The 576,716-nt window shown below is 42.9% G+C and overlaps 1 protein-coding gene across 1 annotated transcript; it reads left to right on the top strand.

The window, feature by feature from the left end:
- Positions 1 to 108,342: 108,342 nt before the first annotated feature.
- LOC309549245 (uncharacterized protein) lies at positions 108,343 to 470,423 on the top strand (the record flags this gene model as incomplete). The annotated part of the gene is made up of 7 exons (XM_082249369.1): positions 108,343 to 108,458; positions 177,220 to 177,362; positions 220,239 to 220,344; positions 228,085 to 228,151; positions 228,668 to 228,722; positions 320,322 to 320,438; positions 469,960 to 470,423. 7 exons carry the CDS (start codon positions 108,343 to 108,345, stop codon positions 470,421 to 470,423), a joined length of 1,068 nt encoding a protein of 355 aa, XP_082105495.1.
- Positions 470,424 to 576,716: the final 106,293 nt, after the last annotated feature.

The following is a 576,716-nucleotide window of genomic DNA, read 5'->3' on the forward strand; positions in this document are numbered from 1 at the left end:
TTTAATATATAGTGTTACCACTTTGGTATGTCAACTGCATTGTTCTGTGCAATGGAGGTAATTTGCCAAGTCTTTATTGCACTCTAGTGTGCTCAGAACCTCTTTGATGTAACTCTACAATTTTCATTTCTAATAAACAAGTTTTCAGATTCAAAAAAGAAGTTCTCTCCTAGACTCAGGATTCTGGAGCCTCCTCAACAGAATTATTGGCAGATATATTCATACAGATCATCCATTGGTGCAATACTCTGAAAAACAAAGTACAAAAGTAAAAGTAAAACAAACTGCAGCAAGGCTACAAGAGAAGACATATCAACCCAAATAGTGCAGTGCACAATATGTGATCTATCTCAATATGATAATAAATGTCCAGCAAACATGTGTTCAGAAACACTGAAATGAACAGAAACTCTGTGAAATCAACGCAGTGTAGATATATTCTCTCTCCAGGGTTTCACAAAACATCCTGGGGAGACAGGGGACAATAAACACACACTGCTTACTGAAAATCCACGGCTCTCTTCTTAAATGAGTGGCCATAAGTGCTTGTGGGATCTATCACGATATTTCAGAGGGGTTGTTGTTTCCAGCTTCCTGCCAGACTCCACTCATAAAGCAAAGAACCACAAGAAAGAACCAAACCTCATAGTGTAGTATGCTAAATAAAATACTTTATTAAAAAATACATTGTGCACTCACATTAAAAACATCTTGGTTGCAGCTAGATTTGATCCCCTAGCACCCTTTACATTAGTGGACTGTAAAAATGCCTCTTGAGATGTGCAGAAAGGCCTTTTTTTACACTTGTGGTCAATGGAAAGTCCCCATTAACAGTGGTCAGAAAACTCGCCATTTTTGCATTAGGGGTTATTTACTAAAACAGGAGAATGGAAAATCTGGTGCAATTCTGCAGAGAAACCAATCAGCTTCCAGGTTTTTATTGCCAAAGCTTAAGTAAACAAGCTGACGTTAAAAGCTGATTGACTACCGCACACAGCTACACCAGATTCTAAATGCATCAGTTTTAGAAAATCTACCCCCAAATGTTGGTGTGCAAGACTTTGTTTAAGCTGTAGATGCTGTACAATGCTGGTTAACTTAGTCAGGGTTTTCAGAAGTATTTAGCAAGTGACTAGGGCATTTTAAAATATAATATTAGAAATAAAGAAATCTTTAGAGTTTGTTCTTTGTAGACTGCATGCATAAAGGCAACTTTCATCACATTTATATTAGATATTGGGATGTTATCATAAGTATACAGCTGGTTCTGATATGCTGGCAACAAAGAAGCTTAAATCAGTAAAAAAACAAAAATAAAAAAAAACATAATCTTGAATGATATTTTAATGCCAACAGACATTACAAATTGCGCTCTCACATAATCTGGCCTGTATACATAAGAATAATGTCATAAGGAATTTGACAACACTGTGTCAACAGTCTCTAATGTTTTTACTCTATTTGTTATACTCTGCTTATTGGCTTGTCTGGATTATTTGAACTGAAAACATCATGGATGATATGCCCAAGAATAAAAACACATAAACACAGCCCATATTTTTGAATTTATGGACATGATATTAGTCAAACAATGCCTATATAAAATTTCTCTGAGGAACTGAGTTTAAAAAACATAATAAATACTGAACTCCTGTTACAATATTGTATTGCTGCTTGCAAATAAGCAGTAGAATGGTAACCTGTCTAATAATAATCAATACATATTATGTAATGATAATGCATGCCCATAGTATATATTTTAATTTAAGTTTACAAATAAAAAATATATATATAGCTCTCCAACTTAGCTATTAAAAAATGAAGTGTAATAATAAAATATCATCTCTTGAAAAAGATATTCCCCCTCCCATCACTAATTTAGCACCTAAAATATTAACTACCTTCTGAAGCCTTTATTTTACTCACCTAACTCTTCTTTGTGGCCTTCACTAGGGCCTGAATTTGTGAGTGATCCAGCACTGTAGTATGTGCCTTCTTACCAGTCGCCTCTTCCTGTTGTTATCATTTCACCGCAGTCTTCTGGATTCTGAGAGAACCCATCACCTGGCAGCCAATGGAAAGTGTTCACATTACTGGTAGATGGTAAATGCAAGAGCAGTGTGCAGAGAGTATAATGGCTGGTAGTATGTGCAGGAGAGAAGTGCAGAGGGTATAGCAGCTGGTGGTATGTGAAGGAGAGGAATGTTGAGGGTATGGCGGCAGGTAATATGTGCAAAAGAGGAGTATGGAGGATATGGTTGCAGGTAGTATGTGCAGGAGAGAAGTGCAGAGCATATGGTTGTGGGTGGTATGCCTAGAAGAGAAGTATGGAGAGTATGACAGCAGGCAATATGTGCAGGGTAGGAGTGTGTCACATATGCCGATGGGCAGTAAGTGAAGAAGAGTAGTGCTGAGTATTTAAAAGTGGGTAGTATATGCAGGAGAGAAGTGCAGAAGGTATGACAACAGCCATTATGTGCACAAGAGAAGTGCAAAACTGACAGTGGTGGGAAGAGTATGACTTGCATGATGATGTACAGTATGTGCGGAACAGAAATGCAGAGAATATAGTGGCAGGACAGGAGTGTGGAGGGTATGGTGAGAGAAAGCATGTGCAGAAGAAGAGTATGGAGGATACGGCTGCAAGTGGTATGTGCAGGAGAGACGTTCACAGGTTATGGAGGCAGGTGGAATGTACAGCAGAAAAAGGTATGACTATGATGGTGGGCGTTATGTGGAGAAAAGGAGTGCAGAGATTTTGGTGGTGGTCAATATATGAAACAGAGAAGTATGGAGGGTACAATGGTAAGGAGTATGTGAAGACAGAGTGTGGCAGGTATGATGGGTATGATGGTGGGAAGTATGTGTAGGAGAGGACTGTAGAGTGTATGACAGCAGGAAATACATGTATGAGAGGAGTGCTGAGGGTATGTTTCTGTGCAGTACGTACACAAGAGGAATGCATAGCATGAGATACCAGGCAGTATGTGCAGAACAGGTTTGTGGCACATATGGAAGCAGGCAGTATGTAAAGAAAATGAGTGCTGGGATGTTTGTGTAAGGGAGGAGTATGGAGGTTACGATGTCAAATATGTTTGTGCAACAGAGAAGTAAGGAGCATATAGGGGTGGACAGTGTGTGTAGGAAGGGAAAGTGTATGATGGTGTGGTGGAAAGATATATGTGTCAGTTGGAAGATGAGGAGGCCAGGGATGAATGTGTGTGTGTGTGTGTGTGTGTGTGTGTGTGCGTTAGGGAGAAAGTGGGCTAGGCAGTTGGGCCCCCCCCAACTGTGTGTGGAGTAAAGGGCCGTACACACTATAAGATTTTCTGAAGACTTTTCCCTTCAGATTTACCTTTTCTATGTAGTGCAAGGGCCTGCCAGATTTCATACATCAAAAGTGAGGGGTGACTGTTAACCAGGTATGAAGCAGCTTGGGAATGAATGGTGGGGTGTGTGGCTTAATCAGTAAGGTATAGGCCAGGATTTGATGAGCTGTTAGGTGGGGTGAGTGTTGTGAATGGTGGAGTTAAGTAGGCAGGAGTGATTTACTTTGAGTGGGTGATGCTGGGATACACTGTGAGCATGAAGGGGCACATGCTGTTGGTGGGAGTGCGCTGACTGGAGAGTGGTGTGCTGTGTTTACAAGGAAGGGGTACACTATGAGGTTGCCAGTGTGGGTAAGGATGTACTGTGGACAGGAAATGACCATGCTGTAAAGTGGGGTATGGTGGCTGCAGAGAGATGTGCACTGTAAGGTGTGGGGGGAAGATTGTGTGCACTGTGAGTGGGGGGTAATGGTTTGGGGGTATGTATTCCAAGAGGGGGTAGGATGAAGATGAGCAGTAATAAGGGTTAGGGCTTTTAGAGGTGTGCAGAGATCTGTTGGACTGAACATACAAAGGAAGCTAAGATTTGGGCTTGCTATGTATACTGTGTATGTTTATATGCCAGTAGTAATATGTAGGGGATCTGGGAGAAATGTGTGTAGGGGCAGCTCCTTGCCAGACTCAGAGATGGACTCTACTTTTTTGTGCTCCCTGCTGCTCAGGCTGCCCGTACTGTAACTGTGGCAGTGTAAGAAGTACTTCATTGCTGATCCAGGGCCTCTTCCTCCTTACCACAGAAGTCTGGGATTTAAATTGGAACAAAACCCATCAATTTAATGGTTTAAAAAATCTGTTACATTCTAGGAATGTTGTCAAATTTTCGTGTGCTTTCAACCAAACTGCCAAAACATCAAATGGCTGGTGTCATAACGGATCTCATGTGCAGCACCATAGCACTTGCAAATAACACAGAGACTAAAATGGCAGTTTCCTTTGCCGAAAAGGATAGGAGGCTTTAGCTCTGCTTTAAGCTGGGGGGAGGGGCAGAAGATTTTAGTCTGTGTGTGGAGTAAAGGGCCGTACACACTATAAGATTTTCTGAAGACTTTTCCCTTCAGATTTACCTTTTCTATGTAGTGCAAGGGCCTGCCAGATTTCATACAAATTGAAAGTGTTTAGGTTTTACCTCATATTATATGGTTTCGGTAAGTCTAAAGGAAAAAGTCTTCAGAAAATCTTATATTGTGTATGGCCCATAAGAGATGGGGCAGGTGGGGAGGAACATAGCAGGAATATACTGGATTTGTTCACTGAAAGCAAATACGCTCCTGCACAGATGCAAATTGCAAAAGTTGTTTAAGGTTTATAGCACTAATGTGAAACAAATACATAAAAGGAAACCAAGATTCAAGTAAGGCCTTATTCACACTGGCTCTGAGGCTTGAACTGCTAGGTGCTGCTTACAAACAGCCAGTGTAAATGTATTGGGATGCAACAGCTACACATCTGTCCTAATTTGGCAGGCGTGCACACTATCTGCATTAGGGCCGTTCACTTGCACGTGCACCCATATCAGATTAGGACAAGCAGATGCATCTGTGTCACCGCTGGATTCCCAGACCTTTGCATGAACTATATATGTATATGTGAAAAGCTCTAGGTTTCAGCCTTAATTATGAAATACCATACATACTTGCATGGACTGTCTGCAAGCAGCACCTGGTGGCTCAAGTTGCATAAACACATGCCCCATTCATGGTCTACAGGCCTCATCACCTATGTGAATGAGGTGTAAGTGTACACATGCCTCTTGTATTTAGATTATATTTGTTTAGCCCAGGTTTCAGCTTTCAAACTGTTACCACAGAGGTGATGCAAATCTGCTAGAAATCATATTGAATTGGCCTAAAAGTTCTTCTTAACAATCAAAAGTAGAATTTAGGTGAAAAGTGTGGCAGCATAAACAAAGTGCACACAATCAGACACAAACACAGGGCCATTCAGTGTATGCCAGAGTAAAACTATCCAGAAACAGGGAGAACCTTCATTTGTCCAGCATAGCACCCCTAGTGGTAAACGAGCACAGTACTCCAGCTTTAGAAGTTTTCAGTAGAACCCATTAAGCATCCATTCTGGTCCATACAAACAAATGAAATAAATATACGCCATTCTTTTTTGTTGCATGTATAAATTATAATACATAAAATGGTTTGTTATTTTTTTCTATATAACCACTGGCGGCATACCTTTCCAAAAAATCAAAAAATTTTGCTCAGCGCATACTGGACACAGTACAAAATCTGCTTTCTGCACCTGAGCGGATAAAAACTTATTTGCAAGGAACAAGGAATACAGTGACTACTGATTGAAATTACTAAAAATAGGTGGAACTCTACAAAATATGACTAATGAGATCCATAAGCTCTTCTCACATGAAAAATTATACCTCTAACTGCAAAGCTGCATGTCATATATTGTTGTCATATGAACAAATGAGGTAAACTGTGACCATTAATCAAGTAATCCAGTGACTAGCCTTATGTAGAATAAGGACAGACTGCCGTGGCATTATCATTTGTTACAGTTTAATAACTGCAGTAAATTCACAGCTATTATATTAAATATACAAGTGTACTTTGGTTCACAGTAAGTAATTCTATTGAAGTTAAAGCACTGATAAAGCTATTGTACTTCAGGTTCAATTAAAGTGACACTATTTCTGTATCTCAAACTGTCAGGAAGAGGACAGACTGTTAAAGTAAAACAGAAATTAAATTAAAATATAATAAAATAAATGTCATTCATGCACAGGAAACCTATAGTTTTCTTCCAGTTTATGAAAACAACATCAGATAAAAACTGAACTTGTGGCATGTAGTAACCAATCAGAATACACTGAGAAAATAAGAAAAGCAGTATCTTTACTGTTCTTTTTTTACTGTTTTTACCTGTTTTTAATGCCTCTAATTTTACAAAATCAATCTACCTATTCTCAGTGACTAAAAATGGCTTGACATCAAATCCCAGTTTAAGTATTTCTCCTCTTGTATACTGTCTAACTTTTAGATTGTTGTTGGTGAGCGCAAAATTCATTTTTACAGCAACATAAATCTAAAACCTGTTTTAGATAATGTAAACCAGGGGCCCCCATTTCCTGGGCCACAGGCCGGTACCGATCCGAGGGCCGCCTTCACACAGCGGGAGGTGTGTCCTGTCATGGACCGCGGGCCATTTAGCAGCCTGTGTCTAGCCTATCAGCAATGCAGGGGGCGGGAGCAGCTGTAGATTGTGACAGAGAGTGGGAGACTTTTCATTCTAACAAGTGGGTATACCCACTTGTTAATATGATCATTTGGCAGCTTACTCTCTGTCCCAATCGGCAGCCGTTCCCACCCCCTGCTCTGCTAATAGGCTGACATCGGCAGCTGGTCGGGAGGCATGAGAGAATAGACATAGACTGTTAGCTGCCTCTGCCCTGCTGTAGTAAAGACACTGCAGGGGAGGCAGAGATTGGAAGGGGCCAGAGATGTATAGTAACTAAGTAGAACTACTTCACTACTGTACTTAAGTACCGAAAGGCGGTATCTGTACTTTCCTAGAGTAAAATTTTTTTCTCCTACTTCCACTTTTACTTCACTACATTTTTTCAATGATTTCAATACTTCTACTCCGATATTTTTTTTTTTGTGCTGCATAGTTACTCGTTACTATTATAAAAATGACCACTGCCAGAACAGTAGATGGCAGGTTTCATGAAGCTCAAAACATGTGTATTATCAGCGCATACGAAAATAAATGCTACTGTATGTATAAATAAAAGCTGCATTTGAAATAATAAAAAACAATATGATGTTCAAACTTTTGACTTCTTTCTATAATAACTACATAACACAGTACTTGTACTTTTACTTTCAGTATTCGAGTAGCAATTTTTTTTCAAAACTACTGGTACTTTTACTTTCAGTACTTGAGTAGCAAATTTTTTTTAAAAAAACTACTTGCAATACTTAAGTACAAAAAATGTTGAATACTTTAGTACTTCTACTCAAGTCACTTTTTGATCGAGCACTTCCACTTCTACTCAAGTCACTTTTTGATCGAGCACTTGTACTTTTACTCAAATATGGGTTTTGAGTACTTTATACAACTCTGGAAGGGGCACTGTGCTTTTACATGGCTGCCAGAAGGACTATGATGGGAGCATGACTGCAAGTAGGACTGTGATGGGGGGAGCATGATTAAAGGGAGGACTGTGATGGGGGGCCATGACTGCATGGAGGATTGTGATGGGGGCTACAACTGCAGGGAGGACTGTAATAGGGGCCATGACTGCAGGGAGGACTGTGGTGGGGCCTTCACTGCAGGGAGCACTGTGATGGTGGCCATGACTGCAAGGAGGACTGTGATGGGGGCATGACTGCAGGGCGGACTGTGATGATGGGTACCATGACTGCAGAGAGGACTGTGATGGGGGTCATGACAGCAGGAAGGACTGTGCCAGGGGTCATGACTGCAAGGGGGACTGTGAAGGGGGGCATGACTGCAAGGAGGACTGTGATGGGGGGCATGACTGAAGGGAGGACAGTGATGGGGGGAGGCATGACTGCAGGGAAGGCTGTGATGGGGGTCATGGCTGCAGGGAGGACTGTGATGGTAGGCCATGACTTGAAAAGTTGCGGGAGTTGGGGGCAAGCCATTTACCATGGATGCTTACAATGGTCAGTTTTTATTCTTATGACTTTATAAAAAAATGTTTCCTCTGGATTCAGGCTTTAATTTGTTTGACTTTTACTTCGATTTTACCTAAAAGCTATAAATCCATCTATGGCTATCCAGCCCACAAGGTGACAGTGTTACTGTGCAATTTTACTGAGAAGAGAAAAATGTTGTCACCCAAAGGAAGTGAAAAATAAGAAATCTACTGGCAGGATCAACAGGTAATATAACTATGATAAAAGGAGCTACAAAAAAACAAAAGCCAAAGAGATAATGCCAGTGAAAGACTGCAACGCATATGTATTTTTTTTTATTTTGTTCCACTTTAAACAAAATGTACAGCACCATAAACTCTTTAAACAACATTGATTAAAAAACAAAAACAAAACAAGAGTTTGTGGTGCTTTCAATTTCTATAAATGGATATCCTTTGACCTCAGGCTGTCTACATAAAAAATATGCAAGATGCCTTCAGAAATAAAGATCTTAAAAAGTTATCTGTACGCTGTGCAGTTAGAAAATAAAAACTGTTCATTATTTTCCTCTGTGTAAACTTTTCAAATTGTTCTTGGTATTTACACCAGCCTTAAGATTATAATGCATCAGCTATTTCTGTCATTTTAAAGGGCATTGAATGATTAAATCTCCAATAAATCATATGGCTTCACTAGGATATGTTTACAAGGCCTGCACATGAGTTCATTTATTCAAGGTAGGAATATATCTCAGCTTTGTTAACTTAGAGCTTTTGCAATTTTATTGATGTCACAATGATCTATTGGAGTAGATAGTTATCTTTAGTTAAACTTCAAGAAGGTACCACTTTTTTTTTCAGGCAGGGACAGTTGTGCTTTTACATTTCTTAAAGTGGAACTTAAACAAAAAACGAACATGGCACATCACAATTCATTTAGCACTAGTCTAGAAAATGCTGTACATATATCAGTTAGCTGTCTATTAATGAGATATGTGTGCTTTCACTTAACCACTTTACCACCGGAGGATTTTGCTGTCTTCCGTCCAGGCCACTTTTTGCGATTCGGCGCTGTGCGAATTTAACTGACAATTGTGCGGTCGTGCAATGCCGTACCCAAACGAAATTTACGTCCTTTTTTTCCCACAAACAGAGCTTTCTTTTGGTGGTATTTGATCACCAGTGCAATTTTTACTTTTTGCGCTATAAACAAAAAAATAGCGTTTATTTTGAAAAAATAACAATATTTTTAACATTTTTTTATATGAAATTCCCCCCCCAAAAAAAGTAAAAATCAAATTTTTTTTAAATTTTTGGCCAATTTGTTTTCTGCTACCTATGTTTGGTAAAAAAAATCGCAATAAGCGTATTTTGATTGGTTTGCGCAAAAGTTATTGCGTTTACTAACAAAGGGAGATTTCTGTAATTTTTGGTGTTTTTTTCTTTAACGCGTAATGGCGGCGATCTGCGATTTTTTTTTGCGGGACTGCGACATTGCGGCGGACAGATCGGACCCTTGACTGACATTTTTGACACTTTTGGGGGTACCAGTGACATTACTGCAGTAATCAGTGCTATATAAATGCACTGTTACTGTAAAAATGACACTGGCAGGGAAGGGGTTAATTTTATTGGAGAGGGAGGAGTTAATGTATGCCTGGTGCTTACTGACGTGTGGGGGGGGAGGTGACTGAGTGACAGAAGGACAGATCGGATGTCCAGCTATGCTGAACACTCCGATCTGTCAGTCCCTGTCACTATGGAGATCCGCCCGCTCTGTTTACACAGGCGGGCGGATCTCCTCACTCGATTCCCCGATGATCGGGGCAGAGCAGCGGCGATCGCCGCTGCTCCTCCCCTGGCCTGACTCCCGCTGTGACTGAACACAGCGGGAGCGAGCCTCCGGCGGCGCGCGAGCGCCGCCCACAAGTAGGTCTACGTCGCTGGACGGGATCGTGCCACATTGCCGCAGTAGCAGCAATGTGAGCAGGGCGGAAGTGGTTAAACCAGCCATAGACAGTGCAATTTTATTTCCTGCAACCATGGGAATTTTGGGAATATCTCCCTCCTCAACATAACATCAGAACTAGTTTATTTGAACTAGTTTATTTGAGCAGAAAGTCAATTTAATTACTACACTGGACAAAACTAAATAAGGGACTCTTTCACATAGGTGGCTAGGGGGAGGTAAATACAGGTGGTTGAGTCATTCTATTCACATAATGCAACTGTGATGCTTTGCATTGTTATCTTAGCTAATTTAACATAGCTTTCTGAGTTGACAGGAGTCACCACCTGTCAGACTCAACCATCCAAGTCAACAGGGCAGCACCCCAACAGTGAAATAGATGCTTAGATTGTGGTTGTAGCTCATTATTCCCATCATACATTCCTGTTAAAAAAAAAAAGCAGGTATTCAGGAGGTGACAGGATCGCCTAATGAATACCTGACACTGGCTGCAGTCTGAAGAATGATCCATCATGGATCACTTTTCAGAAAAGGGGCTATTGTGAGCCAAGCTTTTGTCTTTGTCATATTAGAGAATTCTGTTTAAAAGGGGCTGAAAAACAGTGGGAGTAAAAAGGCTCTAGGAGAAAAAAAAATTATTGTGAATATTGATAACCTTGAGATTGTGTATTTTTTTCCAATCAGCCATAGGGCATGACCATGTGAACTTAAAACATGTTACACAAGTGCAAGAGACTTAAATGTATATCAAGCTGAGAACACATTTTAAGATTAATCAAACATGCATAAAAACATATATTGAATGATGAGAAAAGATTTGAACCTTTATTCCTAGAAACAATTGCCTCAAACTACTATCGTAGAAAGGTCAGCGCTGCTCCTCTCTTTGTTTGAAATATATGTGCTGGATCATATATGAAAAAAGTGCTAAGTGCAACTTAGAATAAATGTGAAAAACAATCTGCATTAATATGTGTCAACATATGAAAAATATCATCAAGTGCTGCTAAACGCCGCGTCTAACGAGGCAGAGAGCATACAACGCGTGACGTCAGTTCCGGGCACTTTCGATCAGTGGAACGCACGTTGTAGCCACAGCATCCACCGGACTATACTGCGATCCACTTCCTGTATTTCTGATTATAAGAGAGTGAGTCATCCAGCATTCCTGTTGTTATCTGGCAAAGTGAAATCAGCAACCCGAAGGAAATTATTCCAGGCTGACTACATTCATTTTTCTGGTGAGTGGGGTCACCTAAGTGGAGCACTGGCACTTTTGGAACAGAAGCACAGTAGCACTTTGTGTATAACAGCACTGAAGCACTTTTTTGCACAATTAACTTTATTATTTAATAACTTTTTTGCACAATGACTTTCATCAATTAAGGGCTATATTTGTTATTTATTGGCTTTTTATTGTTTTGTTATTGATTTGATTATGCAAAAGCACTAGCACTTGATGATATTTTTCATATGTTAACACATATTAATGCAGACTGTTTTGCACATTTATTCTAAGTTGCACTTAGCACTTTTTTTCATATATGATCCAGCACATATATTTCAAACAAAGAGAGGGCAGCGCTGACCTTTTCACTTATTCAAACCAAAGGCACCACACAGCAGCCCCATCTAAATATTCACATTTATTTATTCCATAAGCACTCAGACCTTTGCTCATTAATCGTAGAAAGGGTTTTGCACCAACCTATCCACTATTAGAACATAATTGTTCTATATATGCTCGGTGTATACTTTACTATGTAAATTGTTTGCCCATAATTAAGCAATCACTCCAAGATTGCACAGAATTCAGAGTCTGGCTAATTAATGATCATGACTTTTATTAAGCCTGAACCATTCTAAACATAGCATGTCAGTAGGGAAAAATGTAAAAAATGATATCCCTTTGGCGGTTCACCACTCCTACTATTTTCTTTGTGTTCAGATCATTTTTATTTATTCTTTTTACATTTGCTCCAAGACACAAACTTAGCATACCAGACATGGGAAGCTTGACATTTTTATAGCAAGAGGAATGCAAGCATGCAGGTCTTCTGTTATGCTGATACTAGCCTGTATGTTGTCAACATTGGGCTATTGTATTGAGAAGTAGGAGATCCCAAATTATGAGCTCCTTCTAGATCTGTGCTTATGGCAATTCCATATTTAATGGGCAGGGTGAAGGTGCAGGAATATGCCCCTGCTGTTTCCATTGATGGCCATTCTCTGACCCACAACCACATTATTTTAGGGCCACAACTAAGATCTACTGTAAATCCCAAGAGTTGTATACCACTGTAACCAATGTTATAGGACATTACTTTGACTGCAAATAGGACAAACTGTCATAGGCCTCAACCCTAGATTATTCAAAGCTTTCAGAGTTAGATTTTCAAATAGTTTTCATTTGATTTGGTTTAGTTCACCCTTTCTTGATTATATCTTTTAGTATCTAATATACAGTATATTTACATAGTATACAACTATAAAACTTTATTTTTAGAAATGGATAAAGTGTTAAGGTTTTATGGCTTTTTGTGTCCCTGTTAGGAAGATTCACACTGTCTAATTGTCCTGACCACCAATGTAATCAGAAATGAAAGTGAGGCTAAATCAAAACGTTTAGGTTGACATTATAATAGACAATTTTTCAAGTGGAGATACATGTTCTTATCATAACTGTCTAAGAGGTTATTTTCCTCACAGTAGAAAGATATCCTCTCACTCCTGAAAGGAAATCTTCCTAATCAGACATAGATGTAAAAAACTGTCAGTGGCTTTAATCCTCCCTATCTCTATCCAAAATGAACAAAATAAAGCTTTAGATGAACTTAAATATCCCCAAAACTTCCAATCACTCATCTTTATTCCTCTCTATATTTTAAAGGAAATGTTATCAGATATTTATGAACAAGAACATTGTATACAGAATAGATAACCCCTTTCTGTGCTAAGAGCACCACAACTTCTATTTATTTTTTATTACAGGTATTTATATATATATATATATATATCATACCTTCACATCAATCCCTGCCAACAAGGAGTTTACAGTTTACCAATTCTGGACAGGAAGGTTTTACTCCCTTAATGACCAGGCCATTTTTTTGTGATACGGCACTGTGTTTCTTTAGCTGACAATTACGCGGTCGAGCAAAGCTATACTCAAAAAAAGTGTATGTCCTTTTTCTCACAAATAGAGCTTTCTTTTGGTGGTATTTGATCACCTCTGCAGTTTTTATTTTTTGCGCTATAAACAAAAAAAAAAAAACAATATTTTTTACTTTCTGCTATTAAACACAACCAATAAAAAAATGTGAAAAATAATTTTTCCATCAATTTAGGCCATTATGTATTCTGCTACATATTTTTGATAAAAAAAATCCCAATAAGTGTATACTGATTGGTTTGCGCAAAAGTAAAAGGCGTCTACAAATGATGCAATATTTTTATGGAATAATTTTTTATTGATTTTTTTTTTACTAGTGACAGTGACAATCAGCGATTTTTAGTTGGACAGCGACATTGTGGCAGAAAAATCGGACATTTAACTGACACTTTTGACACTTATTGGGAACCAGTGACACTAATACAGTGATCAATGCTAAAAAAATAACTGGGAGGGGTGGTGCACTGACTGGGGAAAGACAGAGATCCGGGTTAGCAAGAACACAGGATCTCCATCTTGTCCCCTTGCATAATGGTGAGCTGCCTCTCCTGGGGATGATTGCGGGTGGCCATCGGACACTGGACCTGTAGATTGACATCCCCCCTCCGGCTGTGCGATGGTGTCATTTAGTGGCTATTGAACGAAACTACATATAGGTACATAATTTCATGCAATAGCGCCACTTTTCCACAGTTTATACACGGCGGCTGGTCGGCAACTGGTTAGGGTCCCTAACTCACATTCATACATATGCATACTAGGGCCAATTTACCCTACCAGGCTGTCGTTGGAGTGTGGGAGGAAACCCAATCAGGCACAGGGAGAACATGCAAACTCTAGGCAGGCAGGGATTCAAACCCACAACTCCAGTGCTGCTGGCAGAAGTGCTAACCACCTAGCAGCTGTGCTGCCCTATGGTATCTGCCAAGCTACCATAAGCAGGTTTTCTCATCAACATTTAGCTAAAATAGCTAAAATTGTAGCTATGATTAAAAATATTGCATGGGTATAGAAAATTGATCCTGCGACTGTTAAGGTGATTTAAAGAACCTTTGTATAACTGAATTTCAAAACACCTTTTTTTTTCCAAGAGGTAGGTTCCTATATTTTTATAGAGCATTACCCCAAATAGGTGTAAATTAGGTACATTTCTTTACCCATATATCTTTGGGAAGTTTTCCTATTCTTTCAAATCATAAATAATATATGGAGAATAATCAAAGTTCAAAAATGTCCTTTCTCCAAAGTCCCCAAAAGGTGTAACACACACACACACACAATAACTGATAGAAAAAGGGAACCCCTTACCCAACCCACAAAATATTGCACCTATACAGCTAAATAATAAATCCATGCACCCATCCTCATTTGAATGTCGTAGTAATTCTATGGGAAAACTAGGAATTTTGTTCTTCCAAACATTATCTCTAAAAATACCATTCATTGGCTGATTGATACATGTTATAATTATACACAAAAAAGTCAGAATACAATTCACAACAGGTTACAACTATTTCATATATCAAGAAAGTGATAAAAAAAACATCTGAACAGAAAGCAGTCCTAACATCCACAAGGAGTCCTATGAATTCCCTGAGAAATAGCACCATCTTATAAAGAGCCCATTTTTAGACCTCTGTGCCTCTCAAGCTAGAGGTTCAGTTATGTGGTTGGAATACCTTATGGAGAGAGAGAGGAGAAGATTGATAATTATTGGGGTTGATGTGTGGCGAAATATATTCGCTATGGTATTCTGTCTAATTATGAGTGTGGGGCCTGATGCTGAGAAATGTTTAAAAAAAAAAGAGCAGGGGGGGGGGGGTTGGTAAAGAGTTACCTAGTACACATAAAGAAAGACTACCATAGTACCATAGTACATATAAAGAAAGACTAGAAAGTGTGAGAGGAAGGAGGGTGGCTAGAAGGGATGGAAAGGGACAAGAGTGAGAGCGTAGTCTAGTTTCCACCTTAGTCTTTGCGTAGGGTAAAGTTATTTTTCCTGTTGAGCAGGAGGGTTTCATAATATTTCTGCTTTTCTTTAAAAGTATTGTTGCCTAGCAATCTGTCTGGAGGAGTGACCTCTCTTACTCGTCCCTTGTGTGGGGAGGGAGGCTCTATGTCTAAAGTTGAAAATAATACAGGGATGCTGATGGCTTAAAGACAAGGTTTAGTTTGGGGTATGGGAACGGTCTAATCCCATCAGCCTTTCGTATTGGTCTGTGGTTTGGAAATGAGTCCAGCAGGCCCAAATGTGGGACAATTTAGAGGGGGTATCTCGTGCTATGTGGATCAATTCTTCCATTTCTGCTATCTTACCTAATGCAAAGATAAATAAAAGTACAGCGCCATTCATTAATATAGGACAAATCACTGAAAGGTAAGAGACCAAATATTAAAACGGATGATAATCCTCAGTAAAACAGATAAGAGAGTCCAGCCACCAAAGATGGAGTCAGTGCAAGGAAGACATCATCCCCCCGTGCAACAGATAAGGTGTCAGCTTACCGGAAACCATGGACCCCCTATTAGGGTGGGTCACATGAGCGAATGGTAAATGAATCCAGGAAGAGGGTCCTCTGTAATGCGGATACCAATCCCCGGATGGTCTCTCCAAGGAGGGCACAGTTCCAGTAACTCAATTCAACCCGTGCAGTGGGTGAAAATACCTCAAAATCAAGAGGAAGACTCCAATGGCATAGTAAACTACTCAACTTTATTCATAATAAAAAAGATGCAAATGACAACTCACATTTAGATGACAAATCAATGCGCATAAATGGTACACCACAGGTAAGCGTGAAGACAAGCGGACGCGCCTGACGTTTCGTCCTCCCTAGGACATTCTCAAAGGCAGAGTCCGCCGCCATCCTCACGCTTTTTATACTCACAGGCCTTGAAACTGTTTGCAGGGGTCCCGGAAGCCTCTGGCCGGCGGAAGTGCGTCCGCCGGAAGTGATGTCATCGGCGGAGGTACATCACTTCCGGTCCATGGTCCCAACCAGGAAGAGTCAGCGCTTCACCGCTGCTCACGACCCAGGAAGTACACTCCCCTCTAGAAGGTCGCCCAATCGGAAACAACAAATCGGGACAGACCCACATCCAGCGGAGCACTATCCACACGGCCACTGTCAGGGGAAACGGAAAAAAAACCCCAATCCACACAGTAGATTGCAGTCACCATAATATTCATTGCAGCTGCCATAATATTCATAGAAGGAAAAAGATATGTGAACCATATAGGACTTGTGTTGCCACAGCCACATGGGGACTTCCATTATAGGTATCGATAAATTTTCAGCAAATTGAAGAGGGAGCAATGTGAGATGGGAAATATCAAGGAAGGAGACTCGTTGGATATTCGACATGAAATGTTATACACCACATGGGTTGAATGTAGACTGGGATGTAAACTGCTTCATCAATAATGGATGAGATTAATGCAGGCCAGTCTACTTTCCTGATTTTTTATGATGACAAAGGGTTTCTCTACCCCCCTTTTTCTTTTTAGCGTTTTTAGTTTTAGCTTTCTTATACTTTTATCTTTCCATTTTGTTATTGGAGAATTATTATTTGTATATTTATTAATCTCCTCCATACAGTTATTTTATGGATCATTGTCCAATTTTAATTGTATTTTTATCTACATGTGGCTGTGGCAACACAAGTCCTATATGGTTCACATATCTTTTGCCTTCTATGGATATTATGGCAGCTGCAATGAATATTATGGTGACTGCAATCTACTGTGTGGACTCTACATTGGGGTTTTTTTTCCGTTTCCCCGCACAGTTTTACAAGTATATCCTTTGATGCACCTTAAACGCTGTAATTATTTATAGATCGCTTATCTTAATTGCCCGCAATGGGACAATTATGTTTTTGTGTTTGCTGTATTGCACTTGAATGATGGTGTCCCTGTTGCTGACAGTGGCCGTGTGGGTAGTGCTCCGCTGGATGTGGGTCTGTCCCGATTTGTTGTTTCTGATTGGGCGACCTTCTAGAGGGGAGTGTACTTCCTGGGTCGTGAGCAGCGGTGAAGCGCTGACTCTTCCTGGTTGGGACTATGGACCGGAAGTGATGTACCTCCGCCGATGACATCACTTCCGGCGGACGCACTTCCGCCGGCCAGAGGCTTCCGGGACCCCTGCAAACAGTTTCAAGGCCTGTGAGTATAAAAAGCATGAGGATGGCGGCGGACACTGCCTTTGAGAATGTCCTAGGGAGGACGAAACGTCCGCTTGTCTTCACACTTACCTGTGGTGTACCATTTATGCGCATTGATTTGTCATCTAAATGTGAGTTGCCATTTGCATCTTTTTTATTATGAATAAAGTTGAGTAGTTTACTATGCCATTGGAGTCTTCCTCTTGATTTTGAGGTATTTTCACCCACTGCACGGGTTGAATTGAGTTACTGGAACTGTGCCCTCCTTGGAGAGACCATCCTGGGATTGGTATCCGCATTACAGAGGACCCTCTTCCTGGATTCATTTACCATTCGCTCATGTGACCCACCCTAACAGGGGGTCCATGGTTTCCGGTAAGCTGACACCTTATCTGTTGCACGGGGTGATGATGTCTTCCTTGCACTGACTCCATCTTTGGTGGCTGGACTCTCTTATCTGTTTTACTGAGGATTATCATCCGTTTTAATATTTGGACTCTTACCTTTCAGTGATTTGTCCTACATTAATGATTGGCGCTGTACTTTTATTTATCTTTGCATTACTATAGTTGTATTTTTGTACTGGCTGCCTAGGTTCATTATTGTTTACCTATCCTGACTGTGACTTAAGCGCGGCCTTTTTTCCTTTTATTGCTATCTTACCTAGCCGTTTCAACCACTGTGATATGGTAGGAATATGAGGGGAACCCCAGTGAGAAAGGATACAGAGTTTGACTGCATTGATCATGTGTATAGGTAGAAACTTGCGGTATGACTGTACGGTGTGGTCGAATAATGGAGTAAGAACTGAGCCGGGGTATGTTCCAAAGAGTATGTGGAGATTTGTGTTATTATCTTATGTACTTGTGACTAGATTGATTGTAATAATGGGCAGGTCCACAAAAAATATGGAGGAATGTCCCTTAGGTCTTTATATGATCTCCAGCTATACTTGTGGAGTACAGTTTTATAGTTGTTCTCCTGTATTGTGACATTGATGGATCCTTTGTGTGCAATAGTAAAAATGCATTTCCAGTGATTGTCTGACAACTCTAGTTGTAGGTCTTTTTCCCAGGTCTGGTAAGCTTTCCCTAATTTAGGGAATGTGGATGCAAAGAGCATGCTGTGTTTTGTGGAGTTGATTTTTCACTGGTGTAGGGACTGGGAGCAGAGTGATTCAAATGGGATGAGCGTGCCGGAAACTGAGGCGTGGCGATCAATGTCTCAAGAAAATGGCGTTTTTGCTGGTATGACCAAAAAGGGAATACTTTTCCTGTCATGTGTGTGGATAGTGTGTTGAGATCTAGGAGTTTGCCATTCTGAAAGAATTGGTGAGCTAACATTTTAGGGTATGGCCATATATTTGCAAGATAGTCTTGTGGTAAGTTGGATACCTAAATACTTAATTGCATTTGGTTTCCATTGAAAGGGGAATTTGTTCTGGCATTGTCTGACCGCTTCATCTGGGGGAGAAATAATCAGCGCATGAGATTTCGTATAGTTAATATTCAGAATAGATAAACGCTGAAACATCTCGAAATCTTTTAACAATTTGGGAATGGATATATGTGGTTCCTGAAGGAATATAAAGATGTCGTTGGCAAACGCCGCTAGTTTGTATGTATGATCTGCGACCGATATGCCTTTAATGTCCGGGTTGGTTCGAATACGGTGTAGAAGTGGTTCTAGAGTGAGTACAAAGAAATCGGCGAGAGGGGGCATCCCTGTCTTGTACCATTGCGTATGGAGAAGGCGTTTGACAGGTGTCTGTTGACTTGGACTCTGGCCATCGGCATAGTATAGAGGGACATCATGAAGTTGAACATGCGGCTCCGTAGTCATATATGTCTGATTCCCATGCCCGTTGGTATTAAAATTTGTGATTATGATAATTGAAAAGGGCATAGAGTGCCGTTATACCCCCCATGGTTCAGCCCCTCGAAAAGAGTTCTAGAGGTAATGTCACCCCCATCGGTCAGTAAAGTGCGGAGAAAGTGCGTAATTTGACATAAGTGGAATATTTACCCAGGAGGCATCTTCAGCTGTTCCTTAAAATAACTGTGTGGTCTAATCCCCTTATTATCCAAAAAGTGAGCAATCCTATAAAGACCTTTGTCGGTCCACCAGGTAAGCTGACTAGGCCATTGGCCCGGCCACTGGAGTGTGGGAGGATTTTAAAGGGTACAATTTACATGCCATATCCCAAAGCCACAGCGAGTGGGACAAAGATGGGCACATAATCGCCTTTCAGTCCCTTGGGGATAGCCATAACAACAGGTCTAGGGGGACATCAGGACTAGCCCCTGCCTCCAAATGTAACCACTCGGGTTTTTAATTTACATTAAAGATCTGATACAACTGGACTAGTTGTGCCGCCCTGTAGTAACACAGAAAATGTGGGACTCCCAACCCCCCCTTCCACTTGGATCTAAATAAGGCAGACCGAGCTACCCTACAGCCACCCCAGATGAATTTAAAGACCAAGGATTGTAGCTGTTGAAAGAAGGTGGAGGACACCGGGATCGGAAGGGATCTGAAATAATATAAAATACATGGAAGAACCGTCCTCTTAATTGCTGCAATCCTCCCCAATCAGGAAAGATCATAATTCTGCCAAGTCTTCAGGTCACGTGCAGTAGAGTCGTATAAGGGCAGGTAATTACCCCGAAACAGCGTAGCAACATCAGAGGTGAGTTTCACTCCAAGGTAAGAATGTGTCTGGAGATCCCATTTAAAGGAAAAGGATGTCTGTGTGGCAGTCAAGACGTCAGGAAGGTTTATATTAGCGCCTCCGATTTGAGTTGGTTAACCCGTAGCCCAGAGATATCACTAAAATTATGTAATAAAGCAAACAAATTGGGTAGGGTCATAAAAGGGTCTGTTATAAATAAGAGCAGGTCATCGGCAAACAAACCACATTTGTGAACCCTGCCCCCACTCTCCACCCCATGAATATTAGGATTAGCTCTAATGGCTATTGCCAAGGTCTCGATAGCCATCACAAATAGGAGTGGAGAGAGGGCACCCCTGCCTAGTTCCCCTATGGATACTAAGTGGCTCCGATGTATGTCCACAACCCACAATAGTAGCTGACGGATGAGAATACAAAGCATGTTGGAGATTGAGGAATTTCGGACCACAGTTCCACTTGCCAAGTATATGGAAAAGGAAGGGCCAGGACAAGGAATCAAAGGCCTTGTGTAGGTCTAATGACCTACATACCCTTTCTTGATCCCTCCCCATCCCAACCTGACTGGAGAACAGTGATCAAATCAACTGCTCGTCATATCTGGTCCGCCGCTTGTCTTCCCTGGAGGAAACCGACTTGGTCAGTATGTATATAGTGTGTGAGGAAGACATTGAGTCTATTTGCATACATTTTGGTGAGAAGCTTTAAATCATTATTGATCAACGATATTGGACGATAATTGTTCACATCAGTATGGTCCTTATCTGGCTTAGGTATTAAACAGATATTAGCTCTATTAGAATCCGCATCAAGGGTCGTACCTTCCCGGATCGCCCTAAAAAAATTGAGAAAATGTGGCGCCAACTGTACCGCAAACTTTTTATAGTACGCGGCAGAGAAGCCGTCAGGGCCTGGGGTTTTTGAAGATCTAGCCCGTTTAATGACCTCTAACACCTCCTCCAAGGAGATCTCCTTCTCCAAGACCTTTCTGTGAGAGGCCGACAGAGAAGGAAGAACAAGGCCATCCAAAAAACTATTGAGTGTCTCGCTCGAGGGATCTGTTGTGGCACCATACAGGGAAGAATATTAAGCATGAAACATTTTCATGACTTTTTGCGGGTTCTGGGTAAAATTAGCATTCGGTTGCCTAAGCTTAGGGGTACCTGTCCACCGGAAGCGAAGTGTCAGCTTGCGAGCCAACATAGTGCCAGGCTTGTCCTTCAAGGTATAGAATGACGCCTGCGACCACCGAAGACTTTTTTTGGCTCTAGTTGTCAAACAGAGATTCAGTTCCAACCGGACTAAGTCGATTTTATCTCTGAGATCCAGTGAGGGATTTTGTTTATGACGAGCCAATAGGTCAGCCAATTAACGTTCCTTTTCAAATTCCTTTTGAGGCGGGATGCAATTTGGATCAAATACCCCCTAATTGTGGCCTTGTGAGCTGCCCAGTTGGTTACTGGGGAGGTGTCCTCAGGAAACTTTGTAGCAAAATACTCCTTCAAATGTTGTTCTATGTCAAAGCAGACGGAGGGGTTACTCAAAAGGGACTCGTTCAACCTCCAGGGCGCCAGTCCACTTTTCACTAATAAAGAGTCGCATGATGTCCAAACCAAGGAATGGTCCGACCACGCTACATCTACTATTTTGCTGGCCTGGAAAAGAGGGACCGAAGATGGGTCTGTCAAAAAGTGGTCAATCCTGGAATAGGTATGGTGGACACTAGAAAATAATGTATAATCTTTCCTGAAGGGATTAAGCTCCCACCAAACATCAATCAAATGATGGTAGTGCAGCATTTTAGCCAATTTAGATCCAATTTTAGGATAGTGCCTAGCAGAAGATGACGTCTTCCTAGTTTTATTAAAAATAGAGTCCAAAGCTACATTCGAGTCCCCCCTGAAAAGAACCATCCCTCTCAACTTGGCAGTCACTGCATGTAGTATAGCTCGGAAAAAGGGGAGTTGTTTTGTGTTAGGGGCGTAATAAGAGAGCAAGGAGACCGGGGAGCCCTCCAGATGTCCCACCAGTAGCAAATAGCGCCCCTCCGGGTTACTAATTTTATTTTCCAATGAGAAAGACACTCGGTTAGAAAAGCAAATAGCCATGCCCCCAATCTTCCCTGGGCCATTGGCTAGGTAGAAATTTGGATAAGAATGATGTAAGAAGTTTGGGTTATAATTTGGTGGGAAATGTGTCTCCTGGAGGAGAAGCACATCAGAGTTCAGAGATTTATAGTGTTGAAAAGCTGTCCTCCGTTTGGTTGGGGAATTGAGACCTTTCACATTGTGGGTGACAAATTTAAAGGGGAGCCCAGAAGAGGTGCCTGCCATGGTGCACAGAGGAATATAAAATAAAACTCACCGCCTCCTCCCGTAAAGCCAGTCACAGCCTCTGCGTCACCGGAACGTATACAGCTCAGGGTCCAGAACCAGGGGGGAGAAAAGAGTGTTAAAGAGCGAAGGAGAAAGAAAAGAATAGAAGACCCATAGAAGGGCAAGAGAAAGAGAGACTCTGAGAGGAGTAGCAACCTACAAATAAAGAAGAAAAGGAGTTTATCCTCAATAGAACAAGTAATGAAAATATATTGTAAGATACAACTTATAACAGTCCAAGGCACAAAACCATGGCAATTTCCAACGTTACACTGGGTTACACCCAGGAGTCGGTTTGGCTCCGCCTCCCTCAACAAGAGAGGGACACAAAGACAAACAGGACACATGACCACCACCACCGGTCCTCGTCCACCCTTAAAATAGTCAGCAGTGATGATATATCCAACAACAAAAACAAGTGGGAGTGAGAATTCCCTAAGGAAAAAAATATAGAAAGAAAATATTGAAAACCCCCAATAAAATATAAACTCAAGTCCAGGGAGTCAGCGGACTCCAACTATTACAGAAAGACTTATCAGGAAGCATCCAAGATGATCCATGTGTGATCCCACCCTAGGATCAGTCTGGAAAAAAGAAAAGCGTTAGAACAAAAACAAAGAATTTGCAGGTCTAACTGAACCTCCACAGTGATATGCCTTTTCAGGGGGGTCTGCCTTTCAGCTTGGCTTGGCTCCTGGTGGAACGCCAGATTGGGGAGGCAGGATCTTGCGGCTCCCTGGAAGCAGGAGATCGGGACGGATGAGTGCGGGGGCTACCACCAGGGCCAAGAGAGAGAAGGCCCAATTTCTGCAAGAGGGCCTCGCCCTCTGGAAACGTAGAAAAGGAATGTTTCTTATTGTGATAAGGGAAGTTCAGTCTAAAAGGGAAGGCCCAATAGTACTTTATGTTTTTGGCAATGAGAGGTTGCAATAGTGGTTTAAGATTTCTGCGCTTCTGGATGGTGGCAGGTGAAATATCTGCAAAAATTGGAATCAGCTTTACGATAATGTCTCACGGGAGACCATCGTTCCTGGGAGCCATCAGGGCCCTATGAGCTCTTTCCAGCTCTAACTTGTAAGAGGGTATGTCTGGAAGAAGATGCAAAATGAGTTCCTTTTATAATAGCAGCAGTATCAGTAAAGGGTTCCGGAATGCCATATATATACCATTATGTCTGCGGGACCTATTCTCAAGCTCATCAATTTTATTCAGTGGCTCATCCAATCGCCTATGCAGGTTTTCAATACATTCAGTATTCTAAGAGGTTCTGGCAATGGTAGTGTCTAAACTACTTTCTAGGGTCCCAATCCGAGATCCCAAGACCTGGAATTCTTGTTTCAGATCCGTGGTAATGCATTTGCTGGCCTTCTCAAGGCCCTGTTCTAGCAGGGTAGGAAATCTTGCCAAAAGGATGGGGTCACCTGAGTATTCCACATTTGTGGGGGCCCCCGCTTGGGCACTATGCAGTGGGGAAGGAGTATCCTCCAAACTTCCCTGGCTGAATGCAAGATCACACAGAGCCCTGTCCAGATCTAAATGAGGGGAGAAGATATCCCTGTCAGGGGACACTGATGGAGCCTGTGGGGACCCTCTAGGGGAGCCTGCATTCACAGCCTGTTCCTGTGTGTCTGAGCTCAGTGAGCGGGACTCCCACTGTAGCTCAGCAGTACTGTGTGGGGAGGTCGTCGCCATCTTGGGCACAAGGGATGTTTCCTCCAGGTCGGCTGCGGGAGGCTGTGGGGTATATTTTGCTTACCCTTAGCCATCGATTAGTTCCCGAAAGCGGTGGGGGTCTGGTCAGACCTGCAGAGTAAGCGGTGCGGGATCTCTGCACGCTGTATCAGGCTTTTTGTGGGGAGCAGAGCTGAGGATCTACATGTCCGCATCCTCGCTCGCGCTCAAAATGGGACACAATGTCGGTGGTGTCCTTGGGAGTCCTTGATGCAGTGAACTTTTACGCTCACTTTTTTCACTTGAATAGCCCTGGCTAGGAATTTTCCACACTTGTTGCTGTGTTCATAGAACAATTTTTGGGAGAGGATGAATTTACATATGACTTTACGGTCGAGTACCTCACGAAGTGCTATTCTAGCCTGAATGAGTTCTTGATATGTTTGTTGTGCTCTAGATTGTTTATGGGCCTTTTCCAGAGTTCATATCTTATTAAGTAGTTCAGAGATAGTGGCTTGCTGAGCTTTATTCTGGCTGCTTTTAATGCTAGGAACTTACCCCTAATGGTGTATTTGTGTGCCTCCCATTGGGTAAGTGGAGCAACATCAGGGGTTTTGTTATTAGCAAAAAAATTCAAGAATGCTATAACAAATATGATTCAAATCTCCCTCTGATGTCATTAGGGTAGAATCAAGGTGCCATATTTTCGTGAAGGGAATTTTGTCTGGTAGAGTTAAGGTAAGGGTGAGTGGATGATGGTCTGATAAAAGCATCGGTTTGATTGACGCGTCAGTTAAAAAGGGAAGGTCTTTTTGAGACTGGAAAAGGTCATTAATTATGGAGTATTTATTATGTGGTGGAGAGAAGAAAGTGTAGTCTTTTTCACTGGGGTGTAGGGTGCGCTATGTATCATGATGAGATCTTGCAGTTGTGTCTTAATTTGGGTTAAAACGGTATATGGTAGAAATTAAGAACCAGAAGATGTGTCTATTAAGAGATTCAGTGCAAGGTTGAAATCACCTCCCAGAATAGTAACCCCATTTGGAACCCGGCGAGGAGTTGTGAGAGTGTCTTGAAAAAGCCTACTTGTGCGGTATTAGGACTATAGATATTGGCAAAGGTCATAGGTAGTCCCTGAATGTAGCCTTTTATAAAGATGTAGCGGCCTTCAGTGTCTATAAGGGAGTCTATGAGTTGCCATTGTAGATTTTTTGAAAGTAAGATTGAGAGCCCTTTAGTTTTGGCCAGGGTAGAATGGTAGGATGTTGGGTAAAATTGATTGGCAAGTTTAGAAGTAGCATTTGTATGGAAATGTGTTTCCTGCAGGAACACAATATCGACTAAGTTTACACACCATGGATAGAACCTAAATACATTTCTCTTAGATATTGAGACCTTTTGTGTTTAGTGTTATTGTTTTAAGACTAGTGCGTTTGTACAAGGTATGTGGATCTTGGGGTGGTCATATTTAGTGTAATTAACCGTAGAGTGAAAGAATTCACAGAATAATAATATTAGTATTAGAGAAGGCTAGGTGATCATTAGCTAGTTTCCTTGGTGTAGTAGAGATTGAGGAGATGTAGCCTACAAGCAAGAGGAAGAGCAGGAGCACAAAAAAATGGGGGGGGGGGGGGTTATGAGGGTAGAAGGGGGATCAAAAGGGGGGGGTAGGGAGCTGAGAGAACAGATAGCAGAGATAAAGTGGGGAGGGGTAGTAAGAGGAGGGAAGGGAAAGAATGATAAAGAAAAAAGGGCGGAGCAGGGACAAGGCAAGTAAATTGGAGATGGAGTGAGATCAACAATTTACGCCCTTAGAAAGCCAGAAGGTGCGGATTGGTTTTCCGGGTCCTGTATGCGGCTATACTGCCAAAAAGTCTCACACATGGGGTATCCCTGTACTCAGGAGAAACAGCAGAATGTATTTTGGGGTGTCATTTCACATATACCCATGGCATGTGTGAGCATTATATAATTTACTGACAACTTTGTGTAAAAAAAAAAAAAAATAATAATAATTTTCCCCAAACTTGTGGCAAAATAGAAACTATTCCATGGACTCACCATGCTTCTCAGCCAATAGCTTGGAGTGTCTACTTTGCAAAATGGGGTCATTTGGGGGGGTTTTGTGCTATCTTGAAATTTCAGGGCCTCTGAAACTGTGACAGGTAGTCAGGGGTAAAATCAGCAATTTACGCCATTAGAAAACCTGAAGATGTGGATTGGTTTTCGCGGTCGCGTACACAGCTAGGCTGCCAAAAAGTCTCAAACATGTGGTATCCCTGTACTCAGGAGAAGCAGCAGAATGTATTTTTGGGGTGTCTTTTCACATATACCCATGGCATGTGTGAGCAATATATCATTTAGTGACAACTTTCTGTAAAAAAACAACAGAAAAAGAAAGAAATAATAATTTTCCCAACACTTGTGGCAAAATATAAAATGTTCCATGGACTCACCATGCCTCTCAGCAAATAGCTTTGGGTGTCTACTTTTCAAAAAGGGGTCATTTGGGGGGTGTTTGAACTGTCCCGGCATTTTATGCTCAATCTTATCCACACATCACCCACTCTTCTAACCACTTGAAAACCAAGCCTTTTCTGTGACTTTTTGTTTACATGAAAAAATATTTTTTTTTACTAGAAAATTACTTTGAACCCCCAAACATTATATATTTCTTTAAAGCAGAGGCCCTATAGAATAAAATGGTGGATGTTGCAATTTTTTTTGTCACACAGTATTTGCGCACAGATTTTCCAAACGCAATTTCTGCGAAAAAAATAATTTTTCTAAAATTTATTGCACAAATACACTATATAATTCCAATTTGTTTGGTAAAATTTAAAAGATGATCTTATGCCGAGTACATAGATACCAAACATGACATGCTTTAAAAATTGCGCATGCCTCTGCAGCGGCAACAAATTACGAACATTTTTTTTTTTTTTTTTTTAAAGTACGAACATTTTTAAAAACCTTTAAAAGTCTTTACAGGTTACCACTTTAGACTTACAGAGGAGGTCTACTGCAAGAATTACTGCACTCGACCTGGCGTTCGCAGCGATACCTCACATGCATGCTGCAATTGCGGTTTACATATGTCACTAGACCAATGCTTGCGTGCGCCATTGCGCGCAAGCACGGGGGGACGGGGGGGGGGCTTGATTTTTTATTTTTATTTTTTTTATTTTGCATTTTTATGTTATTTTGACACCTTTCCTTTCATTTTTTTAAAATCATTTTTATTGTTATCACAGTGAATTTAAATATCCCCTATGATAGCAATCTGTAGTGACAGGTAGGGCTCTTTCACACGGTCCGCCTCCGTAGACGGATCCGTGCTGCTCAGCGGGGATTGATCCGCGATCCCCGCTGAGCCGGCAGATGACAGCTCCGTCTCCGCTTGCAGTGCGGAGAGGGAGGTGTCATTCCCCCGCTGCTCTCTATGGGGGATCGAATGAGAGCCGACTGCCTGTCCGCTCTCATCCGATCCCATCCGATCCGATCCCCAGGACGGATGGAAAATAGGGTTTCCATCCGTCCAGATTTCACGGACAGGATCGGATGCGGATGGCAGCGGGTGTCAGCGGACATGTCACCGCTGACATCCGCTGCTCCATAGGGCTGAATGGAGCATCCGATCAGATCCGCCTAAAAAACTGACAGGCGGATCTGATCGGACCGTCCGTGTGAAAGAGCCCGTACTCTTTTTTTAAAAAATTGGGGTCTTTTAGACTCTAGATCTCTCCTCTGACCTTAACGCATCTGACCACACCAAAATTGGTGTGATAAAATACTTTTCCAATTTCCCAATGGACCTGTTTATTTCAGGCGAAACAGAAGTCATGAAATGCTCGTAGCTTCCGGTATCTTAGGCCATAGAGATGATTGGAGCCATTCTCATCTCCAATTAGCTCTATGGTTAGATAATTGAACCACCGGCTGCACTCTTGGGTTAACCGGTGGGACAGGAGAGCCGGAGAAAAACCACGGAAGGCTGCGGAAGGCGGCGGTGGGGGGAGTCCCCTCCCACTGCATGTAAAAGCAGTCTAGCGGCCAATTACCTGCTAGTATTGCTTTTACATGTAAGCTGACCGCTGGCTGTAAAAAACGATACCAAGATGATGCCTAAATCTGCAGGCATCATCCTGTTATAACCACTCAAAGTCCAGCAACGTACCAGTACATTGCTGGTCCTTGTTTGGCATATAGGTTTTTTTTTTCATGCAGCCTGTGGGCTGAACGAAAAAAAAGATAACCTATCAGAAATCAGCACAGGAATAATGTGTAGTATTACTTATCATTAACCGCCCAAACAACCACCCACTGAATTTAATGATGGGTATACACGACACTATCCACGTATACCAAAATAGGATTTTAACTGCAGTGCTGAAATCAGAAAAACACCACAGCTGCTGCCAGCAAAGGTATCCATATATGCTGAGCGCAAACGCTGTTTGTGTCAGAATATATAAAATCAATGTTGTGGCAGCCGACGAGTACAGAGAAACAGGTCACAAAAGAATGAAAAAACAAAGTACATTAAAAGTACAGTAGGAAGAGTAGAAGAACATATAAAATGACTGACACAACAACAGTTTTTGGATCTTTTTATTTTTCTTTCTAACTGTTGTTCCTTGATTTGGGACTGCGATCTTCCAGCTTGGGTCTCTCAAAATGTCGACGGACATCCAACATCTTTTGAGACCCTGTGTTTGTGTGCCCTACACTGTGTCGTGCTGTACCCTACACTAATACTCCACTAATGTATGGTAGCGCTCGAAACGTTCCCCGATGCAGAGACCAGGTTGGTCAGGACATTTGGGACAATAATAACGGGTGTCACGCCTAAATCCGTGCCTGCTACAGACACAACATCTTCTTTGGGGGTATCTTTGGGTAGGGGTACTCAGGAGGACATGTGAAAAATGCCTCTCATGCAGCCGGCTCACTGCATCTGGAAGGGGAAGTTGGGCAGGCATGCCTCCTGGGTACAGGTAGGCAAGGATGATCTCTTCCTGGAATTCCCGGAAGGATCCAGTTCGTCCTGACGTCCTGTATAGGACAAAGGCGTTCAGCATCGCTAATTGGAATAAATAAACAGACACTTTTTTGTACCAGCGTCTGGCTTTACGGGCAACTAAATACGGCGCCAAAAGCTGGTCGTTAAGGTCCACCCCTCCCATATTAAGGTTATATTCGTGGACACAGAGGGGTTTCTCCATAACGCCAGTTGCCGTAGGGATTTGGATCGTCGTGTCTGCATGAAGGGAGGACAGAACATAAACATCTTGTGTATCCTTCCACTTCACCGCAAGCAGTTTGTCCATTTTCAAGCAGGCTCTCGCCCCCCCGACTAAGACAGGAATCTACAAGCCGTTGGGGGAAGCCCCGGCGATTAGGTCGCACAGTGCCACATGCGCCAATTTGTAATTCGAGCAGGTGAATAAATAGTGGCACGCTTGTGTAAAAGTTGTCCACGTACAAATGGTACCCCTTCCCGGATAAGTGTGACACCAAGTCCCAAACAATCTTGCCGCTGCTCCCTATGTAGTCTGGACAGTTGGGGGGCTCCACACAGCTATCTTTTCCCTCATAGACCCAGAAACTAACTGTATAACCTGTGGCCCTGTCACACAATTTATACAGCTTGACCCCATACTTGGAATGCTTGCTGGGGAGGTACTGATTCATAGCAAGGCGGCCAGTAAATTTAATCAGGGACTCGTCAACGCAGACAACTTGTTCAGGGGTGAACAAGGCTGCAAACCGCTGATTGAAGTGGTCTATGAGGGGCCGAATTTTGTGGAGCCGATCATATGCAGGGTCTCCCCGAGGACGACAGATTTCATTGTCGCTGAAATGCATAAATTGCAGAATTTGCTCATATCTCACCCTGGACATGGAGGCAGAGTACATGTGCATATGGTAAAGTGGGCTAGTGGACCAATATAGCCACAATTCACTCTGTTTGGTTATGCACATGTTGAGGGAAAGGCCCAGAAAGATTTTAAATTCGGAAACCGTTATAGGTTTCCAGCCGAATTGTCTGGCAAGGGGCGAATTTGGGTTGGCGGCGATGAACTGTTGTGCATATAAATTTGATTGATCCACAATAGATCTGAAAAGATCTTCCATGAAGAACAGCTCAAAAAAGTTCAGGGGCGTAAAACTAGCTGTCTCCACGTGGATTCCAGGTTGGGCAGTGAATGGGGGAAGTACTGGCACTGTAGAATCAGTGGGTTGCCAATTGGGATATGCCAGCGCATCAGGGAGGGCACTATGTGGCCTTTAGGTGCCTGTCATGGAATATGCGGTGGCTGCGGGCCACTACTCGTGCTAGCCACCGCACCAGCTTCAACTGCACTTAGGGGACTCGCCACGTCACCAGGTGATACTGCAGTGCTGGTCGTAGTAGGTCCAGGGTGAACTAGGCCGCTGGCGCTTGCCAGGTCGCCAGAAGGATGAGCGGCACTAGTACCCACACTCTGCTCCATATGAGCACCCTGCGATTCCTGCATCTCAACAACTCCAGAATGGGGTCGGGTACGCCTGGGTCTAACAGGGACCCATCTGTCGTCTGAGCTATCTGTCAGGGAGCCGCGGCTGTCATCTGGTTCGTATACTGACCCTGATTCTGCCAGTGAGGCTTCCCCATCGCTCTCATCTGATATGGTCATTATACTATATATCTCTTCACCACTGTACCAACGTTTGGTCATTTTGGTAACTAAATTTACCGGTACAGTAGTGCGATTCACAGGTAATAAAAGCACCTGGTTGTCAAGAAATATTTCAAGTGCTACCAAAAAAAACTGCTAATGCTAGCAGGGATCAGGCCTGACTCTGCTAACACAGCGGTTTTGTGTGTTGTAAGTGACAGTAATCTATTGATTACTACACTTGCCTGGGTGAAAGGGTTAAACGCAGGTGCTGGCCGGAATCAGTGCTGATCGTGCAAACACTGCGTTTTCGGAACCCTAAACTATGGGGGCGCTAGTATAGTTCTGATCAGATCAGATATTGATCTGTTCAAACACTATACTAGTAATGGAAGTGTATGTGCATGCGTGTCTGTGGTAATCAAGGGGTTATTTCTAACTATGCGCCGGGGATCTGGGGGGGGGGGTGTACCTGTTGGATGTCTGAGTCATGGCGTTCTGAAGCTTTCTCTAAATCATCCATCCTCATGCCCATCACTTAGATATCACGTCTCAGGTCAGAAATGGCAGGCGCCAGCATCTCCTTAATGTCTGATGCTACTGACCTGAGATCCCCCAGGTTCAGACTGGAGGAGCGGGCAGTCCACCTTGAGGCCTGGGAAGAAGCCAGGGCCTCACGTGGCTGGGTTCTAAAGATTTCCGGGATATTGCGGATTAACTGTGTTCCTGAGTCCCTGGGTGAGTGGGATTGGGGTTATGAAGGATTCCCTGTAGTTTTCCTCATGTCTCTTGGGCAAAGTTCCTCTGTTAGGCTGATTGCTGGACCTCAGTCGATAACAGCAGGGAGATCAGGCAGCCATCACGGTCCAGTGCAAAGCCATGCCACGCCCCCCAGAGACTGTTCTTAAAATCTTAAAAATTAACCCAGAAATCAAAACTTTGATGCAAATATACAGTCTTTGCATGTCTCTTATTTCTGATCTTCCTCCTGTGAATAGTGTTATTACCATGGAGATGTAGTATACTATATGGACTAATCTACCCATAAGAGTCCAAAATATTAGCATAAAAAATGCACCTAGCAGCCTAAGCCACAGCAAGATTTGTGATCGCATACCTCAGACTTTGTTTTTTTTTTTTAATTCATGGACGAACAGAAAAAGAGAAATGTTAAACAGAATCTAAATGCAATCCTTATCAAAAGCTTCTCTTTGGGTGAAGTATTATCGGGTCCTTATATTCCACCCCAAAAAATGTATCTGTCTCCCTTGCTGTAAATTGTGCAGCTGACACAATGGTGTGGATCTACATGCAGCCTATGCAGCACTCAGAAATCAAAGGCATTCACTTCAAAGCCACAGCCCAGGCAGCTAAGCAATGTTCCCAGTGATGAACTGAAGAGATCTAGGGGACAGCAGAGAAAGTGAGAATTCTGAAGCCAGTGCTGTATAAACCCAATAGGGTACCAGACTTGGCTCAGGATACACTGTGCAGAAACTCTAAGGCCCCTTTCACACACTCCGTCCATCGGACGGAGTCTGTTTTTCTCAGCGGGGGATCGATCCACCTGCTCAGCGGGGGGATCGATCTGCCTGCTCAGCGGGGGATCGATCCGCCTGCTCAGCGGGGGATCGGCGGATCGATCCCCCGCTGAGCAGGAGGATGATAGCTGTGTCTCCGTGCTGTGTGCAGAGACACAGCTGTCAGTTCCCCATGCATCTCTATGGGGGAAATCGGATGAGAACGAACCGTCGGTCCGTTCTCATCCGATCCCATCCGAACCGATCCGCTGGACGGATGGAAAATAGGGTTTCCATCTGTCCAGATTTGGCGGATCTGATCGGATGTCAGCGGACATGTCTCCACTGACATCCGATACCCCATAGGGATGCATGGGGGGACCGTTCAGATCCGCCAAAAAACTGACAGGCGGATCTGAACAGTCCGCCTGTGTGAAAGAGCCCTAAGGCAGCAGGAATATGTGACGTCACATTCATTCTCTAACCTACAAGGTGTTATCCCTTAAAGGATAAATTCACTTTAGTGGGGAAAAAAATAGCAAATAAAGAAAAAGCAATATAGCGTATACAAATATACAATTGCGACACAAGTCATATTGTAATTGAATGTTATTAAACATGACCTTTCCTTTTCAATCTGCAGCTGTCATTTTCTGAAAATGCAATGCAATATGGCTACCTGGAGTTGATCTGTACAGAATGTAAACAGAACATCCCCCCAGAAACATTATTTTCTGCTTGTGTGATTGGCTCACCAATTTTCCCAGAAGTCTGCCTAAGATACAAGTCAGATTTCAGACATCCCCTGCAACAATTTTTTGTGAGATAAGCCCCGTACACACGTACCGATCGTCGGCCGAACGCTCGGCCGTCTTTTGTCCAGGGCTGTCGTGTCTGTTGAAAACTGCAAAAGACTGCACACGAATTTTGTCGGCCAACAACAGCCAACTGCAGAAATGATGTCATGTGATGGTTAACTTTCCTTGTCTTTTTTCTTTTCTGAGCATGCCCAGTCTTGCAAATCTGCTGTCTGTCGGCCGAAATCTGTACTGACTGGCGAACAATCGGCCGTTCTGGTGTTGGCCAACAAAAATTTGAATGCTTGCACGACAGATTCTGTTCGGCCGAAAATGCGCTGTCGGCTGTCGGAAGCACCATACTAACAAGCCTACAATCGGCCGATCGGTCGTCGGCCGAATATTTACGGCCGACAATCGGTACGTGTGTACGGGGCAATACTCCCAATAATGGGATGCAGGCCCAGCAGATTTCCTCATGAGTGCTCTCCAGCTGCACAGCTGATTGATAATTATGAAAAACTTCCATTAGACCCACTCAACACACAGGCACAAAGGAACAAACAGTGATTTCTTCAAAATAACAAAAGGTAGGAATCTGTAACAAAGGTTGTTATAATCTTTGCAATGTATACAGGTCATTCAGAGGGGAATGATTTTCTCTCAACAAAAGGTGCAGTTTCGCTTTAAATATTTAGTAGACCCCAAAGTGTTGTAAAATGCTACACTGAACAGTTTCTATTCATCCACCAGAGATTTCAAAGCACTTTACATTTCTGGTAGTTATTATCGTTAAAAGCAATCATTTATTCCTAGGTACATTGAGTATTTCAACAGAATACCACTTCTGAAAAACCAGGGGTAGTGATTCTATAAATGTACAATTCTTTTTGTGAGATTGGTCAGATATTGACACTTTTACTATCTGAGACCAACCTAAAGAAGGTATCCCAAAATCTTCTAATTTCTCTACCAAAACCAAAATACATGAGGTGCCATTCTGTCCACACCCTTTCTAACAGGTAGGAAATATTTGGGGATATAATTAGGAGAGCGCGTATGATGCCATATACTATTCAAATCATTTATAGAGAGTTCTCAATAGATAACATTGGGGTATACAGAAAATAAGGGGTAGCACCCTACAGGTAGGTGCTAGGTAAAGGTATAGTGGGCTTAACAGCAGGGCTGGGATTTGTTAGGTAGGGTGTCATGGCTCCCAGATGTGCCTGCTGAAGGAAGAAGTATCCCCACTGGCTCCTGTGAGAGGCTTCTCATAGGGCAGTGTGGGAAGCCCAATCAGGGGACACATCCAAGCTTGTAACAACCCCAGAAGGCAGATTAGGATGCAAAGGATTCTGGGAGTGGGTATAAGTTTGGGGGAAGTGCGTGACAGGGTATCTTTGGTGGGAACAGAGTCCCAGGAAGGAGAGTGTGGCTGCCTCTCCTCCTGTCTGAGGAAGGTGGATGTCTCGGGGTGTCACCTGAGTGTCCAGAGCGTGCTGAGTGAGCTGAGGGGATCTGGTGTGCCGAGAGAGCCTGCGGAGAGAGAGAGGGGTCCAGTCCCAGGAAAGCCTACACAGGTCGTGAGTACTGAGGATTGCCCCTGGGGGTCTGCCTAGAGTTAGAAGGGACCACTCTGGAAGAGGTTTTGGGATCCAGTGCCAGCTAGTTATAAAGGGGGTACCTAGGTTGAGGACCCTGAAGAGTTCAAGTGAAAGGGGGCACCTGCGGTTGGGCCCTGAATCGTGCAGAGTGTGCCAGTTTCAAGTACAGCTATACAGAGTTCTATTTCATACTACCTCAAGCTAGCCAAAAAGGGGACAGTATGACTTCCACAGCACAACAGTGTCAGGAGTTCTACAGCTTTCAGTCCTGGATCTTCTGGACTCATAGTCGATGATTCAGCACTTTCGTGTTCTACAGGCTATATACAGCGTTAGTGAGCATTGGCTGACACCGCCTGGCATCAAGGAAGCGCCAACAGGCATTTTTCAAGTCCCACATGTAATTAGTTCAAACCTCAAGGAGTTTCCCACTCATTCCCTTGTCCCATCCCCTTTAAACTAAATAAAAACCACAAACAAAGATGCCGGAGTTGTCGCCGCTTCAGTTGTCACACCCAGGGTCACAGCTCACATGGGCTGGGGAGAGTACCGGTACTGATGGCAGACTCACATCAGGCCACAGGCCCGGAAACCTTGCTACAAAGGTTTATTGGCTGATTTCTATTGCCTGTCAGTATTTTTCCTGGAAATCAATATTTTTTGTCTAATTAAAGTGATTACAAAGTATTGTTTTTTTTTTTAGTTAAAACAACAAACATGTCATACTTACCTGCTCTGTGAAATCGTTTTGCGCAGATCCGCCCATATCCTCCTCTTCTCGGGTCCCTTTTTGGGTTTCCTGGCCCCTCCCTCCTGTTGAGTGCCCCACAGCAAGCAGCTTGCTATGGAGGCACCCGAGCCAAGTCACAGCTCCTTGTGTCCATTCAGACACAGAGGCGAGGCCTGGCCCTGCCCCACTTTTCTTCTCATTAGATAAAACAACAACAATAGTATATATATATTTGTCCTATCCTGCCCACCATACGTCCAGCTGGCTATTTACTGTATACTTCTTCCACGATAGCCCTTCAGAGCCTGATGAAGTAGCACGCATGCTCCGAACACACGCTTCTCCTTCCTTCTCAGCTGCCGGATGTGACGTCACCCACGCCTCTGCACAAACCCTGGCACCATTGAAACATCTATGCCATCCAAAAGACACTGACAGCCATCAGCAAACTTGTCACAGCAGCATCCATTCATCACCAGAGACTCTGCAGATGACCCATTCTATACACCATACTGGCATTCCATTTACTCCTGTGAGTGCATCATTTATTTTAAGGCTTTTTATCCTAATACATAGAATGCATTAAGATAAAAAAAAAAACTTCTGCCTTTACAGTCACTTTAAATTGGAAAAAGTAAAATAACCTTAACTTAATTCTTGTTGCTTAAACACTCCCCTTCATTTTTATAAAACTATGATCTTAACCTAAAAAATATTGCATTGCATATCTAAGCATAGATAAAGGTCTTTCTCTAGTAGACTTGACTTTTTCTCTAACACATAATTGGTAGGTTAGTATGTTCCATTATAGTATTTAAAAATTAGATATCATCTTCTCTCTATTTCTCCAGATTTTATATTAGGATTTAGGATAGAATCAGCAGAGAGAATGAAAATTGAACAAATGTCATCTGAGAGGTAGCAAGTACAATAGATCATGATTTAATAGTGGCTTTGATTGTTTTCATGGAATTAGAAACAGGTATTAATTTCAGCATTGCTATATGAACCACTTGAGCTCCGAAAGCTTTCAGTCCCCTTCCTGACCAGGCCATTTTTTGCGATATGGCACTACCTTACCTTAACTGACAATTGCGTAGACATGCGTCACTGTAGCCAAATTACATTTTTGTCATTTTTTTCTTACAAATAGAGCTTTATTTTGGTGGCATTTGATCACCTCTGCGATTTTTATTTTTTCCGCTATAAACAAACAAAGACAGACAATTAAAAAAAAAAAAACAATGTTTTTTTACATTCTGCTATAAAACACACCCAATAAAAAATGTAAAAAAAAAGTCAAATTTCTTCATCAATTTAGGCCAATATCTATTCTTCTTCATATTTTTGGTAAAAAAATAACCCAATAAGTGCATATTGATTGGTTTGCTCAAAAGTTAAAATCTACACACTGATATTGCGGCAGACAAATCGGACTCCTACAATTTTCACACAACTTAAATTGTGGGATGTGTGTAAATGTTATACATATTTTTTTATGTTTAAATGCATTAGTTGATTGGTGATTCTGTGTTGCACTTTATGTGCATTTGTTGGATACATTTATAATTTTCTTGTTTCTTTCATTATAATTTATCTATCACAGATGATTGTTGAGTGACATGTTTGGTTTATTGGAATGTTTTTTGAGTGTATGCAGTTGTGATGCTCCTTATGAGTAAATGCTGTGTTTTATTTCAGTGAATACAGCTAACAGCAGTGTTACTATATTCAGTGATGACATCTGCTGTATTCTCCACCTTTACACAAGAAGTAAGGTGTTTGGAAGAAAAGCTCATACTACTGTCTTAAAGTGGTTCTAAAGGCAGAAGTTTTTTTTCTCTTAATGCCTTCTATGCATTAAGATAAAAAACATTCTGTGTGCAGCAGCTCCCTTATACTTAACTGAGCTCCATCTCTATCCAGAGATGTTGCACGAGAGACTCGGCTGTCTGGGACTCTCCTTCCTGATTGGCTGAGACACACAGCGGGTGCCATTGGCTCCCACTGCTGTCAATTTAACCGCTTCCATACAGAGCAGTTAGACACCCTTCCTGCCCAGACCAATTTTCAGCTTTCAGCACTCTCACACTTTGAATGACAATTGCTCAGTCATGCTACACTGTAACCAAACAAAATTTTTATCATTTTTTTCACACAAATAGAGTTTTCTTTTGGTGGTATTTGATCACAACTGGGGTTTTTTTTTCTTGATATATGCAAAAAAAGAGCAAAAATTTTGAAAAAAAAAAACACTTTTTTTTAGTTTCAATTATAAAATTTTGCAAAAAATTAATTTTTCTTCATACATTTGGGCCAGAATGTATACTGCTACATGTCTCTGGTAAAATTAACCCAAATTAGTGTATATTATTTAGTCTGTGTGAAAGTTATTGAGTTTAGAAGCTATGGTATCAATTACTGAAAATTGATCACACCAGATGTACTGACTGCCTATCTCCTTTCTTGAGGCCCTGAAATGTCAGGACAGTACAAATACCGCCCAAATGACCCCTTTTTGTAAAGTAGGCAGTCCAAGGTATTTAGTAAGAGGCATGGTGGGTTTTTTGAAGTTGTAATTTTTTCCCACAATTCTTGGGAAAATGAAGAAAAAAAATTTTTTTTCTTTTTTTTCCCACAAAGTTGTCAATTTATAAGCTATTTCTAACACATAGCATGTACACAGCAAAAATTACACCCAAAAATACATTCTGCTACTCCTTCCGAGTATGGCGATACCACATGTGTGAGACTTTTACACAGCCTGGCCACAAAAAGAGACTCCACGTCCAAGAAGCACCTTCAGGCGTTCTACACATAAAACTTTCTTACTACCTATCACACTTTTCAAGGCCCTAGAGCACCAATACAATGGAAAAGTCCACAAAATGACCCCATTTTGGAAAGCAAACACTCCAACGTATATTCTATGAGGCATTATGGGTCGTTTGAACATATCATTTTTTTCCACAGGTTTTTGGAAAATGTGGGAAAAAAATAAAAACTTTTTTTTTTTTACACAAAGTTGTCAATTTATAGGATATTCCTAACACATAGCATGTACACAGCAAAAATAACACCCCAAAATACATTCTGCCACTCCTCCTGAGTATGGCAATACCACATGTGTGAGACTTTTTCACAGCCTAGCCATATAGAGGGGCCTAACATCCAAGGAGCATCATCATGCATCCTAGCCACTTGCCTAGGCCTATTTTTGACATTTGGTGTTTACAAGCTAAAATCAGTTGTTTTGCTAGAAAACTGCTTATAACCCCCAAACATTATATATTTTTTTTTAGCAGAGACCCTAGAGAATAAAATGGAGATTATTACAATATTTTTTATCACACCATATTTGCGCAGCGGTCTTCCAAACGCAATTTATTTGGAAAAAATTCACTTTTTTTAATTAAAAAATAAGAAACCAGTAAAGTTAGCCCACATTTTTTCCATAATGTGAAAGATAATGTTACGCCGAGTAAATAGATACCCAACATGTCATGTTTCAAAATTGTGCACGCTCACGGAATGGCGACAAACTTTGGTACTTAAAAATCCCCATAGGTGACAATTTAAAAATTTCTACAGGTTGCCATCTTTGAGTTACAGAGGAGGTCTAGGGCTCAAATTATTCCCCTTGCTCTAACGATCGCGGCGATACCTCACATGTGTGGTTTGAACACCGTTTACATATGTGGTCGGGGTTTCTGTATGCGTTCGCTTCTGCGCGCGAGCTCACGGGGACAGGGCGCTTTAATTTTTTTTTTTTTTTTTTTTTACTATTTATTTTATTTATTATTTTTTATTTTTACACCGTTTAAAAAAAAAATTGATCATTTTTATTTCTATTAAAAGGAATGTAAACATTCCTCGTAATAGAAATAGGCACGACAGGACCTCTTTTTTGTGAGATCTGGGGTCAAAAAGTCCTCAGATCTCACAAGTACACTAAAAGATAGAAAAAAAAAAAAAAAATTATTATATAAAATGAAAAAAAAAAAGGACCTTTAAACCGGTTGCTAGGCAACAACATTTTCCGTAGCTCCGGTCCTCCAAGACCATAGAGTCAAGTGAGGGCAAGCTTGCCCTCACTCGACATCCTGTCTGTGAGGATCTGGGACCGGATCGTTTTCCCCGCTGCCGGCGGGTCCGGTCAGCGGGGAAAAGGACCGGAACGTGGCGGGAGGGGGGGGGGCGCCTCTTCCGCCATCCCGTAAGGGTGATCCCACGGCGAATCCGCCGCTGGGACCACCCTTATCGGAAAGCCAACCGTCCACCGTTTAAAAAAATACCAGGGTTATGGCAGCTATCTGCTGCCATAACACCGGTATTTAGGTTTAAACGGAGGACGTATATAAACCTTTTTGGACTTGGACATGGTGGCTGTATGAAGGGTGACAGGTACTCGGGTACTTTGTTGGGCAGGTGACAGGTACTCTGGTACTGATGAGCAGGTGGCAGGTACTCGGGTACTCCGATAGGCAGGTGACAGGTACTCGGGTACTCTGATGGGCAGGTGACAGGCAGGTGATAGGTACTGATGAGTAGTACTGATACTGATAGGTGATACTGTACTGATGGGTACTGATGATCAGTACTGATACGTGATAGGTACTGATGAGTACTGATGAGTAGTGATGGGTACTGATGAGCAGGCGGCAAGTACTCGGGTACTTCAGGCGTCAGGTACTCTGATGAGCAGGTGGAAGGTACTCGGGTACTCTGATGGGTAGGTGACAGGTACTCAGGTACTCTGATGACGGGTACTCCGTTGACAGGTACTCAAAGTACCCGAGTACCTGTCATCAGAGTACCCGAGTACCCGTCATCAGAGTACCCGAGTACCCGTCATCAGAGTACCCGAGTACCCGTCACCAGAGTACCCGAGTGCCCGTCATCAGAGTACCCGAGTAACCGTCATCAGAGTACCTGCGTACCCGTCATCAGAGTACCCGAGTACCTGTCATCAGAGTACCCGTCATCAGAGTACCCGAGTACCCGTCATCAAAGTACCCGAGTACCTGTCATCAGAGTACTCGAGTACCTGTCATCAGAGTACCCGAGTACCTGTCATCAGAGTACCCGAGTACCCGTCATCAGAGTACCCGAGTAACTGTCATCAGAGTACCCGAGTACCTGTCATCAGAGTACCCGAGTACCTGTCACCAGCCCATCAGAGTACCTGAGTACCTGTCATCTGAGTACCTGATGGGCTGGTGACAGGTACTCGGGTACTTTGATGGGCTAGTGACAGGTGCTCTTTATTGGGGGGGGCAATCAGTGTGGTTGGGGTGCACTGTACTTGGTAACTAGCTGTTACCACACTCTCTTCCTCACACAGGATCAGTGTGTGAGGAGGAGAACACGGTGACAGCTAGTTACCGTGTTCTCTGTTGACATTTGTGACCGGCTGTGATTGGACACAGCCGGTCACGTGGTAAAGAGCCAATTTCATTGGCTCTTTACCTAGATCGGGGATCCACTCTGTCCGAGGGACGAGCCTCGTCCCGATCGCTGCTCTGCGCGCCCCCGGGGGCGCGCATTGCAGAGAGAACGAGCGGCTCGTGCTGGAGCCGCTCATGTGATCGGCTGTGATTGACACAGCCGATCACATGGTAAACAGCCAATTTCTATTGGCTGTTTACCTTGATCAGGGATGGGCTATGTCCGAGGGAGGAGCCTCACCCCCGATCGCCGCAATGTGCACCCCCGGGGTGCGCAGTAGAGGGGAGATCCGGGCAACGTCATATGACGGCGGCCCGGATCCTTACAACCACTTTGCCGACGTCATTTTACATGACTCGGTATGGAAGTGGTTAAAGTCAGTGAGCCAATGAGGAGAGAGAGGGGATGAGGCCAAGCTGTGGCTCTGTGTCTGAATGGACACACAGAGCAGCGACTAGGCTTGAGTGCCCCCATAGCAAGCTGCTGGCTGTGGGGGCACTCAGCATGAGGGAGGGAGGGGCCAGGAACGCTGGCGAGGAACCCGAGAAGAGGAGGATCTGGGCTGCTCTGTGCAGAACCACTGCACAGAACTGGTAAGTATAGCATGTTTGTTATTTTTGAACAAAAGAAAAACAGGACTTTAGTATCACTTTAAATTGTGCTGTGTGATTAGAGATGTACCGAACTGTTTGCCGGCGGACAGTTCCCGGCGAACTTAGCATGTTTGCGTTCGCCACTGTGGGCGAACATATGCGATGTTCGGTCCGCCCCCTATAATACATCATTGAGGCAAACTTTGACCCTGAACTTCACAGTCAGCAGGCACATTTCCAGCCAATCAGCATACCTCCCTCCCACACCCTCCCACCTCCTATAAATAAGCAAGGGCAGCATCCATCTTAGATCATTCTGAAGCAGTGTGTTAGTGAGAGCAGGGAGAGTGTTGCTGCTGCTGCTGTTAATAGCTAGGGACAGTTGTTAGTCAGTGTTCCTGGTCTTGCTAGTCAGTGTTCTTGGTCCACTACTGCTGTAAGGACAGCATCCTGACAGCACCCCAAAAAGCCCTTCTAAGGGCTGGTATTTGCGTAATTTTATATATATATATATATATATATATATATATATATATATATATATATATATATATCTAGTGTCCCCAAATCCCTTTTAAGGGCTGGTAATTGAGTTTTTTCTTTTTATATATATATATATATATATATATATATATATATATATATATATATATATATATATATAGTGTCCCCAAAAGCCCTTTTTAGGGCTGGTAATTGAGTATTTTTTTTATATATATATAGATATATATATATATCTATATATCTATTGTACACTGCAGTTGCCTGCCTGCTGTGTGTGAGAGGCCACAGACCCACCACAGACTGTACTGTGTGCACACCACACTCATTTCTGGTGGCACAGGCACAGTACCTTGCATTTTAAAAAATATTTTTTTTCCTCTGTCATAATTGCAGTGAGTGCTGTGTCAGGTCCACAGAGTGCACTGTACCCACTGCAGTGCACTGCCCACCACTGATATATATACGGTGGCACAGCATCTTGTTGCAAATTGAAAAAAAATATATATTTTTTATTATTGCAGTTGCTTGGGCTGCCAGTGACTGTCAGGTCCACAGAGTGTACTGTGCCCACTGTAGTGCCACTGCATGCCCACCCACCACTGATATATATATACAGTGGCACAGCAGCTTGCAAAGTAAAAAAATATATATTTTTTTTATAATTGCAGTTGCCTGGGTGCCAGTGACTGTCAGGTCCACAGAGTGTACTGTGCCCACTGCAGTGCCACTGCCCACCCACCACTGATATATACGGTGGCAGGCATGACTTTTTTTGGATTAGTGTCTGGGGGGGTCTAAAAAGCGTACCTGTGAAGTTTCAGCTCTGTAGCATGTCCAGAACCAGAAAAAAAAGATCATATAGGTGTAAAAGGGGTTCCCACCATCCCTGCTCTACTGAAAAATTATCTTTTTTTCTGGTTCTGGACATGCTACAGAGCTGAAACTTCACAGGTACACTCTTCACAGGTACACTTTTTAGACCCCCTAGACACTAAATCACACAAAAAAAGTTCTTAAAAATGGTCATTTTTGATAGAGAGACAATTATTGGAAAAATTAAAAAAAAAAAAAACTTAAAAAAAAATTTCTTTGTATTTATTGTCTGGGGGGTCTAAAAAGCGTACATGTGAAGTTTCAGCTCTGTAGCATGTCCAGAACCAGAAAAAAAGATCATATAGGTGTAAAAGGGGTTCCCACCATCCCTGCTCTACTGAAAAATGATCTTTTTTTCTGGTTCTGGACATGCTACAGAGCTGAAACTTCACAGGTACACTTTTTAGACCCCTAGACATGAAATCACACAAAAAAAGTTCTTAAAAATTTTCATTTTTGATAGAGAGACAATTATTGGAAAACTTAAAAAAAAAAAAACTTAAAAAAAAAATTCTTTGGATTTATTGTCTGGGGGTTCTAAAAAGTGTACCTGTGAAGTTTCAGCTCTGTAGCATGTCCAGAACCAGAAAAAAATAGAATTAGGGTTAGGGCTAGGGTTAGGGCTAGGGTTAGGGTCAGGGCTAAGGTTAGGGTTATTTTTAGTGCTTAGGGTTAGAGGGTTAGAGTTAGAGGGGTAGGGGTAGGGCTACTAACTCTAACCCTAAGTATCTCACCGTAACCCTAGCCTCTAACACTAAACCTAACCCTAACCCTCTAACCATAACCCTAAACCTCTAACCTTAACCCTAACCCTCTAAGCCTAGCCATAAAAATAACCCTAACCCTAAACCTAACCCTAGCCCTAACCCTAACCCTAACCCTAACCCTAACCCTAGCCCTAAGCCTAACCCTAGCCCTAACCCTAATTCATATTTTTTTCTGGTTCCGGACATGCTACAGAGCTGAAACTTCACAGGTACACTTTTTAGACCCCCCCAGATGCTAAATCCAAAGAAATTTTTTATTTTTATTTTTTTTTAATTTTTCCAATAATTGGCTCTCTAACAAAAAATTACAATTTTTAAGAACTTTTTTTGTGTGATTCAGTGTCTGGGGGTCTAAAAAGTGTACCTGTAAAGTTTCAGCTCTGTAGCATGTCCCGAACCAGAAAAAAAATTAGAATTAGGGCTAGGGTTAGGGTTAGGGCTAGGGTTAGGGTTATTTTTAGTGCTTAGGGTTAGACGGTTAGGGTTAGAGGCGTAGGGGTAGGGTTACTAACTCTAACCCTAAGTATCTCACTGTAACCATAACCCTAGCCCCTAACACTAAACCTAACCCTAAGCCCAACCCTTAAAGCCCAGTTCCTGTCCCATTTTGGTCGGTTCTGGTCTGTTTGCGGTTGTTTGCGGTGCGTTAAACGGGGAGTTTGGTCTGTCACTGTGAAGCGGGCGTAACCCTTACACTACCTGATCGATACAACATCATACCTGATCGTATACACACACTGGATGTTTTAAAGCACGTTATTCCAAACAATTTAGGAATGTTAGGTGATTTATGCCCTTTATGGAATAAAACCCGACTCTGCGTCAACTACATAATTTTCCATGGGAGTTTTGCCATGGATCCCCCTCCGGCATGCCACAGTCCAGGTGTTTGTCCCCTTGAAACAACTTTTCCATTACTATTGTGGCCAGAAAGAGTCCCTGTGGGTTTTAAAATTTGCCTGCCTATTAAAGTCTATGGCGGTTCGCAATGTTCGCCGGTTCGCGAACATTCGCCGATGTTCGCGTTCGATGTTCGCGAACGGCGAATTTTATGTTCGCGACATCACTATGTGTGACCTGGGCTGCAAACAAATGTCACACACACCATCTGGTTTCCTGTTATATACTGTTAATATTTAGGAAAAACTGTGTGTAATAGCTTAGATAGACTTGATCTCTTCAAAATGTTAGTCACTGTTATTGATGAGCAAACTGAGCAAGGATTGGTAAACTGGATGTGTAAAAAACTCAGCAGAAATCCTGCAAACCCAGAACGTTGTGCTTGAACCCCACGGAGGTCTATGGAAGCCCAATCATATTTTTCATTTTATCTCATGTTTTTTCTGGCTTTTTCAATGCTAATGTGAAAGGTTTTGTAAAAAAAAAATATGGGCCCAAAAAATTAAAAATACTGTTCAGTGGGATGCAGCTTTAAGTCCTCTACACAGTAAAGTAGCACTTAAACTAGGGGGACATCTATTGACCTTTGTGAACACCTGTACTGAGAGTGTTTAGTGTTTGGGGGCTACAAGCAAGATATTTGATTTCTGCCTCCACCTTGCTTCATTTTCTCAGACCTTCTGGATCAGAAGTAATTTCAATCATTCCAAGAGTGGGAAGGCTTCAGGATTACTACAACTAGAGATGGCATTGCGGTTCGCCCGGCGGTCGGTTCGTGGCAAATTCTGCTTGTTCGCTACCCGCCAAATTTGCGAACACATGGCGTCGTTCGCGGTGGCCATATTTGTTTACATTGGGGAGAACTTTGACCCGTGACACAGCCGTCAGGTGGAAGGGGATAGCCAATGGAAACATTCCAGCACATGGACAGTCCCCCTACCCTATAAATAGACCCGATTTGGCGGCCATTTCACATTCCGCTTTCTGCCAGTGTAGGGAGAGGTCTGCTGTGCTCGTCAGGTAGAGTTTGCTAGACACATATAGCGTTGTGAAGATCCACAAAAGTCCTTTCCAGGGCTGGTATTTTTCGGTATAGGTCTACTAGTATCTTTTGAGCTTAGGGGCAGGTATCCAATGGTTGCTTTAGGGGCAGTTAGAGATCGGCTGCAGTCACAAATCGCTCTGTCAATGTCCACAAAAGTCCTTTCCAGGGCTGGTATTTTGGTATAGGTCTAGTATCTTTTGAGCTTAGGGCCAGGTATCCTGAGGTTGCTGTAGGGGCAGTTAGAGTTCGGCTGCAGTCACACAGAAATCGCTTTGTCAATGTCCACAAAAGTCATTTAAAATGCTCCAGTGTCGTTTTAGGGTCTATTACAGTCTCTTTACTATAGGGCCAGGTATCCTGTGGTTGCTGTAGGGTCAGTTAGAGATCGGCTGCAGTCACACACAAATCGATCTGTCAATGTCCACAAAAGTCATTTAAAATGCTCCAATGTCGTTTTAGGGTCTATTACAGTCTCTTAATATAGGGGCAGGTATCCTGTGGTTGCTGTAGGGGCAGTTAGAGATCGGCTGCAGTCACACAGAAATCGATCTGTCAATGTCCACAAAAGTCATTTAAAATGCTCCAATGTCGTTTTAGGGTCTATTACAGTCTCTTAATATAGGGGCAGGTATCCTGTGGTTGCTGTAGGGGCAGTTAGAGATCGGCTGCAGTCACACAGAAATCGCTTTGTCAATGTCCACAAAAGTCATTTAAAATGCTCCAATGTCGTTTTAGGGTCTATTACAGTCTCTTTACTATAGGGACAGGTATCCTGTGGTTGCTTTAGGTGCAGTTAGAGATCGGCTGCAGTCAAACAGAAATCGCTTTGTCAATGTCCACAAAAGTCATTTAAAAAGCTCCAATGTTGTTATAGGGTCTATTACAGTCTGTTTACTATAGGGCCAGGTATCCTGTGGTTGCTTTAGGGGCAGTTAGAGATCGGCTGCCGTCACACACAAATTGCTCTGTTAATGTCCACAAAAGTCATGTAAAGGGCTGCACATTTTTTGGTATTGCTGTGCAGTGCACTAAAAAGGGGGTGGGGTGGGGGAGGGGGATAATCCACAGTATAATATACTTTGTAGAAATCATATTATAGTGGATTAGTACTATTATTGTGCACTGTGCAGCATTGTGACAGGTTTGGTGGTGAGACTGAGCATTTCTGCAGCAACACTACACACAGTGACAAAAGCACTTACAATGTATTATAACTGGTGTGATAGACCAATTGCCCCCCCTCCCCCCCAATGCCACATATTGAAGTGGGGTGTTATTTAACAGTATACATTTCTAAGAGTGTATTTTAGTCATGCAAAAATTTGGCCTCTCACTGTGTAAACAGTGCTACACACAGTGACAACAGTTACTGGCCAATTATTTGTAGAACTGGAGTAATAAACATGTGCCCCCCATGCCACATATTGAAGTGGGGTGTTATTTAACAGTATAATTTTCTAAGAGTGTATTTTAGTCCTGCAAAAATTTGGCCTCTTGCTGTGTAAACAGTGCTACACACAGTGACAACAGTTACTGGCCAATTATTTGTAGAACTGGTGTAATAAACCTGTGCCCCCCCCCAATGCCACATATTGAAGTGGGGTGTTATCTAAGTAAACTTTTTCAAATGTATTTGTGTCATGCAACAATATTGCCTAGTTTGCTGAGTGAAGTCTGGTACACACAGCGCCTAACTCACTGGCCAATTTTTTGAACTGGTGTGCTACACCAATGCTCCCCCACAATGCCACATAATGAAGTGGGGTGTTCTCTGAGTAAGCTTTTTCAAGTGTATTTGTGTCATGCAACAATATTGCCTTGTTTGCTGAGTGAAGTCTGGTACACACAGCGCCTAACTCACTGGCCAATTTTTTGAACCAGTGCGCTACACCAATGCTCCTCCCCAATGCCACATATTGAAGTGGGGTGTTTTTTAACAGTATACATTTCTAAGAGTGTATTTTAGTCCTGCAAAAATGTGGCCTCTTGCTGTGTAAACAGTGCTACACACAGTGACAACAGTTACTGGTCAATTATTTGTAGAACTGGTGTAATAAACCTGTGCCCCCCCCCCCCCAATGCCACATATTGAAGTGGGATGTTCTCTGAGTAAGCTTTTTCAAGTGTATTTTTGTCATGCAACAATACTGCCTAGTTTGCTGAGTGAAGTCTGGTACACACAGAGCCTAACTCACTGGCCAATTTTTTGAACCGGTGTGCTACACCAATGCCCCTCTCCCAATGCCACATATTGAAGTGGGGTGTTTTTTAACAGTATACATTTCTAAGAGTGTATTTTAGTCCTGCAAAAATTTGGCCTCTCACTGTGTAAACAGTGCTACACACAGTGACAACAGTTACTGGCCAATTATTTGCAGAACTGGTGTAATAAACCTTTACCCCACCCCAATGTCACATATTGAATTGAGGTGTTATTTAACAGTATACTTTTCTAAGATTGTATTTTAGTCCTGCAAACATTTGGCCTCTTTTGCTGTGTTAACTCTGCTACACACAGTGACAACAGTTACTGGCCAATTATTTGTAGAACTGGCGGACTGACGGACCGGCAGATAGGGAGGAGAGGCAGGCAGAACTTGCATTGCAGAAGAGGTAGAAAGCAGACTGCAAATGTATCAGGAGCGAGCCATCAACGTGAGGGGTTCTTTACTGTTAGGGCTAGAAGATTGTGGAATCCTCTACCACAAGAGGTGGTTTCTGCGGGAAGTATGGTGGCTTTAAAAAGACTCTTAGACGTACATCTCAAGGATCAGAACATTCAGGGCTATGTGAGATGATTACGGCCACACACACCTACACAGGTTGAACTGGATGGACTATTGTCTTTATTCAACCTCTACTACTATGTAATGTAATCAACCATGTACGGTCATATCTGGTGCTCCCAGGACGCCGGCACATGGCTCCACAGTGTGGGCTTTTATTAATGTGTCCGTTGCTGACACCAGTGTTGCCATCTGCAGATTTTGCAGTCAACGCATAAGTCGCGGTAAGCCCAACACTCACCTAGGGACAACCGCCTTAAGAAGGCACTTGAAATCCCATCATCAAGCCCAGTGGGAGCAAAACTGTCAGAACCCACAAAGCCACACTCCATGCTGTCACCGTCCAGCCTCTTCTCCTTCTCCTACCCCTTCTCCTGTCTCCTCACAGTTGTCCAACACTCCACCTTCCATGATGCCGCCGTTACGTTTTTCTGGAAAAAGGCAGGCTTCTGTGGCTCAAATGTTGGAGCATAAAAAAAGGTGTCAGTTCAACCCATGTGAGCTCCTGTTTGTGGCCTAAACAGCCTGCCACCAACTTGTGTATACTGTGAACAGCTACTGTGCCTCTAGCCATCGTATACTACGTTCTTTGCTGTCAGTTCAACCCATGTGAGCTCATGTTTGCGGCCTAAACAGCCCGCCAACAACTTGTGTATACTGTGAACGCCTACTGTACCTCTAGCCATCATATACTACGTTCTTTGCTGTCAGTTCAACCCATGTGAGCTCATGTTTGCGGCCTATAGAGGCCACCACCTACTTGTGTATACTGTGAACGCCTACTGTACCTCTAGCCATCATATACTACGTTCTTTGCTGTCAGTTCAACCCATGTGAGCTCATGTTTGCGGCTTAAACAGCCCGCCACCAATTTGTGTATACTGTGAACGCCTACTGTACCTCTAGCAATCATATACTACGTTCTTTACTGTCAGTTCAACCCATGTGAGCTCATGTTTGCGGCCTATAGAGGCTGCCACCTACTTGTGTATACTGTGAACGCCTACTGTACCTCTAGCAATCATATACTACGTTCTTTACTGTCAGTTCAACCCATGTGAGCTCATGTTTGCGGCCTATAGAGGCCGCCACCTACTTGTGTATACTGTGAACGCCTACTGTACCTCTAGCCATCATATACTACGTTCTTTACTGTCAGTTCAACCCATGTGAGCTCATGTTTGCGGCCTATAGAGGCCACCACCTACTTGTGTATACTGTGAACGCCTACTGTACCTCTAGTCATCATATACTACGTTCTTTACTGTCAGTTCAACCCATGTGAGCTCATGTTTGTGGCCTAAACAGCCCGCCACCAACTTGTGTATACTGTGAACGCCTACTGTACCTCTAGCCATCATATACTACGTTCTTTACTGTCAGTTCAACCCATGTGAGCTCATGTTTGCGGCCTATAGAGGCTGCCACCTACTTGTGTATACTGTGAACGCCTACTGTACCTCTAGCAATCATATACTACATTCTGTGCTGTCAGTTCAACCCATGTGAGCTCATGTTTGCGGCCTATAGAGGCCGCCACCTACTTGTGTATACTGTGAACGCCTACTGTACCTCTAGCCATCATATACTACGTTCTTTACTGTCAGTTCAACCCATGTGAGCTCATGTTTGCGGCCTATAGAGGCCGCCACCTACTTGTGTATACTGTGAATGCCTACTGTACCCCTAGCAATCATATACTATGTTCTTTACTGTCAGTTCAACCCATGTGAGCTCATGTTTGTGGCCTAAACAGCCCGCCACCAACTTGTGTATACTGTTAACGCCTAGTGTACCTCTAGCAATCATATACTACGTTCTTTACTGTCAGTTCAACCCATGTGAGCTCATGTTTGCGGCTTAAACAGCCCGCCACCTACTTGTGTATACCGTGAACGCCTACTGTACCTCTAGCAATCATATACTACATTCTTTACTGTCAGTTCAACCCATGTGAGCTCATGTTTGCGGCCTATAGAGGCCGCCACCTACTTGTGTATACTGTGAACGCCTACTGTACCTCTAGCCATCATATACTACGTTCTTTGCTGTCAGTTCAACCCATGTGAGCTCATGTTTGCGGCCTAAACAGCCCGCCACCAACTTGTGTATACAGTGAACGCCTACTCTACCTCTAGCAATCATGTACTACGTTCTTTGCTGTCAGTTCAAACCATGTGAGCTAATTTTTGGAGCCTATCTGAGTATACTTTTACAAGTGTATTTGTGTCCTGCAACAATATTGCCTCTTTTGCTGAGTGAAGTCTGATACACACAGTGCCAAACTCACTGGCCAATTTTTTGAACAACTGGTGTGATAAACCAGTGGCCCCCCAATACCACATATTGTGGGGTGTTATCTGACTATACTTTCATAAGTGTATTTGTGTCCTGCAACAATATTGCCTCTTTTGCTGATTGAAGTCTGATACACACAGTGCCAAACTCACTGGCCAATTTTTTGAACAACTGGTGTGATAGACCAGTGGCCCCCCAATAGCACATATTGAAGCGAGGTGTTATTTTACAGTATACTTTTCTAAGATTGTAATTTAGTCCTGCAAAAATGTAGCTTCTTTTGCTGTGTTAACTGTGCTACACACATTGACAACAGATACTGGCCAATTATTTGTAGAACTGGTGTGATAAACCTGTGGCTCCCCAATACCACAGATTGAAGCGTGGTGTTATCTACACAGACACATGGTCTAGCAAACATGGGCAGGAAAGGTATATCACTTTTACTGCCCACTGGGTAACCCTTCTGACGGCCATTAAGCATGCAACCCGTGGCACTTGTGTAGATTTAGTTGTACCGCCACGGATTGCAAGCAGGCCTGCCTCTTCTTCTCCTCCTCCTCCATCCTCCCTCTCCTCCTCGGCTGACTCCTCTTCTTCTGCTGCTGCCATCTCTTCTCCTGCGCCGCCCAAGATCCCCAGAACCTATTCCACATGCCAGGTGAGACGTTGCTATGCTGTGCTGTGTCTGTTGTGCCTGGAAGCCAAGAGCCACACTGGTCCTGCACTCCTTTCAGCATTGTGTTCACGGGCAGATCAGTGGCTGACACCGCTGAATTTGTCAGTTGGTAAAGTGGTGTGCGACAACAGTGCCAATCTGCTGAGCGCGCTGAAACAGGGCAAAATAACACACGTGCCATGCATGGCACACGTCCTGAACTTGGTGGTGCAGCGATTCGTTGCCAAATACCCTGGGGTCCAGGACGTCTTGCGGCAGGCCAGGAAAATCTCGGGCCATTTCCAAAGATCTTACACAGCCATGGCTCGCCTTGCTGACATTCAGTGGCGACACAATCTGCCCATCAGGCATCTTATTTGTGACTGCCCAACGCAATGGAACTCAACGTTGCATATGCTCGATAGGCTGCTCCAGCAGAAACGTGCAGTTAATGACTATCTGTTCGAACTCGGCGGCAGGACAGGTTCTGGGGAGCTTGGTTTTTTTTCACCTCACCAGTGGCTGCTCATGCGGGATGCATGCAGACTTCTGCGGCCATTCGATGAGATCACCAAACTGGTCAGTCACGGCCAGGGCGCCATAAGTGACATCATACCTTACGCCTTCTTTCTGGAGCGTGCATTGCATCGTGTCATTGATCAAGCCGTCGAGGAGCAGGAGCAGGAAGATCAGGAAGTCACAATGTTGAATGAATTCCCAGGGGGTGCTACTCCATCGGAGACAAATCAACAGCAGGAGTCTGAAGAGGAGTCAGAGGAGGAGGGTGGTGCTGGGGGGGATGAGGAGGAGCAAGAAGAGCATGCTTTAAACCTTTCTGGGATCCCTGGTGTTATCCATGGATAGGGGGAGGAGAACAAGGATGACATTATCCTGGATGATGAGCTGGAAGCAGGCCACTATACCGCTTCCAGTTTAGTGGGAATGGGGGCCTACATACTGCAGTGTTTTAAGGAGGACCCCCGTATAAAACACATAAAGGCCAAGGACCATGTACTGGTTGGCAACGTACTTAGACCCCCGGTACAAACACAAAATGGCAGAAATGTTACCACAATCACAGAGGTCAGAGTGCAGCACTTCCAGGCCTTGCTGTGGGAAATGCTGCATTCTGCTTTTCCGTGAGCTGGCAGAGGAATTTTCAGTCACAGAGAGACAGTTGCGGGTAGCAATCCAACAGCGCCTGCAAGAAGAGGGCGGTTGGAAGATGTCTTGGTCACTTCAGATATGAGATCCCTCTTTCAGCCCGAACCATCGACAGCTGTACTCCCGATCCAGCATGAGGGAACGCCTAGACCGCCAGGTGTCCGACTAAATTGGGTTAACGGCCGATGTGGATGCTCTGAAGAGTGATGAACCCCTGGACTACTGGGGGGGCAGGCTTGACCTCTGGCCAGAGCTTGCACAATTTGCAATGGAAATGTTGGCTTGCCCCCCAACCAGTGTCCTGTCCGAAAGGACGTTCAGCGCAGCAGGGGGGATCGTGACCGATAAGCGCACTCGCCTAGCTCATGACAGTGTAGACTACCTCCCATTTATAAAAATGAATGAGGCATGGATCTCTGAGGAATTCAACACATTTGACCAGTAGACCAGGTTTCATCAAAATTCCTCCACCCACAACAATTCCTGGTCCTTGGCTTCGCTACATAAAGCGGCATAAAAGGCATTTCATGTCCATTGAATGGCAAATTTTTGGGGCCTTTCAGGGCCGACAATTATTTTTTTCTGTGAATGCCTAATGTACCTCTAGCCATCAAAAACTAATTTTTTTGCTGTCAGTTCAAACCATGTGAGCTAGTTTTTGGAGCCTATACAGGCCGACACTTACGGTTCTGTGTACTGTGAACGCCTACCGTACCTCTAGCCATCAAAAACTAAGTTTTTTGCTGTCAGTTCAAACCATGTGAGCTAATTTTTGCAGCGTATACAGGCCGACACTTACTTCTGTATACTGTGCGAATGCCTAATGTACCTTCAGCCACAGAATACTATGTACTTAGCTGTCAGGTAAACCCATGTTGTCTAATGTTTGGGGCCTGGAATGGGCGACACTTACTTCTGTATCCTGTGAATGCCTAATGTACCTTCAGCCACAGAATACTGCATTCTTAGCTGTCAGGTAAACGCATGTGGGTTAGTTTTTGGGGCCTGGAATGGCCGACACTTACTTCTTTATCCTGTGAATGCCTAATTTTTCAGACTGGAAATGAAAAACAATGGGTCTGTAAAGGTTCCGCCAAATTGTGGAATGGATGCGTACCCATTTTACAGATGTGTGAATGGACCCTATATGTATTAGACAATGTATTTACCGGCTGCTGTCAGTTCTGGCTGATTTATGAAAAAAAAAAAAAATTTTGCTGTAAAAAAAAAAAAATTTTAGGGCAACTTTTTCAATTGCAATACTTCTGTTATGACATTGTCCATGTGCTGGGACTATTTTTGCACAGCTAGTACGTCTTTTGTGGCAGCAAATATGACCTAAAGGTTTTTAAAATTCACCTCCCATTATAGTCAATGGGGCCCGCCGCAAACTCGCGGTTCGCAGACTTTTTAAAAAATTTGCGGCTGGCGTTCATGAACCGCCCTGGCCGATGTTCGTTCATCACTAACTACAACCAGTGAAAAACTAAAAATAGTAAAACCACTATGTGGCATTGATAGTGCTCATAAAGTCCCATATATTGTGCTATCTTCTCCAATACACTTCACTCAAAGGAACACCCATGACTTGTGAGAATGTCCACTCCTCCACCAGCATTCACATGCACAATCCACTAGTAGTCCAGGTAGTCAACACCAGCTTTAGAGATAATTCTCAAAACCATCAGTTGATTGCCTGTAGTGGGGGTCATATATATCTGGTGAAGGAATTGTGCATGTGAATGCTGGTGGGGGAGTGGACATTCTCAGAAATCACAGGTGTTCCTTTGAGTGAAGTGTATTGGAGAAGATAGCACAATATATGGGACTATATGAGCACTTTATCATTGCCACATAGTGGTTTTACTATTTTTTATTTTTCACTAGTTGTTTATGAGCGTGGTCTACCTGTTTTATATATACACCCTTTTGGCATTTATTTGCTATAAGACAGGTCGCTCTAAGCCAATAATAATTAAGAATTATTATTGCTTTTTTCATATTTGTTTAATATTTGTATCGCAATATTGTATTAATCCTGTACGCCAACCTGTTAACTGCTTCCAAATTAAATGGGGCATTCACCCCATTATGGATTGATGGCAACCAATGTTTCAATTTGCCCTCAATTTGAGTCAATTTGAGGACAAGCTTTCTGGAGATTTAATTTAAATATAACATATTCATTAATATTGCTCAATTTAAAATAATTTTCCTTGTGAACTAACTATTTTACTGGTTTAGCCATAACATAGCTACTATTTTATAACAAGTGTAAATAAGCTTAATTATAAGCATTCTTTATAGCAGAAAAAGAGGAGTGTTGATCAAACACATAATTTGAGCCATGCTCTAACTTTCTCTAATAATCATTTATCAGCTAGAAATATATAGATCCTAGAATATAATACAGTATATGCACATGTCACAGAATATAACATTTAGCAAGAGAAAGCCTTTATAAAGTATTCTCAAAATGTATAATACTAATTTGTGTTATTGTAGGTTGTATAATTCTTTATGCTGTCAGTAAAAATAAGCAGTTTGATTGAAAATTACAGTTCACTTTGTTCTACTCAAAGAAAAAAAAACAAAAATCAGCAACATTTGAATGTTATAAGGGTGCATATTTAAAAAATTGTATTTAGACCTAGAAATGTGTCATTTTAAAACAATTTTGTGTTTAAAAAAAGGTTATTGTGTCCTTTTTTGTCCTTGCATTTATATATTGCAAGTGTACTTTCAAAATGCCTCATTTAAGTTAAAAGTTTGAGCTGTCAAAATGCTTCTTAAATCACAAAAATAGCATCTATTATTAGTAGTAACTAAAATGTGCAAATAATAAAATATACTATACAGAGTAAGGTGTTGTAGAATATAAGACCACAGACAAATATATCTAAAACACTAGCAGCGCTAAATACAGGGACATAAAAGACTTCTCAAATAGTCCTTCAGATAACATTTTATAAACTATATATATGATGCACAGTCCAATCCGAGACTCATATGTCTTGGGAGTCCGTTGTTAAGGGAAAGGGAGTGAGGGAACTTGGCTTAATGACCAGACTTCCACCACCAAACGGTGCTCCCCCCCCCTTGTACCAAACACTCACCAGAACCTAGGTGAAAAAAGACCCTTCAACACATCCACCACTAACAGGATACACGGCTCCAGGACATTGGACTGTTTAGCTCTCTCCTTCAAACGTTACTTGGTTCAGATGGCATGTAAATGAACAAAGTAGGGGCAACAATAGTGTAATTCCGCAGACATAAATTTATTCCGACAATATAAAAACACACAATGGGCCCCTCTCCCCTTCAGATGTCTACTTACAGGAAGCACATTTGAATGAAGGCATATAGTGAAATACGCTGAAATACGCTGGATGACCACCTAATCCAAAGGGACCCCTAGGCCATATGGAAGATGTCCGGCGTGTTGTAAATATATATATAGAGTGACCGCGCACTACAGCTCTGACATGTTTCGTCGTCAGGACTTCTTCAAAGAGCTTGAGAGCGCGGCGCGGTCTGTCTCCATTTAAAAGAACGCCGATGCATGCGCATCAGCGACATGCTCGGCGGTCTCCCGGAAGTACATACTATGCGCACACTTCTGGTATCTGTGAGACGATCCCTCACTTCCGCCCGGAACGCCAGCTACAGTGTAACGTCCGCCCGGAAGTGCGTCGCCGATAACAACATCCGGGTCACTGAGTGCGATGTGTCACACCTCACATCCGCCCCGGATGTAACTCCGATGGTGACGTATAAGCGTCCACACCGATTATTGTTGCCTATCCGGATTCAACATTAAGACAGGGAAACTGACACTCAACAATATAATTTCCCCTTGTATAGCTACTGCACCCAATCGGTACGATGTGCTTTTGGCAACTTAGCGTGCAGCATCATTATATTTGACTACATGCCTTTCATTGTACATATATTAATACATACAAGACACTGTAAAAACTAAGCTAAAAATGGCATCACAAGCCTATTTTTAATAACACATACTGGATAAAAGGATAGCTTTAAAAATATAAAATTGATTAAAAGAGATAATATAAATACATTCATATCTCGTAAAGACTAAGCACTAAAAACAAATACACCACTCAATAAAATAGTTAAAAAACATTACACCCAGAATCAATAAACTGGGATAAAGACGAAATGATTATAACCATAGATCATACACATAAATAAATTAAATTAAAAGAGACTTTAATATTTACCTGTACAGACATTATAAAACGGACATTAAGAAAAAGACACTATAAAAATCTATATGGGCAATACACTGAGAAGGACTACATCTATATGTCAATAATTGCTAATAAAGCAATTAATGTCCAAATCCATGTTCAGACCCTTAGGATGTAATGACTCAGTTAAGTAGATCCAGTGTGTTTCACGTTTTGATATCTCACGGACCTGATTAGATCCCCTCCACACTGGTGCTACCTTTTCCACCCCCCAAAATTTAAGATGGGTGGGATCACTGTTGTGAAAGTCGCGGAAATGCAGGGACAGGTTGTGATCTTTAAATCCATTACGGATGTTGGTAATGTGCTCTGAGATCCTGACTGTAATCGTTCTTTTGGTCCTACCGATGTAGAGCAGATTACAAGGGCATTGTATACAATACACCACATGTGTGCTACTACAGGTTATTGTGTCCTTTATTACAAAGGTTTGACCATTAGAGGGCGATGTAAAACTCGTAAAATTTCTCAGGTGTGTGTTCACCTGCTTGCAGGTTTTACACCTCCTGCAAGCAAAGAAACCAGCTGTGTTATCCCAGAACATAATTGGCCTCTTAGGGGGATCCAACACCTTTCTCACTATCTGATCACCGAATGTTGGACCCTTCCTGTATATAAATGTTGGAGTATCAGGTAATACTCCACTCAGAACTTTATCCATACACAGGACTGGCCAATGTTTTTTAAAGATCTGTTCAACCTCCCGGTGTTGGCCACTGAATTGAGAAATAAAACTCCATCCATGACCCTGCACATTACGCTTCTCAGTGTCTCTCAGACATTCATCTTGAGACAGCCTGCCTATTTCCGCTATCGTGTAATCCAATTTCGTGACTTGGTAGCCTTTTTCTACGAATCTCTGTTTTAAGATTTGTGACTGAGCTTGAAAGTCATCATCGGTAGTACAGTTCCTTCTGACTTAATTATAAGCATTCTTTATAGCAGAAAAAGAGGAGTGTTGATCAAACACATAATTTGAGCCATGCTCTAACTTTCTCTAATAATCATTTATCAGCTAGAAATATATAGATCCTAGAATATAATACAGTATATGCACATGTCACAGAATATAACATTTAGCAAGAGAAAGCCTTTATAAAGTATTCTCAAAATGTATAATACTAATTTGTGTTATTGTAGGTTGTATAATTCTTTATGCTGTCGGTAAAAATAAGCAGTTTGATTGAAAATTACAGTTCACTTTGTTCTACTCAAAGAAAAAAAAAAAATCAGCAACATTTGAATGTTATAAGGGTATATATTTAAAAAATCTTATTTAGACCTAGAAATGTGTCATTTTAAAAAATGTTGTGTTTAAAAAAAGATTATTGTGTCCTTTTTGTCCTTGCATTTATATATTGCAAGTGTACTTTCAAAATGCCTCATTTAAGTTAAAAGTTTGAGCTGTCAAAATGCTTCTTAAATCACAAAAATAGCATCCATTATAAGCAGTAACTAAAATGTGCAAATAATAAAATATACTAATGAAGTAGGATATGTTCACTTAGCATAGTAAATTGTCACTAAATTTAGTGAGCAAGATGGAGAAATAATAAAACTAGATGTTTGCTTGGAAAAGGAAAAATCTTGATTCATTCAGAGTACTTACACTCAGATGTGTAAGTACTACCTTCTGGTAATCCCTTACACACCATCTTTTAGAGTGATAAGGAGTTGAACTGCTAGCTAATCAGGCATCTAGTAATCCCTTGCACTCCAGCTTTTAGAGTGGTAAGGAGTTGAACTGATAGCTAATTACAGTATTTCACAGTTCCAAGACTCTATCACATGGAGTCAACTGATTGGTGATCTGTTGCTGCTTGCCTATTGAGTCACAGCCTTGACTAAACTGAATTGCCTGGACTATGGTAGGGTATTTTTTTTATCTTAAGTCATTTTTTTATAGCTAAATTGTGTATCTACGTCCTTTAATTATAACTTCACACAGTTTATTCATAAAGTCGGGAAGGGGTAAAAGCATTGTTAATTTTTTTACTTCTTTCTGTGTCCCCCAATTATGACATTATCTCTAACTTCCTGTCTGCATATCTGTTTTAGGCTGGAGACTGTGCTGGACTGATTTTATCAGTCACTAGTATTTGGTGGGTGTCTCTGTGGGGAGTGTGGAAGGGGTTACTTCCAATGGGTCAAACCCAACATTGAGTGGAAGTGGACCCCCTTGGGGGTTTGGACTGTTACCTTTCTGGTACGACACTGCTGTTGTTACAGTGAGATGTACTTGAATGATGAGGGAGGAGCACCCAGTGTCAGGAATAATGCAACTCTTGGTGTAGAACTATAATCGTTTATTGAAAGTGTAAAACATACATAACAAGCCAATGTGTTTCGGGAAATAGCCTCTCCCTTATTCAGGGCTGACATATATTACATGGGATGACATAATTATTCAGGGCTGATATATAAACATAAAGGTATACAATCAGTATCTGCAGTGGGTATGCTTAGTACATGTAACTAAAAACAAATTAATATAAAACAAAGGCATATATATGTAGCAGAAACGTACGAGAATTCTCAGAAATGAAAAATGTCAGAATAAAAATGCATAATCAGATGAATGGTAACAGAGCAAAAATGAAGTAAACCTATAAATATAAAAAAAAAAAATGATAGTTGTAAAAAGGGAATGAGTAAATACCCCCTCCCTAGACAGCATTACCACCCTACTCATTCCTTCACTTGCCAATTTCAGCTGTACAACATTGCATATATATGCTTTTTCCTATTTTCCCACAGAAATTTAGCAATCATTTTGGAGCCCACCTTTCTCCAAAAGCACGCACTAAAGCCTCGTACACACGCAACAAATTTCCGCTGACCGGTCGTCCGTCTTTTGTCCAGAGTGCGTGTCTGTTGGTTGGAATGTGCTCTAGACTGCACACGAATTTTCCCGCACAACAGAATTCTACTTCAGAAGTGATGTCATGTGTCGGATTGCTTTCTATGTGTTCTTTTATCTCTGAGCATGCCTAGTCTTGCTCATAAGATTTTTCCCCATCAAAATCTGTACTAATGAGATGAAAATCGGACGTGTTTTGACGGTCGACAAAAATTATATAGCCTGCACAGCAGGATTTTCTTGGGCGAAAAGTCGGAGTCGGTTGTCGGAAGAACCATACTAACAAGCCGAAAATCGTCAGATCGGTCGTCGGACGAAATTTCCCGGCAAAATTTCTTCTCGTGTGTATGGGGCTTAACAGTTAAGTCCCGTACACACGAGTAGATATTCGGCCGGGAAATTTAGTCCGACGACCGATCTGACGATTTTCGGCTTGTTAGCCGAATAGAGAGCAATCCTACACATGACATCACTTTTGAAGTAGAATTCTGTCGTGCGGGAAAATTCGTGTGCAGTCTAGAGCACATTCCAACCAACAGACACGCACTCTGGACAAAAGACGGACGACCGGTCGGCGGAAATTCGTTGCATGTGTACGAGGCTTTAGTCTCCTCCTGGAACCTCTTCATTATTACACTGTTCCAACAGTATTGACTCATCACCCCCTAATTTTCTTCCATATACGATTCTTATAACGTTATATTTTATATTTATCCTATAGTCCTATAGTTATATTTGTTTATATGTATATTTAAGTTTATGTTTTATATAAATGTTTACTATATATATATATATATATATATATATATATATATATACAAACACTTTTGTTTTATTTTTATATTCAATTCTTTTTTATATATATAGTTTTTTTTTTTGTTCTTTTTTATTTATCATTGTCAGAGTATTCATTTTTATTCTGACATTCTTCATTTTGTCAATCTTTATACTGATAATTCCCATGCGTTTTAGCTACATAAATGTCTCTTTGATTTATATGTATTTGTTTTTGGTTACTTGTAGTAAATGTAGCCACTGCAGGTACTGATTGTATCCTTTTATGTTTGTATGTCACTCCTGAAAAAGAGGGGAAGGGGGAATTTCCCTGAAACACATTAGCTTGATATGTATGTTTTAAACTTTTAATAAACAATTATAATTCTACACCACAGGTTGAGCTATTCAGGACACTGGGTGCTCTTCCCTCCTCACCAAGTACTTCCTGTCTGCATAAACATAACAGGAAGTGCGTAGAAGAAATGAGGAGAATGATTCTGCTGATGGTTGACAATAGATCAGTTGTCCCTACTGGAAGGGTTCTCATTAATTTTCATTCCAAGTGACAACAATCACCTTGACAAGTACTAATTTAAAGTTTCGGAACAGAGACACAGATACAACAACCTGACACACATTTTCAGAAAAACCCCACGAGCAACCAGGATGAGATTAATTGCTGCAAGCTGCAAGCTATTGTTCACTATTGATTGCGCAGAATTTTTTAGATATAATGACACACGTTTAACCCTTCCCCACTCTGAGCAAAGCTAGGGAAAACTTTTAGTCCGAGTCTTAGTTTAAGTCCTGGTTCACATATATGCAATGCGGGAACCAGCGCGATTACAGTGCGGGTTCCAGCATCGCATGTCACATGTCGACTGTTCACGCTGAAATCTGATGGCGGCTGCGGGTGTCAATGCAAAGTTAATGACACCCCCAGATAGGATTGTAGATTGCAGTGCCAACTGCCAAATGAGGCATGAATCAGATCGCATGGGTGGGACCACCCATGCAATCCAATTTCAGTGCGGACTGAAAAAAGGATTTTGCACCATTTTGGTGCGAATGTGATGTGAATTCAGCCATACAATCTGCATGGATGAATTTAAATCGCACAGACATTGCATGTGATCTGCACAGCAGTGCAGTGCAAATCACATGCAATGTCTAACATCGCACCAGTGTGAACCCAGCCTTAGTATGTTTAAAATTAGAGATCGACTGATTATCAGCATCCTACCCCCACCGCCGACACCGCCGCCGAAGAGAAGATCCGATCAAACCCGCATTCGGCTCTGATCGGGTCTCCATGTGAAAAACCCAGAAGTGATGTCATGACATCACTTCCGGGTACTCTGCACCAAATTAGAAAAACTGACAGCATTTAAAACAGCCAAACTTGGTGTTTTCAATGCTTTTCAGTGCCGAGGAGGGGTTTGGAGTCTTTTGACCCCCAGATCCCTCCACAAAAAGTACCTAAAAAAAAAAAATTGTTTTTTGAAGTCCGAAAATATCGGCAGATATCGGCCGATACCAATATCCGATGACGAAAATATCGGCATCAGCATTAAAAAAACAATATCTATCGATCACTAATTAAAATGTGTACGTTTTACTCTGCACTGCACAGGATCTAGGTACTGGTCACTATTTTATTAATTAATCTATTATTTGAAAGTGAACATTTCATCTAAATGTGCTGCTGTACCTGCAGGAAACGCAGTGAAAAATTCTCTGCCCCTTATTTAAAAATGTGGCCACATGGAGCCACATGGTGCTGCAGCACCATGTGATTTTATGCACTCCAAACTGTGCCACATTTTCAGATGTGATTAACACCTATTCCCCAAACCGCATATGTATGAATTTAGTTTTAAAGTCGTTGTTACGATCTTTGAGGATAAATTACTTCACAGTAGAAGTTGCTAGAGAGGTCAATTATAGTTTTTTGCAGCTTATTAAGATTATGGGGTTGACTTACTAAAGGCAAACTGGCTGTTCACTTTGCAAAGGAATTTTCAGCAAGGGAAGTTTCCTTTAGCACAGGGAAGCACTGCAGTCTTCCACCATTTAAACACGTGCAAGCAAAAATACAATTTTTTTTTTCACCCCCATGGTGCTCTTTTATTATGTCAAGATAATTACAATAAACTTTATTTTTATCAGTTCATTTTAGGATCTAGGATCTTTTCCTGGAACTTTGAACCCCAAAAAATCTCTAAAAAAGCAGTGATGTATTGCAATCAGTCAGTTTTCTTCTTTTCTAAATTTGTATACAGTTAACTGAAAAATATTTGATAGCTGTTGGTTATTTGCAGCAGTGTCTTTATTTATAAATAAATAAAGATAATAAATACATTTATTTTTTTATTTATTTTTTTATTTATTTATTTATTTATAATATATCTTATCTTTATTTGCAGCAGTGTCTTTATTATTGCACAGTAAGATATTATTAGTAAGTTAAAGTCAAATAAGGGTTAAACATGTAAAATATAATATAATATTATTGTTATTATTATTGTGGTTGTTTATACAGTATGTTGTAATTGTATACTACAGATATGCATAGCATATGATAGAACAGTGGTGGAAAGCAACACTTCCCAGTAATTCCCTAAAAAAAAAAAAAAAATAACTACAATTTTTGCATCTGTTGCATATGTTGTTTGTATTATAAATATTAGTCTTGTCTACACTGATTTTGAATTTACAATGTATCTTTGTTCTCAGGGTAGAATTTGTAACTATACTTTCATCTGGATTGGTAACACTGTCCTCCTCTAAAAATAGTGTTGTCTGATGCATAAACTTTTGAAATGAAACAAAATTAGAGAAAATATTATGGGCTGAAGGCATCAGTAAATGAAATATGACATGGTGCAAAATGGTTTTATTCTGCATCTACAATGCACAAGCAGTATACCCTATGCATGCTGATGAACTAGAGAATGGCAGAACTTGTTTGCATTATGCATTTTTGATGAATTGCTTATGGCTCAGCATTTGAAGAATGGCAGGATGCAAACCAACAGAAAAATCACAATTTTACCTCGGTAGTATGAAAAGTAATCTTTGCATTACGATGTTCAGTGCATAATAATCACATAATGGCAATTAGAAGGTGTGTTTTGTTTTGATACTAAATTAGAGAAAGAGCATGAGTATTCTTTACAAATCACTACATAAAGATAGGCTGCAGCAGGAGCAATAAAGCTATAGCTACTGTTTTATTAATTCTAGTGATTTAACACGTACAGTGTTTGACAAGTAAAGTTAAATCACTAGAAGAGAATAATGAAGTTCTTTGTTATGAACAGAATTAACATGAGGAATGATCATTCAGAGGTATATAACATTGTCTCTGCCAGTCTCTACTGACAAAAGATAAAAATGAATTACTTTTATTTTGAAAACAAAAGTTATTTAATTACAGCTTTTAGTACTTTCTAAGCAGGTTCACTGCTGTGATGCTATTTCAAGTGTAAGCAACATTTCTAGGCGTTCAGTGTTCATTGAAATATCATTTTTAAAGTATGTACTGCTGTTATATAACTTGTTATATGTGACTACTTTAATCACAAAAAGCCAGCTGGAAAGCTCTAAATTTGGATTGCTCCTATGTCTTAATAAGTTATATTTTTTATATAGGCCTCTTTTTTGTTCAGTTCAAAAGACTTTAATTACAATAGAATAGTCCTTCTCTAACGTAATACATTTTTATCTTTCAGCACCTCAATTAGAAGCCTATTTAAGAGATGAAAAGCAATTTCTAATAAGATGAAGTGTTTAAACTTCTCTGGATCACCACTGTTAGAATGGAGAAGTACAGATATTTTTTTTTTTCTAATCCTTCTTAGCTATGTTGTAGAAGTTAAAGTAAATATAAGAAAAGTATTCAACTGAGCTCCCTGCACTAGTACTTTTTAGGCCCCATGCACACGGGGCGTTAGAAAAAACGTACGTCAAAGTTAGTTCTGACGCCGGAAAAAGCAGCTGTAAAAACGTGCTTTCAGTAGCTTTTTCCATTGGCGTTATTGCACGTTTTGCCACGTTGCTTTTAGCAGCGTTTTTTTTTCTTCCATTCAAAATCAATGGTTCCCTATGGGAGCCTATTGATTTGAATGGAGGTCGCACCGCAACACCGCAAGTCGGATCCGACTTGCGGGGCGACTTGCGCTGTGAGAATCTTGAGGGGGAACTCCACGCCAAAATGGGAAAAAAACGGCGTGGGGGTCCCCCCCAGGGTTCCAAACCAGGCCCTTCGGGTCTGTTATGGAATTTGAGGGTAGCCCCATGCCGAAAAAACGGCATGGTGTCCCCCCCAAAATCCATACCAAACCCTTATCCGAGCATGCAGCCCGGCAGGCCAGGAAAGGGGAGGGGACGAGCGAGCGGCCCCACCCCCCCTGGACCACACCAGGCCACACGCCCTCAACATGGGGTGGTTTTGGTGCTTTGGGGCAGGGGGAGCTCTGCACCCCCCACCTCAAAGCACCTTGCCCCCATGTTGATGAGGACAAGGGCCTCATCCCCACAACCCTGGCCGGTGGTTGTGGGGGTCTGCGGGCAGGGGGCTCATCGGAATCTGGAAGCCCCCTTTAACAAGGGGGCACCCCAGATCCCGGACCCCCTCCCTATGTGAATGGGTATGGGGTACACTGTACCCCTACCCATTCACCCCATAAAAGGCAGTGTATGGAAATAACGACAAGAGACGTTTTGGAAAGTTTATTAAAAATCTTCATCCGACTCTTCTTGTCTTCTCTCCGGGGTCTTCTCCGGGGTCTTCTGCTCTTTTGCTGTCCGCCCTTCTTGTCTTCTCCTCTCCGGGGTCTTCTGCTCTTTTGCTGTCCCCCTCTTCTTGTGTTCTTGTCTCCGGGGTCTTCTGCTGTCCCCTCTTCTGCTGTCCTCTCTTCTTTTCTTCTCCTCTCCGGTCTTCTGCTCTTTTGCTGTCGGCTGTCGGCTGTCTTCTTCCTCCGGTCCTCTCCGACGACGTCTCCGCTGATTATGCCTATCTCCGGTCTCTTCAGCTTATTATATAGCCATTAGGGGCGTGGCCCCGATGACGTCATCGGGAGGCCCCGCCCCCTCATGTCACAGATGACGTCATATGTGACATGAGGGGGCGGGGCCTCCAGATGACGTCATCGGGGCCACGCCCCTAATGGCTATATAATAAGCTGAAGAGACCGGAGATAGGCATAATCAGCGGAGACGTCGTCGGAGGAGGACCGGAGGAAGAAGACAGCCGACAGCCGACAGCAAAAGAGCAGAAGACCGGAGAGGAGAAGAAAAGAAGAGAGGACAGCAGAAGAGGGGACAGCAAAAGACCCCGGAGACAAGAACACAAGAAGAGGGGGACAGCAAAAGAGCAGAAGACCCCGGAGAGGAGAAGACAAGAAGGGCGGACAGCAAAAGAGCAGAAGACCCCGGAGAAGACCCCGGAGAGAAGACAAGAAGAGTCGGATGAAGATTTTTAATAAACTTTCCAAAACGTCTCTTGTCGTTATTTCCATACACTGCCTTTTATGGGGTGAATGGGTAGGGGTACAGTGTACCCCATACCCATTCACATAGGGAGGGGGTCCGGGATCTGGGGTGCCCCCTTGTTAAAGGGGGCTTCCAGATTCCGATGAGCCCCCTGCCCGCAGACCCCCACAACCACCGGCCAGGGTTGTGGGGATGAGGCCCTTGTCCTCATCAACATGGGGGCAAGGTGCTTTGAGGTGGGGGGTGCAGAGCTCCCCCTGCCCCAAAGCACCAACACCCCCCCATGTTGAGGGCATGTGGCCTGGTGTGGTCCAGGGGGGGTGGGGCCGCTCGCTCGTCCCCTCCCCTTTCCTGGCCTGCCGGGCTGCATGCTCGGTTAAGGGTCTGGTATGGATTTTGGGGGGGACCCCATGCCGTTTTTTCGGCATGGGGCTACCCTCAAATTCCATAACAGACCCGAAGGGCCTGGTTTGGAACCCTGGGGGGGACCCCACGCCGTTTTTTTCCCATTTTGGCGTGGCGTTCCCCCTCAAGATTCCCACAGCGCAAGTCACCCCGCAAGTCGGATCCGACTTGCGGTGTTGCGGTGCGACCTCCATTCAAATCAATAGGATCCCATAGGGAACCATTGATTTTGAATGGAAGAAAAAAAAACGTATAACGTGGCTTAACGCACGTTAAGCAACGTTATAGCAAAGTTATTCAGCTTTTAGCAGCGTCAGGCGTTTTTAACGCTGTAACGCTGGTCCTCAGAACGCGCAGGTGGTGGGTTCTTGTTGCAGCCTAAAAACGTCTAAGCCACTTACAGCTCAAAAACGTCTGAGTGTGCATGAGGCCATAGAATAACATGGAGGGGCGTTTTTAGGCTGCAAAAAGAAAACGCCTGACGCTGCTTACAGCGGCGTTAAAAACGTCCCGTGTGCATGGGGCCTTAATAGTAAGCTAAGAAAACAGGTTCGAATTTGGGAACATATTTATAGAGGATGGAAGTTTTAGTTAACATGTCTTTTTCATTAATTTCCCGCAAATTGGAATACTTTTTTATTTGTGTTTTTATTCATTTTTGAATTTTTTTTAACCTTAAATTAGTGACTTACGTTGCCTGTAACAGTTTGGTTTCTGTTATAATTAAGTTTAGTAAGGCAAGAGAAGGTGGGTTATTGCACTTTATAAAATGTCACAGGCATTCCCTAAATCTGCTGCTGGGTTCCCATAAGTTGCATTATTTTACATTTATACATTTAATCACTTGATCTCCAGGAGAGTTACCTCCCTTCATGATGAGGCCACTTTTTGTGATATGGCATTGCGTTACTTTAACTGACAATTGCCTGGATATGCAACGCTGTACCCAAATAACCTTTTTGTATTTTTTTTTCTCACAAGCAGATATTTTTTTTGGTGGTATTTGATCACCACTGCATTTTTAAGTTTTCGCGCTATAAGAAAAAAAAAAAGGCCTGACAATTTAAAAAAAAAATGTTTTTTTTATTATCTGCTGAATAAAACAAAATCAAATAAATTAAAAAAACCACATTTCTTCATAAATTTAGGCCAATATGTATTCTGCTACATGTTTTTGGCAAAAAGAAAAATCACAATATGGATTGGTTTGCGCAAACGTTATAGCGTCTACAAACTATGGGATATATACTTGAATTTTTATTTTTTATACTAGTAATGGCAGCAATCAGTGATTTTAGCGGGAATTCCATATTGCGGCAGCCAATCAGAAACTAACTAACACTTTTGACACTTTGCGGGAACCAGTGACACTAACACAGTGATCAGTGATAAAAAATATGCACTCACTGTACTAATGACACTGGCTGGCAATGGGGTTAAACATCGAATGCGATCAAAGGGTTAACTGTGTGCCTAGCCAGTGTTTGTGTTTACTATGTGTGTTGCTTTTTCTAGGGGAATAGATGGAGTTTAGTTTCTGCTTTGCAAGAACACAAAATGCACCCCTTCCCCCTCTCAGAATGAAACTCTGCCTTGTTTACATAGGCAGAGGTACGTTCTGAGTCTATGCCTCACAAACGGTGGGTGGCGGCAGACATCAAGTGCCCTGCACCCGAAGATCAGCTTCTGGTGTGATTAATCACAGCAGAAATGGTGGGCCAGCAGCGTGCGCACATCCTCCAGGTGGAAGCGTAAGATCATGTATATATGCACAATATTGTGCACAGCTGCCACCCTGTTGCAGTAAAACCGCTATAGGGCGGTCAGCAAGTGGTTAATACTACCTTAACCACTTGCTGACCACCTAACTGGGAATGTACATCATGAATTTGACATTAAATATCAGGGTTATGGCAGCAAATAGCTGCCATAACCCCAGTATTATTTTTTCCGTTACACAGCCTCCCTTCAGATAAAAGTGATCCCAGCAGTGGATTCACAATGGGATCCCTTTTATAGGCATCGGGGGGAGGTTCCCCCACGTCCCGCCACTTTCCGGTCGTTTCCAAGCTTACTGGAGCAGTCGGTAAGCCTGGAACTGATCCGATGCAGCTGATGGCTAGACAGGAAGCCAAGTGAGGACAAAATAGCCCCATTCCATACTATGCCCTTGAAGGTCCGGAGCGACCTCCGATGTCACTTCCAGTTCTCAAGCTTAAAGATGTGATTTTTTTTCTTTAAAGTCGAACTATCAAAACATTTTTTTTTTTTATTTTATTTTAGAGGGTAAGTCTTTTTGACCCCAGATCTCTCAAAAAAGAGCACCTGTCATGCTTAGTTCTATTACAAGGGGTGTTTACTTGAAAAGGTGGAAAAAATACATAAAGGGACAGTGTAAAAACAAAAAGTAAAATAAATAAGAAAGAAAATGTAATTTAAAGAGCACCATCCTTCCGTGTTTGTGCACATAAGCGAACCCGCATATGTAAACATTGTTTAACCACTAGCCGACTGCTCACAGTGATATTACTGCAGCAGGTCGGCTCCCCTGGGTCGCTGGACTCCTAGAGGCTCGCTTCGGCTGTGTTTAGACACAGCGGGAGTTGGGCCGGAGGAGAAGCGATGATCGCTGCCTCCATTCCCCGATCATCGGGGAAAGTGTGAGAAGACCCGTCTGCTTATGTAAACAAAGCAGGTGGATCTTCTCAGTGACAGATAGCATAGCATAGCTGAACCTGCGATCTCTGTGATCTCACAGAACCCCCCCCCCCACATGTCAGTAAGAATGATGCATACATTTAACCCCTTGATCACCAATAGTGTTAACCCCTTCCCTGCCAGTGTCATTATTACAGTAACAATGCATATTTATAGCACTGATTACTGTAGTAATGTTACTGGTCCCCCAAAAGTGTAAAAAATGTCAGTTAGGGGTCCGATCTGTCTGCCGCCATGCCGTAGTCCTACAAAAATTCGCAGATCGCCGCCATTACTAGTAAAAAAAACAATAAAAATGGCATAAATCTTTCCCGTAGTTAGTAAACGTGACTTTTGTGCAAACCAATCAAAATACGCTTATTGCGATTTTCTTTTTACCAAAAATATGTAGCAGAAAACAAATTGGCCTAAAATGTTAAAAAATGTTGATTTTTTATTTATTTATTTTTTTTGGGGGGGGGGTTGTTATATAGCAGAAAGTGAAAAAAATATATATATTTTTTTTCAAAATTGTCGCTCTTTTTTCGTTTATAGCACAAAAAATAAAAATCGCACAGGTTATCAAATACCACCAAAGGAAAGCTCTATTTGTGGGAAAAAGGGACGTAAATTTTGTTTGGGTACAGCATTGCACGACCGCGCAATTGTCCGTTAAAATAACCCTGTGCTGAATCGCAAAATCGCATGCGCTGGCGTCCTCTTAAAAGGCGGACACTCGCTTCCAGAGTGCGCACCGCCATTACACAGCCATGAAGTGATACAAGGTAAGACTATAACAGGATGGGAACTCACCACCACGACTTATGTCAGCAATATTTGACTATTCCCACACTACCTCCTTTCCTTATATTGGTTTCTCTCTTTGCGCCTTCCGATATTTGGTATTTGGGAACCACTTCACCTAGTCCACTCTTGTGAACACCTGGTACCGACCGGTATGAGTGCTCTGTATGCCTTTCATTACATTTGGGGAACATTTTGATTGAGACGATTGGTATTTATTTTTTAATTACCTAGCATAATTGGATCCAATGCAGTACAGAGCACCCATAGATATAAGCCTCAAGGAGCTTTTCTACTGTCCACATACTTTCACAACCTTTGTATGCATTTCTCCTTCTCCCCAATTCTATGGAAAACTGTGCTCTTTCCTTCCCAGCAACCTGTCTGACAACGAGGGGTTGTCTGGGATGAAACTTCGCGGTTTCTTCTCTTGCTTCCTCTACCTTATTCTCACATGTCTCGTGGTGGTGGTAGTACCCATACCCCCTTGATCCACTAATATGATCTTTTGGGGCCTCACCAATTTTTCCATCCTCCTTTTTGTTACATACAGGAACTCCCCTCCAGATGGAGATACGCATCTTTTGATCAGACTACTATATTCCCTTTTTAGGGATCCAACTTTGGATACTTGTTCATACTGTATGTATACAATTTTGAATATCCATTGACATATATAATAGGCCCTGATACATCCTGTGGGTTACACTAATATCTACCAATATTTCACTTACAGACGCCCTTCAGTGCGGGCTGTTTTTCCTGGGATCCTCGTGGGAGTCCTTGGTGGGATGGCTGCATCTCCCTCGCTCCTTATCTCTACGTTTGGTCTGCCATTAAACACCTAAACTGTTACAAAAACCTCTTTAAGGCAAGATACAGACCTGGAGAAACTGATATTTGGCGACTCTTTCTGATAACACGAGCCATAGGTCCTTTCCTGGCTTTGTTTTTATGTTTTGTGGCCTTCTCTTTCACGTCACATTTAGGGTGTGTCCTCAAGGTATGTACAAACTTAGACACAAATGCAATATGTGAATTTTTATAACCCTATATGGGTGTAACAGACATCTTGTATAAAACATGGATATAAATGTCTTTACATGCAATACTACTTTACTGTGCTTTTTCTAATGACTGCAATATGTTTTACATCTTTAGTCTGAGATTCTTTCCTGTTGGACCACTGAGAAAGGTTACCAACCGAAACGCGTCTGGTCCCTTCCTTCCAAGAAATCCCAGCCATTCTTATCTGTGATGTATCACTTGGCCACTTGTTTTTAATCACTAATTGTTTGAAACCTATGTGTACAATTATTTTCACTTGTCTTTCATTCTCACAAATGTAATTCATATTATCTATTGTACGAATAAAAATGTGAAGAAATCTACTCAAGCTCTGGTCTTTGCCATTTAAAGTCCCACCCCTAGGGGATCTCTTTGCTTTAACTGAATCGCAAAATAGGGTCTGGTCAGGAAGGGGGTAAAACCTTCCGGGGCTAAAGTGGTTAAACCACACATGTAAGCATTGGCGGCTGGTGCTCAAAATTTTTGGAGGGGCGCAAACAGAAAAATGTAATAGGCATTGCTTTGCGGCAAAAAATGCTGTAAAATATTGCGTGACTTTCCGGTCGCAAAAGTGTGAAAGGGGCCTTCAGTAATTAAGGTATAGTGTGCCCCCTTTCAATGCAGAGAGACCAGCATGCCCTCTTTCAATGCAGAGTGACCAGCGTGCCCCCTTTCAATGCAGAGTGACCAGCGTGCCCCCTTTTAATTCAGAGAGACCAGCTTGCCCCCTTTCAATGCAGAGAGACCAGCGTGCCCCCTTTCAATGCACAGTGACCAGCTTGCCCCCTTTAAATGCACAGTGACCAGCGTGCCCCCTTTCAATGCACAGTGACCAGCGTGCCCCCTTTCAATGCACAGTGACCAGTGTGCCCCCTTTAAAACAGTGACCAGTGTGCCCCCTTCAATGCAGTGACCAGCGTACATGCCCCCTTCAATGCAGAGACCAGCGTACATGCCCCCTTCAATGCAGAAACCAGCGTACATGCCCCCTTCAATGCAGTGACCAGCGTACATGCCCCCTTCAATGCAGAGACCAGCGTGCGTGCCCCCTTCAATGCAGAAACCAGCGTACATGCCCTTTCAATGCAGAGACCAGCGTGCGTGCCCCCTTCAATGCAGTGACCAGCTTACATGCCCCCTTCAATGCAGTGACCGCGTACATGCCCCCTTCAATGCAGTGACCAGCGTACATGCCCCCTTCAATGCAGTGACCAGCGTGCGTGCCCCCTTCAATGCAGTGACCAGCATACATGCCCCCTTTAATGCAGTGACCAGCATACATGCCCCCTTCAATGCAGTGACCAGCGTACATGCCCCCTTCAATGCAGAGACCAGCGTGCGTGCCCCCTTCAATGCAGTGACCAGCGTACATGCCCCCTTCAATGCAGTGACCAGCGTACATGCCCCCTTCAATGCAGAGACCAGCGTACATGCCCCCTTCAATGCAGTGACTAGCGTACATGCCCCCTTCAATGCAGCGACCAGCGTGCGTGCCCCCTTCAATGCAGTGACCAGCATACATGCCCCCTTTAATGCAGTGACCAGCATACATGCCCCCTTCAATGCAGTGACCAGCGTACATGCCCCCTTCAATGCAGTGACCAGCGTGCGTGCCCCCTTCAATGCAGTGACCAGCGTACATGCCCCCTTCAATGCAGTGACCAGCATACATGCCCCCTTCAATGCAGTGACCAGCGTACATGCCCCCTTCAATGCACTGCCCAGCGTACATGCCCCCTTCAATGCAGTGACCAGCGTACATGCCCCCTTCAATGCAGTGACCAGCGTGCGTGCCCCCTTCAATGCAGTGACCAGCGTACATGCCCCCTTCAATGCAGTGACCAGCGTACATGCCCCTTCAATGCAGTGACTAGCGTACATGCCTCCTTCAATGCAGTGACCAGCATGCATGCCCCCTTCAATGCAGTGACCATCGTACATGCCCCTTTCAATGCTGAGACCAGCGTACATGCGCCCTTCAATGCAGTGACCAGCGTACATGCCCCCTTCAATGCAGTGACCAGCGTACATGCCCCCTTCAATGCAGTGACCAGCGTGCGTGCCCCCTTCAATGCAGTGACCAGCGTACATGCCCCCTTCAATGCAGTGACCAGCATACATGCCCCCTTCAATGCAGAGTCCAGCATGTGTGCCCCCTTCAATGCAGTGACCAGCGTGCATGCCCCTTTCAATGCAGTGACCAGCGTACATGCCCCCTTCAATGCAGAGACCAGCGTGCATGCCCTCTTCAATGCAGTTACCAGCGTGCATGTCCCCTTCAATGCAGTGACCAGCATACATGCCCCCTTCAATGCAGAGACCAGCGTGCATGCCCCCTTCAATGCAGAGACCAGCGTGTGTGCCCCCTTCAATGCAGTGACCAGCGTGCGTGCCCCCTTCAATGCAGTGTGGCCCCAGGACCAGTGCACTTACCTGGATCAGCAGCGGCAGCGGCGCCTTCTCCTCAGTCCCTTGGCGCGTCTCCTCGAGTCCTCCCGCTCCCGCCTCCTCCTCGGCCAATGGCATGGGGTTTGCCTTGCGACCAATCAGGAATCAGGTATTAGACCCGCTCCCTGATTGGCCAAGAGGAGGATCCGTGTGACAATAGTGAATTTTGATTCGCTGTTGTCACACAATGGGGGGGCTCGGGCGCACTGCTCTGCGACCTGGGTCCACCCTTTGCTGAAGCCTATTAGAGCCTCTGGCTCTAATCAGGTGGTGCAAAAAAAAAAGCTCCATTGAGCTCCATGCGTCCAGCGCCCCTGCATGCAGATTAGGGGGGGGCGGCACCCCTGCGTCCCCAACACACCGGCCGCCACTGCATGTAATATATCACCGCAAACCAGCAGGAACCAGGCAGTATGCAGGGCAGGACAGATGAACAACTGGAGAAGTGGTCAGATAAGCCAGGTCAGCGATAGGCGTTCAGATACAGGCATAGATGGCAGGCAGATAATAGTCGGGATACAGGCAGAGGTCAGCAATGCAAGATCAGGCAAATAAGCAGTCAAATGAGCAGGAGGTAGAGCAGAGTCTAGAGACAATCTAAGGTCAGGACAGGTAGCGTTCAAGCTGGGTTAATCACAGAATTCAAACACAAAGCAGATACAGGAACACGTGTAACAGTTGCAGATCAGACAGCACTGGCTAGTACAACTGCTGCAGTTTAAATAGTCCTATTGGCTCCAATGTTAGTGGTGGATGCACGTGCACCTGTGTGTGCATATGTGCACATATGCGCACGTCTATGCAAAGCCAAGTAAGCACCTGCAAGTCTGTGCATTTGTGTGTGCCTTGAACCTTCATCTGTACTATGGCCAGTGCCTTCCTGGCAGAAACCAAGAGAAAATACTATATAGTGTAGTATTTATTTGACATAACTATTTGTTTGTTCCCACCAATTTCTTACCGGGTCAGGTCCCCCTTAAAGCAGTTTTACTGCTCCAGGGCTGCACCTGTGAGCCAGATCACGTATATATACCTAATCCAACACCTCCCGGTAGGGAGCGCCACACAGCAGGTACCATGGACTTGGTGTCTGCCGACACCTGCTGATCGCTGAATAGTCTGTCAGAAAACAATTTGAATCTATTTCCTGTGTCTATGTTCCTACTATTGGGCTGAAGTCTGTCCAGTTTGTATATCCACTTAGTTTAATTTTGAGATATCTGCTTTTTTAAATTACTTCCCCTCCAAGGTTTTTGGACTTTATCTTTTCCATAGAATGTTAACAAAGAGGGATCTTTATTAAAGTATAGGTGAAAATGGTTTGATACGCTATGCTTCCTAAACCCATTATGTTGTTGACAAGTTAGTTGATCCTGGTATGCAACATGCATGACCTTCTCATATTTTTTTCTTTAAAACAAAATCCTTACACAAAGGACCCTTTTAAAAAAAAGGATTTTCTTTCATTGCATATGACTTCTGCACACAGAATATAGACCAAAAATTAAAACTTTGTTTCCATCACTAATCATTTTACTCCTTTTACAGACCTGGGCAAATATACATTACAACTAAAATATCTTGATAAACAACTTGTACTGGAAGATGTGTTGTTACTATTATTTAGGGGAAAAATGTAATGAGGCGCAATGCTTGTAACATACAGAAAAAAAAAATCTGAACCTCTGGCAGTATTCTTCTTTTTCCAGGCACTGAGCTACATGTTAAATTTGCTGCACTGTCACTTTGGAGATAGAGAGTGGGTGCCACTGGAATAATGTTGAAGCTTTCATTGCCATGTGTTTTGAACTTTAGGACAAAGATCCTTCAGAACCACAAAAAGTGCTGTCATATGCTTATTCGTAAAGATAAATAATGGCACATTGGGAAATACTCAAATAAGATTTTTTTTCCTCAGATAGTAATTTTTTTATTTCCACAAATTCTCCCCTTATCATTATATAGAGGTACTTATGCTCGAGACCTAAATTAATAATTATACTTTAAAATAGGGATGCTGCATGCATTTAGAAGTGGTCCTTTATTTTTTTACTTGTATACCTGAAATGTAGGTAGGCATACAGGCAAAAACCTTTTTTTTTTTTTTCCTTAAATAATTAATCGCAAAAATAAGCATTTGTTGGTGGGCCTCTGCATGTTTCCAGATATGTGGCAGTATATACCTAAACAATAAAGGTTTTAGTTGTTTTGAAAAATAAAACAAATTAATCATTGCTTACATTTTGTGCACATCCATTAAAATTGTCCTCTTAGCATCCTTTCCAAGTATTATACCTACCCAATTCAGCCCTTTGCCATGAGGCTATCTAACAACCACAGCAAAGGTTTTAAAAGTCTCCTGGCTCTGGGCTCTTCTTTTTCCATGCATGCATGCCATGGTCATCGTTAATCCCTATAGAATGGCCTACAATCGGCCGATCGGTCGTCGGCCGAATATTTACGGCCGACGATCGAAACGTGTGTACGAGGCATCACTCACATACATACACAGCAGGGCCAATTTTTTATACAGGATCCAATTAACCTACCAGCATGTCTTTGGAGTGTGGGAGGAAACCAATCTGTCACGATTCGACCACGCCCACGGCGACTAGCTAACCGAGACGTGATGAATCGTGACTGGGCAGTATAAGGGGATAACGGAAATAAAGAAAAGTCCTACTAAAGGCCCGTACACACTTACCGATCGGCCAAATGTAGGCTTGTTAGTATGATGCTTCCGACAGCCGACACCGTACACACTTACCGATCGGCCAAATGTAGGCTTGTTAGTATGATGCTTCCGACAGCCGACAGCGCACTTTCGGCCGAACAGAATCTGTCGTGCAAGCATTAAAATTTTTGTATGCCGACACCAGAACGGCCGATTGTTCGCCAGTCAGTACAGAATTCGGCCGACAGACAGCAGATTTGCAAGACTGGGCATGCTCAGGAAAGAAAAAACACACGGAAAGTTAACCATCACATGACATCACTTCTGCAGTCGGCGGACAAAATTCGTGTGCAGTCTTTTGCACTTTTCAGCGGACACGACAGCCCGGGGACAAAAGACGGCCGATCGTTCGGCCGACGATCGGTACGTGTGTACGGGGCTTAAGTAATTAGATTGGCTGCAATACTTTCACAGCCTGCACTGCCTTCGGTCACCACTAGAGGGAGACTCCAGTCCAATCCAGCTGGCTGACCACACACAGGCAGATACAAATCTTACATACAATCTGGTGCACTCTAAGGGTTGGGGAGCAGTCTAGAAATTACCACACACTACTAGGATTCCTCCAGCTATCCTACAAGCCAGAACCCCTGTGTTGATCACTCTTCCCACTGTCCCCACACCCACACACCACAAACGATAGCATGCCACCACCCAACAGACTGGTCTGCTGGGACACCACACATACAGATCTCCGTCTGGTGTACAATCTGCATGCAATCTGCCAACACACAGTGCAATTGCATACAGATTGGCATGTATGTATGTATGTACTGTATGTACTGGTATGTATGTGTGTATATATATATATATATATATATATATATATATATATATATATATATATGTGTGTGTGTGTGTGTGTATATATATATATATATATATATATATATATATATATATACTGTATGTATATATACCGTGCATGTGTGTGTGTGTGTATAGATATGTTTTCATGTGTCAGAACATGTCATTACGAGTTCTTTTAAACTTTAGTTTCACTTTTTAAACTTAGCAGTGCCTGTAATCTCACAATATCTCGTGAAATTACAGGCAGTTCACCCAGTTATACACGGATCTCGGCAGTTCTCAGAGAAAAAACTTCTCCTCTGATCACCCTGTGAGAAGTGAAGTTCTCCGCCTTCTAAACTGGGTGCCAGAGGAGATAATTTTTCTCTGAGAACTGCCGAGAATTGAACTGAGAGTAAACTTCTCAGTTTACTAAACGTACACCAAAGTGAGATATTGCACCTAATTTACCATGAGTTCTTTGTAACACATGGCACTACTGTCTTATAATCCAAAGGGTCTGGTATACACTTTGAGAGGAACGCTAGGCAATTATTTTTATTCTTGCTATAGAATGTGCTGTAATTAATGTGACATGTGGCAAAGAAAAATGTAACACAGCCTAAATTGCTGGAAAATGACATTGATTGCTAGCTTCTTAAAAACACCATCCAAAGGGCCCCTAAAATACATAGAAGGGGTCTGTGTACTGATTTTTTTTTTTTTGTTTGTTTTTTTCAAGCAAAATCAGGAATGAAATGTTATTTGCAGGCAATTTTAAACACATTTCTCTTTTGTATATGTCAGTGCTGCTGCAGCACTTTCTGATGTGCCCCTTTACAGGCAGCATAAGAGTACCCCTCAGTCATGTTATTTAAAGGAATTTTGCATTTTTAATGTTTCACTGTAGGCATTTAAAGAATCACTGCTCCTGGCTGAATGGAATTTTAAAAACTTCCTTTTTTTACATTGGTACAGGTTCCAAAAGGGCAGCAACCACCATGCTATTTTTTTTACACCTATAGCATATTAGTAGAGAAAAAAAGGGCTTTAGACTTACTTGCAAATACCATGTGGTTGATTTACTAAAGGCAAACAGACTGTGCACTTTGCAAGTGCAGTTGCACCTCTGAAAGTGTAGTTGCTCCAGAGTAGATGAGGGGAAGCTCTGTCAATTCCCATCATCCAATCATGTGCAAGCAAAAATGCTGTTTTTTATATTCTTTGCATGTGATTGGGTATTTTTTATTTTTATTTTTTCAAAGTGAAGCTTTACCTCCTTTAATAAGTTCTGGAGGAGAGATAAGCTGAACACCCCCCCGGTTTGGTTTGTGCCAGAACTCTCGAACATTGCAAAAGTTAGGACCCGATCCTTATTGAAGTCTATGGGACACACATTTCAAACATCAAAAGTCCCCATTTTGAAGGCTTATATGCAAGTTACTGGCCATAAAAAGGGTATCAATGCAAAAATTATGCTTAAAGGGAAACAATAAGAATGAAAAATTCCTTTAAATATAGTACCTGGGGGGGGGGGGGGCCTTAGTCTGACTGTAAAGTGGCATATCTGTGTGTTTGCTGCATCCCGATGAATGCTGGGTCAGTGAAGTCACAAAGGGGTGGTGTCACCAGGTGGCCCCGTCCCTTAACTATTTAAGAACTGTCAAATGACAGAGCATGCATTCAGCATTTAGTTTTCATTGCCCAGTCAGGGCTTACAATGCACTTTGCAGACCCGAAAATGTAGTTGTTCGGCGAATAGGCGAACAGGCAATGTTTGGTTTGAACCATTTGCCCATCTCTGCTCTGGAGTAACTGCACTTGCAAAATGCACAGTCTTTTTGCCTTTAGTAAATTAAACTCCTAAAGTCCTTGGTTACCTTCAGGTAATGCATTACTGTTGTTCTCACGTCTAAGGTATTTTTCCTCTTATTTTCCCACAATGAGTTTGGGCAAAATGTAGGTAGGAAAATGGCCTGGGAATGGTGATAAACAGAAGAAAATTTTGGAAGAAATCCTGGATATGTCTTTAAAACAATCCTATCTGGTAAAATTGACAAAAATGCTTTCTAATAAACAGAGCACGCAGATTCTGCTTGCAAAAGTTACTGCTTTTAGAAGAACTTTAGGGTAATAAACTTTAAAGATGCTGAATCTAAAGGTTCAAATGGATAATTTGTTAGCTCGCAGGACTACTAACAGATCCCTTTTTGGAAAGGCCTTAACTGGGACAGGTCTGAGGCTCGGATGAAACTGGACTCTCTGAAAACACTCCTAAAGCAACCACCTGCGCCTTAAGCTAACTGCCAGATCCTTGTCCACACTCTTTTGCAGAAATTCCAAAATACAGCAAAGGCCTTCTAAATGTCAACCAAAAGAATTTAAATAGGAGTTGTATGATCTCTGTTAAATATTTATTCCAAATTCATAATTCGGCACTCATTGGAATTATATTATATTCACAGCAAGCTTGCAAAATATATGTGATTTTATGATTAATCATAGTATTAATACAGTATGTGTGAATGACCTTGATCCGGTGATTAACAATGGAGTTCTTCATCTGAGCTGAGACAGTAAAATGTCAGATAATTCTGGAGTATGTAGCTAGTTGGAAGATGACATATAAGGTATCTGTGGGATAGTATGTCATGGAAGTAAGAATAGGATCCATGTGTAATACTAGGAATGACATATAGTAGTTTAAATATGTTAGTTAAGGATTAGTGTAATTCCAGTCATAATTAATATTATTTGTATGTATTTACTCAATGTTATACTAGTCATATAAGTTGGTTATATATGTTACTTATTATGTAAGATAAATGATGGTTATTTAACATGACATCAGCCACACTAGACGTTACAAGAATAGGGTGTTACATGTGGGCTTGTCAATCAAAGTAGTTCAAGACTAATCAGCTTTTTGGTCATATACATATTAGGAATTATGACTTTATGGGCTTAGTACCTCCTCTTGTATAGTATAACTGACGTTAGCAGAAGTTATGATGCCATACAAGGCTTGGAGTATGGAAAGATGATGACGTCTACATGTAAGATAAATTGTCAAGTGGTTCACACACTCACACAGACTAGAGCACACAGACACTCAGACTAGCGAAGATCACACACATTACTTCTGCTCTACACAAATCTATTCATAGACTCTTATTTTACAACCTAAGCAGGTGTTTTGCTCTCTGAAACCTAGCAAACGTCATTTCCTGCTTCTTCCCAGACGAGAAAAGATTAACATGAAAGAAGGACACACACAGAGGAACACACATGGCTATATTGCCATGAATTCACGCTGAACACATCTTTTCCATGAAATATTGTTTTTATTCTTCATATTTTTTGACCTACACTGAACTGAACTGTTATACCTTTTACATTGTATTGTTGATGCCAAGTGTGTTTGAATAAACTCACACTTTGTTTTTAAAGTCAGTCTGACTATCAATGCTAATCGTCCAGAAACGCCTTAAGAGATTAAATATAGAGATATATTCTATATTTTACATTTGGCGAGCCAGCCAGGAGACTTTGATCCCCAATCCCTGCCAAACGGGGGGAGACTTACACGATTTCATGATTGCCATGTCTCTGGGAATCAACGATCAAAGAACCTAGACAGAAAAAGGCGTTTGATTCATCAGATGTGGACAAGACGTCCAGTGATTGAGCCGACTGAAGACGAGAAAATCTTCTGATCACGGTGAGTAAAAAAATTATGGAATTTATTGATGACTTAGCTAGAGAAAGCAAGCTAGCATTTAAAGATGTGTCTTTGTATCCAAATGACAGTCACTTATGGGAATATATGTACAATGAATGTTTACAGGCCAATACAAAGATTGACAAATCCAGGTTTATTATGAACAAATTACGAAAAAAGATAAATAATGTGTTACAGTTAGTAAGAATATTTAATAAGATGGTTATTACTATACCTGCCAAAAATGTTTGCACATTAAATCAGACAGAGACTAACAATGTACAGAACACAGGATTACATGACAATTTGTCCCAAGACTCTTTTAACTGTCCAAACTGTGAGCTTCTTTGCAATTGCATAGAGGATCTTGAAAAACAAATAGATTCTAAAACAAATCTTTTGTTGAATGACAGTAGACAGATTGCTGTAATAACAACAGGTGACAAAAAGACTGAATGCAAGTCAAAAGCTCAACCTTATATTCCTCAAAGTACGGAAATTGAGAAAGTTGATGCTGATGACGAAACAGAGATTAAACATAAAAATTTATTATGTAGAACTGCAAAACTAAAATTGCAAATACATGACCAACTAATGAAAGTTTTAAATGATATCCCACCATATAATTTGAATTTGAATGCGTTTCACAACGCAGATGTATTTGAGTCGTACACTGACAGATACAATTTGAAAGATGAGCAACGTAATCATATATTTTACCTTTGGTTACCGGCACAGTATGCTCGACGGTTAACAAAGTCTCCTATTACTGATGACCAAGGTCAGGAGAGACATAGTGACGCTATGGACAGATTGCAACAATTGTTACTATGCACGACTGGTGAAGAAGTACCGTCCATAGAAATGTTAGAATTATTACAAACTACTATAGACGAAGACCCGTTTGAATTTAAGATTAAATTTTGCAAAGCATATAAAATGATTTTGGGTGTAGACGATGACAATGACACTGGATTGATACATTCATTTGTGAAAAAGTTCAATTACCTTGACCCAACTTCATTAGCTATAGCACAGGAACGACAAAATTTGAACGCTATAGTAAGCTTCATTGATAAAGTTAGGAGACAATTGAAACAGAGCAATCTCACATATGAGGTAGCTATGATTCAATGTGACCACAATAGTCTGACTGGAGACATGTCAGATACTACAGATCTCAGCGAGAATGACGACGACAGCTGTAGGCAAGTGAGACAAGGAGAGTCTATCACATGTTTTTATTGTCATAAAGTTGGCCATATGAAAAAACATTGTTGTAAACTTAAGAGAGACTCACAAGACACGGAGAATGAAAAAGCAGCTTTTGAACAACCTGCTTTATTATGTCAAGATATATTTTTGACTGAATTGCCTTATGCCACCAAAGTCAAACAGATCAGTAATTTAACTGTTCACAGCAGTTCAGACAACATGGCAAAAAGAGCTGTCACTGACAGAAATGGTTTATTGCCATTGCCAAAATTAGAATCACATCGATCTTCAATTTCTCTACCATTAGAATATGTTGCGCCAATTATATTGGATGAGAATGGTAGACCACATATACAAGGTTTGCTAAATGGTAAAAAAATGAATTTTCTCATTGATAGCGGAGCTGAAATTAGCCTAACCAGAGAAAACATACCTGTGAAACCAAATACCCCTATATGTCATATTATGGGTTTTAATAATACAAGTAATTCCACTGCTAGACAAATGTCTAATGTAACATTTGAAGTGCCCGGACAAGTTAAAACTAACATTGACATTTGGTTTTGTCACGGTGCATAGAATATACTTGGCAGTGATGTAATCAACAAACAAAAGTGGGTGATTGATTTGGCTAATAAAAGTATTTGGAAAGATCCATCTAGGCCCAAATCAGTGCTAATTGATCCCTCTGTGTACAGTAATGTTGGTTCCATTACTGATATGTCCACAGAACAAAAATGGCCTAATACTGATGGCAATTGTGCTTTAACGGAAGTGGTACAACGTTTTCCATGTTTGTGGTCAAAGTTCAAAAATGACATAGGAACTTTGAAAAATACTGAACTGGATATTGAAGGAAAAGATCCAGAACCTCATAATCAGTATGAGTTACCACTAGAATCACTTGGTCCACTTTCTGCCATTATTCAAGAGTTTGAACAACTAGGAATTGTAAAGAAAGCACAATCAGTGGTAAATAATAGTATTTGGCCTATCAAAAAAGCTGATAATTCATATTCTTTATCAGTTGACCTAACGACATTGAACAAACATGTCACAAATAACACGGTCATTCCTGATAAATCCAACCTAAAGCTAAATTTGAATACCAAAGCTAAAGTGTTTTCGGTATTAGAAATCTCTAACAGTCATTTTTCAATCCCTTTAACTAAAAGTTGTCAATACAAACTTGCGTTCACATTCAACAAAGAGAGTTATACGTTCACTCGATTAATACCTGGCCTAGGTATTGGTGATGGTGTAGTTCATGAAACTATAGCAAAAATATTGTCAACATTTTCAAGGCCAGAATGTATTTTTCAGCATGTGGATACGATTCTGCTGAGTACTGAAAAAATTGATGAACATATTGCTCTTTTGTCTGAGTTGTTTACGTTGTTACAACTTGCAGGTCTAAAATTAGACACGGCAAAAGTACAGCTCATGAAAAGTCAGGTGAAATACCTTCACATGCAAATTAGTCAAGGAAAGAGACAGTTGTTGCAAGAAACAATTAGAGATATTACTTCTATCTCAACTCCAACAACTCAAAAGGCATTGCATCAATTTTTGAATAAAATAAATAATTGTAGAGAATTTGTAAACAGTTTCGCAGAGAAAGCTAATTCACTATATAATCTTTTGAGGAATAAAGGTAATGTAGTTGACCAATGGGGTCCAAATGAGAAATATGCGTTTGACGTGTTGAAAAAACATTTGCAAAATGCTCCAATGTTAAGTACAATTGAGGTTTGTTCTGAAGTACCTTTTGTTTTGAAAACTCATGTATCTGAAAATGCAATCTCAGTAAAGTTGTCTCAACTAAAAGATGGTAAGGAGAAAATAATTGCCTATTTCTCCAGAGTTTTATCATTTTTGGAAAAAACTTTTGAGTCAGATGTAAAGCAACTGCTAAGTGTTTACTATGAATTTAAAGCTACAGAGAGCATAGTGAAATCAAACAAGATAATTTTAGAGACATCTGATTGTTCACTAAAAGATATTTTTGAGAAAGATGGAGTATATCGAGAAATGTATCCTCAACGGATTAAAACATTTTCATCTAAAAACATTCAGATAGGTGTAACAAGACATTTTAAGGTAAACACACAAGTACATGTTTACACAGCTGTATCTGAGAAGTCTGTACCTCGTGTTTCCAGCATAAGAGCTGAGAAAAGTATTGAACCAGTACTTGTTACTGCAGAACAGTCTAACACTAGCATAAGTGCTTCAACACAGAAAACAGTTACGCATATTTCTAAATTTATAGAGATGAGAACAAAGGCATAGTCCATTGTCATCTCTGGGGTGATACAAAACCTTTCTTTGTTTGTGAAAACAAGATTTTGTGTCATGACCAAAAGGAGATGTTGCGTTCTGTCACACCTAAAAACTTCATAGGATATTTGTATTATAGTTTAGGACATCTTAGACAGAATGAGTACAGTACATTTCAAACAGAAGTTTTACTTGAAGAAACATATAAAGTATTATTTCACATATAGTTTTACAAATTCATGAAACTTTTGTCCCATACTATTTTAACATTTGTTGGAAAAAAAAAAAAGGGTAAAAGAATAATGTAAATTGTTTATGCCAAAGCAATGATACTGCATTTCTTTTACAGAATGGCATTTAAAACCAAATAAATATGGAGGATAATAAGCTCCTAAGAAGCACAAAGATTATATCAAGAAATTCAAAGTTGAAGAGGAGATCTTTTCGAGAAGAAGATTGGACGAACAATTTATACTTCATATTTATGACTGTTTTATCTTAAACACAAGGTTTTCCTAACAGAACTTTAAGAAGAACATATTTCATAAACATTACATGAAGAAAGGATTCATCAGAAGAAACTTTATCTATTACAGATAAAAATAAGGACTGAAACATTATTTTTTTCACATATACATTTTTGATTATCCAATTATTTTGAAACTAATGTTCATATTAAGTTAAGAGTATCATTATTATTTTTATTTTATTTTTCCTTATTCATATATTGAATATTTTTAGGTTAAAACTTCACTATCATTCTAGTAAATAGAACATCCTTTGTTAATAAGTTAAGAAAATATATCACTCTTAAAAAAGAAGAAAATTAGGAAGTTATGACAAGTATATTTCCAAAGAGCTAAAATACTATTTAGGCACAAATATGGAAATATAATATTACATAATTTAATTATTATTATTATTATTATTATTACCATTATTATTCATTATTGATATCAATTATTATGTTATACAGATTTAAAAATCTATATAATTATTTTAGGAATTTGAATAGATAGATCCAAGAGGAGCTATAGTAAGGAGAAAAGAGTTTAAAAGGAGAGTTATTTCTGGCTGGTTCAGTTCTGAAGAATATTGTGTTTGATCATTTGATACAAGGTTGTGTAAATGAGATACGAATGTTTTGTGTGGATTTATTATTTTAGTATGATTAATCATAATTCAGGGGGAATTGTTAAATATTTATTCCAAATTCATAATTCGGCACTCATTGGAATTATATTATATTCACAGCAAGCTTGCAAAATATATGTGATTTTATGATTAATCATAGTATTAATACAGTATGTGTGAATGACCTTGATCCGGTGATTAACAATGGAGTTCTTCATCTGAGCTGAGACAGTAAAATGTCAGATAATTCTGGAGTATGTAGCTAGTTGGAAGATGACATATAAGGTATCTGTGGGATAGTATGTCATGGAAGTAAGAATAGGATCCATGTGTAATACTAGGAATGACATATAGTAGTTTAAATATGTTAGTTAAGGATTAGTGTAATTCCAGTCATAATTAATATTATTTGTATGTATTTACTCAATGTTATACTAGTCATATAAGTTGGTTATATATGTTACTTATTATGTAAGATAAATGATGGTTATTTAACATGACATCAGCCACACTAGACGTTACAAGAATAGGGTGTTACATGTGGGCTTGTCAATCAAAGTAGTTCAAGACTAATCAGCTTTTTGGTCAAATACATATTAGGAATTATGACTTTATGGGCTTAGTACCTCCTCTTGTATAGTATAACTGACGTTAGCAGAAGTTATGATGCCATACAAGGCTTGGAGTATGGAAAGATGATGACGTCTACATGTAAGATAAATTGTCAAGTGGTTCACACACTCACACAGACTAGAGCACACAGACACTCAGACTAGCGAAGATCACACACATTACTTCTGCTCTACACAAATCTATTCATAGACTCTTATTTTACAACCTAAGCAGGTGTTTTGCTCTCTGAAACCTAGCAAACGTCATTTCCTGCTTCTTCCCAGACGAGAAAAGATTAACATGAAAGAAGGACACACACAGAGGAACACACATGGCTATATTGCCATGAATTCACGCTGAACACATCTTTTCCATGAAATATTGTTTTTATTCTTCATATTTTTTGACCTACACTGAACTGAACTGTTATACCTTTTACATTGTATTGTTGATGCCAAGTGTGTTTGAATAAACTCACACTTTGTTTTTAAAGTCAGTCTGGCTATCAATGCTAATCGTCCAGAAACGCCTTAAGAGATTAAATATAGAGATATATTCTATATTTTACAATCTCCATATTTTACTATAAATGGCTCTAGTCACCCTCTTGTGACTCACAAGAAGAGTAGAAACTAGAAGCTCCAAAAATATTTTTATTTAAGAGCTGCTCTTCAGGAACGAAGCTGTGAGGTTGAATCTGGCTGCCTCCAAGTAATGCAAAGGCCCATGAAGAAGCAAGCCCTGCCTGACTGGAAGGAGGAAATAAGGTCTGACTGCCAGATGGAGAAGCATGGAGAACCATACTCTTTTTGGTTAAATGCTATGAGGATGACCAAAGTTATTGCTGTTTGAATCATCCTTAGTATCTGCAGTATAAGCTGAAATAGACAAAAAGCATAGTAAAGTTGGAACTCCCATGATTGCACAAGCATATGTATTCCTAGGGAGTTGTTTCATCTGTTCAAATAATAAAATAGTAGCACCTTTGTGTTCTCTTGATTTTCAAAGACCTCCTACTAAACCCCACTTTTCTGTAATCATGGAGAATATCTCCACATTCAATGCCACTCTGCCTCCCGTACTTGGTGCCTGTTCAAGTCGGCTGCCAAATTCAAGGTGCCCTTGAGACGGACTGATGATAAGGATGCCAAATGGCTCTCTGTCCAAAGAAGGATCCACTCTGCCAAAAATTGTAGGGCTCTGTTTTGTGCGCCCCCCTTGTCTGTTGATATACAGCATCTCACAAACGTGAGTACACCCCTCAAATTTTTGAAAATATTTTATTATATCTTTTTATGTGACAACACTGAAGAAATTACACTTCGCTACAATGTAAAGTAGTGAATGTATAGCTTGTATAACAGTGTACATTTTCTGTCCCCTCAAGAGCAGAGGTTATTGTTATTAGTGCTACAGGTACTGCTATCACCTTTGTGAATACTCTTGGAATGCAAAAAAAGCCAAAGGGGAGAGCTGAATTGTAAATGCAATACCTTATCCACTCATTCTAATGTTAGTCTCAGGAACTGCTGAGATTGAAGGTAAATGGGGATGTGAAGTTTGGCATCCTTTGGTCGATTGATGCCATGTAGCAACTCTGAACCAGGACATTTGTGACAGACAAAATAGAACCTACATCATTTTTTTTGCATTGGACTGCTTTGTTCCAGGGTTTCAAATTGAGAATTGGGTGGAACGTTCTTGATGGTTTTCCCAGCAGAAATGTATGGTAGTAGAATCTCTGCTGCTTCTCTTCTGGTGGCACCGGTACGACCACCCCACTTAAGTATCAGTTCTTGTATCAGGGACTTCATTGCCAGAGATTTTACTGGACTTTTGGGAATATCTGTCACCAAATATCTTTTTCAAAGGGTTTCTGCTATTTCTATCTCATATCCTCAGTAGACAATTCTCAAAATGTACTGATTTGAAGTGATGTCCTGCCATTGTGGAAGAAACTAAAGCAATATTCTTTCACCTGGGGGGAGGAGTCACTGGGACTTATTGGACTGAGAAGGGGGACAGAAGAGGATACACCTTTTATTTTTTGGCTTTTCCAAGACCAGGCATATGCTTTATATCCTTCAGCCTTAGACAAAGTTGAGAAAGATTCTAGATCTCTTCTTTGGGTGTGCCTGCAATAATGTGCACGTTGCTGTCGTAGCTGTCTAAGCCAGTATTAAAGGTTTCTATCAACACAGACAATAGTCATAGTCTATATTCCCCATAATAGACTGTGAAAATCTTTTAAAGAGCAGATCAATACTCTTGTCCATTGCCTCTTTGAGTTTGTCAATGTCTTCAAAAGCTAGATACGTTTTTTAAGACCTGGGAAAAAGGGCGTCTAGCTTAGGCACTTTTTTCCATATAACTGCTGAATATTCCTCAAATAGGAATCTTCTCTTATGAGCTTTTGAGATCCTGCCATTCCTTTTTCACCAAATTAGAAAGAGGATGAACTGGAAACACTTGCCCTTTAGGCTCATCTATACCTAAGTACAAACAGTTGTTTAAGGATAAATCTTTATCCACTTCCTCAAGGGATAACTTGCATTTAGGGGCAGAAACACCCAAAAGTATCATTCTTCTCCTCTTTATCAGACTCACTGAGAGAAATAGAGAGGGGATTTACTTCCTGCATGGAAGAACCCCCAGACTCTAAACTAAGAGAGGCAAGAGAATGGGGGATAGGTGAGGATTACAAAATATTAGAAGCCTGAGGGGTGGAAATACCTGGGAGCATGGTGTGAAAGGATTAAAAACATGACACAGAGCTAATTTGTAACTGAAGAAATTATGCCATTACAAAACAGCAAAAGATTCTTTTTTTTTTTTTTTTACTTTTTTTTTTCAATTACTTTCTTTATTATAATTAATTACAAAATTTACAATCATCACCACATTTATCCTCAACAAGGAAAAAAATTATAATACAAATTACCATTTCATCTACTTGGATCTGTTCTATCTCGACCATTTTTTTGTCCTAGATGATTGTTTATATCAGAATACGCTATGGCATCCATTTTTCTTTTATATATGGAACAAAATCCACATCAAATCATAGAGACAGACTTAACAAAACTAAATGAGACATGACAAACAAACAGACAGACGAGAAAAAAAAATGGGGGATGGGGGGGGGAGTGAAGAGAGGTGAGGGGGGGGTAGGAACAAGAGAGGAAGGCGATAAGGGATCCATTAGGAAAAAAATATGGAGAAAACTTCCATGTATATAAATGTTTTTCTATTTTTATCTGTTATTACTTAGACTCTTTATCTCCTCAAGTTCTATTCTGACAAAAGATTCTTCTTTATAAAGAGAGCAATACTTAGAGCCCTTGCAAAGAGTTTTTTTTCTGAATATTCCCAAGTTTGACATTGGAGGCACTTCCTCTTCACAGGTGGCTGTTCTTTATCAGAGCTGTTAGCATTAAACAATGAAGAACAAGCCCTGGCTAAGACCCTGGTCCACAATCACCATGCTCCTCAAATCACCCCAAACACAGGTTCACTGAAATAGATTGGACTGATTCAAGTTCCCAGACAGGCCCCAGCCACCGAGGGGGTGGGGGTGAGGGTTAATACAAGAAGCCCAGCAGTGAGAAAGGGAGATACCTGGACTTTGATGGGGCCAGTGCCTGACCCCGCCATTACAAAACTGACCTAAAACCCAGGGCAGTTCTGCTCATGCCTAATCCCCACTCATGTTTAAACTTTTCCTTAGCCCATTTCAACAGTTACCAAAAAACTCATTACAGATTCTTAAAATTCACTAGACTTCCTCTAAACCCATTTTCTTTAACAGCTTCCGCACCACCACCACCATTTTACTGTACGTCGCATCTTCTTTCTAGTCCCAAATCATTAAAAATAAAAAGCTAGCATTTTGTAATTATAAAAAAACCCAGAGCAATGAAGATAAGGAAATCTACAAGATTAGGCAGAAAGAGGCCAAGCAAGTTATAAGAACTTCTAAAGCGCAGGCAGAAGAAAAACTAGCTCAGTCTATGAAAAAGGGGGATAAGACATTCTTCAGATATATAAATTAAAAAAAGGAAATTAAAACAAGGAACATCTAAATTAAAAACAAAGGAGGGAAAGTATGTAGAAGAGAATAAAGGGCTAGCCGACTGCCTTAATGAATACTTCTGTTCAGTTTTTACAGAAGAAAAAGGAGAAGGACCTCCACTTGAAAGGATGACTAATGAATCGTTTGATCCATGTGTCTTTACAGAGGAAGACGTTCTAAGATTGCTGTCTAAAGTGAAGACAAATAAGTCACAGGGTCCTGATGAGATACACCCAAAATTATTAAAAGAGCTTAGTGGTGAGCTGGCAAAACCATTAACAGATTTATTTAACCAATCATAACAGGAGTCGTCCCAGAAGATTGGAAATTGGCAAATGTCGTGCCCATTCAAAAGAAGGGTAGTAGGGAGGAATCGAGCAACTATAGACCAGTGAGTCTGACATCAATAGTAGGCAAATTAATGGAAACCCTATTAAAGGATAGGATTGTGGAACATCTTCAATCCCATGGATTGCAAGATGAAAAACAACATGGGTTTACTTCAGGGAGATCATGTCAAACAAATCTTATAGATTTTTTTGACTGGGTGACTAAAATAATAGACGGTGGAGGTGCAGTAGACATTGCATATCTAGATTTTAGTAAGGCTTTTGACACTGTCCCACATAGAAGACTTATCAATAAACTGCAGTCATTGAGCATGGACTCCCATATTGTTGAGTGGATTAGGCAGTGGCTGAGTGACAGACAACAGAGGGTTGTAGTCAATGGAGAACATTCAGAACAAGGTCATGTTACCAGTGGGGTACCTCAGGGATCTGTACTGGGACCAATTTTGTTTAATATCTTCATAAGTGATATTGCAAAAGGCCTCGATGGTAAGGTTTGACTTTTTGCTGATGACACAAAGATATGTAACAGGGTTGATGTTCCTGGAGGGAAACGCCAAATGGAAAAGGATTTAGGAAAACTAGAAGAATGGTCAGAACTCTGGCAACTGAAATTTAATGTGGATAAGTGCAAGATAATGCACCTGGGGCGTAAAAACCCAAGGGCAGAATATAGAATATTTGACACAGTCCTGACCTCAGTATCTGAGGAAAGGGATTTAGGAGTAATTATTTCAGAAGACTTAGAGGTGGGAAGACAATGTAATAGAGCAGCACGAAATGCCAGCAGAATGCTTGGATGTATAGGGAGAGGTATAAGCAGTAGAAAGAGAGAAGTGCTTATGCCGCTGTACAGAACACTGGTGAGACCTCACTTGGAGTATTGTGCGCAGTACTGGAGGCCATATCTCCAGAAGGATATAGATACTCCAGAGAGAGTTCAGAGAAGAGCTACTAAACTAGTACATGGATTGCAGGAAAAAACTTACCAGGAAAGGTTAAAGGACCTTAACATGTATAGCTTGGAAGAAAGAAGAGACAGAGGGGATATGATAGAAACTTTTAAATACATAAAGGGAATCAACTCGGTAAAGGAGGAGAGCATATTTAAAAGAAGAAAAACTACCACAAGAGGACACAGTTTTAAATTAGAGGGGCAAAGATTTAAAAGTAATATGAGGAAGTATTACTTTACTGAGAGAGTAGTGGATGCATGTAATAACCTTCCTGCAGAAGTGGTAGCTGCAAATACAGTGAAGGAGTTTAAGCATGCATGGGATAGGCATAAGGCTATCCTTCATATAAGATAGGGCCAGGGACTATTCATAGGATTCAGATATATTGGGCAGACTAGATGGGCCAAATGGTTCTTATCTGCGACACATTCTATGTTTCTATGTTTCTAGTCTGGGGCGTGCGCATTGCCAGTAACTTGCTTCCACTGTGATTGGACACAGTGGAAGCCAATTAGCAGGTCCAGTAGGAGCAATGTCCGCAGGGACCCACTGATCTTTCCCGAGAGAGGCAAGGCAGATGACAGTTCTGTCAGGGGAGAAGATAGAGATCTTGTGTTCCTGCTAAACAGGAACATGGATCTCTGTCTTCACCCAGTCAGACCATCCCCCACACAGTTAGCAAGAATCCCCTGGGGACACATTTAACCCTTTGATCATCCCCCAATGTTAACCCCTTCCCTGCCAGTGTCATTAGTACAGTAACAGTACATACAGTGCCTTGCAAAAGTATTCGGCCCCCTTGAACTTTGCGACCTTTTGCCACATTTCAGGCTTCAAACATAAAGATATAAAACTGTAATTTTTTGTGAAGCATCAACAACAAGTGGGACACAATCATGAAGTGGAACGACATTTGTTGGATATTTCAAACTTTATTAACAAATAAAAAAACTGAAAAATTGGGCGTGCAAAATTATTCAGCCCCTTTACTTTCAGTGCAGCAAACTCTCTCCAGAAGTTCAGTGAGGATCTCTGAATGATCCAATGTTGACCTAAATGACTTATGATGATAAATAGAATCCACCTGTGTGTAATCCAGTCTCCATATAAATACACCTGTACTGTGATAGTCTCAGATGTCCGTTTAAAGTGCAGAGAGCATCATGACGAACAAGGAACACACCAGGCAGGTCCGAGATACTGTTTCGGAGAAGTTTAAAGCCGGATTTGGATACAAAAAGATTTCCCAAGCTTTAAACATCCCAAGGAGCACTGTGCAAGCGATAATATTGAAATGGAAGGAGTATCAGACCACTACAAATCTACAAAGACCTGGCCGTCCCTCTAAACTTTCAGCTCATAAAATGAGAAGACTGATCAGAGATGCAGCCAAGAGGCCCATGATCACTCTGGATGAACTGCAGAGATCTACAGCTGAGGTGGGAGAAACTGCCACACCATCCCCACTGTCAAACTTGGTGGTGGCAGCATCATGGTTTGGGCCTGCTTTTCTTCAGCAGGGACAGGGAAGATGGTTAAAATTGATGGGAAGATGGATGGAGCCAAATACGGGACCATTCTGGAAGAAAACCTGATGCAGTCTGCAAAAAGACCTGAGACTGGGACGGAGATTTGTCTTCCAACAAGACAATGATCCAAAACATAAAGCAAAATCTACAATGGAATGGTTCACAAATAAACATATCCAGGTGTTAGCATGGCCAAGTCAAAGTCCACACCTGAATCCAATCGAAAATCTGTGGAAAGAACTGAAAACTGCTGTTCACAAACGCTCTCCATCCAACCTCACTGAGCTTGAGCTGTTTTACAAGGAGGAATGGGCAAAATTTCAGTCTCTCGATGTACAAAACTGATAAAGACATACCCCAAGCAACTTACAGCAAAAAGTGGCGCTACAAAATATTAACTTAAGGGGGCTGAATGATTTTGCACGCCCAATTTTTCAGTTTTTTATTTGTTAGAAAAGTTTGAAATATCCAATAAATTTTGTTCCACTTCATGATTGTGTCCCACTTGTTGCTGATTCTTCACAAAAAAATTACAGTTTTATATCTTTATGTTTGAAGCCTGAAATGTGGCAAAAGGTCGAAAAGTTCAAGGGGGCCAAATACTTTCGCAAAGCACTGTATGTTTAGCACTGTAATAATTTCACTGGTCCCCAAAAAAGATTCAAAAGTGTCAGTTAGGTGTCTGATTTGTCTGCCGCAATGTCGCAGTCCCGCTAAAAATTGCTAATCGCTGCAATTACTAGTAAAAAAAATAATAAATAAATAAATAAAAATGCCATAAAAATATCTCATAGTTTATAGACACAATAACTTTTTGTGCAAACCAATCAATATATGCCTATTGGGATTTTTTTTACTAAAAATATGTAGCAGAATACATATTGGCCTAAACTGATGAGGAAACTTGATTTTTTACATTTTTTTATTGGATGTGTTTTATAGCAGAAAGTAAAAAATATTGGGTTTTTTTTTTTGTTGTTTTTTTTATTAAATTGTCGCCCTTATTTGTTTATAGCACAATAAAAAACAAAAAAAAAAACGCATAAGTGATCAAATACCATCAAAATAAAGCTCTATTTGTGGGGAAAAAAAGGACATCTATTTTATTTGGGTACAGCATCACACGACCTTGTAATTGTTAAAACAACGCAGTGCAGTATCACAATAAATGGCCTGGTCATTACGGGGGGGTAAAACCTTCCGGGCTTAAGTGGTTAAACTTTATTAAATTTTCTGTACAGTATATATTTTTTTTTCTCTTTTTGTTTTTTCCCCTTGATGTTTAAAATGTATTCTTGCTAAGAGTAACATCAAATGAGGTGCCAGACAAGGGGCTATAGAAGGTGCTGACTGGTAAAGGGACTATAGTTTTAAACTAGGCCTGCTGCACATCTGCTGTCTCTGACCATCTTTTGTAGCAGAATCACATTCTGTGACCATCTACTGTAGTATGCTCACACTATTTTGTATGACATTGAATGCACTGAACATTGCGTTCAGCCCTTTGGTGATATATTCTATATCAAGTAAATTGACCATCACTGCTCTAAATATCTTTTATAAAATTAGACATTTCATGGTGTTCCCAATATTTGCTAATACCAGAGATGTATAGTAACTAAGTAGAACTACTTAAGTACTGTACTTAAGTACCGAAATGCGGTATCTGTACTTTCCTAGAGTAGAATTTTTTTCTCCTACTTCTACTTTTACTTCACTACATTTTTTTGATGATTTCGATACTTCTACTCAAGTATTTTTTTTTTGTGCTGCATAGTTACTCGTTACTTTTAAAAAAATTACCACTGCCAGAACAGTAGATGGCAGGTTGCATAAAGCTCAAAAAAATGTGTATAATGTCATTTGTAAATCAGCGCATATGAAAATAAAGGCTGTGTATAATAAAAGCTGCTATACCAAATCTTTCCAATAAAAAGAAAATATGAAACAAACAAATAAATGGTGCTACAGCGCTTAAAGTGCATCAAGAAACTACTAACAAACACAACTTGGCTGTGCGAATAAAGTGCCTGTGCAATCGATATAATATCATTGTTGCCCCCAGTGCCCTGCCCACACTCCACACAGTATCAAAAATAAAGTGACATGAATGTGCTAAAGCCTAAATGCAATGAAAATAATTATTCCCACAATGTAACAGTAAATTCAATTCATATAAAATATTACAATAAATCACAATAAAATAAGTTATGAAATAAGTTAGGTCAGGTGCGTGCAACAAGTTGAAGTGTGTAAACCTATCTATAACGAAAAGTCCATAAATGAATTCCAGTGTGCAAATCTAAAGTGTCACTTCACTTGTCAGATGCTTCCACCTCCTTCAGTGCTCGAGTGACCAACCAACACACTTAATGGTGGTGGCACTGGTGGATAGCGTCTGGGTGGCACTGTGGCACTGACTGCACTGGTTCTAAAAGCCATATATATTTAATTATTTCAATTCTCAATCTCATTGGTCCTCTCCTCATAAGATATTAACTTAAGATTAGTTGATTAACTTCTTGGCGGCCCTGGCAGGATGACGGGGACACCCGCCACTTCTGGAGCCGAGCCGCTGTGATTCCCCAACATGTGACAAAGTGACAGCCAGGAGATCTAGTGGCTAGTAGTGCTCAACAATACCGCTTTTAGATATAAAAATGAAATAAAATATATAGTGACTCACAATTTAGTAGTAGTAGGTAGCGTGTAGCAGTAGGCAGCACAACTCAATTCAATCAATCCCACAGCCTCGCTCGCGCCGCGGCCCGCGGAATCACTGTCATGATCATCAAGTTAAGACCGCACAGGAGGAGCCATGCTGCCGTCTTCCCGCTCGAGGTCTCTGCCTCTAAACGTGTTGTGTGTCACTCAGACTCCACCCCTTAGGGCCCTTACTGAGAGGAGTTGTGACGCGGGCGGCCGGACGCGGGAGCAGAACTCGCAGCATTTTCTTCGTTATCTCATCTTCTTCTCTATGAGGTGAGTGAGGTGGACCGTGGAGAGGGCCTAATCCTTGCCATGGCAAATGTGCCATTTGAGAATCAAATAATCAATATAAAATATTAATATATTATATACACACGGGTCATGGGTGGCTTTTTTGAACCAAGAAGAGTGAGACTGACGGCTATGATGATTATCCGACCATCCATGGTCCATGGACCATAAGTGTTGTGTTGTGGTGGTGCCTGTGCTTCCAGCGGCCTGCCTCTGCCTGTGCGGCTGTGCCTGCACTGCAGTGGCCACTGGCAGTGGCACTTGACTTGAGCAAAGCAAATGAGCACTACTAGTGTGAAGGACAGGTGGTGGAAGCATGTTCTGACAAGTTCTTATAATGAAAATAATATAGACAGCTTTTTGAACCATTGCAGTGCCAGTGCTACTAAGGTGAGAGGCAGAGAGAGAGGCTATCCAGTCCACCACTTTACTTGAGCAGATCACAGAAGAAAGGTGGAAGCATCTGACAGCAAGTGACAAGCACTTCTTAGATTGCACACTGGAATTCAGTTATGGACTTTTCGTTATAAAGTTTAGTTTACACACTTAAACTTGCACCTAACCTATTCACAATCACAACTTATTTTATTGTGGTATTGTCATATATATTTTACATGAATTAAATTTACATTGTGGGAATAATTTGCACTGCATTTAGCACAGACATGTCACTTTATTTTTGATACTGTGGGCGATGATTTTGAATACAAGAAGAATATATATAATATAATTGCAGGCACTTTATTAGCATTTTTAGCACAGCCACTTTGTTAGTAGTTTTTGATGCATTTTTCACTTTAAGCGTTGTAGGTTTGATGAAGCTGGCCTGGCACATCATCATCAATTGAGCAAATCAAATCAAACCGCGATTAAAAAGACTGCGCATGCTCCTGTTCTGCCTTTTGATCAGCTGAAAAGATGGACGAACCAAAAACACCACCTTCCACCCCTGGCCCTTCAACTTCAAGTGATCTGCCTGGCTGTGAGAGTGAGGAAGCTCAGGAAGGAGACCACCCCTGGCTTTAAAAGGTGGATGCTTTAAAAGGGGAAGGGAGGGACATACTTTATCTGTTTTTTGTTTACAAAAAGTTACAGCCTAAGGAATTGTGATTGTCCTTTAGGTTAATCATTTGAATAAATCATTTGAAATAATAAAAAACAATATGATGTTCAAACTTTTGACTTCTTTCTTTAATAACTACATAACACAGTACTTGTACTTCTACTTTCAGTACTTGAGTAGAAATTTTTTTTCAAAACTACTGGTACTTTTTACTTTTAGTACTTAAGTAGCAAATTTTTTGAAAAAACTACTTGCAATACTTAAGTAAAAAAAATGTTGAATACTTTAGTACTTCTACTTAAGTAACTTTTTCTGCGAGCACTTCCACTTCTACTTAAGTCACTTTTTGATCGAGCACTTGTACTTTTACTCAAGTAGAAATTTTGAGTACTTTATACAAGTCTGGCTAATACAAATATTGATCAAAATCCCTTTTTTAATTTAAAAAAATGACATCAGTTTAGTTTTGATCATAAATAAAAATAAAAGCAAAAAAATTCCTACTAAATGGAAAAATAAACATATTAGTAGTGGTAGTGGTGGTAGTTGTTTGGTGCGGGGCAGGAATGGTATTACCCTTATTTTACTCTTCACCTGAATTTTTATTTAGGATGTCAGTTAAAGCGGAGTTCCGGCCACAAAATCGACATAACCGATTTTGTGGCCATCCGCTTGCTTTTCCCCACCTGAAACAGAATTGGATAGTTAGGATTTTTTTTTTTTTCTTTACTTACCTTGTAAGTGTAGAGATGGCAACGCTGGAGAAGAAATTTTAAAAGTGAGTATTTCTTCTTGCAGGTAAGTGCGAACCGGGACAGATCAGAGGCTAGCCATTGTGGAATGTACTAGCCCTGACTGTCCCTGGGGTATGTTTATTGAAAAAATGTTTTTGTGGCCGGAACTCCGCTTTAAGGATTGAATGTCCCTAAAGTCATCTCACACCTCAAGAGGGGTGGTTGCTTTTACCCTTCCATAGTGCTGCTACACGTAATCTCATCTTATAAGGAGGGATGGATTTCATATGACACTGCAATAAATATTTGGGATCTGATAAGAACCTTTCATAGCTGGTATAGACTAGAGATCATATAAATATGTGCTGCGCAAACATGTGTAGCTTAGATTAATAATAAATTAATTTAAACAAATGATAATTTGTGGTGAAAAAATTGTATCACTGTGTAGAATATATATATATATATATTGTGACAGGAAGTCAGGAAAATCTATGGGTGTTGTCACTGACGGGAGATATATTTCTGCTTGGTTTAGACAATTCACTAATTGCTATCAGGTGTCGGCTGCAGAGGTAGGCAGGAAGGTGTACGGAAGTTGAGAACACTTTCAGCTGTTCAGAATGAGGCAATTAAGATCTCTATAACTTGTCCAAAGGGAGTCTATTGATTGCTGTCTCCTGAGGCTGTGTAAGCTGGGGAGAGCAGTCAGATGAGAGACTTCTAAAGGTGAGGTGTTGAATTTTTTTCTGTGTAAAGAAAACACAAATGGACATTTGAGTGTCTGCTGTAGAACCAGCAGGGTCTGCCCAAAGAGTAGGTTGGGAAGACTCCTTAGATAGGTTCCGGTGTGTGAGAAGGTAGACGCCCACAGTGGCCAGGATTTATTTTGTGTTTTGTTTTATTTTGATGTTTTTGCTGCATGCACTGTTTTGAAGAAATTGGACGAATAAACCATAAACTGTTGTTTTCAACCACTCCTCGGCTATCTCCCTGTCTGACGAACCCCCCCAAAAGGGGTTATCCACACCCGCTACCGAGCTAATCCCTCACATATGGTGGAGTGCCGCGGGCAGTTAAAGTAAACCCAAAAAAAAATGGAGGAAATACTGAAACAACTGATTATATCGAATGCAGCCCAACAGCAGGCAAATGCAGCTCAACAGCAGGCAAATGCGGATTTTCAGCGGAGCTTTGCAGCTCAACAACAAGCTCACCGAGAGGCCATTGAAGGCGTGGAACAGAGACACCAGCAGCAAATGGAGGCCATTGTGAAACAGCTTCAGAGACAGCAGACCGAGGTTGGGAGTCAGGCCAGTAACATACCGACTTTTCGGGTAAACCACTTATTGCCAAAGATGACTACAGATGAGGACCCTGAGATGTTTCTGACCACGTTTGAAAGAACAGCGGAGAAAGAGAGTTGGCCTAAAGAACAGTGGGCTGGACTAGTGGCCCCCCTATTAGCTGGAGAAGCCCAAAAGGCATATTTTGACTTGGAACTTGCAGATGCAAAAAACTATGATCGATTAAAAGTGGAAATATTGGCACGTTTTGGGGTAACCTTGGATGTCCGTGCTCAGCGGGTCCACAATTGGAGTTATCAGCTGAAGAAACCACCCCGGTCGCAGATGTATGACCTCATCCATTTGGCTAAGAAATGGCTGCAGCCAGAAATTCTGTCCGGACCAGAAATTTTGGAGCGAGTAGTCATGGACAAATTTCTTAGGTCTCTTCCTAACACCCTGCAGAAATGGGTAAGCCATGGTGGTCCGGAAACCGCAGACAAATTAGTAGACCTGGTCGAAAGGTACCTAACAACTGAGAATTTGACCTCTTTTTCCAGAGATGCACAGACTTTTCACCCCAAGACCAGACCCTCCCCACCTATAAGTAAGACTGCGTCAGGGGATGGGGGTGGAGAGAGGATCCAAAGAGCAACTCGAGGTGTTAGTAGGACTACTACTAATGTTTGGCGAGAGCGACCTGGAAGACCCATCCCACAGGAGAGGACTGGAAGGTTGATTTGTTACCGTTGCCGGGAAGAGGGACATGTAGCAGCAGTTTGCCCAGCGGTTTGCCCAGTGGATGATGAACCCATGCATTGTGACTTTCTGACAGAGAGACGACAGTCCTTTTTTGCAACCACATACACTGCAGTAAAGGGGAATGAGAAACCTTTATATAGAATGTGTTTAGATGGTAAAGATGTTGTGGTATTGTTGGATTCAGGTAGCCTGGTTACCTTAGTGAGAAGTGATCTAGTGGTGAAAAAAAACGTACATCCTAGGAAAATGGCGGTAGTTTGTGTACATGGGGACACTCGAGAATATCCGGTGACTACAGTTTCCTTTGAAACCTCCCTCGGTAACTTGTGTCACCAAGTGGGTTTAGTTCCCAAACTGCCACATGACGCCATTGTGGGAAGGGATTTCCCAAAATTCTGGGAACTCTGGGATTGCCCAGATTCCCCAGTAGGTGGTTCTTCTGAGCCTGAACCATCTACTCCAGAATCCTCTAACTGTGAGGATTATCCTGAGTTTCCGTGCTCAGTCTTAGCCGGGGAAACACCAGTCCCTAGGGAGGAGCCTGCTACCTCAGAAGAGGAACAGCGGCCGTTAGGGTTGGATGACCTTAAAGTGCACCGAGAAAATTTTATCACTGAGCAATTGAGGGACCCCACATTGCTAAGAGCCCGGGAGAATGTAGTGAAGATAGATGGGGAGCTAGTTAACCCTGACGAGAGGATTGCCCTCCCTTACTTCATTATTGAGAGGGACCTCTTATATCGAGTGTCACAGAGGATAGAGGACACTGTTGAGCAACTGGTAGTGCCTAAACCGTACCGCAAGATGGTTTTGGAACTGGCCCATGGGCACATTCTTGGGGGACATTTGGGAGCAGAAAAAACCCGGGAGAGAATCACCCAGAGGTTTTATTGGCCTGGGATCACTAAGGAAGTGGAATTGTACTGCTCTTCCTGTCCAGTGTGTCAGATTAATGCACCCATGCCCCATTTCCGTAGTCCTTTGGTACCCCTGCCCATTATCGAGGTTCCTTTTGAGAGGATCGCCATGGATTTGGTTGGGCCCTTACTGAAGTCCACAAGAGGGCACCAGCACATCTTGGTGATAATGGATTATGCCACCCGTTACCCAGAAGCGATTCCTCTCCGAAATACCTCTGCTAAAACCATAGCCAAGGAGTTATTTCAAGTTGTCACCCGGGTGGGTCTACCTAAGGAAATCCTAACTGACCAGGGCACCCCGTTTATGTCCAGGGTGACAAGAGAACTTTGTAAACTCCTGAAAGTGACCCAGTTACGTACCTCAGTATATCACCCTCAAACAGATGGGTTAGTGGAGAGGTTTAATAAAACGTTAAAACAAATGTTGAGGAAGGTGGTGGATAAAGACGGAAAGAATTGGGATTATCTGCTCCCTTATCTGATGTTTGCCATAAGAGAGGTTCCCCAATCATCCACAGGGTTCTCTCCGTTTGAGTTGCTGTATGGGAGGCACCCCCGGGGCCTACTTGACATTGCCAGGGAAACATGGGAGAGTGAGAGTTCCCCTCATCGAAGTGTGATTGAGCATGTTGCCCAAATGCAAGATAGAATTGCCCAAGTGATGCCGATTGTGAAGGCACATTTAGCCCAAGCCCAGTTGGCTCAACAAAGGATTTACAATCGTGGGGCCCAGGTCCGTTCTTTTGCACCTGGTGATAGGGTGTTGGTGTTGGTCCCCACGGTCGAAAGTAAATTCCTAGCCAAATGGCAGGGGCCCTATGAAGTATTGGAGAAAATAGGGATGGTGAATTATAAAATTAGCCAACCAGGAAGACGAAAACCTGAGCAGCTCTATCACGTGAACTTGTTAAAACCATGGAAGGATAGAGAGTCCTTGGTCGCTGAGACTACCCGAGTTTCTGCTCCAGTTCACCTGGCTGTCCCTGAAGTTGGGATAGCAGAGACTCTGTCCAAACTTCAGAAACAGGAGGTTAAAGAATTTGTGCTCCGTAATAGGGAGAAGTTTTCAGACCTGCCAGGTTGGGTCTCGGGAGTTAAACATGACATTATCACCACCCCAGGGGATAAGGTCAAGTTAAAGCCTTATAGAATTCCAGAAGCCCGGCGAGATGCCATTCGCCAGGAAGTAAAAAAAATGCTTGAGTTGGGGGTGATAGAAGAGTCAAATAGTGATTGGTCCAGTCCCATTGTCTTAGTGCCCAAACCAGATGGAAGTTGGCGGTTTTGTAATGATTTTCGCCGCCTGAATAAAATCACTAAGTTTGACACCTATCCTATGCCCCGCATAGATGAACTAATTGATCGCCTAGGCACTGCCCGGTACATGACCACGTTAGACCTTACCAAGGGTTATTGGCAAATTCCTCTCTCGGGGTCGGCCAGGGAAAAAACAGCATTTGTAACTCCAGACGGATCTTTCCAATATCGGAGGATGCCTTTTGGGTTACAGAATGCTCCTGCCACATTCCAACGCACCATGGATAAGACCCTTCGGCCTCATCTAGCCTATGCTGCTGCATACCTCGATGACGTGGTCATTCACAGTGAGGATTGGGACTCACACTTACCAAAAGTTCAGGCTGTGTTGGATTCCATCTGGAAAGCTGGGTTTACAGCCAATCCAAAAAAATGTACCATTGGGCTAGAAGAGGCGAAGTATCTGGGGTATACCATTGGTAGAGGTCTAATCAAGCCCCAAATAAACAAAGTTGAAGCTATTAAGGATTGGCCACGTCCCACCAGCAAGAAACAGGTTCGTGCATTTTTGGGGATTGCAGGTTATTATCGCCGTTTTATTCCCCATTTTGCCTCACAGGCTGCTTCCCTGACCAATCTGACCAAAGGGAAGGAGTCTGTCATGATCAAATGGACTCCCGAGGCAGAAACAGCTTTTCAGGCTTTAAAACAGGCCTTATGTAGCCAGCCAGTTTTAAAGTCGCCTGATTTTTCACGAGACTTTGTGGTCCAGACAGATGCATCAAATGTGGGTTTAGGAGCTGTACTGTCCCAGATTATCAATGGGGAAGAACACCCTGTTATGTACCTCAGCCGAAAGTTGAAGGCCCATGAAGAGAATTATGCCACCATTGAGAAAGAGTGTTTGGCGGTGAAATGGGCCTTGGATTCTCTCCGATACTACCTCCTGGGTAGACAGTTTGAACTGGTGACGGATCACGCCCCATTGAAGTGGATGGCACAGAACAAGGAGACCAATAGGAGAATAAATAGGTGGTTTCTGGCCCTTCAGGAATTTAGTTTTGTGGTAACGCATCGCCCCGGTGTTCAAATGGGGAATGCAGATGGTTTGTCCCGTGCACATGCGTGCCTGTCAACCTGTGTCCCAACCCTAGGGTTGAAACAAGAGGGGGGGGTATGTGACAGGAAGTCAGGAAAATCTATGGGTGTTGTCACTGACGGGAGATATATTTCTGCTTGGTTTAGACAATTCACTAATTGCTATCAGGTGTCGGCTGCAGAGGTAGGCAGGAAGGTGTACGGAAGTTGAGAACACTTTCAGCTGTTCAGAATGAGGCAATTAAGATCTCTATAACTTGTCCAAAGGGAGTCTATTGATTGCTGTCTCCTGAGGCTGTGTAAGCTGGGGAGAGCAGTCAGATGAGAGACTTCTAAAGGTGAGGTGTTGAATTTTTTTCTGTGTAAAGAAAACACAAATGGACATTTGAGTGTCTGCTGTAGAACCAGCAGGGTCTGCCCAAAGAGTAGGTTGGGAAGACTCCTTAGATAGGTTCCGGTGTGTGAGAAGGTAGACGCCCATAGTGGCCAGGATTTATTTTGTGTTTTGTTTTATTTTGATGTTTTTGCTGCATGCACTGTTTTGAAGAAATTGGACGAATAAACCATAAACTGTTGTTTTCAACCACTCCTCGGCTATCTCCCTGTCTGACGAACCCCCCCAAAAGGGGTTATCCACACCCGCTACCGAGCTAATCCCTCACAATATATATATATATATATATATATATATATATGTGTGTATATATCAACAGTTGTGCACTGATTAAATCCAATTTAAACACAAATAATAATTTTCTATATGCAATATAACCATACAATGAATATTCAAACACATATAAATCATGCAAAGTGACGTAGTGAATTAGTGTCCAATTCCTTATGCCTGGTATCCAAATTATAAGTGTCCAAACAAAGTATGCTCCTTTGTATGGAGATTTAATCCCAATCACCAGTGCTCAAATATGGTCATGAGCAAATTTGATTTCACCTCCAATATCTGTGCTCCCCCTCCCCCCCCCCCGCCTTCAGGAGGGTGCCTCACCTTTATGCCTGTGACCTCGCACTTAAGCTTGGTCAGTAATGGCCTTGTGCTCAATCTAATAGATATGGATGCAGGGTTGCTTTTTCTTAAATGCTGTCAGGGTGCTCCTATCCCTCATGGCTGGCTCACATGGATAGGAAGAAAGATATACATGGTGCAAATAACATCTTGTAAACTGATTTTATTAAAAATAAATGTATTGCACTTACATTTAATTGGTGCTTGCAGCGCACCACACTATACAGTGGTGATCGAAGGTTTGGGCACCCCAGGTAAAAATTTGTATTATTGTGCATAAAGAAGCCAAGGAAAGATGGAAAAATCTCCAAAAGGCATCAAATTACAGATTAGACATTCTTATAATATGTCAACAAAAGTTAGATTTTATTTCCATCATTTACAGTTTCAAAATAACAGAAAACATAAAAATGGCATCTGCAAAAGTTTGGGCACCTTGCAGAGTTAATATCTTGTACTACCCCCTTTGGCAAGTATCACAGCTTGTAAATGCTTTTTGTAGCCAGCCAAGAGTCTTTCAATTCTTGTTTGAGGTATCTTTGCCCATTCTTCCTTACAAAAGTCTTCCAGTTCTTTGAGATTTCTGGGCTGTCTGTCATGCACTGCTCTTTTAAGGTCTAGCCATAGATTTTTAATTATGTTGAGGTCAGGAGATTGGCCATGGCAAAACCTTCAGTTTTGCCTCTTGATGTAATCCCCCGTGGATTTTGAGGTGTGTTTAGGATCATTTTCCATTTGTAGAAGCCATCCTCTCTTTAACTTCAGCTTTTTTACAGATGGCATCAAGTTACCATCCAAAATTTGCTGAAATTTTATTGAATCCATTTTTCCTTCTACTCGTGAGTAGTGTTGAGCGAACACGGACTGTATTATTCGGGTCCGTACCAGATAATTGGATTTTTTTATCCGGACACGGACCCGAAAACTTTACTGTATGTTCGGGTTTAAAATCCGTGTTCGGTAATTTTATTTCCTGCTTTGTATGTAATGGTGCGCTTTTAATGGCGGGCTTTCAACAGCCAATCAACAAGCGTTTAACTGGTGTGCGCCATCACAGCCATGCCTACTAATGTATTAGTAGCCGTGATTGGCCAGCTGAAGCATGTGACCCAGGTCTTTATAAGCTCGAGAGACACAGCGCGGTGCGTCAGTCTGCTGTAGTGTAGGGAGAGAGCACACAGAACGGTGCTGGCTGCTGCTGATTAGGGACAGACAGGGAAAAACAACATTGTGCTGAAAAGAATGCAGGGACAGGTCGGAGTGTAGGCAGGGAAAGATATTTGAGCATTTTAGGGACAGGCTGGAGAGATTAGGCAGGGAGAGATTAGGAGACACAGGACGGAACAATAGTCCGTTAGCGATCTACATCGATTTTGCTGTGTGGGGGGTGGTGCAGTGAACAATATTTTTGCCCTCACTTGAGCCCACTGAGGAGGAGGAGGAGGAGGGAGAAAAAAATATATTTTTATCAGTCGTCTGTTGTGTGCAGCGTTCAGCTATATTTTACTACAGAGTGCTGTTCTAATCTGCTATTTAAAAATTACAAATTTAAAGGGGAATTTTTTTTTTAAGAGCACTTGCCATGCTCTTAACTACATTTTGCTGCCATTTGCAGCACTCTAGCCTTTTTGGGTCCCCATTGACTTCAATGGGGCTCGGTGTCCGGGTAAAGTTCGAAAAAAGTCCGGGACACGGACCCGAACTTTTTTTTCAAGTTCGGCCGAACCCGCCGAACACGGACATCCAGGTGTCCGCTCAACTCTACTCGTGAGATGTTCCCTGTGCCACTGGCTGCAATACAACCCCAAAGCATGATTGATCCACCCCCATGCTTAACAGTTGGACAGAGGTTCTTTTCATTAAATTCTGTGCCCCTTCTTCTCCAAACATACCTTTGCTCATTCCGGCCAAAAAGTTCAATTTTAACCTCATCGGTCCACAGAACTTGTTTCCAAAATGCATCAGGCTTGTCTATATGTTCATTTGCAAAGTTCAAACGCTGATTTTTGTGGTGAGTATGTAGAAGAGGTTTTCTTCTGATGACTCTTCCATGAAGACCATATTTGTACAAGTATCTCTTTATAGTGGAATAGTGTACCACAACTCCAGTGTCTGCCAGATCTTTCTGGAGGGATCGTGCAGTCAAACGTGGGTTTTGAATTGTTTTTCTCACAATCCTGCGAGCTGTTCTCTCTGATATTTTTCTTGGTCTTCCAGATCTTGCTTTAACTTCCACTGTTCCTGATGACTGCCATTTCTTAATTACATTCCAAACAAAGGATATTGACATCTGAAAACGCTTTGCTATCTTCTTATAGCCTTCTCCAGCTTTGTGAGGGTCAACTATTTTCAGTTTCAGTTTTCTAGGCAACTGCTTAGAAGATCCCATGGTGCTGATTGTTGGGGCAAGGTCAGATGAGTCTGGGCATTTAAAATCTTTGAGATTGACATCACCTAGTCTTCCCAGACGATGATTGAGAACAAGCCAAGACACTGGCAGGTCTCAGCCTTGCAAAGGGGGCAGTGCATGCTATAAATTCTGCAGGGTGCCCAAACTTTTGCAGACACCATTTTTTTGTTTTCTGTAATTTTGAAAATGTCAATGATGGAAATAAAATCTAACTTTTGTTGACATATTATAAGAATGTCTAATCTGTAATTTGATGCCTTTTGGAGATTTTTCCATCTTTCCTTGGCTTCTTTATGCACATTAATACAAATTTTTACCTGGGGTGCCCAAACTTTCTATCACCACTGTAATGGCTATTTTGCAAATAGTGGCCCAGAAGCTCAGGCGGGGGTCTCCAACTGTTCTGGTTTATCCGCTCAGTGAGCTGTGAAAATGCTCTCAGCCGTACTCACACTCCGACGTATGGCCCCTCCCACACGCGTATCGACACAGGGCTCTTGCGTGTCCTCATCAGGTGGAAAGAGGTACTCTTAAGCTGGATACACACTATACAATTTTCTTTAGAATTTTTTTCCTTTAGATTCACTTAAACCATATAATATGCGGTAAAACCTATACACTTTCAATTTTTATGCAATCAGGCAGGCCCTTGCACTACATAGTTGAAGTTAAATCTAAAGGAAATCAAACAACAAAAATTGTATAGTGTGCATTCAGCTTTAAGGCCACGATAAGAAAATTGGAAGTAAAATTTCATCCGACAAACGATCTGCCGATTTTAAGATCGTGTGTTTAGTGCTTTCAACAGCCGATTACGAATTTCCATTTGACAAAAGCTAAATGTGCAGGCTCTAAAATTTTTATTGCAAGTGAACACAACGTTCGATTTTCGTTTAATTGGTACATTTTTTGTCCAAAAAAAAAAATCATAAGAGCAAGACTGCGCATGCTCGGAAATGAAAGAATACATACAAAACAATTCAACACATGACATCATTTCTGAAGTTGAATTCTGTAGTTCGAGAATTTTCGTATGAAAGTAACCTCTTCACCTTCCATATAAGACTAGCAATGCAACAAAAAATTAACGGAAATTCATTGGACAATCTGATCGTGTTCCAGGCTTTATGCCCCGTACACACGTGCAGATCATCGGCCGTCTTTTGTCCCCGGGCTGTCGTGTCTGTTGAAAAGTGCAAAAGACTGCAAAAGAATTTTGTCCGCCAACTACAGCCGACTGCAGAAGTGATGTCATGTGATGGTTAACTTTCCCTGTGTTTTTTCTTTTCTGAGCATGCCCAGTCTTGCAAATCTGCTGTCTGTCGGCCGAATTCTGTATTGACTGCTCTGGTGTCGGCATACAAAAATTTTAATGCTTGCACGACAGATTCTTTTCGGCCGAAAGTGCGCTGTCGGCTGTCGGAAGCATCATACTAACAAGCCGAAAATCGGCCGATCGGTCGCCGGCCGAATCTTTTCGGCCGACAATCTGCACGTGTGTACGAGGCATTAGTTTGTTGGGGGATCAACATGATGCAGTAATCCCATCTATCAGCATGAGCACACATTTTCAGCCAATGTAATGACTATGAACTTGTGATCATAAAGGGAAGCAAAGAGTTGTAATTTAAAGGTGGTAGCGTGCTCAGAGCATCATTGTTCCACCATAATATTAACCGCATTGGCGCTAAAAAAGTGTAAAATCTGATGCAAAGCAAAAAGCTAAATACACAGTTGGAATAAATACATTTATGTAAACCACCTCTGCAGATCTAGTGCAAATAGCCCCTAGATCCTACCAGCAATCATTAAAGTCCATCTATAAGCTTGTAGCAGTTTAAAACATGAAAACTGGAGCAATGGGGATTTGTTGTCTGCAACAGATCCCTTTCTTTATCTAGTGTTACCAAACAATGAAAGGTGAATATTGCCTTTTTTTCAGTCCAGCTTATCAATACTCTTTAAATACATATGCAAATTGTTAAAGTCCTGTTGTATTATAGGATTTTAAAAACGTAGTCCATAAACAGCTGAAGCAGTAGGCAGATAGGAGGAAGTCATAAAGATCAGCTGCCACAATTGAGGCAGGTGGTTTCTGAAAGCTGGTTGATCAGTTCATTGCACTGCTAGATGGTGTTGGCTGTCAGTTGAGGGTCATGGAAATTGTCAACTTGATTGATTTGAGTTTCCTGACAAAGGCAGAACAGGTAATCATTCAACGTGTACTGAAAAGAGATACGGACTTAAGAAAGCATGAGGAAAAGAGAATAAGGTACAACGCTTTTAAGACTGTTTTATTAAGCATGCTGCTTAATTTCTGATGTCTAAATCACTTGTCCTGTCATTAAATGTGACTTGATTTTGTATATACAAAGTAAACTTCATAAATCTGCAAGTGTGAAAGATAAATTGACCTATGTGAATTATATTTTGACTGAAAATGATGAGTAACATAATAATACGCTATTAAGGCCAGAGGGAACATTTATCATATCCTGTTTGTTGCAAAATCTGTCAAGAAAGCACCTCAGAGTCAAAATTTTATTACTCTCAAAGACATGTGTTTCCTAAATTATGATGTGAAGGCTAAAATAGATTGGTAGCATAACTACATTGAATATTCATGTGTAGAACCTAAAGATTTAAATCTTCAAAATTAAAATTTAGATGTATTTTTAAACTTCTATTTTTGATTCAGAATAATCCACTGCAAGTAATCCTTTAGCAGCAGGAATAGGTAGGCCATACTTTAGTGATTTTTCAATACAGTACTATGGCCAGGCCATGAAAGCAATAGTTTCTGAAGTGCATCTTATTCGTTTGAATGGGGTGGATATTTTTAATAGGGTCAGGAGTAAGCCTAATGAATTATCATTCATGCATTCTGGATGCATACACATATAAGGCCATGGCATAGACACATGATCATTGTTAAATCTTGGGTTGTAGGAACAATTTGCAGAAGATTTGCCCAAGCTTTGTTAAAACCCTTCAATTGTCCATCATGTCTAGTCTAAATATTAAATGTGAATGGTCTGGGAAAGCTGGATGTAGCTCATGTAGGGTCAATCCCCTGTCCCTTGGCTGTCATACTGTTCCTGTGGATTAGCTACTTGAGTCATCAACCGAGAACAAGTATGCAGAAAACTAGTTTGAACTTTGCACTGATTTTCCTGAGATATATATACACACACGCTTTTCAGGTCAGTGACTCGGGAAGTAGCCAGTGGTTCAACCTGTCAGCCAGAAAACTGACATTTTCTGAAGGAGGTTGTCAATGGCAGCCTCAAAGCTTTATTCTGTATTGTTTCCGGTTATATGTGTGTGTGTGTGTGTGTGTGTGTGTGTGTGTGTGTGTGTATATATATATATATATATATATATATATATATATATATATTATATAATTTTTTTTTTTTCATTCATTTGAGCGCTCCATAATCCTTTCTTTAACCACTTGCCGACTGCCTAACGCCGATCTACGTCGGCAGTCAGCCCCTCACAGGCAAAGTGACGTAGGGCTACGTCACTAGCTTGTGAGGGTCTAGGGAGCGAGCGCGCGCCCTCGGAGGCGCGCTCCCGCGTGGTCACGGACCCCCCCGCGCGTGTGACCGGCGGACCCGATGTCCGCCGGTCACTCGGCGATCGGCGGGGGAGAGGGAGAATGTCAGGCAGCTTGTGTAAACAAGCTGCCTGTCATTCTCCTTGCTGTTAGGATACTGATCACTCGGATCTAGTATGTAGATCCGTTGATCAGTGTCCATACAGCTCAAGCCCCAGCCAATCACAGTAGAAAGCACGCCCCTAGGGATACACACAGCCCCTCCCTCCCAAATAAAGTTAACCCCTTCACTACCAGTGTATTTTTACAGTAACAGTGCATATATATAGCACTGATTACTGTAGAAATGTCACTGGTAACCCCAAAAGTGTCAAAAATGTCAGTCAAGGGTCCGATCTGTCCGCCGCAATATCGCAGTACCGCAAAAAAAATCGCAGATCGCCGCCATTACACGTTAAAAAAAAAAACAACAAAAATGACAGAAATCTTTCCCTTTGTTAGTAAACGCGATAACTTTTGCGCAAACCAATCAAAATACGCTTTTTGCGATTTTTTTTTTTTTTTACCAAACATAGGTAGCATAAAACAAATTGGCCGAAAAAGTAAAAAAATTTAGATTTTTAAATTTTTTTTTTGGGGAATTTCATATAAAAAAATGTGAAAAATATTGCTATTTTTGCAAAATTGACGCTCTTTTTTTGTTTATAGCGCGTGATCAAAAAATCGCACAGGTGATCAAATACCACCAAAAGAAAGCTCTGTTTGTGGGAAAAAAAGGACGCCAAATTCGTTTAGGTACAGCGTCGCACGACCGCGCAATTGTCCGTTAAAGTCACGCAGTGCTGAATCGCAAAATACCCCCTGGTCGGAATGGGGGTAAAATCTTCCGGGGCTTAAGTGGTTAATGTACAGGTTCTGCTTTCTGCTTTAAAATGATACATAGTGGTAATTCTTTACCAATCCTTCCTGCCAATGCTTTATAAATATTGTACTATCTATGTGGCTGATATTTTATCTCATCTGTTAGTAAAAAAAAAAAAAAAACCCTAATAAGGAAAAGATGTAGGAGGCTATTGTTACCATCTCCTTCGGACATTTCTAATTCCTTAGCAGGGATGAGCTCATGCATGTTCAGATTTTAGTCTGAGCCTGCCTGATCTATCTTTCAGAAAGCTGTTGCTGCTTACTGCCAATCCTAAGCAGCTAAGGAATTCCTTGCCCGCAGAAGCACATTTTACAAATCCCCTATAGACTAGGATCACTGCACACCTGTTCTTTTGCCTATTGCTTAGCTGTCATAATGATGATGTAATGGCTTCAGAATTTTCTGCATCTTGTACCCAGAACAAAAAGGTGTTCAAATTTAGTGACTCAAAAGCACCTAAGCCAGGAGACTAGCATTTTGTATTTCTCTCAGTATATGTATAATTTGGGAGAGACATGGTTATTGCACTTATCCCCTTAAGTTTCCTGTAGCCGTTATTACACAACACAGGAACAAAAACATGCAAGGCGAAGCTGGGAAAGTGATTTCAAAAACTTATTTCATAGTATAAACTGCAGCAATATTTGTACGCACTGAAAGTACCCTATGCATTCTCTTTAAGTCTAGGTTCACATCTACACATTTTGCAGTGCATTTTTTTAATGCGTTTTTGCATGCAATTTTCATTTTGCGTTTTTTACATTTTTTCTCTCTTTAAGCACACGGTTTATAACTGGTTGCTAACGAGCGGGTCGGGAAGCAGGCCGGCACGTCCTTAACCACAGATGGGTCATAAGCTGTCAGTGGGGTTCCCGTTGCTGCCAGCAATACCAAAAATCGTTGAAAAAAAATTGCGTTGGGTCCCTCCCAGTCCATACCAAGTCCTTCGGGTTTGTGGGTTTAATTAGTCATTTATTTGCATAATTCTCCATAAAGACATGGATGAGGGAGTTTGGGGTGGAGGACCTTGACTAGTCCTGACCTCAACCTGATAGAGCACCTTTGGGACGAATTAGAGCGCAGACTGCGAGCCAGGCCTTCTTGTTCAATATCGTGCCTGACCTCACAAATGCACTTCTGGAAGAATGGTCAAACATTCCAATAGACACACTCCTAAACCTTGTGGATAGCCTTCCCAGAAGAGTTGAAGCTGTTATAGCTGCAAAGGATGGGCCAACTCAATATTGAACCCTACAGACTAAAACTAGGATGCCATTAAAGTTCATCTGTGTGTGTAAATGCAGGCGTCCCAATACTTTTGCTTGTATAGTGTTGTTTTCTATTATGCCTTCTAAAGAATTTATTTGATTAGCCTAGCATTGCAAGAAAACAGAACCCGTTTACCTAACCTAAGCAATTCAGTTGGATCATCTCTTTGACTACAGCCTTTGAACAGTAGGAGAGAAGCAGTAGATTATCTTCCTGTGACCTCATGTGTGTGTAGCACATTTTTGCTTCTAGTGTTGTCCCTCTCTGTCAGCCTGAGTTCTACTGTACAGAAGTAGTACAGGAGATTGGCCGTTTCAGCAGGAACTGGACACATTTCAATCTGTCTAGAAGCATACTGGTTGTACTGAATTCAATCCATCAATCGACTTCAGTACAACCAGCCTGTTGGGTTTTTTTGTTCATGCAATCCCTGCCGGTGGCTAAAGGCTGTTGGAAGTGATCATTGCATTATGACATTTGGAAAGCCTCCCACTGTCAGAACACAATAGTGCTGTAGGAGGTATTTTCCCCATCAACACTGACTGTGTTAATGGGGAAAACAAACTATTTTTATTGTATGTTGTATGGCTTGCTTAGCTTCTTTGCAGTGACATTACGCACCCTCTCGGCAGATGGGTCTTAATGCCGAGCGTATGCACTTATGTTGCCCTGTGTAAGCTACTTGCCATGCTGAGAGCACACTCTATGCACGCCCCTCCCAGCATGGTAGCCGGCCGGGATCGGTAAGCTGCATACTTGCAATCGGGAGCTTTCCGATCATGTAACCGTGGTTGCAGCCAGTCAGAGCGGTCAAGTGACCTGAATGCCCACCTCCGCCTCCTGGTATTAATCATTTTATTTGGTAATTTTGACCACTTGCCAACTGTGCATAATCACGATTATGTGCACGCAGTCTAGACGTAGATTAGACCCAGTGGCAGCCAGACCGTGGGAGAGCCGCCTGCCTATGTAAACAAAGCAGATGGATCTTCTGTCAGACAGGCACACAGATATTGTGTGTTTCAGCTAAGCTGAAACGCCAATCTCTGTGTGCCTGTCACAGAGCCCACCCCCCACAGTTAGTAAGCACAATTAGGCATACATTTAACCCTTTGATCAACCCCAGTATTAACCCCTTCCCTGCCAGTGTCATTTATACAGTAACCGTGCATATTATTTAGCACTGATTACTGTATTAATGTCACTGGTCCCCAAAAAGTGTCAAAAATGTCAGGGGTCCGATCTGTTCGCCGCAATGTCACAGTCCCGCTAAAAATCTATGATCGCCGCCATTACTAATAAAAACAAAAAAAAATAAAGTCCTAAAATCTATCCCATAGTTTGTAAACACTATAACTTTTGCTCAAACAAATTAAAATATGCTTTTTGGGATTTTTTTTTAACAAAAATATGAAGCAGAATACAAATTGGCCTAAACTTATAAAAAATTTGATTTTTATTTTTATTGGGACCGTTTTATAGTAGAAAGTAAAAAAATTGTGTTTTTTTTCAAAAGTGTCGCTTTTTTTTGTTTATAGCTCAAAATCTAAAAACCGCAGGTGATCAAATACCACCAAAAGAAAGCTCTATTTGTGGGGAAAAAAGGACATCAATTGTATTTGGGTACAGCGTTGTTAAAGTAACGCAGTGCCAAATTGCAAAAAATGGCCTGATCATTAAGGGGCAAAACCTTCCGGAGCTAAAGTGGTAACACATGAACTTTTTTTTTTTTTTTTTTTCCATCAAAACATTTTAATTTATATACTGAAATATCATATATGCATTTTTCTTTTTTTTTCTTTACCAGAAAAGGTTATTTTAAAGTCAAATTCCAGTTTTTATTTGAGTTTACCCTGTCATTGCCATAGATTAAAAAAAGCAAACGGGGGGGGGGGGGGGGGTTACACACACTACAGTAGCCCAGAATCTGTGTAAATATGACAAGCTGACTGTCTGCTGTTGGATCGGGGGACTATACGTCATCGGCCCATCTCTACACCTTGGCCAATTAGAGGAAGCCCTCAGGCTCACTCTGAATAAATGCAAGTCTTCCTCAAGACCTGAGAAAGGAAAACTCTTAAAAGCTTTCGGTATAGTTTAAAGCAATTTCAGCAAACCGTTTTGCAGTAATAGCCCCTAATATTGGTGCCAGTTTACACTGTAATAGCTCCTAGTATTGGTGCCAGTTTACGCAGTAATAGCTCCTATTATTGGTGCCAGATTACTCAGTAATAGCCCATAGTATTGGTGCCAGTTTACACAGTAATGGCTCCTAGTATTAGTGCTAGTTTACGCAGTAATAGCTCCTAGCATTGGTGCCAGTTTACGCAGTAATAGACTCTAGTATTGGTGCCAGTTTATGCAGTAATAGCTATTAGTATTTTTGCCAGTTTTTGCAGTAATAGCCCCTAGTATTGGTGCCAGTTTACGTAGTAAAAGCACCTAGTATTGGTGCCAGTTCACGCAGTCATACCCTCTAGTATTGGTGCCATTTGACGCAGTCATAGCTCCTAGTATTGGTGCCAATTTACGCAGCAAAAACCCCTAGTATTGGTGGCAGTTTATGCAGTAATAGCCCCTAGTATTGCTGGCAGTTTATGCAGTAATAACCCCTAGTAATGGTTGCAGTTTATGCAGTAATAGCCCCCTGTATTGGTGGCAGTTTGCGCAGCAATAACCCCTAGTAATGGTGGCAGTTTATGCAGTAATAGCCCCTAGTATTGGTGCCAGCTTACGCAGTAATTACCCCTAGTATTGGTGCCAGTTTATGCAGTAATAGCCTCTAGTATTGGTGCCCGTTTACGCAGTAATAAAGCCTGGTATTGATGCCATGCATTCAGAGTGGAGGAGGTAGGGAAGAATACTGAGACCTGCCAACCACGGTGATGAAAGTGTTAAGGCCAGCCGCAACATTGGCAGCAGTCTTAACACTTATCAACTTCATGGGAGATCTTTATGATTTCTCCATGGATTTCCTGATGCGCTACAGTACAGAGCACCTCTCCATCCGGGACCCCTTCCCTCAACCACACTCCGTGGCGAAACAAAGGGGTAAGGCTCCTACAGAGAACCTCTCCATCTAGGACCTACAGCAGGGGTGTCTAACCTTTTATAGAATGAGGGCCACTATAGCGACTTGCGGGCCACAATGAGCAGGGCAGGCAGATGACAGGTCCATGTATACTCAGCATCTGCAGAGCAGACAGGGACACAGCTCGCTTTACTCTATAGGCCCTCTGATCCAATCCACCCAGACAGAAGGGGACTGAAGTGGATCGGAGATAGGCTGGTATAAACAAACACAAGTCTGTTTACATCTGCCACTCTATAGAGGTGAATGGAGGGTGTGACTGGGTCCAACTGCAAAACAGACAGGTGGACCCGATCGGACCGATCATGTGAAAGGGGCCTAAGGCTGCTTTCACACGAATGCACTGCGGTTTACCTGCGCCTCAAGTGACCTTAATCTTCACTTCTTCCTCAGGATTCCTGCAAGTATCGCTGGCTGCTGCTGTCCCCCAGGTGGTTATAGCTGGTGGCTGCTGCAGGCTATCCTCCAGGGCGGGTACTGCGGATGTGTACTGCTGGCTGGGACAGCTGACTCCTCTGAGACACCAACGAAGTGTGACAGGAGTGGCGCTGGAGGAAGCATGCATCTGCAGTAGAGAGCAGAGCCAATGCTTCCTGTACCTCTCTGGTCACAGGCGGAGTACATTTGGTATCAACCCGCATGTGACAGGCGCCGGAACTATACAGGAAGCATCAGCTCCACTTCCTTTAGTGCCGGTTCTATTTGCCACCATAATGCTTGAGTATGGTGGGTTGGGATCCTGCAATCTGGGCTTACAACCCATCATCCCAGAGAAGGAGGTGGGATCCTGTTGAGGGGGGCACAGCATAATTTTTGGGAGGCATGCCCCCCCCCCCCTAGTAATGCTACTGTATCTCCTTCTCTCTATATACTGTATTTCCCTCTCTTTAGATACTGTCTCCCTCCATCCCTCCATCGTCCCTCTCTCCATATACTGTATTTCTGGGGCTTTTTTTCAGCTGGAACTTGGCGGAACTTAGTTCCACCATCTTTGGTTAATGACCTCTGCTCCCAGCTCACCACTATCGCTTGTAAACACAGAAATCCAGCTTTTATGTTTACAAGTGACAGCTTGTCTCCCAACGGCTCCCATAGATCTGACCTCCCTAGTGGCTTTGACTAAGTGCAGGATGGGGACAAGGGAGATGCAGGTGCCCGTGGTGCAGTGCGGGTGCCAACACCCCCACTGGATGATTTTCCTGCAAGTGAGAGAGGTGGAGCCAGCTACAGTGTGCAGGGAGGTACAAGAGTTGTCTGGGTGCTTCAGCTTAATGCAACAAGAAAAGTAAGGTGAAAGTTGGTGGAGCTTTTAAGAAAGGGGGTGGGGGGGGAGAATATAGGGGTCAGTAGAGGGGGGGGGGTTGCATGCAGAGGTCAGAGCTGAAGAGGGTTGAAAGTGAGATGTGGTTAGGGAATGCATAGGTAAGCAGCTGTGGAAGAAGGCTGAACTCTGCATTCTGTATGCAGCGAACCCCTGAACTCTGCACTCTGTACATAATGCATCCCCGAACTCTGCATGTAGTGCACCCCTGAACTCTGCACGTAATGCACTCCTTGTATTTAATGCCCGTTCAGGACCCTCCCACTGTTAGTGAAATTTAACCACAGCCACTAGTTGATGCAGCTTTAAAGGTGTGTGTGTGTGTGTGTGTGGTTTGCGGGGTCGTGGTTGAGTTCCTGCACCTATTTTCTGAGAAAAAAGCCCTGTGTATTCCCCTTTCCATGCTGTATTTCCCCTTTCCATGCGGTATCTCCCTCTCCCTCTATGCGGTATCTCCCTCTCCCTCTATGCGGTATCTCCCTCTCCCTCTATGCGGTATCTCCCTCTCCCTCTATGCGGTATCTCCCTCTCCCTCTATGCGGTATCTCCCTCTCCCTCTATGCGGTATCTCCCTCTCCCTCTATGCGGTATCTCCCTCTCCCTCTATGCGGTATCTCCCTCTCCCTCTATGCGGTATCTCCCTCTCCCTCTATGCGGTATCTCCCTCTCCCTCTATGCGGTATCTCCCTCTCCCTCTATGCGGTATCTCCCTCTAGTCTCTAGTCTCTATCTATCGCTCTCTATAGTATTTCCCTCTCTATGTATAGTAGATCTATCTCGGGAAACCCTGGTGCTCTCTCTGCACCTCTACAATGTGGTTCTGGCCCTCCGCCAGTCACGTGAAGTCTCTCTGCAAGCTTCAGCTAGTGGCCAGTCATGGTGTGGCCCCTGAAGCTCCTCCCTGAGTGTCATTCCATTCAGCAGTACGGCCAGCACATCATTGTGTGTGTAATCACTGTGTGCCGCTCGGTGGGGGGGGGGGGGGGCGATCAGGGCTGGGTCAGCACTGCAGAGGGAGAAAATCAGTGACTGCGGTCCTTCCTGAGTTGGACGTGGCAGCATTCCTGCAATCTGGTGAAAAAACTGAGGACAAACTTGGTCCGGGGACAGTGTCCTTGGACTGGAGACGTCTAGTCACCCTACTCTATAGCTTCTCTTCTTAGACTAGAGGACATAACGAGATTGGAAACAAGAATGTCTCTTCCATCTTTCCATCTTTATAATGTTAATAGCAGCTTTGAGAGAGTTGGCTGTTACCTGTGAGTTTGCTGCTCTAAAAGTTGAAATCACAGACCAACTAACTCAGCCCACATTAGGAAAAGCTCTTGGAACAAGATTTAACTCCAAAAAAGAAAAAAAATTATTACAATTTCAAGCCAAAGTGAGAAATGCTGTGACTGAGGCAAATCCCCTCCATCATGGGACTACTGGCACCATACAGGCTGAGATATCCATATCTGTCTCTCATAAGACACATATTCAGGCCCAAAAAAGGTACCACAATGTGATTTTGATCAACTGCAATGCTGATGCTTCCTTTCCATATAAAAGTTTGTGCTATGTAACTTTAACTACTGCTTCTGCTAACAAGCTTACTACATTAGTTGCTGTGGTAGTACTTTTTATATGGCCAAAACAAAGTGTTTGTTTTGCCGCCGTATATGTTTAATCTGTTTAATTGAAATTGGTAAATCTTAGACCCCAGTAAGTAAGGAATAGTTTTCTAACTCTGGATTGTTTATATAACAACCCAGAGGTGGTGACTTTGATAGATCTGTTCTTAGGTGGAAAACTCTCTTAATACTAATATTGAAGGAAAGCATCTAGTTTAAAAGATAAGTTCACCTATACCAAAAAAAAAAAAAAAAAAAAAAAAAAAAAAAAAGCTTTAGGAGCTTGTAAATCATTGCAGCCAGGATCAGTAGATTGTGGCTGCAATGCAAGGCTCCTGCAGATGGTCAGTGTAGCTGTCTGTCCATACCTGCGATATGGGCAGGCAGTTACTGAATGACAGGAAGCTCCATGAACTATCTAGAGCATGGGTGTCCAACCTTTTGGCTTCTCTGGGCCACATTGAGTGTAGAGAAATTTTCTCGGGCCGCATATAAAATATATACTATAGTTAAGGTATATAAATAATAAACCGCTGCTGCGCCCTTCCCGCGCTGCCGCACCCCCCCAGCACTAATTTAACACAACTAGTAGATGATCCCCTCCGAGACAGCCTCTGCCTACAGTTAGTTGGAAGCCGCTGTGGCTGTGCCCCCGACTCGACTGCTTCCTCCCCAGCAAAAAAAAAAAATTGTCAGGGAGCAGTGGGCCCGCATTGCCTGCGGTTCTGGGCCGCATGCGGCCCCCGGGCCGCAGTTTGGACATGCCTGATCTAGAGCATTCATCGGCAGCTAGGTAGTTCAATGGTTTAAAGGCAGAAGGTGTTTTACTTTGATGCATTCTATGCATTACGGTAAGAAAAACTTCTGGGTGCAGCTCCACTTCCAGCCCCCCCCCCCCGTATACTTACCTGGTCCTCCTCTTGATCCAGCAATGTGCATGAGAGAAGCAGCTGTCCCGGGGGTCTCTCTCAACATTGGCTCACACAGCAGCTGGAACCTTTGGTAGAGAATGGGGGAGGCGGAGCCTAGATGTGCTCTCTGTGCAAATGGTCGATGTCCATTCATGATAGCGTGGCTCAGCAGTGAGTCTGCTCGAGTGCCCCCATAGCAAGAAGATTGCTATTGGGGGCACTCGGCAGGGGGGAGGAGCCATGGCCCCAGGCAGGGGACCAAATAAGAGGAGGATCAGGGTTGCTCTGTGCAAAATAATTGCACATAGCAGGTAAGTATAGTATGTTTGTTATTAAAAAAAAAAAATTTAGAATGACTTTCATTAAAAACTTGAAGCTAAATGATGCACCACATACTTTTTGAATTGTGACAGCAGGTGCGGGTAGAAGATCCCTGGTTCATTGTCAGTGTGCTCACATGCAAATGCAAAAAGTCCAATGCATTTGTTCGACCATCAAAGGTGCCAGTAGAAAAATCAAGTGAAGGAATCCATTAGTGTGACTTCACGTGTTCCACCACCTATCACCATATCGTCTCACCTTCAGAAATTTGCCTAAATGGAAAAACCAGTTTATCTACGACTTCCCCTTTAACCACCTCCAGTCTGGGCTTTTTCTGGCACTTTCTTTATCACATGTACCTATCAGTATTTTTTGCTAGAAATTTTGTTGTAGCCCCCAAACATTAATATACCGTATATATAGTGTGTGTGTGTGTGTGTATATATGTATATGTATAAATTGGTAGGTTTTGCAATTTTTTTTTTATGTCACATGGTATTTGTGCAGCGTTTTTTTTTTTTTTTTTTTTTTAAATGCAATTTTTGGGGGAAAAATATAATTTTAAATTTTTTTTTTTTTTTTTTTTTTACTGCAAAAAAACACAATACCTAACCCAAATTTTTTGTAAACTATAAAAAATGTTATGTCGAGTAAATACAACAAATAAAATTATAAACGCAACACTTTTTTGTTTTTGCCCTCATTGAGCATGTTTGGGATACTCTGGATCAGCGTATATGACAGCGTGTTCCATGTCCTGCCAATATCCAGCAACTTCACACAGCCATTGAAGAGGAGTGGACCAACATTCCACAGGCCCCAATCAACAACCTGATCAACTCTACGCGAAGGAGATGTGTTGCACTGTGTGAGGCAAATGGTGGTCACAGCAGATACTGACTGGTTTTCAGACCCCCCCCCCCCCAATACCTTAAAAATGCACATTTTAGAGTTGCCTTTTATTGTGGCCAGCCTAAGCTGTGTAATAATCATGCTGTCTAATCAGCATCTTGATATGCCCCTCCTGTGAGCTGGATGGATTATCTCGGCAAAGGAGAAGGGCTCACTAACACAGATTTAGCCAGATTTGTAAACAATATTTGAGAAATTGGCCTTTTGTGTACATAGAAAAAGTCTTAGGCCCCTTTCACACTATCCGTCCGTCGGACGGATTCCGTTTTTCTCAGCAGGGGGGTCGAGCCGCCGATCCCCCGCTGAGCAGCAGGAGGACAGCTGTGTCTCCGCGCTGTGTGCGGAGACACAGCTGTCAGTTCCCCATGCATCTCTATGGGGGAAATCGGATGGGAACGGACCGTCGGTCCGTTCTCATCCGATCCGCTGGATGGATGGAAAATAGGGTTTCCATCCGTCCAGATCTGACGGATCGGGTCGGGTGTCAGCGGACATGTCTCCGCTGCCATCCGATGCCCCATAGGGATGCATGGGGGGACCGTTCAGATCCGTCAAAAAAACGGACAGGCGGATCTGAACGGTCCGCCTGTGTGAAAGGGGCCTTAGGGCTTTTTCACACATGGAGTCCGAACGGACTCTGTTTTTCTCTGCGGGGGATCGATCCGCCGATCCCCCACTGAGCAGGAGGGTGACATCTGTTCTCCGTGCTGTGTGCGGAGACAGAGCTGTCAGGTCCCCATGCATCTCTATGGGGGAATCGGATGGGAACGGACCATCTGTCCGTTCTCATCTGATCCGCTGGACGGATGGAAAAATAGGGTTTCCATCCGTCCAGATTTGACGGATCGGATGTCAGCAGACATTTCTCCGCTGACATCCAATGCCCCATAGAGATGTATGGGGTGACCGTTCAGATCTGCCAAAAAAACTGACAGGTGGATCTGAACGGTCCGCCTATGTGAAAGGGGCCTTAGATCTTTGAGTTCAGCTAATGAAAAATGGGGGCAAAAACAAAAGTGTTATAATTTTGGTTAGTGTACATACCAAGTATGTCATGCTTGAAAATTGCAAACTCCCGTGCAGCACCGACAAACAACCTAAATTTTACTATCCATATGCACCACTTTGAAAGCCTTTACATGTTGCCACTTTAGATTTACAGAGGAGGTCTGCTGCTAGAATTACTGCCCTTGGTCTGACATTCATGATGTGTAGGACTGCTGTGTGCATCCGGGACCGAATGGACAAGGGCACTTTACTTTTTTTTTTAATTATATGCGTGTGTGATATATATATATAAAAAATAATCATTTTTATTTATTTTTTTTACACTGTTACTTTATTTTTTTTAGTTTTTTTTCACTTTTATTGCTGTCACAAGTAATGTAAAACATCCTTGTGACAGGTTCTCTTTATGGAGAGATCTGGCGGTCTACCAGACCCCAAATCTCTCCTCTGCACTTAAAAAGTAATTAAAACACCATGATCGGCATTTTTGAATACGTTAGACTTTTAAAAACTTGCGCCTCTTCTGGTTTACTGTTGCAAACAGTCAATCAAAGTTGATCCCGGCTTTGCTTGGCGGTCCAGGCAGCTGGTAGACATGCTGGCTGGTCTCTTGGGTTCCCCGGGGGGACAGTAGAGCCCAAAAGAGTTGTGAGAGAGGGAATGTCCCCTCCTCCTGCATGTAATGGCAATTGAGCTGCTAGTAAGCCTCTCTGATTGCATTTACAAGACCTCCGGCTCTAAAAAAAAAAAACAGGACCAAGGTGATGTCTGCAGTTGCAGGCATAATCCTGTTACAACCACGGAAAGTCCAGCAAAATACAGATACATCACTGGATGGGAAGTGGTTAAGGGGTTTATAACCTCTCCTGGACCTCCCTAAAGCCCCGTACACACGTACCGATTGTCGGCCGTAAATATTCGGCCGCCGACTGATCGGCCGATTGTAGGCTTGTTAGTATGATGCTTCCGACAGCCGACAGCGCATTTTCGGCCGAACAGAATCTGTCGTGTAGACTTTAAAATATTTGTTGGTCATCACCAGAACGGCCGATTGTTCGCCAGTCAGTACAGATTTCGGCTGACAGACAGCAGATTAGCAAGACTGGGCATGCTCGGAAAAGAAAAAAGACAAGGAAAGTTAACCATCACATGACATCACTTCTGCAGTCGGCTGTTGTTGGCCGACAAAATTTGTGTGCAGTCTTTTGCAGTTTTCAACAGACACGACAGCCCTGGACAAAAGACGGCCGATTGTTCGGCCTACGATCAGTACGTGTGTACGGGGCTTTACTCTCTTCAGGATCCTCAAACCATCTAGGAAAATCCACCTCCTCCCAGTAGAAAACTCCATCATATAGCTCAAAGAAACAAGACTATCATCATGCTTACTGTTTAATTAAAATAATGAATATACACTCACATTGAACAGTGCACAGTAATCTGGTGCACCACTGTATAGAACAAATTAATTTGTTGCCCCCTTAAGCAGATTTCATATAGGTAGCTTAGTGTAAATGCCAATGTCTTCATTTTTGGGTATGGTCAATGACGTCATAGGCAGTGTTGGGATAGTTACTCAAAAAATGTTACTAGTTACTTCTGTAAATTGTAATGAGATTACATTACCAGTTACTGCATTTGAAAAGTAACTTCAGTTCACTACTTATTACTTTACTTTTGAAAAAAAATATGAACAAATTCCAATGCGCATATTTATTTGTAGTGCACAAAAAAACAATACAATATTTATATATTTTTCTTATATATATATGACCACGGCGTGCCCCCTTTCAATGCCAGAGTGACCACGGCGTGCCCCCTTTCAATGCCAGAGTGACCACGGCGTGCCCCCTTTCAATGCCAGAGTGACCACGGCGTGCCCCCTTTCAATGCCAGAGTGACCATGGCGTGCCCCCTTTCAATGCCAGAGTGACCACGGCGTGCCCCCTTTCAATGCAAGAGTGACCACGGCGTGCCTCCTTTCAATGCCAGCGCGACCACGCCAGAGAGACCAGTGCACTTACCTGCTCCTCCTCGGCCACACGATCCCCCGCGTCTCCTCGTCCTCCCGCCTCCTCGTCCTCCCGCCTCCTCGTCCTCCCGCCTCCTCGTCCTCCCGCCTCCTCGTCCTCCCGCCTCCTCGTCCTCCCGCCTCCTCGTCCTCCCGCCTCCTCGTCCTCCCGCCGCCTCCTCCTCCCCACGTCTCCTCGTCCTCCCGTCTCCTCCTCGGCCCGCGCGAGATGTCAACGGCTTGGGTAACACAGGAAAGATGTTACGAATGTAACGCATTACGTTACCAAAAAAGGTAACATAGTTAACGTAACGCATTACATTGTAACTCGTTACCCCCAACACTGGTCATAGGCTCTGCCCCTACATGGTTCATCACTCGCCATGTAACATTGCACCATAATGTTTACTAGTTGCCGTAGGTACATAGCACTATTTCTCTAAAGCTACCAGCATGAATTCTGTCATCAACCCAACCATTTATCTCCAAAACAAACTTTAAACCCCCTGGGGCTGCACAGCACTATTGGAATACGAATCATTTAGGCAGGCATGGGAATACATATCCGTGCATTCTGCAACCCATACACATTCACTCATACTTGTAATGTAATTGCGCAGGGGTATCCAAGCATTTTTATTAGTAACCACACATGTGAGATGATCATCAGAGTGAGAGCAATAATTCTAGTGCCATAGCTCACGTTTAACTCTAGACTGATAACATTTAAAGGCTTTTAAAATATCGCCCATAGGCCATTTTAGGTACAGTAGTTTGTCATTATTTCATAGGTGTGCAAACTTGCAATGGCACAGGACTTTTTAATGATTTCCCCCTTTGTCGCTTTCTATTATCTTTTTGTATCAGAGATGCCAGGGAGGGGAATGAGGGAGATATTTGCTCTGTAAAACAAATATATTGTTTTAGTAGACGGGAAAGGGGCCTAAAATGTTAAAATTTCATCTGATGGATTGTTTTGTTGTTCATTCATATATTTCATATACTGTTTGTATAAAGCTTAGTCCAATCTTTACAGAGTCATACATTTTATTTATTTTTTTTCTTCATGGCAAATATGGCAAAATCTGTCAATTATCTATTCACAAACCAGTCAATTATTTGTTATAATTGTCCATAATTATCAGTAATTCACTTTAAAAAAATGTATTTTATCTATTACAATCTACCAAACTTTTTTTGCTTTCAGGCATTTGGGATTTAAAAGCTAAATATAGCCCATTTAAAAAAAAAAAATGTATGCCTGTTGTTATAACATACCTAAAATTAGATTTTTGGAAAAAAAAGTGGGTTAATTTTTCCAAATTGATTTAATTTACTCTATGTACTACAGCAAGATTGGCAAGATAAAAGCATAGCCTAGATTAAAGCATTTTATCCTACCAACCCTATTTCCAATGTGGCAGGGTTAATTTTCTGTGTATAGCTTTTCTCACGCTGACTAGATATAAATTGCTTTTGGGATTAGATTGATTCACTTCTTCATATTAATGTTACCATTAGAGCTGCTAGACCTGCAAAAGTTACATATTTTGAGCATAAACTTTTAAAAGGAATGCAGCTTTCTCTACTTGTACTTATTTTCAATGCATTTTATTTTTAATTCTTCTTAATTGAGCTTTTACTTCCTTTTTATTCCTTTAAGTGCACTCCAGTCTGGCAGTGAGAAGTGCTCTTTGGGTTCTGACAAGTTAGTGCAGTGTTCTTGACAAACCCTGTTTGAAAATAAGGATGTAGTCAGCTTAATAAAAATGAATCTCCTATTTAATAAGCTGTGTTTATTTTTTATGTATTTTACCAGATCATGTCATACATTGCTCCACTTGAAAATGATCAGTTTTTTTAGCCGCACAGCCGAAAACAAACCTCAAAAGACCCTTATGCAGAAAAAGGCTCGTCTCCCATTTTTTTGTGTGTGTGTATATATATTATAAACAAGCAAAAAATTGGGGGAGCAAACCCTGAACATGTATATCTAAAGCCGGTGCAGCTATGAACCAAGCAACATGTATATTAAAAAAGAATAGCGCACACATGCAAAATAAATGACTATCAAATATGGAGACAATCCATAAATAAAAATGGGGATTTGGTCCCACCATATGGCCATATTGTGCTCAAGCCCACCACTACGTCAAAGTACCCCATTATCAGTGGGTCCTACACTATCCATAAAAAAGGGGTGAATCCAGCCTCTCTAACCCTTGGAGACAACACTCCTTGCTGGGAGAGATGTGCTAATGCACTACAAGGGACTCCTCCCTTGGGTGTTTGAAATTCGGCCGAATTCCGAACTTTTTGCGGTAAAAGTTCGGAATTCGGCCACCAGAACCGCCTAAAATGCAATGGGACAGGAATTGGGCTTTAAAAGCCTGTGATTGGCCCAGAAATGTCAGCAAAAGCCAATGAAGGGGCAGGAGTCTGCTAGGAACGTGATTGGAGTGACTACGGGGACCAATCAGGAGTGAATACGCCCCCCAGTATATAACATAGCCCCGCCTAACCTCTAGCACTGTGATACAGAGGCTTTGGAAGAGAGTGGAAGCATTTGTGTTACTCCTGCTTTGTTAAAGAACGTTTGCTGCATAGCCGATTGCTTGTAAAGCTCCATATCAGCAGAAGAGCAGTCAGCTTACAGAAACATTGTCAGTGTAGTGAGAAATACAGTGATTGTGCTGTTTGTTTGAGTTAGAAAAAAAAAATAAAAAATGTAAAGGGACAGTGTCAGTTAGAAATTATCTTCTGCTGTATGGAGCTGTTTTTAGTCTGAGGAAAGGGATATGCAGTGTAGTTAGGGTACAATATACGACTATAGTTAGATTCAACAATCTAGTTTTTGTAGGGATAGTTTTAAGTGTCAGGGTTCTGTCTAGTGAGCGTGTTGCACTGCTGATATATCTACAGCAGGTATACGTGCTTGCTAGTCAGCTATTGTGCAAAATATATTTCAGCGATACACACATCTGCTGTATTTAGCGACAGCTTTGGGTCGCATAGCAGTGATATATATACACACATATACATGCAAGGCCTTGAATAGGCAAGGGGCGGGGCCATCCAGCTATGTCACCCAGTGGTACCTCCCCTTCTGATGTCATGTAACCTCATGAGACACCAGAAGGGGAGGTACCACCGGGTGACCTAGCCGGGTGGCCCTGCCCCTTGCTTATTTAAGAGCTGTCAGAGTGGAGAGAAGGCATTCGGCGGGAAGCCTCCCAAGAGGCGGAAGCGTTTTTTGTTTTTTTTTAAGGGTTCGGCAGGCGTCGTGAATGATGGAATTACATTGAGGGACACAATTTTTTTTTTATTTTTTTAATTTTTAATAAAGGACTTATCAAAAACGGTTTCCTGTGTTTCTTACTTGACACTTTTTTTGGTGAATGGGAAGGGCTATGTACCCAATACACATTCACATGGGGGGCAGGATCTGGGGCCCCCTTTTTAAAGGGAGATTCCAGATTCCGATAAGCCCCCACCTGCAGACCCCCCACAGCCACATCCCAGGGTTGTCGAGAAGAGGCCCTTGTCCCCATCAACATGTTGAGGGCAAGTGGCCTGGTATGGTTCAGGAAGGGGCGGCGCTTGCTTGTCCCCCCCCCCCCCCATTTCCTGGCCTGCCAAGCTGCATGCTAGGATAAGGGTCTGGTTTGGATTTTGGTGGGGACCCCACGCCTTTTTTTTTTTTTTTTCATTCCGTCTCAGGGTTCCCCTTAACCACTCGCTGTCCGCCCACCGGCTTTATACTGTGGCATTGCAGCTCAGCTGCGTCCAGTCACGTAGTACTACGTGACGAGTCCATGTGGTTTTGGCAGCATGCGCTCCCACTGTGTTTAGACACAGCGGGAGGCGGGCCACGGGAGGAGAGGCGGCCATCGCCGCCTTCCTCCCACAATCGTTAAGGAAATGGGGAGAAGACCCGCCTGCTTATGTAAACAAAGCAGGTAGATCTTTTCTCAGACAGGCAGGGACAGATCAACATGTTCAGCTAAGCTGAAACTGCGATCTGTCTGTGCCTGTCACAGAAACACACACACACACACACACACACACACAGTGAGTAAGCACACAGGCATACATTTAACCCCCTTGATCACCCCCAGTATTAACCCCCTCCCTGCCAGTGTCATTTATACAGTAACCGTGCATATTATTTAGCACTGATTACTGTATTGGTGTCACTGGTCCCCAAAAAGTGTCAAAAATGTCAGGGGTCTGATCTGTCCGCTGCAATGTTGCAGTCCCGCTAAAAATCGCAGATCGCCACCATTACTAATACTAATTACTAATAAAAAAAAATAATAATAAATAAGTCCAAAAATATATCCCGTAGTTTGTATATTTGCTATAACCTTTGCACAAACCAATTCAAATACGCTTTTTTTTTAGGATTTTTTTTTTTTTTTTTACCAAAAATATGTAGCAAAATACAAATTGGCCTAAACTGATGAAAAAAAAATTACATTTCTAATATTTTTTTTGGGGGGAATGTTTTAATGCAGAAAGTAAAAAATATAGGCTTTTTTTTTTTTTTTTTTTTCAGAATTGTCGCTCTTTTTTTGCTTATAGCGCAAAATCTAAAAAATAGGAGAGGTGATCAAATACCACCAAAAGAAAACTCTATTTGCGGGGGAAAAAAAGGACATCAATTTAATTTGGGTACAGCGTCGCACAACCGCGCAATTTTCCATTAAAGTAACACGGTGCTGAATCACAAAAAATGGTCTGGTCATTAAGGGGGCAAATCCTTCTGGGGCTGAAGGGTTTAACCACTAAAATACAGGGCCCTTTCACCCCCTTCCTGCCCAGACCAATTTTTAGCTTTCACTGCTTATTGGTGTCTATGGCAAATCTTGGTCAGCTTGACATGGCACTGCTCCCAAACTACAAGTGAACGGGACTCAAAACTTGGGGAGCACCAAGAGGGAACCCAGGACTACAACCTAGCCATACATTTTACAAGTGGGATATGCCTGTACACTACACTGACTGCACTGAACTACCTGCCTAATCTCCCATTCTTGTAACGAAAGTGGAAGATCTAGCTTATCGGCTAAATCGTCGGAAATGGATTTTGATACAGTGTTTAGGAATTGCTGTAGAACTGTCTTGTTGGTATCAAGGATCTGTCTTTCTGTTTCCGAAAGGTTATATAGAGCAGAGAAGAAGCGTTAAAATTCTTGCGCTATATCTGGGTTACTTTTTAGAGTGGAACCAGTTGAGTATTTAATTGGACTGTTGCTGTAGCTCTTTTGGAGCAAAAAGCTTGAGCTAGTAAGTGCCCGCATAATTTATTACCATGTTTGTAAAAGAGCTTTTGTAAAAGCGCTCTAGGAGGAGCTTACAAGCTTTAATAAGATCTTGAAAGGCTTGCTGTGCTAAAGTATGTTTGTTTGTGAGCTCTTTGCAGGGATTGAATTTTAGAAAGTAGGTTATCAATTTTGTGCTTGTTTTATCCCCTTTTAACGTGGAGGCCAAAGAAATGAGACCTCCTCGCATTATGCACTTCCCATTGCATGAGCGGTGTGGTGTCTGGAGTGTCATTATCTAAAAGTAATCTAAGTGTTTGTGCAGTTTAACATCCGCCAGTGAGTAAGAATGATTCAAGCCACATTTTGGTGGATTGTGATTGCTCTGGAAAGGTTAAGGAGAGGGTTATGATCAGAGAATAACATTGGTTCAATTGTCACTCTAGAAAGAAAGGGTAAGTCTTGTTGGCTGAGAAAAAGATAGTCAAGGCAAGAGTATTTGTTGTGAGGGGGAGAAAAAAAAGGTAAAATCTTTGTTTTGCGGAAGGAGTGTTAGCCAAGTGTCATGGATGGAAAGTTCCTAGAGACAGATGCAGCTCAGTTTGTCTGAATGATTCATACTGGTCCAATAGGGAGGCATATAGGACAGTGGGAGGGATTTTACAAATGAGGGGACAGGCATTGTTACAGCCCTGGTGATAGTCGGAGGAAAGGGCCTCAGTGAATGCTGAGTGACTATAAATGTCACGGGCACATTTGCTCAGCATCCCGGAGGTAGGGGGCGGCTGCCCCTTCCCTGCAGAAGCTGCAATGCTGCCTTTGGTGGTTGACCTGAGGGCCTGAAAATCAGGAACTGAACCCAGAAGTCTTGCATAGCTGACTGTAAGGGAGACACTGGAAAGGATCGGATTCTGCCTACAGTGAGTACAAATCTGTGTCATGGGGCCTGTCATGGGAGGGCCATCCCTTCAGTGGAAGAGTCAATGGAAGGGTGTCAGTTTAGGGGATGCTAGAGAGTGTCCTGAAGATAAAGTAGTTGCATCAAGTCTGCTGCTAAACAGAGCAAGAGGACTTAATTCATCTATACAAGTCGCAGTATGGTTAAAGCAGTGTGTCTGCTTTCACAAGTAATTCAGGGAGGCCAAGTGAGAGTTGTCCTTATCTACTGTGAATAGTTTAGTTGGAGTATCCCACTGATCCCTTCTCCCATCCAAGTTCCCCAATAAATATAAACAAAAAAAAAAAACAAACACCCTGGACTGTATATTGAGTAACGAGCAAACAGGAGTAAGACGGGATGTGTGAAAATTTCCCAGCAACTGTCTGCAGGTAACCAGAGGGAGGCCTAAGAAGTCAACACACAGCAAGCCCTACGGGGATAGTGCTACATTACCATACCTGGATGGATTAAGATGGCCATATCAGAAACATACAAGGCACAACAACTAACTCCTACTAAAGGCATTACAGTCCATTTCATCAGGGCTTTGGCCTCCTGTTGTGCGAAAACAGCTGACATCTGCAAATCAGCTACCTGAACTGGCCTTTAAACATTTGCTTGATCTTACCTGGTCAATACCCACAACTAGGCAGGATTGAGCTTTCAGCATGAAGATTCTGAAGGCTGTCATCCCACCCTTGTAAGGAGTTTCTTGCTTGTCCTCTTCTATGATGTCCCAGAAGATGATTTGTGAAAATCGTTACTTGAGAACTCAATTTCTAGGAATCTTTCAGGACAGCAGGGTAATCCCACCTATTTTTAGGCATTGATTTGTACATATGCAAGATTTGAGGTTGTTTTTTATTCTTGCGAATTACTGGAGCGACTGATCCTATTTAAATATATTTTAACTTGTTTTTTTGAATGCCTAGAACATTGGTTCTATCCTAAGATTTTGAATGATATGTTAGTAATAACATGGAGAATTGGTAATGGGAGGTGACAGTAATAACCACCTGTAAACCTGTGATCCACTACTTCTTCTTTTTTTTTTTTTTTTTAACTAAAACTAGAAATGAGTTACCTGGGGAAATCCTGCAGTTTTACCTCCCATGTTCTTTATTCTGTTTATCACAACCACTACATATTTACTCTAGTCGTGTTCTCATTATGATGCCTGTCTTGTACTTTGCATGATAATTATAAATTTTACAAGAGCACAGACAAACAGAAGGGTGTATGCTATTTTTTCTACTTGTGTAGTATCAAAATATTTCATAGCATATGTACAGCTAAATGTAAGAGCGGTTTGTTGTTTACTTTCTTAAGCTGAAGGGAGACAGGAGACATTTGCATTAGCCTGTGGCCTTTTGACAAATTAGTTATGGCCTGTGCTGGCTTGGATAACCATATAATGTTTTATGGTATACAATAAATAATTTTGTGAAATCATGCATTACAGCCTTAAAGTAACACTTGGGCTTATCTTCTTGTTCATAATAAGATTTTGCTTAATAACCTAGCAATAAAAAATATGAGTCTTCCTGAATTCCATATCTCAAAACCCCTGTTTTCTTTTTTTTTTTTTCTCCAAAATAAAAAAAATTCAGACTACAATATGTATTTGCTACTTTAATATTTATAATATACAGAAGTATATTTATTCTGAGTAACAACTGTGTGCTGTTTTTTTCCATTATCTTGGCAATTTAATCATGAACCCTCTTGGCTACTATATGTAACCTCTATACCTAGTGTGAGACACTGGTTGACAAGGTTGTAGATAGTGTATTTTTGCCACCCAAGGAGGGGCTCCAAGATTTGTCTGTTATGAAGAAAACAAATGTAGCACTGCCCCTAGGGGACTGCTGGATATAACACTTTCTGGATTCCCCTGGGTTACCCTTAGCAACTGAAAATTAGTACTTTAAGTCCTTGGCTCAGTCAATGATCAGTCTAGGGGATGTTGTTTTTTTGTTATTGATAACTTGGATAGAAGAAGGGATGAGTGGGATACTCCAACTGACAACTATTCACAATATTGAGGACAACTGACTTTAGAGTGCGGCAAAGCCGCTGCTTCACCCTGCCACTAAGGTGAAGGTATTTTAAGTGTTCCTGCTTGCAATTCTCTTCAGGGCTTTAAAATTGACACCCCCTTTCATTCTCTCTCGCTTTGCTGACACCCGTCCACTGACTCTACACTCTGGAGTGGTCCCCTTCCCGGGCAGACCCCTGGGCTTGTTCCTCTGTACTCAGACACTGTTTTTCCAGATTTACTTCAGCCCCAACTCCTTTAGTCAGCATCCTCTCTACCTCTGGGTTCAACAGCAATGTCTGGTTTACCAGGCCGACTGCCTGTGACCACCATCCATAGCTACAGAAGGAGAGACAGCCATCACCCTCCTTTCTGGGACCTGGCTTCCCACACAAAGACCTCTTGCCTCATGTGCTCCTGACTTTTATACCCTATCCTATGATGCACCACTTCCTGTGCCAAACCCATGGGACGGTATCTAAGCCTGTGTGTCATTGGCTGGGTTTCCTCCACTGTCCAATGTTCCTCTCCATTGGATACAGTGGGGACACTCCCTCAGCCCACATGAAGAGCAGGCCTAACTAATGATCAGGCTCCCTGATAAGCAGAAGGAGAAACTAGGCTTTACCTACCTAGCACCTACCTAGGAGGGTGTTACACAAATATTTTGCTTATATAATAAAGTCTTCATCTCAAGGTTCACAAAGGAGACAAAAGGTCTTAAAAAAAAAAAAAAAAAAAAAAAAAAAAAAAAGCAAACCTGTCATACCTGCCTGCTCTGTGCAATGGTTTTGCACAGAGCTGCCCCTATCCTCCACTTCTGGGGTCCCACATTTGCTCTCTGGGCTCCTCTTCTCTATGTTCCACCATAGGAAGCTGCTTCCTATAGTGTCACATGTGCTGGCTAAGTCCCAAGCCACACTGAGTGGGTCTACTGACATATATACCTTTTCTTATATGTGAGCTGCCTGAGGCTCTGTGTTCTCTCTATTTCACTCTCTCTGCCACCACAATCTGCTACTGGATGGAAAGGCTGACTGTGGACTGAACCTATTAGGGGGCACAAGTTCAGCTAGTGGCTTAGATAAGCAAATCTTTTGTCTGTTTCATGGTATAGCAGATTTGCTACACAAAACCCTCTTACATTGAGATATATATACTGTGTATGTATGTATATTATGTATATATATGTATGTATGTATGTATGTGTATATGTATATGTATATATTTTTGATTTATTTATTTTTTATTTGCCTTGCTGATTGAAAGTTTAGGTCAGACCTGCTTGGTCTGCTCCTGGGTGTTCCTGTTTCATATATTGTTCTGCTGCCAATACTACTTCAGTCCCCCCCCCCCCCCCGTCTCAGGCTCGGCTCACACCTATGTTTTTGGGAGCATTTTTGAAAAGGGTCAGGGACTTTTTTAAACGTAAAACTGATTTTTTTTCTTTTGGGTTCAATAGACTAACGAAGAGGCTGCAGAAAAGCATGCATGTTTTGCTGCTGTTTTCCAGTAATTTTGACGTGATTTGCATGTTTTAATCTGCCCAACAACAAATTGGCAAAAAAAAAGCATAAACACAAATTGCTGGAAAATTGCGTGTGCAAAATGCACAGCAAACTGCATAAAGTAGGCGTGAACCAAGCCTTATGCTGGTAATGTTTTGACAGGAGAGGTAATTAGCCAAACCATCCAAAAGTAACTCTGAATTGCAACTACTAAATAGATGCAAAGTATGAATTAAAAATGCAGACCGGATCAAAATGGCAAAGGGCATGCACTGCAGAATAATACACAACCGATTAACAATCTGTACATTGACTGACTTTTTCATCAGCAATGTCTCTGTGGCTCAGTCAGGATAACATGTGGCTGCATAGCACAGTCTCTATGGTCTCTATAAGATGCTAAAGCAGCAGAGAGTCCCGCTGAAAATCACTATCTCATTAAAAAAAAAAAAGTTTAGAACAGTTAGGCCCCTTTCACACGGGTGATCCGATCCGCCTGTCAGTTTTTCAAGCGGACTTGATCAGATGCTCCATGCATCCCTATGGGGCAGTCCGCTGACACCTGCTACTCTCCGATCCGATCCTGTCCGTGAAATCTGGATGGATGGAAACCCTATTTTCAATCTGTCTGGAGGATCGGATCAGATGGGATCGGATGAGAACGGACAGGCGGTCCATTCTCAACCAATCTCCCCATGCAGGACAGCGGGGATCTGACGGCTCCATCTCCGCACACAGAGCGGAGATGGAGCTGTCATCCGCCTGCTCAGCGGGGATCGGCGGATCAATACCCCGCTGAGCAGAACGGACTCCATCGGGAGGTGCACCCATGTGAAAGAGGCCTTACTTGCACTTCTCTTCAAAAACAGCATCCCTCTGTTTAAAATCCAGGGTAGCTTGGGTAACGCAGGGGAAACAGCTGGTGCTTGCATGCTATTAGGCTTCTGCTTGGCTGTCACACATGTTCTAGTGGTAAAGGGCCACTTGTCTATCTGCAGATCACTTTCCCAGCTACCTCTGCCTCATGGGGTGTGGCCTCCTTGAACTACTGAGAAGCCCATCTTCCCCTGGTTGTGCCAGGAACTGAAAGATTTGTAGGAAAATAAGTTTATAGGCACTTTTGCTTAAATACTATCTTTTTAGAGATCTAGTTTAGATGAACATTCAGTAAAATCTTGACTGTGCGTTCACCTTTCAAGACCCATGAGTGTCACTTTCTCTCTTGGATTATATGTACTACTGTCTTTGCTGCATACCCGGGCCCATTTTTTTTTCTTTGATATTTGTATGAAGAGGCAACCATTTGCTATAACAGTAAGTCTGGATGTATGAAAAGAAGGGTCTACACCTTATATTATGCACATTTTATATTTGTTATTTAACCACTTTAAGACCGGAAGGATTTGCCCCCTTAATGACCAGGCCTTATTTTGCGATTCAGCACTGCGTTACTTTAACGGACAATTACGCAGTCATGCAACGCTGTAAATGTCAAAAAGGGAAGTGATTGGCGCTGCCAGGAAAGTAGGTTAATGGGAAATCTGGGTTAGGCTCCTATAGTTCAAGACCAAGTTCAACACATGCAAATGCACATAGAATGTATGTGGGAATGAGAACTATATAAGTAATAGGATATAAAAACACAATGGGTGTGTAATATGTGTGTAAAATTAACACTATGTGCTGATACCAAATCAATCAATAAATAAATAAATGTGTTCAATACCTAACTTGCTTATTGAGACTCAACATAAATATGCAAATATATGTAAATGTAGGTATAAAAATATAAAAGCATATAAAGATAGTATTAATAAATTATGGTGATATAGAGAGTTAGTGTGCAAAGGTGCTAAAAAATAAATATAGTGCACTAATCAAACTAAATAAGGTGCATTCCGAATAGTCATAACCATCTATTCAATAAAGTGCAACTGCATACTCATAAGCAATGAAAATAAATAAGTGGGTGAACTATGTGCATCCCACACTGGTGACAATATAAACACTAGTAAATAAATAAGTGCAGCCGTGCAAATAACTATATAAATAGTGAAAGTAAGAACCATATAAATTCAAAGGCTCAAAAAGCAGGTTCTGTGTATTTTAAAATTGTCCAAAAATAGTGCAATCAGAGCTGGTACAGAAATCATAAAGTTCTATAGTCCATATAAGGATGGAGTAAGGTGCTCTTTTTTTCTATGAAGCCGGGAGTGCAGTGAGTGGTCGGAAGATAGGGTGCTCCCCCTCTCCTGGGGTCCTGTGCTTACCGGATGTCCGTACCCCTACAAGGGGTAAATGGCGGGTCGATAACAGGGATCGGTCCCATACACCGGCAATCTGGTTCCGTCCTATCCTTCCTATTACCACTCGTATCCACTCCTTGCTCCGGTACACATAGGGGTTAAAGCATCAGGGAGAGAGCTCCAGTACAATTCCCGGGTATATGAAAAAGGGGAAAAACAGAAGCCTCCGATAGTGCAGGATTGCCTTTAAAACTTTTATTTAGATTCCAAAAAAGACATGTACTCACATAAAATCAACATGCAGCGCATCCGTATGGCATAGGCTCCGCAACTACCTCGTTCGCGGTGCTCGCCTGGGATCAGCGTGCGTCCCAACCGCCGGATATGCATTCCTAGCCTCGGGATCGTTCAGACGGAAGTGATGTGGTCACGTTCTCGATGCGTTTCGTCACACTGACGTCATCTGGAGAACACATTTGAACACATTTATTTATTTATTGATTTGGTATCAGCACATAGTGTTAATTTTACACACATATTACACACCCATTGTGTTTTTATATCCTATTACTTATATAGTTCTCATTCCCACATACATTCTATGTGCATTTGCATGTGTTGAACTTGGTCTTGAACTATAGGAGCCTAACCCAGATTTCCCATTAACCTACTTTCCTGGCAGCGCCAATCACTTCCCTTTTTGACATTTACACCTGACGCTCCCCCATTGGGGGTGCATCTTTTGGAGTGGGCAGCAGCCATTAGTGTTTTATTTATAGAAATTTTATGCACTATTTTATAGATAGCTTATCCTAAGCGCGGATCTTTCTTCTTTTCTTCATGCAACGCTGTACCCAAATAAAATTGATTTCCTTTTTTCCCACAAATAGAGATTTCTTTTGGTGATATTTGATCACCTGTGCAATTTTTTTTATTTTTTGCGCTATAAACAACAATTTTGAAAACAAAACAATATTTTTCACATTCTGCTATATGACATTCTCCAAAAAAAAAAAAAAATGTTTTTAACATTCTAGGCCAATTTGTTTTCTGCTAAATAATTTTGGAAAAATCTCAAGCGTATTTTGATTGGTTTGCACAAAAGTTATGTGTCTACTAACTACGGGAAAGATTTGTCATATTTTTTTTTTTTTTACTAGTAATGGCGGTGATCTGCGATTTTTTTTTTTTTTGCGGGACTGCGACATTGCGGTGGACAGATCGGACCTCTAACTGACATTTTTTTTACACTTTTGGGGGTTCCAGTGACATTACTACAGTGATCGGTGCTAAAAATATGCACTGTTACTGTAATAATGACACTGGCAGGGAAGGGGTTAACCCTATGGGTGATCAATGGGTTAAATGTGAGCCTAGAGGAGTGATTCTAACTGTGGAGGGGGCGTGACTTGTGAAATGACCATAGAGACATGTGATCCTATATAGAAGGATCACATGAGCTCTGTGATCATTTCAGGGAGAAGAACGGTCGGCTGTGTTTACAACAGCTGACTGTCTTTCTCTCTCAGCGGAGAGCGATTTCGGGTGTCGGGCATCAATTGGAGCTGCCGGACCCATGCATCGGTTTCCCCGCTGCCGAGTGGGGGCGGGAGTGCCGCCCCCTAGCTTCCCATGCGTGACTTGCGTAGGTCTACATCGGTTTGTGCAGGAGAGCCACCCTGCCACTGTAAAACTGCGGCAGGTGGTCACAACAACCTGAAGAGAAGGCTTTGCAAAATGCCGATAAGGTGGATTTTCTTTTTCTTTTGAAGATGCAAACATTTTTTTAATAAAATGATAGTATTATGGTGATTTCCAAGGTTGGGAATTTGCATTTATTAGAGAACAACCCATGCTCAGCCATTTCAGTGCTAAAGAATGTTGGTAGATTTAGTGGTGATGAAACTGTCATGTTTAGATTAGATTAAATTCAACTTTATTGTCATCACACATGTACGAGTACAGGGCAACGAAATGCAGTTTAGGTCTAACCAGAATGCAACAACAGCAAGTACAGGATATACAATTTTACACAATTAGCAAACTTAATAAAAAAGATAAGACTATTAGCTATAAATAGTATTTTGAACATTTTTATTTATATATATATATATATATATATATATATATATTATAATAAAAAAATAAAAGTAAAAAGATATTATAATTTTTTAATGAGTAACAACCAACGTAAAATAAATGAACTGGTTTATTTTGCTTTTTATTATTTGTTTGTGTGTTTTGGCAATAGTTTGCTTTTTTAAATCGCTTATACTCATGAAATACTTATACTCATTAAATGCTGATATATGTTAATTACAACATAGCCTCTATTTGAACAAAACACAAGGAACTCTCTAAAAAGTTGATAGAAAGGTAAAAACCGAAGTGTATGTATTGTTATGTGTAACCTGAGAATGCAATTGAAGGGAGAATTATACTCTCTTTAAAGGAGAGAAATGTTAATGTGCCTAAACGTTCACAGCTGGATGAAGGACAGCTACCAATGTGAACTCAATTTGGCTGATCATTAAGTCTGACATTGACTGATGAATTCTTTGTGCCACAATGACCACCTGCACAGTGCAAATCCTTGATAAACATAAATAAGTGGGCTTCTAGAGGAAGAATAGAAATATCCAGGCATGCACTGGTGATAATAAGTAAAATGTTTTTAGAGAATTTAATTTTCTGGCATATAAGACGACCCCCCCCTATTACATGATCTACCGGTAATACTTAGGTTACCTTGGAGATATTCTACTCGGCGTATAAGGCGACCTCCCATTTTTGGGGGGTTTTTTTGAGGTTCAAAAGTTGTCTTATACGCCAGAAAATACAGTATTAAAAATATTTTACTGTAAAAGTTTATTTATTTGTAATATGACAAACTATGAAGAGTTTTTATTTCTTTTCATTTTAGCTATGATCTTTAAATGCCTTTCTCAGTCATACTTAAGAAAAATAATTGCTGTTGTGCTACACTGAGATCCCACTTTAAATCCAAGCTTCTCTGTCACATGGTCTGCAAAATTAGAATTGTTAGTGTTCAGGAGATAGATTTTTTTTTTTTTTTTTTTTTGCTGTCTATGTTCTGTAAGGGAACTGCACAACAGAAGGCAAGATGCAATATCTCAAAGGCTGGATGAACACAGTAGTCACCAGAACATTTCCTTTCCATGCTGATTCTTGTGAAAGGATGAATGTATTTGTCTAGGTTCCCCTCAGGAAATCTGTAAATTGCAAACTTAAATCTGAACCCCAAAGAATCTTGATGATGGTGGTAAAACTTGAAAATCAAGTCGGTCTCTTTTTTTAAGAATAATAAGAAAGGGATCGCCAAACAAAGGCCACAGAGAGCTGGGCATAGCAATGGGGGAGTTGTACCAATGCAAAAAGAAAAAATAGAAAATTACCATACACACGAGAGAAGGTCATCCTTTTTATGTGAACATCTCTGATTCTTTAAATTAAATGCTTGGGATATGTTTGTTTTTTAAGCTGTATGTGGTATTATGAAACCGTACCATTCTCATGGACTGCAACACTGCTACCTTTTTCACATTTTGTCTTGGCTTTATTCCAGCATCCCAATTTAATTCAATACAACTAGGGGGAAAAAAGTCCTTTTTTCTAAAAAAAAAAAAAAAAAATGTACTTGCAAAATGTAAAGTTCAAGCCCTCAACCAGTGGCCAAATAGTTTTAGTAAAGTTTTACGAGGTTCTTTTTATCACCATTTGCTATATTACCTTAAAATGTTCATAAAATGTCAAAACAAAGTGCACAAAAACACTTCAAAACCACAATCGCACAAAAAAAAAAAAAAAAAAAAAAAATTCCCATCCATCCCTGTATATTCAATTATTTCCAATATATTCAAATTAGAGACAGCAGCTATATGTTTGATATAAACTGATGTCAGGACAGTACATGAGCACTTAAAGCTCTGCCTGCAGTGTACAAGCCACAGTAAACCTACCAGCCTTTTGGGTACCATGTGCATGTGAAACACCACATAGCTCAGTGGGGGCAACACCTTAGTGAGAGAAGTTTGCAGAAACTGGCATGCACTCCTCAATTGTGCATAGAAGCCACTTGCTCATACAGTGCTGCTAAGGCATAATTTTTCTCCCCTTCAAGGGTGCATAGCAGCTATTTTGTGTTTCGAGGAATGCTGATGTGCCCATTTTCTCCTAATTTTCTGCCAACTACACCATAAAAGGAGGAGGGTTCAAGTGCTGGCAGTGAGGTGGGTGAATGTGGTTCTGGTACAGAGGATAAGGGGGTGAACAGCAAAAATAAAAAAAAATGCCCACCCAACCCTCCTTTCAAGTACAAAACCCTCAATACAGGCACCCACAATTCCCCCTTCCTTTCCTCTCAAGTACAGAACCCTCAGTACAGTTCCTTCCTAAACTCATTCACTAGGCAACCATATGGAATGGGAGCCCAAAGTGAGGGGAAGCCTTCCTTCGGCTGTCACATAAGCAGAGAAGAGGACTTCCTCTTGCTCTGTGCTGCTGCTGACACTGAACCACCAGAAGGAGCTGTGTCTGTTTGTATTTTTTTTTCTGTGTTGAACGGTGTTGCATGCTGTGTAATGCAACACAAAAAAAAAATGTCTGGCCGCAGCACCCCCAGCTAGTTCATTTCTCCCCCACCCACCCTCAATAGACCACTGCCTTATCCCTAATCTTTACTCATATGTTGCAACAATTTAGTTGCTCTGTCGTGTCACTTTCTTAAGGACATGGTCATAGCACACTTAAGGGGTGTATTTGAATATTTTATGACAGTAAAGTTCTGTAGCTTACATATAGTGTTATGTATAATTGCTTTGGTTGTAGTGCGTGTGTGCAGAATTTTAAACATAAATATTTATTTTATTTTCACTAAAAATTTCCATTCACTACAATCTGGACATTTGTATTGTGTTTGTGTACACCAAAAACCATTTTATTGCATATTTTTTGTTGTCAAGCTTGAAGGCATGTCAACATTTGCAGTCGTGTTAATAAATTTTATCTTAACTTTTGCACATTGTCTTTATTATTATTATTATTGTTATTATTCAGAATTTATATAGCACCAGAAGTTATTGCAGCACTTTAAAATTTAAAGGGAGACAATACAATTCAATACAAGAGGTTTAGGAGGGTCCTGCTCACAAACTATTAGGGAGTAACTGTGAGGATTCAGTTTTTAGCTGAAAGCAGGATGTTTCCCCGAAGAGCTGAGTTATTAGGGATTGCCTAAAAGTGGGCAGAGTAGGAGATAGCTGAACAGATTGGGGTAGGGAGTTCCGGAGGATGGGAGATTCTCAGGAGTCATCCTGGAGACGAGCATGGAAGGAGGAGACAAAGAAGCTAGAGAGCAAGAGGTCATGGGAGGAGTGGAGAGAATGGTATGGGTAATATTTTGAGAAAGATTGGTGATGTAACTCAGGGCAGAGTTGTAAATGGCTTTGTAAGTTGTTAATATTTTGAATTTCATTTGTTGGGCAATAGAAGCTAGTGGAGGGATTGACAGAGAGGGGTGGTGGACACCAAGCGGTTGTTAAGGTGGATGAGTCTGGCAGCAGCATTCATGAAAGTTTGAAAAGGGGATAACCTGAGAAGACATAGGCCTACGCATAGGGAGTTGCAATAGTCAAGGCAAGAAATAAGGGAGTGAAAATGTTGCTTGGTGGTTTCAACAGTTAAAAAGTGGTATGTTTTGGAGGTGAAGTTTACAAGATTGGGACAGTAATTAGATTTGCGGCTGAAAAGACAGGTAAGAGTCCAGGATTACACCTAGTATCCTGACATGAGGGGAGGGACTGATAGTTGTATTATTGATCTTGAGAGAGAAATGTCAGTGGAGGGGGTAGGGGCAGGAGGGAATATTATGAGCTCAGTTTCAGAAAAAGGTGGAGTATAAAGAAGTTGAGCGACATCCATGTTATGTCAGTTAATAAGTGGGTAATGTGAGAGGAGACTAAACGAGTGAGGTGAGTAACAGAGAGATAGATTCGGGGATCACCCACATAGAGATGGTATTGGAAGCCATGGGAGTTGATCAATTGACCAAAGGCAGACATTTCTATGGAGGAGCAGAGGGACTCTGTGGGAATATATGGTTTATAGAGACTATGATGAATGTTCACGTCTGTTGTGTGCATTATTGATGCACCTAGGGTCCAAAATGTAGTTGACTCATGGCCACAAATAGTTTAATCAATTTGTTCAATAAAGATATAGCTTTGTCAAATATTGTCCATATGGTTTTTCATATATTTTCTGCTTCAGTTTCTAATTTATGCTAATTGGCTTTCTCCCAAAATGATACATCGTATGCATATAAATGTGTAAGTGACATTGGATTGTCAGCTCCTTTGGGGACAGTAACTGTAAATGGATTTATGTATGCTCCCAGGGGGACAATTTTATAAATGATCATGCAGTTAAAAATAGTGTTCTCTATTCGAACAGCTCTTTTGGACTGTAAGTATATTTACATTTTCTAAACTGTACTAATCATCAGATCTTGTAGTTATGAGAAAATAATAAATAGCATTATTTTCTAAACCTGGCTTACTTCATAACATTACAGTTGTTAATGCTCTACCCATCGTGTTCATTTTTTATTTTATTTTTTTCCTTTTAGTATTTACAAAGGGTTTATTAAACTTTTTTTCAATTCTTCATAGTGGTTGAATTACCATTTTAGATGTGTAAATTTGTTCAAGTTGTAAGTATATGCTATTGATTTAAAATATTTTCTTTATTACTGTATGTTTATACAAAGTCAGAAAAGACAGACTGTGCAAAAACCCAACCAGTAAATCCCAATGTGTGTTTCAAAGAAGCTTAAAATATTCTCTGGCTTAGGCTATAATTTATAACATCTAAAATGAAATATTTCTATTTTCTTTTCCATTTGTTTTTGTAACCGCTGAAATGAAGTAAAATATCTTTTGAAATTTGGTTTGTTTCACCAAGCAAATGAATTAATGAAATATATCCTCTGTGTGAGTGTATATGTGTGTGTATGTATTATTGGCTCATTTTTGGCAAGCACCATTCAACAGCTGGCAAATGCCATACAACAGCTTCAAATGAACGATTGCAACATGTTTTGCATCAAACAGAGATCCCCCAGCAGAAGTCACAGAAGCAGTTGCAACCAGTGTTGCTAACAGTTAGTATTTTTACTGGCAGCCAGTAAAAAATGAACATTTTTCTCCTTTTCTCCTGCCAGTAAATGCTAGTAACAGGAAAAGGTTGCCAGTAACAAATATGGCTGTGGTGCTCGGCTCCGAACTGTGCATGCTCTGTTACAGTTCAGAGCCGGACTAGACCATTTGAGTGCCTACTACAGTGTGTTCGGGCAGACAGCGGGTCTGGGGGAGGTGGTGCCTGAGCGTGTCGTGTGATGTCATGGTATAGGGGAGTCAAGCGGTGCCTGCCCATTCTAATTTTTTGCCCTCCTGAGTCCTGTCCCTAAGCTACTTACTGTATAACGAAAATAAGATTAGATCGTTTTTTTGCCCTAATACCTAATTTAAATCGCATTGTTAATTGCATATTGTACTTGAAGCTTAAATACTGAAATTTGCACTTAAATTAGTAATTTTGTAACTTTTGTAAAAACTTGGCTATGCCAGTAAATTGTAGGTGTTGTCAGTAAATTTCAGAAACACTGGTTGCAACAGAGCCTTGTAAACTAACAACTACCTCAGAAACAATATGAGGCCTGCCACAAGTAATTGCTTTTATTGCAGGAGCAGAGATATCTGTGACACATTGAGGTAACCATGCACCAGCTTCTACTGAGACAGCAAGCCAATGATGAGTGGTTCCCAGCTACACCATCAATAAAATGAGGCCACTTCCTACCGAAAAAAAACAGCTGAAAGGTCCTTAGGGTTTATATACAAATCCTCCTGTTCCACATTCCAGGAACTCGTGCAGAAAACCAATATGCAATAAAGTATGTAATGCCTTTTATAAACTTTCTAAATTGTCAGTTTCTCAATCCCCTGTTTTTTGGAGCAACTGTAGCTTAACCGGCTCTCTACTTCATATGTTATGGTCCTGCATGTATCTCATAGGCTATTGGCAAAAAATTTTTCTATACCTTTGGAAATAATCACCATGTTCAATATCTCCTGGCCTAGCACTGCTCAGTCTTGGAATTCATGATCTCCAACTCAAGGAATAGCTATGTGATCACACGCACGGCAACTAGACCAGGGATCTCCAAACTACGGCCCTCCAGCTGTTACAGAACTACACGTCCCATGAGGCATTGTAAAACGCTGACATTCACAGACCTGACTACGCATGATGGGAACTGTAGTTTCTGAACAACTGGAGGGCCATAGTTGGGAGACCACTGGACTAGACTAACCCTAATGCAACATTGCAAATCTTCTCATCTCCTTCTTACTTTGGAATGGTATGCACTACACATATAAACATAATGATGACTGCTAGATAACCAATCTGTCACAAAATTACTAACTTGGTTGAGATGGTTTACGACACAGATGGTTAATGCACAGCCCCAATATGCTTTACTGGGATTGTCCTTACTGCTTGTGCTACGGTTTGCTTGTGCTACGGTTTGCTTATACCTGTTAAGACTATTTAATTCCTATTGTTCTATAGTGTACTATGATACACTATTCATAGCTTTCATAGACCATAACCACTTGACCACTGGAAGCTCTATCCCTCTTCATAACCAGGCCATTGTTTGGCGATACAGCACTGCGTTATTTTAACTGACAATTGCCCGGCAATGTGACGCTGTACCCAAATTATGTCTTTTTTTTTTTTTTTTTTCACCACAACTAGAGATTTTTTGGTGGTATTTGATTACCTCTGCGTTTTTAAATTTTTTAAACAGAGACCAACAATTTTGAAATAAAAAAAAAAATAAATAAATATATAAAACCTATCCAATTAAAAAAAGAAATCAAATTTCTTCATACATTTAGGCTAATATGTATTCCGCTACATATTTTTGTTAAAAAATCTCAATAAGCATATATTGATTGCTTTTCACAAAAGTGATAGCGTCTACAAACTATGGGGTATTTTTATTTTTTTACTAGTAATGGCAGTAATCAGCGGGATTGTGATATTACGGTGGACATTCTGACACTTCTTTTTTTTTTTACACTTTTTGGGGACCAGGGACCAGTGACACTAATATAGTGATCAGTGCTAAAAAAAATAGGCACTGTCCCTGTACTAATAACACTGGCAGGGAAGGGGTTAACAGGGGCAATAAAAGGGTTTAAATGTGTGCCTAGCCAGTGTTTTTGTATTGTGGGAGGTGCTTTTACTGGGGGAAGAGATGGACTTTATTCCCTGCTTTACAGGGACACAAATTCCATCCCTTCGCTCTTGTCAAAACGGCAATCTACCTTGTTTACATAGGCAGATTGCCATTCTGTGTCTCTGTCTGATGACTGGAGGGTGCCAGTGGACATCGAGTCTGCGGCACCTGCCATTTAGCTCCTGCTGAGTGTAAACACAGCGGGAGCGAGCCGGCGGTGGCGCACATGAACACGCCCCCCTACCTGGCAGAGTCAGATCACCTTAGAGTTAGGAGTGATTCATGGTGGAAGAGTCATGTAGAGAAACACTTACCCACTGTTTGTCCTTGGCCTATATTGGATAGAATCTGCAATGGACGTTTCACCTAAATCTGCTCTGTTTTGCACTATGATTTATTTATAGATTATATATGCACAATTTAATATTGATTGTTATGAGATATTAATTTTTTGCTATTGTATGGATTCATTTATTTTGTACACACATAGGCTAGTATATAGGATGTGATATACTCCTTCTGAAGTCAGACTGTCAGAATCTGGATCTGAAGATGGGACCTCTGTGGTGTCTGGCTGTGTTCTTCTCGTTGTGCCATCTGAAATGCTGTACAGATCCCAGCCAGATTCCTTGGACGACCCTTAGACAGCACTTCCTTTTTGCCAGATTATTGTGCTCTCTCCAGCCGATGCCTATATCTTGCTCCTTTGCATACCTGCTGCTGTCTTTTATCTTTACTACTACTCATTACTGTCCTTTATGGTTTGTTCATTGACTATGCTTCTGCTTGCTCCCTATTTGCTTCATTCGCTACCTGACCCCCCCCCCCCCCGCCTGCTCTTTCTGTTGGGCCACACTTGGGGGTCCTGATTTGACATTCGCATACAGCAAAACCCATCTCTACCATTATGAGCTCTGGTGAAGATGAGCTAGTGCTTAAACCCAGTGCTTCGGGTAAATCCGCATCATCCACTAGGGGATGTGTATTTATCCTGCTGACTATTGCCTGAACCTTCTACAGCCACCAGCATCCAAGCCTGATCGCAGACCATGTACTAGCAACCTCCCATATTTCTAGTCCTACCGCAACTTTACAGCTGCAGTAGCTGTGAAAGGAGTCAAAATAGCAGTTCAGCAGGTACCAGAGTAAGACCTGGTGCATTTTGTAAAGTAGCAGACCTAAGCCCTCTTTCTTCAAGACAATTGTATGTGAGGCAGATTGTGCTTAGGAATATGGCAGCTACTCTGCTGTATCAGCACAGAGCGCCAGATTGCAGGGGCTGGAAGACATTTCACTGTAAGAAAAATGTATAATTAAGGTGTTTCCTACCAAAAAAGTTACAAATCATAGCATATGGGGGTACAGGACTATAACATATTCAAAGCTGTAAGACCTCAATTAGGGGGAAAAAAAACAATTCTCCAATTCATTGTTAAAATTCTTATCTTTTAAAAAAAAAAAGTGTACTTTAAACCAGTGTTTTTCAACTCCGGTCCTCAGGGCACACTAACAGGCCAGGTTTGCAAGAAAACTGAAATACATCCCAGGTGATATAATTTGCTGCTCAGTGATTGCAGTATTCTAGTCTGCATCTCCCCAAGGTAATACTTTAAAATCTGGCCTGTTAGTGTGCCCTGAGGACCGGAGTTGGGAAACACTGCTTTAAACAACTAGATGCTAGTTACAGGTATGTAGTACAATACGCATTTTATATTTTTTATTTTAGAAAAAAATAGCTTTAGCAATTTAAACTCTTTTTAATAGAATTATTAATTCATTTGTCAATTTTCCTAATCCCATTATGCTTAAGCTGATAAGTTGTACAAAAACTTCAGCAAGTAGGTATGTGTTGGAAAATAGTAATTCTAAAAAATCTAAGAATCCATCTGAAAAGAAAATCTAGCCTAAGAAATTTTCATTGAATTTTATGATGATACATCAGTTGACTTGAAAGGGAAAAGCATTTATACTGCAGTTATTCACTTTTATAGCTGATTTGTGGGCACAATTGGTTCTGCACACTAATGAAGGTAGTGGTCATTTATTTTAAAATGTGATTATACTGCTTTTCACAAGTATTTTATAAAACTATTATTAGCTATTAACCTTCATCTGCCATTTATACCCTTATATTTATGTGTATCGAAGACAAAGCCAAGTTAATGGAAAATGTTTTACACTTTTTTTTTTGTTCAAAAAAAGTGGAGTAAAAAGGGACGGGGGTTTCCCAGAGGGTCTGGGTGATAAAGGCAATACCACAGATATATTGCTAGTAGCATTATATTATGGGTCAAGCAATGTGGTGTCAAAGCCTGAGGGGAGGAAGTTATTTATTCAAGATTGCCAAATGTTAGCATGTTTGGAGATTCAGTCCTGAAGGATAGCCTCAATTTGTCATGTATTATTGCACAGGTGACTCTGATTTTTAACCTAATTTAAACTGAGGGAGGGCGTTTTCCAGGCAGCTGCTGCCGTCTGCTTTGCTGCAGTCGTGATGTGTAATATAAGTTTGAACTGCACATTGGTAATGTCAAGGGGGCATGTTAACAAAAACTACCATGGGATCTATAGCAATGTTTTTGCCAAGTGCATTTGAGAGAAGAGCAAAGACCTCTGTCCAGAATTGGCGAACTACCAAGTACATCCACCAGGCATGTAGATACGTTTACAGTTTCTTTACAGCTTCTAAAGCACTCCGAGGAATAGTTTGGGACAAACTTCGATATGAGGGTTGAGGCTGAGTACCAGTGGGAGCCTCGAGTGCAGCAATATTCACAGAGCAAGACTTGGTGGCCAGCCAAATTTGAGTGTGATCTTCAGAATCTATAGTAACAACAAGGTTTGATTCGCATTTGTTAACATATGATTGGTTTGTTAAGCATCGTATGATATAGTGGAAATTAACAGACAAATATAGGCAGCGCTAGCAGGTAAAATCTATAAATAAGTGCTGGATGGTAAAAAAGATATAATGTGAAAAAAATTTTTACTAAGAATTAAGTGCATATAATTCAATATATAAAATCATAAAATGCATAAAATACTACAGTGAATATGATTAAGTGTATGCACAAATCAGAAAATTCATAAAGTGCAACAAAAAATATAATCCAGTGTCCACAAATTTTAAATAAAGTGCAAGATGTGTTTAAGGTGCAGTCCAAACTTATATTCTTCCAAAGAAGTTTATAGTGCAAAAAAGTGCTCAAAGTCCAAATAAAGTGCCCAAGTGCTCTTCAAAGAAAGTCCCCCTATGGGGATGCACTCACCAGATTTGGGATGTAAATGAGCCTTAAATATATATAATATTCCGTTTAGAAAGTCAGAGCAGCCACACGGAGACTAAAGGTTTCCCTTGTCCGGATGGATGGATAGCTGCAATCCTTTACTATGGGCTCCTTATTAGCTCCTCTCCACTCTCTCCCAAATGGTGTAATCAGAAAGAAGGAAAGAAGCCAAACATCGTGAAGCCCGTAATATATTTATTAAGTTTTAAAAGTAATGGTACTCACAAAGGTAAGGTATAGTTAGGCATTAATCGGCATATACAGCGATGTCCTTCTCTTCCGTGTCCGCTGCCGGCGTGCGGTTCACGGTGGTAAACAGGAAATGACGCTGTAGCGTACCACTGCCCGGAAGTGCGTCCACGCGTTTCGCCCGCCTTGTGGGCGTTATCAAAGACATCACTTCCGGTAAAGCGGCTTGCATTTATACTTATCACGCTCCGCTTGTAGCCAATCGGCCGGAAAGGGGGGTGGAGCAAATTCCGTGTTGACTTCCTGCCCGTGTTTATCCCAAGCGTGTCCCCACAGGGCTAGACTGGCCATTACGTCCGTGGATAATTTTCTATTCCGCAAAAATATATATCTATAATATTAATTTATTTATGCCATCAGACCCATAAAGCAATCATTTAATGGTCTGATGGCATAAATAAATTAATATTATAGATATATATTTTTGCGGAATAGAAAATTATCCACGGACGTAATGGCCAGTTTAGCCCTGTGGGGACACGCTTGGGATAAACACGGGCAGGAAGTCAACACGGAATTTGCTCCACCCCCCTTTCCGGCCGATTGGCTACAAGCGGAGCGTGATAAGTATAAATGCAAGCCGCTTTACCGGAAGTGATGTCTTTGATAACGCCCACAAGGCGGGCGAAACGCGTCAACGCACTTCCGGGCAGTGGTACGCTACAGCGTCATTTCCTGTTTACCACCGTGAACCGCACGCCGGCAGCGGACACGGAAGAGAAGGACATCGCTGTATATGCCGATTAATGCCTAACTATACCTTACCTTTTGTGAGTACCATTACTTTTAAAACTTATAATAAATATATTACGGGCTTCACGATGTTTGGCTTCTTTCCTTCTTTCTGATTACACCATTTGGGAGAGAGTGGAGAGGAGCTAATAAGGAGCCCATAGTAAAGGATTGCAGCTATCCATCCATCCGGACAAGGGAAACCTTTAGTCTCCGTGTGGCTGCTCTGACTTTCTAAACGGAATATTATATATATTTAAGGCTCATTTACATCCCAAATCTGGTGAGTGCATCCCCATAGGGGGACTTTCTTTGAAGAGCACTTGGGCACTTTATTTGGACTTTGAGCACTTTTTTGCACTATAAACTTCTTTGGAAGAATATAAGTTTGGACTGCACCTTAAACACATCTTGCACTTTATTTAAAATTTGTGGACACTGGATTATATTTTTTGTTGCACTTTATGAATTTTCTGATTTGTGCATACACTTAATCATATTCACTGTAGTATTTTATGCATTTTATGATTTTATATATTGAATTATATGCACTTAATTCTTAGTACAATTTTTTTTCACATTATATCTTTTTTACCATCCAGCACTTATTTATAGATTTTACCTGCTAGCGCTGCCTATATTTGTCTTTTAGTCTTTCCCGGTTTTTTACTTGGTGAGCAGCAGCTTCAGGATAGATAGATATATATATAATTTTATAACTCACTAATATTTATTCATCACAGCGCGGGTATTAATTTATTGTTTTTCCACATAGTGGAAATTAGCCCAGGGGCATGGGGATCTTTTCTGCATGTGCATTCAAAAGTGGTGAGTTGATCTAGGGTAGAACTAAGTTGGGGAGAAAAAAATGCTTAATTTGGAGGTAGCAAAAGTTCAGTTAACTGAAGATTAGAATGTTGATAGAGCGTTGGAAAAGGGAGTATCCAATCTGGACCTTTTTAATTGATGTAGACTAGTTAGGTTTAAGGCTTCCCAGGTGCAGAAAGAAGCAGGGACAGAATAATCTTGACAGAAAAATTGATTCCAAATGATAACATGGGGAGGTGGAGAGAGAGGAGGCCTGTTCAATTTTGTTATGTGATCTCAGAGGACAAGCAAATGATGGGTGATTTTGTAATGTATTTTTGGTCCTTTGGGGGAAGCCAAAAGAGATTAGACATTCACAGTTGATCACACTCTAGGCTCACCCAGAGAAGGACTTAATGCCTTAGCATGTAATTTTGTCAGATGGGCCATTTGGGTTGCGTGGTAATACCTAAATGGGGAAGACCTAGACCACTGTGGATCTTGAGCGGATAAAGAGCTGGTCTAGGGCATGCGTTTCCCCAAATTAATTGTAAAAAATGTCACTGAAGTATATGCAGGCAATGTAGCAGCACCATGACTGGCAGCACAAGGAAGAGATGCAAGATTTTAGGAAGTAAGATCATTTTGACCACTGAGCTTTTTCAAATCCAAGACCTACGCAATGATGCCCATTGAGTCCTCAAAGAGGTGAGCTTAGTCAGCACGGTGGGTGACATGGCCTAATACTTTGAATTGTATGTACCTGTGCGGTTACCCAAATATAGGATAGAATTGTTTCACCATGAGAGTGGGAAAGGAAGCTTATAAGGTGGAAAGTCTAGCGGAGGGAGGGTCAGATAAAGCGTGTTTTGATTTAGATTTGTTAACTTCTCAGTCAGGAATAGAGGCAAACTGGCCAAGGATCCATAGCAGATTGGAGGTAGTAGCATGGGGTTGTAATGAAAAGGAGAACATCTCCTGCAAACAAGCTAAGCTTGTGATGTCCTGCTATCTCAATGCCTCTGATGTCCAGAGAGGAGCATATTAGGGTGTACATGCACATTAACTTAATAGTTAAAATATTTCTAATGTTGAGGACAAGCACTTTATTGTGGAAATAAGTTTTACATATCTGTAATGTGGGTGCTTCATGCACATTTATGCTGCAGGCCTGCCTAGGAAAAACCTGGTTTGAGCAAAGCGGTCTTTAAAGTTTGTGCCTCACCTATACTATAGTTTTAGTTTTGTCCAGGAACAGCAAGTCAAATATACATGTACACATATGGTGCTAGTGTTTTCATGCACCCAAATAACACATTTGTGGACATGCTCTCATTGCACTATAGTAGGGGAGACTGCCATCACAAACTTTAAGTGCTGGTTCACACTGGTGCGAGGAGGGAACCCTGTGAATCCACTGCGGGTTCGCACCCGACTTGCAGGCAGTTCACATTGCCATATGCGAACAGCTGTGCCATTACAAAGTTTAGTTTGCATATCGCAGTGCGAACTGTCAATTCGGACGGGAATCGTATCGCATAGGTGTGAACACCCATGCGATCCGATTCTGGTGCGAACCTAAAAAAAGGGTCCTGCACGACTTTGGCCTAAATGCAATGCAAATTCTGCCATACAATTTGTATGGCTGAATTCACATCACACAGACATTGCATGTGATTTGCAGAGCAGTATGGTGCGAATTACATGCGCTGACATCGCTTTAGTGTGAACTGGGACTTAACCACTTAAGCCCCGGAAGATTTTACCCCCTTCCTGACCAGGGGGTATTTTGCGATTCGGCACTGCGTGACTTTAACGGACAATTGCGCGGTCGTGCGACGCTGTACCTAAACGAATTTGACGTCCTTTTTTTCCCACAAACAGAGCTTTCTTTTGGTGGTATTTGATCACCTGTGCGATTTTTTTGATCACGTGCTATAAACAAAAAAAGAGCGTCAATTTTGCAAAAATAACAATATTTTTCACATTTTTTTATATGAAATTCCCCCAAAAAAAAAAAGTAAAAATCAAAATTTTTTAAAATTTTCGGCCAATTTGTTTTATGCTACATATGTTTGGTAAAAAAAATCGCAAAAAGCGTATTTTGATTGGTTTGCGCAAAAGTTATCGCGTTTACTAACAAAGGGAAAGATTTTTGTCATTTTTGTTGTTTTTTTTTTTTAACGCGTAATGGCGGCGATCTGCGATTTTTTTTTTTTTTGCGGTACTGCGACATTGGGGCAGACAGATCGGACCCTTGACTGACATTTGTGACACTTTTGGGGTTACCAGTGACATTTCTACAGTAATCAGTGCTATACATATGCACTGTTACTGTAAAAATACACTGGTTGTGAAGGGGTTAACTTTATTTGGAAGGGAGGGGCTGTGTGTATCCCTAGGGGTGTGCTTTCTACTGTGATTGGCTGTGGCTTGAGCTGTAAGGACACTGATCAACGGATCTACATACTAGATCCGTTTGATCAGTGTCTTTACAGCGAGGAGAATGACAGGCAGCTTGTTTACACAAGCTGCCTGACATTCTCCCTCTCCCCCGCCGATCGCCAAGTGACCGGCAGACATCGGGTCCGCTGGTCACACGCGCGGGGGGGTCCGTGACCGCGCCTCCGGGGGCGCGCGCTCGCTCCCTAGACCCTCACAAGCTAGTGACATAGCCCTACGTCACTTTGCCTGTGAGGGGCTGACTGCCGACGTAGATCGGCGTTAGGCAGTCGGCAAGTGGTTAAAGATCAGCTCAAACCAGGTGTATTCTGCAGGCCAACATCTCCAGACTACTTTTAATGCTTGCCAAAAAAGCATAATTTTGAAAACCATGGGGGATAATTAAAAAGCAGAGTTTAATGGATGCATAATATTTTGTAAACTCTGACAATAACGTTTAACCTTTTTTTGAGGCTTGGAAAAAAAAAGATAATTATGCACAAAAAAGTTTGTAAAACTATTTCTTTAGTTTTTTTAATAAACATTTTGCAATAAAGTTTGAATATTGCAGTTGGGTCTATCTCAGGGGCGTAACTACAGGGGTTGCAGGGGTTGCAATCGCTACCGGGCCCCATGCTCCAGGGGGCCTGTGTGGCTCCCGTGGACACCTGGGTAGGAGGAGCGGTGGGGGCAGCATGTAGAGAAATCACTGTCCTCCTTTTTCCTCCTGTAGCTGCAGGAGGAAAATGGAGGAGATTGGTTCCTCTGTATGCTGCCCCCGCCGCTCCCCTCCTATCCAGTTCACTTGTGTTCTGCGGTCTCTGGACCCCTGTGTGCTCCCCTGCCCCCCCCAACTGTGCTCCCCTGCCCCCCACCCCCCACTGTGCTCCCTCCTCTCTCCTGCCGACTGCTGCAGGGGATGTGTCACAAGTGGGTGAACTTCCAGGATTGCAATGGTCCCACTTGCAACTGGGCCCTGGCATTCCACCACCGTGGGGAGGCCCCAAGATGGCAGGAAGGGGGCCCACTGCAGAACTTGTGAAAGGGTCCCACTGCGGGACCATAATAAAGGGCCCTGCAATGAGAGTAAAGGGCCCCAGAGTCAGTGGGAAGAGCTCCAGGCTTGAAGGGAAGGGCCCGGGCCAGGGGGCCCTTCATGGTTTCTTGCACCGGGGCCCTGAAGGTTCTAGTTATGCCTCTGGTCTATCTGTACTAGTTTTTTTTTAATTACATGATAGTTATATCACGAATGACAAAGTTACAGGTTATATAGTTGGTAGTGTGTACTATTTGGCATGACCTTTTGACATGACCATTCTTTGACACAAATATTTATTTTCCATGTTAAATGGTATTCACCCATGCGCAGTAGCAACCATTCGTTTTTTCACGGACGATAAATGCATTAACCTTGTATTTTATCGTTCTCAGAAGTTTTCCAAATCTGTTCTTTATTTATTTTTTTTTTTGCCACAAAAACTTCACAAACTATTATTGCTTTATGCCCATTAACTTGCCGAAAAATGAACGAACAGTCCAAATGACAGATTTTTTAACAATTTTTCGTCTAGTGTATGGCCACTATTAGCCCTTCCTGCTGCTCTTCTTAGATCAGGAAAGTCAAATGGAGTGGGATCATGTGAAAAAAAAAAAGAAAAAAAATGGACATTCTGTGCTTTATATGTTCATAAAACAGAGGGAATGCAAGTGTTTTATATATGTGACTTACCAACCACTTTTATGAAGCAACAGATATGGACACCTGCCATGTCCTTAGCAAACAGTGACATCACCTGGTTCTTTTCATTTTATGGATGGGACATCACCTGGTTCTTTTCATTTTATGGATAGGAACCCCTGATCATGTAAACGAAAGCCCCGTACACACGTACCGATTGTCGGACGTAAATATTCGGCCGAAGACCGATCGGCCGATTGTAAGCTTGTTAGTATGATGCTTCCGACAGCCGACAGTGCATTTTCGGCCGAACAGAATCTGTCGTGCAGGCATTAAAATTTTTGTTGGGCAACACCAGAACGGCCGATTGTTCGCCAGTCAGTACAGATTTCGGCCGACAGACAGCAGATTAGCAAGACTGGGTATGCTCAGAAAAGAAAAAAGACAAGGAAAGTTAATCATCACATGACATCACTTCTGCAGTCGGCTGTTGTTGGCTGACAAAATTCGTGTGCAGTCTTTTGCAGTTTTCAACAGACACGACAGCCCTGGACAAAAGACGGCCGATCGTTCGGCCGACGATCAGTACATGTGTACGGGGCTTAAGGGGCAGGAATAGTTGCTGACATAATTGCCCAAATATGGCAACATGGCCATATTTTGGAATATACATTGACCAAATATGGCTATTCCCATATTTAGTCAATAATTTCGGCCACTATCCCTGCCCCTTTATTTACAGTACATTCCAGAAGATCACTCAGGGAGCAGTCACTAGTGCACAGTAATTGGTGTGTGATGACTGGCCTACATTTTTTTTATTTTTTTTAATTTGGTGGGTCAGCAAGCATTATGAGTAACGTGGTACTACATTGCCAGATGTGAGTGAGCAGAAATCAACACAATTTATTTTTTTAAAAGGGCTTGGCAAAGAGCGAAATATGAAAGCTAGACACGCTGGTCCTAATGGTAATTTTAAATCACTTTCAGCTCTCCACACCTCACCCACTGACAGACTGTGACTTGTAAGTGCTCAGATTTCTCCTCCCTCACCCATTTTGTCACCTATGGACAAGGGACAGTTTTTACCAGAATGCAGTGCAGGAAACTCAAGTCCCGTGCACATTTCACTGTGTTCACTGCACTTGCAATGTGCAGCAGGTGTCAGTGCAATTCTAATGACACGCCAAATGCAGTTTCCTACGCAGCCCATTTTCCTGCACTAGATCACATGGTACAGAAGTAGCCCGTGATCCGGTTGCTCTGCAGTTGTAAAGTAGTGCTGCACTACTTTTATTGCAGTCTGGCACAATATTAAGTCCATTCAGCTGAATGGACTGAAATTGCACTGCACCTGGATCGCATGTGAATTGCACAGGAATACACAGTGCATTATTGTGCTATTCATGGCGTGAACATGCCCTTACTCAAAGGAAATATATATGTGTGTGTGTGTGTGTGTGTGTATGTGTGTATATGTATATATAATATTGATGTGGCCTTTCTTTTAAAGTTTGAGATTCTCAAAAAAGGGCAGCATTCACTTGTTATTGACCATTTTGTTTATAAAGCTGCCTTTTGTGTGCAGCATACAGCTACATTGCTGAAAGAAATAAAAATAAAAACCGCTAAGTGCAAAACTATTGTGTACCTAAGGACCTTTTCACATGGGCATTCAGTCTGTATCTGTCTGACAGTTTTTTATGACTGATCCAGAATCACAATGTATGTCTATGACCAAACAGATATAAATGGATGTGATGTCGGCCCCCCACTAAGTCCAATCAGCGAACGCTTTGCATTCATTAAGAAAATTCAAAGTGTAGCACTGCCTAACAGCATGGCCATGATTTTCAGCTGGGCTGTCATGTCTCCCAGGTGTGGCTGTTGAGACTGGGGAGTCTTCCCACTGTCCTCTGAGAGGGTTCTCATTGGGCGGTGGAGGAAACCCAGCCAATGGCACACTCAGGCCTGTATCTACCCCAGAAAGGCAGATTCTGCCACACAGCATTCTGGGAGTGGGTAGAAGTTTGAGGGGAGCACATGACGCAGCATCTTTGATGGGAAGCAGAGTCCCAGGAGGGAGAGTATGGCTGTCTCTCCTCCTGTCAGAGGAATCGGGTGTCACAGGCAGCTTGCCTAGTGAGAGGGGACAGAAGGCTGAGCTGCAGAGCGGATCCAGTGCAGAGGACCAGCGGAGAGAGAGAGAGGGGTCCAGTTTCAGGAAAGCATTCCCAGTTTGTGAGTACAGCAAACTGCCCCCTGGGGGTCTGCCTAGAGAGAGATGGGACCACTCCAGTGAAGGTCGTGGGGATCCAGGAGCGAGCTAGCTAGCTAGCTGGTGCAGGAGCAAAAGTAAAGAGGGTGCCAGTGTGTGGACCCTGAAGTGTAGAGGGGGTGCCTAGTGAGAAGACCCTGAAGTGTAGAGGGGGTGCCTAGTGAGAGGACCCTGAAGTACAGAGGGGTGCCAGCGGTTGGGCCCTGAAGTGTTAAAGTGTACAGCGTGCAGTGTACAGTGTTAAGAGCTGCAGAAGCAGTATACAGAGGCTACATCGGTCAGCAAGGACTGGCGGGAGCAGTGTTTGGGACTTTTGAGCTAACCAGAGCATCAGAAGGCAAGTTCAAGTACAGTTCAGCAAGTCAGTGTTTTTCAAGTGCCAGCAAGCGTTGGTCGGCATCCAGCCGGCGTCAAGACAGCGCTGAAAGGCATTTTTTCTTCAAAGTGTCCCATTTGTACCTAGTTGAGCCAGAGGGGTATCCCACTCATTCCCTTCTGCTATCCCCAATATCAAATAAACAAAACAAACCAAAGATGCCCGACTGGTCTTTGACTACAATCTTACACTTGGGTATTCAGCTTAAAGGGGCTTCTGGCGTTTCCGGTAACCGTGGCAGACCCTCATCAGGCCCAATACCTGGAAATGCTGCTACAAAAGTATTTCCTGAATAGTGCCCATGGTGAGTGGCCGACCTCCTGTGTACATAATTCAGCAGGGCACGTGCTTGGCACAGGAACTGGAAGCTTGTACAGCTCACTGTAGTAGTGGTATGGATTTGTGATTTCTAGCTTCTAGGTGGATCACGCAGGTATGGTATATGCATGTAATCTACCAATACCATGCAACTGTAACAATGTAAAAATATCCATACTTAGGATTCATCAGGCGTTTGATACAAGCTGGCCAGCGGTTGGGCAATTGTGCATCAGCGTGAATGTGTACTGCCTCGGAAAACCAATATCTTTCTGCTGGTCAAAGCAAGCCTATTACCACTTAGGCCCTGTACTTCAGCTCGTAAAATGCTCATCTCTGAAGTCTCAAAATGCCCAACAAGCAAAATCCCAATAATTTCAAAGGCCCCTGTTCACATCTAAGCGTTTTTTTCGCCTGAAGCAAAACGATTGAAGTTTAAAGTACATGAGCTTCTTTTTTTGGCTGATTACAAGCGTTTTTGTTGTCAATATCTGCCTGGCTGATTACAAGCGTTTTTGTTAGATGTCAATATCTGCCTCCAAACACCTGCAAAAAACTCCTGAAAAATGCCTGGAAAAAAGCCCCCAAAAATGCCTGGAAAAAGCCCAAATAAACACCTGAAAACTATACCCTCAGGTGTGAATGGAGCCTTAATGGAAATCATGTGTTGCTGACGAAACAAACCCACAAAAAAAAATCTCCTTTTTCATCAGATTGGGGTCATGTTGCTATATGTAAGCCAAATGCAGATTGGGGTCCTGCTGCTAAATTTAAGCCAAATGCAATGTAAAAGAGAGAAAAAAAAAGCCATTCACAGTCAGATAAATTCTGGCTGTATACGCGGTCACTGAGACGGTTTGTGAAAATCGTACTGTTCCACACACCGCATACAGATATAAGGTATCACCCAAGCTTGTTGTGTGTTTACTTTTTTTTTTAAAGATTTTGAATTTAAAATTTTTCTTTAAAAGCTGCATTGGTAAATGTCCCCTATAGCATTGTCCAGCTTCTCATGCCTTCCTTTCAGTAATAGTTTGGCTATTACCCCTAAAAATAGTATTTACCAACAGGATTCACCCTCCATAGACCTCGAAGCTCAAGTTCACTGATTTATTGAACATGATCTGCCAAACCCTGTGTGTATCGAACCCATGAAGAATCCATAGCACCTAGACATTGCTGTCTACAGCCTCATAACTGTATATTAGCAGTGTGAGCTCTAAGGCTTTTCTAATGCATATTGTTAGTCTCCGGAGATTTGGTGATGTAGCTACAGCTAGAGACTCTGACAAGAAGGAGCAAAACTCTGACTCTACCAAGACTTTCATTTTCATAGACTAAGGAATGGTACTGTAAGTCCGTAACAAAGAAATGATCAGCTGCAGAGCGACTAGAGGCCGTGCTGGTCCTTTTAACCCCTGTCTACCTTTAAGAGGAAGCTTTCAAAGTTGAATTATTATTTTTAATATATCTGTTCTCTTTACCTTTTACAATGATTTGTAGCAAGCAATTTCTATGATGATGATCTCCGCATAACCTTCAGTAGGGAATAACTTGCCTCCTGTCCTGCACATAGAAAAGGAACTCTTACTGAAAACATGTCATATTTCCTCCAACTGGATTATATTTTTTGCATCTTTTTTTTTAAACTGTACCATGGAAATCATCTACTTTGGTGCATGCACTACTTCCCTGTTCTACACAACCAACCCCTGCTTTTGATTAGCCACTACCACATGTCCATTTAAAGCTGGAAGAAATCTTTTTTGCCAAGAGTAACTAAAGACCCTATACTGCTACCACCTCTAAACAAAAGGCAAACATTCAATTGAAATACATACAGTATATTATTATTTATTATTATTATTATACAGGACTTGTATAGCGCAGGACTTGTATAGCGCAAACAGTTTGCGCAGTGCTTTACAACATGAGGGCAGACAATACAGTTACAACCCAATTTAATACAGGAGGAATCAGAGGGCCCTGCACGTTAGAGCTTACAATCTAGAAGGGAGGGTAAGGTGAAACAAAAGGTAATATCTGTGGGCGATGAGCTGATGAAGAAAATAAAAACCCAGTTGTTGGGTGTGGGTAGGATAGGCTTCTCTGAAGAGGAGGGTTTTCAGGGATCGTCTAGAAGCTAATAGAGTAGGAGATAACCGGACAGATTGGGGTAAGGAGTTCCATAGACTTCGAGAGGATCTGGAAAAGTCCTGGAGGCAAGCATGGGGTGAGGTGACGAGGTAGCTAGAGAGCAGGACGTTTTGAGAAGAACAAAGAGAGTGATTAAGTTGGTATTTTATATAGCTAAATCCCTATATCACCAAAAGTATTGGTTCAATATTGTGTTCACCCACCTTTTGCAGCTATAACAGCTTCAACTCTTCTAGGAAGGCTGTCCACAAGGTTTAGGAGTGTGTGCCTATGGGAATGTTTGACCATTCTGCCAGAGGCGCATTTGTGAGGTCAGGCCCTGATGTTGGAGAGAAGGCCTGGTTCGCAGTCTGCGCTCAAATTCATCCCAAAGGTGTTCTATTGGGCTGAGGTCAGGACTCTTTATGGGCCTTGCTTTGTGCACTGGTCAAAATCGTTTTGTGTGAGATTATGGTGTGCGGCTGTTTTTCAGGTGCTGGGCTTGGCCCAGTGAAGGCAACTCCTTAAGGCGTCAGAATACCAAGACAATTTCATGCTCCCAAATTTGTGGGAACAGTTTGGGGTTGGCCATTCCTGTTTCAACATGACACTGCACCAGTGCACAAAGCAAGGTCCATAAAGACATGGATCAGAGAGTTTGGGGTGGAGGAACTTGACTAGCTTGCAGTCCTGACCTCAACCCCATATAACGCCTTTGAGATGAATTAGAGCACAGGCTGAAGACTCTGAGCAAGGCCTTTTCTCCAACAACAGTACCTGACCTCACAAATGAGCTTTTGAAAGAATGGTAAAACATTCCCAAAGACACACTCCTAAACCTTGTGGACAGCCTTTCCAGAGAGTTGAAGCTGTTATAGCTGCAAAAAGTGGGCCAACTCAAATTTGAACCCTACGGACTACGAAGACTGGGATGCCATTAAAGTTTGTGTGGGTAAAGGCAGGTGTCCCAAAACTTTTGGTAATATAGTGTATATGTAAAAGGTCTTACCTGCCAAGATTTGTTATTCTATTCAGCCAGGTTTGATGCACGCAGCCCAGCAGGACAGCATAGCCAGGTCATTGGCCTTGAATTTTCTTTCTATTGTTAAGCATTGGATTAGACAAAAAAGGAAAAGGGGCACACTGGAATTTGTTATTCCCTGCCTGTAAACAAGTTCACAGTGTAAGAATTTGAAAAGCAATATGGCCCTAATTGGTTTAATCCTTTTTCTTCCAGGCCTTGCGTACCAATTTTAAACTTAGCTGGCAAGGCCATTTTTTGCAATTTTTTTTATTTTTCCCTTACAGTTACCAGAGTTTGTTAAAGACCCCCCAAACCAGATATTTTCTGAAAGCGCATGACCAGTAGAATACAAATGCAGTGCTACTGATTTTTAGGGCACATTGCTATTCAGGCAAATATTTATCAAAACAATATTTTTGCTAAAATTACACTAAAATTATTATTAGCAGATAAAAACACAGCACATTTTACAAAATTCCTGCTAAATATAAAAGCTAACCTGTATTGGAAACCACATTTCTCAAAAAATCTAAAGGTTTTCATTGGTCCCTTACAGCTTTCAGAGTTTGTTAAAGAAACCCCCCCAAATCATATATTTTCTGAAAGCTTAGGACCAGTAGAATAAAAGGAAGGTGCTACTGATTTTTAAGGCCCCACGATATTTGCGCAAATGTTTACCAAATTAATATTTTCGCTAAAAATACACTAAAATAATTAATAGTGGATACAAACACAGCAAATTTTACAAAATTCCTTCTAAATATAAATGCTTAACCTGTATTGAGGTAATAAATAGCAAGTATTTGTAAATTTGTAATTGTACCTTTTTGCAAACTTTAAAATAACAAATCTCAAATCCTGGAGGTTTTCATTTTTCGCTTTCAGAGATTTAAAAGAACCATCCCCGCAAACTACACATTTTCCAAAAGTAAAGGGCTAGTAGAATAAATGAAAGGTGCTATTGATCTAAGGTTCCGCGATATTTGCGCAAATGTATGCCAAACAGTATTTTTGCTAAAAATGCACTAAAATCATTATTGGCAGATACAAACACAGCAAATTTTACAAAATCCCTGCTAAGTTCCTTCTGAGCTAAACCTGTATTGAATTAATAAAAAACAAATATTTGTATATTTTAAATTGCGCCTTTTTTGATTAATAGTGAAAATCGGCCCTATGCAAAAACTTCTCTAGAAATCTGGAAGTTATCCTTTTTCACTTGCAGCTTTCAAAGTTTATAAAAAATTGAATGTGCTACTGATTAAGGCACCGCGATATTTGCGCAAATGTTTATCAAACCAATATTTTCACTAAAAGTACACTAAAATCTTTAATAGTGGATTCATAAATGGCAAAATGTACAAAATTCCTACTAAATATAACATTTTAAACTGTATTGAGTTAATAATTAACAAACATTTGAACAAATCTTTGTACATTTTAAATTTTACATTTTTGTGAAATGGTGAAAACTGAATGTATGCAAAACTGTAAGTCTCCATTCACACTAATACGACTTGTCAGGCGACTTGTCAGCCTGACAAGTCGCGGTCCGTTGTGTGGTACGGGAACTGTTCTAATAGGAGCGACACAAGTCGCTCCGACTTAGAAAAAGGTTCCTGTACTACTTCGGGGAAACCTGGAACGACATGCATAGACATTGATTCTGTGAAGTCTGTGCAAGTCGTGCCGAAGTCGCGCTGCACGCGACTTCACAGGTCGCCTCCGAAGTCGTGCCGCTTCAGTGTGAATGCGGTGGAAATAAATTAAAACCATTTACTCTAAAAATCCAGAGGTTACCGTTTTTCACTTGCAGCTTTCAGAATTTGAAAAGTCCCCTCAAGCACGGCTCACACTGGTTCGATGAGGGAAACCCTGTGAATCCAGAACGGGTTCCTGCATCGCACATATATCGCCGGCACACTGCCTTCTGCAAACTGCTAAGGGTGTCAATACAAAGTTAAGGACAACCCCAGATCGGTTTGCAGATCGCAGTGCGAACTGTGATTTTGGACAGGAATCGAATTGCTAGGGTGTAAACACCCATGTGATCTGATTCTGGTGCAGACAAAAAAAAGGGTCCTGCACGAATTTGGTCTGAATGTGATACGAATTGTATGGCTGAATTTGCATTGCACAGACATTGCATGTGATCTCCACAGCAATGCGAATCACATGCAATGTCTGGCATCGCACCAGTGTGAACCAACTCTCAAACCAGACATTTTCTGAATGGACATGACCTGTAGAATAAAAAAGTGCTTCTGATTTTTTTTTTTTTTTGTGCCCCTTCAAATATTGCGCAAATCATATCGCTATTTTTTACTAAAAATACACTAAAATGATTTAGTGCACATAAACACAACATAATGCACAAATTCCTGCTAAATTACTACTAAAGCTGCTACTAAAGCATCGTTCACATGTGGCATACTAAAGTGGATGCCCATGGAGGGACATGTTTACCCACACAGGGATGCACAGGCATTCCGTGCATCCATGTACAGGCAGTCCCATTTATGTCAATTGGGATGCAACGGCTGAACAAGCATAGCTCCTGTTCCCGTGTGGGTGCACGGCCCCAAACACAGACAGTGTGAGCTTAAGGACATGCATGCAGGCCTACATGGATGTCAAATTGAGAGAGATGGCTCTGTTTGTGCAGTTGCTACATCAGAAATTACATCAATGGGACTGCTTGCACAGGGGTGCATGGAACACCTGTGCATCCCTGTAAAGGTACGCTGTGTATGCCCATTGTGAACAAGGCCTTAGGCCTCTTTCAGTTTTTAAAACTGGCCCAATCGGACTACCCATTGTTTTCTATGGAGAGGCTGATGTAAATGGCCATGTGTCTGTTTACATCTGCCTGCATCTGATCCGGTCCACTAAAAACAGACGGATGGGGATCCCATTCTCCATCCATCTAGCAGATTGGATTGGATGGAAATGGACAGGTGGCCCGTTTCTTTCTGGCCATCCCATAGAGAACAGCAGGTCATGTCAATTCTGCATCAGCGGAGCGGATGTGGACCTGTCATCCACCTGCTCAGCGGGGATCAGCAGAGAGATCCCTTACCGAGCAGGTGGATCTGCTTGACAGTCCGCTCCATGTGGGATTTTATTTTCTGGGGGGATGGGGGTGGGGGGTCTTTGGTTAGATATCAGAGGTCTAAACAGAACACTGTATCTCTTTTTTTGAGACCAAGAAAGGGACTTAAAGTACCTTTCTCTACAGCACTTTACATGAAAGAAATAAGGAGTCTGTATAGAGAACTTATTCATTCATAAACTGACAGTCTGACGCATAGTAAACTCTTGGTTTACTTTGTGTGAACAACTGAGCTGTCAGTGGAGATAGAAGCCATCGTTGGCTCGGTCCATTGCACTACAGGGAAGGGGCTGGTAAACACATGTTTCAAGCTCCAGCTTCACCAGCATCTCCCCCCCCCCCCCGCTTGGCATGACAGCTGGCCGGACACAGTGCTGGTCAGCAGCTGCAGGTGGCGGGAGGGATGCCACCGGGGGCATGGATGGATGGGGGGTGCAGGGGGTCAGTATGGGGGGTGGGATCAGTCTGCCAGGAGTGACATTCTGTTAACCCCCCAAAGCCCCAGCAGCACCTGAACTTGGCGGGAGCAGCAGAGGAGGGATGCCGACTTCTAAAGGTAGCTGCATCATATCGGGTTTGCAAGGGGGGTGATTGGGATAGGAAAGGAGGGTGGGGGGAGTAATTTTAGGTGACAGGGAGCAGAGGGAGGTGAGGAGGCTGGGGACAGGGAAGCGGCGGCATGGGGGTGGTCACATTTTAGGTTAATAACGCTGATCAGTGGATTGTAATCCGATCTAGAATTGTTCAGCAGAGTCTGCTGAATAATTCTGTTCTAGGTTCATGGTCATTGAAGTGGCCGTGAACTTATAGCAGGGGGAGAAATGAGGCCCGTACAGCGTACAAACCTGGCCAGCTGCAAGCAGTGCTGTAGGACCGCACGGACCTGGCAGTAAAAGAGTTAAATGCTGACCCTCGGTCCCCCATCCTTGCTCTACAGGAGATTACTAGGCTAAAAGAAAAAAAAGAGATGCTTTAGAATACCTGTTTAATGGGGGTAAATGAATACATAGCTAGAATAAATGGTGTTTTTTTTCTATAACACATGGAGTTCAACTATAAACCCAGCTGCTGTCCAAGACTTTGCTTCAAGTAAAAACAAGTGTACAGGGGGCGTGGCTTGGACATGGCGGTGTGAGGTCGCTTTCTCTTGGTGCTCCCGCTCTCCAGCCTCCCTTTTCGGCCTTTAACTACCGACTATCGCTATTATGAGCGTCCACAAGAAGAGGAAAACCAAGCCTGCTTCCTCCGCATCCTCACGGACTGTCGCAACTACCCCCATCCGTGCTTTCTTCCCGGAATCTGCCAGCCCTCCGCCGAGGGCCCTACAGCTAACGCCGCGTGGCGGCCTAGGAGCGCCGGCCGCTTCCTCCCCGGGACAAGGTGCCTCACCTCTGCCCCCACCCGGCACTATGGCAGCCTCTACCCCGGTGCCTGCTTCCCAGCCTCCGCCGCCGGTACAGATTGGGGACAACACGGAGCTATGGACTCTTCTCCGGGCCCTTCCCACCAGAGCGGACATGGAGTCCATTGTGGCCCAGGTGGCGGAGCAACACCGGCGGGATTTCCAGCAACTAGGCAGCGAGGTGGCCCTGTTGGATGGTCGCTTGGCGGCGGGTGAATCGGCGGTCAGCGATCTGCAGTCCAGGGTGGCGGCCCTGGAGCGGACCCAGACGTCCCACGGAGAGGCCCTTGCTGCTCACCAACTCCGCATGGAAGACCTGGAGAACCGGAGCCGCCGTAATAACTTGCGGCTCCGGGGTATCCCAGAAGCGACGGGTGCCGAGGACCTAGCAGAAACAGCAAGGGCTATACTTTCCCGCATCCTGCCACCTGAGCCGCCGGTGACCCTCGAATTTGACCGGATCCACCGTGCCCTGGGTGCCCGCTCGAATGATCCCGCCAGGCCTAGAGACGTGATATGCCGTCTCCATCGGTATACCACCAAGGATCTGATCCTACGAGAAGCCTGGTCTAAGGGCCCTGTGGACTTTGATGGTGCCACTGTGCACATTTTCCCTGATGTGGCCCGTGGAACTTTGCAGCGCAGGGCTATGCTAAAGCCCCTACTGGAGCGGCTCCGAGCCCCGGAGGTCACCTACCGATGGGGGTTTCCCCTACAGCTTACGGTGCGTAAGCACGGATCTTCCTTTACCTTGCGGAGACACTCCGACTTGCCGGCCGTGTTCGAGTTCCTGGACCTGACCCCGATTGCCCTCCCGGATTGGATGGCACTGCTCCCTGACCGTGATCCCCGTCAAGGACCCGGGAGCTCTGTCCGTGCTTTGCCCCGCAGGCAGCGCCAACGCCAAAGGAGCAGGAGGCCGCAGCGGGATTTTCGGGGTCCGGATGTAGCGGCTCCTGAGACCTGAGCCGGCGGCGGCTGTGGTCCGTGAGTATGGCCCCGTCCCTCCATCCTGCCCTTGTTCTCCCTCTCCCATATCCGCTGCTTCCCGCTGGCTGCTTTGACTGTTCTCTCTTATCCTGGATTTCGCTGCATGACCCCGCACCCCAATCCTGCTGCTTGCACTGCCCCCCCCCCCCGTGCTCTGTCCGCCCTCCTGGACGCTGGTGTGGCTCTGCAATTGAAGGTTAGTAGACTGCCCTGCTGGACTGCCCGCTTCTGCCTCCTGCTTACGGGTACCTCTGCCTGCTTATGTCTTGCTCCCTGCAGGTCGACCCCCCCTACATGCTTTGGCCCCCGACCCTAGAGATCTGTATCTCTGTTGCCCCTGCTGCTTACTCGCCCAAGTGACTGTCGCTGCTTTCTCCAATGCATGGTGCTGTGGCTTGGACTTTCCGTTCGCTCTTCGAGGACTGTCCTGAGTGCTGCATGTGCGGACCGACCTCCTTACAGACTATCTACTTATGGGCAGCTCTAGGGAGCTAAGGGCAATGTGTATGAGGGTTGTGAGACACTGCTGTGTGGCCTGCCTTGTTCGTCTACCTGGCGGGGATCGGGGGGATGCTCCGCCATGGGTTCTGTGCCTCTGCCCTTTCATATTTATGTTTCCCATTGCCGGTTTCTGCCTCTCCCCTCCTCCTTCGCCTGGTGTGTGTCTTGGTTCCTGCTGGATTATCTCATTAGTGGCGTTCGGAGGAGGGGACGGGTCGTTCCGCACCTGGCGGGGCTCCCCCTGCTTCTATGGCCGGTCCCGGGTGGGGGGTGGTGGGGAGGGGGTGCTTTGATCTTACCTGGTAAATTAAGGGGCGCTCACCCCGAGGGATGCCTGTGGGTCCGTGGCTTCCGTTGGGGTGATTGGTCTTGCCTGCGATACATGGGAGAAAGGTTATTAACTGTTGGGATGCCTACTGCCTTTGTTGCTTATATTGCATTTTGCGGAGTCTCTGTTCCCCATACCCTTGTGCTCCTGCTCCTTCCCTCTCCCCCCCTCCCCCTCCCCCTCCCTGCTCCCCCCCTTCCTCCATCCCCCCCTTCCTCTTTCCCCCCTCCCTCTTTCCCCCCCTCCCCCTTCCTCTTTCCCCCCTTCCTTTCCCCCCCCTTTTTCTCTTTCCCCCCTTCCTTCCCCCCCTTTTTTTTTTTTTTCTCTCTTCCCCCCCCTTCCTCCTCCCCCTTTTTCTTCCCCCCCTCCCCCCTCCTCTTCCCCCCTCCCTCTTCCGCCCTCACCCTTCCTCTTCCCCCCTCCCCCTCCCCCCTCCTTTCCTCTTCCTCTCTCCCTTCCCTCTTCCTCTCCCTCTTCCCCCTCTCCTCCCTCCTTCCTCTTCTTCCCTCCCCCTTTTCCCCTTCCCTCCCCCCCTTCCTTCCCCCCCCCCTTTTTTTCTCTTCTCTTTTCTCCTTCACGGGCCGGGGCCTTCTTTGGACTGGGTTGACTTGGTCCCCCTGGGGGGGTCCTTCTGGGCTGGGTGCCTGGAGGCCGAGGGCCACATGGGACGCACGGCTCTGGGACCCTGTAGGGGTGGGGGTCCAGGACGCCTCTCCCGATAGGGGTGGGTGTCTTGGGTCTCTCCATACCATTTTCTAGCTTCTTCCCTTCCCCCTCTTTGGTATATGATGTTTGATTTTGGACGCTCATTATGTCACATGCTTTGATCTCTATGGGCCGTGTGGGGGGTTGGCGGGGAGCGGTCACCCTCCTCTGCCTGTTGTGACCTTCCCCGTACCCCACATAGGGTTTGTTTTCCGCGGAGTTCCTTTCGCTCCACCCTGAGTTGGGGTGGTGGGTCTGGGACTCTGGGAGAAAGGTGACTTGTTCTCCTGTGCGCCTCTCGCACAGTAGCTCCCCTCCCTCTCTTTCTGTTCGCACGGTCTACGTGCATTCTAGCTCTCTTCCCCTTTTTTCTGATTTCTCTCTTCCTGTTCTTCCTTACGGACTTCGACCGGTCCACTTCCTTGCCTTTACTTTTCCGCTCTACGTGGGCGGTTTTTCCCATCTTGCTGCCTTTACCTTCCTGATTTCGGACTCTTCTCTCTGTATCTCCCCGCCACTCTTCCCTCTCCCCCCCCTTCCCTTTTTTTTTTTTTTTTTTTTTTTTTTTTTTTTTTTGTGTGGGGAGATGGCCATCCCCCGAGCTGACCCCATCCGCTTGGTCACGCTGAACGCCAAAGGGCTTAATACCCCCGAGAAACGCTCCATCGTGTTGACCGAGCTCTCCCGCCTTCGGGCCCACGTCGGCTTCCTTCAGGAAACCCATTTCAAATCTACCAATATTCCTAAACTGGGCAACAGACGATTCCCCACGGTCTACCATGGTTGCTTTTCTGAATCAAAGTCCAGAGGCGTTAGTATCCTGATTGCTAGCCGGACTCCGTGGTCTTTCTTGGATTCATGGAGCGATGACTCAGGTCGAGTTCTATTTGTCAAGGGTCGTCTTGGCTCTGTGCTCGTCACTTTGGCAAACTTATATTTGCCTAACTCTGACCAGGTGTCGTTCCTTGAACTGATGTCCTCCAAATTACATGACTTTATGGAGGGGCAGGTCCTGCTGGGTGGCGACTTCAATCTAGCCTTGGATCCGGAACTTGATGCCTCCCGGGGTTCCTCCCACATCTCCTATGCCGCATTGCGGCGTATTAAGAAGACCTTTCGTGCTTTTCGGTTGGTAGATGTGTGGCGGGCTATGCACCCGACGGACAGGGATTTCACTTTTTACTCTCCTCCACATGACTCCTACTCGCGCATTGACTATTTTATGGTACCCCAGGCCCTATTGAGCAGATCAGTGTCGGCTTCGATAGGAAACATCACGATCTCGGACCACGCCCCGGTGGTCCTTGAGCTGGATTTGAGGACCCCCGAGCAACGCCAATGGCAATGGCGGCTCAATGACAGTCTCTTGCAGGACCCTTCCATCCTATCTGAGCTACGCTTGGAACTGGGTAGGTTCTTTGTTTCTAACGCCCTCCCGGATAGTCCCCCCTTGATGGTATGGGAGGCCCACAAAAGCTACATGCGGGGAATTCTAATTAAAATCGGCTCGCGACGCAAAAAAGAAAGGATCCGCCAAATGCAGGATCTTATCTCGCGCATTGGTAAGCTGGAAGCTGCTCATAAAAGGTCTTTGGCACTAGCTGCCCTCCAGGAGCTGACGGTCCTCCGTGAGCAACTGCGATCTCTGACCCTCTTTAAAGCAAAGGCCTCCCTCTCCAAATGCAAACGTATCTTCTATGAGCACGGGGACAAATGTGGTAAGATCTTGGCTCATGCGCTTCGTCAGCAACGGGCGCAGACATTTATCCCTGCGGTGCTCTCTCCCTCCCAACAAAAGGTCCAGGCTACGGAGCATATAGCGGAGGTGTTTCGCCGCTATTATGCCTCTCTGTACAATCTATCCTCAGATTCCTCGGCCTCTGCTCAGGATGCTCTTCGGACGCGCATTCAGGAGTATATTCGCGCATCGGGCCTCCCGAGTCTCCCACAGGAAGCCTTGGAGCAGCTAGATGAACCGCTTCGGCCAACCGAACTTTCCTGCGCGTTGGCGGGGACTCAAAGGGGCAAGGCCCCGGGTCCTGATGGCTATTCGCTCTCATATTATAAGAGCTTTGAAGATGTCCTCTCCCCTCACTTCCTAGCTGCTTATAATGCAGCGGGTCTGGGTGCAGACTTTCCATTGGACTCTCTCCGAGCTCATATTGCGGTGATTGAAAAGGAGGGCAAGGACCCCCTCCTATGCCAGAATTATCGTCCTATATCGCTCCTCAATATCGATCTGAAGCTTTTTACGAAAATCTTAGCATCACGTCTAGCCCCCTTTCTCCCACAGTTGATACATGATGATCAGGTGGGCTTCATACCCTCGCGGGAGGCTCGCGATAACACCACGAAGGCAATTGATCTCCTTCACCTGGCCTGTTCCCGAGGGACTCCAATGCTGCTTCTCTCGACGGACGCCGAAAAGGCGTTCGACCGGGTGAACTGGCGCTTCCTCCTGGAAACCATGGAGCATATAGGCTTGGGACATCGTATGATGGCTTGGATCCGGGCGATTTACTCGCGACCGTCTGCTTGTGTTAAGGTTAATGGTTTCCTCTCTGATCCCTTGGAGATCAGGAACGGTACGAGACAGGGTTGCCCCCTCTCTCCCCTGATTTTTGTGTTGACTCTTGAGCCCTTCCTGCGCTCCATCAGAGCGAATCCCGATGTTGCGGGCCTACCGCTTTCAGCGTCGCTCACCCCTAAGGTGGCGGCCTATGCGGATGATCTTCTCTTCTTCCTTACCAAGCCGCTGCTCTCCTTACCGAATCTTATGCGTGAATTTGAGGTGTTTGAAGCATTGTCCTCGTACAAAATTAACTTCCAAAAATCGGAGGCCCTCCCGGTTGCGATGCCACCCGCTATGTCGCAGCTTCTCAAAAGTGATTTTCCATTTAAATGGAGCTCCTCTCACATCACATACTTGGGCATATCCCTCCCCAACTGCCCCAAACGCATCTTCGAATACAATTTTCCTCCTCTTCTTGCCCGCATCCGGAAAGACCTGGACGGTTGGCAAAAAGGCATGTTTTCCTGGTTTGGGCGCTGTAACATTATTAAGATGACTGTCATGCCCCGTTTGCTTTATGTGCTTCAGGCCCTCCCGATAGTTGTTCCTCTGCCCTTCCTCCGTAGGGTGAATGGGGCATTTCGCAAATTCCTATGGACTCGAGGCCCCCCCCGGTTGGCCTTGAAACTTCTTCGCTTGCCCAAACTCAGCGGCGGAATGGCTTTCCCGGATGCCACCATGTACTCTGCTGCATGCCATTTGGCCAGGATTCTGGACTGGCATCTGCATAGCTCACTGAAACAGTGGGTGCGGATCGAACAGCTTTGCGGGGGTTCTCCCCCGGAATCTCTGCTGTGGGGCTCATCCCCCCTGACGGAGGGGACCTTGGATCACCCAACTGTTGGAGCCACTTTGCAACTGGGCCGTAAGCTCTGTAAGGAAGGCCTCATCGCATCTTTGCCGTCCCCTTTGCTCTCGATCGTGGGAAACCCAGATTTTTCCCCGGGCCTCAATGACCCGGCCTTCCGTATTCTGCAGGCCAACGGGGTCTACCAGGCCAGACATTTTCTCAGCGGGGATGGTTGGATGTCTCGCCAGACGCTGCTGTCGAGTAACATGTTTGCCGCCCTGTCGTTTTGGCAGAGGGTACAACTCGCCCACTTTCTGCAATCGCTGGCACCGGCGACCTCTTTTGCCAGACGCCTCACGCCGTTTGAAGAGTTGTGCACATCGGATGCTCCGGTGCGCCATGCTATTTCCCTGCTCTATCGTATCGTGACGTCATCCGGACAATCTTCCAGGCCCCCCTATATATCTCTATGGGAACGTGATTTGGGTATCTCCCTTTCGGACTATCAGGTGGAGCGTGTCTTTTTCTTCACCTACAAAACCTCTACGTGCTCTAAGTACCAGGAGGTGGGTTATAAGCTCTTGACCGGGTGGTATTATACCCCGGTTAAACTTCATAGGATGTTCCCCTCCTGTTCGGATCTTTGCTGGCGATGTGGTGTGGAGGTGGGTTCCCTTCTCCACATCTTTTGGTCTTGCAGGGTATTACAGCCTTTTTGGTCGGAGGTCCTCCGTATTGTCCAAAAATTTACAGACCACACCCTTACCCTGCAACCGGCCCTGTTCCTTCTTCACCACCACAGCTTCCCAAGGGCGTCCTATCGGAAGTCGATCTTGCCGATACTGCTGACAGCGGCCAAGAGCTGTATCCCTCTCTTATGGAAGCAATCCCGCCCTCCTACTGTGGCGATGTGGTTGCGTAAAGTGGCGTTTATTAACGAGATGGAGGACTTGCTGGCGGCCGATCGGGGTACGAGGGAGGAGTTCCTCAAGCGTTGGTTTTACTGGCATGAGTTCAGCTCGACCACTGAATACCGGGACCTTGTAGCATAGCTGACTCGCTCACACTGGCTGGCCTTCTCCCCTGTTGGCCCCCTTTCCACCCCCCCCTTGTCCCCTCTTCCAGTGTTTGTCCTGTTTTCCCTTCCCTTCCCTCCTTCCCTCCCTCCCCCCTCTTTCGATGTGGCACTTCTCTTTCGTTTCTTTTTCTTCCCTTTCTTTTTTCTTTTCTCTTCTTTGAACTATTTCTCCCGTTTTTGTACGGCATACATGACATTAAGACCTCTTGTGGTTTCTTGGATTGGTGCCCCGTCAGATGCCCTCGGCACTCCGATATGCCGGCCATTTGATAGATGCCGGTTGGAGCGTTGGCCTATCTGGGGATCTGCCGTCCTGAGACATACTTTGATACACTGTGTATTCTCATTTCTCATATATGGCTATGTTTTTATGATTTACGCCTCATGTTACGCTGTTCTCTTGTTACTCGGCTGTATTTCAATTCACTGCCTTTGTTGACTTGTATGCCTTTATCTCCTCAATAAACGTTGAATTTAAAAAAAAAAACAAGTGTACAAAGACCTGTCTACATACAGTTAATCCTTTATATCAAACTGCATCTACATAGCTGTACACAGTGTGTTCTTTCCCTAAGGACATGTTTGATTAGAACTGTCTTTCTTTAGGTAATGGACCATTGCTTTAGTTGACTGAGCGAGTATCTATTTGCTTTGATAGCGAGAGTGTAATATGTGCTTTCTGCCACTGAGCTTGTTGTGCCCTGACTCAAACTGTCTCTGTATTGACTGAAATAAATGACTTCAATATCATGTAAAGAAAGTTTTACGAAACTTGAGCAGCTGAGTTCATAATGTTATTATCACTGTGCAGTACATACATATTTCAGCAAATCTCTGATGGTATCTACAAATAGTATTATAAAATAAAGGAACTGAAATTAACTTATACAATTGAAAATAAATATTATAGAGGAACACGTTTGTTGATTCATGAATGACAGCTTGATGATAATAAAATATCATTTTTGGTAAATCAAAGCTTGCAGTGCTTTAAAAAAAAGAAAAGGAAAATGTGCTTATAGCAGCATAGAATATAATATAATAATTCAACTACGAGAATAATAGAGTTTCATTCAGAGAGCCATGTCTATCTATTATTTCTGTCTTGGAGCATTATCAATTCCCAACTATTTTGTGGCAGAAGGGATTAAAGGTTTATTTCTTTTACAAATGATAAAAATGTTAGTAAGAACATGGGATACAAGGAGATTGTTTAAGGGGATTCCAGTACAAAAATTACTTAAAAAAAAAAAAACATTCTTTGTAATTGAGAAGTTAACCATGAAAATGCTGCACTTAACCTAAATAAGTCCACTTACCATATATATATTCAGTCTGGGTTCACACTGCTGTGCGGAGCGGCTCACAGTAGGGGTCCGGTGCAACCTTGTTCTCTGTTTCAGGGACAAATCGGGCCCGAATTTTTGGCTGGATTTAGACCTGAAACAGACCAGGAGACGTACAGGACTCTTCTGCACACCACTCCGCAGCCTTCTCAGAGATGTGTGAACCAGCTCCATTTAGAGCCGGTCACAGTCTTCTGTCATGCAAATTGGATGCGGGGAAACCTGCATCCAATTCACATAAGTGTGAACCCAGCCTCAAAGAATTAAAATATGGCCTTATATATAACTGTAGCCATGCTGAAATGATGGCGTCATGAGTACTGTATTGCGGTTTAGGTCATGTTTGGCTGCTTCTTTAAGAACTGAGTAAAGAAGATGGGTTTCTCCTATGGAGCGGTGAATTGGATTGTGGGGGATGTAGTCTGAAAGAAGGTGGAGACCATGCATTGAGGGATGGCCTGGACCACACTCCCAGGGAGCTTTGAGGGATCCGCGGAGGATCATGGGAAGAGAGATAAATTGGGGCGGAGCCAAATGCACACTCTCTAGCTTCAGGGAACTCGTGGAGTGCGGGTGTGTGGAGAAGAGCCGGAGAGGAAGTCTGACTAAGAGAGAGGACTGCGAGCGAGGCCTGGAGTGCGGATTGCGCATCCTGACAGAGGAGGATGGCAGGGATCACAGAGAGGTGATCGGTCCAGTGTGGAAGTTGAAAGGACGGTGAGCAGCGTAGAGGGAGAGAGAGCGGCCTAACCCTGAGAGTGCTGAAGTTCTTGCCTGTGAAGCAGCACTAGAGAGAGAGCCCTGTGAGAGGTTAAGGAGGTCACCGCTGGACACTAACGTTACAGTAAAGTGCCTGGTGATTCTTGGGGAAACCACAAGTATACACATAACTGTACAGCATACATCTGTCACTAAGATCTGGATAGTGTTTACCCTTTGTGGATTACAAATATCACTTCAATAAGTGATTAAGAGCTCCAACTGCCGGCGAAGAACCGCAAGGCCTTGCTAGCGCAGTAACTATGTTGGTTAATCCTAAAGGGGGCCCCCAGCTTTAGAGTGTTTATGCCAGTTAGTCAGACTTAATCTTTCAGATAGACCGGAAGAACGGTTATTTACTGAAGATCTTAAGTCTACATTTTTTCACTGGTAAATAACATAATAGTACATTGCAGTCACTCTCACTTACTATATTCTTATATATATATATATATATATATATATATATATATATATATATATATATATATATATATATATATATATATATATATATAATATATATAGCTACTTGTTTAATCTAAATTGGTGTTTGTCTCCCAGTTCCCACTTGGGTCATTGGGGTTTGGAAGACTAACACCCTATTTCATTATTATTATTCTGGTGTGTTCTTATTGTACCTGTTGTATTTATTCTGTTCAGTAAACAGTTACACTGGTATCAGTGTCAAAAGTAGTACTGCTTAAACATTTCTGAACCTGTAGTGCCCAGCGGGTCAGAGGTTTCTTAGGGTCCAGGGAGTGCAGAGGATGTTCTATTACCCAGCAGCCCCCGGGGGGGTCGTGCTACATAACTATACCTTTTGTAGGAAATCCTAATAAACCAGCACAAGCCAAACCTTCTACAGCCTAAAACGTAGCTTTCATTAAACAACCATATAAAACATATAATGAAAGAAGTCACAAAATGTTGCCAGGTGTGTGACCTTGGGTCTGGTTCAGGGCAATTACTTTAGTCCTACAAGATGTATACAACTGCCTCCAACTAAAGGGAGATAACAACACAAACTGTATCAACCAACAGCGGACATAAGGGTTTATTTACTAAAGGCAAAACCACTATGCACTGCAATTGCACTACAAGTTCACTTGGAAGTGCAATCACTGTAGATCTTAGGGGAATATCTGAAATGAGGGAAAGCTCTGCTGATTTCTATCATCCATTCATGTGCAAGCAAAGATGCTGTTTATTTTCCTTGCATGTCCCCCTCATATCTACAGCGACTGCACTTCAAAGTCACTTCCATGTGTACTTGTAGTGCACAGTGGATTTGCCTTTAGTAAATAAGCCCCATAGAGTATTTTACGCAGGTATTGAAAATTCTGACTGTCTGAATGGAGAAGTATATGGTGTACGGTCAGTGTCCTGACCAAATCCCTCTACCTACAGGCATTGGCTAGTGCGAAGGGTTACTATGGCTATTGAGAGAATTGACTGCCTACCTAAAGGCAAACATGCCAGGTGGTCAATGGTGTTAGAATAGGACTAGGTGTATGTGATGTCAGAAAGAATCTGCAGTATGTAAAAACCAAGATAGCGGCCACTGATAGTCTGATGAGTCATGACGACATATGTGATGTTTGAGTGTGGCAGCATGTTTTGGGGCATAGGGCCCTTTTCTCAAGGGCCAGGCTTGAGGGGATCCTGGAATCTGACATAGCATCCTCCTAGAGAGGTCTGCTCTAACACCCGTGATAACCTGATATACTGCTGCCTACTAGAGACTTGTCAGATGTGCTTGTATATTCATTGTACTAGTGCTTGCAATATCTACTTTTCATTTCTGAGTTTTTTTTAAATACCACACTCGGATAGTGGTATTTTCTCCCACTTTCTTTCCTTTTAGGTGTTTGCATGTTCTGGTTTTGGGAACTGTCCCAGATCCCTCATGAAGGAAAAACTGTTGACACTGGCATCCTACAAACGTTTAATGTTTTTTGGACTCATTGTTCTAATACAATAATTTTTCCTTTTTTTTTTTTTTTTGTTCTACAATTTGAATTTGTGCGCTAGAACCATTTTCACCCTGATGTGTGAACTTTACAAACCTGAAAACATTAGGGTAGTGAGTGTAGTTTTTTTATTTAATTTCTGTGTCAAACCCTTTCATGCAAACCGCACCAATATCTTCCCACTGTGCTCAAAATGTGAACTTACCTCATCCAATGGACCACTTGGTTATAGAAGGTCATACAGTACCTGCAGCCTCACAAGGGGTTAATACTACTCCATCCTCTCCACCGTGCGCATCATACCAAGATCCAGAAAACAAAGAAACAAAGTGCTCACAGAATTCTTTACTTAAACCACTATAAGTATATAAGAATGCACTTATATTTGATATGCTAAAATACAGCCTTTTAATTTACAGCTCCTTCTACAGCCAAACACGGAGATTGGCTCCTATCTGTCAACTCAGAGACTCTGCTTGTTCAAGTGTACCTATGGTCAAAATGGAAAATCCTATATTAATTTCCACACTTACATTGCCCTGGGAGTAGGCACTAGGGATCGACCGATTATCGGCAAAGCCGATATATAGGGGGCCTATATGTACTTTCCCCGATATATCGGAATCGCCCACCAAGGTGACCGATATTGCCAATATTTCGGGAAAGTGGATGTACTGGAGTGATGCCTACATCTAGAGGCATCACCCCGATATTTGGCGTCCATAGCCGACGGTCGGCTGTCTTGTAATAACAACCGATGCGCCTGAGAAGCCGCTCGGCTGTCATTACAAGGAGTGTAAGGGGCTGTCCCCCCTCCCTCCTGCCACCTTCCACGGTTCGTCTGGGTCTCCCGTCCCACCAGGAGACCCGGGCAACCAGCCTGCACGGCTACTTAAGACCCGATCAAAGCTGCATTCGGCTCTGATCGGGTCACCATGCAAAAACCCAGAAGTGATGTCATGACATCACTTCCGGGTACTCGACGCCAGATTCAAAAAAATTACAGCATTCAAAACAGTCAACCTTGGCTTTTGAATGCTTTTAAGTGCAGAGGAGGGGTTTGGGGTCTTTTAGACCCCCAGATCCCTCCACAAGAGTACCTGTCAAGTGATAAAAAAAATATATAAAGATATTCAATGGCCAAAATATCGGTATCGGCGACAAAAAAACTATATTGGTCAATAACTAGTAGGCACTGCTGTGTCACAGAATTTAGAGCTTGCCTTCTGAACTACAGAGGTGCTGACAGGAGTTTGAAGAAGTAGAGCCAGTACAGGAACAACTGCTTGCAGTTAGCAAGGTACCATGGGATATGTTTTCTACCAACATGCAGACAAAGCCTACTGTAAAAAAGGGGTCTCGTTTAATGTGTGCATAATCATTGTTGCCTGTAAAATGCATAATTTGGCACTGTTGTCTTTAAATTGAGGAAGGTCTAAATGCATTCCTAAATCTACAGTAAAAGTAGTTAATCAATTTAAAGACCGTAAAAGGGCAAATACGTCATCAGAATTTTAGAACCTCCTTCCTTGTCAATTTCCTATTTTGTGTTTTTGTAAGCATTTTGAATTGCTATATACAGTAATTACAAAGATTTTGATTGTGCTAACTTTCAACTTCTGACTAATTTCAACTGATTCCATAACAACTTATAGTATACACAGTAGATCAAGATACCAAAAAATGCCTATGTAGGATGCACCATATTGGTAAACAAAGATATTGATTTTTTTCCGGATGTCCATGCATTTGATTTGGTTTGAAAAATGCATCAATATGCATGGAAACACATCTTGAGTCAGAATTTTAAAGTTACTCGTTCTATGTAGAGATAGTAATGCTGGCCTGTGTTAACCATTTGTATATTGTTTGATTTCTTCAGAAAGATTAAAAGACAGAGATCGGATCATAGATGCCTGAAACTGCAAACAGGGGAATGGTTTGAAGAACTGAGGGCAAAGCGCTTCATAAAATACTCCAGCGCCACTGACATTCTAAAGTGTGTTTTAGAAGATAAGCAACCAGGTAAACCATACTGTTCATGTTGATTGCATAAAGACTCTAGGCAAAAAAAGTATAAAAAATTGTATATATATATATATATACTGCATAATATTTGACCTATCAAAATGCTTTGTATTTCTTCCTATGCGATCCTGAGATTTACACAGCTCTGCCCCTTAGCATGTCTAGCAAGGGAGAGGACCTGATTTATAATATGCTGCAGTTTTACTTTCATTTACTCTCCTTGTGATTGAACAGTGAAAGGGAGAGGCAGCACACTGATATTCTCATCTCTGTCATTCTGCTCTCTCCATCTATCAACATGCTCCTTGCACTGCAGCACACCCAACTGGCACGTTGTTACTGTCTCTGTCTCTTGAACCTCTACTTTATAGATTGTGCAGTTAAAGTATGAGGCTAATAACAAGTCAAAATCAGGTACTTCCAATGCTTCCATTTCAAATGTGTTTAATGATGTATTAATTACTAGAGGGCTGCATTTGTTCCTTTTTTATCTGCCTGAAGTACAGTTTAAATGCTTTTTCCAAGTATATTCCTAGCATGCTGGGGCACGGTCTCAATTTTCGGTAGCATCAGTAAGTTATGTCTTTAAGTAAAAATCAGCGCTATACTCTCAATGAGGGGGACCACTCGTTTTACCTACAACCGATGATCTCAAAGACTGTGGATAACATAAATTACATAATGAATAATTGTGTAGGTGTGTAGGTGGATGACTAATCAAAATAGTGCAGAATAAGAAAAGAAAATTGGTGGAGAAAAAAATCTTCAAAACTTCATCAAATTGTGAACAATCTTGATTTTGATAGTGGGGACACTATCAAAATCAGCTGCTAGCTTGGAGGAGTTCCACGTCCATCACTAGTTTCTCATTTATAATATTCACCGGGTCGCTTACCCCATTTTAGCGCACAAGTTTACTCTTTTTACATTTTTAAGTTATGTCTTTGTTTCCTAAAAAACATGTCCAAGAGCCTTTTTGGCAGAAAATACAGTAAGTAAAGAAGCAATAACCTGAATGATGCATACTTGGAATATGGATTGAGGTTTGGAGATGTAACTGCTGTGCTGCTCACTGTTCTCCTAGATAGGAAGAAAGCTGTATCTGGGAACCTGCAAACCAACATTTCCCTGCCTAATTAATTCTGCAAATCTGTGTTTCCTATAATCCTCCTGCTGCGTGACAATTACCTCACCAATTATCAGGGGACAGCTCTGACATTGTAACAGGATGGGAAATCTTCCAATTGATCAAAAAGTCTAACTTGTATCTTTTGTAGTTAACTAAACTGATGCAAACTTAAGTTGCCACACACTGATCAAAATTCTAGTGATTCAGACCGAACTTCAATCCGTGTGGCCACTCCCATCAACAGAGTTAATCTTTTGATCGACATAATGTATGTCAAAGGTACATGCTGAAAAACATTAAAAGCTGCTGATTAGTATATTCTGACATCTGCAGGTGCCTTTTGTGATGAGGAAGGGTGATATTCCTCCATCCATTAGCCTTATTCCCCACAGTGAATCATCCCCTCCTCTCCATGTACACCTCGTGCTCGTGATTGGCTCCTTACCAGATCAGAAAATAAGATGGGCTCAAAAGCATTTATTCCTGTGTTGCCTACGATGTAGTTCCCATAATGGTTCCAATAGGGGCAGCAAGAATAATCAATCCCCTCCTTAGTTCCAGAGCCGATTCCGCTGTATGGGAATTAATCCTCACAAGGGAGGAGTTCAAGGGAAAGGAAGGCAGACTGATAGTGCATTATCTTCAGTAAAACAGATGTTTAATAAAAAATACACTTACGTGCTTGGGAAGAAAAACACACGAATAGTATAGTTCAAGCCGGCGCGGCCGCCTGCAGTGCGGACCGCACTATGTTGTGACGGCGTGGCTCTCCTTATCCTATGCGTTTCCCCCGAATGGGCTTCCACTGGGAATGGAGCTGCTTGAAATGGTGATGATAAAATAACATTCTGTGAGAAGGAATATTAACCTATAAAAATAACCTATTCAAATTTAACTCCAGCTTGGTCTAAAAAGGTAAGGTCTGTTCCCAGCATGATTTTAAAAATAAAAAAAACTATACCCCACTGCTATACCAGATCTCCAACACTCCTTCACAGACTTGCTAACCCAGCGATGTTGCACCACCCCCCCTACTGAGTTGAATGATCCCATGCCATCATTCTAACTTCTGTGAGCCCAGGCAACACCCCCCAGCCTGGTTCCACACTTGGCAGAAATATGTATCTGTCTTTCTTCCAAAGGCAAAGATGCCAAGAACCCGTGCAACTGGAAAACACTAGGTATACAGTGTGTGTATATGTGTGTGTGTGTGTGTGTATGTGTGTGTGTGTATGTATATATATATATATATATATATATATATATATATATATATATATATATATATATATATATATATATATAATATATAATATTTTATACTACTCCCATGGGAGCTGCTGTGTGTGGGTTCCCCTGGGTTACTATTAGCAACAGTAAAACATTCTGACATGTTTCCAAGTATTTTTACCTCAGACAAGGACCAGTCCAGTTTCTTTGTTTTTTTTTTTTTTTGGGAACTTGGATAGGAGAGGGATACTCCAACTGAACTGAACTATGCACAATAGGCTGGGGCGATATAGAAAATTCTGATTGACGCTGGTTAACGCTGACTGATGCTGGTTAACGCTGTTTGAGCTAGTCACGGCTAGGCCGCTTACTTTACTTTGCCTTTGACTGTGAAAGAGTCATTTTAGCTTCCTAAGGCACTCCTTTCCTGAGGTAGCTGTCCTTTATAGTAGACTGCACTGCTGAGCAACTTCAGGGCCCTTCCTGGCGCCCCCTTTACCCCTTAATCTTCAGGGCTTAACAACCTGCCACCCTCTTTACTGTGTCAGTCTGGGTTAGCTGACTTCTGGATCACCTTGACCCCTCTGGCGTGGTCCCCTCTCTTAGGCAGACCCCTGGGCAGATTCTTGAGTACTCACGATACTGTTTTTCCAGAAGTATTCTGCCCAGCAGCTCCACTTGGTCAGCACATTGGATCCTTTTTCAGCACAGCTCAACCCCTGGTCCCTAGGCCGACTGCCAGGACAACTTCCTCACATCAGCAGGAGGAAGTTTAATCCACCTCCTCCTGGGACTTTGCTCCCGCCAAAAGACACCCTGTTACATGCCCCCTCCGGATTTATTTCCAATCCCAGGATGCATTGCAGCAATGCCCACCCACTGGGACAGTCATAAACCCTGGTGTGCTATTGGCACGGTTTCCTCCACTGTCTGACAAGGTCCCTCATTGGATACAGTGAGGAGACCCCCAGAATCAATAGGTCCCACCTGGAAGCATGTGACAAGCTAACTAACAGATCAGACCCTCCTGATGAGCAGAACAGGGTCACACACATGTTTTGCCTAACTCCTACCTGGGAGGGTGCTACATACATACATACATACATACATACATACATTATATGTATATATATATATATATATTATATTTTTTTTTTTTTTACAATGTGTGTGTGTTATGGGGGAAGGAGTTGGGAATTAAAGCCTAACTCAATGTTTTAAAAAGGACTATTAAATTTAACTATTTCCTTCACTAGCACACACAGTGGTTATCAGTGCCTTGGCTACATACAGTATATGGCACTGTGTTCTGACAGAGTGAAGGGAACTAATGAATTGGTGCAAACTGCTGTACAAAACCATGCAATGATTTTGTGCAGTATTAAAGAAAATTCTGCTCTGTAATAACAGAATCACAGAGAAATAAGATGCTATAGAATACAACAGAAAAGGAGAACGGGATATTTCCTATTTAGGTACTGTACTGGTACTCCAACACAATAAAAGAGACAAGAACTGCAGAAGCACCAGGAATAAAGTAAAGGTGTCATCTCGGAGCCAGAATCTCAATCCAATCCGAACGTTGGATAAAGCCTAAACAAAGGTAGTGCTATATGTCTGGGGAGAAAAGTAGACAAGGCATGGAAAGGGATAGTACTGTTATTTCAATGAGGGGTAAAAAAATACTTCTAAGTGCTACACTTACACATTACTTGGCAAGCATGAGCCTAAAGGGCTGCACACACATGGTCCAAATATTGGGTGGGATCTGCTGGTTCAATAGAAACCAGCTGACATTCAGCCCGTGTGTATGGCAACTGGTCCAACAGAAACCGGCCGAACAACTAGCTTCTGTCAAAAGGGCATGACTGCAAAATGTCTGCCGATTGGCATCTGATTAGCGCTCTCAGCCAGCTGACCAGTGTGTTCTAGTGGAGGGGGGGTCCCCCTATCAAAACATAATAGCCCAGTGGAGGAGATTGCTGTACTAACATTGGATTGTTGGTACATGACATTCTCCCGTGCTCTTCTGTTTTTTTTTTTTTTTTTTTTCATTCAATGTGCTGGGTTGAGTGGAAAAAAAAAAACTGGTAGTGTGTACCAGACTTTACATACCCTAATCCTTTTTAGATTTTTTTTTTTTTCATCTTTAAGGCTAGCCCTTTTTCCTTCTATAATGTAGCCAAGATCATTAGACATTCCATTTCCTATATCGTATATATCGTATTGCCCTACAATCACAGTAGGACAAACCCATTCATATTAAGTTGTATGTCAGCAATTCATTGATCCATTTAAATTTTACCTTGCATATTCTGAAAAAAACTCTCTACATTCTTGATACCATTTCATTTTGTTTGTCTTTTTTAGGTAATTATGGTCATAAGATGTATAATCTAAAAACAAAAAAAGTGAACAATCGCAGTAAACAAAACAAAATAATGAATCCTATTGTCTTTTAATTTTTTCATTTTTGTGCCAAGCAGATATTTCAAGGATATTGTTTTGAGAACAATAATTGTAACATATGCACGGATAGAAATATAAATCTGCAACTACTGAGGGATACATAACAACTGACAAAGCCAACACTGCATGAATTGATGACTCCTTTCTTCCTTCATTATTATAGCTGATGAGGAACCTTATTTTAAAATAGTTCCTTTCTTTAGTCTATTTGCAACAAATGAATCTTTTCAATGGCCACTAAACAAAGCAGAAACAGATTTGTATCTATCATTATAATCAAAAAGTTAAGATTAAGGAACAGGAAAACTGTTTTCATGGATCTATGGTGCCTTTTATTTCTTTCAAAGAGATTGAAGATGTTGCTTTTAACAATCATGAAAGAAAAGGCATTTAACATGGCACACATCATTAAAGTAGATGTATAAATTTTAAAAAAAAGCTAACGCTTTGTATCTTACACTGGCAATTAAAAACAAACACTTTTTATGGTGTGCAATATTCAACAACTGTATATCTAAATGTTTGAAATTTGGATGCTACTTTTATGTACATTTGTATGCATCTGTAGTTACTACATACCCACTGTCATATAGGACCAACATCTACAGCTGGTGTATACAACCATATAAAACAAGCCGGGGTGAAAGAAGTTGATATTTTTCATTTTGCTGAAATTTCAGCCAAAATCTGGACATTTTGGTTTAATTTCTCCTTCTTGGCAAAATGCATTGGAGTCAACCAGGAAGGTAAATTTTAAGGTGGCTTTTAGGAGTGTAAAAGTTTTTAAATGACTTCTGAGGATTAGGGAAGTTCTTTCAAGGAACCTTGGCTTAATCTTCTGAAAATAAAAATAGCCTCACAATAGCTAGGAACATGAAGTTAAATTCTCAACACACATGGCTTATAGCAATTGTGCATTAGAAATGAGCTTCTGGTTGGGGTCAAGATTGAGCAAAGTCAGCTGATGCATTCTCATCGAATGCTTCATCTTTGTTAGTCAAGTGAGTAATGTCTGCTTTGGCAACCAGAAAATATTAATGAGCTTGACCATTACAAAGAAAGTAAGCTGGATAGAAGTAATGGCATATAAAAACCAATGGGCTACCACCAGTATGAGCAGGTATAAATATTAAAAATAGACCAGATCCCTAAGTAAATCAGGGTAAGAAACCGCATAAGCAGCCAATCTCTAAAGTGTCACCACATACAAAAATACTGATAAATTAAAAGTAATAGATCGCCGCTAATGCAAACCATGTTCAATTCCTCGTTCCCACTGTCTGAATTTTTTTGCAGCAGTACTGTACAACTTGTACTCTCTATTCTCTGGAATTAAATTGTTCCACGTGCAATTCTAGGTATGATTAGTGTTCTCTGCAGTGCTTCAATTGATAGTGGACAAGGATCCAAGTATCATGCCTCTGCAGAGGAGCCGCATCCACTGCCACCACCAGCTCTCCCTCCACTCAATCGGAGATCCCAGCTACTCTGCCAGCCCGTGACATCACCATTGATCAGCTGACATTTGTGTAAATGAACCAGTCCTAAATCAGCAGCAGCTATCAAGCCCCTGCAGCAGATGCTGTTGATAAAAAATGTTTTCCTGCCTACCTACAAAAATGTTTCCCTACATCCTATGCTTCTCCTTTCAATGCTGCAGGCCACAAAAAATATCTTAAATGCTGCTACCATTGCCATGTCTCCTTGAGCACAAGCGGCCACTATTGGCACACTCTTCTACCTGCCACTGTTAACATCTTCTGCAACTGTTGTTGACCTTATGCCATTACTGACTAAAAATTGGACCACACCTGCTATTCTTGGCAACATCAATTTTAATGTGGCACCCCAAATGCTTTAGCAGACATTTTACAGTTGCAAATGATGTACAGTAAATGCAGTGAAATTTTTCTGGCTAGTGTTTGGACACTAGTGATGAGCCGAACACCCCCCTGTTCAGTTTGCACCAGAACATCTCGAACTGAAAATGTTCTAGCGAACATGCAAACTCCATTAAAGTCTATGGGACACAAACATGAAAAATCAAAAGTTCTAATTTGAAAGGCTTAAATGGAAGTTATTGGCCCAAAAAAAGTATGGGGATCTGGGTACTGCTCAAAAAAAGTATGGGGATCTGGGTACTGTCCTGGGGAACCTGCATGAATGTAAATTGTAACTATAATTTTTACAGGAGCAGTGATTTTAATCATGCCTGAAGTTAAACAATAAAAACGAAAAATTACTTTAAATATCGTGCCTGGGGGGCCCCCTTAATGTCAATGATTACATGGCGCTCTCTGATGGTGGGTGGCATACCATGAGGTAAAGAGGTAAAAAATGGGTAGAAAAATATAAAAAAAGGATGAGGTGGAAGGGGGGAGGGGGCCCACGAAAGCGGCTGCCAGCTGGAGCAAGGAGAGGCTCTGAGGAGAATAAACAAAAAGAAAGCGCCAGCTTAGTGAAGCATAAGGTTTATTAATAAAAAAAACACAGTGACTTACTCTTAGGTAAGTAAAGGCCTGTTTGGTAGGTAAATGGGATCATCCATCTTTTTGTCCTGGATACCGTTGCAGAAAGGAGGGGTGCAGGGTGCCGGTGGTGCGTGGAGGCTGTTGTCTGGGCCCCCTTAATGTGCCTGTAAAGTAGCGCATTTGTGTGATGTTTGTAGCCTGCTGCAGCAATACTGACATTTATAAAGGAATCAAAGTCAGGCCCCTTGGGTCTGGTATGGATTTTAAGGAGAACCCCATTCCAATTTTTTTTTTTTTTTAAATGGCGTGGTGTTCCCCCTAAAATCCATACCAGACCCTTATCCAAGCACACAGCCTGGCTGACCAGGATAGGGGTGGGAGCTTTGGGGCAGGGGGGCTCTGCCCCCCCCACTTTAAAGCACCTTGCTTGATGGAGACAGGGGTCTCTTCCCAACAACCGTGAGCTGTGGTTGTGGGGGTGTGTGGGGGAGGCTTATCAGAATCTGGAAGCCCCCTTTAACAAGGGAGCCCCCAGATCCCAGCCTCCCCTAGGAGAATAGATATCGGGGACATTGTACACCTACCTATTCACCAAAAAAGTGTAGAAAAAAAATAGACAAAAGCCAGTTTTGGAAAAATCCTTTATTAAAAAATAAAAAAAATAGTGTCCCCCGATCAGTCGCCCGCCCAAAAAAATAGAAAAAAAAAAAGCTCCTGCTTCTACGGATGCTTCCCGGGCTTTGAGCAGTTTTTAGTTTGGCAGCTCTTTTATAGGGATCTGATGTTACGAGCTGCCCCACAATGCACTGCTCAGGTGCAGTGAATAAATTCTATTAAGTCAATAATTTATTCACTGAACCTGAGCAGTGCATTGTGGGCCGGCTTGTGACGTCAGATCCCTCTAAAAAAGCTGTCAAACTCAAAACAGCTCCTAGCGCGGGAAGCGTCCGTAGAAGCAAGAGCTTCTTTTTTTTTTTTTTCTATTTTTCGGGCGGGCAACTGATCATCGGTGGACACTATTTATTTTTTTATTTTTTTTTTAATGAAGGATTTTTCCAAACTGGCTTTTGTCTTTATTTTTTTTTTACACTTTTTTTGGTGAATGGGTAGGGGTATGATGTACCCGATATTCATTCACATGGGGGGGCGGGATCTGGGGGCCCCTTTGGGGCTTCCAGATCCCAATAAGCCTCTCCCCACAGACCCCCAAAACCACAGCCCACTGTTGACGGGAAGAGACCCCCTGTCCCCATCAACATGGGGCAAGGTGCTTTGCTTTGTTGAGGGCATGTGTGTGGCCTGTTTAGTGTTCAGGAGTGGGGGGGCACTTGCTCATCCCCACCCCCATCCTGACCAGCCAGGCTGTGTGCTTGGATAAGGGTCTGGTATGAATTTAGGGGGAACCTCAAGCCGTTGTGGTTTTTTTTTGCGTGTTTTTTTTCAGCAATACTGACATAAACTGAAGTGCGCATATGCATATTGTGGGGGTTGATTAGCTCGGTGGCGGGTATGGATGACCCCTTTGGGGGGATTCATTACACAGGGAGATAGCCGAGAAGTGGTTGCAAATAACAGTTTGGTTTATTCTTGCAATTTACTTCACACAAGTGCAAGCCTCCAAAAACAGCAAAATAAAAATTAAACACAAAATAAATCCTTGCCACTGTGGGCGGCTACCTTCTCACATACAGGAACCTACCTACGGAGTCTGTCTCCAACCTACTGTTGGGCAAACTTTGCTGATCCTACAGCAGACACTCAATAGTCCATGTTTTTCTCTTCACACTCTTCACATAGAACACATTCCTTTGTTTGTCTCTTCACATAGCAACCATTCCTTTGCTTGTCTCTTCACATAGCAAACAGTTCATTTATTTCTTTTCACATAGAAATAGTCCAGACCTCACCTTGAGTAGTCTTCACACGTTTTACCCTCCTCAGCGCACATCACTTCAGGAGATCTTCTCCCATGCTCACACAGCGTCGGGAGGCACACATCTGACTGTCCTCTACCCACACGGCGTCAGGAGGCAGCAATCCTTCTCCCATGCCCACACGGCGTCGGGAGCAGAGTTGTATAAAGTACTCGAAACCCATACTTGAGTAAAAGTACAAGTGCTCGATCAAAAAGTGACTTGAGTAGAAGTGGAAGTGCTTGATCAAAAAGTGACTTGAGTAGAAGTACTAAAGTATTCAACATTTATTGTACTTAAGTATTGCAAGTAGTTTTTTTAAAAATGTTGCTACTCAAGTACTGAAAGTAAAAGTACCAGTAGTTTTGAAAAAAAAATTGCTACTCAAGTACTGAAAGTAAAAGTACAAGTACTGTGTTATGTAGTTATTAAAGAAAGAAGTCAAAAGTTTGAACATCATATTGTCTTTTTATTATTTCAAATGCAGCTTTTATTTATGCATACAGTAGCTTTTATTTTCGTATGCACTGATAATACACACGTTTTGAGCTTCATGAAACCTGCCATCTACTGTTCTGGCAGTGGTAATTTTTATAATTGTAACGAGTAACTATGCAGCACAAAAAAAAATAATGGAGTAGAAGTATTGAAATCATTGAAAAAATGTAGTGAAGTAAAAGTGGAAGTAGGAGAAAAAAATTCTACTCTAGGAAAGTACAGATACCGCCTTTCGGTACTTAACCCCTTCCATACCGCGCCATTATAAAATGACGTCGGCAGGAATCCTTTCTCGATCCGGGCGGCCGTCATATGACGTCCGCCCGGTCTCGCCGCTACTGCGCGCCCCCGGGGGCGCACATCGTGGCGATCGGGGGTGAGGCTCGTCCCTCGGACTGAGCCCAACCCCGATCAAGGTAAACAGCCAATGAAATTGGCTTTTTACCACGTGACCGGCTGTGTCTAATCACAGCCGGTCACAAATGTCAACAGAGAACACTGATCCTGTGTGAGGAGGAGATTGTGGTAACAGCTAGTTACCAAGTACAGTGCACCCCAACCACACTGATTGCCCCCCCCCCCAATAAAAAGCACCTGTCACTAGCCCATCAAAGTACCCGAGTACCTGTCACCAGCCCATCAGGTACTCTGATGACAGGTACTCGGGTACTCTGAAGGGCTGATGACAGGTACTCGGGTACTCTGATGGGCTGATGACGGGTACTCGGGTACTCTGATGGGCTGATGATGGGTACTCGGGTACTCTGATGACAGGTACCCAGGTACTCTGATGACAGGTACTCGGGTACTTTGAGTACCCATCACCGGAGTACCCGAGTACCTGTCACCTACCCATCAGAGTACCCGAGTACCTGTCACCTACCCATCAGAGTACCCGAGTACCTTCCACCTACTCATCAAGAGTACCTGACACCTGAAGTACCCGAGTACTTGCCACCTGCTCATCAGTACCCATCACTACTCAAAAGTACTCATCACCTATCAGTATCAGTACTGATCATCCATACCCATCAGTACAGTATCAGTATCACCTATCAGTACTACTCATCAGTACCTATCACCTGCCTGTCACCTGCCCATAAGAGTACCCGAGTACCTGTTGTCACCTGCCTATCGGAGTACTCGAGTACCCGCCACTTGCTCATCAGTAGCAGAGTACCTGTCACCTGCCCAGCAAAGTACCCAAGTACCTGTCACCCTTCATACAGCCACCATGTCTAAGTCCAAAAAGGTTTATATATGTCCTCCGTTTAAACCTAAATACCGGTGTTATGGCAGAAGATAGCTGCCATAACCCTGGTATTTTTTTTAAACGGTGGACGGTTGGCCTTCCGATAAGGGTGGTCCCAGTGGCGAATTCGCCGCGGGATCACCCTTCCGGGGTGGTGGAAGAGGTGCCCCCCCCTCCCGCCGCATTCTGGTCCTTTTCCCCGCTTACCAGACCCGCCGGCAGCGGGGAAAATGATCCGGTCCCGGATCCTCAAAGACAGGATGTCAAGTGAGGGCAAGCTTGCCCTCACTCGACTCTATGGTCTTGGAGGACAGGAGCTACGGCAAACGTCGTTGCCTAGCAACCGGTTTAAAGGTCCCTTTTTTTTTTTTTTTTCATTTTATTTAATTTTTTTATTTATTTATTTATTTTTTCTATCTTTTAGTGTACTTGTGAGATCTGAGGGCTTTTTTGACCCCAGATCTCACAAAAAAGAGGTCCTGTCGTGCCTTTTTCTATTACAAGTAATGTTTACATTTCTTGTAATAAAAATAAAAATTATCAATTTTTTTTTAAAAAAAACAGTGTAAAAATAATAAATAAAATAGTAAAAAAAAAATTAAAGCGCCCTGTCCCCGTGAGCTCGCGCGCAGAAGCGAACGCATACGGAAACCCCGCCCACATATGTAAACAGTGTTCAAACTACACATGTGAGGTATCGTCGCGATCGCTGGAGCAAGAGCAATAATTTGAGCCCTAGACCTTCTCTGTAACTCTAAGATAGCAACCTGTAGAAATTTTTAAAGTGTCGCCTATGGGGATTTTTAAGTACCAAAGTTTGTCACCATTCTGTGAGCGTGCACAATTTTGAAGCATGACATGTTGGGTATCTATTTACTCGGCGTAACATTATCTTTCACATTATGGAAAACAATTGGGCTAACTTTACTGGTTTCTTATTTTTTAATTCAAAAAAGTGAATTTTTTCCCAAAAAATTGCGTTTGGAAGACCGCTGCGCAAATACGGTGTGATAAAAAATATTGCAATAATCTCCATTTTATTCTCTAGGGTCTCTGCTAAAAAAAATATATAATGTTTTGGGGTTCGAAGTAGTTTTCTAGCAAAAACAACTGATTTTAGCTTGTAAACACCAAATGTCAAAAATAGGCCTAGGCAAGTGGCTAGGATGCATGATGGTGCTCCTTGGATGTTGGGCCCCTCTATATGGCTAGGCTGTGAAAAAGTCTCACACGTGGTATTGCCATACTCAGGAGGAGTGGCAGAATGTATTTTGGGGTGTCATTTTTGCTATGTACATGCTATGTGTTAGGAATATCCTATAAATTGACAACTTTGTGTAAAAAAAAAAAAAAAAAGTTTTTTTTATTTTTTTCCCACATTTTCCAAAAACTTGTGGAAAAAAATGACATGTTCAAAGGACCCATAATGCCTCATAGAATATACGTTGGAGTGTTTGCTTTCCAAAATGGGGTCATTTTGTGGACTTTTCTATTGTATTGGTGCTCTAGGGCCTTGAAAAGTGTGATAGGTAGTAAGAAAGTTTTTTTTATGTGTATTTATGCTCCTAAAATGCCTGAAGGTGCTACTTGGACGTGGAGTCTCTTTTTGTGGCCAGGCTGTGTAAAAGTCTCACACATGTGGTATCACCATACTCAGGAGTAGCAGAATTAATTTTTGGGTGTCATTTTTGCTGTGTACATGCTATGTGTTAGAAATAGCTTATAAATTGACAACGTTTTGGGGAAAAAAAAAGAAAAAAAAATTTTCTTCATTTTCCCAAGAATTGTGGGAAAAAATTATAACTTCAAAAAACTCACCATGCCTCTTACTAAATACCTTGGACTGTCTACTTTACAAAAATGGGTCATTTGGGGGGGTATTTGTACTGTCCTGACATTTCAGGGCCTCAAGAAAGAGATAGGCCATCAGTACATCTGGTGTGATCAATTTTCAGTAATTGGTACCATAGCTTCTAGACTCAATAACTTTCACACAGACTAAATAATATACACTAATTTGGGTTAATTTTACCAGGGATATGTAGCAGTATAAATTTTGGCCCAAATGTATGAAGAAAAATTAATTTTTTGCAAAATTTTATAATAGAAACTAAAAAAAAGTGTTTTTTTTTTTTTTTTTGCAAAATTTTTGCTCTTTTTTTTTGCTTATATCATGAAAAAAAAAAACCCCAGTTGTGATCAGATACCACCAAAAGAAAGCTCGATTTGTGTGAAAAAAATTATACAAATTTTGTTTGGTTACAGTGTAGCATGACTGAGCAATTGTCATTCAAAATGTGAGAGTGCTGAAAGCTGAAAATTGGTCTGGGCAGGAAGGGGGGTCTAACTGCTCTGTATGGAAGCTGTTAAGTACAGTAGTGAAGTAGTTCTACTTAGTTACTATACATCTCTGGTCGGGAGGCACACATCTGACTGTCCTCCTCTCCCCAGCTCACACAGCGTCAGAGGCAGCAATCAATAGACTTCCTTTGGACAAATTATAGAGGCCTTAACTTCCTCATTCCGAACAGCTGAAGGCCTTTCAACTTCTTTACACCTTCCTGCTGCCTTTGGAGCCGACACCCTATAGTAATTGGTGAATTGTCTAACCCAAGCAGAAGTGTATCTCCTGTCTGTGACTACATCCACAGATTTACCTGACTTCCTGTCACAATATATATAATGAATTAACCAATATAGGTTGCAAGTGACAATAAACCAACAATAAATATAGGGACACAAAATGATACACAGTAGATATAATGTGACCATAAATAAGGGGTCACATTAAAGTGACATGGTGCCAAAAGTGCAAATGGGTACAATAAAATAAAATAACCCCCCCCAAAAAAAGGGGGGTTGCAACGTGACAAATAATGCAAAAAAGTCCCAGGATCAATAAACCATTGCTCAATCTTTAAAATTAATAATGCAATGAAAACAAATATAATAAAGTGACTAAGTGGAAAGTCACACCTATACATTTATATAAGGTGACTAAATTGACCAAGTGTGTGTCTGACGGTAAAAGTAAAAAAAAAAAAATATATATATATTCTAGTGTGTGTGTGTATGTATATATGTATATGTGTGTATGTGTGTATGTGTATATATATATATATATATATATATATATATATATATATAAATAAAAGTGACTCTGTGCAAAGGTGACCAAGTGCACTCAGAGCAAATAGTCCATGGCAGGGAAGAAATTTAATTGACTGGAGTCCCAAAATCTGGAAGATCTTGGCAGGATCCAAGAGGTGACTGTAACGGACCGTTTCAGCAGACAAGGGGTTAAAATCCGTTTAGGCGATATGCCCCTTTCTGAGAGACAGGCACAGCTACTTGCAGGACACCAAACTCCTGAACTGGTTACAAAATAGCACTCCAACCTGGAACCTCACGAATAGCTGCTAGCAGACGAACAGGAAAAGCATACATCAGCTTACACTCCCAGAAATCGGTCTCCAACAGCATACAGTGAATCCCCCCAGAACGAGACAAAGCTCAGAGTTAAGAGTACAACAGGAACAACATCAACATTTATTGGAAGAACACAGCACACTTTTATACAGAAATTGGAACATCCTACCCCCAACAACCACTTTCCCATTGGTCAATTTCACAGTACCTGCAGTTCCCAATAAGGTCCTCTTTTAGCCATGCAAATGAGGAATTGAAAATGAGTCAGCAGTGATTGGTCAGATTGACCAGAAGGACTGCCATGCAAATGAGGACTTGAAAATGAGTCAACGGGGATTGGTCAGATAGATAGCTTTGACCAATGCAAGGCGACAGAAGCCCCAGGGGGCAATCAATGTACACAATAGTCAGACACAGAACAATGATTCCCTAATGAGCCCTCAATACACATTAATCTGAGTGTCAATACATCCCTTAGCAGACAACAGGTGAGGTCATTAGCACACCTGACAATAGGTGAATGGAGAGCCACCTCAGACAGCCCGTCTCCTCAGAACTTCCTGTAATGACCATATTAGGAGTTGACTTCCTGTTCAGAGACCTCATGGCAAATGGGAACAAAAGTCTTCATATTACAAGGGAGACATTTTTCCTGAATATGACTGTCCCATTTGTAGTAGTCCAAACCATATTTTCAGTGTTCACCACCCTCCTGATCACCCTGCATCCATAACAGATGCAGGGTGACTTAAACATAAGAAAGCCACACAAGGCTGGACATAGTGCCTGCTGCAGAGTTCGTACAGGTAGTCTTTAACTGCACGTTTCTGCTGGAGCAGCCTATCAAGCATATGCAACGTTGAGTTCCATCGCATTGGGCAGTCACATATAAGTTGCCTGACGGGCAGGTTGTGTCGCCGCTGAATGTCAGCAAGGCGAGCCATGGCTGTGTAAGATCTTCTGAAATGGCCCAAGATTTTCCTGGCCTGCCGCAAGACGTCCTGGACCCCAGGGTATTTGGCAACGAATCGCTGCACGACCAAGTTCAGGACGTGTGCCATGCATGTCACTTGTGTTATTTTGCCCTGTTTCAGCGCGCTCAGCAGATTGGCACTGTTGTCGCACACCACTTTACCAACTGTCAAATTGAGCGGTGTCAGCCACTGATCTGCCTGTGAACGCAAAGCTGAAAGGAGTGCAGGACCAGTGTGGCTCTTGGCTTCCAGGCACAACAGATGAAGCACAGCATGGTACCGTCTCACCTGGCACGGGGAATAGGTTATGGGGATCTTGGGCGGCGCAGCGGAAGAGACGGTAGAGGCAGAAAAGGAGTCAGCCAAGGAGGAGAGGGAGGATGGAGAAGGAGGAGGAGAAGAAGAGGAAGGCCTGCATCCAATCCGTGGCAGTACAACCAAATCTACACGGGTGCCATAGGTTACATGACGACCGTCGAAAGGTTCATCCAGTGGGCAGTAAAAGTGAAATACCTTCCCTGCCCGTGTTTGCTAGAGCATTTTTCTGTGGTCAGATGTATCTTGGCACCAACACTGTGTGCCAGGGATATATTCACTTGCCTCGGAACATGTCCATACAGCCCAGGAATGCCCTTCTGAGAGAAATATTTCCTGCCTGGGACCTTCCCTTGTGGTGTTCCAATGGCCACAAATTTACAAAAGGCCTCCGGGTCCACCAGTTGATATGGCAGTAGTTGGCGAGCTATCAGTTCCGACAAGCCAGCAGTCAAACATTGGGCAAGAGGGTTATCCGGCGTCATCATTTTTTTCCGCTCCCAACATTTGTGCCACAGAAGCCTGCCTTTTTCCAGAACAATGTGACGATGGCATGATGGAAGGTGGAGTGGAGGACAATTGTGAGGAGAGAGGAGAAGAGGCTTGACGGTGAGAGCCTGGAGTGTGGCTTTGTGGGTTCTGATGGTGTTGCTCCCACTGGGCTCAGTGATGGGAGTTCAGGTGTCTTCTTAAGGCAGTTGTCCCTAGGTGAGTGTTGGGCTTACCGCAACTTATGCATTGACTGCAAAGGCTGCAGATGGCAATACTGTTGTCAGCAATGGACACATTAAAAAAAGCCCACACTGCGGAGCCATGTGCCATTGTCCTGGGAGCGCCAGATGTGACTTTACATGGTTGATGGCTCGCTCCTGATACATTTGCAGTCTGCTTTGTACCTCTTGTGCAATGCAAGTTCTGCCTGCCTCTCCTCCCTATCTGCCGGTCCGTCTCTCCCTCTGAACTCCCCTCCTCTTCCTCTCTTGTGGCCACCCATGTGACGTCCATAGACACGTCATCATCCACATCACCTTCCCCACCACTAACATTCGAGATCTCGGAGTAGGCAGCAACAGCGGGGACCAACCTCCTTGGGCTGATCTGGGTACTGTCATCAGACTGCTGAGTGGCGGCTTTTGCTACCTCCATTTTCAGCTCTATATGGTCAACTCTCCCTCCAAGCTCTTGAACTTCTGCTTTAAGTTCTGAACACATTAAATCATATCTGAGTGTAGAGTCATGCAGAGACACGAACATGTCCTTTAAATTTTGAATCAGATATGGGTCGGTTATTGGTATGGAAGGAGTTAAGTGTCAACTAGGTCCCTTGGGGTATTCAGTGAGAATTTGCCGTTGCTTACCTCCAAGGGAGAGGATCCAGCAGACAATCTGGGTTTGCTCTGGGACTTTAGAGTAGAAGCTGCAGGCGATCTTGGCTGTGATACCTTGGCAGCATTGGGTTGCGAAGGACTCTGTGTGAGGATGCACTGGAGGAGGCTGGCAAGCTGCCGCCGGCGCCAAGTCGGACATGTGGCCGCTCAGAGGGAAGAAATAAGTGCTAGTGCAGCCTAAAATGCTCCGTCTCCTCCTCCTTCCTTGTGGGCCATCTCCCGAGGTGCAGAGATCAAGCTGCATGTGTGCAGGGGAGTTTGGATGCTGCAGGTCACCTCTAGTGCTAATAATCCCCGGCGGTCTGAAGGAGCTGCTCGGTCACACCTCCATGAAGCCGTGCAGTAGCCACGCCCCCTGAAATTGAACTTTAATTCCTATAATGTCAGCAAAAATTTTGAAAATCAGTCAAGTTCACCATTTGGTCAAAATGTATTGAAATTCATCAGGAAAGCAAATAAAGGCAAAGATTGGCAAAAGTAAAATAACAATTCTTAAGTAATGGCACACAAAAAAAAAGAAAAATCAAATACACATTGCAACAAAGAAAAAACACTAAATTAAAAAAACGTAATTACCTTAACTATACCCCTGAAAAAGTAGATTTTTGTTTGCTCGGCAAATTATGGGGCCTGAAGCTCAGTGAGAAAAATTAATTTTTCTTCTGATTGAGTTGCCATTACATTTTACTGCAAAAAATACTTGTCTAGCTCTTTTATTACCCCTTATACTAACTAAACATGATCATTATATCAGAAACTATTACAGTAATAATTATCTCATGAGTTTATTTAAACACAATTTATTTATGACACTTTTTCACTCCTGACTAAACCATTTATTTAGGGAAAAATGTGCGGAGTTTTGAGGTTTGGGAATTTTATTTTTGTTCACTTGGTGCTTTAATTGTGATTGATCAGGGTGTGCTGAGATTTGAATTCAGAACTGAGACAAAGTGAGTACAGAGTCACATCTTGTTTCTTTTATGATGAGTCAAGGTAGTTACTACTTTAGGATACATTTTATAGTCCACTCTGCACCATGTATTTGCACCATGTATTTTTCACAGAACACACCTGTAGAAGTTGTATTACCAAATCTAATTTACTTCATCATATTTTGTTTTAATTTTGTTATAATAAAAGTCAAGTTTTAGGTCCCAGCAGGCTACAAGCATTTTGAGATGTGTCTTGCACTCTCATACAAATCAGTGACCCCAACATAGTGATCCATCTTTAAAGTGTTCCTAAACCAGTGGGGAGGATACCTCATTTTACTAAAACCAACATGAATCCCCAAAAATGGTTTGTTGATCATTGGTAAATTCCTAAGGCTCCTGATCAACCGAGATTTATTATTTGGCTTCTCAGCTTGCCATCACAGCAAACTATTAAAAATGGTAACTTTTACAATCATTTATACAGCAAAATTATACGGTGAGCAAACTGTTAGTTTGGTTTAAAATACATCAATCTAAATTAAATTAATAAGAGTTTGGACATGAGCCTTTACCATATTTTATTTTTAACGCAATGCATTTAATGAACAAGGCTACATACAGAAAATATTTGTGTAGTGCTTTTGGGGTTTTTTTTATCAAGAAAGTGCAAGAAGGTACAATTTGTGGAAATGTGGAGAAACACATGGTAACCAATAAGGTTTCATATTATTATATTAGGATCACTTAAAGACCATTGGGTGAATGCTTTGGACTAATGAACTTTGCACTTTCTTAGTCACCCTTATTTTGCTTTTGCCTTTTTATTACAGTATTTATAGTAATGTCTGTAGATTCCTTTTAAGGCTTTTTTCTTTATTTCTGCCAGATAATCCTGAAAGTAATACATTTCTGTTCCTAGGAAGACTTGAGCTCACTCACTTTATAGTATCTATTGTGGATCAGTGTTGTCACCCTAGGCTGCTCTCCTGATTCTGACTTCATCTCCATAGCATTGGGGGGGGGGGTGTTCTGTAGTTCACAGATGTGAAGGGCAGGGCTGATAACACTGATAGACGATTTCAGTGTAGCACAGAGTGCATAGGAAGGTCAATTGTTTAATTTATTGAACCGATATAACACTACTTTCAATGTTCTATTTGAGAGCAAAGAGGAGCAAATAGAAGAAGCTAATTGTTAGGATTTAAAAACAGGGCAGCTCACTCATTAAAGACCCATCATTTTGTGAATGTCTTACAGGACAACTTCATGATTCAATTGGTGGATTCTTCTCCTAGCAAGAATGCATTGCTAGCTTAATAATTATGAACAATCCAAATCTGATCTCGGATGTGCCAATATTGGACAACTTGGGATCTAGCAATGACAGGATGATCACATTTAGTGTCAATCGTAGGAAGAGAAGGCACGAGGGGAGCACAAGAACCCTAAGGCTGGCCATACATGATACAATTTTCTTACAATTTTCTGGTAAATTTTCTTGAAATTTACCTTCAACTATGTAGTACAAAGGCCTGCCTAATTATGTACAAGTGAAAGTGTTGTTTAGCTTTGACCTCATATTATGTGGTTTGTGGTAAATCTAACAGAAAGTGTACAACAAAAGTTGAACATGTATGGCCAGCCTAAACTTTAGAAGAGCAAACTTTTCTAAACTGTGCTCAATACTAGAGAGCATCAATTGGGACCTAACCCTATAAACATTGATTGGGGAAAATGGGGAAAATTGGGAATGCTTTGGGAATGCTTTAGTCAACATATTAAAGGTATCACACAGTGCATTCCAATGGGAAATAAATATAGAAGAGCAAAGGCCAAACCTGGGTGGCTAAACCGTAATGCATAATTCTTAAGAAATATAAAGTGGAGGGGGCGCTGTCAGCTTTCCAACAATACAAGGAATGTAACCAGAAATGTAAGAACGAAAGCAGGGTAGGTAAAAAAATACTACGAGAGACACATAGAGAGTAAAACAAATCCCATGGCGTTCTTTAGATATACAGTATTTCACAAAAGTGAGTAAACCCGTTTTTAAATATTTTACTCAATCTTTTCATGTGACATCACTGAAGAAATTACACTTTGCTACAATTTTATTATTATTTTACGGGATTTATATAGCGCCAACAGTTTGCGCAGAGCTTTTACAATGTGAGGGAAGACAATACAGTTACAATACAAATCAATACAGGAGGAATTAGAGGCCCCTTCTTGTTAGAGCTTACAATCTAGAAAGGAGGGTCAAGTGAAACAAAAGGCAATAGCCATGGGGAATGGGCTGATGGAGAAAATGGAAGTATAGTTGTTAGGTGTGGGTAGGATAGGTGTCAGAGAAACGGCCATGCTGCAACTGGCAACTCCGCCAGTACTTCCAATGGCCGCAATGGACTCAGGCCATAGACTCATTGTCAGTGAAATGGCTGTGCTGCAACTGGCAAATTTGCCAGTACTTCCCATGGCTGCAATGGACTCAGGCCATAGACTAATTCACTGGCCTATAAAAGGACTCTACTCAGCCCATCTGATTGCTGGATTGTCTTCAGCTCTTCCTGTTTCCTGTGCATTGCTACTTCCTGGATTCCAGTTTGACCCGGCTTGTTTCTGACCTGTCTGCTCTCTCTCCTGGCTTTGACCCACGGCTTCGTCTGACCCTTCGATCCTGCTCCAGTGTTTGACCCTCGGCTTGTGTGACCATCCTTGCTCTCTTGTCCTCTGCCTGTCTTCCAGTGTACCGATCCCGGCTTGCTCAACGGACTTGCTTCTGCTCAATCCCCTTGTCTTGGCGACCTGTTTGGACTGAAACCTGTGTATGACCCTCGGCCTGGCTTTTACCTGCACATTGCTTGATTCCCTGGAGGCCCTGCAAGTTGTTCCAGGATATCCTTGTGAACCTTTACCTGCACTCCACAAGCATCCAGTGCTCCTTGGGACGCGTCACCTCCTGTCCCACTTCCAGGGGTGATTCGCACCGAGCCGCAAGGGAAGCCCTCTCAGCATTTCGGCCTCTACCAAGAAGTGATCTGACAATAGGCTTCTCTGAAGAGGGTTTTCAGGGATCATCTAAAAGCTAATAGAGTAGGAGATAATCATAAAGTAGTGTGTACAGCTTGTATAACAGTGTAAATTTACTGTCCCCTAAAAATAACTCCTAATGCCCAAACCGCTGGCAAAAAAAGTGAGTACAATCCCAAGTGAAATATACTTCGTATATTTATCTACACAAACCCGAGTGACAATGTCCACATTGAATCCAATAAAACATTTTTCCTCCCCGGTGTCATGTGACTTGTTGGTGCTACAAGGTTTAAGGTGTGAATGGGTAGCAGGTGTGTTAAATTTGGTGTCATCACTCTCTCTCATACTGGTCACTGGAAGTTCAGCATGGCACCTCGTCGCAAAGAACTCTCTAAAGGACCTGAAAAAAAGAATGGTTGCTCTACATAAAGATGACCTAGGCTATAGGAATGTTGCCAAGACTCTAAAACTGAGCTGCAGCACAGTGGCCAAGACCATACATCGGTTTAACAGGACAGGTTCCACGCAGAACAGGTCTCACCATGGTTGACCAAAGGAGTTGAGTGTACGTGCTCCGCGTCATATCCAGAGGTTGTCTTTGGGAAATAGACCTATGAGTGCTGTCAGCATTCCTGCAGAGGTTGAAAGGGTGGGGGGTCAGCTTGTGAGTGCTCAAACCATACGCCACACACTGCATCAAATTGGTCTGTATGGATGTCATTCCAGAAGGAAGCCTCTTCTAAAGATGATGCATAAGAAAGCCCGCAAACAGTTTCCTGAAGACAAGGAGACTAAGGACATTGATTACTGGAGCCATGTCCTGTTGTCTGATGAGACCAAGATAAACTTATTTGGTTCAGATGGTGCCAAATGTGTGTGGCAGCAACCAGGTGAGGAGTACAAAGACCAAGTGTTTATTGCCTACAGTCAAGCATGGTGGTGGGAGTGTCATGGTTTGGGGCTCCATGAGTGCTGCTGGCACTAGGGCGCTACAGTTCATTGAAGGAACCATGAATGGCAACATGTACTTTTTACTTACTGAAGCAGAGCATGATCTCCTCCCTTTAGAGACTGGGCTGCAGGGCTGTAGTCTAACATAACAACCTCAAACACACCTCCAAGATGACCACTGCCTTGCTAAAGCTTGTCTATAAACCTCAACCCTATTGAGCATCTGTGGGGCATTCTCAAATGGAAGATGGAGGAGCGCAAGGTCTCTAACATCCACCAGCTTCATGATGTCATCATGAAGGAGTAGAAGAGGACTCCAGTGGCAACCTGCGAAGCTCCAGTGAAATCCATGCCCGAGAGGGTTAAAGCAGTGTTGGAAAATAATGGTGGCCACACAAAATATTGACACTTGGGCCCAATTTTGACATTTTCACTTAGGGGTGTACTCGCTTTTGTTTCCAGCGGTTTAGACATTAATGGCTGTGTGTTACTTTGAGGGGACAGCAAATGTACACTGTTATACAAGCTGTACACTCACTACTTTGAAGCAAAATGTAATTTCTTCAGTGTGGTCAAATGAAAAGATATAATAAAATATTTACAAAAATGTAAGGGGTTTACTCACTTTCGTGAGATACTGTATTAACAGTAAAAAAGCGAGGTCAGAGCACATTGCACACATAAAAAAAAAAAAGGGGAGGATGGGTACAGGTGACGCAAAGAAGGCAACTGTACTAAATGCTTTCTTCTCCTCAGTTTTTACACAGGAAAAGGAGGGGTATACTGACCACGATTGTATTGTTAGTAGCACATCACAGGACTTACCGCTGTGGCTAACAGAGGCTAGAATCAAGGAAAGACTTTGATGAGCTTAACCCAAATAAATCACCAGGGCCAGTTTGCTTACATCAGAGAGTCCTCAAAGAACTGTCAGGTTATGGCTAGAGCATTATTCCTAATCTTTGAGAACAGCATACTGTCAAGAACTGTATCAGTTGACTGGAGAAAAGCAAATGTGATACCAATATTCAAAAAAAGGGCAGAGACATATTTTCCAGGGACTGAAAACAAAGGGAAATCCTTGCTCTTTTGGACCAAATATTCCTTAAGAGAGTATAATGAAAGTGCTATAAAAATGTGCAATAACCTATAAATTCAGAAATATAAATAAGAAATTGGTAAATTTAGAAAGAAAACGCTGCTGCTGACAAAAAGGTGGATGTGCCTTTAAATTCACTGGGCACTTTCATATTTTATTGTTCAATTGATTTTCATGAATTAGAGTGGTTAGTTTGGCAAGCAGCGCTGACACTAAGTTTTTTCATATTTTCCAGGGAAATTCAGGCCAGTCAGCCTGACATCAATAGTAGGTAAATTATTGGAGGGGATGATAAGGGACTATATCCAAGAATTTGCTGAGGAAAACTGTATCATTAGTAGTAATCCGCATGGGTTTACAAGGGATGATCTTGGCAGACCAATCTGTTAACATTCTACAAGGAGGTGAGCTGTGATCTAGATAGGGGGAGGCCTGTGGTTTTGAGCGTGTCTGGAGTTTGCATAGGCATTTGATACAGTTCCCCATAAACACCTAATCTACAAGCTAAGGTCTGCAGGCATTGACCACAAGGTTTGTTCTTAGATAGAAAACTTGTTACAGGGGCGCATCCAAAGAGTGATGATGAATAATGTGCACTCAGACTGGTCTGGAGTGGTAAATGGAGTACTCCAAGGTTCTGTTCTGGGACCTCTTCTGTTTAATTTATTTGTAAATTATATAGAGGAAGCGATAAATAGCTCATTATCAGTTTTTGCGGACAACACAAAAATAGGCAGGCAATAATTTCACATCAAGATTTAGAAATCTTACAGAATGACCTGAACAAAATAATGGAGTGGGCAACTACATGGCAAATGAGGTTTAATGTGGTGAAATGTAAGGTAATGCACTTGGGGGCTAAAAACCTAAATAAAAAAAACACTCACTAGGGGGGGAAACCACTGGGGGAATCAAGGATGGAGAAAGATCCTGTAGGTCCTAGTAGAAGACAGACTGAGCAATAGCATGCAATGTCAAGCAGCAGCTGCAAAAGCTGGCAGAATATTGGCATGCATATAAAAGGGGATATACACCAGAGATTAAACTATAATCCTGCCACTTTACAAAACTGTGGTCTGGCCACAGTTCTGGTCACCAGTCCTCAGAAGGGATGGGCTGGAGAGAGTTCAAAGAAGGGCAATAAAACTAATTGGGGGATTGGAGGACCTTAATTATGAGGAGCGACTACAAGCACTACATTTATTCTCGCTGGAGAAGAGACGCCTTAGAGGGGACATGATGCCAATTTACAAATGCCTCAATGGTGATCCCAGCATAGGAAAAAAAACTATTCAGTCTCAGGGAGTGTAAAAGGACACTTGGCCACACAATGAGATTGGAGGAGAAGTGTTTTTACCTTAACCACTTGCCGACTGCCGCACGACTATTTACGTCGGTAGTCAGCCCCTCACAGGCAAAGTGATGTAGATCTACGTCGCTAGCCTGTGAGGGTCTAGGGAGCGAGCGCGCGCCCCTGCGTGGTCACGGACCCCCCCCCCCCGCGTGTGTGACCGGTGGACTCGATGTCCGCCGGTCACTCTGCGATCGTCGCTGCAGAGGGAGAAAGTCAGGCGGCTAGTGTAAACAAGCCTCCTGTCATTCTCCCCTGTGTAGAAACAGTGATCACACGGTTCTACTATGTAGGACCGTTGATCACTGTTTCTACAGCTCAAGCCACAGCCAATCACAGTTAGAATCACGCCCCTAGGGACACACACAGCCCCTCCCTCTCAAATAAAGTTAACCCCTTCACTACCAGTGTAATTTTGCAGTAACAGTGCATATGTATAGCACTGATTACTGCAGTAATGTCACTGGTAACCCCAAAAGTGTCAAAAATGTCAGTCAAGGGTCCGATCTGTCCACCGCAATGTTGCAGTACCGCAAAAAAAATCGCAGATCGCCGCCATTTCGCGTTAATAAAAAAAAAACAACAAAAATGACAATCTTTCCCTTTGTTAGTAAACGCGATAACTTTTGCGCAAACCAATCAAAATATGTTTTTTGCGATTTTTTTTTTTTTTTTTTTTTTTTTTTTTTTTTTTTTTACCAAACATGTAGCATAAAACAAATTGTCTGAAAATGTTAAAAAATTTAGATTTTTACATTTTTTTTTTTTTTAGGGAATTTCATATAAAAAAAATGTGAAAAATATTGCTATTTTTGCAAAATTTACGCTCTTTTTTTGTTTATAGCGCATGATTGAAAAATCGCACAGGTGATCAAATACCACCAAAAGAAAGCTCTGTTTGTGGGGAAAAAAAGGAAACCAAATTTGTTTAGGTACAGCGTCGCACGACCACGCAATTGTCCGTTAAAGTCACGCAGTGCCGAATCGCAAAATAGGCCCTGGTCAGGAAGGGGGTAAAATCTTCCGGGGCTTAAGTGGTTAAGCTGTGTAGGGGCTTTTTCACTGTGAGGGTGGTAAAAATGTGGAACTCTCTTCCACAATTGGTGGTATCAGTGGGGAGTATTGATACTTTTAATTAAAAGACTCTTGGACATGCATCTCAAAGAACACAATAGGGATATGGGAAATGATTATCGCCACTGACACACAGCCCTACACAGGTTGAACCGGATAGACTATTGTCTTTATTCAACCTTAACTACTATGTTATGTTAACCACTTACCGCCCGCCCGCCGTCATATGACGGCGGGACGGTGCGGCTATTATCCTGGGCGGACGTCATATGACGTGACCCAGGAAATGCACGGCAGGCGCGCGATCGCGGGCGCGCCGCCGTGCACTGCCGGTGTCGGCGTGTCCCCGGGACACCCCCCGTCACCGGCAGGGGGGAAACAGCCACTGGGCGTGGCTGTTTCCCACGTGATCGGCTGTGTTCCAATGACACAGCCGATCACAATGGAGGCGGCCGGGAGATGACCGCGCATGCGCGATCGGGAGCGCGCAGCGCGGTCATGTCGGTGGCACTGTGTTCCGTAGGAACACAGCTGTCACCGGCGGTAGTAAACAGTCACTGACAGTGACTGTTTACTATGTGATCGGCTGTGAATCCATTCACAGCCGATCAGAAAATGTAAACAAAGAGCAGTAACTCAGTGTTACCAGCTCTTCTCTCCTCATACAGCTTCCAGTATGAGGGGAGCAGAGCTAGAAATAGTGAGTTACTGCTCTGTACACATGTAAAAGTAGAAGTCACACTAATAAAGGTCCCCACACACTCCTCAGCCCCCCCCCCAATGTCACCTGTCACCCAACAGTCACCTCATCAGTGCCCAGAAATTGACACCCATAACGTTCACATGTGAGCGCAGCGATCGCAGGCAGAATCACCGCGATTCTGCCCGCGATCCGGAAATCATTGCAAATTGCGGGACGCCTGTGCGTTGCCCGTTTTTTGCAATAGCACCCCAAACGCTGTGCGATGTTGCCACCATTTCCGCCTGCCGAATCGCGGTAACATCGCGCAAACAACGCATGACGCCCAAAAAAGGTACAAGAGCTTCTTTGGGGCGTCATGCGTTGTTTGCGTGATGTTACCTCAATTCGGCAGGCGGAAATCGCAGCAACATCGCACAGCGTTTGGGGTGCTATTGCAAATCACGGGCAACGCACAGGCGTCCCGCCATTTGCAATGATTTCTGGATCGCGGGCAGAATCGCAGTGATTCTGCCCGTGATCGCTACGCTCACATGTGAACATAGCCTAAAGTTCACCGGTCACCAGAGACTACCATCAGTACCGCCGTGCACCATCGCCCGTCACCTGTCACCCATCAGTGACCATCGCCCGTCACCTGTCACCCATCAGTGACCATCGCCCGTCACCTGTCACCCATCAGTGACCATCGCCCGTCACCTGTCACCCCATCAATCACCGTCACCTGTCACCCCATCAGTCATCGTCACCTGTCACCCCATCAGTCACCGTCATCTGTCACCCTATCAATCATCGTCACTTGACACCCCATCAGTGATCCTCACTTGTCACCCCATCAATCATCGTCACATGTCACCCCGTCAGTGATTGTCATCTGTCACCCCATCAATCATTGTCACTTGTCACCTCATCAATCATCGTCACCTGTCACCTCATCAGTCATCGTCCCCTGTCACCCCATCAGTCATCGTCACCTGTCACCCCATCAGTCATTGTCACCTGTCACCCCATCAGTCATTGTCACCTGTCACCCCATCAGTCATCGTCACCTGTTTGCCATATACATGCAATCACTTACTGATCGCCTAACGACTATATGCGTCGGCCATTAAAAGCTAAATACTGGGGTTATGGCAGCAGATAGCCCCCATAACCCCGGTATTTTTTGAAACGGCGGGCGGTCGGCTTTCAGATAAGGGTGGTCCCAGTGGCGGATTCACCGCGGAATTACCCTTACGGTGCAGGGGAAGAGGTGCCCCCCCCCTCCTGCCGCGTCCCAGACGTTTTCCCAGCTTACCGGACCAGCCGGCAGCGGGGAAAACTATCCGGTCCCGGATCCTCAGAGACAGGAAGTCGAGTGAGGGCAAGATGGCCCTCACTCAACTCTATGGTCTTGGAGGACCGGAGCTACGTCAAAAGACTTTGCCTAGCAACCGGTTTAAAGGGCCGCTTTTTTTTTTTCTTTTTTTTTTTTTCCTCTTTCAACAATTTTTTTTTTTTCTTTTCTTTTTTAGTGTAGTTGTGAGGTGTGAGGTCTTTTTGACCCCAGATCTCACAATAAAGAGGACCTGTCATGCCTATTTCTATTACAAGGGATGTTTACATTCCTTGTAATAGGAATAAAAATGATCAAAACATTTTTTTTTTTTAAACTGTGTAAAAATAAAAAAATAATAAATAAAATAAATAGGAAAAAAAAAAAAAAAAAAAAATTAAAGCGCCCTGTCCCCGTTAGCTCGCGCGCAGAAGCAAACGCATACGCAATTCCCGCCCACATATGTAAACGATGTTCAAACCATACATGTGAGGTATCGCCGCGATCGTTAGAGCGAGAGCAATAATTTGAGCCCTAGACCTCCTCTGTAACTCTAAGCTAGTAACCTGCAGAAATTTTTAAAATGTTGCCTATGGGGATTTTTAAGTACCAATGTTTGGCGCCATTCTGTGAGCATGCGCAATTTTGAAGCATGACATGTTGGGTATCTAATTACTCGGCGTAATATTATCTTTCACATTATGGAAAACAATTGTGCTAAATTTACTGTTTTCTAATTTTTTAGTTCAAAAAAGTGAATTTTTTTCAAAAAAATCGCATCTGGAAGACTGCTGCGCAAATATGGTGTGATAAAAAATATTGCAACGATCTCCATTTTATTCTCTAGGGTCTCTGCTAAAAAAAAATATATAATGTTTGGGGGTTCCAAGTAATTTTCTAGCAAAAATTATATGTGTAATTTGTGCTCCTAGAATGCCGGACGCTGCTACTTGAATGTTAGGCCTCTGTATGTGGCCAGGCTGTGAAAAAGTCTCACACATGTGGTATCGCCATACTCAGGAGGAGTAGTAGAATGTGTTTTGGGGTGTAGTTGCAAGTATACATGTGCTGTGTGAGATAAATAACCTGTTAATATGGCAATTTGTAAAAAAAAAAAAAAAAAAAAGAAAAAATCTTCATTTTGCAAAGAGTTGTGGGAAAAAATGACAACTTCAAAAAACTCTCCATGCCCCTTATTAAATACCTTGGAATGTCTACTTTCCAAAAATGGGTCATTTGGGGGGTATTTGTACTTTCCTGACTTTTTAGTGTCTCAAGAAATGAGATAGGCCTTCAGTACATCAGGTGTGAGCAAGTGTGATCAATTTTCAATGATTCGCACCATAGCTTGTGGACTCTATAACTTTCACAAAGACCAAATAATGTACACTTACTTAGGTTATTTTTACCAAAGATAAGTAGCAGTATAAATTTTGGCCAAAATTTGTGAAGAAAAATTACTAATTTGCAAAATTTTATGACAGAAACAAAGAAAAATTCGTTTTTTCATGATATTTTCAGTCTTTTTTTATTTATAGCACAAAAAATAAAAAACCCAGTATTGATCAAATACCATCAAAAGAAAGCTCTATTTGTGTGAAAAAAAGGACACAATTTTTGTATGGGTACAGTGTTGCATGACTGAGTAATTCTCAGTCAAAGTGTGAGAGCGCTGAAAGCTGAAAATCGGTCTGGGCAGGAAGGGGGTGAAAGTGCACTGTAGGCAAGTGGTTAATCAATATATGGTGTCTTTAATATATGTACAACAGTTTCATCAGTGTTTTTCCTCAAGATACATTGCCTAATCTCTTTATATTGATCGGCCTTAAAAATTAGAAACAAATGAAAAACTGTTTGAATATCTATTTAAGTGGACTGGTATATGGTGCTATATTATTCTGCTGTTTAATACTCTGGTCATGAAAGAATCACATTTCAGTGAAACATAAATACAGCAAGAAAAAGTGGCCATCATATCCATTGAACACCCTCAAAAATACCTAGAAAAGCATAAACAATTTGCTCAAGCAGGCCTATAAAAACACTAATTATATTGTCAGCTGGTTAAAGAGTAGAATTTTGTTTTTTAAAAACACATTTTTGTGTGATTTTTTTTTTTTTTTTTTTTTTTAGAAAGTAGTAATTTTGATTTAATTTTCTTTAAGACTCCTACAAGCTTAACTGGACACAACTAGGAACAATTCTCATTCACAAACAAAAATCAGTGTGGTACTTATGCAAACATGCAAAATCAGCCAAAAAATAAAGTGCATACAGTGTATCAATGTGCGAACAATGTGGAATAAACTCATCAAATAGTGCAAAAAGGACAATGTATACAAATCGCCCATACAGTGCAAAAATGTATGTCCATATAAAGTGCATCAATCAGTTCATACATTTTTCTTCCTATTCCAAAAAGTGCAAAAATTGATCAACAAGAAGGTGTTTAAAAGTGCTCGTGATCCATCCACCACATAAAGATGGCCTCACACCTCAAGGTTAGACCTATGTTTCCCCACAAGGTCTCATCAGCTGTTCCCCTGAGGGGATATTGGAGATCACACCACCGTATCTGGGATTGCGCCTTTTAAACCACCTAATAAGCCAGGCCAATTTCCACTTGTATGGTTATCTCCATATTCATGTGTATTTAAAAGAAGAGGGAGATATCTAGTGCTCTCTGTTTTTAAATTCAGTTTATTGTGTTAACATGCAAATGATACACTCACAAATAGGGCATATAAAGCTGTGCAGGCTATCATCATATGTCTGTATCTCACCCAGAGCTGGCTGCTGAGTCTCGTCTCGCTAGAGGTCTCTGCCCCCCTATACGCATTACGTCACACAGACACTACAGGTTTGACTTCCTCAGTAGGGGCCCTATATGGTAATATAGGGTATAATATAATCATCTCATATGGTTATTATTAGGAGTTCCATGCTGTACATAGCTTCTCCTTCCATTTGAACCTGAATAGTAATTACTAGGAGTTGTATAGCTAGATCTTCTCCTAGATGGTTGTGGAGAAGGCATTCTTTGGGATGTTCTCCTGCTCCAATGTAGAGAGTGGTTTGGGGAAGATCAATGCGCTGTCTCCATTTTTTTTGGCTTTCTGATCCAGCTCTTTTTTTCTCGTAAATGGTTTTTAAATTGGGGAGAAGGCGATCTAATCTGAATTTTCTTTAAATAGTAAATGTTTATCCTTTAATTCTTTGATTTCTCTATCCAATGCTAATAATTTATGATTCTTTTTATCTACCAAAAATGGAAAGAAGTACAGCCAAAACTTGTTTGGCTGTACTTCTGTAGATCACAGGAGTGCAGAACAAACTGCACTCCTGTGACCTGTTTTCAGGAGACATCGACTAAAGTTCACGGTCTGCTGACATTACAAGGGCCTGTCCAGGCCCAGGCAAGATCGTGACAATGGAGTCAGAGTCTGCCCACATGCCTGGACTGGCACTTGGGTTAGGCTTTTTGCGAGCTGCTAAGAGCCTGAGTAGGTCACTCCAGCTCTCTGCTTGAGGAGCTACATGAACTGAGTGATCGGCAGTGTTCAATTTCTCGGTTCTCTGTGTTAAAGGCGCTGGGAGACTGATGTGTGTGTGTGTGTATATATAGATATATATTTAGATTTAAGCTCACACTTTTCTACCTAATATTTTATCCAAGATTTTTTTTTGTGCAAAATATTTTTTGTGAAATTGACTTTACCTCTCCATAAGGATTACTTTAAACTTTTTTTATTCCAAACTTGGATTACTTTAAACTTTTATAGTTTAATTTTTACCACCTTTTGGTTCTATACATGATGGTGATGTGTTTTATCTTAGGCTTGACATTTTATTTCAGTCATGGTCTTTGTTCAATATTCGGATTATGACTCCTACTTTTCTATGAGTATTGTCCTTAGAATATGCCTGCGAATGTACAGTACATTTAAATATTCACATATTTATTGCTGATGACCTGTATGTATTTGTTTATTTTTAATTTGCCCAACAGGGGGCAACCTGGTTCATTTGTGTCCAGCTTTATTTCCATTTTGAATACAATTTAATTCTGGTTTAGTAATATGTCATCTAGCATTACTATTTGTATAGCATGATATTCTCATTTGAATGTAATTATTTTCATCTTTAATAGTATTTTCTCTGTCGCTCATTGACAGACGCAGAATCCATATCTTGATATCCATAGGGTTATACTGCCCCCTACAGGAGTAGGACACTAGGCAGAAAAAAAGTTCTGGCCACACCTATGGGCAGTCCCAGGGGGTATACCCTCTCTCTCCCTGCTATCGGATGTCAGTTTTTTTATGCCTAGTCAGGAGTAAGGACCTAAGTTCCTTGCTGGGATCTCTGGTCCTGGCAAGTTTTTTTTTCTTGTTTTAGTTAGCAGTGGTCACCCCAGCTGGCCTACGAGCACGTGCAGGCCCAGCTCCGCGCTGGGTCGGCCGCGAAATAGTCCCGCTGGACGGGGACTGGCCCGCAGGTTAAAAGTCCCGCTGAGTCGCATGCGACCAGTCGGCGGCCAAGTCGCAGAGTCTCCTTTGGCCGACACCCCCCCCCCCCCACTGGGCGGCAAAGGGTTTTGTCTGGAGGGGCGCCCGCTCTGTTCCGGTATGGTGAGTACTTGTTTCCCCTTTCCCTCATGGCTGACTCTGGGGTGGATGCGGGCCCCTCCCTGGGACGGTCGGACCCCCACTAATCTGGGTTCCCCTCTGTTTCCCTGTGCACCCCCCTCCTGCGGTGTCCCTCTCCCCCCTCCCCCGAGGGGGGGATATTTGTGTGCATGTGGAGGATGGCTGTTGTGCAGCTCCCCAGGGCCTACCTGCCGATCGATCGCCTGTTGGTGTTGGTGGGGACCCCCTTCCCGCCGCAGCACGCGGGGCCGCCATTTTTTTTGTAGTCCCTCTTGTGGCTCATGGCGGAGGCCATCTTGGTACACCCAGCTCGTTTGTTTGCAGAGCTGGGCTGCTGTGGGAGGTACTGGGGGCATGTGAGGGGGGCGGAGCCCCTCCCTAGACCCGGGAAGATCGCTCCACAGGACTTCCTTTTCATGTGGACAGCGATGAGAGCAGTCCTTTTGAACTCTGGTGCATCGTGTGGTGAGCCTTTTGGGGGTCTCTCTTCTCTCTCTGCGGGGGTCTCGAGGCACGCTGTCTGACCACTGAGGGGCGCTGTAGCGCTGGGTGACATTTTGCAAAAAAAAATATATTTATTTTTTCTCAATTTTGTCATATTTTGATGACGGGTTCCCCTGGTGTTGCCATGGACCCTGCTCCGATTCTCCGCTCACCATTGATGCGCTTTCGGCAGTCCTGGAGTCATTTGTGTCCCGGGTGGAGGTCGCCGGTCAGGGACGGGGGGCTAAAAAGCGACCCCCGCCTACCCCTGTCTCGTCTGATGCCTCAGATTCTGATTCTGAGCCAGTCGCTGCTGCTGCGGGTCCCTCCTCTGGGGCTGCTGTCTCGCGCCCCGTCTCCTCTGATAGTGAGGATGACCTTTCTGCCTCCGCCATAGCGCAAGACAAGGCGCTGGCGGACGCACTGATTGTGTCTGTCCTGGAGACCCTAAAACTGGAGGTTGCACCTGCGGATGCAGCTGATACGGGAGTTGCCTTTGGCACTTGCAAGCCCTCCAGGGTGGCGAAGGTGTTTCCCTTTCCCAAATGCTTTGGCGATATCATTAAAAAGGAGTGGGTCCATCCAAAACGACCCCCTGGGATGCCCAAACGGATTGCTAGGTGCTATCCTTTTGAAGAGTCCCTCCTTAAGAAATGGACAGTGCCACCTTCGGTGGATCCACCGGTTTCCAGACTAAATAAGGCTACTGTTATCCCGTTGGAGGATTCCCCGTCCTTTCGGGATCCGGTTGATCGTAGGGCGGAATCTGTGTCCCGCTCCATATTCTCCCTGGCAGGCTCGGCCTTAAGGCCAGTGTTTACCATTGCTCTGGTTTCGCAGATGTTGACGGAATGGGCCAAGTTGTTACGCCATGACCTGGAGGGGAGAAGTCTCCCCCCTGCCGTGTTGGAGCAGATGGTGCAGGGGCTACAGTTTGTTTGTGACGCCGCGCTGGACGCTGCTCCATTGCTGGGGCGTGTGTAGATCTCGGCGGTGGTCCTCCGGTGCATGCTATGGTTGAAGTGCTGGTCGGTGGATCAGGCTTCCAAAAAAGCCTTGACTGATCTCCCTTTTCAGGGGGATCGCCTGTTTGGTGCTACCTTGGATGAGATTATCAAGGGTCTCACTGGGGGCAAGAGCTACTAAGAGGAAGGAACCTTGTCGCAGACGGGGACCTTCCTTTTCAGCTCACAAGAAGTTTTGGTGCGGGTGACAAGGTGAAGGCCTCCAAAGCCCCCCCGGGGGGTTTCAAGAGACCCTGGTCTGGTAAGCAAAAATCCGGTCCTTCCAGACCTGAGGATAAGACCACTTCAGCCTGAAGGTGCGCCCCCACCCATATCAGGGGTGGGGGGGTGTCTTCGCCGGTTCCCAGACCCTTGGCTCTCCAGGATTCAAGACAAATGGGTTCACGAGGTCATACGGTCGGGATACAAGATTGAGTTTCGATCGCTTCCACCGATGCGGTTCTTCCCTTCCAATATGCGACTGTCCCCAGATCACCTAAAGGCTCTGTTGGGGGCAGTGCAGGACTTGATGCAACAAGGAGTGGTGGTTCTGGTTCCCTGTGGAGAACGTTTTCGGGGTTTTTACTCAAACCTGTTCACAGTGCCCACGAAAGAGGGCAAGGTGCGTCCAATTCTGGACTTAAAGGCACTCAATTGTTTTGTCCGGGTGCAAAAATTCAAGATGGAGTCCATTCGCACAGTGGTGGCCTCCCTGCATCGGGGGATTTTCTGGCGTCCATAGACATCAAGGATGCCTATCTTCACGTTCCCATTTATGCAGGACACCAGCGTTTTCTGCGCTTTGCTGTGGGAGAGGACCATTATCAGTTTGTGGCGTTACCCTTTGGTCTCGTCTCTGCTCCCCTGGTCTTCACAAAGGTTTTGGCCCCAGTTCTGGTACTGTTGCGGCAGCGGGGCATATCGGTTCTGGGCAACCTGGACGACCTCCTCCTCTGTAGGCTTTGTTGGTAAATTTGGAGATCACCATGACCTCTTTGAAAGAGTTTGGGTGGCTGGTGAACCTGCAGAAGTCATCCCTGGTTCCCTCCAGGAGGCTGGACTATCTGGGCCTGACTTTGGATGCGTCCTTGGCCAAAGTGTTTCTCCCTGCGGAGAAACTCCAGAAAATTCAGTCGACGACTCAGTTGTTGCTGTCCGCCAACTGGCTGTCCCTTCGGACTTGCATGAGGGTTCTGGGACTGATGGTGGCATCTTTCGAGGCAGTACCTTTTGCTCCGTTTCATACGCGGACTCTCCAAAAGGAGATTCTTCTCAAATGGAACCGGAATCCCGATTCCCTGGACAATCGGATCCGGCTGAGCGGGCGGACCAGGGAGTCTCTGGTTTGGTGGCTTCGGTCTCCGATGCTCAGTCAGGGGGAAGTCCTTTCTTCCGATCTATTGGACAATTGTCACCACGGATACCAGTCTATCCGGGTGGGGAGGGGTTCTCGGCAGGCTGTCTGCTCAGGGGCTCTGGTCCCTGGAAGAATCCAGGTTACCGATAAATGTGTTGGAACTGAGAGCGATCAGGCTTTGCCTGGTTCACTGGACCGAGCATCTTCGTTTGTCTGCTTCAGTTATTCCTGCTCTGATTAAAGCGAGGAAAGCGACTTCCAGAAAGATCTATCATCGCACATGGAAGTCTTATATCGCGTGGTGTGAGTCCCTCGGGGTTCCTCCACATTCTTACTCGGTGGCTCGGATATTGGCCTTCCTGCAATGGGGGGTTGAGCAGAAGCTGGCCTTGAGCACTATCAAGGGTCAGGTTTCAGCATTGGCGATCTTCTTCCAGAGGCCACTGGCTACTCATTCTTTGGTGCGGAATTTCATCCAGGGTGTGCGGCACCTGGTTCCTCCAGTGCGCGAGCCCTTGCCGCCCTGGGACCTTAATTTGGGGTTGTCTGTTCTCCAGAAACCTCCCTTTGAAAATATTAGGGAGATTCCCTTGCTTACCTTATCCCAGAAGGTGGCCTTTTTGGTGGCTTTCACTTCTGCACGCAGGGTGTCGGAACTGGCTGCGTTGTCCTGTTGTTCCCCCTATCTGGTGGTTCATAAGGATAAGGTGGTTCTTCGTCCGAATCCATCTTTCCTTCCTAAGGTGGTTTCTGACTTTCACTTGAATGAGGATATTGTGTTGCCTTCCCTGTGTCCTAAGCCCAGTCATCCTCGGGCGTTTGCGTTACACTTCTTGGTTGTGGTTCGGGCGATCAGGGTGTACTTGGCTACTACTGACTCTTTTTGTAAGGCTGATTCACTTTTTGTGATCACGGATGGCCCTAGAAAGGGGTTGCCTGCGTCTGCCGCGACTATCTCCAGATGGATCAGACAGATGGTGGTGCAGGCTTATTCTATTAAGGGTCAGGTTCCTCCGTTCCCTGTTAAGGCGCACTCTACTCTGGCTCTTAGTGCTTCCTGGGCCTTCCGCCATCAGGCGTCGGTGCTTCAGGTTTGCAAGGCGGCTACCTGGTCATCGGTTCATACTTTTACTAAATTTTATAAGGTTGATGTGCTGGCATCAGTGGATGCCTCTTTTGGCCGCAAGATTTTGCAGGCTGCTGTTTTGAGGGGACCTTGGTCTACCTCGGGGGTTCTGTTTTTTCCAGGTGGGTCTCATCTTCTTGTTTCGATGAGTCCTCTGTTCTTCTAGCTTGCTCTGTTGGCCTTCTGGATTGTTTTTTTTTTTTTTCTGTTATCCCACCCCTCATTTATGGCACGGCTTTGGGACGTCCCTATGGATATCAAGATATGGATTCTGCGTCTGTCAATGAGCGACAGAGAAAACTGGATTTTTGACCTACCGTAAAATCCTTTTCTCTTAAGCTCATTGACAGACGCAGTACCCGCCCCTATATTTTGAGTTGGGTTGGTATGAGTCTCTGACACTGCTTTGTTGCATAACTGACATCCTATAGCAGGGAGAGAGAGGGTATACCCCCTGGGACTGCCCATAGGTGTGGCCAGAACTTTTTTTCTGCCTAGTGTCCTACTCCTGTAGGGGGCAGTATAACCCTATGGATATCAAGATAAGGATTCTGCGTCTGTCAATGAGCTTAAGAGAAATGGATTTTACGGTAAGTCAAAAATCCAGTTTTTTTGCCTTCATTTATTGTATAAATTGAGGCTCAATATCTGTAAACCTCCCCTGGCTTACCCCAGGGAGAGGTTGTCATTTCAATATAATGTTTGGCATTTGTGAAGCCTCCCGAAACCAAGGCTTAGTTTGTAACCAATGTTAGAACGAACGAGGCTTGGAACTAGCTAACTCAGAGGCTTGGTTTCCTCCAGTATATGTGTGTATATATGTACTGTGTGTGTGTGTGTGTGTATGTATGTATGTATGTATGTATGTATGTATGTATGTATGTATGTATGTATGTATGTATATGTATATATATATATATATATATATATATATATATATATATATATATAATGTGTGTGTGTGTGTATATATATATAATGCATTGTGAAAAGCAATATTTTCTGTGCCCCCGAGACATCAATTATGACCATGCATGTGGCAGAGTCATTGCTCATAACGTCGCCACACTTTTTTTGGACTAGAAAGTGGTTGGGTTCCATCCCAGGACTGGAGTTTTATATGAGAAGCGCTTTATCTATCCATGTGAGTGGTTAGCACTTTAAAACGAATAGATTTTTTTTTTTTTTACGCTATGTGGTTGTCCTTTGGCTTTCTTTCTATGTACCTGTGAGATGTTTTCTCTTGCTGGATGAGTTGCTCTGGAAACTCATCACACTGACCTGAAGTTATGGACAGTCTCTAAATGAATTTATACAACTTTATCATGCAAGTGTTTGTGACTCTTTTGTGATTAACAGTTTCCTTTGTGGTGGTACAACACTGGTGTTTGGAATCTGGGGCAGAAAGTCCCCATTTTCGAAATTCTTCTTTTACACAACACAGTAGCACACCATTTGTTTTTTGTTTGTTTTTTCTGTATATACAATTTTGGTCTTCTTGTTTATGCCAGCAGCTATTACATTTCATATGCTTTCAGCGCGATAGCTCTCCTTTTTTATTTTGCCCCTAATGCAACGTACGTTAATGCATGACATAACACTGTAAATCAAATCTTATGAGTCATGCTAAATATTTCAACAAAGCAATTCTGCATTTACACTTTGCCTAATAAATCAGCAACATCCAGTCAAAGCAAAAAAAAAAATCCTTTCAATCAAGCACAATATCTCCTACATCGCACATCCCTGCCACAGTCGGCCTATAAAAGGTCTCTAGTTCTCTATCTTATCAATGCAGCTAAAATGTGCATTCCCCTTCACTGGAAGGTAGGGATGGGCTATGTGTTTGAGTTGAACATAATTTGACTCGAACATCAGCTGTCCGTGTGTTCACTGAACACACAAACAAATGTGGCACTCAGCGGGAGGTTCACCCACCGAAGAGCGCCCCATAATGCACTGCGTTGTTGCAGTGCATTGTTAGTTAATGATTGGCCGAAGCATGCACCTGACCTGTATGCTTTGGCCAATCACAGCACAAGGTCCTGTCAGAGCCATGATTGGCCAAGGGCAGGGTGTCTTTAGCCAATCATGGCTCAGGGTCTAAGTCCACGCCCCACACCATATAAGGCTGCTGCTTACACGGCAGCTGTGTATAGTGTATTATAATAGAGATTAGGCAGGTAGTTAGTGAATAGTGTGTTAAGTCGGTTTAGTGCAGTCAGTGTAGTGTACAGGCATACCCCACTATTAAAATGTATGTATATGTTGTAGTCCTGGGTCCCCTTTCGGTTCTCCCCAAGTTTTGTGTCCCTGTCATAGTTCGGGAGCGGTGCCATGTCAAGATGACCAATATTTCCCATAGATGCCAATGAGCACTGAAAGCTGAAAATAGGTCTAGGCAGGAAGGGGGTGAAAGTGCCCTGTATTAAAGTGGTTAAGGGAAACCCTCTGACAGAATTAAAAAAAAAAAAAACCTCTTGGGGTCCCCCACAGAATCAATACCAGTCCCTTTTGGGTTTGGTACAGATTTTAAGGGGAACTTCATGCCAAAGTTTAAAAAAAATTGGTTGGGGTTCCTGTCACGGCACTGCCTTGTACTCCCCTGCTCCTGGGCGCCTGTGGTGTCCTCCATGGTGGAATCGCGCCACTCACCACTCTGAAACCTCCCTTCCAGGTTTGAGGTGGTTCCCTCTCGCCGCCGAGGTACGCAGGGAGCACGCCATCGTGGCCAGAGGGTGTCCGCCATGCGGACTCGGTGTTCTGCACAGGATGGCGGTGGAGGGCTGCGGATCTGTTGGGGGAAGAAAGGTCAGGGATTATGGTGCAAATCAAGATGGCGCCGGGTCCCTGACTTCACTTTTTATAGCTTCTGTGTTCCCCACCTACTGGTGGGAGGTGGTCGGTCATGTGATCCTGGCTCTCTATTTAAACCAAACATGCCTTCCAGTCAGTGCTTGGTCATCTTCCTTGCTCTCATATACCTGCTTTTTGTCCTGTTTCTCAGCACATGTTCCTGACCCTTGATTTTCTGTTTGACTCTCCCTGCCTGGCACCTGACTTTACTCTGGATTGATCAACTTCTCTTGCCAGCCGCCTGCCCTGTCTTTGCATTGACTGACCTTGTTTTATGCTTCTTTTCATTAAAGGCTTTCGTGCCACCACAGACCCTTCGGGACCCTGTCCCCACTTTAAGGTGCTCCTGAGGGTCATGATTGTAAGGGAGCGCTGTTCCGCTGCAATTGGGTTTCATCACTGCTTTAAAACCCCAGGAGGGTTGACACCGTACCCCCCCCCCCAAAAAAAAAATCCATACCAAACCCTTATTTGAGCATGCAGCCCTCATGCTGCTTACCCTCAACATGGAGAGGGTGCTTTGGGGTGCCATTGTTGATGGGGACAAGGGCCTCTTCTTGACAACCCTATGCTGTGTTTGGGGGGTCTGCAAGTGGGGTGGGTTGGGTTTTTACAAGGGGGCCCCCAGATCCCGTCCCCCCATGTGAATGTGTATTGGGTACTTAGTAACCTTACCCATTCACCAAAAAAGTAAAAACCACATAACCGTTTTGACAAATCCTTTATTAAAAAGAAAAAAAAAAGTGTTTCCTCGATGTAAATCCATCGTCAATCACACCATGCGCTGGACCCGAAAAATAGAAAAAAAATGCCAAAACGCTTACGCTTCTTCAGAGACTACCCGCCATCTGCCCGACCTTCAGCTTTGACAGTTTTATAGGCAAGGGGCGGGGCCATCCGGTTACATTACCCAGTGGCACTGCCCCTTCTGACGTCACATGCAATGTGACATCAGAAGGGGCAGTGCCCCTTGCTATTAAAAGAGCTGTCAAAGGTGAAAAGCGACCTACGGTGGGTAGCCTCTGAAGAGGCGGAAATGTTTTTGATTTTTTTTTCTATTTTTCCGGTCCGGCACGCATCGTTATTGATGATAGATTTACATTGAGGGGCACTATTGTTTTTTTCTTTTTAACAAAGGACTTGTCAAAAACTGCGTTCTGTGATTTTTACTTTTTTTACACTTTTTTGGTGAATGGGTAGGGGTACTATGTACCTGATACCCATTCACAAGGAGGCCGGGATCTGGGGGCCCCCCTTGTTAAAGGGGACTTCCGGTTTCTGATTCTGGTTTCTGATTCTGATAAGCCCCCCACCCGCAGACCCCCACAGCCCAGGGTTGTCGGGAAGAGGCCCTTATCCTCCACAACATGGGGACAAGGTGCTTTGGAGGGCACCCCAAAGCTTCCTCCCCATGTTGAGGGCAAGTGGCCTGGTATAGTTCAGGAGGGGGGGCACTTACTCCCCCCCCCTTCCCTGGCCTGCCAGGCTGCATGCTCGGATAAGAGTCTGGGGTGGACCCCGCTCCGCTTTTTTTTTTTTTTTTTTTTTTTTTATGTTTTGGTGTGGGGTTTACCTTAAAATATATACCAGATCCAAAAGGCCTAGGGGGGCCCTAAGCCATTTTTTTTTAATCTGTATTGCTGGGAGCCGACAGCACATTAGTCACAAGCAAGTTTAAAAGTTTAAGTGACATTTTTTTCTTTACAATTGTCAGTATTCCTGCAGCAGGCTCCATACCTCATACAGATGTGCCACTTTACAGGCATCTTAAGGGGACCCCCCCCCCCCCCCCAGGCACGATATTTAAAGGGGTTTTTCATTTTATTGTTTCACTTTAGGCATCATTAAAATCACTGCTCCTGTAAAAAAGATTGCTTTAAAAATGTATTTTTGCATTGATACATGTCCCCTATGGTAGTACCCGGTTCCTCATACCCTTTTTATGGCAATAACTTGCATATAAGCCTCTAAAAGGATAATTTGTGATTTTTCATGTTCCTGTCCCATAGACTTTAATAGAGTTCGTATGTTTGCTAGAACTTTTTCCCTGTTCGAGATATTCTGCTGAGAACTGAACAGGGGGGTGTTTGGCCCATCACTACTGGAAGGATAACACCCCCCTCCCCCTAGTATCTCAGAATTGCTTCAACGTGTATAGAAAATTTCAGATTTGGAGGACCCTAGTCCACCAGGCGAGGGAGACGCCTGCATAATTCTGTAAAATCTGGGAATGCTGGCTACATTTTGTAAACTCTGCAGAATTCGCCAGGTTATCAAACTCACACCACAACGATGACCTATAAGAGCTTGGCCTGAGGGCACAAAGGCATTAGGTGGAGAAAGGCTCGGAAATCTAATGGGGAAAGTAACAAGTAAACACCCCCACACACCCCTCTATTGGTATAGCACCATTCATGTACCTGCTCACCTGATTTGGCATCTCCATGGTTCCCCTCATACACTCCTTTTAGGAACACTTTACTTATTGAGATTTCATGCAACTCCTGGTAAAACTACGCAAATGCCCATCCAATAATATCTTGCTTACCCCCCCCCCCATCCTGGGGACTAGTTTCCCCTTATATGGTCTACAGAAAATCCCGATAAGATAAATCAGTTACACTTGTTTGATTTAGTTGCTCAATTCTGACAGTTCTGATTTACACATTTTATTTGTGATGTTGCGCGTCTTTCAGACACCATTTACTGTTTACATTTATAATTCACTGTCTCAGAGAGTAAGAAAGACATTCATGCATACAACGTTTAAAATATTAGGGGAAGATAAAAGATAGAGAAGAGAGAGAGGGTTGGCTAGGTCTCCACCCGGTCACTTTTAGCTCCTATAAGGGGTGTTTGGGTGCTCTGGAGGCATAGCCAGAATCTCCAGCAGTATATTCCTAAGTCCCCCATACTCATTATTGTACTTACAACTCAGCCCAATTAGTTCTTAAAGATCGCATTGTCTATGTTTAGCCTTGCATATATGTTCTTACTGTGTCAATAATCGGACATGGAATATGTCCTATCTGAATGTTTGCAAAATTTCTATGTTCTGAAAATCCTTTATCAAAACATTGAAAAAAAAAATCCTTTCAATATTCTGCCCAGCTAATATGCCAATAAATTTTAGGTAAATTTACTCAGTGGAAATTCTCAACCTTCTTCAATCTATCAGGATCTTATGTGTGTTTTTTAAGTGCGAGCTACGCTCTGTTGTTATCCAAAAGTGCATCCAATCACTTTTTTTTTTTCTTAATACATTTTTATTGAAGGCCAACACACAACATACATGTGCAAAGAGACCTAGCCAATGTCTTTTCTTTACAAAAAAACATGGCTTCAATAAGTGTAATTTTTAAATAAGTTGTAATCTAAAGTTTAGGCTGATTTAGCTCAGTAACCAGTACAACAATGCATATCCAATTCTTTGTTTAGTCTAAGAAAACGTAGCCTCAGTAACATCTGGAATTGCCGTTAAGCCAAACCGGCAATAAAAGGTTTGTACAATATTAAAAGAAAAAGAAAGTAAAGGTGAAAAGAAAGAAAAGGGAGAATAAGTAAGCAAGTAGGGAGCGATCTTTTCGCCTAAAGTAAAAAAAAAAAGGCATCAAACAGGTTCTTGTGGAGCAAGTTTTATACCTATTCAGTCAGTGAGTAATTTATCATAATTTTTGAAGTACTTGAACATAAAACACAAGAATTCCAATTTTATCACACATCTTGAGATCATATATCACATTATGACATTAATAATTATTCAAATCCGAGTTCAGTTTGGTTTTGATCTTTAAAAATTCATGTCTTTTTTTTTTTTTTTTTTTTTAACAAACTAATACATTTATTTTTCTTTCTCATGATATATGTAGGAACCCTTTCATCAAAAAGAATTTCCTGGTTATCAAAAATCACAAGCCTTAAAGCACTGCAAACGGCATTACCTAACCCCCCAAACCCGTATGATTTACCAGAAAGGTGAGGTTATATAATATTTAACACAATGGGTTTGACTTCCTGTACCACACATTACTTTGTCTGTTAATCAATTAAATTTTTTATTGATGTTTTAAAGTTTATAAAAGTGGCCAATTGTGCTGAGGTTTTAGTCCTGCATTGTCTTCTTTAAGGCTACATTCACACCTGAGCGTAGCGTTTTTGCACGTTTTTTACCGCGATTTTACCGCAATTTTTACCACGATTTTTACCGCGATTTACAGAGGTTTTTACAGGCGTTTTTTGTGCAGGCGTTTTAAGATTGAATAGAAACCAATGGAAAATGCCTGTAATCTGCCCAAAAAGAAGCTCATGTACTTTTTTGAGCGTTGGGCGTTTTGCTTACAGCATCAAAACGCTCAGATGTGAACAGGGGCCATTGAAATTAATAGGATTTGTCTTGTTGGGCGTTTTGAGAGCTGATCCTAGAGCAGAAAAACTCCCCAAAAACGCCCCAAAACGCCTAGATGTGAACGGAGCCTAATAATGAATTAACCAGGAAAGGGTAAACAAGAGAATTGCACAATGTTTAGAAAGGAACAAAATGCAAAACCATTGGACTGACATTCTTAGCCAATTGTTCTTTCCTAATTATTCCTATGGTTATTAGGTGATGTAAACAGTGTAGTATGAGAACTCAGTTGGCTTCTTTATTTTTTACAAAGAATTCATGCTTTCTTGCATGTATGGTAAATAGTCGAGGTTAATCTTGAGTGTGTTAAAATAAGTCCATGTAGTACCCATTTACAGTACTGTATGCTAATATAAATTGAAGTGTCAATCAAGACTATATGTGAGGTTGGTAAAAAGGATATGTTATCCCAAAATTAATTTTTCAAAGATTAGACATTTGAGATAACATGTCTGCTGTTTAATAAATGATTGATTGAACTCACAGCCATTCCTTTCATGCATTTTAACAGTTTATGGTAATGTTTTTGTGTACAGTAAAAAGCTTTAGGGTAGGGAGTTAGAGTGGCTGTGGTGCTGCTTATGACAATATATGCCTTGTTAAAAAATGTGCAAAAGAGCAAGAAAGAAAAAAGTACATAAATGTGCTTTTTAACAAGTGCAAAAGGTTGTTGTGGTGTGTGTGTGTGTGTGTGTGTGTGTGTGTGTGTGTGTGTATATAGAAGTACAATGCCAGTTGCTAATTCAGTAAAAAAAAAAATGTGCCTTACATTATTTGCATACTAAAACAATTCATAAATGAGGGCAAAGACATTACCAGTGACCAGTGCTGCAATATAGAAGTCCATTGGTGAGTCAACAAAAGTGACATGCTATAAAGAAGTCCTTTATATAGTGCTACAAAATTCATGGACTTAAAGACTTAAGGGTATGAAAACAGGTGGGGTAAGGGAAGTATGAAATTGCCATTCTCCTTAGTTTTCTATCTTTATTTCTCTCATGTATATATATTTTTAGGAGTTTTGTGTGTTATCATTAATACAATATAAAATAAATGTTTTTGAACTTTATTGCAATTAGGCTGGTCAAATTACAGCCTGCTTGTACAATTTTCTTTAGATTTACGAAAAAATATATAGTGCCAAAAATCCTTTAAAAGAGTTGTAAAGGCAGGAAGGTTTTTTATTTTAATGCATTCTATGCATTAATATAAAAGGCAATATGTGTGTAGCAGCCCCCATAATACCTACCTGAGCCCCCTCTCTATCCAGTGATGTCCACAAGTCTCTTGGCCCTCCGGGACTCTCCCTCCTGTTTGGCTGAGACACAGCAGCAGCGCCATTGGCTCCCACTGCTGTCAATCAAAGTCAGTTAGCTGATCAAGAGAGGGAGTGCGGCCAAATGGCAGCTCCGAGTCTGAATGGACCGACACAGAGCTGCAGCTGGGCTCGGATGCCCCCATAGCAAGCTGCTTGCTGTGGGGTCACTTGATAGGAGGGAGGGGCCAGGAAAAGTAACGAGGGACTTGAAAAGAGGAAGATCCAGGCTGCTCTGCACAAAACCAACTGCACAGAGGAGGCAAGTATAATTTCTGTTATTTTTTTTTAAAAAAGAGACTTTACAATCACTTTACCCTATGCAATTTACACCCAATCAGGTATGTCCTAATACTACATAGTTGTCGGTAATTCTTAGGAATATTGTATAGAGTGCAATCTGGGTGGCTGTTTATAGAACAGAAATAATTTGTTTTTTAAAACATGGTCTTGAGATGAATCTCATAAGCAATCACTTTATTTGCAGCGCACCGTGACTAAAAGCTGCTTTAAATGAGATTCTGGCAAACATGAGGTTATTTTAACACTAATAAGTGTTTAAACATTTCCTGTATTGGGTCGTCCTAAAACATTGCTTTGCATTTCTTGCTCTAAATACCTGGTAGATCTGTAGAACGTTTGACTGGTGAGTGCTGAAATTTTACCAGACCCATTGATTTCCTAAAGAATAATCTTTTCCGCCAATGTTCTTCCTACTTGTTAAAGCAAAATATAAAACTTAATTACATATATTTTTTTCTCCCTCTACAGCTGTGTCTCATTAGGTTTCAGGCTGTTGGCTGATTTCATTGTAATCTCTGACCCTCCTGCTGATATGATCTGGTGCAAGCTAATAATTAAAATCAATTGCAGGGTAGACAAATGGATTTTTCCCAGCAACATACCCATGAATTAACTGAGTCTCATACCATCATCAGAATTTTAGTTATCAAATGGAATGCACACTTGGCTTTTTCTAAGCTAACTCTTGAGTAATGACACATCTGAGATGTGCATTGGTTTGCCTGATGGTTTTAAATATTCCACATAGAATTTAAATTATATTAAATATTACTTCTGCTTAAAATAGTTGTTAAAGTTGAATTCCACTTGGATATAAAGACGTACAATTAAAGCCGCTATGTATTTATTATTCAATAAATGCAGTGTACCTAAATTTGAGGTCAGCCTCTTGCCATCCACTGCACAGCAGCATTCAGTCAGAAAGGAAAGGATGGGTGTGCTCCATGCAAATAGAACATACTGAAAGAAAGTGTGCAGAGTGATGCATTCTTTCACTGTCCAGTCACCAAGCTGGGAGTTAAAGTGGTTGTAAAATCAGAAGGTTTTTTTTAATCTTAATGAATTCTACACATTAAGATATACAGCCTTTTTTGTGCAACAGCCCCCCCCCCCCCTATATCTTACCTGAGCCCATCTCTATCCAGCAATTTTGCAGGAGTGTCTCGGCTGCCCAAGACTCTACCCCGTCATTGGCTGAGACAGCAGCGTGGCAACATTGGCTCCCTCTGCTGCCAATCAAATTCAGTGAGCCAATGAGTATAGAGAGGGGGCATGGCCAGGCCGCAACTCTGTCTGAATGGGCACAAGGAGCTGCGGCTCAGCTCGGGTACCCCCATAGCAAGCTGCTTGCTGTGGGGGCTCTCAATGAGATGGAAGGGCCAGGAGTCCTGAAGAGGGACCCGAGAAGAGGAGGATCTGGGCTTCTCTGTGCAAAACTACTACACAGAGCAGGTAAGTATGACATGTTTGTTATTTTTAACAAAAAAAATCGACTTTACAATCACTTTAAGATAATTTTGGACCAGAACCATAAAAACAGATAATTTTTCTTAGAATTTTCAGTAGCGCAGGGATGGGGTTCCGCTCCTTTCACACCTGGGCATTTTTGTTGCAGGCGTTTATTGGGCATTTTTTGGGCATCTTTGGAGGCAGGCATAACATCTGAACTTCTGTATAGGGGTATACACACACACACACACATATATATATATATATATATATATATATATATATATATATATATATATATATATATATATATATATATATACATATATATATATATATATATATATATACACACATATAGGTGTGAAAGGAGCGGAACCCCATCCCTGCGCTACTGAAATTATGTCAGTAGCGCAGGGATGGGGTTCCGCTCCTTTCACACCGATCTGAGTGTACGTGTGTGTGTGTGTGTATGTATATATATGTGTGTGTGTGTGTGTGTATATATATATATATATATATATATATATATATATATATATATATATATATATATATATATATATATATATATATATATATATATATTGTGTGTGTGTGTGTATACCCCTATACAGAAGTTCAGATGTCATGCCTGCCTCCAAAGACGCCCAAAAATGCCCAAGAAACGCCTGCAACAAAAACGCCCAGGTGTAAACGGAGCGGAACCCCATCCCTGCTCTACTAAAAATTCTAAGAAAAATGATCTTTTTTTCTCTGGCGGTCACCCTGACATGGATGAGTTCGGTCACCCTGGCATAGCAGTCAGAGTCAGTTCACCCTAAACTACATTACGGTCACCCTGACACTTAACACTTTCCCTATAGAAACTAGATTATTGAATCTGACTATGGTGGTATATAGTACCCTAACTACACTGCATATCCCTTTCCTCACACTAATAATTGCTAAAAGACACTGGAGCAGCAGGAGTAACAGAAATGCTTCCACTCTCTTCCACAGCCTCTCTATTACAGTGCTAGAGATTTGGCGGGGCTATGTTATATACTGGGGGGCGTATTCACTACTGATTGGCCTCTGGACCCCCTAGTCACTCCAATCACATTCCTAGCAGACTCCTGCCCCCTCAATTGGCTTTTACTGACGTTTCTGGTCCAATCACAGGATTTTAAAGCCCAGTTCCTGTCCCATTGCATTTTGGGCGGTTCTGGTTGCCGAATTCCGAACTTTCACCGCAAAAAGTTCGGAATTCGGCCGAATTTCGAACAGCCAATGTTCGGGTTGAACCAATGGTCGATCCGAACCATTCGATCACCCCTATTCCTTATATCTGATAATAGCTACCATTAACATGCAGTACCATCACATGCCGATTTTGACAATATTTGTTCCTATAAAAGCCTACGTTTAGCTTTCTACCTTCTTTCCAATAAGAGCAGATTGTGGCTAAACTGCCTACATTTCCTACTTTGTATCAGTGGTTATGCCATGGTTCCTGGGAAAAGCCTATACCCCAGACAGTTTCATAGTAGTTATGCATGCAAGATTTTATCCAAGCTACTATTCTGGTTTTCTCTACAAGTGTTTGATTTATCTCTTGCCCATTACGTGATTCCTTCATGTCTACAATGTTTCTGGTTACCAGAGTATTATATATTTAATAATCTACAGCTATAGTCCATCTAAAACTGCTAGTGTACCCTGTTAACTATGCTGCTGTCCAAAGATATATCTGTTGCTCCTCCATACTATATACAGTGGAGACACCCAAGACGGGAAGTGTGAGTTTTTATCTTAAAGCTGCACATTCAAAAGGTTCTCTAGATTATGAAAGTCACATAATGCAAATACAGTAAAAGGAATAAGGACATTTAAATGGACATGCACTTGAAGTGGGTAGATAAAATCCTTAAAGCTACTTTATTTTTTACAACAACTAAAAGCTTCTGAATACTCCCCACTGTGTCTCCTGACAATTGCACATCTTTGTAGGGTAACTTGTCTCAGAAATCAGATTAGGCCTAGGTTCAAACTGATGTGGTGTGGGATTCACAGCAATTCCTGTGCATTTCCTGCACTGCATAATCATCACACTCCACAAACAGTTTTCAAAACACACGGCAATTGTGAATACCCATGCGATCGGATTCCAGTGCAGGTTCAATGCAATTTGAGCCATACAAAATTAATGGGCTAAAATTGGACTGTAAATAATCGCATGTTGTTTGAACGGGAATGAGGTGCGATGCCTGCCAGAATCACATGTGGTTTTCGTAACTGCATAAGTGTCAACCTAGGCTAAAAATATAGATTTGAAAAAGTAAAAAATCTGTTCTGTTCCAAACAAAAATTCTATGAGTATTCAAATGAAACACAGACTGCTAGCACATAAGCTAAGGGTTAGGCCTCCCAACTCCATGCCTGTTTTTTCAGTTGGATGGTTCCCCAATCTATAGCCAGCAAAGAAAATTCTAAAACATTTGGTAATTTCCCCCCTAAGCTATATAACTGTTTCTCCATCACATCAATTACCATTTAAACCAGACCATTTTACTAAATGTCAGATCTTCAATTGCCCAAGATATCCTAAGCAGATTTAAATTCCTTAATTGCTCCTCTCATTGTGGCGATACTAACTCTGGTTTTTTAAAACACCTGGGCCTGAAGGCCTGATTGATTCCTTCTGTAAACAATTCCTACTAATTCTTACTCCCTACATGCAATCATTCTGCAGTTTTTATTTACTCAAGCATCAAGCTCACAATTCTTACATTCTTATATCACACTTATTCCAAAACCCAGGAAAAAATGTGTTCTCCCCTGACAACTATAGAACTATTATCTTACTTATTTCTAAATATAACATTTTCATTAAGATTTGGGCCAATAGATTGGTGCTCCTACTGCTCTGACTCCTTTTTGGAGATCTAGTGGAGTTTTCCTTAGGAGGCAGGCAGAAGATTTTACAAGGTAAATAATTTATCTTATTGGTATAGTACATTGGACTCAGACTCTGATCTTGTCCCTGAGTTTAGATGCTCAGGCCATTGATAGGCTGGATTGGCCATATACATTTCACACCTTGCAACATTTTGGTGTTAAAGAACCTTTATAAAGGCTATATGTATTGTTCGATAAATCTGTGTCCAGGTCCTATGACCACGTGCATGTGCACATTACACAAGAGCTGGTGTGAATCCTTGTATAGAGGCATACAGACATTCATTGCATTAGGAGGCTGTACATGTACAGTGCACTTGTGGCATGCTGGCTATTTATGCCCCGTGGGTGCTGCATACCTCTTGGCGCTGTGTGCATGAATCTAAAGGGCCCATGGTGGTTCCCCACACAGCATTAAAATCACACTGCCCTTTCAATCTGCTGTGGGTGTCATTGCAAAGTTAACGACCACCTAAATGCAGGTCACAAAAGCAGTGTGTTGGTCCGCATCGGATCACATAGTATGAATGTACCATGTAATCTGGTTGCAGTGCATTTCCAAAACTGGTGCATGCACTACTTTTTGGTTCAGTGCAATTTCAGCCCATTCAATATGAATGGGCTCAAATCAAACTGCACCAAACTGCATGTGAATTGCACAGGAACGTGCAGCACAATCATGTTTGATTCACTTGCAGTTTCTAGTGTGAATGGGCCCTTAAAAGGATAGCTTAGTTGGGCTTTAACTGTAAGTGATGCCATCCATCTGGCCGTTCTAGGTAATGATGCTTTGTAAATTTCAAGACTGGAATGGCAAAATAATGAATCATTTGACTGTTAATAGGCTGTTTAAATCTGCTTTAATATAATCAGAGGTTCTTGTTCAACATTTATTCTTAAGTTTTTTTTGTTTTGATGGACCATAAAAGGTATGCTACAGTTCACTAATTATACAAAGATATGTTTATCTTTACAGTTTGAACACTGCTTTGTTAAATATTTTTTGTGTATTGTCCAGAGGTTAGGCTCCTCTGAGATTTCATACAGCAAATATACTACTTTCATTAAAATCACTGGAGGAGATTTAAATAAAGGCTACAAAACTGTTAAGCTCCAATCTTGTCATTAAACATTTACCTTGCAGCAATAATATGTTAAAGGTTTTTTTGACGCAATGTTTTTTTTTTTTTCTTTTGGGGGGGGGGGGGGGGACTGTAATCAATAACCTATAATCTTATCTTTGCTTTTTTTATATACTAGTTGCTTTTACATTTCTATGTTGCAAAATTTCTGATTAACACAGGTGTCATCAGATGGTTGAAGAGAACATTAATGTTGCAGATGAATTTGCAACTGTTTCAAATGAAAAGGTTAGACTTTTTATTTTTTTTTAACAAAACTATTTTAAATTGATTCAATTTACTAATATCAAATTTCAGGTTGTGTGGGGTGTAGTTTGGAAAAAACATTTTAAACCGTATGTAAAATTAAATGGCACTATGCTAAAGTAAAAATAGCAGTTTCCAAAACTGAACATTGCCACACAGAGCTTTGGACCGGCTACTTTCGAACAACCTCTTGTATGGGTTTTGTCAAAAAACACATAACAATTTGACATAAGAAAAAAGCATACACGTTTGACAAGTGCAAAAAAAAAAAAAAAAAGCCACTTTGAAAAATCCAGAAGATGAAACCCAGGTTATGTTTCTAATTTGGTTTTTATGCATTGATGCTCTTTTTACCTTGTTAAAACACTGTGAGCAGTGTGATATTTTGAAAACTGTTTTGAGTTAATAAACTGCAGCTGGTATTTTGATTTTTATAGATTTTTTTTTTCTATTGCCCTGTTCACAGCTTTTGAAAGAGATTTTCTTTCTATTTTTTAGTTAAGTGTCACACAGATTCTTAAAGATCTGGAAATAATCCTTGACCTAGAAATACGTGAGTTAACTTTTTTTTTTTTTTTGCAGCTACTAGTTATAATATGTATTTGATATCTTCCTTTTCATACTGACTACACTCCTTTCTTCCCAACTGATGTGGGAACAGTAGTTGCAGTGGTAACAATGTTGACCAGATCACTGCTTCTTGGGATTGCACTCTCACCCTTAGTCAACACATACAGTTTTATGATAATGCTTTGTTTGCAAAGCACCCAAACCAATTTTGTAAGCTTTGTAGTCTCTCAAACTCACTCCAAGTACCCATAAGAAACACTGTTACTGTAAAAGTTACTGTAAAAGTTAGTCTCACTTTTGCAAGAAAATACAAAGTAATTTGATTTGTCAACAACTTACTATGCTAATTTATATAAAAACAATGTGCAGCGCTAATAGATAATGAACGTGTGGTATTCAATCACAGAACCTGATATGAATATCATATAAATGTGCAAACAATATAAAATACATGTGAAGTAACACAGTGAACAAAATCACATCATCATAAAAGTGACAAGAAAAGATAATGCAGAAAGGTAAGGTCCTTGTGAATCGTAATAGGCATAAAGCCAATCTTCAAAAAGGTACTCCAAGGTGAATATAGAAAAAATTGCTGTAACACCATCCACTACCAATCCCATAGGGAGGCTTACCAGAGTGAGTGGCCCTAATTTGGCATACGCCTAGTGAGTCAACTCCTGCATTGGTGTATATACACCCAATACAATGGGAAGGACGATTCCTCACATCAATCTCCTTCTCACTTTCATATATTGGAAAGACTCTCTTAACTGTCATCCATGGAGGTTATATAGAGAATGCTACTCTCAGGATGGATACTCTCCGACAGTCACCAAGTGGATAGGTCATCAAAGAAAGGAAAAAGAAAACTCTACATACTGGAAAACCATACAATGAAGGTATTAAACGTTCAGAACACTTTACAGTAGGGTAGATAAAAAGCGCTTTCAAGATTAGTCTGTGTACAGCATCAGTGGACAGGCCTCAAACTAACGCATTTCATCTACTTAGACATCATCTTGGGTGTACTGCTGTCAGTGCCACTGCCATTTAAATAGAGAATATGACCCCATTTAGGATGGACAACCTGTGACACCATTTGCCTGTAGAGGGAAAATGACTTCCTGTGTCTTGCCAAAATGGTGCCGGTGCATGCATTACAAGCCTCGTTGTCAATAAGAGGCTGATATATGTGAAGAGGGGGGAGATTCCTGTGTGTCAATTAGGAAACAGAAATATCGCAAATGCATGCATTCCAAGCCTCGCTATCAATGTGAGGCTTGCATGTGGAAGACGGAGACGGGATCACGCAATCACGCGTGTTCCAAGACTTATTTTAAGCAACCTGTCCACTCAGCTGGACTATGTAGTAACCACACCTCTGGTGGACAAGTGGACTCTTGTAATGTGTTGATGTTCAAGCTGATTACAAATTGCCCACAGCGGACGTACACCTGCATTCCTCACCATCTTGGTATTCAAGCAGTGCAAAATTTTCTTTCACAGGATAATACATTATCAGAAGCCCAATGTTTTTTTGTTTTTTTTATTGGAATTTGCCACAAAGCACAATTTTTGGTTTGACGGTTGTTTCTATCTACAACAGAAGGGCATAGCAATGGGGGCAAAATTTGCCCCCAGCCTGCCAATTTATTTATGGCCAAATGGGAGGAGGATGTCGGCTATTCCCAAAACCGTTTCAATCTTGCAACGTAATTGTACCGAGTTTCAAAACTTTAACAGCAAGCTTCCATTTTGAAACAAAGATTTTTGGATAAAGGATATAACCATAGTGAGCTAGACTCTGAAATTCAGAGAACTCTTATAGTAGACAGAGCTTCACTTCTTAAACCATGTCTTGCCAATGGTGATGTGTTTAAAAGGTCTATGTTCACTTCTTTCTCCGTTCAGCATAAAGGATCCAACAAATCCTTAATCAACATTGGGGTGTCCTGAAAAGTGACCGTATTTTGGGTCCTATGTTACCAGATAAAGTCAAAATAATCTATAGGGGGGCTCCATCTCTACAAAGTAAACTTGCCCCCAATAAATCCCCCTGTTAGACCTTTTTTTTTCATAATCGTATTGACTATTCTTACAAAAGGTGCAATGCATGCCAACATAACATTGAGGGTAGAAGCAGGACACAATTTACATCTTCTGTTACTCATCATACTTATTGTATGAAACATTTTTACACCTGCACTACTAAGAATATTTATGATTTGTTGACCTGCCCTTGTGGAAAACAGTATGTGGGCAGAACTATACGCTCATTTTTGGTGAGGATTAATGAGCATATAGTGAATTGAAAGAAAGGGTTGACCAATCATAGCGTTCCCAAATATTATCGGAAACCTCACAATCTGGATCAGAAGGGCACAGAATTTGTCACTATAGACAGATATATCCCGCCATGGAGGGGTAGTGCATGTACTAGAGGAGTCTCATGTCTTCAGACATTTTGGATTTATGAATTGTGTTCCTATTATCCACTTGGTATGAATATAGAATGGGACTTTAATGCATTTATTAATAAGGCTTGATCTATATATATATATATATATATATATATATATATATGGGTCAATATGCATGCTACATGTGGATTACTGTGGGTATTTTGGATACCAAACTTTACTCTTAGATGTACATATGTAACATTTAGTAGTACTTGGATTGTAGTTATTCAACTGTACATAATTCATAAGGACTGATAACTGTGCCTTCTTTTCCCAACATAAAATAAAATATTTTTTGTTGGTTATTTATCCCCTATATTATTATTTTGTTTTCAATTTCATTGTATATTTTTTATACAATATGCATAAATGTGTAAAACATATTCTTTATATTTCATAAAACATTCTTCATCCCATTTAGGGGAGTCACATAAATTTTACACATTAATGGGAGATTTGTGCATTTTTATATATATCTGCCCTTTGAAGTACGGTGCATTACACACCCTTATGTTATATTTGAGCCATGTTATATTGGAGCCATTTGATTAATAATTTGTTTCTCAGCCTCTCATCAAACATTTTTTTTTTAATAAGCAAAAAGGTTCTAATATATTGGGGCTGAGAATTGGCAGCATTTTTTTCAGTGCGGTGTAATTGTGGACTTCATAGCCATGGCACTTGTCCACCTGAGGCGTGGTTTACTACGTAGCCCAGCTGAGTAGACTGGTTGCCTAAAATGAGGCTTGGGGACGCGTGATTGCGCAATCTCGTCTCCACAGCCTACATACAAGCATCAAATTGATAGCGAGGCTTGAAATGCATACATTTGTAATATTTCTGTTTCCTGGTTGACACACAGGAAGCTCCCCCCTCTTCACATATACTAGCCTCTTTTGACAAAGAGGCTTGTAATGCATGCACTGGCACCATTTTAACAAGACACAGGAAGTCATTTTCCCTCTACAGGCAAATGGTGTCACAGGTTGTCCATCCTAATTGGGGTCATATTCTCTATTTAAATGGCAGTGACATTGACAGCAGTACACCCAAGATGATGTCTGAATAGATGAAGCTCGTCTGGTCGAGGCCTGTCCATGCCATTGTGTACTGATGCTGTACACAGACTAATCTTGAAAGCGCTTTTTATCTACCCTACTGTAAGTGTTCTGAACTTTTTATTAATACCTTCATTGTATAGTTTTTCACTATGTGGAGTTTTATTTTTCCTTTCTTTGATGACCTATCCACTTGGTGATTGTTGGAGAGTATCAATCCTGAGAGTAACATTCTCTATATAACATCTATGAATAACGGTTAAGAGTCTTTCCAATATATGAGAGTGAGAAGGAGATTTAGGTGAGACGCTATCAATCTTCCTTTCCATTGTATTATTGGGTGTATATACATCAACGCATGAGTTTACTCACTAGGCATACGCCAAACTGGGTCCACTCACTATTTGATTGGTGGTAGATGGTGTCACAGCAATTTTTTCTATATTCACCTTTCGAGCAACTTTTTGAATATTATTGACTTTATGCTTTTTGGGATACACAAGGATTTTATCTTTCTGCATTATCTTTTCATGTCACTTTTATGATGATGTGATTTTGTTCACTGTGTTTCTTCACACACATGTATTTTATATTGTTTGCACATTTATATAATATTTATATCAGGTTAAAAGTGCCTAGTTTTTCATTTGATTGTAAATGTGGTAATGTTACTTTATGTCCAGAAGATGATGACTGTACATAATATAAGGTGTATATATTTTAGTATATCATTTATATGCACTTTGCAGTTTTCTTCTTCTGTAATGTGTAAGCCATTTTTTTTAAGAAGTGATAAAACAGGATTATGCCAATGTTACTGTTCTTTATGGTCTTAGACATTTTTTAGTTAGAAGCAGGCAATCTTCTTTTTTTATTTTTTTTTTATTTTTTTTTAGATAAACTTCAGTGTTACCTGCAGCAGCATTTCACCAATTCTTGTAATGTTAGATCCATTGCAATAGGCAGTCACATTGCATTTGCTAATTGCCGGAATTTGAAAGGTGCTTGATAAAATTATTTTTACTTTTTCTCTCTTCTTGGGTTGCATAGGGTTGTTGCCATCAACATTGTCACATATACCAATTAGCAGATATTGCACAGGGTCATATTTAAAGTCTTCTGATTACCAAGGGTCAGTTTGTGAACAAAACTAGAAGTTCTTGAGATAAAGGATAATCACGATTACCTTCATGCTTCTCCTTTGTGTGATTCAGCAACCTTAAGACTGAAGAATACCAAGTTTCCTTTTTTGCACATAGTTATTGGTCTTTATGTACATATTGCTGCTGCTGATTGATAAAACAGAGACCGTGTTGTTTCTTAGAACTTGAACATAAAAGTCAAGCCTTTTATTTTGCTTGAATGCATAGTGAAATATGTTCAGGAACAAACTGCAGGCCCAATTGATTTTAATCACTTCCAATAGATATCCTATGAGATAAATCCACACACATGTTTTAGATTTTCAGACCATAGTGTCAAAAAAGTTTTATTGTTTCAGTGTAGGTTATGCAATAAGGCTTGGTGCTTTGGACCAGAGGTTTCCAAACTATGGCCCTTCAGATGTTCAGGAACTACCATTCCCATTATGCCTAGTCATGTCTGTAAATGTCAGAGTTTTGGAATGCCTCATGGGAAGTGTAGTTCTGCAACAGCTGGGGGACCATAGTTTTGGCGATCCCTGCTTTTAGACAATTAGACAGCAACCCACAGAGGCTGCATTATGTGTGTGTAAATTTACATTTTATGTATGTATGGTGTACTGAGCTTATAATATAATATAAAAAATATATATATATCCCTGATAAATTATGCTTTGATGTAAAAGACCCCGTAAATATCTTCCTAACCCTTTCAGCTTCATAAGAATTTAATATGTATGTATGTTGGACTGTTTCCACACCCCTATAAAGCGTCTTTTTTTTTTTTTTTTTTTATATGTCACATAGGAACACACATAAGCATGTGTAGTGTAGACATGCAAAAACACAAATTCACACTCACAACAATTACGTTAAAGAAAAAAAAATGCCTTTAAAAAATGAACTGTAAAAAAATGAAATGTAGAAAAACGCACATAAACGTGAATAAAAATGTGCTAAAATGCAATTATCTGCAGGTGCATTTTTTGTGTGTGTTGTACTGTAAATGGGCCCTTAGTGCTTCCTCACATGTATATTGTCTTAAGACTACTACATATGGGATGCACAAAAGGGAAGAAATTGATAATTAAAAAGTAGAAACACAATATAGCATACAACATAACCGCCTACAAATTGAGTTATTATGATATGTTTTAGGTTTTTAATTCAGGTAATGTTGTGTTGGCTTTGATTGTATATAGATGTATAGGTATTTAAGCTTTCAAGATGGGGGGGGGGGGCAGGGGGATGATTGGTGACATTTTTGTTGATGAAATGTTGTATGTTGGCTGTGGATATATTTAGGAGTTCTAGAGTATCGTTAATGGGCCTCCAGAGAGTACCAAGTTGTGTAGTGAACTGGTTTCACAATGGGCCACAGATTCTGCCTGCAGAAATATTTTATTATGAGTAAGTGCCACGTGAAATACTTTTTCTCTGTCGCTCATTGACAGACGCAGTCCTCTTGATTAATATCAAATTGGGTTATACTGCCCCCTACAGGAGTAGGACACTAGGCAGAAGGAAAACGTTCTGGCCACACCTTAGGGGCAGTCCCAGAGGGTATATCCTCTCTCTCCCTGCTACAGGATGTCAGTTTTTTTCTGTCTAGTTAGGAGTAAGGACCTAAGTTCCTTGCTGGGATCTTGGTCCTGGCAAGATTTTTTTTTTAGAAAATTTTTTTTAGGCAGCTTTTTTCTCCAGTTGTTCCTGTGAGATCTTCAAGCAAGTATGCTGAAACTGGGCGACGGGCTGGATGTTAGATCCAGTGGTCACCCCAGTCAGCCTACGAGCGCGTGCAGGCCCTAGCTCCGCGCTGGGTCGGCCGCGACATAGTCCCACTGGACGGGGACTGACCCTGCGAGTTAAACGTCTCGCCTGGACGCCGACGACCAGTTGGAAACTGAGTCACGGCGTTCGTATTGGTCGACAGCCCCCCACCTCGGTGGAGAGGGGTTCTGTCAGGAGTTGGCGCCCGCCTGTTTCGGTATGGTGAGTAAAATGTTCCCCCTCTCCCCCTGTCGGGTTTGTGGGTGGATGCGGGCCTCTCCCTGGGATGACTGGAATCCTGGATCCCCCCTCTATCCTATAACAGGTGTCACAGACCCCCTCTTGAGGGTGATTTAGTGAATAGGAACCAGAAGGCTTGGTTTGGGAGCTGACAATCGGTCACTGTATGAGGGGCACTGTAAGGGATCATGACTGTAGTCAGTGGCTTGCATTACTATTAGGATGGCCATGTAAGAGGGTGATAACATCTTACCTGATACATAAGGTGCAATATAGGCCGATGCCTGTGCCTGGACTACCGCCATCCTCCCGCAGGCCGCCATCCTCCCGCAGGCCGCCATCCTCCCACAGGCCGTACACCTCCCGCAGGCCGCACAGGCTGATGACTACCTCCTGCAGGCCGCTGCTATTTTGCACAAACCGCTGCCATCCTCCACAGGCCGCCGCCATTTTCCCGCAGGGCAGCCATCTTGGCGTAGCCTCGTGTCTCCAACATGGGGGCGGCCATGTTTGAGATGACCAAACACCTCAAGGAGTAATTGGGAAGCGCCGGAAGGCGTGTAAAGGGGCGGAGCCGCCTCCTTTACCCGGGAAAGCAAGCCAAAGACTTCCTGTCTGTGACAGTGCTGGGAGAAGGTTGATAGAAACTTCTGTGCATCAGGTGGTGAGCCTTGGGGTCTCTCTCTCTCTCTCTCTGTGGGGTGCAAGCAGCTAATGCTGAGGGGTGCTGTTGCGCTGGGGGATTAAGAAAAAAAAAATTTCTTTGAAATTATTTTTTTGTTTGCTGGCAAGTGTCTTGTATAATCATGGACCCTGCCACACATGTATCCCCACCTGATCCCCTCGAGGTGGCCGCAGGACCCTCCAGTACACCGCTTGTGATTGATGCATTATCAGCAGTTTTGGAGTCTTTGGTATCCCGGGTGGAGGTAGCCTGCCAGGGAAGGGGGTCAAGGAAGCGACCCCCGCCTACCCCTATTTCATCTGATACTTCAAATACGGATTCTGAGCTGGTCACTGCAGCTGCAGGTCCCTCTGCTGGGGCTGCTGTCTCGGGTACGGTCTCCTCAGATAGTGAGGAGGACGTTTCTGCCTCCGCCATAGCGCAAGAAGAAGCGTTAGTGAACGCACTAGTCATGTCTGTCCGGGAAACCTTAAGTCTTGAGGTTACACCGGCAGAGGTAGATGACACTGAGATTCCCTTTGGTACCAGCAAGCCTACCAAAATGGCAACGTTTTTTTTACCTTGCCCAAATGTTTTGGTAACCTAATTAAGGAGGAATGGGATCATCCAAAACAAACCCCTGCTATTTCCAAACGCATTACTAGACGCTATCCGTTTGAGGAATCCCTCCTTAAGAAATGGATGGTACCACCAGTGGTGGACCCACCAATTTCCAGACTAAATAAAGCCACTGTTATCCCGTTGGAGGACGCTCCGTCCTTTAGGGATCCGGTGGATCGAAAAGTGGAAGCCGAATCCCGCTCCATTTTTTCCCTGATAGGGTAACATTTAGGCCAGTGATTGCCATTGGTTAAGTTTCACAAACATTGACAGAATGGACCAAATTGTTACGCCGTGAAGTAGAAGTATCCCCCCGGCAGTATCAGATTTGCTGGAGCAGATTATACAGGGGCTACAGTTCATCTGTGACGCCGCCCTGGATGCCACTCCCTTGCTAGGGCGTGCATCTGGTTCAGCAGTGGTCCTCAGACGCGTGTTCTGGTTAAAGTGCTGGTCGGCTGATCAAGGTTCCAAAAAGACTTTGGCTAATCTTCCCTTTAAGGGGGATCACCTGTTTGGGGCCACCTTGGATGAGATTATAAAGGATCTCACTGGGGGTAAGAGCACTTTTTTTACCACAGACAACTAAAGGTAAAGGACCTCGTAACAGACGAGGACCTTCCTTTTCCGCTCATAAAAAGTTTGTTCGCTCCGCTGGGGCGAGCGATAAGGGGAAGTCCTCCAAAGCCCCTTCAGGGGGTTTCAGAGGGCGCTGGTCGGGAAAACAAAAGCCCGACTCAGCCAAACTTGAAGAGAAGACAGCCTGAAGGTGCGCCCCCACCCATCTCTGGGGTGGGGGGACGTCTTCACCGGTTTCCGGATCCATGGCTTTCCAGAATCCCAGACAAAGGGGTTTGCGAGGTCAGGCGGTCGGGATACAAAATCAAGTTTCGATCACTTCTACCGGTGCGATTATTTCCTTCCAACAATCGACTATCCCCGGATCACTTAAAAGCTTTGCGGGGAGCAGTAATAGACTTGATGCAACAGGGAGCGGCAGTTCCCGCTCCTTGAGCAGAATGTTTTCTTCACTTTTGCAAAAGATCACAAAAGGAGATTCTTTTCAGATGGAATCGGAATCCCGATTCTCTGGACAATCGGATCCGGTTGAATGAGCGGACCAGAGAGTCTCTGGTCTGGTAGCTTCGGTCTCCGATGCTCAGCCAGGAGAAGTAATTTCTTCCGACAGAATCCAGGTTACCGATAAATGTATTGGAACTGAGAGCGATCAGACTTTGTCTGATTCTCTGGACCGAGTAGCTTCAGGGCAACCCGGTTTGGATTCAGTTGGACAAGGCCACGGCCATGGCTTATGTCAATCACCAAGGGAGCACCAAGTGTGCCCTGTCGGCCATAGAGGTGGCCAGCATTCTTCATTGGGCGGAACGGTTTGTTCCGGCTCTCCCCGCAGTATGCACTCCGGGGGTGGAAAATCGGCAGACAGATTATGTCAGCCGTTGGATTCTGGATCAAGGGATATGGCCTTTTTATCCAGAGATACAGTGGGTACGGAAAGTATTCAGACCCCCTTAAATTTTTCACTCTTTGTTATATTGCAGCCATTTGCTAAAATCATTTAGGTTCATTCTTCTTCCTCATGAATGTACACATAGCACCCCATACTGACAGAAAAACACAGAATTGTTGACATTGTTGCAGATTTATTAAAAAAGAAAAACTGAAATATCACATGGTCCTAAGTATTCAGACCCTTTGCTGTGACACTCATATATTTAACTCAGGTGCTTTCCATTTCTTCTGATCATCCTTCAGATGGTTCTACACCTTCATTTGAGTCCAGCTGTGTTTGATTATACTGATTGGACTTGATTAGGAAAGCCACACACCTGTCTATATAAGACCTTCCAGATCACAATGCATGTCAGAGCAAATGAGAATCATGAGGTCAAAGGAACTGCCTGAAGAGCTCAGAGACAGAATTGTGGCAAGGCACAGATCTGGCCAAGGTTACAAAAAGATTTCTGCTGCACTTAAGGTTCCTAAGAGCACAGTGGCCTCCATAATCCTCAAATGGAAGACGTTTGGGACGACCAGAACCCTTCCTAGAGCTGGCCATCCGGCCAAACTGAGCTATCGGGGGAGAAGAGCCTTGGTGAGAAAGGTAAAGAAGAACCCAAAGATCACTGTGGCTGAGCTCCAGAGATGCAGTCAGGAGATGGGAGAAAGTTGTAGAAAGTCAACCATCACTGCAGCCCTCCACCAGTCGGGGCTTTATGGCAGAGTGGCCTGACGGAAGCCTCTCCTCAGTGTAAGACACATGAAAGCCCGCATGGAGTTTGCTAAAAAACACCTGAAGGACTCCAAGATGGTGAGAAATAAGATTCTCTGGTCTAATGAGACCAAAATAGAACTTTTTGGCCTTAATTCTAAGCGGTATGTGTGGAGAAAACCAGGCACTGCTCATCACCTGTCCAATACAGTCCCAACCGTGAAGCATGGTGGTGGCAGCATCATGCTGTGGGGGTGTTTTTCAGCTGCAGGGACAGGACAACTGGTTGCAATCGAGGGAAAGATGAATGCGGCCAAGTACAGGGATATCCTGGACAAAAACCTTCTCCAGAGTGCTCTGGACCTCAGACTGAGCCGAAGGTTTACCTTCCAACAAGACAATGACCCTAAGCACACAGCTAAAATAACGAAGGAGTGGCTTCACAACAACTCCGTGACTGTTCTTGAATGGCCCAGCCAGAGCCCTGACTTAAACCCAATTGAGCATCTCTGGAGAGACCTAAAAATGGCTGTCCACCAACGTTTACCATCCAACCTGACAGAACTGGAGAGGATCTGCAAGGAGGAATGGCTGAGGATCCCCAAATCCAGGTGTGAAAGACTTGTTGCATCTTTCCCAAAAAGACTTCTGGCTGTATTAGATCAAAAGGGGGCTTCTACTAAATACTGAGCAAAGGGTCTGAATACTTAGGACCATGTGATATTTCAGTTTTTCTTTTTTAATAAATCTGCAACAATGTCAACAATTCTGTGTTTTTCTGTCAGTATGGGGTGCTATGTGTACATTCATGAGGAAGAAGAATGAACCTAAATGATTTTAGCAAATGGCTGCAATATAACAAAGAGTGAAAAATTTAAGGGGGTCTGAATACTTTCCGTACCCACTGTATTTCATTAGTGGTGCCTTCATTGGGGCACCCTGGAGGTGGATCTGTTGGCAGCTCGGCTCAACAGGAAGGCGCAGAGTTTTTTAACCCACTCCCGAGATCCGCGAACGAACACAGCAGACGCGCTTGTCGCCCCGTGGGGACAGTATCAGCTACTGTATGTCTTCCCTCCTCTCAGGTTGCTACTGAAGCTTCTTCGCAGGATAGAGGTGGAAGGAATTCCAGTTATCCTGGTAGTTCCGGACTGACCTCGTCAACCCGAGTACGCCAACTTCGTCAGGCTGGTCGCGGACGCTCCCTAGAGACTTCCTCTCAGGGAGGATCTGCGGTCTCAGGGACTGATCTTCCATCCTGTTTTACAATCGCTGGCTTTAACTGCCTGGCTATTGAGACTCAGGTGCTGAAGGACAAGGGATTGTCAACTTCAGTTATTCCTACTTTAAAGCAAGGAAAGCGACTTCTAGAAAAGTCTATCATCGCACATGGAGGTCTTATATTGCATGGAGTAAATCCTTTGGATTTCCTCCACGGGCCTATTCGGTGACCCGAATCTTGGCTTTTCTGCAACAAGGAGTTGAGCAGAAGCTGGCCTTGAGTACTATCAAGGGTCAGGTTTCAGCGTTAGCAATCTTCTTTCAGAAACCTTTGGCTACTCATTCCTTGGTGCGGAATTTCATCCAGGGGGTGCGGCACCTGGCTCCGCCAGTGCGCGCACCCTTACCGCCCTGGGATCTTAATTTAGTGTTGTCGGTTCTTCAGAAACCTCCCTTTGAAAATATCAAAGGAGTTTGCTCGTGACAAGTGATCCAAGAAAATGTGCCACATCCCTGATACAAATACAAAGGAAATTCCCCTGGATTTGGGATTTTTTAGGCACACAGATATAAACGATTCAAAGATCTATGCAAAAATTATATCATTTATTAAAGTGATGAACATATAAGTATAAGCGATAAAAACATTACAGGCATTATATAACCGTCAAGAATATAACCATAACCATGAGATGACAGGAACCAATGCCCAATATATTTCGGAAAGTCAATTTCCTTCTTCAGGGGAGGTTCAAATTGGGAAAGTGTTCTGACAACAAAAAACAGCAATATAATTATGCCTTTATACATTGTGAAGGTATTCGTTGTATATGGTATATAGCATAGATATTAACATAGCATCATGTAAATCCATACATTGTTATATGTTTATTTTGAAATAGCTTGTATATCTGTCTATGTTGAAAGAAAGAACACTTACATGGTTAATCTTGCGATAGATGTAAAGCCTGTAGGGTAGCTAAAAACAAGCTGGTTCACCACAAATGTGGATCCACTGTCATAGATCGATGCGTCCCATAGGTTAGAAAGGACCACTGTGTTGAAATAAACCGTGGGAAGATTTTAGGCATGGGCCCCCCGTCTCCAAATCAGTGTGGTCACCTGAAGTCCCAAAAAAGAGGCCGTAACGCCAGAAGACTGACAATATGGACCAACTATAGAAAAAATGTATAATAGATAAGGGATATATTAATTAATTATAGAGTTAGTTTGGAAACTCCAAAATTATTGTCAGACACCTGGGTCATCAAAGGATGGAGTGCAGCGTGTCCCATAGGGAAATATGAGGAATGATGGTTACCTGTGCGACCATGAACAAATGGACACCACACCTGGGGATCAGCCAGCGCAGTCCAAGGAGTATGGAGATTTAAAGAAAGTGAATAGATTTATATGGTACCTTTTAATTGGCCGGATCGTCATCAGCTGGTGTTGTGCCTAAGGGGCTTCCCGGACCGTGGACGCCAGGACAGCCCCGCCGTGGGAAGTGCGCATGACTATCGTCATAATGCTGGCGGAACTGGAAATGGCGTCCGCGCTCCACCGGCACGGGTCACGGAACCGGAAGCAGAAAACTGCATCCGGTTTTCGATTGGCCGGACCCACCCATGTCTGCAGAGGTGTGCAGTGGGCAGGGCTAGCCAAAGACAGCGAGCGCCAATAGGCGCTCTGTCTCCCCGTGCCGGGGGGGTCACAGAGAAAGAGAGAGAAAAGGGGGCATATATGTAGATCATCCGATAATGGTCACTTATAGCTTAGGCATCAAAATGAATTGATACCGATTATCTTGCCAAATGAAATCCTAGAAGTGTTTAGGAAAATAAGGCTAACCAAAAAATGGGAATAAGTGAGTAGTTTAAGTGGAATCTAAATACAAATTATTTGACAGTGGATATTCACATGTAGTGAAACACAGCTTGAAATTAACTACTCCTTTAACAAATATATACATGGAGAATAATACATATAGTGGATATTGTAGACATTTAATATTGAAAAGATGGTATATATAACCGATGGAGTAATGGTGATGACACCAAGTATAGATTGGGATGGAATGGGTCTATGTCTCCATCCCCCCCGAAGTAAATCCCTCTAAAAATGGTTTAAACGACATGGCTCCGTTTAAACCAGGAGGCTCAGTAGCTCTTAAGGAATGTATCCATCTCAGCTCAAGCTGGAGGAGACTTTTGTTCCAGTCTCCTCCCCTGGAGCTGGGATGGATACGGTCCAAAATTAGGAATTTGATTTTGGGGAATTGTCCCCCATGCACAGAACTGACGTGATGTCCCAGAGGGAGCTCAGGGTCTGGCTTGCGCATACTGAGAATGTGACGGTATGCGCGTTTCCAGAACTCCTGTTTAGTTTTTCCTATGTAAAAGCATCCGCATGTACATAGGAGTAAATAAACAACACCGATCGTACGACAGTTCGCAAAATGTCGTGCCTTGAAAGTTTGGCCATTAGGTAAGCTGGGAAGTTTTTTTGTCAGCATGTAGCCACAATAGTGGCACGAACCACATATATAAGTACCCTTGTACTTACAACACATTGTGTCCCTGTTATTAAATTCACTCCAGACAAATTCACTCCAGACAAGCTTGTCACGGAGTGCCGGAGCTCTTTTATAAGTGAAGCCTGGTGTGCTGGGAAGGTATTGTCCTAGAATAGGATCGGAGGTTAATAAGTGCCAGTGTTTGGTTACTAGTTTTTTAATTTTATTGTGTTGGTACATAAAAGGGGTGATTATCCTGATGTTGTTGCTGTCATTGGTGTTGTTACGTTTAGAAGGATTTAAAAGTTCCCGTCTATCACTAAGGAGGGCCCTTTTGTACGCCTTCTTAAGAGACATCTTAGAGTACCCTCTTCGTGTCAATCTTTCGTGCAAGTCATTTGCAGCGAGTTGAAATGATTGCAAGTCGCTGCAATTGCGCCTTAAGCTCAAGTATTGGCTTATTGGAATCGATCGGATTAATGGCTCAGGGTGAAAACTTGAGCCATGAAGGATGGTATTCCCCGCCGTAGGCTTTCGATAAAGGCTACTGTGTAGGGTACCATCCTCTCCTCTGAAGATCTCAACGTCTAAGAACGTGACGCGGTTAGAATCCCAGCTCATTGTGAAGAGTAGGTTGAAATCGTTCCTGTTCATTCTTTCCAGGCATGTATATAATAATTCAAGGGGGCCCTCCCAGATGAGGAACACGTCATCTATATAACGTGTCCACATGGAAATGTGGTCCGTGTATAGAGACATGGTCTCATCATCTAGGAAGGATGCCTCCCACTCCCCCAGGTACAGATTGGCGTAGGATGGGGCACAACATGTGCCCATCGCTACGCCCTGCACCTGGAGGTAGTGGGAGCCATTGAACATAAAGATATTATGTGTAAGAATGAAACGTAAGAGGCTAATTATAAATTCACTATATGCATTGTTTGGTCCTTTTTTGTGAAATAATATGTTGAATTGCAGCTATACCTTTTTCATGGGGTATAGAGCTGTATAGAGCTTCTACGTCAATAGTGACAAGTACAGCCATGGAAGAAATGGGAACGCCCTCAACCTTACTCAGAAAATGTATCGTATCCTTCGTAAAGGATGGTAACTCCTGTACGAAGGGTTGTAAATAGCTATCAACCAAGCGACTGGCATTTTCTGATATAGACCCTCTCCCTGATATGATGGGTCTACCAGGGGGATTGGTAGGGTTTTTATGGACTTTTGGAAGTCCGTAAAATGTTGGTATTTTGGGGAATTTTGTTCGAATAAACTCCCACGTTTGCTTGGTTATGACAGTATTTAGATAAGCTTGGTCTGTTAGAAGATAGAATTCCTGATAGAATTTAGCCACAATGGTAGGAGTGATGCGTCTATACCAATTGATGTTATTGAGGATCTGGGTACACATCTGAACATATTGTGTGTCATCCATTATAACAATATTGCCCCCCTTATCGGCTTATGTACTTGTCACTATTGACGTAGAAGCTCTATACAGCTCTATACCCCATGAAAAAGGTATAGCTGCAATTCAACATATTATTATTTCACAAAAAGGACCAAACAATGCATATAGTGAATTTATAGTTAGCCTCTTACGTTTCATTCTTACACATAATATCTTTATGTTCAATGGCTCCCACTACCTCCAGGTGCAGGGCGTAGCGATGGGCACATGTTGTGCCCCATCCTACGCCAATCTGTACCTGGGAGAGTGGGAGGCATCCTTCCTAGATGATGAGACCATGTCTCTATACACGGACCACATTTCCATGTGGACGCGTTATATAGATGATGTGTTCCTCATCTGGGAGGGCCCCCTTGAATTATTATATACATGCCTGGAAAGAATGAACAGGAACGATTTCAACCTACTCTTCACAATGAACTGGGATTCTAACCGCGTCACGTTCTTAGACGTTGAGATCGTCAGAGGAGAGGATGGTACCCTACACAGTAGCCTTTATCGAAAGCCTACGGCGGGGAATACCATCCTTCATGGCTCAAGTTTTCACCCTGAGCCATTAATCCGATCGATTCCAATAAGCCAATACTTGCGCTTAAGGCGCAATTGCAGCGACTTGCAATCATTTCAACTCGCTGCAAATGACTTGCACGAAAGATTGACATGAAGAGGGTACTCTAAGATGTCTCTTAAGAAGGCGTACAAAGGGGCCCTCCTTAGTGATAGATGGGAACTTTTAAATCCTTCTAAACGTAACAACACCAATGACAGCAACAACATCAGGATAATCACCCCTTTTATGTACCAACACAATAAAATTAAAAAACTAGTGACCAAACACTGGCACTTATTAACCTCCGATCCTATTCTAGGACAATACCTTCCCAGCACACCAGGCTTCACTTATAAAAGAGCTCCGGCACTCCGTGACAAGCTTGTCCGGAGTGAATTTAATAACAGGGACACAATGTGTTGTAAGTACAAGGGTACTTATATATGTGGTTTGTGCCACTATTGTGGCTACATGCTGACAAAAAAACTTCCCAGTTTACCTAATGGCCAAACTTTCAAGGCACGACATTTTGCGAACTGTCGTACGATCGGTGTTGTTTATTTACTCCTATGTACATGCGGATGCTTTTACATAGGAAAAACTAAACAGGAGTTCTGGCAACGCGCATACCGTCACATTCTCAGTATGCGCAAGCCAGACCCTGAGCTCCCTCTGGGACGTCACGTCAGTTCTGTGCATGGGGGACAATTCCCCAAAATCAAATTCCTAATTTTGGACCGTATCCATCCCAGCTCCAGGGGAGGAGACTGGAACAAAAGTCTCCTCCAGCTTGAGCTGAGATGGATACATTCCTTAAGAGCTACTGAGCCTCCTGGTTTAAACGGAGCCATGTCGTTTAAACCATTTTTAGAGGGATTTACTTCGGGGGGGATGGAGACATAGACCCATTCCATCCCAATCTATACTTTGTGTCATCACCATTACTCCATCGGTTATATATACCATCTTTTCAATATTAAATGTCTACTATATCCACTATATGCATTATTCTCCATGTATATATTTGTTAAAGGAGTAGTTAATTTCAAGCTGTGTTTCACTACATGTGAATATCCACTGTCAAATAATTTGTATTTAGATTCCACTTAAACTACTCACTTATTCCCATTTTTTGGTTAGCCTTATTTTCCTAAACACTTCTAGGATTTCATTTGGCAAGATAATCGGTATCAATTCATTTTGATGCCTAAGCTATAAGTGACCATTATCGGATGATCTACATATATGCCCCCTTTTCTCTCTCTTTCTCTGTGACCCCCCCACACGGGGAGACAGAGCGCCTATTGGCGCTCGCTGTCTTTGGCTAGCCCTGCCCACTGCACACCTCTGCAGACATGGGTGGGTCCGGCCAATCGGAAACCGGATGCAGTTTTCTGCTTCCAGTTCCGTGACCCGTGCCGGTGGAGCGCGGACGCCATTTCCGGTTCTGCCAGCATTATGACGATAGTCATGCGCACTTCACACGGCGGGGCTGTCCTGGCGTCCACGGTCCGGGAAGCCCCTTAGGCACAACACCAGCTGATGATGATCCGGCCAATTAAAGGTACCGTATAAATCTATTCACTTTCTTTAAATCTCCATACTCCTTGGACTGCGCTGGCTGATCCCCAGGTGTGGTGTCCATTTGTTCATGGTCGCACAGGTAACCATCATTCCTCATATTTCCCTATGGGACACGCTGGACTCCATCCTTTGATAACCCAGGTGTCTGACAATAATTTTGGAGTTTCCAAACTAACTCTATAATTAATATATCCCTTATCTATTATACATTTTTTCTATAGTTGGTCCATATTGTCAGTCTTCTGGCGTTACGGCCTCTTTTTTGGGACTTCAGGTGACCACACTGATTTGGAGACGGGGGGGCCCATGCCTAAAATCATCCCACGGTTTATTTCAACACAGTGGTCCTTTCTAACCTATGGGACACATCGATCTATGACAGTGGATCCACATTTGTGGTGAACCAGCTTGTTTTTAGCTACCCTACAGGCTTTACATCTATCGCAAGATTAACCATGTAAGTGTTCTTTCTTTCAACATAGACAGATATAAAAGCTATTTCAAAATAAACATATAACAATGTATGGATTTACATGATGCTATGTTAATATCCATGCTATATACCATATACAACGAATACCTTCACAATGTATAAAGGCATAATTATATTGCTGTTGTTTTTTGTTGTCAGAACACTTTCCAATTTGAACCTCCCCTGAAGAAGGAAATTGACTTTCCGAAATATATTGGGCATTGGTTCCTGTCATCTCATGGTTATGGTTATATTCTTGACGGTTATATAATGCCTGTAATGTTTTTATCGCTTATACTTATATGTTCATCACTTTAATAAATGATATAATTTTTGCATAGATCTTTGAATCGTTTATATCTGTGTGCCTAAAAAATCCCAAATCCAGGGGAATTTCCTTTGTATTTGAAAATATCAGGGAGATTCCCTTGCTTACGTTATCCCAGAAGGTGGCCTTCTTGGGGACCATTACTTCTGCACGCAGGGTGATAACTGGCATTATCTTGTCGTCCCTTATATCTGGTGGTTCATAGGGATAAGGTGGTTCTTCGTCCGAATCCATCCTTCCTTCCTAAAGTGGTTTCAGAGTTTCATCTGAATGAGGACATTGTATTGCCTTCCCTATGTCCTAAGCCCAGTCATCCTCGGGAGTTTGCGTTACATTCCTTGGATGTGGTTCGGGCAATCAGGGTATACCTGAAAACTACGGACTCGTTTCGTAAAATGGATTCACTTTTTGTGATCACGGATGGCCCCAAAAAGGGGTTGCCTGCATCTGCCGCGACTATCTCCAGATGGATCAGACAGACGGTGGTACAGGCTTATTCTATTAAGGGTCGGAATCCTCCGTTCCCTGTTAAGGCGCACTCCACTCGGGTGCTTAGTGCTTCTTGGGCCTTCCGCCATCAGGCGTCAGTGGTCCAGGTTTGCAAGGCGGCTACCTGGTCGTCGGTTCATACCTTTACAAAATTTTATAAAGTTGATGTGATGGCATCGTCGGATGCCTCTTTTGGCCGCAATTGGTTTTGCAGGCCGCAATTTGAGGAGACCGTTGGTCTACCTCGAGGGTTTTTTTCTGTTGGATTTCAGTTGAGTCTCATCCTTTGGTTTGATGAGCCTTTAAGACTTCTAGTCAGCACCGGTTGGGCCTTCTGGATTTAAATTTTGATTTCTGTTATCCCACCCCTCATTTGTGGCACTGCTTTGGGACGTCCCGATTTGATATTAATCAAGAGGACTGCGTCTGTCAATGAGCGACAGAGAAAAATGGATTTTTGTAAAATCTTACCGTAAAATCCTTTTCTCTTAAGCTCATTGACAGACGCAATACCCGCCCCTCTACTTTTGAGGTGGGTTGGGATAAATTCTCAGACACTTTGTGACATAACTGACATCCTGTAGCAGGGATAGAGAGGATATACCCTCTGGGACTGCCCCTAAGGTGTGGCCAGAACGTTTTCCTTCTGCCTAGTGTCCTACTCCTGTAGAGGGCAGTATAACCCGATTTGATATTAATCAAGAGGACTGCGTCTGTCAATGAGCTTAAGAGAAAAAGATTTTACGGTAAGATTTTACAAAAATCCATTTTTTCATGAGTTTGTCCTCGTCAAGGTAATGTTTAGGGTCTATAAGATACTGGGGGGATATTTGGGGGTTTACAACCTTGCCTTGAGTGATTTTTGCACGGTATATAGGAAATGGGTGATCAGCTCCCTAAATGCTAAAAGGCCAAGGACCCCAAAGAGGCAATAAATGTTACACATCAATGAATGCTTTCTTAGTATCTAATGATGTGATGTCTGCCGTATTCAAAAACCACAAACGCCTTGCAAATGTTTCTGCAGCTCTGCCTTCAGTAAAGCCTGCTTGGATGAGATGTAACAGTGTAGGCATTAGCCAACAGATATATTCTTTTCAATTAAAATTTTAGAGATTATTTGGACATCTGTATTGATTAGAGAAATTGGCCTATACAAGCATGCCAGGGTGGGATCATTTTTGTGTTTTTTGGTAATGCTTTTATATAGGTTTTATTATCATTCTGTAAATCTCCACCAGCCAAGATCTGGCTATAGAATTCCAGTAGTGAGGGAACTATTTGTTCTATCAGGTTTTTAAAAAATTCAGCCATAAAGCCAGCAGCCCTTGGGGTTTGCCACTGCTAGGTTAGAAAATGTTGCTGCCACTTCACTTTCAGAATGTCCACATTCAGTATTTCTGATTAAGATGCATAAATATTTGGGAGCTTCACATTTTTAAAGGTTAAGTTTTAACTTTTTGTTACATGTTACACCCGTAATTAGGGTGTAACATGTTCCTATGCAGCAACCTAACGTCACCAGCGCTCCTCACATCCACTATCGCAATTTGAAAATGGCTGTTTCCTATGAATGAATTAGCCTACAAGTACTGTCAGCCATTGTGGCTGACAGCTTGTAGTTTTCAATGAACTGCAAAGGTTAAATTTCTGCAAGAGGATATGCATTTAATATTTTTTCCTAAAAATGAATTGGCCTACAAGTACTGTCAGCCATTGTGGCTGATAACTTGTAGTTTTCAATGAACTGCGAGGGTGCAATTTCTGCAAGAGGATGTGCAATAAGTATTTAATTAGGTTTACCGTCAGCAGTATAAAGTGTTAGTAATTTTCTATTGCCATATTGATGTGTGTTGCGTCAGTCACCCTCAGACTCAATGAGTTGTTGAAACTGTGGATGTGTGAGGATTCCTTTGCCCTTTGGATAGGTTGACCAGTATTTTTAACAGTTTTCTTATCTTTACTATATTTGTGAAACTCTTGATCTCACCGTTTTTATGTAGATCACATACAAGTCTAGTCTAGCCCCATATTATCCCTTTACTTTATCACTAATTAGTAGCTTCCTGTGATAATTGGGTTTTTAGAACATTGTGTGTCTACTACTAGGTTAAAATTGTCCACTTAATATAGGCTGTACCTACCTTCTGAAAGAGAGTGGGGGAAATGCTGGGGGTTATGGTTAAAAAGGTAGCCAAAGTTATTTTTTTTCTTACCTTTTAATGCATTTTATGCTCCCCAAATATTCACCTGACCTCATCTCGATCCAGCACTGTACACGTCTGCAGCAGCTCTTCTCCCCCCTCCCCACTCTCACTGGCTTTGCTGAGAGGAGCAGGAGCCATTGGCTTCAGCTGCAGTCAGTCAAAGCTTGTAAGCAGACAGCAGGAGGTGGGGTCAAGCCGGGCTGTGTCTGAATACACTCACAGTCCATCTTGGGATCGAGCATGCATGAGTGCCTCCATGGGAAGCTGCTGTCTATGGGGGCACTTGGTGGGCGGGAGGAGGCAGGAACACTGCCAAAGGACCCCAGAAGAGGTGGATCAGGGCTGCTCTGTGCAAAACCCTTGCACAGAGCAGGCAAGTAGAGTATTTTCTACTTTATATTTCTATAGTTTATAATTTTAGGAGAAAAATATTTAAGAGTTTACAATTGCTTTAATAGTAGTGCATTCCATGCTAATGGAAGACTATTAAAGGCATATAAAGACACTCAATGTTCTTAGGTGTGTAGTGAAACAGGTATACTTTTGATTAGTAGTTCAGATTAGATTAGCAGATGTTTAGATTGATTTTGTTATGCAGCAAGTGAAGAGGACGATTAACATTCTATGAGAAAGTTAGTGGTAACATATATATAGAGGTGGGGCAGTAGACCTAATACATCTCGATTTTCAAAAGAATTTTGACATTTTCCTCTACATGTGCCTAATCTTCAAACTGAGTTCTATTGGAGTGGAGGATTGTATGTAGGTTAATAGATAGCTAATGTGAATGTAATAGCGGTGCGCTATTCATTACAATATTTACAATATTAAGTATTGCAGAAATCAATCAATGGATTACCATATATTTTCCAATATATTATGAATAATATTATTATCCATATACTGCAGTAAAAGTGCAATGACACACTTCAATATACTGCAGTAAAAGTGCACTGACGCACTTCAATATACTGCAGTAAAAGTGCACTAATGAACTTAGATATACTGCAGTAAAACTGCCCTGACACACTAAACTGAAACTACAGTAAACATGAACGGTCACACTACATTCACACTGCACTAACACTATATTCACACTACACTGATACGTTACACTCACAACAGAATCACTATAGCACACTAACTCGCTGGTAGCAATGAACAGAGCCCTGTTCTATACAATCACAACAGAATCACTATAGCACACTAACTCGCTGGTAGCAATGAACAGAGCCCTGTTCTATCTATTTATGCCTCGTACACACGCAACGATTATCGGCCGTCTTTTGTCCAGTGTTGTTGTGTTGGTTGAAATGTGCTCTAGACTGCGCACAAATTTTCTCGGCCAACAAAAGCCAACTTCAGAAGTGATGTCATGTGCTGGTTTACTTTCTGTGTGTTTTTTCTTCTCTGAGCATGCCCAGTCTTGCTCCTCAGATTTTTGTCTGCCGAAATCTGTACTGACTGACGGAAAATTGGCCGTTATGTTGACGGCCAACAAAAATTTTATAGCCTGCACACCAGATTTTTTTCGGCCGAAAAGTCGGAGTCAGTTGTCGAAAGCATCATACTAACAAGCCGAAAATCGGCCGATCGGACGTTGGCCGAAAATTCACGGCCAACTATCAATGCGTGTGTACTAGGCATTAGACTCCAGTATCACACTGTAAATGGCTGCTCTAGGAAGTGTGGGGTGGGACTAAGAGCAATGAGCCATGATTGGAGTCGTCATGACTGTCCAGTCATGGCTCTGACAGTGCTATGTGTCTTGATTGGGCAAAGCCTTAATTGCTTCAGCCAATCGGGGCTTCCAATGCACTGTGTGGTGCGTAATGCATTTTGGAGTGTTCAGCATGTACAACAAAGGGTCGAACTCCCAGACAATTCAGGGTGTTAGCTAAACAAGTGAAGAGACAATGTTCGGGCCAAACTCATGCTTGGCCTAAACCATCCACCCAGCACTACTGTAGAGATGGCAAAAAGTTGTTTAACATAAGGTCCCTGACACGTCTTAATTAGCACAATTTGCAGGCATATGTATTCTATATTTCTTCTCTTGTGAATTAATGTGAATTAATGGGACACACATGCAACAGTTGCAGGAAAGAAATTTGCACCCTGTATGGCCAGACCTAGATCAAGGACATGTTTCCATTTCTATTAATCTCACAATGGGTAACATCTGGGTGTGCCCTTTGCCTCACTGAAAGACTTAAGTAGGTTTTGAAGGGAAGTTTTTAGTCCTTTGGAGCTTAAGCTCATATGGTCTGTGACCACATTTGAGCTGGAACTGGAAGTCGTGAATACATTTTGGGATTGCATAACTCCTCCCAAGAATCAGTCCACTGCTTGCATCAGGGCACATTAGAAGAGCATTGAGACAGGGTTCTATGATGTTTTCAGGAAATTATGTAAAGCATCCATCTGGTCCCTTTCACTACCCATTGTCTGCAACCCAGTGTGAGGATACTGGATCTAAAATAACATTTGTAATAAAAACAGGGTTTATTTAATTATTGAATTAGTATGTGAATGAGTGAGGGGAGGGGGAACCAGGGATGGTAAAATAGAAGTAGATTACATTTCAGTGTTAAATAATTTTTTCCCAAGAAGTAGGCCTCTTTTTTTGTTGCCATTACATGAACCTGTTATTTTTCTTTGCAATGCTGATGCCTTGTTTTGCAAAAGCAAATCTTCTTTTTTTTATTTTCTACCCCATTGATCAATTCAAAACACTGTTGGAATTTATGCCTCTTAGTTTAAAAAAAAAATACTTTATTGTTTTTGGCAAACCCGCTTTTCCTCGATAATATTTTTTCTGAATGCACTTCTAATGTCTGTTTAAGTCAATAAAAATTCCAAAACCATCAAAGGGAGGGTTTTTTTTAGTTTCCACTTGTTTTCTGTAAAATACAGTGGGTACGGAAAGTATTCAGACCCCCTTAAATTTTTCACTCTTTTTTATATTGCAGCCATTTGCTAAAATCATTTAAGTTCATTCTTCTTCCTCATGAATGTACACATAGCACCCCATACTGACAGAAAAACACAGAATTGTTGACATTTTTGCAGATTTATTAAAAAAGAAAAACTGAAATATCACATGGTCCTAAGTATTCAGACCCTTTGCTCAGTATTTAGTAGAAGCCCCCTTTTGATCTAATACAGCCAGGAGTCTTTTTGGGAAAGATGCAACAAGTCTTTCACACCTGGATTTGGGGATCCTCTGCCATTCCTCCTTGCAGATCCTCTCCAGTTCTGTCAGGTTGGATGGTAAACGTTGGTGGACAGCCATTTTTAGGTCTCTCCAGAGATGCTCAATTGGGTTTAAGTCAGGGCTCTGGCTGGGCCATTCAAGAACAGTCACGGAGTTGTTGTGAAGCCACTCCTTCGTTATTTTAGCTGTGTGCTTAGGGTCATTGTCTTGTTGGAAGGTAAACCTTTGGCCCAGTCTGAGGTCCAGAGCACTCTGGAGAAGGTTTTTTTCCAGGATATCCCTGTACTTGGCCGAATTCATCTTTCCCTCGATTGCAACCAGTCGTCCTGTCCCTGCAGCTGAAAAACACCCCCACAGCATGATGCTGCCACCACCATGCTTCACTGTTGGGACTGTATTGGACAGGTGATGAGCAGTGCCTGGTTTTCTCCACACATACCGCTTAGAATTAAGGCCAAAAAGTTCTATTTTGGTCTCATCAGACCAGAGAATCTTATTTCTCACCATCTTGGAGTCCTTCAGGTGTTTTTTAGCAAACTCCATGCGGGCTTTAATGTGTCTTACACTGAGGAAAGGCTTCCGTTGGGCCACTCTGCCGTAAAGCCCCGACTGGTGGAGGGCTGCAGTGATGGTTGACTTTCTACAACTTTCTCCCATCTCCTGACTGCATCTCTGGAGCTCAGCCACAGTGATCTTTGGGTTCTTCTTTACCTCTCTCACCAAGGCTCTTCTCCCCCGATAGCTCAGTTTGGCCGGACGGCCAGCTCTAGGAAGGGTTCTGGTTGTCCCAAACGTCTTCCATTTGAGGATTATGGAGGCCACTGTGCTCTTAGGAACCTTAAGTGCAGCAGAAATCTTTTTGTAACCTTGGCCAGATCTGTGCCTTGCCACAATTCTGTCTCTGAGCTCTTCAGGCAGTTCCTTTGACCTCATGATTCTCATTTGCTCTGACATGCATTGTGATCTGGAAGGTCTTATATAGACAGGTGTGTGGCTTTCCTAATCAAGTCCAATCAGTATAATCAAACACCGCTGGACTCAAATGAAGGTGTAGAACCATCTCAAGGATGATCAGAAGAAATGGAAAGCACCTGAGTTAAATATATGGGTGTCACAGCAAAGGGTCTGAATACTTAGGACCATGTGATATTTCAGTTTTTCTTTTTTAATAAATCTGCAACAATGTCAACAATTCTGTGTTTTTCTGTCAGTATGGGGTGCTATGTGTACATTCATGAGGAAGAAGAATGAACTTAAATGATTTTAGCAAATGGCTGCAATATAACAAAGAGTGAAAAATTTAAGGGGGTCTGAATACTTTCCGTACCCACTGTATATAACTGTAGTTTTATTTTAATTTTTTATTTTCAGAATTCAAAGCCATTCTGCCTACATCCAGGCTGGACATTTCCCATTTTAGGAACAATGAATTCTTGCTATGATAGATGAAGCTTTTTGTAACCTAAGTGTGAGACCAATTAACATAAAAAAACATGTTCTGGGATCTCTCCTCTGCTCATCTTGCTTTTGAAAAACATAAATAAGGAAATGCATCACCTAAAGAGTGGAACAGTATTCCATAAAACACAGTTTAGTGAATTAAGTGTACAAATTACATAGCTGGATCAGGCAGTTACCTTTACTGCGCCCCAGACTAAGTTCCAGGGCAATGCAAAGTACATATACAGTATGACCTCTGTATAATTCAATGAAAAAGCTGCACACACAATGTGATTAAGCCCACTGGGAGAAACATGTCAGAGGTGTGGTCTTGGGTGTTGGAACAAATGCTGAAGCTTGTTGGTTGAATAAAGTTTTGCCTATGAAGACATTATCAGTGTGCAGCTTTTACTTTGAAATATATTGAGCTATTAAATTTAGATATTAAAATTTTAGCCAAAATTATAGCTTCCAGACTAAATAACTTCATAGGACAACTCATTCATATGGATCAAGTAGGTTTCATACCTATTCGCCAAGCTACTGACAACATCAGACGTGCAACTCTGTTATCTCATATAGCTAAAATACGCCGCATCCCCTCGTGCTTCCTATCACTAGACATTAAAAAAGCCTTTGATACCATATCCTGGCCATATATGCAATATACTCTTAGTAAATGGGGTTTTGGCCCAAATTTTTTAACATAGAAACATAGAATGTGTCGGCAGATAAGAACCATTTGGCCCATCTAGTCTGCCCAATATATCTGAATCCTATGAATAGTCCCTGGCCCTATTTTATATGAAGGATAGCCTTATGCCTATCCCATGCATGCTTAAACTCCTTCACTGTATTTGCAGCTACCACTTCTGCAGGAAGGTTATTCCATGCATCCACTACTCTCTCAGTAAAGTAATACTTCCTCATATTACTTTTTAAACCTTCGCCCCTCTAATTTAAAACTGTGTCCTCTTGTGGTAGTTTTTCTTCTTTTAAATATGCTCTCCTCCTTTACCGAGTTGATTCCCTTTATGTATTTAAAAGTTTCTATCATATCCCCTCTGTCTCTTCTTTCTTCCAAGCTATACATGTTAAGGTCCTTTAACCTTTCCTGGTAAGTTTTTTCCTGCAATCCATGTACTAGTTTAGTAGCTCTTCTCTGAACTCTCTCTAGAGTATCTATATCCTTCTGGAGATATGGCCTCCAGTACTGCGCACAATACTCCAAGTGAGGTCTCACCAGTGTTCTGTACAGCGGCATAAGCACTTCTGCTTATACTGCATAAGCACTACGGCATAAGCACTACTGCTTATACCTCTCCCTATACATCCAAGCATTCTGCTGGCATTTCGTGCTGCTCTATTACATTGTCTTCCCACCTTTAAGTCTTCTGAAATAATTACTCCTAAATCCCTTTCCTCAGATACTGAGGTCAGGACTGTGTCAAATATTCTATATTCTGCCCTTGGGTTTTTACGCCCCAGGTGCATTATCTTGCACTTATCCACATTAAATTTCAGTTGCCAGAGTTCTGACCATTCTTCTAGTTTTCCTAAATCCTTTTCCATTTTGCGTTTCCCTCCAGGAACATCAACCCTGTTACATATCTTTGTGTCATCAGCAAAAAGACAAACCTTACCATCGAGGCCTTTTGCAATATCACTTATGAAGATATTCAACAAAATTGGTCCCAGTACAGATCCCTGAGGTACCCCACTGGTAACATGACCTTGTTCTGAATGTTCTCCATTGACTACAACCCTCTGTTGTCTGTCACTCAACCACTGCCTAATCCACTCAACAATATGGAAGTCCATGCTCAATGACTGCAGTTTATTGATAAGTCTTCTATGTGGGACAGTGTCAAAAGCCTTACTAAAATCTAGATATGCAATGTCTACTGCACCTCCACCGTCTATTATTTTAGTCACCCAGTCAAATGGATCTCTGTGCTTTATCACAAACCTAAAGCATATTATAAATACACAGGCTATAAATCAGACTTGTTTAACATAGAGAGAGGCACGCGTCAGGGGTGCCCTCTCTCCCCTCTCTTATTTGCCCTTCTCATAGAACCTCTAGCACACAGTATTAGAAGTAATCCCTCAATTTCTGGTATATAACTAGGTGGTCACCATCTTAAGTTGTGTTTATTTGCAGATGACATTCTTCTTTTTCTATCATCTCCCCATATATCAGCCCCTAATCTCATTGCTACCCTTAATAAATTCGCTGCTATTTCAGGACTAAATATAAATTTTTAAAAATCCAAGGCCCTTAATATCTCATTGAGTGAATCCGAGTTAATTTAAGCGCAGAATGCGTTACCATTTTCATGGTCTTTGAAGCACATTCCATATTTGGGTATAACATTTACTCCCAACCATTCTGATCTTTATGCAGCCAACTTTACTCCATTATTGAAAAAAGTTACTGAACTACTGACAAAATGGGCATCACTTCCATTGTCATGGTTTGGGAAGATAAATGCAATCAAAATGGTTATTCTACCCAAATTTTTATATTTATTTAGGGTCCTGCCAATTCATATACCTGCACATTTTCTTCGAATCTTACAACGTAAAATAATTAAATTCACCTGGGGTTCAATCAAACCTAGATTGCCCGAATCCACATTGATTCTCCCCAAAACAAGGGGTGGACTGGGTCTCCCCAATTTTGCCACTTATTACAAACCTGCGCAATTGGCACAATTCAACTAAGTATCATGCCACTACTGAAATTCATTTATGGGTTACGATAGAATCTATCGAATGTGACCCCATCTCAATTTCCAATCTCTTATGGATACAACCATCAGATCGAAAACATATTACTAATCCAATTACCAAGCATTCTCTCTCTTTATGGGATAGACTAAAGACTAATTATAATTTACAGTCTACACACAATCCACTACAGTCTTTTATCCAGCTTGGGAATTCCCAAATTCATTTCGGGCATGGTCTAGGTCAGGCCTGTCAAGGCTATTTAATCTGGTCTCTAGCTTTCTATCTTAAGTTTTCCTGCACTTTGTGAATAACATCATTTACCACATTCATAACTTTTTCGATATCTCCAAATTAAAAATTTCTATACCCCATTTATCACAAATGGTACCATTCTGAATCCGCTCTCTCAATTTGAGCGTATCTGTATCAACAACCCACACTCCAGAGGTTTAATTTCTAGCCTATATTCTCAATTGCTTAACAATCCAGACGTAGATACACCAAGCTATGTCAGGAAATGGGGAAACAGACCTTGGCCGTACACTTAACCAATCAGAATGGTCTGAAATCTGGTCTGTAGCGAAATCTTCTTCTTCAAATATCGCAATTGAATCATCATACAAGGTTCTTTCACGATGGTACTTGGTACCAGCTAGAATCGCCAAGTTCACACCAAACTATCCGGCCTTTTGTTTTAGAGGTTGTACGGAAATAGGTACACATGTTCATATATGGTGGAATTGCTCAATTGCTACAGTTTTTTGGAAAGAAATATTCTCTCTAGCATCTAAAATGTTTGAAATAGATATTACTCCAGATCTGGTGATTGCCATTTTAAATTTAAAACCTGCATGCCTGACACGAAAACAATTAAAACTATTCCTTCAGCTTCTTAATGCCGCTAAACAAACCATAGCCAAAGCTTGGAAGACTACAACTTTGAATCTTGTAGAAGTTAAACATAGGATGAATAATGCATTATTACATGCAAAAATGGAAGCCATGGATTGTGATAAATGTAGTACTTTTATAAGCATTTGGGACCCTTGGATTAAACATGGTCTATAACCGGGTTTTGAGGAACAGGTTCTGAATGCTTGGTAGTGAAGACTTATATTTTATTTACTTTGTATTAACTTTTGTGGTACAAGTTCTATTCTCAATGCCCTCTCCTTTACCCACTTTACCCTACCCACACCCTGCTGACTTCTTCCTTTTTCCCTTTTTTTTCCCCCACAGCCATGTTCTGAATACCTTCTCAAAATCTTAATATCTCAGAATATCATATTAATAATTCTACCTTTTTTCTTTTGTTCCTTCCTTTTGTGCAAACTTCACTATACAGTATAACATTTATATTACTTCTGTAACAATAACAGTATTTCTACTTCTGTTTTTGTTTTGTAACTTGCTTTATGGCTGTTTTATAAAACTCAATAAAAGTATTGAACGAGAAATATATTGAGCTTTCTGTGGAGTGACTGACTCCAAGAAAACTTTTGATTCAAACATATGAGGGGAGAACTTAGAGGATTGGAGCAGTAACATTTTTGACTCCACATACTTATGTGAACTCTCACAAAAATAAAATATTGTGTTTATCCTCTCAGCTGTAGTCAAACATTGTACATGTTCGGATGTATATCAGAAAATGGAGGATGTGTTCAGGCATATACGGTATGTTTGTGTGTGTTTATCTATTGAACAAGATATGTATAGTCTTTCATTGATATGAAGACAAAAAAAGCCTTGCAATAGTCTATTTTAAATCTGATTCTACAAAATTGTTATAACTTAATGCAATGAGCCAGCATAAATTAGAGCCACTCTACCAATTTTTCCAACTGGAGGCTGGACATTATTTGTGAATAAGGATGGGTTTTAAGTTTGCCCGTCCATGAGCGCCCCATAATGCACTGCACTGTTGCAGTGCATTGATTGCTGATGATTGGCCAAAGCATGCGCCTGACCTGTATGCTTTGGCCAATCACAGTACAATGTCCTGCCAGAGCCATGATTGGCCAAAGGCATGGTGCCTTTAGCCAATCATGGCTCAGGGTCCACGCCCACACTATATAAGGCTGCTGCTTACACGACAGCCATGTTTAGTGTGTTACAATAGAGATTAGGCAGGTGGTTAGTGGACAGTGTGCTGAGTCAGATTAGTGCAGTCAGTGTAGTGTAGAGGCATATCCCACTTTTAAAATGTATGGATATGTTGTAGTCCTGGGTCCCCTCCCGGTGCTCCCCAAGTTTTGTGTCCCTGTCACTGAAAGTTTGTGAGCAGTTCCATGCCAAGCTGACCAAGATTTCCCATAGACGCCAATGGTAAAGACAAGGAGCAGTGCCATGCCAAGCTGACCAGTATTTCGCATAGAGGTCAATGAGCACTGAAAGCTGAAAATTGATGTAGGCAGGAAGGGGGTAAAAGTGACCTGCATTTAAATGGTTAAGGGGAACCCTATGACAGAAATTTAAAAAGACAACAGCATGGGGTCATCCCCATAATCTATACCAGGCCCTTTGGATCTGGTATGGATTTTCAGGAAAAATCCAGGGCAAAAAAACAAAAACGGTGAGGGGTCCCCCCCCCGAAATCCATACCAGGCCCTTTGGGTCTGGTGCAGATTTTAAGAGGAACCCCATGCCAAAATTAAAAAAGAATAAACGGCATGGGGTCCCCCCAAAATCCATACCAGACCCTTATCCGAGCATGCAGCCTGGCAGGCTAGGTTAGACAAGCCAGTGCTCCCCCCCCCCTGAACCATACCAGACCACTTGCCCTCAACATGGAGCAAGCACCTTGTCCCCATGTTGATGGGGACAAGGGCCTCTTCCTGACAACCCTGGGCTATGCTTGTGGGGGTCTGCAGGTGGGGGGCTTATCAGAATCTGGAAGCCCTCTTTAACAAGGGGGCCTACAGATACCACCCCCCCATGTCAATGGGTATCGGGTTCATCGTACCCCCACCCATTCACCAAAAAAAGTGTAAAAAAAAAAAAGGAAAAACCACAGGACACAGATTTTGACAAGGCCTTTATTAAAAAGAAAAAAAATTGTGTCCCTTGATGTAAATCCATCGTCAATCATGACACCCACCGACCCCAAAAATAGAAAAAATTTCAAAAACGCTTTGCTTCTTCTGAAGCATCCCACTGTATGCCGTTCTTCAGCTTTGATGGCTCTTTAGGCAAGGGGCGGGACCACCCGGTTATGTCACCCAGTGGCACCACCCCCTCTTACGTCACATCATGTTTTTTTTTCTATCTGTATTGCCGGGAACCAACAATACATTACAGCCTCGAGCAAGTTTAAATGACATTTTTTCCTTTAGAAATGTCAGCATTGCTGCAGCTTGCGCCATAAATCCTACAGATGCACTGCTTTACAGACAGTGCCCCCCCCCCCCGGCACGATATTTAAAGACATTTTTCATTTTTATTGTTTCAGTTTAAGCATCATCAAAATCACGGTTACTGTAAAAACAATAGTTTTAAAAAAACGTTTTGCATTGATACATGTCCCCCAGGGCAGTACCTGGTTGCCCATACACTTTTTATGGCAATAAGTTGCATATACACCTTTGAAATGAGGACTTGTGATTTTTCATGTTCGTGTCCCATAGACTTTAATAGAGTTTGCATATTTGCTAGAACTTTTTCATTGCTCAAGATGTTCTGGTGCAAACCGAACAGGGGGGTGTTCAGCCCATCACTATTTGTGAACTATCGCAAACATAGGACTGCAAACAGTGTGCAAACCTAGGACTGTAAGTCATACAAGGTTATCCATTAACTGTATAAAAGCCTGTAAGAGAAAAATTCCTTCACTGTGGAATTTCATACTAAAGGAGCAAAGTTGATTTTAAAGCGGTAGTAAACTGCTGTGTATGTTTGTTTTTATGCAACCTGCAAGGTAAAGCCATAATGTGCTAGTATGCATCGCATACTAGCACATTATGTGAAACTTACCTGAAAACAAAGCCATCTAGCCAGTGTGGTCACCGCTGAGAGGGCTTCTATCTTCACCCAGTCTTCCTTTCATGTTCGCAAACTCCGGCTGTGTGAGTGGCCAGAGCAGCAATATTGTCACTTCCACACATGAGCGTGGGAACAGCTGATAAGGGCACAGGACTCTGAAGAAAATGCCGGAGTGGCCGTTCCATCAGAGCAAATGCACTGGTGATGTCACTGGCTGCATGTGCAGTAAATATCTCCTAAACGGTGCATGTTTAGGAGATAGTTACAGTACCTAGAGGAAATCCTTATTAAAGGCTTATCTATAGGTAAAAGTCAGAGATTGAAGTTTACTCTCACTTTAAGATGCTTCCACATATTTACTTTAGTTTAGCAAAAAAAAAAAAGAAAAATCCTATCTACCAAAATGTTTAATCTATATTCACTTGCATGTTAGAAAGCGAGAAATATTTTAAAATTCACTTTTTTAATAGAACAACTGTTGCATGAGCTCAGCACAGCTGGTGCATCATCATTCAAATGTAGCATTCAATTTTTAGCACTGAATGAAAAGCTCTTGTTTTGGGGAACGTTAACTTATTTTGGAGAATCTTCTTGTGTTTTGTCTATTTTTTTTTTTTTTTTTTTTGCACAAAGTTGGCATAGAATAAATCTTATGTTTTCAATTATCCGCTTCACTGCTTAGGATTCTAAATGAGATTTTTGATGCAACTTGTGTGTAAAGTTGATTACATTGACTGTTCTGGAAAGAAACAATGACAATGGCATTTCTTTACTGACACACAATAGTTTTAAGACAAAGAATATTGCTCAATTTAAACAAAGATTCTATTTTCTGTTTCTGGCTTTCTGCAAAGGTTTATCGTGACTATTGTACTGTGTCTGTGTGCAATTTCATGCCTTATTTTAAGATGATAAACTATTTGGGTCAGAGAACTCGTGTAATTTTGCATTGAACATATCAACAGTTCTGAGTCAACTATGAGATACAGAATCACTGCGTGAATAATCAATAAATTGTTCAGTGTAAATGTATTTTAGGAGACCAACTACTGCTGCATTAAAATGTATTATTTTATTAAATATTACATTTAGTTTTACTATGAATATATCTTTGGCATGCTGAAACAATCTTTCTTCATTTGTATTGTTTTACTCTCTACATTTTTAAAATAAGATTGGATCTTTCATTTCTAACCCTGCATTTGGTGCAAGCTTTAAAAACCACCGTATTCATTTTTTCACTTTCATATAATAATTTGCATTTCAATCAGTGTGTTAAATTGAATTGAATAAAATACTATACTTGGAACATTTGAAAGGTTTTAAACATAAAAGTTCTGCATTAAATTTATTATAAGATCAAGGAAAGCATTTTTGAAAATATTTTTTTTTTTTTAAAGAAAACATTCAATATAGGTTTTTCAGCTTTTGACTGTGAGATCATTTCAACCTGACCTTAACCCAGTTAAACCAGAATATGTAATGGCAGCCTCATAATTGGCTAAAACAATTACTGTACATGGCCAAATCTAGCTCTTTGTTAATTTTAACATGAGCCAAAGTTAAACAGCAAGAAACTGCACACAATACCTACATAAACTGATAAAGTCTGCTTTGACTGCATTTTTTTTCTCTACACTGTAATATATTTTTCTTGGGTACAAATACCTTTTTTTATGGTCTAAAGTGGTCTAGTATTAATCATCTGCTCATTGACATTCACCAACAGAGCAGGACTCGGGCACCCTTTCAAAGTTTTGATATGGCCAAGTCTGATGATGCATACATTCTATTATCGATGGGAAATGTATTCCCATTAGGGGTAGGATGGATGGCCAGTACTTGGTAATGGCAGTTGGCGCTGCCAGTGGTGTAGACCCCAGGAGAGACACAGAGAATCTTGGGGAGTCATGGAAAGGCAAAGGATGCTGCGGAGACTGAGTACTCAATGGCACTGAAAGAATGGGATCAACCATTCTGCTCTTTTAGCGAAGGGTGAAAGGTTTTAGAAGGGTAAAGTGTAGGGTCTCAAGAGCTATCTGGTCCTCACCTAAGCACTTAGCAAGGGGTGATGGGTTTTTTGTTTTGCTTGGTGTCTATTAAGCTTACTTTGCGGTATAAGCCAAGGAAGTGATTAAAACTCTGTAGTGTATTAATGCTTTTACTAAACAGAAAAGTTGCACATACAACTGCAGGATACACAATTCATAGCAAACAAAGCATTACAAAATATGCCCACAACATGCAGAAGCTAACTATCCTTTCTAGCAAATAAGCACGTAAAATGTTTGTGATCGACATAAGTATATTAATCAGCTACTTTAACTTGGATTTTCTGGTGATGGACTCTTCTCATGGCTTAATCAAACTTAAAAGTGCTGCGCCAGAAACAAAGTGAAACATATATTGAAAATCAATCTGTGTATACAGTAAAAAGTGCAATTTCAGTGTCCATAAAGCATTAGTGCATTCCAGTATCCAGAGCTGTGATCACCCAATAATCGTGATTGGTACAAAATATGTGCTCCACTCCGCCACCAGCAGAGATCTAAGCCTCTCACCTTACACTTTGACCCAGAGATCTGAGCCAAACACAACTTTTACCCCTCAGGGGTCACGGGCAGGTGTCACTGGATAGTGCGGAGGATTCTCTGACAGATGCACAGGGACAAGGTAACTGCGATGGTGCCGCTCTCACACAGGGCACAAAGAGATCACCACATATACAGAAAAGGAGAAAAAGATCTAGTGCTCTCCGTGCGGGTAAACCAAATACTGCCGTTTATTTAAATGAAGGTATTCCCAGACAGCTTCTTGGAATCATGCTCGTAACAAAATAAGACCACACAGCTGAGAGGATGCAGCGAGCAGCAGGAAAGGCTCCGCCCCCAACTGCTGCTCGCTGCATCCTCTCAGCTGTGTGGTACATACACTGTATGCGTATGGAGTATGTATATATCTGACAAGCTGACTGTCAGCTGTTACTCTACTCCCCTCTCTCTTACTAACTTGGAAGCAACATGTAAAATGTCACTTCTGTTCCCTGTGTCACTTTGGAGTAGATTCATTGAAGGTCAGGAGAGAACCTGTCACCAAAAAGTTGTCACGTGATAAAAAAAAGGTTACTAAAAAATGAAAAAGGAAGAAAATCTAAAGCTACACTCAATTTAAAATTCCCCCCCCAAAAAACGTTTGACCCCCCCCAACATACATAGACATACTAATGTAGATCTACACGTCATTGCACCGACTTCTTGAAATGTTGATTGCACTACACATGTTGCATATCGTTGTGCATGCCAGATGCCAGAGATCAGTAATTCTTGGCCCATCATTCATGGTAAACTCTATGGAAAATAAAGGTACTAAAGTTTGTGACCACTTCCTGCCCAGCCTATTGTCAATTGAGTGACAACCCGTCCTTTCCGGGTGGATGTCAAATGATATCCTCCTGGAATGCACCTTGTGCACAGCTGTGGGGCCACACTGTGGTGTGATCTGGCTTTCATGCCATCCATTATTTATAATTGTGTTTCTATCTGTGATTTGTCAAAGTAATCACATGGTACAGATAGGGCCAATCACAGCCCATCTGTACCATGTAATTAGCTGTGGCAAATCACAGCTAATCCCAATAATACACACTGAATAAATCAGTTGCATTTAGTAAAGACATTGGCAAACACCAGAATTGTCATGGAATTACCCATTTGTTCAGCCTGTCAAATAGCCCACAATGTACTGTACCCTACACAGTGCATTCTAAGCCCTAATGGCTAAATCAATAAATGCTTTTCCCAATCAGCGCAGACCTGTCAGAACCATGAACGGAGAAAGTAAAGGTGACTGGCCAATCATGGCTCATTGTTCATGGGCCCACCCCACACTATCAAAAGTTTTCCTTCCCAGAGAAGCCATTTGCAATGTATTATTGGAGTGGAGATAGATAGAACCGGGCTATGGTGATTCTATTGTGAGCGTAGAGTGTTAATGTAGTGTGAATATAGTGATAGTGCAGTGTCCGTGTAGTGCGACCTTCCTTTTTACTTTAGTGTCGGTGTAGTGCATCAGTGCAGATTACTATCCGTATAATGTAGTACGTCAGTTAACTTTTATTGCAGTGTATTGTAGTGCATTTTTCCTGCAGTATATTGTAGTGCATCAGTGCAGATTAACATCTGTATATTGCAGTGTGTCAGTAAACCTTTACTGCAGTATAGTGTAGTGCGTCAGTGTATTTATACTGCAGAATATTGTAGTGCATCAGTGCACTTTTACTACAGTGTATTGTAGTGCGTCAGTGCACTTTTACTGGATTATGTTGTAGTGCGTCAGTGCGCTTTTACAGCACTGTATTATAGTGTGTCTTTGCACATTTATTGCAGTAAATTGTAGTGCGTCATTGCTCTTTTATAGCAGTATATTGTAAGTCAGTGCACTTTTACTTCATTACATTGTAGTGCGTCAGTGCACTTTTACAGAATTATGTTGTAGTGCATCAGTGCACTTTTACTGCAGTATATTGTAGTGTGTCAGTGCACTTTTACTGCATTATATTGCAGTGCGTCCGTTCGCTTTTGCAGGATTATATTGTAGTGCATTAATTCACTTTTGCCGCAGTATATTGTAGTGCGTCAGTGCACTTTTGCAGCAGTATATTGTAGTACATCAGTGCACTTTTACAGAATTATGTTCTAGAGCATCAGTGCACTTTTACTGCAGGATATTGTAGTGTGTCAGTGCACTTTTACTGCATTATATTGCAGTGCATCTGTTCGCTTTTGCCGGAATATATTGTAGAGCATCTGTTCACTTTTGCTGCAATATATTGTAGTGCGTCAGTGCAATTTTGCAGCAGTATATTGTAGTACATCAGTGCACTTTTACAGAATTATGTTGTAGAGCATCAGTGCACTTTTACTGCAGTATATTGTGGTGCGTCAGTACACTTTTACTGCAGTATATTATAGTGTGTCTGTGTAATGCAGTGTTTTACACCACATTACATGATATTTAATGTTGTATACAGTGCCGTAAACTCTCTTTTTTTTTTTCTGGTTGCTGCGTGTTATCCGTCAGTGGCAGCCCTCAAGTTAAAGTGCATCCACACCACTTTATATTGAATAAAGGGCATCTAACTGCACAATATTTACCCCGTCTCGATTACATTCCTGTAATAGGCCCCACTATCATGTCTGGAAGGCTAATAAGGAGAGGCAGACATTACCATGGCACTGTGAGGGGGCCAGCAGCATGTGTGTTCACAGGCAAAGGTGGACATGGTCTGTTCTCAGGCAGGGCACCATTTTCTCTGTTTAGTGATGTTGACTGGGCTATCCAGTCACAGCATGCAGAGGAGGTGTTGGCCTGGCTTACTAAACCATCCCCAATGCGCCTCATCCTCTATTACCCAAGCAGAGACTAGTGTGCAGTCCACTGAAGCTGCTAGATTGGCTTATTCTGCCTCCTTATCCACAGCTACTCCTGCCATAGCCCCAGCATCAGGCATGGAGGAGTCAGCGGAGTTATTTGAACACAGCATCAGCAACTTGCTCCTTGATTATGCACAGGCATTATTTATATCAGATGTTGGTTCTGACTCTGAGGTTGAGGAAGGTAGAAACATGAACCTACAGAGAGGAGAGAACACTGATAAACAAGACATTGGCAGTCCTGTTCCCCCAGCCACAGCATAATGCCAAGTTGGCTCCAATGATGATGAGGATGGAGGGAATGATAATGAGATCACTAACATGACTTGGATGCCAGATAGAGCAGAGGTGGAAAGTGAGGAATAGGCACAATCCTAATGAGGCAGGATGTCCTCCAAAGGCAGCTATAATGGAAGAGTAGAGCGCAGTCACCTTATTCCATCACGTGGAGCTGTTCCCTCCTGGCCCACTTCCCACAGCTTCATTGTTTGGGCCTTTTTTAGCACATGTGCAGCCAATCACACTATTGCAATTTGTAAACTTTACCTCAAGCAGATCGTGTGGCAAAAACACCAGCCATTTTGGTACCACATGCTTGACAAGGTATTTACACTCCCACCACTAAGCTTGTTGGCAAGGGAAGCTGAAAGCCACACAAAAGGGTTTGCAATTCTACTCCTTACCTTTCCGGTCTACCCCCACTATATCGCATGACCTCTCAGCAGCCTCCACTGACCGGGATGATGTATAGTGAGGGCTGCCACGGGTCCTTGCAGCATGTGTACTAGCAGCATACCACCAGCTTTAGCATATAGCAGGCAAGGTTCTCTGCCCCAGCCACTGCCACCCACATGCCCAGCGTCTAAATTCCAGCTTGTGCAAATTGCTGGTTTTAAAAACTGCTGCCTTTGGTGGATTCTTACCCCTTCCTTGAATTTTCAGAATGTGCTGTAACAATGGCAGGTTCCCAGTCACGTTATTTGCAGGCAAGGACATTCTAGCTCTGTGCCATTACTTGGAAGGCACATTTGTGGCATCGTTGGACAAGGCAGTCAACCATGAGGTCTGCAAGACTGACACTTGGTCCAGCAAGCATGGTCAGGGATGCTATATTTTGTTCACAGCACACTGGGTAACTCTGCTTGAAACTAGGAAGTGCTACTGGAGGTTATGTAACCAATAAAAGAGCGTATCTGTCCACAAACTCCGTTGACCAGCTGACATTTTATCAAAATGAATAATTCCTGGATTAGCAGCAGCTCTCAAGCCCCTGATGCCGATGGTGCCGATAAGTGTTTTTGGGATGTGGAATCTGTGCAAGACTGTCTAGACTGCCTAGCTTTTTGGGTGTTGATTTTAGCGGGAAGAAATTTTTAGGTATAGGTTTCATGGGCACAAATTACACGCAAGGACCATTTTTTCCACACCTGTTTGACAGGTGCATATAAATATTTTTTTTTTACAGCAAGGCCAATTCTTGCTTTCATCAAGAGTGCCTCTATAAGGTTACGATGTGAAGGCACCACCAACACCGAAACAGACACCAGAATATGTGCAAGTGCACTCATTTGTGGCCTCATCATACAGACTGTCTCCCCCAAGCCATTGTTTACTAAAAAAAATAAAGCTTGCAGGGAAAATATTTTTTTCTTTAAAAATTCCAGTTTTGCTGCAGCAGGTTCTATAGACAGTACGGTTACAGAAGACTAAGTGGACCCTCAAGCACTATATTTCAAGGATTTTTTCATTTTTATTGTTTCACATTAAGTATCATTAAATCGCTGACTATTTAAAAATTATCTTTTTTAAAAACTTTTTTTTTTACGTTGATACATGTCCCATAGGGCAGTACCCAGAGCTTCATACCCTTTGCATGCCTAATAACTTGCATATAAGCCTTCAAAATTCGTACTTTTGATTTTTCTAGTTCGGGTCACACAGACTTTAATGGGGTTCGTTGTTCGCCTCAGAACTATTGTGATGTTTGAAAGTTCTTTCTAGTGTTAATGTAACTTTCAAAGTCCAAGCAACAGTACAATTAAAACCATATATTTCAGTCTCTTATTATACACCGTATTTCACTTTCTTCTTAATGAATACACACCATAAGTGAAAATTTCTAGAAAGTGCCTTAAACATCAGTGTCCACCTCTTCAGTACTCTCCACCACTATAAAACATTGAAAACATAAAACGGATCGCTAAAAAAATAAAAGAAATAAGCAGCTTGCATGTGGTAAATATACAGTACCCAAACAAACCAATAAATAAAATACAGCATCTCCAAATATTGAATATTACAAGCTTTAAACATGCTATTACCACAGAATTCATAATGTGCAAAAAGCATCCACAATATTAAAAAATGAAATCAATGTGAATAAAGTCCAATGCAAAAAAAAGTCCAAAATATGTGATAAATATCACCGCAAAGAAAGTGTCTTCCACCAGCTAATAGAAATTCTCCACACCACGCTTGAGCAACAGGACTAAGATGCACTCACCGACTTTAAAACTGCCAGACGCAAGCAGCAACATGCCCATTTGTGTCAGCAGGATCCTTCACACGTGGTCAACCAGCTCCACTCTCACAATGGGTACACCCCACAGTACTGCTTCTCATCGCTGTATTTTTAAAGTTTTACCTGCAAGGTAAGCTGTTGGGTAGATATACATCAAATGGAAATGGCACAGGTTAGTTTAAAGGCTTACAATTTTTGCAGCCCTAAATTGCAGCAGCATTGTACCAAATGCTAATAAAAAGGATGGTGAGGATGCTGTATTGTAATCTCGCAAGGACACAGCAGTTTCTTTCAAAAAATGTTATTGTATTTTAAACCAGTGGTATGCGAAAACCTAAAGAATGACAAAAAATTAAGAGCAACATTTCAGATGACACACACAAAAATGGGAGGGGGGGGAAAGGGTGAATAAATTCTTTGTACAGTAAACATAAAAATGTAATCAGCAGAAGGAAGTAATATAACATCATCTTTAGAGTGGTCATGCGATACTCCATTTAATATATTTAGTTGATTAGAAAAATCATTGCAAGTTATGTGGTAGATGGCACAACCTCCAGTCTGTGGCACGAGGTTATACATCAAATGAAGTATGGGAGGTCTAAAAAAAGGCAATAAAATCTGTATTTAGCATTATGTAATGTTATGAATAGTGGAGGTATATAGAAATAGAGCAGAGAAAGTGGAAGAAGATGAATAATGGGACAGAGAAAGACGGGGCTTTACGGGCCTGTGGGAGTGGAAGGATCAGAAAGTAGAACCAGTAGTAAAATCAAAAATACATTTTATTGGTTTCTCAAAATATAAAAAACAAGCATGGATGACCATGCATGTATATTAACGAACAATTACAACATACAATGATTAAAATATAGTGTCACTGTAATTATAGAAACATATCCCATAAGGGTTTAGAAGCAGAAAAAACAGAAAAAACAAAGCCTGTATAGGTGGTAGGTAGGTCTCAAGCTGGATTCGGTCACAATAGGTCCCCAGCAAGCCGACGCGTTTCGCTTAAGGCTTCCTCAGGGCCTGAGAGACCCTAACAGACCGATGTTTCTATGAGTAACATAAATATAAGTAAATATACAACAATTTACACATTTGATAATACAGGATGTATAACTAGTCTTTGTATATATTTGGTTCTAATTTTATACTGACCCTTTTTAACAGTGACTTGTGTGGGCGGCAGGGCTGTGGCGGTACATATAATGTTCGGAAGATAATATCTACATATTTACCATACAGAATTTATATAGGTGTCACGTAAAACACTTTTGTATTATATCCGATGTGTTGGATTGTAGTTGTATCATCAAGGTCAAGGCTGTGAATAAGAAAGCCAATAGGTATACATCCAAGTCTGCAACACTGACGCCAATGATTTTAATATAATCTATATTTTATAATTTCATAATTTTATAACCAACCTGCTATAAATAGCTCCAATCTTAGCCTCTTGGGGTGTAATTGCCCCTTAGCAGATAATTGTCCTCTTCCTGGATTGTTTATCCATATATGCAATGACCCTCAGGTACATTCCATTTAGAAATGTGAGTATATATATTATGTATTATTGGCCACATATAACAATCATAAGATCTCCATTCCATGAGATTAATCATTGGATAATGGAGAATATCCTGAAAGTCATATCTGGGTAAACAAAGGGGATACTGAAGGACTAGTTGTTAGTTATGTCAGGAGATTGGAACAAAGCGTATAAATACTCACTTAGTGTCAACCACCATCTGAGAAGCGATTTTTCAGAAGACCAGCAGAGACTGCTACCCATGTAAACAAGGTCTAAGATAATTGGAAAATAGTAATTGGCAATAGATCTACTGGTAGGATCTATAAATAAAAAAAAAAAATATGTAAGAGGAAGTCTCAGAAGAACAAAATCTGCTGAATTAACTGTATATAGTCCCCACTTTACCTGTGCCAAATGTCAATTTTTTAGTACTCTCAGTGCTGGTGTTTAGTAGTCCTGTGTTTAAAAATGTTTTATTCTTAGACCCAAAGGAGTTGTCTTATTAACAAATTGAGTACTAGTCTGTCTACGTGATGTTGAATACCTTTCTACTTGTACAGTACCTTGTATTGATGATTCCAAGCAATGTTTTTTTATTTTTATTTTTTTACATAACACTAAAATTAACACGAGGTGCAGACTTGTGATTACACTACAATTCTAAAATCCTTATTTTGGATGGACAACATATTGTGAAAAGCATTAAGGCAAGGTTCACACTGGTGCACTGTGGTTTGGTCACAGCTTGAGTATCTCCTTGTTTTTCATGTATTTCACTTTCCTTTTTAACTGTTGTTCCATAGGTAATGCATGTTTGTATTCTGAAAGCGCTCCAAAAGTCCTGCATGTTACATCTTTGGTGCACTTTCAGAAAACAAAAATGTGTGACCTAATAGTCTAAGACCTAAATCTATGGGACAGTGGCTAAAAATATGGTTAAAACACAAGGATACACCCCTGGATAAAATTTGAAGCGGACTCAGTTTTTCCAAATTTCCTACCAGGTCTCCTGTGGTCCAAGGGATTTTCCCTTTCCAATATAAAACCATTAAATACCCTGGCAGCTCACTCATTCCACCTATGGAAGACCTACAAAACTAAACTCTCATTACTAACTCAGGCTTCACCTCATGCAGCCTTTCTAGGAGACCCGGCATCTCCTTCGGGCATCACCAATCATTCTAATTTTACCTGGTGGATAAACTCTGATCGCCTACCATTACATAAACTAGTTGAGGACTGAGTTTTATCTCCTTTCAATATCTACAAGCTAAATACGCAGCCCCAAACAAAGAAATTGTCCACTATTTACAGATCAAACATTTCTACATCTCCCAGTTTAAGATAGATACAGGGTTAAACCTCTCTCCGTATGAAGACATTTTGAGGCAACGGTCTAATTTCTGAAATCCTACCTTCCTGAATAATCAACACACATCTGACTCCGTACCATACAGAGCAAAATGGGAAAATGATTGTTCTTTAGAGCAGGGTATCTTGAATTGGAATGACTGTATAGACAATTTAAAGAAATGTACAAAATCCCTTTACACTAATGAAACAGCTCTGAAACGTCATACAAGATGGTATCAGACCCTGGTTAAGATTCACTCTATCTTTCCCATGGTATCTCCACTATGTTTTAGTGGTTGTCAGTCTTCAGGTACATACCTCCATACTTTCTGGGAATGTTCTCATGTGTCCTTGATTTGGAGAAAGCCAGACACCTTTAGCTCCTAAATAATAGGTGTTCAGCTCTCTCTTACCCCAATACAATGTTTAATTTCTCCAATTCAAGAAGCTACCACTTTACAGATGAGACTAATTCATACAATTTTTGTGTTGCAATTCATTGGGTTGTGGCATTACATAGGAGAGTGGTATCGATTGGGATTTCCTAAGTTAAACTTAGGATAGATTCTATAAACAGAGTGGAAAAACTTTTTCATACTGTATACCACACCATGCCCTATTAGAATAGGAAATTGGCACCTTGGTCGGATATTAGCTCAATCTTTGAATAAATCCCCCTACCCACTTATAATTGTTTCATACACTGTTATGTCAATGTGGATGTTTTTTATAATCTAGATTTGAAAATATACAGGTTTCTGACACCACTACTCTCTCTTTGTGAGGTGATTGATACGTGACTATTACTGTCCAGACCTATAACTTCTGTCAATATCTTTATATTAAGATGCTATTGTAAAATGTTAATCTCTCTGTACCACCTTTTACTACTTTCTAATAAAAATTGTAAACGAAAATCAAGGATACACCCATGCCGCAGCCTATAACGTGCCTGGAGGTGAGCCTGAACGGTGAGGAAGGCCTCTCTTACGCCTCTGACTCGGGACCCCTGATAGTGCAGACAGGAGGTGCCGAGTATAGAGTAGCACGAGTGCCTGATGTAGCTGGAAGCAGGCTGAAGTCTACAGACAGGGATAGCCGGGTAAGTCCAGAGCAGGTATGCAGGCAACAGGTGCTGGTGGCAGGAGCGTAGTGAGACAAGCCGGGTCAGAAGCCAAACTGTCATACAGGAGCCAGAAGGAGCAGACTGGAGCGGAGGTCAAGGGACAAGCCAAGGTCGGTGCAGGCGGAGAGCAGAGGATAGTCAGGACAAGCCGGGTCTGGTACTGGTAAACAGGATACAGGTAGCAGGTTCAGGTCAACAAGGCTGAAGACAAAGCAGCACTGGAGCTGAGCAAAGGCTGGGTTTAAATAGCCTATTTGGCGCCAGCATCTGTCATGTTGCGTGCTTGCGTACTTGCGTGCTCATTCGCCAAATCCCATTTTTCGGGTTTTGCGTATAAGCCATGTTGCCTGAGTCGGGCCAAAACACTCCTTACATGCCCATGATGATCCTCCAAGGTAACAGAAAAGATCAGGATATCATCAAGATATACAATGACAAATAAGTCCAGAAAGTCTCGGAAAATGTCGTTTATGAAATGTTGGAAGGTGGCCGGGGCATTACAGAGTCCGAAAGGCATTACAAGGTACTCGAAGTGCCCAAAACGAGTGCGAAATGCAGTCTTCCACTCGTCACCTTCCCGGATTCGTACCAGATTATATGCCCCACGTAGATCCAACTTGGTAAACCCGGTAGCAGAACGAAGTCTCTGGAATAGTTCTGGTACCAGGGGTAAGGGGTAACAATTTTTGATTGTTATTTTATTTAAGTCCCGATAATCCACACAGGGTCGGAGAGAGTGGCCTTTCTTCTCCACAAAGAAAATCCCTGCTCCTTCCGGGGATGTTGAATGGCGAATAAAACCTTTCTTTAGGCTGTCATCGATGTACTCCTTTAAAGCTGTGAGTTCAAGCTCTGTGAGGGGGAAAATTCGTCCAAAAGGTATTTCGGCTCCAGGGAGGAGCTCGATTGGACAGTCGTATGGTCTGTGGGGAGGAAAAGTCTCTGCACCTTTCATACTGAAGACGTCTAAGAAGTCATGGTAGACCATAGGAACAGAGGAACAAGCTTCATCATCAGACTCCATGCATAGCAGTGAAGATGGTTGAGGAGGTTGTTGAAAGATGCAAAGCTGTTGACAGTAAGGGGATAGGAACTCAATCTCTCCTTTTTTCCAGTTGATACAGGGGTTGTGCGCCTGTAGCCATGGCATTCCCAAAATGATAGGGAATAAGGGAGAGGTGATAACATCCAGGCATAGTAGTTCCTTCTGGTTTTCAGATATGGTGGCAGGTAAGGGAAGAGTCTCTTGAGTGACAGGCCTGGATTTAATACGTGACCCATCTGCCAAATGGATTGCCATTCCATTAGATCTCAGCTGTAAAGGGACCTTGAATTGATTAGCAAATTCTTGGTCGATGAAGCAGCTACAGGCTCCAGAGTGAATAATGGCGGGTACCCAGATAGCCCCTTCTGGAAGCTGCAAGGAGACAAGGACAGTCAGGTGAGAGGAGTTGTGGGAACTCGATTCCTGGTTGATAGAGAGTTAAGCACTTACGGCTCTTGGCGGGGCAGGATCTCACATAGTGTCCACTCTCTCCGCAGTACAGGCATAGATCGTTCAACCGACGGCGTTGGCGTTCTTCTGGAGAGAGAGAAGGCCGAAGCATGCCGAGCTGCATTGGCTCTGAAATGTCAGCAGCAGGTGTGGCAGAGACTGAGGGTGTAGGCCCTGAAGGGCAGAAGACTCGCGGTATCATCCACATAGGTCGAAGTTGCTCACCAACCCTTTCTGAACGGCGTTCTATTAGGCGCCGATCGATCTGGATAGCCAGATTAATTAGAGCTTCCAGAGAACCTGGCACCCCCACACGGGCCAATTCGTCCTTTAGAGGATCGGAGAGTCCCAATCTGAATTGATAGCAGAGGGCGGTGTCATTCCAATCGGTGTCAGCACTCCAGCGTCTGAAGTCTGACGCATAATCTTCTGCCGTTCTGCGGCCTTGCTGAAGGGTATGAAGGGCCACTTCGGCAGTATTGGTCTTCTGAGGGTCCTCATACAACTCAGCCATAGCTCCGAAGAACAAGTTCAGATTTGATAGGCAAGGATCCTTATGTTCAAGTAGACGATGGGCCCAGGACTGGGGTTCTCCTTGCAGAAGGGAAATAACATAGCCTACCTTGATAGCCTCCAGGGAGAAGGTACGGGGCTGTAGGGCAAAGTATAGCTCACAGGTGTTATGAAAGGATCTAAACTTGCTGCGATCACCTGAAAACCTTTTCGGGGTTGGTACCCGGGGTTCTGGTGGCAAAAACATTACAATCGGTGAGGCAGAAGATCCGCCAGAAGCAGGAGATGCAGGAGCTGCAGGAGATGACAAGGTTAATGACTGGACACGTCCCTCAAGTCGATTATAGCCCTCTTGCAGGTCCTTGACAGACTGTGTAAGTGCCGCCAGGTGATGGCATAATTTGTCCATTGGAGAGGTTCCTCATTCAGGCTCTGACATTGGCTGCTTTGTACTATCACGTACCTGGAGGTGAGCCTGAACGGTGAGGAAGGCCTCTCTCATGCCTCTGACTCGGGACCCCTGATAGTGCAGACAGGAGGTGCCGAGTATAGAGTAGCACGAGTGCCTGATGTAGCTGGAAGCAGGCTGAAGTCCACAGACAGGGATAGCTGGGTAAGTCCAGAGCAGGTATGCAGGCAACAGGTGCTGGTGGCAAGAGCGTAGTGAGACAAGCCGGGTCAGAAGCCAAACGGTCATACAGGAGCCAGAAGGAGCAGACTGGAGCGGAGGTCAAGGGACAAGCCGAGGTCGGTGCAGGCGGAGAGCAGAGGATAGTCAGGACAAGCCGGGTCTGGTACTGGTAAACAGGATACAGGTAGCAGGTTCAGGTCAACAAGGCTGAAGACAAAGCAGCACTGGAGCTGAGCAAAGGCTGGGTTTAAATAGCCTATTTGGCTCCAGCATCTGTCATGTTGCGTGCTTGCGTACTTGTGTGCGCATTCGCCAAGTCCCGGCGGGATTGAACAGAAACACAACTCTGAACAGCACGCCTCTTCTTACACAGCCAAACCCAGGGCACCAGTGTAAACTTGCAGATTCCTTGTATTTTATAAAAGTACTGGATATGGATTTGCTTTATGGTTGCGTATCCTTTCAACGTGCAGTATGCATTTTTTAAAAAACAATATAATGTATGAAACATTTTTTATAATAAACCTATTGTATATTAATGTGATCTTACACCTCATTTTTCTTTATCACAACAATATCATTTAAAAAAAAATAAAAAAGTTCATAAACAATCTACCCCTTTTTGCTTCCAATTTTAATTTTGTATAGAAATGTGAAGTTTGATCACATTCACAATTTAAAACTCAGTTTTATGTTTGTCTTTCCAAAATAACTACTTTCATTTATTTTATTCTTTATTTTTAAAGTAATTCAGTGGATGATTCTTTTGATCATTATTTGTGATTTTAAATGATAAGCTAAAATTATAATCTTCTAGACTAGGACTGTTCTTCTAGGCAGATTTATTTTTACAAACCTGTTTCCCAGAAGTATGTCAAGAGCTACAGTATCTCTTTTCCTGGTAAAAGATCAGATATACAAATGCAATTATTTTTATTATAACAACACCTTTTCTAAAACTCAACTTGTTTGGAAAGTTAATATTTTACAATTCTTTTCAAATTTGGTTTCAAGTGGGGGTGTCTTTTATTTATTTTATTTTTTTTCGAAATAACATAACCTATTATAGCCACTTGCCTCCAAATCACATACCTAGTATGGAATATTTCAAGTGTTGTACCAGGTTGATGCCTTTTGCTGCCGTCATCGCCATCAGCTCTCTTGTAATAGCGATCAGAGCAGCTTACTGGTCACTCAATTGCTATTACAAGCTGCAGGAAGAAATGTCCCTCTGGGAGACCCGAGCTACCAGCCAGCATGTCCCCCAGCTAGTCGGAGACCCATACCAAACCGGGATCAGCTTTGTTGGGCCTTAGCTATGGTAACCCAGAAGTGATGACATGATATCACGTATGGTTTCCCCGGATGTCAACTGCACCATTTTTTGAAAATTGAAAATGCCAATCTTGATCATTTGAATGCTGTTTAGGGCAGAGGAGGGATTTGGGTCTTATAGACCCCAGATTCTTCCATAAAGAGCACATGTGGTGCTTATTGCTGTCACATAGGGTGTGTACATTCCTTGTGATAGCAATAAATGTGATCCAACCATGCTAGCACGCAAAGGCAAACGTGTGCAGGACTCGCACACACGCAAACATGGATCGTCCCATGAATAACCAATTATGATCAGTAATTCTAGCACCAGACCTCATCTGTAAATCTAAAGTGGTGTAAAGGCTTTTAAAACCTTGCATATAGATAGTAAAATTTACACCTTTTTGTTGATATTGCGTGGGCATGCACTATTTTAAAGTGTGACATTTTGGGTATCTACTTTTACTCAGCGTAACATCATCTGTTATATTTTACAAACTGGGTTATGTATTGTGAGCGTGGTCTTTTTTTTTGCATTAAAATAAAAAAAGTGTGACATAAAAATTTTAAAAAACCCACCAATTTATTCTTTAGCGCCTCTGCTTTAAAAAAAATATATAATTTGTGGGGGTTCTAAGTAATTTTTCTAGACATTTTCTAAAAACAAACAGATTGCTACATGTAAACAAAACGTGGAAGAAAAGGCCTAGTCTTCAAGTGGATTTTCAAACATTTTTTTTATAATAGAAGCAAACAAAAGAAAAAGGGGAACCAGTAAGGTCACCCCTCATGCAAGGATTTGTATAAGGAGAACCAACAACGGTATTGATTTACTAGAAAAGTCTTTTTTTGATGAAAAGGAGACTATAACCATAAAATTTGGTCACAGGGACCATGGTCTCCTGGTGCCTACACTTAAAACCAAGTGGACAATGTTGTCGCACACAAACACGCAACACAAGTAGGGCCCCACACTCCCACTATAAGGCACCACAAACAGCCAAAATGCTTGGGTTAGCCAGTGAGATCCTCGGATATAGAAATTGCCCGTGGATCTCCTCTGCCAGCAATCAGCACAGCTCCCTCCCTCCCTGGAGTGCCAGGACACCTCATTGTGCACCAGAATGGAGCCTCCACTATCTCCTCCAGGCACCCTGATCTCCAGCAGCCCTGCAAAGGCAAAGATCCGCCTGGATGCTTCTGCAGTCAGACATGAGGTGAGCCACATTTCCTCACTATCCACTACAATGTAATTACAAAACCCTCAGCCTTACTCCATAGCTGCCTTCCCCACTGTGGGACAACCTGTGATGGACATGTTAATGTCCTTAAGAAATTTCCTGAAAGCTGACCTGCTTTCTCTCATACATAGATTCGGTCACAGCATAGAAGTGCTGGAGGATAGGGTCTCCCACATTGAAGCTAACATAGATTTTATGAATACTGTGAATGACATCATAGACACTCAAAAGGATCAGGCCCATGACACTAAATGGATAATCAGGCCCCTGACACTAAATGGATAAAGGATAAAATAGCGGATATAGAGGATGGGTCACGACGCGAAAAAATCAAAATTTGTGGAATACCGGAATCGGTTCAGACCTCTAACCTATCCTCATGCGCTCGTGGCCTAACTAAAGCTATACTGCCTGAAACTAAGAATATTGAGTTGGTCATTGACCGCATTCACAGATTACCAAAACCTACATTTCTCTCAGACATGGTGCCTAGACACGTAACTCATCAAATTCACTTCAATCACAATAAGGAGCCATTCATGCAGAAGACAAGAGCATTAGGCCCCCTACCTTATCCTTATGGCCAATTGCAAATTTTTGCAGACCTATCCCAGCACACACTGAGCCACAGCAGACAACCTAACGCCATTACCAAAATGCTGCGTAACAAACATATCCAGTACCAATGGATAGGACCGGCCAAAATCTCCATCACTACAAAAATTAGATACGCCTCCTGCAGAACTGGGGCATTATTCTTGATACATCTAATGAAACCCCCATAGATCAGAGTACAGAAAGGATTCAACAACCTCACCCATTGCCACAAAGATCCAACAGATCCACCAAATTATTTTGCGGACACAGGAATTTCCACATACATGTGGCCCGGTGAGCTACTTGCCCTCACTCGGTCTTGTGACCTCTTTACCCCCAACCTTGCATTCTTTGACACTACTTGTGCCTATCCCAGGAAGCAATATCTAGGTGCTGACCTAGAACAAGTTTTTTTACTTTTTCATCTTTTTTTATTTTGTTACTTTATTTTTTCTTCTACCAATTAATATTGCGACTGCACCAGGTTGCTACAAGTTACCATTTCTTTACTTAAAGAATGTCACTGGCACAAGTTATATATCCTCAGTTCTATGCCCCACTTGGGTTTATTTTCTGCTCAAGAAACAAGAACAACAAACCATTACATTCACCTTCTCTACTGCCACTACTTCTACATGACCCTCAAAATCCTCTCAATTATTGTTAACAGTCTCAACCATCCTGCTAAAAGGTCATCCTTTTGGATGCTATCATCACACACCAAATGTGATATAATTTGTGTACAAGAAACTCACTGAAGCGCATCCAATCCTCCTACATGTTATAGCAGAAATTTTACTAACCTCTTTACGGCTAACGCCCCCCCCCCAAAAAAAAAAAAAGGCATCCTGATGGCAATCAAGAACTCGATCTCCTTTCAACTGCACTTGTGTTAGACCCAGAAGGATGCTACCTTTTATAGTGGTAGGAACCATCAATAATTCCCTGTACACCATTGTATCAGTTTATGGTCCCAATGTCTACCAACTGAGATTCATCTGCAAGCTACAAAAGAAAGTTCTTACTATTTACCAAGGTGCAGTCATGTGGTATGGCAATTTCAACATCACCCCAGGCTCCAAATCTCTCCCTAAGTGAGGCAAACCTGCTTTAAACCCCTTGATTTCTAACCTGCATTTATACTATGTATGGAGATGTCAGCACGCGACAGAATGTGACTACACGTTTGTTTTCATCCTGTCACATATACTTCTGCATTGAGCTCTTTCTGCTGGACCAGTGGACCTTACAAAAGGTTTCATTCTCCTCCATCCTTTCTACCTCCTGGTCGGACTATTTCCCAATTTGCATCGCCATTGAGGATAACCTCAAAACTTCCCCAGCATTTCTTTGGAGAATGAACACCCGCATCTTACAATCTACACCCTACTAAAATTTGTTATTCACTAATGTGGAAGACTTTTTTGCATGTAATACAGGTTCAGTAAAAAAAAAAAAAAAACACACAGTATTGGCAGTGCACAAAGCTTTTGTGCGAGGTCTCTTAATACAACTGGGGGCTCAGAACAAAAAGCAAAGAAGGCAGCGCATTGATGAGATAATAGCTGAAATTCAGATCATAGACGCCCTCAATAAACAGTGCCCTACAACAGAACAAGTCAAAGATTCTTAAATTGAGACTTGAATTTCGTTCACTTCTTATAAAAAACTTTGATGAAACCCAAAAGCGTCTTTAAATGCAATTATAAGCAATTATAAAACAGGGAAATTATTCACACATAAGTGTAAGGCAGGGGCGTCACAAGGGGGGTGCGGAGGGGCAGACCGCACCAGGGTGTCCACCGGGGGAAGGGTGACACCACTCGGTACACTCTCTCTTACACTGATCACGCCAGCAGTGACAGCCCGATCTCCTTCGATTGCCCCTCCCTCTCCTCTCCTCTCAGACTGACAGGATGGGACAGGAGAAAGAGAGAGTGAGCTAGTTCTACTCTTCCTCCTCCTCCCTCCTCCCACCCCTGTCCTCCTGTGTGTGCCTGCGGTCCGGTCTCCAATCAGATTGGAGTTTGGGCGGGGAAGAACAGCTGCCGGGTACAGCCACAGATGGCGTTGCGCAGTGCACACCTGGTTTTGTCACCCACTTGGTTGTGCAGGGAAGGGATGGCTTGCCTGGAAAAGTAGTGGCGGCTGGGCACGACGTACTGTGGGACAGCCACCACCATAAGGCTTTTAAAACTCTGCGTCTCCACCAGCCGGAATGATAGCATTTCAAAGGCCAGGAATTTTGATATGCTGGCATTTAGGGCCAGGGATCGTGGGTGGGTAGGGGGGTACTTCCTACTTTCTCTCCTCCAGTGTTTGGGAGATAGAAAGCTGAATGCTTCCACGGGACATTGTGGAGATGGTTGTTTGTGACTCAGGTGGTGGTGGTACTGGTGGATCCTATGTTTGCGGGGTGGCAGGTGCCACTGGCACTACAGAGGTGGATGAAGAGGCTGAGACTGCAGCAGCAGAAGAGGAAGCAGGAGGAGCCAGAGACCTTTCTTGGTTTTTGAGGTGTGCACTCCACTGCAGCTCGTGCTTTGCACTTGGATGCCTGGTCATGCAGGTTGTGCTCAGGTTGAGAAGGTTTATGCCTCGCTTCAGGCTCTGATTGCACAGCGTGAAAACCACTCATGTGCTGTCAGCATCACACTGTCTTAAAAACTGCCACGCTGGGGAACTCCTGTGAGCTGGCTTTGGTGTGCTCCGGTTCCTTGCTGCGTTGGGCAGTAGCAGGCGTAGTGTCTAGGGCACGGCCGCTCCGCTTTTGCACCCTGCTCCCTCTTCTGCTGTGCTGGTGGCTCTGTGAGACCACCGCCTCTTCCTCCAAACTACTCAGGTCACCTGCATGATGTTCATTCCATGTGGGGTCGAGGACCTCATCATCCTCCACATCATCTTCCACCTAGTCTTCACCCCCTGCCCTCCTTGTCGGTCTCCACAATTCGGAATTCCGCAGCAGTTGGCACCTGTGTTTCATCCTCATCCGAGACATGCTGGGATGGTCCTCCCATGTACTCATCTGGAGACATAAGTGGTTGGGCATCGGTGCACTCTATCTCTTCCACTTCTGGGGAAGGGCTATGTGGATGGCCCTGGGAAACCATGGAAACAGAGTCATCAAAAAGAAGAAGAGACTGCTGCATGACTTGGGGCTCAGACTGCTTGGCTGATTTGAAAGGGGGTGAGGTGAAAAATTGATGGGCATCGGCTGCAGGGGCCAACTCTGACCTTTCAGCAAAAGACTGGGTAGGAAACAATGTGAAGGAAGTGGAGGCACTGTCAGCAACCCAATCTACTATCGCCTGTACTTGTTCTGGCCTCAACATTTGCAGAGGCACATTAGGCCCTGCCAAATACTGCTGCAGGTTCTGTCACCTACTCGCAGCTGAGAAAGGTATTTCACCTGTGCGTGCAGCTTGCACAGATCGACCACGTCCTCTCCTTGCAACAGGAGCTCCACCAGCAACACCACGACCCAGGCCACGTCCCTTATTTGACCTTCTCCTCCTATTTATCGAATTTTGGATCTTCCCCCAAATGTTTTTTTATTGCAAAGTGCAATACAACAGTATGCAATGGGTGTATCTCACTGTAACATGTGCAGACAGGGCTGCAATTAACTTGTTTTGCCCCTAAATGGGTTTTTATTGCAAAGCGGAATACAACAGTATGCAATGGGTGTATCGCACTGTAACGTATGAATAAAAATCTGATAAATAATTGTCCCCTTAATTGGTGCTTGTTGAATAGCAGATTTGAAATGCAGTGTCTGTCTAAATGCTGTAAGTCACAGTAAAATATGTAGGAAAAGTTTTTTTTTTTTTTTTTTTTTTTTTTAATGCAGATTAAGCAGACACATATGCACTCAGCTTGCAGTAAATGGCGGCTACACACCGCACACATAACAGATTGGATACTGTTGTTGTTCTATTCCGCTATTGAATAATAAAAAAAAAAAAATTTGAATGAAAAACTGAAAAATATTTTTTTTTCCCCTAAATACTGAAAAATAATTATTTTCCCCTTACATTGGTGCTTTTTGAAGAGCAGGTTAGAAAAGCAGCGTCTGTCTAAAGACTGTATGTCAAAGTTAAATATGAAGGAACATTTTCTTTTTTTCTTTTTTAAATGCAGATTAAGCAGACACATATGCACTGAGCTTGCATTAAATGTGCAGCACCACACGCTGCCCACCTAACAGACTGATACATTTTTTTTTTCCTCCTTTCTCCTCACTGGGCTCAGGTCAGGGCATAAAGATTGTGCACTGCACCCCCCACACAATACAATCAATGTAGATATCGCTGTCTGATTAAAGAAGATTCTTCCTATCTATGCTTTCCCTCAAAGCAATCTCCAGCCTGACCCTACAGTAATCTCCCCTCAGCAGCAGCAGGAACCTCTCTCCCTAGTATAGTTTGAGCAGAGTGACGCGCGGCGCTGTGTGACTCCAAGTTATATAGACTCTGGGTCACATGCTGCACTGGCCAATCACAGCCATGCCATTAGTAGGAATGGCTGTGATGGCTTCTAGGGCACACTAGTTAAACGCTTGCTGATTGGCTGCCTTGCACCTGTTGAAACCGTGCCATTAAAACCGCACCAAAACATCAAATAACGTTGCTGAACAACGGACAGTATGATTTAATTTTTGATTTGATTTTTAATTTTACTTTTTTGTGGAAGTGTATTTGCTGTTAAAATCCCGCACCTAGGGGGAACCCCTGGTCTATTTTGTCTAGTCAAAAGGGATTTTGGCAACTCACTTCCAGCTTTTCACATAACTGGGGCACACAACTCTGTTATCGGACAGTACCCGAACATACAGTGAAATAATCTGGTACGGGTCCGGGTACCGAATACCCAAAAGTCCTGTTCCAACCCGAACAATATAGTCCGGGTTCGCTCAACCCTAAACCTGATTAATCTTGATCAATCAGGATTTACAAAATGATGCCAAACCTCTGATGCCACCCGCAGGATGATAAGCTATATCGATCATGCTGAATCCCAATGGAGATGCAGAGAAGGCATTCAACCGAGTCCATTGGGGTTACTTAGACCAAACCCTGAGAAAGTTTGGTTTCCAGGGCTTTTATCATATCAGCGCTATTGGCACTTTACTCTTGTCCCTCAGCCAAAGTTTATTGCTTCTCTATGTTATCAACACCTTTTTACCATCACTAATGGTATGAGACAAGGATGCCCCTCTCACCCCTGATATTTAACTAAATGATAGAACCTCTAGCAGAAAAAATTGGATCTACGCAGTAAATTAAAGGCCTAACAATCGCATCACAAGTTCTTGAAACTTACAGCCAAGTATCCTATTATAAGGTTAATACCACAAAGTCATTCATATCCCCCATGAGAATCTCGTCTGAACAACGGATTTCTCTAAGTAAGCAATATCCCTATATATGGGATGAATATTGAAAACTCAATATCCTTCTTAGGAATCAACCTAACCAAACAAATGTCCTCTTTATTTCAAGCTAATTACGTCCCCTTTTTAAACAGCCTCCCTAAGGACCTCAAAAATCTCACCAAATTTCTCTTAACATGGTCAGGCAGGCTGCCTGCCTTTTTAACATGCTTAGATTAATGCAACTCCTATGTACTTTTAGATTCCTCCCCAATCCAGTACCCTCATCCTACTTTGCATCTCTACAAAACATTTTAGGCAAATTTGTATGGAAAAAATTCAAAGCTAGGAGTTCCAAACCCAACCTACCAAAACAAAGATCAGTGGGAGGAGCAGGGTACATAAACTTTAGAGACTACTATTTTGCCTCCATCCTATCTCAACTCAAAATTTGGTTTACAAACAGTGTAGTATGCCCTTGGAGAGTTATGGAATCTGTCCAAATCCCATAACATGACTTATTAGTATGGCTCCTAAGTATCGGCAACACAGATATATCGGGGGCCGATGAGCACTTTCCCCGGTATATCGGAATCGGACCCCGAGGTTACAGATATTGCCTATATTTCGGAAAGTGCTTGTACCAGAGTGATGACTGCAGCTAGAGGCATCACCCTGGTACCAGGATCCAAAGCCGATGGTCGGCTGTCTTGTATTGACAACCAATGCAGCTGAGAAGCTGCTCGGCTGTCATTACAAGGAGTGGAGGGGACATACCCCCCTCCTGTCGCCTTCCATGGCTTGCCCGGGAATCCCACCTGCACGGCCGCTGAATAGAAGACCCGATCAAAGCCGCATTTGGGTCTGATCGGGTCTCCATGTAAAAAACCCATAAGTGATGTCATGATTAGGGATAGCCTTGCGGTTCACAGCTAATTTTGCTTGTTCGCTACCCGCCAAATTTGCAAACACATGGCGTGGTTCGCGGCGGCCATATTAGTTTACATTGGTGAGAACTTTGACCCATGACACAGCCGTCAGGTGGAAGGGGACCGCCAATTAAAACATTTCAGCACATGGACATGCCCCCCTACCCTATAAATAGACCTGAGCTGTCGGCCATTTCACATTCCGCTTTTTGCCAGTGTAGGGAGAGGTCTGCTGTGCTCATGAGGGAGAGATTGCCAGACACAAATGGCTCTGTGAAGATCCACAAAAGTCCTTTTCAGGGCTGGTATTTCGGTATAGGTCTACTAGTATCTTCTCAGGTTAGGGGCAGGTATTCAGTTGGTGCTTTAGGGGCAGTTAGAGATCGGCAGCAGTCACACACAAATTGCTCTGTTAATGTCCACAAAAGTCCTTTTCAGGGCTGGTATTTCGGTATAGGTCCAGTCTCTCTTCAGTATAGGGACAGGTATCCAGTCTGTGCTTTAGGGGCACTTGGAGATCGCATCTGCAGTGACACAAATCGCTCTGTTAATGTCCACAAAAGTCATTTAAAGGGCTGCAATGTCGGTATAGGTCTATTAGTCTCTTCAGTATAGGGTCAGGTATCCAGTCTGTGCTTTAGGGGCAGTTAGAGATCGGCATCTGCAGTGACACAAATCGCTCTGTTAATGTCCACAAAAGTCATTTAAAGGGCTGCAAATTTTTTGGTATTGCTGTGCAATGCACTAAAAAGGGGGGGGGGGGGTAATCCACAGTATAATATACTTTGTAGAAAGCATATTATAGTGGATTAGTAGTAGTTTTGTGCACTGTGCAGCATTGTGACAGGTGTGGTAACTGAGCGTTGCTGCAGCAATACTACAAACAGTGCCAAACTCCCTGGCCAATTTTTTGAACAACTGGTGTGATAGACCAGTGGCCCCCCAAAACCACATATTGAAGTGGGGAGTTATTTAACAGTATTGTTTTCTAAGCGTGTATTTTAGTCCTGCATAATTTTGACCTCTCTTGCTGTGTTGACTGTGCTACACACAGTGACAACAGTTACTGGCCAATTATTTGTAGAACTGGTGTGATAAACCTGTGGCCCCCCAATACTACAGTGAAGCAGGGTGTTATCTACCTTTTTCCAGATATACTGCGATTCTCTAGTCACAGGGAAATTAAAAACATGACAGGCTGAGGAAGAGGCAGACACGTACGCAGGGGTGGTAGGGGTAGGGCAGGAGCAGTAGGCCGGAGCTAAACTGTGACGTTTCAAAAGCCACATGCAATTACGTCAAAGGACGCACCAGACTTGGTTTAGTGGCTCACTCAGCCTTTCTCTTCTGCACCCTCCTCATCCTCTCCATCTGCACCCTCTTCACTCTCCTGCACCCTCCTCATCCTCTCCATCTGCACCCTCTTCACTCTCTGCTGTGTGCACCCCCAAAGACACCACCACCACATACCCTCCACTTGAATCACTGGAATTATTTTCCAATCCATCACAAGATGTTTGCGATGCGCAGCCATTGTTGGAATCGGATCAGGAAGAGGCGGTAGCAACAGCCGCCACTCAGCAGTCTGACAACAGTACCCAGATCAGCCCAAGGAGGTTGGTCCCCGCTGTTGCTGCCTACTCCGAGATCTCGAATGTTAGTGGCGGGGAAGGTGACGTGGATGATGACGAGTTGATGGACATCACGTGGGTGGCCACAAGAGAGGAAGAGGAAGGGAGTTCAGAGGGAGAGACGGACCGGCAGATAGGGAGGAAAGGCAGGCAGAACTTTCATTGCACAAGAGGTACAAAGCAGACTGCAAATGTATCAGGAGTGAGCCATCAACCATGTACAGTCACATCTGGCGCTCCCAGGATGCCGGCACATGGCTCAGCAGTGTGTGGGCTTTTTTTAATGTGTCCATTGCTGACAACAGTGTTGCCATCTGCAGCCTTTGCAGTCAACGCATAAGTCGCGGTAAGCCCAACACTCACCTAGGGATGACCGCCTTAAGAAGGCACCTGAACTCCCATCACCGAGCCCAGTGGGAGCAACACCGTCAGAACCCACAAAGCCACACTCCAGGCTCTCAGCGGTCAGCTCCTTCTCCGTCTCCTCCTTCTCCTCTCTCCTCACATTTGCCCTCCACTCCACCTTCCATGATGCCGTCCTCACGTTGTTCTGGAAAAAGGCAGGCTTCTGTGGTCCAAATGTTGGAGCGGAAAGAAATGATGACACCAGATAACCCTCTTGACCAACGTTTGACTGCTGGCTTGTCCGAACTGATAGCCCGCCAACTACTACCATATCAACTGGTGGACTCGGAGGCCTTTCGTAAATTTGTGGACATTGGAACACCACAATGGAAGGTCCCAGGCAGGAAATATTTCTTGATGTGTATGGGAAGGGGGTGCGCTGATCTGTGAAAAAGCTGCTGCTGAAAATGTGAATAGTTAAACAAAAATAATGTATAAGTGCGCTAATTCATAATAAGATATATAAAAAATTATATATACAGTGGATGATATTCAACAATATCAAATAAAAATCCAATAAATTTGGGACAAAACACAAACAATATGTGATGCAATCAGTCCATAAGAAAGAATAGTTCTTCAAATGGTGATAATTTGTGATGCAAAATACAGATGTGAGGGAATCCAACCAAATCAATAGTGACTGTGATATCCCACCACCTGGTGAATTTCCTCCTTACCCGGCAGAAAAAAGGTAAGAGCAATAAGTGGATCCAATTATATCATAAAATGCTTTTCTCTAGCGCTCATCGACAGACGTAGTCCTCGGTGATACACCACCTTCGGGTTATGTTACCTCCGCAGGAGCAGGACTAGACAGGAAATTAAAAAGCTCTGGCCACACCCTAGGGGCAGTCCCAGAGGGTATATCCTCTCTCTCTCTGCCTCAGCAAATCAGTTATTTTCTGTCTAGTTAGGAGTAAGGACCTAGATACCTTGCTGGGATCTTAGGTCCTGGCAAGAATTTTTTTCTAAAAGGATTTTTGGACAGCTTTTTTTCTCCAGTGTTCCTGTGAGATCTTCAAGCAAGAAAGCTGAACTGGGAGACGGGCTGGATGTTGAGATCCGGTGGTCACCCCAGTTCAGCCTACGAGCGCGTGCAGGCCATAGCTCCGCGCTGGGTCGGCCGCGACAAAGTCCCATTAAAAGGACTGAACCCGCGAGTTAAACGTCTCGCTGAAACACCAAAGACCATGAGTCACGGCGTCCGTATCGGTCGACAGCCCTCCCGCCCCGGTGGAGAGGGGTACTGTCAGGAGTTGGTGCCCGCCTGGTTCCGGTATGGTGAGTAGTATGTTCCCCCTTTTTCCCTGACGGGTTTTGTGGTGAACGCGGGCCCCTCTCTGTATGGTAAGAAAGAGTTCTTTCTATCCTATAACATGTCACAAATCCTCCTACTTTGAGTGTGATTTTATGTGTGCAAAAAGCCAGGAGGCTTGGTTTGGGAGCTAACAATCTATTGTATACATGTTTTTAAAGATGTAATCTGTGGCATTCTGGGAATCTTATGGGTTAAGTATAAGCTACCTACCAGTCAGAAGCCATGAACATGTAGACTGCCTTCCAAGTCAGATCTCCAGCTAATAGCAGGCCTCCCGAAGGGCCATGCGGTCCGCCAGGGCCGGTACCGCCAACCACGCCATATCCCCATGCAGAGAGAGTGTTGTGTGCCTGCAGCACACCGCTAGTCAGCACAGGCCGCCGCCATTTTTTTTGCTGGATCGCACGAGCCGCCATTTTGGCGTAGCCTCGTGTCTCCAGCATGGGGGCGGCCATGTTTTAGGTGATTCTACACCTCGTGGAGCTTGGGGGAGGCGCCGGAAGGCGTGCAGAGGGGCGGAGCCGCCTCCTTTCTTCCTGGGCAGCCAGCCAAAAGACTTCCTGTTTGTCTAAGACAGCGCTGTAAGCTGTTGCAGTTCAACTCTGAACATCAAGTGGTGAGCCTGGGGGTCTATCTCTCTCTCTCTCGATCGATAGGGATCCCTAGCAGGTAACACTAAGGGGTTTTTTTTTGTGGCGCTGAGGGTCAAAAAAAAAAAAAAAGTTTTTTCTTTACTTTGAATTATATCATCCAGGAAGTAACTGGAGTTATTATGGACCCTGCCACACATATTCCCCCACCTGTTTCCCTCGAGGGGGCCTCGGGACCCGCCGGTGTACAGAGTATAGAGTCATTTACAGCAATTTTGGAGTCTATGGTGGCTCGGGTGGAGGCGGCCTGTCAGGGACGGGGGTCAAGGAAGCGACCCCCGCCTACCCCTATACTATCTGACACCTCTGACTCTGATTCAGAGATGGTCACTGCAGTTGCAGGTTCCTCTGCAAGGGCTGCTATCCCAGGTAAAGCCCCCTCAGACAGTGAGGAGGACGCTTCTTCTCCTGCTATAATTCAGGAAGAAGCATTGGTGGACGCACTAGTTGTGGCAGTGCAAGAAACCTTAAAACTTGAGGCTTTACCGGCAGAGGCAACTGAAACAGAGAGGCCTTTTGGGACTAATAAGCCCATCAAGACGGCGAAGGCCTTTCCTGTACCTAAATGTTTTGGAAATCAGATTAAAGGAGAATGGGAACATTCTAAACGTACCTTTACTATTTCCAAGCGTATTGCTAGACGCTATCCGTTTGAGGAATCCATCATTAAGAAATGGACGGTACCACCAGTCGTGGATCCGCCTATTTCCAGGCTGAATAAAGCCACGGTTATTCCAGTGGAGGACACTTCGTCCTTTAAGGATCCGGTGGATCGAAAGATAGAAGCGGAGTCCCGCACTATCTTTTCTCTGATAGGGTCAGCATTTAGACCAGTAATTGTTATTGGTCTAGTTTCCCAGACACTTACAGAATGGGCGAAAATGGTACGCCAAGATCTTAGGGGAAAAGATATTCCCCAGGAGACATCTGATTTGATAGAACAGATCATACAAGGGCTACGGTTTATCTGTGACGCAGCCTTGGACACTACTCCCTTGTTAGGGCATGCATCTAAGTTAGCAGTGATCCTCAGACGTGTGCTGTGGTTAAAATGCTGGTCAGCTGACCTAGGTTCCAAAAAGACTTTGACCAATCTCCCTTTCCAGGGGAATCGTCTATTTGGAGCCAACCTAGATGAAATCATTAAGGATGCCACCGGGGGCAAGAGTACTTTTTTGCCACAGGCTGCAAAAGCTAAGGAACCTCGCAACAAGCGAGGACCTTTCTTTACCGCCCATAAAGGGCGCCCGGCTGGTACTTCCGGGAAAGGCAAGACTCCTCCAGGAGGGTTCAAGAAGGGCTGGTCGGACAAGCAGAGGACCAACCCAGCCAAACCCGAAGTAAAGGAGTACACAGCCTGAAGGTGCGCCCCCACCCGATTTCAGGGTGGGGGGACGTTTTCACCGGTATTCAGGACATTAGATCGAGCATCAACCACTACTACCGGTGCGATTCTTCCCTTCCAACATTTAAGTACAGGAAGCGGTAGTTACCGTTCCCTGTATAGATCTTTTCCTTTACCTTTTCCTAAGATTAGTCCCGATACCTCACAGGAATCGGATCTGATTGACCAGATAGGCCAAGTAGCCTCTTGTCGGGTGACTTCGGTCCCTGAGGTTCAACCAGAAAAGATCACCTTTCCTGATAACTATCAGGTATCTGATAAATGTGTGGGAACAGAAAACGACCAGACTTTCTCGGATGGTCGGGGCCAGATAGCTCTAGGGACGCCTGGTTCAGATCCAATCAGCGCCAGTGGTCCTAGAAATTCTAGGCTGGCCTCTTCAAGCCGGCCTGGCCGACTTGGACATGTTAGTCGCAGACGTTCCGTGGGAACATCGTCTCAGGGAGTGTCTGTAGTCTCAAGGACCTATTTACCTTCGTGCTTTACAGTCGCTGGTTTTAATGGCCTGGCCATTGAGACCCAAGTACTGAAGGACAGAGGTTTGTCTACTTCAGTCATTCCTACCCTTATTAAAGCAAGGAAAGCGACTTCCAGCAAAGTCTATTATCACACATGGAAGACTTATATTGCGTGGTGTGAATCTTTAGGATTTCCTCCACGTACCTATTCGGTGTCTCGTATATTGGCCTTTTTGCAACAAGGGGTTGAGCAGAAGCTAGCCTTGAGCACCATCAAGGGTCAAGTTTCAGCATTAGCAATCTTCTTTCAGAAACCTTTAGCTACCAAATCCTTGGTGCGGAATTTCATCCAGGGGGTGCGGCACCTGGCTCCTCCAGTCCGCGCGCCCTTACCGCCCTGGGATCTTAATTTGGTTTTGTCGGTTCTACAGAAACCTCCCTTTGAAAACATCAGGGAGATTCCCTTGCTTACTTTATCCCAGAAGGTGGTGTTCTTGGTGGCTATTACTTCTGCTCGCAGGGTGTCAGAACTGGCTGCATTATCATGCCAGTCCCCATACCTAGTGATTCATAGGGATAAGGTAGTACTTCATCCTAAGCCATCTTTTCTTCCTAAGGTGGTTTCAGATTTTCATCTGAATGAAGATATTGTACTACCTTCCTTGTGTCCTCAGCCCAAGCATCATCGGGAACATGCGTTGCATTCCTTGGATGTGGTTCGGGCAATCAGGGTATACCTGAAAGCTACGGAATCATTCCGTAAGACGGATTCACTTTTTGTGATCACGGATGGCCCCAGAAAGGGTTTGCCTGCATCTGCCGCGACCATTGCCAAATGGATTAGACAAACGGTGGTACAGGCTTATTCTATTAAGGGTCAGAGTCCTCCGTTCCCTGTTAGGGCGCACTCCACTCGAGCGCTCAGTACTTCCTGGGCCTTTCGCCATCAGGCGTCAGTGGTCCAGGTATGTAAGGCGGCCACTTGGTCGTCGGTACATACCTTTACTAAATTCTATAAAATTGATGTGACGGCATCGGCGGATGCCTCATTTGGCCGCAAGGTTTTGCAGGCCGCAATTTGAGGAGACCGGTGGTCTACCTCGAGGGTTTTTTTCTGTTTGAAAATTTTTTTGTTGAGTCTCATCATTAAGGATGAGCATTGTAAACTTCTAGTTGGCACCGGTTGGGCCTTCTAGATTGGGATTTGATTTCCATTTTCCCACCCCTCAGTTGTGATACTGCTCTGGGACGTCCCGAAGGTGGTGTATCACCGAGGACTACGTCTGTCGATGAGCGCTAGAGAAAAATGGATTTTTGTAAAATCTTACCGTAAAATCCTTTTCTCTTAGCTCATCGACAGACGTAGTCCCCGCCCCTCTGTTTTGGAGTTGGGTTGGGTTAAATTCTCTAAGCACTGCTTTTTCACATAACTGATTTGCTGAGGCAGAGAGAGAGAGGATATACCCTCTGGGACTGCCCCTAGGGTGTGGCCAGAGCTTTTTAATTTCCTGTCTAGTCCTGCTCCTGCGGAGGTAACATAACCCGAAGGTGGTGTATCACCGAGGACTACGTCTGTCGATGAGCTAAGAGAAAAGGATTTTACGGTAAGATTTTACAAAAATCCATTTATCATGTGTGATCCACCTCCAATCTTGTGATGAAACACCAGTGTATATAGGGTAATGGCCTCTTACCAAAAATAAGGAACCATATACGTTTAGAAAGCACAGGTGTAGGAATGGTGCTGATCCCTTCTCCTCTGGATGGGGTGAACGGCTTTCACAGTTACTCCAGCAAAGATGTTTGTAACCCTCCGCAGGAACATGTAAATCAATAGAGGCTAATAGTGCATTATCCTTTAGCAGATTTATTAGTAAAAGAAAGATGCACTTACATGAATATGGCAATATCAAGGCTTATAATCGGTCATTAGAGCTGAGGAGATGTTATACTCGCGTCCGGCTACAGCGCGGACCGCGAGTGATGTAGTGACGGCACGCCTCCTTGCTGACGCGTTTCCTCCAATAGGACTTCGACAGAGATAGGAGATGATTGCGCGCCATCACATCCGCCTTTTTAAGAAGAAGGAAACAGTTTCCCTTCCGGTGTCTGCATGGAAAAACCGGATGTCGGGAATCGTTCCTTTGTGAAGACTTTAACCCATAAAAAACTTGATTTAAAAGCGACTTTAAAATATAAGGAGTTCGGATACCCAATCTAACTTTTTCTTAATAGATGGGTCCAATTGATTTTACCTAAAAAAAAAAAAAAAAATCTTTTTTGCCCATAGTGACACCGGAAGTCTCATTTTCATTGTTTCCTATTAAAATCCTCTAAAAATTAAAATAGGAGAAAAGTGTCCCTCTTGCATATACAAATACGAAAATACACATTTATATATAAAATGGCTGTCCAAACACTTTCAGATATTTAAATTATCAATAAAACACAAAATTGAAAACATTTCAAAATGTTAAAAACAATTCATTAAAATAAAGGTATGTTATGATAAAAATATAATAATTTATTGCTTTAAAAATCAAGATTATCCAAGTTAATTAGCTATTGTTTATGTGGAAATTAATGTCCCAATCTATATTATGGCCCCTTGGCCGAGAACATTTTAATTCAGATATCCAGAAAGTTTCCCTTCTGGATATAGATCTTTTGAGATCACTTCCCCTCGAATGAGGAGTGTATTTCTCGATGGCAATTATTTTCAGATTTTTGGGATTTTTTTGGTGACATTTAGCATAGTGTTGGGATACATTATGTCCTGGGAAGCCTGTAGATATATTGGCCAGATGCTCTCCTACAGGCACACTAGCCATGCGTATGGTTCTTCCTACATACTGTAGGTTGCATTTGCACTGTAGGAGATAGACTACCCCTTTTGTGTGGCAAGAAATTAATTCTTTTATAGGATACTCTTTGCCAGTTACTGTAGAGGAAATTTTTTTGTCCTGATGGTATTAGCCTCTTTACAGATTCTACAATTCCCGCATGGGTAAAAACCCTTCATGTCTGGAAATAATCTGGTCATGGTGGGTTTCTGCACTGGGTTTTGTGCTATCAGGTCTTTGATATTTGTGGCTTTCTTAAAGATGATTTTCGGTTGTTTCGGTAATGCTGGCCCAAGAACTCTATCCTGTAATACTCCCCAATACTTTCTAAACACGTCATTTAGCCATTTATAGCTACTAGAAAATTTGGTAGTAAAAGCATATTCAAATTGAGGTGGGCCTTTACCATTTAGATCTTTTTTTACTCTTGGTTCGGTCAATGCCTGTTGTTTAGTAGAGCCAATCTTTTGATTTTCTTGGTCCAAATTTTTCGGATCATACCCCTTTTCCACAATTCTTTGTTTTAGTATGGAGACCTGTTCTTGGAAATCTGTGTCTTCAGTACAGTTTCTTCGAATCCTTCTGATTTGTCCCTTCGGTACCGAATTCAGCCAAAGGGGATGGTGACAACTGTCGAAGGCAATAAAGCCATTCTTGTCCGTGGATTTAAAGTAGGAGCGAATGGCAAAACTGGAGCCTTTTTTGTAGATAGTCAGATCCAAAAAAGTTACTGAACTTTTACTAAATTGATAGGTGAACCTGATTCCCCAATCATTGCAATTTAAATTTTCCATGTATTTCACAAATGATTCCTCGTCTCCTTGCCAGACAAACAGAGCGTCATCAATGTAACGTCTCCATATAATGAGTTCTTTGGCCTTATTGGTGAAGACATTTCTGTCCTCCCACAAAGCCATGAACAAGTTGGCTAAACTTGGGGCAAATTTGGTCCCCATTGCTACGCCTGTGCGTTGAAGATAAAATTTGTGATTGTAATAAAAATAATTGTGTTCCATCCCAAAAATGAGAAGATCCAAAATTAATTTCTTTTGTTTAAAGGGTATTTCATGATTCGTGTCCAAAAAGGTGCTAACCGCTTCATATCCCATCTCATGTGGTATTACGGTATATAAGGTGACGTCTGCGGTGACTATTAAGGCATCACTTGGTGTATCTTTTAGAAACGTCAGTGTTTCTTGCACTAATGGTTGTAAAAAGAAATCTACATACCTTCCTATGTCGATCCCACTTACAATGGGTCTTCCCGGTGGTCTAATAAGGCTCTTGTGTAACTTAGGAAGGTAGTAAATTGTTGGAATTCTTGGGCATAACGGAATTAAAAATTCCTTTTTCTTTTTTTTTTTTTTTTTTATCTAGAATGCCCATTGTGTACCCTTCTTGTACTAGTTTTTCCAACTTCTTTTTATACCGTAAGGTGGGATCACTTTTTAGGATTTCATAAGTTTTCCTATCTGCCAAAAGACTTTCCATTTCTTCCTGGTATTCGTCCTTATTAAGCAGCACGATTCCTCCTCCCTTGTCCGCAGGCCTTACAATGAGATTTTTATTTTCACATAGTGTTCTTTTACCCTTATTTAGATCTGTTTGTGGCTTATTTTCCAACTGTTTATCTTCCAACTCCTTTATCACAAGGTCTCTAAATACTGTTACATGGTGACTTGGGGCTCCAGGGGGATTGAACAATGAAGCATTTTTAAGACCGGAGGGGATAAAAGTGGATTGTTGGTAGGAAACATAGTTTCTCTCTCCAACTTTAGACAAAAAATGTCTTTTCACATTAAGTTTCCTGATGAACTTATGGATATCCACAAACGTTTCAAATTTGTTTAGTGCTTTTTTCGGGGCATATTTCAGCCCTTTGCTGAGGGTATGTTTCTCAGAATCAGTTAGTTTGATTCCACTTAGGTTGAAAATTCCTTGTATCTCATTGTTGGCTTTTTTTTCGATTGAAACCACCTCTGCATCCTCGTTCTACTTTCTTTTTTTGTCTTTCTTGTGGCCCTGTCCAAAAAAAACTTATTTTTGGAGCTGATAGTCTTAGGTTGTGGGGTTTCCCAGATGTGTTCTCTCTCTTCGTACCTTTCATGTCTCAAAGGTTCAGACCTATTGTGATGGTTTTGAGGATAAAATCTGGGGGAATGTGGGGAGTCTGAATAGTTCCCCATGTAATCTATCGGCACATGTCTAGGGGATCTAGACCTAGAACATCTGTATGATCTTTCTGAAGAGCGATGACGATATTCTTGTTCTCTCCTATGTTAATCATTTTCTGATAAATATGGTTTTTCTTTTCTATTATCAGCTTTATTTTTACCCTTATGATTGTAACCTGATGGATTTTCCTTAAGGGGTTTGTTTTTTTGAGTTTTCTTAGGGTCTTGAAAGTCATTAGATTTTCTTGAGGGTTCTAGAGCCTTGGAGTCTTTCTTAACTGTCTCTTTTGGCTCTTTGAAACCCATAGGTACAGTGGTACTTCTAGAAGTCCCTTCCCCTGCAGGGTTCTGGGATTCTTTATGGCTTTCTTCTTTTTCTATCAGGTTCAATTGCCATTTAAAAACCTTAGAGTTCTGGTAGTCTTCCAAGTCCCTGAAGAACCTTTTTTCTCTTTTTTTAATTTCTGTTCTTCAATAGCTAATATTTCTCGAAGTTCTTGGTTATATATTTTGTAAGCTTCTTCTTGTACAGAAGGAGTAAGTTTTTTTCTTTGATTTCTAAAATTTCTTTATTTAATTGTAAAACTTTTTTCCCTTTCCTATCAATGAGGAAGTTAAGGAGGCTCATTCCAGCCCCATTAAAAAACTGCATTTAGCTCTGCTACCATTACATTTTTTAATCTCATAAAAATTCTTCCCAAATCCGTGGAGTCAGACAATGTTTTCACAAATATATCTTCCACCACTTATTTGCGTGTGCTGTGGTATTTAAAGATGTCCATTTTGGGGGGCGTGGCCTGGAGCGGCATGGAGTAGGAAGCTAGTGAACAGAGCTCCGCCGGCTGATTATCCTGCTACCTTGTTTATCCTGCATCCCGGACCTTACCTTTGGCTCCACAGTGTTCTACCTGTGTCCTGACGCCCCGGATATTATGTCACCTCCGAAGAAATCCACGGACACCGTAGCGAAGCTTGATAAGTTCCGCCGCCTGGAGAAGGACAGTGCTGCCCAAGATGGCACCGAGGCGGGAGCAGGGGGGAGCGTGGTGGCTGCAGAGACTACCCGTGTCTTGGATGCGATTCTTTGTTCCAAGCTTGGGTTTGGGTTGGTGCAGGGCGGGGTGGGGGGTGTTGTTTTGTTTGTTCACATTTGCTTTATGTCTGTGGGAATGTATATCAAGTATTCTGGTATGTCTTTTACGTATGGATGCATTATCTCAGGAACAGCTGTATGCCTGCCTGACCGAGGCTACTCATTTAATACACTTTATGAGTTTTCTTCTTTCGTGCCGAACGGGACCCCCGAGGCTCCTATGTTACCTATCTCCCCTAGTACTTGATGGCTCAACTTAAATTTCTGACCTGGAACGTCCGGGGATTGGGCGATAGAATTAAACGCTCTGCAGTGTTTACCTATCTTAAGGGCCAGCGTGCGGATGTGGTGGTGCTGGTGGAGACCCATCTGGAGGGCCGTCTCCAGATGGCGCTTCGATGCCCGTGGATTGGCTGGACGTTCCATTCTATGTTTACTTCCCATTCCCGGGGAGTGGCGATATTGGTGGCCAAATCGGTGCAGTTTGAGCTTCGGGGATCCCTAGTAGACCCTCAGGGTAGATATGTATTCTGTGATGCTATGCGGGGAGCCCTTCCTACTCGTATGGTTTTATGTGCCCCCCCCTTTCTCTTCCACTATCCTTACCGAAGGTCTAGACTTCATGTTATCAAACCCCCATATTCCTGTGATCTGGTTGGGCGACTTCAACAATACCTTGAACCCCTCCCTAGACAGGTTGCACACGACTGCTCCACCCTCCCCTTTACCCACCATGACTAGATTTGCTAGACTGTTGACAGAATTTAACCTGTTTGACTCCTGGAGAGCCAAGTACCCTGACAGGCAGGCCTATTCCTGCTACTCCTCTGCTCGTCAATCCATGTCTCGAATAGACTTTATATTGGTCTCCCCCTCCCTCCTCCCACGCCTGGTGGATGCTGGATTTTCGGCTCGTGGGCTATCGGATCACTGTCCCTATTGGGTGCAGATTGGCTTTGGCCGTGACCGCCCCCTCCCAGCATGGAGGCTCAACCCTCATTGGCTTGGGCTTCTTCCGGGGGAGGCGGATGTGGCGTCGGTTTGGCGACAGTTTTTTGTGGACAATGCCCACTCTGCATCCACGTCAGTGGTCTGGGAAACGTTCAAGATCCATGTCCGGTCCCATTTAACAGCTGCAATTAACAAGCTCAAGTCCGACTCTTTGGAGAGCTATCTCAGTGCCCTGCGCAATCTGTCCACGGCGGAGCAGGCCTTCCAGGCGGCTCCTACGCAGGAGGGAGCTGCACAGTTCAAACTAGCCACTAGAGTGGTAGCACAGTTGGAGTATGACAGGGCCCGCAGGAAGCTGTTTTTCCAGAAACAGAAATTGTTCGAACACGGGGAGCGAGCGGGTAAGCTTCTGGCTTATTTGGTACATTGTGAGGATAGGTCCCCTGTGGTGATTCGCTTGCGCTCCACGCAGGGAACCCTAGTTACTGACCCTAAACTGGTGGCGGACTCCTTCCGGGTGTTTTTTCAGGATCTCTATACTTCTACGGCTCCGGCGGATGATTCTCTTCTGGACGCCTTTTTGGCCTCTGTGACCTTTCCTCAGTTGACTGCCGAGCAGGTTGAGTCCTTGGATGCCCCGCTCAAGGTGGAGGAGGTCTCGGAGGCAATAGCGCAGTTCTCGAGAGCGAAATCACCCGGCCTGGATGGCCTCCCGATAGAATTCTATTCTATGTATGTTGAAGACCTGGCCCCACGCCTACTAGCGTTATTTGAGGATATTTTTGAGACCTCTTCCTTACCCCCGTCCATGAGGGAGGCTCTGGTGGTTCTGATACCCAAGCCTGGTAAGGATCCGCAGCGACCTGAGTCCTACAGACCGATATCCCTCCTCCAGGTAGACGTTAAAATTCTGGCAAAAATCTTGTCCACTCGGGTCAACAAGATCATTCTCTCACTGATGCACACTGACCAATCGGGCTTTATGCCTGGCCGAAATACCTAATTCAACCTGCGAAGGCTATTTATGAATTTACAAGCTACTCATGACAATGTGGGAGCCAGGGTAGTTGTGTCCTTGGACACGGCCAAGGCCTTCGACTCTGTGGAGTGGGGATTTCTTTGGAGTTGTTTGAAGTGCTACGGCTTTGGCCCGCGGTTTGTCCGCTGGGTGCAGGTTCTTTACCAGGCCCCGGTGGCTAGGGTGCTGGCCAACGGCTGGACGTATGATAGTTTCCCTCTTAGCAGGGGGACACGCCAGGGCTGTCCGCTGTCACCGCTATTATATAATTATTATTATATATATTATATTATATATTATAATAGCCTTTGGCTATTGCTATTAGGGAGCACCCGGGTATCACAGTCCTCCGCGTTGGGCCCCTGGAGGAGAAAATCAGTATGTACGCTGACGATGCATTACTGTTTCTCGCTGACCCGGGGACCTCGTTAAATACTGCACTCTCCCTGATTGGCCGATATGGCCAGTTCTCTGGTCTGAAGATCAAATGGGACAAGTCCCAAATTTTACCTATTGATGATATTTCGTCATTCCCTTCCAATCCCGAATTCCCCTTATGTAAAGTAGACCGCATTGAATACCTGGGGGTTCAGGTCACGACAAAGCCGGCAGACTATGTTTTGGATAACTTGTTACCCCTCCTTACTATGGTCAAAGCGAGGACCCAGACGTGGACTAGACTACCGTTAGGGGTAATGGGTCGCGTTAACCTGATAAAAATGGTGTTGCTTCCTAAATTGCTCTATGTGCTGTGGCATTCTCCGATTTATCTTCCACTCCATTATTTTCTCCAGCTGGAGTCTCTCCTTAAACCGTTTGTTTGGGGAGCTTCCAGGCACAAACTGTCCTGTCGGAAGCTGAAGAACGCTACCAACCTGGGTGGTTTGGCTCTCCCTGATTTTAATTTATATTATATTGCGGCGCAGTTGTCCCACTTTTTCCATTATAATTCCTCCGACAAGGATAGATTTCTAGCGCTCCTGGCACCAACTCGGACCCATGCACTCACAGATCCCCTTTCTCTTATTGTCTCGGGGGTTCGGGGGGCGGATCACAGGGATGGTCGGGCTTCAATGCTATATCAATACAGGAGGTTGTGGGACGTTGTCTCGAGCAAACTGGCTCTCCCTGGGCTCCATGACTATACCCCGTTATGGTGCAATGTGTCCCTCCCTGAATTCTGTACTATCCCCGATGTGCATGTATGGATTCGACACAGTATTATCTTCCTATCTCATATCATTGCGGATGGAACACTTAGGAGCTTTGAGTCCCTAGCCGGTCAATTTCAACTCCCGCGTACTATGCTCTTCCGGTATCTTTAGCTGCGGCATGCGTTCCGCACGCAATTTCCTCACCCACTGCCAGCTCTCGAACCCTAGTCACCTTATCTCTATATTGTACACTTTGCTGCACGAGCCGGCCTCCATGGTCCTTGCGTATACACCTAAGGCTAAGTGGGAGGAGGATGTGGGTCCTCTGGAGGATGACGAGTGCAGTGACGCTCTGGATGCCTGTAAATTGGTCTCCCCTAAACTATCCGACCGACTTACCCAGACTTACATCATACATCGGGCGTACCTTACCCCCCTATTGACTGCCAAATACCGACGAGACGCCACAGACACCTGCCCTATGTGTGGCCGAGAACAGGGTACTTTTTATCATTTGCTATGGAGCTGCCCCGAAATCCAGGGTTACTGGGTTCAGATAGTTACATTTCTTCATGACACTATGGGCTCCCCCCTCTCACTGTTCCCCAAACCGTGCTTGTTAGGAATTTTCCCTGATGCCAGTATGAATAAATTTACTACTATATTTCTGCACAAAACTTTGTTCTCCGCCCGGAAACTGATAGCAAGCAGTTGGATGCGTGACAGACCCCCTACGTTCCATGACTGGCTTAGAGAAGTTAACGCTACTGTGCCCTACAAGAAGCTGTTGTACACACATCGTGGTTGCCCCACAAAATTTAATAAGATATGGGATAGATGGACGCAGGCCCCGGAAACGTGTGTTTAACCTAGGTTCCCTTCTTATGTTGTCCTACATAGATGATCTACTGGCCATCTATTGTACGCCTCGGTCTTCATGCCTTATATTCGGAATCTGTTCCATACTAGAGACGCCTCCTAAAAATACCTTTCGCAATATGCTTGTTTTTTTATGCTCTGTTTGATACTCCAGATGTACCTTATGTTGCTTACTTCATTAACTGTGATTTACTGCATTCTCCTGTTACTGTGGTTTACACCTATCTGTGCAATAAAGACTCGTTTGAATTAAAAAAAAAAAAGATGTCCATTTTGATCTGCCGCTACTCAGATGTAAATTAAATAGAGATGTGCATGAGAAGGGGGTGCGCTGATCTGTGAAAAAGCTGCTACTGAAAATGTGAATAGATAAACGAAAATAATGTATAGGTGAGCTAATTCGTAATAAGATATATAAAAAATTATATATACAATCAGTGGATGATATTCAACAATATCAAATAAAAATCCAATAAATAAAAAAATAAAAAAAAAATTCTCGCAGAAGGGCATTCCAGAGCTGTATGGCCATGTTCAGCGGCAAGTGAATATATCTCTGGCACACAGTGTTGGTGCCAAGATACATCTGACCACAGACACATGGTCTAGCAAACAGGGCCAGGGAAGGTATATCACTTTTACTGCCCACTGGTCAAAACTTCTGATGGCTGTCAAGCATGTAACCCGTGGCACCCGTGTAGATTTAGTTGTACCGCCACAGATTGCAAGCAGGCCTGCCTCTTCTTCTCCACCTCCTCCATCCTCCCTCTCTTCCTCGGCTGACTCCTCCTCTTCCGCTGCTACCGTCTCTTACACTGCGCCGCCCAAGATCCCCAGAACCTATTCCACATGCCAGGTGAGACGTTGCCATGCTGTGCTGCGTCTGTTGTGCCTGAAAGCCAAGAGCCACACTGGTCCTGCACTCCTTTCAGCTTTGCGTTCACAGGCAGATCAGTGGCTGACACCGCTGAATTTGACAGTTGGTAACGTGGTGTGTGACAACGGTGCCAATCTGCTGAGCGCGCTGAAACAGGGCAAAATAACACACGTGCCATGCATGGCACGCGTCCTGAACTTGGTGGTGCAGCGATTTGTTGGCAAACACCCTGGGGTCCAGGACGTCTTGCGGCAGGCCATGAAAATCTCTGCCCATTTCCGAAGATCTTACACAGCCGTGGCTCGCCTTGCTGAGATTCAACGGCGACACAACCTGCCCATCATGTGTCTTATTTGTGACTGCCCGACGCAATGGAACTTAACGTTGCATATGCTTGATAGACTGCTTGAACAGAAACGTGCAGTTAACGACTACCTGTTCGAACTCTGCGGCAGGACAGGTTCTGGGGAGCTTGGGTTTTTTTCACCTCGCCAGTGACTGCTAATGCGGGACACATGCAGACTTCTGTGGCCATTCGATGAGATCACCAAACTGGTCAGTCACGGCCAGGGCGCCATAAGTGACATCATACCTTCTTTACGGAGCGTGCATTGCGTCGTGTCATTGATCAAGCCGTCGAGGAGCAGGAAGATGAGGAAGTCGCAATGTTGGATGAATTCACAGTGGGTGCTACTCCATCTGAGACAAGTCAACAGCAGGAGTCTGAAGAGGAGTCAGAGGAGGATGGTGCTGGGGGGGATGAGGAGGAGCAAGAAGAGCATGCTTTAAACCTTTCTGGGATTCCTGGTGTTATCCGTGGATGGGGGGAGGAGAATGAGGACGACATTATCCTGGATGATGAGCTGGAAGCAGGCCACTACACGGCTTCCAGTTTAGTGCGAATGGGGGCCTTCATACTCCAGTGTTTTAAGGGGGACTTCCGTATAAAACGCATAAAGGCCAAGGAGCAGTACTGGGTGGCAACATACTTAGACCCCCGTTACAAACACAAAATGGCGGAAATGTTACCACAATCAGAGGGCGGTCAGAATGCAGGGCTTCCAGGCCTTGCTGCGGGAAATGCTGCATTCTTCTTTTGCGTGCACTGGCAGAGGAATTTCCAGTCACAGAGAGACAGTTGCGGGTAGCAATCCAATAGCGCCTGCAAGAAGAGGGCGGTTTGAAGATGTCTTGGTCACTTCAGATATGATATTCTTCTTTCAGCCGAACCATCGACAGCTGTACTCCGGATCCAGTCAGGGAACGCCTAGACCGACAAGTGTTAGTCTACATCGGGTTAAAGGCCGATGTTTCATTGAAATTCCTCATGCCAGGCCACAAATATCCCCCAGACCCCCATTCACCCACAGCAATTCCTGGTCCTTGGCTTCGCTACATACAGTGGCATAAAAGGCATTTAATGTCCATTGAATGGCAAATTTTTGGGGCCTTTCAGGGCCTTTCAGGGCCGACAATTATTTTCTGTGAATGCCTAATGTTCCTCCAGCCACCAAATAATACGTTCTTACCTGTCAGGTGTTTAAACCCATGTGAGCTAATTTTTGGAGCCTATACAGGCCTTATGTCTGTATACTGTGAATGCCTAATGTACCTCTATCCATCAAATACACTACGTTCTTTGCTGTCAGTTAAACCCATGTGAGCTAATTTTTGGCGCCTATACAGGTCGACACTTATGTCTGTATACTGTGAATGCCTAAAGTACCTTCAGTCACAGAATACTACGTTCTTAGCTGTCAGGTAAACCCATGTGGGCTAATTTTTGGGGCCTTTTATGGCCAACACTTACTTCTGTATCCTGTGAATGCCTAATGTACCTTTAGCCATCAAATACTACGTTCTTAGCTGTCAGGCCGACAATTACTTCTGTATCCGGTGTGAATGCCTAATGTACCTCCAGCCATCAAATACACTACGTTCTTTGCGGTGAGTTAAACCCATGTGGGCTAATTTTTGGGGCCTATACAGGCCGACACTTCTGTATCCTGTGAATGCCTAATGTACCTTCAGCCACAGAATTCTACGTTCTTAGCTGTCAGGTAAACCCATGTGGGCTAATTTTTGGGGCCTTTTATGGCCAACACTTACTTCTGTATCCTGTGAATGCCTAATGTACCTTCAGCCACAGAATACTACATTCTTAGCTGTCAGGTAAACCCATATGAGCTAATTTTGGCAGCCTATAGAGGCCGACACTTCTGTATCCTGTGTGAATGCCTAATGTACCTCTAGCCATCAAATACACTACGTTCTTTGCTGTCAGTTAAACCCATGTGACCTAATTTTTGGAGCCTATAAAGGCCGACACTTCTGTATACCGTGAATGCCAAATTTACCTTCAGCCACCGAATACTACGTTCTTAGCTGTCAGTTAAACCCATGTGGGCTAATTTTTGGGGCCTATACAGGCTGACACTTACTTCTGTATCCTGTGTACGCCTAATGTACCTTCAGCCACAGAATACTACATTCTTAGCTGTCAGGTAAATGCATGTGGGCTAATTTTTGGGGCCTGGAATGGGTGACACTTCTTTATCCTGTGAATGCCTAATTTTTCAGACTGGAATTGAAAATCAATGGGTCTGTAAAGGTTCCGCCAAATTGTGGAATGGATGCGGACCCATTTTACACATGTGTGAATGGACCCTATATGTATTAGACATGTATTTACCGTCTGACGTCCGTTCTGGCTGATTTATGAAAATTTTTTTGCTGTAAAAAAAAAAAAAAAAAAAAATGAGGGCAACTTTACCAATTGCAATACTTCTGTTATGACATTATCCATGTGCTGTGACTATTTGTGCACAGCTAGTACGTCTTTTGTGGCTGCAAATATGACCTAAAGGTTTTTAAAGTTCGCCTCCCATTAAAGTCAATGGGGCCCGCCGCGAACTTGCAGTTCGCGGATTTTTGAGAAAGTTTGCGGCTGACGTTCGCGAACCGCCCCGGCCGATGTTCGTCCATCTCTAGTCATGACATCACTTCTGGGTACTCAGCGCCGAATTTAAAAAAATGACAGCATTCAAAACAGCCAAACTTGGCGTTTTAAATGCTTTTAAGTGCAGAGGAGGGGTTTGGGGTCTTTTAGACCCCCAGATCCCTCCACAACAATACCTGTGAAAAATAAAAATATAAAAAAAATTTTTAAATGTCCGAAAATATTGGCCAATATCGGCCGATATCCGATGACCAAAATATCGGTATCGTCATTAAAAAAAACGATATCGGTCGATCACTACTCCTAAGTAATCCCCATTTAAGATCAACAACTCTAATATCTCCCCTACTATCTCTGCCTCAGTATCAGCATTTTATTACTGCCTATCTAATGCCTGCAAAGGCGACGCACCCTACCAAATTCCAATACCCATCTCTGTTTTACCTCGACTAATTCCAGGTTTTTCTATTCAAAACTGGCAAAAACAAGGTAGAACTCATTTATCAGATTTATACACTGACTTACTCGAATCATTTGCTAAGCTGCGAGAAGAGTTCTCCATCCCTTCCACAGACATTTTAGGTATATCCGAATAACCTATTGCCTAATACGTAACCCATGCCTCCAGGTCTATGTTCACAAAATAATCTGGAAGAACCTCTCCAGTACTATGAAAAATAATAAATGTATACCATTGTTTTACAGCCTTTTAAATACCAAAAACACTTTCACCAAACTGCCAATACTAAAATGTGAAAGCGAAATAAGGTAGAACTTGCAGTCCTCAATGGACCATAGCACTAGCATCGAAATACAAGGCAACCCGCGCTTCCAACCTTTGGGAACTGACTATTAACATTAACCTCAAATGGTACATTGCCCCAACTCAAATACACACCTATGCCCATCTGTAGCACCTACCTGCTGGAGAAACTGTGGGGAGACAGGCAAATCTTATGCACATCTTCTAGGGATGTAACAAACTACTGAAATTATTTGTAGATACCTTTGCACTCATTTGCAAAATTACCAAAACCCCAGTAGATCCATCACTAGAATTCACCTTATTAAGCATAGGAATTAAATACTTCCCTTCCCAGCTTCGACCTGTGACCACTCACATTGTTTTAGCCGCAAGACTCACCATTACTAGACATTGGAAAACTGCATACCTAATACTATTGGATGAAATCATCTCTTCAGTTCACCTACACATTCCTTAATGAACGTATAATTGCAGCCTCAGAAGGCAGGCCGGCTACTACAGATAAAAGTTGGTTACCGTGGCTTAAATGGTTCCAAAACAATGTATGTAAAAAAAACCATGATGACACTAGTGAAGTGATGAATCATAGCTACACCAAGCGACAATTAATTTCCTCTCTGAGCAATATTTCTGTCTCGTTATTCATGACTAGAGTTGAGCGGATGTTCGGGTTCGACGGGTTTGGCCGAACTTCGCAAAAAAGTTTGAGTTCGGCACCGAACTTAACCCGAACTTGACCTCCATTGAAGTCAATTGGGACCCGGACTTTTGAGCACTAAAATGGCTCTAAAAAAGTAATGGAAAGGGCTAGAGGGTTGCAAATGGCAGCAAAATGTTGTCAAGAGCATGGTAAGTGTTCTGCAAACAAATGTGGATAGGTAAATAACTTAAAATAACATAAAATACATACAAATAAATAATAATCTTGATGTAGGTTCATATGGAGTAGGAGGTTGATGTGGCGGTGTAGGTGGAAGCGGTGGAGGAGGACGAGGTAGCCAACACTGGTTTTTGCTTTAATTTAACTTTTTTTTTTTAATTGGGTTACACCCCAAAAGAGTGAGAAAGATCAAAAATACAACAATGGCTTGGTAAGGCCGGTATACATGTCTATTCTGCACAAGGTACGGACAAGTCCTGTGGGATCCATGCCTGGTTCATTTTAATGAACGTGAGCTTGTCCACATTGGCTCTGGACAGGCGGCTGCGCTTGTCTGTGATAACGCCCCCAGCCATGCTAAATACACGTTCAGATAATACACTGGCTGCAGGGCAGGCCAGCACCTCCAAGGCGTAAAGGGCAAGCTCAGGCCATGTGCCCAATTTGGAGGCCCAGAAGTTGAAGCTGGCAGACCCGTCATTCAGGATGTCTAGGCGTGTGCACACATACTGCTCCACCATATTGGTAAAATGCTGCCTCCTGCTAAGGCGTTCCATATCAGCTGGTGGTGCTGGTTGTTGCAGTGTGACAAAGCTTTTCCATATTTCAGCCATGCTAACCCTGCCTTCTGAGGTGCTAGCGGTGCCCCGGCTGCGTTGGCTACCTCTTCCTCCTCCTCTGCCTTCGCCTTGTGCTTCCACTGTGCCCCCGCTGTCAGGTGGGAATGCCACCAGCAGCACATCTACCAGCGTGCGCTTGTACTCACGCATCTTACGATCACGCTCCAGTGAGGGAATTAAGGACGGTACGTTGTCCTTGTAACGGGGATCCAGCAGCGTTGCCACCCAGTAATCAGCACGAGTTGTGTAGACACTGCAGCATGTAATCGCTCATGTGTGCCAGGCTGCCCAGAGGCAATGAAAAGCTGTCCTCTGTGGGAGGTGTATCCTCTGTGTCCTCTGTATCCCCCAGCCACGCACCAGTGATGGCCATGAGCTGGTCTGGGTGCCACCCTGCTGTGAACATGGTTCCTCCTCCTTCATCTCCTCCTCCTCATCCTCCACCTTGGCATCCTACAGAACTGTGCCCTTGCTGGACAATTGTGTACCTGGCGTTTGTGGGTGCAGGAACCCACCCTCTGAGCCACATGTGAATGGCTGCCCTGAAAGCCTTGGAAATGATCCCTCTTCCACCTCCTCCTCCTCCTGTGCCACATCCTCATGGTCTTATCCCTTGTTAGAAAATTTGTCATATATAGTGCTTTACTTTTTTACAATTATTTTTAAAGATATCTTTGGCTCAAAAATTTGCAAGAAAGTATGGGATTATGAATCTACAAGTATGTCTACAAAGGTGTGGAACTTGAGCTGTTAGAGGGGTGTCATCAATTTGAAGGTTTGACAGATGGATACCAGAGTGACACTTTCAAGAATATCAGAGAATGACAATGACTATTCTATAACAAAAAAAAACAGACCTGTCCAAAGATCTAGCAATAAACAATATTACCGCAGAAATTACTTTAATGCAGGGTTTCTCAATCAGGGTCCTGTGGAAGCCTAGGTTTCCTCCTAAGGTTACCAGGGGGAAAATTGTATAAAAAATTACACACACACAAAAACTGACAGGGGTTCTATTTATTGTCCACTGTATCCCTCCCACTGGATATCACATGACAAAAATACTGTATGGTTTAATAAGATAAATGCTGCATTTTTCGATAAAATACCACATGTGGTGGTAGTTTTTTTTTTTTTTTTTTTTTTTTGTAAATTGCAAAAATATTTTTTTTGTAAATTGCAAAAATATTTTTGAAAAATGCTATGAGCGATTTTATCACAAATTTTAAATAGGAAAATGCTGCTTCATGAAAAGAGCCCATTGTCACTTGAAGCATGCAACCCAAAAAAGTAAATTAACTTTTTTTTTGGCCATAACAATGGTTGTTTTTTGTTTGATCGAGGCTCATTAACATGATGTTTTCTCGATGCCAGTGTTCCCCAGATAAGCGTACTATGTACTGCAAGTAAAAGTACTACTAGACAAGATTCCTTATCATTTGTTTCTTGCTGTGATCTTTCTTTTCAAGCATTTGGTTCAAATAAACCTTTTCTCTAATTTGTCCAACAATCTGACATCTTGCATACAATTTCAATAATATTACTTATATTGGTATCACATAATGTATTCCTTGATGTAATTGTAAATCTTCTGGGTAAAAGGGACTCAAATCCAATAACAGAACACTTTATAGTATAATTTTCCCTAGATTCAACTCCAAAACCTTGTTTTTTTGTTAGGGCTCTTTCACACAGCCGCTCTGATTTTTTATTCCGCTGCAGCACTTTTTTTTTTTTCTTTTCACGGACACGGATGACACTTGGGTCATCCGCTCCTTATGTCTGTATTTCATCCCATCAGTTTGCGGATGATATACGGACATAATGTATGTCTCTGGGGATTGCGGATGTCAGCAGATGACACCACTGACATCCAATTTTGCATCCGTTCAGTTTTTTAAACGGAAGAAAAATAGGGTTCTGTTCCGCTCCAAAAAAAGGAACAGAACTGAAAGGATGAAAATCGGATGTCAGTGGATGGTCATCCTCTGACATCCGCAATCCCATTGCCATGCATTATGTCAGTTTTTCACCTGCAAAAAAATGGGATGAAATACGGACATACGGAACGCCTGTGTGAAAGAGCCCTTAGTATAAAATCTATTTATTTATTTATTTTTTCCCAAAAATTTTTTTGAGTTTATGCAAAGATGTATAAAACACATACAGTCTCTTGAACAGTTGAACAATATAACCGAGGTTGAGTAACAAGGTAGAGTACGTATAACATATCATGTACCAACAAGTGTTCTGTCATACAAGATAGACATATAACATGTACATTCCTATGTAACATCAGATAATGCAAGTAGTCCAAAAGGAGAAATAGAATCTTATTACAACCAAATAGGAAAGTGTATGAGGGGACGTTAAAGCCTGTTAAATTGTAGGCGCATAAGGAACCTTATGTCCTTTTTGCTGCGGTATATTTCTCCTGATAAAAAAAAAAAATAGGAACGGCAGGAAGTATGAGCTGTTGCTTTAGATAGATTGTGATATGTTCCAGGCTTTAGTTTTTAAAAGAAATAGCAAAATGCTGGATATTAGCAAATATTTATAGGACTGTATGTCAGGGTGGAAGTTGGGAGGGGGAGGACCATCTCGGAAGGGATGGGACCACTCCCCTAGCCCATGTTAGAGGGGGGTGAAGGGAAGGGGGGAGGGGTGGAGGGAGGGAAAAGGAAGAGAGAGAGGGGAGAGGAGGAGAGGTGGGAAGACAAGAGGAATTCCCACGGTCTCTCCCTCTAGACCGCCTCTTGGCAGTCCAAACTGAGGATAGGATGAATACAGCTACATTAAATAAGAGGCGGCGTTGTCAGAAAAAGGGGTGTGCAAAGTGAGTTGGGGTGCTCTGAGGCCGACTCCCACTATCTGCCCTTGTTTAGGGGTGGGAGGGGCCTGAAACCATTCGCTGAAGTGGGGGAAAGGGAGGAGAACTCAGGGGCTGCTATAATGGTTTCAAACGGCATGTAAATATAGGAGAGTGATGGATATGTGGGGGTTGGGAGCTAAGTGTGGGTGTGTTGTTGTCGGGAGAGGATGTGGAAGCCAATAAAGTGTGTGAGTGAGATTTCAGGAAGGATCTCCAAGGGGCCCAGGTGTGTGCATGAGTGTCCGTTCTGTCACGGGCTATAGCCACTAGCTCTTCTATTTTGGCGATTTTGTCCATTTTGTTGAGCCACTCTCGTATTGAAGGTGTTTTGTCAGACTTCCAATGAATTGGGATGCAGGCTTTTGCTGCGTTAAGCAGATGTGGGGTCAACGTTTTACAATATCTATGTGGGGGGGGGGGTGGAAGTATAGTGTAACAGATATTGAGCGGGAGAATAGTCAATGTTAATACATAGGTCCCTCGTAATGGTATCATGTATTGATTGCCAAAACGGTTGTATTCGTGGACAGGTCCAGTAGATGTGAAGAAGCGTGCCCGTGTCAGATTGACATCTCCAGCAGGTGTTGGAGATATCTGGGTTGTATTTGTGTAGTAATGATGGAGTCCTGTACCATCTGGTCAACAATTTGTAACAATTTTCCTGTGTGGACACATTGAGTGAACTTTTGTGCGCTATAAAGCACATATTGTCCCAATCTTTTCCAGAGAAAGGTAAGTCCAGGTCTGACTCCCACCTAGGCTTTGCTTTATTAGCATGGTCTTGTGCATCTGTTATTAGGAGGTTGTATGTGACCGGGCTGTGCGTCTGTTGTGCGTCTGACCGGGCTGTGCGACTGAGAGTTGTGCGTCTGACCGGACTGTGCAACAGAGTTGTGCGCCTGACCGGGCTGTGCGACTGAGAGTGTTGTGCGTCTGACTGGGCTGTGCGACTGAGAGTGTTGTGAGTCTGACTGGGCTGTGCGACTGAGAGTGTTGTGCGTCTGACCGGGCTGTGCGACTGAGAGTGTTGTGCGTCTGACCGGGCTGTGCGACTGAGAGTGTTGTGCGTCTGACCGGGCTGTGCGACTGAGAGTGTTGTGCGTCTGACCGGGCTGTGCGACTGAGATTGTGCGTCTGACCGGGCTGTGCGACAGAGTTGTTCGTCTGACCGGGCTGTGCGACTGAGAGTTGTGCGTCTGACTGGGCTGTGCGACTGAGAGTGTTGTGCGTCTGACCGGGCTGTGCGACTGAGATTGTGCGTCTGACCGGGCTGTGCGACAGAGTTGTTCGTCTGACCGGGCTGTGCGACTGAGAGTTGTGCGTCTGACCGGGTTGTGCGACTGAGAGTTGTGCATCTAACTGGGCTGTGCGACTGAGAGTGTTGTGCGTCTGACTGGGCTGTGCGACTGAGAGTGTTGTGCATCTAACTGGGCTGTGCGACTGAGAGCATTGTGCGTCTGACCGGGCTGTGCGACTGAGAGTGTTGTGCGTCTGACTGGGCTGCGCGACTGAGAGCTGTGCGTCTGACCGGGCTGTGCGACTGTGAGTGTTGTGCGACTGACCGGGCTGTGCGACTGTGAGTGTTGTGCGACTGACCGGGCTGTGAGATTGAGTGTTGTGCAACTGAGTGTCAAGTGAGTGTAGCGGAGTACCAGAGGGTGAGAAGGTAGAGTTAGGAAGCCAGGAAATAGCCACATAGGATAGACTTAAATCGCTGAATCCCCATTAAATTAGATTAGTAGGTACAATGCCCGGCGGGTGTGGAGATGCGACACAGTGTACATCTTGTGATATGTATGCGTTCCTCAGACATGTGATCGAGGGCGAATATAAATGCGCAAAATGTAAGCACGTTGCTTCCCTGGAAGCCCAGGTCCTGAATCTAGGGAAGCAGCTGGCAACACTGAGACGAATGTCCATACCGGAGAAGAGCCAGGATCGTACCAGTCAGGTGCAGGCAGGGGTCTGCACAGAGGTGGGCTGAGTATTGGAGGTGCAGGCATCAGAGTAGAGTAGAGGGGTGACAGTTAGGAGGGGTAGAAGGGGACAAGGCAAGGAGGCTGATCCTGGGCTATAGCACCCCAATAGATACGCCCCGTTGTGTGATGTTGGGGAAACCAGTCAGGGACCAGCATTGCTGGAGCAGAGTGACGCCCCTAGCTGCCAGGGGAAGAACTCCTCCAGGGAGGCCGGGAGAAAGGGAAAGGAAAGACAGGTGCTGGTGGTAGGGGACTCAATAATTAGGACAGACAGTGTAATCTGTGACAAAGACCGTGTGCGCCAAACAGTCTGTTGTTTGCCGGGCGCTCGGGTTCGGCACATTGCGGATGGGGTGAACAGATTATTGGGTGGGGCTGGGGAAGACCCAGCTGTCATGGTACACGTGGGTACCAATGACATAGGCAGAGGAAGATGGAGAGTCCTAAACGATTTCAGGGACTTAGGAGCTAAGTTGAGGAGTAGGACCTCCAAGGTAGTATTTTCCGAAATACTACCTGTACCTCGAGCCACACCAGAGAGGCAGCGGGAGATTAGGGAAGTTAACGAGTGGCTGAGGAGCTGGTGTAGTAAGGAGGGTTTTGGGTTCCTGGAGAACTGGGCTGACTTCTCAGTCGGCCACCGGCTCTTTGGTAGGGATGGATTGCACCTAAATGGGGAGGGTGCAGCCGTACTGGGTGAGAGGATGGCCACAAAGTTAGAGGGGCTTTTAAACTAGGGAATGGGGGGGAGGGTACAGATGTAGAATTAGCCAGGGGAAAGCAAGATTCAGAGGGCAGAAATGGGGGTATTAGCGGTAGGGTGTTCGGAGCTCCTAAACCCAGGGTGGGTACGGGGAAAAATCAAGAGAGCAGCCTAATAAAAACAAATGAGGATATATTTGTGGCCACTCACTAAAACTAGAGGAAAGGCGGTTTAACCTTAAAGTACGTAAGGGGTTCTTCACTGTAAGAGCGGTAAGGATGTGGAATTCTCTTCCACAAGCAGTCGTATCAGCAGGGAGCATTGATAGTTTCAAAAAACTAGTAGATGGGCACCTTAGAGACCACAACATACAGGGGTATACGATGTACGATTAAAGGCAAACACACACACACATCATAGGTTGAACTGGATGGACTGATGTCTTTTTTCAACCTCACTAACTATGTAACTATGTAAGATCAGGTGTCGTTTGGGTGATGTGTTCATGCAGAGTTTCTCAATGGGTGTGAGGTCTCTGGAGAGTATACCATTATTATTCCAAGAATTAAGGAAATGTCTGGTTTGAAAGTAAGTCCAATTGGGGATTGGGGTGGAGGAAGTGGAAGATTTAAGTTGAAGGCGGTCTAAGAGGGAACCTTTGTTATAAAAGCGGTGTGCTTCAATTGTGTCATCGTTCCAGAATTCACGTAAGAAGGAGGATGACATTTCAGGAGCAAAGCCGGGATTGAGTTTGATTGGGGTCATTGGGCCTGGTGGGGAGGAGACAGACAATTGTTTGCAGGTATCTCTAAAGGAGGTGAGGGTAGCGCTTATGAGTGGGTGTTTTTTGAGAGATAGAGGGGTATTTTCGTTTGAGGTCCAAGGTATTGTTTTGAGTGGAAGGGTGCTGAAAGCCTTTTCAAGTGGGATCCAATCTTTATTGGTTTTGTGTAGGAACCAGTCAAGGATTCTCGTTAAATGGCATGCCCAGTAGTATTTTTTGAGGTCTGGAAGACCAATGCCTCCTTTCAATTTAGATTTGGATAATAAAGCAAACGAGAGCCTGGGGTTTTTTTAAAACCAAAGAAATTTGTTGCATAGGGTCTTAAAGGACGCAAAGAAGGAGTTGGGGATTTTGATGGGGATCGCTTGAAGCAGGAAGAGGAGTCGGGGAAGGATGTTCATTTTAATGATAGCTGCTCGACCAAACCATGAGAAATGGGGTTTGTTCCACTTCTTGATGTTGTCTTTAATTGCAGGGAGAAAGTTTGTAGTGAAAAGGTCAGCGAGATTATTCGTAAGATGTATACCCAAGTATTTTATGGAGGTTTGCGCCCATTGGAAAGGGAAGTTAGATTTACACTGGTTAACCAATTTTTCTGGGAGAGAGATATTGAGGGCATTTGATTTAGAAAAGTTTATTTTAAAATTGGAAATGTTCTGGAAAAGTTAAAATTTTTGTAGAAGGGATGGAATAGAGAGCAGGGGTTCGCTGAGGAATAATAGGATATCGTCAGCGAATGCTGCTATTTTGAAGGAGCGGTGGCATATGGTTATTCCAAAAATGTTCTGGTTTTGTGCTAGTGACCTTAAGAATGGTTCCAGGGTGAGGACAAATAAAATGGGGGACAGGGGGCATCCCTGTCTCGTCCCGTTGCTGATAGAGAAGGCGCTCGATAGGCTTCCGTTAACTCTCACACACACTGTTGGCGTAGAGTACAGGGAAAGGATGAGGGTAAGCAGATGATCAGGGAGGCCTATGCCATAGGACACTCTCCATATAAGACCAATCGAGCCTGTCAAACGCCTTCTCAGCATCAAGGGAGAGCATGAATCTCTTTAGTTTGTAGGAGGTCATCCAGTGATGGATGTTGATGGCTTTGATCATGTTATCACGAGCTTCTCGGCCAGGAACAAAACCAACTTGATCCTTGTCGATCAGCTGTGGGACAAGGGGGAGGAGTCAGTTAGCGATGACTTTAGCGAAGAGTTTAATGTCTACATTTAATAATGAAATGGGCCTGTAATTTGTGACAGAGGTTGGATCTTTTCCTTCCTTTGGGATCACTGATATGTGGGCGTCTAAAAGTCTGTGATGGGGGTATGGAGGAGCTGCTAAAGAGTTAAAGGCCTTGAGTAATGGGGTGGAGATAAGGTCTGTAAAAGTCTTGTAATAGGGGGCTGTGAATCCGTCAGGACCTGGGCTTTTTCCCGCTTTGAGTTGGGATATTGCCAACATCTTCTGAAAGGGGCTATCTAGATTTCGTGATTGTGTGTGTGTGTGTGTGAGAACTTTAGGGCAGGATTCCTGAAGGAAATCCTGGATGAGGGTTTTCTGGGCCGGTTTCGGGATCATGGGGTCTAAGTTATAAAGGTTGGAATAATATTTTTCGAACTGGGCTGCTCTATCGGGTGTCTTGGCTAAAGTAATGCCCTGGTCATCTTTAATTGTATGAATGGATGTTTTAGCCCTTTTTTCTTGGAGGGCTTTGGCTAAAAATTTACTACTTTTGTTTCCGAATTCATAAAACAATTTCTGTTGGAGAATGAATTTGCGTTTGACTTTAATATGTAGTTCGTCTAGTAAAAGTTGTCTGTTATATAGAAGTTCTTGGTAAGTGTGGTGTGCTCTGGTGCTTTTGTGTGCTCTTTCAAGCTCTTTTAAGAATAATCGCTTGGGTATGTGCTTGGTGGGCCTTCTTTTTTGAACTTAAGTGAGATAAGTATACCTCTCATGGTACATTTGTGGGCTTCCCAAACCGTGATAGGTGAGATGTTTGACGTGTTGTTATCGGCAAAGTATTCAGAAATTCTGTTGCGGAGATGTTGAATGTCAGGCTTTCGAGTTAAGAGAGGCGTCCAACCTCCAGAATTTGTTACGTGGGGATTCTGAGGGGATTGCGATTGTCAGTGATACTGGGTGGTGGTCGGAAATTAACATTGTCTCAATTGTCGCTTTCTTGATTGGAGATCTTTTTGTGAAAGGAAAACGTAGTCTAGTCTCGAGTATCTTTGGTGGGGGGGAGAGAAAAAGTTAGTCTTTAGATGAAGGATATAAGGTCCGCCATGTGTCATGCAGAAGAAGCTCCTGGAGGGATTTTCTAATTTGTTTGAGGGCTCTGTAAGGGAGGGAGGAGGTGCCTGAAGAGGAGTCAAGAATAGGGTACATTGCCACATTGAAATCACCCCCTAGGATAGTGATGCCTTGTTTAAATCCGGCTAACATGGCTGATATTTTCCTAAAAAACTGAATTAGGACTGTGCAGAATTAGGACCATAAATGTTAGCCAGAGTTACTGGTTTTTGTGCTAGAAGTCCCTTTAAGAAAATATACCTCCCGTCTGGGTCTATAATGGAATCGGAAAGTTTCCAGTCAAGGTTTTTGGAGATAGGATTGCTACACCTTTCGTTTTCCCTAGTGGGTTAGTGGCTAGATATGTCGTGGGGAAGTGAAGATTTTTAAGTTTTGGTGTATTCTGGGAATGAAAGTGTGTTTCTTGGAGGTAGATGATGTCTGCCTTCAGTTTATGCATAGTTTTGAGAACTTTACTTCATTTCTCAGGTATGTTCAATCCCTTGGTATTTAGTGAAACAATTTTAAGTAGGGTGGTATTGTTGGGATGCGATGTAGGGGGCATCGTGTAAATGAAGAAGGCTTCACAGAGTGAGTTATGTAAAAAAAATAAAATAAAATAAATAAATAAATTTGGTCGCTTAAACTAATTGGAGAGGCAGAGACCGAGGAGTGGGATGGGGGAGGGGAGGTTTATGGAAGTTAAAGGGTAAGGTGTAGGAGGGTCGGTTGAGGTTGGGAAGGAAAGAAAGGGAAGTGGAGAAAGAGAGCCGAGGAATAGGGTGAAAGTCAATATTTCACCCTATCTGTATGTACAAGTATCGGCAGGTTTGACAGGAGGAATATAAAAAAAAAAAAAAATTCCAACCTGTCTTGTGGGGGTAGATGGTGGATACTTGATCGGAATATAGGGTATATAAGAATGTTACCAGCCAGCGGAGGAGGAAGGAGAAGAGGCTAAAAATATGATCTTCCCATATGTGGAGAGAAAGGTAGAGAGGATGGGGGTATACAGAGTTTTGAAGTATACATTTTATATACTTTTGCAAGAGAAATAGAAAAGAGAGAATTAGTAGAAGCCAGGTATGTGGAAAGGGGTGGCACTCCCTCTAAGCGGAGTGGTGCCAACAATATGAAGTTCTCAGTGCGATGTATAATCAAAGGGATGGGAGCTATTAAACCGTACATTGACATTACATGAATGAGTGGGGTAGATCAAGAGAGGGGGGGGGGATCTAGACATTAATTGTGAGTACATCACCATTTGTGTCGCTTGAGAGCCCTAGACCCCATGTTTGAACCACTATAATATGCAAATGAACTGTTATCGGTCACTTGAGTGATTCAGACTAGGATCTGAAAATCCGATAGGGTATTTGGATAGGAATATAGATTTGGGATTGTAGGATTGAAATTATTGACGTATGTTTTCTCGCATGGCTAGGCTAAGATAGTGTATAAGGGGGGTCTCGGGCAGTCCATCCACACGAGCAAGTGCTATCCCCAAGGAGACAAAACATTTAAAGGATAGGGGGAAGGGAATACAGGGAATACTGTTGAAAGGACAAAATCATATAGAATAGTTGGAGTCCTATTTTCCCAGAAAAAAAAGAAAAAAGAAAAGAAGCAGGAGGTGTACATTACTCTGGTATGACCGCTGCTCCTCCATCCCTTCGGAAGAAGAGAGAGTGGAGGAGATAATGTCAAGGGGGCCTGATCGAGAATATTAGTATCTTCGGGGGATATCCAAAGAAGGTGGAGGGTGGAAAATTGGATATCTAAAAAAAAGGATTTGTGTGGTGTGTTGTACATTACCAGTCCTGTGAGATAATAGTTCAGTGGTATGGGGTTTCAAAGCGGAGATGATCTAACAGAACTGGGCAACTGTTACTTCAGCTGATCTTTAACTTGCAGTGAGGGTGGTCAGTCCGTGTTGGTGCAGGCATCAGGGAGATTGTTCTTCTGGAGATTTCAGCGTGCGTGGTCCCGGAATTATGGATCAATGAGTTCCTGGGCCTATAGAATAAAGCAAATGAGAACAAAACAAATGTGGATGGATGGGGGGATAGGGTAAGAAAGCGGAAAGTAAGAGAAAGGCAGGAGGGAGTGAAGGTAAGGACTGTAAATCTTGAGTGTCCGGCTCTGGATAATTCAGTCCTGTCTCGGTCGCCAGTGTACAGGGGAGGCCGTGGGACTTTGAACACTTTGCATGCTGTGACGTGTTTCGGAATCTGCTCTGGGTGAGGCTGATCTGCGTCGTCTGATGGAGAGCGCCTTGTTTTATCACGGCATGTACCTAATATTTTCACTGCATATTACTGTACCATGTTTCTTTCGCCTTTAATAAAAAACATTTAAAAAGAGAAGTCATCTCTTTCTGGGATCGCATCCATCGACGTCGCTCTCCTTAGGCTTTGCGTGTGGAGGGGTCTTTACCAATCTGGCAACTCAATATACGTAATGTTAAGAATGTTACAGAAAGATGTTATAGCCTCTGGAACCCGCAGGTTGGCAGTGCGTCCGTTGGCCGACGCAGATAAGCAAAATGGAAACTTCCAGCGGTATTGATGTTTCTGGATCTCAGGGTTTCCAGTAATGGCCGGAGATCGCGTCTTCGCTGGAGAGTTATCGGGGATAGATCTTGGAAGATTTTAATTTCTGATCCCTGATAGAGCAATGTGTGACGGTCTCTTGTTCTCCTTAGAATGGCTTCCTTTAATCTAAAATTCACCACGCAGCAGACGATGTCCCTGGGTGGATCCGTATCTCTTGCCTTGGGTCTTAAGGCTCTGTGGAGATGTTCAAATTCGATAGGAGTCTCAGGGGGTCTTCCTAGTGCATCATTAAAGATAGCAATTGTGGCCTTCATTATTTGTGTGTGGTCCACCGACTCTGGGAGACCCCTTACCCGAAGGTTATGGCGGCGTCCTCTGTTGAGGTCTTCGAGTTGCCTCTGGATATCCCTGAATTGGGCATCATGTAATTTCGTGGTGGTAGTCAGAGATTGAATAGATTCGTCATGTAAGGTGGTCTTTTCCTCCACTTCACTCCCCTTCAAGTTGATGGAGTTGATGTCTCTTTTTAATTCAACTACTGCCATGGCCAGTGAGGCCTTCAATTCGTCAGCAATGGATCGCAGGTCTGGGAGGGTTACAGGGACCGTTTGCAGGATCACTGAGGGGGGGAGCCTGTGTGTCCATGGCTGGATGAGGGTCCCCGTGGTCTGTTAAAAGGTGCTGATCGTCTGTAGGTTGCGGAGCTGCGGCCCCCTGGACCACCTCCGCGTAGGCCTTGGATGAAGCCGGGGCCTCGCGTATTTGTTGCGGCTGCTGGAAGAGCTCTGGGATGCTTCGGCCATTTCCGATAGATGGATCCCACGGGGATCGAGATCTGGAGGGAGAGGTGTGGGCGCTCAACTTCCCCATCCTCTTTGGGGAGCTTTGAAGGGAAGATTAAGCAGGGAAATGTGGCTTTTCCTCCGTAGCTGGCCGGGAGCAAGGAGACTAAGCGGCCATGTCCGACAAGCGCCAAGCCACGCCCCCAAATCTATTTTATCTATGAATGATCATGCTGACCAAATTATTGTAATGAATTTATATTAACAAACAAAAGTACACCCAGGGCATGTAGAGTGTATTCCAGCACTCTAGATTCTTACTCTTTTTTTTGTACAAATACTGTGTGTATGCGTGTGTGTGTGTGTGTGTGTGTGTGTGTGTGTGTGTGTATGTATATATATATATATATATATATATATATATGTCCCATGAGACTTGTTTTCCTCCTTCCCTCTTTCAAAATTGAATTAACAAGTTATTTTCAGAATAGCGGAATTGTCACTTTCTGTCTTCAAAGGCATTAAAAATCCATTTGTAAGTATAGCCACCTCAAAAAAGTAAGGTCTAAACTATTTATAGCCATTTCTGATATTACATAACATATTACATATGACATATTACATGTTGAGTGTCACATTTAGAGGTCACTATTGTTGTTTTGCCTCCTACTCTTTAACAGTTCTTGTTAATATTTCTAAAGTTACGATCTCCCGTATAATCCAAAGAAAATAAATAAAAAATAATAGGCAAGAAATGTTAAATCTTTTTTTTTTTCTCACCCATCACTTTTCTTTTTCTCTTCAAATGGTTTTCTTTCCTACATTTGTTTCTTTCTCTTGCATTCTTTTTTCGCTTTCATTGTTTGTCTCTAATGTAATTTTATTCTTATGTGTTTTTATTTCTCTTTGTTCTGTGTCTCTTACATTATTTTCTTTCTCTTACATTTCTTTTCTTACCATCTTGCATTTATTTCTTTCTCTTCCCCATTCTTTTTTATCTCTTTAATTCCCTCTCTTTTCTTCTTTATTTTGTCAAGTAAAACATTTTGTTTTATCATTGTCTATAGAAAATTTGAACAGCACTGTAGAAATTGCAGATATAAATGGTTCCAGTCCAGAGAATGTATTGGTTGACAAGACACTGTCTGCAGTTTACAACTCACATCAAGTTTGGCATTACCCAGGTATGAAAGTAGAGCAAGAAATGAGATTCGCAACATCAGCTTTCGGCAAATTGTCCAAATAAATAGCAATATAGTGCACATAGCTACTTTAAGGTCTGCCACAACAGTTTTATAAGATTAAACCTGCATGCTACTAACTGGTAACAGTTTCTTTTTTATTTATTTTATAACCTCTATTTCTCTCCAGCACTTAGCAGTTATTTTATCAATTTCCACATAACACAAATTAAGTAGTGAACTAGCTAGCTTTAATGATATATGTTGTCGTATTTACTACTGAAACTTAGTTGCAAAACTTTTCAGATTGGGCAGTGGTAAAAAGAAGGGTGCAAAAGTTGAAGGCATAATTCAGCTTATCTTTGGTATTCTCACTGCCTTATTAAAAATGTCCAAATGTTTCCTGCTTTGATGTTCATTTGTGTACAAAATATATACATATCTATTATATTGGGATGATATGATATATTGCTGAATAGTTGTCTATTACAAAAAATGCAAATCTGAATTGAAAGGTTTGGATTTGTAAAGATCTACAATTAAAAGTTGTTTTTTATCAATGCAAAATGAAGATAGATGTTGCTGAATTCTTTTTGAGAAGTTTAAATGCCTGGCTGTAATACTCATCCCCTTACCTGAATACTTCCACAGACCTGACCTGTGATAAGTGTGCAGTGAGAATAGAAAAATCATGACATAAATGCAGAAGGAATTTTAAGAAGGGGGTTAGCTTTAAAGCAACACATGTATCCTCAGACATATTCCTTTTATAATGGTTGTCATTGAATGCTCAAAATATTTTATTAGTAGGGACAGAGGGGGGGGGGGGGGGGGCAGGTATTGACAAAATACCTAGTCTTTCAAATGCAATAGTTAATGCAGAATTTCATTAAAAGCCAGTATGTGATGTTCTTCCTCCTGTTCTTATTCCCTAATAAAGTTGTGCTCTCAGCTTATTTATTTGGCCCTACTTTCAGGTGTGGTCAATTATCACTTTAAACTTTACACATATTCCAATATTCGGTCGTGAATCTTATGTAAGAGCAAATATCCTATCAGTAAGAGTGCTGCGCTAAAATTAAATACAAAATGTGGTAACCCAAATAAAAATTAAAAATAAAGTTAAATAATGAGTAAGAGTCCAAATGATGATGTGGTGAAATCAATCCAAGAAAATAGTGTCCACTGTTTGTAGAAACTATCCTTCAGTGCTTGAACTCTAGTGCATAATGCACTCACCAGAGGTCTAAAAAAAACCAAACCCAAACCAACATCCAGCAAATTCCACCAAGTAATGTTGAAGCAATCCAGTGCAAGTGAGCCTCTACCCAAATATGCACTCACCAGAAATAAGGTATACGGTAGCTTCAATAACCACTCCATAATAAATACTCCTCCCTGTTTCTCCTGTGTTGGGGAATTAGTGTCTGGCGGATGTGCAGGAGGTGGCAGCGGCAGCATTTTCTGGGCTCCTCGTGGTGAGCTTTTTGTTTAGTTTTTTGTTTCCTGTGGTGGGGATTCCATGCTGTTAACAATAAGAAATGGGAAGTAGTATCTATTATAGAGTTGTTATTGAAGCTTCCATATAGCTTATTTCTGGTGGTGAGTGCATATGAGGGTGGAGGCTCACTTTCACTGGATTTCTTCAACATCACTTGCACTTCTTCTTGCAGATGCAGTGCACTTTGAACCATACAAAATGATGCAGTGGTGCAGTGTGATTCCTGTTCGAATTGCATATGATGTGATAGTATGAATTTGGGCTTATACCTCGCTGGCCAGTAACAAGCGGCAGTACGTTTTTTTTTAGCATTCAGGTAAACTCTTGATCTCTGCATACTTCTTTTATTTCAGAAACTTTTTTTTTATGTGTTGTATACTAGGACATTTAGGCAACATATATTTCACACTGAATAAGCAAGAATATATTTACGAAAATTGAAATTTGCAAATCACAAATGTTTTATATGGCAACATCTTCATACATACATGGATTCTAAAAGTGTATTGAACTATTTAAAAACCCAACAAAAGTTGTTAAAATGTCTACCTAAAAAAAAAAATCATCAGCCACAAAAGGGAGAACAAATGACAATATGTAAATTCATAAACACATTTGTTTACAAACCATTCATAAAATCACATGCATGCCTATTACAGATCATAAAATCCAGTATCTGTGTACAATACTGTGTTGTGCATGAGTATGAACCAACTACTACTTATCAGTAAAAAGCTTATTACATTTGCTTCTCAATCATACCATTTGGAGCCTGTGAAGATAAGTCCTCATAGGTCAACGTGTTTCTCAATTTGCTTCTTCAGGACACATTGAGGATAATTTCAGAGGTAAATAAATACAAACAGAATCATTAAAACAGTTTGTACAATAATAAAATATGCAAGTTTTTATTAGTCCGATTGTCCAAACTTCAAGTTTATATCTATCGCAATACTGTAGGAAACTCCCTGGGCAGGAACCGGAAACCGAGCAATAAGGGAGGAAGAGGCGGCAACCAAAGATGGGCTACATTTCTATTAAAGGTTAATTCATTTTAAGATAATGACCCAGGTGTATGGCAAAAGCTCAAGATTGTAGTGAATGTTCCAGAAGTAGTAACTCTTCAAACAATTGTGGTTTGATTTGCAGATCATCCCTAAATATACAGCAATTAGGTGTTATAAACCCTTTGCTGGAGCATAGATTATTTGTGTTCCAGTCCATTAAAGTCAACCATAGACAGTTTAAATCTCGGATGGTTCAGCAGGGACTGGGTGAGATTTGAACCATATATGGGCAGGCTGAATGTACACAAGTTGATTGATTAACTTTGATATAACCAGCCTTTCTGATTGTGCATGTAATTATTGCTAGTGGCTGTTATAGCCACTAGCAGAATCACTGTGTTCTCCCAGTGGGGACGAACCCCCCTCCCCGCCAGGTAGAACACAATGGCTCTGTGGAAGGGATTTTCCCATCAACACAATCAACCCATGGCTACAGGAAAGAAAATCACTTTGTCCATGAATGGCATTAGTCAATACCCTCTCATGCTCAAAAAAAAAAAAAAAAAATATATATATATATATATATATATATATATATATATATATATATATATATATATATATATATATCCTCCAGTAAAAGGAATTATGCCACTTTTTCACTCAATAAAACTACATTCTCAAGATCGCAATAATGAGCCCAAAGCTTCTAGTCCAAAAGTGGATCTAATCCTGAGACAAAAATGTAATATACTGCAGTGTACCTGTCCTTAGATATGGTGACTATTTATATACATTCAGAATAATAGGAATACTACTTCCTCTCCTCCTTTCTATACCTTGGATGGGAGAAGTTCTTTAGTCTTCTAAGATAACTAGTAGCAGTCTAATTGATAGTACTGTATTAGATAGAGAACACAGACAATAATTCTGGCAGGATCAACAGGTAATTTGTATGTGCTTTTTGAACAGATTTAACAATGGTTTCCATGGTATACTTAGCAGAATGAAAAGGCCGTAATAAGAGAAGTTCATTGTTAGGGTTTATATAGCACATTGTTTTCCTTGTCAGCAAAGCAGTGGGTGGGAAAGTGTTTATTTTCAACTGCTCATTTGTAAAATAACATTACTTCAGCATGCCTAAAATAATTTTACAAAGAGGTGTCATTTAATTTCGTTATAAATCTGAAGCCCACTTCAGAGGAGTTTCTAGAGATGTAAGCAGCACCAGAAATAATGTCTGAACAATGCCTGTTGTCTCAAATACATTCTTTTCTTTTCATTTGCTATTAGTATATAAAAACCTTGTTTGGAGCAGCTGAGTTAAAAAATAAAATAAAATCAGATGGTGAATTTTGTATTGAAATTTAAATTTGTTTTTTTTTCCTTTATAATGCAAACTGATAAAAGGGTTGCTTACTTCCAGATGGGACTCAGTGAAAGCAGTGATTGCATTGATATATCATTTTTATTATTTTATAACATTTGAGTTGTCTTTTTCAGTTTCCGCTTTGTTTGCTGGCACCTGTTGATGAATACAGGCTTTAATATAGTCATTAACAGAAAGGATGAAAGGGAACTGCAGATGCTGGAACTTTAATCGAGCCCGCACAATGTAATCTACACTTTCATCTTTTTATATTTAATCTGTTTGTTTGTTTTTTTCCCTGGAAGACAAAGATTAACAGAACACATGTACACAGATTTGGTGCCAGCGCTGGATTTCATAAAATGACATGTAGTTATCAGTATCATATGGACTTTAATTACAATAATTAACAGTGGAGGCAGCTAGATTTTCTGTAGGTCTATAGTAATTGTCTCTGGCATATGCTATGTGGTACATCAAGACCATATTTTATTATGATATTTAAATGAAAATGTTTTCTTGCTATTCACTTTTTTTCATAGACTTTGATGAATGTTTTTTGAGGAATAAACTACAGAAACGATAAGGATTCATGTTATTTTAGGGAATTCAAATAATTAACAAATGTAACCTGTATAAGGAATGGGTGAATCTGCCTGTGTTCAGTTTGTGGGGGTTTGTCAAAACCTGTCTCAAATTTGTGAAACCTGATCTCATCAATTTAACGGTTTACCAAAACTGTTACATTCATGGCATGCCATGAAAGATAACTGTCACAGTTCGTTTATGCTCTCAATCGAAAAAATACTGTAAAGTGGGGAAGTCTATTTTTCATGCATCTTAATGAGTTAGTTCATTTTTACAAAAAAAAATGCCTATGCAGATAAGCGGTGTTTGTAGAAAAAAAAAATTGTGCAGCTCTGATTAAAACTGAATAATGCTCTTGCTATAGGTGTAGGCCATTTACATACCTTATGAAGCCTGACTAGAATACACCGAGGACATTTCTAGGATGATTCTTAGTGTGGCCTAGTCATTACTACTCACTTCCACCATGACAGGAGTGAAAAGAGGTCCCTTGGCAACTCGGAGTGTGAGGGAAAGAAGAAAAAGAACAGGCCCACGCCGGTGTTCCTCTCTTTCATGAACCCCCCATGCTTGGCCCTCCAAAACAGTGGGGTCCAGGAAAGAATAGAACCATTTGGTTCCATACAAGAGGAAAAGGTTCAGGTAGGGCAGTACCATCTGTCCATTTTTTAAGTTAGAAAAATGGGTTTGTATTTAGGTTTAAAAGGTTTGTTTTTAGGAGGTATATTTTATTTTGTGTTTTTTATTTCAGGGTGTAAAGACACTTGCTGACACAGGCAAAGCTGCCCTTTTTTTTTTTGCAGCACATATCTTCACACTTAGTAAAGTAGGATGCAGTAAACCACCACATATTAATCACTCATTGTCACAGTTACCATTAAATTAAGACAATCCCCTTGTTTAAAAAAATATCAGGCAAGCGCAAATGAGGCTGAGGGCTCTGCACATAGCAAAGTGGTGGTCAGGCCACACTATTTAGAGTCAGGACAAATGTGCCAGTGTGGGTGTGCCTATACAGTATTAGCATGTGCAGAAGGTAGTAAAGTGACTGAAAAAACCTTTCTGTTCTTCCTCCATTCAGGCAGCTAGCAATTTGTCCCCGGTGCTTGCAATTTGTCCCCGGTGCTTGCCTGCAGTGCAATGTGGGCTTTTATATATATATATATATATATATATATATATATATATATATATATATATATGCTAATGGCATAGTTTTAAAACAAATGTTGCCAAATTATCCAAGTCCAAACCACCAAAATCACGCATCTTAATTAGAGTTGAGCGGACACCTGGATGTCCGTGTTCGGCGGGTTCGGCCGAACTTTAAAGAAAAGTCCGGGTCCGTGTCCCGGACTTTTGCCGAACTTTACCCGGACACTGAACCCCATTGAAGTCAATGGGGACCCAAACTTTCAGGCACTAAAATGGCTCTAAAACACCAATGGAAAGGGCTAGAGTGCTGCAAATGGCAGCAAAACATAGTTAAGAGCATGGCGAGTGCTCTGCAAACAAATATGTATAGGGAAATAACTTAAAACAAAAAAAAAAAAAAAACAGGAAAATAAAACAATGTTCTTCATCTCTGAAGGACGAGGCCCTTATGGAGTAGGAGGGAGGTTGAGGTGGTGGTGGATGTGGCGGTGTCATAGGCATGTGCACAGGGTGTGCCTGGGCACACCCTAATCACCTAGGGCACATTAGCATTATCGCTCTGTTTGCCAGTGAGGAGATGGGAAAGATCTCACTCGGACCTGCTCTGCCATAAGAGAAGTGCCACACACTTCTATTTCTCTTTGCCAGCAGGGAGAGTAATGTATCGGGGCCATGTACATGTAGACAAACACATGCATGTGTATTTAAACTTTGGGGTGCACACCCTAATGCAATATGCTGCGCAAACCTATGGGCGGTGTAGGTGGAAGCGGCGGTTGAGGAGGACGAGGTAGCCAACACTGCTTTTTTTCAGTCATTTTAAATGAGGGTACACCCCAAAAGAGTGAGAAAGAGCAAAAATAGAACAATGGCTGGGTAAGGTCGGTATCCATCTCTATTCTGCACAAGGTACGGAAAAGTCCCGTGGGATCCATGCCTGGTTCATTTTAATGAACGTGAGCTTGTCCACATTGTCTCTGGACAGGCGGCTGCGCTTGTCTGTGATAACGCCCCCAGCCGTGCTAAATGCATGTTCAGATAATACACTGGCTGCAGGGCACGCCAGCACCTCCAAGGTGTAAAGGGCAAGCTCAGGCCATGTGCCCAATTTGGAGATCCAGAAGTTGAAGGGGGCAGACCCGTCATTCAGTACATCTAGGCGTATGCACACATACTGCTCCACCATGTTCGTGAAATGCTGCCTCCTGCTAAGACGTTCCATATGAGCTGCTGGTGCTGCTGTTTGTTGTGGCATGCTGACAAAGCTTTTCCACATTTCGGCCATGCTAACCCTGCCTTCTGAGGTGCTGGCGGTGCCCTGGTTGCGTTGGCGACCTCTTCCTCCTCCTCCTCCTCCTCTGCCTCGGCCTTGTGCTTCCACTGTGGCCCCGCTGTCAGGTGGGAATGCCAGCAGCATCGCGTCTACCAGCGTGCGCTTGTACTCGCGCATCTTGCGATCGCGCTCCAGTGAGTGAATTAAGGATGGTACGTTGTCCTTGTAACGGGGGATCCAGCAGCATGGCCACCCAGTAATCCGCACAAGTTAGAATGTGAGCAACTCGGCGGTCGTTGTGGAGACACTGCAGCATGTAATCGCTCATGTGTGCCAGGCTGCTCAGAGGCAACGAAAGGCTGTCCTCTGTGGGAGGTGTATCGTCTGCATCCTCTGTATCCCCCCAGCCACGCACCAGTGATGGCCATGAGCTGGCCTGGGTGCCACCCTGCTGTGAACGTGGTTCCATCTCCTCCTCCATCTCCTCCTCCTCATCCTCCAGAACTGTGCCCCTGCTGGACAATTGTGTCCCTGGCGTTTGTGTGTGCAGCAACCCACCCTTGGAGCCCCTTGCGAATGACTGCCCTGAAAGCCTTGGAAATGTTACCTCTTCATCCTCCTCCTCCTCATCCTGTGCCACATCCTCTTCCATCATCGCCCGAATTGTTTTTTCAAGGAGGCATAGAGGTGGGATAGTTAAGCTGACAACGGCATCATCGGCACTGGCCATGTTGGTGGAGTTCTCAAAACAGTGCAACAAGGCACACAGGTCTCGCACGGAGGCCCAGTTATTGGTGGTGAAGTGGTGCTGTTCTGCAGAGCGACTCACGTGTGCGTGCTGCAGCTGAAACTCCACTATGGCCTGCTGCTGCTCGCACAGTCTTTCCAGCATGTGCAAGGTGGAGTTCCACCTTGTGGGTACGTCACATATGAGGCGGTGAGCGGGAAGGCCGAAGTTACGCTGCAGCGCTGACAGGCGAGCAGCAGCAGGGTGAGAACTCCGAAAGTGCACACAGACGGCCCGCACTTTCTGCAGCAGCTCTGACATATCGGGGTAATTTTTAAGCAACCTCTGCACCACCAAATTCAGCACATGCGCCAGGCAAGGGATGTGCGTCAAACCGGCTAGGCCCAGAGCTGCTATGAGATTTCGCCCGTTATCGCACACCACCAGGCCGGGCTTGAGGCTCGCTGGCAGCAACCATTTGTCTGCTGTTCCATGCTCCTCCACAACTCCTGCGCGGTGTGGTTTTTCCCCCAAGCAGGCAAGTTTTAAAACAGCCTGCTGTCGTTTACCCCTGGCCGTGCTGAAGTTGGTGGTGAAGGTGTTACACTGAACGGATGAGGAGGCGGTAGAGGATGAGGAAGCGGAGTAGGAGGAGTTAGGAACAGGAGGCAAACTGAAGCACCCTGCAATCCTCGGTGGTGGAAGGACATGTGCCAAATTGCTATCCGCCTCAGGCCCAACCACCACTGCATTTACCCAGTGTGCCGTTAGGGAGATATAACGCCCCTGACCGTGCTTACTGGTCCACGTATCGGTAGTTAGGTGGACCTTGGCACAGATGGCGTTGCGCAGTGCACACCTGATTTTTTTTCCCCCACTTGGTTGTGCAGGGAAGGGATGGCTTGCCTGGAAAAGTAGTGGCGGCTGGGCACGACGTACTGTGGGACAGCCACCGACATAAGGCTTTTAAAACTGTGCGTCTCCACCAGACGCAATGACAGCATTTCAAAGGCCAAGAATTTTGAAATGCTGGCATTCAGGGCCAGGGATCGCGGGTGGGTAGGGGGGTACTTCCTCTTCCTCTCAAGTGTTTGGGAGATGGAAAACTGAACGCTTCCATGGGACATTGTGGAGATGGTTGGTGACCCAGGTGGTGGTGTTGCTGACAGATCCTCTGTTTGCGGGTTGGCAGGTGCCGGTATCACTACAGATGTGGATGGAGAGGCCGAGACTGCAGCAGAAGAGGAAGCAGGAGGAGCCAGAGACCTTTTTTGGTTTTGAAGGTGTCTACTCCACTGCAGCTCGTGCTTTGCACTTAGATGCCTGATCATGCAGGTTGTGCTCAGGTTGAGAAGGTTTATGCCTCTCTTCAGGCTCTGATTGCACAGGGTGCAAACCACTCGTGTCCTGTCATCAGCACATTTTCTGAAGAACTTCCACGCTAGAGAACTCCTTTGAGCTGGCTTTGGTGCGCTCGTTCCCTTGCTGCGTTGGGCAGTAGCAGGCGTAGTGTCTAGGGCACGGCCGCTCCGCTTCTGCACCCTGCTCCCTCTTCTGCTGTGCTGGTGGCTCTGTGCGACCACCGCCTCTTCCTCCAAACTACTCAGGTCACCTGCATGACCTTCATTCCATGTGGGGTCGAGGACCTCATCGTCCTCCACATCATCTTCCACCCTGTCTTCATCCCTGCCCTCCTTGTTGGTCTCCACAATTCTGAATGCCGCAGCAGTTGGAACCTGCGTTTCGTCATCATCGGAGACGTGCTGCGATGGTCCTTCCATGTACTCATCTTGAGAAATAAGTGCTTGGGCATCGCTGCACTCAATTTCTTCCACTTCTGGGGCAGGGCTAGGTGGATAGCCCTGGGAAACCCTGCTGACAGAGTCCTCAAAAAGAAGAAGAGATGCTGTATGACTTGGGGCTCAGACTGCTTGCCTGATTTGCAAGGGGGTGAGGTGAAAGACGGTTGGACATTGGCTGCAGGTGCCAACTCTGACCTTTCTGCAGTAGACTGGGTGGGAGACAATGTGAAGGAACTGGAGGCACTGTCAGCAACCCAATCTACTATCGCCTGTACTTCTTCTGGCCTCATCACTTCTAGAGGCGCATTATGCCCTACCAAATACTGCTGCAGGTTTTGTCGCCTACTCACACTTGAGAAAGGTGTTTCACTTGTGCGTGTAGCTGGCACAGATCGACCACATCCTCTCCTTGCAACAGGAGCTCTACCAGCAGCACCACGGCCCCTATTTGACGGTCTCCTCATATTTCTGTAATTTATGATCTTGCCCTAGAAAGGTGTTTATTGAATAGCGGAACAAAACAACAACAGTATCGCACGGGTGTATCTCACAGTCAAATATGCAAACTATGCCACAATTAAATTTTTTATACCCCAAAAGGGTGTATATTGAATAGCGGAATAGAAAAAATGATAAAAACGGTGTATCTCACACGTACAAACACAGACTAGGCTCCGATTAAAATTTTTTGTACCCTAAAGGGAGGATGAGGAAGAGGAGTAGGAGGAGTTGGGAACAGGAGGCAAACTGAAGCGCCCTGCAATCCTCAGCGGTGGAAGGAGATGCGCCAAACAAATTTAAAAGGTTTATCTCACACGTACCGATACAGACTATACCGTAATTTAATTTTTTACACTCCAAAAGGATGTTTATTGAATAGCAGAATAGGAAAAATTTTATAATACGGTGTATCTCACACGTACAAACACAGACTAGGCCCCGATTACTATTTTTTGTACCCTAAAGGCAGGATGAGGAGTAGGAGGAGTTCGGAACAGGCAGGAGGCAGACTGAAGCACCCTCAAATCCTCGGCAGTATGAGATACACCTTTCCAATTTTTGGGGCGCATCTCACCCGTACCGACACAGACTATCCCGCAATTTAATTGTTTTTACCCAAAGGTGTAGATTGAATAGCGGAATAGAAAATATGATATCAAAAGGTGTATGTATCTCACACGTACCGACACAGACTATCCCGCAATTTAATTGTTTTTACTCCAAAGGTGTTGATTAAATAGCGGAATATAAAATATTATCAAAAAAATGTATGTATCTCACACGTACAGAACCAGACTAGGCCGCGATTACTATTTTTTGTCCCCCCAAAGGCAGGATGAGGAGTTCGAGACAGGCAGCACCCTCAAATCCTCGGCAGTATGAGATGCGCCCCAAAAATTGGAAAGGTGTATCTCACACGTACCGACACAGACTATCCCGCAATTTAATTGTTTATACCCAAAGGTTTAGATTGAATAGCGGAATAGAAAATATGATATCAAAAGGTGTATGTATCTCACACGTAGAGACCCAGACTAGGCCCAAATTACTATTTTTTGTACCCCCAAAGGCAGGATGAGGAGTAGGAGGAGTTCGGAACAGGCAGCACCCTCAAATCCTCGGCAGTATGAGATGCGCCCCAAAAATTGGAAAGGTGTATCTCACACGTACCGACACAGACTATCCCGCAATTTAATTGTTTATACCCAAAGGTTTAGATTGAATAGCGGAATAGAAAATATGATATCAAAAGGTGTATGTATCTCACACGTAGAGACCCAGACTAGGCCCAAATTACTATTTTTTGTACCCCCCCAAAGGCAGGATGAGGAGTAGGAGGAGTTCGGAACAGGCAGCACCCTCAAATCCTCGGCAGTATGAGATGCGCCCCACAAATTGGAAAGGTGTATCTCGCACGTACCGACACAGACTATCCCACAATTTAATTGTTTATACCCAAAGGTGTAGATTGAATAGCGGAATAGAAAATAGGATATCAAAAGGTGTATTTATCTCACACGTAGAGACCCAGACTAGGCCCAAACTACTATTTTTTGTACCCCCCCAAAGGGAGGATGAGGAGTAGGAGGAGTTCGGAACAGGCAGCACCCTCAAATCCTCGGCAGTATGAGATGCGCCCCAAAAATTGGAAAGGTGTATCTCACACGTACCGATACAGACTTTCCCGCAATTTAATTGTTTTTACCCAAAGGTGTAGAATGAATAGCGGAATAGAAAATATGATATGAAATTGGTGATTTATCAATAGCACATGTGAACAGCAGTGTCTTATATCAGTCAGCTTTGCTGCAGGCTATGGGGAGAAAAAAAAAGAAAATTCCCCTTTTAAGTTTGTAATTTTAACTGGATTACTACAGACTATGCCACAATTACATTTTTTTAACCCAAGGGTGTATATTGAATAGTGGAATAGAAAAAAGTGTAAAACTTTTGAAATCACTCAATAATAGCACATGTGCACACAGCAGTGTATTATCACAGTCAGCACAGCAGCACTGAATGAAAAACGCTGCACACAAGTGACTGTCTGATAAAAAAATACTTTTTTCTCCCTCCTCTTCAGCGGGCAAAAAGATTGTGTTCACACCACCCCACACACAGCAAAATCGATGTGGACCACTGACACCTGCCTATCTCCAGACTCTCCCTAAAAGGATCGATGAGATCGGTCACTGCCGCCACTGCAAACCCCCCCACACAGCAAAATCGATTGTAGAACACTGACCCTGCCTATCTCCAGCCTCGCCCTAAAAGGATCGATAAGATCGGTCACTGCCGGCACTGCAAACCCCCCCCCCACACAGCAAAATCGATTGTAGAACACTGACCCTAAAAATCAGCAGTCTCGCCCTAAAATGCCCTAACAACTCGCCCTGCCTAAAACACTCCGACCTGTCCCTCAATTCTATTCGGACACATAATTTTTGCCTGTCTGTCCCTAATCAGCAGCCAGCACATATGATGTGTGCTCTGTCCCTGAACTACAGCATAATGACGCAGCGGCGCTCCGTCTCAAACTTATAAAGACTTGGTCACATGCTTCAGATGGCCAATCACAGCTACTAATACATTTGTAGGCATGGCTGGGATGGCTAAAGGCACACCAGTTAAACGCTTGTTGATTGGCTATTGAAAGCCCGCCATTAAAAGCGCACCAATACATACAAAACCCGGAAATAAAATGACCGAACACAGATTTTTACCCGAACATACAGTAAAGTTTTCGGGTCCGTGTTCGGGTAACAAAAATCCAATTATTCGGTACGAACACGAATAATACAGTCCGTGTTCACTCAACACTAATCTTAATGCCAGCTTGGAAAAATTGCAGGTTTTGCATCTGCCTCTGTTTAAACTTGTGGAATTTGCCTCCTTCAGGTTTATGGCTTTTGCTATACAGTGGCAGGTATCCAGCAACCACTATTTTGCCTAAAAGCTAACTTTGCCCTCCATCAGCATGTGGAACATAATGCAACTGTGATACTAGACCATATTGTCAGTGACATTACCACAGACATGTGGAAGCATGGCAGGAATGATACATATCCTTCAAGGCGTCTGGGTAGGATGTAGGATAGGATACACCACTTAAGCTGGTGCTGATACTATATGCCTTTTTAAATGGTGAAGGGTGGTCAACTGTTACCCTTCTTCAATGACCCCTTCTTCAACGACCTCTTATTCTTTTTCCTTGGAATCAGCAGTCCCCCCTAGGCACCCAGATTATATGCAACATCCAAAGCTAAATGCTACAATGCTCTGTTGGAGCTCAAGTGCCACATGGGTTAAAAACTGTAGCCAGCTCTCCAGGCCCAAGCTGAGAGATGGGTGACCCAATGCCACCTTCAGCCAGGAAAGAACATGTGACTATGGCACTAACTAAACTTTTTTTTGCATTAAACTGGACTGCAGTTGCGTACAGTGATGTGCTACTAACAAAGGGCAGCTGTGCCTGTGTTACAAACAATTTCACGTTGTTGACTCAAAAAAAAAAAAAAAAAAATATATATATATATATATATATATATATATATATATATATGTATGTGTGTGTGTGTATATATATAGCAGGATTTCCAGGCATCGGGCCTGATGAGGGTCTGCAATTGTTACCAGAAATAGTGATTGACGAACATCGGCCGGGGCGGTTCGTGAACGTCAGCTGCCAATGTTCTTAAATGTCCGCGAACCGCAAGTTCGCAGCGGGCCCCATTGACTTTAATGGGAGGCGAACTTTAAAAACCTTTTAGGTCATATTTGCAGCCACAAAAGACGTACTAGCTGTGCAAAAATAGTCCCACCGCATGGACAATGTCATAACTGAAGTATTGCAATTGGAAAAGTTGCCCTAAATTTTTTTTTTTTTTTTTACAGCAAACATTTTTTTTTTTTTTTTTTCATAAATTAGCCAGAACTGACAGCAGCTAGTAAATACATGTCAAATACATATAGGGTCCATTCAAACATCTGTAAAATGGGTCCGCATCCATTCTACAATTTGGCGGAACCTTTACAGACCCATTGATTGTCAATTCCAGTCTGAAAAATTAGGCATTCACAGTATAAAGAAGTAAGTGTCGGTCATTCCAGGCCCCAAAAATTAGCCCACATGCGTTTACCTGACAGCTAAGAACGTTGTATTCTGTGGCTGAAGGTACATTAGGCATTCACAGGCTACAGAAGTAAGTGTCGGTCATTCCAGGCCCCAAATATTAGCCCACATGGATTTACCTGACAGCTAAGAACGTAGTATTCTGTGGCTGAAGGTACATTAGGCATTCACAGGATAAATAAGTAAGTGTCGGCCATAAAAGGCCCCAAAAATTAGCCCACATGGGTTTACCTGACAGCTAAGAACGTAGTATTCTGTGGCTGAAGGTTCATTAGACATTCACAGGATACAGAAGTGTCGGCCATAGAAGGCCCCAAAAATTAGCCCACATGGGTTTACCTGACAGCTAAGAACGTAGTATTTGGTGGCTGGAGGTACAATAGGCATTCACAGGACATAGAAGTGTTGGCCAGTATAGGCCCCAAAAATTAGCCAACATGGGTTTACCTGACAGCTAAGAACGTAGTATTTGGTGGCTGGAGGTACATTAGACATTGACAGGATACAGAAGTAAGTGTCGGCCAGTATAGGCCCCAAAAATTCACCCACATGGGTTTACCTGACAGCTAAGAACATAGTACTTGGTGGCTGGAGGTACATTAGGCATTGACAGGATACAGAAGTAAGTGTCGGCCAGTATAGGCCCCAAAAATTAGCCCACATGGGTTTACATGACCGCTAAGAATGTAGCATTCTGTGGCTGAAGGTTCATTAGGCTTTCACAGGATACAGAAGTAAGCGTCGGCCAGTATTGGCCCCAAAAATTAGCCCACATGGGTTTACCTGACAGCAAAGAATGTTGTATTCTGTGGCTGGAGGTACATTAGGAGTTCACAGGATAAAGAAGTAAGTGTCGGCCAGTATAGGCCCCAAAAATTAGCCCACATGGGTTTACCTGAAAGCTAAGAATGTAGTATTCTGTGGCTGAAGGTTCATTAGGCATTCACAGAAAAAATAATTGTCGGCCATGAAAGGCCCCAAAAATTAGGCATTCAATGGACATAAAATGCACTATTTAGCGAAGACAAGAACCAGGAATTGTTGTGGGTGGATGGCGGTCTGGCGGATATTTGTGGCCTGTCATGAGGAATTTCAATGAAACATGGTCTACTGGTCACATGTTGAATTCCTCAGAGATCCATTCCTCATTCATTTTTATAAATGTGAGGTAGTCTACACTGTCATGAGCTAGGCGAGTGCGCTTATCGGTCACGATCCCCCCCTGCTGCACTGAACGTCCTTTCGGACAGGACACTGGACGGGGAGCAAGCCAACAGTTCTAGTGCAAATTGTGCAGGCAATGGCCAGAGGTCAAACCTGCCCACCCAGTAGTCAAGGGGTTCATCACTCCTCAGAGCGTCCACATCGGCCGTTAACCCGTTGTAGTCAGAAATCTGTCAGGCCAGGCCTTCCCTGATGCTGGATCCGGAGTACAGCTGTCGATGGTTCGGCTGAAAGAAGGATCTCATATCTGAAGTGACTAAGACATCTTCAAACCGCCCTCTTCTTGCAGGCGCTGTTGGATTGCTACCCGCAACTGTCTCTCTGTGACTGGAAATTCCTCTGCCAGTGCATGCAAAAGCAGAATGCAGCATTTCTCACAGCAAGGCCTGGAAGTGCTGCATTCTGACCACCTTCTGTGATGCTGGTAACATTTCCGCCATTTTTTGTTTGTACTGGGGGTCTAAGTACGTTGCCACCCAGTACTGGTCCTTGCCCTTTATGCTTATACGGGGGTCCCCCTTAAAACACTGGAGCATGAAGGCCCCCATTTGCACTAAACTGAAAGTGGTGTAGTGGCCTGGCTCCAGCTCATCATCCAGGATAATATCGTCCTCGTTCTCATCCCCTCATCCACGGATAACACCAGGGATCCCAGAAAGGTTTAAAGCGTGCTCTTCTTGCTCCTCCTCATCTACCCCAAAACCATCCTCCTCTGACTCCTCTTCAGACTCCTGTTGTTGACTTGTCTCAGATGGAGTAGCACCCACTGGGAATTCATCCAACATTGCCACTTCCTCATCTTCCTGCTCCTCGACGGCTTGATTAATGACCCGACTCATTGCACGCTCCAGAAAGAAGGCATAAGGTACGATGTCACTGATGGCGCCCTGGCTGTGACTGACCAGTTTGGTGATCTCATCGAATGGCCGCAGAAGTCTGCATGTGTCCCGCATGAACAGCCACTGGCGAGGTGAAAAAAAACAAGCTTCCCAGAACCTGTCCTGCCGCAGAATTCGTACAGGTAGTCGTTAACTGCACGTTTCTGCTGGAGCAGCCTATCAAGCATATGCAACGTTGAGTTCCATCGCGTCGGGCAGTCACAAATAAGATGCCTGACGGGCAGGTTGTGTTGCTGAATGTCAGCAAGGTGAGCCATGGCTGTGTAAGATCTTCTGAAATGGCCTGGGATTTTCCTGGCCTGCCGCAAGATGTCCTGGACCCCAGGGTATTTGGCAACTAATCGATGCATTCCAAGTTCAGGACGTGTTATTTTGCCCTGTTTCAGCGCGCTCAGCAGATTGGCACCGTTTGTCGCACACCACTTTACCAATTGTCAAATTGAGCGGTGTCAGCCACTTATCTACCTGTGAATGCAAAGCTGAAAGGAGTGCAGGACCAGTGTGGCTCTTGGCTTTCAGGCACAACAGACGCAGCACAGCATGGCAACGTCTCACCTGGCATGTGGAATAGGTTCTGGGGATCTTGGGCTGCGCAGCAGAAGAGACGGTAGCAGCGGAAAAGGAGGAGTCAGCCGAGGAGGAGGAGAGGGAGGATGGAGGAGGAGAAGGAGAAGGAGAAGAGGCAGGCCTGCATGCAATCCGCCGGCGGTACAACCAAATCTACACTGGTGCCACGGGTTACATGCTTGACGGCCGTCAGAAGGTTCACCCAGTGGGCAGTAAAAGTGATATACCTTCCCTGGCCGTGTTTGCTAGACCATATGTCTGTGGTCAGATGTATCTTGGCACCAACACTGTTTGCCAGAGATATATTCACTTGCCGCTGAACATGGCCATACAGCTCTGGAATGCCTTTCTGCGAGAAATATTTCCTGCCTGGGACCTTCCATTGTGGTGTTCCAATGGCCACAAATTTACAAAAGGCCTCCGAGTCCACCAGTCGATATGGCAATAGTTGGCGGGCTATTGGTTCCAACAAGCCAGCAGTCAAGCATTGGGCAAGAGGGTTATCCGGCGTCATCATTTTTTTACGCTCCAACATTTGGGCCACAGAAGCCTGCCTTTTTCCAGAACAACGTGACGACTGCATCATGGAAGGTGGAGTGGAGGACAATTGTGAGGAGAGAGGAGAAGGAGAAGAGGCTGGACGTTGAGAGCCTGGAGTTTGGCTTTGTGGGTTCTGACGGTGTTGCTCCCACTGGGCTTGGTGATGGGAGTTCAGGTGCCTTCTTAAGGTAGTCGTCCCTAGGTGAGTGTTGGGCTTACCGCGACTTATGCGTTGACTGCAAAGGCTGCAGATGGCAACACTGTTGTCAGCAATGGACACATTAAAAAAAGCCCACACTGCGGAGCCACGTGCCAGCGTCCTGGGAGCACCAGATGTGACTGTACATGGTTGATGGCTCGCTCCTGATACATTTGCAGTCTGCTTTGTACCTCTTGTGCAATGCAAGTTCCACCTGCCTCTCCTCCCTATCTGCTGGTCTGTCTCTCCCTCTAAACTCCCCTCCTCTTCCTCTCTTGTGGCCACCCAGGTGGCGTCCATAGACACGTCGTCATCCACGTCACCTTCCCCACCACTAACATTCGATATCTCGGAGTAGGCAGCAACAGCGGGGACCAACCTTGTTGGGCTGATCTTGGTACTGTTGTCAGACTGCTGAGTGGCGGCTGTTGCTACCTCCTTTTCCTGATACGTTGCCAACAATGGCTGCGCATCACAAATGTCTTGTGATAGATCGTAAAATAATTCCAGTGACTCCAGCGGAGGGTATATGGTGGTGGTGGTGTTTGAGGTGGTGTCTTTGGGGATGCACACAGCAGAGAGTGAAGAGGGTGCAGAAGAGGAAGGCTGAGTGAGCCACTCAACCAAGTCTGGTGCGTCCTTTGACGTAATCAAAACCTTCTGAAACGTCACACTTTGGCTCTGGCCTACTGCTCCTGCCCTACCCCTACCACCCCTGCGGAAGGGCCTGCCTATTCCTCTGCCTGTCATTTTTTAAATTACCCTGTGACAAAAGTCTCTAGAGAATCACAGTATATCTGGAAAAAGGTATATAACACCCCGCTTCAATCTGTGGTATTGGGGGGGCACAGGTTTATCACACCAGTTCTACAAATAATTGGTCAGTAACTGTTGTTACTGTGTGTAGCACAGTTAACACAGCAAAAGAGGCCACATTTTTGCAGGACTAAAATACACTCTTAGAAAAAGAGACTACTAGTTTATCACACCAGTTGTTCAAAAACTTAGCCAGGGAGTTTGGCACTGTGTGTATCAGAGTTAACGCAGCAAAAGAGGCAATATTGTTGCAGGACACAAATACACTTATGAAAATATACTCAGATAACACCCCACTTCAATATGTGGTATTGGGGGGCCACTGATCTATCACACCAGTTGTACAAAAAATTGGCCAGTGAGTTTGGTCTGTGTGTAGCATGGTTAACGCAGCAAAAGAGGTCACATTTTTGCTGGACTACAATACACTCTTAGAAAAGTATACTGTTAAATAACACCCCACTTCAATGTGTGGTATTGGGGGGCCACTGGTCTATCACACCAGTTATAATACATTAAAAGGGCTTTTGTCACTGTTTGTAGTATTGCTGCAGCAACGCTCAACACACCAGTCATAATGCTGCACAGTGCACAATACAAATCCACTATAATATGCTTTCTGTATTACAAAGTATATTATACATGGATTACACCCCTATATAGTGCACTGCACACCTATACCAAATAGCAGCCCTTAAAATGACTTTTGTGGACCTTAACAGAGCGATTTGTGTCACTGCCAATTTTTCCCTGGTGCACACAGCATACCTGTCCCTAAACTGAAAAGAGACTGCAGACCTATACCAAATACCAGCCCTGAAAAGGACTTTTGTGGATCTTAACCTCCCTGGCGGTATGATTCTTTCGGATTTTAGGTGCTGAAAGCGGTACCATTATTTTGCATGTAATTCTTGAGAATGAGCAGCCCAAACCAACTATTTACATTTTTTTTTTTTTACTGTGCGTTCTTCTTTAGAACATCTTGGGTATGATAAAGTTTGAAACACAAAATTTATAAATTATAATATAATAAAAAACTATAAATAAGTTAAAGTATGTATGTATGTATATGTATGTGTGTATATATATATATATATATATATATATATATATATATATATATATATATATATATATATATATATATATATATACATAAAAAGTACAGTAAAACTGCAGAAAAGGGCACTGGGGGGCAATGTAATGTGAATTTATTTTATTTTGAATGGTATCAGTGTGTTTGGTGTGTTTTACATTTGAATTTGCTGCCGGTTCCACCCCCCTGCGAACGTCACGTCGCAGGAGACGGAAGCCGGGGCACGGAGAGGATCGGGAGGAAGATCCGCCGCCGCATACCGCTCGCATACATCGCTGGATCCCGGTGACAAGGTAAGTAACCTCTTTTACAGGATCCAGCGATGCTTCTGGCGGTACCCCGAGTGTGGCTCGGGGTTACCGCTTTTGGCTCTGAAATTTAACCCCGAGCCATGCTCGGGAATACCGCTAAGGAGGTTAACAGAGCTATTTGTGCCACTGGCAATCTGTCCCTGATGCACACAGCCAACCTTTCCCTACACTGACAAAAAAGCAGAATGTGAAATGTCCGCATGCTCTAGTCTATTTATAAGGTAGGGGGCATGTCCATGTGCTGAAATGTTTCAATTGGCTGTCCTGTTCCACCGGACGGCTGTGTCATGGGTCAAAGTTCTCCCCAATGTAAACTAATATGGTCGCCACGAACAACGCCATGTGTTCGCAAAATTGGCTGGTTGCGAACAAGCAAAATTTGTCACGAACTGCAAGGCCATCCCTAGTCTCGAACACTGCTGCCTCCAGTCCTTGCCGACTGAGGTAGTCACTGTATACTGCTGCTTCTGCTGCAACTCTCAATACTGTAAACTACACACTTCACGCTGTACACTTAAACACTTCAGGGCCCAACCGCTGGCGCCCCCTCTGTATTTCATGGTCCTCTCACTAGGCACTCCCTCTACACTTCAGGCTCCTCTCACTAGGCACCCCCTCTACACTTCCAGGTCCTCTCGTTAGGCACCTCCTCTACGCTTCAGGGTCCGCACACTGGAACCCCCTTTACTTTTGTTCCTGCACCGTCTAGCTAGCTCCTGAATCCCCACGACCTTCAACGGAGTGGTCCCCTCTCTCTCTAGGCAGACCCCCAAGGGGCAGTTTGCAGTACTCACAAACTGGGAATGCTTTCCTGAAACTGGACCCCTCTTTCTCCGCTGGTCTCTGCACCGGATCCTCTCTGCACCCCAGCCTTCTGCTCCCCTCAAACTTATACACACTCCCAGAATGCTGTGAGGCAGAATCTGCCTTTCTGGGGTAGATACAAGCCTGAGTGTGCCATTGGCTGGGTTTCCTCCAGTGCCCAATGAGAACCCTCTCATAGAGCACAGTGGGGAGACTCCCCAGTCTCAACAGCCACACCTGGGAGACATGACAGCCCAGCTGAAAATCATGGCCCTGCTGTTAAGCAGACAAGGTACACTATACTTTACCTAGAACCTATCTTGTAGGGTGCTACATATATGTATGTAAGTATGTATGTATGTATATAGTGTGTGTGTGTGTGTGTGTGTGTGTGTGTGTGTATGTATGTATGTATATATATATATATATATATATATATATATATATACACACACACTATATACATACATATATATATAGTAAAATAAGTATTGAACACATCACTATTTTTTAGGTAAATTAATTTCTAATGGTACTATTGAAATGAAATTCACCACATGTTGATAACAGGCAGTGGGATCCATCCATACAAAGAAACCAAAGCAAATACATTCAGAAATTAAGTTACATGAAAAAACATGGAATGACCCAGGGAAAAAATATTGAACACTCTAACTGAAATGTATTATTTTGGAGGTAAATCCTTTGTTGGTAATGACAGCTTCAAGACGCCTCCTGTGTGGAGAAACTAGTCTCATGCATTGCTCAAGTGTGATTTTTGGCCCATTCTTTCGCACAAATAGTCTTCAAATCTTGAAGGCTCTGTGGGCCTCTTCTATGAACCCTGATCTTTAGTTCTTTTCATAGATTTTCTATTTTATTCAAGTCAGGTGATTGGCTGGGCCATTCTATCTAATAATGTTTTGGAACATTTCCATTCATCCTTCCTTCAATGATATGAAGTTTGCCATATGATATGAAGTTTAGCATACGGTAGCTGAAAAATAGCCCACACCATGAGGTTTCCACCTCCAAACTTGTTTTTGTGGTGATGTGCAGTGCCATTTGACCTACAAACATAGTGTGTATATCCAATTCATCCATTCAATTTTGGTCTCATCTGACCAGATTATATTCTACCAGTGTTTCCCAGACTTGTCTAAATGTTGTCCAGAAAACTTTAAACAAGCCTCAACATGCTTTTTCTTCAGCAATGGAGTCTTGTGTGTTTAGCGTGCATGCAGGCCATGGTGGTTGAGTGCATTACTTATTGCTTTCTTTGAAACAATTGTACCTGCTAATTCCAGGTCTTTCTGAAGCTCGCCACAAGTGGTCCTTGGCTCTTGGACAACTCTTCTATTCTTTTCACTCCTTTGTCAGAAATCTTGTGAGGAGCACCTGGACGTGGCTGTTTTATGATGAAATTATGTTCTTTCCACTTCTGGATTATGGCCCCAACAGTGCTCACTTGAACATTCAGAAGTATAGAATCTCTTCTGTAACCAATGCCTTCAATATGTTTTTGAACAATAAGGTTGTGAAGGTCTTGAGAGAGCTCTTTGCTTTTACCCATTATGAAATGTTTCTTGTGTGACACCTTGGTAATGAGACACCTTTTTGTAGGCCATCAGTTGAGATCAGTCTCAAGCTGATATTAATTGCACTGACAAGAGGCAGGATTGCTTTCTAATTACTCATAGATAGGGATGATCGAACGGTTCGGGTCGACCATCGGTTCGACCCGAAAATTGACTGTTCGAGGTTCGGCCGAATTCCGAACTTTTTGCTGAAAAAGTTCGGAATTCGGCAACCAGAACCGACCAAAATGCAATGGGACAGGAAATGGGCTTTAAAAGCCCGTGATTGGACCAAAACCATCAGTAAAAGCCAATTGAGGGGGCAGGAGAATGCTAGGAATGTGATTGGAGTGACTAGGGGGTCCAGAGGCCAATCATTAGTGAATACGCCCCCCAGTATATAAGATAGCCCCGCCAAATTCCTAGCATTGTAATACAGGGACGTGGAAGCAGTTCTGTTACTTCTGCTTCAAAGTGTAATTTAGCAATTATTAGTGTGAGGAAAGGGATATCTAGTGTAGTTAGGGTACTATTTTCCACTATAGTTAGATTTAATAATCTAGTTTCTGTAGGGAAAGTGTTAAGTGTAAGGGGACCGTAGTGTAGTGTAGGGTTAACTGACTCTGACTGCTATGGCAGGGTGACAAAACCCTTCCATGTCAGGGTGACCGCTATAGAGAAAAGATAGATTCACATTTGCTGCAGCAATATGGCTTCGCCCCTGTCAGCTTGCTTTTTGGCTGCAGGCGTCTATAGGGATTTTTTGAGCACGTTTGGAGTCAGGCATGACATCTGAACATGTGTATAGGGGGTATATATACACACCCATGTATGAATATATACACCTGCACATATATAGGTGTAAAAGGAGCAGAAAACACTACCTGCGCTAATTAAATAATTAACACCAATATAGTTATGCTCCTATCACACCTAATATATGTGTAAAATACATATAAGTATGTGTGTGTATATATATACCCTACCTGCGCTAATTAAATAATTAACACCAATATAGTTATGCTCCTATCACACCTAATATATGTGTAAAATACATATAAGTATGTGTGTATATATATACCCCTATACAGAAGTTCAGATGTTTTGCCTGCCTCCAAAGAACCCAAGAAAATGCCCAAAAAACACTAGCGTAAAAAAAAACACGCCCAGGTGTGTTGTTGCAGGCATTTTTTGGGGGTTTTTGGAGGCAGGCAAAACATCTGAACTTGTGTATACGGGTATATATACACACATACTTATATGTATATATACAACTAGACATATATAGGTGTGATAGTAGCAGAAATATATGCTTGCGCTAATGAAATAATTAACACTAATATGGCTCCGCTCCTATAACACCTATATATGTGTAAGTGTAAAATACATATAAGTATGTGTGTATATATACCACTATACACAAGTTCAGATGTTTTGTTTCTCTTAGGTCACTTATAGAACAGCGATATGGCTTCGCCCCTGTCACCCTGCTTTTTGCTGCAGGCGTTTATAGGGCTGTTTTGAGGACATGTTTGGAGTCAGGCATGACATCTGAACTTCTGTGTAGGGGTATATATACACACACACATATGTATATATACACATATATAGGTGTGAAAGTAGCAGAACACTATGCTTGCGGTAATGAAATAATTAACCACCTCCCATCCGCACTACAGCCTATATACGGCTGCAGCGCGGACTTGAATTTTCGGGAGGCCGTCTTTATACGGCCTCCCAGAAACAGTCTCCCCGCGCGCTCCCGCGAGCACGCATCGGGGAAAATCCCTTGGACACAGCCGATCACAGATCGTGGTGAATGGCCAATCACAGCGGCCATTCACCACGTGATCGGACCGTCCAATGAGAGATGATCTCATATGTAAACATATGAGATCATCTCTCATTGCCAGCGCGCCTTCCTCACACGGAGCCTGCAGTGTGAGGAAGGAGGGGGAGCCTCACAGCGCCGGGGACACAGAAGAAATGTAATCAGGGCACCGATCACCAGTGCCCTGATTACAAAAGGTAAAACACATACACAAATTGCCACCATCAGTGCCCACAGTGCCCGCCATCAGTGCCCCCCATCAATGCCCACAATCAGTGCCCATAGTGCTGTCAGTCAGTGCCCATCAGTGCCTGCTCATCTAGGCACTGATAAGCACTGACTGGCAGCACTATGGGCACTGAGTGTGGGCACTGATGGTGCTGCCCATCAGCGCTCATCAGTGCCACCTCTCAGTGCCCAGCAGTGCCACCTCTCAGTGCTCATCAGTGCCGCCTATCAGTGCTCATCAGTGTCGCCTATCAGTGCTCATCAGTGTGGCATATTAGTGCCACCTCATCAGTGCCCATAAGTGCCACCTCATCAGTGCCCATAAGTGCCACCTCATCAGTGCAGCCTATCAGTGCCCATCAGTGCTGCCTCATCAGCGCCCTTCAGGAGAAAAATGTATTTTCAAAATTTACTCGCAGAAAATAAGAAAAACTTTTTTTTTTTTTTCAAAATTTTCTGTCTTTTTTCTTTTTTTTTGTAAAAAATAAAAAACCCAGAGGTGATTACATACCACCAAAAGAAAGCTCTATTTGTGTGAAAAAAAATAACAATTTCATATGGGTACAGTGTAGCATGACCGCGCAATTGTCAGTCAAAGTGTGAGAGCGCTGAAAGCTAAAAATTGGTCTGGATGGGAAGGGGGTTTAAGTGCACAGTAGGCAAGTAGTTAACAGGCATATGTCTCCGCTCCTATCACACCTATATGTGTGTGTGTGTATAAATACATATAAGTGTGTGTGTGTGTATATATACCCCTATACAGAAGTTCAGATGTTTTGCCTGCCTCCAAAGACCCCAAAAAAAATGCCCAAAAAAAAAACCGCCTGCTGCAAAAACACACCTGGGCGTTTTTGTAGCTGGCATTTTTTTGGGCATTTTTTGGGCGTCATTGGAGTCAGGCATGACATCTGAATTTCTGTGTAGTGGTATATATACACACACACATGTATGTATATATACACATATATAGGTGTGAAAGTAGCAGAACACTATGCTTCTAATAAAATAATTAACAGGCATATGTCTCCGCTCCTATCACACCTATATAAGTGTATGTGTATTAATACATATAAGTGTGTGTGTATATATACCCCTCTACAGAAGTTCAGATGTTTTGCCTGCCTCCAAAGACCCCAAAAAATGCCCAAAAAAACCCTGCTGCAAAAACACACCTGGGCGTTTTTGTAGCTGGCATTTTTTTGGGCATTTTTTGGGGGTCCTTGGAGGCAGGCAAAACATCTGAACTTCTGTATAGGGGTATATATATACACACACACTTATATGTATTTATACACATACACACATATAGGTGTTATAGCAGAGAAACCATATGGGTGTTAATTATTTCATTAGCGCAAGCATAGTGTTCTGCTACTTTCACACCTATATATGTGTATGTGTATATAAACATACATGTGTGTGTGTGTATATACCCATACACAGAAGTTCTGATGTTATGCCTGCCCAAAAAAATGCCAGCTACAAAAACGCCCAGGTGTGTTTTTGCAGCAGCCGTTTTTTTTGGGCATTTTTTTGGGGTCTTTGGAGGCAGGCAAAACATCTGAACTTTTGTATAGGGGTATATATACACACACACTTGTATGTATTTATACACATACACACATATAGGTGTTATAGCAGAGAAGCCATATGGGTGTTCATTATTTCATTAGCGCAAGCATAGTGTTCTGCTACTTTCAAACCTATATATGTGCATGTGTATATATACATACGTGTGTGTGTGTGTGTGTGTGTGTATATATACCCATACACAGAAGTTCTGATGTTATGCCTGCCTCCAAAGACCCCCAAAAAATGCCCAAAAAAATGCTTGCTACAAAACCGGCAAGGTGTGAAAATAGTGGAGCCATATCCCTGTTCTATATTAATTATAAGACAAACAATCTTTTTTTTTCTGGTTCTGGACATGCTACAGAGCTGAAACTTCACAGGTACACATTTTAGACCCCCAGACACTAAATCCAAATTATTTTTTTCAATAATTATTTCAATAATTGGCTCTCTATCAAAAATGACAATTTTTAAGAACTTTTTTTGTGTGATTAATAGTCCCTGGGGCATGACCCAGAACCCTAGGCACTTTTTAGGGGCATTTATTGGGTTTTAGGGCTTCAAAATGGGGTTTTTTGATTCCAGAAGTTCGGGTCCCATTGATTTCAATGGGGTTCTGGAATCCGAACCGAACTTTCAGGAATTTCGGGTGTTCTGGTCGAACCGAACTTTTCAAAAGTTCGATCATCCCTACTCATAGATTTCAGCTGGTGTCTTGGCTATCCATGCCTTTCCCGTTGTTATTTGTGCAATATTTTTTCCTTGTTTCTTTTTTTTTTTACACATAACTAGGGTTGAGCGGACACCTAGATGTCCGTGTTCGACGGGTTCGGCCGAACTTTAAAAAAAAGTCCGGGTCCGTGTCCCGGACTTTTACCGAACTTTTCCCGGACACCGAACCCCATTGAAGTCAATGGGGACCCGAACTTTAAGGCACTAAAATGGCTCTAGAACACCAATGGAAAGGGCTAGAGTGCTGCAAATGGCAGCAAAACGTAGTTAAGAGCATGGCAAGTGTTCTGCAAACAAATGTGGATAGGGAAATAACTTAAAACAACAAAAAAAAAACAGAAAAATAAAACAATGTTCTTCATCTCTGAAGGACGAGGCCCATATGGAGTAGGAGGGAGGTTGAGGTGGTGGTGGATGTGGCGGTGTCATAGGCGTGCGCACAGGGTGTGCCTGGTGTACCTGGGCACACCCTAATCACCTAGGGCACATAGCATTATCGCTCTGTTTGCCAGTGAGGAGATGGGAAAGATCTCCCTCGCACCTGCTCTGCTCTATTTCTCTTTGCCAGCAGGGAGAGTAATGTATCGGGGCCATGTACATGTAGGCAAACACATGCATGTGTATTTCAACTTTGGGGTGCACACCCTAATGCAATAGGCTGCGCACACCTATGGGCGGTGTAGGTGGAAGCGGCGGTGGAGGAGGACCAGGGCCGGATTAAGAGCATCATGGTCTTGGTGCTGAGGATTTTGAAGGGCCTTAAGGGCCGTGCCTTGGCATGCACCCAAGGAGGAAGGGTGCAGCCATGCATGCCTAATTCAACATGGGATGCTGTCTCTGAAGCCCATAAACACATCCATGCATCGGCAACTGTCCCTCCTTGTCCAGCCTTCGCGCTGTGTGGGGAGGTTCTGAGGGTGCTGCCTGGGGAAGCGAGCATAGAAGCCAGACTTCTGTGTTTACAAGTGACAGAAGAGCGGTCACAGTGAATATGGCCAACCCGGGGCCTATATAAAAGGTAGGGGCCTGCATGGAGCTGCAGCTCCAATAGCCCCTACGTTAATCTGGCCCTGAGGAGGAGGACGAGGTAGCCAACACTGCTTCTTTTCACAAATTTTAAATGAGGGTACACCCCAAAAGAGTGAGAGCAAAAATGGAACAATGGCTGGGTAAGGTCGGTATCCATTGCTATTCTGCACAAGGTACGGAAAAGTCCCGTGGGATCCATGCCTGGTTCATTTTAATGAACGTGAGCTTGTCCACATTGTCTCTGGACAGGCGGCTGCGCTTGTCTGTTATAACACCCCCAGCCGTGCTAAATACCCGTTCAGATAATACACTGGCTGCAGGGCACGCCAGCACCTCCAAGGCGTAAAGGGCAAGCTCAGGCCATGTGCCCAATTTGGAGACCCAGAAGTTGAAGGGGGCAGACCCCTCATTCACTACATGTAGGCGTGTGCACACATACTGCTCCACCATGTTGGTAAAATGCTACCTCCTGCTAAGACGTTCCATCTGAGCTGCTGGTGCTGCTGTTTGTTGTGGCGTGCTGACAAAGCTTTTCCACATTTCGGCCATGCTAACCCTGCCTTCTGAGGTGCTGGCGGTGCCCTGGTTGAGTTGGCAACCTCCTCCTCCTCCTCCTCTGCCTTGTGCTTCCACTGTGGCCCCGCTGTCAGATGGGAATGCCAGCAGCATCGCGTCTACCAGCGTGCGCTTGTACTCGCGCATCTTGCGATCACGCTCCAGTGAGTGAATTAAGGACGGTACGTTGTCCTTGTAACGGGGATCCAGCAGCGTGGCCACCCAGTAATCAGCACAAGTTAGAATGTGGGCAACTCGGCGGTCGTTGTGGAGACACTGCAGCATGTAATCGCTCATGTGTGCCAGGCTGCCCAGAGGCGACGAAAGGCTGTCCTCTGTGGGAGGTGTATCGTCCGTGTCCTCTGTATCCCCCCAGCCACGCACCAGTGATGGCCATGAGCTGGCCTGGGTGCCACCCTGCTGTGAACATGGTTCCATCTCCTCCTCCAGCTCCTCCTCCTCCTCATCCTCCAGAACTGTGCCCCTGCTGGACAATTGTGTCCCTGGCGTTTGTGTGTGCAGGAAACCACCCTCGGAGCCCCTTGCGAATGACTGCCCTGAAAGCCTTGGAAATGTTACCTCTTCATCCTCCTCCTCCTCCTCCTCCTCCTGTGCCACATCCTCTTCCATCATCGCCCGAATTGTTTTTTCAAGGAGGCATAGAAGTGGGATAGTTAAGCTGAGAACGGCGTCATTGCCACTGGCCATGTTGGTGGAGTACTCAAAACAGCGCAACAAGGCACACAGGTCTCGCATGGAGGCCCAGTTATTGGTGGTGAAGTGGTGCTGTTCCGCAGAGCGACTCACGCGTGCGTGCTGCAGCTGAAACTCCTCTATGGCCTGCTGCTGCTCGCACAGTCTTTGCAGCATGTGCAAGGTGGAGTTCCACCTTGTGGGCACGTCACATATGAGGCGGTGAGCGGGAAGGCCGAAGTTACGCTGCAGCCCTGCCAGGCGAGCAGCAGCAGGGTGAGAACGCCGAAAGTGCGCACAGACGGCCCGCACTCTGTGCAGCAGCTCTGACATATCGGGGTAGTTTTTAAGGAACCTCTGCACCACCAAATTCAGCACATGCGCCAGGCAAGGGATGTGCGTCAAACCGGCTAGGCCCAGAGCTGCTATGAGATTTCGCCCGTTATCGCACACCACCAGGCCGGGCTTGAGGCTCGCTGGCAGCAACCACTCATTTGTCTGCTGTTCCATGCTCCTCCACAACTCCTGCGCGGTGTGTGGTTTGTCCCCCAAACAGGCAAGTTGTAAAACTGCCTGCTGTCGTTTAGCCCTGGCCGTGCTGAAGTTGGTGGTGAAGGTATTACGCTGTCCGGATGAGGAGGCGGTAGAGGATGAGGTAGCGGAGTAGGATGAGTTAGGAACAGGAGGCAAACTGAAGCGCCCTGCAATCCTCGGTGGTGGAAGGACATGTGCCAAATTGCTATCCGCCTCAGGCCCATCCGCCACTGCATTTACCCAGTGTGCCGTTAGGGAGATATAACGCCCCTGACCGTGCTTACTGGTCCACGTATCGGTAGTTAGGTGGACCTTGGCACAGATGGCGTTGTGCAGTGCACACCTGATTTTTTCCCCCACTTGGTTGTGCAGGGAAGGGATGGCTTGCCTGGAAAAGTAGTGGCGGCTGGGCACGACGTACTGTGGGACAGCCACCGACATAAGCTTTTTAAAACTGGGCGTCTCCACCAGACGGAATGACAGCATTTCAAAGGCCAATAATTGTGAAATGCTGGCATTCAGGGCCAGGGATCGCGGGTGGGTAGGGGGGTACTTCCTCTTCCTCTCAAGTGTTTGGGAGATGGAAAGCTGAACGCTTCCACGGGACATTGTGGAGATGGTTGTTGGTGACCCAGGTGGTGGTGTTGCTGACAGATCGTCTGTTTGCGGGGTGGCAGGTGCCGGTATGACTACAGAGGTGGCTGGAGCGGCCGAGACTGCAGCAGAAGAGGAAGCAGGATGAGCCAGAGACGTTTCTTGGTTTTGAAGGTGTGTACTCCACTGCAGCTCGTGCTTTGCACTTAGATGCCTGATCATGCAGGTTGTGCTCAGGTTGAGAAGGTTTATGCCTCGCTTCAGGCTCTGATTGCACAGGGTGCAAACCACTCGTGTCCTGTCATCAGCACATTTTCTAAAGAACTTCCACGCTAGAGAACTCTTTTGAGCTGACTTTGGTGCGCTCGTTCCCTTGCTGCGTTGGGCAGTAGCAGGCGTAGTGTCTAGGGCACGGCCGCTCCGCTTCTGCACCCTGCTCCCTCTTCTGCTGTGCTGGTGGCTCTGTGCGACCACCGCCTCTTCCTCCAAACTACTCAGGTCACCTGCATGACCTTCATTCCATGTGGGGTCGAGGACCTCATCGTCCTCCACATCATCTTCCACCCAGTCTTCACCCCTGCCCTCCCTGTCGGTCTCCACAATGCTGAACGCCGCAGCAGTTGGCACCTGCATTTCGTCATCATCGGAGACGTGCTGTGATGGTCCTTCCATGTACTCCTCTTGAGAAATAAGTGGTTGGGCATCGCTGCACTCAATCTCTTCCACTTCTGGGGCAGGGCTAGGTGGATGGCCCTGGGAAACCCTGCTGACAGAGTCCTCAAAAAGAATAAGAGACTGCTCTATGGCTTGGGGCTCAGACTGCTTGCCTGATTTGCAAGGGGGTGAGGTGAAAGACGGTTGGACATTGGCTGCAGGTGCCAACTCTGACCTTTCTGCAGTAGACTGGGTGGGAGACAATGTGAAGGAACTGGAGGCACTGTCAGCAGCAAACCAATCTACTATCGCCTCTCTGTGTTCTGGCCTCATCACTAATAGAGGCGTATGATGCCCTACCAAATACTGATGCAGGTTCTGTCGCCTACTCACACTTGAGGAAGGTGTTTCACTTGTGCGTGTAGCTGGCACAGATCGACCACGTCCTCTCCTTGCAACAGGAGCTCTAGCAGCAGCACCACCACGACCCAGGCCACGGCCCCTATTTGACGCTCTCCTCATATTTCTGAAATTTAAGATCTTGCCCTAGAAAGGTCTTTATTGAATAGCGGAACAAAAGAACAACAGTATCGCACGGGTGTATCTCACAGTCAAATATGCAAACAATGCCGCAATTTAATGTTTTTTACACCAAAAGGGTGTGTATTGAATAGCGGAATAGGATAAAAAACTGTGTATCTCACACGTACAAACACAGACTAGGCCCGATTAAATTTTTTCCTACCCTAAAGGGAGGATGAGGAAGAGGAGTATGGAACAGGCAGCACCCTCAAATCTTCAGAAGTATGAGATGAACCCCAAAAACTTGGAAAGGTGGATCTCACACGTACCGACACAGACTATTCCGCAATTTAATTGAGCCACAAAGGTTTTTATTGAATAGCGGAATAGGAAATATGATCAAAAAAAAGTGTATGTTTTTCACACGTACAGAAGCACACTAGGCCCCAATTACTATTGTTTGTACACCTAAAAGGATGGATGAAGAAGAGGAGGAGGAGGAGTATAGAACAGGCAGCACCCTCAAAGCTTCAGAAGTATGAGATGAACCCCAAAAACTTGGAAAGGTGGATCTCACACGTACCGACACAGACTATTCCGCAATTTAATTGAGCCCCAAAGGTTTTTATTGAATAGCGGAATAGGAAATATGATCAAAAAAAAGTGTATGTTTTTCACACGTACAGAAGCACACTAGGCCCCAATTACTATTGTTTGTACACCTAAAAGGATGGATGAGGAAGAGGAGGAGGAGGAGTATAGAACAGGCAGCACCCTCAAAGCTTCAGAAGTATGAGATTGTGTTCACTGTACCCCACAAAGATTGTGTTCACTGTACCCCACAAAGATTGTGTTCACTGTACCCCACAAAGGTTTTGTTCACTGTACCCCACAAAGATTGTGTTCACTGCACTCCAAAAGGATTGTCTTCACTGCACCCCACAAAGATTGTGTTCACTGTACCCCACAAAGGTTTTGTTCACTGCACCCCACAAAGATTGTGTTCACTGTAACCCCCAAAGATTTTGTTCACTGCACCCCACAAGGATTGTTTGTCTTCACTGCACCCCACAAAGATTGTCTTCACTGCACCCCACAAGGATTGTCTTCACTGTACCCCACAAAGGTTTTGTTCACTGCACCCCACAAAGATTGTGTTCACTGCACCCCACAAAGATTGTGTTCACTGTACCCCACAAAGGTTTTGTTCACTGCACCCCACAAAGATTGTGTTCACTGTACCCCACAAAGGTTGTGTTCACTGCACCCCACAAGGATTGTGTTCACTGCACCCCACAAAGATTGTGTTCACTGTACCCCACAAAGGTTTTGTTCACTGCACCCCACAAAGGTTTTGTTCACTGTACCCCACAAAGATTGTGTTCACTGCACTCCAAAAGGATTGTCTTCACTGCACCCCACAAAGACTGTGTTCACTGTACCCCACAAAGGTTTTGTTCACTGCACCCCACAAAGATTGTGTTCACTGTACCCCCCAAAGATTTTGTTCACTGCACCCCACAAGGATTGTCTTCACTGCACCCCAAAAGGATTGTCTTCTCAGCACCCCACAAAGATTGTGTTCACTGTACCCCACAAAGGTTTTGTTCACTGTATCCCACAAAGATTGTGTTCACTGCACTCCAAAAGGATTGTCTTCACTGCACCCCACAAAGATTGTGTTCACTGTACCCCACAAAGGTTTTGTTCACTGCACCCCACAAAGATTGTGTTCACTGTAACCCCCAAAGATTTTGTTCACTGCACCCCACAAGGATTGTTTGTCTTCACTGCACCCCACAAAGATTGTCTTCACTGCACCCCACAAGGATTGTCTTCACTGCACCCCACAAAGGTTTTGTTCACTGCACCCCACAAAGATTGTGTTCACTGCACCCCACAAAGATTGTGTTCACTGTACCCCACAAAGGTTTTGTTCACTGCACCCCACAAAGATTGTGTTCACTGTACCCCACAAAGGTTGTGTTCACTGCACCCCACAAAGATTGTGTTCACTGCACCCCACAAAGATTGTGTTCACTGTACCCCACAAAGATTGTGTTCACTGTACCCCACAAAGGTTTTGTTCACTGCACCCCACAAAGGTTTTGTTCACTGTACCCCACAAAGATTGTGTTCACTGCACTCCAAAAGGATTGTCTTCACTGCACCCCACAAAGACTGTGTTCACTGTACCCCACAAAGGTTTTGTTCACTGCACCCCACAAAGATTGTGTTCACTGTACCCCCCAAAGATTTTGTTCACTGCACCCCACAAGGATTGTCTTCACTGCACCCCACAAGGATTGTCTTCACTGCACCCCACAAAGATTGTGTTCACTGCACCCCACAAAGGTTTTGTTCACTGCACCCCACAAAGATTGTGTTCACTGTACCCCACAAAGGTTGTGTTTACTGCACCCCACAAAGGTTTTGTTCACTGCACCCCACAAAGATTGTGTTCACTGTACCCCACAAAGATTGTGTTCACTGTACCCCACAAAGGTTTTGTTCACTGCACCCCACAAAGATTGTGTTCACTGTACCCCACAAAGGTTGTGTTCACTGCACCCCACAAAGGTTTTGTTCACTGCACCCCACAAAGATTGTGTTCACTGCACCCCACAAAGATTGTGTTCACTGTACCCCACAAAGGTTTTGTTCACTGCACCCCACAAAGATTGTGTTCACTGTACCCCACAAAGATTGTGTTCACTGTACCCCACAAAGGTTTTGTTCACTGTACCCCACAAAGGTTTTGTTCACTGTACCCCACAAAGATTGTGTTCACTGTACCCCACAAAGATTGTGTTCACTGTACCCCACAAAGGTTTTGTTCACTGCACCCCACAAAGATTGTGTTCACTGTACCCCACAAAGGTTGTGTTCACTGCACCCCACAAAGGTTTTGTTCACTGCACCCCACAAAGATTGTGTTCACTGTACCCCACAAAGATTTTGTTCACTGCACCCCACAAGGATTGTCTTCACTGCACCCCACAAGGATTGTCTTCACTGCACCCCACAAAGATTGTGTTCACTGTACCCCACAAAGATTTTGTTCACTGCACCCCACAAAGATTGTGTTCACTGTACCCCACAAAGATTTTGTTCACTGCACTCCAAAAGGATTGTCTTCACTGCACCCCACAAAGATTGTGTTCACTGTACCCCACAAAGGTTTTGTTCACTGCACCCCACAAAGATTGTGTTCACTGTACCCCACAAAGATTGTGTTCACTGTACCCCACAAAGGTTTTGTTCACTGCACCCCACAAAGATTGTGTTCACTGTACCCCACAAAGGTTGTGTTCACTGCACCCCACAAAGGTTTTGTTCACTGCACCCCACAAAGATTGTGTTCACTGTACCCCACAAAGATTGTGTTCACTGTACCCCACAAAGGTTTTGTTCACTGTACCCCACAAAGATTGTGTTCACTGTACCCCACAAAGGTTGTGTTCACTGTACCCCACAAAGGTTTTGTTCACTGAACCCCACAAAGATTGTGTTCACTGCACCCCACAAAGATTGTGTTCACTGTACCCCACAAAGGTTTTGTTCACTGCACCCCACAAAGATTGTGTTCACTGTACCCCACAAAGATTGTGTTCACTGTACCCCACAAAGGTTTTGTTCACTGTACCCCACAAAGGTTTTGTTCACTGTACCCCACAAAGATTGTGTTCACTGTACCCCACAAAGATTGTGTTCACTGTACCCCACAAAGATTGTGTTCACTGTACCCCACAAAGGTTTTGTTCACTGCACCCCACAAAGATTGTGTTCACTGTACCCCACAAAGGTTGTGTTCACTGCACCCCACAAAGGTTTTGTTCACTGCACCCCACAAAGATTGTGTTCACTGCACCCCACAAAGATTGTGTTCACTGTACCCCACAAAGGTTTTGTTCACTGCACCCCACAAAGATTGTGTTCACTGTACCCCACAAAGATTTTGTTCACTGCACTCCAAAAGGATTGTCTTCACTGCACCCCACAAAGATTGTGTTCACTGTACCCCACAAAGGTTTTGTTCACTGCACCCCACAAAGATTGTGTTCACTGTACCCCACAAAGGTTTTGTTCACTGCACCCCACAAAGATTGTGTTCACTGTACCCCACAAAGATTTTGTTCACTGCACCCCACAACGATTGTGTTCACTGTACCCCACAAAGATTTTGTTCACTGCACTCCAAAAGGATTGTCTTCACTGCACCCCACAAAGATTGTGTTCGCTGTACCCCACAAAGGTTTTGTTCACTGCACCCCACAAAGATTGTGTTCACTGTACCCCACAAAGGTTTTGTTCACTGCACCCCACAAAGATTGTGTTCACTGTACCCCACAAAGATTGTGTTCACTGCACCCCACAAAGGTTTTGTTCACTGCACCCCACAAAGATTGTGTTCACTGTACCCCACAAAGGTTGTGTTCACTGCACCCCACAAAGGTTTTGTTCACTGCACCCCACAAAGATTGTGTTCACTGCACCCCACAAAGATTGTGTTCACTGTACCCCCCAAAGATTTTGTTCACTGCACCCCACAAAGGTTGTGTTCACTGTACCCCACAAAGGTTGTGTTCACTGCACCCCACAAAGGTTTTGTTCACTGCACCCCACAAAGATTGTGTTCACTGCACCCCACAAAGATTGTGTTCACTGTACCCCACAAAGGTTTTGTTCACTGCACCCCACAAAGATTGTGTTCACTGTACCCCACAAAGATTGTGTTCACTGCACCCCACAAAGGTTTTGTTCACTGCACCCCACAAAGATTGTGTTCACTGTACCCCACAAAGATTGTGTTCACTGCACTCCAAAAGGATTGTCTTCACTGCACCTCACAAAGATTGTGTTCACTGTACCCCACAAAGGTTTTGTTCACTGCACCCCACAAAGATTGTGTTCACTGTACCCCACAAAGGTTTTGTTCACTGCACCCCACAAAGATTGTGTTCACTGTACCCCCCAAAGATTTTGTTCACTGCACCCCACAAGGATTGTCTTCACTGCACCCCACAAGGATTGTCTTCACTGCACCCCACAAGGATTGTCTTCACTGCACCCCACAAGGATTGTCTTCACTGCACCCCACAAAGATTGTGTTCACTGCACCCCACAAAGATTGTGTTCACTGTACCCCACAAAGGTTTTGTTCACTGCACCCCACAAAGATTGTGTTCACTGCACCCCACAAAGATTGTGTTCACTGCACTCCAAAAGGATTGTCTTCACTGCACCCCACAAAGATTGTGTTTACTGTACCCCACAAAGGTTTTGTTCACTGCACCCCACAAAGATTGTGTTCACTGCACCCCACAAAGGTTTTGTTCACTGCACCCCACAAAGATTGTGTTCACTGTACCCCACAAAGGTTTTGTTCACTGCACCCCACAAAGATTGTGTTCACTGTACCCCACAAAGATTGTGTTCACTGTACCCCCCAAAGATTTTGTTCACTGCACCCCACAAGGATTGTCTTCACTGCACCCCACAAGGATTGTCTTCACTGCACCCCACAAGGATTGTCTTCACTGCACCCCACAAGGATTGTCTTCACTGCACCCCACAAAGATTGTGTTCACTGCACCCCACAAAGATTGTGTTCACTGTACCCCACAAAGGTTTTGTTCACTGCACCCCACAAAGATTGTGTTCACTGCACCCCACAAAGATTGTGTTCACTGCACTCCAAAAGGATTGTCTTCACTGCACCCCACAAAGATTGTGTTTACTGTACCCCACAAAGGTTTTGTTCACTGCACCCCACAAAGATTGTGTTCACTGCACCCCACAAAGGTTTTGTTCACTGCACCCCACAAAGATTGTGTTCACTGTACCCCACAAAGGTTTTGTTCACTGCACCCCACAAAGATTGTGTTCACTGTACCCCACAAAGATTGTGTTCACTGTACCCCACAAAGGTTTTGTTCACTGCACCCCACAAAGGTTGTGTTCACTGCACCCCACAAAGGTTGTGTTCACTGCACCCCACAAAGGTTTTGTTCACTGCACCCCACAAAGATTGTGTTCACTGCACCCCACAAAGATTGTGTTCACTGTACCCCACAAAGGTTTTGTTCACTGCACCCCACAAAGATTGTGTTCACTGTACCCCACAAAGATTGTGTTCACTGTACCCCACAAAGGTTTTGTTCACTGTACCCCACAAAGATTGTGTTCACTGTACCCCACAAAGGTTGTGTTCACTGCACCCCACAAAGGTTTTGTTCACTGCACCCCACAAAGATTGTGTTCACTGCACCCCACAAAGATTGTGTTCACTGTACCCCACAAAGGTTTTGTTCACTGCACCCCACAAAGATTGTGTTCACTGTACCCCACAAAGATTGTGTTCACTGCACCCCACAAAGATTGTGTTCACTGTACCCCACAAAGGTTTTGTTCACTGTACCCCACAAAGATTGTGTTCACTGTACCCCACAAAGATTGTGTTCACTGTACCCCACAAAGGTTTTGTTCACTGCACCCCACAAAGATTGTGTTCACTGTACCCCACAAAGGTTGTGTTCACTGCACCCCACAAAGATTGTGTTCACTGTACCCCACAAAGGTTGTGTTCACTGCACCCCACAAAGGTTTTGTTCACTGCACCCCACAAAGATTGTTTTCACTGCACCCCACAAAGATTGTGTTCACTGTACCCCACAAAGGTTTTGTTCACTGCACCCCACAAATATTGTGTTCACTGCACCCCACAAAGATTGTGTTCACTGCACTCCAAAAGGATTGTCTTCACTGCACCCCACAAAGATTGTGTTCACTGTACCCCACAAAGGTTTTGTTCACTGCACCCCCACAAAGATTGTGTTCACTGTACCCCACAAAGGTTTTGTTCACTGCACCCCACAAAGATTGTCTTCACTGTACCCCACAAAGGTTTTGTTCACTGCACCCCACAAAGATTGTGTTCACTGTACCCCACAAAGATTGTGTTCACTGTACCCCACAAAGGTTTTGTTCACTGCACCCCACAAAGGTTGTGTTCACTGTACCCCACAAAGGTTGTGTTCACTGCACCCCACAAAGGTTTTGTTCACTGCACCCCACAAAGATTGTGTTCACTGCACCCCACAAAGGTTTTGTTCACTGCACCCCACAAAGATTGTGTTCACTGTACCCCACAAAGATTGTGTTCACTGCACCCCACAAAGGTTTTGTTCACTGCACCCCACAAAGATTGTGTTCACTGTACCCCACAAAGATTGTGTTCACTGCACCCCACAAAGATTGTGTTCACTGTACCCCCCAAAGATTTTGTTCACTGCACCCCACAAGGATTGTCTTCACTGCACCCCACAAGGATTGTCTTCACTGCACCCCACAAAGATTGTGTTTACTGTACCCCACAAAGGTTTTGTTCACTGCACCCCACAAAGGTTGTGTTCACTGTACCCCACAAAGGTTGTGTTCACTGCACCCCACAAAGGTTTTGTTCACTGCACCCCACAAAGATTGTGTTCACTGCACCCCACAAAGGTTTTGTTCACTGCACCCCACAAAGATTGTCTTCACTGTACCCCACAAAGATTGTGTTCACTGCACCCCACAAAGGTTTTGTTCACTGCACCCCACAAAGATTGTGTTCACTGTACCCCACAAAGGTTTTGTTCACTGCACCCCACAAAGATTGTGTTCACTGTACCCCCCAAAGATTTTGTTCACTGCACCCCACAAGGATTGTCTTCACTGCACCCCACAAGGATTGTCTTCACTGCACCCCACAAAGATTGTGTTCACTGTACCCCACAAAGATTTTGTTCACTGCACCCCACAAAGATTGTGTTCACTGTACCCCACAAAGATTTTGTTCACTGCACTCCAAAAGGATTGTCTTCACTGCACCCCACAAAGATTGTGTTCACTGTACCCCACAAAGGTTTTGTTCACTGCACCCCACAAAGATTGTGTTCACTGTACCCCACAAAGATTGTGTTCACTGTACCCCACAAAGGTTTTGTTCACTGCACCCCACAAAGATTGTGTTCACTGTACCCCACAAAGGTTGTGTTCACTGCACCCCACAAAGGTTTTGTTCACTGCACCCCACAAAGATTGTGTTCACTGTACCCCACAAAGATTGTGTTCACTGTACCCCACAAAGGTTTTGTTCACTGTACCCCACAAAGATTGTGTTCACTTCACCCCACAAAGGTTGTGTTCACTGCACCCCACAAAGATTGTGTTCACTGCACCCCACAAAGATTGTGTTCACTGTACCCCACAAAGGTTTTGTTCACTGCACCCCACAAAGATTGTGTTCACTGTACCCCACAAAGATTGTGTTCACTGCACCCCACAAAGATTGTGTTCACTGTACCCCACAAAGGTTTTGTTCACTGTACCCCACAAAGATTGTGTTCACTGTACCCCACAAAGGTTGTGTTCACTGCACCCCACAAAGGTTTTGTTCACTGCACCCCACAAAGATTGTGTTCACTGCACCCCACAAAGATTGTGTTCACTGTACCCCACAAAGGTTTTGTTCACTGCACCCCACAAAAATTGTGTTCACTGTACCCCACAAAGATTGTGTTCACTGCACTCCAAAAGGATTGTCTTCACTGCACCCCACAAAGATTGTGTTCACTGTACCCCACAAAAGTTTTGTTCACTGCACCCCACAAAGATTGTGTTCACTGTACCCCACAAAGGTTTTGTTCACTGCACCCCACAAAGATTGTGTTCACTGTACCCCCCAAAGATTTTGTGCACTGCACCCCACAAGGATTGTCTTCACTGCACCCCACAAGGATTGTCTTCACTGCACCCCACAAGGATTGTCTTCACTGCACCCCACAAAGATTGTGTTCACTGCACCCCACAAAGGTTTTGTTCACTGCACCCCACAAAGATTGTGTTCACTGTACCCCCCCCATAGATTTTGTTCACTGCACCCCACAAGGATTGTCTTCTCTGCACCCCACAAAGATTGTGTTCACTGTACCCCCCAAAGATTTTGTTCACTGCACCCCACAAGGATTGTCTTCACTGCACCCCACAAGGATTGTCTTCACTGCACCCCACAAAGATTGTGTTCACTGTACCCCCACAAAGGTTTTGTTCACTGCACCCCACAAAGATTTTGTTCACTGCACTCCAAAATGATTGTGTTCACTGCACCCCAAAAAGATTGTGTTCACTGCAGCCCACACACAGAAAAATGGATGTGGATCACTGACACCTGCCTATCTCCTATCCCACACCACACAGCAATATCGATTGTAGTTTGTAGAACACACTTTCCCTAAAATTCAGCAGACTCTGTCCCTAACAGGATTGAGAAGAGATCGTAGATCAGGAGAACTAAGTGCAGACCCCACCCCACACAGCAATATCGATTGTAGTTTGTAGAACACACTGACCCTATAATTCAGCAGACTCTATCCCTAAAATGCCTACAACTCGCCCTGCCTAAACACTCCGACCTGTCCCTCAATTCTATCCGGACACAAATGGTTTTTTCCTGCCTATCTTTCCCTAATCAGCAGCCAGCACGTTGATGTGTGCTCTGTCCCTGATCTAAGCAGCATAATGACGCCGCTGCGGCTGCCTCGAACTTATAAAGACTTGGTCACATGCTTCAGACGGCCAATCACAGCTACTGAGACATTTGCAGGCATGGCTGGGATGGCTTAAGGCACACCAGTTAAACGATTGTTGATTGGCTGTTGAAAGCCCGCCATGAAAAGAGCGCCAAAGCATGCAAAACCCGGAAATAAAACGACCGAACACGGATTTTTACCCGAATATACAGTAAAGTGTCCGTGTTCGTGTTCGGGTAACAAAAATCCAATTATTCGGTACGAACACGAATAATACTGTCCGTGTTCGCTCAACACTACACATAACCTCATTTCTGAACTTATTTGTTTTGGTTTCTTTGTATGTATGGATTGCATGGGTTGTTACAGACATATGGTAAAAATGCCATGTCGATCGCACCTTTAGAAATCTATTTACCTAGAAAAATTGTGACATGTTCAATAATTATTTTACCCACTGTATATAAAGTATATATCTCCTGTTAAATGAAAACCTCAAAAGTAATAGAACCCACAACTCTATTATGCAATGTTAAATTTTTTGCATATAATGATAAAAAAAAAAATAAAGTAAGCATTCCCTTAAAAAAAAAAAAAAATTCTAAAAGGCTGGACCAGCAGCAGCTAAACCGCAAAAAAAGCTTTTGCTGGCATAGAAACAAAGCTAGTTTTAAAAACACTGCAAAGTAATTTTAAGTGATAGAGCATTGAATAGAAGATTTACTACAGGGAGGTAAACTTCTCTTTGTAGTCCACAACACTGCAATTTACTTTGATGTAGCAGTTGAAAAATACAGCACTATAAAGCTCTGTAGGTAGTACACTAGCACTTTACAGTAGCACTACACAATGGTCTCCCCCTGAAATTCTTATCCATTTTCCCTAACAATCCAACTCCAGTACACACGGACAAAAAGGTCTGATGGGAATGTTGACTTCTGTAGGGAGGGGCCAGGCATATTTTTAGGCCCCATATTTTGCCAAGCACATTTTTAGGCCCCGTATTTTGCCATACTTTGCCACATAGTCAGAATCACATTTCCTGCAGTAAACTGTATAGGGTTCAAATTGGCACTTCAATAAATGGACCCATAATACTAATTCAGGCAAACTGCGAACATGCAAGATTTGCTGCAAACCCAAACCAGCGACAAACCTAAAGCTCATCCCAAATCTATAAATGTCCTTGTTTGGGTATTTTGTGTTATGTGGTGACTAGGGTTGAGCGAACACCTAGATGTCCGTGTTCGACGGGTTCGGCCGAACTTTAAAAAAAAGTCCGGGTCCGTGTCCCGGACTTTTACCGAACTTTTCCCGGACACCGAACCCCATTGAAGTCAATGGGGACCCGAACTTTAAGGCACTAAAATGGCTCTAAAACACCAAAGGAAAGGGCTAGAGTGCTGCAAATGGCAGCAAAACGTAATTAAGAGCATGGCAAGTGCTCTGCAAACAAATGTGGATAGGGAAATAACTTAAAACAACAAAAAAAAACAGAAAAATAAAACAATGTTCTTCTTCATCTCTGAAGGACGAGGCCCATATGGAGTAGGAGGGAGGTTAAGGTGGTGGTGGATGTGGCGGTGACATAGGCGTGCGCACAGGGTGTGCTGGGTGTGCCTGGGCACACCCTAATCACCTAGGGCACATAGCATTGCCAGTGAGGAGATGGGAAAGATCTCCCTGGGACCTGCTCTGCTCTATTTCTCCTTGCCTACAGGTACATGGCCCCGATACATTACTCTCCCTGCTGGCAAACACATGCATGTGTATTTCAACTTTGGGGTGCACACCTTAATGCAATAGGCTGCGCACACCTATGGGCGGTGTAGGTGGAAGCGGCGGTGGAGGAGGACCAGGGCCGGATTAACAGCATCATGGGCTTGGTGCTGAGGATTTTGAAGGGCCTTAGGGCCGTGCCTTGCCATGCACCCAGAGGAGGAAGGGTGCAGCCATGCATGCCTAATTCAACATGGGATGCTGTCTCTGAAGCCCATAAACACATCCATGCATCGCCAACTGTCCCTCCTTGTCCGGCCTTCACGCTGTGTGGGGAGGTTCTGAGGGTGCTGCCTGGGGAAGCGAGCATAGAAGCCAGACTTCTGTGTTTACAAGTGACAGAAGAGCGGTAACAGTGAATATGGCCAACCCGGGGCCTATATAAAAGGTAGGGGCCTGGAGCTGCAGCTCCAATAGCCCCTACATTAATCTGGCCCTGAGGAGGAGGACGAGGTAGCCAACACTGCTTCTTTTCACAAATTTTAAATGAGGGTACACCCCAAAAGAGTGAGAAAGAGCAAAAATGGAACAATGGGTGGGTAAGGTCGGTATCCATTGCTATTCTGCATAAGGTACGGAAAAGTCCCGTGGGATCCATGCCTGGTTCATTTTAATGAACGTGAGCTTGTCCACATTGTCTCTGGACAGGCGGCTGCGCTTGTCTGTTATAACGCCCCCAGCCGTGCTAAATACCCGTTCAGATAATACACTGGCTGCAGGGCACGCCAGCACCTCCAAGGCGTAAAGGGCAAGCTCAGGCCATGTGCCCAATTTGGAGACCCAGAAGTTGAAGGGGGCAGACCCGTCATTCACTACATGTAGGCGTGTGCACACATACTGCTCCACCATGTTGGTAAAATGCTGCCTCCTGCTAAGACGTTCCATCTGAGCTGCTGGTGCTGCTGTTTGTTGTGGCGTGCTGACAAAGCTTTTCCACATTTCGGCCATGCTAACCCTGCCTTCTGAGGTGCTGGCGGTGCCCTGGTTGCGTTGGCGACCTCCTCCTCCTCCTCCTCTGCCTTGTGCTTCCACTGTGGCCCCGCTGTCAGATGGGAATGCCAGCAGCATGGCGTCTACCAGCGTGCGCTTGTACTCGCGCATCTTGCGATCGCGCTCCAGTGAGTGAATTAAGGACGGTACGTTGTCCTTGTAACGGGGATCCAGCAGCGTGGCCACCCAGTAATCAGCACAAGTTAGAATGTGGGCAACTCGGCGGTCGTTGTGGAGACACTGCAGCATGTAATCGCTCATGTGTGCCAGGCTGCCCAGAGGCAACGAAAGGCTGTCCTCTGTGGGAGGTGTATGGTCCGTGTCCTCTGTATCCCCCCAGCCACGCACCAGTGATGGCCATGAGCTGGCCTGGGTGCCACCCTGCTGTGAACATGGTTCCATCTCCTCCTCCAGCTCATCCTCCTCCTCATCCTCCTCATCCTCCAGAACTGTGCCCCTGCTGGACAATTGCGTCCCTGGCGTTTGCGTGTGCAGGAACCCACCCTCGGAGCCCCTTGCGAATGACTGCCCTGAAAGCCTTGGAAATGTTACCTCTTCATCCTCCTCCTCCTCCTCATCCTGTGCCACATCCTCTTCCATCATCGCCCGAATTGTTTTTTCAAGGAGGCATAGAAGTGGGATAGTTAAGCTGAGAACGGCGTCATTGCCACTGGCCATGTTGGTGGAGTACTCAAAACAGCGCAACAAGGCACACAGGTCTCGCATGGAGGCCCAGTTAAATTAAATAGCGGAATAGAAAATATGATCCAAAAAAAGTGTATGTATATCACACGTACACAACCACACTAGGCCCCAATTACTATTGTTTGTACCCCTAAAAGGCTAGATGAGGAGTAGGGGGAGTATGGAACAGGCAGCACCCTCAAACCTTCAGAAGTATGAGATGAACCCCAACAACTTGGAAAGGTGGATCTCTCTCACACGTACCGACACAGACTATCCCGCAATTCAATTGATCCTCAAAGGTTTTTATTGAATAGCGGAATAGGAAATATGATCAAAAAAAGTGTATGTATCTCGCACGTACACAACCACACTAGGCCCCAATTACTATTGTTTGTACCCCTAAAAGGCTAGATGAGGAGTAGGGGGGGTATGGAACAGGCAGCACCCTCAAACCTTCAGAAGTATGAGATGAACCCCAACAACTTGGAAAGGTGGATCTCTCTCACACGTACCGACACAGACTATCCCGCAATTCAATTGATCCTCAAAGGTTTTTATTGAATAGCGGAATAGGAAATATGATCAAAAAAAGTGTATGTATCTCGCACGTACACAACCACACTAGGCCCCAATTACTATTGTTTGTACCCCTAAAAGGCTAGATGAGGAGTAGGGGGGGTATGGAACAGGCAGCACCCTCAAACCTTCAGAAGTATGAGATGAACCCCAACAACTTGGAAAGGTGGATCTCTCTCACACGTACCGACACAGACTATCCCGCAATTCAATTGATCCTCAAAGGTTTTTATTGAATAGCGGAATAGGAAATATGATCAAAAAAGTGTATGTATCTCGCACGTACACAACCACACTAGGCCCCAATTACTATTGTTTGTACCCCTAAAAGGCTAGATGAGGAGTAGGGGGGGTATGGAACAGGCAGCACCCTCAAACCTTCAGAAGTATGAGATGAACCCCAACAACTTGGAAAGGTGGATCTCTCTCACACGTACCGACACAGACTATCCCGCAATTCAATTGATCCTCAAAGGTTTTTATTGAATAGCGAAATAGGAAATATGATCAAAAAAAGTGTATGTATCTCGCACGTACACAACCACACTAGGCCCCAATTACTATTGTTTGTACCCCTAAAAGGCTAGATGAGGAGTAGGGGGGGTATGGAACAGGCAGCACCCTCAAACCTTCAGAAGTATGAGATGAACCCCAACAACTTGGAAAGGTGGATCTCTCTCACACGTACCGACACAGACTATCCCGCAATTCAATTGATCCTCAAAGGTTTTTATTGAATAGCGGAATAGGAAATATGATCAAAAAAAGTGTATGTATCTCGCACGTACACAACCACACTAGGCCCCAATTACTATTGTTTGTACCCCTAAAAGGCTAGATGAGGAGTAGGGGGGGTATGGAACAGGCAGCACCCTCAAACCTTCAGAAGAATGAGATGAACCCCAACAACTTGGAAAGGTGGATCTCTCTCACACGTACCAACACAGACTATCCCCCAATTTAACTGATCCCCAGAGGTTTTTGATTAAATAGCGGAATAGAAAATATGATCCCAAAAAAGTGTATGTATATCACACGTACACAACCACACTAGGCCCCAATTACTATTGTTTGTACCCCTAAAAGGCTAGGAGTAGGGGGAGTATGGAACAGGCAGCACCCTCAAACCTTCAGAAGTATGAGATGAACCCCAACAACTTGGAAAGGTGGATCTCTCTCACACGTACCAACACAGACTATCCCCCAATTTAACTGATCCCCAAAGGTTTTTGATTAAATAGCGGAATAGAAAATATGATCCCAAAAAAGTGTATGTATATCACACGTACACAACCACACTAGGCCCCAATTACTATTGTTTGTACCCCTAAAAGGCTAGGAGTAGGGGGAGTATGGAACAGGCAGCACCCTCAAACCTTCAGAAGTATGAGATGAACCCCAACAACTTGGAAAGGTGGATCTCTCTCACACGTACCAACACAGACTATCCCCCAATTTAACTGATCCCCAAAGGTTTTTGATTAAATAGCGGAATAGAAAATATGATCCCAAAAAAGTGTATGTATATCACACGTACACAACCACTCTAGGCCCCAATTACTATTGTTTGTACCCCTAAAAGGCTAGGAGTAGGGGGAGTATGGAACAGGCAGCACCCTCAAACCTTCAGAAGTATGAGATGAACCCCAACAACTTGGAAAGGTGGATCTCTCTCACACGTACCAACACAGACTATCCCCCAATTTAACTGATCCCCAGAGGTTTTTGATTAAATAGCGGAATAGAAAATATGATCCCAAAAAAGTGTATGTATATAACACGTACACAACCACACTAGGCCCCAATTACTATTGTTTGTACCCCTAAAAGGCTAGGAGTAGGGGGAGTATGGAACAGGCAGCACCCTCAAACCTTCAGAAGTATGAGATGAACCCCAACAACTTGGAAAGGTGGATCTCTCTCACACGTACCAACACAGACTATCCCCCAATTTAACTGATCCCCAAAGGTTTTTGATTAAATAGCGGAATAGAAAATATGATCCCAAAAAAGTGTATGTATATCACACGTACACAACCACACTAGGCCCCAATTACTATTGTTTGTACCCCTAAAAGGCTAGGAGTAGGGGGAGTATGGAACAGGCAGCACCCTCAAACCTTCAGAAGTATGAGATGAACCCCAACAACTTGGAAAGGTGGATCTCTCTCACACGTACCAACACAGACTATCCCCCAATTTAACTGATCCCCAGAGGTTTTTGATTAAATAGCGGAATAGAAAATATGATCCCAAAAAAGTGTATGTATATCACACGTACACAACCACACTAGGCCCCAATTACTATTGTTTGTACCCCTAAAAGGCTAGGAGTAGGGGGAGTATGGAACAGGCAGCACCCTCAAACCTTCAGAAGTATGAGATGAACCCCAACAACTTGGAAAGGTGGATCTCTCTCACACGTACCAACACAGACTATCCCCCAATTTAACTGATCCCCAGAGGTTTTTGATTAAATAGCGGAATAGAAAATATGATCCCAAAAAAGTGTATGTATATCACACGTACACAACCACACTAGGCCCCAATTACTATTGTTTGTACCCCTAAAAGGCTAGGAGTAGGGGGAGTATGGAACAGGCAGCACCCTCAAACCTTCAGAAGTATGAGATGAACCCCAACAACTTGGAAAGGTGGATCTCTCTCACACGTACCAACACAGACTATCCCCCAATTTAACTGATCCCCAAAGGTTTTTGATTAAATAGCGGAATAGAAAATATGATCCCAAAAAAGTGTATGTATATCACACGTACACAACCACACTAGGCCCCAATTACTATTGTTTGTACCCCTAAAAGGCTAGGAGTAGGGGGAGTATGGAACAGGCAGCACCCTCAAACCTTCAGAAGTATGAGATGAACCCCAACAACTTGGAAAGGTGGATCTCTCTCACACGTACCAACACAGACTATCCCCCAATTTAACTGATCCCCAAAGGTTTTTGATTAAATAGCGGAATAGAAAATATGATCCCAAAAAAGTGTATGTATATCACACGTACACAACCACACTAGGCCCCAATTACTATTGTTTGTACCCCTAAAAGGCTAGGAGTAGGGGGAGTATGGAACAGGCAGCACCCTCAAACCTTCAGAAGTATGAGATGAACCCCAACAACTTGGAAAGGTGGATCTCTCTCACACGTACCAACACAGACTATCCCCCAATTTAACTGATCCCCAAAGGTTTTTGATTAAATAGCGGAATAGAAAATATGATCCCAAAAAAGTGTATGTATATCACACGTACACAACCACACTAGGCCCCAATTACTATTGTTTGTACCCCTAAAAGGCTAGATGAGGAGTAGGGGGAGTATGGAACAGGCAGCACCCTCAAACCTTCAGTATGAGATTGTGTTCACTGTACCCCACAAAGATTGAGTTCACTGCACCCCACAATGATTGTGTTCACTGCACCCCACAAAGATTGTGTTCACTGCACCTCACAAAGATTGTGTTCACTGTACCCCCCAAAGATTGTGTTCACTGCACCCCACAAAGATTCTGTTCACTGTACCCCACAAAGATTGTGTTCACTGCACCCCAAAAAGATTGTGTTCACTGCACCCCAAAAAGGATGTTGTTCACTGCACCCCAAAAAGGATGTTGTTCACTCCACCCCAAAAAGATTGTGTTCACTGCACCCCACAAAGATTGTGTTCACTGCACCCCAAAAAGATTGTGTTCACTGCACCCCAAAAATGATTTTGTTCACTGCACCCCAAAAAGGATTTTGTTCACTGCACCCCAAAAAGGATGTTGTTCACTCCACCCCAAAAAGATTGTGTTCACTGCACCCCAAAAAGATTGTGTTCACTGCACCCCACAAAGGATTTTGTTCACTGCACCCCAAAAAGATTGTGTTCACTGCACCCCAAAAAGGATGTTGTTCACTGCACCCCAAAAAGGATTTTGTTCACTGCACCCCAAAAAGATTGTGTTCACTGCACCCCACAAAGGATTTTGTTCACTGCACCCCACAAAGATTGTGTTCACTGCACACCAAAAAGGATTGTGTTCACTGCACCCCAAAAAGATTTTGTTCACTGCACCCCAAAAAGATTGTGTTCACTGCAGCCCAAAAAGATTGTGTTCACTGCAGCCCAAAAAGATTGTGTTCACTGCAGCCCAAAAAGATTGTGTTCACTGCAGCCCAAAAAGATTGTGTTCACTGCAGCCCAAAAAGATTGTGTTCACTGCAGCTCACACACAGAAAAATGGATGTGGATCACTGACACCTGCCTATCTCCAATCCCACACCACACAGCAATATCGATTGTAGTTTGTAGAACACAGTTTCCCTAAAATTCAGCAGACTCTGTCCCTAACAGGATTGAGAAGAGATCGTAGATCAGGATTGAGTGCAGACCCCACCCCCCACACAGCAATATCGATTGTAGTTTGTAGAAGACACTGACCCTATATAATTCAGCAGACTCTATCCCTAAAATGCCTACAACTCGCCCTGCCTAAACACTCCGACCTGTCCCTCAATTCTATCCGGACACAAATGGTTTTTTCCTGCCTATCTTTCCCTAATCAGCAGCCAGCACGTTGATGTGTGCTCTGTCCCTGAATCTAAGCAGCATAATGACGCCGCTGCGGCTGCCTCGAACTTATAAAGACTTGGTCACATGCTTCAGACGGCCAATCACAGCTACTGAGACATTTGCAGGCATGGCTGGGATGGCTTAAGGCACACCAGTTAAACGATTGTTGATTGGCTGTTGAAAGCCCGCCATGAAAAGAGCGCCAAAGCATGCAAAACCCGGAAATAAAACGACCGAACACGGATTTTTACCCGAACATACAGTAAAGTGTCCGTGTCCGTGTTCGGGTACAAAAAATCCAATTATTCGGTACGAACACGAATAATACAGTCCGTGTTCGCTCAACACTAGTGGTGACAATGCACTCACCCACAATATTCTGCCTGTAATTTACACTGTCCTATCCTCTCCCAAAGGAACCTAAATAAAGCTGTGTTGATGCACATGGTCCAGGCATATTCCACTGTATCCCCCCTTTAACAAAAGGCCTGTGAAGAACTCAATTGCAGCAAAAATAAAGAATTTAAAATAGACTAGGCAGTTCATTATGTTTTCTATGGTTATCTCCAGAATGTTTTGCTGGGTCAGTGGATCTTGCCTGTGACTGGACAGTGGAACAGCGTTAAGAGTCTGATGAGCTGTGTCCCTTGTACTTTCTTCTTCTATCAGAAAGTACCTTGTCAGTGCATTTATGTTTGCTAGAAAAAAATTGATTGGGCCCAAGTACTGCCCCTTCCTTTCCCAGTCTGAGTGCTGCTGCAATAGGAATTACAAGTGACAGAATTCAAGTCAAATTCAGATATTTATACTAGTTGCATTTAAGAAAATAAATGTAATAATCTTAATACATAACTGCATTATAGGCCATATTTAGAAAAAAATTCTGACAACAGAGCTATGGACTCTCCTTTGTTCCTTCTATAGGACAGTTAGGAGAGATTGAAAAAAGGTATGTGCTCAGGAGGCATGGAGGTATAAACTAAACCTGTTCTATCCTCTTGGATGGGTTTGCTTTAACCCGAATAGATCATGCTCAGGTTTGCTTTAAAGGATAAATTCACCTGTTTTTGTAGGTAAAAAATGTGTTTATAATTTATTTTTTTGGAGCCTGGAAAGCTGTGCAGCAGCACAATCAGCAGATCACTGGTGCCATGCAGGTCTCCTGTAGACTGTCAGTGTGAGCTTTCTGCCCATACATCATATAGGCAGGAAGTCTTCACACCGACAGTAAGAACAAATTAACTACCACACGGCTTAACAGCACCATAGTAGTTCATTGAGAACTTCAAGCGACCATCTGCAAAGGATGTTGGGATTTGTAGTTCAGAACTCTTATCGAATGATGTTGCCGCACTCTTTTCAAAGAGTGACAGCTGGCACATGGAATTTCTCCCCATATTGCTGTCACAGGGACAGAGGTGATCAGTGAGCGGCTGCAGCAGTGGGAAACTAGTGTATACAAAAACTTCCTATTGTAATACAGCCCCAGCCTGTTCCTTCATGGCAGCAAATCTAATATCCTTAGTTGAGAATTGAGTGGAGAGTAATTATCTATCAAAAAAATAGCAGCACGATCCCTTAAAAATGTAATGCAAAAAGTAAACCAAGTCTAACAGGGAAAATCCTGTAGGCGAGGAAAGAATGGGGATTTTCATGTGCCATAAGAACATCGAATGAAAAAACTAATTATAAAAAATTAAGTATACATTTTATTAAAGTCATACTGATAAAAACATCAAATGACAATGTAACATCTAAAAAGGTGTATCATATAAAGTAACGCATCCTGTAATGTGATGGATCAAATGGATTTGATCCATCACATTACAGGATGCATTACTTTATATGCTACACCGTTTTAGATGTTACATTTTCATTTGATATTTTTATCATTATGTCTTTTAATAAAATTTATACTTAATTTTTTATAATTTTTTTTTTCGTTCAATGTTCTTATGGCACATTAAAATCCCCATTCTTTCCTCGCCTACAGGGTTTTCCCTGTTAGACTTGGTTTACTTTTTGCATCTAATATCTTTAATCCCTTCTAGATTGTAAACTCTTAACGAGCAGGGCCCTCTAATTCCTCCTGTACTGAATTGTATTGTAACTGTATTGTCTTCCCTCACATTGTAAAGCACTGTGCAAATTGTTGGTGCTATATAAATCCTGTATAATAATAATAATAATAGTCCTTTTCTCAGCAATTTTAATAGTAAAAAATCTCCCTGTGTATGTGAAAAGAAGCCATAGAGCTCCAAAAGCCTATGTTTGTGCAATCACCTGCCAAGCTGTATATTCCTGAATTCCTACAGAAGCTCAACACAGCAAAATTGTAACCACTTCTGGACCAGATCATCCCCCCCCCCCTTAATGACCAGGCCATTTTTTGCGATTTGGCACTGTGATACTTTAATGGAGAATTGCGCGGTCATGTGGCACTGTACCTAAATAAAACTGATGTCCTTCTTTTCCACAAATAAAACTTTCTTTTGGTGGTATTTGATCACCTCTGCGATTTTTTTTTTTTTTTTTTTTTTTGCGCTATAAACAAAAAATAAGTGACAATTCTAAATAAAAAATAAAAAACTTTCTGCTTTATAACATTCCCAATAAAAAAATTAAAAAATCTAATTTTTTTCATCATTTTAGGCCAAGTTGTATTCTGCTACATATTTCTGGTAAAAAAAATCCCAATAAGTGTATTTTGATTGGTTTGCGCAAAAGTTATCGCGTCTACAAACCAGTCATCTTTATTTATTTATTTTTTACGAATAATGTCGGCGATCAGCGATTTTTAATGGGACTGCGACATTGCGTCAGACAGATTGGACCCCTAACTGATATTTTGGGGGGACATTTGAGGGGACAAGTGACATTACTACAGTAATCAGTGCTAAAAATATGCAATGTAACTGTAATCACACTGGCAGGGAAGGGTTAACCCAGGGGTGATCATAGGGTTAAATGTGAGCCTAGGGGTTGTTTTCTAACTGTGGGGGAGATGGGCTTGTGAAAACAATACAGAGACCTGTGTTCCTAAACAGGAGGCACACAGGAGTTCTGCATTGATTCCAGGGAGAACAGCGGTCTGCTGTGTTTACAACAGCAGACTGCTGTTCTCTCTTCATGGGGAGCGATTGTGGGTGCTCAGTGGCAACGGCAGCTGCCAGCTCCATGGATTGCCCTCCCCGCTGGCAAGTGGGCACTCATGCGCCTTCCTCCAGGATCACTACCGCGAACCGCCGTACAGGTACGGCAATTCGCAGGAACCTGCTGACCTGCCGCTGTATAACTGCGGAGGCTGGTCGGCAAGTGGTTAATAAGTTAATAAACCTTTATGTAAGAAATTCATGGGACACGTGTCTTTAACCTCCGATATTAACAACTATAATGATAGGTGTCAAGCAAAGGCTCAACTGTAGACATAAGAGACCATTTGCAACAATAGTATTTAACCCCTTCTGTAGTGCCCCACACAAATATACTGCGGCAGGGTGGCCCTCCTGCACGAAATAACGTACCTGTACATGATTTTGTGCACTGTCTGGGGCTCGTGCCACCCACTTCCAGTGTTGATTGGACATGGCGAAAGTCAATCAGCGGGTCCCGATGTTCGCTGGCACCCCGCGATCGTTCTCAGGAGAGGCAAATCGCCGTTCTGCGAGAGGAAAATGGAGATCTAGAGTTTGGCCGATTCTATTCCTCGCTGTATTCATTGAAGGAGACTGTTTCTTCTAATTTGGAGATAGAGGAATATCTGGAAAGGTCTCGGCTCCCTACATTACCTAGTGAAATCAGAGAGCAGTTAGATAAACCAATTTCACTGTTAGAGGTCCAACAGACTATAGGTGCTATGAAGTTAAAGAAGGCTCCCGGGCCAGATGGATTTACATTACTATATTTCCAAGTTTTCCTTTCTATTTTGGGCCCGTACCTGGTCAGGCTGTACAATTCGGTAAGGGAGGGCACCAATATGCTTAGAGATACACTAATGGCACATATTACCATCCTACTGAAAGAAGGGAAGGATCCTACATTATGTGGAAGTTATAGGCCTATTTCTTTACTTAACATTGATTTGAAAATTTTTACGAAAATCTTGGCCAATCGTTTAGCCCCGCATCTTATGGACCTTATTCACCTTGACCAAGTGGGGTTTGTCCCAGGCCGGGAGGCTAGGGACAACACCACCAAAGTGTTAAACCTGATCCATGTGGCTAACACTTCTCGAATACCGAGTGTTTTTATTAATACCGACGCGGAAAAGGCCTTTGATAGGGTGAACTGGCGTTTTATGTTTGCGGTTCTTAAATACATTGGCCTGGGAAGCAATATGATGCGATGGATCACTAATGTATATTCAATCCCTACAGCACAGGTTAAGGTGAATGGTCTGTTATCCGAACCCTTTTTTATTAATAATGGTACGAGACAGGGTTGTCCCTTGTCTCCTCTTTTATTTGTTCTCTCATTGGAGCCTTTCCTTTGTACTGTGCGCCAAAATCCAGACATACAGGGAGTGGGGATAGGTGGAAGCCAACATAAGATATCAGCCTATGCTGATGATCTTATGTTCTCGGTGACGAATCCTTCCCTCTCTCTTCCGAACTTGCTGCGGGAACTGACCAGGTACGGATCCCTTTCAAATTTTAAAATTAATTTTAACAAATCAGAGGCAATGGGAGTGGGAGCACGTTCGTATCATTTACGCACCCTCCAAACGAGTTTTGGTTTCCGATGGACAGATAGGGCCTTAAGATATTTAGGCACTTTAATTCCATCTTGTTTATCTAAGGTTTATGACATGAATTTTCCCCCATTGATTGGGGAGACACGTTCTCTTTTGGATAAGTGGCATTTGGGTATACACTCATGGTTTGGCAGGTGTAACCTGCTAAAAATGAGTATATTACCCAAGCATCTGTATCTGTTAAGGACCCTTCCGATACGGCCGCCCGCCAGGTACTTTCATTTGATTCATTCCCTTTTCATTAAATTTGTGTGGGCACAGAAAAGACCTCGTCTGGCACGGACGCAAATGATCCGACCAAGAGCATTTGGCGGTTTAGCTTTACCGGATATACAGAAGTATTTTCAAGCAGTTCATCTTAGCAGAGTGGTTGACTGGTGTCGACACCAGGCATCTAAGCTGTGGATTAACATAGAGCAAGCACAGACGAATATTCCCTTGAAGGGTGCACTGTGGTGTTACTCAGACCTGCCTTCGCAGCTACGTTTGCATCCTCTTATGGGTACAACACTGCGAATATGCAATCAGGTCATGACGCGGCATTCTCTTTCCCCGCCATGTTCTCCATTAATGCCAGTAATTGGAAACCCACGGTTTACACCGGGCCTAGTCTCACCAGATCTAGTTGCATTGGGAGCTTCTGGACACACCCGGGCGGCCCAGTTTCTGGTGTCGGATAGATGGCCGACACTGGAGAATTTAACAAACATGGATGGACATTTTAGACTGACTTTTTGGTCAGCCTTACAACTTCATCATTTTTTACATACACTGCCGAATCCAGTAGATTTCGCAAGAAGTTTGACTAAATTTGAAGAGTACTGTCTGAAAGAGGGGGTCCTGTCACATACGCTTTCTTTACTTTATAGTTTATTAACGACTCCGATGGATGACTCTCCCCGACGTGTTTGACCAAATGGGCATCTGATTTACATCGTACTTTTACACCACGGCAAATACAAAATATTATCTTGCTTTCCTTTAAATCGTCTATTTGCACCAAAATTCAAGAGACTAATTTTAAGTTAATGTGCAGGTGGTACTATACACCCCATAGACTTCATAGGATCTTTCCAAATACATCGGCGAATTGTTGGCGTTGTGGGGGGGAAGATGCAACGCTGCTTCACATTTTTTGGTCATGTCCCAAACTCTCAGTATATTGGTCTGAAATTAGAGCTATTGTTCAAAAATTCACGGAATACTCTATTCAAGAGGATCCAGCTTTTTTTTTGCTCCACCTTTCAGACATACCCGTGCAGAGATACGTGAAATCGGTGGTAAGACACTTAGTGAATGCAGCAAAGGCTTGCATTCCGGTATTGTGGAAAAGTCCTTGCCCCCGACGGTAAAAGAGTGGATACGGAGGGTAGAGGCCATTAATAAGATGGAGGATTTGGTGTTAACATCACAAGGCAAGCGAGAATTATATTGTGAGACCTGGGAATCCTGGAATACTTATATTCTGTCTGATGAGGGTACATCTTGGCTGCGTACTTAGATGGTGAAGTAGCCTACTATGTTGGAGATGGGGGGAGGGGGGGGGAGGAGAGAGAAAATTCCCCTTTTTTTTTTTTTTCTTTTTTTTTTTCTTTTTTTTTTTCTTTCTCTTGTGTGAGTGTGTTCGTTGTTCGTTATTTGGTTCGTCTTTAGTTAACAAAAAGGGCAATCTGGAAGGGAAGGGTAATGTGAGAATTTATTTAATTATAAGTCGAGACAGTTGATGTTTTAGGAAGGTATTTAATTTTATGGGACCCTCCGGTAGAGGTACAAGAGGGTGCCGGGATGACCTGTATTCCCTTTTGCCTTTCTTTATCTGCTGATCAATGGAATGTTGATGGTATCCTGATAATTTGTTTTGGCATGTATGTAACTGCTGTTCCAAAGTATGCCTTTCTGTGTTTTTGGTTTCTGTTTATTTTTAAAAAAAGTAAATAAAAAATTATATTTGAAAATGGAGATCTTGTGTTTCTGCTAAGCAGGAACACAAATCTGTCTCCCCCCCCCCCCCCCCCGTCAAAGCACCCACACACAGTTGGCAAGCACTCCCTGGGAGCACATTTTAACCCTTTTATTTCCCCGGATGTTAACCCTTTCCCTGTCAGTTTCAATAGTAAAGTGACAGTGTGTTTTTTTTTTTAGCACTGGTCCCCAAAAAATGTCACTTGGTGTCAAATTTGTCCACCGCAATGTCTTAGTCGCATTAAAAAATTGCTGATTACTAGTAAAAACAATAAAAAAAAAAAAAAATTCCATAACTCTATCCCATAATTTTTCAAGACTATAACTTTTGCGCAAACCAATCAGTATTCGATTTTTGGGATTTTTTTTTTTATACCAAAAACATGTAGTAGAAAACATATTGGCCTAAATTGATAAATTCGATTTTTACATTTTTTTTATTGGATATGTTTTATAGCATGAAGCAAAAATATTGTTTTGCTTTTTTCAAAATTGTCAGTATTTTTTTTTGTTTATAGAGCAAAAATTAGAAACCGCAGAGGTGATCAAATTCGACCAAAAGAAAGCTCTATTTGCGGGAAAAAAGGGACATGAATTTTAATTGGATACAACATCGCACGACCGTACAATTGTCCTTAAAATAATGCAGTGCCAAATTGCAAAAAATGGCCTGATCATGAAAGGGGGTAAGCCATCCGGGGCTGAAGAGGTTAACAAATTATTTTTTGAGAAAGTATTTTCTATTTAGTTTGGACAGTGTGGTAAACAGCTGTGGAGATAATTGTTATGCCTTTAGGTTATTATTTCTTTAAAAAAACACAGGTATCAATGCTAGCTTGGCACAGAAGGTAGAGGCTGGAGAGCTAGGGGCCCTTATAATGATTTTATTATAGCTTCTAGTAAAATAGGAATGCAGGTTTGGTGTGAAGAGTGAGTAGTATTTTTTTTTTTTTTTTTATAAAGGTCTCGTACTGCAAAATGGCTCAGAATGGTCTAATGATTTTACGAAAATGATGAAGAATAGTTTTATTCATGTTTTATAATCATATTCAATAGGAATACTGACACAAACTTGAACTCGGTTTTAAATTGTATAGTGCATTACTGATATGTTCACGTTTTTGAACTGGCAGGCATTTTGACTATGATTCATTTGATTGAGTTCTAAAACCGAACTCTGAGAAAGCTTATTCCTTTTGGATGGATGGAGGTGAGATGTGTCGTAATCTCCCTGATAGCTAAAGACACATACCAATCTGTCATTTGAATGCTTAACTTCTGAATCTCTGTCTGCCAGTATTCCTCCAATTATCTGGCCCCATGGTTAATCTGAACTAAAGACAGGCATTAGTAGGCTCCTGACCCGAGTGGCATCTCATAGACTTTTATAAAGCCCATGGGGAGTTAATAGCTATGTTTACAAAGCTTCCTGGAAATGGATTCTCTACCTTCCTCTGTACAAGCCGCTCACATCACCATCACCTAAAAATCCTGCTTTATGCTCATCATATAGACCAATCGCTCTCCTTAGCTGTGATCTAAAGGTTCTAACAAAGTGGTCAATACCAGACTTGGGTTACATGTTCTCTTATTGATGCTGATTAGATAGACTCCATGCCTTGAAGATCCATGGATATTAATGACCAACATTCATGCGCAGCATCTCCATACCAGTATCAGAGTTGCCGCACCTCTCGATATCAAAAAGGCCTTTGACCCATAGCCCAGGCCCTTTGTGCGTCCTCTGAGGTTCACAGGCTTTGAGTGGGTTGGGTGCTAAGCAGGTTGCCCTGTATGCTGATGACCTTTTACTATTTTTACTTGACACAGGCCCTTCCCAATTAACCCTCCTCTTATGTTAGAATTCCGTTACTATCCATGATGTTTAGGGTCGGTTTTGACCCGTGTTTTAAATCCACCATAAAATACCCTCTGAATAATTATTTATCATCAAATTTGTTTCTTACCTCTTGGTTACCTTGTTAGGCTTCTTTATCCTTGAAAAGATTGGTTTTAATATTTTTGGTGTGACCCCTTAGACCTTTCTTTTGATAGCATACCTCTCATTTTCAAATTTAAAAAATGGTAAAATAAAGTCAGCAACTCTGAAATGTATTGGTCCTATGTTTCTTCACTTTATTTAGAGAAGCAGGAAAAGAGATAGGCCCCCTCCCTAACTACAGCTCACAGGGTTGAGAGGGGATTGGCTGTCAGTGTTACTAAGCAGAGAGAGTGTTTATGATTTCAGTTTTGGCACTTATTAGTGTCCTAAAATCCTACATTATAACTGGGTCAGAATTGACCCTAACACCATGAACGTCTTAATTTTCACCACAGTATTTTATAATTTAGTGAAAAGGATTATTTTTCTATTACATTGTTTAAATAGAGGTTCCTGACAAAGTAAAAAAATCTTGATGCAATAAACAAATTTATGTGATACTTATAGACATTCAAAACCTGAAAACGGGTCGGTTCTGACCCTAACATAAGAGGAGGGTTAAGTGCGTTTAAGCATTCTCTATACATTTTCGTTACGGGACTAAGTGTCAATTGGCACAAATCTATTTTGTGTTTTATTGATTCTGGTGCTCAGGAGCATGTCCCACATGATCTCCCGTTGCAGTGGGTCTATTCCTTTTGATACCTGGGTGTTACAGTTTCTAGTAAAATATCAGATTATGTGTCTCAATTTATTGTCTGTCTTACAGGAGAGGAGGTTAAGGCCAGATTGAAGGCATGAAGCAACTTGCCGCTGTCTAGAGACTCAGGTTCTAACTTCAATCCCCCCCCCCATACTCCACTTTGGAACAACCCAAATTTGCATAATTTCTATACATTGCCAGACCTCTGGGCTGGGGCCAAATACTAAATTAAATCTTTCTCACATAACGGCTAATAGGCTGTTGAAACCCTTCACTGCCTTCTGCTCTGATTAGAACATCCCTTCCCACTTTGTTTTTAGACACCTGCAGCTGGCTCGTGTCTTTTAACGCCCAGTTTTCTAATATAGTCCTCTAAAGTTGTCCTGCTTGGACTTTGATGCTCTACTGTGGCCAGACTTGCTTGCTAAACCAGCACCCACACTCTATACACATCTCCAGCTTGTATGGACTACATACTATAAGGTATCCTGGGTCCATACCCTCCGGTGAGCGCATCCACTTTCTACTCTTGGTGTGGGGATTTTACACAATTTTTCTTCACTTATGAATTTGAAGCACTACATTTCTGCATACCCTTTGGACTTCCTTATGAACTTTTTTACATTGGTATATGTATTTACATTTATATATGTTCATACATTGGTTCACTGATTTAGCGCTGCACTTTTACGTTTTAGTTTGGTTTACACAACAGGTGTCAGTTGATGTGCTAGCAGCTTTATTTTCAGTTGCTGTTATGGTTAGCGCTGTTGATATATATTTTTTCACTTTTTCACAATAGTTGGAACATCGTGAGTATTTGTAGTTGTACTTGATTGTGTTCAACCATTGACCATCTGATATTGGAACCCCAAGATATCTTTCCCATTTAAGCTTTTGAGGACATTTAATGAAGGTTGATTTATCTTGGAGAAGGTTGTAGAATAAAGAGATACCCACGCGTTTAGGGTTCTCCATGTTCCAAAACTTCCAAGCCTGTCTGTGTAAATAAGTGTGAGTAAAATGACTGGAGTATAATAGATGTTTGGTCCGTAGGTAGGTGAACACCTGTTTCCCTGATAGGGAGAACTTAGTGGAAAGGGTCTCAAATGGGACAATACCTTCCGCAGAAGTAAGGTCCAACAGGCCAAATGGTAATCTTTCAAGACAGAAAAAACCATTCCCCCCACATACTGCTTTTTCATTAATATCTTAAGTTGAGAACTATGTTTTTTACTAGCCCATATAAAGTAAGACATTAAAGAATGCAAATATCTAAAAAACGAGTTGGGTATTAAAATCGGAAGCGTGCGGAAATAGTACAAAATCTTAGGCAAAATTGTCATCTTGAAAACGGCAAGTCTACCTTACCACAAGAGATAATATGTTCGCAGTCTGGAGGTATCTCTTTTCACTTCCGCAAGAAGGGGCATAAAGTTGGTTTGAAACAAGTCTGATGTCTTAGGGGTAACTTGATACCTAAATAAGTGATAGGGTGTGGGGCCCATTGAAACGGGAACTTCTGGATCAACTCCCTCATTGTGTCTCCATCTATGCCCAATCCCAAGATCTGAGACAGGGATGCATTTATTTTGTAATATGAGATTGAGTTAAATTGGTTTAGTATATCATACGCTGCAGTTAAAGAGTGTAGAGGATCTGCAAGGGAAAGTATCACATCATCCGCAAAAAGCATTATTTTGTGTTAACCCTCCTAGCGGTAACCCCGAGCGTGACTCGGGGTGGATTTTCCATGCTGTTATCGGTATCCCCGAGTCACGCTCGGGGGGGATGGGCAGAGCGCGCAGCGGTCTCTTACCTTCTCCTGGCGATCCAGCGATGATCTCCCATTGCTGAGATCGCAGCCATCTGAGATCCCCGCCGCTCGTCCGTCCTCCGTCGGTATGATGGCATGGTATGATGAGACTTCTCTTTGATTTGATTAGCTAAAAGTTTTCCCGCTTTATTGCCATATCGAGAAGATTGGGCATTGAGGGATCGTAGGCACTTGTCATGTTTATGAATTAATAATTGGCGCAATTCTTGTCGTGCTGTGAACAACCATTCTTTTAACGATTGAGAAGGGCCTTGTTTGTTCAAAGCTTCCAAGTTTTGAATGTTTTCTAGCAAATCATTAAGCTGTTTAGATCGTTGTTTTTTTACTCTGCTACTCATTTGGATTAATGTACCTCTAATGGTTGCCCATGGGCATTCCATAACACAAAAAGGTCAGATGTCGAGGAAGTATTCACGGCAAAATATTCAGTGATAGAATCAGTTATTTCCTTTTGACATTGAGGGTGGGCGAGAATAAATCTGTAGTTACGCCACCTATTGGCCCTTGTCTCTCTACTGGCTAAACCTACTGTTATAGATATAGGGGCATGATCGGACCAAATAATGGTGTGTATATCAGACCTAGTGACTTTTTGTAGCAAAAATGTATCAACTAAAAACATATCCAACCTAGAATATAATTGATGAACATGAGAGAAAATGGAATGAATCAAAAACGTTTGTATTGAAGGCTTTGTATTTTTGGAGCCTGTCGGATTGCTAAAATCCATTACTGGGTCCGAAATGGCATTGAGATCTCCACAGAGGATCGTATAACCTTGGCGTATTGAGATCACCTTCTTTCATAGTTTATTCAGAAAAGCAATCTGTCTTGTATTTGGAAGGTACACATTGATCAAGGTATATATGCTGTTGATTTTGCAGACGAGAACAACATTTCTACCGGCAGTATCACACAGAACGCCTATTTGCCTAAAGGAGACTGTCTATTTGCCTAAAGGAGACTGTATCTTTAACCCCTATGGACACTGTACCCCCCCCCCTTTTTTTTTTTTTTTTTGAGAATTTGAGAAATACCTGTGTGGGAATTTGTGTGAAAAGTGGCAGGGTATCGGCCTTAAAATGTGTCTCCTGTAGGAAAGGTACATCACAGTATAAACGTTTAGTTTGTTTCAAAAGCATACTCCTTTTAGTTGGGCTGTTCAGCCCCTTCACATTAATAGATGAAATTTTAAAAGACCTATTTCAAATACCCAATGCACAGAAAATTACAAACCGATGGGGCCTTCTCGTTCATGTACGAGGGTACCTTTTAGCTTGGAGAAAGTTCTAGTCCTGGTGAAAGAAAAAGTTGTCTGCTTCCGATAATGGTAAGGTAGTGACGGAGGAGTCCTGGTACACGAAGCTGATAAGAAGAAAAAGATAGACAATACAAACAAAAATGTAACACTTATGTGCGTTAAGAAACGCACCTTAGTCGTGGAACTTAAGTACAAATGGGTTAGTAGCCCACTTAAAAGACGATTCAAGAGAATCTGTGCGGGTCGATTCCCGCTCAACACAAGGGGGGTAATTACAAGAACAATGAATAAACATAGAGCCATCGGCTCACCAGATCTGAGTGAAACCTAAGTAAGTGGAGCATGCAAGGTGAGCTCTAGTCAGCCTCCGATGTCCCTTCTCCGGAGGGTCTCAGGAGAGTTGGAGGCGGCAGGGTGCCTGTTTTGGTTAGGGTCTAAGATTCTCCAATCCTTCAAAAGCTGCAAACCTCCTTTCAATGATGTGACCGCATAAGTGATGTCTCCCTTTGTAATTAGTAGTAGGCAGATATACCCATCTGTATGAAATCTGGTGGTTTACCAAAGGTTTTCTAATGAAAGCCAGTTGTCTCCTCCTCTGCATAGTGTACGCTGACAAGTCAGCAAAGAAGGAAAGGTCCATCATGCCATCTGGAAGGGCGTCTTTATTCTTGGCTACTGCCAGTAGCTTTTTCTTTAATGTGGAAAAAGTGAATCCTCGCAATAGCAGCGGCCGGAAAAATCTATGTTTTCCAGGCAGAAAGTGCACTAAAACATTGCGGCTTGAACCCTAGTTGGTGGCGGAGAAGTCACGTAAGTCATTCGGCATGCAGAGATTAAATACAGCAGCGTGTGGACCATTTTTAGCCCAAGGCATCTCATCAGGCCTTTTTTAGTCAAATGCATCCCCCACTGTCAGTCCCTTCGGGATCCATGCCTCATTCATCTTAATAAAGGTGAGGTAATCTAGACTTTTTTTGACCTAGGCAACTTCTCTTCTCAGTGACAAGCCACATTCCTCCTCTGACTCCTCTTCCTCAGACTCCTCTTCCAGTGTTGCCGCAGGTTCAGCAAGCGATGATAAGGCTGTTTCTGGTGGTGATGGTGACCACAACTCTTCCTCTTCACGTTCATCTACGGCCTGATCCAGCACTCTTCGCAGGGCACGCTCCAGGAAGAAAACAAATGGGATGATGTCGCTGATGGTGCCTTCGGTGCGACTGACTAGGTTTGTTACCTCCTCAAAAGGAGGCATGAGCCTACAGGCATTGCGCACGAGCGTCCAGTAACGTGGCAAAAAAAATACCCAGCTCCGCAGAGGCTGTCCTAGCACCCCGGTCATACAAATACTCGTTGACGGCTTTTTCTTGTTGGAGCAGGCGATCGAACATTAGGAGTGTTGAATTCCAACGTGTCGCAAATCAAGCGCCTCACTGGCATGTTTCGCCGCTGAATATCGTAAAAGTGCGCCATGGCCGTGTAGGAACGCCTGAAATGGCCACACACCTTCCTGGCCTGCTTGAGGACGTCCTGTAAGCCTGGGTACTTATGCACAAAGCGTTGTACAATCAGATTCAACACATGTGCCATGCACGGCACATGTGTCAACTTGCCCAAATTCAATGCCGCCAACAAATTGCTTCCATTGTCAAGCACCGCTTTGCCAATCTCCAGTTGGTGCGGGGTCAGCCACTGGTCCACCTGTGCGTTCAGGGCGGACAGTAGTGCTGGTCCGGTGTGACTCTCTGCTTTCAGGCAAGTCAACCCCAAGACGTCGTGACACTGTCGTATCCGGCATGTGGAATAGCCCCTGGGGAGCTGGGGGGGGTGCAGTTGCTGTGGAGCAAGATGCAACAGCAGAAGAGGACTCAGCCGAGGAGGTTAGCGAAGAGGATGGAGAAGAGGAGGTGGCAGCAGGCCTGCAAGTTGTGGCGGTGTCACCAACTCCTCTGCAGAGCCACGCATTCCATGCTTGGCAGCCGCCAGCAGGTTTACCCAATGTGTAGTGTAAGTGATATACCTGCCCTGACCGTGCTTTGCAGACCAGGTATCAGTGGTCAGATGGACCCTTGCCCCAACACTGTGCCAGACATGACATGACTTCCTTTTCCACAATAGAGTACAGGTTGGGGATTGCTTTTTGTGAAAAAAAATTTTGGCCGGGTACCTTCCACTGCGGTGTCCCAATAGCTACAAATTTTTTGAAGGCCTCAGACTTCACCAGCTTGCATGGTAAAAGCTGGCAGGCTAAGAGTTCCGACAAGCCAGCTGTCAGACGCCGGGCAAGGGGGTGACTCTGTGACATTGGCTTCTTACGCTCAAGCATTTCCTTGACAGACACCTGACTGTGGGCAGATGAGCAGGAACTGCTGAAGGCGAGAGGCGGAATGGCGGGTTGTTGATAGGGGGCAAGGAGGACAGCAGTGGTTGACGTGGCTGAAGATGCTGGACCAGGAGGAGGATGGTGGCTTTGAGTTTGTGTGCTGCTTGTACTCATCATGTGGTGATCCCATAGGCGTTTGTGATGTGAGATCATGTGGCTTCACAAAGCAGTTGTACCTAGGTGGGTGTTGAACTTCCCACGACTCAGTTTCTTTTGGAACAGGTTGCAAATGGCATCGCTGTTATCAGAGGCAGACACACAAAAAAAATGCCACACTGCTGAGCTTTGCAATGATGGCATTCTGGTGGTGGCAACAGCTTGCGTTGATTGGCGTGCTGTCTGGCAGACCCCGGGTGCCGATACATGCTGTACCCGTGGTCACTGTTTGCTAAATTTTAATAAAATGCCAAATGCATACTCACAGACATAAAGATGATAAAATCGTGTTACAGGAATCCACCATGTGTGAACTGGAACAAGTCCTTCAATCAGGACCGCTAACGCGTTTCGGGGGTCAAGCCCCCTTCTTCAGAGCTGGTCTTACCAAAAGCAGATCAAACATATATATATAACAGCTTTAATTGCATCAGTTCAGCCCCCCTCCCTCCTCCGCCCAGAGGGAGTGGGCGGGACCATCCAGTGCTTCTAAACAAGACCCTCTCTGCCTTAGAGGAATGTTAACCCTTTACACATGCATGGGATCATATGGACCAGGAAATCAACACCCTGAGGTATGCAAATGTAAGCAAAACAAAAAAAAAAGGAACTGTTATAAGATTAAACTATTATTATTGTCATAGCAAGATGTGTGTGCTCTAAGTGCGATGGGCACTTGTTTATGGCCAGCTAGATGGGTTGCATGTATTTTAGTAGATTAGGTGTATTTATAACATACCCCGCTGAGAAGTTCAGTTAGCAGCAGTGGGTACATCTTCACTTGAGGGGCCACGACCATGCTAACGCCGAGGCCGCTGGACTATAGAACATGGGGGTACATGCCAGCATCAAGGTGATCTCAGCGGGGTATGTTATAAATACACCTTTTTTTTTTTTTTTTGTTTTGCTTACATTTGCATACCTCAGGGTGTTGATTTCCTGGTCCATATGATCCCATGCATGTGTAAAGGGTTAACATTCCTCTAAGGCAGAGAGGGTCTTGTTTAGAAGCACTGGATGGTCCCGCCCACTCCCTCTGGGCGGAGGAGGGAGGGGGGCTGAACTTATGCAATTAAAGCTGTTATATATGTTTGATCTGCTTTTGGTAAAACCAGCTTTGAAGAAGGGGGCTTGACCCCCGAAACGCGTTAGCGGTCCTGATTGAAGGACTTGTTCCAGTTCACATATGGTGGATGCTTGTAACACGATTTTATCATCTTTATGTCTGTGAGTATGCATTTGGCATTTTATTAAAATTTTGCAAACAGTGACCACGGGTAATGCACTAGGTGTTTGCGCCTCCTTTCTCTCTTTTTCTATGTACCCATGTTGGAGTTCCCTGCCTGAGGAGAGCAGCACGCTAGTCTTCCCCTTCGGAGTGAGTGCTAGGCTGAATTTTGTACTTTGCCGATACATGCTGTCTGACTGCGCCACTAGCTTCTTGTGATGACCTCCGCCTGCTTTCAACTCGTCTCCTCCTCCTCTCGGTCTCCCCATCTGAACTTTCCCCCTGTTCTTCTTCTCTTCGAGCAGGCACCCACGTGACATCCACGGACACATCGTCATCATCAGCCGCTTCACTTGTATTTGACAACTCAGCAAAGGCAGAAGAAGCAGGTACAACATCATCATCATCACATCGTACGTCCATGTGTATAATGCTGCCTGACTGAAACATATCCCCGTTATCTACATCCTCTGGCACTAATGGTTGCGCATCACTCATTTCTTCCAACTGATGTGTAAATAACTCCTCTGACGGATCAAGTGAAGCGGCTGTGGTGCTAGTGTTGGTGGTGGTGCCGGCGGGCGGGTGAGTGGTAACTTGAGAGGTGCCCGAAGCTGAGCTGGAGGAGGATGGTGCATCAAGGTTCCGAGCGGAAGCTGTAGAAGATTGGGTGTCCTATGTAAGCCAGTCAACTATGTCCTCAGAATTTTTCTAGTTCAGGGTACGTGGCCTCTGAACACTGGGCATTATTCTAGGGCCAAAGGAAAACACAGCACCATGACCACGACGGCCCCTGCGGGGTGGCCTGCCTCTGCCTGTCATTTTTTTTTAGATTAGTGGTACTATGCGTGCAAGGTGCTGAGTGTTGGGCAGTGGGTACAGTACAGTCTGTGGGCCTGACACTCACTGGCAGGCAACTGCAATTATATGACAGAGGAAAAAAGAAATTATTTTTTGATCTGCAAGGTGCTGTGCCACCGTATATGAGTGGTGGGCAGTGGGCACAGTACAGTCTGTGGACCTGACACTCACTGGCAGGCAACTGCAATTATATGACAGAGGAAAAAATAAATATTTTTTGATCTGCAAGGTGCTGTGCCACAGTATATGAGTGGTGGGCAGTGGGCACAGTACAGTCTGTGGGCCTGACACTCACTGGCAGGCAACTGCAATTATATGACAGAGGAAAAAATAAATTATTTTTTTAACTGCAAGGTACTGTGCCACCCGATATGAGTGGTGTGCACACAGTGCAGTCTGTGGGTCTGTGGCCTCTCGCACACGGCGGGCAGGCAACTGCAATATATATACTGTGTGTGTGTGTATGTATGTATGTATGTATGTATATATATATATATATATATATAACGACTGATGTACCAGCCCTAATAAGGGCTTTTTGGGGTGCTGTCAGGACGCTGTCCTTACAGCAGGAGTGGACACAGAACACTGGCCTAGCTAACAATTTCCCTATTTATTCAGCAGCAGCAGCACTCTCCCTGCTCTACTGAACACTGAAGCTTCAGAATGAATCTAAGATGGATGCTGTCCTTGCTTTTTTTATAGGAGGTGGGAGAGTCTGGGAGGGAGGGTATGCTGATTGGCTGGAATGTGTCTGCTGACTGTGAGGTACAGGGTCAAAGTTTGCTCAATGATGATGTATAGGGGGTGAATCAAACATCGCATATGTTCGCCTGCCGCGACGAACGCGAACAAGCGATGTTCGCCGGGAACTGTTCACCGGCGAATAGTTCGGGGCATCTCTATTTAGTACTCATTCTTTCGAGATTTTGTACTTTAGCATAAGCCAAACACATGTATATATTATTTTTTGGATGTTTTGGTTTTTGTACCTTGGCTTATTTTTTAGTAATTGGCCTTGTCCTGCATGCGATGGGCTGTCTATTTTGTTTTTGTCTTTTTTATTTGTCAAAAAACAGTTTTCCAAAAAAAAAAAAAAAAAACAGGGATTGGTAGGACTCCAGTTAATACATTAAGGCCTTATTCAAATTAATGTGTTTTCAGATGTGACTTGGGTCCCACCAAATTGCATGACAATAAACAACATTGCTTCCAATGGTGCCTGTTCGCAACAATACGGCGCAGCACTGATGTGACTGAGAAAGGGTCCTATGCGGAGAGAGGTGTGGCTTCCGGCGGAGTGGATGGACCTGTGAGAGTCCCTCTCCGCTGGCCATTGGGAACACCGCCGCTACAACAGCCCCAGAAGTGCCGCTGACACCCCGCTATCACACCGGCAACCTCTACCGGACCTCGGATCAGCGATGACCCGCCGCAAAAAGGATCCTGGTCAGCTCAACAAGCTGTCCGGATTCTTCCTCCAACAAGGCCCCGGACCACGGCAAGATGGCGGCGGCGGACCGCGCCATCACAGCTCTGCATCCACCCTGCAAAATCCGGCTCCATCCACGGCTCATCCCGGCAGGATGATAGCGAACCCGGACAGCGGGACATCCTCAGGGTCTGCCTCACCCCCATCGCCTCCTCTTTCTCCATCTTCCAGGAGCCCGGCAAAGAATAGACCTAGAACGGCCTCCCCTCCTAGACCTCCTCCAACCGCAAGTATGACTGTTTCAATGTCCCCCCATGCTGTTGCACCAGTATCCCACCCTCTCTCTGATCCCTTTGTCTCCTTCCCATCCGGAGACCAGCCTGTGTCAGTATCACTTCTCAAAGACATGTTATTCACTTTGAAAACGTCCATGCATGCAGATATGATGGCATGCATGCAACAATACAAGTCAGAAGTCAAGTCCCTAGGCCACAGCTTGGATAGTGTTGAACAAGTAGTGACTAGTGTTGAGCGAACACGGACTGTATTATTCGTGTTCGTACCGAATAATTGGATTTTTTGTACCCGAACACGGACACGGACACTTTACTGTATGTTCGGGTAAAAATCCGTGTTCGGTCGTTTTATTTCCGGGTTTTGCATGCTTTGGCGCTCTTTTCATGGCGGGCTTTCAACAGCCAATCAACAATCGTTTAACTGGTGTGCCTTAAGCCATCCCAGCCATGCCTGCAAATGTCTCAGTAGCTGTGATTGGCCGTCTGAAGCATGTGACCAAGTCTTTATAAGTTCGAGGCAGCCGCAGCGGCGTCATTATGCTGCTTAGATTCAGGGACAGAGCACACATCAACGTGCTGGCTGCTGATTAGGGAAAGATAGGCAGGAAAAAACCATTTGTGTCCGGATAGAATTGAGGGACAGGTCGGAGTGTTTAGGCAGGGCGAGTTGTAGGCATTTTAGGGATAGAGTCTGCTGAATTATATAGGGTCAGTGTCTTCTACAAACTACAATCGATATTGCTGTGTGGGGGGTGGGGTGAATCTGCACTCAATCCTGATCTACGATCTCTTCTCAATCCTGTTAGGGACAGAGTCTGCTGAATTTTAGGGAAACTGTGTTCTACAAACTACAATCGATATTGCTGTGTGGGGGGTGGGGTGAATCTGCACTCAATCCTGATCTACGATCTCTTCTCAATCCTGTTAGGGACAGAGTCTGCTGAATTTTAGGGAAACTGTGTTCTACAAACTACAATCGATATTGCTGTGTGGGGGGTGGGGTGAATCTGCACTCAATCCTGATCTACGATCTCTTCTCAATCCTGTTAGGGACAGAGTCTGCTGAATTTTAGGGAAACTGTGTTCTACAAACTACAATCGATATTGCTGTGTGGTGTGGGATTGGAGATAGGCAGGTGTCAGTGATCCACATCCATTTTTCTGTGTGTGAGCTGCAGTGAACACAATCTTTTTGGGCTGCAGTGAACACAATCTTTTTGGGCTGCAGTGAACACAATCTTTTTGGGCTGCAGTGAACACAATCTTTTTGGGCTGCAGTGAACACAATCTTTTTGGGCTGCAGTGAACACAATCTTTTTGGGGTGCAGTGAACAAAATCTTTTTGGGGTGCAGTGAACACAATCCTTTTTGGTGTGCAGTGAACACAATCTTTGTGGGGTGCAGTGAACAAAATCCTTTGTGGGGTGCAGTGAACACAATCTTTTTGGGGTGCAGTGAACAAAATCCTTTTTGGGGTGCAGTGAACAACATCCTTTTTGGGGTGCAGTGAACACAATCTTTTTGGGGTGCAGTGAACAAAATCCTTTGTGGGGTGCAGTGAACACAATCTTTTTGGGGTGCAGTGAACACAATCTTTTTGGGGTGGAGTGAACAACATCCTTTTTGGGGTGCAGTGAACAAAATCCTTTTTGGGGTGCAGTGAACAAAATCATTTTTGGGGTGCAGTGAACACAATCTTTTTGGGGTGCAGTGAACACAATCTTTGTGGGGTGCAGTGAACACAATCTTTTTGGGGTGGAGTGAACAACATCCTTTTTGGGGTGCAGTGAACAACATCCTTTTTGGGGTGCAGTGAACACAATCTTTTTGGGGTGCAGTGAACACAATCTTTGTGGGGTACAGTGAACAGAATCTTTGTGGGGTGCAGTGAACACAATCTTTGGGGGGTACAGTGAACACAATCTTTGTGAGGTGCAGTGAACACAATCTTTGTGGGGTGCAGTGAACACAATCATTGTGGGGTGCAGTGAACTCAATCTTTGTGGGGTACAGTGAACACAATCTCATACTGAAGGTTTGAGGGTGCTGCCTGTTCCATACTCCCCCTACTCCTCATCTAGCCTTTTAGGGGTACAAACAATAGTAATTGGGGCCTAGTGTGGTTGTGTACGTGTGATATACATACACTTTTTTGGGATCATATTTTCTATTCCGCTATTTAATCAAAAACCTTTGGGGATCAGTTAAATTGGGGGATAGTCTGTGTTGGTACGTGTGAGAGAGATCCACCTTTCCAAGTTGTTGGGGTTCATCTCATACTTCTGAAGGTTTGAGGGTGCTGCCTGTTCCATACTCCCCCTACTCCTAGCCTTTTAGGGGTACAAACAATAGTAATTGGGGCCTAGTGTGGTTGTGTACGTGTGATATACATACACTTTTTTGGGATCATATTTTCTATTCCGCTATTTAATCAAAAACCTTTGGGGATTAGTTAAATTGGGGGATAGTCTGTGTTGGTACGTGTGAGAGAGATCCACCTTTCCAAGTTGTTGGGGTTCATCTCATACTTCTGAAGGTTTGAGGGTGCTGCCTGTTCCATACTCCCCCTACTCCTAGCCTTTTAGGGGTACAAACAATAGTAATTGGGGCCTAGTGTGGTTGTGTACGTGTGATATACATACACTTTTTTGGGATCATATTTTCTATTCCGCTATTTAATCAAAAACCTTTGGGGATCAGTTAAATTGGGGGATAGTCTGTGTTGGTACGTGTGAGAGAGATCCACCTTTCCAAGTTGTTGGGGTTCATCTCATACTTCTGAAGGTTTGAGGGTGCTGCCTGTTCCATACTCCCCCTACTCCTAGCCTTTTAGGGGTACAAACAATAGTAATTGGGGCCTAGTGTGGTTGTGTACGTGTGATATACATACACTTTTTTGGGATCATATTTTCTATTCCGCTATTTAATCAAAAACCTTTGGGGATCAGTTAAATTGGGGGATAGTCTGTGTTGGTACGTGTGAGAGAGATCCACCTTTCCAAGTTGTTGGGGTTCATCTCATACTTCTGAAGGTTTGAGGGTGCTGCCTGTTCCATACTCCCCCTACTCCTAGCCTTTTAGGGGTACAAACAATAGTAATTGGGGCCTAGTGTGGTTGTGTACGTGTGATATACATACACTTTTTTGGGATCATATTTTCTATTCCGCTATTTAATCAAAAACCTTTGGGGATCAGTTAAATTGGGGGATAGTCTGTGTTGGTACGTGTGAGAGAGATCCACCTTTCCAAGTTGTTGGGGTTCATCTCATACTTCTGAAGGTTTGAGGGTGCTGCCTGTTCCATACTCCCCCTACTCCTAGCCTTTTAGGGGTACAAACAATAGTAATTGGGGCCTAGTGTGGTTGTGTACGTGTGATATACATACACTTTTTTGGGATCATATTTTCTATTCCGCTATTTAATCAAAAACCTTTGAGGATCAGTTAAATTGGGGGATAGTCTGTGTTGGTACGTGTGAGAGAGATCCACCTTTCCAAGTTGTTGGGGTTCATCTCATACTTCTGAAGGTTTGAGGGTGCTGCCTGTTCCATACTCCCCCTACTCCTAGCCTTTTAGGGGTACAAACAATAGTAATTGGGGCCTAGTGTGGTTGTGTACGTGTGATATACATACACTTTTTTGGGATCATATTTTCTATTCCGCTATTTAATCAAAAACCTTTGGGGATCAGTTAAATTGGGGGATAGTCTGTGTTGGTACGTGTGAGAGAGATCCACCTTTCCAAGTTGTTGGGGTTCATCTCATACTTCTGAAGGTTTGAGGGTGCTGCCTGTTCCATACTCCCCCTACTCCTAGCCTTTTAGGGGTACAAACAATAGTAATTGGGGCCTAGTGTGGTTGTGTACGTGTGATATACATACACTTTTTTGGGATCATATTTTCTATTCCGCTATTTAATCAAAAACCTTTGGGGATCAGTTAAATTGGGGGATAGTCTGTGTTGGTACGTGTGAGAGAGATCCACCTTTCCAAGTTGTTGGGGTTCATCTCATACTTCTGAAGGTTTGAGGGTGCTGCCTGTTCCATACTCCCCCTACTCCTAGCCTTTTAGGGGTACAAACAATAGTAATTGGGGCCTAGTGTGGTTGTGTACGTGTGATATACATACACTTTTTTGGGATCATATTTTCTATTCCGCTATTTAATCAAAAACCTCTGGGGATCAGTTAAATTGGGGGATAGTCTGTGTTGGTACGTGTGAGAGAGATCCACCTTTCCAAGTTGTTGGGGTTCATCTCATACTTCTGAAGGTTTGAGGGTGCTGCCTGTTCCATACTCCCCCTACTCCTAGCCTTTTAGGGGTACAAACAATAGTAATTGGGGCCTAGTGTGGTTGTGTACGTGTGATATACATACACTTTTTTGGGATCATATTTTCTATTCCGCTATTTAATCAAAAACCTCTGGGGATCAGTTAAATTGGGGGATAGTCTGTGTTGGTACGTGTGAGAGAGATCCACCTTTCCAAGTTGTTGGGGTTCATCTCATACTTCTGAAGGTTTGAGGGTGCTGCCTGTTCCATACTCCCCCTACTCCTAGCCTTTTAGGGGTACAAACAATAGTAATTGGGGCCTAGTGTGGTTGTGTACGTGTGATATACATACACTTTTTTGGGATCATATTTTCTATTCCGCTATTTAATCAAAAACCTTTGGGGATCAGTTAAATTGGGGGATAGTCTGTGTTGGTACGTGTGAGAGAGATCCACCTTTCCAAGTTGTTGGGGTTCATCTCATACTTCTGAAGGTTTGAGGGTGCTGCCTGTTCCATACTCCCCCTACTCCTAGCCTTTTAGGGGTACAAACAATAGTAATTGGGGCCTAGTGTGGTTGTGTACGTGTGATATACATACACTTTTTTGGGATCATATTTTCTATTCCGCTATTTAATCAAAAACCTCTGGGGATCAGTTAAATTGGGGGATAGTCTGTGTTGGTACGTGTGAGAGAGATCCACCTTTCCAAGTTGTTGGGGTTCATCTCATACTTCTGAAGGTTTGAGGGTGCTGCCTGTTCCATACTCCCCCCTACTCCTAGCCTTTTAGGGGTACAAACAATAGTAATTGGGGCCTAGTGTGGTTGTGTACGTGTGATATACATACACTTTTTTGGGATCATATTTTCTATTCCGCTATTTAATCAAAAACCTTTGGGGATCAGTTAAATTGGGGGATAGTCTGTGTTGGTACGTGTGAGAGAGATCCACCTTTCCAAGTTGTTGGGGTTCATCTCATACTTCTGAAGGTTTGAGGGTGCTGCCTGTTCCATACTCCCCCTACTCCTCATCTAGCCTTTTAGGGGTACAAACAATAGTAATTGGGGCCTAGTGTGGTTGTGTACGTGCGAGATACATACACTTTTTTTGATCATATTTCCTATTCCGCTATTCAATAAAAACCTTTGAGGATCAATTGAATTGCGGGATAGTCTGTGTCGGTACGTGTGAGAGAGATCCACCTTTCCAAGTTGTTGGGGTTCATCTCATACTTCTGAAGGTTTGAGGGTGCTGCCTGTTCCATACCCCCCCTACTCCTCATCTAGCCTTTTAGGGGTACAAACAATAGTAATTGGGGCCTAGTGTGGTTGTGTACGTGCGAGATACATACACTTTTTTTGATCATATTTCCTATTCCGCTATTCAATAAAAACCTTTGAGGATCAATTGAATTGCGGGATAGTCTGTGTCGGTACGTGTGAGAGAGATCCACCTTTCCAAGTTGTTGGGGTTCATCTCATACTTCTGAAGGTTTGAGGGTGCTGCCTGTTCCATACCCCCCCTACTCCTCATCTAGCCTTTTAGGGGTACAAACAATAGTAATTGGGGCCTAGTGTGGTTGTGTACGTGCGAGATACATACACTTTTTTTGATCATATTTCCTATTCCGCTATTCAATAAAAACCTTTGAGGATCAATTGAATTGCGGGATAGTCTGTGTCGGTACGTGTGAGAGAGATCCACCTTTCCAAGTTGTTGGGGTTCATCTCATACTTCTGAAGGTTTGAGGGTGCTGCCTGTTCCATACTCCCCCTACTCCTCATCTAGCCTTTTAGGGGTACAAACAATAGTAATTGGGGCCTAGTGTGGTTGTGTACGTGCGAGATACATACACTTTTTTTGATCATATTTCCTATTCCGCTATTCAATAAAAACCTTTGAGGATCAATTGAATTGCGGGATAGTCTGTGTCGGTACGTGTGAGAGAGATCCACCTTTCCAAGTTGTTGGGGTTCATGTCATACTTCTGAAGGTTTGAGGGTGCTGCCTGTTCCATACCCCCCCTACTCCTCATCTAGCCTTTTAGGGGTACAAACAATAGTAATTGGGGCCTAGTGTGGTTGTGTACGTGCGAGATACATACACTTTTTTTGATCATATTTCCTATTCCGCTATTCAATAAAAACCTTTGAGGATCAATTGAATTGCGGGATAGTCTGTGTCGGTACGTGTGAGAGAGATCCACCTTTCCAAGTTGTTGGGGTTCATCTCATACTTCTGAAGGTTTGAGGGTGCTGCCTGTTCCATACCCCCCCTACTCCTCATCTAGCCTTTTAGGGGTACAAACAATAGTAATTGGGGCCTAGTGTGGTTGTGTACGTGCGAGATACATACACTTTTTTTGATCATATTTCCTATTCCGCTATTCAATAAAAACCTTTGAGGATCAATTGAATTGCGGGATAGTCTGTGTCGGTACGTGTGAGAGAGATCCACCTTTCCAAGTTGTTGGGGTTCATCTCATACTTCTGAAGGTTTGAGGGTGCTGCCTGTTCCATACCCCCCCTACTCCTCATCTAGCCTTTTAGGGGTACAAACAATAGTAATTGGGGCCTAGTGTGGTTGTGTACGTGCGAGATACATACACTTTTTTTGATCATATTTCCTATTCCGCTATTCAATAAAAACCTTTGAGGATCAATTGAATTGCGGGATAGTCTGTGTCGGTACGTGTGAGAGAGATCCACCTTTCCAAGTTGTTGGGGTTCATCTCATACTTCTGAAGGTTTGAGGGTGCTGCCTGTTCCATACTCCCCCTACTCCTCATCTAGCCTTTTAGGGGTACAAACAATAGTAATTGGGGCCTAGTGTGGTTGTGTACGTGCGAGATACATACACTTTTTTTGATCATATTTCCTATTCCGCTATTCAATAAAAACCTTTGAGGATCAATTGAATTGCGGGATAGTCTGTGTCGGTACGTGTGAGAGAGATCCACCTTTCCAAGTTGTTGGGGTTCATCTCATACTTCTGAAGGTTTGAGGGTGCTGCCTGTTCCATACCCCCCCTACTCCTCATCTAGCCTTTTAGGGGTACAAACAATAGTAATTGGGGCCTAGTGTGGTTGTGTACGTGCGAGATACATACACTTTTTTTGATCATATTTCCTATTCCGCTATTCAATAAAAACCTTTGAGGATCAATTGAATTGCGGGATAGTCTGTGTCGGTACGTGTGAGAGAGATCCACCTTTCCAAGTTGTTGGGGTTCATCTCATACTTCTGAAGGTTTGAGGGTGCTGCCTGTTCCATACCCCCCCTACTCCTCATCTAGCCTTTTAGGGGTACAAACAATAGTAATTGGGGCCTAGTGTGGTTGTGTACGTGCGAGATACATACACTTTTTTTGATCATATTTCCTATTCCGCTATTCAATAAAAACCTTTGAGGATCAATTGAATTGGGGGATAGTCTGTGTTGGTACGTGTGAGAGAGATCCACCTTTCCAAGTTGTTGGGGTTCATCTCATACTTCTGAAGGTTTGAGGGTGCTGCCTGTTCCATACTCCCCCTACTCCTCATCTAGCCTTTTAGGGGTACAAACAATAGTAATTGGGGCCTAGTGTGGTTGTGTACGTGTGATATACATACACTTTTTTTGGATCATATTTTCTATTCCGCTATTCAATAAAAACCTTTCTAGGGCAAGATCTTAAATTACAGAAATATGAGGAGACCGTCAAATAAGGGCCGTGGCCTGGGTCGTGGTGCTGCTGGTAGAGCTCCTGTTGCAAGGAGAGGACATGGTCGATCTGTGCCAGCTACACGCACAAGTGAAACACCTTCCTCAAGTGTGAGTAGGCGACAGAACCTGCATCAGTATTTGGTAGGGCATCAAACGCCCCTAGAAGTGATGAGGCCAGAACAAGTTGAGGCGATAGTAGATTGGTTTGCTGCTGACAGTGCCTCCAGTTCCTTCACATTGTCTCCCACCCAGTCTACTGCAGAAAGGTCAGAGTTGGCACCTGCAGCCAATGTCCAACCGTCTTTCACCTCACCCCCTTGCAAATCAGGCCAGCAGTCTGAGCCCCAAGCCATACAGCAGTCTCTTATTCTTTTTGAGGACTCTGTCAGCAGGGTTTCCCAGGGCCATCCACCTAGCCCTGCCCCAGAAGTGGAAGAGATTGAGTGCAGCGATGCCCAACCACTTATTCCTCAAGATGAGTACATGCAAGGATCATCGCAGCACGTCTCCGATGATGACGAAACGCAGGTGCCAACTGCTGCGGCGTTCAGCATTGTGGAGACCGACAAGGAGGGCAGGGGTGAAGACTGGGTGGAAGATGATGTGGAGGACGATGAGGTCCTCGACCCCACATGGAATGAACGTCATGCAGGTGAACTGAGTAGTTTGGAGGAAGAGGCGGTGGTCGCACAGAGCCACCAGCACAGCAGAAGAGGGAGCAGGGTGCAGAAGCGGAGCGGCCGTGCCCTAGACACTACGCCCGCTACTGCCCAACGCAGCAAGGGAACGAGCGCACCAAAGTCAGCTCAAAGGAGTTCTCTAGCGTGGAAGTTCTTTAGAAAATGTGCTGATGACAGGACACGAGTGGTTTGCACCCTGTGCAATCAGAGCTTGAAGCGAGGCATGAACCTTCTCAACCTGAGCACAACCTGCATGATCAGGCATCTAAGTGCAAAGCACGAGCTGCAGTGGAGTACACACCTTCAAAACCAAGAAACGTCTCTGGCTCATCCTGCTTCCTCTTCTGCTGCAGTCTCGGCCGCTCCAGCCACATCTGTAGTGATACCGGCACCTGCCACCCCGCAAACAGACGATCTGTCAGCAACACCACCACCTGGGTCACCAACAACCATCTCCACAATGTCCCGTGGAAGCGTTCAGCTTTCCATCTCCCAAACACTTGAGAGGAAGAGGAAGTACCCCCCTACCCACCCGCGATCCCTGGCCCTGAATGCCAGCATTTCAAAATTATTGGCCTTTGAAATGCTGTCATTCCGTCTGGTGGAGACGCACAGTTTTAAAAACCTTATGTCGGTGGCTGTCCCACAGTACGTCGTGCCCAGCCGCCACTACTTTTCCAGGCAAGCCATCCCTTCCCTGCACAACCAAGTGGGGGAAAAAATCAGGTGTGCACTGCGCAACGCCATCTGTGCCAAGGTCCACCTAACTACGGATACGTGGACCAGTAAGCACGGTCAGGGGCGTTATATCTCCCTAACGGCACACTGGGTAAATGCAGTGGCGGATGGGCCTGAGGCGGATAGCAATTTGGCGCATGTCCTTCCACCACCGAGGATTGCAGGGCGCTTCAGTTTGCCTCCTGTTCCTAACTCCTCCTACTCCGCTTCCTCATCCTCTACCGCCTCCTCATCCGGACAGCGTAACACCTTCACCACCAACTTCAGCACGGCCAGGGGTAAACGACAGCAGGCAGTTTTACAACTTGCCTGTTTGGGGGACAAACCACACACCGCGCAGGAGTTGTGGAGGAGCATGGAACAGCAGACAAATGAGTGGTTGCTGCCAGCGAGCCTCAAGCCCGGCCTGGTGGTGTGCGATAACGGGCGAAATCTCATAGCAGCTCTGGGCCTAGCCGGTTTGACGCACATCCCTTGCCTGGCGCATGTGCTGAATTTGGTGGTGCAGAGGTTCCTTAAAAACTACCCCGATATGTCAGAGCTGCTGCAGAAAGTGCGGGCCGTTTGTGCGCACTTTCGGCGTTCTCACCCTGCTGCTGCTCGCCTGGCAGCGCTGCAGCGTAACTTCGGCCTTCCCGCTCACCGCCTCATATGTGACGTGCCCACAAGGTGGAACTCCACCTTGCACATGCTGGAAAGACTGTGCGAGCAGCAGCAGGCCATAGTGGAGTTTCAGCTGCAGCACGCACGCGTGAGTCGCTCTGCGGAACAGCACCACTTCACCACCAATAACTGGGCCTCCATGCGAGACCTGTGTGCCTTGTTGCGCTGTTTTGAGTACTCCACCAACATGGCCAGTGGCAATGACGCCGTTCTCAGCTTAACTATCCCACTTCTATGCCTCCTTGAAAAAACAATTCGGGCGATGATGGAAGAGGATGTGGCACAGGATGAGGAGGAGGAGGAGGATGAAGAGGTAACATTTCCAAGGCTTTCAGGGCAGTCATTCGCAAGGGGCTCCGAGGGTGGGTTCCTGCACACGCAAACGCCAGGGACGCAATTGTCCAGCAGGGGCACAGTTCTGGAGGATGAGGAGGATGAGGAGGAGGAGGAGCTGGAGGAGGAGATGGAACCATGTTCACAGCAGGGTGGCACCCAGGCCAGCTCATGGCCATCACTGGTGCGTGGCTGGGGGGATACAGAGGACACGGACCATACACCTCCCACAGAGGACAGCCTTTCGTTGCCTCTGGGCAGCCTGGCACACATGAGCGATTACATGCTGCAGTGTCTCCACAACGAACGCACGCTGGTAGACGCCATGCTGCTGGCATTCCCATCTGACAGCGGGGCCACAGTGGAAGCACAAGGCAGAGGAGGAGGAGGAGGAGGTCGCCAACGCAACCAGGGCACCGCCAGCACCTCAGAAGGCAGGGTTAGCATGGCCGAAATGTGGAAAAGCTTTGTCAGCACGCCACAACAAACAGCAGCACCAGCAGCTCAGATGGAACGTCTTAGCAGGAGGCAGCATTTTACCAACATGGTGGAGCAGTATGTGTGCACACGCCTACATGTAGTGAATGACGGGTCTGCCCCCTTCAACTTCTGGGTCTCCAAATTGGGCACATGGCCTGAGCTTGCCCTTTACGCCTTGGAGGTGCTGGCGTGCCCTGCAGCCAGTGTATTATCTGAACGGGTATTTAGCACGGCTGGGGGCGTTATAACAGACAAGCGCAGCCGCCTGTCCAGAGACAATGTGGACAAGCTCACGTTCATTAAAATGAACCAGGCATGGATCCCACGGGACTTTTCCGTACCTTATGCAGAATAGCAATGGATACCGACCTTACCCACCCATTGTTCCATTTTTGCTCTTTCTCACTCTTTTGGGGTGTACCCTCATTTAAAATTTGTGAAAAGAAGCAGTGTTGGCTACCTCGTCCTCCTCCTCAGGGCCAGATTAATGTAGGGTCTATTGGAGCTGCAGCTCCAGGCCCCTACCTTTTATATAGGCCCCGGGTTGGCCATATTCACTGTTACCGCTCTTCTGTCACTTGTAAACACAGAAGTCTGGCTTCTATGCTCGCTTCCCCAGGCAGCACCCTCAGAACCTCCCCACACAGCGTGAAGGCCGGACAAGGAGGGACAGTTGGCGATGCATGGATGTGTTTATGGGCTTCAGAGACAGCATCCCATGTTGAATTAGGCATGCATGGCTGCACCCTTCCTCCTCTGGGTGCATGGCAAGGCACGGCCCTAAGGCCCTTCAAAATCCTCAGCACCAAGCCCATGATGCTGTTAATCCGGCCCTGGTCCTCCTCCACCGCCGCTTCCACCTACACCGCCCATAGGTGTGCGCAGCCTATTGCATTAAGGTGTGCACCCCAAAGTTGAAATACACATGCATGTGTTTGCCAGCAGGGAGAGTAATGTATCGGGGCCATGTACCTGTAGGCAAGGAGAAATAGAGCAGAGCAGGTCCCAGGGAGATCTTTCCCATCTCCTCACTGGCAATGCTATGTGCCCTAGGTGATTAGGGTGTGCCCAGGCACACCCAGCACACCCTGTGCGCACGCCTATGTCACCGCCACATCCACCACCACCTCAACCTCCCTCCTACTCCATATGGGCCTCGTCCTTCAGAGATGAAGAAGAACATTGTTTTATTTTTCTGTTTTTTTTTGTTGTTTTAAGTTATTTCCCTATCCACATTTGTTTGCAGAGCACTTGCCATGCTCTTAATTACGTTTTGCTGCCATTTGCAGCACTCTAGCCCTGCCCTTTGGTGTTTTAGAGCCATTTTAGTGCCTTAAAGTTCGGGTCCCCATTGACTTCAATGGGGTTCGGTGTCCGGGAAAAGTTCGGTAAAAGTCCGGGACACGGACCCGGACTTTTTTTTAAAGTTCGGCCGAACCCGTCGAACACGGACATCTAGGTGTCCGCTCAACCCTAGTAGTGACTGCTCAGGCTTCTTCCCACAACACTATGGTGGATGCTGTTAAGGCCCAAAGGGAAGAAATTCAGTGGCTAAAGACAAGGTGGCTGATCTGGAGGACCGTTCCAGACGGAACAACATTAAAATCAGGGGCATACCAGAGACGGTACTTCCAGATCAGCTGCTACCTCATGTTACCAACCTCTTCCGCTTGCTGTTACCCACGGCAACGTCATCAGATCTCCTAATTGATCGGATCCACAGACTTCCCAAACCGTCCTTTATAGCGGGAGAGCTGCCAAGAGACACGTTATTCATTTTTTCCATATCAAAGACCAAATTATGCGTGCCTCCCGCAACTTCCCCTCACTACCTGCGGAATTCGGCAGTCTCCAGCTGCTGCCGGATCTGTCTCGGCATACCTTGCAGAGCAGACGCAACTTGGCCACAGTCACCAAGGCTTTGCGCAATCATAGCGTACCCCACAAGTGGCGATACCCTGCTACCCTCATTGTCACACATGGTGGCTCCACAGTCACTATCCACACTTTGGAGGAAGGATTGTCTGCTTTGCGCTCCTGGAACATTATCCCCCCCTCTGAGCCAGGTCCCTCTAGGCCACCGCAACCAGAGTATCAGGAAGAACCGTGGCAGGTGGTCTCCCGCAAGTGCTCCGCGAAATCCAAATAACACCTTCTATGGGGCACACCCCTTACTCAATTCTACGACCCTATGGTGTTCCCGGCCCAAGGAAGTTCTCCTTACATGGCCCTCATATATTTTTATGACATTTTCCATTGTCCTCGGACTGCTCAGACAGTCCCTTTCTTGAAGTTCATCCCCCTGTTTTCCTCCCCCCATCTTCCCCAGTCATCCTCTAACTGACTCTCTGTCATCCCAGTGGATACGATCGATCTCCCATGTACTGGGCGCCCCTTCTTGTGTACAGCTGCTCACCGAAATGAGAACTGTTTCTCTAACCAAACATGACCATAAAGTGCCTGACGATAAATGCGAACGGCCTAAACCATCCGGCCAAGAGACACTCTTTATGGTGGGAAATTCGTGACAGTAAAGCCGATATAGTAGCAGTGCAGGAAACGCACTTCCAAACCGATAATCACCCGAAATGTCTGCACAAAAAATTTCCCCATGTTTTTTTGGCGAATGGCCCAAGCAAAAAAGCAGGAGTGATGCTAGCTCTGAAGGACACTTTGACTTTTTCCCACAAATCCTCCATACTTGACCCTGCTGGCCGTTACATTGTTCTTGCCTGTGATGTTAATGGTCTCCCATTGACGATCGTGGCGCTATACGCTCCGAACACTCACCAACTGTGTTTCCTGAGGAGATTGCTTAAACAGATTGATCGAGTCAAATATGGGCATTTAATGTTATGTGGTGACTTTAATTTGGTGGTCGACCCCGGGCTGGACTCAACGGGCCCATCCGGGGGCCGACCTGTATCCTTGTCTACCATGCTTAATGTATCACGTTTGTTTGATGTGTGGAGATGTCTACACGCATCCGAGAGGGACTACACCTTTTTTTCCAACAGGCATCATTCCTACTCTCGCATAGACCTCTTCATCACTGATCTATTCCTCTTGGAGAGGTCCTCCTCCTCGGTGATCAAGGATATTACTTGGTCTGACCATGCTGCGGTTGAATTGATCATCGAGGAGGGGGCGCCGGTCCGTTCGACCTTCATATGGCGCTTTGACAGCGGAACTGTGCAACACAAAACATCAGCCACCCACATCACCAAACAACTCCAAGAATTCTTTGAATTTAATACGGGTTCGGTCTCGGACCCCTGGATGCTGTGGTCTGCCCACAAAGCCTTCATTAGAGGAGTGTGTATGCAACAGCAGGCCAGGGCGAGGAGACAGCGCAACTCCAAAATGAAGAACCTCTTGTCCCAAATTCACCTGCTCGAATTAGAGAACAAACGGTCCCCCTCGGATGTGAATTCATCTCAACTGCATCGCTTACGTCATGATCTTAGACTGTTATTTATTGAACAATCTGACAGGCTTCTCAACAGGCTTAGGCAATCATACTATACACAAGCCAATAAGACAGTTAAACATTTAGCTTCCAGGGTGAAACAGATACAGGCCAAAACACGTATCCCATTCTTGATAAACGCGTCCACCTCACAAAAGGTCACACATCCGCAGGCCATCGCAGGCGCATTTGCCGACTTCTACGATGCGCTGTACAACCTTAAGGATTGCCACGGCGAACAACAACCCACAGCACAAACTATCAAACAATTCTTAGATTCGCTCACACTTCCCACTCTCTCGCCAGCGCAGCTAGATGCCCTGAATGCCCCCATTACAACAGCAGAAATAGAAACTGTTATCAAGTCACTACCCAAAGGGAAATCTCCCGGCCCGGATGGGCTTATCAATGAGTACTATCAACAATTTGCACATGTATTGGCTCCCCACTTAGAATCAGTCTTTGCGAAAGCTGTATCCACGGGCTCTCTCCCACAGGACATGCTCAAGGCTTACATTTCCGCACTCCCAAAACTAGGAAAAGACCCAGTCACCCCTGCAAATTTTAGACCAATCTCCCTCCTCAACTCGGACGCCAAACTCTTCGCAAAAATTATTGCCAAGAGAATCCAAACTGTACTGCCGACACTAATTAACCGCTTTCATACAGAGCAGTTAGACCCCCTTCCTGCCCAGACCAATTTTCAGCTTTCAGCACTCTCACACTTTGAATGACAATTGCTCAGTCATGCTACACTGTAACCAAACAAAATTTTTATCATTTTTTTCACACAAATAGAGATTTCTTTTGGTGGTATTTGATCACATCTGGGGTTTTTTTTTTTTTTTTTCGTGATATAAGCAAAAAAAGAGCAAAAATTTTGCAAAAAGAAAACACTTTTTTTTAGTTTCTATTATAAAATTTTGCAAAAAATTAATTTTTCTTCATACATTTGGGCCAAAATTTATACTGCTACATATCTCTGGTAAAATTAACCCAAATTAGTGTATATTATTTAGTCTGTGTGAAAGTTATTGAGTCTAGAAGCTATGGTACCAATTACTGAAAATTGATCACACCAGATGTACTGATGGCCTATCTCTTTCTTGAGGCCCTGAAATGTCAGGACAGTACAAATACCCCCAAATGACCCCTTTTTGTAAAGTAGACAGTACAAGGTATTTAGTAAGAGGCATGGTGAGTTTTTTGAAGTTATAATTTTTTCCCACAATTCTTGGGAAAATGAAGAAAATTTTTTTTTTCTTTTTTTTCCCAAAACGTTGTCAATTTATAAGCTATTTCTAACACATAGCATGTACACAGCATGCTATGTGTTAGAAAAAGGCACAACAGGACCTCTTTTTTGTGAGATCTTGGGTCAAAAAGTCCTCCGATCTCACAAGTACACTAAAAGATAGAAAAAAAAAAAAATTAAATAAAATGAAAAAAAGGGACCTTTAAACTGGTTGCTAGGCAACGACGTTTGCCGTAGCTCCAGTCCTCCAAGACCATAGAGTCGAGTGAGCTTGCCCTCACTCGAAATCCTGTCTGTGAGGATCTGGGACCGGATCGTTTTCCCCGCTGCTGGCGGGTCCGGTAAGCGGGGAAAAGGACCAGAATGCGGCGGGAGGGGGGGGGCACCTCTTCCGCCACCCGGAGGGGTGATCCCGCGGCGAATTCGCCGCTGGGACCACCCTTATCGGAAAGCCAACCGTCTGCCGTTTAAAAAAATAACAGGGTTATGGCAGCTATCTGCTGCCATAACACCGGTATTTAGGTTTAAACGGAGGACGTATATAAACCTTTTTGGACTTAGACATGGTGGCTGTATGAAGGGTGACAGGTACTCGGGTACTTTGCTGGGCAGGTGACAGGTACTCTGGTACTGATGAGCAAGTGGCAGGTACTCGAGTACTCCGATAGGCAGGTGACAGGTACTCGGGTACTCTTATGGGCAGGTGACAGGCAGGTGATAGGTACTGATGAGTAGTACTGATACTGATAGGTGATACTGTACTGATGGGTACGGATGATCAGTACTGATACTGATAGGGGATAGGTACTGATGGGTACTGATGAGTAGTGATGGGTACTGATGAGCAGGTGGCAAGTACTCTGGTACTTCAGGTGTCAGGTACTCTGATGAGCAGGTGGAAGGTACTCGGGTACTCTGATGGGTAGGTGACAGGTACTCGGGTACTCTGATGGGTAGGTGACAGGTACTCGGATACTCCGATGATGGGTACTCGGGTACTCCGGTGACGGGTACTCAAAGTACCAGAGTACCTGTCATCAGAGTACCCGAGTACCCGTCATCAGAGTACCAGAGTACCTGTCATCAGAGTACCAGAGTACCCGTCATCAGAGTACCAGAGTACCCGTCATCAGAGTACCCGAGTACCTGTCATCAGAGTACCCGAGTACCTGTCATCAGAGTACCCGAGTACCTGTCACCAGAGTACCCGAGTACCTGTCACCAGCCCATCAGAGTACCTGTCATCAGAGTACCTGAGTACCTGTCATCAGAGTACCTGAGTACCTGTCATCAGAGTACCCGAGTACCTGTCATCAGAGTACCTGATGGGCTGGTGACAGGTACTCGGGTACTTTGATGGGCTAGTGACAGGTGCTTTTTATTGGGGGGGGGCAATCAGTGTGGTTGGGGTGCACTGTACTTGGTAACTAGCTGTTACCACAATCTCCTCCTCACACAGGATCAGTGTGTGAGGAGGAGAACACGGTGACAGCTTGTTACCTGTTCTCTGATGACATTTGTGACCGGCTGTGATTGGACACAGCCGGTCACTTGGTAAAGAGCCAATTTCATTGGCTCTTTACCTAGATCGGGGATGGGCTCTGTCCGAGGGATGAGCCTCGACCCCGATCGCGGCGCTGCGCACCCCCGGGGGCGCGCAGTAGCGGGGAGATCCGGGCGACGTCATATGACTGCGGCCCGGATCGCTAAAGCTATCTTGCTGACGTCATTTTACAATGACTCGGTATTGAAGTGGTTAAGCGCGACCAAATGGGGTTTATGCCAGGCCGTCACACCGCTGATGCCACCAGGAGAATTATAGACATTATTTTCCATGCGAACATCCATAACATACCTTCGATCCTACTGACTATAGACGCGGAGAAGGCTTTTGATAGGGTACATTGGGGGTATATGCAAGCCACCCTTCAAAAGTTTGGATTCTCTGGACCCATTCTATTAGCCGTCTCTGCTCTATACTCAAGCCCTTCAGCACAAGTGAACACCTCAGGTGTCCTTTCAAAGCCATTCTCTATAACCAACGGGACGAGGCAGGGATGCCCTTTATCCCCATCCCTGTTCAATCTTGTTATAGAACCCCTGGCAGAATCCATAAGGTCTAATCCCGCTATTTCGGGTTTCTCTGTGGCAGGCACAACCCACAAAATTAATTTGTTTGCGGATGATGTCATCCTTATGTTGACGGATCCACAGCACTCACTACCAGTGGCGTACAAAACTTTGCTATCCTTCGGCGCTGTCTCCTACTATAAACTTAATGTAACAAAGTCCTCGATCCTCGATTTGGGTGTGAATGCCACAGAGAACCGTTACCTGCAAAAATTTGTCCCAATCCCCTGGACTAAGGATAGTATCCGATATCTGGGAATAGACATCACCCCCAATCCCCACACGCAAATATAACACAGCTACTCAAAAAACGAATGCCACTTTAAAGCACATACAGAACTCTGAACTGGCCTGGTGTGGGCGCCTGGCAGCTTATAAAATGATCATTCTCCCCCAAATTCTTTACCTTTTTAGGAATCTACCTGTTCCCTTCTCATACACAAATGTATCCCTTTTCACTAGACCACTACATCACTTCTTATGGGAAGGTAAGCGTGCAAGATGCGCAGCCTCTACCCTACAAAAAAGCAAACAATCTGGCGGAGAAGGTTTGCCTGATATCCCTTCGTATTACTGGGCAACTGCCTTATCCCAAATTAAAAAATGGCTAGATAACTCCTCTCCCCCCCTTTGGGTGGATTTAGAATCAGCTCTGACTCCCACCAAGGATCTCCGTTTGTTCTTACTTGGGGACAGATGGCTCCAATGGGACCTCAGGGCTTCTCCTCTCCCCATTCAAGCCTCTATACGAGCGTGGAGGAAACCCACTCTTCCGCATTACAACATCGATATTCTACCCCAAACTGATCTGCCCTTGACACTCATAGCTTCACATGTCCCGGACTTACCCTTGCGATCCTTCCACAGATATGGAATCTCTCATATTTCCCAATTTCTCAAAGGCGGTACTGTTACAAACAGCACCACCTTGCAAAAAACGTACAACCTTACCGCATCGCTACATTTCCATGTCACGCGTATTCATCACTTTCTGACCCAACACCCACTAAAAGATATCTTGACAGACAAGCGAATTTGGGAAGCCCTTACTGACTGTTCGGAAAACTCCAAGCGGCTTTCATACTATTACAACGTATTCTTAGATAACGCCTCATTCTTGAAAACTCCACCCATGTTCAAATGGGATAATGATCTGGGTACCGAGTTCACAATCAAACAATGGAAAATGGCCCTGCAGACAGTTCAAAAACATACCCACTGCGCTACTCACTGGGAAATGGCCATGAAAATTACTAACAGGTGGTACTATACCCCTTATCGCTTAGCAGGATTCTCTCGGACATATTCCCCCCTTTGCTGGAGGGACTGTGGACATACGGGAACATTACTGCATGTCCTGTGGGAGTGCCCATCTTTAAAGAGCCTATGGAATAACGTTTTTAAATATATCTCCACGCACACTGGCTGTATCGTAACCCCAAATCCGGCCTTAGCTCTCTTACACCTAGGAAACGACAATATCCCTTGTCGCTTCCATGCATGGATCACACGCACTCTGATAGCTACTAGACTATTAATCCTACGCAAATGGAAAACAACCACCCCACCCACCATGCAAGAAGTGATTTTACTGTTACAAACCAACCACAGGTATGAACGATCTTTGGCCATAAATAATATGACCCTGAAAAAAATTGACTACCAATGGGATTTCTGGTCATCTGCTTAAGGTATCATATATGTGACTGAAAGGGACCCCTTCTCCCTCCCCCCCCTTCTATCTCTTCCCTATCCTTCTTCCTATGCCCATTCTCCCCCCCCAACCCCCCCCCCCGCATACGCGAGCTGGAGACCTAAGGGCAGCTCGTGTATGACAATTTGTTGGCACTTTGTTTGAGCATAGTGTTTTGTACTGAAATACTGAACGTATACTCCTGTTTGTTACCTTTTTGAAAAATCAATAAAAATTATTAAAAAAAAAAAAAAAAGAAAGGGTCCTATGCTACTTTGGTGCAGTTTACAGTGTGATTTGGCCCCATAGAATATGCAAACCATATAAAAACACAAGTCGCACTGCAAATCGAGTCAAAGTTGCATCACAGTAGTGTGAACTACCCTTGAAACTTAAGAAAAGCAGAGGTGGCAATGTTTACTTTCCCTGTCTGCCTGCATTTGAGCACAAGGCAAGTGACTGAAGGTAATTTCAATGTAAAATTACAGCAAGAATGCAACAAAGCAAAAGCCTTTTTTTGTACATTTGAATATGAAAGTTAAGTAGGCTATGAAAGTTAGGTAACAAATAAAATAATTTGTTTGAATTCACATATTAACGATATCCGTTCTTTTTTTTTTTTTTTTCTTTCTTGCAAAAACAAATCATTTATAAAAACATTAAAGAGGAAGTAAACCCTCCTCTACAACTTGTGCCTATAGGTAAGCCTATATTAAGACTTACCTATAGGTACTGTAAATATCTCCTAAACCTGCACCGTCTAGGAGATATTTACCTTGCATGCAGCCAGTGACATCACTGGCGCATGCGCTCTGAAGGAACGGCCGCTCGTGCCGTTCCTTCAGAGCCCGCGCCTTTACCGTCGGCTCCCGTGCGCATGCGCAGGAGTGACGTCACCGCGGCTCCAGCCAATCAGATGGCCGGATGCCGCAAACCCGGAAGAAGGGCGACAGAACATGTCGCCTATGAGACAGGTAAGGCGTCAGCACTGCGGGGCTTCGTTCTTAGGTAAGTATTTCAAAATGAGCTAGAATCCGATGCATACTAGCTCATTATGTGTTTTTCTTTCAGGTGTTTGGTTTTTTTTTAAAAAAAATTCGGAGGTTTACAACCTCTTTAAGGGTTATATTTTTAACTATACTCTATGAATATATGGAATGATAGCATTCACTATATAAATTCACCTTTTTTTTTATATTCCACATGCCTTGTTTATATTCTTACAACACACATTTACATATAGACAAAGCTGACCAACAAACATAATAATAGTTAACCACTTAAGGACCAGAAAGGTTTTACCCCCTTAATGACCAGGCCATTTTTTTGCAATATGGCACTGCGTTACTTTAACAATTGTGTTGTCCAACGCTGTACCCAAATAAAATCAATGTTTTCCCACAAATAGAGCTTTCTTTTTGGAGGCATTTGATAACAAAAAAACAATATTTTTTACTTTTCTGCTATAAAACATTCCCAATAATAAAAAAAAAGATATAAAATTAATTTTTTTCATCAGTTTAGGCCAATTTGTATTCTGCTACATATTTTTGGTATAAAAAAAAAATGCCAATAAGTGTATATTAATTGGTTTGCCAAAAAGTTATAATGTCTACAAACTAGGGGATAGATTTGTCATTTTTATTTATTTATTTTTTCCTAGTAATGGCGGTGATTAGCTATTTTTAATGGGACTGCGACATTGCGGAGGACAGATTGAACACCTAACTGACACTTTTGAGGGGACCAGTGACATTTGCAGCAATCAGTGCTAAAAATGTGCACTGTTACTGTACTATGACACTGGCAGGGAAGGGGTTAACACCAGGGGCAATCAAAGGGTTTAATGTGCTCCTAGGGAGTGTTTTTTTTAACTGTATGGGGGGTCAACTCACTGGATGAACACAGACCTGTGTTCCTAAATAGGAGGAACACAGAATCCCTGTGTTCATCTCTGACAGAACAGAGGTCTGCCGTGTTTACACGGGCAGACCGCTGTTCTGTCTCCATGGGGAGCGATCACAGGTGGCCGGACCCACTGATTGGCTTCCCCTCTGGCCAATCAGCGTGTGTGCACGCGCCCCCACTATCTATTACACAAAGAGACATACAGGTACATTGTTTCGCGTAATAGAGCCGACCTGCCGCAGTAAAACTATGGCAGCTGATCGGCAAGTGGCTACCACAGGCTGGGACAAACTACTATTTAACAATACCAGATGTGTTTGACATTGGCTATAATTTGATTCTGTCCTAAAAAATATTTAAACAGAAAAATATTTTCTTCTACCAGTCCAGCACACTTGGCAGCGTTATAGTTTATCCTAACTTATATCGTGGTCTCTTTTACTGGTCAGCTCGTTCTATGTGTGAATGTGCAGAAAAAATAGAACTAAGCCAAAAAATGACCTACTGTATACTTACTTTTTTTTTGTAAAAAGTTTCCTTTAAACACAATTAAGTGTAACTGTTTTGACAGATGTACTCTACATTCTCACAGTTTCTGTGGTTTTAAAAAATCAATTTCCAAAGCATTCTTCAATCCTGAATATTCGTGACTTGACTTTTCAAAACCTTATTAATAGCTGGAGATAGGAACTACTTGCCTTTCACTTGCTTAATGGCAATAACTATATTCACTGTACAGGTAGGCACAGCTTTGAGCTCTGCTGTCAATAAGGTCGTTGATTACAAAACTGAAAAGTAAAGAAAACATAACACAAGCTGAGCTTCAGAACAACTCAGTATGTTCTTTCCTTCTTGAACCTTACAAACCTCTGAAAATCACATGTTTAGGAAAACAGAAATATTCTGGTGAAATCACAGAGAACCTATTAAGGTGCAATAACTGACAAAAGAAAATACAACTAATGGTAACCTGTTAAGGGTCCGAAGTACAAGACTATAAATGCATGCACTGCATGACATTTCAAACACTGAAAATGTGGAGAAATGAAGAGAAAAGTTTAAGATCCTATAAATGCCTTCATTTTAAAGGAAATGTGTGAAGAATACCCTGTCATTGCGCCCCTCTGTCACCTAATACTCATGTCACCCAGCACCCCATACACACACCCTCTGCCTCACTCAGCAATTCTGACATTGCATGAACCCATCACCAAACACCTCGGACGCTGTTGCCCTATCACCCAGCACCCTTGACAATGCATGCCCTTTGCCCAGCTCCCTAGTTAACTGCACTTCTGATTCCGAGCATCCCAGATACAACACTGCTCAAATCTGTCGCCCAGCATCATTAATGATGGAACCCCATGTCAGAGACAACCCTTGACCGTACTCGCTGTAAGTCAGCGCCTCTGATACCAATCTGTCATTCATCGTGCCACTTCACCTCTTACCCAATTACCCAGCATCACCACCACTACACACACCTTTCAATCTCACTGCAGACACTGCACTCCCTTGTCTGTATTTCATGTAGCAATACATTAGGAAAAGCACTTGATGTATACCATTATATGCTAGGTTTTCTAAAATGTCATCTATCGTTAATTAAGATAAAAAAAGTAATCAGGCTAATACACTTCATACGGATTCTGAGATGTAATTTAAATTATTTAAAGCAGATCTCTCTTAAGTGTGACAGTTGCCAGCTTGTGTGAACTTAACATTAACCCTTTTAAGAGACAGAATATAAATTATACACTGATTATAAAAAAATTAGGACTTTTGCCCTTTATTCATTTGGTGGGTTGTTGTATATATTACATTTTGTCTGGGAAACCTAAACTGAGAAGTTCATATTTGTACCTTACAATTCAACTCTTCCATATATGGTTTTGTTACAGTGACCTATAAATGCATTAAAAGTTTAGTAAATAAATCCAAAATTGAGAGTTTGATGTTAAGGACTCTATTTGATTCAATATACTGTACTGTTTGAATTATTTTCAATAGAAGAACCACTGTTAAAGCTTCTGAGACACAAACTAAACCATGGCTCTCCCGGTGAATACTCCAAACAAACCCAAGCACCACAGTGGGAAAGAAGCCTTAAGTATAATTGTTTTTGGGGTGTACCTCATTCACCCAAGATTTTCAGTTGATCAAAAAATGTATATAGGGACTAAAACTACAGATGAGGTTAACTTCTCTTCTATAGAAAAAAAATAATTTGCATATACAGTATATGTTGCTGCTTGTGTCAGTTGATCACTTTGACCTGTGGTTTGAATTGTCCAAGTTTGTAAAACTTTTACTTTAAAGTATAAATACAGGCAATGTCGGAAGATTCACCCTCTCTATTTGTCCTGTTTACCATTATTGTTGAAAGTAAAAGTAAAAAAAAAAAATCCCCAAATTTTGGGTTGTCCCCAGAAAAGTAATAGAGGGGAAATATTCCATTGGGGGCACTAGTTCTGGTGACCAAGGGGACCCCAAGGAATTCCCTTAATTTTCAGGGATTTCTTCTCACTTCTGGCTTTGTTATGAGACAGGAAATGGGGGGGAAATCTCAGGAACGGGACACAGATGGCGAAAAAAAAAAATCTGAAAAGGGTTATAACCCACCCTTGCTCTATCTATCCAAAATGGAAAAAGTGATGTATGTAGCATCAGCCAGCTATATACAGCATGCAGCGCTGTGTTTCAACAGCAGTATGGTGACTTCACATCTGCTGCCTAAACAAAATCAGGTCAGGCTGAGTGCTGCTCAGCCATCCACGGGAAACCTTCCTTTCTCTGACCCCAAGAGTAAATTCCCCATGTAATTTCAATAAAGGTTTAATGTAAAATTCTAGATTCTACTCACTCTGAGGCACTTTATGTATTGGTTAAAATAAAACTCTTTAGCTATTTTTTTTTCCTGCACTACTCAGGCTGGTCTGGTGATGTCAAGAGTCCTCACTCTTCTTCCTCAGCCGCAGCAGGTCTTCTTTCTGGACTCCTCCTTCCTGGGATGAACAGTGCCTATGCGATTAAAATATAAGCGCTGCTTAATCTGGGAATACTAAGAGTCCAGGGAGTTGTTCCGTAATGGTCTGGGTTCACAGGAAGTGGGTTGTATGATGCTGGACAACCCAGAAGACTAAGGCATCTAGTCACAGAGAAGAAGTACTGCAGAGACCGCTCTAGTTCAATGTGATTGTAAACCTCCAATATAAATTGAACAAAGCATAGCCCCCTATACCTTATACTTGTCTGAAGAGCATTTCTGTCCACTGCTTCATCCTCTCATCTATCAGCATGAATCACTTCTGACACATGTTCTTGACACCAAGAGAAAAAAGGTGATAGGCGAGGGAGCACAAGCTGATTGACGGCCTTATCTCTGTTCTGGTTCAGCTCTTAACCACTTGCCGACCGCTCACATTGGTGCTACTGCGGCAAAGTGGTTTGATTCCGTCAGCGATGTAGACCTACGTCGCTGGACTCCTCCCCTTGTGGGCAGCGCGCTCGCGCCACCAGAGACTCGCTCCCGATGTATTCAGTTACAACGGGAGTCGGGCCAGGGGAGGAGTGGCGGTGATCACCGCTGCTCTTCCCCGATTGTCGGGGATCGAGTGTGGAGACACAGGCAGACACAGGAGACCAGGCAGGGTCAGATTGCAGGATTCAGCATAGCTGAACCTGCGATCTGTCCCTGTGTCACACAGTCCCCTCCCCCCACACACGTCAGTAAGCACCAGGCATACATTAACCCCTTGATCACCAAAAAAAATTAACCCTTTCCCTGCCAGTGTCATTTTTTACAGTAACAGTGCATATTTATAGAACTGATTACTGTAGTAATGTCACTGGTACCCCCAAAAGTGTCAAAAATGTCAGTCAAGGGTCCGATCTGTCTACCACAATGTCGCAGTCCCGCAAAAAAAATCGCAGATCGCCACCAGATCGCTGCCAGATCGCCGCCATTACTAGTTAAAAAAAAAAAAACAATAAAAATGACATAAATTTCCCATAGTTAGTAGCTGCGATAACTTTTGCGCAAACCAATCAAAATATGCTTATTGCAATGTTTTTTTTTACCAAAAATATGTAGCAGAAAAAAAATTGGCAAAAAAAGTTAAAAAATTTTGATTTTTACATTTTTTTGGGGGGAATTTCATATAAAAAATGTGAAAAATATTGTTATTTTTTCAAAATTGTCGCTATTTTTTTGTATATAACGCAAAAAGTAAAAATCGCACAGGTGATCAAATACCACCAACAGAAAGCTCTATTTGTGGGGGAAAAAAGGACATACATTTAATTTGGGTACCGCATCGAACGACCGCGCAATTGTCTGTTAAAGTAACACAGTGCCGAATCGCAAAATATGGTCTGGTCAGGAAGGGGGTAAAATCTTCCGTTCTTAAAGCGGTTAAAAATACGCTCATTGACAATTTTTTTGTCAAAGACATGTAGCTAAATACATTTTGGCCTAAATATATGACAAAAATGTAATATATTGGATATTTTTTAATTGTCAAAGTAGAAAAATATTGTTGTTTTTTCAAAATTTTCAAATTTTTTTGTTAATATCACAAAAAATAAAAAGCGCAGAGGCGATCAAATACCACCAAAAGAAAGCTCTGTTTGTGGGAAAAAAGGACGTATATTTCGTTTGGGTACGGCGTTGTATGACCACGCAATTTTCAGTTAAAGTCGCACAGTGCCGAATCGCAAAAAGTGGCCTGGACGTAAGACAGCAAAATCCTCCGGTGGTAAAGTGGTTAAAGCTCTTCTCATTCTGCCCTCCACCTCCTGTCTTCTGACAGCTTAGACAAACTTTATAGATAAACAGGTACAACTTATGTAGGAGGATTTGTAGCACCTAAGGCCAGAAACTGCACTAGTTGTTATATATAAGGGTTTACAACAGTGGCGGCCGCCACCCCCCCCCCCCAAAAAAAAGAAAGAAAGAAAGATTTCCAAAAAAAAAATGTCAATTATTCGCCCACTAGGGGCGCCGGCCTGTGTGCTGGCTATGGGGGGTGGGGTTTTTGACCCCACCTCGGCCAGCTGATTGGCGCTCTCCGGGGGGTCATCGGGGCGCAGAGCAATGCGCCCTGACACACCTTACTTTTCTGATGTCCGGGCTGTGATTGGTCCAGACTCCAGCCTAGACCAATCACAGTGGGACATCATCTGGTGACCTGATGCGTGGGGCGGTGTGCCGCCCCGGCGTCACGATCACCGCTTCCGCCTTCCGGCTTCCGTTCATGCGGCCCGAGCAGTGTGTCCCAGCAGCCGGAGAGAGAAGACGTCGCATCAACTACCCTCAGAGACATTTCTTCTCGTCGAGTCAGGACCAGTCCAGGTCAGGAGGACCAGGAGGAGACGGACACCAGGACTCGTCTCGGAGTCGGATCGGGCGGCGACGGGCCTTCTTGATCGTGGATTTGTGGACAGATGGCGGCAGAGCCAGAGAGAGAGACCGCATTCGGAATCGGATCCAGGCCGCAGGAGCAGCAATTCCGCAGGCCGCGCAAGGCGAGGAGGTGACGGACGGTCACGGTCGGGGAACTCGGGTCGGAAGAGAGTGAGACGAGTCCACTCCAGCCCTGTGCAGCAGCAGCCCGGTAAGGTAAGTGAGTCCTCTCAGTCCTCCTCCTCCGGCCTCCGTCCACAAAAAAAATGCATGCCAGCAGCCCAGCAGCCATTGCCAATGCCATTGCCGCCATCCATAATGAAGCACAGGCTGCACAGCACACTAGTCTGGTCTGGGCCCGACCTGGGTAACTTGATAAATCTTGCACCGTGACCTGCCTGTACCTACCTGTTCTGGCCTGGCCTGGGTCCATCCATTCATGATGGATGGATGGACCCAGGCCAGGCCAGAACAGGTAGGTACAGGCAGGTCATGGTGCAAGAATAATATAAAGTTACCCAGGCCTGGCCCAGACCAGAGTGTGCAGATATCATTATATATATCATCATGGATGGATGAAAGGGGCATGTACGCTTGTCACTACATTTAAAGGGGCATGTACGCTTGTCACTACATTGAAAGGGGGCCTGTACGCTTGTCACTACATTTAAAGGGGGCCTGTATGCTTGTCACTGCATTGAAAGGGGGCCATGTACGCTGGTCACTACATTGAAAGGGGGCCTGTACGCTGGTCACTACATTGAAAGGGGGCCTGTACGCTTGTCACTGCATTGAAAGGGGGCCATGTACGCTGGTCACTACATTGAAAGGGGGCCTGTACGCTGGTCACTACATTGAAAGGGGGCCTGTACGCTTGTCACTGCATTGAAAGGGGGCATGTACGCTGGTTACTACATTGAAAGGGGGCCTGTACTGTGAGATTAGTGCTAGGGGGTCTGTACTGTGGGGTTTTGTGCTAGGGGGCCTGTACTGTGGGGTTTGTGCTAGGGGATCTGTACTGTGGGATTAGTGCTAGGGGGCCTGTACTGTGGGGTTTGTGCTAGGAGGCCTGTACTGTGGAGTTTGTTCTAGGGGGTCTGTACTGTGGGATTAGTGCTAGGGGGTCTGTACTGTGGGATTAGTGCTAGGGGGCCTGTACTGTGGGGTTTGTGCTAGGGGATCTGTACTGTGGGATTAGTGCTAGGGGGCCTGTACTGTGGGGTTTGTGCTAGGGGGCCTGTACTGTGGAGTTTGTTCTAGGGGGTCTGTACTGTAGGATTAGTGCTAGGGGGTCTGTACTGTGGGATTAGTGCTAGGGGGCCTGTACTGTGGGGTTTGTGCTAGGGGGCCTGTACTGTGGGGTTTGTGCTAGGGGGGCTGTACTGTGGGGTTTGTGCTAGGGGGCCTGTACTGTGGGGTTTGTGCTAGGGGGCCTGTACTGTGGGGTTTGTGCTAGGGGGCCTGTACTGTGGGGTTTGTGCTAGGGGGTCTGTACTGTGGGGTTTGTGCCACTGTCAGTGTATCCCATAATAGGGTGTCTCTCACAGTATATCACATAATGGGGCCCCTGCTCCCTATTATGGTATATACTAGTACTGATGGACCCCTTAATATGTGATATATTGGGAGAATTTGTTCATGCAAGCAAAACATGGGGCAAAATGGGTGGAGTCTATAAGGGGTGGGGCTTCTGAGAAATGGGAGTGGTCAAAATAGAAGGGCGGGGTCTTGCGCCCCCCCATCTTAAAACTTCACCAGCCGCCGCTGGTTTACAACCACCAAGCATTAAAAGAAAAAAAATAGATGGCGTTCTATCCTAGTGAGACTAGTAACAATCCAAGGGTCCAAAGCATACCACTGCAGGTTAACCTTTTTATTATAATATTTTACAGTCTTGTTTAAGTGTATGCTATCCCAAAAAATATCATTTCATATGTATCTGTAATTTTGTTTAATCAAAATACAGCCTATTGGTTTGAAACGTCTTCAGTTCAACAGAAATACCTAGTGATTCTCTTGGTTCCACATCTGTCTTTCTCATTCTTACTGTGCCAAGAACAGAAGCTGGTTTGGCATGATCAGTTTGCATCTCTCTGCTTTCCCTGTTGTAGACACAGGGCATGCTAGTGCCTGGGGGATCTGTTTCTCCCATAGTCAGTTCAGCTACCATGCCCCTCGGGCCAACCTTGCTGATTTGATTGACAGCGGCTCCCACCCTGAAGCCTCACATTCAATCAGAAGCTGCTCATAGCCTACAGTAGTGGAGTCGGAGAGGTTGGTGAATCACGTACTTCAATGCAGTGACTTATTCTCCTTACAAACTTCAAGAATGCATGATTGCTGAATTATTATCCTCCTAAGTATGACATCCTAGAATGCCCACCCACTTAGCAAAATGACATGCCCCAGTGTGTGTGTGTGTATATATATATATATATGTGGAGACAAGGGGTGACTTGGAAAGGGGGAGTTCCTGTACCTATTTGAGAAAAAAAGCCATATATATATATATATATATATATATATATATATATGGCTTTTTTTCTCAAATAGGTACAGGAACTCCCCCTTTCCAAGTCACCCCTTGTCTCCGCCCCTACCCACCTCCGAGCACTGTTTTTTTTTAATTTCACCCCCTACCCACCTCCCAAGACCATCCTTTTTAGGAGAATACAGAAGCATGTAACATTTGTGGTAATAACTAATTTGTATTGAACTTGTTAATGGTAACAAGAAAAGCAGTAAAATAGATACCCCACAGCCAGCAAAAATGGACTACCCACAACAAAATTCCCTTTTCCCAGAAACAATAGATCCCTTGCAGCAACAACAGATCTCCTCGTAGCCAACATCAATAGACCCCCAGCAACAATGGACCACCTACAACAAATTACCACCCCTCCCTCAGCAGCAATAGATCTTTTAGCAGCCAGCAACAATAGACCACCCCCTCATCAGTAGATGCCTTCCAGCAACAAATGACTCCCCAGCAATGTAAGACCCACCCTTAGCAACAATGTGTGTATTTATATATATATATATATATATATATATATATATATATATATATATATATATATATATATATATATATATATATATATATATTTGTGTGTGTATGTATGTATGTGTGTGTGTATATATATATATATATATATATATATATATATATATATACATACATACAGTGCCTTGTAGAAGTATTCGGCCCCCTTGAACTTTGCGACCTTTTGCCACATTTCAGGCTTCAAACATAAAGATAAATTGAATTTTTTGTAAAGAATCAACAACAAGTGCGACACAATCATGAAGTGGAACGAAATTTATTGGATATTTCAAACTTTACCAAATAAAAAACTGAAAAATTGGGCGTGCAAAATTATTCAGCCCCTTTACTTTCAGTGCAGCAAACTCTCTCCAGAAGTTCAGTGAGGATCTCTGAATGATCCAATGTTGACCTAAATGACTAATGATGATAAATAGAATCCACCTGTGTGTAATCAAGTCTCCGTATTAATGCACCTGCACTGTGATAGTCTCAGAGGTCTGTTTAAAGCATAGATAGCATCATGAAGAACAAGGAACACATCAGGAAGGTCCGAGATACTGTTGTGGAGAAGTTTAAAGCCGGATTTGGATACAAAAACATTTCCCAAGCTTTAAACATCCCAAAGAGCACTGTGCAAGCAAGCAATATTGAAATGGAAGGAGTATCAGACCACTGCAAATCTATGAAGACCTGGCCGTCCCTCTAAACTTTCAGCTCATACAAGGAGAAGACTGATCAGAGATGCAGCCAAGAGGCCCATGATCACTCTGGATGAACTGCAGAGATCTACAGCTGAGGTGGGAGACTCTGTCCATAGGACAACAATCAGTCGTATACTGCACAAATCTGGCCTTTATGGAAGAGTGGCAAGATTTTTTTAAAGATATCCATAAAAAGTGTCGTTTAAAGTTTGCCACAAGCCACCTGGGAGACACAACAAACATGTGGAAGAAGGTGCTCTGGTCAGATGAAACCAAAATCGAACTTTTTGGCAACAATGCAAAACGTTATGTTTGGCTTAAAAACAACACAGCTCATCACCCTAAACAAACCATCCCCACTGTCAAACATGGTGGTGGCAGCATCATGGTTTGGGCCTGCTTTTCTTCAGCAGGGACAGGGAAGATGGTTAAAATTGATGGGAAGATGGATGGAGCCAAATACAGGACCATTCTGGAAGAAAACCTGATGGAGTCTGCAAAAGACCTGAGACTGGGACGGAGATTTGTCTTCCAACAAATCAAAAACATAAAGCAAAATCTACAATGGAATGTGTGTGTGTATATATATATATATATATATATATATATATATATATATATATATATATATATATATATATATATAGCTGTGCAGCCTCTTGACTGCCAAAACAAAGTCATAAAAGGTACTAAATATTTATTTTTATATGATCTCAAAAAAAGATCAAATACAGCGCTTGCTTAAACCTATGAATATTAAATATGTATATCAAGGCATCAGATAACCACAATATGTCAGCTTTAAAATCCTATTTAAATAAGTGGTGCAAATCAGTGCAAATTAACACAGCATCAATATATATAAATATGAGTTCATTCACTATATAGAGAGTAAAATCATGTAATATGTAATAAAAACCGCTCTATAAATATAAATAGTAGATGAAAGTCCACAATTTATAAAAGCTCTGAGGACGTCACCGGAAGTGACGAAATGCGTCAGCGTGGACCGCACAACGTCATTGCGTCACAGGAGGTGAAACGCAAGCCGGAAGTCAGTTGCTGTAGCGTTCGCTCCGCGAGGAAGACGAGCAACTCGCACCGCTAGACCACCAGTGATGCTGTAATTTTAATACTTATTCATTTTTGGAGAAATAAAGACTCTTTAAAATAACGTACTTTACTATTTGGAGCCTTTTTCTTCTCTCCTTTACATTGAATGTGGATTGGAGTACCCCGGAGCAGAGAGACACCCCAGGATCTTGGAGGACTGCATAGAGGTGGAACTTCCTTTAAGCCCAGAGGGCTTTACAAGCCTGAAAGGTTCTGGTGCCATATGGCATACAGAACCCACTGCATCTGGTAAGTGATTTAATTCACTCATTTATAAAGAAATTATATGATGGATAAACTATTTACGCTTTGGAATTGAAGATACATCTGCCATTAAGGACAGTTTCACTTTTCTATCATTTTGGAGCACAGGAATCACCCTATCATTTATTTGGAGCACAGCAGTCACTTTACACTTTAATGGACTTCTCTTTATGATCATATAATAATTTTTGAAACCGAAGCACAATAGTCACTTTAACAGTTTTATATGTTTAATTAATTTATTAATTTTTAGCACAGCAGTCACTTTTTATAAATTGTGGACTTTCATCTACTATTTATATTTATAGAGCAGTTTTTATTACATGATTTTACTCTCTATATAGTGAATGAACTCGTATTTATATATTGATGCTGTGTTAATTTGCACTGATTTGCACACCTTGCACTGATTTACACCACTTATTTAAATAGGATTTAAGGCCCCTTTCACACACACGGTCCGTTCAGTTCATCAGTTCAGTCACGTCAAAATGTATCAGTTTTCCATCCATTTTTCATCAGCTGTCATCCGTTTTTCGTCAGTTGATATCAGTTTTTCATCCGTTTTTCATCCGTTTTTCATCCGTTTTTCATCTGTTTTTCATCAGTTTTTCATCAGTTTTTCATCTGTTTTTCGTCAGTTGTTATCCGTTTTTCATCCGTTGTCATCCGTTGTCATCCGTTGTCATCCGTTGTCAGTCCGATCCGTTTTTTTGACGGATAAAAAATAGGGCATTCATACGTTCAAAAAAACGGACTTTGACGGAAGTGGATGAAAACGGATGTTAACTGATGATCATCCGTTGTCATCTGTTTTTACATAGAGATACATTGATGTCCGTTTTTCATCCGTCAACGGATGGATGAAAAACGGACAAATGGACAGCATGTGTGAAAGGGGCCTTAAAGCTGACATATTGTGGTTATCTGATGCCTTGATATGCATATTTAATATTCAGAGGTTTAAGCAAGCGCTGTATTTGATCTTTTTTTGAGATCATATAAAATTCAACCACTCCCCATATATACAGCGGCTGCTATTTCTATAAATCTTATAAAATATTTTTAACCAGAGTCTTTTTATATTTTTATATATTTTTTATATTATTTAAAACTCCTTGGCGCGTGGAATATACTTTGTATATAATTTTTTAAACTAAATATTTATATTTGGTAAAAATACATGCAATTATGCTACTCCAATATTTTTGTGTACAATAATTTCCTATTGTAAAAGATTCACATATACTTTAAGACCTTTAAAAGGGATGAATACAAAAATAATACAGGGAATGAGAAAAGAAATAAACGAAACTAAGAAAAAAGCCAGAGATCTAGCTTATAAACTAGAGGATCAAGAGAACAGAGCAAGACGAAAAAATTTGAGGATTCGAGGATTAATGGATACATCACAGGAAGAAAATTTAGGAGAAAAACTTCAAAAAATCCTTAACCCAGTATTAGGTAGAGGGGAATAAGATCAATTATTGGGGGAGGGTTGGGAGGAGGGGTAGGGATAGGAAAACTCCCCACTGCCAAAAAGGAACAGAAATTTTAAAAGAATGTCAGTCCAACAACATGGGTAGAATGTTGTTAGCGGAATTTAAATCGATCCAGCTCTTCCGTGTTCGAGTAGGAGCTGGCCCGAGTAGAAAAGATGAAAATGAAAGATGAACAACTAAAAATAATAACATACAATGTAAGAGGATTAAATTCCCATATAAAAAGGTATAAAATCTTGGAAGAGTTGAGGAGAGAAGCAGTAAATATAGCTTTTCTGCAGGAAACGCACATTTCTCTCCACTCGAATATAAAACTTTATTCCAAACACTTTCCTAAATGGTATTATGGGGATTCACCAATAGAGCGTGCAAGAGGGGTAGCAATAGGAATGGCAAGAAATATAGAATTCTCCCTAGAAGAAATTAAAACGGATCCGAATGGCCGATATATTTTTCTCAAGGGTCAAATAAGGGGGATGGAGTTGACATTAGCCAATATCTACAATCCAAACAAAAAACCAAGTGAATATCTGGGGAGAATCCTGCATGACCTAGAGAGCTTTAAAAAAGGCTATCTGATAATGGCAGGGGACATAAATTTTTGTATGGATCCAAGTGTCGACAGTACATCGGGTGTAAGGATGTTGGGAGAACAAAAACTTAGGAAAATAAGGAAAAAGTTACATCAGAATCAATTAGTAGATGCATGGAGGGTTCAACATCCAAAGAAAAGAGTCTATACTTATTACTCCTTAATACACTCGATGTACTCAAGACTGGACTATTTTTTTATTGACCATCGCCTATTGGAACATATAGAAAGTACAGAAATAGGTGCAATCACATTGTCAGACCACGCACCCCTAACTCTAATAATTAAGATACCGATCCATCATAAAAGTATGGGAATATGGAGGTTAAATGAAGAACTAATTCTAGAGGAAGAAATAGGAAATAGACTAGAAAAAGAACTAGAGTTATATTTCCAAAAGAATGATGTACCAGAAACCTCATCCGCTACACTCTGGGAAGCACATAAAGCTTATATTAGAGGAATATTAATATCCATAGCTTCAAGAAAAAAGAAAGAGAGGACCAATCAAATTAATACATTTATAAGAGAAATATATGATCTAGAACAAAAACATAAAAAATAATTTAAAAAAGAAATAGAAAAAAACCTTATATTAAAAAGAGATGAATTAAAAGATCTATTGGAAGAGGAATCCAGAAACTATTTCAATAAGATAGCTAGATATAGATACAAATTCGGAAATAAACCAGGAAGATCCCTAGCGAGATTATTGATGAAGAAAAAATCAAAAAATTACATAGAAAAAATTAAAAACCGTAAAAATGAAATCATTAACTCAACCACAGGAATAGCTAAAGCTTTTCATGCCTTGTATAGCACTTTATATAACGTGCGAAAGGAAGAAACCCCTAAAATAAGACAGGAAAGAATAATAAATATCCAAAAATATATTAAGGAAGCAAATCTGCCTAAAATCCCAGAAGACAAATTGGAACTTCTAGAAGTTCCAATTACTGAAAATGAAATAAGAGAAGCATTAAAAACTACTCAAAATGAAAGGAGTCCAGGTCCGGATGGATACACAATAAAGTACTATAAAAGATTTAAAGAAATATTAATACCAAAAATGCAAAAATACATGAATAAAATAGGGAAGGAAGACCTAAGAGAAGAATCTCTAATGGCCTATATTACGGTAATACCGAAAGAAGAGAAAGATCAAACCCTTTGTTCTAGTTATAGGCCAATTGCGTTGTTAAACGCAGACACAAAATTATTTGCGAAAATTTTGGCAACGAGACTAAAAGAGCTACTAAAAATGTGGATCCACCCGGACCAAACCGGATTCATTCCAGGCAGAGAAGGGAAAGATAATGTGATTCGTACCCTGCTTCTTCTACAAAAAACAAAAAAACATGAGGTCCCCTCCATCCTATTATCAATCGATGCCGAAAAGGCTTTTGATAGGGTGGACTGGGACTTCATGAAAGAAACTATAAAAAATTTAGGGATTGGGTTAAGAATGAGGCAATAGATAGAGGCACTATACAACAACCCTATGGCAAAAATTAAAATAAACGGAGGTTTATCAGAGAAATTTGGAATGAGTAATGGGACGAGACAGGGGTGTCCTCTATCACCCCTACTGTTCGTACTAACCCTGGAACCATTATTAGCAAACATTAGACAAAATAAAGATATAAAAGGAGTGACGGTAAATCAAGACGAACACAAAATCGCAGCATATGCGGACGATTTATTATTTATCGTTACAAATCCAAGGATTACACTCCCAAACATTCAAAAGGAGTTGAAAGACTATGGAAAGTTGTCAAACTTTAAAATAAATCCAATAAAATCAGAGATCTTGAATATAAGGTTAAATACCCAGGAAGAACAAATAATAAAAACATACTTCCCATATACTTGGACAAAAGAAAAACTAAAATACTTAGGGATATATTTAACACCACAAACTGGAAAACTATACCAAGCTAATTATATACCGTTATTGAACGAAATAAAAACAGACATAAGAAAGAAATCAAATAATCAAATTTCATGGATCGGAAGGAATAATGTCGTTAAGATGTTTATTTTGCCAAAAATCTTATACACCTTCTCCTTGTTGCCAATAAACATTCCCGCAACTTTTTTTAGGGTAAAAGGAACTTTCTCTAGCGCTCATCGACAGACGTAGTCCTCGGTGATACACCACCTTCGGGTTATGTTACCTCCGCAGGAGCAGGACTAGACAGGAAATTAAAAAGCTCTGGCCACACCCTAGGGGCAGTCCCAGAGGGTATATCCTCTCTCTCTCTGCCTCAGCAAATCAGTTATTTTCTGTCTAGTTAGGAGTAAGGACCTAGACACCTTGCTGGGATCTTAGGTCCTGGCAAGATTTTTTTCTTAAAAAGATTTTTTAGACAGCTTTTTTCTCCAGTGTTCCTGTGAGATCTTCAAGCAAGAAAGCTGAACTGGGCGACGGGCTGGATGTTGAGATCCGGTGGTCACCCCAGTTCAGCCTACGAGCGCGTGCAGGCCATAGCTCCGCGCTGGGTCGTCCCATTAAAGGACTGTCCACGCGAGTTAAACGTTTCGCCGAAACGCCAAAGACCATGAGTCACGGCGTCCGTATCGGTCGACAGCCCTCCCGCCCCGGTGGAGAGGGGTACTGTCAGGAGTTGGTGCCCGCCTGGTTCCGGTATGGTGAGTAGTATGTTCCCCCTTTTTCCCTGACGGGTTTGGTGGTGAACGCGGGCCCCTCTCTGTATGGTAAGAAAGAGTCCTTTCTATCCTATAACATGTCACAAATCCTCCTACATTGAGTGTGATTTATGTGTGCAAAAGCCAGGAGGCTTGGCTTGGGAGCTAACAATCTATTGTATACATGTTTTAAAGATGTAATCTGTGGCATTCTGGGAATCTTATGGGTTAAGTATAAGCTACCTACCAGTCAGAAGCCACGGACATGTAGACTGCCTTCCAAATCAGATCTCCAGCTAATAGCAGGCCTCCCGAACGGCCACGCGGTCCGCCAGGGCCGGTACCGCCAACCACGCCATATCCCCATGCAGAGAGAGTGTTGTGTGCCCTGCAGCACACCGCTATTCAGTTTAGGCCGCCACCATTTTTTTTTTTTTGCTGGATCGCACGAGCCGCCATTTTGGCGTAGCCTCGTGTCTCCAGCATGGGGGCGGCCATGTTTGAGGTGATCCTACACCTCGTGGAGCTTGGGGGAGGCGCCGGAAGGCGTGCAGAGGGGCGGAGCCGCCTCCTTTCTTCCTGGGCAGCCAGCCAAGAGACTTCCTGTTTGTCGAGACAGCGCTGTAAGCTGTTGCAGTTTAACTCTGAGCATCAAGTGGTGAGCCTGGGGGTCTATCTCTCTCTCTCTCGATCGATAGGGATCCCTAAGCAGGTAACACTAAGGGGCTTTTTGTGGCGCTGGGGGTCAGAAAAGAAAAAAAAAAAAAGTTTTTTTTCTTTACTTTTGAATTATATTATCCAGGAAGTAACTGGAGTTATTATGGACCCTGCCACACATATTCCCCCACCTGTTTCCCCTCGAGGGGGCCTCGGGACCCGCCGGTGCACAGAGTATAGAGTCATTTACAGCAATTTTGGAGTCTATGGTGGCTCGGGTGGAGGCGGCCTGTCAGGGACGGGGGTCTAGGAAGCGACCCCCGCCTACCCCTATACCATCTGACACCTCTGACTCAGATTCAGAGATGGTCACGGCAGTTGCAGGTTCCTCTGCAAGGGCTGTTATCCCAGGTAAAGCCCCCTCAGACAGTGAGGAGGACGCTTCTTCTCCTGCTATAATTCAGGAAGAAGCATTGGTGGACGCACTAGTTGTGGCAGTGCAAGAAACCTTAAAACTTGAGGCTTTACCGGCAGAGGCAACTGAAACAGAGAGGCCTTTTGGGACTAATAAGCCCATCAAGACGGCGAAGGCTTTTCCTGTACCTAAATGTTTTGGTAATCAGATTAAAGGAGAATGGGAGCATTCTAAACGTACCTTTACTATTTCCAAGCGTATTGCTAGACGCTATCCGTTTGAGGAATCCATCATTAAGAAATGGACGGTACCACCAGTCGTGGATCCGCCTATTTCCAGGCTGAATAAAGCCACGGTTATTCCAGTGGAGGACACTTCGTCCTTTAAGGATCCGGTGGATCGAAAGATAGAAGCAGAGTCCCGCACTATCTTTTCTCTGATAGGGTCAGCATTTAGACCAGTAATCGTTATTGGTCTAGTTTCCCAGACACTTACGGAATGGGCGAAAATGGTACGCCAAGATCTTAGGGGAAAAGATATTCCCCAGGAGACATCTGATTTGATGGAACAGATCATACAAGGGCTACGGTTTATCTGTGACGCAGCCTTGGACACTACTCCCCTATTAGGGCATGCATCTAAGTTAGCAGTGATCCTCAGACGTGTGCTGTGGTTAAAATGCTGGTCAGCTGACCTAGGTTCCAAAAAGACCTTGACCAATCTCCCCTTTCAGGGGAATCGTCTATTTGGAGCCAACCTAGATGAAATCATTAAGGATGCCACTGGGGGCAAGAGCACTTTTTTGCCACAGGCTGCAAAAGCTAAGGGACCTCGCAACAAGCGAGGACCTTTCTTTACCGCCCATAAAGGGCGCCCGGCTGGTACTAGCGGGAAAGGCAAGACTCCTCCAGGAGGGTTCAAGAAGGGGACCAACCCAGCCAAACCCGAAGCAAAGGAGTACACAGCCTGAAGGTGCGCCCCCACCCGGTTTCAGGGTGGGGGGACATTTTCACCGGTATTCAGGACATTAGATCGAGCATCAACCACTACTACCGGTGCGATTCTTCCCTTCCAACATTTAAGTACCACAGGAAGCGGTAGTTACCGTTCCCTGAAAAGATCTTTTTCTTTACCTTTTCCTAAGATTAGTCCCGATACCTCACAGGAATCGGATCTGGTTGACCAGATAGGCCAAGTAGCCTCTAGTCGGGTGACTTCGGTCCCTGAGGTTCAACCAGAAAAGATCACCCTTCCTGATAGCAATCAGGTATCTGATAAATGTGTGGGAACAGAAAACGACCAGACTTTCTCGGATGGTCGGGGCCAGATACCTCTAGGGATGCCTGGTTCAGATCCAATCAGCGCCAGTGGTCCTAGAAATTCTAGGCTGGCCTCCTCAAGCCGGCCTGGCCGACTTGGACATGTTAGTCGCAGACGTTCCGTGGGAACTTCGTCTCAGGGAGTGTCTGTGGTCTCAAGGACCAATTTACCTTCGTGCTTTACAGTCGCTGGTTTTAATGGCCTGGCCATTGAGACCCAAGTACTGAAGGACAGAGGTTTGTCTACTTCAGTCATTCCTACCCTTATTAAAGCAAGGAAAGCGACTTCCAGCAAAGTCTATTATCACACATGGAAGACTTATATTGCGTGGTGCGAATCTTTAGGATTTCCTCCACGTACCTATTCGGTGACTCGAATATTGGCCTTTTTGCAACAAGGGGTTGAGCAGAAGCTAGCCTTGAGCACCATCAAGGGTCAAGTTTCAGCATTAGCAATCTTCTTTCAGAAGCCTTTAGCTACCAAATCCTTGGTGCGGAATTTCATCCAGGGGGTGCGGCACCTGGCTCCTCCAGTCCGCGCGCCCTTACCGCCCTGGGACCTTAATTTGGTTTTGTCGGTTCTACAGAGACCTCCCTTTGAAAACATCAGGGAGATTCCCTTGCTTACTCTATCCCAGAAGGTGGCCTTCTTGGTGGCTATTACTTCTGCTCGCAGGGTGTCAGAACTGGCTGCATTATCATGCCAGTCCCCATACCTAGTGATTCATAGGGATAAGGTAGTACTTCATCCTAAGCCATCTTTTCTTCCCAAGGTGGTTTCAGATTTTCATCTGAATGAAGATATTGTACTACCTTCCTTGTGTCCTCAGCCCAAGCATCATCGGGAACATGCGTTGCATTCCTTAGATGTGGTTCGGGCAATCAGGGTATACCTGAAAGCTACGGAATCATTCCGTAAGACGGATTCACTTTTTGTGATCACGGATGGCCCCAGAAAGGGTTTGCCTGCATCTGCCGCGACCATTGCCAAATGGATTAGACAAACGGTGGTACAGGCTTATTCTATTAAGGGTCAGAGTCCTCCGTTCCCTGTTAGGGCGCACTCCACTCGAGCGCTCAGTACTTCCTGGGCCTTTCGCCATCAGGCGTCAGTGGTCCAGGTATGTAAGGCGGCCACCTGGTCGTCGGTACATACCTTTACAAAATTCTATAAAATTGATGTGACGGCATCGGCGGATGCCTCATTTGGCCGCAAGGTTTTGCAGGCCGCAATTTGAGGAGACCGGTGGTCTACCTCGAGGGTTTTTTTCTGTTTGAAAAAAAAAAAAAAAATTGTTTTCTCTTTTTTTTGGTTGAGTCTCATCATTAAGGATGAGCATTGTAAACTTCTAGTTGGCACCGGTTGGGCCTTCTAGATTGGGATTGATTTCCATTTTCCCACCCCTCAGTTGTGATACTGCTCTGGGACGTCCCGAAGGTGGTGTATCACCGAGGACTACGTCTGTCGATGAGCGCTAGAGAAAAATGGATTTTTGTAAAATCTTACCGTAAAATCCTTTTCTCTTAGCTCATCGACAGACGTAGTCCCCGCCCCTCTGTTTTGGAGTTGGGTTGGGTTAAATTCTCTAAGCACTGCTTTTTCACATAACTGATTTGCTGAGGCAGAGAGAGAGAGGATATACCCTCTGGGACTGCCCCTAGGGTGTGGCCAGAGCTTTTTAATTTCCTGTCTAGTCCTGCTCCTGCGGAGGTAACATAACCCGAAGGTGGTGTATCACCGAGGACTACGTCTGTCGATGAGCTAAGAGAAAAGGATTTTACGGTAAGATTTTACAAAAATCCATTTTTATTGACAAAATATATATGGCAGCGGAAAAAACCCAGAATACAGTACAAGATCCTTACAAGAAGCAAAACACAAGGAGGATTAGCAACTCCAGATATAGAAAGGTATTATAAGGCAGTAATTATCACACGAATGGTGGACTGGACAAAAACAGAAAGGGGGGAAAAAAGATGGGTAGAGATAGAATGTGCACAAAATAATAATCACTTACACAAAACAATATGGATACCACCAAAATATAGGGAAACACAGGGAGCACATGAACTGACAAAGGTAGTTTACAAAATATGGGATGGGATCAACAAACAATTGAAATGGGAATATAATTCACCAATGATATCACTAAATGGCACTAAATACTTCCCACCAGGGAAAGAAGAAAAGTTTGGAAATTGGATAGGGAACACTCAATTAAAAGATATCTTCAGAAATTAAAACAAGAAAATAAAAATATAAAAATAGATGATTGGAGATATCTCCAGCTGAGACATTTTGTCAGCTCATTACCACAGCCGATCAGGTCTGAAAAAAATCTTAATAACATCGAGAAACTAAGTTACTCCTCCGCGCAAAGGCATGGAGTCTCTCAGATTTACAAAATGCTGACGGAATGGCACAGCCTGGAGAAACCTCCATATATAGTAAAATGGGAGAAAGAAATAGGGACACAATTGCAAGGACAGGAACTTGGGACTGTACTAAGGGTGGTAGGATCCACAGCCATAGACGTAAGTACAACAGAATTAAATTATAAATGTCTGCTTAGATGGTACATTACCCCAGAAGTAATAAATAAATATCAACCAAACAAGACAGATAAATGTTGGTGGGATTGTGGCAACATAGGTACAATGTATCATTTATTTTGGGATTGTCCCAAGATAAGAGATTTCTGGCTAGAGGTTAGACAACTGATCGAAGAAATCACTGGAATAAAAATACCAAACGATCCATGGGTTTGCCTATTTCACAAAACAATAATACCTTTAAAAAAATATAACATGACTCTCGTCCCAACTCTGTTAAATATAGCAAAGGGAATCATACCAAAAAAGTGGAGAGAAGAGGAGAGCCCGAAAATAAAGGAATGGTGTAAAAAGATAAATAACAACTTTAATATGGAATATATATGTAATACACAAGAGGAGATTCCAATAAATATGAAAAGAAAATGGGGAAAATGGAAAGAATTTAAAAAATCAACTAAATATATTGAAATAAAGAGTTAAGCATATCTACCCTGGGGAAATGTTGTAGAATGGAAGCTATCGGCAAGGAGGGGAGGAATCCTGGGAGGGGGGGGGGGAGGGAGAAAAAGGGAAAATATTATGATATATAGTATTCGAATCACTGTATTTCCTTTTTATATAACTGTGATATGTAATATGTGAATCCTAATTTGAGGAATACTGTTGTAAATCTTAAATTTTATATGCAAATAAAAATAAAGTATAAAAAAAAAAAAGGGATGAATACAGTATATAGGAGTATCTATTGAGAAATGGCTGTTTTTGGGGAAATATCTTACATAATCGGTTTTCCAGGGAAAAGAGTGCAGTTAACTTTATTTTATGTGTGGCAAAAAGACAGAAAATCAACATCTTTGTGTGTTATTTGTATTATGCATTTTGTTTCTAATTACTGAAATGCACAATTGATCATTTCTAACTACATTTTTTTTTTAATTGGATGGCTGCCACTGCAACTCACAGAGGAAATTAATGCAACAGATTATGACTAAAGCAATTTACTGCTGCCAAGCCCACAAATGTATTGCTAAATAAGTAGCAAGTAGCAATTTCTATATCATGTTTTTTTCTTGTGCCTATACCTACCTTAGTGATTTAGAAAGGCTGCATTCACATCGTAGTGGCTCCTATAACGGTATAAAGCTGACTGATGTTTTATTGCATTTTTAAAATGTCTGTCACCGCAAGAACACACAGAAAACAATTGTTTCCTGCATGTCCCATTCACACTGCAATGCAACCCAGGGCTGCATTAAAATGCAGACCTGTTGCAATATATCGCCATGCACTGTACTGAATCACATGGCACTGTACAGCAGTGCAGCCCATTGCCATGAATGAAGTGTATGTTTTGTAGACTTCAAATAAAGTTTGTTCAAAACAAAAAAAGAACAAAAAAGGAATCTGACACCACACTGCCCCCCTAGAGCAGCTGGGAAAAGACATCTGTCAGGCAGGTAAAGCGCAAAAGGATCCTCAGAGAAACTGCAACAATCACACATTTGTTGTGCAAATTAACCACTTGCCCTCTGGGAGATTTATCCCCCTTCATGACCAGGCCATTTTTTAAATAAGGCACTGTGTTATTTTAACTGACAATTGCGCAGTCGTGCCACACTGTACCCAAATAAATTGTTTGTCCTTTTTTTTCCCCCTCACATAGAGCTTTCTTTTGGTGGTATCTGATCACCTCTGCGGTTTTTATTTTTGTTGAGCTATAAACAAAAAATAAAAACATATTTTTCTCTAGCGCTCATCGACAGACGTAGTCCTCGGTGATACACCACCTTCGGGTTATGTTACCTCCGCAGGAGCAGGACTAGACAGGAAATTAAAAAGCTCTGGCCACACCCTAGGGGCAGTCCCAGAGGGTATATCCTCTCTCTCTCTGCCTCAGCAAATCAGTTATTTTCTGTCTAGTTAGGAGTAAGGACCTAGATACCTTGCTGGGATCTTCGGTCCTGGCAAGATTTTTTTCTTAAAAAGATTTTTTAGACAGCTTTTTTCTCCAGTGTTCCTGTGAGATCTTCAAGCAAGAAAGCTGAACTGGGCGACGGGCTGGATGTTGAGATCCGGTGGTCACCCCAGTTCAGCCTACGAGCGCGTGCAGGCCATAGCTCCGCGCTGGGTCGGCCGCGACAAAGTCCCATTAAGGGACTGACCCCGCGAGTTAAACGTCTCGCTGAAACGCCAAAGACCATGAGTCACGGCGTCCGTATTGGTCGACAGCCCTCCCGCCCCGGTGGAGAGGGGTACTGTCAGGAGTTGGTGCCCGCCTGGTTCCGGTATGGTGAGTAGTATGTTCCCCCTTTTTCCCTGACGGGTTTTGTGGTGAACGCGGGCCCCTCTCTGTATGGTAAGAAAGAGTCCTTTCTATCCTATAACATGTCACAAATCCTCCTACTTTGAGTGTGATTTATGTGTGCAAAAGCCAGGAGGCTTGGCTTGGGAGCTAACAATCTATTGTATACATGTTTTAAAGATGTAATCTGTGGCATTCTGGGAATCTTATGGGTTAAGTATAAGCTACCTACCAGTCAGAAGCCACGGACATGTAGACTGCCTTCCAAATCAGATCTCCAGCTATTTAGCAGGCCTCCCGAACGGCCACGCGGTCCGCCAGGGCCGGTACCGCCAACCACGCCATATCCCCATGCAGAGAGAGTGTTGTGTGCCCTGCAGCACACCCATATTCAGTTTAGGCCGCCGCCATTTTTTTTTTGCTGGATCGCACGAGCCGCCATTTTGGCGTAGCCTCGTGTCTCCAGCATGGGGGCGGCCATGTTTGAGGTGATTCTACACCTCGTGGAGCTTGGGGGAGGCGCCGGAAGGCGTGCAGAGGGGCGGAGCCGCCTCCTTTCTTCCTGGGCAGCCAGCCAAAAGACTTCCTGTTTGTCGAGACAGCGCTGTAAGCTGTTGCAGTTTAACTCTGAGCATCAAGTGGTGAGCCTGGGGGTCTATCTCTCTCTCTCTCGATCGATAGGGATCCCTAAGCAGGTAACACTAAGGGGCTTTTTTGTGGCGCTGGGGGTCAGAAAAGAAAAAAAAAGTTTTTTTCTTTACTTTTGAATTATATTATCCAGGAAGTAACTGGAGTTATTATGGACCCTGCCACACATATTCCCCCACCTGTTTCCCTCGAGGGGGCCTCGGGACCCGCCGGTGCACAGAGTATAGAGTCATTTACAGCAATTTTGGAGTCTATGGTGGCTCGGGTGGAGGCGGCCTGTCAGGGACGGGGGTCAAGGAAGCGACCCCCGCCTACCCCTATACCATCTGACACCTCTGACTCAGATTCAGAGATGGTCACGGCAGTTGCAGGTTCCTCTGCAAGGGCTGTTATCCCAGGTAAAGCCCCCTCAGACAGTGAGGAGGACGCTTCTTCTCTTGCTATAATTCAGGAAGAAGCATTGGTGGACGCACTAGTTGTGGCAGTGCAAGAAACCTTAAAACTTGAGGCTTTACCGGCAGAGGCAACTGAAACAGAGAGGCCTTTTGGGACTAATAAGCCCATCAAGACGGCGAAGGCTTTTCCTGTACCTAAATGTTTTGTTAATCAGATTAAAGGAGAATGGGAGCATTCTAAACGTACCTTTACTATTTCCAAGCGTATTGCTAGACGCTATCCGTTTGAGGAATCCATCATTAAGAAATGGACGGTACCACCAGTCGTGGATCCGCCTATTTCCAGGCTGAATAAAGCCACGGTTATTCCAGTGGAGGACACTTCGTCCTTTAAGGACCCGGTGGATCGAAAGATAGAAGCAGAGTCCCGCACTATCTTTTCTCTGATAGGGTCAGCATTTAGACCAGTAATCGTTATTGGTCTAGTTTCCCAGACACTTACGGAATGGGCGAAAATGGTACGCCAAGATCTTAGGGGAAAAGATATTCCCCAGGAGACATCTGATTTGATGGAACAGATCATACAAGGGCTACGGTTTATCTGTGACGCAGCCTTGGACACTACTCCCCTATTAGGGCATGCATCTAAGTTAGCAGTGATCCCTGAGACGTGTGCTGTGGTTAAAATGCTGGTCAGCTGACCTAGGTTCCAAAAAGACCTTGACCAATCTCCCCTTTCAGGGGAATCGTCTATTTGGAGCCAACCTAGATGAAATCATTAAGGATGCCACTGGGGCAAGAGCACTTTTTTGCCACAGGCTGCAAAAGCTAAGGGACCTCGCAACAAGCGAGGACCTTTCTTTACCGCCCATAAAGGGCGCCCGGCTGGTACTAGCGGGAAAGGCAAGACTCCTCCAGGAGGGTTCAAGAAGGGGACCAACCCAGCCAAACCCGAAGCAAAGGAGTACACAGCCTGAAGGTGCGCCCCCACCCGGTTTCAGGGTGGGGGGACGTTTTCACCGGTATTCAGGACATTAGATCGAGCATCAACCACTACTACCGGTGCGATTCTTCCCTTCCAACATTTAAGTACCACAGGAAGCGGTAGTTACCGTTCCCTGAAAAGATCTTTTCCTTTACCTTTTCCTAAGATTAGTCCCGATACCTCACAGGAATCGGATCTGGTTGACCAGATAGGCCAAGTAGCCTCTAGTCGGGTGACTTCGGTCCCTGAGGTTCAACCAGAAAAGATCACCTTTCCTGATAACTATCAGGTATCTGATAAATGTGTGGGAACAGAAAACGACCAGACTTTCTCGGATGGTCGGGGCCAGATAGCTCTAGGGACGCCTGGTTCAGATCCAATCAGCGCCAGTGGTCCTAGAAATTCTAGGCTGGCCTCCTCAAGCCGGCCTGGCCGACTTGGACATGGTAGTCGCAGACGTTCCGTGGGAACTTCGTCTCAGGGAGTGTCTGTGGTCTCAAGGACCAATTTACCTTTGTGCTTTACAGTCGCTGGTTTTAATGGCCTGGCCATTGAGACCCAAGTACTGAAGGACAGAGGTTTGTCTACTTCAGTCATTCCTACCCTTATTAAAGCAAGGAAAGCGACTTCCAGCAAAGTCTATTATCACACATGGAAGACTTATATTGCGTGGTGCGAATCTTTAGGATTTCCTCCACGTACCTATTCGGTGACTCGAATATTGGCCTTTTTGCAACAAGGGGTTGAGCAGAAGCTAGCCTTGAGCACCATCAAGGGTCAAGTTTCAGCATTAGCAATCTTCTTTCAGAAGCCTTTAGCTACCAAATCCTTGGTGCGGAATTTCATCCAGGGGGTGCGGCACCTGGCTCCTCCAGTCCGCGCGCCCTTACCGCCCTGGGATCTTAATTTGGTTTTGTCGGTTCTACAGAAACCTCCCTTTGAAAACATCAGGGAGATTCCCTTGCTTACTCTATCCCAGAAGGTGGCCTTCTTGGTGGCTATTACTTCTGCTCGCAGGGTGTCAGAACTGGCTGCATTATCATGCCAGTCACCATACCTAGTGATTCATAGGGATAAGGTAGTACTTCATCCTAAGCCATCTTTTCTTCCCAAGGTGGTTTCAGATTTTCATCTGAATGAAGATATTGTACTACCTTCCTTGTGTCCTCAGCCCAAGCATCATCGGGAACATGCGTTGCATTCCTTAGATGTGGTTCGGGCAATCAGGGTATACCTGAAAGCTACGGAATCATTCCGTAAGACGGATTCACTTTTTGTGATCACGGGTGGCCCCAGAAAGGGTTTGCCTGCATCTGCCGCGACCATTGCCAAATGGATTAGACAAACGGTGGTACAGGCTTATTCTATTAAGGGTCAGAGTCCTCCGTTCCCTGTTAGGGCGCACTCCACTCGAGCGCTCAGTACTTCCTGGGCCTTTCGCCATCAGGCGTCAGTGGTCCAGGTATGTAAGGCGGCCACCTGGTCGTCGGTACATACCTTTACAAAATTCTATAAAATTGATGTGACGGCATCGGCGGATGCCTCATTTGGCCGCAAGGTTTTGCAGGCCGCAATTTGAGGAGACCGGTGGTCTACCTCAAGGGTTTTTTTCTGTTTGAAAAAAAAAAAAAAAAAATTGTTTTCTCTTTTTTTTGGTTGAGTCTCATCATTAAGGATGAGCATTGTAAACTTCTAGTTGGCACCGGTTGGGCCTTCTAGATTGGGATTTGATTTCCATTTTCCCACCCCTCAGTTGTGATACTGCTCTGGGACGTCCCGAAGGTGGTGTATCACCGAGGACTACGTCTGTCGATGAGCGCTAGAGAAAAATGGATTTTTGTAAAATCTTACCGTAAAATCCTTTTCTCTTAGCTCATCGACAGACGTAGTCCCCGCCCCTCTGTTTTGGAGTTGGGTTGGGTTAAATTCTCTAAGCACTGCTTTTTCACATAACTGATTTGCTGAGGCAGAGAGAGAGAGGATATACCCTCTGGGACTGCCCCTAGGGTGTGGCCAGAGCTTTTTAATTTCCTGTCTAGTCCTGCTCCTGCGGAGGTAACATAACCCGAAGGTGGTGTATCACCGAGGACTACGTCTGTCGATGAGCTAAGAGAAAAGGATTTTACGGTAAGATTTTACAAAAATCCATTTTTTACTTTCTGCTATAAAACATACCCAATAAAAAAAAATAAAAAAAATCAAATGTGCACATCAATTTAGGCCAATATGTATTCTGCTACATATTTTTGGTAAAAAAGAAAAATCCCAATAACCATATATTGATTGGTTATAGCGTCTACAAACTATGGGATATTTTTATATTTTTTTACTAGTATTGGCAGTAATCTGTGGTTTATAGCGGGACTGTGATATTGCACTGGACAGTTGGACACGAACTGAGAATTTTGACACTTTTTGGGGACCAGTGACACTAATAAAGTGATCACTGATCAGTGCTAAAAAATATGCACTGTCACTGTACTAATGACACTGGCAAGGAAGGGTTTAACATCAGGGGCAATCAAAGGGTTAACTGTATGCCTAGCTAGTGATTTTGTATAGTGTGGTAAGTGCTTTTTCTAGGGGGAAGGCATTGATCCATGTCCCTGCTTTGCAGGAACACAGAATCAATGCCTTCCCTACTGACAGAATGGTGATCCGCCTCTGTATCGAAGGATCAGTGGGTACCGGTGGACTTCGAGTCTACGGTACCAACCAGTCAGCTCCCACTGTTTATAACCACAGCAGAAGCAGGCTGGCAGAAGCGCACATGCATGCCCCACACCCAGAAGTGTGTAAGTTATATGGTTGGCAAGTGGTTAATTAAGCTTGTCCATATCCGTGTGATGCAATGAATTATGGAATGCAGCCCGCTTCCTCTTTCCCTTTGGGAGATTTTACTTACTTTCCTAGAGTGACAACAGAAAATCAAGTGAATCACTCCAAAATTAAGAAGTAGTCTCCTTTTAAAGCGGAACTTCACTCTCTTATTCAATATTGACTATTTGTAATCCTTATGTTGCTAGCATTATAAAATAGTAAAGTATATCAAATGTTCCTGCTTTAAACGTTAATTTTACATTTCATCAGTTACTTTCCCTCCAGACCTAGGCAAATGATGTCCTAGATCCCAGAAGTCTTCAGGAGGGGAGGAGGAGTTCTCAGCCAAGCACACCCTCCCGCCTGCATGTGTGAGCTAAGGGCAGATGGATTCAATAGAAATGTTACATGAATTATCTGCACTTACTCAAAAATGTAGGGAGTGATTTTTCAAAGTGATTCCACAACAAGATAAAGCATGAATACATAAATGGTTGGTAGAGTTTGCTTTGAATATTCAAAATTAATTAAATAGTGATTTTGGTTTGTGATGCTTAGATGTATTGTAGTTCTCTTTTAAGCTTACCACATACATTACAATTTGATTCGTTTTAGTAGATCTTAAGTTGATTGTAAACAGATTGTATGGTCAGCTTGTAACCTGTGGTGAGCATTTGTTACCTTAATGGGTGTCTAACTTGAAGTGTTACTAAACCCAGACCCTGCATTCACTATATCAGGTATATCACCCACAGTACACAGAACATGGAAATGCAATTATTTTAATAAATATAAACTGATGAATACCTTTTCTCATTAGTTTTATATAGCAAGTAGAGCAATCTTGTGACTTGTATCATTGAAGGCTGATAGTTTGTAAGAGGAGTTTTCATTTCTCCCATGATTGTCCTATCAGGCTTCAAGACCCTTAATTCTCTGTCTGAACATGTCTGGACAGTGCCGACTGGCCCTGTGCTGATCACTAGAGATGTTCAAACTTTTCAAAAGTTCGGTTCGGCCAGAACATCCGAACTTCCCTGAAAGTTCGGCCCGGAATTCAGAACCCCATTGAAATCAATGGGACCCGCACTTCGGTAATAAAAAAACACAATTTTGAAGCCCTAAAACCCAATAAATGCCCCTAAAAAGTGCCTAGGGTTCTGGGTCATACCCCAGGGACTAATAATCACACAAAAAAAGTTCTTAAAAATTGTCATTTTTGATAGAGAGACAATTATTGAAAAAAAAAAAATAAAAAAAAAAATGTCTTTGGATTTAGTATCTGGGGGGTCTAAAAAGTGTACCTGTGAAGTTTCAGCTCTGTAGCATGTCCAGAACCATAAAAAAAGCTAGTTTGTATTAGGTCACTTATAGAACAGGATAGTGGCTTCTCTCTTTTCACACCTTGCCGGTTTAGTAGCAAGTGTTTTTTTGGGGTCTTTTGAGGCAGGCAAAACATCTGAACTTGTGTATACGGGTATATATACACACATACTTATATGTATATATACACCTAGACATATATAGGTGTGATAGTAGCAGAAATATATGCTTGCGCTAATGAAATCATTTACACTAATATGGCTCTGCTCCTATAACACCCATATATGTCTAAGTGTAAAATACATATAAGTATGTGTGTATATATACCCGTATACACAGGTTCAGATGTTTTGCCTGCCTCCAAAAACCCCCAAAAAATGCCTGCAACAACACACCTGGGCGTGTTTTTTTTTTTACGCTAGTGTTTTTTGGGCATTTTCTTGGGTTCTTTGGAGGCAGGCAAAACATCTGAACTTCTGTATAGGGGTGTATATATATACACACATACTTATATGTATTTTACACATATATAGGTGTGATAGGAGCGTAACTATATTGGTGTTAATTATTTAATTAGCGCAGGTAGTGTTTTCTGCTCCTTTCACACCTATATATGTGCAGGTGTATATATTCATACATGGGTGTGTATATATACCCCCTATACACATGTTCAGATGTCATGCCTGACTCCAAACATGTGCTCAAAAAATCCCTATAGACGCCTGCAGCCAAAAAGCAAGCTGACAGGGGCGAAGCCATATTGCTGCAGCAAATGTGAATCTATCTTTTCTCTATAGGGGTCACCCTGATATGGAAGGGTTTTGTCACCCTGTCATAGCAGTCAGTGTCAGTTCACCCTACACTACACTACGGTCACCCTGGCACTTAACACTTTCCCTACAGAAACTACATTTTTGCATCTAACTAAAGTGTAAAAGAGCACCCTAACTACACTAGATATCCCTTTCCTCACACTAATAAATGCTAAATGACACTTTGTAGCAGAAGTCACAGAACTGCTTCCACTCTCTTCCATGTCCCTGTATAACAATGCTAGGAATTTGGTGGGGGCTATCTTATATATTGGGGGGCGTATTCACTAATGATTGGCCTATGGACCCCCTAGTCACTCCAATCACATTCCTAGCATTCTCCTGCCCCCTCAATTGGCTTTTGCTAATGGTTCTGGTCCAATCATGGGCTTTTAAAGCCCATTCCTGTCCCATTGCATTTTGGTCGGTTCTGGTTGCCGAATTCCGAACTTTTTCAGCAAAAAGTATTAAATTCGGCCGAACCTCGAACAGTCAATGTTCGGGTCGAACCGATGGTCGACCCGAACCGTTCGATCATCCCTACTGATCACATGTACCCTCCCAGGAAAAAAACATCCATCAATCAAGATGTAACATCCCACCCACTGTGTTATTTTTTAGTTTCTGAGCAATGAGGAGGAGGGGGTGACTGGGCTGTCATTTAGGATCAGTATACATGTCCACATGTGTGATGTTAATAAAACGTGACCTGAATAGCTCAGCTAAAACCAGGAATTGTTCTCTGAGCACTAGAGACCAAACTGAGCATGCACAGCTAAACTAAACTTACTGCGGCTTATCTGGACTTGTCCAGAGTGAACGTGCAGGAGGGGGAGGATCTGTGCATATCGGATCACACAGCCTTTTTACACAATGCAGAGGATTATTCACTTAAGTTACACAGTGAGTATAACAAGCATGCTATTCTGCATCCATAGACAGATTTTACGGTTGTGGGTTTAGTAACGCTTTAATATACAGCTGTCACCAGGACAGTAATAGAGGGAAATAATTTAAAGGATTTTCTATAACTTCTGCTCAAGAGACTGTGGTCACCAGGACAAATAGAGAGTGTGAGTTGTCCAGCTGGGATGATAGAGCAATAAAAGATAAAGGTTTAAACACTTTCTCATGCCATCCAAAATGACTAAAGTAAATGTAAACCTTACACCTTTTCTAATGGCCATGTATTGAAAGCAAATTGATTGCATTTGATTACAATTTTAATGCAATCAATATGAGTAGACCAATTCTTTATACATTTTTCTTAGGTAACATGGAAAATGCACACAGAGTATCACAGAAAAACACCAATCTGATGCATGATGTTAAAAATGCTTAAAATTCATTCTTACAACATAGTGTCTATCCAGCCTATATGACTGATTAGGATAATTGTACGTACATATTTTGGAGGTAGTAGCAGATATTTAGGACTGAATATAACTTTTTTGCTTTGGTAGTAGTGTAGCCAGGTGCTGGGCTGCAGCAATATGAAGATGGAGACGTTGCCCTTAATTCTTCTCTCCTTCTGCTAAGATGATAATGTTATGTTGAGCCAACCTCCTCCAGCCAGCAGGGAGTGAGATAGAGCCAAGCAAGCCCATAGACTTCTATCCCAAGTAGGAGGAGTTGAGAGAGGATTTTTATTAACCACATGACTACCCCCGACCCTCCAAGACCAGGCCATTTTTTGCGAAATGGCACCGCATTACTTTAACTGACAATTGTGAGGTTATGCAACACTGTACCCAAATAAAATGTGTCATTTTTGTTTCCATAAATAGAGCTTTCTTTTGGTGGTAAGACACCAATGTGTCCTTTTATGAAACGGAGATGAGCAGTGATCCTGCTGATCACAGCTCATTTCTGACCATTCTCAGTTTATGAAACAGAAATGATTAGCGGAGGACATGTTCTTCGCTGATCATCTCTTCACACGGCAATCTGTCATTGACAGACACAGAAACAGCCAAGTTATGAAGCTGCGATCTCAGCCCTTCACTGGCGATCTGTGCCAGAATTCACACTCTCGGATTCACCAGCCTGGAGCTTGTGAAGCGGGGAGTGAAGACCAAATCGGGGGAGAACTAAGGGGGAAAAACGAAGATTATCAACTTCCTTCTTCCTCTTTCAGACCCCCCAACACAGTAATCATGTCATTTTTATGTATATATATATATACATACACACATACATGTAGATATATATTTAATGTGTATATATATATATATATATATATATATATATATATATATATATATATATATATATATATATATATATATATATATATATATATATATATAAAAATGTATGAGTGTGTGTATTCAGTGTGTGTGTATGTATGTATGTATGTATGTATATATATATATATATATATATATATATATATATGTATGTATATATATATATATATATATATATATATATATATATATATATGTATGTATATATATATGTATGTGTGTGTGTATATATATATATATATATATATAATGTATGTGTGTATGTGTATATATATATATATATATATATATATATATATATATTAATGTAAAGGGACTATTATTTATTAACATTAGTGGGGATCGTGTCAGGACAGTATTATGGGAGCAGTCGGTGAGCCCTTGTTTTTACCACTTGCTGACCGCGCTGTAGGCGTCATTCGTCAAATGACGGCCTCCCATGATTGCACCAGCCTGCAGGGTGTGGGTGGTGCATTCTGTGATCACTGTGTTCGAAAGACACTGCTGATCACAGGTTGAAGTAAAGAGCCAATCAGCGGCTCTTTACCATGGTATTCAGCTGTGTCCAATCACAGCTGATCAAGGATGTAAATAGAAGCCCGTTATTGGCACTCCTTTCATCATGCTGACAGCATGAGCTGAAGAGAAGAGAGCCGATAACCAGCTTCTTTAAAAGGTACATGTACACTGATAATCAGGGCACTGATTATTGGTGTCATGTTTATCAGTGCAGTCCCAACAGTGCCCACCAGAGCTGCCAATCTGTGCTCACTAGTTCCTCCTCATCAGTGTCTACTATCAGTGCTGCCTACCAGTGCTCATCACTTCCGCCTATCAGTGCAGCCTCATCAGTGCCCACCAGTGCTGCCAATCTGTGCCCACTAGTGTCTCCTCATCAGTGTCTACTTCCAGTGCTGCCTACCAGTGCCCATCAGTGCTGCCTGCCAGTGCCCATCAGTTCCACCTATCAGTGCAGCCTATCAGTATCCATCAGTGCAGCTTCATTAGCACATCAGTGAAGGAGAAAACGTACCTGTTTACAAAATGTTATAACTTTAAACGTTTTTTTTTTTGTAAATTTTTGGTCTTTATTTAGCAAAAAATAAAAAACCCAGTGATGATTAAATATCACCAAAAGGGAAGCTCTATTTGTGTAAAAAAACAATGAAAAAAATGTTGTTTTGGGTACAGTGTTGCATGACCACAAAGTGCAACAACCCTGAATGCTGAAAATAAGACTGGGCAGGAAGGGGGTAAAAGTGCCCAGTAAGCAAGTGGTTAAGGTTAAAGGCAAAAGATCCAGGACTGTTATGCTTGTCCTTGCCTCTCTACTTAATAAATCACTTTTGCCAAACAGGTTTGCAGCTGATAAAGTTGACATTTCTGAACTGCATACTTGTTTCACATACTGTATATGACTTAATAGATAAACATAGAAAAAATATTACAGCCCCGAAGCCGGAACAACAGAACTTGTGTAATGAACATATTTGTCGTCCTGTTAGACGAACATATGCATATGAGAAGTCATAAAAATGATAGTGAACTGGCCCCAAACAATGGGGCATGATATTCCGAATAATGGCTTAACTATGAAAACTATTGTATGCGAGTCTCACAAGTGTGTTCTCAAACATGACAGTAGTATCAAGCATGGGGTTCACTTGATTAATGGCTATGTTACATTCTGCAGTTTATTCTGAATGTCGTCGTTCTTTTACAGCCATAGTGATGTTTAATGCAAAGACTACCAAAAAGACTTTTTTCACTTTAGGCTACACGCGGAGTGTGTCTTGTATAATTTGCTGACATTGATTGGCTGCCTGTAACATTTACAGTGACCTTACCAGCTTAGTCATTAATCATTGTATGACCTACTTCTAAAACTTCTTACAACAAGGACATCTTCAAAGATCAAATAAAAGAGGGAAATAGTCCGGATGATAGCAAAGTATATTTTTATGAAAGAGCATACATAAGAATGAGGAGTGGCTGTCTAGATTTCTTGTAGCTGAGAAAACCAGCTCAATTTATCTTAAAGCCTTTCTTCAGGCAAGGATCTAAATAACTCACTTGAAATATATACGGTGACTGTTTTACCTTCTAAAGGATTTTTTATTCGGTGTAGCTAGTCCTTTCAGGTAGGCTACCTTCCAAGAGCACACAACCAAGTCCTCAACATTCCTTTGTCAAGCTGACAGCCCCACCCTGCAGTCTAGGCAATGATAAGTCATCAACCCTGCTCGCTTGACAATAAGAAGTCATCAAACCTGCTCACTCTGCTTTCTCCTTCTGTCGCATGTTTATATGTGCACTGCAGTAGAGCCTTATTGGGTTACAGTGTTCCTCCTTAGGGGTCTTTCATACTTGTAGTCCGTCAAACGGACTACGCTTTTCTCAGCGGGGGATCGATCCGCCGATCCTCCGCTGAGCAGGAGGATGACAGCTGTGTCTCCAGGCTGTGTGCGGAGACATAGCTGTCAGTTCCCCATGCATCTCTATGGGGGAAATCGGATGGGAACGGACCGTCGGTCCGTTCTCATCCGATCCCATCTGATCTGATCCGCTGGACGGATGGAAAATAGAGTTTCCATCCGTCCAGATTTGACAGATCGGATCGGGTCGAATGTCAGCGGACATGTCTCCGCTGACATCCAATGCCCCATAGGAATGCATGGGAGGGGGACCGTTCAAATCCGCCAAAAAAACAAACAGCCGGATCTGAACAGTCCGCCTGTGTGAAAGGGGCCTAATACAAGGCATTACAGTTTGCTGATATTAATAAAAAATCCAGGTACTACAATAGTTGTGTATATAAAATAAAATAAGGTATGGGTGTAAAAATGTTACTGATCTTATTATGCATGTTTTAAAAAAATCTGCTTAACCACTTTAAGACCGGAAGGATTTGTCCCCTTAATGACCAGGCCCTATTTTGCGATTCAGCACTGCGTTATTTTAATGGACAATTGCGCAGTCGTGCGACGATGTACCCAAATAAAGTTGACGTCAATATTTTTCACATTCTGCTATATGACGTTCTCAAAAAAAATAAATACAAAAATTTTAACATTTTAGGCCAATTTGTTTTCTGCTACATATTTTTGGTAAAAAAAATTGCAATAAGCGTATTTTGAATGGTTTGCGCAAAAGTTATCTCGTCTACTAACTACGTGAAAGATTTGTCATTAAAATTAAATTAAAAGTAATGGCTGCGATCTGCAATTTTTTTTTTTTTTGCGGGACTGCGACATTGCGGCAGACAGATCGGATCCCTAACTGACATTTTTGACACTTTTGGGGGGACCAGTGACATTACTACAGTAATCAGTACTAAAAAAAGGCACTGTTACTGTAATAATGACACTGGCAGGGAAGGGGTTAACAGTATAGGTGATCAAGGGGTTAAATGTGACCCTAGGGGAGTGATTCTAACTGTGGGGGGTTTCTGAGATGAACATAGAGACATGTGATCCTATATAGAAGAATCACGTGAGCTCTGTGATCATTTCAGGGAGAAGGACGGTCGGGTGTGTTTACAACAGCCGACCGTCCTTCTCTCTCAGCAGGGAGCGATCGTGGGTGCATCTGCTTCCCCACTGATGATCGGGGGTGGGAGCGCACCGCCGGCGGTGCGCACTCGCCCCCCCAACTGCCCGCAGGCAAACAACATACCGGTACGTTATTTTGCCTGTAGGAACCACTCTGCCCACGTACATATACAGTACGCAGTCAGCAAGTGGTTAAAGTGTTACTAATCCCACAACTGTAAAATCAGTCTGTATATGCAATAAGGCATACTTGTTATAATCTATGTGGAACCTAAGGGGTTAAATCCTCCACATTATGTAAAAAGGCTGTTTTGACCCTAACTTCTAACCCCCCCCCCCCCTTCCACTGACTCCCAATAATTTACTGATCACACAGAGTCTATGGAGTCAGGCTGCTCATGCTCAGTTGAGTGTGTATTGCTGGAGAGGTTTTTTTTTTTCTTGGGAGGGTGCATGTGATCGGCACGGGGCCAATCAACACTGTCTAGACAGGAGGTCAGGGGACTTGCAGTCTCATTGGTCAGTCAGAAAACTCCTACTACAAGCTTTAACTAGTGCTTGTCTGGACACCGTTAGAAGTCACACGACTGCTATATACTGCTGATGAGAAAAGGTATTTATCAGTTTAGATTTACGAAAATAATAAAGGCAGGGTCCCAGGTTTAGTAACACTTTAATGATTAGCAAATACTTGTTTAAAATTTGTCTTGTCTTTTCTTTTTTTTTCCCCCAATATCTGAATCCGGCAGACACGTATATGTAAGTCCCCAGACACAGATTTTTGGAATTTACGGATCTGAATGCAGTGCATGTTTACACACCTGTGTGAATGTCTCCATTGAAAAGCATTCAGATTCAGCAATCCGATCCGTAAATAAAAATGGCTTGTAAATGCATTTTTTCTATGGTCGTGTGAAGCAGTAAAGAAAATCTGTCATAACAGAAATATGTTGGCTGCCTTTAATGACCTGCTAGTGTTCTTGCTATCTGCTATCTTTTAATATTTTCTGGGTCACTGACCCAAAACAAGTACAATAGGTTGGAGTGAAGTCTCAACGTCAGATTGGCATACTTTGTCTGCACAGTGAACAAAAAGTTTTAGAGCATACAAATCAGAATGACTGACTGCAAGCATTGTCATGGCAGCTCCACATTTCTTGTACAACATTTTGACTGTCCTGTTGACTGCAGCCTCATACCTTCTTTTGATGTATACAAAATGTTAAACTGGAACTCCGGGAGTTCTCTTTTTGCACAATGACATTGGTCCAGCTTGGCTCCATGTAAGTGACCAGATCTGAGCAACTCCCTGTGTTCAGTGTGCAAAGGATAAAATGCTGTAACCTGGAAGTCATGGAAGCCATGTACCTGGAAGATAATGGCAATCACTGTATGTAGTAGTGTAGACTACTACAGTGATTTCCAGCATCCCCAGTGTCTCTAGATATCAGATATGGATACTTGCATAGGACCTTTGCAAATAAGATAATTCCTGGAATTCTACTACATCAAAATGCAGATAAACCCTAATAGGCCCTTTTCACACATGTGGATCGTTCATTTCATCAGTTAAGTCACGTTTTATTTTTTTTTTTTTTTTAAATGGATGAAGTTTACATTAGTTATTCATCAGCTGCTCATCCGTTTTTACACTAGCTTTTTTTTTTTTACATCCACTACTAATGAAAAAAATAGATGCAAAAAAGGGACCATTTGTCAGTTTTTTACATTGTTTTTGGTTTGTTCCATTTTATTAACCAAATAAAAATAGGACTTTGATTAATTTAAAAAAACAGATGTTGACGGATGTGGATGTAAACTGACATAAACGGATGATCATCCATTCACATCCATTTCTGCATAGAGATGCATTGATTTCCGTTTTTCATCCGTCAACGGATGGATGAAAAACAAACAAACAGTCTGCATTTGTGAAAGGGGCCTAAGTTTGAACTTCTCAATTGCCGCCTTTTTTTGTCTGTTAAAAAGTTTAGTGTTGTTGAAAATATTTTTGAATAAAAATCTATTTAAAAAAAAAAAAAAAAGTTTTTAGTGGCATTTTTGAGCTTACCATGAGATTATAAGGTGTCTTTGCATTCTATGCAGTATTATCTCAAGGAGTCTCCTCAGCCCTGTCCAATTCTCCTTCCTGAACTACTCACCCCTAAGTTTAGGAGGAAATGAGAGGTGGAGGTATTTTGCACCTCCACCTAGGGTATCCTTGGGCAGGAAATGTGTTGCAGGGTGAAAAATGAAAATCATCCAAGCATTGGTGAGCTGCCATCATTTTTTTTGTTCTCTAATTGAAGTATACTTAATCTCAGCTGATGTTTTTTTAGAAAGCATGTGTAGTTGACTGAAGGTTTGATGTAACCTTTTGATTAAACATATACAGTAACAGATATTCAGATCTATAGAATGAGAAGGATTCCTAAAATGATGAGCTTTGTAGCATAAATTTGTTGTTTAAATTCACTAAAATATGGAGTTGATTATGCCAACATATGCATTTTGATATGTGAAGAATCCAGGCTATTCAGCACTCTACTGATACTCAAATTCATATCCAAGGAGGTGCTTAATAGTTGCAGTTCTCTTTTGCTATTTGGCTTAAATGGTATGCCTGAATGACTGGAGATTCAGTAACAAAACATTTTTTATACATAAAAGAGAATGCAGTTGTATGCTTTTAGCATGTGCATTTCAAGGATGAATTCCAAGAATGAGAAAATCAAGAATATAGAAAACATGAAAAGTCTATAATCCTTCCACTTTATAAAACTCTGGTCCGACCGCATCTGGAGTATTCTGTCCAGTTCTGGTCGCCAGTCCTCAGGAGGTATGTGTTGGAGCTGGAGAGAGTCCAGAGAAGGGCAACTAAACTAATTAGGGGATTGGAGGACCTTAATTATGAAGAGCGTCTGCAATCGCTTGATTTATTCTCCCTGGAGAAGAGACGCCTGAGGGGGGGACATGATAGCAATTTTTAAATATCTCAATGGGGATCTCCACTTAGAAAAAAAGCTGTTCAGTCGAAGGGATTGCATGAGGACTCGAGGGCATACAATGCAATTAGAGGAGAAGCGTTTTAACCTCAGGCAACGTGGGGGGTTCTTTACTATTAGGGCTACAAGATTGTGGAATTCTCTACCACAAGAGGTGGTTTCTGTGGATAGTATGGTGGATTTCAAAAGACTCTTAGACGTACATCTCAAGGATCAGAACATTCAGGGCTATGTGAGATGATTACAGCCACACACACCTACACAGGTTGAACTGGATGGACTATTGTCTTTATTCAACCTCACCTACTATGCTATGTAACTATGAAATGTAGTTCTTGCAAGCAATAAATAATGGACAATGAGGTTCGTTTTTGGATATTCAAACAACATTTTATAACTACTGCCTACTTTTGAAATCAGAATATTTCCAACTGCCCACATCTTTCATCTCTCACCTCTCTGGTTTCAGATGTTTTCTACTTACTATTATAGCTTGGTAATTGTTTACTTCAGAAATAATGATTCTATTCAACTGTTTGTTGTCAATAAAGTTATTTCTTTATTGATGTTTTGCAAATTATATGAAAGGAAAGATTGCAATAGTTTGCATCTGTATCCTCCATTTCAGAATCGCTCTGATAGGGTGGAATATATTTTTACCATTTCTTTTTTAAACTGAACACTGATATGTTCGGTTTAATAGATCAATGTTTTTTATTTTCTTTTATGACTTTATAATCTATCGTTATGGAAAATTTATGTTGGTTATTCAAAAAACCATATTTTGTTACTGCAGCTTTATAGAATTTGATGAAACATAGACTGATCCACTTTAGGCTACATTCACACCTGAGCATAGCGTTTTCATGTGTTTTTTTACCGCGATTTTACAGCGATTTTTACCGAGATTTTCAGGCGTTTTTACAGGCGTTTTTTGTGCAGGCGTTTTTAGATTGAATAGAGACCAATGGAAAACGCCTGTAATCTGCCCAAAAAGAAGCTCATGTACATTTTTTAGCGTTGGGCGTTTTGCTCACAGCGTCAAAACGCTCAGATGTGAACAGGGGCCATTGAAATGAATAGGCTTTGTCTTGTTGGGCATTTTGAGAGCTGATCCTAGAGCAGAAAAACTACCCAAAAACGCCCCAAAATGCCTACATGTGAACGGAGCCTAAAGGATATTTCCACTTTTTCAGCCAAATTGGAATAATGCCTACTTTATATTTATTGCCAGTGACAAGCTCAGGCATATTGGGACATATTTCTGAACCTGTCTGAGCTAGCCCACCCAAAGTCAACAGGCAATTAAAGGTAAAGGAGTAATTTCCCTCCTATTTGCCAGACATATACCCTCCCCTTGCATACGTACAGAGCTGGGCATGCCTCTAATGCCTTTGAATGGCTGTTGCCCTTAACAGCTTCCTGGTGGGATAACGTAGATGTGTTGAGCCTTTGTTGCATGTCATCATTCACATAACAAAACTTGAAAGAAAAAAATATAAAAATGTAAGATTACCTATTTTTAGATATTATTTTCTGGAGCTTGAAAAATTCTACTTCCCTTTGTTATAAGGGGGACATGAAGCTGTGTTTACCACAATTAAAGCTTTTGTAAAGGTAATTTATTTTTAGAAAATCGGTCACCAGCTCTGTGCAATGGTTTTGCACAGAGCAGTCCCAAACCTCCTCTTCTGGGGTCCCCCGCTGGCACTCTTGGCTTCTACTTTTCTCTGTGTGCCTCTGTGAGAAGCCACTTCCTATGGCAGCACATCTATGGGCTCGATCGAGAGCCAGGCTGTGTGTTTCTGGTGACACACACAGCGCACCTCTCAGCCCAGCACCTGCTCTCTGCTCACAGGATTTAATTGACAGTAGCGGGAGCCATTGCTGCCTCTTCGAATGGAGAGAGAGCGAAGATTAAACCCCTGCAGTAGGGATGGGCAGAATGACCCCCTATTCGGTTTGCACCAGAACTTTCGCACATTGCGAAAGTTTGGAACTAAATAACGAACCCCATTAAACTCTGTGGGACCCAAACTGGAAAAATCCAAAGTGCCCATTTTGAAGGCTCCGATAGAAGTAATTGGGCATACACTGGTTAATGGGGGTCTGGGTACTACCCTGGGGGAAATGTATCAATGAAGAAAAGTTTGTAAAAAATGTCATTTTTAAATGAGCATTGATTTATTGATGCTTAAATTAAAAGCATCAAAATGAAAAATTCCTTTCAATATAGTGCCTGGGCGGTCCCCTTAGTCTACCTGTAAAGCGGCATATCTGTACTGTGTATAAAGCTGCTGCTGAAATAATTTCATTTATAAAGCAAAAATAAAAAAATAACATTTTCCCTGCAAACTTTCTTTTTTGTTTTAAACAACAGCTTGGGGAGCAAGTTTGTATGATTAGGCCACAATATAGTGCACCGGAACAAGATTAGAGATTTTTTAAAAAAAATTCTGGTGTCTCTTTCACAGACTTTGGATAGAAGTAACAGGTTCAGAAAAATTGGTCTTCGGGTGTCTGTGGTGCCTTTACACTGTAACGCTTTAGAGGTACTCTTGATGAAAGCAAGAATTGGCTTTTGTTGTAAAAAAATGAATTGATATGCACCTGTCAAACAGGTGCAGAAAAATTGGTTTTTGGGTGTTAATTGTGCCCATGAAACCTACACCAAAAACATTCTTCCAGATGAAATCCACACCCACAACTATAGGCAGCCTAGAAGTCTTGCAAAGATTCCACATCCCAAAAACACTTAATCAGTGACATCGGCATCAGGAGCTTCATAATTGCTGGTAATCCAGGACTGATTCATTCTGATAAATATCAGACAGTCCACAGAGTCTGTGGACAGATGCGTTCTATTATCAGTAACAAAATCTCCAGCAGCACCGAATGCCCATTCGGTAAGCACGCTGGATGCAGGGCAGCCCAGCAGCTCAATTGTACTGTATACTGGACAAGTTCTGACCAGTGGTCTATTCTCATGACCCAGTACTCTGTGGATCGTCAACTGGAAAGCTCTCCATATCTGTTTTCACCCCTAGATAATCCACCATATAATGCAGAATACAAAGAAGGGGTTGTGGGACTTTAAATGATGTACATGATCATAGGAACCATGCACCTTCATCCCTGGTAAAAAAAAAAAAAGGAAGGTTGGGACTTTAAATGAGGTGTGTGACACAGCTGGTAGAATAAATACACGACACATTTATTGTTTCGTAAGGGTACACATAAGAAACATAACCCGTTACAGATTTGAAAACTGTAAATGTGAGCTAAGTTGCATTCCCTAAATACAGGTTATAGTAAAACCAATATTGCAAAAAATTGTAAATGATAACTGCATCAAACAGGCTTCGTGGACTGTGTTCCACTTTCTCAGGAGCAGGCATATGATGCATATCTGCAAGAAATATATGTATATAAAAATACCAATATGGTCTGATAAATAGAAGAGGGGAGAGGAAGGGGGAGGAAAAAACCATCCCTAAACAACTTACCATTCAGCTCAGATTTTAAAAACATGGCTTTGAAAGTTGGTCTTGGCCAAAAATACATCCCTCCCGGGAGCTGTGGGAGGGCAAACTGTGGGCAACCAAGGCACACACTTAACATTCTCAGGAGATGATGGAAGTTCAAGTTGTGATTGACAGTGGTACGTGCAACAGCGTCAAAACTTTCCTATAAAGTATATATAGATAATGTGTACTTTTAATATGGTGCTTCTTGCATTATAACGTAGTGTCTAAGAATACTGGTTGAATCACAAAGTAGAGAAGGGAGTGTAGCTAGAGGATGTGCCAAAGTAACACAAGACCGAGAAAAGGGGAAGTAAAGTAGTGCAACAGTTATAAAAGGATGATAGGACAAAACCTGTTAGGAGTTTGGCCCAAATGTTACAAGAGTCCAAAAACGGGGGGCAAAAGAGGACCAACATAAGGGGAAAACAAAACAAGAACAGTATGCCTTGAAGTCCCACTAGTTGTGGTAAAGAGTCCAAATGTAATCTATAAAGTCCCCAAAGAAAAGGTTAGGACCATCTGCTCCAAACAAGGGTGCTACATATATACCAAAAGCCGGCCCATAATGCATTCCCAGCAACACACTGGCATGCTAAAAGGAGAGGTATCTCCCACTGGGTGGTGGACACCTATAGGCAACCAACGCCCAGAGGGGTGCCTAAAACACACTGCGGATGGAAAGGCGCTGCGGCACCATGTAAATGATGTCACATTTACAGTGTGGGGCGTAGCACCGATGTGTAACAGGAAACCACCGCCCGATCCCACATGCCGGAGGGGTGGGGGGGGGGGTTAAGGGGCATGCTTCCGGTGCCCATCACAGCTCCTGGACATAGAAGACAATCAGCCAGCCCAACAAGATCAGCCCACATGTATATATCAAGAAGCAAAAACATTATTATAAACAATGTACATAAATGAAAGTATTGCCTGGTAAAGAGTTGAATAGACACAGACCAACGAAACAAAAGTGGGTCAGCCACCAGTGATAGCCGTGAAAATTGCACTCGAAACCATATGATGCAGACACTGCTTATGTAATATGGAAGTTGGGAGCCCTGGGCGGCGAGGACTAAAAAAATTGTAAAATACATCACCCCCCTTCTCCACCCCTCCTCTCTTGACCAACAGAAGCCTCAAAACTATGTTTTCCATGACATTGTAACCTACCAGAGTCAAGAAAAGCATTAGGTAAACTCCTCTTTAAAGTGTTCTCAAGAGATTTCATCTTCTGCACCCTCTGTGGGGACGGGATGAGTTCTGAGACTTTCCCCTTGTAACGGTGGTTCATAAGGGTTGCCAACCAATAGTGAGCCTTCTCCTTGATACCACACATTCTTGGGTCCTTTCGCAGGCTTTAAAGCATGAGGGAAACCTCATTGAGGATTACAGTATCTGGACAGCCTCCTCCTAGCCACGTACTACTCCCAAGGGTTCTATGGATGGATAACCATTTGTTGAGGGTTGATGTATGTCTTCCACTGCTTCAATGCCTCCAAAACTGCCAGAATCCTCCTCCTACTCCTTCTCCTCTTGTGTGTTCTGTGGCATAGGAAGAATGGTGTTTGCATGCGGGCATTGAGGGGAAAAGAAGTCCTCCTCTCCCTCCTGCTACTTTCCCTCGAGTGTCCTGTGTATAATGCCACGCAAAGTCTGCTTCAGCAGAACACAACAGCGATTGTGTCACTGATGCATGCATTGTCACAGCTCTCCATCCTTGTGGCCTCCTCAAATGGTGACAGTATAGTGCATGCATTTTTTATCAGCAGCCATTGGTGTGGGGGAAAAAGCTGAGCCAGTCTAAGCCTTTCGTTGTGTTATACTCACACAAGTACTCGTTGATGGCCCTCTGCAGTATGTGCTGCCGCTGCAACATTGTCCAAGTCGAGTTCCACCTGGTGGGCATGTCACAAATCAGGCGGTTTACGGGCAGGAGCAATTCCTGATGAATTTTAGCCAACCGTGCACTGGCTGCATATGACAACTTGAATTAGCTACAGTCTCTTCTTGCCTGCTTTAGCAGAGCTTCCAACCCTGGGTACCTATTTAGGAAATGCTGCACCACCAAATTGAGGACCTGTGACAGGTATGGCACATTTGTCAAATTTCTCTGTCTAAGGGCAGACAGGAGGTTTGTGCTATTATCGCACACCACCATTCCTGGCTCCAGCTGGAGTGGCGTGAACCACCTCTGTGCCTACATCAGAGCTGCAAGAATCTCTGCTCTGGTGTGGTTCCTGTCCCCTAGACACACTAACTGAAACATTGCATGCAACCTTTTTGCCTGACTCATTGAATAGCCCCTTGGTACTTGTGGGTCATGGGAAAATTCAGCAGAGGGGGGCATGGAGGAGGAGGAGGGGGTAGAGCTGACAAATCCTGCATCTTCACCACTAGCTGTATGAAGACGTGGCGGGACAACAAGCCGCAGCACAGAGTCCTGCCCTGCATCCTTCAATATTGCAAGCAAAGTTACCAGTGTGCTGTGAACTAAATATAGCGTCCCTGACCATGCTTGCTGGACCATGTTTCAGCAGTAATGTAGACTCCAGCTGACTGCCTTGCCCAAGGATGCCACAACATTGCCTTCCACGTGATGGTACAAAGCTGGAATGGCCTTACATGAAAATAAATACTGACTTGGAACCCTTCCATTGTGGTACAGCACATTCTGCAAAATTACAGAAGGGGGCAGAATCCACCATATGTCATATGATGTTGTCCCACTTGCGCCGCACTTGTGCACCCGCGGGGCGCCCTGGGATACAGCATATCCCCAATATCGGTAAAGAGATGATGATCTTTACCCATGTGATCAGCTGTGTCCAATCACAGCTGATCACATGTAAACAAGGAAATGCCGGTTATGGACATTCCTGTCCTCACACTGACCGCATGTTAGAGGAGAGCCAATCATCGGCACTTCCTCACAGGGAAGTTCTGCGCAGAAAATCAGGGCACTGATTATCAGTGCAGCCCCAACAGTGCCCAGCAGTGATGCCAGTCAGTGCCCAGCAGTGATGCCAATTATTGCTGCCTTTCAGTACCAGCTCATCAGTGCTTCCCATCAGTGCAGCCAACCAGTGCCTATCCATGCAGCCTATCAGTGCCCATCAGTGCTGCCTATCAGTGCTGCTTTGTGGTGCCGCCTATTGGTGACCATCAGTGCTGCATATTAGTGCTGCCTCATCAGTGCCCATCAGCGCATATCAGAGATGGAGAAAAATTACTTATTTACAAAATTTTGTAACCGAAACTAAGAAACTCTTTATTTTAATTTTAGGTATTTTTTTTTTATTTTTTCAGCAAAAAAATAAAAAACCCAGTGATGATTAATTACAGCCAAAATAAATCTCGATCGGTCTCAAAAAAAATGATAAAACTTTAACCACTTAAGCCCCGGAGGATTTGGCTGCTAAAAGACCAGGGGGTATTTTGCGATTCGGCACTGCGTGATTTTAACAGACAATTGCGCGGTAGTGCGACGCTGTACCTAAACGAATTTGACGTCCTTTTTTTCCCACAAACAGAGCTTTCTTTTGGTGGTATTTGATCACCTGTGCGATTTTTTGATCATGCGCTATAAACAAAAAAATAGCGTCAATTTTGCAAAAATAACAATATTTTTCAAATTTTTTTTATGAAATTCCCCCCAAAAAAAAGTAAAAATCAAAATGTTTTAACATTTTCGGCCAATTTGTTTTATGCTACATAAAAAAAAAATCGCAGATCGCCGCCATTACACGTTAAAAAAAAACAACAAAAATGATAAAAATCTTTCCCTTTGTTAGTAAACGCGATAACTTTTGCGCAAACCAATCAAAATACGCTTTTTGTGATTTTTTTTTTTACCAAACTATATATATTTTTGGTAAGAAAAATCACAAAAAGCGTATTTTGATTTTGTTTGGTAAAAATAATCACAAAAAGCGTATTTTGATTGGTTTGCGCAAAAGTTATCGCGTTTACTAACAAAGGGAAAGATTTTTGTCATTTTTGTTGTTTTTTTTTTTTAACGTGTAATGGCGGAGATCTGCGATTTTTTTTTTTTTTTTCTTGCGGTGCTGCGACATTGGGGCGGACAGATCGGACCCTTGACTGACATTTTTGGGGCTACCAGTGACATTTCTACAGTAATCAGTGCTATACATATGCACTGTTACTGTAAAATGACACTGGCAGTGAAGGGGTTAACGTTATTTGAAAGGGAGGGGCTGTGTGTCCCTAGGGGCGTGATTCTAACTGTGATTGGCTGTGGCTTGAGCTGTAGGAACAATGATCAACGGTCCTACATAGTAGAACCGTATGATCACTGTTTCTACACAGGGGAGAATGACAGGCGGCTTGTTTACACTAGCCGCCTGCCTTTCTCCCTCTCCCCCGACGATCGCCAAGTGAGCGGCGGACATCGGGTCCACCGGTCACACGCGCGGGGGGGGGGTCCGTGACCGCGCGGGAGCGCGCCGCCGGCGGCGAACGTTTGCTCCCCAGAGCCTCACAGGCTAGTGACGTACCGATACGTCACTCTGCCTGTGAGGGGCTGACCGCCGCAGTATATGTACTTGCGGCGGTCGGCAAGCGGTTAATTTGAGTACAGCGTTGCATGACCGCGCAATTCTCATTCAAAGTGCAACAGTGCTGAAAGCTGAAAATTGGCCTGGGCAGGAAGGGGTGAAAGTGCCCAGTACTGAATTTGTTGAGCTAGCCAAGCAATGCCTGCAGACAGCTATAACACCTACTCAGGAAAATGTAAAAAGTAAGATATACCGTCTGTGTGTGTGTATGTATGTGTGTATGTATATATGTGGATATATATATCAAGTTCCGGACCACCATCCGCCTTTTTACTGCGGCAGGTTGGCACAGACAGGCAAAGCGACGTAGGTCTACGTTGCTCTCCTGAAGGCCTCTAGGGGGCATGCATGCTCCCCCCCCATCGCCAGCGGGGAAGCCGATGCAGGTGTCAGGTGGCTCAGATTGCCACCTGACAGCCCTGATCTCGGCCCGCTGAGAGAGGACGGTCGGCTGTTGTAAACACATGATGATCACAGAGCTCATGTGATCCTGCTATATAGGATCGCCTGTCTCTGTGATCATTTCACAAGTCCAACCCCCATACAGTTAGAATCACTCCCCTAGGGTCACATATAACCCCTTGATCACCTATACCCCTTCCCTGCCAGTGTCATTATTACAGTAACAGTGCATATTTTTAGCACTGATTACTGTAGTAATGTCACTGGTACCCCCAAAAGTGTCAAAAATGTCAGGGGTCTGATCTGTCCGCCCCAATGTCGCAGTCCTGCAACAAATCGCAGATCGCCGCCATTACTAGTAAAAAAAAAAAAAACATTAAAAATGACATAAATCTTTCCCGTAGTTAGTAGACACAATAACTTTTGCCCAATTTTTCTTTACCACAAATTGTCTAAAATGTTAAATTTTGATTTTTACATTTTTTTTTGAGAATGTCATATAGCAGAATGTGAAAAGTATTATTTTTCTTTTCAAAATTGTCGCTTTTTTTTTGTTTATAGCGAAAAAATAAAAATAGCTTAGGTGATCAAATGCCACCAAAAGAAAGCTTTATTTATGGGAAAAAAAAGACGTAAATTTTGTTTGAGTTCAGTGTCGCACGACAGCGCAATTGTCAGTTAAAGTAACACAGTGCCGAATCTCAAAATAGGGCCTGGTCATTAAGGGGGCAAATCCTTCCGGTCCAAAAGTGGATATATTTAATGTATTTTTTTTTCTGTGTGATTAAGAACACAACATACAGTGGGGTTTTCTCAAAAGTGGAAACAAACTTTTAAGGGAATTTAAAGTCATTTTTCCATGAGAAAAAAACATACCAATATCACTTACATGCATTAGCTCTTTTTGCCATAAACCTCCTCCTCTAAGCTTAGTTTTCTACTGTCCCCCAGCCATGCTGGCAAACTCCTATTCTATTTTTGCACCCTGTGCTGCTAGGACCTATAGAGTCCCAAAGAAGTAATGCAGCTACTCAGAGTGCCATGTACACCGGCAGAGTGAGAGGAACACATAGAGCAAAAGTCAGGCCCCTGAATAGCTGCACCTTATCATTGTAGTTTAAAGAGGGAGTGCACAGGTAGAGGAGACACTTATGGGATTCTGGGGGTACAGGGGCCACAAATAGAACAGAAGTGTTTCGGCACAGATGGGGACAGTTATTAAAAAGTAAGCTCAACAGTGGAAATTTATAGAAAAAATATGCTAATGCACTTGTTATATTAGTATTTGTTTTATGAAGAGACAAAAAACATGACTTCAATGTCATCGTAATTGGATTCCAAATCCGTATTTGAGATTATTGTAAATTATTAAAAAATGAAGTTACGTTTATCTAAGTGTGTGTGATTTTAACGGTCCAATGTGACCAATTTAGCCATATTTTCAGCACAGCTCCAGCTGGACAAAAAAACAAATATTGGCAGAGCTGGTCTTGGCTTGTACCTGATGACTTAAGTGAGAGTGAAGGCCACGCAAATGAAGAAAAAAACCTTGGGTGGGATCAATCATCACTACTGGAACTGGCAAGGAAGATGCTTGTGGGACTGTGGATTAAGACACATAATACACCATATTAGAGCTCCCCAGACTAAATGAGTAAGGAAGGTAGGGGTGGTCATTATTTATTTTTTGGCCAGTTCCACTAATACCGATTTACTTGGGTGGAGGGGAGAGCCAGTGTTCTTATTTCTTAGCTATTTAAAGTGATCATAATGCAAATTAAAAAAACCAAACTGGTTTATATTATATTGCACAGATTAGCCCCAACGCTCCTCTTCTCAGGTCCCCCGCCAGTGCTTCTTGCTACTCCCCTGCCGAATGCCCCCACTCTTATGGGGGCACTCGTGGGCTCATTCCTAAGCCTCCTTGTCTGCATCTTTTGACACAGACAATGGAGCTCAGCCCTGCTCTCAATACCTACAAAGATGCCTTAGCAAAGCCAAGGAGAACAGGAAATGAGGGTAGAGAAGGGCTGCAAATCTGCACAGTGCTGGATGGAATGAGGGCTCAGGTAAGTGTAAGGTGGTGGGGGGGGGGGCGGCGAATACAATATGTTTTACCATAATGCCTTAAGGTAGAAAATATTTAGGCTCTAAAACCACTTTAACTTCTATATAAAACAAAAAGACATTTTTTTTTTAGCTCCTATCTGAAACCAGTCATTTTGCTGATCCCCTTTTTATTACTTGTGGTGTTCTTGCATGTACAAACAGATCAAACTGAATGCCATGCTTCAGTCAGAGGAGTTAGGTTACTAGTTTCCCACTAATCATCACACAACCTCTCACCCAGGGGTGAACCAATTTGTTTTGCTGCTTTGCTGAGTGATTTGTTTTCTTGTTTTCAAAAGTGTCTTTGAGATGGTATGAAGATAATAGCAGCTGGGTACCTGCTGTGTAATTCATCCGCTTACAGTTCCACTTGTTTACCAATATATACTGCATCATATATAATATAAAAAATAAAATAGAAAAGAAGCTATTCTACTTATGATGTCAGATCATGTATTATGACTATTGGGAAAAATACACTTTATCTATTAGAACAGGGATTACACATCCTAAACCTAAAACCATTAGAATATACCAGTCGTTCTTATATGTGGCTAAACTAGAGTGAATATCTGGCCTTATAGATGAGCAGAAATGATAATTGCTACCCAGATTTTCAGAACAATTCTTTCTAAACACACATTCATAAATAAGGCAATAGGCAGGAGAACTTGTCACAAAATGGCTTGAGCAAAAATCTTTATATTCAGTCTTAAAACTCTTAATAATAAATGTGCTGGCCTATTAAATGTTTATATATATATATACCAAATATATATATATATATATATATATATATATATATACTATATACCAAATTCAAATTAACTTGTTGTGTCTGATGCTATATATCTCTTGGTACTAGGAGTAAGGGTGCCCATTCTAATATCAATTTGCAAACAAGCAATTCATCAATTAAGCTATTGAGCAATGCAACTGAAATGGTATTGATTGGATATAAATTGAGTCTACAAGAAATTATCTATTGAAAATTATTTTCTCTGTCGCTCATTGACAGACGTAGTCCTCTTTGATTCACATCAATTGGGTTATGTTGCCTCCGCAGGAGTAGGACTAGGCAGAAAGAAAAAACGTTCTGGCTCCACCCTAGGGGCAGTCCCAGAGGGTATATCCTCCCTCTCTCTGCTACAGGGAATCAGTTTTTTTCTGTCTAGTCAGGAGTAAGGACCTAAGTTCCTTGCTGGGATCTCTGGTCCTGGCAAGATTTTTTTTTAGAAAAAATATTTTTTTAGGTAGTTTCTCCAGTTTTTTTCCTGTGAGATCTTCAAGCAAATTACGCCGGATCTGGGCGACGGGCTGGATGTTGAGATCCAGTGGTCACCCCAGCCGGCCTACGAGCGCGCGCAGACCATTGCATTGCGCTTGGTCGGCCGCGACACATTCAAGTAAGTATGAGGGGCTGGGCGATGGGCTGGATGTTGAGATCCAGTGGTCACCCCGGTTCAGCCTACGAGTGCGTGCAGACCAGAGCTCCGCGCTGGGTCGGCCGCGACAGAGTCCCATTGGAGGGACTGACCTTGCGAGTTAAAAGGTCTCGCTTGGACGCCAGGAACCAGAGAGTCAAGGCGTCCGGAGTGGTCAACAACCCCCCACCCCGGTGGAGAGGGTATTGTGAAGAGAGGGTGCCTGTCGGTTCGGTATGGTGAGTAAATGTTTCCCTTTCCTCGTTATGAGGCATTTTGGAATACGGGCCCCTCCATACATGGTCAGAGTCTTTCTGACACTAAAAGTCCCCCGTGTAATACAGAATGTGTTCGGTGGGCAAGCGGACTTGGTTTGGGAGCTAACACTCTACCCAGCAGACTGCAGTATTACAGCAGACATAGGAGGTATAATCCTACCTTGATTGTAGTGGACCTCCTGCAGGTCGATAAACCGCTATTAGCGTGGTATGCAGGTGGATGTGCTGGGAAAACGCTATTCCGGCAATCCGCCGCCATTTTGCTGTAGACCAGGTACTCGAGCGTCCGCAGGTCACGCCGGCCGCCATTTTTTTGGAGTCTATTGTCTCCCGTATGGGGGCGGCCATGTTTGAAGAGCCCAGCTAACCTCGAGGAGAGCTGGGAACCCCAGAAGGCGTATACAGGGGGCGGAGCCACTTCCTTCTACCCGGGAAAACGAGCACAGTTCTTCCCAGTCTGTAAGAGACAAACGCTGACTGCAGTTGTTAGGAAACTTCTCTGCATCGGGTGGTGAGCCTTGGGGGTCCCTCTCTCTCTCTCTGTGGGGGTCAAGAAGCAGGTACACTGAGGGGCGCTATTGCGCTAGGGGGATACAGATGATAAAAAAAAAAAAAAAAAAGTTTTTTTCTGGCAAAGTGTCCTGGGTTAACATGGACCCTGCCACTCATGTATCTCCACCTGATCCCCTCGAGGTGTCTGCAGGATCCTCCAGCACCCCGCTTACGATTGAATCATTGTCAGCTATTATGGAGACCTTTGTGTCCCGGGTGGAAGTGGCTTGTCAGGGACAGGGCACAAGAAAGCGACCCCCGCCTACCCCCATTTTATCTGAAACTTCGGATTCAGTATCTGAGCCTATTTCTGCAGTTGCAGGTACCTCATCTGGGATTGGTGTCTCGGGTACTGTTCAGGCTTCAGGGGACGTTGGTCGGGCAAGCAAAAGCCCGCCCCTTCCAGACCTGAAGATAAGTCTACTAAAGCCTGAAGGTGCGCCCCCACCCATAACTGGGGTGGGGGGACGTCTTCGCCGGTTCCCGGATCCATGGCTCTCCAGAATCCCGGACAAGTGGGTTTGCGAAGTCATAAGGTCAGGGTACAAGATCGAGTTTCGATCTCTCCCACCGGCGCGATTCTTCCCTTCCAATATCCGACTATCCCCAGATCGTTTAGAAGATCTGCGGAGAGCAGTCACGGATTTACTACAACAAGGAGTGGTAGTCCACGTTCCTTGGACAGAACGCTTTCAGGGGTTTTATTCAAACCTATCTACAATACCCAGGAAAGAGGGCAAAGTGCGCCCAATTCTGGACTTAAGGGCACTCAATTCCTTTGTCAACATAAGAAAATTCAAAATGGAATCCATTCGCACAGTAGCGGCCTCCCTGCATTCAGGGGATGTCCTAGCGTCCATAGACATCAAGGACGCCTATCTTCACATTCCCATTTACGCAGGACATCAGCGGTTTCTACGTTTTTCCGTAGAAGAGAACCACTATCAGTTTGCGGCGTTACCTTTCGGTCTCGCCACGGCTCCTCGGGTCTTCACGAAGGTGTTGGCCCCAATGTTGGCACTACTGCGCCAAAGAGGCATATCGATTCTAGGTTACCTAGACGATCTCCTGCTTCATGCAGAGTCTCCACAGACCCTGCTACAAAACCTAGAGATTACTATGATTTCTTTACAGGAATTCGGGTGGCTGGTGAACCAGCAAAAGTAATTTCTGGTTCCCACCCGGAGGCTCGAATATCTGGGTCTAATTCTAGACACATTCAGGACAAGAGTTTTCCTTCCGGTAGGGAAACTCCGGAAGATTCAATCAGCAGTCCAGTTGTTACTATCCAACAGCTGGTCTTCTCTTCGGACTTGCATGAGGGTTCTGGGGTTGATGGTGGCTTCCTTCGAAGCAGTCCCATTTGCCCAGTCCCATACCCGAATTCTTCAGGAAGAGATTCTTCTCAAATGGAATCGGAATCCGGAATCCCTGGACAATCGGATCCAATTGAGCAAACAGACCAGAGAGTCTCTGGTCTGGTGGCTTCGGTCTCCGTGCTCAGCCAGGGAAAGTCATTTCTGCCAATATATTGGACGATAGTGACCACGGACGCCAGTCTATCCGGATGGGGAGGAATTCTCGGTCAGTTATCCGTCCAGGGACTTTGGTCCCTGGAAGAATCCAGGTTACCGATAAATGTATTGGAACTGAGAGCGATCAGACTTTGTCTGATTCACTGGACCGAGCAGCTCCAGGGCAGCCCGGTTTGGATCCAGTCGGACAACGCCACGGCTGTGGCTTATGTCAATCACCAAGGGGGCACCAAGAGTGTCCGGGCGGCCAAGGAAGTGGCTTGCATTCTTCGCTGGGCGGAACGGTTTGTTCCAGCTATCTCTGCGGTGTTCATTCCGGGGGTGGAAAATTGGCAGGCAGATTATCTCAGCCGTCAGACTCTGGATCAGGGGGAATGGTCCCTCCATCCAGAAGTTTTCCACCAGTTGTGCCTACGTTGGGGCACCCCGGATGTGGATCTGTTGGCATCACGATTCAACAGAAAAGTACAGAGATTTGTGGCTTGCTCCCGTGATCCTCTAGCAGAGACCGCAGACGCACTGGTCGCCCCGTGGGGGCAATACCAGCTAATGTATGCCTTCCCTCCTCTCGGGTTACTGCCAAGACTTCTTCGCAGGATAGAGGGGGAAGGAATTCCAGTAATCCTGGTAGCTCTGGACTGGCCTCGCCGAGCTTGGTACGCCGACTTGGTCAGACTGGTGGCGGACGTCCCGTGGCGACTTCCTCTCAGGGAGGACCTACTGTCTCAGGGACCGATCTTCCATCCTGCTTTACAATCGCTGGCTTTAACGCCCTGGCTATTGAGACCCAGGTGCTGAAGGACAAGGGATTGTCAGCTTCAGTTATTCCTACTCTAGTTAAAGCAAGGAAAGCGACTGCCAGAAAGATTTATCATCGCACATGGAAGTCCTACATTGCATGGTGTGAACCTCTGGGGTTCCACCCACGTTCTTATTCGGTTAGTCGAATATTAGCTTTTCTGCAATAAGGGGTTGAGCAGAAACTGGCCTTGAGCACTATCAAGGGTCAGGTCTCAGCATTAGCCATCTTCTTTCAGAAACCTTTGGCTACTCATTCCTTGGTGCGGAATTTCATCCAGGGGGTGCGACATCTGGCTCCGCCAGTGCGCGCGCCGTTACCACCCTGGGATCTTAATTTAGTATTGTCGGTTCTTCAGAAACCTCCCTTTGAAGATATTAGGGAGATTCCTTTACCTACGTTGTCCCAGAAGGTGGCCTTCTTGGTGGCTATCACTTCTGCACGCAGGGTGTCAGAACTGGCTGCATTATCTTGTCGTTCCCCATATCTGGTGGTTCATAGAGATAAGGTGGTTCTTCGTCCGAATCCATCCTTCCTACCAAAAGTGGTTTCAGAATTTCATCTGAATGAAGAAATTGTATTACCTTCCCTGTGTCCTAAGCCCAGTCATCCTCGGGAGTTTGCTTTACACTCCTTGGATGTGGTCCGGGCGATCAGGGTATACTTGAAAACGACAGACTCGTTTCGCAAGACGGATTCACTTTTTGTGGTCCCGGATGGACCCAAAAAGGGGTTGCCTGCATCTGCCGCGACTATTTCCAAATGGATCAGACAGACGGTGGTACAGGCTTATTCTATTAAGGGTCGGGAGCCCCCGTTCCCTGTTAAGGCGCATTCCACTCGGGCACTGAGTGCGTCATGGGCCTTTCGCCATCAGGCGTCAGTGGTCCAGGTGTGCAAGGCGGCTACCTGGTCGTCGGTGCATACCTTTACAAAACATTATAAAGTTGATGTAATGGCATCGTCTGATGCCTCGTTTGGCCGCAAGGTTTTGCAGGCCGCAATTTGAGGAGACCAGTGGTCTACCTCGAGGGTTTTTTTCCATTGGAATTTTTATTTGAGTCTCATTCTTTGTTTATAATGAGCCTTTAAAACTTCTAGTTGGCACCGGTTGGGCCTTCTAGATTGGATTTTGATTTCTGTCAATCCCACCCCTCATTTGTGGCACTGCTTCTGGATGTCCCAATTGATGTGAATCGAAGAGGACTACGTCTGTCAATGAGCGACAGAGAAAATTGGATTTTTGTAAGATCTTACGGTAAAATCCTTTTCTCTTAGCTCATTGACAGACGTAGTACCCGCCCCTCTATCATTGAGTTGGGTTGGGTTAAATTCTCTGTTACTGCTTTATAACAGAACTGATTCCCTGTAGCAGAGAGAGGGAGGATATACCCTCTGGGACTGCCCCTAGGGTGGAGCCAGAATGTTTTTTCTTTCTGCCTAGTCCTACTCCTGCGGAGGCAACATAACCCAATTGATGTGAATCAAAGAGGACTACCTCTGTCAATGAGCTAAGAGAAAAGGATTTTACGGTAAGATCTTACAAAAATCCAATTATTTAATCTATATTAAAGTCAATTGTCTCATGCAGATCATGCACATATACATTTGATCGATCAATAGGATTTCACTATATCCGATCAAATCAAATATTTTTTTCTTTCAGTCCTTCAGGCATCGGCAAAATGACAGTAGCACACTTTCTCTTTAACAAGCTACAGATTTAGGATATTCCTTTTGGTATTTTCCATGTGTCTTGGAACTTGCTCTCCCTTTTTGTGTGTTCTGCTTATTTCATTTTAAATTTAAATAATGCTAAGTTACTGCACTTTTATAGTCTATATACGTACTTCATAAAAAGGATTTTTAAATCTGTAGAAAAAGTATTACAGTACTGCTTAGAATAAAAGAAAGTGGTTTGTTAGATAATGCTAGTTAGAGAAATAAAACCTTTTACTTGAAAAAAAGAAACCTACCTCAATTATATGTTTTGTGACAACACTGAGTATTGGTCCTTTCTCCTCTAAAGATGTCAGTGCAATAACCCACTGATTCCCAAGCAAGTCCACAGGGAGTACTAAAAGATTTTTTTCACCTTCTGTTCATAGAATTCTAGGTGATTTGATCACGGGGTGAATGGGCTTATGAGGACCCCAAACTTTACCGACTTTGAAATTGGAGTAGTGATCCCACCCATCACTGTATGGCCCTGTGCAAACTGGTTATTAACCACATTGCATGAGACTTCACACATTTAGGTTTGGGCAGAAGGCACAAGTGCATCATCTAGCCCAAATTCTGACAGCCCCCACTGCCCTGTCTAGCTGTAACTTATTTTCAAAGTTTGCATCCGATGCTTCTGTTTTTTTTTTTCACTTCTCATTCTGCTGCTCCACATTTCGGCATTGCAGGAATGCATGTAAAATTGCACATGTTCCAACAACTCATAAAAATGCACAGCCTATTTTCAGGCATGCAGTGGTATCATTAATCAATTCTTAATGGCACCCCCATATGCCTTGCTAACCCACATGCTTTTGGGGAGCCTACAGGTATGGCTAGACCAATGTATCTTTGTAAAAAGTGCCATACCTGCAATTCCGCTTTAAAGCACAACTGTTGGCAAATTTACGCATGTTGTAGGGTTCTCCCTACATTGCATGGGTTACATGCCTTTTTTCTAGGGGGGGTGAAGTACAAAAACCTACAGTATGCCCTTTTCTCCACTCCCATCAGTTAACATTCTACTGCATGGTCCAATGCTCCTTATTAGGAATGATCTAATGGTTCGGGTCGACCATCGGTTCGACCCGAACATTGACTGTTCGTAATTCGGCTGAATTCCGAACTTTTTGCGGTAAAAGTTTGGAATTCGGCCACCAGAACCGCCCAAAATGCAATACGACAGGAACTGGGCTTTAAAAGCCCATGATTGGCCCAGAAACATCAGTAAAATGTGATTGGAGTGACTACGGAGTCCAGAGGCCAATCAGGAGTGAATACGCCCCCCAGTATATAACATAGCCCCGCCAAACCTCTAGCACTGTAATACAGGGGCTGTGGAAGAGAGTGGAAGCATTTGTGTTACTCCTACTGTATGGAGCTGTTCTTTTAGTGTGAGGAAAGGGATATGCAGTTTAGTTAGGGTACTATATACCACTATAGTTAGATTCAATAATCTAGTTTCTGTAGGGATACCTTTAAGTGTCAGGGTGACCGTAGTGTAGTTTAGGTGACCTGACTCTGCCATGTCAGGGTGACCATAGTGTAGTTTAGCTGACTCTGCCTGAGGTTGCCATACCAGGGTGACCTTCCATGTGTTCTTTGCAATGAAGGCCGGTTATAGGTGGGGGCAGAGGCCATTTTCTTTGTTGTATATGTGTACTGGTGAGTGGACATACTGGGTGCCTTTGCTGTAATACTATCAGCTGGGCTTCCATTATGCCCCCAATTACCTTTCAGGAGGGATGGGCCACCTCCAGGCTCACCTGCCCCCTATCTATCCATTAGCTTGCATGTGCTCCCACTGTGGAGACTCTTTAAAATTCATTAGAGTTAGGACTGCAGGTAACAGGGAGCCTTGACGTGGCCCTGCAGCTTTCACATGCGTTTGCAAATGTGTGCTAACTAAACCCCTGTATTGACGCAAACTGTTAGACAGGCCAATTTGGTTGGTAAGCAGACTGGTTGGCAAATTGAACTGGGAATTTTATCTTTGTTTGTTTCATGACCATAGTGTAGTTTAGCTGACTCTGCCTGAGGTTGCCATACCAGGGTGACCGAACTCTTCATGTCAGGGTGACCGTAGTATAGTTTAGCTGACTCTGCCTGAGGCTGCCATACCAGGGTGACCGAACTCTTCCATGTTAGGGTGACCGTAGTGTAGTTTAGCTGACTCTGCCTGCCATACCAGGGTGACCGAACTCTGCCATGTCAGGGTGACCCCACTATGCAGATTTTGGGTTAGAGGTATACATATATATGTGTGTGTATATGTATATATATATATACACACACACACACACACACACACACACACACACACACACACACACACACATATATATATAAGTAAAACACACTGATACATTGCAAAATAAAACAAAAATTCACATTGGTATGCCCCCCAGTGCCCTTTCCTGCATTTTTACTGTACTTTTTATGTACAATATATGTATATGTATGTGTGTATGTATATATATATATGTGTATATATATATATATATATATATATATATATATACTGTGTGTGTGTGTGTGTATGTATATATATATATATATATATATATATATATATATATATATACCCCTATACAGAAGTTCAGATGTCATGCCTACCTCCAAACGCCCAAAAAACGACTGGAACAAAAACACCCAGGTGTGAAAGGAGGGAAACACCATCCCTGCGCTACTGAAATTCTAAGAAAAATAATCTGTTTTTTTTTTTCTGGTTCTGGACATGCTACAGAGCTGAAACTTCACAGGTACACTTTTTAGACCCCCCAGACACTAAATCCAAAGAAATCTCATTTTTTTTCAATAATTTTTTTAATTGTCTCTCTATCAAAAACTACAATTTTTAAGAACTTTTTTTGTGTGATTAATAGTCCCTGGGGCATGACCCAGAACCCTAGGCACTTTTTAGGGGCATTTATTGGGTTTTAGGGCTTCAAACTTTGTGTTTTTTGATTCCAGAAGTTCGGGTCCCATTGATTTCAATGGGGTTCTGGAATCCAAACCGAACTTTCCTGAAATTCGGGTGTTCTGGCTGAACCAAACTTTTCAAAAGTTTGATCATCCCTACTCCTTATTGTGGGCAGGCCCTTGCCATCCTCCTGTCTCCTACAGCATTGCTTCTCCTACATTGCACATGATGATATCAGAGAGCAGAGACCAGCTGGGCAATGAAGTGAAAGACCTTACATAGTTACATAGTTAGTGAGGTTGAAAAAAGACATCAGTCCATCCAGTTCAACCTATGATGTGTGTGTGTTTGCTTTTAACCGTACATTGTGTACCCCTGTATGTTGTGGTCTCCAAGGTGCCCATCTAATAGTTTTTTGAAACTATCAATGCTCCCAGCTGATACGACTGCTTGTGGAAGAGAATTCCACATCCTTACCGCTCTTACAGTGAAGAACCCCTTACGCATTTTAAGGTTAAACCGCCTTTCCTCTAGTTTTAGTGAATGGCCACGTGTCTTATTGTATCTCCTCTCTCTGAATAGTTTGTTCCTTATGCTAGGGTCGCCAGTACAGTATTTGTACATTGATATCATATCCCCCCTCAATCGTCTCTTCTCCAGAGAGAATAAGTTCAGTGCTTGTAGTCTTTCCTCATAGCTAGTGTCCTCCATTCCCCTAATTATTTTTGTTGCCCTTCTCTGGACTCTTTCCAATTCCAGCACATCCTTCCTGAGGACCGGTGCCCAGAACTGGACAGCATACTCCAAATGTGGCCAAACCAGAGTCTTGTAGAGTGGGAGAATAATCTCTTTATTTCTGGAGTGAATCCCCTTTTTTATACATCCCAGTATTCTGTTGGCTTTGCTTGCAGCGGCTTGGCATTGCATGCCACTGCCAAGCCTGTTGTCTACCAGTACCCCCAGGTCCCTTTCCATCCTAGACTCACCCAGAGGTTCCCCCCCTAGTGAGTAGCTTGGTTTCTGGCCCCCAAGTGCATTACTTTACATTTTTCAACATTAAACCTCATCTGCCATGTAGTTGCCCACCCCGTTATTTTGTTCAGGTCCGCTTGTAAGGTTTCCACATCCTGCATAGAAGATATTGGCATGCTTAGTTTAGTATCATCCGCAAATACTGAGATTGTACTAGATATCCCCTCCTCTAGATCATTTATGAATAAATTAAACAGGATTGGTCCCAGGACAGAACCCTGGGGGACCCCACTTTCCACACCCGCCCAATCTGTGTACTCCCCATTAATCACCACCCTCTGGACTCTCCCCTGGAGCCAGTTCTCTATCCAGGTACTCACCCTATGGTCCATACCTACCTTCCTTAGTTTGTACAGTAAGCGTTTGTGGGGAACGGTGTCAAAGGCCTTTGCAAAGTCCAGATACACCACATCCACCGGCTTACCTTTATCTAGGTGGCAGCTCACTTCATCGTAGAAGGTTAATAGATTGGTTTGGCAAGAACGATTTTTCATGAATCCATGCTGATTACTACTAATAATACCATTTTCATTACTAAAGTCTTGTATGTGGTCCCTTAACATCCCCTCCAAAATTTTGCAGACTACTGATGTTAGGCTGACTGGCCTATAGTTACCCGGGATACATCTTGGCCCCTTTTTAAATATTGGTACCACGTTGGCTTTTTTCCAATCAGCTGGCACCATACCCGTCTGTAAACTATCCTTAAAGATCAAGAATAATGGTCTAGTCCTTTGGGGGACCAGTTAAATTGAAAGGAAGAAGCCTGTTGGAATGAGCTATAAGTTAAATAATTGTACTTATTCCTTTCCCTCATACCTAATAAGCATTTAACCGATGCAGTGCTGAGGAGACCCCACTGCATGAGCAATGAAATTTTAAGCAGCCCAGAGTGAGACTTCATTGAAAGATTCTCTCTAATTAAAATGTGACAATGATGCATTTGTGTTATAACTAAATTTTAATGTTGATGTCTGTTTTTAGAACTCATGGATATGAATGCAGAAGAAGCCAATTTATCTCCATTAACATCTGTCATTACTACCACAGAAGAGGACTTCTTGCCATGTAAATATAGCTTTCAACTTGGAGAGAATTCAGAATATGCAAACCCCGACTACTTACAAATGCCTCACCTCACAGACCCTGCTCCTTCCCTTGCGTGCTCCAGACAACTGGAAACACCATTCTGCTCATCTCCTTTATTACCAGAACAGTTTCTGTTCTCAGAAAATTGTTTCAGATTTGGCAGCCCTTCTGGATCAAATGTTAACTTTTTTAAAGTGCAAAGTGATCACCAAAGCAACGACCCAGAACTTTATAATGAGCTGTCTTTGGAAACTGAAAGTACTCTAGAACCTACCATCATACCAGTATGTTCCCCAATAATGACAGAAGACCACATTGTGTGTGGGGAAGATGTGCCACTCATTTGCTCCAAATTATAAAATGCTGCAGATGGATTCCTTAAACACTATAAAAAATGCAATTTTATTATTGGTGATCGGATTCTGTAAATAGTGTTGAGTGTGTTTTCTATCAATGAGTCGTTACTGTTCTGGGCTGTATGTTGTATAAACCCATCCAGAGAGATGCATAGGAACCATTGCTGACCTCTACTGAAGATGAAAGTTGTCTGGCTACTGTACTAACCAAATGAGCTTTGTAAGGTTTGAGACCCTGACCTCAAACAAGTTTGCCAATTTAAAGTAATCTGATGTCTTTTCTTGTTTCCAAGTAAGTGACCCAAAATATTCAAGTCAGAGGGTAAACATGAGAGTCAGGAAACTAGCATTTGCAGATTAAAAAGCAACCTTCGTATTTCAGGAAATGTTTTGTGTAATAAATCCAAATGAACTTAATATTCTGGCTATTCAACCTCTGAGTAGTACTCTGTGTTGATTAAAAAAAGTACTCTGTGCAGATTTCTGAATGAGAGTTGATGTGACAAAACTTGTCATTACAAAACCACAAAATCTGATGTCATCAGCAACTGGAATTCCACATCGTCAATTATATCAACCAGTCAAATGTAAAGTTAATCAGTTTAAAGAAAAGCGAGAAACTGTTGTTTTGTTCTAATTTTATATTTTAAATGCACTTGAGCTGTTTATTATAGAAATAAAAATATATTGTATTGAGCACCTATTTTTTTCAGTTAAATATATGAAATCTTTATTGTTCTGTAAGATGAACTTTCAGTTATTTTTAAATCTTTTTAGATTCGGTATTTAGAAAATACTAGTTGCCTGACTTTGACTAACCTCAATACTTTGAGCCATTAACATGGGACAAGCTTGCAGCAACTAAAGTTACCTGTTGTGCATTAGTTACTTGGGAAGTACTGAAGACACTGGATAAGCATGACAGGCAGGCAACTGGCATTTTCAAAAGGCGACCATCTAAATTTTTTTAGCAAATGTTTTCTTTTCACAATAGGAATAGCTTTTAGAATACATTTGTTTTGAAAATTAAATATGACTCACAGATTCACCAACAGTTGAATGATGGAATTTATACTGAAGCTAATGTGTCTGTTTTTATTTTCTGGTGTTTTAATGAAAACAAGTCAGAATACATTTTGTTAAGCACTTAGGTTACAACATGCATATATTTATTGAAATGTTGCCAATTACATGCATTTCATGTTGTTCGACAGGTTATATTTTAAATGTTCACATTGATTATATGTAACACCAAAAGTTAAAATGCAGTTGTTTTCTGAATTTAAAATATCCCACACAGTTTGTAATTTTGTGTTTTAGGATCTTTGTAGAAATAATGTGTATAATAATATTGAGTATGCATTTATTAAATAAAAAATCATTTTGTCTTAACTCGAATGATTGCTGTTGCTGCTGTTTGCAGTAAATTGTACAGAGGAATTAAACCTGTAATGTGGTAATGCTTTAAATGAACTGCAAAATGCTTTAAAGAAGTTGATCCCGAAAAATACAGGAAATTTGTGGCGTTTCTGAAACACTCCCCTCAGTTCCTTCTTTTCCCCAACCTCCTCCCCTCAAATCTGGCCTTTCCCTGCCTCCTACCCACAGATTCTAGTAGTCTATGCTCCTTGCTATACCCCAAGCTGTCTCTCCACTTCCTCCCATCTCGAGGGTAGCATCACTCCTGAGCTGGAGCATACTAACCACAGGGGAAGCATTATTACTGGTTGTTAAGGATGCCGTCAGGTTCTGACTCCCTAACAAACCACCCGCCAGCATCTTTAATAACCAATGAATAGCTGGTTGTTAGGGAGCCAGCCCCGACAGTATCCTTAACCAGATAGTAAAGCTTTATGCACTGCATGCAATGCATTTAAAATTAAGAAAAAATGCAAAGTGGCACAAAGCTGATAGCACTAAACTCAAAAGGTAGTCCATATAGTAGCACATAGGGCTATCATACAAGTCTTGGATAAAACCAGGAAACAGTCCATACGCTCAGGGCCAGCCTATCAGGAATCAGAAACAATCTCCAGACATGAAACAAAAACAGAGAGAGAAATAGGCGCCTCTCAGTAAAGACTGTAGTTTTAGTTAGCAAACAATAGTAGAAACTTACATCAAGGTAAGTAATAGTCAGTGTGGCGGCTTGGGGCTTGGAGTCACCGCTGAGGGTCTGTTGTCATCTCAGTTCTTCCTGTACCTGTCCAGCAGGAAGTGGAGAGGTGTCACGGGCATGAAACTGAAGCTGGGACAGCAGGATGGAATGTAGGGTGACCGTACTGGCCAGCCACAGGATCTTCCGGCGTGATCACGACGCGTTTCCGAGCATGCGCACTGCGATGGGATACCAGCGCGCGCTCTTTTTTCAAGTCAGCACCCAGAGTTTAAGGGATGACTTGTTTATTGAAGGTGGCCGGGTTTACCAACTTATAATGGCTTTTGTTAACACAAAGGACACGAAGGTCCAAGATCGTCTTATTCTGAAGTCATGGCCTACTCTGTGGTTTTTGTGTAATGAATTTATCACACAAATGCCAGCCTCAAAGAAAGAATTATTGGAAACGTATTCCCTCTTGATAACCAAAAATCAGGAGATAGGGTTCCTTTCAGACGAGCTCCATTAGGCTGCTTTTAGACTCAAACAATCTAACGAAAGTCAGGAGGAATTTGTTCAGATCCAAAATACTAAAACATTATATGAAGAGACCAGTATCCAATTTAGGAAGCTGCAAGAAAAAGATCAAACATTTAAACAAGGAAGTAGAATATTATAGACAAGAGGGGAAAACCCCTATTGAAGCTAACTCTGCTAGTGGGGATAAAGCAAATAAAACCAAGATTGAGATTCTCAGGTTAGAGCAGAAATACTGGAGGAAGGGATAGGGAAATTACCATCCCAGTTAAACAATTAATTCATGTGTCGAGGTAATTTCCGTGAACAGGAAATCAAAGGACGGAGATATCAGTATCTGTGGGAGATGCAGGTAATGCACAGCAAAGCATAGTCTGAATATAGGTCACCCCCCCTAGGCTTCAAAGATACTCCCAAGAGTGTATAGAGGAGGAAGTGTATAGGGCTTCATATGAACTGGAAAGGAGGTCCAGGGTCTTATTTATAAAGTATGACACCCCGAAAATGATCAAATGTTTAAAATGTTCCCGTTTTTTTTTAAAAGGATCCCTAGCCATCACTGACCATCTAGGAGAATACGAACATACTTTAGAAATCTTAGGCATTGAGGACGATCATACAAAAATTGATTTGCTACCATGGGTATGTGAAGATAAATACAGACAATTCTTTGAGTCATTACAGGCCCTGTATGGTCCGTCATGGAGAGAGGTTAAACACAGGTGTTAAATGGAGTTTGGACCCTATAAACCCATCACTTCTGGCAAAGCTGCAGCCTATAATTTAAAATATGGTCATAATCCGAGCCCTACAGAGTTTCTGTCCGTATTGAAAAATGCCTACTTTCTGGCTGAAAAATGCCTAATTTCTGCTATTCTCAGTCAGAATTCAAGACCTTCTTTTATGAAGCGTTGCTTGCTTAAATAAAATTGGGACTTGCAAAATATTTTAAGAAGGGACGTTCCCTGGATTGGTTAGTAAGAGAGTGACTACCTCTTCTCAATCCAGCAGTTTAGTGAAAGTGGAGTAAAAAGAGAGGCCAAGCCTAGCCCTAAAATAGTAGCAGCCACTACCGTGCCCCCTCAACCTCTCGGTTTACAGACAAAGAGGAAATCGTATGCAGAGGCAATCAGAGGTGGGAGGCCCATTACACCTCCTGGAGTCGCCCCCCAACCCTAACAAATGAAAGGGGACAGACAGGGGCCACGTGGTTACGGTAGTGGTAGTGAAAGGGGTCCAAAACGCAGAAATGACAAGAGGGAATATACCCAGGGATCCCAGAATAACCAACACCCCGATTTTAACCGAGACCCCAATTTCAATAGAAATCCCAATTTTAATAGGTACCCCCATTTTAACTGGAACCTCAATTTTGATAGACACCCTAACCTTCACAGAGACCCCAACTTCCATGGGTACCCCAGCTTTCACTCAGTTGGACAAGTCAAAATGCAGGTAAATGGAATGATTTAACAAATGACACAAGTCATTAATAATCAGTCCTCCAACCAAGGGTCACAGAATGCATAGACCTCCAGACAATACAGGGGACAACCCTGTATGAGACGATAGGAGGAGCATGTTCTACTCCTAATATGCCCATAAATGAAAAACTCAGTCATAGGGCCAGGGGGGATCAGTTGTTGGTTTTTAATTCTTCTCCTGTCTTTCAGTGTCCATCCTAAATGACCAGTCGGATGGAATGCCCCTACTCAGTCGTTGTGCTTCCAACAGGCCATCCAAAAGGAATATTAAGTGCACGGAATCTGCGACATGCGGTGAGACAAATGCCAATCGTAATTTATTGAAAGGTACCCAGATCTTCAACCACGCCAATTTCATCTGTGAGTTGAATAAATCTGATAGAAGATATTTGACTATGGTGAAGGTACAGGATGCCATTGATCACCCCATTTTAGGTCTAATTGACACTTTGTTCCAAGCCACCATCCTGTTGCAGGAACATTTTAACCAAATAATAAATTCAATGCCCAACAAGCCAAAACTTAGGAGTTTTGATTGTTCCCCTGTCAGGATAGGTGGAGAGCCACTGCAAGTCATAGGTACTGCCTGGCTTAAACCTAAATTATGTAATAAGCAACTTAGGCACCCTGTTATTATTGTGACTCTCCCACATCATCATATGATAATTGGAATAGATCTCCTTAAAAGGCTCAACACCATCATTGACTGTGTGAACCAAGTATTGTGGTCCCAAGTCAATACCCCTATTTACTATGAGAAACTCAAAACTCCCCATTCCCAGCAACACTGCCACCTGGTGAAAGAAAGGCCTGGTTCCCTAGAAATTAGTTTCATAAACAGTCAGTTACCTGATATCACAGTTATCCAACCTTACCATAAACTGAAGTGGGAGAGGCTGACCATGTTTTTAAAATTCCCTGTGATAAAATAAGAGATCTCTCTCTTAATATACTGACCATCTCTTTTCATCAGGTGAATAAAATTAGGAAAGGGGAAAGTCACGTCCAGTTCCTAACAGGAGTAGAAAGTGCCAGCAGCGTTCTATTTATCCCTATCCGGATAAATGGTCTTAATGGGTCAAAATATGCCAAACTTGTTTTAAAGCAAGAGCATAGCGGGGTCTTAAAACACATGACTGAAATAGAAATGATCCATTTATCCACTCCTCTGTGTCATTGGATTTCAGATTCCATTAATGATTCGGAGGACTATGATTCAATTGCTACATGCCTTTTAAATATCACTATAGGTAATAAGACAACCACCTATGTGTTCATAGTCTTGGATAATTCCCAAACCCAAATTTACATCGGCAACCACTTATTGCATTGTTTTGCCACCCAAATTGACTTGATAAATAACTTTTTATGGAGTCAACTAAAGGGGGACCCCGAAGTGTACCAGGATATAAACTCAGTCCTGAAATTCCAGCAGCAGATGCCTTATGCTGTTAAAGTGCAGATAGCCCAAGAAATTATCGTTGCCAAGGGCATAAATAATTTCCTACTCCCCGTAAAAATTAAAAAAGGTATAAAAACAGAAGGGGTCAGATGCATTAGTATGCCTATCCCTGAGAATGCACGGGGAAGGAATGAAAATTACCTACACGCATCAGTCCCCTATATACATCTACATGCACAACCACTCAAATCAGGACCTTACCCTTCCCAAGGACACCCTTATCGGTCTTGCAGTAGAGACAGGGTATTACACATTTGGAGGCACCAACCAAGTGATTGGACTCATACCCGTATATTTATCGGAGTAATTAGTTGAACAATCGTTTAGTTCTTTATCCGAAGGTATGTTCATCATAGAGTTGATTTATCCCTTCAATTCTAAGGATGGTACCTGTAGAATTGAAGAGACGTTCTTTGCCTTTGATCAAACAAACAAAGAACAAGAGTACCCCAAAGGACCTGAATGGGAGGAAAGTGCACGTTACATACCCAGTGATCTAACCACAAGACTTGAAGAGGCATATAGGATAGTGATGTCGCGAACCTAAAATTCGCCGTTCGCGAACGGCGAACGCGAACATCGGCAAATGTTCGCGAACCTGGCGAACCGCCATAGACTTCAATAGGCAGGCGAATTTTAAAACACACAGGGACTCTTTCTGGCCACAATAGTGATGGAAAAGTTGTTTCAAGGGGACTAACACCTGGATTGTGGCATGCCGGAGGGGGATCCATGGCAAAACTCCCATGGAAAATTACGTAGTTGACGCAGAGTCGGGTTTTGATCCATAAAGGGCATAAATCACCTAACATTCCTAAATTGTTTGGAATAACGTGCTTTAAAACATCCAGTGTGTGAATACGATCAGGTATGATGTTGTATCAGTCAAGTAGTGTAAGGGTTACGCCCGCTTCACAGTGACAGACCAAACTCTGACAGACCAAACTCCCCGTTTAACAGTCAGTCAGTCCATTTGCACAACAGCAAACTCCCCATTTGCACAAGGTTGGATACCAAGCTAGCCATGTCCCGTTCCTTGTCCTCACTGACATCATTGAAGGTCTCTTCCTCCACCCAGCCACGTACAACACCAAGGGTCCCCGAAAGGTGACAACAAGCCCCCTGGGACGCCTGCTGTGGCTGGTATTCCACCTCCTCAAAGCCACCTTCCTCCTCTGACTTCTCTTCTTCAGACTCCTCTCTCTGCGTTGCCACAGGTCCAGCAATTGACAACGACAAGGCTGCTTCTGGTGGTGATGGGGACCACAACTCTTCCTCTTCATGCTCATCTACAGCCTGATCCAGTACTCTTCGCAGGGCACGCTCCAGAAAAAAAGCATATGGGATGAGGTCGATGATGTTGCCTTGGGTTCGACTGACCACCAGGTTTGTCACCTCCGCAAAAGGACGCATGAGCCTACAGCCATTGTTCATGAGCATTCAGTAACGCGGCCAAAAAATACCCAGCTCCGCAGAAAGAATGAAAGAAAATTAATGTTTTTTCTATGAAAAATTATCCCGCGGATCGCTTTTGGTCTGCTCACAATGAAGCAACGACCTTATCATCTGGGGTGTGCCAACACACTCCTAGAGGTGATCGCTTCATTGTGATACGCAAGCCCCTTCACCACGACAAGGTAACGATCACAAAGGGGAATTGACACATGTATGTGCCTTTTTTTTTTGTTTTTTGTTTTTTTGCAGCCACAGTGTAGCACCAGAGGCCAGAAAAATTAGGCATGTACACATGCATGAAAAAGTAGGTATTGTTGCAGCTGCTGCTTTAGCAGCGGCCTGAAAATTGAGGTTTTCAAGGCAGAAAGTGCACTAAAACATTGCGGCTTGAACCGTAGTTGGTGGCGGAGACGTCACGTAAGTCATCCGGCATGCAGAGAATGATTAAATACAGCAGCATGTGGACCATTTTTAGCCCAAGGCATCTCAGTCATCACCAGGCCTTTTTTAGTCAAATGCATCCCCCACTGTCAGTCCCTTCGGGATCCATGCCTCATTCATCTTAATAAACGTGAGGTAATCAAGACTTTTTTGACCTAGGCGACTTCTCTTCTCAGTGACAATACCTCCTGCTGCGCTGAAGGTCCTTTCTGACAGCACACTTGAAGCGGGGCAGGCCAGAAGTTCAATGGCAAATTGGGATAGCTCAGGCCACAGGTCAAGCCTGCACACCCAGTAGTCAAGGGGTTCATCACTCCTCAGAGTGTCGATATCTGCAGTTAAGGCAAGGTAGTCTGCTACCTGTCGGTCGAGTCGTTCTCTGAGGGTGGACCCCCGAAGGGCTGTGGCGATGCGTAGGACTAAAAAAGCTCCGCATGTCCTCCATCAACAAGACGTCTGTAAAGCGTCCTGTCCTTGCCGGCGTGGTTGTGGTAGGAGGAGGATTACTTTCACCTCTTCCCCTGTTGGATTCCCGTTGTGCTGTGACTGTGACATCACCCTTATATGCTGTGTAAAGCATACTTTTCAACTTATTTTGTAGCTGCTGCATCCTTTGCGACTGCTGGTAATTGGGTAACATATCAGAGACTTTCTGCTTATACCGGGGGTCTAGTAGCGTGGCCACCCAGTACAGGTCGTTCTCCTTCAGCCTTTTTATACGAGGGTCCCTCAACAGGCATGATAGCATGAAAGACCCCATTTGCACAAGGTTGGATGCCGAGCTACTCATGTCCAATTCCTCATCCTCACTGATGTCATTGAAGGTGTGTTCTTCCCCCCAGCCACGTACAACACCACGGGTACCAGATAGGTGACAACGAGCACCCTGGGATGCCTGCTGTGGTTGGTGTTCCTCCTCCTCAAAGCCACATTCCTCCTCTGACTCCTCTTCCTCAGACTCCTCTTCCAGTGTTGCCGCAGGTCCAGCAAGCGATGGTAAGGCTGTTTCTGGTTGGTGATGGTGACCACAACTCTTCCTCTTCCTCTTCATGCTCATCTACGGCCTGATCCAGCACTCTTCGCAGGGCACGCTCCAGGAAGAAAACCTATGGGATGATGTCGCTGATGGTGCCTTCGGTGCGACTGACTAGGTTTGTCACCTCCTCAAAAGGACGCATGAGCCTACAGGCATTGCGCATGAGCGTCCAGTAACGTGGCAAAAAAATACCCAGCTCCGCAGAGGCTGTCCTAGCACCCCGGTCATACAAATACTCGTTGACAGCTTTTTCTTGTTGGAGCAGGCAGTCGAACATTAGCAGTGTTGAATTCCAACGTGTCGGGCTGTCGCAAATCAAGCGCCTCACTGGCATGTTGTTTCGCCGCTGAATATCTGCAAAGTGCGCCATGGCCGTGTAGGAACGCCTGAAATGGCCACACACCTTCCTGGCCTGCTTGAGGACGTCCTGTAAGCCTGGGTACTTCTGCACAAAGCGTTATACAATCAGATTCAACACACGTGCCATGCACGGCACATGTGTCAACTTGCCAAAATTCAATGCCGCCAACAAATTGCTTCTGTTGTCACACACCACTTTGCCGATCTCCAGTTGGTGCGGGGTCAGCCACTGATCCACCTGTGCGTTCAGGGCGGACAGTAGTGCTGGTCCGGTGTGACTCTCTGCTTTCAGGCAAGTCAACCCCAGGACAGCGTGACACTGTCGTATCCGGCATGTGGAATAGCCCCTGGGAGCTGGGGGGGTGCAGTTGGTGTGGAGCAAGACGCAACAGCAGAAGAGGACTCAGCCGAGGAGGTTAGCAAAGAGGATGGAGTAGGAGGAGTAGAGGAGGTGGCAGCAGGCCTGCCTGCAAGTCGTGGCGGTGTCACAAACTCCTCTGCAGCAGAGCCACACATTCCATGCTTGGCAGCCGCCAGCAGGTTTACCCAATGCGCAGTGTAAGTGATATACCTGCCCTGACCGTGCTTTGCAGACCAGCTATCAGTGGTCAGATGGACCCTTGCCCCAACACTGTGTGCCAGACGTGACATGATTTCCTTTTCCACAATAGAGTACAGGTTGGGGATTGCCTTTTGTGAAAAATAATTTCGGCCGGGTACCTTCCACTGCGGTGTCCCAATAGCGACAAATTTTTTGAAGGCCTCAGACTCCACCAGCTTGTATGGTAAAAGCTGGCGGGCTAAGAGTTCCGACAAGCCAGCTGTCAGATGCCGGGCAAGGGGGTGACTCTGTGAGATTGGCTTCTTACGCTCAAACATTTCCTTGACCGACACCTGACTGTGGGCAGATGAGCAGGAACTGCTGAAGGTGAGAGGCGGAGGGGCGGGTTGTTGATAGGGGGCACGGAGGACAGCAGTGGTTGACGTGGCTGAAGATGCTGGACCAGGAGGAGGATGGTGGCTTTCAGTTTGTGTGCTGCTTTTACTCATGTGTTGATCCCATAGGCGTTTGTGATGTGAGATCATGTGCCTTCGCAAAGCAGTTGTACCTAGGTGGGTGTTGGACTTCCCACGACTCAGTTTCTTTTGGCACAGGTTACAAATGGCATCGCTGATATCAGAGGCAGACACACAAAAAAAATGCCACACTGCTGAGCTTTGCAAGGACGGCATTCTGGTGGTGGCAACAGCTTGCGTTGATTGGCGTGCTGTCTGGCTGACCCCGGGTGCCGAATCTACATGCTGTCTGACTGCGCCACTAGCTCCTTGCGATGACCTCCTCCCCCTGCTTCCAACTCATCTCCTCCTACTCTCTGTCTCCCCATCTGAACTTTCCCCCACTTCTTCTGCTCTTCGAGCAGGCACCCAGGTGACATCCACAGACACATCGTCATCATCAGCCGCTTCACTTGACAACTCTGCAAAGGCAGCAGCAGCAGGTACAACATCATCATCATCATCATCACAATGTACGTCCATGTGTATAATGCTGCCTGACTGAGACATATCCCCGTTCTCTACATCCTCTGGCACTAATAGTTGCGCATCACTTATTTCTTCCAACTGATGTGAAAATAACTCCTCTGACGGATTAAGTGAAGCGGCTGTGGTGCTAGTGTTGGTGGTGGTGCCGGCGGGCTGACGAGTGGTAAATTGAGAGGTGCCCAGAGCTGAGCTGGAGGAGGATAGTGCATTAAGGTTCCGAGCGGAAGCTGTAGACGATTGGGTGTCCTGTGTAAGCCAGTCAACTATGTCCTCAGAATTTTTTGAGTTCAGGGTCTGTGGTGGCCTCTGAACACTGGGCATTATTCTAGGGCCTAAGGAAATCACAGCACCACGACCACGACGGCCCTTGCGGGGTGGCCTGCCTCTGCCTATCATTTTTTTTTTAATGTGTTGTACTATGAGTGCAAGGTGCTGTGCCACCCTATAGGAGTGTTGGGCAGTGGGTACAGTACACTCTGTGGACCTGACAGTCACTGGCAGCCCAGGCAACTGCAATTATAAAAAAAAATATATTTTTTTTTACTTTGCAAGCTGCTGTGCCACCGTATATATCAGTGGTGGGTGGGCACGCAGTGGCACCGCAGTGGGCACAGTACACTCTGTGGACCTGACCGTCACTGGCACCCAGGCAACTGCAATTATAAAAAAAAATATATATTTTTTTACTTTGCAAGCTGCTGTGCCACCGTATATATCAGTGATGGGTGGGCAGTGGCACAGTACACTCTCTGAGGACCTGACAGTCACTGGCAGCCCAGGCAACTGCAATTATAAAAAAATATATATTTTTTTACTTTGCAAGCTGCTGTGCCACTGTATATATATCAGTGGTGGGTGGGCACGCAGTGGCACTACAGTGGGCACAGTACACTCTGTGGACCTGACAGTCACTGGCAGCCCAGGCAACTGCAATAATAAAAAATATATATTTTTTTTCAATTTGCAACAAGATGCTGTGCCACCGTATATATATCAGTGGTGGGCAGTGCACTGCAGTGGGTACAGCACTCACTGCAATTATGACAGAGGAAAAAAAAAATATTTTTTAAAATGCAAGGTACTGTGCCTGTGCCACCCGAAATGAGTGTGGTGTGCACACAGTACAGTCTGTGGTGGGTCTGTGGCCTCTCACACACAGCGGGCAGGCAACTGCAGTGTACAATAGATATATATATATATGAATAAATAAAAAGAAATACTCAATTACCAGCCCTTAAAAGGGCTTTTGGGGACACTAGATATATACACATATATATATATATATAAATTACACAAATACCAGCCCTTAGAAGGGATTTTTGGGGTGCTGTCAGGATGCTGTCCTTACAGCAGTAGTGGACCAAGAACACTGACTAGCAAGACCAGGAACACTGACTAACAACTGTTCCTAGCTATTAACAGCAGCAGCAGCAGCACTCTCCCTGCTCTCACTAACACACTGCTTCAGAATGATCTAAGATGGATGCTGCCCTTGCTTATTTATAGGAGGTGGGAGGGTGTGGGAGGGAGGTATGCTGATTGGCTGGAAATGTGCCTGCTGACTGTGAAGTTCAGGGTCAAAGTTTGCCTCAATAATGTATTATAGGGGGCGGACCGAACATCGCATATGTTCGCCCGCAGCGGCGAACGCGAACATGCTAAGTTCGCCGGGAACTGTCCGCCGGCGAACAGTTCTGTACACCTCTAATATAGGACAGCCTGAAAGCTTTCCTGGATTCAAAGAGATAGTCGAGTTGGTAGCCCTAGCAGATGCATGCTCCAAGGATCTCAAACAACATTTGCTCGGCAAGCTTCTCTTTGAATTCCAAGAGATCTTTGCTAAGGATTCTTACAATTTTGGGAGTACTGAACTACACATCCCTAGAATCCGGACAGACCCACAGGCCCCTCCAGTGTTCGTAAAACAATATAGACTTCCCTTAGCCTCCTATCAGTCTCTAGCAGAGATTATTAGGAAGTTACACAAATGGGATATAAGTCGGACCATCCATAGCTTCTATAATCACCCCATCCTGGATATTTTGAAACTCAACAGACAGTGGCGCTTGTGCGCTGATCTACGACAGCTAAACAAGCATGTCTACATGTCGGGCTGGCCTGTACCTTTACATAGACCAGTGTCTTGCCCAACTCCAAGGGTCCCAGGTTTTCACAGCCCTTGATTGTGCCCAAGGGTACTGGACTATTAAAGTCAGTGAAGAAGATCAGTATAAATTGGCTTTCAGTTTTGGAAACCAACAATACTGTTGGGCTCATATGCCTTTGGTTGTATTTATTCTGGCATTGAATTCGCCCTCTTTATGCATAAGGCTATGCCAGATGCCCTAGAGCAGTGTTCCCCAACCCCCGGGCCGCAGGCCATTACCAGTACGTGGATCAAACGGTACTGGGCCACCCGAGGAACTTTAAATTATTTTACTGTCTCGTCAGTGAGCCCACCCATTGTGTGACAATAGCGAATGAAAATTCGCTATTGTCACACGAATCCCCCTCTTGGCCAATCAGGAAGCGGGTCCTCCTGCCTCCTGATTGGCCGAAAGGCAAACCCCATGCCATTGGTGGGAGGACTGAGGACTCGAGGAGACACAGAGGGACTGGGGAGAAGCTGCCGCTGCCTGAGGTAAGTGCACTGGTCTCGCGGGGGGGGGGGCACGCTGGCATCTCTGCATTTAAAGGGGGCATGATGATCTCTGCATTGAAAGGGGGCACACTGGCGTATCTGCATGGGAAAGGGGGCACGCTGGCATCTCTGCATTGAAAGGGGGCACGCTGGCATCTCTGCATTGAAAGGGGGCACGCTGGCATCTCTGCCTTGAAAGGGGGCACGATGATCTCTGCATTGAAAGGGGGAATGCTGGCATCTCTGCATTGAAAGGGGGCACGCTGGTATCTCTGCATTTAAAGGGGGAACGCTGGCATCTCTGCATTGAAAGGGGGTACGCTGGCATCTCTGCATTAAAAGGGGGCACGCTGGCATGTTTAAATACATTTAAATTAAAATTATAAATCAAAACAGGCGGGCCACGGAAAAATTATCAAACGTTTACCGGTCCGCGGCGATAAAAAGGTTGGGGAGCACTGCCCTAGAGTGAGGAACATTGGAATATGTCATTGATATCCTAATCAGGAATACTTATATGACCAAGCACCTTACAGAACTGCGACATGTCCTGGGCCAGTTAAAGTCAGCCAGGGCGAAGTTATCTCTACAAAAAGCACAGTGGTGTCGCACACGGGTAAATTTCTTAGGCCATGAAAATACTTTGGAAGGTCTAAATCCCCAAAATAAAAAAGTTGAGGCAGTGCTAAACTGTAAAGTCCCTACTAATCTTAAAGATTTGTGATTGTTTATAGGAATGGTTAACTATTCCCGTAAGTTCATTGACAACTATGTCGAAATAAGCAAAGTGTTGTTTCATCTGCTGAAGAAAGACGTCAGATGGTTGGGGTGTAAGGAACAAGATAGTATTGTGAATGAAATGGAAGGAATGACTCACCCAGGCTTCTTGCCTTGCATATCCAGAAGGAGGTAAAACTTTTTATCTTAAAACCGTGTACACGCAGGTAAGTATGAATTCTGTTCTTTACCAGAAACAAGAGCAAGTCAGTAAGGTTATTGCCTATGCTAGCAAAACATTGGCCCCAGTAGAGATGAAGTTTACTGACTGCAAAAAAAAGTTTTTTATTATCCACTGTGTGGGCATTACAGAATTTCTGCAGTTACAGTGCCTTTCGAAACTATTCGACCCCCTTGAACTTTGCGACCTTTTGCCACATTTCGGGCTTCAAACATATAGATATAAAACTGTAATTTTTTTGTGAAGAATCAACAAGTGGGACACAATCATGAAGTGGAACGAAATTTATTGGATATTTCAAACTTTTTTTAACAAATAAAAAAACTGAAAAATTGGGCGTGCAAAATTATTCAGCCCCCTTTAAGTTAATACTTTGTAGCGCCACCTTTTGCTGCGATTACAGCTGTAAGTCGCTTGGGGTACGTCTCTATCAGTTTTGCACATCGAGAGACTGACATTTTTGCCCATTCCTCCTTGCAAAACAGCTTGAGCTCAGTGAGGTTGGATGGAGAGCGTTTGTGAACAGCAGTTTTCAGTTCTTTCCACAGATTCTCGATTGGATTCAGGTCTGGACTTTGACTTGGGCCATTCTAACACCTGGATATGTTTATTTGTGAACCATTCCATTGTACATTTTGCTTTTATGTTTTGGATCATTGTCTTGTTGGAAGACAAATCTCCGTCCCAGTTTCAGGTCTTTTACAAACTCCATCAGGTTTTCTTTCAGAATGGTCCTGTATTTGGCTCCATGCATCTTCCCATCAATTTTAACCATATTCCCTGTCCCTGTTGAAGAAAAGCAGGCCCAAACCATGATGCTGCCACCACCATGTTTGACAGTGGGGATGGTGTGTTCAGGGTGATGAGCTGTGTTGCTTTTACGCCACACATAACGTTTTGCATTGTTGCCAAAAAGTTTGATTTTGGTTTCATCTGACCAAAGCACCTTCTTCCACATGTTTGGTGTGTCTCCAAGGTGGCTTGTGGCAAACTTTAAATGACAATTTTTATGGATATCTTTAAGAAATGGATTTCTTCTTGCCACTCTTCCATAAAGGCCAGATTTGTGCAGTATACGACTGATTGTTGTCCTATGGACAGAGTCTCCCACCTCAGCTGTAGATCTCTGCAGTTCATCCAGAGTGATCATGGGCCTCTTGGCTGCATCTCTGATCAGTCTTCTCCTTGTATGAGCTGAAAGTTTAGAGGGACGGCCAGGTCTTCGTAGATTTGTAGTGGTCTGATACTCCTTTCATTTCAATATTATCGCTTGCACAGTGCTCCTTGGGATGTTTAAAGCTTGGGAAATCTTTTTGTATCCAAATATGGCTTTAAACGTCTCCACAACAGTATCTCGGACCTGCCTGGTGTGTTCCTTGTTCTTCATGATGCTCTCTGCGCTTTAAACGGACCTCTGAGACTATCACAGTGCAGGTGCATTTATATGGAGACTTGATTACACACAGGTGGATTCTATTTATCATCATTAGTCATTTAGGTCAACACTGGATCATTCAGAGATCCTCACTGAACTTCTGGAGAGAGTTTGCTGCACTGAAAGTGAAGGGGCTGAATAATTTTGCGCGCCCAATTTTTCAGTTTTTTATTTAACAAAGTTTGAAAAATCCAATACATTTCATTCCACTTCATTAATCATGTGTCCCACTTGTTGATTCTTCACAAAAAATTACAGTTTTATATCTTGAAATGTGGCAAAAGGTCGCAAAGTTCAAGGGGGCCGAATACTTTCGCAAGGCACTGTATATTCAAGGTGAAAGGATCATTGTTGAGACAGCACACCAACCTTCACAGTATTTACCAAGTGAACGTAGCAGGGTGTAACGCTCATGCGTTTTTTGTTAATGAATGGATTTGCAGCTGCAGAATTGTTACACTCAGTAGTTGTGTAGAGATTCTGTTGAACAACATATCCAACTCTCAGGACTTCATCACCGTGCACAGCCTGTTATGCAATATACATACACTCAATATGATGTTCCTGGAGTGATAGAATATATGATAGTATAGAGGTGAGAGACAGGCGATAGTATGGTGAGCACTCAGTAATAGTATTCAGGAGAGTGGTAGGTGATGGTAGTATGCAGATAGGTTCTAGCAATCATGTATAGTACAGATGGTAGGGGAGAGCAGAATGTATACAAGATAGAGTAACCTAGTGCAATGATAGATGATGGTAGTCCCAAGAGCTAACAATCTATGCAGATGATAGGAATAGATTAGATAGTAATAGTCTTTGTAATATGCAGTAGATGATAGTGAAAGTATAGGTTAGGAAGGAATCCCCTGCGGGGTACTTATCACTAGATAGTTAGTAGTAGCAAGGTCCAGTAGTAAGGAGTGATCCGGTAGCGAGATACGGGATCGGCAGCGAGGTTCCGGTTCAGTTCAGGCAAAGGGTATAGCTAGAAGCTCCGGCAGCACAAGACAAGGTAAGGTGAACATGCGGTTTGATCGAGCAATGAGTGAGAGCAAACCGGCGATTGAAATAGCCGCTCATAGCGGCGCTCGGCGATGATGTCATTGCCCTTAAAGGTGTATGCGTTCCATTTGGATAGCAAGATGGGACGCAATGTTAGGAGAGAAATGGAAATAAGGGTACCATAGGTACCAGAACATTACAGTACCCCCCCCCCCTTAAGGCCGGCTCCGGAAGGCCTCTAGAACTGTTTTTTCCGGGTATTTTGAGTGGAAATGGCGAATCAGTCTAGGGGCATGTATATCGGATATATCCAGCCAGGTGTCGTCTTGGGGCCCATAGTTCTTCCATCGTACTAGATATTGGAGTCTTCTTCTATGGATACGAGAATCCAGAATCTCCTTTATCTCAAATTCTTCTCCGCCTTCAACTTGTACTGGAGGTGGAGGTGAGATGGTAGGCCTTATTCCTTGGTTAGGAACATGGGGCTTTAGTAGCGTCACATGGAAGATGGGATGTATCTTGAGGTCTGTTGGTAATGTGAGTTGTACTGCAGCTTTTCCAATAAGCTTCTCTATTGGGAAAGGTCCCAGGAATAACGGTCCAAGTTTTTTACTAGGGATCATTAATCTCAGATTTTTTGTAGAAAGCCAGACAAGATCCCCAATGGCATATTGGGGAGAGGGTTTCCTACGAAGGTCGTAGTACCTCTTTTGTTGGCTATGAGCATGTGAGATGGTGGTGTTGAGCAAACCCAGGGAATCCTTTATTTGGGTAAGATAATCAGAAGCCACTGGATTACTTGATGGCAAGATACGTGGTGGAAGAAGTGTGGGATGAAACCCATAGTTTAAGTAGAATGACTTTGTTTAGTAGTGCTGTGGGTCGCGTTGTTATAGGCGAATTCCGCCAGCGGGAGGAGGTCGACCCAATCGTCCTGTAGATATGAAGTATAGCAACGTAGATATTGCTCAATGCACTGGTTAACTCTCTCTGTCTGTCCGTTGGTCTGAGGGTGGTAAGGAGAGGTAAGTTTTCGCTCTATTCGTAGTATCTGACATAGAGCTTTCCAAAACTTTGAGATGAACTGTGAACCACGGTCAGACAGAAGTGTTTTTGGAATACCATGTAACTTAAAGACATGTTTCACAAGTAATTCCGCTGTTTGTTTGGATGAAGGTAGTCTTCGGATAGGAGTGAAATGTGCCATCTTGGTCAGATGGTCCACTGACACTAAAATGGTGTTGAATCCTTTGGAAGGTGGTAGTTCCACTATAAAGTCTAAGGATACCACTTCCCACGGAACCTGGGGTATTGGTAAACTACAAAGTAGACCCGATGGTTTTGTAGTGTCAATTTTGGACCTTGCACAGATGTCACAAGATGAAACGAACTTTTGTACGGTCGTCTTCATGTCAGGCCACCAAAACTGCCTAGTAAGTAGATTGAATGTTTTAGTCATACCCATATGTCCTGCCATAGGTACATCATGCGACAATTCCAAGATCTTGTTTCGCATAGTAGGGGGTATGTATAATTTGTCGTTGTAGTAGAGGAAGCCTTCTGCATCAGCATTTAGTTGTGGTGGAGGTGAATCCAGTCCTATGCTGTGCAAAATCTCTTCCTTCAGGGAACGGACAACACCGATAATACGTTTATCCGCTTTTTTATTTTTGTCTGCAGGCGTGTTGGTCACTAGAAAACTAAATCTCAAAAAGAATAACGACCATCGTACCTGCCGGTGGGAAAGAGTTCTATTAGTCTGAAGGTATTGAAGGTTTTTGTGATCTGTATATATAAGGATCGGCAATCGAGTACCCTCAAGTAGATGTCGCCAATTCTCTAATGCCAGTTTTATGGCTAGTAACTCTTTTCACCCACTGGGTAATTCACCTCGGGGCTGCTTAATGACTTTGAGAAGAAAGCAACTGGGTGAAGTGGTGAAGTGTTTGTTGGTCGTTGTGAGAGAACTGCTCCTACTGCCATATTTGACGCATCTACCTCCATGATGTATTGAAGGGATGGGTCTGGATGGCGTAGTATGGGAGCAGAAGTAAAGCTTGATTTCAACAAGCAGAAAGCTCCATTTGCTTCTTCTGACCATTTGAATGTTTTTTTTGTACTTGTGAGTTGTGTGAGAGGTCTCACAATGGCAGAGAAGTTCTTAATGAACTTTCTATAGTAGTTAGAGAATCCGAGGAATCTTTGTAATGCTTTGCGAGTTGTTGGCACAGGCCAATCTAGAATACAGGATATTTTGCTCCTGTCCATTTTGATTCCATTTTTGGATATAATGTATCCTAGGAATAGTACCTCCTCTTTATGAAATAAACATTTGTTTGATTTAACATATAAGTTATGTGCAAGTAGTCTTGACAACACGAGTCTTACATGTTTTATGTGCTCAGGTAAGGAATGAGAATAAATAAGTATATCGTCCAAATATACTACAACACAAACGTCAAGCAAGTCTCTGAATATATCATTTATAAATCGTTGGAAAGCTGCGGGAGCATTACACAACCCAAATGGCATCACGAGGTACTCAAACAGTCCGTATCTGGTTCTGAATGCTGTCTTCCATTCATCCCCGTCACGGATTCAAATTAAATTGTATGCCCCTTTTAGTTCCAATTTCGAAAAGTATGAAGCTCCGCGCACCTGTTCTATAAGTTCAGGAATAAGCGGTAAAAGATAATGATCCTTTATTGTAATGGTATTTAATCGTCTGAAATCAATAATAGGTCTGAGACTTGAATCCTTATTGCGGACAAAGAAGAGTCCTGCAGCAGTGGAGGAAGTAGAAGGTCTGATGAATCCTTTCGCCAAATTTTCATCCAAGTATTCCTTGAGATGAGAGAGTTCATCCTGTGAAAGAGGATAAACGTGACCGAAAGGTAATTTACTATTAGGGAGTAGATCGATACAACAATCATAGTCCCTATGGGGAGGCAATATTTGAGCGTTTTTCTCAAGGAAGACCTCCGCCAAATCGTCATAACATGGTGGTATAATCTCATCCGACACCACAGACAGGATCCTTCCATATGATGAGAGGTTACACGTGGTTTCACAGTAGTGAGAAGAGAAGGTTAAAGTTCTTGTTTTCCAATCGATGATAGGTTGATGTATGTGTAACCAGGGGAGTCCCAAAATAATGGGAAAATGTGGTGAGGTCAGTACATCAAAAGTGGTGGTTTCCACATGGGATTTGTCAGCAGTGACGAGGAGTGCCTGTGTCTGATTGGTGATGGGACCAGAGGATAACGGAATACCGTTAATGAAACTAACAGAGACAGGTTTAAGTTTTGAAATAATAGGTATTTTATTTAAGGTAACAAAACAAGTATCAATGTAGTTTCCACAAGATCCTGTGTCAATCATAGCCTTGGTGGTGATCCTAGTTTGGTCCCACTGTAATGTCAAATGAATAAAAAGATAAGGATTAGAAAAGAAAGTTGTTAGTCCCCCTAGAAAGAGATTTGAACACTCGCCCTCTTTTTTGCGGACAAGGGGACAGCCGCTTATCAAATGATCCGGGGATGCGCAGTACATGCAGAGATGTTCGGATTTCCTCCTGGCACGTTCGGAAAAGGTCAAAGGTGGACGTATCATTCCTACTTCCATAGGAGTAGGGTTAACAGGCGACATCTGAGAAGGTCTGGACAATGGTAATCCCATCTTCTCAGCCTTTCTTTCTCGTAGTCGTCTGTCAATATTGACACTGGTCTGTATCAGGCCATCCAAGGTGTCAGGTAAATCCGCTCGGGCGAGCTCGTCTTTAACGGCTTCTGATAGGCCGAGTCTGAACTGCGTTCGCAAGGATGTGTCATTCCACCCTGAATCAAGGGACCATCTTTTGAAATCTGCCACGAAGTCCTCAACAGGTCTCCTTCCTTGTTTTAAAGCCCTCAATTGGGTATCAGCAGTACTCTGCTTATTGGGGTCTTCATATAAACTAGCTAGTTGCGCTAGGAATAAAGGATAGGAGTTAAGAAGTGGGTCATCTTTCTCAAAGAGAGAGTCTGCCCAGGCCCGGGGGTCACCCGGCAAATAGTAAATAGCGGTACAGACTTTGATTTGGTCGGTGGGATAGGTATGAGGTTTCAACAAGAAAAGCAATCGACATGCATTTTTAAATTCACGAAATTTACTCCGATCACCAGTAAACACTAGAAAAGGGTTTACCTTAGGTTCACGGGGCTGGGCAGCAGAGAGCTGCGCAAGACGGCCAACCTGCTGTCTTAAAGCCTGATTTTCGTTTTTTACCTCTGTAAGAGCAAGTATCAATGCATCTACTTGTTGTTTTAGTTGCATTACTTGAGTGGACAAATCTGCTGAATCCATATTTTTTTTTTTTTAAGGCTCGATCAATCTGTAACGCTCATGCATTTATTGTTAATGAATGGATTTGCAGCTGCAGAATTGTTACACTCAGTAGTCGTGTAGAGATTCTGTTGAACAACATATCCAACTCTCAGGACTTCATCACCGTGCACAGCCTGTTATGCAATATACATACACTCAATATGATGTTCCTGGAGTGATAGAATATATGATAGTATGGAGGTGAGAGACAGGCGATAGTATGGTGAGCACTTAGTAATAGTATTCAGGAGAGTGGTAGGTGATGGTAGTATGCAGATAGGTTCTAGCAATCATGTATAGTACAGATGGTAGGGGAGAGCAGAATGTATACAAGATAGAGTAACCTAGTGCAATGATAGATGATGGTAGTCCCAAGAGCTAACAATCTATGCAGATGATAGGAATAGATTAGATAGTAATAGTCTTTGTAATATGCAGTAGATGATAGTGAAAGTATAGGTTAGGAAGGAATCCCCTGCGGGGTACTTATCACTAGATAGTTAGTAGTAGCAAGGTCCAGTAGTAAGGAGTGATCCGGTAGCGAGATACGGGATCGGCAGCGAGGTTCCGGTTCAGTTCAGGCAAAGGGTATAGCTAGAAGCTCCGGCAGCACAAGACAAGGTAAGGTGAACATGCGGTTTGATTGAGCAATGAGTGAGAGCAAACCGGCGATTGAAATAGCCGCTCATAGCGGCGCTCGGCGATGATGTCATTGCCCTTAAAGGTGTATACATTCCATTTGGATAGCAAGATGGGACGCAATGTTAGGAGAGAAATGGAAATAAGGGTACCATAGGTACCAGAACATTACACAGGGATTGAAATGTGTCTAAAAGCGCTATCGCTGCTTGGACTTTGTCTTTGCAAGGGCGGCCTCTTAAAATTCATTATAAATAGATCAAAACAAATCCAGTAGCCCAGGGCCTTGCTGCGCTCCATGATTGTTCAGCAACCAATCCCAGTACGGGAACCCCAGACGCTGACTTTTTAGAAGAACTGTTGTGATGACCAAACTGGAACATATTGGGCGTAAAAAGAAAATTGCATATCGCATATCGTCCTGCCTCTAGTGCTGGAGTAGAATGATACAATCAGACGATTGTCAACATCCTCAAGAAATTTGTTAAGGAGACAGGCAAGGACTGGGAAGTAAAACTGCCCTTGGTCCTGATGGCCTTAAGGGCAACTACGAGTACGGTCATGAAAATTTCGCCTTTTGAACTCATGCTTGGAAGGAGGATGGTATTGCCCCAGCACCTATTGTATCGCACTACAGATCACAATTGGGTCAATGCCACCACGACACACCAATATAGTATATAGAGGATATGCGTAAACATCTACAATATGCTTTTGCCTTTGCCCAGCAAAATATTAAAGAGCCACAACTGGCGCTAAGACATACTATGATCTTAAGACCACCAAGAAGGAATATGAGATTGGGGGCAAAGTCCATATATACAATTTTGATAGGGACCAGGTCAAGGAACAGAAATTCCATTTTGGAAGTGTCCATTTAACATTGTTGAAAAGATTTCCCCAGTGGCATATAAATTACATATTTATATCGGAAAGGTGAAGACAGTGAGAGGTGGGTGCACATAAATCAATTACGTGCCTGCCATCCCAAATCACAATTACAATTGTTGGGAGACTTACCCACGTACTCCTCCTTGACGATTGAAAGATCATAATTGGCAAACTCTAAATTAAAGGTGAATTCCCATTTTGCTTTACAGGACTATTTTTTATACATATATGGTGCTCAGACTGTTTATTTCCCTACTTTAGTGTGTGTGTAATGATATCCAAAATTACATCCAGACCGGCGATCGAAAGTGGTAGTGACCAGACCCTAGGAGGAAGGCCGATGACGACCTGATGTTTCAAGCCAGAAACCCATCCGCCAATGATCTTACCACAACCCTGAAGGAGAGACCTACTCGCAAAACTATCTTGGGGGACCCGCCATGTGAATCATCCAGAGTATCCTGCTGTGGATGTACATGCCAGGCCAGGCCTCATCATCAGACCAGAACCTTTATTGGGAATGCTCATCGCAAAATGCACCTGGATTCTTAAATGACTGATGGAAAAGGCTCCCAGATAGCTATGTTTTCACTTGCCAGTGGTGGGTACCAACAACTATAATAGTCAATAACCTGCCTACCAGTTGATTCCCCTGTACGATACCGACATATACAGGTCAATCAAAAAGGGGGATGTGTCAGGGTATATCTATATAAAATTATAAAAACTGATGAACTATGATAATTGAATTTGCCCTTCTCAATAAACCTTTTAGACAAGGATAGAAAGAAAACCTTGAGAAACTGGTCCTTCAAACAATTATATTGACCAAATTTAAATAGTGCAAATTGAGTTCCAGGCCTGTGTAACCATTCAACCACAATTCATTGACAATGCTGAACAGTCCCTACCTTCGAGGTCAGTAAATAAAAGTATTTGATAAAAAGACCCAAGATCAAGGAAAAGATGACACTTCATCCAAGAAACAAGATAAGTGTTACCAGTCCAGCAAAGCAATGGACTGCCTGAAGTTACCTGCTCCAAAGATATCCAGTGTTTACTCAGCTGACAATACAAATCATTTATTCCCTTCCCAAAGGACAGCTAAGTAGTAACACATTTTTTAATATACAGTATCTCCCAAAAGTGAGTACACCCCTTACATTTTTGTAAATGTTTTACTATATCTTTTCATGTACCAACACTGAAGAAATTACATGTTGCTACAATGTAAAGTAGTGAGTGTGTAGCTTGTATAACGGTGTAAATTTGCTGTCCCCTCAAAATAACTCAACACACAGCCATTAATGTCTAAACCGCTGGCAACCAAAGTGAGTACACCCCTAAGTGAAAATGTCCAAATTGGGCCCAAAGTGTCAATATTTGTGTGGCCACCATTATTTTCCAGCACTGCCTTAATCCTCTTGGGCACTGAGTTCACCAGAGCTTTACAGGTCACCACTGGAGTCCTCTTCCACTCCTCCATGAGGACATCACAGAGCTGGTGGATGTTAGAGACCTTGCGCTCCTCCACCTTATGTTTGAGGATGCCCCACAGATGCTTAATAGGGTTTAGGTCTGGAGACCTGCTTGGCCAGCTTCTTTAGCAAGGCAGTGGTCCTCTTGGAGGTGTGTTTGGGGTCGTTATCATGTTGGAATACTGCCCTGCGGCCCAGTCCATTTGAGCATCATTTAAACGACACAGCCTACCTAAGTATTGTTGCTGACCATAGCCATCACTTTATGACTACAGTCAGTGGTGACTCAAGAAACAATATATGGGGGGGGGGCACATAGGATACCACAGTCAAAACTGGGGGGGCACTCAAAATTTTTCACCACTAAATCATACCACTTAAAAAAACTAAATATATATATATATAGTTACAAAATACGAGAGAAATGCAGTATGCAATGATATCTTTTTACTGAACTAACCTAAAACTTAAAAGACAAGCATTCCAGAGTTTTCTTTTCTTCCTCAGATTTTACGTCAGACCTGAGAAAGAGGAAAACTCTGTTTGCTAAACTTGCTTTAAACTATAAAGAAAAGCTTTTAAGTTTACGATGTAATAACTCCAAGTATTGGTGCCAGCCTACGCAGTAATAACCCCTAGTATTGGTGCCAGTTTACACAGTAATCAAGCCTAGTATTGGTGCCAGTTTAGGCAGTAATAACCCCTTGTATTGGTGCCAGTTTACACAGTAATAAAGACTGGTATTGGTGCCAGTTTATGCAGTAATAACCCCTAGTATTGGTGCCAGTTTACACAGTAATAACCCCTAGTATTGATGCCAGTTTATGAAGTAATAAAGCCTAGTACTGGTGCCAGTTTATGCAGTAATAGCCTCTATTATTGGTGCCAGTTTGCGCACCCCAGACGGGGTGATTTTGATAAGGTTCTTTTACAGAGGGAAAAGGCGTGGATATTCCGGCTTGGGACCCTGGCCCCGAGGGGTCTCAACACGGAGCTCAGCCTGAGGGTCTTTCTAGAAAATGACCTGTTCTTTTGCCCCTACCCTTTATCATGTTCTCTTCAATTTATCCACATCTTTAGAAAACTATATATAGCCACTAGCTCCGGGTACCTGTCCCCATCTTATTTGTAGGCTTATTGGATATAGGGATTTTGATATTTATATCTCTGGAGGTTCCTTCGTTTGATTTGGAGGAATTTGTCCTAACATAATATCTAACTGAGTCAGTTATCACCAATTTTTTGCTATATTTCTGTGGCTATTTGCTTATAGGGTAGTTGATATCCACACTTTATATACCATTATATCTCTTGCCCATAGATTGGGGTACTGATACCCCCCCTTATAGGTACTCTAGACTGCCATGAGGTGGTTTGAAGAGTTACATATACACCAGGAAACCCCCTTCTTTGTATAGTCTGGAGATATGTGGCCACGGTGATACTCTCTAGATGAATAACTGAGGATTTTTTTGCCCCGATTTATTTGTATCCCCACTCTTTTTAATGCATGTGCTATGACATAGTGGGTTTCCATGTTACTTTTGATGAATTCAAACCCCTAGATATCGAGGTGTTAAGGGTTCCCCCTACAATATTTCCTATAATTCCCTCATACTATGCTGTGGTTTATATATCTTAGTTATGACACTATATTCAATCTAGTGTGAACTTGTATCTTTCCTAATTGCCTGTATGCTCAATAAGTCAATTTTGCTCTCTATCTCTGCCTCATTAATATCATTTATCATCCTCTATTCTTTATTATTATTTTCTAAGTTGTCATATATTTTCCCCACTCTTCCAGATGATGAGTTTGCTTAAAAGGTTTTTTCTTATGTAGAGCCTCCCGATGTCCACTAGGGGTTCTTTTTCTCCTAATTGCACACATGACTGAAGCCAGATGTATGTCGGCCAATGAGCGCCTGAGCTTCCGGTATTTATAGATAGGCGTGCATGACGCAATCTACGTCCTGAAGAAGCGCGCTGCGTCACGCAAAACGCGTTGACGTCACACGCGGTCACGCCTCTGGCTCCACCCACCACCCGGACCTTCACGCCGCAACCGCGGCTCCTCATAGCTTAAGCCGGCTCCATGGCGCCAACCTACGAGTGATCACAACCATCTCCTTTTTCATCTGGCGGGCACCCCAAGCAACTGCTTGGTGTGCCTCTTCCCTGCCCTATCACCTGAGTTCGGAGGGACTATCTACATCACATATATGAACATTGTGTCATTTGCTGCAACACTTACCATTGTGTATGGACTCAGACCATTGCCCATACCCTGAGGTGGGACTCAACACCCCTATTAAGTGACCCAGGAGGGATTGTGAGTTGAAGGGGTTCACATACCACTTTGCTTTATGCTTGCCTTCGCACACTTTGCTGCTGGACTGATTGCTTTGCTTGCCTTGCCATCGATGTGTCTGCTTTCACAGAACTAGGTGCCAGCTTAGGATTTCTACTTGAGAATTGTGCCTGTATGCCAGAGTTGGTAGATGTGGAGATATTAAGCCTTTCATCAATCACAATAGGAGGGACATCAGCCCCAGGAGCTTTTTAATTGGCCCCCCTCGTGAAAGTTTTTCTTACACATTTATACAGCCTGTTTTCCAGCCCTGGATCTACTCTGCATATCCCGGTGGTTTTTCACCATTATATGAGTCTTATATCAAGATTTTGGATCGAGTTGAGGCGGTATAAATACTGAAGTAAATCGCACAATAAGGTCCAGAACACTGGGGAATAGTGAATGCAGGGCGACCCAGTGGAGATATAGCAGTTCACAATGATTGGAATGTATTGAAATCACTTGTCCATCCTCAGCAGGGGATTAGGGAGCATAAGGATATTTAACTGTGGAGTTAATTGAACTTCAATGCGTCACTTCAGAATTGTAATCATGGCTACATTAAGCCTCAGTATCCCACCCTTCATAGAAAGTTAATTGCTTTTGGCTGAAAGCCGCTCTCACTTGCCTGTTTAGGTATAGAGATAGTCCAGTAAGTATCCTGATTCACGTAATGCAGTTTCTGGTGTGACAAATAAGGTGAGGAATGTCTCTTACCAGATATGAAGGGATGGTTGAAAAGGCAAATTATTAAGCCAGACATCTTCCATCACAAATGAAGCCATAATCAAAACTCACAGAGGGCTCTCCTCCTGTCCTTCAAAGGTATGGTAATACGGATGGGTTTACACTGAACTCCAAATATGGCCGCCTCCATACAAACTGGGGATGACAGGTATCCGAGAGGTTTCCCATATTCCGGACAGCTGAGAGGGACGGCGTCACCACCTGGGTGTGGGGTAGAGTGAGAAGCGTGCTGGGTCACGTGAAACGCGTTGACGTCACACGGCGGAACTTCTCACTCCCATTTGTGATGGAAGATGTCTGGCTTACATTTGATAATTTACCTTTTCAACCATCCCTTCATATCTGGTAAGAGACATTCCTCACCTTTTTTTTTTCACGCCAGAAACTGCATCACATGAACCAGGATACTTAATGGACCATCTTTATGCCTATACTGGCAAGTGACAGCGGCTTTCAGCCAAAAGCAACTAGCTTTCTATGAAGGATGGGACACTGAGGCTTCATGTAGCCATGATTACAATCCTGGAGTAACACATTGAAGTTCAATTAACTCCACAGTTAAATATCCTTATGCTCCCTAATCCCCTGCTGAGGATGGACAAGTGATTTTAATACATTCCAATCATTGTGAACTGCTATATCTCCACTGGGTCGCCCCGTATTTACTATTCTCCAGTGTTCTGGACATTATTGTGTGGTTTACTTCAGTATTTATACCGCCTCAACTCGATCCAAAATTCCCCTTTTCCATTGAATCACTGATCTGGAATGCAGGAATGTGTCCTCTTGTTGGTCATCCAACAAATAGACTCCATTGGACTGCCTATCTTCCCCAACTGGGTCACACGGCCCTTTTGACTGCACACAACTTTTGTCCACACTGCAGCTCAAAATTGGAGCCTTAGAATGTAAATAGGGGTTTACCCCTGACATGACATTGTATTTGGGTTTTTGCATTTGGGAGGATTTGAGCCGTGGGGGAGGCTGTACGCTGCTTGGGTGTGGGGTGGAGTGATGCAAAGGTTCATTGTGTGTTTTTAAATGAGTAGGGACGTGGTCTATCATGGGATAGCGTTCACAGGCTTTTGAATATACCCATTATTAATATTTTTGTTCATTTGGTTCTAAATTTGTAACAACCTCAATAAAGTGTATTTTTATCATTTTGTCCACATACCTGTGTTTGAGCCATTATTTGCAACTTCTTTTGCCTTCCTATTTTAGTATACTGCCCAGTTGCTTGGCGCACCGGTTATACTAACCGATAGGTATGGAAACTAATTAGGTGGTACATTCCCGCCACTACCTTTTCAGGGCGGACTGTGTTTACCCAGGGATAAAAATCTCCCCCTCCCCTCTTTTTCAACAGTAAAAAAATAGAATAAGAATATGCAAACAGTACACAAATAACAATTAAATATGCAAACAGCAAACATATAGGGAGGAAAAATACAAAGAACACTCAGACTTTCACACCGTATGTGCATAAAAACTGATGGAAAAAAAACATGCAGATTTGACTTGCATAGGCTTGTTCACACTATGTGCAGAGATGTACATATTTATTATGTAAAAGGAAAAAAAGGAGGTAATTGGCGTGGCCTGGGTCCAAGAAAGAGTGAACACCAATGGGAGATTAGTGGAAAATAAATAAATGTATCTCACCAATCCATAGAACTAAAGAAGTACTGAAGTGCAACAAATAAATAGTGTAAAAAAAAAAGTGTTGAATCATAAAACAATACTGACGGTATTAGAACAACAAGGTGCAAAAAGGTGACAAATGCGCAAAAATTAATAAGATAAAAAATCCAAAAAATATGTCCATATAAAAATAAATTATGATAATCAAAATCACAAATGGAATTTAATCTTGAATGGTGATTCTTGATCCTGAAATCATGCATGCTCCCCCTCTCTCCCAGGACCGCACTCCCTAAATCAACAAACCCCTGCAGTAACTAGCATCATTGGTAATGAAGATGACTCTTGTATGTATGCCCAGCTGAATGTAAACCGCGTTTCCCAGGAGAAAAGAGATCCTGTCTCTAAGGCCACAGATATATGGGAATAAAAGCATCCTCATATCGTGATTTCGTGTAGTGAAAATAATTTATTGAAATATATACAATATACTCACATACAAATAATAGACAATCACAGTAAGCTGAGCAATCTTGGAGACAACACTTCTGGAATGCCGTGCGTTCCACGAGCCGGAAGTGAGCGGAAGTGAAGTGGTAACAGGGCAGATAGGGAACAACTATTTTCTTTGTGCCCTTTCACAAACAGGATGTGAACGAGACCTAAACAAATATAAACTATACCATTGCATGACCTCTGAAAAAATAAAAAATTAAAAATATGCGTAAATTAATGACAAACTTGTTTTGCTTAAAATCAGTCCTAGCTGACATACACTGTATTCTTTGACTATTTGAAATGTGAATATTACCCCAGCATTTCATATTCCTAATATGTACCTGTTGTACCATGCTCTTTTGGTAAAACGTATCCTGTTCTCTTTGTATTGCTTCTTTGGGTGAAATACCTTGTGATCCTAACAGTACTCCTGTTTTCATATTTCAAACTGACCACGCTAGGCAGAGAAGCACATCCTTCCCAGTATAGTCAGTTTTTTTACCGTGCTGGGAGAACGACCTGCCTATCCTTCAATGATCAGACTTCAAATGACATGCCCCACTGCACAGCCATTCAATGGGAAGATCAGTGTATTACTGTTTCTGCACCCCTAGCCCCTTATGTAGCTGAGGACATCGATTATGTAATAATTTATAAGGGAAAAAAAAAGTTTATAATGTGATATATATTAATAGTATCTCACAAAAGTGAGTACACCCCTCCCATTTTTGTAAATATTTTATGATATCTTTTCATGTGACAACACTGAAGAAATGACACTTTGCCACAATGTAAAGTAATGAGTGTACAGCTTGTATAACAGTGTTGATTTGATGTCCCCTAAAATAACTCAACACACAGCCATTAATGTCTAAACCGCTGGCAACAAAAGTGAGCACATCCCTAAGTTTAAATGTCCAAATTGGGCCCAAACTGTAAATATTTGGTGTGGCCATCATTTTTTTCCTAGCACTGCCTTAACCCTCTTGGGCATGGAGTTCACCAGAGCTTCACAGGTTGCCACTAAAGTCCTCTTCCACTCCTACATGACGACATCACAGAGCTGGTGGATGTTAGAGACCTTGCGCTCCTCCACCTTCCATTTAAGGATGCCCCACAGATGCTCAATAGGGTTTAGATCTGGCGACATGCTTGGCCAGTCCATCACCATCACCTTTACCCTCAGCTTCTTTAGCAAGGCAGTGGACATCTTGGAGGTATGTTTGGGGTCATTATCATGTTGGAATACTGCCCTGCGGCCCAGTCTCTGAAAGGGGGGGATCATGCTCTGCTTCAGTATGTCACAGTAGATGTTGGCATTCATGGTTTCCTCAATGAACAATAGCACCCCAGTGTCGGCAGCACTCATGCGGCCCCAGACTATGACACTCCCACCACCATGCTTGACTGTAGGCAAGACACACTTGTCTTTGTACTCCTCACCTGGTTGCCACCACACACGCTTGACACCATCTAAACCACCATCTAAACCAAATAAGTTTGTCTTGGTCTCATCAGACCACAGGACATGGTTGCAGTAATCCATGTCCTTAGTCTGCTTGTCTTCAGCAAACTGTTTGCAGGCTTTCTTGTTCATCATCTTTAGAAGAGGCTTCCTTCTGGGACCACAGCCATACAGACCAATTTTAACAGTGTGCGGTGTATGGTCTGAGCACTGACAGGCTGACCCTCCCCCCCCCCCACTCCTTATACCTCTGCAGCAATACTGGCAGCACTCATACGTCTATTTCCCAAAGACAACCTCTGGATATGATGCTGAGCATGTGCACCCACCTTCTTTGGTCGACCATGGAGAGGCCTGTTCTGAGTGGAAACTGTCCTGTTAAACCACTGTATGGTCTTAGCCAACATGCTGCAGCTCAGTTTCAGGGTTTTGGCAAACTTCTTTTAGCCTAGGCCATCTTTATGTAGAGCAATAATTCTTTTTTGCAGATCCTCAGAGAGTCCTTTGTCATGAGGTGTCATGTTGAACTTCCAGTGACCAATATGAGAGAGTGAGAGCGATACCACCCAATTTAACACACCTGCTCCCCATTCACACCTGAAACCTTGTAACACTAACGAGTCACATGACACTAGGAGGGAAAATGGCTAATTGGGTCCAATTTTGACATTTTCACTTAGGGGTGTATTCACTTTTGTTGCCAGCGATTTAGACATTAATGGCTGTATGTTGAGTTATTTTGAGGCGACAGAAAATTTACACTGTTGTACAAGCTGTGCAATCATTGCTTTACATTGTAGCAAAGTGTTATTTCTTCAGTGCTGTTACATGAAAAGATATAATAAAATATTTACAAAAATGTGAGATACTGTAAATATATGTATATGTGTATATATATATATATATATATATATATATATATATATATACACAGTATATATATATATATATAATGTGTGTGTGTGTTTTCCCATTCATTTTTATTTTAAACTGAATGGGTTCTATTAAAGGTAAGCATTCACATATACTTTAATGTCAGTGGTGATGGTGTGGTGGATGCTGGTAATTGTTTTACAATTGTGCCCCATCATGTACTTCTAGACAGACATGCTGTTGTGGTCTACCCAAGCAAGTCAGTCACAATGCAAACTTTTTTAGAAAGTCAGTATTTGCAAAGACTTTCCAGGGAGGTTGAAGCAGCAAATCAGGGTGGAAACAATGCTGTAATGGTATGAATAGACACCATAGGATCTTTTAGGGTCCTTTCACATGGGCTTTTCGCCCGGCGGACACCGTTTTGGTCAATGGGGATCAATCTGCCGATCCCAGCTGAGCAGGCGCATGACAGCTCCGTCTCCGCTTACTATGCAGAGATGGAGCTGTCAGATCTCCGCTCTCCTCTATGGGAGATTGGATGAAAACGGACCACCTGTGCGGAGAGCAGCAGGTGTCAGCGGACATGTCATCGCTGACATCTGGTGCTCCATGGAGGTACAGGGAGCATCCGATTAGGTCCACCTGATAAACTGACAGGCGTACCTGGTCGGAAAGCCTGTGTGAAAGGGGCCTAAAGGTTATTTTTCTTAATTATTAGTCAGTACAGCATAAATTTACAAGCTTACTATTATAGGCAATGTGAACTTGACATGGTATCTAAAGCGACAACTAAGGACATTTGAATCTTAGTGTAGAATTAATCATAATCTAGACGTTCATATATTTTTACAATGATTTAAAATGCATGGTCTACTGAATAATTTTTATACCGGTAATATATGGTAATCAGCTTGGATTAATTTTAAATAAATGATATTGTATTTTTATTAAATCTTTTAATCCATTTAACTGATGGAACAAAAAGGCAATTTTTCTCAGGAAATGTCTTTGCCTTCCTAAAGCACAGAATGTCTGTGCTGTTTATAGCATTCTGCACTAACATGACAACTGCTTAAAGCTATTAACATTAATTTTTATATATTTTAACTTCTACAATAATGGTATGTTATGCTTTAATGTTGTCATTTGTATACTTTTTGCACATGAATCAAACTGTACACATAAATGACCTTCATGGATGCCATTACACTTATGCTTGAAATGTCAGGATTTTTTTTATAGCTTTTATTGACTTTCATAATGTGCTTTTAAAACACATTGTAACACGATCTATTGTAATATATTTCCTACCATTAGTTTCATTAATTTTTAAATTGTTAGTGCATAGTATCACACAAAACTGGATGGAAGTGTTATAGAGTATTACTAGTCCTGTATTGTCTTTTGTTTAAATCATAATTAGTAGTATTATTATTATTATACAGGATTTATATAGCGCCAACAGTTTGTGCAGCGCTTTCCAATGCGAGGGAAGACAATACAGTTGCAATACAATTCAATACAGAAGGAATTAGAGGGCCCTGCTCATTAGGGCTTACAATCTAGAAGGAAGGGTCAAGTGAAACAAAAGGCAATAACTGTGGGGGATGGGTTGATGGAGAAAATGGAAGTATAGTTGTTAGGTGTGGGTAGGATAGGCTTCTCTGAAGAGCAGGGTTTTTAGCTAATAGAGCTAGGCTAAGCTAATAGAGTAGAACATAATCGGACAGATTGAAGAAAGGAGTTCCATAGGATTGGAAAGGCTCTGGAAAAGTCCTGGAGGCAAGCATGGGAGGAGGTGACGAGGGAGCTAGAGAGCAGAAGGTTTTGAGAGGAACGAAGAGAGCGATTAGGTTGGTATTTTGAGACTAGGCTAGTTATGTAGCTGGGGGCTAAACTATGGATGGCTTTGTAAGATGTTGTTAGTATTTTGAATTTAATTCGTTGGGTGAGCGGAAGCAAGTGGAGGGCTTGCCAGAGAGAAATAGAGGACACTGAGCGATTGGTAAGCGTTCAAGATGGATTGAAGGGGGGATAGCCTGTGTAGAGGTAAGCGAATGAGAAGGTAATTGCAGTAGTCGAGGTGCAATAGGACCAGGGAGTGAACTAGGAGCTTTGTTGTGTAATTGGTTAGAAAGGGGTGTATTTTGGAGATGTTACGGAGGTTGAGGCAGCAAGATTTGGACAGTGATTGGATGTGGGGCTTGAAGGAGAGTTTAGAGTCCAGGACAACACCTAGGACCTTGGCATACAGGGATGGGCAGATAATTTTGCCATTGATATTGACAGAGAGATGGGGGAAGGGGCACGTGGTGGAGGAAAAATTATAAGTTTGGTTTTGGATAGATTGAGTTTGAGGAAGTGGTGTGACATCCAGACTGATATATCTGATAGTAAAGTAGTGATACGTGAGGAGACTGAGGGAGAGAGCTGAGGAGTGGATAAATAGATTTGGGTATCGTCAGCATAGAGATGGTATTGGAAGCCGTGGGAGGTTATCAGCTGACACAGAGAAGAGGTGTAGATTGAAAATAGGAGGGGTCAAAGAACAGAGCCTTGGGGGACCCCAACAGAGAAAGGAAGAGGAGAGGAGGAAGTAGAATTGAAAGTAATGCTAAAGGTGTGGTTGGATGAGTAGCAAGAGAACCATTGAAGAGTACAGTCAAGGAGACCAAAGGCATGGAGTTTTTAGAGGAGGAGGAGGGGGTGGTCAACCATATCAAAGGCAGCAGAAAGGTCAAGGAGTAGGAGTACAGAATAGTGTCCATTGGTTTTGGCAGTTAGTAGATGGTTTGTTAGTTTTAGGAGAGCCGTTTCAGTGGAGTGTTGAGGCTGAAATCCAGATTGAAGGGGATCAAGAAGGCTATTCTCAGCAAGGTGGTCGCACAGTCGGTTGTAGACCAGACGTTCAAGGAGTTTGGATAAAAAGGAGAGCAAGGAAATAGGGCATAGGTTATTAAGATTGGTTAGGTCCAGTGAGGGCTTTTTAAGTATGGGGCTGACTAGTGCATGTTTTAGAGAGTTGAGGAAGATGCCAGAAGAGAGGGAGAGATTGAAGATGTGAGTTAGAGAGTATAGAATAGGGCCAGAGGGAGTACGTAGCATTTGCGAGGGAACAGGATCCAGAGGGCAGGTGGTTAAGTGGACGTTAGCAAGTAGTTTAACAACCCCATCTATAGTGTTGGGGTTGAATGAGAGAAGTAGTGATTGCACCTGTGGGCATAAAGCGTAAAGCATGGAAGGTATCTGAACAGCAGTGATCTCCTTACGAATTGTATCAATCTTTTGTTTGAAGTGGTTGGCAATCTCCTGGGCAGTGAGTGAGTCAGTGGGTGGAGGCAGGGGAGGACGAAGTAGAGAATTAAAGGTAGTAAAGAGTTTCCGGTGGCGGGATGACAAATTGTTATGAGAGTGATAAAATAGGTCTGCTTGGCAGTGTGGAGACTAGAATTGTATCTTTGGAGGGCAGATTTATATTGGTTGAAATCTTGCTGAGACCTTGTCTTACGCCATAGGTGCTCAAGAGCAGGGCTATGCTTTTCAGATTTCTAGTGTTATCTGTTTGCCAAGGTTGAAGGGGTCGGGCCTGATTCGATGTGTATTGAGGGTGGCCAGTGTGTCAAGGGAGGCTAAAAGTGAAGCGTTGTAGACAGAAGTGGCTAGGTTGGTGCAGGACAGGGGTGCAATTTTGTCATAGATGTGGTCGGTAGCAGAGTAGAGAAGAGAAAGGTTGAGATGGCGTAGGTTTCTGCTGATAACTGTAAGGCAGTTGGAGGGAGAGGAGGTGGAGGAGAGGGAGAGAGTGAAACTAATAAGGTAGTGATCAGAGAGAGGGAAAGGATAGTTTGAAAGGTTGTACGGAGTGCATAAATGGGAGAAAACAAGGTCAATGATATTGCCTTCAGAGTGAGTAGAAGCATGTATCCATTGCTTCAGGTTAAAAGATTCATTATAGTTTGTGGAATAAATGCATTTTGATATAAATAGATTTTTCTATATGATATATTGGTGAAAAACATGTGTAGTTGAATTTAGAACCTTGATCATTTTTTCACTTTACAATTGTATAGGTTTAAAGAAGACATTCAAGATTTATCCAGTGGACAACCCATGGCAGTCCCTAATGCTAGAAGGACTAGTTTTGTGTCATAGAGAGGGCTGAAAAACTATGACCTGTAGATAAGTGAAAATATTGCATGCATGTTTTTTATCCACATCCATCACAAATATTATTAACAGTAAAATCCAAAAGTTTTTTTTAGCCTTTCTTAAAGCCCATATGAATTGGCATCAAAATGAGGCATTAGGAGTATGTTCCTCATGCCTGCCTATTACTTCTCAGTTGTTGAGCTTTAGGCCTCATGCACACTGGGCTTTGTCAAAACTCCAGTAGAAAGCTGTAGTTGTAGAAGAGTTTTTCAGCTTTTTTGCAGTAGTGTTTTTTTTTTTAGCTTTTTTCAGCTGTAGCGATTTTTAGCTTTTTTTTTAGCAAAACTATACCCCCACAAAAGCTTATGGCTCAAAAATGTTGATAAATGCCCAATAGCCAAGTTTTTTTGGTGTTTTTCAGCTTTTATCAGAGTTAGAGTGTTTTTACAGCTGAAAAACTCCTCCCAATACTTACTAGTTCTGGGGTTTTTTTTCAGCCAGAAAATGCCCCTGCCAAAAACTGCCGATAACAGCCTAACACATAGGATAACATGCTGGGGAGTTTACTGGGTGCAGAAAAAAAGTCTGACGCCAAAAACAGCTGCTGTAAAAACATTCATTGTGCATGAGGCCTAAAGGTTTTATTGAGTGGAAATGGTCAATATGCACAAACAGTTGGAAAAATGTACCTAATGGAATAGTGCCAGTATCACTAATGCAGCAGTACCAGTCTATTTATTTCTTCGGAGTTATGGGAATGGGAACTAAAACAAAAGCCCCTCTGCATGTGTGCAGAACCCATTTATACAAGTGCTCACTTTGACAAGTTCACTGCACACTTCTTTCCTAAAACTAGAGTCTTAAGCAGGCCACAGATTATACAATTTTCTTTTCTGTCACCATGAGTCGAAGGAAAGGAAATCCCTTGATTCCCCCTTCAACACAATCAGTATTTCATCCTCCAGGGATCTTCTATTATGTTAAAGAAGACTTGCACTTGGCTTCTAGAAAGGTGACTAGGCACGTGCGTGCACACAAAATTGCGCACTTGCTCACATGTGCACACAAATACACGTACGCGCATATGCACAATTCCTGTTGGCACCAGATGGGCTATTTAAAGGATGCTTATGCCCATGCTCTGTGCTAACTGATCTTCAGCTGTTCCCTGTGCCGTCTGTGTGATTCCCTTGTTGCTTATCCAGCTTGCTCCTAACCTGATCTTGAATTTGACTCCTGACTTGTCGCCAGTTCCTGACCCCAGGTCTGTTCCTGACTTCAGCTCTGCTCATGATTTGGTACCTTACTGCCCATCTGTTGATGACCATGGCTATTACTGTGACCATGCTTCCATCTGATACTGGCTTCCTGTCCTTCTTGAGTGCCTGCCTGTCTTTCTGCTGTACAAGCTCTGTCAACCGCATTTCAGTCTCCTATCAGGTACATGACACTGTCTGGAAAAATGTATATAAAATTAATTTGGGGAGAATGTTGCATGACTGAGTAATTGTCAGTCAAACTAACCCAGTACTGAAAACTGAAAAGTGGCCCACAAAGGAAAGGCATACAACATGTTGGTATTTAGATCACATTCAGAAGGTTTTTAATCGAAATCATTCAGGTATGACAATTTACCTTGGCTAAGGATGGACAAGATGGCAATGTCAGTGATTTGTGGTGTTGCACTTGCATGTAATGCTATAATTGCACAATGTATTCCATAGATGCAATGACCAATTATTATATTTCATAGAACAGTGACTGTTTTCTACCACTGCCCAGAAGTATGTAAATGGTAGGTGAAGGGAACTGGAGAGTAAGGCTGTGTGTCAGGGCACCAATAGTAGGAGGGCTCTAGGACCCAGCATCCATCAGAACAGGAGAAGAGATCAAGGACCCAGCATCTCCGTCAGTCCCTCCCCTGGGCCTTTATAAGGGAGACAGCCGTTTTCTAAGTGCTGTTTGATCTTCAGCTGTTACCAACGTTCCAGTGTTTCCTGTGATTCCTGGTTACCGACTCAGCTTGCTCCAGTTCTGTCTACGGCTCGCTTCCTGACTTTGACCTTGGCTTCACTTGTTTAATGGATCTCCTCTGCCTGCTACCTGTCCAGACTTCGGCTTCCACTTGATCTTGTCTCCTCTGCTACCCACCTGACACTGAACCTTGGCTTGAATCATCTACCCTCTGTCTCGGCTATCCTAATTACCTGCTACATCTCACAGGTACCACCTGCCTGAAGTAGCCCTGCAGCACAACAGTGGTGTCCCTGAGCCCTTTTCTGCAAGCAAGTCTGCAGGCGACCTGTGCGACTTTGGGCTTAACTCCTCCTGTCTCATCATCATCAGGGGAGTTTGGAACTTAGCTGCAAGGGAAGTCCCCTCTCCATTGGCCTCCAGCAATTGATACCTGATACTGTGGTTATCTAGAGGACATCTTGGGATGTTCACATATATATTAGGAACATTGCATTAGCCTTTGCACATTTATCACAGGGCAGATGCTACTCCCTCATACTAATGATGAACAGTTCCTGAATGGTTGTGCCGATGTTTATAGATTATTTATTATAAAAATGATGGGTAAGTACTGATTAAAAAAAAAAAAAGATCCCCAGTGCTTTGATAAACTGTTAGTGGCAAGAGACAAGCTAAAAGTAAATGTGAGAGTCTCTGAATATCTGTCTATGCAGGGATAGTACTTAGAAAGCACTGGTAAATGTCTAAAGTAAATATGGGTACTTACATATTTGTGCCTGTGGTGCAATGTTATGCCCCAAACATTTGTAGGTATCATACCTTAAACCCTTAACAGATGTGTGTGGACCATCTGCATTTGCTTCTCTGAATATTTGCTAATTTAAGTGGATCTCTTGCATGCCTTACTTTGTGTTTTGAAAGTGACTGATTTTAACATACACTTTCATAATTTTTTTTAATTGGCAGAATAAAGCACACTCCATGATGATTGGTAGACAGTTCATCAAATAATTATTACAAATCACATGACAAGCCTTGCAAGCAATTAGCAACTCTGTCTGACACATCTGTATTAGCAGAAATGTAATCCTACTGATGCTTAAGACCATATCTGCTCCTTGACATTACATCATTCAAGAAGACCCAAGCTGTGTTTCTATTTCCACAGTACCAGGAATGTTTAATTTAGTAGTGGCTCACATCACTGGATAACATGATTGCATCCGGGGACATTAATAAATGTGTTTTCTTTTAATTAAATCATTTTCAAGTGTCTGTGTTTCTTTACATAGACATCTTTCTGTGAATGAGCAATACAGGTACATTTCATAAAATTAGAATATCATCAAAAAGATAATTTATTTCATTAATTCAATTCAAAAAGTTCAGAAACTCATATATTTTATATAGATGCCTTACACACAGAGTAATATAGCAAGCGTTTCTTTCTTTTAATTTTGAGGATTATGGCTTACAGCTAGTGAAACCCCAAAATTCAGTATCTCAGAAAATTTGAATATTACAAAGACCAATAAAAAAAAGGATTTTTAATACATAAATGTTGGCTTACTAAAAAACATGTCCATGTACAGTATAGTATGCACTCAATACTTTGTCGGGCTCCTTTTGCAGGAATTACTGCATCAATGCAGCGTAGCATGGAGGCAATCAGCCTGTGGCATTGTTGAGGTGGTATAGAAGCAGACTTGTATAAAGTACTCAAAATTTCTACTTGAGTAAAAGTACAAGTGCTCGATCAAAAAGTGACTTAAGTAGAAGTGGAAGTGCTCGCAGAAAAAGTTACTTAAGTAGAAGTACTAAAGTATTCAACATTTTTTTTACTTAAGTATTGCAAGTAGTTTTTTCAAAAAATTTGCTACTTAAGTACTAAAAGTAAAAAGTACCAGTAGTTTTGAAAAAAAAATTCTACTCAAGTACTGAAAGTAGAAGTACTGTGTTATGTAGTTATTAAAGAAAGAAGTCAAAAGTTTGAACATCATATTGTTTTTTATTATTTCAAATTATTTATTCAAATGATTAACCTAAAGGACAATCACAATTCCTTAGGCTGTAACTTTTTGTAAACAAAAAACAGATAAAGTATGTCCCTCCCTTCCCCTTTTAAAGCATCCACCTTTTAAAGCCAGGGGTGGTCTCCTTCCTGAGCTTCCTCACTCTCACAGCCAGGCAGATCACTTGAAGTTGAAGGGCCAGGGGTGGAAGGTGGTGTTTTTGGTTCGTCCATCTTTTCAGCTGATCAAAAGGCAGAACAGGAGCATGCGCAGTCTTCTTAATCGCGTTTGATTTGATTTGCTCAATTGATGATGATGTGCCAGGCCAGCTTCATCAAACCTACAACGCTTAAAGTGAAAAATGCATCAAAAACTACTAACAAAGTGGCTGTGCTAAAAATGCTAATAAAGTGCCTGCAATTATATATATTCTTCTTGTATTCAAAATCATCGCCCACAGTATCAAAAATAAAGTGACATGTCTGTGCTAAATGCAATTCAAATTATTCCCACAATGTAAATGTAATTCATATAAAATATATATGACAATACCACAATAAAATAAGTTGTGATTGTGAATAAGTTAGGTGCAAGTTTAAGTGTGTAAACTAAACTTTATAACGAAAAGTCCATAACTGAATTCCAGTGTGCAATCTAAGAAGTGCTTGTCACTTGCTGTCAGATGCTTCCACCTTTCTTCTGTGATCTGCTCAATAAAGTGGTGGACTGGATAGCCTCTCTCTCTGTCTCTCTCTGCCTCTCACCTTAGTAGCACTGGCACTGCACTGGTTCAAAAAGCTGTCTATATTATTTTCATTATAAGAACTTGTCAGAACATGCTTCCACCACCTGTCCTTCACACTAGTAGTGCTCATTTGCTTTGCTCAAGTCAAGTGCCACTGCCAGTGGCCACTGCAGTGCAGGCACAGCCGCACAGGCAGAGGCAGAGGCAGGCCGCAGGAAGCACAGGCACCACCACAACACAACACTTATGGTCCATGGACCATGAATGGTCGGATAATCATCATAGCCGTCAGTCTCACTCTTCTTGGTTCAAAAAAGCCACCCATGACCCGTGTGTATATAATATATTAATATTTTACTGTATATTGATTATTTGATTCTCAAATGGCACATTTGCCATGGCAAGGATTAGGCCCTCTCCACGGTCCACCTCACTCACCTCATAGAGAAGAAGATGAGATGACGAAGAAAATGCTCCCGCGTCCCGCCGCCCGCGTCACAACTCCTCTCAGTAAGGGCCCTAAGGGGTGGAGTCTGAGTGACACACAACACGTCTAGAGGCAGAGACCTCGAGCGGGAAGACGGCAGCATGGCTCCTCCTGTGCGGTCTTAACTTGATGATCATGACAGTGATTCCGTGGGCCGCGGCGCGAGCGAGGCTGTGGGATTGATTGAATTGAGTTGTGCTGCCTACTGCTACACGCTACCTACTACTAAATTGTGAGTCAGTATATTTTATTTCATTTTTATATATAAAAGCGGTATTGTTGAGCACTACTAGCCACTAGATCTCCTGGCTGTCACTTTGTCACATGTTGGGGAATCACAGCGGCTCGGCTCCAGAAGTGGCGGGTGTCCCTGTCATCCTGCCAGGGTCGCCAAGAAGTTCATCACCTAAGTTATTAATATGTTATGAGGAGAGGACCTATGAGATTGAGAATTGAAATGATTAAATATATATGGCTTTTTGAACCAGTGCAGTCAGTGCCAGTGCCACAGTGCCACCCAGACGCTATCCACCAGTGCCACCACCATTAAGTGTGTTGGTCGTTCACTCGAGCACTGAAGGAGGTGGAAGCATCTGACAAGTGAAGTGACACTTTAGATTTGCACACTGGAATTCATTTATGGACTTTTCGTTATAGATAGGTTTACACACTTCAACTTGTTGCACGCACCTGACCTAACTTATTTCATAACTTATTTTATTGTGATTTATTGACATATTTTATATGAATTGAATTTACTGTAACATTGTGGGAATAATTATTTTCACTGCATTTAGGCTTTAGCACATTCATGTCACTTTATTTTTGATACTGTGTGGAGTGTGGGCAGGGCACTGGGGGCAACGATGTTATTATATCGATTGCACAGGCACTTTATTCGCACAGCCAAGTTGTGTTTGTTAGTAGTTTCTTGATGCACTTTAAGCGCTGTAGCACAATTTATTTGTTTGTTTCATATTTTCTTTTTATTGGAAAGATTTGGTATAGCAGCTTTTATTATACACAGCCTTTATTTACGTATGCGCTGATTTACAAATGACATTATACACATTTTTTTGAGCTTTATGCAACCTGCCATCTACTGGCAGTGGTAATTTTTTTAAAAGTAACGAGTAACTATGCAGCACAAAAAAAAAATACTTGAGTAGAAGTATCGAAATCATCGAAAAAATGTAGTGAAGTAAAAGTAGAAGTAGGAGAAAAAAATTCTACTCTAGGAAAGTACAGATACCGCATTTCGGTACTTAAGTACAGTACTTAAGTAGTTCTACTTCGTTACTATACATCTCTGTATAGAAGCCCAGGTTTCTTTGATAGTGCCTTTCAGCTCATCTGCATTTTTGAGTCTGGTGTTTCTCATCTTCCTTTTGTCAATACCCCACAGATCCCCTGTGGGGTTTAGGTCAGGTGAGTTTGCTAGCCAATCAAGCACAGTGATACCATTACTGTTTAACCAGGTATTGGTACTTTTGGCAGTGTAGGCAGGTGCCAAGTCCTGCTGGAAATTGAAATCAGCATCTCCATAAAGCTGGTCCGCAGAGGGAAGCATGAAGTGCTCTATAATTTTCTGGTAGAGGGCTACACTGACTTTGGTCTTGATAAAACACAGTGGACCAACTCCAGCAGATGACATGGCTCCCCAAATCATCACTGACTGTGAAAACTTCACACTGGACCTCATGCAACTTGGATTCTGTGCCTCTCCATTCTTCATCCAGACTCTGGGACCTTGATTTCCAAATGAAAGGAAATTTTTCCACAGACATCTCCAAAGACCTTAAGACCTTACCATAGGACCTGAATGTGTTCTTTACTAAAACACATGCTTGAGGTAATTGTAGCCGTATTAGTGCACTTGCGACAGAGACAATTGAGTACTGTCCGTGATACTTTTTTTATTTGCACTAACATACAATTTTTCAGGACAAGCTTTCGGGGTATGTCCCCTTCATCAAGAGGGTACTGCTTGGATCTTGATGAAGGGGACATACCCCGAAAGCTTGTCCTGAAAAATTGTATGTTAGTGCAAATAATAAAAAAAGTATCACGGACAGTACTCAATTGTCTCTTACTAAAACACAGCAAGACACAGCTTGATAGATGGCCTTGTCAGTACCACTTGGCTTGAGCAAAACTAAAAATGCTGGTTCGAAAATTATCAGACAAACAGCAATGCCATCCAATCAGATGATGTCACTGTTCTGGTATTAAGGGTGCCATGACGTCTTCAACTGCTTGAGCACAATAGCTGTCAGGAGATATTCTTCCATCCATGCTGCCTAGTGTGGATGGGGGATTTGATTGATGTTTATAAATGAGAGATGAACACTAGCTGTGTATGACTAGTAAAAGTTGTAGTTGATTTAGTGCATTAGGCATAGCACACTATGCTTTGGGCACAAAACTGGTACTAGGTTTGGGTTCAATAAATGTGAACAATGGGTTCAGGCTTATCCACTCGGTCCCATTTATTAGCAGATAAGAATGCCAAGGTACATACTACAGTACATGGTAAGTAGGACCCCTATAGCAATATAAAAGAAAACAACCATTCAAAGCACATTTGAGTTTATCGTAAGTAAAAACAAAACAAAACAAGCCAAACTAGCCCTTGATCCTGGCCAACCATGGCTTCGCCCACACACAGTTTTAGATACCATGGATAATTTTGATATCATTAGAAGTCTCTGGCCAAGCACAGGATCTATTATGCAACTCCCATACAGAGCAAATGGATGTTCTATTTTGAAACTACCTGCAGCATGACAAGGTGTTTACGCAAGTCTTTAATGCTGCTATTGCCCTGGCCCTCACATAAGAAAAAGATCGTGTTGAGGACATCAAAATGACTTCTTCCAGGAACCATAAGCAGTACCACATCAACTTTCACACATATTTCCACTTTATTATTTTCAAACCAAAACTCGAAAAATTCTTTTACTAACATGCCAGCCATAGGGCATGTGTCTTGCTTCACACCTCTGGAAAAAAATCTGTGCAGCAAAGGATGTACAGTAGGTATTATTATATGACCTTGGGTAATTGATGTGCACTCAGCATTCCCCGCATTTCCTAACGGACTATATGTGCATTGAGGGAGAAGTGGTGCTTGTGGTTCCTGAAGCTTACATCCATCCCTGTCCCTGGATGCCAACCAAAAAACACGTGTGCATTCTATGCACACCTAAAATATTTCAGAGCCATTCTGCTGGTAAAAAGCCATCCTTCACTCACATTCTGTATGGGGAAAGTGATTAATACTATTTGGAGGGAGCTGTGACCCAAAATAAAATGATTGCTAGCAAAAGCACCATCCCTATCTGCATGCAGTTTTGGGGGCCATCTTTTTCTCTGTGAGGATATAGCAATGCATCATGCATAGCTTACCCTAATCAGTGAATGATATCAATATTCTGTGTTTTATCCAAACTTATATTGGGCAAAAACATGTGTTTGGGCCTATTCTAGGAAGAGGAGCACTGGCCTCCCTGTCACCTTCCACAGTAGCAGCAATGTCTGCTGATAAACCCACAAGAAGTTAGAGCAACATTTCTTGCTCAATGGCAAGTTTGTTATGCATGATCTTCACTGGTGTGGCATGAAAAAACAGCATGCATACACATTGCGAACATCATAATTGCACATGTTTACGATACAAAATAACACTTTGCATTTATAGAAGACTAAAATGAGAATTGGGATATCTAGGTCTACTTCATTCATCAGAGCACTGCATTCATTTTTTAGATGCATAATGCTAAACGGTTTTCTTTCTGAATATTGGGGTTGTTTAAATGTTATTATCTGCAAGTCTAGCTACATTAATTGTTAAATTCCCAAACCATTCAACAAACACAGCCATTTAACACACACAAAAGACAGACTTTAACTAATTACTAATCTTGGATCTGGACTAATTAATTCACCAGCAAGAGCTTGATAAAAGTGCAACCTCCCTGCACTTCTCATGTTGCTCCCAGCTGAAAAGCCAACCCTTTTATAAATCCTTAGAAATGCCAGCCAAAAACACTACACTTCAGTACATGGGACTTCTGCCAAAGACAACTCTAACAGTTAGAGCAGGGGTGTTTTCCTCCAGGCAAGCAGATGACTTACACCTGCTCTGGTCCCTCCAAATAGTCCTCCTGTGAACCCAAGGGAGGGACCATCGAGGGGGCCAAAGGTTTCAGAATTAAGAGTCACTGCAGAACAAGGCCCTCACAGATGTTGAACACTTTGACAAACTAGAGGGGGACCTTGTCCATCCAGACCTCATTAGCTACAAAGTAGAAGCTCCGGGTAGATGTTTCTGGAAGAGATAATGAAATGATCCAACATCCACACACCTTCAAACAGGTTTAGAAGTGTGCCTCAGATATTGTGCATCACACCAAGAAATTACATTGACAAGGAGGATGTAGAGATCCTCTCTCCATATAGCCAAAAGACTGCCTGGATTGACTTGGGAAATACCAACAGACACTGTTGCCAATCATTGGCCAAAAAAACTGTATGTGGCATGGATTATTATGGTGGTATGAATGTCAACCCAGTAAAAGAAAGAAGAAAAAATAAAAAAAGGCCCTCTCTTCTGAACTATGCCAGGCCATATGATGGGACAGGAGGACCCCTCTGGCATTGCACCTCGTCTTTATGTTGATGAGAACTGAGAACAAGGACCTTTTCCCTACATCCCTGGCCCAGTGGATTTGGGGTCTCTAGAAGCTCATTTTAACAAGAAGCACATCAAAAGATATCAACTCCTCATCCCCTTCATGTGAATGAGTAAGGAGTACTTAGTACCTATATTCATTCACAAAAAAGTGAAAAGTGAACATACAGTTTTTGACACACCGTTTAATAAAAAGAAGCAAAAAAGTCCCACGATGTACATCCATAATAAATCACGTTGTCCAGTGATGCAGTTTCATGCCAAACCAGATGAAATAGAATAAACATACCGACATGTCTGCTCTCATTGCTTAACACACTTATATCTACTGCTCCCTGCTATTAAAATATGCAATGGGACAGGGTCTCTCAAGTGATGCCATTGGTCAATTAGAATTAGAATTAGAAGCATGACTATATTTGGTCAGTGCCCTGTGATGTCGTTGAGCAAATATGGTCATGTCTGAAATAGTGATGTCGCGAACCTAAAATTCGCCGTTCGCGAACGGCGAACGCGATCATCGGCAAATGTTCGCGAACCGGGCGAACCGCCATAGACTTCAATAGGCAGGCGAATTTTAAAACACACAGGGACTCTTTCTGGCCACAATAGTGATGGAAAAGTTGTTTCAAGGGGACTAACACCTAAAGATGGTTTGCATCTTTCTCTCAAAGGAACAAATGTACTTAGTGAACAACTCCAAGAATTTGCGAAAGAGTATTTAAACTAGGAAGGGGGGGCAAAAGAGTGGAATTACAAGAGTCCAATTGCCCCCCGAAACAATGCCAGAACAGGTCAGAAGCACAGAGGTTAAGAAATGATAAGCTCAGAGTCCTGTCTACAAATGCTCGCAGTTTAGGTAAAAAAATCAATGAACTTGGGTCAATTATGGCATCTGAGAATGTAGATTTAGTGGCTGTTATGGAGACATGGTTTAATGAAAGAAATGACTGGGACATAACCATACCAGGGTACTCTTTATACAGAAGAGACAGAGAAGGCAAGAAAGGAGGAGGAGTGGCCCTGTATGTGAAAGATAGCATTAAATCTAAACTAATACAAGTTGGTGAAGCCAACATAGAGTCAGTTTGGGTTACGTTGCAGTTTGCTAATCATGCAGTAACTCGTGTAGGTGTGATATATAGACCACCTGGTCAAGTCAAAGAACTAGATGATCTACTAGTTGAAGAAATAGCTAAAATGACAATGAAAGGAGAAGTTATCATTATGGGAGATTTCAATCTTCCAGATATAAACTGGAAAACCAAAATAGCAAGTTCTACCAGGAGTACAGATATTCTAAATTCCCTACTGGGGTTGTCTCTGCAACAAGTGGTTGAGGAGCCAACCCGGAGGGAGGCCATTTTGGATCTGGTATTCACAAATGGGGATTCGGTATATGATGTCATTGTAGGCGAAACCTTGGGATCCAGTGATCACCAGTCAGTGTGGTTTAATATAAGAACTGTGAAAGAGTCACACCACACAAAAACAAAAGTTTTAGATTTTAGAAAAACAGACTTTTCAAAAATGAAATTAGTCATAAATGAGTCCTTATCAGACTGGTACGGATTACATGGAGTCCAGGAGAAATGGGACTACTTAAAAGGTGCATTATTGAAGGCAACAGAAAATTGCATTAGACTTGTCAGTAAAAGCAAAAAAAGGAAGAGACCACTGTGGTACTCAGCAGAAGTGGCCCAAATCATTAAAAATAAAAAGCTAGCATTTTGTAATTATAAAAAAACCCAGAGCAATGAAGATAAGGAAATCTACAAGATTAGGCAGAAAGAGGCCAAGCAAGTTATAAGAACTTCTAAAGCGCAGGCAGAAGAAAAACTAGCTCAGTCTATGAAAAAGGGGGATAAGACATTCTTCAGATATATAAATGAAAAAAGGAAATTAAAACAAGGAATAACTAAATTAAAAACAAAGGACAGAAGGTATGTAGAAGAGAATAAAGGGCTAGCCGACTGCCTTAATGAATACTTCTGTTCAGTTTTTACAGAAGAAAAAGGAGAAGGACCTCCACTTGAAGGGATGACTAATGAATCGTTTGATGCATGTGTCTTTACAGAGGAAGACGTTCTAAGATTGCTGTCTAAAGTGAAGACAAATAAGTCACAGGGTCCTGATGAGATACACCCAAAATTATTAAAAGAGCTTAGTGGTGAGCTGGCAAAACCATTAACAGATTTATTTAACCAATCATTAGTAACAGGAGTCGTCCCGGAAGATTGGAAATTGGCAAATGTCGTGCCCATTCACAAGAAAGGTAGTAGGGAGGAATCGAGCAACTATAGACCAGTGAGTCTGACATCAATAGTAGGCAAATTAATGGAAACCCTATTAAAGGATAGGATTGTGGAACATCCTAAATCCCATGGATTGCAAGATGAAAAACAACATGGGTTTACTTCAGGGAGATCATGTCAAACAAATCTTATAGATTTTTTTGACTGGGTGACTAAAATAATAGACGGTGGAGGTGCAGTAGACATTGCATATCTAGATTTTAGTAAGGCTTTTGACACTGTCCCACATAGAAGACTTATCAATAAACTGCAGTCATTGAGCATGGACTCCCATATTGTTGAGTGGATTAGGCAGTGGCTGAGTGACAGACAACAGAGGGTTGTAGTCAATGGAGAACATTCAGAACAAGGTCATGTTACCAGTGGGGTACCTCAGGGATCTGTACTGGGACCAATTTTGTTTAATATCTTCATAAGTGATATTGCAAAAGGCCTCGATGGTAAGGTTTGTCTTTTTGCTGATGACACAAAGATATGTAACAGGGTTGATGTTCCTGGAGGGAAACGCCAAATGGAAAAGGATTTAGGAAAACTAGAAGAATGGTCAGAACTCTGGCAACTGAAATTTAATGTGGATAAGTGCAAGATAATGCACCTGGGACGTAAAAACCCAAGGGCAGAATATAGAATATTTGACACAGTCCTGACCTCAGTATCTGAGGAAAGGGATTTAGGAGTAATTATTTCAGAAGACTTAAAGGTGGGAAGACAATGTAATAGAGCAGCACGAAATGCCAGCAGAATGCTTGGATGTATAGGGAGAGGTATAAGCAGTAGAAAGAGAGAAGTGCTTATGCCGCTGTACAGAACACTGGTGAGACCTCACTTGGAGTATTGTGCGCAGTACTGGAGGCCATATCTCCAGAAGGATATAGATACTCTAGAGAGAGTTCAGAGAAGAGCTACTAAACTAGTACATGGATTGCAGGAAAAAACTTACCAGGAAAGGTTAAAGGACCTTAACATGTATAGCTTGGAAGAAAGAAGAGACAGAGGGGATATGATAGAAACTTTTAAATACATAAAGGGAATCAACTCGGTAAAGGAGGAGAGCATATTTAAAAGAAGAAAAACTACCACAAGAGGACACAGTTTTAAATTAGAGGGGCAAAGGTTTAAAAGTAATATGAGGAAGTATTACTTTACTGAGAGAGTAGTGGATGCATGGAATAACCTTCCTGCAGAAGTGGTAGCTGCAAATACAGTGAAGGAGTTTAAGCATGCATGGGATAGGCATAAGGCTATCCTTCATATAAGATAGGGCCAGGGATTATTCAGAGGATTCAGATATATTGGGCAGACTAGATGGGCCAAATGGTTCTTATCTGCCGACACATTCTATGTTTCTATGGACTGTGGCATGCCGGAGGGGGATCCATGGCAAAACTCCCATGGAAAATTACGTAGTTGACGCAGAGTCGGGTTTTGATCCATAAAGGGCATAAATCACCTAACATTCCTAAATTGTTTGGAATAACGTGCTTTAAAACATCCAGTGTGTGAATACGATCAGGTATGATGTTGTATCGATCAAGTAGTGTAAGGGTTACGCCCGCTTCACAGTGACAGACCAAACTCTGACAGACCAAACTCCCCGTTTAACAGTCAGTCAGTCAGTCCATTTGCACAACCGCAAACTCCCCATTTGCACAAGGTTGGATACCAAACTAGCCATGTCCCGTTCCTTGTCCTCACTGACATCATTGAAGGTCTCTTCCTCCACCCAGCCACGTACAACACCAAGGGTCCCCGAAAGGTGACAACAAACCCCCTGGGACGCCTGCTGTGGCTGGTCTTCCACCTCCTCAAAGCCACCTTCCTCCTCTGACTTCTCTTCTTCAGACTCCTCTCTCTGCGTTGCCACAGGTCCAGCAATTGACAACGACAAGGCTGCTTCTGGTGGTGATGGGGACCACAACTCTTCCTCTTCATGCTCATCTACGGCCTGATCCAGTACTCTTCGCAGGGCACGCTCCAGAAAAAACGCATATGGGATGAGGTCGATGATGTTGCCTTGGGTTCGACTGAGTGACCACAAGGTTTGTCACCTCCGCAAAAGGACGCATGAGCCTACAGCCATTGTGCATGAGCATTCAGTAACGCGGCCAAAAAATACCCAGCACCGCAGAAAGAATGAAAGAAAATTAATGTTTTTTCTATGAAAAATTATCCCGCGGATCGCTTTTGGTCTGTTCACAATGAAGCAACGACCTTATCATCTGGGGTGTGCCAACACACTCCTAGAGGTGATCGCTTCATTGTGATACGCAAGCCCCTTCACCACGACAAGGTAACGATCACGAAAGGGAATTGACACATGTATGTGCCTTTTTTTTTGTTTTTTGTTTTTTTGCAGCCACAGTATAGCACCAGAGGCCAGAAAAATTAGGCATGTACACATGCATGAAAAAGCAGGTATTGTTGCAGCCGCTGCTGTAGCAGCGGCCTGAAAAATTGAGGTTTTCAAGGCAGAAAGTGCACTAAAACATTGCGGCTTGAACCGTAGTTGGTGGCGGAGACGTAACGTAAGTCACCCGGCATGCAGAGAATGATTAAATACAGCAGCGTGTGGACCATTTTTAGCCCAAGGCATCTCAGTCATCACCAGGCCTTTATTAGTCAAATGCATCCCCCACTGTCAGTCCCTTCGGGATTCATGCCTCATTCATCTGAATAAACTTAAGGTAATCAAGACTTTCTTGACCTAGGCGACTTCTCTTCTCAGTGACAATACATCCTGCTGCGCTGAAGGTCCTTTCTGACAGCACACTTGAAGCGGGGCAGGCCAGAAGTTCAATGGAAAATTGGGATAGCTCAGGCCACAGGTCAAGCCTGCACACCCAGTAGTCAAGAGGTTCATCGCTCCTCAGAGTGTCGATATGTGCAGTTAAGGCAAGGTAGATTGCTACCTGTCGGTCGAGTCGTTCTCTGAGGGTGGACCCCGAAGGGCTGTGGCGATGCGTAGGACTAAAAAATCTCTGCATGTCCTCCATCAACAAGACGTTTGTAAAGCGTCCTGTCCTTGCCGGCGTGGTTGTGGTAGTGGTAGGAGGAGGATTACTTTCACCTCTTCCCCTGTTGGATTCCCGTTGTGCTGTGATATCACCCTTATATGCTGTGTAAAGCATACTTTTCAACTTATTTTGTAGCTGCTGCATCCTTTGCGACTGCCGGTAATTGGGTAACATATCAGAGACTTTCTGCTTATACCGGGGGTCTAGTAGCGTGGCCACCCAGTACAGGTCGTCCTCCTTCAGCCTTTTTATACGAGGGTCCCTAAACAGGCATGACAGCATGAAAGACCCCATTTGCACAAGGTTGGATGCCGAGCTACTCATGTCCAATTCCTCGTCCTCACTGATGTCATTGAAGGTGTGTTCTTCCCCCCAGCCACGTACAACACCACGGGTACCAGATAGGTGACAACGAGCACCCTGGGATGCCTGCTGTGGTTGGTGTTCCTCCTCCTCAAAGCCACATTCCTCCTCTGACTCCTCTTCCTCAGACTCCTCTTCCAGTGTTGCCGCAGGTCCAGCAAGCGATGGTAAGGCTGTTTCTGGTGATGATGGTGACCACAAATCTTCCTCTTCACGCTCATCTACGGCCTGATCCAGCACTCTTCGCAGGGCACGCTCCAGGAAGAAAACATATGGGATGATGTCGCTGATGGTGCCTTCGGTGCGACTGACTAGGTTTGTCACCTCCTCAAAAGGACGCATGAGCCTACAGGCATTGCGCATGAGCGTCCAGTAACGTGGCAAAAAAATACCCAGCTCCGCAGAGGCTATCCTAGCACCCCGGTCATACAAATACTCGTTGATCGCTTTTTCTTGTTGGAGCAGGCAGTCGAACATTAGCAGTGTTGAATTCCAACGTGTCGGGCTGTCGCAAATCAAGCGCCTCACTGGCATGTTGTTTCGCCGCTGAATATCTGCAAAGTGCGCCATGGCCGTGTAGGAACGCCTGAAATGGCCACACACCTTCCTGGCCTGCTTGAGGATGTCCTGTAAGCCTGGGTACTTCTGCACAAAGCGTTGTACAATCAGATTCAACACATGTGCCATGCACGGCACATGTGTCAACTTGCCCAAATTCAATGCCGCCAACAAATTGCTTCAGTTTTCACACACCACTTTGCCGATCTCCAGTTGGTGCGGGGTCAGCCACTGATCCACCTGTGCGTTCAGGGCGGACAGTAGTGCTGGTCCGGTGTGACTCTCTGCTTTCAGGCAAGTCAACCCCAAGACAGCGTGACACTGTCGTATCCGGCATGTGGAATAGCCCCTGGGGAGCTGGGGGGGTGCAGTTGGTGTGGAGCAAGACGCAACAGCAGAAGAGGACTCAGCCGAGGAGTTTAGCAAAGAGGATGGAGTAGGAGGAGTAGAGGAGGTGGCAGCATGCCTGCCTGCAAGTCGTGGCGTTGTCACCAACTCCTCTGCAGCAGAGCCACGCATTCCATGCTTGGCAGCCGCCAGCAGGTTTACCCAATGCTGGCGGGCTAAGAGTTCCGACAAGCCAGCTGTCAGACGCTGGGCAAGGGGGTGACTCTGTGAGATTGGCTTCTCACGCTCAAACATTTCCTTGACAGACACCTGACTGTGGGCAGATGAGCAGGAACTGCTGAAGGTGAGAGGCGGAGGGGCGGGTTGTTGATAGGGGGCATGGAGGACAGCAGTGGTTGACGTGGCTGAAGATGCTGGACCAGGAGGAGGATGGTGGCTTTAAGTTTGTGTGCTGCTTTTACTCATGTGTTGATCCCATAGGCGTTTGTGATGTGAGATCATGTGCCTTCGCAAAGCAGTTGTACCTAGGTGGGTGTTGGACTTCCCACGACTCAGTTTCTTTTGGCACAGGTTACAAATGGCATCACTGATATCAGAGGCAGACACACAAAAAAAATGCCACACTGCTGAGCTTTGCAAGGACGGCATTCTGGTGGTGGCAACAGCTTGCGTTGATTGGCGTGCTGTCTGGCTGACCCCGGGTGCCGAATCTACATGCCGTCTGACTGCGCCACTAGCTCCTTGCGATGACCTCCTCCCCCTGCTTCCAACTCGTCTCCTCCTCCTCTCTGTCTCCCCATCTGAACTTTCCCCCTCTTCTTCTGCTCTTCGAGCAGGCACCCAGGTGACATCCATGGACACATCGTCATCATCAGCCGCTTCACTTGACAACTCAGCAAAGGCAGCAGCAGCAGGTACAACATCATCATCATCATCATCACAATGTACGTCCATGTGTATAATGCTGCCTGACTGAGACATATCCCCGTTATCTACATCCTCTGGCACTAATAGTTGCGCATCACTTATTTCTTCCAACTGATGTGAAAATAACTCCTCTGACGGATCAAGTGAAGCGGCTGTGGTGCTAGTGTTGGTGGTGGTGCCGGCGGGCGGGCGAGTGGTAAATTGAGAGGTGCCCGAAGCTGAGCTGGAGGAGGATGGTGCATTAAGGTTCAGAGCGGAAGCTGTAGACGATTGGGTGTCCTGTGTAAGCCAGTCAACTATGTCCTCAGAATTTTTTGAGTTCAGGGTCTGTGGTGGCCTCTGAACACTGGGCATTATTCTAGGGCCTAAGGAAATCACAGCACCATGACCATGACGGCCCTTGCGGGGTGGCCTGCCTCTGCCTGTCATTTTTTTTTTTAATGTGTTGTACTATGAGTGCAAGGTGCTGTGCCACCCTATAGGAGTGTTGGGCAGTGGGTACAGTACACTCTGTGGACCTGACAGTCACTGGCAGCCCAGGCAACTGCAATTATAAAAAAATATATATATTTTTAATTTGCAAGCTGCTGTGCCACCGTATATATCAGTGGTGGGTGGGCAGTGGCACAGTACACTCTCTGTGGACCTGACAGTCACTGGCAGCCCAGGCAACTGCAATTATAAAAAAATATATATTTTTAATTTGCAAGCTGCAGTGCCACCGTATATATCAGTGGTGGGTGGGCACGCAGTGGCACTGCAGTGGGCACAGTACACTCTGTGGACCTGACAGTCACTGGCACCCAGGCAACTGCAATTATAAAAAAAATATATATTTTTTTACTTTGCAAGCTGCTGTGCCACCGTATATATATCAGTGGTGGGCAGTGCACTGCAGTGGGTACAGTGCACTCTGTGGACCTGACACAGCACTCACTGCAATTATGACAGAGGAAAAAAAAAATATTTTTTAAAATGCAAGGTACTGTGCCTGTGCCACCCGAAATGAGTGTGGTGTGCACACAGTACAGCCTGTGGTGGGTCTGTGGCCTCTCACACACAGCGGGCAGGCAACTGCAGTGTACAATAGATATATATATATATATATATATATATATATATATATATATATATAAAAAAATACTCAATGACCAGCCCTAAAAAGGGCTTTTGGGGACACTAGAGATATATATATATATATATATATATATATATATATATATATATATATATTTTACACAAATACCAGCCCTTAGAAGGGCTTTTTGGGGTGCTGTCAGGATGCTGTCCTTACAGCAGTAGTGGACCAAGAACACTGACTAGCAAGACCAGGAACACTGACTAACAACTGTCCCTAGCTATTAACAGCAGCAGCAGCAGCACTCTCCCTGCTCTCACTAACACACTGCTTCAGAATGATCTAAGATGGATGCTGCCCTTGCTTATTTATAGGAGGTGGGAGGGTGTGGGAGGGAGGTATGCTGATTGGCTGGAATGTGCCTGCTGACTGAAGTTCAGGGTCAAAGTTTGCCTCAATGATGTATTATAGGGGGCGGACCGAACATCGCATATGTTCGCCCGCAGCGGCGAACGCGAACAAGCGATGTTCGCCGGGAACTGTCCGCCGGTGAACAGTTCGGTACATCTCTAGTCTGAAACCCATTGTTCCTTTACTCATATGGAATACTCTTTGTACCCTTACTGTTCTACTGCAATATTTAAGTCTTGTATTATCCAGAACTCACAATATTGTACTCTACCCACTTCGAAACTTTGTCTGTACCATTATTGGAAACTCTGTACTTGTGTTATTATTCCTAATTATTGTTCACACTTGCTACATGTGCAGATGTCGTATGCTCCAATTGTTACCTGCATGTTCAGCACTGGTATGTTTTTGAAAACCAATAAAAAGCATTGAAATAAAATATGGTCAATGACCTCACCCAGGAGACCCCATCCCTTTGTTAACTTTAGCAGCAGGGCCCAGAAATGTTATTTGGTGCAAGTTAAGTGAAGGGAGCAGACGATTCGAAAGCCATTGTTTTTCTTTCAGTGTGTCAGAAGTCATCATTTATTATGATTGATATAGCTCTGTATAGCTGAACAGTGATGTCATTGATGGTAGATTTACATCATTTTTACATCATTGGACTTTTTTTGGATTGTGTGTTTTTTTTATTTTGCATTTTTTGTTCTATGAGTGAGTAAGGGTACTACATAGCCCTGACTCATTCACATAGGAGGACTGATATCTGGGAGCCCCTTATTGTTAAATGGGCATTCCAGTTTCCCATAGGCCCTCTGCTCATAGACCCTCACAACTACTGAGCCAGGATTGTGAGGAAAAAAGACCCATGTCCTCATCAACGTCAGAACAAGATGCTTTGCCAAGGGGGTCCCCAGCAAGCTAGCATCTCATGTTGAGAGCATGTAGCCTGATATAATTTAGGAAATGCTTGCCCCCACTTTCCTGGCCAGCTAGGCTGCATGTTTGTATCAGGGTCTGATATAGGATTTTGAGCCCCACTCCCCTATTTGTGTGGGGTTCCTGCTTAAAAGGGAACTACAGTTGTTTTTTTTACTGTAGTTGCTGACTTTTATGAAATAGACACTCAGTGGCCCAAAATTCAAGCACTGTCTTCACCGATCTTCAAATCCCAGACTCCCTCATTTTGGGGGTGGAAGCTATCTGTGACTTCCTGCTGTTTCACAGCTGGCTCCCCAGAGATGGGAAATAGATTATCATTCAGTAAAACCTGCCCATCTGTACTCTCTCCTGCTGAATGGAGAAAAAGATGCATTTTATCTTTTTCTGCTATTCAGATGAGAAAAATGTAAATGAAAAAGATCTACGTGTAAAAATAGTAAGTAGGATTAAAAAAACTATTATTAGTGTGTTATAGGTAAGATTAAAAAAACAAATGCAGACTATTGTTTCTTTCTTTGATCTTGGTTTGATAAGATCCTTTGGAGGCCAGAGGAGGTATATGGGGTCTAATAAACCAGTCCATAAAGAGGACTGTCATGGCCCTTGCTATCACAAGAAATGTTGTTCATCTCTTGTGATAGCAATAAAAGAGATAAAATAAAAATAAAAGAAATAGGGGTTGATTTACTAAAATTGGAGAGTGCTGATTGGCTACCTTGCACAGCTGCACCAGATTTTTCCCTCTCATGTTTTAATAAATCAGCCCCACAATGTAATTTTAACAATAAAAACCAAAGCACCCCCATTTCCCCATGCAAACGTGCAAATGCGAACGTGCATGTGGGTCCCATGCACATATGTAAATGGCGATCGCACCACACGTGAGTTATCACTGTGAATGTCAGAGCAAGGGAAATAATTTTAGCACCAGGCATTCTCCTAAACTTTAAATGAGTAACCTGTAAAGGCTTTTAAAGTGTCGGATATGGAGATTTTTAAGTATCATATGTAGGTGCCATTCCAGAGGCAGATGCAATATTTAAGTGTGGCATGCTTGATATCTATTTACTATTTTGTGCATTAAAATTAATTTAAGTGTGTTTTACCCAAAATAGTTGTGTTTGAAAAATTTCAGCACAAATATCATGAGACATAAAATATGCAATGGCAAAAAAAGGAGAAGAATGTCCGAATTGGCCCAAACTGAAACTGGTTACAGAAAAATCAGCAAAGCAGGCTGGCTTTTAGGCCTATTACACACTCTTTGCTCCAGCTTGGAGATAACACTGTGCATCTACATAAAACAGTCCATACTCTCCTGTGGAGGAAATTGTTCCAGCACTGTTTTTAAAAAAGGTATAAATGATCATTAAATATTATTATTAATAATAAAAAATATTGAAACCCTTTTATGCATTTACATAACATTGTGTCTACTTCCAACCCAAATAGTGATAAGGTGAAGTTTAGGGTTGAGCGAACCCGGACTGTATTTTTCGGGATCGTACCGGACTTTTGGGTAGTCGGTACCTGGACACAGACCCGAACATTTCACTGTATGTTCGGGATACAGTCCGTTGTTCGGTAATGTTATTTTATGTTTTGGCGCGGTTTTAATAGCGTTGTTTCAACAGCTGTGAGGCAGCTAATCAGCAAGCGTTTAACTAGTGTGCCCTTAGAAGCCATCACAGCCATGCTTACTAATGGCATGGCTGTGATTGGCCAGTGCAGCAAGTGGCCCAGCCTCTATATAAACTGGAGTCACATAGCGCCGCGCGTCACTCTGCTCTAACTATACTAGGGACAGGTTCCTGATGCTGCTGAGGGAGAGATAGGAGATTATTGTAGGGGCAGGCTAGAGATTGCTTTCAGGAAAAGAATAGGAAGAATCTTCCTTAATCAGACAGCGATCCACATTGATTCTATTGTGTGGGGGTGCAGTGCACAATCTTTTTGCCCTGACCTGAGCCCAGTTAGGAGGAGGGAGAAAAAAAACAAACTTTTATCAGTCTGTTAGGTGCGTGGTGTGCGGCGTGCAGCGGCCATGTAATGCAAGCTCAGTGCATATGTGTATGCTTAATCTGGATTTAAAAAATAAAAAAACTTTTTTCCTTCATATTTTACTTTGACATACAATGTTTGGACACTGCTTTTCTAATCTGCTCTTCAAAAAGCACCAATTTAAGGGGAAAATCATTTTTTTTCAGTTTTTAGGGAAAAAATTATTTTTCACTTTTTCATTCAAATGTTTTTTTTTTATTCAATAGCGGAATAGAACAACAGTATCCAACCTGTTAGGCGTGCGGCGTGTAGCAGCCATGTAATGCAAGCTCAGTGCATATGTGTCTGCTTAATCTAGATATAAAAAATAAAATAAAAAAACTTTTTTCCTTCATATTTTACTGTGACTTACAGCGTTTAGACACTGCAGTTCTAATCTGCTATTCAACAAGCACCAATTAAGGGGACAATTATTTTTCAGTTTTTTATTCATACTTTACTGTGACACTGTCATACAGCGTTTAGACACTTTTATGCAAATCTGCTCTTCAAAAATCACCAATTAAAGGGAAAAATAAAAAATTTTCATTCATACGTTACAGTGAGATACAACCATTGGATACTGTTGTTGTATTCCGCTTTGCAATAAAAACCCATTTAGGGGAAATAAATTAAATTGCAGCCTAGTCTGCATATGTTACAGTGAGATACACCCATTGGATACTGCTGTTGTATTCCGCTTTGCAATAAAAACCCATTTAGGTGAAAAAAATTTAATTGCGGCCTAGTCTGCATATGTTACAGTGAGATACACCCATTGGATACTGCTGTTGTATTCCACTTTGCAATAAAAACCCATTTAGGTGAAAAAAATTTAATTGCGGCCTAGTCTGCATATGTTACAGTGAGATACACCCATTGGATACTGTTGTTGTATTCCGCTTTGCAATATAAACCCATTTAGTTGGGAAAAAATTATTAGCGGCCTAGTCTGCATATGTTACAGTGAGATACACCCATTGGATACTGTTGTTGTATTCCGCTTTGCAATAAAAACCCATTTAGGGGAATAAAATTAAATTGCAGCCTAGTCTGCATATTTTACAGTGAGATACACCCATTGGATACTGCTGTTGTATTCCGCTTTGCAATAAAAACCCATTTAGGGGAAACAAATTAAATTGCAGCCTAGTCTGCATATGTTACAGTGAGATACACCCATTGGATACTACTGTTGTATTCCGCTTTGCAATAAAAACCAATTTAGGGGAAAAAAATTAAATTGCAGCCTAGTCTGCATATGTTACAGTGAGATACAACCATTGGATACTGCTGTTGTATTCCACTTTGCAACAAAAACCCATTTAGGGGAAAAAAATGTAATTGCGGCCTAGTCTGCATATGTTACAGTATGATACACCCATTGGATACTGTTGTTGTATTCCGCTTTGCAATTAAAACCCATTTAGGGGAAAAAAAATTATTAGCGGCCTAGTCTGCATATGTTAGGGGGCCATAAACAATATAAGATTTTCTGAAGACTTTTTCCCTTTAGACTTACCAAACCCATATAATATGAGGTCAAACCTAAACACTTTCAATTTGTATGCAATCTGGCAGACCCTTGCACTCCATAGAAAAGGTAAATCTGAAGGAAATCTAACCACAAAAGTTGGATAGTGTGTATCCAGCTTTACAGTGAGATACACCCATTAGATACTGTTGTTGTATTCTGCTTTGCAATAAAAACCCATTTAGGGGAAAAAATGAAATTGCAGCCTAGTCTGCATATGTTACAGTGAGATACACCCATTGGAAACTGTTGTTGTATTCCGCTTTGCAATAAAAACCCATTTAGGGGAAAAAAATGAAATTGCAGCCTAGTCTGCATATGTTACAGTGAGATACACCCTTTGGATACTGTTGTTGTATTTCGCTTATCAATAAAAACCCATTTAGGGGACAAAAAAATAAATTGCGGCCTAGTCTGCATATGTTACAGTGACATACACCCATTGGATACTGTTGTTGAATTCTGCTTACCAATAAAAAAACATTTATGGGGAAAAAAATAAATTACGGTCTAGTCTGCATATGTTACAGTGAGATACACCTATTGGATACTGTTGTTGTATTCCGCTTTGCAATAAAAACCCATTTAGGGTAAAAAAATTAAATGGCAGCCTAGTCTACATATGTTACAGTGAGATACACCCATTGGAAACTGTTGTTGTATTCCGTTTTGCAATAAAAACCCATTTAGGGGAAAAAAATGAAATTGCAGCCTAGTCTGCATATGTTACAGTGAGATACACCCTTTGGATACTGTTGTTGTATTTCGCTTATCAATAAAAACCCATTTAGGGGACAAAAAAATAAATTGCGGCCTAGTCTGCATATGTTACAGTGACATACACCCATTGGATACTGTTGTTGAATTCTGCTTACCAATAAAAAAACATTTATGGGAAAAAAAATAAATTACGGTCTAGTCTGCATATGTTACAGTGAGATACACCTATTGGATACTGTTGTTGTATTCCGCTTTGCAATAAAAACCCATTTAGGGTAAAAAAATGAAATGGCAGCCTAGTCTACATATGTTACAGTGAGATACACCCATTGGATACTGTTGTTGTATTCCGTTTTGCAATAAAAACCCATTTAGGGGAAAAAAATTAAATTGCAGCCTAGTCTGCATATGTTACAGTGAGATACAACCATTGGATACTGTTGTTGTATTTCGGTTTGCAATAAAAACCCATTTAGAGGAAGATCCTAAATTAGAGAAATATGAGGAGAAGGTCAAATAAGGGATGTGGCCTGGGTCGTGGTGCTGCTGGTGGAGCTCCTGTTGCAAGGAGAGGACGTGGTCGATCTGTACCAGCTACATGCTCAAGTGAAACATCTTCTTTAGGTGTGAGTAGGCGACAGAACCTGCAGCAGTATTTGGCAGGGCCTAGTGTGCCTCTACAAATGTTGAGGCCAGAACAAGTGCAGGCAATAGTAGATTGCCTCCAGTTCCTTCACATTGTCTCCCACCCAGTCTTCTGCTGAAAGGTCAGAGTTGGCACCTGCAGCCGATGCCTATCCAATCTTTCACCTCACCCCCTTGCAAATCAGCCAAGCAGTCTGAGCCCCAAGTCATGCAGCAGTCTCTTCTTCTTTTTGATGACTCTGTTAGCATGGTTTCCCAGGGCCTACACCTAGCCCTGGCCCAGAAGTGGAAGAGATTGAGTGCACCGATGCCCAACTACTTATGTCTCAAGATGAGTACATGGGAGGACCATCGCAGCATGTCTCGGATGATGACGAAACAGGTGCCAACTGCTGCGGAATTCCGAATTGTGGAGACCAACAAGGAGGGCAGGGGTGAAGACTGGGTGGAAGACGATGTGGAGGATGATGAGGTCCTCGACCCCACATGGAATGAACGTCATGCAGGTGACCTAAGGAGTTTGGAGGAAAAGGCGGTGGTCACACAGAGCCACCAGCACAGCAGAAGAGGGAGCAGGGTGCAAAAGTGGAGTGGCCGTGCCCTAGACACTACGCCTGCTACTGCCCAACGCAGCAAGGGACCGAGCACACCAAAGCCAGCTCAAAGGAGTTCCCTAGCTTGGCAGTTCTTCAGACAATGTGATGATGACAGGACACGAGTGGTTTGCAAGCTATGCAATCAGAGCCTGAAGCGAGGCATAAACCTTCTCAACCTGAGCACAACCTGCATGACCAGGCATCTAAGTGCAAAGCACGAGCTGCAGTGGAGTAGACACCTCAAAAACCAAGAAAGGTCTCTGGCTCCTCCTGCTTCCTCTTCTGCTGCTGCAGTCTCGGCCTCTTCATCCACCTCTGTAGTGACAGTGGCACCTGCCACCCTGAAAACAGAGGATCTGCCAACAACATCACCACCTGGGTCACCAACAGTCATCTCCACAATGTCCCATGGAAGCGTTCAGCTTTCTATCTCCCAAACACTGGAGTGGAAGAGGAAGTACCCCCCCTGCGATCCCTGGCCCTGAATGCCAGCATTTCAAAATTTCTGGCCTTTGAAATGCTGTCATTCCATCTGGTGGAGACGCAGAGTTTTAAAAGCCTTATGGCGGTGGCTGACCCACATTACGTCGTGCCCAGCTGCCACTACTTTTCCAGGCAAGCCATCCCTTCCCTGCACAACCAAGTGGGTGACAAAATCAGGTGTGCACTGCGCAACGCCATCTGTGGAAAGGTCCATCCAAATACGGATACGTGGACCAGTAAGCACGTCAGGGACATTATATCTCCCTAACAGCACACTGGGTAAATGCAGTGGTGGCTGGGCCTGAGGCGGATAGCAGTTTGGCGCATGTCCTTCCACCACCGAGGATTGCAGAGCGCTTCAGTTTGCCTCCTGTTCCTAACTCCTCCTACTCCGCTTCCTCATCTTCTACCGCCTCCTCATCCGGTCAGCGTAACACCTTCACCACCAACTTCAGCATAGCCAGGGGTAAACGACAGCAGGCAGTTTTAAAACTTGCCTGTTTGGGGAAAAAACCCCACAGGAGTTGTGGAGGGGCATTGAACAGCAGACCGATGAGTGGTTGTTGCCAGTGAGCCTCAAGCCTGGCCCGATGGTGTGCGATAATGGGCGTAATCTCATAGCAGCTCTGGGCCTAGCCGGTTTGACATGCATCCCTTGCCTGGCGCATGTGCTAAATTTGGTGGTGCAGAGGTTCCTTAGAAATTACCCTGATATGTCAGAGCTGCTGCAGAAAGTGCGGGCCGTCTGTGTGCACTTTCGGCGTTCTCACCCTGCTGCTGCTCGCCTGTCAGCGCTGCAGCGTAACTTCGGCCTTCCCGCTCACCGCCTCATATGTGACGTGCGCACAAGGTGGAACTCCACCTTGCACATGCTGGCCAGACTTTGCGAGGAGCAGCAGGCCATAGTGGAGTTTCAGCTGCAGCACGCACGCGTGAGTCACTCTGCAGAACAGCACCACTTCACCATCAATAACTAGGCCTCCATGTGAGACCTGTGTGCCTTGTTGCGCTGTTTCGAGTACTCCACCAACATGGCCAGTGCCAATGACGCCATTCTCAGCTTAACTATCCCACTTCTATGCCTTCTTGAAAAAATGCTTCGGGCGATGATGGAAGAGGATGTGGCACAGGATGAGGAGGAGGAGGAGGAGCAGGAAGAGGTATAATTTACAAGGCTTTCAGGGCAGTCATTCACAAGTGGCTCCGAAGGTAGGTTCCTGCACCCACAAATGCCAGGTACACAATTGTCCAGCAGGGGCACAGTTCTGGAGGATGACGAGGATGAGGAGGAGGAGATGGAGGAGGAGATAGAACCATGTTCACAGCAGGGTGGCACCCTAGCAAGCTCATGGCCATCACTGGTGCATGGCTGGGGGGATACAGAGGACACAGAGGATAAACCTCCCACAGAGGACAGCTTTTCGTTGCCTCTGGGTAGCCTGGCACACATGAGTGATTACATGCTGCAGTGTCTCCGCAATGACAGCCGAGTTTCCCACATTGTAACTTGTGCTGATTACTGGGTGGCCACGCTTCTGAATCCCCATTACAAGGGCAACGTACCTTCCATAATTCTCTCACTGGAGCGTGATCGGAAGATGCGCGAGTACAAGCGTACGCTGGTAGACGCGCTGCTGGTGGCATTCCCACCTGACAGCGGGGGCACAGTGGAAGCACAAGGCCAAGTCAGGGGAGGAGGAGGAGGAAGAGGTCCCCAACGCAGCCAGGGCACCGCCAGCACCTCAGAAGGCAGGGTTAGCATGGCCGGAATGTGGAAAAGCTTTGTCAGCACGCCACAACAAGCAGTAGCACCACCAGCTGATATGGAACGTCTTAGCAGGAGGCAGCATTTCACTAACATGGTGGAGCAGTATGTGTGCACGTCCTCTCCTTGCAACAGGAGCTCCACCAGCAGCACCACGACCTAGCACTAACATGGTGGAGCAGTATGTGTGCACATGCCTAGACGTACTGAATGACGGGTCTGCCCCCTTCAACTTCTGGGTCTCCAAATTGGGCACATGGCCTGAGCTTGCCCTTTACGCCTTGGAGGTGCTGGCCTGCCCTGCAACCAGTGTATTATCTGAATGTGTATTTAGCACAGCTGGGGGCGTTCTCACAGACAAGCGCATCCGCCTGTCCAGAGCCAATGTGGACAAGCTCACATTCATTAAAATGAACCAGGCATGGATCCCACAAGACTTGTCCGTACCTTGTGCAGAATAGACATGTATACCGGCCTTACCCAGCCATTGTTGTATTTGATCTTTCTTCCTCTTTTGGGGTGTACCCTAATATAAAAATTTTTTTAATTAAAAACCAAAACCAGTGTGCTTTAAGAGGCAGTTGTTATAGACAGTTTCAAAAGACAGGTTTCTGGATAAGTAAACTAAGCTATATTTCTTCAATACATCTAAGCTTATGGTTTCCTAACCTTAGATTAAAATTATGCTATTCCACTCCTATTTGCTTAATGTAAATAAATGAAAAGAGATACACCTGCACAGAAAGGGGACTGCTGTGTTTCTCCCAACATGAACCATTTTCCATTTATCAAATTGGTATTTAAAAAAAAAGTTGCTAATCACAATTTTCAGACTTTATTTATTTTAGTTATGGGAACATCTGTGTGCTACTAGATTGTACTCAGTTGTCTCTCTTTGAAATTACTTGGAGATCAGAGACATTCAATATTTGACTATTGTTAGGTAAAGTTTTGGCATACAGATACACTTAAAATAAAACAAACATTAATTTGTAAGATTGCCACGTGTTAATTTTTAATTCCTTCAAATGATGAGGTAAAATTGCTGGTCCCCACAGCTTCTTCCTCCTCAAATGATTTATATAGTAAAAGCTTTGCCGATTCTGAGGGACCAGCTGTGCAAATGAAAGAAAAATAAATGTTTACATGTAACTTACTTGGTTGCTTAGAATTTACAGAGAAAAAATAGGAACAGAAAGAAATAACAAAGGCTAAAAGTTGTTACCTCTTTCCTACTCTGTACCAAATTAAATCCAAGTTTGGCCTAGAAATACCTCTACATTTGGCCTAAAAAAGGTGTTGATTTATTACAGGAGTAAAACATGTTAACTTTGGAGAAAATTTTAATATGACAGGAAATCGTTACTTGGCTTTGTGAATGTTTTGAAAATGTCCTTAATGCTGACATTATGCATATATGTGGCCCCAATGGACTGGGCTTTTTTCTGTGGGGCCGCATATATGTGTATCTATTCTTATGCTGGGAGTGTGACACACAGTGTGCCCCTAGCACAGAGACCGGAGTCTCACCACGAGCCTGGTGCTAACAATCAGGAAGTGGAACTCCCGCTTCCAGGTCACCTGAGCCTCTGATTGGCTAGTAATTAGTGACTGCGAAGCCCGCCCCCATGTTTCTCTCTTTGTGAATGCAGAGGAAAGATACATTGTATCTTCGCTTTCACTCATGGTCAAAGAACACTCATTTAACTCAAATCATATCTGAGCTACCATAAATCTCAAAAGATAGCTCAAGGGTAACACCTTGCAGAGAGAGATAAATAAATAACTGTGTGTAAAATAAAAATACATTTTATAAGAAAAAATACCTAGTTCGAGGTTTCATCTAGGTCAATGCCAGGGTTAATGTGCGTTATTTCTGGGCCCTACTATGGGTACATACAACAAACTAGAAAAATCAGGAGATATCCATTAACATTTACCACCAAATGAAAGCCCAAATTTCCCTGAAAAAAAAACAAGGTATAATCCATCTGGATGCACAAAGTAGTTGTGATGATATGTACAGTTTCTAACACACATCGAAATTGCAAATTGTACTTAGGCATTTACATTTGTTTTACCCTTAGGCGTTAAAAAGAATTCACAATTACATTGAAGGAACATTTAAATACAGGATTTTGTTTGCACATGATTGGATTATTAAGTCAGCAAAGTTTCACCTTATTCACTAAACAAAGTGAAACATTTCCTTTTATTTAAGTTTACCCTTCAATGTGTATCAAGATCCATATTCAAATATTTATGTTGTTTGTGGATAGAATAGGGAAAGGTAAGAATCCCTGTAATTTTTTAAAGCTGGACCTACTGTATGAAGATTTAACACCACTTTCTTCTATTTGAAAATCTTCAACAAGGCTCCAGACAACACTAAAAAGATGATTGACATTTAAACCAGAGCTCCATGTTTCCTGTTTCCATTAAAAGTTAATCTGGATCAGCATGGTCCAAATGAATACTTACAGTGCCAGACTGCTCTGGCAGCTTTGGATCCTGCATTACAGAGCAGTAGCTTTTCATACAGTAATCTGTGCATTCTTCTAGCCAGAGTCCTACACACTTCCTTCAGCACTCCCTGATTGGCTGAGGAGAAGCTTGTGACATATTTATGCAACAAAATACCTGGAATTCAGCTTTAAACTTTAATAGATAATACGGATACTTGTGATCTTCTTTGTCACATGATATGTAGCTGCCCTGGTGCACAGCAACCACAGGGGTGTTGTCTGCACCACATGGGAACTATTCAGAGAAGGCCTTGTATTTTTCTCAGCAAATACAATACGTTCTCTGATTGGGTGAAGTGGAGATTGTGACATCACCTCCCTGTCTCTTCATCTCATCTAATCAGAAAACACATTGAATTCACTGAGAAAAAGGCAAGACGTTTTCTGAATCATGCTGAGTGACTGACTGTGGTTACTATGCAGCAGAGCTGTCACTCAGCATAGAACCAAGAAGAAAACGAGGATCGCTGTATTAGTGATTGCTTCTACAGTGATTCTCCACTTCTGCAGGGATTGGCCAAGTATTAAATATGCATACTTACATTGGTCCAAAAATCCTGGAATTCAGATTAACCCCTTCAGCCACGGAAGGTTTACACCCCTTCATGACCAGGCCATTTTTTGCGTCGCGTCACACTGTACCCAAATAAAATTTTCTCCCAACAAATAGAGCTTTATTTTGGTGGTATTTTATCACCTCTGCGGTTTTTTATTTTTTTGTACTATAAACAAAAAAAGACTGAAAATTTTGAAAAAAAAAAAAAAAAACAATATTTTTTTTACTTTATGCTATTAATCATACCCAATAAAAAATGTAAATGTCTAATTTATTTATCAATTTAGGCCAATATGTACTCTGCTACATATTTTTGGTAAAATGTATATTGATTGGTCTGGGCAAAAGTTATTGCGTCTACAAAGTATGGTAAATATTTATAGAGTTTTTATTTATTTATTTTTACTAGTAATGGCGGCGATCAGTAATTTTTAGCGGGACTGTGATGTTTTGGCAGACAGATCGGACATCTAACTGACACTTTTGACACTTTTTGAAGTCCAGTGACATTATTACAGTGATCATGCTAAAAAAATGCACTGTCACTGTACTAATGACACTGGCAGGGAAGGGGTTAACATCAAGGGTGATCAAAGGGATAAGTGTGCTCCTAGGGAGTGCTTTCTAACTGTGTGGAGGATGTTTTGACTGGAGCAACACAGAGATCTGTGTTTCTGCTTTGCAGAAACACAAGATCTCTGTCTTCCACTCACAGAATGGCGGCGATCAGTGATTTTTAGCGGGACTGTGATGTTTTGGCAGACAAATCTGACATCTAACTGACACTTTTTGAAGTCCAGTGACATTATTACAGTGATCATGCTAAAAAAAATGCACTGTCACTGTACTAATGACACTGGCAGGGAAGGGGTTAACATCAAGGGTGATCAAATGAATAAGTGTGCTCCTAGGAAGTGCTTTCTAACTGTGTGGAGGATGTTTTGACTGGAGGAACACAGAGATCTGTGTTTCTGCTTTGCAGAAACACAAGATCTCTGTCTTCCACTCTCACAGAATGGCGGTCTGCCGAACCCGTTGATTGGACACACGGAAGCAAGTCGCCAGCGGAGCGTGTGCACCCCAGACCCGCTGTACAAAATCACATACAGGTATATGATTTTGCACAAGAGGGCCCCCCTACTGCAGGAGAAGCATGACAGCTCTAGAACTAGCAAATCATTAAGAGGGTCTTAAATAGCTTCATGCACAGATATTTCTGTCAAGTTCCCTCAAGCACAGAGATTATAAAACACTTAGCAACTTATTTATAAAGAAATGAATGTGACTTTCCCCAAATGATTATTGGTAGTGCATAAATCACTGTCATTTAAAGCGCATATACCTGTACATGTTCACCTACGGAGAATGATTGGTGAATGTCAGATTCAGTGCTTTACAAAAATACTTACATGAATATTACATTAATAATAATGTTTTGACATTATTTCCTTTAAACTCACAAAGATCACATTTTCCACATTAAAATAACACACTGTACAATTTGCATAAAAAGCAGGAATATATTACCCACCACTTGTTAAACAGTGGTTTTCACTTTGTTAAGATCTTAGCACTCAAGCACACCATATGATGTCTATGTTTGAAAGGTACTTAAATTATGACACACGTACCACAAATCTAATAATAAACCATTAGCAGTGTTCATATAAATAATATAAAAAAATATACTGTAAATTCTGTATACTTAGCTCTTTTCTTTAGCTGTTTTGCATTTGAAAAACATGGCACAGTAAGCCATATTTCTGTCACTTCTGTACCAGCCATTTGATTTGTTCCATCCAACCTTCATATTTTTCCTTTTTATCTCTGCGTTTATTCCAAAGCGTCACCTTAAATAAAGACCTATTGGATGCTTAATTGCTTAAGTCTAAGGGACACTAGAAGGTTCAACCCCTTAAAAAGGAATAATTGAAATAATTGGAAATGACAGACTGAAGGTTGAAATGAAGGACATCAGCATTTACATTAGAAGAGCTGATGAGATGAAATACTTACTGCCAATGTTTTATGTGTTTTTTTTTTTTTTTTTTGTATTAAGTAGATATGGCTGCCTGACTTTAAATTGAATTTCACCTTGAACCCACTTCAGCCCGGACATTACTTTTCTTCAGAGGGGATACTTCTGCTATGTGAATCCAATTTATCCCAATTACAGCACTTCACTTTATTCTCAATTTTTTTTACAAAGCCTTTGTTCCTACCAAATACATATATGTCTTTGATTACTTTCCATGCCAGCTAACATATTATATTGAGTTTCTATGTCTAGTTTTAATTACAGAATGAATGTATAAACAGACTGCCCATATACATTGTGTTCATATTGACTCTGTCTCTTCTTAGTGTGATTCCATGGGTATTTTTAGCACAATGGAATCTATGTACAACTGCAAGTTTGTAACTAGAAAAAAAAGTTCGTCGAGACAAACTTTAAGTTGGCTTGAGAAAGCCTGACCAGAAAGTTTGAAAAGTTTAGATCGATCGATCGATAGAAAAGGTTTGAATATCGATCGATAGATAGAAAAGGTTTGAAGATCGATCGATAGATAGAAAAGGTTTGAAGATCGATCGATAGATAGAATAGGTTTGAAGATCGATCGATAGATAGAAAAGGTTTGAAGATCGATCGATAGAAAGAAAAGGTTTGAAGATCGATCGATAGATAGAAAAGGTTTGAAGATCGTTCGATAGATAGAAAAGGTTTGAAGATCGATCGATAGAAAGAAAAGGTTTGAAGATCGATCGAAAAGGTTTGAAGATCGATCAATCGAAAAGGTTTGAAGATCGATCAATCGAAAAGGTTTGAAGATCGATCGATCAAAAAGGTTTGAAGATCGATCGTTCGAAAAGGTTTGAAGATCGATCAAAAAGGTTTGAAGATCGATCGATCGAAAAGGTTTGAAGAACGATCGATAGAAAAGGTTTGAAGATTGATCGATCGATAGAAAAGGTTTGAAGATCGATCGATAGATAGAAAAGGTTTGAAGATAGATAGATAGATAGATAGATAGATAGATAGATAGATAGATAGATAGATAGATAGATAGATAGATAGATAGATAGATAGATAGATAGATAGATAGATAGATAGATTAGATGAGTTTGAATGAGTTTACATTGATTAGCATCAAAGCTTGATTGAGTCTAATGGGATTTGGAGCTTGGGTCATATGAACATCCTGTCAATGAAAGTCTATGGGCATTTTTTGGGTTTTTAATTAACATTTTTAGGAAAACCGTAACTCAAACCAGTCTGAAAAGATATAGCACACCGAGTCAGAACAGTATGAAGGTCTGTGCCGAGTTTGGAGTATGTAGCTTGAACGGTCTAGGAGGAGTTAGTGTCCAAAATTTTTGCGGCCAGAAAAATAAAAGAGAAGAAGAAGAAGAAGAAGAATAATAATAAGTTTAAATACAATATCAGTAAGTTGGCTTTTCCAAGCCAACTTAATTATCTGCCCTCATATTACATTTGACTGTGCTAATAGTCTCATTATTTAATGGTAACTTTTTTTTGGGCAATTAAAATAACAAAGATATTTTGAGCCCACCTTCTTTAAGCGTGACTTCACTTCCTGTTAACCTGAGCTTTTCATGTTTGATATTTGATAAATCACACATATCAATATGCACATCACACAATAACTTTTTATAAAAGCTGAAAGTTAAGCACAAAGGGGTTGAAATACTAAATGCAAATACACTGTTCATTTTGAAAGGGGAGTTGCATTCTACAAGTGATTTTTCCCTAGTGCTTAATGAATGTGGTAAAGCTTCACTTTGCAAAGAATACCCGATCATGTGCAAGAAAATTAAGAAAAAAAAAAGCATTTTTGCTTGCACATGGTTGGATGATAAGTCAGAGGAGCTTCACCATATTAACTAAGCTCTGGGTATTATTCACTTGCAAAGTGCAGTTGCACTTGCAAAGTGAAAAGGCTATTTACCTTTAGTAAGTCAACCAAATTATGTAGTTTATTACTGAATGTGTCTCAAAGTGCCTATATCAGTCCATGACCAGGAAACAGATTAAAGCTGGACAATTGAATGTTTTATTTTTTATTTTTTGTTACTTATAGCTATTTTGAATTAGAAATATAATTTATTTGAAAGTCATTAATAAATAGGGTACTGTTATTTTAAGCATTATGCATTTATTCATATATTGCAAAAAAAGAGAGAGGGTTGGGACTTTAAATGAGAGTCATGAAAGGCCGGCAGGGAAGGTAAAATACATTTATTGGTACATGACAATAAAATAACATAATAAATGAATATGTATTGCACAAGTATTAACAAGCTGGTAAGACATCTTCAAATTCATAAAATTGACAGACGACAGCGCTAATTCCAGAAAATAGTACAATATAGGATATGTTCACAGCATATAGAATTCAGATTCCAAGTAATTGAGTAGTAGGGTATGTGGTAAACATCATAACCTCAACGCGTTTCGTGGACGCAAATTGCCACTTCATCAGGAGTAGATGTTTGTAAAAATCTAAGAAAAATATATGGATAAGGAAAAAGACCATGTTGATGAATGCCAAATTAGAACGAGGGGAAGAGAAGGGGGAACAAGGGAAAGAAACCCCCATTACTCCCCGACACTTACATGACAGCTATAAATTGATGGCACTGAAACTGTGATTGGCTCTGAATGTCCCCCACAGGAGCTGAGGGCGCACAGGCAGGCAGATAAATGGAACACGTCGCCCACGTGGTGAGTATGGGCTGGGATATATAAGGTAAAAAACCATAATTAGATGAACGTATACAATATCTGTAAAAAAGGGATATAATATGTATATATAAGTAAATTTGTAGAAACATGGATAATTGTATACGAATGTCATAATACTACTGAGCGGAGTGTGATGATAGATGAAAAGTGAGTTTAATATGAATGTGAAGAGTGAGATAGAGGGGTGTAACAACAAACTACATGCCAGGAAATGCATGGAAAGCCAACTGGTGAAATAAAGAAACAATGATCCAAAGACCCAGTAAAAAACAAAAGAGGTGGAGTGGAGAGAACCATGGAAGGGAGGGGAAAAAGCAGCATAGCAGGTGGTATTGAGCCGAAACCAATGTAGAGTGTGAGAGAAGTTGTGGGGGTGAGCAGATAGGTAGTGCCAGGGAAGGGGTCCAGGAATAGAGTCAAACTCAGGAAGGAATTGATCCGTGTCAGCCAAAAAGCCGCCTTGCACAGTGAGCCCAGCTTCAAGGTAGTGTACAACCCAGAGCACCACAGGGACAGTAGCCACAAAAAACATGATCGTCCCGTGTGCTGGCTGAAGTACACTGATGAAACAATCACCGTCGGCGCAATGGTGCCAAAATGACATCACGCGCCAGCAGGAGGCGTGACGCCGATGCGGGGCGGTACCGCCCACCCAGTCCCCCACGCTGAGGAGCAGAGGGAGAGAGTGAGGACGCATGGCACGCATCGCAGCTCCCGGGGTGTAAGGCAGGAGCCAAACAGAAGACAGGCCAGTGATATCCGAGAGTATAAAAAATGCTGAAAGAAATACATAACTATAATAAAACTGCTGGTATGGAATAAGAATATGGCTGTAGCACCAATTATAGAGTAAACCCCCAACTGGTCCATGGGGAGTTTGTTTGACCCAGCATATTGAGCTAAGGGGAACAAGACCCACATATGCGATCAAAGAGTATAATGCACATGTCTCCCTGTTGGCCAGAAACATGACTCTCCACCCCTATTCATGTACTGTATACCCCTATACAGAAGTTCAGATGTTTTGCCTGCCTCCAAAGACCCCAAAAAAAAGCCCAAAAAAACGCCTGCAATAACACACCTGGGCGTTTTTTTTTTGGCGCAGGCATTTTTTTGGGCATTTTTTGTGGGTCTTTGGAGGCAGGCAAAACATCTGAACTTCTGTATAGGGGTATATATACACACACACTTATATGTATTTATACACATACACACATATAGGTGTGAAAATAGCAGAACACTATGCTTGCACTAATGAAATAATTAACAGGAATATGTCTCCGCTCCTATAACACCTATATATGTGTATAAATACATATAAGTGTGTGTGTATATATACCCCTATACAGAAGTTCAGATGTTTTGCCTGCCTCCAAAGACCCCAAAAAATTCCCCAAAAAAAGGCCTGCAATAACACACCTGGGCGTTTTTTTGGGCATTTTTTGGGGGTCTTTGGAGGCAGGCAAAACATCTGAACTTCTGTATAGGGGTATATATACACACACACTTATATGTATTTATACACATACACACATATAGTTGTGATAGGAGCGGAGACATATGCCTGTTAATTATTTCATTAGCGCAAGCATAGTGTTCTGCTACTTTCACACCTATATATGTGTATGTGTATATATACAGACATGTGTGTGTGTATATATACACCCATACACAGAAGTTCAGATGTCATGCCTGACTCCAAACATGTCCTCAAAAAAGCCCTATAAAGGCCTGCAGCAAAAAGCAGGCTGACAGGCGAGAAGCCATATCGCTGTTCTATAAGTGACCTAAGAGAAACAATCTTTTCTCTATAGCGGTCACCCTGACATGCAAGGGTTTGGTCACCCTGCCATAGCAGTCAGAGTCAGTTAACCCTACACTACACTACAGTCACCCTGGCACTTAACACTTTCCCTACAGAAACTAGATTATTAAAGCTAACTAAAGTGGAAAATAGCACCCTAACTACACTAGATATCCCTTTCCTCACACTAATAATTGCTAAATGACACTTTGAAGCAGAAGTAACAGAACTGCTTCCACTCTCTTCCATGTCCCTGTATTACAATGCTAGGAATTTGGCGGGGCTATCTTATATACTGGGGGGCGTATTCACTAATGATTGGCCTCTGGACCCCCTAGTCACTCCAATCACATTCCTAGCATTCTCCTGCCCCCTCAATTGGCTTTTACTGATGGTTCTGGTCCAATCACGGGCTTTTAAAGCCCATTTCCTGTCCCATTGCATTTTGGTCGGTTCTGGTTGCCGAATTCCGAACTTTTTCAGCAAAAAAGTTCAGAATTCGGACGAACCTCAAACAGCCAATGTTCGGGTCGAACCGATGGTCGACCCGAACCGTTCGATCATCCCTAGTAGTAAGGCATTATTAGAACTTTTTTTTTTTTTTATAAGGTCTATTAGGTAAAGTAGAAAAGCATCATAGCCCTCCAAGTCTGGGGGATTACAACATACAGTAGATCAAACCTCAAGTTTGACAACTAATACGAGGGATAAATATAATAAGTTGTCTTTACAGGGTTTTTTTAAACATTATATCAAAACATCAACCTTTTATGTGAACTAATGCTTTTCCTTACATCCCTATGGTAATGCCAGGAAATAAAAGAGGACATGAATCTAATCCAGAAGGCTGTTCTTTTTTATGCATACAGATGTCAACTATTCAGCATGAAAGAGGACAAAGACATACATTGAGATGGCTTGTTATCCTGTTATTCCCAGAAAAAAAACTGCAAAGCTTCTACAGGCCAATTTTATAATGCTAATACATATCCCTCCTGACAAATCACACAATGCTTATAGACTGCTGCGAAATTCTGTGATACTTTTGCAGCAATTTATCTTCTTTATTACCACCAACCATTGCTAATGTCTCCTCCTTATTTCCCTGAATCAGATATATTTACTACTTCATTTTTAACAGTATTCTGTTTCCCTGCACGGTACAATAATTGTTTATTTGTTTGACGGCCTGTATGAAAGACTGAAAATATTACAAAGGTTAAAACCTGAGTGATGCCTCACCTTTACTCCAATCATCACTGCTTACACTTTCTAATAAATCACTTTCTGAATACCTTTTAAAAAGTGTTTCTATGTTGTTACAAGACTGCAAAGCTACAGTGTTCCAAATCATTCCTCTCCATCTCTCTGCTGCTGGTGGTTATATTGTCTTTTTCTGACCAACAATGCCTCAACAACCTTGGAAGCTATGAATACCAATGGGATGGCATCATGGCTTTAGAGCTTCAGCACTGTTGTCAACTTCTCCACAGTACAGAGACTAGCCTGAGCTTTGCGGCCTGGTGACCAAAAAGAAAAGCCTAAATAACCATTTTCAGAAGGCAATTTATTATAAAATATTCTTTATCATTTTCTTTCTTTCAATAGTAGAAGATAAGCTTGTATTGAGTGATTATGTTTACATTGAAATACAATTTTGCATTTGAGTTCAATACACAAACATTTTTTTTTTTGCTGAGACTTAATATATGTGGAAGTAAATGTTACAATATATCCTGATCAATTTTTGCTGATTAACAGTAGAGAATGAAAAATAATATTGTGTTCTGGTTTACAGTGGCAGTTTATATGTATTCGTTTTGAAGAGGGGTCCAATACAAAATAAAAAAAAAATATGTGGTAAGGTTGGTAAATAGTAACCCCTGCTCCATAAAACAAAATGGGCTTTTTAGAGTTCATCATTCACAAAGAACACTCAGAAAAAAACACTTCCTGCCTAGCCTATTGTCAAATGAAGATTGGGTGGGACATTTGTCAATTCAGGGGGATGTAATAGGACTTCCTCCCAGCACACACCTCAGGACACAGCCGATGACTGATCAGTGTACCGGGCCCGCTGCCATGTGATCTCTGTAACAAATCACAGCAGATCACATGACAATTGTAAACAATGAATAGCTTTGATTTTTTCCATCTATTGTCTACAATTGTGTTGTTAGTTGTGATAGGTCACAGTGATCACTTGGTACAGACAGGGCCAATCATAGCCCATCTGTACCATGTGATTAGCTGTGGCCAATCACAGCTAATCACAATACAAACTGAATAAATGAATTAATTTAATTCAGTAAAAATGCTTGCCTTTACCAGTAAAATTCACTGGTATAAGCAATCATACAGTAATGTGTAAAAGAAAAAAAAAAATCCTGATCACTTCCCCAGAGTAGTAGAGTGTTACTTATTGCTTTGGTCACAGTGTGCTAAAGAAAAATTGTGAACAAAACAAAAAAAAAAACTTTTTTTTACATACTGTGACCAATCAGTGTCCCTGATCACCACCACACCAATTATATGACATCACTAGTAGAAGGACACGCTGCTCCAGGTGAGATAAAACAGCTTACTAGGCTCCACATGTGGGTGTCTGCCCCAGCTTTCCTCCTCAATGCATACAATCCAAGAACGACCGGCTGCACACCTTGGCAAGTCCTAGCACCGTCTATTGTGTAATATTTGTGAACAAATAACACAACCAGGACACAAAAAAGCTGCTGCTAGTTGATGTGTTTCCCACAAACGTTGTGCTTAATGGATAATAAGGGGTAATTTGGTTGATATTTGTTTTATCCTGGTGTTTTTGGGCCTTAAGAAATGAGAGTCAGTACTTTAGGATTGATGAATTTTCAGATATACAGTATATATCACAGTTTGTGGACTCTTTACCTTTCCTACAGACTATATACAATGATTTGAGTTATTTTCACTAAAGAAATTTAGCAGAATACAGTTTGGTCTAAGTGTATGAAAAAAATATTTATTTGCAAAATGTTACAACAGAAACAAAGAAAAACATGTTTTGTTTTCAAAATCTTTGGACTTTTTTATTTTTTTAGCAAAACATAAAAAACCCAGTGGTGAATAAATACCACCAAAAGAAAGCTCTATTTGTGTGAACAAATAAAGGTAAAACATGTCCCATAGGTACAGTGTTGCATGACTGGGTAATTGTACTTCAAAGTCTAAGAGTGCTGAAAGCTGATAATTGGCCTCAGCAGGAAGGGGATAAAAGTGCCATGTACTGAATTGATACACTATGCCCATAGCACTTCTAATCTGACCCATGTCCTCTAGTAACTAACAGTGTGTTTGATGATGGCCAAGAGCCAGGAAAACTGATAGAGTGATGACATCTAGCTCTGCCAACTAGTAATATGAAATATTGCAACTGTTTGAAATGATAATCTCTCCTAATCATTATATTTCTCTTCTATGTGTAAATACTGACCACATTGTAAATATTATAGGTTTTCACTTGTCAACTTTTTTCCTGGAATTTAGATTTGAAGGAATGCCTGTAACTGCCATTACCATGACAAGGAAGATTGTGGCCGTTTGATAGCTGGAGGGGTTTTATTTACCGGTAGGTTTGCCATATGGTCCTTTGCATACTTGCACATTATGACAAAACTTCTGAGCACTGGCAGTAGACTTTAGCCAACATTTGCATTTGATCTGGGCATCTAGTCATCAACAGTGAGTCTTAAGCCCCGTACACACGTACCGAATGTCGGCCGAACGATCGGCCGTCTTTTGTCCGGTGCTGTCCTGTCGGTTGAAAAGTGCTAAAGACTGCACACGAATTTTGTCGGCCAACAACAGCCGACTGCAGAAGTGATGCCATGTGATGGTTAACTTTCCGTGTGTTTTTTCTTCTCTGAGCATGCCCAGTCTTGCTCATCTGCTGTTAGTCGGCCGAATTCTGTACTGACTGGCGAACAATCGGCCGTTCTGGTGACGGCCAACAAAAATTTTATAGCCTGCACACCCGATTCTGTTCGGCCGAAAAGTCACAGTCGGTTGTCGGAAGCATCATACTAACAAGCCGACAATCGGCCGATCGTTCGGCGGCCGAATATTTACGGCCGACAATCGGTACGTGTGTACAGGCCTTTAGTCACAAAAAAGGTTAATGTAAGTCTCAGGAATAATACAATAAAAATAACATTTGAAAAGTTAAATTTTTCCCAGAAACAGACACTCATAATGCTTGACTTTATAAAACTGTCCCCTGATGGCAAGTTTGAGAAACCAGGTAGTCCAAGCTTGTAGGACCACCTAAAAGTCTGAAGTATGATTTACTTCTTAGTACAGTGCCTCTCTCACTCTCCAAGTTAATAATTATTCTTTGTCCAATCTAAATTAGAGTACATAGTACCTTATATTTCCTTTGTTCTATCACTGCATCCTTCAACAAGACAATATTTTTTCAAAACTATAATGAAAATGGTAATGGGATGTTACTTTATTTATTGTATGTGCTGTATGTTTGCCTGTGTGCCACATGAGTTTAACTGTAGTACTGTATGTGTTATTAATCAACCTCAAGGTGGCTTTGCAGCAGACAACATATATCAGCCAAGACTTTATAGCTGCTGTAGAAGGATGATTTTGTATAATATACTGTGAAAGGTTTAGGGTGATATGTATATAATTGGGTTTTATAGATGGCGCACATGCCCTGTATATCTTGCAATCATTTCATATTTACGTGCATCATCAAACTGAACAAATCTTTGGAGAATATTGGAGCAGTTTAATATTGTTCATGTAAGTAAACTGGAAACATCAATATCTTGTAGCAATACATTTAGGATAGATTATGAGTTATTCTGAGCTGACCCTGCAAAAATTGCAACAGACTCCAAATATGGGTTCATTTAACAGGTCACATACAAAATGTTATACCTCATTAAAATGTCTAACGATAGAAAGCTTTTTGGGTATAATTATCCCCGTTGTGGTCATGTAGTAGAAGCAATGTTTGGAAGCTGAGGCAACATAGACAAAATAAGTTTGTGTTAGAAACAGTCTTAACCACTTCAGCTCCAGGCCTTTTCCGGTACTTTTTCTTTGCAGGTAAAAATCTGTATTTTTTGCTACAGAATTATCTAGAACCCCCAAACAATATGTTTTTTTTTTCAGAGACCCTAGAGAATAAAATGGCGATTGTTGCAATTTTTTTTGTCACATGGTACTTGCGCAGCGTTTTTTCAAACACATTTTTTTGGGAAAAAATACACTTTAACCTCCCTGGCGGTATGATTCTTTTGGATTTTAGGTGCTGAAAGCAGTACCATTATTTTGCATGTAATTCTTGTGAATGAGCAGCCCAAACCAACTGTATACATTTATTATATATATATATATATATATATATATATATATATATATATATATATATATATATATATATATATATATACGTATATATATATATATAATATGTATACAGTTGGTTTGGGCTGCTCATTCACAAGAATTATGTATATATATATATATATATATATACTTATATATATATATATATACACATATATATATATATATATATACTGTATATATATATATATACATATATTTACATAACAAGTACAGTAAAACTGCAGGTAAGGGCACTGGGGGGGCAATGTAATGTGATTTTTTTTTTTATTTTGAACGGTATTAGTGTGTTTGGTGTGTTTTACATTCGAATTTGCCGCCGGTTCCATCCCCCGGCGGACGTCACGTCGCCGGAGACGGAAGCCGGGGGTCGCAGACGATCGGGAGGAAGCTCCGCCGCCGCACACCGCCCACATTCTTCGCTGGATCCCGGAGAAAGGGTAAGTAAAACCTCTTCAAGCATCCAGCGATCTTCCTAGTGCTACCCCGAGCGTGACTCTAAAATCTTACCCCGAGTCACACTCGGGAATACCGCTAGGAAGGTTAATAAATTTGAATGCAAAAAAAAAAACAATGTATAATCCAGTTTTTTGGTGTGATATAAAAGATGATGTTACGCTGAGTAAATTGATACCTAACATGTTACACTTTCAAAAACCCATAGACGACAATTTAAAAAAGTTTTATAGGTTACCTGTTTAGAGTTACAGAGGAAACTATCGTTTTTAAAGGAGCACTGATTTACTGATTTTAATGAAGCTTAAAGTGAAACTATAAAATGAAAAATTACTTCAAATATCCGGAGAGGGATGATGTCCCTTCTGCTCATTCAGGAGCTAGCCATCCTGGCACTCAGAGACCAGCCAAGAACTGTAAGCTGAGCTGCACAGCAGCAGAGCAGACAGTGCATGTTTCTTCTGCAATAAAAACATGCTTGCTCACTGTTTCTTACAATGGAACTTCAGTTCTGCTTTAACCCCTTCCTGCCAAATGTACACATACTGTATATAAGGCTTCATGAAAGTGGGTCTTTGTCCATGGGCCTGTATATATATGATTGGAGCATGCTCCCATCACAGAGACCAAACTCTTACTGAGAGCCCTTGGTCTTGTATTGTACACATACTGTATATGTGGCTTCATGAAAGTGGGTCTTTGTCCATGGGCCTGTATATATGATTGGAGCATGCTCCCATCACAGAGACCAAACTCTTACTGAGAGCCCTTGGTCTTGTGTTAACAATCAGAACCGGGAGACCGGTTCCTGATCACCTGATCTCTGTGATAGCCTCTGATTGACAATTAGGGCTCTTTCACACGGTCCGCCTCCGTAGGCGGAGCCGTGCTGCTCAGCGGGGATTGATCCGCCGATCTCCGCTGAGCAGGCGGATGACAGCTCCGTCTCCGCTTGCAGTGCGGAGAGGGAGGTGTCACAGCTTCCGCTGCTCTCTATGGGGGATCGGATGAGAGCGGACCGCCTGTCCGCTCTCATCCGATCCAATCCAATCCCTGAACGGATGGAAAAATAGGGTTTCCATCCATCCAGATTTCACGGACAGGATCGGATACGGATGGCAGCGGGTGTCAGCGGAGGTGTCTTCGCTGACATCCGCTGCCCCATAGAGCTGCATGGAGGATCCAATCAGATCCGCCTAAAAAACTGACAGGCGGATCTGATCGGATCGCCCGTGTGAAAGAGCCCTTACAGTGTTCGTCACTGAGCAGCCCCCCCCCCCCCCCTGTGGTTTTTTCTCCTCTTGAATGGTGAAAATGATACACTGTATCTTTTTCTCCCTGCTAGAGGGGAAAATGCAACAAACAAGTATGTGTAAAAAAAGGTAAAAAAAATAAAGAAAATATAACTAACTCTAGGTCAGGGTATGGTCAAGGGTAATGGTCAGAGTCAAAGGCCAGGTTCAAAGGTCAGGGTCAGTGTATTTTAGGTAGGATTAAAAAAAAATGTTTAAATTAGTATCAGTGCTAGTGTGTTTTAGGTAGGATGAAAAAAAAAAAAAAAAAGCAAAATGCCCACTATTGTTTATGCTCTTTGCTACAGGTACAAACGCCAAATGACACAAACATTTCTGGTATTGCGGCAATCCTCAAGAACATTAGAATTGATTTTAGGTTGCTGTTTGGTGGTAGGTTTTGGTATTAACAAGAAGTATACAACTACATCTAAAAAAAATCTATATTTTTTTCACTATTTTGTGCCAGTTTTCCATTGATATTTTAAAAAAAAATCAGGCCATCAAATGAAATCCCAATGATATGTACAGTTTTACAAACACTAACAAAACTGTTCGGGCATTAGAATTTGTTTTACCCTCTATCATGAAGGGGTCAAAGACAGCAATTTTACCTATTCTAGCAGGTCATTTATTTCATTCCTAAAACATGTAGAAATTTCAAATACTCAGCCCTCTTCTTGCAAGTAGTGCAATATTATTGACAGGTTAAACCGTGATTACAAAAGACGTTGCAACTAAGGTACAGTAAATGATTGATATTCAGTAAAAGATTACAAATACTGTCATGAAGTGATATGAAGACACAACCACCAGTGAGGCTCGGTTTCCACTAGTGCGACTTGCTGTGCGACTTGACACATGTCAAGTCGCACAGCAAGTCAAAAGCCATTGTTTTCAATGTGGCTCATTTCCACTGCCGCGTCTTGAGTTGCGGCGACTTCAAAAATAGTTTGTGCACTACTTTTGAGCCGGCTTCAGTGCGACTTCCCTCTATATATGAGGGACAAGTCATACTGAAAGCCGCAGTTTACTTTCGCTACGAAGTCGTGCTAGCAGTAGCACGACTTCGTAGCCGCACTAGTGGAAACCTAGCCTTAACTGGATCCTGGGAAGACTGCTACATGGTACTTGGATGAGCAATTGCTATCAACAGAGCCAGCTTGTCTCAAACTCTTGAGCTTACATGTGCATGCTCTTTTTGAGTTAATTGTTCAAGAACTTTTCAAATGCGCAACAATAAAAACACAGACTGAAGTGATTTTTTTTCTCATCACCTTTAAAGCTAAAGCAGGAATGATAGAGTAGGGCTAGGAACTACTGTATATTTCGGTTGTATTACAGTTGCAGGTAATAATAATGGAAAAATAGGGGAAACGTTAACTTCAGTAACATAGTGTGTCTTATTATTTTAAAGCAGCGTGTATTTTATGTCTCAGTAGAATGGCAGGTAGACATGCAGCAGAGCGCGAAATTAAAGTTATGTGTATTTATGTAGTTACTTTTATCTATTGGTTTCAAAGGTCAACTGAGATGAGCTATGTTTTTAAAATAAACCAACAATTTTTCATGAAATAGTATTTTTTGATTGTACTAAAATAAAATGTTCATATTTTTATACCCTGGTAGTCTAAGGAGCTTCTAAAACAAAAAAACATAAACATCAATATTTACAACATGTTAAAATACAGTCTGGGCTGCAGAGGATCAAATAGTTATGTTATTACTGAGGAAAGCTTAGTAGGGCTGGTGAATCTCAATGTGTACGATACATTAGCACACATAGGGATCAGTACAAATAAAGTGTAGAATAAAATGACAACACATTCTTCTTTTAAACCTCATAATTGTAGCAGCCTTCTTAAAACTGAAGCCATTTGCATATCTCATTCCATCATCACATATCCCTTATGCAGGGTACACACGTACCGAAAGTCATCCAGTACAGCAGGAATCAGCTGATTTCCGGTATGTGTGTACTCTTTTTTGTTCAACAGAACTCGGTCTAATGACTGGCTTCTGTTGAACGGTCATACTAGAAAACCAGGATTTGATCATCACTGGTCAGTGTATTTTGGTGGTGGGGGAGGGGGGCCCCACTATCAGAATATAATAGTACAGCGGGAAAGATCCCGTTGTGTTGATGCGGGGATCTGTCTTTTTTTTTGTTTATGCCAAATTAGAAAAATACATGTGTATATTCCGTTTAGATAAAATAGTTATTCATCATTTCAGGACAGAGGTCAGAGCCATGCAAATCAATCTTTTATGCCTCAAACAGCCAAATGGACTTCCTGAACAACTGGTGTATAGCGCAAATAAAGCCCACTATTATAAAACCATTTTGCCAAACTCTTTAAGGCTTTTCGAACATTACCAGTGCAGTGCATAGAAACCATGGCTTTTATCTTCGACCCAACAAGACAGTTAGGTTATAGTGACAGAGAACTAAAGGAATCAAAAAGTCCTTAACTGTAAACATTGCATAGTTTTAATCATTCCTGAAACAGAAGGTATGCACAAACCCCATTCAATCACTTATCCCAAAAATAAACCATGCAAATGATTCTTTTACTGCCCAAACAGCCAAATGCACATGCAGAACCATTGGTGTATAGTAGAAATATAGCTTAATGTCAAGATAAATTTAAACCTCACAATGAAAATTTGGAAATTCAATAAAAAAAAACATCTTTCAGGCATACGGTAATGTTAACATCATTTTTAAATATGTTCTCTCAGTAACATTGGAATAGGAATCATTTTCATTATTCTTAGTTTTAGTATTTTACTGTAGTAAAATATTTGAGCTAAATGGGTAGCTTAGATTACAAATTACCAATTAAAGAAAAAGTGGGAAGCAGAGGAGCAATGAGCATGGGTTAAACGAGGATTGCTTACTCTGATTTACAAAAACTGAAAGAAACACTTATACTGTATGTAGAAATAAACAGACACATGGTTAAAAAAGCCTATTTATGAGCAAATAGGTCATGCATTTTTAGAAGGAAATTAAATCAATTTTGTATTTGTTCATCTCCTCAGACACCTGTCAAGTACAAGTCTGTAGGTACAATGCTCTCCTACTGGTAGGAATTTAGAAAAAGTATCACCTAACACCCACATTTATAAGTCATCTTTCTGTACCTACCAAAGGTCCAAAACGAATTGCATTTGACCTTCTATGAAGTTTTAAGGTAATTCTATATAAAATAGTGTGAGAAAACTGGGCCCAAAACTATATATACAAAATTATGAAGGAACTTTATTGAATAGTTAAAGCATTATTACATTAAAGATGGTATAGTTCAATTTGTCTCCTGATTTCAGTTATTATTACTCGATCTCAACTCACACCTAGGCAATGTGGTGAAGCCTACCCTCCTTTGTATATGCAAGCATCCAACAGGCTTAAAGCATCATTAGGAAGAAATAGTATCCATAACATTGGATGATATACAGCCAAATGGCGAAACCACACTATGGTTTCTTTTCTGCTGCAGTGGTAAAAGATACATAGGCAAGTTTGCTGAACAAGATTTTGTAAATGTGTGGTCAACTCGTATTGTCATGTAAGCACTCTTTTATTTTTCTAACAATGATGTTCTATTGGACAGTGTTCACACCTTTATTGAATAAATTAGCACATACTTATGTTAAATTTTAAAATAGCTATTAGTATGATGTAAATGCTGCTCTATATATAACTATATTGACCAAGAAACCCAAGCAATGACAGTAATAAACAATCTCTAGAGCTGTTGTTCATTTCCTACAGTCTTATCTACCACATTCTAATCTTTTGTTTTAATACCAATATAAGACCAGAAAACCAGGACCCTGGTATCCCATGCCCATAGCTGAAGGATTGCACATGTGGCTGGGGCCCCTAACATGAATTATGTATTTGAGCAAATTGGAGGAAGTGCAGTGATAGTGGTGCCCTAAAAATTGGGCCCTTTACTCAACTAACGGGTGCTTCCTCATCCCAATGTCTCCCATACTTCTACTACCCGACAGGAAGTACAGGTAAATTTATAAATTTGCAACTTAGGGGGTACCTCTCCCCATGAATGCTAAATTCTATTAGCGTCTTGTTTTTCTTGGTGAGCACAGAAAACATCAAGAGCTGGTTTTATTGTTAATGTTTACATATGTAACATATTCACCTAGCAAATAACACAACAATTCCTGACATAGCTTTCTAAATATTCTAGAAATCAAGTTTCCAAAGAAAGCAATTGGGTTAATTGAGCAATCTTTACACAGGTCACTTCACTACTTCATACTAAATGCGGCAGCATAGAGTATCTATCAGGAATGGGTTATTAGCTCATACAGCACAGTGGGAATCATTTTGTAACTGGCTCAGGGTTTAGATTGCATTCTGTGGACAAAGTGACATTTACAGCAGTGAATGCAGAAAGCTTTATCAGTATCCTTCCTTTTCCTTTCCCTCGATATTATTTTAAATGTAAATTTGGTTTGGGAAATAACTCAATTTTCATGGCTATTTGCTTTTGTCCTTTACTTCTTCCATAGAGAAGTGTGTTGATTGAATGCATTAGTGTGAAATCTATCTGAGGACTACACACTTTCTCCACACTCTGCTATTCATACCACTTTGTAATTCTAGTTTGCTGAAAAACCAATAAAGTTTATATCTTGACCTTGACATTTTCCAGGCTGCTTATAATCCATTAAAGCCCTAGACTTACTTCTTTGGTTTAATAATTCTTATTTTTTCTTGTTTAGAAATGTTCTTACACTAAAAATGATTATATTTTAACTCTAGCAGGCCTAACTAAAATGACAAAAAGAAGTGCAGTCACAGTTACTGACATATAATCAGCCAATGACACGCCTGTATACATTCATATATACAATAGAAAGGGGGAGTACACGATCGTGAATGAAGAGAACAGCATGCACAGCTTCCCGCCGTTGGTGTGTTGAGATCCGCGCACTGCAGTTAACAATGTAGCCCACGTGTAGCGGAATTCACGCCTAACACTACGCAATGAAACCAGCGTGTAGAACCATGAACGCTACTTTGATCGAACTCGGGCATGCACTCCTGCCACTACTACTAGCGTGAATCCCACTCAGCAAGGTTAAGAGAACAATGCCTAATAGGATTATACTACTGTTCCCATAGACTTGAGGTTATCTGAAGGGAAAGAGCCATTCTGTTTCCACTATGGTGGTCAGGCACAGTAGCAAGACATGAGTGTGTATCCCTTCATAAAGGCAAATAGATATCAAAACAATATTGACTTCGCAGAGCAAATATATTCCTGCGGAGTGAACAAATCTGCACATTATACAGGGGCCCTCGCTGGTGGTCATATCCTTGCTGCATGAGCCTTGAACTCCGAACTGCAATACACATAGATCTGTACCGGTAAACAGACCTGCGCATAGCGCATGGGGTGTTCGCCCGCAGAGATGTCTATGTAGAGCAAACACATCTACACATCTAAAGGAAGGTTTCACTGCCAGTAGTCTTTCCTCAATGCTGGTTTTTGAGCTAATGAGCGTATTGCAAGCAAATCGACAACAGGAGCCATAATTACAAGCTAAATAAAACACATCCTGAAAAATGTCCACACTAGTCCTAATAAAATGTCCACAATAATACTAACCAATTACAAATCCACTCTCTTTGATTTGACTTCAGCAATCTGAAATGTGATTGGTTCTTGTAATTTGCTGTATATTGCATTGATTTTAGTTTTCTGTAAAATGATGAGAGATCAGAATCCTTTTCGGGTTTTAAAAGTTATCTACTGTGTATCCTAGTTGAGAGGACTTACTCTTTCAGTTTGTCCTTCACACCACTGTAACTGGAGCTGAAAATGCAAAATCCAAAATTTCAGGTTGTGGCCAGAACAGAAATATAAGATAAGTCTTTCAATGGGGGCACTTGTTCCAGTGGCAGCTGCCTATGTGGGAATTTCCCTTACTGTGGAAAGATTATTTCACTTCCTTTTGAGTTTACAGAACAGGAAGTGAAGGAATATATCCACGATGGGACACAGATGGTATATAACTTACCATGCTATTAACTACTCCCTGCTCTATCAAATATAAAAAAAAAAATGTTTTGGCTTTATATATACTTTAAAAAGGGATAATCCTTTTTCACAAATATACAATATCTCACAAAAATGAATACACCCCTCACATTTTTTGTAAATATTTTATTATATCTTTTCATGTGACAACACTGAAGAAATTACACTTTGCTACAATGTAAAGTAGTGAGTGCACAGCTTGTATAACAGTGTAAATTTTCTGTACCCTCAAAATAACTCAACACACAGCCATTAATGTCTAAACTGCAGGCAACAAAAGTGAGTACAAGTGGCAATGTCCAAATTGGGCCCAAAGTGTCAATATTTTGTGTGGCCACCATTATTTTCCAGCACTGCCTTAACCCTCTTGGGCATGGAGTTCACCAGAGCTTTACAGGTTGCCACTGGAGTCCTCTTCCACTCCTTTATGATGACATCACGGAGCTGGTGGATGTTAAAAACCTTGCGCCCCTCCTCCTTCCATTTGAGGATGCCCCACAGATGCTCAATAGGTTTTAGGTCTGGAGACATGCTTGGCCAGTCCATCAACTTTATCCTCATCTTCTTTAGCAAAGCAGTGGTTGTCTTGCAGGTGTGTTTGGGGTCGTTATCATGTTGGAATATTGCACTACAGCCCAGTCTCAGAGGGGATCATGCTCTGCTTCAGTATGTCACAGTACATGTTGGCATTCATGATTCCCTCAATGAACTGTAGCTCCCCAGTGCCGGAAGCACTTATGCAGCCACAGACCATGACACTCCCACCACCATGCTTGACTGTAGGCAAGACACACTTGTCTTTGTACTCCTCACCTGGTTACCGTCACACATGCTTGACACCTCTTGAACCAAATAAGTTTATGTTGGTCTCGGGGGCGTGGCGACTGGAGAGGCTAATGGCGGCTTGCTAACATAGCTCTCTCCAGACACACAGAACCGGAACATCCACAGTCCACACAGCGGCACCAAACTCTGCAAAAACACAAGTCCCCTGACAGCAGCGGAGATGACCCGCAGGAGGAGAGAGGCACTGAAGCTAGCGAAAATAGAGAGCATTTCCAGCTCTCCCTCATGCAGCATTCTGCAAAATGGCGGCGGAGGCGGCCCAATCCACACTGCACTACAGACAGAGGGAGCAAAATTAAGCCTCCACAGCAGGTAGGAAATCCGGATAGTGAGTATTCCTCCGGATCATCCTCCCCAGACTCCCCTTCCTTAAGAAGCCCTGCAAAGAACAAACCCCGAATCATCTCCCCAGCCAAACAGTGCACTGGAGACATCAGGCTAAATCTGACACAGCAGCACAGCACAAACCCTGCACACCTCCAAAGAGAACACAGCATCCCCTTCCCCACTGAAGAACGCTTGGTATCAGAATCAATGCTAAAAGAAATGCTCCATTCCTTTAGATCCACCTTACAAGCTGACATCATGGGATGGATGCAACAATACAGGCAGGAATGCACCATTTAGGAGACAGAGTCAATATTGTTGAAGCAATCATACCCTGTCCTTTAACACAATGGTAGAAGCACACAACCAGCACTCTGATGAGATCCAGTGGCTTAGAGATAAAGTTGCTGATCTGGAGGCTATATCAAGGAGGAACAACATAAAGCTGAGAGGTGTTCCAGAATCAGTGTAGCCTCATCAATTGGAGCAATATGCTGCAAACTTATTTTCTACGCTGATACCAACTCTGTCTGATTCTGACAAAATAATTGATAGAATCCATAGACTGCCAAAACCCGCCTTCCTAAGCCAAGAAATCCCCTGAGATGTCCTCCTAAGAGTGCACTTCTTTCATGCCAAAGAAAAAATCATGTCAGCATTCAGACAAGCCTCCACTCCACCTCCAGAATTTGCAAACATCCAAATTTTGCCAGATTTGTCCAGACATACCCTCCAAAGAAGAAGAAATCTAGCAACAATCACAAAAGCATTGAGGAACCACAAAATATTACATAAGTGGAAGCACCCAGCTACTCTTACCATAACTCATAATGGTTCCACTACTGCAATTTCTACTCTAGAAGAGGGCATCGCATTACTCCAAAGATGGGGAATTATTCCTCCAGATACAACCCCACAAAGCAGTGCTCCAACCCCGTTACCCACAGATGGAGATTGGCAAATAGTATACAAGAAAAAATCCAAAAAGAAAAAGAACAAATTGCAGGGTGGACACCCCAGCACTTCTCAACAGCATCACACAGGTTCTAGGCCAATGGAGTAAAAAGTCTCCTTATGGCCCCTCATCTTCACAGGTTATGGGCCATGTTGGTCGAACTCAGACCCATTATGTGGTCTCTTTTTTACAAAATTCTATTTTTTTTATCCCCCCTCCCACACCCCAGTGTTGCTTCATGAATACAGCTTAATGACTATAGAACTGCAAACACCCCAAGCTACTTCAGACAAGGACATCAGCCAAAAAGACACGGAATGGTACCTCCTTTCACTTAAATGACAATGCCTGACAGCAAAATCCCCCTTTTTATCCCACAATGCCAGTTAAAATAATTTCTATCAATGCTAACGGACTTAACCACCCAACCAAATGTTACGTGCTTTGGAAAGAGGCAAAAACATCCAACGCTGATATGATATCAGTACAGGAAACACACTTCCAAACGTCAAACTACCCCAAATGTTCAAACAAAAACTTTCCCTTTATCCACTTGGCTACCTCCCCAACTAAGAAAAGAGGAATACTTGTCGCCATGAAAGAGACTGTCGATAGGCAATTCAAAGACACAGTGATTGATCCGGAAGGCCGCTATATTATAATTACAGGAACTCTTAATAATCTACCAATAACTCTGGCATCGATTTATACCCCCAACACACACCAGCTGCACTTCCTAAGAAGAACTCTAAAAGTTACCTCGAAGATCAAATATGGCAACCTCATGATTTGCGGTGACTTTAACCTAACAACCAACCCTGAATTAGACACTTCATCCCCTCCCACCAGGAGGAAAGTCTCGCTCCATGGTTTGTTTCACAAGGAAAACCTGTACGATGTCTGGAGATGTCTTCATGCCTCTGAGCGAGACTACACCTTTTACTCCTCCAGACATCGCACATACTCAAGATTAGACATGTTTATATCTGATTGGCACCTACTGGGGAAGATCTCATCTGTGGTCATTAAAGATATAACTTGGTCAGATCACGCAGTAGTGGAAGTGACCATAGATGAAGGAATCCCTATGGGAGCCAATCCTGTATGGAGATGTAATACTAAAAATCTACAATTGGACGATTGTAGGAAACATATCTCCCAGCATCTGACTGAATATTTTGATACAAATGCCAATTCTATATCAGACCCCTGGTGTATATGGGGGGCACACAAAGCCTATATGAGGGGAATTTGCATCCAGCAAAATTCAAAACTTAAAAAACAACATAACCTCAAATTGTCCCAGATTCTAGCCCAAATTCATGACCTTGAAACAAGAAATAAAATCACTCCAGACCCCAAAACCACTGACGCCCTCACCAACCTTAGAACAGAACTGCGCTCCGCCCTAATAGAACAAAATGACATCCAATTCAGAAGACTCAAACTACATTGTTATGCGCACTTTAACAAAACCGGTAAGACTCTAGCAAACAGACTGAAAACCGACAGACCAGATCACGAATCTCCTCACTCAGACAAGCACGGACTAATGATAAAATCACACACCCCCAAGATATTGCAAACGAGTTTGCAGATTACTACCACTCATTATATAACCTAAATAAAGACCCCACGACTTTCCAACCGTTGCACACAGATATAACCAATTTCTTAGACAACTTTAAACTGGCCCCACTTACCAGCTCACAACTTGAAACACTGAATGAACCCATATCAATTGATGAAATCAGGAAAACTATACACTCACTACCTCAAGGAAAATCACCAGGCCCAGATGGTTTTCCTAGTGAATACTACAAATTATTTCACCAAACTCTATCACTTTTACTTGAAACATTTAATAAAGCCATAAAAACATCCTCATTCCCTAAAGAGATGCTGGGAGCGTATGTGACCACAATCCCCAAACAGGGTAAAGATCCTCTACTACCGGAAAGTTACAGACCTATTTCCCTACTAAACACAGATCTTAAAATTTTCACCAAGCTTCTTGCCAAACGCCTACAAAAAATTCTTCCCTTCTTAGTTCAACAGGACCAGTTAGGGTTTATCCCTGGTAGACAAACGTCAGATGCCACCGGGAGAATTATCAATATTATCAACATTGCCGAAAAACGTCGAACACCTTCTCTGCTGCTTACCTTGGACGCAGAGAAGGCATTCGACAGGATTAATTGGAATTATATGACATCAGTCCTGAACAAATTTGGTCTGGAAGATTATATCTACTCAGCCATTCTAGCACTTTACTCCCAACCCACAGCCAGGGTCTACACCTCCGGGACCTTGTCTAAACCCTTTCAGATTTCAAATGGCACTAGGCAGGGATGCCCCCTGTCTCCTACAATTTTCAATCTGGCTATTGAAACTCTAGCCGAAGCGATAAGAACGTCTCCCACTATCAAGGGTTTTCATATGAGTAACATTGACCATCGTATCACATTGTTCACTGACAGGGCCGCTGATAGGGCAGTACAACCAGCCCTGTTGTACCGGGCCCGGGCTCCATCAGCTCTACAAGGGGCCTGGGCAGCATCACAGTAAATTTCTGCATGTTAAAAAAAAAATCGTTTTTTCTAAACTTTTTCCTAATTTGTACTTTCTTGGGGGTGTAATTACATTTTCCTGGACCCTATAATGACAACAGAAGGGCCCAGGAGGTGAGTGCAGTGGCGGGTCTTTTTTTTCATTTTCGGGGGCGCATTTATACATGGAATGTAGTTCCATATTGATTTGCTGCCATATAGCCCTGGCTGCTGCTGTCCACTGCCTTGCCTGGCGGAGGGATATAATAATTCTCTGCTCAGCCCCGCCTCCCCTTACTCAGGTGCCGAGAGTGATCATGTAAGGAAGCAGACGACTCAGCAGCTGACAGGGAGCAGCAGAAGGACAGCGTGGCTGCATTGGACACAGTGAGTGAATAACAGAGGATAGAGTCCTCACTGTGTCCTATGATCATCAGAATGAGAATCACACAGTCAGCAGGTGCCCTGTCACAGTGTCACATGGATGCTGGGGATGCTGACTTTAAGCTATGCCTGTACTGAGTGTTACTGCATAACAAAGTCAGCAGTCCCAGCAACCAGGTGACACTGTGACAGGGCACCTGCAGCCTGTGTGATTTTCATGCTGCTGATCATTGGACACAGTGATATGCTACTTTAAACTTGTGTTTGGGGGACAGTAAACATGTGCAGTCAAACCACTCCCCTTTAACCTCTTCCCGCCCATTGATGTATCAGTGTTCTGTCAGAATAGCGCTACCTATCATATTCTGCTAGGAGAAGTGACGTATGGACTAGAACAACTTACTGCGCATGCACCATGTGTTCCAACATGGCCGCTATGTGTGCCAATAGGTTTCCTAATGTGACAGAACACGAAGCAGCGGCGGACATCTTCTTACACCCACGTAAGTCTTGAATTTTACATTTATTTTATCTATAAACTCACCTTATATACTGAAATAGACTATTTCACTGCAGCCGAGTGGAAGAGTCTATCTCACTATATAATCAGTTTGTCGCTGAGCAGTGCGGGGTGTACCAAGGTGGCCGTCACCACCTTCTGGCCGCAGGTTTCTCGCTATATTTACTAGAATACAATAATAATACAAATGTAATACTGGAATTTATTCTATAAGGTCAGTTTACTGCTAAAATAAATGTAAAATTGAAGACTTGCGTGGGTGTAAGAAGATGTCCGCCACTGCTTCGTGTTCTGTCACATTAGGAAAGCTATTGGTATGCATAGCGGCCATGTTGGAACGCATGCCGCATGTGCAGTAAGTTGTTCTAGTCTGTATCTGATAGGTAGCGCTATTCTGACAGAACACCGGCTTGTCCCTGGATTGGAAGGGTGATATCTTGGTCATCCCTGCAGCATTATAGCCCCAGCAACTTTGCACAAAGTAACATAAATAATAAAATAAAATGTAAAACCTTTTTAAAGCCCCCATTCCCCCTTGCTCATGCATAATTGCAAACATGCATGTTGGTCCCGCACATATACGTAAACGGTGACAAACCTGCATTTTGTTTTGAGGCGGGGCCAGGGATGGGGTTGAAGGGGGCCCCATCATTTCTAACAGCAGCCCTGTTCACTGATGACATCATTTTAATGATGACGGACCCCGAAAGATCCCTACCAGAAGCCCATAATATTCTAACTTATTTTAGTAAAATCTCTTATTATAAAGTGAACAACTCCAAATCCCAAGTCCTTAACTTACATGTAACACCTGATACCAAAAAGAAATTACAACAAACCTGCCCCTTCTCATGGACGGAGGAAAAAATTTCCTACCTAGGCATCCTTATCACCCCCCCGCATCGCTGATCTTCTACACGAAAACCTTAAATCCCTAAAACATAAAATCTCTGACGATCTCAAATCTATGTCCAACATAATTGTTAATTATAATGAGGAGCAAAAATGGCAATAATAAAAATAATTATCCTGCCCCAAATCTTGTACCTGTCCCAATGCCCAAATCTCAGTTAAAATCTCTCACCACCCTTATCACAAAATTTATATGGTCAGGGGAAAAAGCATGTATAGCTTATGAAACGCTTACAGCACACAAGTCTATGGGAGGTGCAGGACTACCTAACCTTCAAGCATATTGGTGGGCATCAAGATTAGACCAAGTCAAAAATTGGTTCACAGACCACGAAAAACCAAAGTGGGCCTTATTAGAGGAACATCAAGTCCCAACTAAAAACCTGTTTCATTTGCTTCTGAGTGATCTCTGGATGCCCTGGCAATGGACGAATCTACCGATCACTGTTAAAGCATCACTCCAAGCTTGGAGAAGCATCTCCAGCGTGTCACCCAAAATGAACACTCTTTCCACCCACAATATGCCTATTAAAATACTCAACCATAAAATTAAAAAACTAAACACTATAGAGCTAGGAAAGTATGGACTGTCCTCAATCTCGCAGCTTTACACTGAGAACAAGCTCAAAAAAGTAGAAGAAATTCTAAAAGAGTTCTCCATCTCCCAGTATCTGTTCATCACCATCTCTAAAATAACATTGTTATTAGCAAAACACCCGCTCATAGATTTACCCACTAATTCCCAAGCATGGAAATTTCTTACCACGCTCCCCCTCCAAACGAAAGGTATATCCATCTTCTACTCCATCCTAACTGCCAACACCCTTACCACAAAATCCTCACACATGGAAAAATGGGAAGATTCACTGAACCTATCCTTCACCCTTAAGCAGTGGCAAAAAGCACTCACCTCCACTCAAAAATTATCACACTGTACTAATCACTGGGAGATGATGACTAAAATTACCAACAGGTGGTACTTCACTCCATATAAGCTATCTAATATGAGCCCAACTCTCTCACCACTTTGTTGGAGAGAGTGTGGAAAAATTGGCACACTTCACCACATCCTATGGGAATGTCCCTCTCTAACAAGTTTTTGGAATGCCATATTCAAATGTATAGCGTCCACCATGGGTATACTATCCCCACCTAGACCAGGATTAGCCCTTTTGAACCTCAATATAGAACACTACCCGCCCAATTTTCGACAAATAGTCCTTCACCCCCTCCTAGCTGCCAGAACCTTAATATTGCGTAAATGGAGAACCATAGAAACAACAAATATCTCCGAAACTATACATTTAGTGAATGAAAATTATAAACTGGAAAAAGCTCTTTCCCTGAATAATCTATCTTATCACAAACTTAATAAAGCCTGGCTGGCATGGCCTTACAAGTTTTATGTATTACTACCCGTATGGGGAGGAGGGAGGAGTGGCTTCGCCACCCGACTCGGTGACATTGTTCCCCTTGGGGCTCTGAGCCGGGTTGGTAGGGGCTACCTCTTCCCTTTCTTCCCATCTGGAAGTCTGAACTATAACCCCACCATTAAGTATATGTTTTTCTCTTACATATAAGTTTGCTATCGTTATCTACTGTTGTAACGCTTTACTGACAACCATTGAAATGAAGCTCCACTATCCTGTTATTTCCCCTGTTATCTACATCCAGTTGATGTAACTTTGTTGTTATTATTATTTGATAAAACTAATAAAAATCTATTGATTGGAAAAAAAGTTTATGTTGGTCTCATCAGACCACAGGACATGGTTCCAGTAATCCATGTCCTTAGTTTACTTGTCTTTAGAAAACTGTTAGCAAGCTTTATTGTGCACCATCTTTAGAAGAGGCTTCCTTCTAGGATGACAGCCATGTAGACCACAGTGATGCAGTGTGCGGCATATGGTCTGAGCATTGACAGGCTGACCCCCCACCCCTTCGAACCTCTACAGCAATGCTGGCAGCACTCATATGTCTATTTTCCAAAGACAACCTCTGGATATGACGCTGAGCACGTGCACTCAACTTCTTTGGTTGACCATGGCGAGGCCTGTTCTGAGTGGAACCTGTCCTGTTAAAGCGCTGTATGGTCTTGGCCACCGTGCTTCAGCTCAGTTTCAGGGTCTTGGCAATCTTCTTATAACCTAGGCCATCTTTATGTGAAGCAGCAATTCTTTTTTTCAGATCCTCAGAAAGTTCTTTGCCATGAGGTGGCATTTTGAACTTCCAGTGACCAGTATGAGAGACTGAGAGTGAACACCAAATTTAACACACCTGCTCCCCATTCACACCTGAGACCTTGTAACACTAACAAGTCACTTGACACCGAGGAGGTAAAATGGCTAATTGGGCCTAATTTGGACAATTTTCACTTAGGGGTGTACTCACTTTTGTTGCCAGCGGTTTCAACATTAATGGCTGTGTGTTGAGTTATTTTGAGGGGACCGCAATTTTAGACCTATACAAGCTGTACACTCACTACTTTACATTGTAGCAGTACACTCACTACTTTACATTGTAGTAAATTGTAATTTCTTCAGTGTTGTCACATGAAAAGATATAATAAAATATTTACAAAATGCTAGAGGTGTACTCACTCTTGTGAGATACTGTAAGTGTATGCATATGTTTACCGCAAGAAAAAACACCTTTCAAGAAAAAAGCAATACATAAAATAGGTTTGTTGAACTTAAAGTATTTATAATTTTAATTCATATTGTACATTGATACTTTTTCATCTTCTATTGTTGTATTTTCAATAAGGCCTTATACACATATGCACAAACATGCATTTCAAATATGATATGAATGCAAGTGTAGCACTACCCATACAGGAACCACTGAATAGGATGGGTCCTCTCGTTCTTTGCCTGGACCTTTTCAAGAACCTCAACCTCTCTGACACACCTGGTTGAGTGTACAAACTTGTAATATCACAGGAACTCAATGAAATTAATACTTAATACCCCATGGTTGCACTATATCAAGGAAACAGGCACCAAACTGGGTAGTGAAAGTAAACTTATTGTGTTATCGCCCAATATGATTGATAACAAAGCAAGCATATAATGGATTGACAGTAGTAATGGCAATAACTAGCACTTGGGATTATTAGTAAGGATTAGATATAAAATGGCATCTACCATCCAGATAAGCATAAACAGTAACAACTTCACCCGAAGTGCAGAAGCAAGATCTAATCTACCAAACTGCAGAAACTTTACTACCAGTGTTCACTAATGGCAGCTATGTCACTTTTAAACTGATTGGGTAGGCACTGTCCTTGTTTAAATAATGAAAACAACTATAGCTGATGAAGGGAATGTGCAGGGAGATTACTTGGAGGGGCAGTCCTCAAAAGTTTATCCTCTGCCGGCTATAATTGGGGCCCTTTAAGAATAACTGGTGTACTTGATGATAGTCTTTTGAACGTGTTAAAGTATTGGGAAGTACAGTATTAACAAGAGGTGCTGTGGATGCAGTCCAGAGGTGAGGACAGTGCAGTGTAACCACAGCTGAGGGTTGGTAAGGGGGTGGTATGGAGTTGGTAGATTTGCAGTATAGGTTTGGTAAATGTGAGGTATTGATTTGGTGTACTAAATGTCTGGCTCTTGGTGGTTCAGATTCTGCTAGAAGTGTAGAGGTGCACCAGTGGCTGTCTCACCAACTCCCAGGAGATCAAGACAGGCTCTTGGGGTGAAAAGGACCACATTGGTCTCATCCTGCCAATTTGGTCATTCAGCAATCTGAAGTGGAGAGTGAGATGAAAACTCCAGTTTTGCAGTAGCAACCGTGCAAAGATAGCAGTGCTGACAGGGATTTTGAATCTCTAGCATTTCTGCTTTCAACCTTGAGCTTGAGTACTGGCTGCCAAGCAAGTGCCTCTCAGCTGTATCTACATGGATTCTTGAGGCATAAAGAGAGCAGGATTTCCTGGGTAGTTCAATAAAAAAAAAAAACGATGGCTTATCCTTCTGCACAGAGTCAGTTGGAACATGTAGTTCAGAAAGTATTTGTTTCTTTACATGGCCACTATCTTGGGCTACTGAGCTATATCTCCCAAGATTCTGGGTGCTCTGCATTAATGTATAGGGGCTCCCTTGTCTTCAGGTCTCCCTCTGTTAGCTTGAAGAGAACAGTACAGCACAAAATCAACATCTCAATAGGGAATCTCCTTCTCCACGTACTTGTAGCCCAACAGTTGGCTACACAGGTGTAATGTTTTTGAAGCAGACATGAACAAAGTGTGTAAACTTAATTTATCAATAGAGAAAGGGAAGCAAGTAGAGAGCAAAGTCTTCTTCTCCATGTAGTTGTAGTCAAAAAGTAGGCTACACAGGTGTAATGTTTTCAAAGGGAACATGTACAAAGGTGTGTAAACATGCACTGCATTTAAACCTGTAACCAAAAATTGAAAAATTTGCATCTAAGGGCAAGTATTTATTCACTCATGCATGTGTAGCACTGCCCCCTGTGCTGAGAATTACACTTTCTGGATTTCCCTGGGTTACCCTTAGCAACTGATAGCAGATAATTAGCATTAAAAGTCATTGGCTCAGTCAATAATCAATCCAGGGGATGTTGGTTTTTGTGTTTTTATTTGGATACTCCAACTATGAACCATGCACAATCTTGAGGACAACAAGCTATAGTGTGCGGCAAGGCCGCTGCTTTACCTTGCAACTGAAGTGAAGATAGATAATGTGTTCCTGCTTGAATTACTCTTCAGGGTTCTAACTTGGTACCCCCTTTCTCACTTCCTGTGTGTGCTGACACCTGTCCACTGACTCTCCACTGGAGTGGTCCCCTTCCTTGGCAGACCCCCGGAAAGCTTTCCGGTACTCACGGACACTGTTTTTCCCAAGGTTGCTCTGCCTCCAACTCAACCAGTCAGCTTTCCTGGACCTCCTGGCTCAGCTCCACACTCCTGGCTCACAAGGCCGACTGCCTGTGACCACCATCCACAGCAGCAGAAGGAGAGACAAATGTCACCCTCCTTCTGGGACCTGGCTTCCCGCTCAAAGACACCCTGTCACATGTGCCATTGGCTTTTATAACATATCCCAGGATGCACCACTGTTTGTGCCAACCCACTGGGACAGTTACAAAAGCCTGTGTGTCACTGGCTGGGTTTCCTCTACTGTCCAACAAGCTCCCCTATTAGATACAGTGGGGACACTCCCTCAGCCAGATGGATCACACCCTGGACACATGCAACAGGCATAACTATTAAATTAATCAGGCTCCCTTGATAAGCAGAAGGAGACAATAGGCTTTACCTACCTAGCACCTACCTAGGAGGGTGCTACAAATGTAAATACATGTATAACTCAAAACATAGATGCCAAAACTCTGGTAAAAAAATAAATAAAAATAGCAAGAGAATATAGAACTATTCTACAAATTTTTAATGTATCTAAAGGCAAGCATTTTAGTGATCATTTATGTAGGAACGTTTTGTTCGAGAAAAACCATGTGTATTTGATCAGTAAGATTCTTTTTTTTTTTTTAATATTATTTTTATTGAAAATAAACAACATACAAGGAGAAAATAGAATTTGCAGTCATACGTGATGTACAGCTCAAAAATACATACATACAAACAATAGAAGGGGGGGGGGGGGGAAGGGATAGTCAAGCAATCAAATATCTAGAATGTCAAACAATCAAATATCTAGAATGCCAAACAGCACATAACAAAAAGTAATAATCAAACAAACAGGTCAATATGCAGCATGTACTCACAGCGGACTAAGTGACCCAGGGCTAGTGATGTCGCGAACATAAAATTCGCTGTTCGCGAACGGCGAACGCGAACATCGGCGAATGTTCGCGAACCGCCATAGACTTTAATAGGCAGGCGAATTTTAAAACCCACAGGGACTCTTTCTGGCCACAATAGTAATGGAAAAGTTGTTTCAAGGGGACAAACACCTGGACTGTGGCATGCCGGAGAGGGATCACACAAAAAAAAGTTCTTAAAAATTGTAATTTTTTGATAGAGAGCCAATTATTGGAAAAATTTTAAAAAAATAAAAATAAAACATTTCTTTGGATTTAGCATCTGGGGGGGGGGGGTCTAAAAAGTGTACCTGTGAAGTTTCAGCTCTGTAGCATGTCCGGAACCAGAAAAAAATATGAATTAGGGTTAGGGCTAGGGTTAGGCTTAGGGCTAGGGTTAGGGTTAGGGTTAGGTTTAGGGTTAGGGTTATTTTTATGGCTAGGCTTAGAGGGTTAGGGTTATTTTTATGGCTAGGCTTAGAGGGTTAGGGTTAAGGTTAGAGGGTTAGGGTTATGGTTAGAGGGTTAGGGTTAGGTTTAGTGTTAGGGGCTAGGGTTAGGGTTACGGTGAGATACTTAGGGTTAGAGTTAGTAGCCCTACCCCTACCCCTCTAACTCTAACCCTAAGCACTAAAAATAACCCTAACCTTAGCCCTGACCCTAACCCTAGCCCTAACCCTAACCCTAGCCCTAACCCTAATTCTATTTTTTTTCTGGTTCTGGACATGCTACAGAGCTGAAACTTCACAGGTACACCAGACAATAAATCCAAAGAAATTTTTTTTTTTTAAGTTTTTTTTTTTTTTTTTTCAATAATTGGCTCTATCAAAAATGACAATTTTTAAGAACTTTTTTTGTGTGAAGTTTCTGTAGCATGTCCAGAACCAGAAAAAAAAGATAATTTTTCAGTAGAGCAGGGACACCTGGACTGTGGCTTGCCGGAGGGGGATCCATGGCAAAACGCCCATGGAAAATTACGTAGTTGACGCAGAGTCGGGTTTTGATCCATAAAGGGCATAAATCACCTAACATTCCTAAATTGTTTGGAATAACATGCTTTAAAACATCCAGTGTGTGAATACGATCAGGTATGAAGTTTTATCGGTCAAGTAGTGTAAGGGTTACGCCCGCTTCACAGTGACAGACCAAACTCTGACAGACCAAACTCCCCGTTTAACAACAGTCAGTCAGTCCATTTGCACAACCGCAAACTCCCCATTTGCACAAGGTTGGATACCAAGCTAGCCATGTCCCGTTCCTTGTCCTCACTGACATCATTGAAGGTCTCTTCCTCCACCCAGCCACGTACAACACCAAGGGTCCCCGAAAGGTGACAACAAGCTCCCTGGGACGCCTGCTGTGGCTGGTATTCCACCTCCTCAAAGCCACCTTCCTCCTCTGACTTCTCTTCTTCAGACTCCTCTCTCTGCGTTGCCACAGGTCCTGCAATTGACAACGACAAGGCTGCTTCTGGTGGTGATGGGGACCACAACTCTTCCTCTTCATGCTCATCTACAGCCTGATCCAGTACTCTTCGCAGGGCACGCTCCAGAAAAAAACCCATATGGGATGAGGTCGATGATGTTGCCTTGGGTTCGACTGACCACCAGGGTTGTCAACTCCGCAAAAGGACGCATGAGCCTACAGCCATTGTTCATGAGCATTCAGTAACGCGGCCAAAAAATACCCAGCTCCGCAGAAAGAATGAAAGAAAATGAATGTTTTTTCTATGAAAAATTATCCTGCGGATCGCTTTTGGTCTGTTCACAATGAAGCAACGACCTTATCATCTGGGGTGTGCCAACACACTCCTAGAGGTGATTGCTTCATTGTGATACGCAAGCCCCTTCACCACGACAAGGTAACGATCACGAAGGGGAATTGACACATGTATGTGCCTTTTTTTTTGTTTTTTGTTTTTTTTGCAGCCACAGTGTAGAACCAGAGGCCAGAAAAATTAGGCATGTACACATGCATGAAAAAGTAGGCATTGTTGCAGCTGCTGCTGCAGCAGCGGCCTGAAAAATTGAGGTTTTCAAGGCAGAAAGTGCACTAAAACATTGCGGCTTGAACCGTAGTTGGTGGCGGAGACGTCACGTAAGTCATCCGGCATGCAGAGAATGATTAAAGACAGCAGCGTGTGGACCATTTTTAGGCCAAGGCATCTCACTCATCACCAGGCCTTTTTTAGTCAAATGCATCCCCCACTGTCAGTCCCTTCGGGATCCATGCTTCATTCATCTTAATAAACGTGAGGTAATCAAGACTTTTTTGACCTAGGCGACTTCTCTTCTCAGTGACAATACCTCCTGCTGCGCTGAAGGTCCTTTCTGACAGCACACTTGAAGCGGGGCAGGCCAGAAGTTCAATGGCAAATTGGGATAGCTCAGGCCACAGGTCAAGCCTGCACACCCAGTAGTCAAGGGGTTCATCGCTCCTCAGAGTGTCGATATCTGCAGTTAAGGCAAGGTAGTCTGCTACCTGTCGGTCGAGTCGTTCTCTGAGGGTGGACCCCGAAGGGCTGTGGCGATGCGTAGGACTAAAAAAGCTCCGCATGTCCTCCATCAACAAGACGTCTGTAAAGCGTCCTGTCCTTGCCGGCGTGGTTGTGGTGGTAGGAGGAGGATTACTTTCACCTCTTCCCCTGTTGGATTCCCGTTGTGCTGTGACATCACCCTTATATGCTGTGTAAAGCATACTTTTCAATTTATTTTGTAGCTGCTGCATCCTTTGCGACTGCCGGTAATTGGGTAACATATCAGAGACTTTCTGCTTATACCGGGGGTCTAGTAGCGTGGTCACCCAGTACAGGTCGTTCTCCTTCAGCTTTTTTATACGAGGGTCCCTCAACAGGCATGACAGCATGAAAGACCTCATTTGCACAAGGTTGGATGCCGAGCTACTCATGTCCAATTCCTCATCCTCACTGATGTCATTGAAGGTGTGTTCTTCCCCCCAGCCACGTACAACACCACGGGTACCAGATAGGTGACAACGAGCACCCTGGGATGCCTGCTGTGGTTGGTGTTCCTCCTCCTCAAAGCCACATTCCTCCTCTGACTCCTCTTCCTCACACTCCTCTTCCAGTGTTGCCGCAGGTCCAGCAAGCGATGGTAAGGCTGTTTCTGGTGGTGGTGATGGTGACCACAACTCTTCCTCTTCCTCTTCACGCTCATCTACGGCCTGATCCAGCACTCTTCGCAGGGCACGCTCCAGGAAAAAAACATATGGGATGATGTCGCTGATGGTGCCTTCTGTGCGACTCACTAGGTTTGTCACCTCCTCAAAAGGACGCATGAGCCTACAGGCATTGCGCATGAGCGTCCAGTAACGTGGCAAAAAAATACCCAGCTCCGCAGAGGCTGTCCTAGCACCCCGGTCATACAAATACTCGTTGACCGCTTTTTCTTGTTGGAGCAGGCGGTCGAACATTAGCAGTGTTGAATTCCAACGTGTCGGGCTGTCGCAAATCAAGCGCCTCACTGGCATGTTGTTTCGCCGCTGAATATCTGCAAAGTGCGCCATGGCCGTGTAGGAATGCCTGAAATGGCCACACACCTTCCTGGCCTGTTTGAGGACGTCCTGTAAGCCTGGGTACTTCTGCACAAAACGTTGCACGATCAGATTCAACATATGTGCCATGCACGGCACATGTGTCAACTTGCCCAAATTCAATGCCGCTAACAAATTGCTGCCGTTGTCACACACCACTTTGCCGATCTCCAGTTGGTGCGGGGTCAGCCACTGATCCACCTGTGCGTTCAGGGCGGACAATAGTGCTGGTCCGGTGTGACTCTCTGCTTTCAGGCAAGTCAACCCCAAGACAGCGTGACACTGTCGTATCCGGCATGTGGAATAGCCCCTGGGGAGCTGGGGGGGTGCAGTTGGTGTGGAGAAAGACAGAAGAGGACTCAGCCGAGGAGGTTAGCAAAGAGGATGGAGTAGGAGGAGTAGAGGAGGTGGCAGCAGGCCTGCCTGCAAGTCGTGGCGGTGTCACCAACTCCTCTGCAGCAGAGCCACGCATTCCATGCTTGGCAGCCGCCAGCAGGTTTACCCAATGCGCTGTGTAAGTTATATACCTGCCCTGACCGTGCTTTGCAGACCAGCTATCAGTGGTCAGATGGACCCTTGCCCCAACACTGTGTGCCAGACGTGACATGATTTCCTTTTCCACAATAGAGTGCAGGTTGGGGATTGCCTTTTGTGAAAAATATTTTCGGCCGGGTACCTTCCACTGTGGTGTCCCAATAGCGACAAATTTTTTGAAGGCCTCAGACTCCACCAGCTTGTATGGTAAAAGCTGGCGGGCTAAGAGTTCCGACAAGCCAGCTGTCAGACGCCGGGCAAGGGGGTGACTCTGTGAGATTGGCTTCTTACGCTCAAACATTTCCTTGACAGACACCTGACTGTGGGCAGGTGAGCAGGAACTGCTGAAGGTGAGAGGCGGAGGGGCGGGTTGTTGATAGGGGGCATGGAGGACAGCAGTGGTTGATGTGGCTGAAGATGCTGGACCAGGAGGAGGATGGTGGCTTTCAGTTTGTGTGCTGCTTTTACTCATGTGTTGATCCCATAGGCATTTGTGATGTGAGATCATGTGCCTTCGCAAAGCAGTTGTACCTAGGTGGGTGTTGGACTTCCCACGACTCAGTTTCTTTTGGCACAGGTTACAAATGGCATCGCTGATATCAGAGGCAGACACACAAAAAAAATGCCACACTGCTGAGCTTTGCAAGGACGGCATTCTGGTGGTGGCAACAGCTTGCGTTGATTGGCGTGCTGTCTGGCTGACCCCGGGTGCCGAATCTACATGCTGTCTGACTGCGCCACTAGCTCCTTGCGATGACCTCCTCCCCCTGCTTCCAACTCGTCTCCTCCTCCTCTCTGTCTCCCCATCTGAACTTTCCCCCTCTTCTTCTGCTCTTCGAGCAGGCACCCAGGTGACATCCACAGACACATCGTCATCATCAGCTGCTTCACTTGACAACTCAGCAAAGGCAGCAGCAGCAGGTACAACATCATCATCATCATCATCACAATGTACGTCCATGTGTATAATGCTGCCTGACTGAGACATATCCCCGTTATCTACATCCTCTGGCACTAATAGTTGCGCATCACTTATTTCTTCCAACTGATGTGAAAATAACTCCTCTGACGGATCAAGTGAAGCGGCTGTGGTACTAGTGTTGGTGGTGGTGCCGGCGGGCTGGCGAGTGGTAAATTGAGAGGTGCCCGAAGCTGAGCTGGAGGAGGATGGTGCATTAAGGTTCCGAGCGGAAGCTGTAGACGATTGGGTGTCCTGTGTAAGCCAGTCAACTATGGCCTCAGAATTTTTTGAGTTCAGGGTCTGTGGTGGCCTCTGAACACTGGGCATTATTCTAGGGCCTAAGGAAATCACAGCACCACGACCACGACGGCCCTTGCGGGGTGGCCTGCCTCTGCCTGTCATTTTTTTTTTAATGTGTTGTTACTGTTGTACTATGAGTGCAAGGTGCTGTGCCACCCCTATAGGAGTGTTGGGCAGTGGGTACAGTACACTCTGTGGACCTGACAGTCACTGGCAACCAGGCAACTGCAATTAAAAAATATATATATATTTTTTTACTTTGCAAGCTGCTGTGCCACCTTATATATCAGTGGTGGGTGGGCAGTGGCACAGTACACTCTCTGTGGACCTGACAGCAGTCACTGGCACCCAGGCAATTGCAATTAAAAAATATATATATATTTTTTTTTTTACTTTGCAAGCTGCTGTGCCACCTTATATATCAGTGGTGGGTGGGCAGTGGCACAGTACACTCTCTGTGGACCTGACAGCAGTCACTGGCACCCAGGCAACTGCAATTAAAAAATATATATATATTTTTTTACTTTGCAAGCTGCTGTGCCACCTTATATATCAGTGGTGGGTGGGCAGTGGCACAGTACACTCTCTGTGGACCTGACAGCAGTCACTGGCACCCAGGCAACTGCAATTAAAAAATATATATATTTTTTTTTACTTTGCAAGCTGCTGTGCCACCTTATATATCAGTGGTGGGTGGGCACACAGTGGCACTGCAGTGGGCACAGTACACTCTGTGGACCTGACAGTCACTGGCAGCCCAGGCAACTGCAATAATAAAAAATATTTTTTTTTTCAATTTATTGCAACAAGATGCTGTGCCACCGTATATATATCAGTGGTGGGCAGTGCACTGCAGTGGGTACAGTGCACTCTGTGGACCTGACACAGCACTCACTGCAATTATGACAGAGGAAAAAAAAAAAATATTTTAAAATGCCAGGTACTGTGCCTGTGCCACCCGAAATGAGTGTGGTGTGCACACAGTACAGTCTGTGGTAGGTCTGTGGCCTCTCACACACAGCGGGCAGGCAACTGCAGTCACAGTGTACAATATATATATATATATATATATATATATATAGAAAAAACTCTATTACCTTACCAGCCCTTAAAAGGGCTTTTGGGGACACTAGATATATATATATGTATATATATAAATAAAAAAAAAACCTCAATTACCAGCCCTTAAAAGGGCTTTTGGGGACACTATAAGAAGAAACAACTCAATTACCAGCCCTTAAAAGGGCTTTTGGGGACGCTAGATATATATATATATATATATATATATATATATATATATATATATATATATATATATAAAAAAAATTACACAAATACCAGCCCTTAGAAGGGCTTTTTGGGGTGCTGTCCTTACAGCAGTAGTGGACCAAGAACACTGCAAGACCAGGAACACTGACTAACTGTCCCTAGCTTAACAGCAGCAGCAGCAGCAGCTCTCCCTACTCTCACTACACACACTGCTTCAGAATGATCTAAGATGGATGCTGCCCTTGCTTATTTATAGGAGGTGGGAGGGTGTGGGAGGGAGGTATGCTGATTGGCTGGAAATGTGCCTGCTGACTGTAAAGTTCAGGGTCAAAGTTTGCCTCAATGATGTATTATGGGGGGCGGACCGAACATCGCATATGTTCGCCCGCAGCGGCGAACGCGAACATGCGAAGTTCGCCGGGAACTGTTCGCCGGCGAACAGTTCTATACATCTCTACCCAGGGCACACCAGTAACGCAACAGACTAAACAGTGAGTCTGCACCTAAGATTGAAGAGAGAGAGAGAGAGAGGCAACCCCCTCCAAAACTCCCAGTAGGAACATAATTGCCATGGGGGACCACTGCTCCGGGGTGAAGTGTAGGTGCAAGTCTTTTTCCCATCTCAGCATGGACGTAGAGACAGGGGGGTCAGGTTTGTTCAAGAGAAGGTCATAAAACAAGGAGATACCTTTAACAGTCTTCCTGACAGAGTGGTATTATGCCTAGGCTTTAAGGGGGCTTTGCCTCGTTCTCAGGGGGCATTGTTTAAGAAGGCTGTAGATGCGTAGGATGGTGAGGAATAATGAGGGTGGTATGGGGAAACGGTGCATCAGAAGCTGTGGAGTTAGGAGAGTGTCCCCCTCATAGAAATGTGAGAGTTCGGATATGCCCAATGGTAGTAGCGTGGACGTCCTAAGGTAGGGAAGGTGCGCTTCTAGAAGGCTTAGTGGCAAAGAGGAGGAGTGATGGGGAGCCACCTCATGTCGCTTCACCTGTGCGGCTCCCAGCATCCACCAATCCATCAGGAAAACCTGTAACGTAGGGGGAAACCCAGGAAGAGGCCAGGGGATCCAGAGGTCGCCTAGGAGAAACAACCGGAGGTTTTTGGTCGGTGACAGGTGGCGCTCAAGAGATGACCAAAGAAATTCTTTCTCATGGGAAAACCATATCCTCAGTTGGTCCAGCCTGGTGGACCAGTAGTACGTATGAAGATCTGGCAGTTTGGCACCTCCGAACGCTTTGGGTTGCGTCAGATACTCTTGCCCTTTTTCCGCACCAGATAAACTTGCGCAGACCATGGGAGAGAGCATCCA

The sequence above is a fragment of the Pelophylax lessonae genome (assembly GCF_965119305.1).
Source record: "Pelophylax lessonae genome assembly, chromosome: 3".
Classification (NCBI taxonomy): Eukaryota; Metazoa; Chordata; class Amphibia; order Anura; family Ranidae; genus Pelophylax; species Pelophylax lessonae.